General features: G+C 41.8%; 8 protein-coding genes across 13 annotated transcripts; 5 read left to right on the forward strand and 3 right to left on the reverse strand.

The window, feature by feature from the left end:
• Positions 1–34,960: 34,960 nt before the first annotated feature.
• LOC119648266 lies at positions 34,961–362,019 on the forward strand. Of its 3 annotated transcripts, none has more exons than XM_038049920.1 (9): positions 34,972–35,560; positions 100,960–100,987; positions 172,489–172,507; positions 198,117–198,179; positions 251,299–251,334; positions 305,083–305,333; positions 320,802–320,939; positions 349,016–349,192; positions 361,827–362,019. In XM_038049920.1, the coding sequence occupies exons 6-9, from the start codon at positions 305,084–305,086 to the stop codon at positions 361,847–361,849; spliced, it is 588 nt and encodes a 195-aa protein (XP_037905848.1). In that variant the 5' UTR covers positions 34,972–35,560; positions 100,960–100,987; positions 172,489–172,507; positions 198,117–198,179; positions 251,299–251,334; position 305,083; the 3' UTR covers positions 361,850–362,019. The 3 variants fall into 3 exon arrangements, with proteins under 3 accessions (XP_037905847.1, XP_037905848.1, XP_037905846.1); XM_038049918.1 differs by having other exon boundaries at positions 34,973–35,560; positions 305,083–305,564; XM_038049919.1 differs by lacking the exon at positions 361,827–362,019 and having other exon boundaries at positions 34,961–35,560; positions 305,083–305,564; positions 320,802–320,938; positions 349,014–349,162.
• On the reverse strand, positions 208,369–209,397 carry LOC119648569 (ATP-dependent DNA helicase pif1-like). Its single transcript, XM_038050339.1, has one exon. The coding sequence runs from the start codon at positions 209,395–209,397 to the stop codon at positions 208,369–208,371; it is 1,029 nt and encodes a 342-aa protein (XP_037906267.1).
• Positions 330,638–331,214, forward strand: LOC119648267 (cuticle protein 16.5-like). The gene is made up of 2 exons (XM_038049921.1): positions 330,638–330,752; positions 330,821–331,214. Exons 1-2 carry the CDS (start codon positions 330,741–330,743, stop codon positions 331,136–331,138), a joined length of 330 nt encoding a protein of 109 aa, XP_037905849.1. The 5' UTR covers positions 330,638–330,740; the 3' UTR covers positions 331,139–331,214.
• Positions 362,020–370,152: 8,133 nt separating the features above from the next.
• Positions 370,153–386,647, forward strand: LOC119648798 (EEF1A lysine methyltransferase 2). Its single transcript, XM_038050642.1, has 4 exons — positions 370,153–370,254; positions 370,339–370,578; positions 370,638–370,841; positions 386,386–386,647. Exons 2-4 carry the CDS (start codon positions 370,380–370,382, stop codon positions 386,631–386,633), a joined length of 651 nt encoding a protein of 216 aa, XP_037906570.1. The 5' UTR covers positions 370,153–370,254; positions 370,339–370,379; the 3' UTR covers positions 386,634–386,647.
• Positions 386,648–392,844: 6,197 nt separating this feature from the next.
• On the forward strand, positions 392,845–422,712 carry LOC119647607 (staphylococcal nuclease domain-containing protein 1). Its single transcript, XM_038048638.1, has 7 exons — positions 392,845–393,328; positions 413,677–413,801; positions 418,985–419,703; positions 419,941–420,364; positions 420,428–420,558; positions 420,617–421,473; positions 421,877–422,712. The coding sequence occupies exons 1-7, from the start codon at positions 393,260–393,262 to the stop codon at positions 422,285–422,287; spliced, it is 2,736 nt and encodes a 911-aa protein (XP_037904566.1). The 5' UTR covers positions 392,845–393,259; the 3' UTR covers positions 422,288–422,712.
• Positions 422,713–432,537: 9,825 nt separating this feature from the next.
• LOC119649402 lies at positions 432,538–433,622 on the forward strand. Its single transcript, XM_038051526.1, has 5 exons — positions 432,538–432,595; positions 432,660–432,704; positions 432,783–433,050; positions 433,162–433,264; positions 433,321–433,622. Exons 1-5 carry the CDS (start codon positions 432,592–432,594, stop codon positions 433,408–433,410), a joined length of 510 nt encoding a protein of 169 aa, XP_037907454.1. The 5' UTR covers positions 432,538–432,591; the 3' UTR covers positions 433,411–433,622.
• Positions 433,623–439,466: 5,844 nt separating this feature from the next.
• On the reverse strand, positions 439,467–463,919 carry LOC119649360 (gamma-glutamyl hydrolase A-like). 2 transcript variants are annotated; one of them, XM_038051474.1, is made up of 7 exons: positions 463,287–463,919; positions 445,524–445,574; positions 445,150–445,379; positions 444,975–445,084; positions 440,326–440,423; positions 439,944–440,239; positions 439,611–439,712 (listed from the first exon to the last, which is right to left on the reverse strand). In XM_038051474.1, the coding sequence occupies exons 1-7, from the start codon at positions 463,529–463,531 to the stop codon at positions 439,690–439,692; spliced, it is 1,053 nt and encodes a 350-aa protein (XP_037907402.1). In that variant the 5' UTR covers positions 463,532–463,919; the 3' UTR covers positions 439,611–439,689. The 2 variants fall into 2 exon arrangements, with proteins under 2 accessions (XP_037907401.1, XP_037907402.1); XM_038051473.1 differs by having other exon boundaries at positions 439,467–440,239; positions 463,287–463,918.
• A 39,222-nt stretch (positions 463,920–503,141) lies between these two features.
• LOC119648672 (gamma-glutamyl hydrolase-like) lies at positions 503,142–512,668 on the reverse strand. Of its 3 annotated transcripts, none has more exons than XM_038050460.1 (7): positions 512,478–512,668; positions 512,187–512,410; positions 504,760–504,810; positions 504,480–504,706; positions 504,189–504,295; positions 503,825–503,922; positions 503,142–503,759 (listed from the first exon to the last, which is right to left on the reverse strand). In XM_038050460.1, exons 2-7 carry the CDS (start codon positions 512,351–512,353, stop codon positions 503,480–503,482), a joined length of 930 nt encoding a protein of 309 aa, XP_037906388.1. In that variant the 5' UTR covers positions 512,354–512,410; positions 512,478–512,668; the 3' UTR covers positions 503,142–503,479. The 3 variants fall into 3 exon arrangements, with proteins under 3 accessions (XP_037906388.1, XP_037906389.1, XP_037906391.1); XM_038050461.1 differs by having other exon boundaries at positions 512,187–512,423; XM_038050463.1 differs by lacking the exons at positions 512,187–512,410; positions 512,478–512,668 and adding an exon at positions 511,533–511,558.
• Positions 512,669–576,716: the final 64,048 nt, after the last annotated feature.

Raw genomic sequence — 576,716 nt, forward strand, 5'->3', positions numbered from 1 at the left:
TCTCAGAGGGGACTTTCTGGTTTGTGCCGGGAAGCGAACGGATTTTCAATTTCCATGGACACACAATAAAAAATATAGTGATACTAATGTGAATCATTAGAAGGCTTCCGGAGGATCTCAGCCTTAAAAAGTGAATAAACGGTTGTCTAGATACACTGTATGAGAAAAAGTTTTATCCGCGAAAAGAAATTTTCATCTTATGATTTAATTTAAAACTCTTCCAACAAACTGTCCCCCCTTCCCCTTTTATTCCCAATTTAATTATATTTGGTGGGAGATTCACTCTTCTTTCGTATTTAGGCTAATCGAAAAGGAAGCTTAAATTGAATACCAGCCTTTACTGCGGATCGCCTGTACAGTTAAACTGGATCAATTTCAGTTTCAGTCAGTTGTGGAAATTACTACCATAATTACATTAAAGCTAGATTCCGTTTAAATTGAAAAGCCAACATCCAGTTCAAATACTGCGGTCGTTCCATGCCATCAATGATTCGATGAACGATTTAATTGAGGTTGATTAATCCGAAGCGTTTGATTAAAACGAGTACCTGTGAATATATCGCAATTAAATGCGGATCAAATACCAGCCATTAGTGTGTAAACCAAATGATACTTCTAATTTAGTTGAATAAATGCGATTGACATCATTACGCGGAGTAACGTAGGGAAGCCTTACTGTCGGTCTCGCATTGATACCGACGAAAGAGAATATTCTTGGCATCCGAACCCCCATATCTATATAAAGTAGTATCGTTTACAACCCTATATATGTACTGCATATATATGTACACGCGAATGAGTCTGCCTATACAGTCTAACTGGGTATCACATTCGGATATAGAACATCACCACTAAGATCCGGTATAAGTTCATGGCTAGGGTTTATGAAATTGTCAGGATATGGCCCAGTTAGTTGATGCAAGAAACGTGATCCCATGAGCGAAGGGATGGAATCTATGAAATGTATTTAATGGCAAATTTGTCATACAGCTGCGTAAATCTCATGCCCGAAGGACATAATATCCCATTTCGAGAATATGCAGTATTCGAGTATCGAGTAGAGCATGATGATGAGTTCCCAGTAGGCAACATTCATAAGGACTCTAACATATAGTAGTCGTATACATATGGATATTCGATACAATACAATAAGAATACTGTTCATTTTTGTAGTGATGGTTCTGGCTAGAATGAAACGGGTAAAATGAATCCAAGCAATATTGCTCACTAGAACAGGGTGTGTCCTTTTTGGGCTTTTCCAAATATGGTATTTCTGAATATTTCATTAGGTGTTCATTCTGATGTTGATCAGTTTCAAGAATAATCCAATCCAATAATTGCCAAGGAATCGATACGACACATGTATGTTTCTACAATATGTGCTTCTACGACACTGTACAAGATAAACTCCGCCACGCTATTAACATAGTATGCTGGTCCCAAGCCCAGATAAAGGAGGAGGATTTGATGCAACGTACTCACGTACGTATCTTCAGTAAAACAAAAATAAAATGCTGAGATCAGGGAAAGAGATAAGTAAACTGTAGTTGGAGTTATTCCACTATGCTAAATCCTGTCTGATCTCTCTTGGTGACAGGTCCCGCGACAGGCCGACCAAGAAAATGCATCCAATGTCGTTAGAAGCGAGATGATCTGATCGAGTAACAAGCCTCGGAAAAGTGCTAGGACGTCCACCTCAGCCGACGTGGCAGGAAGGGCCTGTCGAGAAATGGGCAAGGGTTCTTGACATATGGACGGGGTCAGGACGTAAGTAAATTAGTCCGAATAAAACAAATACGCGTCTGCACCCTAAATGTTGGCACCTTAACTGGAAAGACCGAGGTACTCGCAAGAGCACTTCGGAAAAGGCGTATTGATATCTGCGCTCTGCAAGAAACCCGATGGTCTGGTGCCAAACGCTGCGAAATTGAACGCGAACGCGGTAAAAATGGCTACAAACTTCTCCATTTTGGTAGCTCACACAGCCAATACTGTGTTGGCATTGCCATCTCAGGGGGTTTCCGTAATGCCATTAAAGAAGTCGAACGATCTGATTGCACCATTCACTTCTTCACCGCGTACGTACGTACGTCGGTCATGTGGGTGCCATGAAGGAAAGATGTTTGGAGTGTGCAATGAGGGTGGCGAGCTTATAATCGATTTTGCGGGCTCCCATGACCTTGTACTTATGAATATATGGTTCATCAAACGGTGTCTCATCTTCCAAATTGCTTGCTTCGACGGGGCTCTGATTGTGGTCACAAAATCAATCTGTGTCTTAAGAAGACCGTGGGATTAAGTCTCCATGACAGGTATTCACGTAAAACCCCTAGGACTGACTGTCAGCGTAACTGAAATCGAGGAGGCAATAAAACGAATGAATTCAGGGAAACCAACAGGACCTGACGATATCGCATCTGAGCTCTGGAAAGGGAAGAGCTGAAACCCAACACAGCGAATTCTTTAATCGGGTTATTCGGAAGGTAGAACATCATCTGACTGGTAAGAAAGTACCACAGTTCCAATATGGAAAAAGAAAGGAATTCCAGCAGAATATTTAAAATACCTTCCGATCCGGTTACTATCCCATACCATGAAGATTTTTGAACGCATTCTTGACAACCGTATTCGCGAAATCGTTGAAATAACCGTGAATCAAGTCAGATTCGTCAAGAATTGTGGAACTACTGACGCAATACATGCTGCGCAGTTACTCATGGAGAAACACCGTAAGAAGCATCGCCCTCTTCACATTGCAATTTCTGGATCTAGAGAAAGCGTTTGACCGTGTGCCACACGAACTCGTCTGGTATGCCTTACGACAACATTTCGTGCCAGAAGAACTCGTGCGCTGGGTTTAATTGCTCTACCCCGATCCGAAAAGTAAAGTTCGAAGTATGACGGGTGTATCAAAACCACTTCGTGTCTCTGTTGGTGTTCATCAAGGAAGCGCCCTCTCACCACTCCTCTTTGTTCTTGTTATGGACACCGTCATACGGGATATCCAACGTCCAAGCCCCCTACACACTGCTTTATGCAGATGATGTTTTCCTAGCATCTTATAGCAAAAATGATCATTCCATTTTTGGACAAATTACTGTCCAAAAATGGAATGATCGCCTCATGCAACACGGTCTCAGATTGAATCTGAATAAAAATGAATTTTTGACGACAGATCCCCACGAAACAGGCACAATCACTGTCACCGGCAGTGACCTGAACAGAACTGAACGATTTAAATACCTCGGGTCAACGCTATCAGCTAATGGAGGACTGCGCTATGAAATTGCTTCACGCATTAACGCAACGTGAATGAAGTGGCGTTTCACAACTGTGATCAACATATCAACGAACGTCTCAAATCTAAAATTTCCCACAATGTCTTCCGTCCTGGCGCTCTCCATGGTTCTGAGTGTTGGCCGACTATAAAAGACAATGAACGGCATCTTGCGCTAATGGAGACGAAGATGTTGTATTGTACTGGTGACGTGACACATTTTGATCACATTCAAAATGAGTATATTGGATCGGAGGATCAATATGGGTTTGCACCGATCGTGGAAAAACTGCGAGATGAGCATCTTCAATGGTATGGTCACGTAATTCGCGCTAAAGAGGGTTCACTTGCCAAGATTAAACGACCAAAAGCCGACCGAAACAATGGTGTCTAGATACGCTGGATGGGGATTTAAAAGCCTTGAAATTGCATTTAGATCAGGCATTTGATAAAATAAAATGGCGAAACCGATCACGACGAGCCGACCCTGCTTGCGAACGGGACAAAGGCTGAAGAAAAAGAAGAAGACGACACTATACGAAATAACAAATTAGTTCGTATTTAACCCTATTCGGGTAATGTCGGGGAAGTTTCCGTTCAAATTTCAGTTCACTATTTAAATGTCGCTCAATTTATTTGTTCAATCTCCAATCTTGACAAATTTTTTTGGTGTATTTCCGTTTGTATTTGGTTTTATCTGACACTTACTAGAACTGAATTGCATTTGGATATCTTTACTGTATACCGGCATCCATAGTGAACTGGGTTTAATAATAAACAGTTCTAGACCAGATACCAAACGAACTAACAGCTACGGATTAAGAGAATTATTTTGGTATATTCCATTTTTGATTCGTCTCTTTTTCATTATTATTAAATATATCGTTAAATTTGCGCAAATATTCACCATTATTCGTAAGAGACTTATTACATTCATGTTAATTTTGTACAAACATAACGCTAATAGAAGCAATACATATGGCATAAAGTTAAAGGCCGGTAAACGATTTTAGTTGTTCTAACAGCCATTTCATGGCGTATAAGCTATTTTGTGATATTCTGGTAAATAGTTCCAGTAAGAACAGTGTCCATCCCAGGGATTCATACACCTTAGCTAGTTAATGAAAAAGTGGTCAAAGAATCAACGTCAACGGCGCAACAACCGGAATCCGGTCTAACCTTGACTTAATAAGGAACTCCAGGTGACCTGGTTTTGCGCCGAGGTCCACCAATTGGATATCCCTAAAAGCTGTCTGGCGTCCTGGCCTGCGACATCGCTCCACCTCAAAAAACAATATTAAAATTGAAATCGAAGAATATATAGCCGATAAACATGGCGTAAGCTGGGATTGATACTCACGATGGAGCACAAAACCTGGGAAACGCCTTATGAGCTAAGACCAACAGCTCTGCTACTAAATCTAATCTCTACTTTCAAATGTTGATAGCTGGGAGTTCTATACTAACGAGAAACTGCAGATGGAACAGACAGTGAGTCTATATGGTTGTCAATATTTCTTAGATGGGGAAAAGCGGGTCCACCACGGGTCATTGTCGCCGATTCGATGAAAAGTGTTTCAGCTACCTCCGGGTCCTCCTGAGAAACCTTGTCCTGCGGCATATCTGAGGCAAATGTCCAAACATAAGCTTTCATGTCTTCATAGAAGAAACTACAGAGTCGGACTATGATACTTCCAAGAAGGAAATGGAACGATTCCTCGGAACCTACAAAAGTATGGCTTCAAATATCCAAATACCCAAACGATCCATCGGCACCCATAGGTTGCTACCAATGCTTTTCGTGGAAAAAGATCTACAAATAAACCTGGTTGTTTCAAGACGGCACCGCTTTCAACCAAACTAACCACGTGATCGGACTCGAAAGCGACCATCAATTGATGATCGCTCACATCCTTTGTGCGCCGTCTTTCAAATTTTCTCTGCGACCAAGCTGTCGTTTTGTAATGGGGACATTTTCTTGCTGCCTAAAGGAGCGGATGAAGTTGCGGACCACGCCTCAAGGTCGTCAAAAGGAAAGGTTTATTGCTGACACATGGAAGTGAAGCTTTGTTGTTACTACGAGTTCGGGTGAGCACGATGTGGGAGAGCTGCGTTATCATTACAAAACACGAGATGTACAGGTAGCATATAACGTGGAAAAAGGAATTCTACCAAGAAGTTGATCAGCCAAGTAGAAGCGGTCGGAGATGACAATGATTTCGCTATCGTATAGCACATAATGAAAGGCCTTACAGCCGCTAGTAAGCCTTTTGATTGTCCGGTGGAGGATGCTAATGATAGGCTTCTCATCCACGATGATGGCTAGCCAGTGAAGTTCCACCGCTTGTGGATGATATCGCAACCCATCGTAACAAACAAATATATAAACAGACGTAGGGAAGAGCAGTTTGGAAAACCGACATGAAACCCTGGTAGCTCCCCCTGGGAATCATTATCATGTCTGTCCATTCTCAGAGAAGTAGTAGCCTCTCTTTGCAAACAATAGTCTATTTTTGACACTCAGATTGATAAAGAGGGAGCTACAGGAGAATTTGTTATACCAAGACTTTGGCAGATATTTTGGGCAAAGCTTTTTAGCTAGCGGAGCGTCGATCTTTTCGCCAGGATTATTTAAAGAATATTTTGCCAGAAGAAATATTTCATGCCTGGTGGAAGGGGAAGACATTCTGGTCCCCTTCATTTTGTTCTTTAGACTTTATCCTGCTTGGAAAGAAGGTCGGTTTGTTTGGATTGGATTCGTCATTTCTTTTGCTCGTAAACTTGGTTGGGGTGAATCCCACAAGCTAATTTTCAAAATAACACTGGAATATGCTGGAAGAAATGACCGATACTAAATTAAGCTTGAAAGGGTACATATGTATAGTATGCCAAAAAGCGGCGATGTTTACCGCACTCAACATCCCAATCGAAATACTTGTGAGAAGTGTGGTTTCTATACCATATAGATAGACGTGTGACAATTACGAAATGGTATTATCACTGGCCGGAGATACGAACTCTCAAAGATTCAACAGCCTCAGGAACTATCATATTAAGCAGTTCTCCTCAGTAACCACTGGTAGAGTACCTATCAAGCATTATGTGCACCATATTTGAATAGATGGTACTCTGAATTGTTCTACATTCAGTAGTACACTAAGGAAGACCTGCATGATGGGCTTTTGCACTACCCCCAAGTGGAGAGTGAACCTTAATGACTTGTAAAAGGTTGTTCATATTTTGGGGAAATGCTCAAGGGAGGGAAAACTGACTGCACAGAAGCGCCACTAAGCAATTCTGCCATGTTGCATATTATACTCTATATATAGGCATCGCTGGTCCTAAGCCCAGATAAAGAATGTATTCTAAATTCTATTTGATCGCTCTTGGAGACAGGTGCTGAACAGCCCGACCAAAAAAAAAACCGATTCGATGTCGTTAAGAAAGAAAGACATACACACACAAGAAATGGTTGGGCGTTTATTTCAGTCGTCAAAGCAGAATGAGCTCTGGTCTTGTCGAGAAGTCAGTCAGATCTGAATGTAATTACGCGGTATTACTAGCGATTAAATTATTTGAAATAACAAAAGCTTATTTTTCCTATTCGCTAGTGTTGATTTATATTTTGCAAATACCGATATTTCAGGAACCACTTGTTCCCTTCATCAGGGAGCGATTCAGAGGCCGATCATCTCGTAAAGCCAGATCAACCATTGATGTCATCAAAATAGTTATTGGCTTCGCCAAGATGCAATCCATGGAAAGGGCAGTACTAGCAAATATTGCATGGTGGTGACCCTGGATGTGAGAAATGGATTCAATTAGGCCAATTGGAACCTAATACGGGAATCTCTGGCATAGATTTGTATTCCTGCTTATCTTGCATCTATTGTTAATAGCTATTTATAAGAACCGAGGCTTTGGTATGACACTGATGACGGACCCGAGGAGTACGTTGTCTCTGCGGGTCTGCCACAGGGCTCCGTACTGGGTCCATTGCTATGGAACAACATCCAGGCATACACCACTATACCACCACTACCACCACCATACATATACCAAGTGGCCGTCGCTAGATTACCTTTTTGATGATTCAAGACTAGTTGAAACGGGTGGAAGTCTGGTGAATAGAATTCATCAAAATTCAAAGCCCCTGAAACCATTTAGCATTCCTCATGGCTCTCCCCCTTGCTCTGGGTTTTGATTGCCGCTTAGTTTCACGCTTCCTCTTTTGTTCCCCAGAGAATTTCCTCAGTTAGGCTCCCTCACCACTGCAAGGCGGGTAATCACCGAAAGTCCAACATGGAAGTAAGAACAAAGTCGAGGAGAAGTGTTAATTGATCTGGATGATCCTGGCCCTCTCAGCTGATGTTTTAGAATACACTTAAAACACGCAAAGGATAAATATATGTGGGTCTGTAACTCGCAAGTTCCGAAGTTTTATTGCAACCGAAATGTTAACAGCGTTTCGGGTGGGGACTGATTTCGTAGCTATGTCCTTTGACAATCGAAAACGTTCTGCTACAGGTTTCTGGAATAATAGTAATAATTCATAATACTTGCTTCTTCAATTTGAGCGAGTATGCCGGCAGTATAAGCTGGAGAATACGATTCTACCTCTTGGGACTCTATGCTTTCGTATTCTAGAAATCGCAGTGGTAACAAACGCGAATCCGGTGTCGGTATGCCTGCAATGTCTGTCGTAAATCGTAAAGCACGTTCTCATAACTTGAAAGTGGGATTTGGACAAGACCTTGCCTACAATACTCCCGTTCTGGTTAAGGAGCATCACAATTGTGCAGTGTTAGCACGAACGGAGATTTCTAGTACACCAGTACAGGGGAAAAGAATGTTTTCTATGAGCATTTATACGCAGTTGGGAAGAAGCTTCCTAAAGATGCCATTGTGATCGGGATGATCACCAAGGTGGGTTCTGAACAACTGGCTCGGGCGTGCGGTTGGAAGGCATGGCATTGATGACCGTAATAACAGCGATACAAAGTTTACAGATTTTATCTTGTAATGGGCGGTACACTTATCGATCCCAGAACCTCACACAATGTCAGTTAAGTGTTGAGTAATCCGCAACGATTATCTAATCAGATCGAGCAAATCGCGATCAATAGCAGATTTAAGAGTTGCCTTCAGGGTCTGTAAAGCAAAAAAGGTGCTTACATCGGTCTCATAAGAAACTATCAACTAATCGTCACATCCTTTCACTGGGGGGTCACTACTGCATCTGTTTGCATAGGAACAACACATTGCCCTCCTCCCACCCCCTCAGCAGTTCAGTATGGGCTGCCACGAGGATTCAGCTGTTATTCAACAATAGGAAAATTTCGTACATAAACGTCCTAAAAGGAGTTGGTTGACTTCGGAAACGTGGAGGTGGATCGATGAACGTACGGAGCTGAGAGATCTATTGATGACTACGAGCGATTGAAAGCGCGATCCATTGGACTACCGTTACCATGGACACAAGCAGTACAGCGTGGCATACGTAGTGAAAAAGAATTACACCATTTTGTCGGTGATGGAAACCGAAGCTGCCCCAATGCCACAAATAATAAACATTTTGCCATCGAACATCGCGACATGAAGAGCTAAATGGCGGCCGGGAACCGGTGGCTGGCCCCGTGAAGGGCCCTAAAGCTAAGCTTTTTATTGATCATGATGAGCGGCTAATGAAGTGGAAGGAGAGTATGATCTTAGATAGTAAAACATCCGGTGGAGTTGCACATGACGTGGAAGCCAACGTAACATTCTACTACGAACTGAACCTCTAAATCGAAGCGAATTTATCAACGCACGCAAACGGGGCAAACTCATCGATGTTAACGAGTTCCCTACCAAACTACTCGATGCAGCCCCCAGCAAATTTGGTAATGCAGATACCTCTACGCCAACATCTAATTCAAGCTTCTCTGCGTAAATATTCTCTCTGATCTTCTATATTGGAGTATGTAAGCGACTACCATTGCTACTGCGAAGCCCCAAGTTCTTATCAACTCGTGTCTGGATGATCTCATCGGGGTACTTAAGCCTAAGATATTAACAAATTGAAAACTTTGTAGGCATTCATCTGTCCCGGATGCCCAGGGGCGTGTTGTTTAGAAATCGGAAGTGGCAGTAGAAAGATCACAGCGAGAAAAGACAACTCATTGCTGTTTATGCCAGATAATGGAGCCCACTATCCCAGGATGGCCGAAGAGTGGATCGCCTTAGATCTATCATACATGGTGTGGAACAGTGAAGAGATTCGAAAATTCTTGGTAAATCGTTTGGAAAGTTGAAGCGCATTGCCAGGAATCAACAACGATGACGCATATCTGTGGCTTGCAGGTAATATTAACATAGGAATTTCATGGAAATAATATATAAGAAGTTCTGGCGCAGTTCGGGCTGCAGGTATACTGGCCATATGGAAGAGAAAATTTATTGACGTAACTTTAAGAGCTAAATACTTTATCTTTTTATGATATTAAATTATATTTAGCATTTAATTATATACAACATGAAATTAAATTAATATTAATTGCCGCAATAACCAATCTCGAAGACAGAAGGCTCTCTATTCTTTTCTTTGACGTCCTGCCGTCAAGTCATGGCACGCTGCTCTCAACTCCTGTGGCGAGGTCTAAACTGAGTGGAGAGCGCCGGTGGCGTCATCTGTCCGCTCCCATTCGCAATATTCGAAATAAATTTCGAATGCCGCGAATTCTGCCGCGCCACATAACTACATAAAACTCTGATAATTAAATAGCTGAGAATTATAATCAAGTCCGTGCATTGTTAGAGGGGGAGATAAGAATCCCAGGAAGAGTTTTCGGATCTTAATAGTAAATTATTACCTGTGAAACTAGGGATATCTTCGTATACTGCCTGCAAATTCTGAGGAGATTGACGAAATCCTCACACGTTCTGGAACAATGTCCGGCACTTGAGCAAAGTAGGTTGAAGCATCTGCAAAAATACTCAATACCAGATGCTAAGTAGAAATACTTGGAAGTAGGGAACATAATAAAGTTCCTGACGGCTATTGGTTTGGTTGACAAACTATAATTACTATAACCAGTCAAGGGACATAATAGTTCTTCTAGAATGCAGTGCGACTTCCCTTAACAAATATTATTATTATCCATCCTTCCCCCCATCATGTATTTCTTGCACAAAGGAAAGTGATAAGACATATCGAAAATCGATGCAAAGAAGTAAAGGTGGGGCAAATACGAAGTGGTATTATCACTGGCAGATGATCAGATTCTATTCTAGTTAACAGTTCCTCCCAGGATGCAGAGTTTGTGTCAAACAATATCTGGACCGCTTTGAAATGAATGGTTTCCTGAGTTGTTCCAGGGAAGACCCTCATAAAGTGTTTGCATTATCTCGCGCGTATACGTGTAAACGGTAGCTCCATAAATCTAGGCATCAACGATAATCTTCTTTTCCCTATTTTTCCCCTCTACCTGCTTTCCCGCCGCTCGCAGAAACACTAATCAAATAGCAGGTTAATAAATGAACACCTGTAGTAAAGTTCACCAACCAACCCTTAAATAAATGCCTTGTTAACTGCCTGATTATATTAAATGTTTCCTCCAACGATTCAGGTGATTTTATAACACCCTATACTTATTTGCTCCTAGGCTGCCTGCTCCTCTTCTTTTCTGCATGAAAATCATAACTCTAATAAACCCGAAGCGAACATCCTCATCTGGCTCTTACCGTATTAATGTCAGGACTCCGATGATGGTTCGGTTATTTTCAATCAACGTGCAATGATCTTCCTAATTAAATGGCTTGCCCCTAAGGACAATTTTCGAAAAGAGATGTTGTATCCGTTCAGGAAATGAGGAAGGATTTTAGTGAATTTTAGCGGAAACCCGAATACCCTGCGTCTACATGTACACAGGTTGCGGCGCATTCACTATTCTGTGCCCAACGTACACAAATTCTACCGAAACCACAATTCCCTGCAACTTCCAGCCCTACAGCAGCCTCCGTTTCACAATAATGACTTTCGGTTTCGTGCATAAATTTCGATTTGCCAGGTCAGGACTCCTCCTGTTAGCGATTGATATTAGCGCATTGCCGTGTCGAGCTTGGTAGTCCGAGTTGGTTGGGAGAGTCAGTAATTGCTTCTAAAGGATTATAAGCAGCTTCAGAGGAACATTGGAATTGGGGTAGGCAAGTAATGATTATTAATGGTTGATCTGTGGTTGTTTGTCGGTGGTTGCTGATACAGAATCTGTCGGCAGCCAACAAACTCCTGTCAGGGGAATCTGGTTAAGAAAAGTAAATTGAAAATACTCCAGCTGCTAAATGAGATTCTGTTCAGCATCAGGGAGTCTCGCTTAGTTATTCAATTATTTTAAATTGCTCAGTGAGGATATAAGCCAGGTGGATCTGCGGTGGTTGATTATGATGTAATGGGAAAAAGGGCAAAACCAGGTGATGCAATAATCGTCGGAAAAACGATGCTGCAGATTAGAGGTGTGAAATTTAGTTGATTAATAATTTTCCACCCGCTTCCTACTGTGCACCTTGTTCGTTTTATAATACTTTGCGGAGTTGTATTAGATTCGTAACACAGCTTGACTCGGTGCGAATTGACAGCCCTAAGGCATTCTGTTGCCCCTAGTTGGCATCATCACTCAGCTACATTTCCCACTTAAAGTCCGCTCAAGCAGGTCACAAAGAAGTCAACTAAACGTCTAATAATGAATAATAGTCGAATAAGTACATCGAAATCCATATCCAGATTCGCATGTACAAGAATGCTTTGTTGTGACACTTTTTTATAACATTGTGACAATGGTCCATCGCCAGCATCTTATGGCATTTGTCAAGGGATCGCACCATGGCATTCTCCTTGCCAACATTGTTGATAGCGCATTGTATCATATATCAGTTGTGTTGTCATTAAGAGCCAGCAGCCCCTTTCTCGATTTTCACATTTTTTATCTTGAAGATTTTCTCCGTTTGACTTTGAAGATTTATTGGGGCAAAAGACGCTTATTGCCTGCCATTGGACATAGTGATGTATTAGGCGTTCGACAAGACGAATATTTTTACTAACAGGAACATCAGTATTAAATAACCAGAGCACATTCGGAATCATGAAGTCAGCAAGTGCGGGTTGTTGCAGGTTGAGAGGGGGATTGTGTTGAAAAATGGTTTCTTGATAACTAGCGTGCATGTGGGAAAACACTTTCAGAGTAGATAGTGGAGAAGTTCAGATTTGATATTCTTCGCTCATTCGAAGTATTGTTAATTTGTCTTTATTTCATAATAATAATGTTTAGTCAAAATTAATATTCAGAAATTCCTTTGAATAGTACAGCAAATAAAAAAAATAATTTTGCAGGACATAAATAACATGAAAATTCCTTCTCAGAGATTCATTTTGGGTACCTTAAAGGTTAATAAAGGTCCTAATAAAGATCCTAATAAAGGCCCTAAGGGTCAACCAGTAGACTGCAGGCTAATGCGGAATATAACATTTTGGGAGTCAACATATCTCTCTCTCTCTCTCTGGGATTGATGTGTGGTTCTCCAAGCCACTCATTTACCAAGACCGTTAGTGGATGGTGACAGCCACACCCGGTATGAGGTGACCCTGTTATTAACAGAAAGCTACGGATCTAGACCGAGAAGTTGGAAAATATCTCCCCCAGTTCAAAGTGGTATATGAAAAGTCCCAATTGGATAGTTTGCATTCGGGGATAACTCAATGTATTCGAACGGAGCCTGACTGATACCTGGCCGTTTTAGTGAGTACATCTGACTTCACCGTGCTAGGGCGTGCTATGGCACGACGGACCTCATAACCCCCATACTAGTGGAATACAATAGAACAGACCAATAAATGAAACAAAGAACAAGCGGGATCCCGTACCGCACCCAAATTGGCCCATCAAACGGATGCAATTTGTAATACTGAGAGCCAGGTGACCACACACAAGAAGGGAGAAGTTGGGAAGTCAAATAGTGGAGCCAAGGTAGACATTGGCTTACTGTGAAGATCACAACCAACAAAGGGCCTCGCACCGAACGGAGGGACGAGCAAAGGTAGGCAAAGGGGATGGAATAAGGAGCTCATGTTCACCGGCATACGCTTTCGACCAGGTTTTATACTAAGAGATTGTGTGACGGAGGACACAGTTGACTGGCTTTGTCCTTTAATTGCCTGGACTGAAAGGAGCGGAGGTGTCCGCGTGGGCTGGGTCATAGCAGAGGCATGGTGACGGTCTACCTTCCTACAGCCGCAGCGATTGAGACAGAAGAGCTTCCACAAACCCTCATCATTCAAAACATGGATTTCTACACGTGGTTATGGCAAGTTTTTAGAAACGAGGAAGAAGACAAAGGCAAACTTCTCAGGATCGCTCCCTGGAGGCAATTAAAGTTCGCAACTCCTCATCAATTACAAGATTTAACAATTACAATTACAAGATGTAACCAAATAAGGATATTTCTGAGGACACATCGAGTGGTCAGCCTGTCGAGGTTCTCGAAAGAATCACGGAAGTCATAGAGGGTGAAATGGCAGGATCGAGCAGAGAGGAGAAGAATTCCAAGCACTAACGAAGCCAATGACCAGCACCAATAGTCCAGGTAAACCTCCACCATGCAAAAGCTGCATCTGTTACATTCTCCAAGCGGGAAGTATGCAGATAATTTGGGATTCCTCCTGTGAAAAACCAAAGAGCTTGCATTATTCTCAAAAGAAACTAAAGATACATATGTCTTTCCGAGTTGCTAACTGGAAGCCTCATGGCTGCGTAAGTCTCATTGGATGCCGGGGGAAGAACTCGAGGAGCAGTCGTGGCATCAGGATACTTCCCAGACGGCAACACCCGGATCCCACCGGAATTAGTCGTCAGATTGGTGAAGGTCTGCGAGAGGAAAGCGCTACCATTTCTTCTCGGCTCTGATGCCAACGACACCCATGAGGTCTGGGGAAGCAACGACATAAATCAAAGAGGTGAGTACCTTCTGAAATTCATCCTCAGTAATAGATTAGAAATACATAATATAGGGAACACACCAACATTTGTGATCAGCACCAGACAAGTTCTGCTGGGCAGAACTCTAAGGAACATTTTGATGAGCGACATGGTCAAGAAGTGAAGGGTGTCGGATGAGCCTTTTATGTTGCATCACAGAGTTTGTAATCAAATTCGACATTGAGAGCAACGCGAAAGTGAATAGAATAATCAGAAATTCCAGGAGAAAAGAAAGTGACAATATGGCTTATCTACAGATGACCGGTGACATCCGGAGCAAAAAAAGCTAGAAACAGCGGTGGAAGTCCTCAACAGAGGCGTGATTGACGCATATGAGGCCAGCTGTTCAGCTGAGACAATCAAGTCATTAAGAAACGTACCCTGGTGGAACAGGAACCTAGCCAGAAAGGGAAAGGATATGCGAAAATTCTTTAACCGTACAAATGGAAACTGACGAGTTATTGTAACGCCTTCAGGGAAGCAAAACGAAAGAGCTTCGGGGGATTCTATCAAGCAATACAACAAAATACTGAAGCGTCCAGACTATATAAAGTTATAGCCAAAGACAAGACAATAGTTTCTGTCTGTCCGAAGAAGGAAGATGGGACGTTTACCGAGAATGAGAAGTACAAGACACATTTGCTTCTCAGAACTCATTTACCGGAGTCTTACACCACGGCGGAAAGCAGATCGACAGGTACAAATTCTATTGTCATGGACACTACACAAGGTTGTTATAAGGTGGGGTATTATCACCAGTCCTGTAGAGCGTGATAGTTGAGGAACTCTTAGAAATGCAGGTCAGGGTTACGCGGGTGATATTGTTTTAATCTGTAGGGGCAAATATGAGTATATCCCACGTAACGGAATTCAAACCACACTGCGAATCATTAATAACTGCTGCAGAAAGGCAGGGCGGCCCATAAATCCAGCCATGGCCATTATAGCCATTCACTAGGAGCCATTAGATTACATGGCATGGAGGTGAAACAAGCAACAGAGGTCATATAGGTATTTGGGAATTACACTAGACCATAAACTACTCTGGAAGACACATGTTGAAAACATATGTCGGAAAGCCTCCATGACTCTGATGACTTGTAGATTCAAATCAGGGAAAAATGGGGATGTATTCCAAAAATACTACTTTAGATATACACTGCAATAGTAAAGCGAATGATTACCTATATGGCGGTAACCTGGACAGAAAGAACTAAACTCAGCACAACAGCCAGAGAGTTACACAAACTACAATTACTTGCTTGCGTGTTTATCAGTGGGGCAATGAGAACCTGCCCAACGGAATCCCTAGAGCTTCCTCTGGGATTTTTTTTTGGGGTAGGGTAGATAAATGCATTTCAGTGTTGGACTCCCACAACGGTACTTCGTCGGACTATAAACTAAACACCCCTCATCGTCAGAGAGCTAGCCTCGTCATATTACTTCGGGCTAGTCCCCGAACTCTCCCGCTTTGCGGAGCCTTTAATTCACGGAATTCCTTATACCAACGGAAGGGGAGAGGAGGAAGGGAACTGTCAGTTCAAAGAACCCCCTGCCATCCGGCTCCTCCACCGGTCGAGCCCTATCTTCTTAGCAACGAGAAGGACCCGAATATAATGCGCAATATGGCTCCACCTATCAGCACACATAAGCATCTCCTCGACAAAGTTGTATGGAGAGAGATACCCTGTGTTTAAATAGAGCTGCTGAAGAATCCCATCCCATCTTCCACAAAAAAAATGTGTAGTGGGTGTCGTCCACAACTCCACTGCAAAACAGACAATCCTGAGATCGTGCCTTTCCAATCTTGTGCAGGTAGGACTGAAAACATTAATACCCGCTTAAAAATTGGGTAAGGAAATAGTCAGTCTCACCATGCTTCCCGTAAGGGGGGGAACTGCTCAAATGGAAGGAAAGTTGAAATTCCTTCTAGGTGGCATTCCGAATTACTGATACCAAGAGAAAGGGGAGACTTCACTCCTATTAGAAACTTGACACATGTTAGAGTAACAGGGAAAACTGGGAGAGTGTGGTATTGACATAGGGCTTAAAGCAGCATCTGATTACCTAGTACACTGACGGGTCCCTTACGGCAGGGGGAGCTGGGGTCATTGGTCCGAAGAAAACGCACTTTTCACCAATGGGTAAAGATACCAGCATATTTCAGGCGGAAGTGTACGCTAACTATAGAGAGCAGAACGTTGCTACTCCAAACGCCAGCCAAGCGGCTATTACGACACTTAGGTCCTACCAGGTAAATTTCAAACTGGTATGGGAATGCCTTAACAGACACGTGTGGCTCGCTCAATAAGGTCTGGATACTCTGGATTCCAGGTCACATTGGGTTAGAAAGCAAAGGAGCAGCGGACGAGCTAGCCAGGAAAGGAGCAGGGACGGCGCTGAGTGGACCCGAGCTATTTTGTGGAGTCGGAAATAGGTTCAGGGCTGCTGTGCTAAAAAACGAAGAGGAACGGACGATGAGGTTAAGTGGGCGAAATTTTCTGGAATGGAATAGTCCAGGATGCTCGATTGTTTAAACCTCACCAAAAAGAGCCTCCGGATCATTGTGGGTTTATTAATTGGTCATTCCGAGTTAAACTATCGCCTGGGGAAGCCAGGGATATCTGCGGACACTGTATACGGACATCTGTAGATTCTACTTCCAGCAACCATTTCGTACGATACTGTTAACTGGAAAATGCGCAGTCCGTTATCATTGGTATCCCTATGTTTGCTATGGGAGCCGACGTATCGCCTGATTACTGGCTTCTTCCCTACTTAACTGTTGAAATCTTCAAGTATGATTTTGATATCATACTTGGGACAGGCTTCGAGGGTTCGTTTTACTGCCTCGTAGAAGGTATCCTTCTCCGACTCTGCAGTCTCCTCTGTAGGGTCGTGAACTTTAATGAGTCTTATATTTCTAAACTTGCATCGCAAACTCAGAGTGTATAGCCTTTCGCTTATATTTTCAAAGCCGATAACAGCAAGTTTCATTTTTTGGCTGACTAAGAAACTTACTCCGAGCACATGGTTTTCTGGATGGCCACTATAATATATGGTGTAGTGGCTCTTCTCCAGGAAGCCGGTCCCTGTTCATCGCATCTCCTGTAACGCAGTTACATCAGCCCTATATTGGGACAGGGTATCGGCTAGCTGGAGCATTCGGGCTGTACATGGAACGCAAATCGTTAATCCGTTGTCGTTGCCGGGTTCGCCGTTGTAAGATCCATCCTGTCCGAGGCTCCTTTCGTAGCTTCGTAACATTGGTTTTCCGTGTAGGGTTGTTAGCCCTACCGAACCCCCAACCTGGAGGACTCCACGAACATTTTGTCCCATTTTTTCATAAAGAATCAACTGCCAGCGATCACCGCATGGAGGTGGTGATAGGGTTTGGTAGAAGAGCTGTTGGTGTTGGTTCAGCAGGCGTTTCCCAGGTTTTATGCTCCATCGTGGGTACCAATCCACGTTTTGCTCTGGGACCTGTACTACCCTTTGATAGCTAGTTACGAGTAGTGAAATTAAAACGTATGAGTACAAAACGGTAATCCATCTGCGAACTTCCGAAAGTCACGTGGAAGGTGCTCCAAGAACTTAGTAAAGTTAAGTCGCCTCCACTAAATACTATTTCTCGAAGCCCCCGCGGGGGTCAATAGGCAGGGAAAGAGTGGGAGCCGTAGTAGTAGATTTAGAAGGTTTGAATCCCACACAATGACACCTTTCCAAAGGGGCTTCTTTCCATTATGGAAAAAAAATTTAGTATTAAACGTGTTATTCTATCAAGACAATCCACTTCTGGTTTGATGAAAGACTATCGAAATAATAATATCAAATAATACTTAAAGCATTTTAATTTCTCTACATTCTGAAGTGATTACATTTTGGAATATACTTTTGGGCACCAAAAACGTGTTTCTTCTAAATCAATCAATTAAGGTAAGCATTTAAGAGGTTTCTCTGCATTTGTCGTTTCTCCTCACACAGAATAAAGAATATTCATCCGTCCAAGCCCAAGTCTCCAACGGAAACTCGGGGCGGTTTTTCATTGTTCATTGTGCTAAAAAGAAATTCTTATGTGATTAGAGAAGTTAATTTAATTTTCCTCCTCATCTGCCGTCCTTGCCGTCGCCCCACAACTTATCGGGTCAAAGAAAACAAGAACACAAAACTGGACCAGAACAGAAACCAAATTGCGCAATTCGAACAAAACAGTCCTAAATCTCGCAGTTTAAGTTCTTCCGATGTCATGGCTGTCCTTAGACTTGAGATGGCAAAACGATGCTATAGCGTTCATCCAAATTGAGTTTTGCTGCGAGAAACTGAAACCTAATTAGCAATTCCCTCAGGTATTGTGCTTGAATCGAGCGGGGACCCTTCCGCAGGCTTGGGTCGCCAGCTCCCCGGAATGGGATTCGCAATTACAGGGATGGAGTGTGCTCGTGACAATAGTGAAAATCTCCTAATAGGGAAGCTTTACCGATAAACTTTTATTCCATCATCGACTTTTCCTGCAGCCACTTGAATGGGAAAATTCATTCAATGTTTTCCTGTTTTTTTTCTCTGGGTAAGTGCTAGGGGGAGCATTTCGTGGCGATGGTGGTAAAGAGCCCGTACATGTGGTGCAAATCTAATCTGTAATTTGATTCAATTCTGAAGCTATGCAGCACTACCAACATGGGATGTCAAACATGTTGAACGTGACGTTTTTGAAATGATATTATACACGATTAAGAGAAAACTGAATAGAATGGTGGCGTCGGAGGACACAGAGACCTAGCACGCATCGGTTTTAACCTCCCGCTCTCTAGCATGGGAGAACTCCGAAGAAATCATGACTGATGTTGAAAATAGGCAAATCTTCCTTGGAAACATATTCAGTGAAACGAAATTTATCCCTGTCTTAAACTTTTAAAGATTTTTGTTCTGGAACAGCTACTCCAACAAAAAAGCACTCAATCTAAAAAATGGAAGTCAATAAAATTATTTTTCGTTCTTTGAGCACTGACAGAAGTGTTTGTGTGTATGAACCTCCTTAATGATAACAAATTCCTTTCGCAGCGGTTGGGTAATGTATTGATGAAGGACTTATGCTAATGTACTTCCACCCACCTGAAAAATAAGCGCCACCATGACGGCCGCCGTATAAAAAAAGTTCACTACGAGTAAGGACAAACTTTCTAATTGAAGTCTTTAAAAAGACTTTCGATTTTCTGTACCGGCTTGAGAACTTGTAAAAAACGTTTCAACAGAAGAATGGAATCCTGCGGTATTTTTCTACCTTGATTCTATCTGAATCGTTGAAATAAGTCGGGGTGGAAACGAGGAATAATCCTACGGCCAGTATCCTTCTGATATTTCAACAATTTGCTATATTAATTTCTGTAAACATTTTCTAGTTCTGATTTCAATGGTCGCAAAATTCGATATAGTTTTTAAACAGAAGTTACCACCTTTGTGGATTTCATGTTGTCTAGTAATAGATGTGCATACGCAAATGTTCTTTTAATCCTAGAATAACGATGGACACTTTTGCAGTTGAAGATATCCTCCTTTTTTCGGCGTTAAAACTGCTTCCTGAAGCTCCTGAGAAAATTTTTTTCTTTTAATTCTCGGTTCAAATTAAATGTTCGTGTAAGATACCGATATTGGATTCCAAAAGTCCTTGACTTGGGCTCTATAATTATACGAAAGGATTTTGAAGCTTCAGTGTAGATACGTGATTTAATAGAGGAGTCAGTCCATATTCTACGCTGAATTACATTTAAAGTCTTTAGATTCTTGTCGACGCCGATTGAGTCTTCGTCAGCTTCTTAACGGGTATGAGCTCATTAATGCTCTTGGAAATCCTTTTAAGTATTTTCCATCCGTTCATATCTTAACGCAAATGGTTAAATTTTTCTAGTGAAGATTTTCACTTCGTTTTCTACAGTATGTCCTATGTCAAGTTGTCTGCGCTACCATCGTCCTCAGTAGGACAGCAAATGTTTTTCTTAGAGATTGCATTGGCAGACTTTCCCACAGCGCCAAGGGGCTGTACTGTTTGTTGTAATTTTGCTTGATTGGGAATTTGGCTCGTCCGTAAATCCTGTATCGACAAACAAATTTTATCCACTTTCCAATTTCTGGTAAGTTAATTGTATCATAATACAATGCACTTCCCTGATGCTACAACTCCTGATACGGTGACTTTTGTAGTGTATCAAGGGAAGTGGAGTCATCATTGGCGGTACACAAAAGGTATCAATTCCCCTATGATACAGTTAGGATTTCACCAAAGTCGCCTAAGAACGACACCCGCTCTTGTGCGGATGACGGGTAGCCAGCGGAATGCAGACTGCAATCCTCATGGAACTTCCCCTAATGGTCTGGGACTCTCCATGCAGACTCCTGTGATCCCTTATGTGTTTTCAATTGTCTGAGTTACTAATTGACAACTAGTACAGGCAGCATTGATTCTTCATAGCAACCAGCGCCTTTATATTAGTCTATTCGGGAATCCAGAAATAAACCGCTTTGATCATTTAGTACCTCCGTGCAATGATTTACTCACTAGAAGATTTAAATACGGGTAGGTAGCGCTTAGGTGCGCCATTTTGATGCCATAAACTCCTAAGACCGTGATTGCTGTTATGAGAGCAAGGAGGCAGCTCACCCACCCTGCAGCTAGAAATCTTACTGAGATTCGCAAATAATGGTGCCCGTAACCTGATTCTAGCTAGAGCTGGACAATCGCAAAAGAAGTGCTTGAAAGTTTTCCCCTTTTTTCTGCAGCTTTAACAATGCAAACTGTAGGTTATGCCGAGCCTGGTTTCCTATAGGCTAGGGCCCCGTGCAGACCGCCGTAATCTTATGTGCGTTTGCAGGGTTCTGGCAAAGGATCTCTCGCGATCGGGGTTTCTTATAAGTGGGCCGAATCCTCCTTGACTTGTTAAGTAGTATAAGTAGAATGGCTACCAAGAGCAAAGAACCGTCTCGCCAGTCCGTCTATCTGTTCGTTTCCCTCCATGTTCCTTTTACCAGCAACGCAAAGAAGGATAAGCCTAATCGTCCCACGCAAATTATTAGGGCAGTTCTGCACTACCTCACCAGCTGGAGGATGTCACCACCGAATACAAGGCCTTAGTGCCGCTTGGCAGTGGGTAAGAATAGCTATGTTACGCTTGGAGCTCGGATCATGCCCCAGGCATCGCCAGTACTTTGACTTGGAATAAACTGGTGAAACCCAGGAGACCATACGACTCGGATACACTGTTTGCATTCGAGAAGACCCCCTCACCGGCTCCTCAGGCTAAATTTAATGCATCAGTAAAGTATATTGTGCCACCAGTCCACAGTTTCTCGTGAAGTTCATACTCCGGGGGGGATATCCCGATTTTCTGAGGTTCTTCATCTAGGATGTTATTATGGCTGGGGGGCTTCGGTGTCCAGCATCCGTTTTCATGAAGGAGGAGTATATTGAGCAGCCCATGTAGCACCTTCACACGCGGTTCTTTGAATCCGATTAAGCTTCTTACTTTCTGTATTTTCTGCTCAAAGTCTGCCACCATACAATAGAGCCATACGTTAGGATGGGATTCCCCAAAAAATACAGATTCCTACAGAAACTATGAGGGCGGCTTCTATTTATATCTTTAAAGCCCTAACCTTTGATGCGTACTCTTCTTTAGTGTAGATACTAACTTGATGAATTCGAAATTTTGTGAATTTGAATTGAGGAATTGGACTCTTGCCTAAATCCGCCCACATTATTATTGACGCTAATCAAAGCATTTCAATCTGATTTTTATATTCAAAATTCTTCTAGATGATACTTTTCCAATGAAAATCTCACGATGCTTTTCTTTAATGTTCAACTAACACTAACTGGCGAACCATGCTGAAGCTAGGCCGTTCCTTGCTTCACTGCAAATGTCATTCTAAGGGACTCAGGGCAATGCCCTTTGACTTTTTTCTCAATGTTTTCACAATTTTGCTCCCGGTGACTGTCGGCCATGATTATGTATTTGTGCAATACTTTTATGCCCTTTCTAATAACTCTCATTTATATCTGGATTTCGGTTGCACGTATTCCGTGTCTTATTTTTGCAGAATGTTTCCGTGCTACTGTCAAAATGATGGGACAGTTCTCGCGTTCACTACGGATTTTGCACGTTCCTAGTTTGGGAGAAGCATCAAGGGTAACAGGTGGTATTCGTAGCCATAATCTCTAACTCCAACTACAGTTTGTTCCTTTAAAGAATGGACGTATCCTATTGGAATTGGAAGTCCACAAAAGCATATTGTCTTCCTTACTGATTAAAATGTAAGATTTTGCTCTACGATTATCTCAGGCACCATACAAGCGCAATATCTTATGATCTGTTGCTGATTTGTCTGGAGTGAAGCCTCTTTGAGCATATGGGGCTATCCGGCCTATCAAGGTAGCGGAGAATATCTTATAGATGGTACTCAGCAACGTGATACCTCTATAATTGCTGCACTGTGTGATATCTCCCTTTTTCTGTATGACAGAGATAATGCCTCGTTGCCAATCGTCAGGCATTGATTCGCTGTCCCAAACCTTGAGCACAAGTTGATGAACCACTTGGTGTAACTGGTCGCCTCCATATTTAACCAATTCGGCTGTAATTCCATCGTGGTCAAAGCATAGTATAGGTCCCAGGGCGAAACGTGGATTGGTACCCGCGATGGAGCATAAAACCTGGGAAATGTCTGCTGAACCAACACCAACAGCTCTACTACCAAACCCTATCTCCACCTCCACGTGGTGACCGCTGGGAGCTCTTTCTCAACGAAAAGCTGCAGACGGACAAGGATGAAGGCGAGTCTCCCGCGCCTAAAAACGAGACAAATGGTACCAACTGGTCCTCCAGGTTGGGGGTTGGGTAGGGCTGACAACCCTACATGGAAAACAACTTGTTACGAAGTCACAACAGGAGTCTCGGACTGGACGGATTATACAACGACGAACCCTCTGGTTAACATCTTTCGTTAAAATGGATGCCCAGCAAAAAGCACTTAAAATTGTTATGAATGAGTGAGGTTCGGTGAGATCCAGATAAGAAAACGTGATGGTATGAAACCGAAGTCAAAGCTAGTGTAACGGCGTGAGTGGGAACACAGGCGACTCGTCGAACTTGCCGGTGGTATAAAGAACATATGATCTAAAAAGCGGTAAGTGACAGTTATAAGAACATATCCCTTTTAATGCCTAAGTATTCTGAAAATTTCACCTCAATAATCTGCCAACCACTATCCACTCATCTAGTGTTAAAATACTTCACGGTGCTTTAATCAGCTTGGCCACTATATGCAGACATTCCTTTTATGTTTTCATTTAATTCAACCCTCGTGTTATGATACGAGGGCGAGATGAATGGATTGAAATCTATTTCATGTCCAAACAAGAGAACAAGTGAAGTTTTGAAGGATTTTCACATTTCCACATTTCAGACGAACTGCGAGATTGAGCAAAGTTTCAGCATTGATGCGAAAACTGAAGCGTACTCTGCTGAACAGTTGGCTTCCCATTGTTTCTGCATGTTTCCTGCAGGAGCGTATGCATGGCATATCCTTTTTCGAAATCCCACTATGAATGAGATAGTGGCGCTTTGAAAATCTGTAAGGCATGAAAGTTGATTACCTCAGAAATATTTTGGTATGTTTTGGTTGCATTTTCAAAGGCTGTTTTCGATTGTTTACAATCACTGTAAAGTGATTAGCCAGGATGATTTGTAGAACAATGGATGAATGTATATATATTTTCGCTGCATTCATGTACTTGGGCATAGATGGTAATACGAAAAATAAACACAAATGCGAAAGAAGGTATGTCAGTTGAGAGTAAACTTCTGGTTAATAATTGCTTATTTTCACGTATGGAATGGGGATTTTCAGTACGGAGTGAGCGATGTAAGCTCTTCATTCCTCGTTGAAAACAAAACAATGAAAGAAAGGCTTAATATAGACATCTTTACTAACTAAGTATGTATAGTGCTGGATTCTGCACTGGAACCAAGTTAGTCTAAGCAACGTTACAATGTCAACACCTAGTCCTCTAATACGAGCAGCTACTAACGCACTGCGCTACGTGTACGTATGCAAAATGGTAACGAAATTCGACAAATGGGCAATGAAAATATCAAGAGGAAAGAAATCTGGAATTGCTGAGGTTGCAAATATTGCGCCATGCTGTATATGAAGCATGGTGGCTCAAGCCCAGGTAAAGGAGGAGGGTTTGAAAGGGCGGGGGGAATGGAAAATGATAAGGAAACTGTAGGTAGAGGCTTAATATAGCTGGGATACTACCACCGTATGTTGATAAATTCTACTTGACTTCACCTTTTCATAAAGGAAGTTAATAAAACATTGGTTTGATCCTCTAGGTTAGCGATGGGACAACATGGTCATTAAAACAAACTGCTTCTCAGAAGCCAGAAACAGCGGCAATAAAAGCCTTCTTACAATAGTTGCTATTTTCTGTACGGCGGTATATTCCGATGTCCGCCTTTGGCCACTCGAAATCTTCGTCTCTACTTTTCTCGATCGGGCGACCGCATACTCCAGAGTATATCTTGTGTTGTCCACTAAGATCTTCCATCAATTTTGGGGTTTGATTTGGGAGATCAGACCCGAGTCTGCAAGTGGCTTTGTCTACGTAGCCTCACCGGAGATTATCTGGTACTATGGGAACCGGGACGGCCCTCTGAGAGCATATGCTCCAGGAGAATTCCTGGAGGATGTGTTCTCGGTCCGGTTATTTGCGGTTGGCGGTGGGAGTTTCATGGTGGTTTTGGTTATGCCTACATCGCGGGTAGAGCTCCTCGGAGCTCAAGCGTGGAGTTGCGCTGTACAAATCGAGTGCCGTACCGCTTAGTTGCGGCAGAGGTGTTAGATAGGCGTTGTATCCTCTGGTATTAGTTTTGGAGTTTTCCAGGTTTACCTGCCCTGTCTTTGAGTAGATGCCCGGATATTTTTTTCTCGATCATACGTTCTATATGGGCTGGGGTTTTCGAATCCTGATATGGATGACGCTTCTGGTTTGTTGCATAATAGGTATAAACCACTGTTGTATCGCATTTGCCATCCGCCATCCACGCTTACTGGACTTAAGAGTCTCCTGTGAACTCATTGTTTTAAAGCAATAATTTTTTACTCCCTGTCCTGGTTCATCATATTGTTTATATGCAACGTTTTTTTCGCTGATTGCCTGCTGCTCACTATCTGCGTCGAATCATTCATATCTTTTGCACCGTAGTTGGTGGTTTTCTCTGTAGTCATCTTAATTGTGTCTTTTAGCTGACTCCACTTCATAACAATATTATTATCTTCCTGTTGTCGGTTCTACATTATTTCTCCTACCGCTACTATATACATATTTAGACGCCATTCCGGAACGATGACCGGAACTTTTCAATTGAGAAGCTGACAATTGGGTTCAGCATGCTACTTCCATTACTTGCTAACAGGCATCCATATCTTGCCCTGATGAGCCCGTTCTCAATGAGGATGTTATCAATAGTTGTAGATCAAACACCTTATTGCCCAATAATTTGGTTTCATTGACCGCTAAACCATCCAGGTTATACTTTTCGACCAATGTGTGTCAATGTGTACTTTAAGAGCCGCCGTTCTGAACAGGAAGTCTTACACAGAGTAGTCCTTTTTTCCGTTGCCGTAATCGTCTCTGTATTTATATTCTTGAGCGATCCGATCTAAAGCTGAATTTCGGGTTCTAAGACAATAGTATACTATGAGCAGGTCGTTAGCCTATTGCACAGCCCCTTCAAGTTGGGGCGACTCATCTGGATTTTACAACGTAGCAAACCCGCCACTGATCCTCCCTTATCTGTTGCATTGTCTAGGTGTTGGCAACGTAGAGGAAAGAGCAGTATTTGGTAGTAGGATTTTAGGATTGCTCTAACGGAAGACGAAGACGAAGCAATGAAAGGTAGTTTTTGGAGCCATCTCGAGGCCTTTATAATTTTATGCTCCAAATTATTACCTAGAGACACCGGATGCTGAACGCTGCAGGTATGGAAGGTTCTGCGTATTTTTTTGTTTATAAGGTCATTTGAGTGTGCATTTGTCCCATTAGTACCTAGCACGTAATATGCGCATATATTATGTGAAAATATCTACTGTGGTGTGATATTGACATTCAAAGACTTGAATTTGCAAAGAAGCGACAAATTCGACTTAATATAACTTTGTTAGTAATAGTGCGATTTGCATCAAACTTGGTAGGATCATGCTCCATATTATAGCTTACATTGTTGCATTTCGTGATTCTAACTTAAGAGAGGTTTTGCAGTCAATTTCTAAAAATATACAATTATTAACTTTATTTAACCAGATATGGGCGCCGGGTCCGTTAAAGAAATTATCACTTTCCACCTTCGCACTCGCCACCTTTCCATGCCAAAACTAAGACCAGCTTCGGAAAGAACTAACCGAGACCTTTCATTTGATACCTTCTATGACTATATTTGGTGGAAAAAAATCTGCACCTGCCTCTTAAATTCGACGTAGAATTATGTAACTCACTATATGCGTGAGCGTTCGTATTTCCCACCTTTCCACCAAGTTTCGTGTTAATCGCTTTAGTCGGCTCCGAGAAAAATGCGTGTGACAGACAGATATACAGACAGACAGACAGGCAGACTGACTGTAAACCGGTTTTCTTTTACACAAACCACTTCAAAAAAATTGTCTCTTTTGGTCTCTTCTCACCAGAGTGAACACACAGCGTAGGGGCATATGCCATCTGTGAAAAAGTAAGTAAATACATGCCTGCATGAGTCCTCTATGAATCCATGGACAAAAGCTCTTGAACACGAAATAGAATTTGAGATCCGGCGTAAACGAAACGGTTGGTTCGACAATGAATTGAATGAACCCTTGACGAGAAAACGAAACCTACCGATAGTATACAGTTCTGTGATTTATGGAGTGTGTATTTTTAATACACTTAAAGTCTTCCTTGATTGTCGGAAAAGGTGACTAAAAGGAATAAAAATCTTTGGGATAGTAACCTACAAATTTTGAAAATAGACTGTTATCGAAAGATCAGCAACGCCTCGGTTAGGGTCTAACCTTACGGCTATCAATTTTGGCTACTAGAAGCGGATTATGATTGGTTTCTGGAAAATGCACACTTTTCGACAACAGTATGGGGGGTTCCTAGAGTGCCCGCTTTCTCTGATTCGAACAAGGATTCTAACGATATAACCTGGACATTCTGAGCTTAAGCAGAGTACGATGGTTAGAATCTGGAAAATACTCTCCCTCTTCCCACACTTATGGCAGCGTACTCTTGTACTTTGGAAGGCCAAGTATAGCAGATACGAATCCGGTGTCGGCTACGGCAAGGTGCGCTCCCTTGAGTTGGTAGCCGGTTTCTGGCAGACTTTTGGCTGCAAGATTCCGGTCCAGATTAAGGAGCATCATACTTGTATAGTGCTATGCCTCAACTTCCAATATAGTGTACAAGGGTGCTATCTATGAGTAAATTCATGCAGTTCAGGGAAGGCCTCCCTAACATGACATTGTGACATGATTGTGATGTATGATCTGAATGCCCAATGCGTTGGACAATGGGGGAAGTAATTTGACTATCGGAATTATTGCGCTGACCTGGGAAGCAGAAACTTCCGCAGATCGCAATGATTTCAAAAGTGTATACCACATCACGAAGGAACATGCATGTGGTTACAAATTTTTTACTAGTCCTATGAAGGACGTCGGTTTCTTAGTCACAACGATGAAGTTCCGCTCCTTGTGGTTAGTAACCGCAAAGTGCGGATGGTGATATTCGATGACCAACTCCGAGTAAATACTAATCCATACCTCCGGCATTTGTTCTACAATTCTACCTGATTAGTCCACCAAACTTAATTGAAACTCAAGGTACCCAAGGTATTCAGAGTCCGCATATTAGAGACCAAGCTTCTCCTTGGTCATGTAGCCTTCAGTGTATGATATTTCACCTAGAGTCGGGTTCTATTACCATAATTTATATTGTAAGGGCGGTCCTAGGGAGACTGCTTCGATTGCCACATTTTCTTGTACTAAAACATGACTAGCAGGCAGATGGATTCTTCTTGTTTTTATAAACCTACTGCCAGCCGTTGTTAATCCGTTGAAAGACAGTTTTCAGCTACCGTCTTGCGAGGACTTGCCCAATTATACAACCTTAAGCTGAAGCCGTTATAATATCGGTTATATTGATGCCATTGTCAATATCATGGTAGATATCATTATGGAACTGTATACTTCTGGGATGAAGTCAGGCAGTTTTTGAGAAAAAAAAAAATCTAAAATATAGTAGTATATAATACCATTACTAACTTAATTTGAGTAGATACATGATTGGGATATAAATATGAAAGCTAAGATTATACAGGGAAGCATCATTAAGACTTTTTTTCTCGGAAGGAGACCTCTGTTACTTTCTGATGACACACATATTGTGCTGTAACTACCTTATTTTTCAGACAGTGTTGAAAATTATGCCAATTTTAGGAAGTAACAATTGAGCTTCTTGACCCTATATCGTGAAAAAAAAATTGCAGCCCTCATATGCAGAACGACTATAAATGTCGGGTTGTTTTTCCCATAATGTCAATATCGTCAGTGTAGGTCAATAGATGGGTGGACTTGAAGATGATGGTGACTCTGGCATTAACATACGTATCACGGATCACTTTCTCCAAGACCAGATTAAAGAGAATGCAAGATAGGACATTCCCTTATCTTAGACCGTTGTTGATGTTGAATCGTCTTGACAGAGATCCAGCTGCTTTTAGCTGGCCTCGCACATTGGTCATGGTCAGCATAATTGTTGGGATACCGAATTCTCTCATGGCCGTGTACAGTTTTACCCTGGCTACGCTGTCATAGGCGGCTTTAGTCGATGAACAGATGGTGTGACTGATGGATATGTTCCAACAGTTTTTCCATCGCTTGCCGCACAGAGGAAATCTGATCTGTTGCTGATTTGCCTGGAGTGAGTGGTATGGGCCAATGGTGTTTTGAGCGTATGGAGCTATCCGGCCTACTAAGATAGCGGAGTGGTACTTCTATAATTGCTTCGTTGCGTAATATCTCCTTTTTAAGGTTTTGTGTGAAACAAAACCTTATTAGAATGGTGACGGTGTCTGTCTGTCCGTCTGTCCGTCTGTCTGTCTGTCTGTCTGTCTGTCTGTCTGTCTGTCTGTCACACCCGATTTATTCGGAAACGGCTAGACCGATTGTCACGAAAATTGGTGAGAGTATGTAATCTGGTGATCCCTTTACATGCAGTAAGTGGCGCCATCTTGCGTTAAGTTTAAGGGGGGGCTCTCCGTACATGTGAATGGAGGGTGCAAATTTTTTTTTCACAGAATGTAGCCAAGTAGGGTATCAAATGAAAGGTCTCAATTAGTACTTTTCGAATCTGGTTCAATATTTGATATTAGATGAAACATAGGGGAGTAAGGGTTGAAAATATGACCCACAAAAAGTGTAACAGGTCTCGTTCTCAGAACCTATCCAACCGAAAAATCTGGAAAAAATCACAGTGGTGCACCTCTACGAAATCTAGGCCTCAAAATATATCCGGTTCCGATATCTGCACAAATAAAGTTAATAATAGTATATTTCCACATTTTAGAAATTTACCCGGCACCCCCCCCTTATGTTCATCCCAGAAATACAAAATTTGGCATGAGTGTAACGAAGAATATAATGCACAGTTTGGTCAAGTTTGAAGAAAATCCAACTATTATTAACAAAGTTATTGGGGGTGAAACTTTACAATTTTTTGTGAATTTCGTGCACTCTACAACCCGCATGACGTCATCATCACATATCAATTCGTCAATACCACAACGAAATGAATTCTTATGAATTGGGTGGCAGACAATTATTTTGTTTTAGTTTTTTAGTTATTTGTCAACCAGACATGTGTATATGTAGGTATATAATATATGCGTGCTAATGAACTTTGCGACTAGTGCCTAATTCAGATAGATATAAGACGTAAATCGGAAATATGGGTACGATTAATTTAGATACGTGCATATATGTGTACAGTAGGTAATAGGCAGTTTGTTTGTTTAGGGTGAGCGTGATATCTATGGCTCTAATATGTACGTATGTCTCGTAGTTTGGAAAAATATGAAGGATTATGTTGGATTTGTAGCTATATACGGACAGAGAAATGTGCGTCTCTTACATAAGATGAACACAAAACCTTTATACCCGAAGCGCGAGCTTCCGGTATTCCGACTTGTTTATGTATGGGATAGACAATGTCTCATTGACAATCATCAGGCATTGATTCGCTGCCCCACACCTTGAGCATAAGTTGATGTACACTTTGGTGTAATTGGTCGCCTCCATATATAACCAATTCGGGTGTAATTCTATTGGCTCCTGGCGACTTATTATTTTTAAGCCGATGGATTAAACGGACTGCTTCTTCCATTCTTTGCAGAGGCAGCTTTACCGGTCTTCTTCGAACCCATCACTCCAAAATGCCCAATCTGTCGTAAATCAAATTTCCCTGTTTGTATTGACAGGATGGGCATCGAGGTGTATAAGGCTGCGTCCAGGTGACTTGGTGTGGTTGTTCCCTGTACTTTTCGAGTTTAGAGACTTGTTGGTTTTCCCAGGTTTCCTTTTTCCGTCTGTAAAGTCACTTGTTTGCTCAACGGATTTCGTAATAAGTTTGCACGCGTTCTTTAAGAGTGCGGCACTACCGGGAATGCGACATTTTTCGGTTCCGTTGCTATCTTACATTCATCGTCGAACCAGTCGTTCCGACTTTTTTCTAACTGGGGCCAAAGATTTTCGCGGCCGTATCAATGATAACGTTCTTCAAGTGGGTGTGAAGAATTCGGGGTAGTATTATTATTCAAGCTCGGAACATCATACCAATGAGATTTCGGTCTGAGTCTATATTGGCCCCCCATATATTCTGACATTTATTTAGGCTGAAAGGTGGCGGCGTTCGACTAGCACGTGGTCAATGTTAAGTGAAAGTGGTCCCGTCTGGAGAGGCCCACATATATTTGTGGACCACTTTCCGCGTAAATGAGGCACTTCCAACAATAATTTCTCGCGACTTTGCTAGTGGATAATACGCAGTTTTATGTCTGCTATGGAGCCAACCAGCGTTGTCGGTAGTGGGAAAATGATGATAGTAAAAAATGTAGCAAGAAGGAACTAAATGGTACTTTCATGTGAACGTACATACGCACATACAAAAAACAAAGATTTGTGCCTCTCCGATTGTTGTATTTTGTATCCCTTTCATGTATGTGGCTACCAGTATTATTTATCATCATCAACGGCGCAACAACCGGTATCCGGTCTAGGCCTGCCTTAATAAGGAACTCCAGACATCCTGGTTTTGCGCCGAGGTTCACCAATTCGATAGCCCTAAAAGCTGTCTGGCGTCCTGGCCTACGCCATCGCTCCATCTTAGGCACGGACGTTGTTGAACTAGGCTCTGTTGGCTAACAACAACCGTGCGCGGATTTCCTCATCGTAGCTGTTATCGGTTGTGATTTTCGACCCTAGATAGGCGAAATTGTATTATTAGCACATTATTTTAGGAGAGAGGACCCAGTAAAAAATGTTTGGAACAATCGCTTAACGAAGGCATAGAAAGATAAGAGGTAACTGTAAAGCGGCAGGATGCAAAACAGATGTATCAAGAAGTGAGTATATAGAAGCAAGTGATATAGCGTGAGAACGCCAATGAGATTCCAAAGCTGATAGAAGAGATGGTCCGCGAGGTTGAAAAATGATAGGAAGAAGTTGACAAGTTGCCTGAGAGTACCAATCAGGATATTCGAAAATCACATGAAGTTATCAATCGGGAGGAGCGAAACTACCGAAAAGCAGTAGATCATGGAGAAATCATAAGTGAAGGTGTGAAATGGCAAGAGGAGGCCATGCTAGAAGGTACGAAACAAGAAGAAGAAATTTGTAACCAAGATAAGCATATTTAGCAGGGCATTGCCAAGTCGGAGAAAATGACTATTCAGGAGGTGTTAAGTCGGCAGACGGAAAATCTGAAGGGGCGAGAAGCAAGTAATAAGACCTTGAGACCTTTAAGGATAGAGGTAGCAACAGGCATATGCTGGACGGCAAGGAATCTAACAACAGTGTACAACTCGCTTAGTGAGTCGAAGACAATAGTTCGCCAAGTTATAAAATTGATAAGCATAACACTTATGCGCATTTTTAGAAGCGAAGGAATTATAAGAAGCACCGCAGCAATTGGAAGAAATCAGAAGAAAATGCAAGAGTTTTGAGATAAATACTGACGGAAGAAAGAAGAAAATTGAGAAGTAAAAAGGATAGACGAGCAAGTATCATAGAGTGATCCAGTAGTGTTTATCGTTCGAGTGCTTCGACAGAAAAAAAACTGTATGGCAAGTAAGGCAAGGCTCTGAAAAAGTGGTAAAAGTAAAGGAAACAATTAATCTGGAAGACCAGAAACGAAGAGGAAGTTGAGATGATTCAACGGCCAAATAGCTAACATTTATGCGGCACAACGACAGGATCTTCTGCAAGTGGGAATATACGTGCTCAACATTTAGGAAAATGAAGGTTGTCAGGAGTCATACAAATTTCGATGGTTGTGTTATGAGCAATGACACGGGGCATCATTTTGAAGCATCATGAAGATGCAAGCAGTAAGAATTTGGAAATCCACGAAACGAAAGGCATATAGCGATTTTATTGGACCAGATGCCTAGGATCAGATTGGGTAAGATTATGTGATCAGCATGAGCTTGCAATAAGGCCAAAAATGCAAACACTAAGGGACATGCTGATATGGTGCAGCTCCTTCTAGGGCCAACTAATATTGTTACAGAGTTTACAGCCCGAGAAAGAAGTTGCAATTGAAATTGGAATGGGAGATTACGGAATTTAGTTATGACGATAACTAAATCGGACGAAGTTGACATAGCCGGACGAAAATGAAATTAGAGTACCCGTAGAAATGGGCCCGATTCGGAACTCTTGTCCAGGACGAACAAGTTTAGGTGCTCTCAATCTGACAAAAATAACTTTGGAAAATTATGTGTGACGTCAATGTGAATCGTAATAATGACAATTAGCCAGGACACCAAAATTATATAATACGGGGGCGAATATTTAGTTAGGATAATTATTAACAGATGACTCTAATGGCAGCAAGGAGATCTAGTCAAAGGCGCAAAGTAGTTTTCTAGTAAAGTGCTTGCATGCCTTTCTGGAATGTTCCGCAGGGTACAAAAGGGCCAGAGGTCCCCCATGGAGCCAGTCAAGTTTCAAGAGTAGACATAAACGCGTCGGTTATAAAGACGCCTCGAATAGTACCAGTTGAAGGCATTGTTCTTTAATTAATTGTACAGTATAGTTGCATAACTTGTGTGAAATAAACGTTTACATTAAAATTATAGAACAGGGTTTTGTCTAGTATAGCAAGTAACGTATTAATATGGTGTAGTGGCTCTCGTTCAGGAAACTGATGTCAGTTCGGTGCATCTTTTGTAACGCTGGTATATTAGAATAGGGTATTGGTTAACTGCGGGGCAGCTCATTTTCTGTACAAGGGCCGCAAGTTCCGTTAGAAAATGTGCAAATCGTTATTCCGTTTTTATTGCCGAGTTCGTCGGTGTGTTGCCAATCCAGTCCGAGGCTCCTTTCGTAGCTCCACCGCTTTGGTTTTCCCTGCAGGGTGTTCAATTCCACCCAGCCCCTCAACTGGAGAACCGATTGGTATAATTTGTCCTGTTTTCGGTGCGGCAGCCTCGCCTTCATCCTTCTCGGTGTGGTGTTTTTCATTAAGAAAGAACTCCCAACAATCGTCGCGTAGAGGTGAAGATAGGGTTTGGTAGTAGAACTGTTGGTGTTTGTTCAGTAGGCGTTTCCCAGTTTATATGCTCCACCGTGTGTTCCTTTCCACGTTTTGCCCAGCTCCCTCGAGGCCTTCCCAAGAAGCTTACACATCTCCTTTACTGTTCTGCGCTATGTGTTGCTAAGGGAAGCCTGAAATCTTTTTGTTAATTCTTGAAATGAAGCCGCCAGAAGTCTATTTTTTCATGGGTTAACATTTCTAACTGAACCATTTGACAGATACAAGACAGTACGATTTCAAAAGTTATTGTGATTTTTTTTTTTATTTATATAAACTACCTTAAGGAATTAACTTTTTAGGTTTTAACAATTTTCAAATAAGTATCTTTCATCTGATTTATGAGCTGCATTTTGGGTGGATGGATAAAAGGAGAAAAGAAACCGAATGTATTAGTGTAATATCTCGCTACTGATATCCTGAAATGAACTGAAAATTGTTGATAGTTTGATAAATTCAGTTTTTCACTTAATTTTAGACTTTTCGCAACTTCACAATGTACTTAACTTTTAGTGAATTCGAAAGGAAAAAATCCTCTACGCCACTGGTACTTCTGGACCAAAAAACATCAACCCCTCCTGTGTCTGTTATCGTGGTAGTTACCCCTTCTGTGCATAGGAATTTCTCCGTCCAAGAAATGCATTTGCGCACTAAATTCTGGATGATTTTTGCGGATAGCGACGGAGTTTGTCGTAAAGGTCCACCCGCACAAGAAAGTACTTGGGTCGCGTGCCTGCCACGTCGTTTGCCGCCGCTCAGTCGCGTCTTCAGCCGTCGCCACTAGTCGCAGACTCGTATCTTTTCTTCAGCGTCAGATTGGAATCACCTCCCGCCTGGGAAAGTTGTGTTTTACATCTTGGACGCATAGCATCTCAAAGATTTCAGATCTTGGTCTGTGAGCCCTCCTAGCGTTCAGTTCAGGTTCAGTTGTGCGGTTCCCTTGCTCCGCTCTGGTCCAGTGCATGTTGCGTCTTCGCTGACGAAGAAAGTCTTTCAGATACTGTCCAGTTCGCAAGAAATCGGTGCTCGTGAGCTGACTTGAGATCCCGATAAGGTAGAAGAAGGTGCATCGACGCCAGGTGTGCTCCGGTTTGTGTACATTCCATTGTATCCGCGAGAGGTAGATAGCGTTCCGTGCCGCGGTCGTGTATAGTGAGAAGTGCAAGAAAATAAGAGAAATTCCTTCAAAATTTCAAGAAATAGTTGATATTGAGTGTTTGCGAGTCTAGTCTGACTTAGCTCGATAAGAATTTTGCCTGTGACACCGGAAAATCCGAGAAAATCCTTGCGGTAAATCATACAATCTGTGAATAATCATCTGCGAGCCAGAGAACTTGAAAATCATCATCACCTGTGCGAAGGAACGCAAATCTGACGCAGGTACGCATCTTCTCTTATAACTGCTAACAGGATTTTCTCCAGCTTCCCATTCGTGAGATAGAGATAGAATCCTTGCTAGGGAAAATCGATTTTTCTTCCCCGAAAAATGTAGTCAGCCAGTAGCGGTATGACTAGGGTGTGTGGGTGGAATGCGGTAGCACGGGTTGGATGCCACATTTGGGGGGCATCAGACGCGACTAACTGAGCTAGAGGATGTTTATTCGACGGGCGCCTGATAAGTAACGAGACGTTTTTTTCTGCTGTGGAGCATCTCGCGTGGCATCCAAATACACCATCAGAAACAGAAATCTCAGATTCGGCAGCTGGCGGATAGATATAGGTACTTAAAATCAGAACAAGACCCCAGAATAGAAGTATTTCGGGTTTGGTGGATTCGCTGCGCACTTTGGTTCATCGATTCTGGAGTATTGGAGCTTACACTCGAGCGTTCTTGATCTTTTGCACTCATGAATTCATCTCGTCCAAGTCTTTTTGTATCTACGACCATGGTTTCCATGGCATTCGCTGGGATAAGTGGATTCAAAGTAGTTTCCGATTATCAAGAGGCAATTATGAGAGGTACATACAAACTGGAAACAAATTATAGAAAACATAAACTCTGGTCATGGTGTATTTGTAAAGGGGATGAAATTACAGAGCATTGAACTTGTTTAAACGAATAGGCTAGGCTTGAAGTAAGAAAGTTCAATGCACGGTCATCTTTATCATTTCTTGCTATTGATCTTGAAAACAATCAGAAAGTAAATGAATGGAGGAGTGTACCAACCCAAAAAAATCTTTATATGAATAAATTTCTTATCAATTTGAATAATTGCATGACAATACTAAAATAATTTATGTTGACAACAATTTAAAAATTACGTTTCTGGGTCAAATTACTCACTCAAGGAGAAATTCATATATTTCTTTCAACAATCTTTTTCTGATTGGGTTCCATTAAATGCAGATACTATAATCTATAACTTCGGCCGATGATTTGGAAAATATAGCAGTTTTGTTACTTATTCCCATTTGTGTTGATATTTCTATATCATCTACAGACTAAGTTTAGTTTTTCTAATTTTCGATGTCAAGTTCAATTGAACATCCGATCGGAGCCAATCTTTCTAGAAAAAGGAAAAAACTTTGTTAAAACTTTGAACTCGAACAAAAAGAGGATACTTAATATTTCATTAAAGCTGTTCACTTTAATTCAGATTTGAGTCGATATCATCTGCAAAATAGATAAAAAATGTTATCATAACTGAGTTATAACGATTCAAAGGAACCAAATACCCTAGAGAGTTATGAGAACAAGCAATTTAATCAGAAATGTAGAGCGAAGTTTATACCAATCCTTTTTCTCCCGTGACGACCGAAAATATCTCCAAAAAGGACATGCGAATGAACTGGAAACTCTAGCTGCAGCTTTGGTATGCTTTTGAATGTTGTCTTTTCAATCAATAATGAGATTGAGATACTTCTTTCCAGCCACCAATCGCGTGACTTTTCATCTGTCTGCATACCACAATGACAGTTTAAATTTTTTTCCTTAGAGACTTCAAAATAGACAGTGAACACCACACAATTTTCTATTCAAATTCCAAAAGGAATTCGAATTTTGTTCTTCAGTATGCGGTTTTGTGTCCCTTTAGAATTCAATAATTTCTTTTAGTTACTTAGAAATATATCATTGCGCTGTATATCATTTCTCAAATCCGTTTACAGCTTCTTGCTCCTCAGATCATGGCGGTTGGGTAACAGGATCTGTAAGCTAATGATCCTTACGCTTTTTGTTAGTTAAATTTCTCTGAAAAATAATTTATAGGTTTTTGTGTTCTTTTTGGTATGTGGCATATGTATATGTACGTTGGAGCCTCCAAAGTTTTAACCTGACCATTATTTACAATTATCCTCCCCTCCCCCTTGTTTTCTTCTTTTTCTTCAGCCTTTTTCCCGTTTACAAGCGGGGTGGGCTTGTCGTTTTCGGTTTCGCCGTTTGACTCTATCGAATGCCTGATCTGGGTGAATTCTTCAGGCTTTTAAACCCCCATCCAGCGTATCAAGCCACCGTTGCTTCGGCCTGCCTTTTGGTCGTTTACAATCGACTTCGATGTTCAGAGCAATCTTGGCAACTGAATTCTCGTTACCATGAATTACATGACCATACCATCGAAGACGCTTCTCTCGCAACTTTTCCACGATCGCGGATATCTTCATTTCGGATGTGATAAAAACGTGTCACGCACTAGTTCAATGTAACATCTTCATCTCCATTACCGCAAGACGTCGTTTACTGTCTTTTATAGTTGGCCAACACTCAGAACCATAGAGAGTGACAGGACGGACGTCATTGCGGTAAATTTTAGATTTCAGACGTTCGCTGATAGGTCGATCACAAAGAATACCAGTTGTGGAACGCCACTTCATCCAGCTCGCGTTAATGCGTGAAGCAATTTCATAACGCAGTTCTCCATTGCCTGATAGCCTTGACCCGAGGCATTTAAATCGTTCAGTTCTGGGCAGATCACTGCCGCTGATAGTGATTGTGCCTGTTCCATGGAGATCGGTCGTCAAAAATTCAGTTTTGTTTAGACTCAATCTGAAACCGTATTGCTTGTGGCGATCATTCCATTTTTAGACAAGTTGCCCGAGATCATTTTTGCTATCAGATGCTAGGGAAATATCATCTGCATAAAGCAGTGTATAGTCCACTGAACGGTGGATGTCCCGTGTAATGGTGTCCATAAGAAGATCAAAGAGGAGTGGTGAGAGGGCGCTTCCGTGATGAACACCAGCAGAGACACGAAGCAGTTTTTTTTTACACCCGCCATACTTCGAAATTTACTTTTCGGATCGTGGTAGAGCAGCTGAACACAGCCCACGAGTTTTTCTGGCACTAAGTGTTGTCGTACAGCATACCAGATGAGTTCGTGTGGCACACGGTCAAACGCTTTCTCTAGATCCAGAAATGCAATGTAAAGAGGGCGATACTTCTCACGGTGTTTCTCCACGAGCAACCGCGCAGCGTATATTGCGTCAGTAGTTCCGCAGTTTTAGACAAACGCGGCTTGATTCACGATTATTTCAACGACTTCGTGAATACGGTTGTCAAGAATGCGTTCAGAAATCTTCATGGTATGGGAAAGTAACCGGATCGGAGGGTAATTTGAACATTCTGCTGAACAACCTTTCTTTTCCATATTGGAACAGTGGTGCTTTCTTGCCAGTCAGATGGTGTTCTTCCTTCCTGAATAACCCAGTTAAAGAATTTACTGAACCACAAGTATTCTCGCCATCTATCCATTGCGGCTCGACGGTTGGTAAGCAAAGTGCCGTTCTTATCAGTAGCGCTACAGAAGTGTTCTGTGTACGTTCATTACGGCTTTTAGCAACTTGGTACAAATCTCTCTCGCCATCCCGAATGTCGAGTTTATCGAGTTCGAGTTTTTGTAATGGTTCGCTCGGGTGACAGCGACCGCTTTCTTTTCTTCCCGGTTAGCATTCTTATAAATTTGCCAACTAGCAGGCGTTTTATCGTCGAGAAATTTGTGGTAGAGGCGTTTCTTTTCACAAACCTTCATTTCAACATCATCATTCTAAAGTATCTCGCTTACCCGGCTTGGTGACCCCGAGTCTTATGAGAATATAGTCGATTTGCGTTTTACTGTTCCTACTGTAAAACGTAGGAAGATGAGACAATCGTTTGATGAACCATGTATTCATAAGTACAAGGTTATGGGTGTCCGCATGGCATCTGTTACCGTCTGCCTTTTCACCCACATGACCATTAAGATCGCCAGCAATGATAATATAGTCGTCAGCTGGCACGTGATAAGTCTTTTCATCGAGAAGTTGCCAGAAGGTATCTTTCTCGGCATCATGTCGACCTGTCTGTGGTGCGTACGCGGTGAAGAAGTGAATAGTGCGATGAGCTGATATATTGGTGAGCTTCATCAGCCGATCATCAAATCGTTCGACTTCTTTAATGGCATCACGGAAACCCTCTGAAATGGCAATGCCAATACCATATTGAGTGTATGGGTTACCAAAATAGAGAAGTTTATAGCCATTTTTACCGCATTTGCGTTCAATATCGCAGCTTTTGACGCCAGACCATCGGGTTTCTTGCAGGGCGCAGATATCAATACGCCTTTTCCGAGGGCTCTTGCCAGTTCCTCGGTCTTTCCAATTAGGATACCAACATTTATCGCGCAGGCACATATTTGTTTTGTTCGTTTGGTTCGGACTAGCTTGCGTACGTCTTGACGCCGTCCATTTGTCAAGAACCCTTGCCCATTTCTCGACAGGACCGGGGCCTGTCGTGCCGCGTCGATATAGGTGGACGCACTAGCATTTCTCCGAGGCTTGTGACTCAATCCCTGATGTTGTTCATATATTTTTTTACAAACAAAACCTTATTAAAATCGTTTCAATGTCTGTTTTCGGCGTTGGAAGATAGAAAGGTTTAAAATCTACTACTGGCTCCTGCCAGGAAGTGATGTGAGACCTCTACTCACTAAAACCCCAGCTTCTTCCCATTCCACTCTCCCCACGGAACTCCTATAAAGTATTGCGTCAGAATAGTTGCCCAAACTGGAGCTGCATAGAGTAGCACGGTATTGACTATCCTAGAAAGCAGAAGACGTCGACTTTCTCTTGGCTCACCAATGTTCGGTAGTATCCTCGAGATCATTGCAGCAATGCAAGACGCTTTAGTTGCGGTGGACTCACATGTGTTTTTTGAAGTTGAGCCTTCTGTCAATCATTACTCCCAAACATTTGAGCGATAGTTGGGAGTAAATTGTGTTCTTTCTCCTCTTGGTGATGGGACCTACTTCTGCTTTATATTCAGCAAAGTAATTGTTTAATTGATCACCGAGAAATTCGCAAATTCGAAGATGATCAAAATTATTGAAAGAAAGAAGGAGTCGAACTTAAGCTTAGCTTGAAATTTCTCCCGTAGTTTCAAATACAAATTTCTTCGCTCAGTTACGGAAGTGACAACTGGCTTCAAAATTGACAACTTAGATTTTTTAAGGTTTTGTGTGAAACAAAACCTTATTAGATGTCTGTCTGTCTTTTTTTTTCATCGTTGGAAGGTGCAAAGGTTCAAAACCTACTGCTGGCTCCTGCAATACAGTTATGTGAGAATCCTACTCACTAAAACCACCTCCTTCTTCTTCCACTCTCCCCACGGGACTGCTATAAGCATTGCATCGCGGGGCTGGATCTGTTCTTAACTGCGGAGCATAATTCTTCGCTCCCTTTCTTGCTTTCTTCGCAGTTCTTCATGCCCTAGCTATTGATGAATCATTTTCAGCTTGATTCCAAGCCACCGTTGATTCCAACATAAACTCCACTATATTTTCAGGTGTTAAGCGCCTGTCTGCGATCGCCTCCAGCCTAGTTCGGTGTGCTGTAAACTTTGGGCACTCAAATACAACATGCTCCGCATTCTCAGCCACGTTTCCATATCTTGGGCAGCATGGTGACTCGTCGTGTCCAAATCGATGTAGATAAGCCCGATAACCTCCATGTCCACTTAAAAACTGTGTTAGCTTGTAGCTTAGTTTTCCGTGGCTCCTTTCAATCCATCTTCGAATGTGTGGAGTGATACGGTAGGTCCAACGGCCAGTTTGTGCCTCATTCCAACTCTTCTGCCATTCTGCGATGGATTCCCGCCCTGCTAGTTGCCGTCGAAGTACAATAGACTCACCGATTGCATACATTTTGTCATAGAGACGCCGACCTTCATCCGCCGAGATGTCTATGAGGGTTGTCCCTGCCAGTAGATATGCTGCTTCTCCTGATGTCGTTCGATAAGCACTGCATACCTGGAGTGCACTTAGTCGATACGCCATTCCTAGTTTTCCGCAGTTTGATTTGTTTTCCAGAACGGTTGTCCAAACTGGAGCTGCGTAGAGTAGCATGGAACTAGTTAACCTTGAAATAAGACGACGTGGACTTTATCTTGGTGCACCAATGTTCGGTAGTATCCTCGAAATTGTTACAGCAATGGAAGATGCTTTATTTGCAGCGCACTCAATGTGTTTTTTAAAGTTGAGCCTTTTGCCAATCATTACTCCCAATTATTTAAGCGACTCTTGGGAGTAAATTGTTTGTTCACCAACTTTAATTTTCACGGTCGTGTCTTTCCTTCTTTTGCTGATTAGCACTAGTTCCGATTTGTGTTCAGCAACTGAGAGACCGGACGTTTTCAACCAGTAATTGATCTCCCATATCGCTTCATTTGGGTAGATTTCGATTTCGTCTAAACGTTTTGCAACTACTACTACCCCGACATCGTCCGCAAAGCCAATGGTTGTCACGCCGTTAGGAAGGCGTAGCGTCAGCACTCCATTGTACATAATTGACCACAGTAAGGAACCTAAGACAGACCCCTGTGGTACGCCGCACGTCATTGGGAATAATTTCTGTCCATCGTCCGAATCGCAATATAATTTTATAATTTGCTTCGAAGAAGAAATGCAACAACGATGCGTGCTATGTACTTCGGAGCCTGTAGTTTGGCTAGAGCCTCTACGATTTTCTTCCAGTTTGCAGTGTTGAATGCATTTTTTTACATCGAGTGTCACCACTGCGCAACATTTGTCATCTGGTAATGCAGCGCGAGCCAGGCCAGTCACCATGTTGATTGCATCTACGGTTGATCTCCCCTTACGAAACCTGAATTGCTTGTCGGATAGGCCTTCTTCCTTTTCCGCAACAGCGAGCAGCCTGTTGTATAATACTCGTTCAAATAGTTTACCAATGGTATTGACCAAACATATCGGTCGATATGCGGAGGGGTCACCCAATGGTTTACCTGGCTTCGGAATAAGTATCAACTTTTGCAGCTTCCATTGCTCGGGGAATTCTCCTTCTCTAAGGCATGCCGTAAAAACTTTGGCAAACATACCTGGCTGCCACTCTCGGGGCGATATTCGTCTGTCTATCTATCTGTCTCTCTGTCACACCTGATTTATTCGGAAACGGCTAGACCGATTGCAACGAAAATTGGTATGAGCATGTGATCTGTTTGGAAGCGAAGCGCGAGCTTCCGGTATTCCAACTTGTTTCTTGTTTTTCAAGGACAAAGGCTAAGTCCCGTTCACAAGCGTGGACGGCTCGTCCTGATCGGTTGTGGCATTTTATTTTATCAAAGGCCTGATTTGGATGTTGTCGCGAGGCGTTCAAATCAAAATCCACCGTTGTTTCAGCCGGTCTTTTATTCGCTTATCATCGACTTTGAAGTTTAGACTAATTTTGGAGAGTGAATTCTGATTGGCAGGAGTTACATCACCACACCATCAAAAACCACCCCCTTTTCCAACAAACCTTACCGTCTCTCTATATCATTTTATATGGAATCAGTGCAATACAGGCGTAAGTGGGGCCCTTAATGCCAAATAATAGGAAATGAAGCAAAAGTGCTAGAGCTACTACACAAAACTAACAAAGCTAGAAGATTTGAAGATCGTGTTATCCCTTCCTAGTGCCATTTGGAGAAAATTTCCAGTCTAGAAAATGTATAAATGAAACGCAGAAAGCACCCGAAATTAAAACCCATTTAGCTTAACCAACTTAATGCTCCAAAAGCAATCTGCATAATTAGTTAATGTGTAATATTCAGTTAGTCTTTCAGTTATATTTATACGGTGAGCGTCTAGATAGGCCATAGTAGACCACCTTCGATATTGGTTACTAGATTCACCAGATCCTTCTTGTGGCACTTTCACATCAGACAAAAGATTTTGGTTTCGTTGTTATTCAATTCGCTATCGAAATACTTGGGTCACTCAAGTGCATATAGTGCAGGGCGAACAGGTGAATATGGTAGGATATGGGAGCAAATAGACATCATCCACCGCATGCAATAACCTGAAATGCTTATTTGTTTATTTATTTGTTTTTCCCTCCGTCTACTTGGCTTTTATTCCACGAAAAAACTTTCGACACTGGTCATACGTTATATTTTGGAGACGAAGTCATCTAATCACAATTTAAGAAATTTAACTGAATTTTAGAGGGGGAAATTGACTGTAATATTTTTCTCCGAACTTCAGTCTTCTTAATTGCTGAGTCCTTTGTTCACTCTTATTTTTAAAGACTAATGAGGGTTTTTGCATATTCCTTGAACTGTGCCAAACAAAACTTCTTTCAATAAATTTTAGCTTCATGGAAGCGCTGACAGCTCTTAGAAAATCCAACCGTGCATCCTTTATATCAAGCATCCTTTAAATTCCTAGGCAACTAGCAGGTCTTTTTTCAAAACATACGCATTTCTATTTATGGTAGATATGTATGAGCAATGGAAAGCGTCGTAAATTGTGTACAAATAGTCGCAAACATGCATATGTATACTGCAGTAAAGCTGAGAACTTTGATGTTTTACTAAACGCACCGTATTTTCATTTCCGTTTAATGAAAGGTTTTGATGCTGATTCTGCTCTGCATAAAGCAGGACCAGAGCATGCTGAGTCTACGAACTTGTGAGACCAGAAAATGGCTGAAGGATTTTCATGCGATAGACAACCTAGATTCTTTTAAAATATGCATCTTTTACTATGAAAAACAGGGGGGAAGGGAAGAGATTTTCGCTCCTAGTGCTTTGTTCCCCATGCCGTAAATTTATCATTTCGAATGGCTCTTGAAAGTCAAATGCTCACCGGATACCAGGTATGTTTATTTCCCTGCTGCCGCTTCCCTTCTAAAAGATTGACAGTGAACTAGTACCACTTGAAAAGAACTCCGCATCTGGTCAGAAAATTTCAGGATTATCCGCTTCCTTTGATTGAGAAATTTATTTCAAATAGGTTATGTGCCGACATAAAAGTATTCCCCAAACTAACGCACAGCCCTGGAAAATTCTAATGTTTGAGGAAAAATCTATTGACCCTTCCAAATTTCGAACAAATTTTGAGCAGTGGAAAATCTCACTCAAATCCATTCAAAAAACGCACCTGTAGGTCACAAATAAATTTGCCTAGCTAAAGCTCATCGCTAGGATTCCTCCCTCATCGTAGCCCTCTGTATTCGTAAATGGATGTGTAAACTCACCTTTTCATGGTACCTTTGATAATTCAAAGGAAGGATGGAATGTTTGAGGCGCATAAGCCCAATGCAAAAACGAACGTGTTAGTAGCATAGCAGCTTTTTCTTTAAGAATTTAATGGAAACTGGGTTAGAATTTTCGCTAGCAAAATACGCTTTAATTTACTTTCTCTGTGGAATATAAATATTTTGCGTGCAGGATTTTAAAAGAGATAAAATATTTCAGTATCCAATAATTTTTGTCATTTATTCTCAGACATGTAAGAGGATAAAAACTTTTTCTGCAACCATCAATTTTGGGATTATCTGCGAAATGTGTAGAATTCCTCCACTTTACTGTCTGATAACGTACCACCTGTCTTACAATGACTCTAAAATGAAATTCAAAATATAGGAATCTTGCCGTAGGGCAGTTCTCGACATGAGACATCCCTGTGATCACTAACGTTGCAGGATGAGTTTGAATTTAATCTCGACATTTAAGGGGGTCTTCCAGTGTGTCGGGTTGGAGAAATCGATTTTTTTGCATGAATTGTATATACATATAGTGGAGAATATGTTGGCAAAGGGATTTTCCGATTCGTTCAGAAATTACAGGGTTAAACAGGTAAGGAGTTTGCAGCCGCGGCTAGAGTACTCGATGAGAAAGAGCATCGAATCTTTTTTTACCTGTTAGTTTTTTACCTGAGCCTTATAAATTCGAATACAGGTATAAATATAAAAAGATGGAAAACCAATCAATTGTCTAAACTTATTTACTGTTTGGAATAAAAAGGATAATCCAGTCTAGAGTGAGCACTGAAAGGCTTTCAAGCTATACTCAGTTATATTTCGTTGAAAGTATTGTGCTGTTTGTGTGTTCAGAGATTTTTTTAAATGGATCGTACAAAGGGAGACCGCTTTAACGTTCAATGTCATGCTCGCACTAAAAAACAAGTATTTCATGGGAATCGATACTTATCAGAGAAGAAAAAGGACTTCCCATTAACATCAGCAAAGAAACTTTTAGCAAGCAAGAACATGGATGTTCCAATTGCGACAAGTTTTGTATATTGGCTTTTGCTGGAGTTTTCTTCGGTATTTCTGCGAATTTCTGCAAATAATAAAATATACGTGGTAGTAGAAAGGGAATGCGTAGGACATGTCGAGAAAAGAATGGGAACGTGGCTTAGAAATGCAAAGAAGAATCACAAAGGCATTGGTGGAAAAGGGGCTTGAAAACTTATTGATAAGGTTATTAACGACCTCACTACATTTTTTGGGCTAGCTATTCGTTGAAACGCAAAGGAATAAAGCAAGAAATTTGGGCAACTTTCTTCCATAAATGTTCTACAGATGAAAATCCTTAGCATCAAAATTGTCCAGCAGGCGAGGACAGTTGGTGCAAATGGCGTAAAGCGGAAGCTAAAGGAGAACTGGATAGTTTCCACCACGAGAAGGCACCTTTGACTGAAGAAGTTTAAACAGTCATCAAACCAATCTACGAAGATTTGTCACGAGATGATCTCTTGAACATATGTTTAGGAGACCCAGAATAACAAGAGTCGTTAAATGCATTAATCTGGACTTCCGCTCCTAAACACCTTCATTCTGGGGCCAAGGTCGTAGAAATAACCACTTTTCTGGCTGTAATTATTTTCAATGAAGGATTCAATGGCATTCTCAAAATCCTAGTGACAATGGGATGTCCAGTTGGTCACATATGTCAGGTTTATGCCGACCGCCGTAATGAAGCGCGAATTTGGCGACGACGACTGACCTCGCTAAAAGAGCCGCAATTGACACCAGAGAGCAACAATCGGCCTTATAAGACTTTTTTGAAGAAACGGAGGGTGCTCTCTATGGACCAGGTATAGCAGATTAATAGTGAGTTAACATTTTACTGTTGCTAATCACATTTAAATTTTCAAATGCGTTTTTCTCGAAACTGCATCTTGAAAATCGGCTGCCACCATAGCTCAAAATCTATCCAACCAAATTCTTTGATATGTTCACGACTTCTTTAATACATATTTCTACGGTCCGAAAACACCTTTTTTTGGAGATGGGTGCATAAATTGACACGTATTCTAAAAACTAGCTACGATATCAAGCTAAAAAATTTATCACATATAGTACAGATATCAATAAACATCTTTATCCAGTCCTCCAAAATAATTTTTCAAAAAAGGCAAAAAACGGCCTTCACACGGGATGACCCCCTTAAGAACTTTATATAATTATTTTAAAAATGAGAAGACCATGCGGGATAATTCGAAATATAGTCTATGGAAATGAATATGGATTTACAGTATTTCTACGGGAGTAGGCCGGGTAAGCCAATGATTTCAAGTAGAATAGGGGCAACTCATCAAATGCAACCCATGCTCTGCCAATTTGTTTTTGTTGGTTAAGGGAGTCCTGATACCACATTTTGTTGACAGCGGCAGTTTCGCTGGTTATAATTCGTAACCATGTTATGTTTACGGATGAACAACCAACACGTGAGCACCAGTTACAGTCACATTATTTCTGGAGCAGAGATTCCCTCTGAGTCTACTTCAACTCATCTTACTTCCGTCATTCCATATAATGCTTAAGACCAAAATGAAGTAAACCCTATAGGACAACAAAGGAAGTCTTGTAAGGCGGCTACAAACGACACTTTATCTGATTAATCGAAAGTAATATAATTATAACAAATGCACTTTGAGTTAAAAACGAACGACTTTCTATAGATTACTCTCCGTTAGAGGTAGTTTTGAATGGAATCTTAGTCAGCGACATGAAATGGATTCCATGACTCGTCTATCATCAAGATCGGCACCCCTCTGAAGGCTGAAAGTCTTATTTAACTTTTACTAAGGAGAACTACTGGGTCCATTACCCAAAATGCTATTCTTTTACGTAAGCGTCGGGTCAGCAAATACAGCGTAGTTGAAGCAAGTAGAAAACCACAAACTCGAACATACAACTTTGACCTATGTTAACTTTGTTAGTAAAACTAGTATCATTCTGTACATAATAACCTAAATGATTGCAAAATTTAATTTTTCTAGGAAGAACTTAAGGGGGTCATCATGTGTGAAGGCCGTTTTTTTTTCCTTTTTTAGAAATTTTTTGTGTGAAGAACTGGATAAAGATACAAATACAAATTTTTCATCAGATATTTATTAATATCTTGAGCATGCGTAGTAATTTCTTCAGCCAGATGGCATAGTTTATTATTGACATACAGAGCAATTTATGCACCCATCTCCAAAAAAAGGTGTTTTTCTGCTGCCACATTCTGCGACCATTTCAACGAAAAAAGTAAATGACATTTTAACGTAAAGACTTAAGATTATTAAAATTTGATGTTTAGCCATAAAATCTTATCTGATCATTAATCTGCTGTAAACCTTAGGTTTCTTTAAGAAACACATGTACACCCTTGGATTCAATTCTTGTCCTTTTAGTGAAGCCATTCGAACGTCATTCGGAGCGATAAATACGCGCTTTATTACGGCGATCGACATACATCTGGCATGTGAGTTATTACGTGTTTAACACTATAATTTCCGAACGGCTCCGTATATCGAAAAATCACTTTGCCCATGTATTCTACACTATTTCTGGATACAATTGATGCAAAGAAAAAAATCGATTCCGCTTAACCGACACACGGGATGACCCCCTTAAGGAAGCTTTCAGCCAACTTAATTATTTGGGTAGATATCGAAGAGCGAAAGGGGACCTACATACCGTACAGTGACAGCTTCTTGATTTTTTTTAGATTTTCAGTTGAGTTGGTTCTGATAAAAGGTCCGTGAACGAAATTATCAATTTCTAACTCCCGCACTTCACTATTTTGGACCAAATGTCAGAACTGAGACCAGATTTGAAAAGCACTATTCAGTATTCAGTGACAAAAACCCCACCCCCCTTAAACTAACCGATGTTACTCTCTGCATGCGGGAGGGGGGAGGTTCACAGTCGCCACTTTTTCACCACATCTCGCATCGAAGGAAGTAAACGTTTCTGAGAAAAGTGAAATACAGGCAGACAGACAGGCAATAAGCCGATTTTAATAAGGTTCTGTTTTAGAGGAAACCTTAAAAAAGCTTGCGGATCGCGCATTGAATAGAAGAAGAAAGATACTATTCCTGCCATAGATAATCATTACAATGAAGATGAAGTTTTTTCTTGGGATCAGTGGCATAACTCGATATGATCCCATTTGAAATAAGGACATAATGTTGGAGCTATCATGGAGAACTTACGAAACAGGTATATGGTATTGGACAATCAAGTAATCGATGTAGATGAAAACTTATTAACGAAGATTGTTCAGAACATGCAAGTCGATGAGAAATGATGCAAATACACCGAAACTACGATGGCTTGATACACTAGATAGTAATCAAAACACCTTTCGACTTCACCCCAATTAGGCTTACGACCGTAAAAAGTGTCAAGCTCAATTTAGATGAGCCGATTCCGCAATCTAACGGGATAAAACAATTGCATAATTCTGGGAATGGTTTAACCTTAATATATTGTACCCATTCCTGCTAAGTTGCATCTTGGAAGTTCATTCAAGTTTCAGTTGCTTCTAGAATGAAATCTGATATTATTATCATCAGTCAACTCGACCACCTCAATTGATCTAAAGATGCTGTCTTAGTATTATCATTTACCCAGCAACCAAATTCAAGACCCAATTGTGAAACAATTTTCGATTAGTTTGTTCAGTCCGCCATGGTTTAGTTTTTCTGCCAAACATAAACATGACATACTGTTCTGTAGAAATGGGTAGAAGATGTATGTAATATTACAAAAGTCAAATAACCTTAAAGTATGATGTTACATTACCATCACCGAACGCGATCCAAATATTACAACATCACCTAACATTACCACATCATCCAGCATTACCGCATCACCTAACATTACCGCGCAAGCTTTATAGCATTCTCAATCATCATTGCATTACAAAAGTGATGTCATAATATAACATCATTAACATTAGCGCTTTTCCTAGTACAAGTCACAAGGAGGCAGTTGTGGACGTCGACGTCGAGTATCGGGCTGGCTTTGGTCTTGCTTTAAGTTGGCTTCGGGCTGCTCTTGGGCTAGTCTTAGGCTGGCTTTTTAGCTGGTTTGAGGATAGCTTTGAGCTTGGTTTAAGTTGGCTTCGGGCTGGCCTTGGGCTGGTTTCGGACTGGCTTGGGGCTTGTTTTAGGTTGGCTTCGGGCTGGCTTGTGGACTGATTTCGGGCTGGCTTGTGGACTGATTTCGGGCTGGCTTTAGACTAGAAAATGATTTGGGCACCCCAAATCATTTGCATATTAGAATTAAGTAATTGATTTGTAATGTTATCCCGTGGTAATAAGTGTCGGTTGCTGATTGATGTGGGAAGGGGGTGGTTTACCTGATATTACCCCAGTACAAGTGACCGAGCCAACTCTCGCGTGCTGATATCGACTGTCAGTTACGAACCTGTTCTCTTGGCTGACTTTGCTGTGAAAAGGTGCTTTTGATTTTGTATATATTGGGCAAATTTTAATTATACCAAACAAAGATAATATATATACTTCAAAAAGCCCACGGACCCTCTTCCCGCCCAACCGGACCGAGGGGCGACCAACCTAAGGATGGGCTGAAGGCAACATCCAAAGGCCCGCATCACAGCGATGATGCGTTTTAACGCAAAGTGTGTGCGACCATGCGAAAATGTATTGCTACATCTCGATTGTCGCAAACACTTCAGCCAATGACGCGGAGGTCCTACACTACAGAGACATGGATCTTATATTGAAGACAGTGCGGATCAAGACTGAAACCCATTAGGTCAGATTGTTACCGGACAGGACTCTTCGGACTATAGCACAGGTTGCAAGGATAACTGCTTTTTGCATCTCCATGTATAGTCCAGCCCTAAGATCGAGCGTTTTCAGCGCTTTATGTAAGTTCTGCGGGACTAATCCCGTCGCTGAAATTATTACTGGGACTACTTGGATCTTTTGTAGTCTCCAAGTCTGCTTCATATCATCTGCCAAGGGGCCGTAGTTCCGGATTTTTTCGTGCTGTTTTTCAAGAGTGTTCCGGTCCAACGGTACGGCTACATCGATTATAAAGCACGCTCGTTCTTCCTTCAGAAGCAGAACTAGATCGGGTCTGTTATGATTAACACTGTGGTCGGTGGCAATAGTGTGGTCCCACAGTAATTTGACCCGATCATTTTCCAAGATTCTCTGCGGAGTATACTTATAGTAAGGATGGTAGGTTGCCACTAAGTTATACTTCAACGCAAGGTTTTGATGGAGAATCTTGCAGACGGAGTTATGACGATTGGTGTACTCGGTACCGCTCAACATCCTGCACGCAGATGTTATGTGCTGGATGGTCTCCTCTTCACAGTTGCATAACCTACAACTGGAGTTGGTGATTGAGGAGTCGTGAAGAATGTACCGTTTATAATTTTTTGTTGGGAGCGAAGCATCCTGAATTGAAGTTAGGAATGCTTCGGTCTCATAGAAAGGTACACCATTTGTCAACCATTTGTTGGAGGCTTCGATGTCAATGCCTGACAACAACAAATTTTTTATATGACCTCCGTGAATGGGTTTCTCTTTCCACATGTCTATCTTCTGTTGGACTGAAGTAACATTCGACATGGGATCCCATTCTCTGCTTCTCAAGTTCAAAGGAGATAATTTATTATCTGCCATGACGGTAGCCTGATGTATTTGGCTAGAGGATTGTTTCTCATAGAAAAACTCACGAAGAGAATGCACTTGATTGTAGTGCAACGTTTTTAAATCAAGTACCCCCCTTCCTCCCTGATGACGTGGGATAGTGATCCTCAATTTTTCGGCAGCTCTATTGTGCATGTTGTTGTTTGCAAGAACTACCCTTACCCGTCTATTGACAGATTCTAAATCAGTATTACTCCACTGTATCACACCGAAAGTGTATAGAAGGACGGGAATGGCAAAGGTGTTGATTGCCATGATTTTATTTTTCCCGTACAGCTCAGTTTTAAGGACAAGATCCAGACGCCGCTCAAATTCCCCCAGCAACTTAGATTTCATAATTGCCACAGCAGGTGTTGTTGCTTGCAATATGCCGAGGTATTTGTAGACGTCGTCCGAATCCATACCCTCAATTCGGATGTTATTTTGGCTGTATCCTTCGTTGTCGGTGTGTTTTCCCCGAACAATTGTTTTTATGCAACATTTCTCCAAACCCAACTGCATGCCGATATCCCTGCTGAACTGGATGGTGATGTCCAGCAAGGAGCGAAGTTGGTTCTCGTCTTTGGCATACAATTTGATGTCGTCAATGTACATCAAATGGCTTAATGTACATTTCGACAATATGCCATGCTTGACTTGGAACCCGTATTTGCTTTCATGCAAAAGATGGGATAGCGGATTCAAAGCCAAACAAAACCACAGTGGGCTTAGAGAGTCGCCTTGGAAAATGCCACGCCTGATTTGTATCTCTCCTGATGTTTGCGAAGATACCGATAGCTTCGTGCTCCAATTCTTCATTACTGTTCTCAGTAGAAGAACAACATTCGGGTTGATTTTATACAAGCGTAACACTTGTAGTAACCACGAATGTGATATGGAGTCAAAGGCTGATTTATAATCGATGTAGGCTGTCGAGATGTTTCGTTTTTGGTGGACAGCCTGCTTTACAGCTACCGTATCGATTATAAGCTGTTCTTTGCAGCCTCGGGAGCCTTTTGCGCATCCTTTTTGCTCCTCAGCTATCAATTTATGAACATCAAGATGTTTTGAGATGTTCGCGCACAGAACTGAAGTGAAGACCTTGTAGATGGTAGGAAGACAAGTAATTGGTCGACATTTTGAAGGGCAAGAGACACCCTGTTCCTTGGGGATGAGGAAAGTTATCCCCTTGATGAAAAATGGTGGAACTAAATCAGGATCGGCAATCATCTGATTAAATTGATTTGCCAATATCCTGTGAGTGCTCTTGAACCGCTTCAGCCAGAAGTTGTGAATTTTGTCAACTCCTGGCGCCTTCCAGTTACCTGCCTTGTCAAGGACTGCTTTAACGTCGACTTCAGTTACGTCAGGCATGGTCATTTCGGGGAGGGCCTCGCATGAACGCATAAGGTGTGGGAGCCACGCTGCTTCTAAATTGCAACGACTGGATTCGCTCCAAACACTTCTCCAGAAGTCTTCTGCCTGATCCAGATTGAGGTTACTGTCCCTACCTGAGTTGATGAGATTTTTGTAGAATCCTCGTTGGTTCTGGAAGAACAAGGTGTTGTCTGTCCTTCGCTGAAAGCTTTTCTGATACCTACGGATGCGATTGGAGCATACCGCGAGTTTCTGCTTCAGCACCTCGAGGATTTCTTCGATTGGCATATCATTGGACAGATGGTAGTTTCCAATGATGTTCGCAACGCATCTGTGCACTCTTGGTGATGGATTTCCAAGGAGTGCTTGCGTCACACGACCAATCTCCTTTCTCAACTTTTCGACTCTTTTGTTGAGTCGAAACACCCAGAACGGTAAAGTCCTTCCGCGCATACCTCTGTTATTCGCTCTAAGATGTTGGTTATGGAGACGAATAACCGTGGCAGCTGCAACGTAGATCAGGCTGTGAACCTCTGTAGCAGTAATCTCGCTAGCCAAACGATCAGCCAAAATTCTGTCAACGGCAGCAATGATGTTAGTAGTTGCCGAAGTAAACTTCAGTTTTGGGATCCTTGGCCTAGCGTCTGGGAGAATCTCAGCATACTCTGTGAATGCGACCTGGAATGCGGTCAAAGCCTCATTATAAATTGGGTCGACATCCCCAGTTACTAAGCTTCTCCTGACTACTGGATTCATGGAGTGCCTTACAGGTGGAGTACTTGTGTTACTCCTTTGACTAGTCCGGTAATTTGATGACTCCAGCCCGAGCTCAAGTGAAACCTCTTGGAAGATTTGTTGCCTAGTTGGTAAGGCAACTCGGTTGTTATTCACGATCACTCGGTACTGGTTGACGACGTTCTGTTCCGGAACATGACTTAGCTCCGGAAATCGGGTTATGAACGCGTCATGTAGTCGATGTCTGTACCCTGATGGATTCCGTTCCAAATCCGTGACACGGTAATAGGCGCGGACGATAAATTCGTTGAGTTGGTTCGTCCAAACCATACGACGCCTAGGTCTCCCGTCCCTGGTGGTTGACGGCATAACCGCCAAAACATCCAAGGGCGAAGAGCCGCTCTGATGTTGTTGAACGACCCTTAACCGTGTTGGGTACTGTCTTCGTGTCCCTGGGGTCCCATTTAAAGAATTTAAACCAAAGTCCCCAATTTTATTCCCACGAGTAATGGGGAACCAGTCAGCCCTGCAACAGAGCCCCAATGTTGCAATGCCCCATGGTTACCTCCAAAGGTAGGGAAGGTATTTGGAGGGGAGCCGCTGAAATACAGTGTAACGTCACTGCAATTCATCCGATAGGCGCGTCGATCCCTTCACCCCGGATTACGGATTTGTTAAGGAGGTTTACTCCCCCTGAACGGGAAGAATCGGTAAGGGAGGACGAACACAAAGGGAAACGTTCTGCTTGTCCGCGGCTACTTATTTACAAGATTAACTTGCGATATTCGTAGCTGACCCGGTGGGTCATGTCATTATCCGCAACCCATGACACGCGCCTGGTCGCATGCAGCTCTGCGTTTGCAACTCAGGTGAGGATAAACCTGGTACGCCAGGTATATATATATATATATATATATATATATATATAAAGTAATGCTTGTTCGCAAAAATCATGATTCCCTGTTTTTTGCTCGTGAAAGTATTGTACTATGCTATATCCTTATGGGATTTTCTGTTTTTTTTCTTCTCTTACATGCAAGGTTAACTCTATCTTCTTTGAATTTTTTTTTGACGCTGTCATGAATGCCACATTTTGCTGGCAATAAGTAATATTTGTTACTATGGGCTGCCGAATGGTAATATTTAATGTTGATTATATAACATTGTATGTACGGCTAAGGAAATATCACCTTTTTCAAAAACTGATATGCTATCATATTACTTTCTAAGTCGGACGCAAGTTGAACGGCAGTGTAGCGCAAGGTGACGCAGGAAAGCAGGAGCTGAAATTGTCTGCATGCAGATAAAACCAAAGTTAAGGCGTAATTCTATTGCCTTTGTATGAAATAATGTACGGCATACCTGCTTATCTATATATCATGATTGTTGTTTAAGTACGGAAAAGTGCAATAATATCTCCTACAAATTTTTGGAAGAACAATTATTAAAACAAAATTCAAGATAAATTTGTAGTTAGGAATGAATTTTGAATATATAAGAGCAGCATTCAGGAGATTATCTCGTGTAAAAACCGTTCTTTTTTTCGCTTTTTTAGATTTTTTTTGTGAACTGAATAAAGATACAAATGCAAATTTTTCATCATGTATTTACTAATATCTTGATCATACGTAACAATTTTTCCACCCCAGCATCATAGTTCATCATTGAAATATAGACCAACTTATTCATCCATCAGCGGGTCCCACGCTAGAGAACGATGTGTTCATCTTAAAGAAAAAGAAAAAGACCCTGCGTGTGAACATTCGTTGTTGCATTCATTTCCCTGCTACACAGAAAGTCCTTTTCTCACTAAGCTGCGTCTTAACCTGCGCCGGCCCTAGACTGTTTTCTCGACAAAACCCTATTACAAGTGTCTCTTTGTCTGTCTGCCCGTGTGTCTGTCTGTCATATGAACTTGTCTCAGAAACCGTTGTTACATCTGTTGACACGAAAATTTGGTGAAACAACCACGCATGTCGTGAGTTACATCATTCTAGGTTGAATTCAACGGCAAAAGGGTGGTGTAGCTCCTAGACCTGTAATTGCGCTAATATAGGCTTTAAAATAAGCAGTACACTGGAAAGTTTGGTGGAAACCTTGCTATAATTAACAAAGTTACAGTAGGTTAAAATTTCCTCCTTTGATCAAATTAGTACTCCCTAAGAGGTAAAATGTCAATACTACGAGATATATAAATGGAACCATAATATAACGAGATATTCATACATAAAAATTCAACAATACTTTTCATGTCTGAAGCCCCGAGCTTCCGGTTTCTGACTTGCTCTTTTGATGTCGTAGAATAATTCAAACACCTTCCAATCATTTTTGTTCTTGATAAAAAGTTGGACTATTGTTGAATGACCTGCTCGCAAGGTGCTTGACCAACTTCTCCACGTAAGGGTTGAACCTGTTTGCTTAGATCTTGGTGAATATTTTGTTGGGCAAGCATGGCAGTGGAATGCATTGGTAATCTTCGCAATAGTCCTCTCGATGGGGATTTTCCTTTCCTCTCATATACAGTATGGGTACCTGTACCTGGTACCTGTTTAGACCTTGTGCCTAATTATTGATGTCCTTTAGCTATGATGGGCCCAAACAATGGCCCGAATATCTTCTGCTTTAGGGAATGCCAAATAATAATCTTCAGTTTTATTGGAAAGAGGTCGTTGAGGTTCGTTGGACACCCCTCGTTGACTTTTTCTTTCCCACTGTTGGTGTTTTAACTTTCATTCCTTCCTTTCTGAAAGCCAACTTATACAATTTCGACTGCTTCCAACGAACATTTTATTAGTCAGGCACGAGATTGCCACTAATGCTGCTTAGGATATTGTCAAATTGCCTTCTTCTATATTTTATTATTGTACATGTTGCAATCTTTAAAATTTTTTGGTGATCTCTTGAGGCAGTATGGCGCACGAATATAAGGAATGTTATATTCCACATCCACAGATCATCTTCAGGACAGACAACTCTGAAAAACATTAAATATCGACCGCGATTTTTGGTATTTAGTATCATCTTTCCTCATTTTTCCACAATTTCTAACTACGTCTTCGCCCAGGAAGTACATCCAAATACTCTTCATCTAATTCTTTTCCTAAGTATTGTATTGATTCGTGTTTCATAGTTCCTCTATTTCATACCAGAAGCAAAAACAAGCAAAACTAACATTTACCATATTTATTTTTGCGAATTAATTCCAAGAAACTTCTTCAGTTTTGTTACTTCCATGAAACCATCAATCCATTTTCTAAGATAAATATTCCAATCCGTTTGCAATTGTTGTTGTGCTATTGCTACAACTAGATGCAAGTTGAAGACAACACGTGGTGAAGTTGATTGTTGCGACGGCGGACTGATCGTTAGTTGAGTCGCTGAAATTTTCCTGTGCATGAATGATGGTATGCGAGATACACGTGATGGGATCAGCGATAAAGCTGGATATTCCGGACGATAATATACGGACTTATTGACATTTCCTGAGGACTATACAGTACTGAAGTAGTTTGAAAATATTCTGCAGAATTTCTTGTATATGAGTTTTTCTGTAGAACAAAAATCGCGAAAATGGCTCTTGATGATCCATTGCCACCATCGTCGCATTTTGGTTCTGATAACGCGAAGGGGAGGGCGGGTTTACGAAAACGCTCCTTCTTGTGTGGTCAGAAGGGATTTAATGTCCGATGCTAGGAATCGGAAAAAATTATATTCGAACAATGGCTCAAGTTGATAGACCAGTAGCTTACTGCAAACTACAATTTTATTTTATAGTGTGTATATATATATATCTTTCGGGAGAAACTTACCCCCTTCATCAGTACAAAGCTACTCTTTGCACTACTCTACCTAGCTACTCTAGCTTTGTACTGATGAAGGGGGTAAGTTGCTCCCGAAATATATATATATATACACTATAAAATAAAATTGTAGTTTGGAGTAAGCTACTGGTCTATCAATTTTAAACTTAACTACAAATAGAAGACAATATCTAACTTCTTAGAAATGGCTCAAGTGTAAAACGAAAGCTACCGTACCATGTCGAAACAAATGCAGAGGTGATATGCCTTGGGACCAACACTCAAGCAAAAATCTAGGTGGGACCCGAAAAGAAACTTCATATTTGCGTCCAATGTGCTTTGTGCCTAATTATTGTTGTTGCTCTAGTATTTACTGTTTACATTTTCAGAGATGCGATATTATAAAGAAAATGACTACATATGCATTGTCAAGGCGGCGCTCGAACTCTGTATTCGCTCATTTGTACGAGGTACGCCAATAAAGTAAGTGTACTGGGTCTCTCACGGCCACTACCACCAATTGTGAAATCTACCACCAATTGTGAAATCTACGCGTCATTCACTACCTTTTTGTGAAAAGAAAAACTCGAGTTAAGATTATTAATGAGGTTAAAGTCTGGTCAGGGTCAGGGTCAGGGTCAGGGCCCACTACATATATGAAACGTCTGAAACCAAAATACAGTCTCTGTAGTGACGTTACTCCCTTTCATCATTTGCCAAAAAAAAATGTGAAACCATGAGTTCAGCCAAAAAAGTCGTGGCCTCCGTATTTTGGCACCATAAAGGCATAATTTTGCCTGAATATTTGGCTCAGAGAGAGGCCATCAGCGCAGCGAGATACTATGAGAACCTAAAAAAATGTGCAAAACGGAAACCAGGTTTTTTTTTTAATGATTTGCCTGATCATGAAGTCTTCAGGGCCATCTTCCCGAACTATCCAAAATCACGACCTATACGTATATATTAGCGAGCACTTCGCTGGAGCTGCAACAAAGGTGTGGGCGGCCTCGAACAGTCGCCAAGTTTCCCCTATCCTTGTATTTGGTAATAGTCAACCTGGGATGGGCGTTTGATTATACCCAAATCCCTGTGTTAATTACAAGTCCTTGGATTGAAAACCACCTTGTTGATATTAAAAGTAGCTTAGGTGTCAGGATGGAACACTACTCCTGAAAGTTTTACACTATTATCCCTTAAAACAGTTTTGTCTTTTTACTGTTAACCAGGGATGCAAGCTCGTTACTTTATGAACCTTTTGAAACGGCATAATAAGCCTAGATTTTAGCGAAACTGCCTCGTTGAATTTTTTTTTATCTATTTATCGTATGTTTTGTTTTATCGTACTCAATAGGAGTAAGTTGTGGTTAACCCATGAATTTCGACTATAATTGTCTCCTTGCGTAGAAAGAATAATAAGGATGGAGTAGAGTTAAACATTAGCGGATATTAGGACGTCTGGCCTACAGCGAATAATTCGTCCTGACTGAGAATCAGTAAGCTGAGACTATCCCATATATGAACTAATACAACAACAAACAGGGTCATAACTGAAATTTCAGGCGAAACTGGATATTGACCTTGGATAGTTAAACTTGTCATTTCCTTCGTCCATTCTGATGGTCTGATTTCTCTAAACTAAGCTTCCCGCCATTCCCCGCTATATTTTGGGTCTGTATGGGACAAACATCCCTGAATGCCATTAGCATCCCCATCAACCAAACCTTGCCTTATCTTCTTGGAAGAATCTAGAGTCCGACTTGCCTTCAAGGATGCCAACTTGGGATTTCTTCACCATCCTCTTCTTTACCACTTTTTTCATTCCTTATTACGAACGGTGACAACCCCCACCCTCATTGTAAAGTGGCTTCCGCCACCTCGTAATCTAGGGTTGGTAGTAGAAAAAAAAATTTATTGTGCCATAAACTTGCGAATTGTAAAAGGACTTGGAATTCCCTTTTTATACCTATTTCGCCGTACTACGTACATTGTCCTGCTATTCGCAAACTGGGACACGTAATTTTAGGTAGTACGCAATTTAGTGTCGAAATGACGACTCTTTTTCATGTTGGGGTTGGTGTGTACTTAACTACTCCCCATTTCCCCAAAAAGAAAACCTTTTTTTTTCCAGTTCATTTCAATTCATCTTAGTCCGGTGTATGGTCTAGAGTAGCAGGTAGTGAATTGTCCTCCTACTGCTTCCGTAATGATGAGTATATCAACCCCGCAGCAGACCCGACCACAATTTCGTACATTTATACTCTCCCAGTTGGTAGAAGACAGGCACTCCATAAAAGTTGTAATGAGGCTACTAAGAGCCAATTAGTCATATGCTCGGTGCAATTTAAAATGGAGTCCGAACGAGTTGCGAACTGCAAAAGCTCACTTAATGTCCCCTTAAGCTTATGAGATGAAACCAGGATTGGAACCGTGTAAGAGAGGTTGCAGGAGGAACAACGAGACATAGCAGTAACATTTGGTTCAGTGGTTTTTATGAGGTACTCATATAAAAGGGGGTGGCATGGGGATGTTTTATTTTTTAGGAGGATACCGTCAATATGAGGTCTGTGGATTTAATTTGGTTAGTGATGTCAATAAGGAGTCCTTTTCGGGCGGCGGTAATATAATTTCATTGGTCATTTCATTTTATGCACATATCATGCCTTTGCGTTGGATATTGTTTTCTTTTAACATGGTTTGATCTTTAATAGAATATTTCGTAGCAGTATTAGTGTGACTAACAAGGGCTGTTATGGGTATTCTAGTTTCGTATACCACTAGTCTCATATCCGCTTCTAAAATGCGTAATTAGCTCTTTTCTCATCCATTTAGGGAAACATTGAATGCTTTCTTATGAAGCGCTGATTGCTTATGATTCAATACCACAATTTCCTTGTGGCTTTCTCCTTATGAAACTTGAAGTCATAAAACGCTTGAAAGCAGGAGCGTTGGTACAATGTTCTTGATTACCAAGAAAGCCCATCAATTTTCTAAAAATACTCGTCTGGAAAAGGGCACGTATCCTTGCTAAGAAGGAAGTCTAAAATCAATGCCTACGTGCACATAGAATTTGTGACAACCTCCCTTGAATCTATGAAGCACTTTCAGTTATTCCCAAGCCATTGAAACCTTTTAAAGGCGTGCCATTAGCTAATACTGTCCTCTTTTACATTTATTATGCTTTTGCGGTATCGAATTTGCATAATATATGATTCCCATGAGCGGTCTTCATCCCAGGCCTTTGTATTGTAGTTCATGCTTGTCATACTAATTGATTGGTCGGCGGCACTTTAAGTGCTTATGAGAGGTTGAAGGACCAATTTTTTGCTTTTAGTGAATAGGAATTGGAAGTTATGAGAAGTAATACGTGGGACTTATTTATAGCTCGAATTGATTGGGGAACATGTTGCGAATTATGAAAAATTATGGATGAGCAGTAGTGATCCATTAATACCATTTGTAATCAGTCTTTGAGAAAAATTGTCATTCGGAAGAAATGAACTAGGATAGTTGGGAATATGTTATTTATACATATAAAGGGTAATATAATTTTGTAGAAGACGTCCCCTTTCCTAGGTGTCGCTTGTTCATTAATTTGAATTGGAGTGATTTAAATTGCTGCTTAGAACTGGCGTATGATAAAGTGAATTGAGCGTTAATTGATAACCGAGCCATACTTTATTTCTGATTTTCTGGTTTTCCTCTATCACAGATAGTGTAGCGTTTATCGCACTAACTTGATCTGGATTCTTGGGTGTAGCGTCATATTCTGGACAGTTTGGGGACACATCCAATCCGAAACGATGCAAGTACTTCCTCTACCAACCGTGTTCCGTAGGGAACTGTGTTAGTTGGTAATTAAATTTATACACGGGATAGTGCATGGGTCCAGCGGCCTTTTTCGGAATTATTCCTCCGTCCGCCGGGTCCAGTTTACCAATTTGAAGCCATACTTTGATGGCATGAATGGTTTCACACCGTTCCGCGCCCTGCGGGTGTTTCGCAACTACTACCACCGCCAGATACTTTGCAAAACTAGTCAACGTTGCCTCTTTGGCACGGGCTTTGGCTCGTACCAAAGAAGACTCTCTGATTATCCGAACTTAGTAACCAGGGACACCAAACGTAGTCAGAGTGCCCTTAATCCAACCCCAGTTGGCTGAGTTGAAGGCATCCCTGACATCCAGCGTCACCACCGCGCAACGCGCAACCCATATTGCCGCTCTGATTTCTTTCCAACATCTTACCCATAGTGTCTAAAAGACAGATTGCTTCGGTAGCAGAAACAATCGCTGACTTTTCAACTGAGCAAAAAAAATTCATTCTACCAAGCACGATTCAAATGTGCTTATGAATTATGCGGGCCTGAATTTAGCAACCGACTTCAGGGATTTGTCAAGAATCGCGTCCAATCCCGGAACCTTATTATCTTCAATTCATTCACAAATCTCTCATAGTTCCCCCTCGGTCACTCCGAGGATTAAGAAGACGTCTTGTTGAACCGTTGGCTGAGGTCCACTTTCTTCCTGTTGCGGGGAAGGGATTGCGGTTATTTTGAGTGGCGGCACATTATTTAAGGGGATTCTTGTCGACGAATCTTCTTCATTACAACCAACCTAAAGCAGAACTAGTTTAAGCAGTTCAGCTTACTTGCCCGTATAGTCTTCTTCGAAGATCGTATTGTCTCTCGCACTGTCGATGTTCTGGCTTCCGTCTTGCCCTTTGCCAAAGCCTCCTCGACCGCAGACAGGTTGCTCGTAATAGCGATATTTCTTGGTTGCACTAGTAGTTTGATTTCCTGCTGTGGTGAAACTTCCATCGCGGCGTTGTATAGTCGCGTGCCTCAATTATCCGCTGACATAACTGGGTCACTTTTTCCAGTCCCGTTCTCTTTCTAAAGCCGCCAGGAATGTCTCATCCTTGAAAACTCTAATGAACTCTCCATCTATCCTAGTTTTACCACTTCTGTTACTCATTCGACAGTCGCCTCCTCCATTTCTGATGTCGAGAAATACAACTTGATAGCTACTGAAGGTGTAGTGTTCAATTAGATGCCAGAACATCCCTCTCGCCAACGAGGTACTGAGGGAAGTCAAATCGATGATCGATCCTAGCTCTCCGCCTCAGAAGATGGGCACGCATTCAACGGTGGCTAGTATGATGTCCAACTCCGCGAATGTTTCAAGCAGGATCTTTCCCTTGGTTGAAATCGCCGGTAATGATTTTGGAACAGTGGTCTTTAGCGTTCAATACCAAGCCCTCCTCATATTGTGGTAATCGGTGACTAGAAGACGCTGTATATATGCATGCCATTGACATCTGTCCTTACAAAGTCGGCTCCTGGGAGTGGCATTGTTCCTTGAATGGCTTCCCGTCCGCATGTCTATATCGCCCCATTTCCGGATGAGTCTTTCACCCCGCCACGTCCACATTCGACTCTCGAATAGTTTAGGAGAATAAGTCTTAAACTGCCTCAGAATGATTGAGGTTGATTTGTATCAACCTCATTTAGCCATACAATTCAGCTCCTTCTTTTATGCCGCATACCCGCCACCATCTGCAAGGTGCCGGTCGTCTATTTCATTTTTTTCTTTGCACAACATGCATCCTGGATCTCAGGTGCAATGCTTGATAAGATGGCCCTTTTTTGCACATTTCATGCACCTTGTCCACCTATCGTGATCACTAGTACACGCTGGTGCCAAGGAATCGAAATCGAGGCATCTGAAGCATTTCTTGAGAGATGCTTGCTCCCGAAATTGGCACACGACAAAACCCCCGGCAAGCTAATTATAGCGGTATGTGTATGTCCATACGCTTTTTCATTTTCATTTGGTGCTTTCTTCTATTCCGCTTAGCTTGAGTTGTTCCCTCAGCGCAGTGCAGATATCTTTGTGGTCGATTGCTATCTGTTGCTGTCTGGCTTTCACTTCTGCTTACTCATCTAGCACCCTTTCCACCTAGCCACGAAAAACATCCGCTTTTTTTCGTTGGATTTTTTTTTAGCTTTAGCATCAGATCCCCTTCTGCGTACTCGTCACACTGTCGCTCAGGTCGGTCAATTTCGGATCGGCTTAGCCTTGCCGAAGGATATCGACGTAAGACATATCTTCTTTCTTGGAATTAATGACGAATCTTCTTTTTTTCCTTCTGCCGCTTTTTTCAGCGTCCATTGTTCGAGCTAATGACCTACAGGCTCTTCCCATGTTGTCGAAGTTGGGGCCGGAATCGAAGAAATACCCGGAACTTTCGCGGCTCAGCTTTGTTTGCCAAAGAGGCTTATGTTGAGGAGACGTCACCTGTGTTTTCTACGTCGCTTTGCCGAATGACGCTTGGGAGTTTTTCTTCCCACCGCCCTAATATGAGAACTTGATGACCCCTATCAAAGCTATGATATTAATGAACTGACAGAGTTCACCTATGCGTTCACCTAATGAAAGAAACGCTGTTGCAGTTTCTTGCTTTCTACCCTCGGCTTATACAACATCAGAAATTATTTCGATCCAGGGACTATCCAAGTTATTTTCCGAGTTGGGCGAAAAGTCTCGACTATCTAGGGTCAATGTCGCCCTCGGTGGTGGCCTTCCAAGTTTTGAACTCTTAGGAAAAGGATCCGGTGGGATTCCTATTTCCATTGCGCTAAGATTCTTTGGGGCATTAGTTGCCAAAGTAGCCAAGTTCCCACTGCTGAGGGACTGTCGTCGGTTGATATCGATGAACGAAAGTCCGCTTGCCCACTCCGAAAAATCGCCGATACTGGATTTCTGAAGCACCGTAAATACAATTCATTTCTCGTCTTCGTCGAATTTGGTTTGTTTTCTCGGTAAACTTCCCATAGTCAATTTTTATCCGCAAGTGGGCGTTTGCTCCCCACCTACCCAGCCTACGTATAATCATGCCCATGCACGCATATCTCCTCATGCATACATGTGCATACATGCAAGTCCTTGCTACGTATGCAGATCGGATGTTCCTGGGCGTACTTCACGGCATTCTCAAGTAAGTATTTAACTTAGTTGTGGAAGCTTGTCCAGGCAGGACCTTTTGATGTCTTTTCCAATATATTTGCATCTCTAAGTAAAATCAGTTTTTTTTGTTTTTGGCCAGTAATGGTTCTCCTGGAGATTCATTTCACTTGCCCATAATTGCAATTAATTCATGGTTCACCGTCGGATTTGAACCTAGGTCTGTCGTGTTAAGACATTAATCTACAATGTGAGCTCAATAGAGTCGTCCCTCTGAGGTTGGATTTTTTTCTTCTTCTGATTTTCTGGATGATTTTACGCTGAAGTGCTCATTTCTTGCGGTGCATGGGAGGAGGGAGATTCCCACTCTTCAACCCCAGTGGAAACTCCTGGCGTTCACACCTCTCAACAAGTTATCGCCCTTCAAAGTGGGTCTTTTGGGATATCATCATGGAAATATTTGAATTTTCAACCCTACTCCGTGAGGGGAGATCTCCAGGGTGGTGATGACAAACCCAATCTTACTATGATGATATAAAATACGCCGCATTTGAAGCGATATAACTTTTCAAGCGGCGGGATGACCACCGCGATTTTTCAAAGGAGTTGAAGAGATAGGACCTCCCACTTTTTGCTTCATTCCCTCCTTGACCCCACCGGGGATATGATTTAAAATGAAACCCTACCATTTTAATAACAAAATAGGTCCACTTTGTGGTACCATGGCTATTCCAGCGGGTTCGATCGCTGTAATTATTTGGCGGCATTTGAAAGGAACACCTTACTCTTACTCTTCCTTTTAAATATCCTTCCCATCCTCTTCACCTGACTCCATTGAGGGGCCCCCACTTTTTAAGGGGATGGGAGTGCTCACCACGAGTTTTCCTCGGTTTCGAAAAAGGAGCACCTCCTTTTTTTCCATCCATTTGCTTTCCACTTCCCTTTCTGATTCTCGAATCATCATACATCTGTCGTACCGGAAACGAAATCCCGAATATTTTATCGCAGCAGAAGGGATTTAGTTTAATCCACGGCGGTTAAGTGGCATAGTCTAAATACCCTTTGACTCTCAAAACGTTTCCCTGTCAGAATCAATCAAACACACTGCAAAGTTTTTCCTATCGAAAAACAGGATAGGATTTTTGGTGCTAATATAATCCAGTTGAACCGATAGATAAAATCCAAGATATTCCGCTAGGCAAGGGTGTCGAGAACAATGGACCGCAAAGGTCTGAGTGTTCAGGGACTCTGCCTCTCCGCCCTGCCCCACTACTACTACCCATTACATCACATTGGGAACCTATTTCGTTAAGGTTTTATGTACAACAAAACCTTATTGAAATCGGTTTACAGTCTGGCTGCCTGTTCATCCTAGTAATAATAAAGGCTATAATATAAAGCATAATTTTACCACGTTTGCTGGAAATCACACAATTATTGGCTAAATTATAATAGGTCGAATTTGTCGCTTCAGCATAAATTCTAAGACTTTGGATGCTAATATAACGCTAAAGTGAGTATTCTGACATGATATATGCATATATATTATGTGGTAGGTATAGATAAAACAAATGTCCACTCAAATATTTTTGTATAAGAAATACATAAAACAGGTATGAAGCGTCCAGCTTCCGGTTTTGCGACTTGCTTGTCATGTGATTGGAAAGTAATCAGTACTAATTCAGCCGCTAAACGCTATGAAAAAAAAATTCCGCTGGCATTCCTGGTAGACCTATTACACCAACATGAGAATCTGCTTTTGCCCTGAAATTATTAGGGTTCTTAGTGTCGCTAAAACCACATGTGGAGCAATTCCATCTGTCAACGCCACTGAACTCGAGGAAGCAATAAAACGAATGAAGTCGATCAATCCTCAGCGAACCTGGATGGGTTGTCATTCCGCAACTGGCGTTCCTTGTAATCGACATATCAACGAATGTTGATATGTGCCGCCGTGCCGTCTACTTTGTCGCTCTCTGTTTATGAGTGTTGGCCGAATATAAAAGGTAAAGAACGACGCCTTCTGGTAATGGAGACCAAGATGTTGCGTTGGACGAGTGGCGTAGCACGCCATGATCACATCTGAAATGAGGGTGTCCTCGGTCTATATGGAGTTGCAACGATTGTGGAAAAATTGCAAGAGTGGCATTTTCGATGATATTGTGACGTAATTCATGATAGCGAGAATTCTTTTGCCAAGATTGGTTTAAACATCGACGCCAATGAGACACGACCAAAGGCCGGCCGAATAAACGGTGGTTTGACAAGCTTCATGGCGATTTGAAAGTTTTGCAACTGCATCCAGATCAAACCTTTGACAGAACAAAATGGTTCAACCGATTAGCTTCAGAACGAGAAAAAGGTTAAAGAAAAAGAAGAAGAGTGGTTGAAATTTATGATGAACTGAAAATAATATAGAGAAAGTTTAGAGAAGTTTCTATACAGAAAACTTTTGACTATGAGATCAAAAATCGAACAAATCGGTGGGTCATTTCACGAAATATTGTAGATGGATTTAACAAAAGTTTGACGGATAAAGTTAAGCTCTCTATTTTTGTTAAGAATGAAGCTAAGGGAGTTGTGCTTTTCCATTAAGCTATCAATTATCAATTTCCTTGCCAGATAGATTAATGGTAGTTTTTAGTTTTCGCATTCAGCCCCTTCGGGAGAATCAAACTTGAACCAATTGTTTTTGTTGTGCCTTGTATATGTGGAGGCACTAGACCCATTCAAAAGGTGAAAGAATTAGCGACAACACTCCTTCCACAGTAATAAGTAAAGGTCGTAAACTTTCGTATAAATTTTTCTCAATAAAGAACCCCTTAGGCTGCCATCACTCAAAAAAATATCCACATAGTGTTATTGACTTATTTAAACTGCAAATACAATCCTGAGTTCGTGCTGTTTACTATGTGAGCTCCAATATTTCATTTTGCTTTAATTTACTGCCCTAAATTCATAGCCTAAGTAAATTGCCCCAAAGGTCTTAAATTTATTAATTATGTCAAACAATCCCTGGACCTAACCCAATATTGAAATTAATTTACATATTAAAAAGTGGATAGCAGGCTGACATGCCCTGTCGCGGTCGTTAAATAAATAGGCAATGTCAGAACGCCTTTTCAGCGGCAATGAGTATATTTCATGTACAGAGACCATTTTAAGGCCAGGATTAAAGTTAGTGTCATTTGCACAGTAGGAAGAAGTTAGTCCTGGTTATTTGGCTGCGAAATGAATTCGGTCTTTCTTTGTACTGTGTGTCGATGGCAATGTCGACCGACGAAGGTTTTTTGCTGCCAGCTGTTCCTCACTAATAGGTAGCTACAGGGAAATAATTACGATAGCATTAACCGAGATTCAGAAGACTTTTATTAGGACTGTAATAAAAGCGGTGACAGTGAATAAAATTTATGAGCGAGTATTCGGAATTTCAGGGAGTCACGTTGGCTGGAATCTACAAAGCAACAAAGTTACTTTCTACCGCTTTACGGAGGAAGATGTTCTTAAATAGATTGTCCTTCATTTATGAAGAAGCATAGAATTGACTGAAAGTAAGCACTTTCACGTTCTTGCTTTACGCAAAGCAAAGAGTGGATAAGAGGAAGGGCTGTGAAATCTTCGCTTCTTTACGCCGCATTCCACTCAGGCAAAGCATGTATGAAGTGGCATAAATAACCTTAAAAAGGTACCATTAGAGTCCTCCTTAACTTAAGTTGTTTCCTGGAATGACGCTTTGTGCTCTTGATCGTCAATCTTCCGCTGCCAACCCATTAGTAGAGTTACATATATAGATTGCAGATAAGCTCAAAAATGAAACTTTGTTGTAGATTTTGTGTAATTCTTTTGAGCCAGCACTATCCATTAATCTCGAAAAACGCGACTAATAAAATGCGTTCTTAATTGTTTTACATGACTCGAGCTGAGCAGAAGAAGCAGTGTTCTTATCTCATCAGACAAGAGCATAACTTCAGCTGAACCGTTCGTTCAGAGATAAGACAGACTCAAATTAAAATCACAGAAAGTTACTGCATCGTTAAAAAGGTTGCAAGAGTTATCGCTTACAATTGTGGCATGAACATCGAGGAGGCAAAAACAAAAGTAATAAACAAGCATGTCACCGTCATGAATGTTTTATGCATTTCATATGACAACAGCTCCAGCGCTAGTGATATTAATAACAACAACAAAAACAGCAACTATATACTAACGACCATAAAAGTATTTATGCAAATAATATTCCCAGCCGGGGAGCGAGTCTTTGGTAGTCTTAACGAGCCCACAACATTTAACAAGTTGACTAACAACTACTGCAGAATATTTGCAATGTGTCTCGTTGTTGTGATGTTTAATGTCTTGGATCACTCTCCCTTTTCTTAGCTCCTGGGATACGAATTTCCCGGGAATCATTCGTTAAGCCAAAAACATGGGTAGACAGGTGCAATCATTAGGCGAACTTGCTGAATGTTTTGAATAATGTTACCTGGGCGGCTTCTGTGTATCCATATATGACTGTGACTTTGGAAAAAGGGATTGTTTTTGTCTGAGAAAAATATAGGGGATGCGTGGTTGTAATTGGATTTATTTGAATGACTCTGCTGACTTGTGGATGGCCAGGAGTTCGTAATGCCTTTTCTATTTTTATACGCAGACACTGTTCTGTTAACTTTGAAGATGGTAACCAACATTCTTTTATCAGTCATCATTTATTTCGAAGCTTTATTGGATGATGTGTTTTAATGGCTTTTTGATTGCAGGTTTTATAAGTGTGCTGCCAGCATAAATAGCTTCTTTCAAACAAATTCATAGAAGCATTCGGACCAGCACTTTCGATTTTGTTATTGTGTTCCATTTTTTCCATAGCTTCCTACGAAGTTACTACTTTCTTTTTCTGATTTGCTCCAAGTTCACTTCGCTACCCTTTGAGGAAAAGTACTTTACGACCGAATGAATCTACAAAAGAAGAAGTGTTTTTCTCACTTTCCTTGTCGGATCCTTTTGCTTTTTGTAATGTGGCTCCCACGTATATTGCATTACTCTTGGGTTCAATGACCATATCCTCAGCTTCCTAAGCTCATGGTTTTGGTTTTCCGCATGTGCTATGTATATATAATACATTCACCTCTGTCTTTGGTAACTTCATCCCCTAGTTATTTGTACTGAGGAATGAAACACAGCCATCATCCTTCCTCATATATCTTTGGCTTTCCGATCTTAGTTTTTCTACTGAATATACTTTCGGTTAGTCCCGAACTGTCCCTGCCTTGAATGTAGCTGGCCAATTGCAATTTTTAATTTTTACTACTAAGTACTAGGTACAAGGTTTAACCTTTCCCATTACATGTCAGCGAATTTAAAACAAAATCCCAATGCAGGGTACGTTTATGTAGGTCATAAGCATGAAAGTTCTGGGGAAAAATGTTTATGAAGAAAGTGCCCTTTCAGCTGGTGTTTAAAAGTACACTTACGTCAACAACGCCTTAAATAGGGACTGACATCATGGCTAAGTACTGGGATGTTTGCATGCTCCTCACCGACGGTTTGGTAAGCCTTGCAGAATGCTCGCTTTCTACAAATCAATTCGAGCAAGATAAGCTGGACAGCGAAATTAGATGAGAAGAATCTGCAGAGCAAAAAATACGATAATAGGTTCCATGAAACCATATTCGCAGCTGGTGTTGAGCTTCTCCTCCCCTGCTTGGCAATGCTCTCAAAGTATTTCTAGACGTCCTTCTCCTAAGTCCGAATATTGCATAGCGAACAAATATGGCATAGTAAGATCGTAGGCGAAGAGGACTCTCGGCATTCCCAATGGAGTATGCCACTCGCAAGCTCCGGGCTAGGTAAGCGCTTACTTCAGATGGTGGGGCTCACCACATATGCTTAGTCAATGAAAATTAAACCCTGCTAAAACAAGACTTGATTGCAAAAACTTTTAGACTAGATGCACGCAAACGCGTACAGGATTATAGAGGTTTGCACGGGAAACTGGTCTATAATAGACCCTGCCGTCAGATCCAGTATATCCTATAGTTCCAATTGCAAAAGTTACAGAGAAGCTGAAGAAACCCTTAGCCACCTCCTTTTCGAGTGTCTAACTCTATTTAAACCCAGACTTCAGACACTAAGTGAATTCCTTGGGGACCTCAAAGAGATTTCGGGTTGTAAGGTGGAAAATTGATATTCTTCGTAAAAGCTAGAGGCTGGCATTGAAGATCTGAAATGGTTAGATTATGGTTTGAAGTTTTTGTCATTATCTTTGGATCAGCTATTCAAAGCTACCTACTTTTCTCCTTCCAACATATGTATATGTTCTAATGAAAGACAAGGACGATTCGGTGAAAGACGAATTTCGGCGTCGTGTTTATTTAGTATTTTATTCATTATGTTTGAACGAAGTAAATATAATAATAATAATCGTTGGCTCAACAATTCATATTGGATCAGGGCCTTCAAGGTGTTACAGCACTTCATTCAAGACCGTAACGGTACACTACAGGGTTACAGTACCCTATACGAGGCAATGTGGTCAGCATTGCGCTCGCCCGAGATCATTACCCTGATTTGACTCAGGTACTCATTCACAGCTGAGTCGACTGGTATCCGACGTCAAATCACGATACAAATCCGACTGCCACCAGTGGGATTTGAATCGCGACCATCCGTACGACAGCCTTGTGCTTTAACCACTCAGCTATCCGGACACAAGTAAATATAGTACTCGGCGATTTCTACACAAAAGTTGAAAAGGGAATGATCCACTTTGGTACTACTAAGGTGATGGCCGCTACGACATAACTAATGAAAACGAAAGCAGGCTCAAAAAATTCACTTGCTGCAGAAATACAGTTATCTCATTGGCTTGTTTCGTCTCCTCATAATCCACAAGCGAATGTGGTCCTCACTAGATAGGACAAGATCAAGACAAGGTTGGTCACATACGCATTCAGAAACGTATCAAACACCAATGAGATGCGTTCGTACCGGAAACAAATTGAAACAGCAGCCAATATCTCGGCAGAGCAGCATATCGTTGCCGGATAGCCCTCTTTAAAAACCCGCTAGACATTGAAAAGCTCCAAAATGCAGAAGTGGTATCGAAATATGAGCGTGAGAAGAACAAATTTTGTTGTTGTGAAGTGAGTTAGTTGTAAAACACAATCAATAAAGCCACAGAATAAACTATTGGAAACGAACCTCAGCGCAAAAGGAATGTATAGTTTGATGAAGAGTATCAGCAAAGCATCCATGAGAAAAACGTTGCTGATAATCCACATCAGCCAATAATGAGCTAACTGGCACAGATACATGAAATTAAGTGATATCGCTTACAAAACCTGACAAAAGAAGGACGTAAGAACATACATGACGAAATATGTAGACTGAACGCTAACAACAAAAGACATACTTTAAAGTTCGCTTACGACCCATATATGGTTACCATTTAAAGGTTGCTGGGTATAGTGCATCAATCGCACTTACGCGTCATCCCACCCGGTCACTCAAATTCACTACAGCTACCCTCACGACTTCCCGAGATACTCGCACTCATGGTCTACCGTTCTGCGATAAATGATGCGGGACGACCCTTTCGGCGACCATCTTGGGAGAGTGGATACCACAGCATGGCGTAGTCCGCAATATATTTGACGTCCCTCCTTCCAGTTTGACCTTTATACTGACACCTCCGCCTTCCGATCACATGGTGTATGAGGGCGAAGGCGTTGCGCCGTCCAAGTTCTTCACTTGTAATGTCAGGCCAACGTATTCCGATCATAAGTCACAGGAAAGTGGAGCCTTTGAGTTTCAGTGGGGTTTACTTTCCATGGGCAACAGCCATATAGGAACACAGAAAGACCATTAGCACTGAACAGTCCTAACATGATTTTGACGTTGAGACAATAGCATTTCCAGATTTTAGACAGGGCAGCGGAATGGGATCTAGTGCTATTAATACAGTGGACAACATCCAGTTCTGTGCTGCCGTCGGTACTCTTCCTAGAAATACAAATAGATCAACGCTTTCGATGCTTTGCCCATTGATGCAAAAACGGAGAGTGCGATGATTCATTAAAATAAGAACTTTGTCTATTTTCAGTCCAACTGTACTTGCTTCTTTTTCCAAACCTAGAGCTATTAGGCCAAGGTCTATTACCCAGTGAGGGAGCAAACATATATCATTAGCGTAGTCGAAGTGTTTGAGGAAAGATGTCACTGTTCCTTGGAGGCAGCATGATGCAGCATGATGACCTTCACTAATAACAGAAAGAAATAATATCGGTGACAAGAAGCAACCTTAGCGAACTCTGCTTTTGAGGTCAACTTTTTTCTTAATTTTACCTCGATTCTCCCTGCCCACGTCATCGAAATCGATAAAGAGCGGGTGTAGCGAGTATCCGGAGCAGAAACCAGCCTACACTCTTTTTCGATCAAGCTTTCAAGATGTGCTTTGGCAGGGAGCATGGAGACACTCGTGCAATTGGCACACTCAAAACGAGTGTTCTTATTTGGAATCTCAACGATTATTCCCTTCTTCCACTCTGGGAAAGTTGTCGGATTCCCAGGGTTTCCTTATGTGTGCAAGTAGCAGATTTGGAGTAGCTGCAGATGCAGCGATAAATAATTGTGCGAGGAGACCGCCAAGCTTTACTTCGTTTGGGAGTCGACCGTTAAAGTCCTTCACAAGACCGTTGACAGATTTGCGACCATATGCAAGTCCTTTCGTCATACAGGGTGCGGCAGCATAACTTCCTTTTTTCAAAACTCAATAAAAACTGTTGTATGCATCGGAAAATATTTATTTATTTTTTATAATGTAGGTACATGTCTAAAGTTTTTATTTACATTGTTTTGAAGATCAAATCTGTTAGGTGACGTCCCCCATTCTCCATACATTGCGTAAACCGATTTCTGGCGTTTGTCATGACTCTTGTTAGCATAGCAGGTGTTATGTTGGCAATTTCTTCTTGGATGTTGGTCTTGAAATCTTGTAGGGTTCTTGGACGGTTCACATAAACACGTGATTTCAAAAAACCCCATAGAAAAAAATCACAAGGGGACAGGTCGGGAGAGGGTGCCGTGCCGGCCATTCCAAATCGCCTCTAATTGAGATAAGGCGCTCTGGAAAGTGTTCCCTCAAAACAGCCATCGATGCTCTTGAAGTGTGTGCTGTTGCACCGTCTTGTTGGAACCAAGTGTCCCCCAAATCCGAATTTTCTAGCCGTGGGAAAAAAAATTCTGTAGCATGTTTACATACCGGTCCGAATTCACTTTCACTGTAACCTCATTTTCCTCAAAAAACCAGGGACCAATAATTGCAGCTGAGGAAATTGCACACCACACTGTGACTTTGGGTGAATGCAAAGGCTTTTGATGCAATTCTCGAGGGTTGGTGTGAGCCCAGTAGCGCATGTTTTGTTTGTTAACCGACCCACACAAATGAAAATGGGCTTCATCGCTAAAAAAACAATAGCACCCTCGGGAACGACATCAAGAAGAAGCTCACACGCGTTCATCCGAGAATTGAAGTCACGTTCTGAAAGTTCCTGCACTATCGCCATCTTATAGGGATGAAAATGAAGATCATCACGAAGAATTCTTCTCACAGAACGATCGGATAGTCCAAGGGCAGATGCGTGTTTGCGCGCAGAACGCCGTGGCGATCGCAACATTGACGCTCTCACTGCTTCAATGTTCTCAGGTGATCTAACGGGCCGAGGGACTCCAGTTCTTCCTTTTGTCGTACTTGAAGTTTGTCTGAATGTAGTGACCCATGTAACAATTGATTTGCGGTCTGGGACGAGAGCCAACGGGGCTAAATTAAAGCGATTCCGAAATGCACGCTGCGTTGCAATAACCGAACATTCGCTTGAAAAGTAAACCTCAACGGCAAAGGCACGCTCCTCGCTATCCCAACGCATGATGGCGACTGAACCGTGTCGGGACAAAACTTTACAGTATCCCCTCTTGAACGAGCCCACTAGCGCTCCGCTATGACATCAACTAACTGAGTGGCGCGCATTTTAAAAAAGAAAGTTATGCTGCCCCACCCTGTATATACACTTCTAAAGTCATTGCGTTCTGCGGCATCTTCTACCTCAGTGACCAGGGGAATAACAAACTCACTTTTATCACGGCGCACATTACGCTGAATTCCCCGCGATTTCGTTCGGAACTTGGGAAAGGCGAATGCCATACCGTCTAGATTGACGCAAATACATCTAGTTAATGCTCTCTTCTGGTCGGCCTACCATGGGACCTGCTACCAAAGAAGGTAGCATTTAGCGCATACTAATTTTTGGCTAGGACCCAATGTTTAATATTTTGTTATCATTATTGTAACCTAAAGGACATTAGCCTTTTTCATATCAAATCAATACTTCCCTACCCTCGTTAAATACTATAGATACATATCCTGGAAATATTGTAAATTGGGCCATGAAACGATTCTACATAGATATCGATCTGGAATACTGAGATGGTGTGAGGGTGCTAAAAACATCTCCGTAAGTTCTTCGAAGTTTCAAATATTCCACGCTTCTTTAATGACGTAACATTTCTCCCTGCATCTATTTCATTACATCTATGACATTGCAATACTTCTGTGCTGCCATACCATTTTTAACATTCGTAGCTGTGCAATCTGTAGATAGGTTCTTTTAAAATGACGTGTGTACAATGTGTTCCTGTTTGCGTCATACGCAATAATCATCAACATGAATGCCTCTCTCCTGTTGCCAATTTCATCATAAAAGCGTCTTTGATCCCCTCAGGTAACATCTCCAGTTGGTATGACCTTTCATGCCTGTCAGGAGTATCATATTTCCTTTTTGTAGCAATGACCTTTCATTCTGTTTTAAAAACATACGTTTTATATGATTTCTTCCTTGTTGGGATACTTGACGTGCTACCTTTGTTGGGAATCCATCAGCAGTGGGAGTAAACGCACAAACGTACTTCCCGTGCATGACGACTAGTTCTCAGTCAAGTGGCTGATTTCGAACGTGAAGATGATGACCTCCATTACATTTGTTCACATATATTTTGACATTTTAAGGAGTTTTTAGAAACGAAGATATATCAAAATCAAGCCAGGTTATTTGTTTGGCTGCGTGCTTACTGATTTAACCCTTGAGTATATAGTATAGAAATAATTAGGTAAAACGTGTTGGAACAATGTCAGAAAATATACGGGCTAAAGCGATGCTACTTTTTCAAGCAAACCTATCTTTATATAATCTTCTATGATTATAAATCAAGCTATTATGGGGCAAAGCATTCTTCATTATAATCAGGAGGAGCTTTCCCACCAACAATGCTGCTCCTAGCAAATAAGTAATAATTACTAACCCCGAAGTTATTTATTCTTTAAATGCCTGAGCATGCCTTGCATAAAAACGGAGGTAGTTTGATGTGAAATTAATGAAATCCCATCCTGATTTCTTAACATTATCATCTGAACGTGGTAGTGCTTCTTGTCCTTGTACTCCATTCTGGGAAAAGCTTTTTATTTATTTTTTAGTCGCATTTTGAACATAAATACCGAAATAATTATAAAAGCCTTAATTTCGAAATAAAGATCGTTTCACTTTATGGCTTCTTTTCATATATTAGCGAATTGCTCGATCCTCATAAGTGGAAAGCCCGTGACAACCCCCTTTTTGACCTCGTCCTTATTGTTGTAGCGACGTTTTCAAAGAAAGTATGTCATAAAGCGGAATGGGAGACAGCCAAATGAAACAAAATCTGCATGTTGAATGTGGAAGAAATACATCCGTGCTAAGGTTTTTATCTTTTCAACAACGCAACCAGTCCTTTTGCATACACTTTGCTATAGAATTTTTTGATTCTGCCAAGATCTGCCAGATAATTGAGGAATATTGAGTTCAGCGGAAAGTTTGTGTCCACTGGTAGATAGATAGAGCTTCAACTTGCACATATTTGTAGGATTTGAAGGATACTCATTCTGGATCCCCCAAATTTTGTGAAAAAAATGTTGCACCGCCATTCACATGTATGGGAAGCCCCCCCCCCCTCCCCCCTTAAACTTTACACAAAATGGCGCCACTTATTATATATAAAGGGAACAACAGACCACACGCTCTCACCAATTTTCATGACAATCGGTTTAGCCGTTTCCGAATAAATCGGGTGTAACACACTGACGGACAGACAGATGCAAGGATCTCGAAAAAGTGGCATCAAACGAAGAAATTTGCACCTGTAACCTGTAACCTGCCTTGATGGAATAGTTCAAGTTGGAAGAACTTACCAAGGAGTTCATTGTGAGTTTTCGGTAAGCCTATAGTAATACACGGCTACGTTGCGATTGCCGGACGTAGCGGAGAAGTTATTGGCAGCCGGAAAGATTCGAATCGGATGGATTGTTTGCCGTCTGAGAGAGCAGATTTCCGTAAAGAGGTGCTTCAAGTTCCTCGCGTTTGGTCATTTTGTGAAGGCATGAACCAACGGCATTGATCGGTCCGAACGATGTAGAGGGTGTGAGCAGAAAGCCCAAAAAGAGCAATAGGGACCCCAATTGGTCATTGTGCGAAGGAAAGAAAGTCCAAGATTAATAATAATAATAATCGTTGGCGCAACAATCAATATTGGATCAGGGCCTTGAAGTGTGTTAGGGAACTCCATTCAAGACCGTTACGGTGCACTACAATACACCGTAGGAGGCAATGTGGCCAGCATTGCGCTCGACCGAGATTATTACCCTGATTTGACTCAGGTACTCATTCACAGCTGAGTCGACTGGCATCCGACATACAGTCCGAGATTACCGGCATATCGTGCTAAATGCCCGGAATTTAGGAAGGCGCTGACTTCAATGAAATAAATGAAGTTTTATTCGAATAAACCTTAATCATCGTCGGGTCGTTCAGTATTTACTCGAGCAGACCATCTACAAATCCGTCACGTTGGTGCATGGGTTACAGATTCGACTGTAGCGGCGATATGGTCACGCGGTCATACAATGTACTGGGAGTCGGACAGCCAGCGGCTTTGTGTGGGCGAAAATAAACGGGATGTATGTATTATATACAGCTATTACGCCTCACCAAGTCTGACACTGTCCGAATTCGAGAAAATGCTTGACAACCTTGCTCTGGACGCAAGAGTTTGTAGCCCAAAAGTGATTGCTGCTGACTTCAATGGTTAGGCCCGTGAGTGGAGTAGCAGAGAGACAAATGCAAGGGATCGCAGTCTGTTAGACGCTTTTGCACAGTTAGATAAAATTCTGGCCAACGAAGGTTATGTAAACACCTTTCAGAAAGGGTGTCTGCCTCAGTCGAAGACCTAACCTTTGCCAGCCCTGCACTGGCACGTGGTATGTTCTGGTGCGTCAGCAAGGGCTACACCAACAACGATCACCAGGAAATCTTCTTTGGGTTATGGGTGGAGTCACCGGGCAGAAGACATCATGCCAGAATCCGAGAAGGATGCATCATGGCAAAATGCTAGAGCGAGTAATCTACTCCAGATTACTCACGGTTGTTGAGAGCCAGGGAGGCTTCTCGGATTGGCAGTATGGGTTCCGTAAAGCCAGATCAACCATTAGTGGCATCAGAATGATTACTAATGATTACTGGCTTGGCCAAAGATGCAATCTACGGATGTGAAAAATGCATCCAATTCGGCCAATTGGAACCTAATACGGGAATCTCTGGGGATAATTGGTATTCCTGCCAATCTTGCAACTATTGTCAACAGCTATCTACAAAAACGAAAGCTTTGATATGATACTGATGACGGACCCCAGAAGTACGTTGCCTCTGCGGTGTCCCACAGGGCTCCGTACTGGGCTCACCGCTGTGGAACATCATGTACAACGATGTACTTAATCTTCCCCTTTCGGAGGAAGCCACGGTGGTGGGTTACGCCGACGATATAGCGTGGTTTTAGTCGCAAAGGATCTCGATGATGCTGAGTTATACCCATGCGAAGCGATCAGAGCTGTTAAGGGCTGGTTAGAGAGTTCTGGCCTGACACTTGCAGAGGAAAAAACGGAAGCGGTTCTCATCACCAGGCACCGTAAAAAAAATTATGCATGTATTCAAATTGGGAATCATATAATCACTTCTAAGCCTGCCATCAAATACTTGGGAGTGATGAAGACGGGAAGCTCAGCTTTAAGCAACACGTGCAGTATGTTTATGACAGAGCATCCACTGAAAGTGAGGCCCTGGCAAGGATAATGCCGAACGTGCGAGGGCCACGGTATTCTTCCAAGCTGTGGTAGTGAGTTCGATCCTGTTCTATGCAGCTGCAGTTTGGAGAAAGACATTGCAGGTCACATTTAGCGCTAATAAATTGAGTACATTTTACAGAAGAACAGCTCTAATGGTGATACAGCATTCGTCATCTCGGGAACGATGTCCATTGACATCTTGGCAAATGAAATGGCGAATATATATGCGAAGTCTATCTCTTCTTTATAGCAGACAAAGAAATCTGAGTTTTTAGAGCACAAGGCTGTCGTACGGAAGGTCGCGGTTCAAATCTTACTGGTGGCAGTGGGATTTGTATCGTCATTTGACGTCGGATACCAGTCGACTCAGCTGTGAATGAGTACCTGAGTCAAATCAGGGTAATAATCTCGGGCGAGCGCAATGCTGACCACATTGCCTCGTATAGGGTACTGTAACCCAGTAGTGTACCGCTTCGGTCTTGAATGAAGTGCTCTAGCACACTTCAAGGCCCTGATCCAATATGGATTGTTGCGCCAACGATTATTATTATTATTATTAAAGAAAGCTGAAAAGGAGACATGGGAAGAGCATTGGCAACGCTCCGGAAAGGGTCGGTGGACACACAGGCTCATCCCTGCCATCAAGGAGTGGTTGGACGGCACGGTGAGATTAATTATAATCTTACCCAGTTTCTCAGTGGTTATGGGGGATATCGCCAATACCTGTCCAGGTTTAAACTAGATATCTCACTGGATTGTTCAAACTGCAATGGAGTCCCGGAGGACACAGAGCACGTATTCATCCACTGTCCAAGATTCGAGGAAGAAAGGAAGAACCTAGAGGAGACTCTAGAAGAGGTGCTCGTACCAGAAAATCTGGGGATACGATCAACTCCATGGTCGCATCTATCCAAAGCAAACTGCGAAAAGCAGAGGAGACTAGAAAAGCGCGGTTACATACGCCGCGTAAAGACGAAAGGTGACCAAGCTAAAGAAAGCTGGCCCCGCCCCGTGATTTAATATCTTATGGTGGTTTCACGGGGCCTGGGGATTGTCGGGTGGGGTTTTAGTGGGTAAGAAAGATCTCCATCTTCTCAAATGAAAGGCAGACAGACAGACGGACAGATAGATATCGACTCGATTCTAATAGTTTTGTTTCACAGAACACCTTAAAAAACATCTTTTAGTTTTTTTTCGGTTGTATGTGTTGTTTTTCCGGTTTATTTTATAATGAAAAAAAAAGACAAATTTTATTTTTTTGCCGAACATAATGTTTTTATTCCTCATATACCGGTATTTCGAGAGCCAGTTGTCCTCTTCTCTTTTGCAAACAAAGCCTTATTTAAATCGGTTCAATGGCTGCCTGTCTGTATGTCTGTCTGTCACAAGCACTTTTCTCAGAAACTGCTATACCGATTAGCACAAAATTTGGTAAGAAGGTGGGAACTGTGGACCCCCAGACATGCAGTGAGTGATACCCTTCTTCGTTAAGATTAAGGGGGGTCCCCATACATGTGAAAGGGGGGTGTAAACATTTTTTTCACCGAATATAGTCATGTGGGGTATCAAATGAAAGGTCTCGATGAGTACTTTTCGCAGCCGGCCTTAGTTTTGAGATTTATTAGAAAGGCGATGAGTGGGAGGGGTCGAAAGTGATGATTTCTTTAACGGACCCATTCTCAGAAAGTAATCGCTAATTCTTAAAAGTGAGGCTAGATTTTGACAAAAATCTACCCTCGGGTAGCCTTCTGAAGGGATTACAACTCCTGGTTATGCAACAAAAGTTTGTAAAGACAGGACATAAGAATACTATTATAATCTTACCATGAACAGCCAGTATGTAGTACCGATTAGCGCCCATTTTCACTACCTATGCAGTGGCTCACATTTTAAATTTATAAAATATGAAATTTGTATTCACTTGATATGCTTTTAAATTAAATCATATTTTCCACAATGGCTTGACGACACGTCTAACAACGCCTACGTGAACATTGTGCTACTGATAATGATGGTCATGAAACTTACCCCTACATGCCATCCATGGAAAACATGCAATTGAAATGTAACACTGCGGAGAAAGTATGCAAATTGAAAATTGTAAATTCAAGAATATTTGTCGTGACGACAATTATTGCAACGGATTAAACATTAATAGATTGCTCCAACAATGGAATTAATTACGATGTTTTGCAATCTCCGCTGCACCGCCACCCATGGCATGGGATTGCATGGTAGCGTGGATGCAGGGGCAAACATCAAACAATGTAATGGATAACACCATCATCGAAAGCCGAGAGAATTACAACGTAAGTTCCATTATTTTGTGGTTAGGTGCAATACCGTATGCAAATATGGCTAATTGCGTTGATTGATGGTAATTTCGTTACATTAATGAAGGGTGTCAATAGGAATGTGTAGCAACACATCGAATAGCTATCAAATTGCTTGGCAGTTGCTTGGAAGGGATGAGACAATAAAAGAAAAGCAATCCAGCATACTAAACCCCTGAACAGCTCTATGCCCCATTCATTTTCGCCCTTCAAGTGCAGTGGGGATACGCAACTAGAGGAAAACAATCCCACATAGACAAAACATCTTTTGAAAAAGGAGTTCAAGCATCTTCATCATCTCGAGCTGTAGATTTCCATTCATAACACCTCGTCTCATGTTGAGGATTTATAACCCCAGGCAACAACTTGTCGAAGCTGTACGTCTGCTCAAATGTGCCGTTTCAAACACCCAATTACCTTGGAATATATTAAAAAGGTATCACAAAAAGATATCCTTGAGACTAGGACGCACTTTGCCGCACTCCTGTCCTCCTTCAACTCGTAAACATTCCACCAAACAAATTCAGAACAATTTCTGCTGCGGGGAAAGTCTGAAAAACACAAAATCTGTGAAAACCTAATACCGGTACATTCCCAGCTCCTCTTGTTGTAGAGCAATTATCTTCCTTTACAAAATGTGCTCGTATCAGCCAAAGTAAAAAATAAAAGGTTAGAAGCATGAAATCATAAAATTTCATTTTAAGATAACTCCCGAAATCGTTCTTCTACATTCCTTGTACCCTACCCAGATACATTTCAGCAACGAGATATGTACAAGATTTCAAGTTACAATGTTATTATTTTTCTTCTCTCAGCAAACTTCTCTTTCATTGCTCCTTTTTTCATTGCCTTCCTTCCATGCTATTTTCTGTAAAATATGCCAAGAGGAATTGCAAAAAGGAGCACAAGAAGTATGTTCAAGGGAATCCCAAATCCAAAGTAAGTCGTCTTACAAGAAAACACTCGAAGCGTATTCGATATGGGGGAGGATAAGGGAAGGTCGCGCAAGATGCAAACGTACACCTATACGGGCACAATGTCTGTGTATTTGCATACCCGAAAAAGCTCGAGCGAGTTACATTTCTATATATTTTTACAGAGAATTGGAGTAGTACCTTCATCCTTGCACGAGTATATCTTATAGCTATTACCTAAAGATATCGACGTACACCAACCAATATTTCGTTGTGAATTAAAGTTGAGCAAAGTGTGCTCGTCTATCGAGCAAGGGCTGATTGCATGTGTAACGAAAGAAATAAAAGCGCAGTAACCATGAAGATGAAGCACTTAAACCTCATTTTGTATAGGATCGATCAAACTTGCTGATAGAAGACGAACTCATCAAAGGAAGCTCCGCTGGCAGACGTTGCACACTGGGTGCTGGAAGAACTGAACTGGTTTTTGTTCCCAAGTAAATAAAAGCACATTTAATAGTTTCTCGACTAACTGATGCATGGGAAGAATCTGCTGAACAATAATTGTCCAATTGTGAATGAAACAACTCCGACTATTGACTCCAAGTACTTTTCATACCTTTTCACTCAGCGTTATTAGTACATCAAGCAGTCAAGTGATATAATTTGTTTCTTGCATTGTTTCCTTAGACACAAGAAAGAGGATGGACATGGCACGGCGAACAAGTCTGTTAAGATACAATTAAGAAGCCATGAGCAACAGGAGCTAGAATGCGTAATGAATGGAGTAAAAGAAGACAGGTTACCTACGAATGGTCTCACAGATTCTGTTACATCATTCACAATATATATATGTATTTCACCATATACATAATAAATGGATGGATAAATGGATGTTCCAAGAATTCTGAACCTTTCTTGAATGGGACTGTGATCAGAAGTTGGGAAGTTGGTGCTTTATTTCTGCTCTATAAAATAATGGATGCTACTAGATGAGCCACTTCTCTTTATTGCAAAGTTATATGTAGCTATTGAGTGCTTTGGCTGAATCTGTATTCAAACCTCATCATTTATGCATATGAACTGGGAATATTGAATATTGATTAATTCATACCCTCCATTTGTATTGAATAACGGCTTCCGAAAATCAAAGAAGAGGTGTTACGTAAAATATAGAAAATTTCGATCCTCTTCCTGGAAAAGTTTCCAAGAAAAAAATGATTTTTTTAAAATGTGGATCACTTGCTTTGGATCCTGCTAACGACGGTAGGTGTCAACCAATCCCCACCCATTCATTCCAATCAAGATAAACTAAAGCTGCGCAGCCAATAATAAAACTGCTGCCCTTCCTATGTCCCTGCCGCCATGATCGGAAAACAAGTCGGTAAACCGGAAACTTCACCCTTCAGGCATAAAAGGTATCGTGTTTGAGGAGCAATGAGTGCATGACAGTTCAATTGTCCCCTATTTTTTAGGCAGCCATTTAAATAAATAATTTGTTGGAAAGCACTGTATTGATAATAGTCAACCTCATTCGCTTCACACTCGGAGTTGAATATTATTAGGAAATCTAAAGAACTTAACCTACAACAGATACAAACAAGGCGGAATAGCGGAAGCTGGCGCTTCGGATATAAAAGTTTTGTGTTCATCTTATGTAAGAAACTTTCTACCCACATTTTTCCATTCAGATATGGCTAAAAACCCAAAATATTCCTTCATATTTTTTTCAAACTATGAGAAGTATGCACATATTACAGACGTATGCTCACCCTAAACAAACAAACATTGCCTATTACCGCATACTGTATACTATATGCATGTATATTGACTGCACCTGCTACAATTTTTGGGGGGTCATATTTTGAGCCCTCACTAGGCTACCTTTCAACCGACATCAAATATGGAACCAGTTTCGAAAAGTACTAATTGAGCCCTTTTATTTAATGCCCCACATTCTGTGAAAAAATGTTGCACCCTCCATTCAGATGTACTGCTACTGCTACTTGCTGTATGTAAAGTAAACAACAGACCACATGCTCACACCACTTTTTGTGACAATCGGTCCGGTCATTTCCGAATAAATCGTGTGTGATTGACAGACAGACAAGAGAAAATCTTAAAAAGGGAAATTTTGGTATTTCACTCGAGTGTGCATTATTCTCGTTAATTATGACGTCAGCATCTTATTTGTATGGCTTAAGTTTGAACTGCTCTAATCGAATTTTCATGAAACTTGGCATGCATGTGAATGATACTCTATACCGATGTAAAATTCCTAGGATGAACTTAAGGGGGCTTTTCAGGTAATTTCTAAAAGTTGGTAATACAATATTTTGAAAACCTTATTTCATATAAACGCACCTTTTTGATTTCTGGGTTTCCGAAAATGAGTCCTACCTCACTTTAAGTGTGTACATTTTGACCCATTAATCGCGCACGCCTGCTGAACCAACACCAACAACTCTACTACCAGAACCTATCTCCACCTCCACGTGGTGATCGCTGGGAGTTCTTTCTCTATGAAAAACTGCAGACGGAGAAGGATTAAGGCGAGCCTCCCACGTCTAAAAACGGGACAAAATGTACCAACTGGTCCTCCAGGTTAGGGATTGGGTAGGGCTGACAACCCTACACGGAAAGCAACTTGTTACGAAGCCACAATAGGAGCCTCGGACTGGACGGATTACACAACGACAAAGGAATAACGATTTGCGCATTTTCTCATGGAACGTGCGCTCCCTGTACAGCACGAATGTTGCTGAGCAGCTAGCCCATAACCTATCCCAATATAGGGCTAATGTGATAGCATTACGGGAGATGCGCTGGACAGGGACCGATTTCCTGGAGAAGAGTCGCTACACCAATATATTATAGCGGTCATCCAGTAAACCATGTGCTCCGAGTAGGTTTCTTAGTCAGCCAAAAAATGAAACCTGCTGTCATCGGCTTTGTAAATATAAGCGAAAGACTATGCACCCTGCATTTGCGGGGCAAGATTAGAAATATAAGCCTCATAAACGTTCACGCCCCTACAGAGGGGATTGCAGAGTTACGGAAGATCCTTCAGCGAAACAGTTGAGCGGGCCCTCGAAGCCTGTCGCAAGTATGATATCAAAATCATGCTTGGAAATTTCAACAGTCAAGTAGGGACGGAGCCCGTATTCAGGCGGTATGTCGGCTCCCATAACTTACATAGGTATACCAATGATAACGGACTGCGGATTATTCAGTTAACAGTATCGCAAGAAATGGTTGTTGGAAGTACCTGGTTTGCGCAGAAAGCGATCCACAAACATACGTGGGCCCCTCCAGATGGGACCACTTTCAACCAAATTCACAAACTGCTGATGGAAGGCCGCCACCTTTCATCCCTGATGAATGTCAGAACATATTGGGGGGCCAATATAGACTCGGACCACTACCTCGTTGGCATGGTGCTCCGAGCTCGAATTACGGCACTACACAGAATCCCCTCTGACAATCAGGTGAGAGTGAATACTGAAGCCATTCACAACACAGCCCTCTGCAACACGTATAAGGGCGAAATGAATGCCGCAATAACCGCAGTCAACAGAACTTCTGAAGAAGAAGCATCAAGAAATAATCTTCACACCCACCTGAAAAACGTTATCATTGATACGGCCGCAAAGATACTTGGCCCCAGCCGCAAAAAAAGTCGGCACGCGCAGAGACTTGCCACGAACTCCGGCGAGCGGAGAAGCGACTTCACAGACGGAAAAAGGGAGCCTGGGAGAACCAATAAGTCTGCGAACTAGAAAAGTACAGGGAGCAACCGCACCAGGCGCGGAAGTTTTACCAACAAGTCAACAGGATGAATACACTTCGATGCTCATCCTGCCGAGACAAAGAAGGAAATCTGATCTGATCTGATCGACAGAATGGGCATATTGGAGCGATGGGTTCAGTACTTTGATGAGCTACTGAACAACGAGCAAATCGGCGAGTTGGAGGTCCCGCCAACTGAAGACGACGGGCTATTACCATCAGGTATAGAAGAAAAAATCCGTGCAATTCATCGGCTTAAAAATCATAAGTCGCCAGAAGCCGATGGAATTACAGCCAAAATGGTTAAATATGGAGGCTACCAGTTACAAAAGTGGTTCATCAACTTGTGCTCAAGATATGGGATAGCGAATCAATGCCTGACGACTGACATTATTTGTCTCATACATTAAAAGGGAGATATGACACAGTGCAGCAATTATAGAGGTATCACGCTAGGCCGGATAGCCCTATACGCCGACACCATCATCGGCCCATACCCAAAAGGCTTCACTTCAGGCAAATCAGCAACAGATCAGTTTTTCTCTCTGCCAGAAGCGATGGAAAAACTGTTGGAATATGGACATCAGTTGCACCATCTATTCATCGACTTTAAATTCGCCTATGATAGCATAGCCAGGACAAAACTGTACACGGCCATGGAAGAACTCGATATCCCAACGAAATTGATAAGACTGACTAGGCTGACCCTGACCAATGAGCGAGGCCAGATAAAAGCAGCAGGATCACTTTTAAGACCATTCGACGTCAACAACGGTGTACCAAAAGGGGATGCCCTATCATGCGTCCTTTTTAACCTGGCCCTGAGATACTGATCCGTGATGCTGAGGTAAATGCCAAAGGGTATGATCCTCTTTAAGTCCACCCAACTACTGGCCTATGCTGACGTTATGGACATCATGGGAAGAACCACCCGAGACGTACAAACTGCCTTCATCCAGATCGAGCAGGCGGCGCGAGATCTTGGGCTGCACATCAATGAAGGGAAGACAAAATATATAGTTGCAACGTCAGCACCGAAGACGAATCAACTAACAACATCAAACCGCACTTATCAAACAGGAAGAATAAGGATAGGAGAATACAACTTTGAGACCGTTGATAATTTCTCCTATCTAGGGTCGAAAATCACAACCGATAATAGCTACGATGATGAAATCCGCGCACGGTTGTTGGCAGCCAACAGAGCCTATTTTGGCTTACAAAAACTGTTCCGCTCGAAACGTCTCATCATAGGGTCAAGGCTCTTACTGTACAAGACAATGATCTTGCCAGTCCTCATGTATTCTTCGGAAACTTGGGTTCTTAGCAAGAAAAATTGCGAATTCTTGGCCGCGTTCGAGAAAGAATCCACCGAAGAATTTTTGGCCATCTACATGAGGATGGACGATTCCGTAGCCTATACAATGACGAAATCTATGAGCGATACCATGGCCGTCAGGTTGTGGATAAAATCCGGCTCAATAGGTGGGCGGTGGGTTACGGTGGGCGGATCACTTAATCCGTATGGATGAGGATGATCCAGCCTGGAAAGTCTATAAGGGCAATATCTATGGTAGAAAAAGAAGACGAGGCCGACCCTGCCTAAGATGGAGCGATGGCGTAGGCCAGGACACCAGACAGCTTTTAGGTATATCGAATTGGTGGACCTCGGCGCAAAATCGGGATGCCTGGAGTTCCTTATTAAGGCAGGCCTAGACCGGATACCGATTGTTGCGCCGTTAATGATGATGAATCGCGCACCGCAGAATTCACGTCAAAACTAATATCAGATTCGGAAAACTAACTCAAGCCTTTCATTTGATACCCCACATGACTATATTTGATGAAAAAGAATTGGTTCTCTGTAAAGTCGATTTACGTTATAAAGAAACATTCATGAAAAATTGCATACTTTTTTACTTGCATTATACAGATTAATTACAAGTAACAATGTGCTATTAACAATTTATTTACAACTTATATACATGTGTTATATTTATGATCTTCCAATCTGCGGATAGGACGATGATTGGAAAAGTATGAAATCAAGGGTAATGTTTCAAGTGAAATGTTCCTTGAACAAGTCAAATCGATGATTGTTCCTCGCAGCGTTGTTGACTGATTAACATCTGATACGCATTCGAGATTGTACATATCTCTCATATAGATGAGACGCCGCAAAGAAGAGTTGGTGCATCGGCAACAATTTCCATCAAGAACGGTGGCGCATACTGGCTGGTTTCGTTGACTATCTTCAACTTATGAGATGAAAGATGACGAGCCGTCTTGGTGGTTATAGATACCAGTCGTGGAACGATGTTAGAGTTGACAATTGACGTTCAACATCGATGAAGTCCATGAGAAGATCTTAGTAGGGTTGGATACAATCGATTGAGAAAAATGTAGACAGGCTGTTAGAGATGACGGTACTGCAGACGGAAATTCCTGTTAATGTGTCTGCGGCCTTTCTCTCTTGCAAATTTATGACGATTCCAAATGGGCGACGAAGTCTGCTAAAAGGAACGGAACGCATACTTTGCGCACTGAAGTACACCCAAGAAATTGTTAAGACCCTTGCATAGGCGATAATTTCACCGAATGCAGTCTACCTTTCGGGGCAGGATCTTCCTCGTCCGTTAGAATCATCTGGCCGTTCTCTTCAGACGGCTAAATTTGACTTCATTCATGACTGTACACTCCGGATATCGCTCATAGATAATGCCAAAAATATCTATCTTCATATAGGATGACGAGTTCGCAATTACAATTACTTATGATGCAATGTTCCGTAAAATTCATGAGGATTATCAAAATTATAGTTATGCACAGAAAGGGCTTTGACCCTAGGAAGAGTCAGAAGAATTTTGATAGCCATGCGAGCATCTCACCATATTGTTATCGGCTGTGGTTTTTGATTTCGAATACGAGAATAACTCAACTTCTTCTAAATTATATCTTATTTGTTTCACTTTCTTACATCGCTCCTATAGGGAATTCCGGAATCAGAAAACTTTAGTTCGACTTTAGTTTGAATTCTTCAAGATCCGAGAATCATTGAATTGTCTTAGCGCCTCCATAAATTAGCCGGAATTTACAGAGTACTCAACCGTGACAATTAGCCTTCGATCCTACACTAAAAATTAAATTGTTAGTTAATATTATAACTGATAATTGATGTTATGAACCTCTTTTCTCTCATTGTCCACAGAGGTAGACTGATATCAACGACAAAATTAGGCCTTAAATCATAAACGGACAAACCCCGTTTGTTCATTTCATACCTTCATTTCACACCTACCTCAAAATGTCTGTCTTTTGTTCGCTACCAATAACAAGCATGGTTTTCTTGGATCTGGCGCTGGATGTTAAATTTTGTACGCTGATCGGTCGTGAGTCATGTATGGTAAGCAAAAGAGACATAAAGACCATTTGCTTCCACCAATAAATCGTTGGGATCTAAGTCAAGATACCGAAAAGCTAGACTATATTCTTTACCTTTTCCTGCTCCCACACGGAGATGTAAAAATCTTAAGATCGCACATCCACTCCAGCTCAGCCGCGTCAATTTGAGCGCACACATGGGGGATTCACATCACTTGAAAATTACCTCTGATCCCTCCAAACCGGTCCCTGCGGCTCTTCTACTTAGGCGTTCATCCGCATGGTGAGTTTACCTTCTGGGTTTTTAGTCGTTCAGCTCTTTCACCTTCTGTTGAATTGAACATCATCATCAACAGCACAACAACTGGTATCCGGTTTAATTAATAAGGAACTCCAAATATCCCGGTTTTGTGCCGAAGTCCACTTCGATATTCCAAAAACCTGTCTGGCTATTGGATATTCCTAAAAGCTATCTGGCGTCCTGACTTACGTTCTCGCTTCATCTCAGGCAGGGTCTGCCTCGTCTTCTTTTTCTACCATAGATATTGCCCTTATAGACTTTCGGAGCTGGATCATCTTCATCCATACGAATTAAGTAACCGACCCACCCACGATCAAAAATTCCTCGAAGGAGTAGTCTCCCGAACGCGGCCAATAGATCGCAATATTTCTTGCTAAAAACCCAGGTCTCCGAGGAATACATGAGAACTGGCAAGATCATGAGTATGATTTTGATATCATACCTGGCACATGCATCGAAGGTTCGTTCAACCGCCTCGTAGAACGTATCTTTCCCCGACTCTGCAGTCTCCTAAGTAGGGGTGTGAACGCTAATGAGGCTTATTTTGCCTCGTAAGCGCAGAGTGCATAGCCGTTCGCTGATGTTTTCAAAGCCGATAACATTTTTTTGGTTGACTAAGAAACCTACATCAGTCCTATATTGGGATAGGGTATTGGTTAGCTGCTGGACAGTTTTCGATCTATACAGAGATCGCACATTCCATGAGAAAATGCGCAAACCGTTGGTCCGTTTTCGTTCCCGGGTGCCTCGTTATGTGGTCAATCCAATTCGAGGCTCCTTTGGTGACTTCATAACATCGGTTTTTCGTGTAGGATTGTCAGCCCTACCCAACCTGGAGGACGGTACAATTTGTCTCCTTTTTAGGCGCGAGAGGCTCGCCTTCATTCTCCTCCGTCTGTAGCTTTTCGTTAAGAAAGAACCCTGAGAGATCACCATGTTGAGGATGAGATTGGGTTTGGTAGTAGAGATGATGGTTTTGGTTCACCAGGTTTTACGTTCTATCGTAGGAACCAACACGTTTTGGCCTGAATTGAACTTATTTCCAAATAAACTGGTCATGCTCACGTTTTTCCTTAAGACCCTACTCAGATTTTATCTTTTTCCCATGTCCCATGAACACCAGATGCTCTGAATTTTTTAGCATCGGCATAATTTGGTAAATTATTCAATCCAAGCGGTATCTGTTCTAACTCAGTTACGAATTGACTGATATGGTAGTTATTCTTCAGTGTCTCTTCTAAAGCCATGGGAATATTAGAAATGACCTTATGCTTCCATCGACTCCTCGAGAAATCGTACAATCTGACCAGCTTAACTTATTGAGCTGGAGTTTAAGAATACACTACCAGTGACCAAAAGGAGTAGTGATTTCGGTGCTAGAAACCTGGAAATTTTGAAGCGGAAGGAACTGACGTTGTAGCTATGAATTTATCTATGGAGCACATTTTATGATTGGATTTTTGGATGCACGCACGCTTCTCGATAACGGTATTGAGAATGTTTCCTTTCTCCAACTGAAGTGACAATTCCGGCAAAAGAAGCTAAAAAGTCTGGGCCTAAGCGAAGTGGAGAGAACTTCTTTCCCGTTGATACTGCGCTTCTGTCCTTTTAAAAACTGAGTGGTAGAAGACGCGAATCCAATGACACGGAGCCAGTTTCTGATAAGATCATACGAGTAGTTGTGAGATTTCAGTTCAGATTATGGAACATTGCAGTTACTCACCAACGGAGATTTGCGATACAGAGGGAAGATTGCTTTCTATGAGGAACAGCACTTAGTCCGAGGAGAGGCTTCTTAATGGTGACATCGTGATCGTGGTATCTAATCTGGATGAAGGCGCACTGTTCTAGTACAGGACCTAAACCAAGGCCAACTGGATTTTGACTAACCGACGAATATCTAAGCAGATCGACTATCTTCTGAATGTGTAAGTTTACGAGCTTTTGAGAAGATCATAGGAGGAGGCCGATGCATATTGCCAGGAACCGGCAGCGAGTATGTATGGCTGACACGCCGTGGCAACCACTTTTCTTGCTTATTAGTTAACATTCTTGGTCGTTGGTAATAATTCTCTGGATATATCATATTGAACACCTTTAACCCTAAATAAATGTCTGACTGAATAGTGACCATTCGGTCAGCTATGACATGGTATTCAATTTGTTTGCGTTGTTCTCTGTGTGCGACAAGACACTCGTATGGAACTGTAGTATAAGAAGGAGTAGAGTCCTCTAACCTTTCTCGGCAGAGTCCTCTAACCCTTCTGAAGCAGATGTAACTATACTCGTACTTGATTATCGATGTTGCTCCACTTTTCCTCCATTTTCGTTTTCGACTCTAATGTTCCAATGAAAGTGCCTCAGAGGAATGATTACTTATATCTACGATTTTTTGGGTATGCAACTTATAAAAAGTGGGGGGGGTAGACTATTATTATTATTATTATTCTGTTAAGGGAAAAGTCGCACCGCATCCTTGAAGAACTATTGTGCCCCTTTTACTGGTTGTAGTGTACCTATTGATCATAGTATCTCAAACAGGTCTGTAACCGTTAGGAACTTTAATATGTTCCCCACTTCCAGATGTTTCAGCTTTGCATCTGGTATTAAGTGTTCTCCCAGATGTCTCGACCTACTTTGCACAAGTGCCGGACACTGTCCCAGGACGTGTATAGAGGTTTCGTCCTCCTCCTCACAAAACCTGCAGGCAGGGGGGTAGATACATATGTTTTTGTTTTATTGTTGCAAGCGCATTTATCATTTCTTTTGAATCACACATTTTTTCCCAATTGTTTCAATAAAACATTTTCAAGGAATCACGTTGTCATTGTAGGAAATTTCAAGGACGAAGAAATTCTGCCTCACAACTATTCATTGTTTCCATTATATGATTGCACTTCTACACAAAATGGGAATGCTCCTTCCAGAATGACAATGGTACTGTTATATTTTCCACCGTTGCTACAGATATGATATGTAACATGAAATGGGTCACCGAATACAAGTATGCGTGGGGGAAAACCATACAATATATGGAATTCGTCAGTACACATATATACGTAGATCTAATTCAAGGAAACTTCTGTCAGGTTGTCTTTCAGGAAGTCACACTCTTCTTACATGCGTGTGTACATAGTACGCACTACTGAAGAGCGTGTCCTTGACGCTTGAGATGTCCAATGTTTTAATTAAGTCCCTTAACGAATTTCAGCTTCCTTCCTCCAAGAAATGCTATGATCATTCACATAAATGAGCCTGGCATCTACGCATCCCAATTTCATTACAATACAATCTCGAAAAATGCCAAACAAAAAAGGAAAATATCTGGAGAAAACAATTCATATAAGGCTACTTCCACTTCACTTCCCAATCATTTCCAGGCGCCCTTAGGCACACTATGTGTCGACATTTCAGCATTGTTGACCGCAAGAACTTCAAATAGAAAAGCGACCGAAATGGGGTAGACAGGCGACTGCTGTGGGTCTTCTGGGAAATTTTCCAACTTTATTGACATTTGATGAAAAGTTACAAGAACATGCTTTTAATTTATTAGGATGGATACGGGAACGAGCTCGTATGCGAGCATAGCATGGAGAAGGAAAGATGTTGAAAGGTAAACAAAAGAACCTTTGGAGAGAACATGAAATTTCAGACCGAGCTAACAGACTGCACCGAAGTGACGGATGTGGACTGCCAATAAGACGAGTGGTGAAAACCGTGGTACTCCTAGAACCGATAGGGGATTGTGAAAAGTTGTAAACCAGCAGAAGCTTTGTTCTGATTGACGTCCGTACGTATTGATTGATTTTTTACAAAGCAGCGAGTGGCAGAGGAATGAAGCATGTGTTGTAATGACAAAGGGAGTGTGTAAGATTTTTGATTGATTGTTTTCGTTTGCATTCAATTGATTGAAACATTTTCTGGACTCGAGTCAGGGGGCTTCTCGTGTTCTTGTCATGTGAAAACCAAAGATATTGAAAAGAAAACAGTCAAACAGAAATTGGTCGGTTGGTTGTTATTATTGAATTGGTAGCTAAAGGAATATTGACTGAAACACGGTCTTTCTACAGAGAAACGTCTCTTGTGACCTGATGAATCGGACTCTGCAATCTATCGCAAAGGTCTGTACTGGAATGCAGCTTTTGAATAAAAGAATTTATTAAAAATAGCTTATTTGACGAAGTTCCGTTCGGGAATCTAATATAGTAACCCTTGGAATGAATTTGACTGTTTTGGAATTTAAGGACTTTTGAGTCTGCTCATCCATGGTTGTCCAGATCAATTCCGAACAAAATTTCTTCTGTGGTGTTTGGTCTATGGATGCATCTTTTTTGGGATAGCACCTAATTTTACAAAAACAAACAACGGGTTTTCGTCTCTCACCCACGTCGTGTCTACGAATAGATTCAAGGGGGTGAATAACGCTTTGTAACCACTTCAATCAAGTTGCCCCCAGGGCGTAAGTCATAGGACGTCTGATGAGTTGCCTATGCCTTGGATGAAACCACAACTCGTCTATTTTCAGAACATGGAAAGCTGAACTTTTAAAGCGGCTTCTAATTTTAAGATATCAAATACTTACAGAGAAATCGTCGAAAAAGTTAATTCAATGAATTTAAATCTATGGAATTTAATGGAAGGATTGGGGATGTCAAAATGGTTTTAAATTTGGTCTTGACTTCTGGCAAAAAGAAAATCACGTGCAAGTATGGTGTTGTTTGTAGAAAAGCAGCCAAAAAGATTTAGGTTTTTTTAAAGATTAACACAACGAAAATTTCTGACTATAAATAGCGTGATATTTTGGCATTAGCGTGGCATGCTCCCCTGCTCTACGTAGGAGTTTATGGCAGCCAGGACATTGTTATGTGCCAACAGAGACATCCGATGTAGAGAAGGATGCTTTCTACGAGAAATAATACGCAGTTCAAGAGAGTCTTCCTAAAGTTGACATTGGGATCGTGATGGGTGATTTAAATACCAAGGTGGGTTCTAGCAATGCCTTGCTCGGGTATTTAATGGGGACACACGGTTTTGACGATCGAAAAAGTAATAGTGGTAGGTTCGACGATTTCTGCAGATTCCACTTCCTCGTCATTGGCAGCACATCGTTCGAGCAGAGAGTCAGCTGACCGACACCGTACGAACAATCAGATTAAACACTTTGCGATTAGCTGTAGATTTAGGAGTTGTCTCCCGGATGTGAGAATATCAATGAGCATTGGGCTTTTGTTTTCTCAAGTGGTACACAGGTCGTCGGCAACATCTCAAAGGAACGTCATAAAATCTGCCTGGCTGCGAAATCGTGGAAGTGGATCGATGAGCGGAAGGGGTTAAAAGCGGAAGATGCGACAGGATGCAATGATGTGTACACTCTATCACAAAAGAATTTGCAGATCTTTCCTGGGAGGGACGTTAAGAGTCGATTCCTCACCCACCATGGTTAGCAGTTGATGAGGTGGGAAGGACACTTCACCGTGGTTCTGAACCTTGTCACATCCTGTGAGGTTCTTCCTCTTGTGGATGAAATGCTTAGTCACCGTAATATACGAGTACTGATCAGAAGAGAAACCATTTCGGCCGTGAATGCACTCAAACGGAGTAAAGCCGCTGGGCTTGGTGGTCTTTCCGCAGAGTACTTTATGTGACTGCAGATGTGCTACTTCCTGGTTGTTTCCAACGACTCCGTTTCAGGTGAAATACGAGGATATTCTCGTGAAGCAACATAAGATCAGAGCAGGAGTTACTCAGGGGGTGTACTCGGTCCTGTACTGTACCTTATCTACACGGTCGATTTTCCTGTTAGTGAGCTAACCACCCCAGCTACCTTCGCTGACGATACCGCAATTGAAAGTTCACATGTAGGCCCGAAACTAGCTTCACTGCACCTGGAATTGCATCTAAGGCAGTTAGAAATATGGCTTCAAATGTAGAGGATGAAAGTTAACGAAACGAAACATAGAGGCAAAAAATCAACAACTCGAATTGAAGTTCAATAATTGTTTGCTTCACAAAAAACCACCACTCTCTTTGAACCGTCAGTTGTTGATTTACAAATCGGTGGTTAAGTCTATATGGACTTATGGAATTCAACTACTTCTGCCAAACCATCCAACATTAATCTGCTTCAGCGGCCTCAGTCTAACATTCTGAGATGAATCTCCGGCGAACGCCGGCATTTCCGGCACGTTGACAAAGACGTGGAGACCAGAGCAATAGTGGAAGAAATTGAGCGTTCCGCTAATAAACACTTAGCCAGGCTGAAACATCACCACAACACAATCATCACCGGTATCCGGTCTAGGCCTGCCTTAATAAAGAACTCCAGATATCCCGGTTTTGCGCCGAGGTCCACCAATTCGATATCCCTAGGCTGGTCTTCGTCTGCCTCGTCTTCTTCTTCTACCATAGATATTCCTCTTACAGACTTGCCGATCTGGATCATCCTCATCCATACGGACTCAGTGAACCGCCCACCGCAACCTGTTGAGCCGGATTTTATCCACTACCTGACAGTCGTGGCATCGCTCATAGATTTCGTCATTATGTAGGCTACGGAATCGTCCATCCTCATGTAGGGAGCCAAACATTCTTCGGAGGATTCTTCTCTCGAACGCGGCCAAGAGTTCGCAATTATTCTTGCTAAGAACCCAAGTCTCCGAGGAATACATGGGGACTGGTAAGATCATAGTCTTGTACAGTAAGAGCTTTGACCCTATGGTGAGACGTTTCGAGCGAAACAGTTTTTGTAAGCTGAAATAGGCTCTATTGGCTGACAACAACCGTGCGCGGATTTCATCATCGTAGCTGTTATCGGTTGTGATTTTCGACCCTAGATAGGAGAAATTATCAACGGTCTCAAAGTTGTATTCTCCTATCCTTATTCTTCCTGTTTGACCAGTGCGGTTTGATGTTGTTGGTTGATTCGTCTTCGGTGCTGACGTTGCCACCATATATTTTGTCTTGCCTTCATTGATGTGCAGCCCAAGATCTCGCGCCGCCTGCTCGATCTGGATGAAGGTAGTTTGTACGTCTCGGGTGGTTCTTCCCATGATGTCGATATCGTCAGCATAGGCCAGTAGTTGGGTGGACTTAAAGAGGATCGTACCTCTTCCATTTACCTCAGCATCGCGGATCGAGGGCCAGGTTAAAGAGGACGCACGATTGGGCATCCCCTTGTCGTAGACCGTTGTTGATGTCGAATGGTCTTGAGAGTGATCCTGCTGCTTTTATTTGGCCTCGCACATTAGTCAGGGTCAGCCTAGTCAGTCTTATCAATTTCGTCGGGATACCGAATTCTCTCATGGCCGTGTATAGTTTTACCCTGGCTTTACTATCATAGGCGGCTTTAAAGTCGATAAAGAGATGGTGCAACTGATGCCCATATTCCAGTAGTTTTTCCTTCGCATGCCGCACAGAGAAAATGTGATTTGCCTGGAGTAAAGCGTCTTGGGTATGGGCCAATGATGTTCTGAGCGTTCGGGGCTCTCCAGCCTAGTAAGATAGCGGAGAATATTTTATAGACGGTACTCAGCAACGTGATACTTCTATAATTGCTGCACTATGTAATATCCCCTTTTTTGAATGGCGCAGATAATGATTCAGGCATTAATTGGCTGTCCCACATCTTGATCATTAGTTGATGAACCACTTGGTGTAATTGGTCACCTCCATATTTAACCAATTCGCCTGTAGTTCCATCGGCTCCTGGCGTTTTTAAGCCGCTGGATTGCACGGACTGTTTCTTCTACGCTGGCTTTGGCAGTATTTGTCCGTCGTCTTCAGTTGGCGAGATCTCCAACTCGCTGATATTTTGGTTATTGAACAGTTCATCAAAATACTCAATCCATCACTCCAATATTCCTATTCTGTCGGAAATCAGATTTCCCTCTTTGTCTCGGTAGGATGAGCATCGAGGTGTATAGTGCCCGCTATATGTTCTGACATTCATCAAAGCTGAGGGGTAGCGACGTTTAATCAGCACATGATCAATTTGGTTGAAAGTGGTCCTATCTGGAAGGCCCACTTATGTTTGTTTACCGCTTTCCGCGTAAACCTGGTAGGTACCTGCAACACCCATTTCGTCGCATGCATGCTAACTGAATAATCTGCAGTCCATTATGATTGGTATCCCTATGTAAGCTATGGGAGCCAACGTATCGCCTGAATATGACCTCCGTCCCTACTTGACTATTGAAATTTCCAAGTATGACTTTGATATCATACTTGGGACAGGCTTCGAGGACCCGCTCAACGGTCTAATAGAAGGTATCCTTCTTCGACTCTACAGTCTCCTCTGTAGGGACGTGAACGTTTGTGAGACTAATGTTTCTAAATTTGCCTCGCAAACGCTGAGCAGCAGGTTTCATTTTTTGGCTGACTAAGAAACCTACTCCGAGCACATGGTTTACTGGGTGTCCACTATAATATATGGTGTAGTGGTTTTTCTCCAGGGAACCGGTCCATCCATCGTATCTTTTGCAACGTTGTTACATCAGCTTTATTTTGGGACAGGGTATCGGCTAGCTGCTCAGAAACATTCATTCTGTACAGGGAGCGCACCTTCCATGCAGATCGTTATTCCCTTATCGTTCCCGGGTTCTTCCTTTTAAATTCGATCCTGTCCGTGGCTCCTCTGTAACTTGGGTTATCCGTGTAGCATTGTCAGCCTTACCCAACTCGCAACCCGGAGGACTAGTTGATATAATTTGTCCCGTTTTTAGGCACGAGAGACTCGCCTTCATCCTTCTCCGTCTGCATTTTCTCATGAAGAAAGAACTCCCAGAATTCACCACGTTGATGTGGAGATAGGGTTTGGTAGTAGAGCTATTGGTGTTGGTTCAGCAGGCGTTTCTCAGGTTTTATGCTAAATCGTGGGTACCAATCCTCGTTTCGCCTTGGGGCCTATACTATCTTTTGACCCCAACACAATGGCTGGGAGAATTTTGTCCCCCCCAAGCAACTGAAAAGAATTGATTCCTTGGACCTCGGAAAGATGCCTGCATTAGCATCACTTTAAAAAGAACTTTTGCTCCTGTTAAGGTTTTGTGTAAAACCAAGCTTTATTAGAATCAATTCAGGTTTAAGGCTCCTCGTACTTGAGAAGGGGGGTGTACAGATTATGGTCGTGTTGGATATAAAATTAAAGGGCTCAATTAATACTTTTCGAAGCTGATTATATTTTTGGTACGGGGTGAAACATAGGGGACTGAGGAGTCAAAGCGTACGCCCTTAAAAATGTAATAGGTGTCGTTCTCAAAACTTAACCGAAAATTAACGCTCATTAAGTTCAGTACAAAATTTAGTAAGATTGCTAGTAAAAACATAATGCATAATTTTTGGAAAGTTTGACAAAAATCCAATTATTATTAACAAAGTTATAGAAGCCAAAATTGCAAAAAGCCATATCGCATTGTAAGACGTATATGAAATAATTTATTTGTTTTTCAGATGTGGGAAGTATTTGAAGCTCCCAATGTGTGGTTGGAATCAAATAATAGATATTTACTAAAAAAAAGAATTTATAAACTATTATTGGATACCACCCGGCGGCAATTTGAGACATCAAAGTCGCAACTAACTTTACATTATTATAAAATCCGGCACTTTATTTGGAATAAGATAACATTTATAGTAACATATATTGAAAAGGTTAATAGTAAGGGGAAGGCATGCCAAAGAATAGTGTAGAATATATGTACGGATTTAGTGCGTGATTATGATGCACTTTTGAAAGCTATCCCTCCTGTTCCTTTTCGTCCTTGGAGGCAAGTCTACAATTCCAAAATAACAGTTTTGGATGCAATATTAATTTGAGAATGTGTAATTTTAGCTGAGCTGGGATAAAAAGTGTTGTCCTGTAAAATTAATCCGCTTTATCATTCAGCTCATGTGTATTCCGCTGTCCTGACTTAACATGATACCATATTTGTATTTACAAAACCTTATCAAGTATTTACCAGGACCGGAAGGGTGTATATTTCACATATGAAAAGTCATTGTTACTTCACTTTTGGTTATTATTACTTTAATCACTATCGGCGTGAATGTCCAAGCATCCAGGCTTGTCTCACGTTTCGCTGGTCGGAAAACAACGAACTGCGGGAGTAGAATTCATGTCGCAGCATAATAATATCACTACAAGTGACCATATTGGTATCCATTGATTATGTACGTGGAGGGGTGCAGGATGAAATGCAGTTTTCTGCTTACATAGTATCTCATTATGCGTGATTCTATTGGGAAATGGGAGACAGGCGGTGAAATTTAATAGTTTCGCTTGTGTTTTATATTTGCTTGAAAACAGCGGAATATGTAAACACAATGTTTTTGTTATTTTCAATCATGGTATTTGCATTTTACATTCGCATGTTTCACATTCTCTTGTCATTATTTCCCATGGGAGATCATCTTCCATTTTGCGTTCATGTCGCTCTGTGCCGTGTAGCTCTTTGTTTTTCCAGAGTCGAAGCTGGAATGTATGTTCACATGAGCCTGGGTCTATGCGATGATACGTAATATGGTTGGATCTGGATTTACATTTTAGGGATAGCGATATTAATATTCTGTTCGAAATAATCATATTCAATAATTTATTTATGGTAATAAATGCAGTTTCGTAAGCAAAAATAGCTCGTGACTGGAAAACAGAGTCTGCAATTTCAAAGCTGCCTTTCAGCTGAGTTCTTGTTGACAAACAACCTGTATCCCTCGGTGTATCTTTGTTGCATTCCACTTAACTCATTATTTGTGCACATACATATCTTTGTAGTCTTTAGTTCTGCACTTGGAAACCGAATGCAAAATCAAATTATCCAACCAAAAACTTCTTGGTGCCTTTCAATTTAGTCCGCATGTGATTGACTCTCATTAGGTTACTGAATTTCAACCCCCTACACGCTAGCAACAAAGTTACATTACCGGTCCTTGCAGTGCACAATTTCTGCTGAAAACCTAGAAAGTATTGTGTGCAGGTCCTCTTGCTTCCCTGCAATGATACTCTTCCTTCACAAATTGACTTTTGTTTACACACCTGTAAAATGAAGTTCTTCCCTTCATTGTAACGAATGTTATTTATTGAATGTACTCCCTGACACGAAAACGTGATAAAGTGAATTTTAGAGCAAACTCGTTAAGTGTGGAGCACAGTTTATGCACAATAAAAACCAACCAAGCGATACCTACGCCTGCATGTATGAGGGTGGTTTCACTTGTTAGTCAAACCTGTTAGAAATGTTCATTCGTTATCGAACCCCATAGCAAATATGTGCAACACAAATTAGAAAGGTTCCACTCCACGCTGGGGGGTTAGTGAATGGATACAATGCAGCCACAGTCCACATTGTACCTGCTATTTGTACTGCAAGTGTTGCACGGGCAAATGAGAATGCTGGTGGATGTTCGATTAGTAACGTTGTTTTTCTTCGCCCGCAATGCTCTTCTGGGACTCGGTGAATGAAACTTGCTAGGTCAGGTATTGTATTTTGAAGGATAGGCACAATTTGGGTTACGAAGTTGCAAACCTAGAGAGCTGGAACAATGGGAAAAATTGCTTTTACCGTTACACGCAAGGGAACCAGATACAGTGTTTTTCAAAAGAGTGTAGGTCACCAGACGGTACAATGGAGTTTACTGTTCAACTTTCAGGAGGATATGAGTTTTTCTCGTGTTTCCAGTGAACAAATCTGTTTTTCACAGAACATACGCTTCCTATTTGTTTAACTAGGATACCAGTTGTGATGAATAAGCATTTTGGCAGGACAATGAATATTTTTTAAATGTACACACATATATATGCAATATAAGTATACACTATCTTGTAGCATTTATTTATTTAATCCTTTTTCTTTGAACTTTTCCAGACATCCTCCAACAAATTCAATAACTAAGGTAAGTGATACAAAACTGAAAAAACACATACTGAATAAAAACTTGCTTGGCCCGAAATAACAGCAAAATCTTTGTGTACCGATTGTTTTTCTTAGAAATTATTTTGACGACGAATTAACAAAATTCATTATCTTTCACTCTTTAAGTGCTATCAAAATTGTAATGATAAGAGTGGAAATAGGAGATTAGGTCGATCATCCTGAGTGGCCGATAACGACCTAGAGGGCAGAGCTATCCCAAAAATCTAAACAAATTGGCTAAATTGACCGTGAAGGTCCGCCCACAAAGATTGAAGCTCTATCAAAGTGCTCGGTCGACACGTTCTTGCACGCCTCTGTGCTAGCCAGGCTCGGGAATGTGGGGGGCGCTTTGATCCCTCACGCTTCATTACTCAAAACAACGTGCCTTTTCCGATGCGTGGGTCCGCACCGGATTTTAAATTCGCCATTACAACGAATTTCGCGACGGCCTATCGAAGGCCAAACAGAACGCGAGCTAACGTTGGAAAATAGAAAAGAGAGAAAAAAAAACCGGCTCGACCGCGCGCGTGGAGCCGTAAGTCTCCGGACCCGAGTGCCGCGATCAAGGAGGGGAAGATCCACGACGGATCACCGTCTCAATTGCTGTCTCTTCCGCCTCAGATCTTGTATGAGGCGCGGCCTCTGAGGTTCCCACCCTTCCTCGACATCCTCAGGCCAGTTATTCTCTTTGAGGATGTCCCTTATAGAAATTCCGCAGGAGTAAGGAGGAACGAAAGGGAGGAAGTCCTCAAACTACGGTAGGATTATTCAATCACCATTGTTCTTGTTCAAGCATTCATTAATTATTACAAAAATTATTACAAAAAAAAATGAAAATAAAAATAACCAAAATGTAGAATTTAAAGACAAAAATGAAAATAAAAATATAAAAATAAACAAAATGTAAAGTTTAAAGAAAAAATGAAAATAAAATCATAGAAAAAAAAAATAGAAAAGAAATTAAACAAACAATGACTTACCCAGATGTCACTCCGAGCTCGGATTGATGCTTCTGGTACTTATTTCCTTTTTACAATTGAATAATATTAGTAATAAAAAAATATATAGTCCTTAGAAAAAAACTAACGTTAATTCACTTTCTCTCTATAATTTCGTACTTCACGTTTTATGTGTTTGATTTGTTTATACACAGCGCGGGAATTCCGACACTTTACTTCTGCAGCTAAATATTAACTTCATTCATTTGATATTTCAATTATCTGTCTTTTCAATTGTTTTTCTCCTTTTTGCTTTAAATCACTGTGCATTTATCATTTGTTAACGATTCAACGATTTGTCAACGATTTGAACTTATTCTCGGAATCTTGGTTTAAAATACACTTGAGTTAGGGTTTAGCACGATGTGTTGTTAGTTTTCTTGGTCGAATTCTTTTACTTTGCTCGCGAAAATCTTCACGCCTTCGGATTAATGATGCCCTTCTTGTTCTCGAAGACTTTCTCTCCTCTTCCTTTATTTTTCCTTCTATCAAAATTGAATTCTGTTCCTCTTCCTCGATTCCAAACAACAACAGCTCCTTCTTTCCTCCTCCCTAACAAAGACCAAACGCCCTCTCCGCGTTCTTTCTTCGTGCACCGCTTCTTTTCCCGCTACATAGCCTTTCTCACTCGCTAGGCAATGTTGCGGCAACATGCGCATGCTCCTGCGGATGCGGCAAATCATTCGCCTCTTGTCAAGATCAATTCGCTCGAATGCATTCAATAATGTGCAATCTGCGGCGAACATTGAGGCAATTGCACACTATTAAATGTATTGTTTCAGCAAATTAATTAAGAAAGAGCCGAATGAGATTCCGCTCTCGTCAAGCAGCCGCGGTCACTACAAAATGTAAGTACAGTTCATTTTATGGGAGACTCATTGATTATTTCTACGTACATAGCTGGTCAGCAAATATGTGCATGTTACAGCGACGCAAACCTGGACTTCTCCGGGACGTAGTGGAAACAGGTAGCCAGTAGTCAATAGAGTCAAATTTCGGGCGGTTAACCTCTACATGCCGGCTCACAAAAAGTAGTTTCGGTATTTGCCAAAGCAATGTTCTTCACAGCATAATTTCTGAAAATAGACCCACTGGATAGGACAATGTGGTGGGGGAGCTGCAGCTCCAGGCGTTCAGACCTTTTTGTTAATCCCATTGTACTATCTACTAAAATCGCCTATTTAATGGCCTCGCATCTTCCAGAGGTGAGGGTCAGCCGGTCATCAGCTGCAGTAAACCTTATCGAAGTATTCGAAGAGGCTGGGCAGCTGCCGACGTGCAGCCAATGGTATCAAGCCTATATATGGATCGTTTACTACTTTCCGATATACCTCCAAATGAATGAGAAGCAGATATAGGATAGCTTTTAGTGCCGTAGTCAACGTAGTTACTCATTGCCCCAGTAATATTTAGGCAACTGAGTCTTTGCATCTGCGCCAGCAATTTCTTGCTGTTAGTAATGTTCTGTCTCGGCTAACAGACGATGCATGTATACATCCCTATTATGAATGTGTACATCCAACGTGTTACGGTGTTAACTATTTCAGTCCTATGGAACTAGAGGAATTTGTAGGATTTTTGATACTGTTCCTGGTTATGATACTTCCACGTTATCTTGGATTCGAGATATATTCCTATACTTGGTTATTTACACCAGCTGGATTTCCATTCCCGGTAAAAAAGGTAACATACAATTGTACTGTCTAATGTTTTTCGTGAACATAACTAGTAAAGTCTTCCCATTACTGTCGAGGAGTCCGGTACTGAGGCCCAACTGCAAAATTGCATTCAAGCATCACAAACTGTGTTCGCAAACTTGCCGATGATTGTCACGGCTAGATCGTCTACCATAATAAGGTTTTCATTACCAGAAGTATCGCTCTCTGTGGGTAGCCTACTATACATCCTATCTCAATAGATTTCCATCCGACCAATAATGCAGATCTCTCCCCACTGTAACATGTGAAGGAACAAACTAATTAACAGCGGATAGATCCCACGCTCGCTTTGCACGGTTTCAGAATTCGAACGCGTCACACCTGTCCGCGGTCAGTAGAGCCTTCAACCCCTGCCGTTCATCGATTCCGCAGTTAGCCAGATCTTATGGCGCCCCTTCGGGACGTGGGCGACAGTCTGTATAACAAGCCAGAAAAGAGAATTTTTGACGGTGACCCAATGCTCATCGACATTTTCAAGCAGGTTCGCGGCATCTGTCTGCCGTCCGATCAGCAAGATAACTTTCCCACTGTCGAGCGAGAACTGGATCATACAAGTGGTCGATGTTGAACTTAGAGGGTCGCATGTTCCCCAGTGAACGAAACGACATCAGATCGTGATCCCTTTCCAAGCCTCAATTGTTACGCACATCCAGGAGATAATTTCTAAATGAATGGCTGATCGCGAAGTGGTCGTTTTGATTGTTCGTACGACGTCAGGCAGTTGAAACCCAACTGATGTTATGCTACCACCAAAAATGAAGCGGTGGAAGTTGCAGAAATCCAAGAACCACTCACCATTTGCCGTTGTGGACGCCAAGACCGTCTTACCTCATCACATATCCGAGCAAGATATTGTCAGATTCTACCTTGGCATTCATATCACCCATCAGAATCAGAATGTTACTTTTAGGAATCATCCTTGAACTGCGTTTAATTGCTCGTAAAAAGCATCTTTCTCACTATATTGGAATGGTCTGTACATTGTACAATTGTGATTCTCCTTAACCTGGACGAGAATCTTGCAGTTAGAACTCTGTCAGAAACCGGCCCCCAGGTTAAGAGAGCGCGTCTTGCTTTAGCCGTCAGAAGCAAATTGGCTTTCCAGAGTACAAAAACACATTGCCATAAATGTGACAAGAGGGGGAGAAATACTCTCCAGAATCCCACCATATTATTTCGCTTAGGCCCAAAATGCCCAGCTTATATAGCTGGAATTTCTGCTCAAGTTCGAGGAAGCGAGCATGCTAAGAACCCTCGCTACCGTCGTTGAGGAGCGTGTACACATTCCAGAAACCAATCATAGTCAATCTTTGATAGCCAAAGGTCTTCGCCGTGAGGACAGTTCCTATTGGAGGCGTTGTTGACCTTTCGGGAGAAATAAACTTTCAAAATTTGCAAGTTGCTAGCCCAATTTCTATCCCTCTTAGTCGCACCTTACGACAAGCAGGAAAGACTTTGAGCGTATACTTAAGCCGCCACTCACAAGAGCTATAGTACAATAGGTTATGGGAATTTCAGAATGTACCAGGCATGCGCAGCATATATTCCATACATGTAAACCCAGAGCGACTACTTCCTCTATTACAAAAGCAAGAATAATGCCATCTGTGCCTACAGAGTTTTATCTATGAAACGTATTCAATGCCCACTTTACGCGCTCATGTAACACTATTTTACCGACCAAAGTCCAGCCTCTTGGTTGAAGGTTGTATGTGATGCTGGCTTCGTTCAGTTCAGTTCTATTTTGTACGTCTTTCGCGGATACCGAAATGGTGTAGATTGAGGTGGAACCATTCTTTTTGATACTCTGCACTATCCTTCAAGGCCCGCAATGTCAGATTTTCCCACGAACAACCTAAGGTTCGTGTGCGAGGTATATAAATATTTAGCGAAGGAAGGATAGTTCCCGAATATGGGCTCCCTCTCCTGCTTTGCTGCCTAGTAGGTGGAGGTATTGAAGTTGTTCCAGAGCGTCAGTATCATTACGCTCCTCATCGGGAAGCCAGAAAAAGATTTATTTTCAGGGTTAGTCGCATAACTCTTCACACATCGCTCACGGAGGTTGCAGTACTGACTGAACCAATCGTTCATGCTTCCGTTGGTAAAGTTTAGTATTCGCCCACAGACTCAAAGCAAAGCTGTCCTACGATTACGTAGTCCTTAACCCAAGGAGGAGTTACTTCCTAAGCTGCTCGCGCTGCTCACTATCGTAGCCGGATGAACTAGTGTCATCATACAATAACCATCCATCCGTTTCGATATTCTTGACTGCAAAAGAAAAGAAAGCCGTTTTTGGCCAGGCTCTTTCGCAGTTCCTAACATAGAGGAGTTGAGATCGTCAGAAGATCGCTACATCTTCAGCTTACCTTAGCCCCAGATTCCTTGGACGATCCTTTAACTTCAATCTTAGCATAACCCAGGGGTTGTGGTTTGCCGGAAGCTGTTTGTTTTAAGACAGTTTTCCCTAAGGCGGTTTGTCGGGAAGCTGGGTTTTTGCGCGAGGGCAAATGCTTACCCGGGGAGAGATAAGCTTCAACCAAATTTTGCCAATTAAAGCCCGAAGTCATGATTTTTGGAAGAAGGGTCTTGGCCACAGTTGGTTTTGTCCCCAATTAAATGAGTGAAGGATCTGAGTCTACACTCAGGATCTCCATCGATTGTCTCTAATGAATATTTCGAAGATAATCAAAGAACTAGTTTTTAGTATACTCTGAGATTAAGAAAAAATCGCAACCGAAACAACGTTCTCAACGCTATGAGGTAAACCTCTGCAACAGAAGACTCCAAATACATTATGCCCAACAAGAAACTTAAACAGTAAACCAGTTTATGCTCTTTCCCTGCAAAAATGATGCAAGAAACGATACCTAGTCAGAACCGAATCTTAAAAACCCTTCTCAGCATAAAATGAATTAGATAATTTCTGAATTGGTGGATATTGCTTCTAGGACGCTAAGCATCCAGCATCCTGCATTAAGCATTATTGTCTAGAAGAGGACTGCAAAGATTACCTTCAAGCACGTTTAATCCCATTATTGGAGTGAATCGTGAAGGTAGTCATCACAGTGCCAATCAATAAATCCATGTACTGAAAATGAACCTGGAGACAAATACAAATGCTTGCTAAGGAACGGGTATCGGGTGTCGTACATTATTTTTGGGTTTATCTTCATTCTGCTTCCCCGAAAGACGATCAACTGACCTTTTTAGGAATTAAAGGCAAATTTTTCATTGATAAAGTATCGGTAAAGCTCGTTGAAACAAATTTTCGTGCCCTAAGCTCATACAGTATCCTTGCACCTGAATATGGAGAGATGCAGTCAGGAAGGCGAAAGCAGTGTTGCAGTCATAGGTGGAAGTGAAGATGTTTTCAGCTTGTAAACAAGTCTGAAATCTTTTCTTATGTCCAGAAAATAAACTATTGTTGGGGTTTTGGTTCAAACTACGAGTAAGACCTCGAATTTGAGGATAAGACGGGTGAACTAAAATTTTTCAGGCAAAATGTTACTACTACTCGTGGAAAAGTAGGCGTTCAGCAAACAATAGGACAGGAAGAGTAATGGTTGTGAAATAGTTGTTCAGGATGATCGTTGGGATTTAGTCAAGCACAGCCGACTTCTTCCTCTTGCTTCGAGTAATGAAATTTAGGGCAATTTTTGGCTTGATGAAGGTAGTCTGGACAGACGTAGTATGTGATGGAATAATTTGGTTTGGGGCAATGACTTTGTGGATCTATGGGAAAGGACCGATACATTGGATTCGTCTTCAAAGTTTCGGCGAGCGACTGAAGTTTGAGATGGTGGACATTCCCTGTACGCATTTAAGTTTCTTTCTATGTTGGACCGATGGTTAAGGACATGAGTGCTATATAGGGTAAGAATTTTTTTACAGGAAGAAGTATTGAAATCGTGGATCTCGTCCTTCAGGTAAGGATACTGTGGAGAGCATCTATTTCTAAATATCCCCGTAGGTCCTTTTTTGCTGGAAGTATCCCGGAGAATGTCATCCGAGAGAGAAATGAAGTTTCGGTACTTGAGGGTATGTGCCGATACAAGGTCATCCCACTCTCCCAGAATTATTTCATTGTACTAATGCATTGCGCTATTTACGGTTTTGTTCTATACACGAGAAGTTGGGTTTGAGAGACTCCAGAGTGCCAGTTTGGGTTCCTGAAGTCAGGCGCTGTTAAAAGCGGTGAGGGCACGGCTTGATTCGAGAGTTATATATCGAACAAGATTACATCGTTATACAGGATGCCAAGGACAATTTCTAGTTATGTGAAAATATTTGGATTTGGTTTATGCAAATGTTGCTATTAATCAGGATCTGGTCAAGGTAAAAGAGACATTTTCTTGTATTGCGGCATACCTGATGCAGGGCTGAGAAATGGGAGCTGCTTCGTGTAGCGGAACTTACTGTCAGTGAGCAATATAACTGGAGACTACTGTTGCCAACAAGTATCCCTTAATATGAGGGGCCAGCTGGACCTAAGGAATAAGTAATTAATCGTGGAAAGGTTATTTGGATCAAAGATTTATTTAGAACAATAAATGAAGACAATGTATATGAAGCCGCACTTTGTTTCAATTGAGACAAATCCTTCTGGGGACATTTTAAGTAGGAAGAGTAGCTCATTAAAGAATTTATCGGAGCTAGGAATTGTGGTACCTCCGGCCAGTGAAGATAGGCATTTAGTTTGAAAAATGTCTGTTAGTTAGAGAGAGGTTGAAGCACTTTCTAAATGCAGCCTCTCTCGAACCTCTTGTTGCTGTTTTCATCGAGGAACGTTTCGAGCTCGAAATTGCGAGCCCGAGTTACTTAAGGGTAGTTATTTAAGTCGGCCTTCTACCATCAGACGTAAATTTTGTGAATTAATTGGCAAGCAATCCGTAAAGATAATCACAAAATTTTTTTTATTTAATTTGTACATGTTTTAACTTTTCAAAATTTTTTTGAAAAATACCCATCGTTTTTCCTATGTTCCTGAAACATTCTTACCATATTCCTTGCCGAAATATAATGGGCAACTTTGGGGCACCTAAACAGTCAATTTATCTATCTGGAATCAAAAAAATTATATATCTTATTAATAAGTGTTCCGTCGGCTATGTTTTCCCGGTCGAGATTTTTGTTATTTTGGCATTTGGCAAAAATAGCTGTACGTATGATTTGATAAAAAATGTTCTCCGAACAAACGACAAAAAATATTAGTTGAATGCGATGAATATTGGGTTGGGAAAAAATAAATGTCGTATTTTGTCAATAGATGGCGGCACTTGAACATATCTTGTGTTGTACTTATCACACCGGATCATACTATACAGCGATTTGAAGAAGACAATCTGTGTCTCTCTTCGACAGTGTTGTGTTTGTATGTTTCAGTCTCAAGTTATAGCGCGTCAAAAATGGAGTCCACCATGCAAGAAATTCGTCATATTTTACGTTTTTACTACCTGCGAGGTAAAAATGCAGCGAAAGCGGCCGAACAAATTTGTGAAGTTCATGGGCCCGATACTGTAACGATTCGCGTAGCACAGCGTTAGTTTGATCGATTTCGTTCTGGTGTAGTGGGTGTCGAAGGTACACCCCGTACTGGTAGGCCAATCGTCGTAGAAACCGATACGCTGAAACGGAACGAATTCGACCCATTTTTGAAGCGGATGGTAACTGGTGATGAAAAGTGGATCACGTACGACAATCTTAAGCGAAAAAAATCGTGCTCGAGCCCTGCGAGCCGGCCCAAACCATCGGCAAGCCCGCTACTGTGAGCTACTCGGCCGTTTGAAGCAGGTGATTGACCAGAAGCGGCCAGAATTGGTCAATAGGAATGGTGTTGTGTTCCATCAGGACAACGCTCGGCCTCTCACATCTTTGACAACTCGCCAGCAGTTACGGGAGCTCGGATGGGATGTCCTATCGCACCCACCGTATAGTCTGCACCTGGCACCAAGTGATTACCATCTCACCATCTCTTCCGGTCCATGCAAAATGCTCCTGGTGCTAATAAATTGGCCTCAAAAGAGGCTTACGAAAACTGGCTGTCTGAGTTTTTTGCAAATAAGGAGGGGGTTTTATAAGGGGGGGGGGATAGTGAAGTTGCCTTCTAAATGGCAACAAGTTTGCTAACAAAACGGCGCATATTCGACTTAAATCGGATAATTCTAAGTATGTTAAATAAAGCGTCAAATTGCGACCACAAATACGACATTTCTTTTTCCCCAACCCAATATTTCTGGTAGAAATGGCGCTCCAATGTTCAAAGAAGTCGACTTTCGGGAAAACGCATTTAAAGATAAAGTATGGTATAAAATATGATTGTAAAAACTTAGGATTTAATCTGCAATGCCGGGGCCATAGACTCCTTGTTACTCATTAAGAAAATGTGGTTGGCCGAATTCACCTCTCTCTGTCGAATCCGGGCCTTCCTATATACCGGTTTCATCAACGATCATCAATAGGACTGCCATGTTGACAGAAGTGCTCGAAAAGGCCGCAGGTGTTCCCCTCCGGCTTACCCATGAAATCACGAAATCCTTTTTATAACGTATTCTCAACATCATCTACTTTTAAAATATGAGAAAAAAAAGAACCGATTTTTTGAAACTGCCACGGTAGAAGACTCTCTTAAGTCAATGAACCTATCATCCATGATTGTATACGAATAGGTTGATCCTCCAATTAAACATCATAATTTGTCTGGATTGCCTGGCGAACCTGCGGAGATCCTATATGATTTGGTTGGTTTGTGTTTTTGAAGAGCCTATATAACTAGGGTGCTGCTAAGAAGTGCGTCGGAAAATAGGGACCAGCTTTCGAGCGTTAATTCTCGTCATAATTTTAACGAAGTTAGGGCGCTGTCTCGTAGCTAATGCACTTGGGAGTTCCGTGCTGCGATTCGGAGCCCATGAGTGCAGTTACTTTTGACGCAGCGATAATGGAGGTTGCATATCCGATCTACTGGTAGTTTTTACTGTGGAAAATCTGCTATAAATGATCTGCTCGAAAAAGGGGGGTGTCGACTGTCGGCCTCGAAAGTTAAATGTGAGAAGCCACAAACTTAACGGATAGCACACTGAAGATGCCTTGGGCCTTTATTTCCTCAGTGATCTCTGTGCTGGGTAGGTATAATCAAAGCTGCTAATAATCAGAGAAATTGTTTTTTCTAGTGGCGGCGTGTAAATGAAGAACTTCGTCTGGTTTTCACGAGAAGGTCTTTGGTTCTTTCAAGGAACATGATTGGAGCTTCCTGATTTATTAACCAGGAAGAGCTTGGTAACAGATTTGGAAATTTTTGAATGGTTGGCCTCGAAATTCTCTATGTCCTAATACCATGATCGGCGCAATTTCTTTATTAACTTGCTTCCACCGAGATGCCTGTTGTTGGTTTGACACTGATAGCTGCTGCTGTGCTGACTTGGTAGCAATGGAAGGTGAAGTATTGGTTTTGTAGAGACTGCTGTAATTGGGGTGCCTTGGGATGTAGCGCTTCCTGGCACTCCTGGCAACCTATGAGGTGAACCGGTTGCCGTCTTCAGGCTCGATTCTTCCAAAGTAATTGTGGCGGCACAACGGAGACATGGACCACCGACTGCATCGCTGGCAGTGTAGACGCCTCCGCGATTCACCGAGCTACCACATCTACACGAGGACGGCGCGGTGCACTTCCTTCTTTTTCCGACCAACTTCGAGAACGGACCAGTGTGGTGTCGCTCCCACAACAGTACACGTGTCAAATAAGTAACTATTTATAAGTACCATTACAATAAACCAATTATGGCTTATTGTATGGGATTTAAATGGTAGCCATGGCTACATAGTCTAGGGAGTAGTCTTGGACTCCTAGAACCCATGCTGACGGTCAACTATCACTGACTTGGTATGCACTGCTTTATGGCTTCATACTTAAAATTTCTGATAAATTAATTATGCTTCTATCTTCTCCAAAGCCACTTCAATATAGAGTTTTACTTTTACGTACCTAATTCACCTCGAACAGCTAAATACGAGCTTCTTGCCTAGAAAGTTTTTAGTGGAAACTCCCATATTCCTGTTAAAAAAAATAAACTTTCGCTTTGATAATTTTCCTGCATGAGTACCACAGATTCCCTTCAAGAGACGTTGCAAAACTACAAGTTTAAAATAAAAGAAAAAATCCAAACAATTTGCTGTAAAGTGAAGCATAAAACAAAAAGCCACCACAATGGCAATTCAAAGAAAAGTTTTGTTCGACTTCATCAAAACTGTGGAAGAGAAAACGCAACAAAAGAACTTTGGGGAAAAAGAACACAGAATTTGTATAGCGCTCATGTTGAGCACAATTGGAAAGTTAAATCCCTCATCATAATCTAGCGTAGTTTATTTTCTCTCTTCCAGTTTTTTTTCCAGGGAAGCCATTTGTACAAGAAAAATTATTTAGCGCTTGAATTCTAGAAACTTTTTCTTAAAAATTGGACTTGTGGAAAAATGCCCATTTTACAGGACATGGTCTCACTTTTCGTTTCTTTTAGGAAGTTTGTGGTAAGTGCAAACTTTTCATAAAGAACGATTTCTTTTTTAGTGCGATACACATAAAGCCAAATGGTTCTAGAAATAAACTTATGGGGCATGTGTACTATATGTATGTCATGCGGATCTCTCACGCCGTTTCTTATTGCTTTGAACCCAGTTGGGAGGATTCTTTTCTTCCTAAGTGAATACTTCCTAAATTCAAAAGCAGGAACGTGTTGAAAAGAGGAGCAAAGGAGCAGTTTCCAATAGAGAGCAGAAGAGCAATTCTAATCCGAGTTCGTTAAGCTCCTTGTTCTGTTCCAACTTTACTCCCCATAGAGGAGATCTAATATCTATTTAAAACGAAAGAATTACATATATGTGTCTACAATACATGCAAAAACTTCCCTACAGAAACCAACTTTTGATCCAGGGCTAATCAATTTAATCTTGGGAATTCCTACAAAACAAAGAAACGCAAAAACTACTTTCGTTTGAGTTTGCAGTGCGAGAATTTTACAAAATTAAATTTCCAACCACATTCTCCTGTTGTGGTCAAGTCGTTTGAGAGCGTTTCGAAGGCTACAAGGAGTTTATTTGGAAAGTGCAAAGCTCTAATAGCAAACATAATCTACTAAAAGGTTTGCATCCATCCGTACTGATGCCTAGGTACCCAGTGGACTCAAGCTGGTGCTGATGTTGTCCAGTAGCCATTTGCTTGATATGAACATTTTCGGAGGGATTGGCCTAGCTTGGAAACATGCAGTACATACTCATGTAAAGTGTACAGTGAAAGGGTATTTTTTGCTATCAATTAAGAAGGTTCTCCAATACTCAGAAGCAGAGTAAGGTCGGAGAACATTCACTAATGCGTCCATATGCACTTTTTTCTATTTTGCTGAATCTTTCACTTTCACTCGAGAAATGTTGCGACGGATTTTTCCACCCCCAGTTGTTAGTCAAACGTGGGCGTAGTTTCGTAGAAATTTATGGTCTTATTATGCCTACCATAGGGAGCTATTTCCTGATGTAATATTGCGCAGCAAGAGTCAAGATACATAGGGTGTGGACGTTGAACTACGTATCTGTAAGATGTGAAGATTGTCATATTCATCTGCCAGCAGAAAATGTCCTGTATGGGATTTATAGGTAGAATTAAAAGGACTCATGGAAAATCTATAAGATGATTGATATTTAAGTCTACTAAAGAAAGCTTAGTTTCTACCCCAATAATCACAGTTAGCTTAATCAATTTATGCAGTTTTTCAAAATTTGCTACCCCTTCTTATTGGACGATGCTAGCCTCCCATATTGCTATATTATTTTCATTTACTTTTGCTCCAATATTTTCTTGTTAATAATGGCGATGAACATCATGTCAAATATCGGAAAATTTACCGGCACTACTGTAATCATATTAGAACAAGGAATCGTTGCCAAGTCAGGAAATATTCCACAAACCTCAGCGGGAATATTCCTCCTGCCACCAGGAAAGCTGGGATTGAGGGATTAAAGTGAATACTGAGAGAATTAAAAATCAATTTCGCTAATGACAGGCTAGGTGCGGTATGTTAGCAACACGATTCCCTGTGGAGCTGAACCCTAACGTGCACAGCGAAATGTTGCAGATAGATACGCTTCCAAGCTGAAATGTATATGTATCCGTACGTTCTATCTGTGCAATGAATTTCCATGGCTTTTCCGACCTGAGGTTTTCCGGGACTCGTGTAAAATAAATAGGAGATTGCTGCGGTTCTTAGCTTCTAGCTTGCTCGTTGCATGATTTTTGCTCGTTTTCTGTCTTTATGTATCCCGGGAAACTGTGAAGACTACCCGCTTTCAAAAGGATAATGACGCGAGTTATGGAGAAAAAACAACACTACAATACCTATAAAAAAGGAAAAATAAATTTATAACGTGGAGTTTATTGAAATCCATGGGGACTCTGATTAGGAAAGGTAGAGAAATATCTTTCCAAGAGCTGGTCGATGGCGGATGAATAGGACAAAGTTTTAATAAGCAGTAACAACGTTTTAATGGTTGTGATTAGATTTAGATGAGTTTTTTAGGGGAAAATGTTTTCAAATCACCTTGTTTTTCCTTCTACAAATTGAAATATAGCTGGAAGTTACTTTGTAGAAAAGATTTACTGGAAAATTTAGGCACAATAAAAGTATGAAAGTATAGCCCGTTTTGGAAAGACTTCGCCAATAATGGTGTTCACCCTCGCTCAAACGTAACTGTCATAAAAACGCTGTAGCCGGAACGGTAAACATGGACGAAACAAAAGTACAGTGAAAATTCAGATACAGTTAAGGATAGGAAGTCCTTACATACCCTTTTCAAGTTTTCCAAGTTGCCGTGATTCAATGAAGCCTCGTCTATATAAGGAACCAAGAAAGTAGAGCAGGAAATTGTTTTATAGATGCGTACAAAAAATTGCCAGCATCATAGGACCTTAGTTATCGTTACAATAAAGTCAGAAAAAAGTGTTTTCATTGATTATACAATTGTGAAAAGAAATTGCTAAGTTATACAACGTTCAATGATCATCGTTGGGAACAATGTGAGAAGTGCTGCAAATCACTCTTGTGTTTCACATTTGCAATTGGTGAAACGAGCTCAAGGGTTCGTTAGTTAATCACACCCTATTCCACTTTTAATTATCCCTTCTTAATATTTGTCCAAAAGAGGGTCAGAAATTGAAGTTTTCCTCGTCATATATCCACCATTTCTGCTAATCTTACTTCTCATTGGCCTAAACCAGTTGGTGAACTCCTTCGTTAGAATTCTTTTTCAGATGGTTCCACTCGTTGTATGACATAGCGGTTTTTCGTTTAGTTCTATTTTCGTCCTGATCCATTCCACTTCCAACTTCCTTATCAACAACATCAGCGTCAATGATAATTCTCGCCCCAATAGTATATGAAACACCACAAACAATATCACATTTCCTGTTCTTTTAACAGGAACAACCAAGGGGATTTGCATTGAGTGTATCCGCCCGGATGCTAAGGCACCTTTTAGTTATCAATCCTGTGAACGCTTTGATTCATACATTCTCAAAAGTACCCTAAACTATTCGATTCCTTGCACGATTGTCCAGTTCAACTCCCTCAAATGCTCTCCTCTTAAGCGTAATGACCGTGAAGCTCTTTCAAATTCCACTGAAGGCTGCTTGTTCCCCTGGTCTTGCTGGTCGGCTGCTTCATTGCCTTGGTTCTAATATAGCCCCGAACTCAGTGTATCTAGACATTGGTATACAGATCGAGCGTATTCAATTTAAGAAGCCACACTTTTGTGTGATTCGATTGCCGCTTGGTTATCGATTCTCTGCTTCTTATAGTTCTTTGGATATTTAAAGTAATCAAATCTATCTAAGGAAGAGGAAGCTTCTTGAAGATGACAATGCGATCGTAATGAGTGACCTGAATGCTTAGGTGGAATCTTACAACACCTTGCTCGGACATGTAATAGGGAAGCATGATCTTAGCGACCGTAATGGTAATGGTGGGAGGTTCGTGGATTTCTGCAAATTCTCCCGCTTCGTGGAAGCGGATCGATGAACGGAAAGGATCGAAGGCGTGACGCGCTCGAACTGCGATACCGAGCGAAAAACTAAGGAGTTCAGCGTAGTGTAATGAATTTGCTGTTGCAGTGGGAAGGGAAGCGGATTTCAGGAATGTATACCGCAATACGAAAAAGCTTGCATGTGGATGCAAACCTTTCGATGGTCTTGTGAAGGACCTTAACGGTCGACTTCTCATTCACGATGATGAACACCTGAGGAGGTAGAAAGAACACTTCACCAGGGCACTTAACCGTATTACATCCGGTAAGCTTCCTCCTCTTGTGGATGAAATGGCTAGTCACTGTAACATGCGTATATGGACTGTTCCTCGAACAGCAGAGAAAGCATTTTGGGCTTCAATGCACTCAAACGGGGTAAAGTCGCTGGGCTTGACGATCTTCCTGCAAAGCCGTTTATCGCTGTACCTGCAGTTACTGCAAAGCTGCTGCTTCCTCTCGTACAAAAATCTATCCGAGACCTGTCCTAAAGTATGGAAGAAGGGCATAATCGTTAAGATTCCCAAAAAGCGCACCCGTTTTGAGTATGACAATTGGAGACGAATCTGTGTGTTCCCTGCCGTCGCAAAACCAGTAACTAAAATAATCCTGGAACGGATCAAGGAACATCTCGAAAGCTTGATCGACAGAGAACATGCTGGTTTTCGCTCCGGATCCTCTTGCATCGACCACATCAACACCCTACGGATCATTTTGGAACATTGCGCTGCGCCTGCTCATCGATTTTGAGAAAGTTTTCGATAGCTTGAACAGGAGTGTATCTGAAGTGCTCTACGTAGAGGGGGCATTCCGAAGAAACTAATAGCTATTACCAGAGCGACATGTGATGGCGCAAAATGTTAGGTGCTGCGTCGAGGCTAAATCTCTGAGGGTTTTGAGGTCCAGAGTGCTATTGTTCTTTCTATGTTTATACATAAAAAATGAACTCCACTGTTACTTAAAAGCTCCATGCTTTCGTCAATACCTGTCTGCATCGTATCATCGGAGTATGCTGGTCTGATACTATCTCAAACGAAGAACTTGGTCGCCGCACCGGCTTGGCACTCTTATGCGATGTGATCAGAAGACGGAAGTGGTAGTGGATAGGTCACACATTAAGAAGTGGCCGATAATTGCATTGCGGGCTATGCCCTGCAGTGGAATCTCTCTCTCCTAAGATGGCCGACGAGTAGGTCGCCAGAAAAGCATTTGGCGCAGAACAGTAGAGGAGGACTTCGAGCGTCTGGGGAAGTTGTGACGGTAGCTGAAACGCATTTCAGGTAAGCGCAAGTGATGGCACGTAGGTGTAGTTGATGCGCTATACCCCACCAAGGGTTTAAGAGCAACCATTCTGCCTGCCGACTGATTACCACAGGTAATCATTGGTCGTGTTATTGTGGTACATATCCATCATAGTATTTTTATCTCTAACTCAATTTTTTTTATCGCCATGCCTGTGCAATTTTTTGATATAGGCTACTCACGCCTACCCTCCAGAATAGGTTTTGGTTTAAAGTGATTACCTAGTTTCATTTGCTTGTTGAACACACGTACAGTGTAATCATACATATCCTTCTTCCTCTATATCTTATTGTTGCGAGTAATTCATCTGTCAAATGATACAGGCCAACTCAAACTGATCCTTCTGCGTAAAAATTAGACATCGCCTTCTGTATTGTTTGCGATGGGATTTATGGTAGAAAGATAATCTTTGTTCACTTTCGGAATAGATACGACCTTTGGTATGTATTGGAAACTGACCTATCCCTTACCACTTTTAATAAAATATGTAGAGTGACTTCTAGTCCTCTTGGACTAGCGCTGCAAAATTGTCATTGTTCATTTTACTCTAGATTCTGAGCATACTTCTTTTGCTATTCTCCCATTTCCTTTGCTTCTTCCTCTATCTTATGATGCCCTTATATCAGACAGAACAGTATTATCATCGTAGAGTAAGACCTCTGAAAATTAACGTTCGTGCAAGTAGGTGCACCCTGTACTCTTCGTTTTCTGCTGACTGATCTTTCTTTTCCAGGGAGGAAATTGACAAAGTATTGGATACTGGTAAAGTCTGTTCATTGCCCTCACAGAATTTCCTGAAATTACCCCGTTTTTTAAGGTTTTGTGTGAAACAAAACCTTATTAGAATCGAGACGGTGTCTGTCTGTCCGTCTGTCCGTCTTTTTTTTTTTTTTTTTTTTTTTTCGGCGTTGGAAGGTGGAAAGGTTCAAAACCTACTGCTGGCTCCTGCCACACAGTTATGTGAGACTTCTACTCACTAAAACCACCTCCTTCTCATTCCACTCTCCCCACGGAACTCCTATCAAGTATTGCATCGCGGGGCTGGATCAGCTTTTAACTGCGGCTCATTATGGTTCTCTCCCTTCCTTGTTTTCGTCGTAGTTCTTCCTGCCTAAGCTGTTGGTGAATAGCTTGCAGTTCCCTTACAACCTGGTTCCAGGCATCCGTTGACTCCAGCATAAACTCCACAATGTTTTCGGGTTTTAAACGCCTGTCTGCGACCGCTTCCATTCTTGCTCGGTGCGCGGTGAACCTGGGGCAATCAAATATGACATGCTCCGCATTCTCAGCCACGTTACCACATCTTGGGCAGCATGGTGATTCGTCGTGACCAAATCGATGTAAATAGGCACGATAACCTCCATGTCCACTCAAGAATTGTGTTAACTCGTGGCTTAGTTCCCCATGGTTTCGTTCAAACCATCTCCGAATATCCGGAATGATACGGTATGTCCAACGACCAGTTTGGGACTCGTCCCATCGCTGTTGCCACCGTTCGATAGATTCCCACCGTGCCAGCTGCCGTCGAAATGCGCTAGACTCTCCAGCTGCATACGTTTTGTCGTAGAGTCGCCGACTTTCCTTCGCCAAGATGTCTATGGGGAGCATCCCTGCTAGTACATATGCCGCTTCTCCTGATGTTGTCCGATATGCACTGCATACCCGGAGTGCACTTAATCGATATGCCATTCCCAATTTTCGGCAGTTCACTTTGTTATTCAGAGCAGTTGCCCAAACTGGAGCTGCGTAGAGTAGCACGGAGCTGACTACCCTGGAGAGCAGAAGACGTCGACTTTGTCTTGGCCCACCAATGTTCGGTAGTATCCTCGAGATCGTTGTAGCGATGGAAGACGCTTTAGTTGCGGCGTACTCAATGTGTCTTTTGAAGTTGAGTCTTCTGTCAATAATTACTCCCAAGTATTTGAGCGATGGTTGGGAGTAAATTGTTTTTCCGCCAACTTTGATTTTCACAGTTGTGTTCTTTCTTCTCTTGCTAATGAGAACTACTTCTGTTTTATGCTCGGCAAGTGAAAGGCCAGAATTTCTCAACCAGGAATTGATCTCCCATATCGCTTCATTTGCATAGATCTCGATCTCGTCTTGGTGCTTTGCGACCACCGTTATTCCGATATCATCGGCGAAGCCAATAGTTGTCACGTTGTCCGGTAGGCGTAGCGTCAACACTCCATCGTACATAACTAGCCACAGCAAGGGACCCAGGACAGAACCCTGTGGCACTCCGCAAGTTGTCGGGAATATTTTTAGCCCATCGTCCGAGTCGCAGTAAAGTCTTCTCCCAAGGAGAAACTCGACCACAATGCGTACAATGTACTTCGGGGCTTGTATCTTTTCGAGTGCCTCGATGATTTTATTCCATTTTGCACTATTGAACGCATTTTTTACGTCGAGGGTTATTACTGCACAGCATTTTCCTTCTTCTATTGCAGCCTGAGCCAAGCCAGTCAGCATGCTGATTGCGTCGACAGTTGATTTTGCCTTACGAAATCCGAGTTGTTTGTCGGAAAGGCCTCCTTCCTTTTCCGCAACAGCGAGCAGTTTGTTATATATTACTCGTTCGTCTGTCCGTCTGTCCGTCTGTCTGTCTGTCTGTCTGTCTGTCTGTCTGTCTGTCTGTCTGTCTGTCACACCCGATTTATTCGGAAACGGCTGAACCGATTGTCACGAAAATTGGTGAGAGTATGTAATCTGGTGTTCCCTTTACATGCAGTAAGTGGCGCCATCTTGTGATAAGTTTAAGGGGGGCTCCCCATACATATGAATGGAGGGTGCAAATTTTTTTTTTCACAGAATGTAGCCATGTGGGGTATCAAATGAAAGGTCTCAATTAGTACTTTTCGAAACTGGTGCAATATTTGATATTAGGAGAAACATGGAGGAGGGAGCGCTCAAAATAGGACCCCCAAAAAGTGTAACAGGTCTCGTTCTCAGATCCAACCGAAAAATTTGAAAAAAATCACAGTGGCGCATCTCTACGAAATCTAGGCCTCAAAATATATCCGGTTCCGACATCTGCACAAATAAAGTTAATAATAGTATATTTCCACATTTTAGAAATTTACCCGGCACCCTCCTTACGTTCATCCCAGAAGTACAAAATTTGGCATGCGTGTAATGAAGAACATAATGCACAATTTTGTCAAGTTTGAAGAAAATCCAATTATTATTAGCAAAGTTATAGGAGGTGAAACTTTACAATTTTTTGTGAATTTCCTGCACTCTACAACCTGCATGACGTCATCATCACATATCAATTCGTCAATACCACAACGAAATAAGTTCTTATGAATTGGGTCGCAGAGATTTATTTTGTTTTAGTTTTTTTAGTTATTTGTCAGCCAAACATGTGTGCATGTAGGTATATAATATATGCGTGCTAATAAACTTTGCGGGTAGTGCCTAATTCAAATAGATATAAGAAGTAAATCGGAAATAGGGGTCGATCAATTTATATACGTGCATATATGTGTACAGTATTCGGAAATAGGCAGTTTGTTTGTTTAGGGTGAGCGTAATATCTATGGCTGTAATATGTACGTATGTCTTGTAGTTTGGAAAAATATAAAGGATTATGTTGGATTTGTAGCTATATACGGATAGAAAAATATGCGTTGAAATTTCTTATATAAGATGAACACAAAACCTTTATATCCGAAGCGCGAGCTTCCGGTATTCCGACTTGTTTTCTGGTTGCATTGTTATCTATCGTCAATACTATTTTATATTTTTTTGTCAGCTTTGCGTGTTGATGAGTCTATGGAAGTTTTCCATTGACAAGGTAACCGTATTAAAGGAGCCCCGTATGTGTCTATAATGACCTTACTGGAGACTTTCACAACCGTTTCCTAGCTTCTTGCTGATGGTTGTCCCTACCTTAAAATAAGCCATATGGTTGCTCAGGTAAAGTGGACTTTAGGATGCTGTAGACTTTCAAACTAAATGCAAGCTATGTACACCCATAGTGATTTTTAGAAATTGTCCTCGCAATTAAGGCAGAAGCGACTTTTCGGTAGTAGAGGTTTACTTAGGCTATTTACTGCTGAGGATTCACTTTATTCTAGTTTGGAGGTTTCTGCCATTTGGGGAAAAAAATAGTTTAAAGTTTTTTCGGTTAATGTCATCGCCTAGTAAATACTTTAGAAGCAGACAAGTAGCTGAAAAACGTTAATCTACTTTTTTGTCGTAAATTCCGGGATGAACAGCAACTTTTCATAAATTTCTTCGTTTGACATGGCACTTCTCTGTCTTGAGCTTTGGGAGATCTAGCTCGCGCCTGTCTTAATAAGTAACAGGACTATCTCGGTACTCAATCCTTCAATCATCTTGGTAGAGTTTCCACCCGATGTACTCCCCGAGATATCCCTCTTTGGTTTATCTTTGAGCCCAGCCCCCGAGATATTACCAAATTTATATTAGAAGTGGTGCTTTTGATTTCTAATTTGCAGCAGCAACCAATTTCACTCCGATCTTGAGAAATCGCTCAGGTAAAATATGCAGCGCTGTTCACAAACTGAAGGAATTCACCACCCTGGCTACAACAAGGCTGCAAGTGTGCCGCGGACCTACAACATTCGGCATCATTCTTGCCGAACCATACCGGCGGTGAATGCTTTTCGCTAGTATACGAGTACTCCAAGTGCTGCTTAAAATTGTATTTGATGGCTGGGTTGGAAGTGATGACATGACCCCCTCTAATGCGAGCGAAATTTCTCTTCCGGCGCATAGTAATTTGGAGCGCTTCCATCTTTTCCTCCGAAAGTGCCAGCCTTAACTGTACTGATTGCTTCGCTTGAATATAACTCAACATCTTCGAGATACTTTGCTACCATAACTAATGCACTACCCTCGGTATAACCCACAACCGTGGCCTTCTCCGGAATCGGAAGATTAAGTACATCATTGTGCGACTGAGTCCTGTTAGACACCTCCAACCCACCAGCATCGGTGTCATACCAGAGCATATCTAGTAGCTGTCCACAATGGCAGCGCGATAGGTGGAAGTACCAATCATTACAAGTTACTTCTGTATTCGGGTCCAATTGGCCGAACGCATTTTTCACGTCCAGTGTTACTACCACGAAATATTTGCTGGTACTACCTTTTCCGTGGATTGCAGCCTCGGGTATGGGGTGTGCCCCTCTTCCGGAGTTTTTTCGAAATAACCGAATATACAGTAGTCAAAAAAAGTTTGTCAACAACGGAGAAAGAAACGAAAACGGGGATAAAAATGTGAGAAAAGTGGGTTCAGTATGCCCAAATTTTTGGTAACATACTAAAGAAACGTAACTGAATACACGAACACAGGAAAAAAATAAAAAGCAAAATGACACTGGAAAATAAAAGCAAAATCTAAATTCACAATCAAAAAAAGTAGTGTGAAATTTATTGGAGGAACGATGACTGTCAAAGACTACACCAAATTTTTAAAAGAAAATCCGCACCAGAGTGCTGAGAAACTAGGCATCTAAGAATCGTTTCAGCTTTAGCAACCCGGGCATGACTCCTTTACAACTGTCCTAAAGTATTAGCCACGCCTCCTCAATCACCGGACCTCAATCCCATTGAAAACCTATGGGACCAATTGTACCGCGATAATTGTCAGCACCCACCCCTTACAAATGAAGCAGAAACGAGAACGCGACTCCTCGAAGAATGGAATAAATTTTTCTCCATGCCTTTTTTACATGTGTATTGAATAATGTGTCCTTTGTATGTTACAACTCATTCTCGTATCTTCTTCTTTTCTTCAGCCTTTATCCCGTTCACAAGCGGGGTTGGCTCGTCGTGATCGGTTTCGCAATTTGGCTCTATCAAATGCCTGATCTGGGTGCAATCTCGAGGCTTTTAAATCTCCATCCAACATATCAAGCCACCGTTGTTTCGGCCTGCCTTTTGGTCGTTTACCATCGACTTCGATGTTCAGACCAATCTTGGCAAGTGAATTCTCGTTGGCTCGAATTGCGTGACCATACCATAGAAGACCCCTCTCTCGCAATTTTTCCACGATCGGTACAACCCCATAATGATCGCGGATATTCTCAATTTGGATGTGATCAAAACGTGTGACGCCACTAGTCCAACGCAACATCTTCGTCTCCATTACCGTAAGACATCGTTTATTGTCTTTTATAGTTGGCCAACACTCAGAACCATAGGGAGCGACAGGATGGTCGACATTGCGGTAAATTTTAGATTTGAGACGTTCGTTAATACGTCGATCAATTTCATAACACAATTCTCCATTGGCTGATAGCGTTGATCCGAGGCATTTAAATCGCTCAGTTCTGCGCAGATCACTGCCGCAAAAATTCAGTTTTGTTTAGATTCAACCTGAGACCGTGTTACATGAAGCGATCATCCATTTTGGACATGTTGCTCGAGATCATTTTTGCTATTAGATGCTAGGAAAACATCATCTGCATTAAGCAGTGTATAGGACGCTGAACGATGGATATCCCGTGTGACGGTATCCATAACATGAACAAAGACGAGTGGTGAGAGAGAGCTTCCTTGATGAACCCCAACAGAGACATGAAACGGTTTTGATACACCCGCCACAGTTCGAAATTCACTTTTCGGATCGTGGTAGAACAATTGAACTCAGCACCTGAGTTCTTCTGGCACTAAATGTTGTCATAAAGCATGCCAGATAAGTTCGTGTGGAACACGGTCAAACGCTTTCTTTAGATCCAGAAATGCAATCTAAAGAGGGCGGTGCATCTCACGGTGTTTCTCCATGAGTAACCGGGCAGCGTATATTGCGTCAGTAGTTCCGCAGTTTTTGACAAATCCGGCTTGATTCACGGTTATTTCAACGATTCCTTCGTGAATATGGTTGTCAAGAATATGTTCAAAAATCTTCATGGTATGGGAAAGTAACCGGATCAGACGATAATTTGAATATTCTGTTGCACTACCTTTCTTTTTCCATATTGGAATAGTGGTACTTTCTTGACAGTCAGGTGATGTTCTTCCTTCCTGAATAACCCGATTAAAGAATTCACTGAGCCAAGGTGTTGGGTCCCAGCTCTTCGCTTTCCAGAGCTCAGAGGTGATGTCGTCAGGTCCAGTGGCTTTTAACGACTTCATTCGTTTTATTGCCTCCTCGACTTCAGTTGCGCTGATAGGTGGAACTGGTCCAAATGTCGGCAATGATTGTGGAAGTGGAGGATGAGAAAATTCTTCAGTTGAAATCTTCTCGAAGTGTTCTCGCCATCTATCCGTCACGGCTCGACGGTTGGTAACCAAATTAACGTTCTTGTCATTAGCGCAACAGAAGTGTTCGATATTCTTTGTACATTCATTACGGCTTTTAGCAAGCCACCCCGAGTGTCCAGTTTATGGTAAAGATTTTTGTAATGGTGTGCTCGGGTGACAGAGACTACTTTCTTTGCTTCCCGGTTGGCATTCTTATAAATTTGCCAATTAGCAAGCGCTTTATTGTCGAGAAATTTGTGGTAGAGGCGTTTCTTTTCACGGACCTTTATTTCAACATCAGCATTCCGAAGCCAAGTGTCTCGGTTGATGTACCGTTTACCCGGCGTGGTGAACCCGAGGGTTGCAGAGTCCGTTTTCTAGATGGTGTCTTTCATTTGGTTCTATGATTCTTCCACATTCGTAATGGTGGGTAATCGTCTGAGTGAGATCCTTTCTTCTCCCGAAATCGCCACCATCTAATGCGTTGCGGGCCAGTGCGTTACTCACGTTGTTTTATCGGTGGCTTAATTCGTAGGACGGCAATCAACGGCCAATGCTGAGGTGCCATTAAGGTCGCCAGCAATGACGACTATATTGTTAGCAGGCACGTGACAAATCTTTTCATTGAAAAGTTGCCAGAAGGCATCTTTCTCGGCATCAGGTCGTCATCAGCCGATCATCAAATCGTTCGACTTCTTTAACGGCATCACGGAAACCCTCTAAGATGGCAATGCCAACACCATATTAAGTTTGTGGGCTACCAAAATAGAGAAGTTTATAGTCGTTCAATGTCGCAGATTTTGGCACCACACCATCGGGTTTCTTGTAGAGCGCAGGTATCAACGCGCGTTTTCCGAAGGGCTCTTCCGAGTTCCTCGGTCTTTCCAGCTAGGGTACCAGCATTTCGCGTGCAGACACGTATTTGTTTTGTTCGTTTTGTTCGAACTAACTTGCTCACGTCCTGACGCCGTCCATGCGTCAAGAACCCTTGCCCATTTCTCGACAGGACCGGGGCCCGTCCTGCCGCGTCGACTGAGGTGGACGACCTAGCATTTCTCCGAGGCTTGTGACTTAATCCTATCATCATGTTTGTAACGACATTGTATGCATTTTCGTGGTCGGCCTGTCGCGGGACCTGTCACAAGAGAGATCAGGTAGGATTTAGCATAGTGGAATAACTCCAACTATACTCTATTTATCTCTTTCCCTGATTTCTGCATTTTATTTTTGTTTTACTGAGGATAGCACAGAGTACGTTGCCTCAAACCCTCCTCCTTTACCTGGACGTGGATCCAGCATACTATGTTAATAGCATAATAAAGGAATTGTTTTCCTACATTTCCCCTCGTGTTCATTTTATTAGGCGTTGATGACAAATTTTTTTTTACAACTGTATCTTTTTATTTTTGTTTTAGTAGGCACAATATGGCCAGTTTTGGCTCATCAAATGTAATTTCAAGGTCAAATAACGCAAAATCAGTAACTTTTGGTGGAAATTGATCTAAAGCAATTTTATAGGCCTTTAAAATGAGGCATGACTGAAGTCAGTGGGATAAATAATAACGGAGCTTTGATCAAACTAATGTACCTGCATTTTTGATATAAAGATCAATGAAAACAAAATCTGGTTTTCTCATATAAATTGAAGGTATATCGACTCCTTTGAGAATCTACTGCATTCTTCTTCTTCTTCGTTTCTGCTTGATATCATTTCTACATTAAATGTATGGTTTTCGAGTTATTTGAGAAAAACCGTTGGAAAACATGCATTTTTTGAATAACTTGAAAACTACTACTTTTTTGCTTAAAAACGACCATTTAATCGATGTCTGTGGTTATTTCGAAAAAAATTCCACCCCGGAGGGGAGGGTGCCACACCCCCATATAGCTTTTGCTTCTTATGCCACCCACTACCCCCACATTAAATTTCATGTCAATCGGTCGTGACTGAAAGAATTCAAAGGTCGCACCCGATTTTCAGCTTTAATGACTGAACTATTATTACATATTTTTGTGTCACGAATTGGATGAAAAAGGTTTCAGCTAGAGCCGTAGTAATCGACAAAATTGTGTTATTAGAGGGAACAGAATTTTTTCCATTTCAAACATAACAAGGGTAGCTTCCACAGACTTCGACGATTTCCATGAATCTCAGATTCAATTCACAGATACTCATTACTCGCAGTCATACTCGTATAGATACAGAAAAATACAACAGAATACAAACTATCCTATTTAATAAAAAGTTGCATACCACCCGAGCCAAGTCCTTTGTTTCTGGATCCCTTTCATGCTATTTGCTTCTCTGCCGGTTTCCGTATTCTGTCGCATCAGTTTTCCGGCAATGCAAGGTAAAGGCGCAAAGGACATCCCCTGTATTCACAGAGTTTATATTTTTGATGCTAATTATGAAATATTCTGTACTTGAATAACCATTTCGTATCGTCTGTCTGCTCCCATACAAACACCTTATCCATAGCCGCCGGGAGCTTTGGAGATTATTCTGGGGCCTATGCCTGAGCTCATTTAATGCATTCACTTTGTAAAGGAGAGATAATGCCGCTTCACAATAAGCCAGTCGCAAACACAAGCGTCGTATGTTTTTCGAAGAGCAGATCAGTTTTGTGCCCCTCGTTCAGCCATTGCCGCCTATATATCTACGCCATAGCTATGTTTGTTGTCTGCTGTAGGCAGTAAAGTAGATATTTGCTATTTAAATTGGATTTTTAATTAGTAGAGAGAAATTCAACAGAACAGAAGAGAAAAGAGCCGAAAGGATTTTTCCAGGGACTGTGAGTGAGTCCTTAAGTTCGTTCTTCAGCTTTGAGGGTTGAATTTCATTTTGGCGGTTGGCTTTGACTTTCACTGGAACATTCTTATTCTTAATATTTTGAACGTTTTCGAACACCGCATTTTCCACCACAAGAGTTGTTTTTTCAAGTCTTAGGAATTAGAGGACTGGCCTAAACAAGACAGCGGACTCATCAAGAGATGATGCAGATCTCATTACTGAAACCATTGAATCTTTTTTAGGCTTATTTAGGCTTGGAGAATATTTTAAATGAAAATTGGATCGCTTTTTTTCGGGGCATGAAAAATGGTTCATGGGACTCTCTCCGATTTCCGACTTATGAACTGGGTGAAATATAGTATACACGATAATTACGGACGTTTGGAAATAAAGGTCTCTTTTCAGTTAAGGATATTGGATTTTTGGCTTAGATTAGATGAAAATGAGTTTTAGAAAATCATACCTCGCATTTGTTGTGTAAAATAATCTCGATAATTAAAAGGAGAATATAATTGGACAGTGAAAAAGCTCTAACAATATTGAATGCATTTTACAGAAGGAATTTTAGAAGAAAGATGAAACTGAACTGGCGACAACTGATACCTAGTGTTGTATTTTAGTCACCCAAAATAGGCACGCTCACTACGCGTCCAAATGGAGAATTTTCTTATTTAATTTACCTTTAAATTATGCTCCCATATTCAGTTTTGGTGAACGTTATGGAAAAAATATTCGTCAGACCGAGTTTCACAATTAAAGTTGGTCAGTTTCAAAATAAATGCCCGATGAAACTTTTTATAACTGAAGTTTTTCGAGTATCTTCATAAATTTATTGTATATGGAACAGTGGGAAAATAATGAGTTCCATGGTTATGCGATGCGGCTTACTGTACTGACAAATCAATTGACGACAATTCTAAGTGACCGGAGACAACCAAGAGAGGAGAGCTGTCCCAAACACCTAAAAATTTGGCAAAATTTATGGTGATGGTCCGTTCCCCAATATTGAAGCTCCATCGAAGTGTTCTGTCGATATGCGCTTCTTTAATTCCATGCTCTCCAGACTCCTTGACGTGTCATTTTACAAAAATACGTATCTTTAACCAATGCATGGGTCCGAATCGAAACCTGAAAATCAAACAAACTTGGGACTTTGCCTGAACCTAATGAAAGATCATAACCCGAGCTGGAAATGAAAAACGGTCGGAAGAAACCCCGACATATCGTATCCTGAATCGATGCTTTTCCTGCCTCAGATCTATAATTAGTCGCGGCTTTTGAAATTCCCACCCACACTTGGGGGTTAGTGAGGAGGTGCTTAATTCAAAGAAAATTAGCTTCAAATCATTTTCCTATAATTCATTTTTCAAAACATTAGCGATGATCTTAAAGATCACGTGTTTCATGACGATCATGAATTCAATTCTAATGCTTTCCAAACTTTTACAATGTGCAACTTCTTTTCTTTTCTATTTCAACCGAATTTCAAGGTATATTCACAAGTCAAAATATACTCGATTAGCAAATAATAATGTAGTTATCTACAGTTGAAAGTAAATTCCCGAATATATTCACTGATTATCTGTCCCGTAGGAACTTATGTTATTCGTTGTCACTTTGTGTAATCTATTAGAAGGACTTCTTTACATTACGATTCAGTTTTCACCGAAATTCCGTGGGATAATTTGGGACAGCCATTAATGTTATGTCGTCAGAACCATCACTCCATTTCTCGTGTGTTTCACATGTGGAAAGGAGGCAAGACGCCTGGACCGGAATAATGACCCGTTTGTAGACCATGGAATACCCTCGAAAGACACTTTTGTGAGCGCAGAGCGCTGCAGACTGCTGCAGACTGTCACGCAACAACATCCAGTCGCCAGCGTAATCATAACAATCAACCGTATTCCTCTCTAGCAATGTTAAGTCGGTTAACCAAAACCATCACGGACAATGCTGACTAGATTTACTACACACGAATTAAAGAATATTAGAAATCCTCTCTATTAAAACAAAATACTTTAGCACAAAACTCCTAAGGTAATCCCGAAAATAAGTGTCAGAAGCACTTTTCATCCCATCAGCATTAACTGAGCCCAGCATAGTTAGTTTGTAGAGCTTGTAGCCCATCCAGTGTCACCTCAGTTTAAAAAGTTTCCATAGCAAGGAATTCCACCTTCAGTATAAACTATACAAGGCAAACATTAAGCAAAGACAAAAGTACCAGAAATATCAGGATGTTAACCCTTTCTTTTTAATTCAAGCATTCTCACATCACCGATTCTAGAAGTTGTTGAATTACCCTTGTCTCAGACTGAAATCCCACGAAATCAAGTACAAATCCAAATTTTCTATATGCCGTCCTATGCCGGCAAATGGTCTTCACCAATTCTCACGTCCATCAGTTCAGCGTTCCACCTTCCTCAACAGATCTAGGCCGCGCCAAACTAGGTTTGGTTAACCCCGGCCTTGAATTTGAATTGCAAAATCAGTGGCCATAGGAAAAAATGTCTCGAATATTTTCCAACCTCTACGCCTTGAATCACCTGATTAAAAAAAACGAATTCCCATTCGCCTCAGGCGGAAACAAACGTTGGATATGCGCTTTATAATATGCATATAATCATTACGCAATATTAGGACGTTGCTATGCCAAAATTTGAAACATTTAAATGGAAATCGGCTCTACAGTTCTGGAAATAGTTACAAGATGGTACGGTTTAATGACGGAATAATTTTAATCACTTTAAAAATTAAATTATTACTTTAAGTGAACGACGGGATGGAATTATGAAATTGGAATTAGTATATTGAAAAAACTAAGGGGTGATAATTATTGCTTTGTATCCGGTTTCTTTGCTGTCATTGAATATGTAAATAACCTCAATGTCCGTCTTATAATATCAATAAACCTTTTTTATATCGTCACTCGCTGAGGATCACGACACCATCTCTGCAATTATTTTCGAGTACCCAAAGGGAAAATAACAAGTAACTATACCGAGAATCATTTGAAGATTTAAGAGGGCCATCCCGTGTGAATGCCGTTTTTTTTCGCTTTCTTTAGAAATTTTTTGTGAAGAACTGGATAAAGAAACAAATACGAATTTTTCACCATAAATTTATTAACGTCTTCAGCGTACATAGTAATTTCGCCAGTCCGATCGAATAGTTCGTTATTAAAATACAGAGCACCCATCTCCAAAAAAGGTGTTTTTTCTGCTGCCACGCTAGAGGGCGCTGCGATCATCTGAAGGAAAAAAATAAACGGCATTTTAACGTACATACTTAACTATAGTCCGCAAACTAGAATTATTAAAAAATATGAAAAGCTAAATTTTTGGTACCGTGTTAAATTTTTTTTGTGAATTTTGGCGTTTTTTTACGGCTTCTTCACTGAATATAAAAAAAAAACTACTGAATGAATGGTAATTATCCTAGTTTGCGGACCGTAGAAATATGTTCTTAAAAAGTCGTGAAAATTATAGGATAGATTATTATCCTGATTTGACTCAGGTACTCATTCACAGCTGAGTCGACTGGTACCCGACGTCATATCACGATACAAATCCCACTGCCGCCAGGGAGATTTGAACCGCGACCTTCCGTACGACAGCCTTGTGCTCTAACCACTCAGCTATCCGGACACATTCGGACCGCCATTCGGACCGATAAATACGAGCTTTATTACGGCGATTGACATAAATCTGGCATGTGACTTATCACGTGTTTAACACTATAATTTCCGAACGACTCCGAATATCAAAAAATCACTTTGCCCATATATTTTACACTATATCTACATACAACTGATGCAAAAAAAACTTCGATTCCGCGGATCCGACACACGGGAGGACCCCCTTAAAGAGAGCAAACGGGTGCTTCGTGTACCTATCAAAATCCGGGTGGAATAAATTCATCACGATGTATTGGAACTGGCCTTTTTCGTGGCTACAATACATACATATTACTAACTTGGTAAACCCGCCGTGATGTATTCAATTTTAACCACAACAAAGCAGCATAATGAGAAAAGAAGAAGGGAAAAAGGAAAAGGATTAGCTTAATTTATTGATCCAAAACTCATTTGAACATTCGGCCATCCTCTTTTATCCTACCGTTTAAAGCACGGAGGCATTTTAAAAAGTTCATAATAACAGATTCTCTATACCAACTTGATTCTCCTCTCGATAATCTAGAATACGATTTTCTGAAACCATATTCCGACATTGTTAAAGGCAATCGAGATTTCATAGCACTTAAAATTAGGTTTATGAAAGGACGATTCATCCCATTACTTCTGGACACCATCGGCCGTACAATGAAAATATTCAAACCCATCAACTACACCGTGTCCATGTGGTATAATGGTTAGAGCGCTAAGGTGTCGCAGCTGCAGGCCGGGGTTAAAATCTCACTGATGGCAGGAGGATTTGTATCGTCCTTGGATGTCGGATATCGGACCCAGCTGTAAATGATAACCTGAGACAAATCAGGGTGATAATCACGGGCAAGCGCAAAGCAAACTAAATTGTCCCCTTCAGGGTACTGTAATCTTGTAGTGTACCGTTACAGCCTTGAATGAAATGTTCTAACACACTTCAAAGCCCAGAACCAATTAGATTGTTACCCCAAAGATTATTATTATTTCCAAGTTATCACAATCTCGTCAGATGCTGAATTTTACTTAATACTAGGGCACAGTACTTAGTACCAAGCATTTAGGCTCGGAGAACCTCGCTACTTAAAATATACAGTGGTAGATTTATGGGAGGGTTGGAGAACTTCCCACAACAAAAAGCAGCTTTGCAGAATGGGGAACTTCTGTACGGTTTGAACCAGACTGTGTGAAGTTCTCAGGACATCCAAAGAAGCCAGAAGGGTACAATATCGATAGCTGACAATATTATAAAAACAACAACCACCCTCTTGAGAAGCTAAATAGCTTTGATTTCCCGAGCAGTGGCTCATAATTCACCTTCTTCTCCACGTATTTCCGGTCCACGTTGCTATTATGGTCGACAGCAATATCAATGTTATACGCGGAGCGACCCGTTTTACCAACTTACGCACAACTGTTAGGTACTGCTTCCGGTTCATATAGGTAAGGTTTTGGTTAATCATTCTGCATACAGTATTATGCCTGTCTGTCTATTCCATTGGTGCCATTACAGTGCATCCAGAAATGAGATGGTCCAACGTCGCTACTGCTGAACCACATATTCTGCACTATTCGTTCTCCATCCGTTCTTTCATGATGACCTTTTTATAAGCTCGGATGGCCACCATGGAGCCCCGAATGATACAAATAAATACATCTGTCTCAGCAAAAAGCTCGTCAGCACACAGCTACCCGTTCAACAAATGGCTGTCAAAGTCAATTCACGTGTTTACCGTGCATTGCCTTCGACTTCCATTCATCGATCCTTCAAGCTTGGTGTCAGCTCACAATTTGCCTTACAAACAGCCGCTCGCAAGGAACTCGCTTGTTCTCAGCTGTAAAAATAAGCGCGCAGCGAGTCGAATTGTCGGTCATGCTGCGACACCACGTTAACCACGTCCCTACCTCCGATGTCACGAGGCGGGTTCATTCTTCTCCAAATTCAATCCTACAGATCACCAACTTGAGCATGTCTGTCTCGGTTATAGTTTGAATGTGGAGGTCATCATCACGACTAAACATGTCCACTATTCACAACAGACTTCTAAGGTGGTTATCAGAACCTGCATACAATTTGATGTCATCTAAGTACATCAAGTGTGTCAACTCGCATTTAACACGTTGCCCATACTTTATTGCAAAACCATGCCCTCTAGCATCATCCAGTAGCCATGAAATGGGGTTGATTGCCATGCAAAACCAAAGGGGACCCAACAAATCTCCTTGGAGGATGCCTCTCCTCGGCAAAAAATAGGTTGGGATCAATGCAATACAGACGTAGAGCGATTAGCCAGGTATGCGGAACGCTGTCAACACCCTTGGCATAATCGATATAGCGACTAAAGAGATATCTTTGGCCTCTAGTTGTCTGTCCTACAAATACTGAGTCGATAATGAGTTGCTCTTTGCATACCCTTGACCCAAGCCGGCAGTCGTTTTGCTCCTCGGACATAATCTCGGGGATTGGTAAGCAAATAATCTATCTAGTGTTTGCGGAGTCCTGCACGTACTTCCTATTTATGGCTCGTCCAACCTCCCCTTCGGTATCACCCCCAAAATTCATGCCCGGTATAGTGGCTTGGCGGGTGCCTTCCGCGGTATTCTAATCAGCATGCTTGGCAGGTAACTCCCGAATTTCACCCCGATACTGTTGCATCCGTTATAGGAAACTGCACTGTCTATACGCTCTGTTGGGATTGGTTGTATTCTGCACATGTGTGGTGGGGTGACTTTCGCGATGCCGTCGCAACCGACTGCATACGACAGAGAGTTCGTGCTTTAGTATGTCTAGAATTTCAAGTACGGGTGTTTGACTGGGGATGGCACAGTTCTGGTAAACCATTTGCACGTTATTTTTCACCCGTCTGCTGGCATTGCCAGAGGTGGTAAGAGTCAACCTAGCAATGTCCTGCGTTAGTGTGTCCCGCTGCCATTCCAGACGAATTTTCCATGGTGGATTTCTTCGGCCAGTCAAAGCAATAGCGCGAAAGCGAATATTCTAACCGTCCAATCTGACAGCCACAACTGAAACACAATACACAAGTGATGGCAGTTGCAGCAGCGATGTATCGATACACAGTCGAAATGCAATGTCATCTTGAATTTGACATAGAATTCTGGGGAACAGCGGAGATTTTAGTTGGACTGTTAAGGAGAATGCTTGGAGGAGTACTGTTGCTTGCAGTGCGCCGTGATGTTATTGATACCACTGCCCCATTGAATCTCGGTCACCAGTTTCCGCGATGCCCTCAACTCAAACACGCTGCCTAATTATGGCGAAAATGTTGTCGCTGCAAGATTAGATTGTGGTGAAACAGCCGCGGTAGTCGGAGCAATGCTCTTAGTGATCGTGGCGTCTAGACGTCGAACCGCCCCACCATTAGCGGTTTCACGCTGTGCTGTCCATTACGGGATCCTGACACAGTCATCAAGTCAGATGACTCCCGCCGGTTATCCGTATCGGACCATAGATTTCTCGTCTCTTCATTTAATGGATTTGCATTTTATATCTAACTACAAAGTGAGTAATCTGCAAGACTACCAAGTTTCTGCACTTTCCATCCATATCCCCTGAGACGCTGGGGTGGTGTATAGCCGTTCAGAATGGAACTATCCATCACTTCTCCCTCCACAACGGGGCTTGGAGTCGGCTACGGCGGAGTTTACTTTTTTATTTTATTATTTCTATACTTTTCTTTATTTCCTTTCTGCTTTATTATATTATTATTTTTTATGTCTTCTTTTAGTTAGTCTTCATTCCTTAGTTATAAATTATAATGGAACGGATCGGGACTAAATTTTTTTAATTCGAGGACCCTACCTTTCCCTCCTCCTCTCTAACCCGTAATCAAAGGGGGCATCCTCTAATATAGTTGCCTGAGGCATGATGGGAATCCCAAAGGTCGCGCCTTGAAAATATCTGAGGCAGGAAATGCATCGACGGATGGTGCGATTCTTCATGCATGGAGTGCCGCGTTTTACGACTCCACGCCCGTGGTCACGCCGTTATTTTTTTGTTCTTCTAATTTCCTCGTTTAGCTCACATGTTACCTTTCCTTTACGCTTGCGCGATATCCCCATACTTGTTTGACCTTCAGGTTCTAATGCGAAGCCATGCACCAGTATAACGATTCGTGAAACTTATGTTAAATGATACGTAATTAGATCTTATGTAAATCATAAAGGAGGGCAATATGGCAGCCGATGGTGCCCTGTACCCTTTCATCATGGTAGATTTTTTTACTGTTGATTTTGCTTGATTTCTGTGGCATAAGAGTTAAGGGGGTCATCCCGTGTGAAGACCGTTTTTCGCCTTTTTTAGAATTTTTTTATGAAAAACCGGATAAAGATACAAATACGAATTTTTCACCATAGATTTATTTATATCTTAAGCATGCATCCCAGGCCGATCGCGTAGTTCTTTATTGAAATGCAGAGCAATTTATACACCCATTTCCAAAAAAAGGGGTTTTTCTGCTGCCACGGTAGAGGGCGCTGTAATCATCTTAAAGAAAAACGTAAACGGCATTTCAACGTGCAGAATTAGGTACAGTCCGAAAACTAGGATTATTGAAAAATATTGAAAGCTAAATTTTTGGTGCCTTGTTAAACTTTTTTCTGTGAATTTTGGTGTTTTTTCAAGGCTTCTTTAGTGAATTAAAAAAAAACTACGAAATGAATCGCAATTATCCTAGTTTGCTGACCGTAGAAATATGTTCTGAATAAGTCGTAAAAATTTCAAAGAATTTCGTTTAATAGATGGGGGACACACGGGATGACCCCCTTAAGTTTGCAGGAATGCCCTTCACAAAAGAATGAAGCATAATAAATGCGAAGTGAACGTCAGCTGAGTATCCCGACCCAGAAGTGGGAATGACGATTATGAAGGCAATGAAGGTGGGGTGTCTATATGGGAATTGCGGTTTTTCCCGAAAGCTCCCAACCAGTGGCATAAATATTATTTCTCCTATAAAAAGAAGCTATGAACAATTTACTTTCTCTTGCGTAACTTCCAATTATTAATAGGAAGAAAAGGATTCAATATTAGAATCGACCACACATTTTTGATGTTTGGATCTCCAATCTACCGAATAGAGGTCAGGCAACTGCACTTCATCAGACGCTTCAATATCTACATATTGCACAATACTGAGGTTGTTCGAGGTAATGGTGCTTCCCTGAAACTTCACCCAGTACCGGATAGTGTTTTTAACCAGCAAATAGCATTTTTAATTACATAACAGCTTCAGTATGCTAACATGTTCGAGTTACATCAGGGGAACCAACTCGCACACGAGGAATGAATGCCTTTGCACAGCCCTTGCAGATAATATTACCCCCAATATATTATACAAACTTACCATGCCACAGGCAATGTTTTTATTAAAAGCTGAACCATTTCCTGTTACATTTTAATTTATCTCTCATCATGGACACCACTCCTTCACAACACTTCCACCATCCTTCCTTCTCCATCGCCAACGAAATTCAGTTGGAAATTTGTTTATTCTGAAATCAACTAGGCAGAAAATTTATTTGCCCAAGTTTGACTGAAGTGGGAAGGGTGGTAAAGGGGTGAGCGCATAGGAAGAAGCATAAAAGTAATCATCTGCAGGAATGGGGTGAGGCCAAGAGTTTTCACAGAATTGGATACCATACTGCGAAATGAGCTTGTCAAGTGAGCTGATGAGGAGAAGTGTAAACATTAATAATCTTCATATACTCAGCTTTACATAAACACAGCCAAGCACATATAAGTATATGTCCAATATATGTACATACATATATATGGATGTGTACTACTAACAAAATAAGGTCAAACTCAATTATGCGAATTCAGGGACCAGCCCCTTCTACTATGCATGAATACAATGTAGGGCTTAGGGCCCAGGAAATTTAGGGAAGGAAATAAAAGTATCTTTCAGTTGATACTGCTACACTTTGAAAGTTAATAGAAAAAGAAATAGAAACTGAGGAATCCAGGATCGGCTCGATGACGTTTGATTAAACTTTAAATAGTTCAGCACCCCTCGCAGCGATGTATGTGTTTCGCGAAAAGGTTCGGCCAAGCATACAAAACTAAACTATAAAATTGAAAATTTTGCAAACAGTTTCAACTTGCCGATAGGACTTGAATTTTCATGCATATACGATGAGGTGAATCTGACAACTAAAGTTTCGTTATTTACGCTAGCTGGACATCCTGGATCGTGAGGACTCTTAATTTTGGCGAAATAGCCAAGTTGAAAGGCATCTACATACAGACTCGACTCACTTTCGCATCGACAAGAAAAGATGCTTATTTGGAATCGGAAAAAAATTCCTATAAAAAAGGTTTGAGCGATCTACTTGCCAAGATGTAGCAAGGAAACCCCGCTCTAGTCTGCAGGATAACATCACCTAGCTCTCCTAACAGCATCCACAGTCGCAGGAGTATTTGAATCTGACCTATCTGGATTTTCATGAGGTCGTGCAAGAATCAACACTTATCGCCCACCTAGCTTTATTGGAACCCTAACCCCACCTAAAGATGATAAAGGACTTTCAGTCAGACTTTTAGTCTGGTCGACGTATGCAACTCTCTAGTCTAGTTCAAACAGTTCCGAAAGCTAAGGTTGAAACAAACCAGTCTCTCTCTCAGAGAGGAATGGGAGATGTCAATCAGAAGTCTCTAACCTATCGTCTTGCTTGCGATAATGAGAAGATCTTCGCCGAGTACATTCTCCTCCATTCCCTGAAAAGAGAAGACAACCCCAGTTGTTGGACTTAAAGTAGTCGAGTTTTCTAATCCGAGCAAGAATGGTAGAACCAAAGCTTTGTCTTATGTGTGTAACCCCCAGGTCGCCTTTGTGATACTATTTTAAGCTAAACAATCTCATTTCTTGAGTGATTCCCAGGCACCGAAGATGAAACTGCGACAAACACTAAATAGGCTTTCATAGATACCACTTGATAAGAGTCTTGAAAATTATCCATCATTGAAGGGCTTTACTTGACAGCATTTGAACTCCGTTGCGCTGAAGCGTTTTTTTTTCTCGGTTCAAACTTTCCGGGTATGAAGGGTTACCGGATGTTCTATGGTAATTTATTTTCTTGGAAAACTTTTTCCCTGGGCTTTGAGATTTTTCAGGGAACTCCGGAAACATTATCCTTGTCGTCTGAATTTGTACAGCGTTGACAGGAACATCTCCAATGGTGGAATTGGAACGACTTAGCCGCAATAATTACCGGCAAGTTTGCGGACACAGTATGTCATCGCTTGAATACAACTCTGCATAAAATCCACAGTTGGTGCCTCCGCAATGGATTCCCTGGGCTTTGAGATTTTTCAGGGAACTCGGGAAACGTTATCCCTGTCGTCTGAATTTGTACAGCGTTGACAGGAACATCTTCAATGGTGGAATTGGAACGACCTAGCCGCAATAATTACCGGCAAGTTTGCGGACACAGTATGTCATCGCTTGAATACAACTCTGCATAAAATCCACAGTTGGTGCCTCCGCAATGGATTCACGATGAACGCTAGGAAGATTGGACTAGTCATGTTCACTAGGAACATCTGGTAGAACAGCTATAAGGTGCTCACCTTAGCAGGGGCGGAAATCCAGTTGGTACAAACAGTCAAGTGTTTAGGAGTACATTTCGACTTTAAACTAATGTGAAAGCACTATATCCAGGAACAATATCAGAAATCCTGCAGATTGCTCTGCTGCTGTAGGACTGAGATTGATAAGACTTAGGGACATCGATACTAAACTTCATAATCTTCACCGCCGAGTCAGTCACAGAAGACTATTCTCGGTTAATCCGATTATGGAATGATGACTAAATTCCAGGCGGAGATATATGCCATTTCATTGACAGCAGAGGAATGTCTCCGACAAGGGTTCGCAATATTCGAATCTGTTTCGACAGTCGGGCAGCATTATCAGCACTAAACAGTAACGACATATAAGCCAGTTGTTGGGGAGTTGTCATCAGGTGTTGCTGAAACTTGACCGACCGAACGAAATATTCCTGATGTGGGTGCGAAGGCACTCAAACATCGCTGGTAATGTGGAGGCTGACAGACTGGCTGGAGCCACAATGATGGGGTCAGAACCAGCTTTTGGCATCTGGCCATCCACTGTCAACTCTCTCTGTCCTGAAGGGTGAAATTGGAAGGATTCACGCAGCCGAGTGGAAAAGTTTGAACTTTTGCCGCAGGCGAAAATCCTTGTGAAAGAGCCTGGAGTGGCATTTTTGTTGTCCCTCAAGTAGTGAGACATGAAAACCCAAGGACTTTTAACAGAACACTGCTCCTTAAACTACCATATGGAAAAGGGTCGGGATGGTGGTTTCGGCTATATGCAACCAATAAAAGAAGAAGGAAGAAACGGTCCTGCACTTCAAATGCAGCTGCTTGCTCTCCTCAGACCTCCGACAAAGAACCTTGGTAAGATTTTCTTCAATGAAGAATCTGCGCAGTCTCTGCCACTGCAGAATGCTCTCAGATTCGTTAAAGCTTGCGAATGGCGTAGGTGGATGCTATTGAATAGTATAATACAATGGGCCTTACAAGGGCCTGAGTGCTTAGAGCTGCGGCTAATTCAGGTCGCATTCTTCTTTTGGTATCTCCGATTAAATTGCTGGTGCGATAGTTGCCATTGGAATAAGGCTGCTGATATCCGAGGACATGTCTCCTCGTAGAATGAATGCACAGGCAGTTTATATTGGCAATAATTGCGCAAGTTGCTTGTGAGCGTACAATTTAAGCACATGAACTTAAATTGGGTTCAAAAGTTGAAAAACCTGTGAATAGTTTCAAGCATAATCCAAACAGAAGTAAATGTATGCCCAGAGAATTCCTGCGAAAACAATACTTCAATGCCGTTTTTGAACAATATCCACTAGTCCTTTCTCTGTGCTACTGTAGCGCGCGTCGTCCCAGCAACAGTACTGAAAGACTGTCTGGGAAACAACGCCTCCATACGTTGTAATAACTTACACACATTCAACGCTCATATTTGCATTGATGCGAAATGACAAGTTGAGTCAATAAAAGCTAACAAGTGTAAGTTATAAAGGAGCAGACATTTCAGGCACTTGTAGTTCCCGTATATCTCCTGTTTCGCGCTTGCCATCAACCCCCAGACGCCAGAGTTTTCATTCCGTGATACTATGAGGCTCATCTGGCAAATTGCTCGCTTGAAATGTATCTGTTGGAAAATCCTAATGGAGTACCTACTCAAGCGAGGGAGGTTGAGTGCTGAGCTAAATTTTTGTGAATGATGATATTATAACTCAAGGATGGTTTCGGGAATGCTGGATGTGTCTATGTACGGTTGTCTGAAAATTCGGAACAAGCGGGGGAGCAAGATAGGCTGGCTAGGCGCCATTAAGTCTATTTTTTTCTTTAAACAGGATTTTAGTCGTGCACTTTTACTGCGTTTGAGGACATTTGAAACCACCCTCTCCATTTAGCCCTAACTTTGTTTCCTGTCAAAGTTTTTCAAGTCAAAGTTAGAAACGCTCTAAATGGCGACGAATGTTGCGACAAAAGAAGAAAATTCTAGTGGCGTCTGTTCTATATATGAAGGCAGAGAATCTTGGTGAATACTTTACACGTCGGCCAACATGGCAAATTGATTTAGTGCTGTGCAGCGTTGCGAAAACTTTTCTGTCGTTTTTCTCATGGCATGAGAAAAGGACAAGTCGGTTTTGGTGGAATTGTATTAAAAGGAGATTTTGGTTACATTTGTTGGACGGAACTCACTTTCAAGGGAAGTTCATAGATGGATATTTAATTTTCGTTTCATCCAAATAGGTTGGCGTAGTTAACTGAAAAATAAAGTCCACTCATTTGATGTACAAGTTCACAAGGGACAAGGAACTCTGAGTTGAATTCGTCCTAGGGGGAACAAAAGGCAAATATTAAAGAAGAGAAGAATGAACTCAAGCTTCTTGCCTTTGATAGTAATTTCATGTACGTATATTGTACCTGATTCAAATATTCAGTAAAGTCCAGAAAAGTGCAGAGCATCGTGTTTAGACTCTTTCAATTCTCATGCGTTATGTCCTTAGAGTAACAATAGGAGTTTAACCACTTCCACGACCTGTTCCCCTAGGAGTTCTACCCCTACCTACAAGACTCTGACTTAGCACACAAAATGGTCAAGTGGACTGACTTGCGGGGTCGTTGGTTCACTTGAGTCAATGCTCATATATCACACAAGCGTCTTACATCATAATGCCAATGGACTACTGATTGAAGGATCCAACCCTCTTTTTATTGTGCGCGCTCAGGAGCTTATTTGCTGAAGCATTTTTTGTTGTTACTTGTGTTGTCGTTACTGTCTATAAGGTGCATTGTTTGCCTTCTTAAACACGTGCCCCCAAGTGCTCTTCACTTCGTCGTTATTTGTCTGTTGTCAGCCACTTCTAGTTTTTCACTATTCGTCGATGACTCTTTATATTCCCAGGCGATGATGATATTGACGGGCAACAACGGGCGTAATTTTGAAATAAATGAAATTCTGAAATGACGCTTACAGAATGTTCCACTCAAGGACACAGTTGGGGTTTTATTTTCCAAGATAAAATGTTGGCACTGCCAGGGGAAGGAGAAGAGAATGAATTTTCTAAGCCTTTTCGAGTACTAAGAATCTTATCTCTATTTTTGATGTTGTTATAGAGTGGGGATATGTATGAGTTTATTAACAGCGGATATGATTTATTGCAGATAAACATCTTACTGAAAGAGGTTCCTAGATAGATTAGCAACTGCCAAGCCTGAGTGATGTGTTCACTTGGCTCTGTTCCCTCATTTGTAACAGCTAAGCAAAATTAGGAGGAGATAATTCTGTTACGCCTACATTTATGAATGGAATTATACCAACAAGTATCATCTAAACAGTTACGGGGGAATCGATAGTTTGAATATTGACTAATAAGTGGGATGTTGTAATTGAAGGAGAAAAAATAAAATTAAAAAAGTTATAAGAATAAATAAGTCAAATATCAACTTTATTCTGGCTATTAATTGAAGCTACATTCATGTCATTATATGCATGTGGAATAACACAACTTAGCTTCACTGGCGGTGCTTCAAGCGGTTAGTCCATTTTTTGATGACTCGGGCTAGTATGTTCGACATTCGTCTCGAGTACATAAGTCCAAAGTAGTTGGCTTGTTAGCGTAGGTCAAGAACTTGACATAACTTCAGAGGAAATAATCGAATGGTGTCAAGTCCAATTTTAGCCCCCAACAAGAGCCTATATATGCCTCGCAACGGCAGGAAGCAATTTCCTTTAAATCAATGAGTTTCTTACGTTTCTTCTCCGAATACGTATTTCGGCAGGCACTTGCTGCCTTCTTCAGCGTAATAACCCCAAAAATTTCCTTAATCTAAATATATACTATTTTAATTTAATTATCTTATTGACTATATTTTACATCTATGGCATCCATGAATACAGAGGTGACTGCACATTACCTATATATGTATTCAAACAGTACTCCTGAGGCCTTTTTCTAATGAAGACCCTCCTGGAGGGGTCCAACTCGTTGTTTGTCTGGGACTGCAAAATTGTTACCTTTTTTGCTCCGTTTTACTAGCTCAGCTTCCTTTAAATTTTCCTTGATCCGAGTGCTGACCAGCCGTTTGGTTTGCTACGTATGCCGGCGATGACGCAGTTGTCAAATTTTCCATTTACAACTTCGAGCGTCGCTTGTGTGGGATGTAGCGCAATCCTGTTGGAACCACAGCTCGGACATATCGATGTTCTTGAGCTTTGATCATAGAAGGATCGCTCTATACCGAGAACCACTGACGGTAAGGGTGTTTTCTTCCGATTATTGCACCATAAACCAGACCAAACTGTCACTCTTTGTGGATGTATGGATGCTTGGTTGAGTACTCTCGGATTGGGATAGGCCGCGACCAAGATGGTCTTTTTATCAAAATTTGAATCTTCGACCACTATTTCCAAATGACAGTTAGCGAACGTACGACACTACCTTTGGGCGCTCGGCTTCAATTTTTGTGTCTACGACATTTTATAAAGATGTAGGTCCAAACTCAATCGCAAAATAACTCGGTTTAACTTTCTGTCCACCAACAATTCAGCTGATCGACGCCAAATCGACATTCATGAGTTTTCTTCTCACAGATCTCTGTTTAGTTTGTGGTTTAAGGTCCAAAACAGTGTACTCTTGCCGGAACTTTTCAACGGTTAGAGGAATTGCCTGCACAATGAAGCTATGATTAAGACGGAGTTCACGAAAACATTCACGTTGCATATTCACAATGATGATAATGTTCCTTTATGATTTCGATATGGTTGGCAAGGATGAAATGACAAAGCTTACTGAATATTTTGACAGCTGGTCGTTAGTGACGAAGACAAATTCTGAAGCATATTGATTGGAAAAAGTATCATTGCTGTTTGGTCACCCTATATAATACACACAGTATCGAGTAGCATCCTCCTCTTCATCGACATCGCCATTGTTTCTTGTACTCGATGACCTACTACTACTGGTGTCGTTTATGACGGATGGACCGATTTGATGCTTTGAATATGCTTCAAAGGTTTGAAGATTATGAAGTCCTTACAGTTCCGTTTAATCAACTTTCTGACACCTCAACAGCGCAGCTGTTGTTGGCTTCGTTCATGATAGACTAACAGATGTGGAATACATTCCAGAAGTGTGAAGATGTGTGGTCGATATCCATCCAGTGCTTGTAGTTCTTCATATTAAGATTTTATTGTTTCTCAATAGGGCAATATCTTCTTCTTGCTCGAACCCTTCTTAAACTTCGTTGCCAAGTGTAAGGTCATCATGCTTCAAAGTCGAATTGAAGTTAAACTGACCCTTATTTCAGGGTTCCGCCGACAAGGGCGAGACGATTTTTGTCGAGGTTTTGGCGAAATTGTCAATAATTTCTTGGTCACACGGCCGCATAAGTGCAGGTGTTCCATTTTTGATGTTCAAAAAAAAATGTAGCTCTATCCTCTTTCAAGCAACGAAGCTGTTTTTTCTTTCTCAACAAAGAAGGCCTCAGCCTCTCTTTTTTTTAGTCGTCGTCCCGTTTACTAGCATCTGCAAGTCTACTATTGAAAAAGCCAAATTCCAGTTTGGTCAAAGTATAAGTCAGAAAATTTTCACTAGCCAAAAGGGTAGCAAAAGTTTTTGGTTCCTTGTAAAAACAGTGAAAAATAATTTTGCAAGCTCCTCTGTTTCACCTCTCAAATATAATGATAAAATTTTCAATGAATCACTGGAGGCCAATTTAATCGCGGACATTTTTTTTGTGAACTCTAACCTTCCACCTTCTTCGCAGAGCTATCCCAACATACAAACTTGCGATTCTCATCAAGGACCCTTGCACTTTGGCACAAAGGAAGCCTTCAAATTGCTAGCCAAGCTCAATGTGTCCAAATCGGGCAGCCCTGATGGTATCTCGCCCATAATCCTAAAAAGCTGCGGCTCTTCTCTGACAGGATCCCTACGCAAACTTTTTCATCTGTCTTACGCTCAGGGTATCGTTCCATCGGCTTCTGTCCAACCCATACCTAAAAAAGGAAAGATTTGTGATTCCTCTAACTACCGACCAACAATTAATTAACTTCAATTCTGTCAAAAAATTTTCAAAAACTTATCAACTAAATTAATGACCTATCTTGACTCAAACCACCTTATCAACGACATGCAATACGGACTTCGTTCTATGCGCTCGACCGGTGACTTGATGACACTTTCACGGAAAATTGGAAAAAAATGTCTCCATAATCATGGCAAGGCCAAAATTGTTGCCCTTGGTATTTCTAAGATTTTGACAGAGTATGGCACCCTACCCTCCTAACCAAACTTCACGCATTTGGTCTTGATGGCAAGCTCGTTAAATGGATTAAAAGCTTCCTCAATGGCCGTTCCATTTGAGTTGTATTGCACGGGGTTGAATCAGAACTTCATACCCAAAATGCGGGGGTACGTCAAGGTACTATTCTGTCACCCACCCTCTTTCTAATCTTCATTAATAACCTCTTAAGAAGCACTTTCAATCCAATCCACAGCTTTGCTGATGGCAGCACCCTTGACTTTTCGTATTCCTTTGATTCGCTGGCTGACTCTCTACATAGTACATTGCGTGTCAACCGGGAACGCATGTTTGAGTTATTGAATGAGGACATATTGTCCAATATTGCTTGGGGCAAAGCAAATCGTGTCGGGGTAGCTGAGTAGTTAGAGCACAAGGCTGTCGTAGGGAAGGTCGCGTTTCAAATCTTACTGGTGGCAGTGGAATTTATATCATGATTTGACGTCGGATACCAGTCGACTCAGCTGTGAATGAGTATCTGAGTCAAATCAGGGTAATAATCTTGTGTGAGCCCAATACTGACCACATTGTCTCCTACAGGGTACTGTAATCCTGTAGTGTACCGTTACGGTCTTGAATGAAGTGCTCTAACATACTTCAAAATAATAATAATAATCGTTGGCGCAACAATCCATGTTGGATCAGGGCCTTGAAGTGTGTTAGAGCACTTCATTAAAGACCGTAACGGTACACTAGGAGGCAATGTGGTCAGCATTGCGCTCGCCCGAGGTTATTACCCTGATTTGACTCAGGTACTCATTCACAGCTGAGTCGACTGGCATCCGACGTCAAATCACGATACAAATTCCACTGTCACCAGTGAGATTGGAACCACGACCTTCCGCTGCGATAGTCCAGCGCTCTATTAATATCCTCGAAAGCATCATCAGAGATGCCAATACTTCAAAACCCTGATTCATTTGGATTGTTACGCCATCGATTATTATTATTAAATCAAATCGTGTTCAGTTCAATCCTTGTAAAAGCAAATGCTGTCTCATCTCGAATAAACTATATCCTCCTCCCTCCTCACATTCTGAATGGTCGCAAAAAATATTTTTCACCATTCGACCTAGCGCAGATCTACAAGACTCGCGTTAGACCTAGACTCGAATACAACTCTTTCATTTGGACGGGTGTAAGTATAGCTGCTCTGTCTGCTCTTGATAAAGTTCAACGAAGAGCTTTTAAACTCATCGGTAATATGAGCATTATAACACTAATTGAGCCCCTTAAATACAGACGAAATGTTGGATGTCTTCCCCTTTTCTATCGTTATTATAACGGTCACTGCTTCCAGGAAATATTAAGTCTTATCTCTTCTAGAGCCTCTCGCAAATGCAACACTCGGTTAAATAGCCGCTCCCTTCCCCATACTCTAAGGGTTAATGCTGGTCGCACCGTTTAATACCCCCAAACCAAGAAGGGTTTGGGGTATTTCACGGTGCGAAATATACGAATGTGGAACAGACTACCGTCTTCCCGTCTGACTACCAAACTTGGTAAGATCATGCTCCATGTTATACTCTATATTGCTGTGAAATTTCGTCGTGCTAGCATGAACTTAAGGGGGGTTTTGCAGTCAATTATTAAAAATTATGGTAATATACTATTATTAACTTGATTTGTACAGATATCACTATGGAAGGTATTTCGGAGCCCAGGCACCATATAGTGGCAGCCTCTTGATTTTTTTCAGATTTTTCGGTTTTGTAGTTTCTGAGAATGGCCCCCTTAAAGGAATGATCAATTTCAACCCCCCGTACTCCCCACCTTTTCAACAAATGTCAAAACCAAGACCGGCTTCGGAATGTACTAACCGAGACCTTTCATTTGATACCCCACATGACTATATTTGATGGAAAAAAAATTTACACCCCCCTTTTGCATGTATGGGGACCCCCCCCTTAAATTCAACGTAAAAGGATGTAACTCACTGCATGCGTGAGCGTTCACAGTTCCCACCTTTCTACCAAATTTGGTGTCAATCGCTACAACCGTCTCCGAGAAAAATGCGTGTGACGGACAGACAGACAGACAGACAGACAGACAGACAGACGGACAGACAGACAGACAGACAGACAGACAGTGAACCGATTTTAATAAGGTTTTGTGTTTACACAAAACCTTAAAAAGGGATACTGAATTGTTGCTTTGTTCATGATCATGATGAAATAGATAGAAATAAATACTTTGATGTGCAGCTCGATAGACGCCCAAGTTGGAAACGATCGAGAATCTTATAAACCAAAAGTGAATACTTGGTCTGGAAGACAAGATTTTTCCTCATAATTAATGTCAGAAGCACAAATATCGAGATTCTACAGCCAGCACAATTGAAAATACTAAGAACAATAATAAGTACTCTAAGTCCACTGAAAATAAAAGCATTCATCAAGACTTGAACAACCAAAGGACAAGATGCTCGAGTTCAAGAAAAAATATTTAACAAATATAGAAACTTTTAAGGTATAGCTTGCTAAAAAACCCTCCCATTTCCAGCTGGACTAAATCCAATAAGATCTTTCCAGCTGATGTCTTTCACTCTTATCTTTTCAATTGTCCTCTTGACGGGTTTTCATGAAATATCAATATCCCTTTCCCAGCTTATTTCATGACAACTTTTTTCTTCTTACTTCTAAAGCTGATATCGGAAAAGTTAACTGGTGGAATAAGGCCATCCGCAAAGGTTTTTGGGCTTTGTGTCAGATTTTCTAGATAATCCCTCTCTAATCATATGGTCCAGAGACTTCCTTCCATTTTCCATACCTTTACATCTAAGCTTTCCTAATTTTACTTGGAAGACTTGTCAGGTTGATAGTGTCTGGGATGTACATGGTTACCTTCAGAGGCCAATGTTGATAGAAGCTGCCTGATTTCAGTATGAAGCAATTATTCTTCTCTTTATTATGTTGAGGGAAAAATGGTCCACGCATTTTTTTATCGATTTCCATAAAAAAAGATTAAAAATTTCTCTCGCTGGATTTTTTAATTCGAAAGATGAGAGTTTTAGGTGATGTACCTCTCCAAAACGTGAGTGTGCACCCACAATGGTTACGTCCTACGTCGGCTGAGTCGTGGCAAAAGTTGATTTTTGTATTGGAACCAATAACCACATCAAAAGTACAAGAATGCCTAAAGGTCTACCCTAATTTCGCTTTAAATTCTCATTCAAAACCAAAATGTGATAAATTCCAAAAAGTGTAATTTTATTTTAATTACTTAAAGTCAAAGCATCCACTCTTTCTACCAAAAATCTAAAACATTTCAATTTCCTGGAAATAAGATGGCGAAAACCATAAATATTGGTATAAGATGAGATGATTATGGAAAGGAAGCTAAATTAGTCAAAAACCTCTTCGCCTACCACCGGAAGGGAGCGCAGCAAATTTAGAAGATTGATGAACGACCCATGAAAATACTTGGTTTGCTGATAACGTGCTCGGAAGAGAAAAAATAATGAAAATAATGTCACCATCAACTTGTGCCTTAAAACAAGCTTGCAAGGTTTATTGACCATCATCTCATCTTATATGAAGTGTCAACCGGAAAATAAGATGTTACAGTCCCACACTGCCTCGTGTACACAGAGCGACAGAAGACCTTGCTCTTAGTCTTCCCGTCCTTGCTGACTGCTGTCGTCTTTCACTTATTTCAGTTCAAAATTCATCGGGCCATCCATCATGCTCGGAAGCTGTAAATTATCTTAAATAAGTTGGGAATTATCCGTCAACGCTGTCTTATTTTTTGTTTGGAATGAGGGTGAAAGTGTCGCATATAAACTGGTGGGCTAGATGTGCTGGAATAGCTGATGAATACTGCAAGAGTATCGATGCTGATAACAGTTTATTTTAATGAGAACCTGCAGAGAGGGTCATGTGGGTGTGCTCAGCGCAAATAGCTGATGATGATGCTAAAATTGTATCTTTCTTGTCCACTGAGGCATGAAGGCAGCACTCGTCAAGACACCCGAGGGGAATAATATCTGAAAATCTAAAATTGCTTCCTACCTCGATATCTCCTATTCTCCAGCTACGATATTTTTAACTCTAGGATCTCCCTGAACTACCGCAATCATCAAAACTTTAAATACACGAGCATTCATCCACCATTTCTGTGATGGCATCTTTTACATCATTCTCGCTCCTCCAACCACTGACATCCATTTCAAGAAGGTATGGGAAGTATACACAAATTGTTCGAACCATGAAATTTCATTAGACAGACATTTTCGGTCTTCTTCAGCAGATTCAAATGATGTCGACCGGGCACAGGAATGCACGGTATTAGCCATCTACGTCGCAAAATGACATGCGGCGCCGTGAAAATTCCTTCGGAAAATGGATTTTGGACAGCCGAAATTGAACGAGCGCACATAAAATGAGAAGTGGTTCGGAGCTTATCCTTATATAAAATGGGAAGTTTTAATGGACAATAATTATTCTTACATCAAAATGGTCGTTTTATGAATGGCATATTCTAGGTCCCCAACGTGGAGGAGGCCGAAGTTGAGTGCGAGGGTGGGTTTTTGATGGAATGGTACGCTTGTCAGCTAATTTCGTGGGTTCGAATGTTTATCGGATAATAGAATTTCTTCATTGGAATTGGATTAGTCGCGATTATGTATAGTCAGCGTTATTAATTTATGTACAATAAATCCCTGTCACTCAAGAAAAAACATTGAAGCTTCAGGAAAATGATAAACACATTGGTGGTTTCGAATATCATTACTTGGTTTTTGGCATGCGGCAAAAGCAAGTCCTATCCAGTCTAGGCTGCTGTCCTTAACTCTTGACAGAAAAACTGAGGTGCACCTAAAATCACCACAAAGAAACTTATCTATGCATTGAACGCGTCGCAAAACTGACCTTATCACAAGTTAGGTCTTATATAATAGGAGCCAAGGAACAATTACCAATGGTCAAAAGCATTGTAACAGCGGGGAAATCAGGGTAAGGATGGGGCAGCATCCAAATAATGGGTACATTGTGAAATTTTGGAAAGAAAGTTTTCAACCCCCGCAAAATATCCCCCATCTCCGAAAAAAAAACTTCTACCATTGCTGCAGTGTTTGTGACTTTTACAGTACGTGAAATTAAAAAAATTAAAAAAACTAAGTCGATCGGACGAAAATGTATTTTTGAGAAAAACGCCATCAAAGATAAAAGTACTGATTTCGTTGTTGTAAATAGATAAATATAATACGAATGAATTCGGTCCGTTTTTAAGAGATGGCTCTAGTAGTCATTAATGTTTCATGTTGTCAGCTGATTGCAATTATGTCAGAGAGAGTAGATATCATAGATGAATGTCGAATTTTGTGGTAACTAGGCAGCATTTACGGGAAGGTTTACTTTTCTGCTGCAATTGGAAAAAAGTGCTGCTGAAACGCATAGAATGCTTGTGGAAGTATATGATAATAATGCTGCAAGTGGTAAACCATGTCAGGTATGGTTTGGATGATTCAAGGATGGTGATTTTAGCGTTGATGACAAGCCTCGTCCTGGACAACTGAAAAAATTCGAAGACGAAGAATTGGATGCATTACTCGATGAAGATGCGAGTCGAACGCAAGATGAGATGTGAGCAGCTGCTTCAAAGGCACAAAAGAAAGGGTTTTTTTACATCGGATTGTGATTTGTGATGAGAAGTGGATATTCGAACAAAGTCATTCTTTTGCATGATAACGCTCGGCCTCATGTCGCAAACGTCGTGAAAAATTATTTGCAAACACTTAAGTAGGATATTTTACCACACCCACCGTATTCGCCAGATATTGCTTCTTCCGATTACTGGCTGTTCCGATGGATGCAGCACGATTTGGCAGGTCACCGGTTCACTTCTTTCGAAGAAGTCGAAAATTGGCTTGATTCTATGTTTGACTTAGAACCCGAATTTGCTTTCATGTCAAAAATGGGATAACGATTTCAAGGGCAAACAAACCCAGAGGGGGCTTGAATAGTTGCCTTGGTAGATTCCATATCTGATTGGTATCTCTGCTGATGCTTTCAAGGATATTAATAGAGCGCTGGACTATCGCAGCGGAAGGTCGTGGTTCGAATCTCACTGGTCACAGAAGGATTTATTATCGTTACTGGATATCGGATACCAGTCGACTCAGTTGTGAATCGAGCGGTACCTGAGTCAAATCAGCATAATTATCTCAGACGAGCGCAATGCTGACCACATTGTTTCCTACAGTGTACTGTAGTGTACCGTTACGGTCTTGAATGAAATGCTCTAACACACTTCAAGGCCCTGATCCAGTTGGATTGTTGCACCAAAAATTATTATTATTAACAGATTCGCGCTCCAAATGTTCATTACTGTTCACAGGAGAAGAACGAGATTTGGAGTGATTTTGTACAAACATAATGCTTGCCATACACTATCAGAACGGCCTCTCAATTATGCCTGTACATGTGTTGGATCCGGCAGGTCTGCCAGTTTGGACTGTGCAGGCGATAGGTGACCGATTGAAAAACAATTCCAACAACAAAAGGAAATCGGACAAACCAGCATATGGGTGGTTATTGCGCCGGGCCGCCGGTCGCTGGGAAGTGAGCGAGAATTGAATGCGCGCCACTATCGCTGGGTAACATTGTTTAGAAATTTTCAAACCCAAAAATATCTTACATATGCGTCTCAACGCCTTTCACGGCCAGAGTTGAACTGGTGGTGCAGTACATGTATGGTGTTTTCAGTCCAATAAACAACGATGTAGGCTGTCGAGCGGCTTCTTTTTAGGGGACAGCCTATTTCATAGCTAACGAACCGATTATCAGCTGCTCTTTACAACCCCTAAAGCCTTTTGTGCGGCTTTTGTTTTTCCTCAGCTATCATTTTATGAACATCAAGATGTTTTGAGATGTTCGCCCAGAGGTCCAAAGTTAGAGCACTTTAGATGACTGGAAGACATGCAATTGGCCAACACATTGAAGGGTTGGAAGCTGCTTGTTAGTGGAAACGAAATCAGCGATCCACTTGGTCAAAAATAGTGGAATTGAGCTTAACCAGTAGTCTTTGGATTGGCATTTCATGAACGCATGTGAGAAATATGCTTTTTCCAAATTCCAGTTCCAAGCACATCTTCAGAAGTCTGCGGCCCCCAACCTGAGTTGGTGCGATTTATATAAAGTTCTCTTTTGTTTTAGAAGAACAAGGCGTTGTCTGTCTTTCGCTGAAAGCTCTTTTAATACCTTTACGATTAGAACATACTGCAAGTTTCTGCTTTAACACCTGAAATATTTTAACCAACTGTTATTCAAAAGTGAAAAAAAGTTGATGAGCATTGGCTTACCACTAAGAGCGTTTTTACCTATCATTCCGCATAAAAAGCTAAAGGCCAGGTTACAGGTTGATATACGAAAGGAACTAACAGCTCTGTTGCTCGCTGCGACCGAAAACCATAACACACTCGAGTTCATTTATGGTGCAAACGTGATAAACGGAGTTCCACTAGTAAGTCAGAGAGGTGAATAGTGATGATGTCGCTACAAGGTACCGTTCTAAAAATTATTATCAAAGCAATATATGATGACTCAAAATGTCACGTGCTCGATCGAGCTAAATCTCAGAGGAATTTGAAATCCAAAGCGGAGTCATCGATAGTTTCCTTTGTGGTTATGGACCATGTTCTTCATGCTTCCTTGGTTGAATAAAAGCGGAGTTGACGGTCCAATAACATGCTTCCTTCATAAATCATCTCGAGCACCCTGATGACATCTGTTTGGTCCCTCACCGAATCATCGACCTTAGCCAAATAGGTCAGGACATGAAAAAGTGGGTAAATATGGACGACTTAAGGTAAACACCAACAATACCAACATTTTCGATCGGATTGGTCATCCTGGATTAAGTCCCATATTGATATAGGGCGAAGACCCCATTAAGTCCAAGCTCCGTGCAATCAACCGTTGTTGCTTTTGCTAGTATTCGTCCAACTATTACCGCTGCATAACATCACCTGACGCTTAACTGAAACTATCCGATGCACGTCCTCACCCTTGGAACCATACACACTCAGTGTGGCATTCGGACCTCGTTATTTAAGTAATGTCGACACATTTAAGTGATCCCGGTATTGGTATTTTATAGCCATCCCAGTCATATTATTCTACCATAAACACTGAATTCCAGGCCTTAATTTCATCATGTCCGATAGGATCAAAAATAGAAGTAGAATAGTTAATTTCACTTACAGCACCCATTTTTTCGTTTTTCAATGATCTTCTTCGTTTCTTATGATGTTATAGTTCAAGGCGTTTTCTTGACTTTCCGATGTCCTTACCTCCATCATTCTTGAGGGAGTGACCACGTCCTTCCTTTCCATATAGATGCTCCGAACAAGATCTAACTCGTTTTGTTTATTAAATTCTCCGATCCATTCCAGAAATCTCCAGGTGGTCCTTTGCCTTTTGCTAGTTGTGATCACTTCACTTATTGCATTGCAAAGATATCAAACCTGGACTTTCAGTGGGTCAAATTCGATTCAACGATTCCATGGAAGTTAATTTTCAGGATTTAGTAGTGGACCTCCCAACGTTAAATAATTATATTTTATTTAAAATTTTACTGTGGAGTGCGGTGAACACAAGTCGAGTTTGCATATCTATCAAACTATCACCAATATACGAGATTGACTCTAACGTTGCACATGATGATATGCTGAGACCAATATTGCCCTTTTGTTTGTTATATATACTTCGAGGAAAACGTCTAACTACTACGAAGTTTATTGAGATTAAAGACAATTAATTAATTAATTTATAATCCTTCAAAATCGTTGAATAAAATATTATCTAAATAAATTCTAAAAAATAACATGGGAAACAATAAAGTGACAGTTACGTCTCTATGGTTTAGCGGGGGTACCTGTCTCAGGGACTTAATCCCACGATCTTCTTAAGAGGCGGATTGATTTGATTTTGACAAGCTACAACGGCACCATTCTATACCGAGTGCATGACCCACATTCATACTGGTTGATGCAAAATCTACCTAAATCTCTATCGAACTAACCACAACCCCCATCAAGCTCCCACTAGAGAGCCAACCGCAACAACCGAGCTGCACACACATACAACAGGAACTCCCCCGAAGTATGTGAATTCAGGGGCTATCTCGGTTCCCATGGTACCAGTATAGCCGTAGTAAGGTTCTGTAAACTACTGGCACTTCAAATGAGTCTCGGTGCAGACTCGGGTCCTAATTAGCACTGCCAATGTGCCAATGTGGCAAAGCCATTTCAAGATCAAAAGGATGTTTATAAATATATATAAGGTTGCCATTCACCCCTTACTGAGGTATAGCGCGCTAACCACACTTACGGCCCATCGCTGACAATTAACTGAAATGCGCTTAAGCTCCGCCACGACTACCCGAGACGCTCGTACTCGTCCTCTTGCGTTTCTACGTCAAATGCCCTTTAGACGACCCACTCGTCCGCAATTTGGGAGAGTTAATTGCATTTAATGGCGTACTAATACGTGACCTATCCATAACCTCTTCTGCATTCCGGTCATATTGTGTACGGCTGTCAGGCCAGTGCACCGGCCAAGTTCTTCGTTTACAATTGTATCAAGCCGGCGTACTCCTTGGAGGTTTGGAGCGTCTGAATGATTTGCAGCCTTTGAGTGACAGTGGGCGTTACTTTCCATGTGCAAGCAATAGCACCGTACAATCTGAACTTGCTCTTTGTGTTGAAATAACTACTTTTCAGATTTTAGGCAAGGCACGAATGCTTATCTAGTACTGCTAGTGCGCTGAGCAGCATTCAGACAGAAACTATGATACTGAGATATATAAATTGATCAACACTTTCGGTGCACCGGCTATTAATGCAAATAGGGAGAGAACGATGATTCTTCAGACTGAGTGCCTGGGTTTTCTTGGTGTGTATCTTCAGTCCAACTCTATTCGGTCTAGGCCCATGACCGAGTGTGAAAGCGAGCAAATATAATCAACTTAGTCGGAATGCTTTAGGAAAGATGTCAGAAACAATTGGGCTCCTCCATGTCGTCCGAGCAAGATCAAGCAACCATCAGATGGTGATCCGTTTTGAGGCCGGCGTCAGTACCTCTCCTGTTATCCACATCCAGGAGACAACTTCTAAATCTACCTTATGGCAGGCTTTGTGTTCGAACAATATACCATAAATGCCAAGGCGGTGGAAGCTGTAGTAATCCACAAACTTCCCACCATAGTCGTTACCTTCACCAAGCTTGTGCCTCCCCATCCGAACAAGATGTTGTCAGATAGCAACTTGCCATTCAGATCTCCCATTCATTTTAGAATGTCACATTTACGAAGCTTCTCCTGAACTTTGTGTAATTGCTCGTAGAAAGCATCCTTCTCCGCTATATCCTACTCTTCCACTATCTTGCTTCTCTTAGATCCAGAATGTCCAGTTTACAACGTTTGAATTCCCGCTCGAGTTGGAGATAACGAGCGTTCTGGGGATCCTCGATACAGTAGTCGACGAGCGTGCTCACATTCCAGAAACCAATCGTAATCGGTTTTCGATATGCAAAAGGTTTTTACCTTGATGTTCCCGTAGCAGTAAATTTCAAAATTTGCAGGTTGCTGGCCCACAAGCCTTTGAGTGTGTTTCTAAGCCCAAGCCACACAGCTGATGCTTATACTTGCTTATAAAACTAATCAGACACTATTTATTAAATCATATATACATATATACAATGAATATTCCACATAAAAATGGACAAATAACTAATTTAGAATAAACAATCTTCGAAATGAGTTTGAAATGGAAACATCCCCATCCACATGTGAAATGCAGACAAGAGTTGGTAAAATGCGAAGCCTTTATATGGATACAGAAATCCTGAATTATCCCATGGGTTTCTATGATAAAATAACAATTCGAGGGACCAACGGGCACCTCAAAAAATTCAGTCATTTGAAAAGGGATCGACTTTTAAAATTCACTTTGGAGCACAATACAAATTTCCCCCGAATTTCAGTTACCCATACAACACGAATTCATCATAAATATGATAACCGAAAAATATTAAATTCTGTAAACAATGAATAATGAATAATTCATTTGCCTGTTATTTCTGGCACTAATAGAAGCAAAATAAATGTCCTCCGTCTCTGTTGCCGAGGAAAAGCGTACTATATTTGGGATTATCTGTATCTCTGTTGTTTTTAAATATTCTCAAATCACAGCCACCATAACAATTGTTATCAGTGGCGGAGCCAAAAATAACTCCAAGTGAATGCACCAGCAGAGATAGTGTACGATTAGTTAGCATGGGCTTTTGGAGTATAATAAATCAGGAGCCGAACCCAGTGTGTGGGAGGCTTGTGGCTCGCTGTATGACTGCGGGTTGGCGTTTACGATGAACTGGGTAATTATTTTTCCGGAGACAGAACAGGAGTTGAAATTTAAACGGGTAACGAAGGAGAATTCTCAAGAATGGCTTAATTGCGTGGTAGTCAGAGTGCACAAGAATACCTCAGTTATTTGAGAATTCTCGTCAGGTACTCACTGAAATTTCAACTTATTCAACTTCTGTTTTGTGGATGGAAGATAATTTCCTAATTTCCAACTCTAATTTTAGACTTAATTACTTACATTTGCCGTGGTGTCTTAAGTACTTATTATGTCATTTGGGAAAAATACATTGAGTAGGACTCCCTCTATCCTAAAATGAAACTAGATGGGTATTTTTACAGTTTCCTAAACATTGTTCAAGCTTTTGCATTTCAATGATCAATTAGGGATCCTTTTACATGAAGTTCACTTTCGAAGTGCGCTTCCACGTATTATGAAAGAGGCAAGTCATCGGAAAAAGTATCATGTCGGAGAGTACCGCGTCTGTCTATTTGAATAGAAGAGAAATAATAAAATAGTCATACCATACATATCCCTTGGGCCGAAATAGATGGACTTGTCTTTCTGCAATTCCACTTACGTTCAAACTCAAGTGTTCCTTGAGGGTCAATCGATGATCCAGCATAACGCCGTGGTATTTCATGAAAAACTTGGACTCTACCATACGCTGTCCCGCATAAAACCGTAGAATTTCTTTTAGTTTTTGGCTGCTGACCAGTACAGCTGCAGTTTTATGTTCCGCCAACTCTAATCCATGTGATACCAACCGATCAAGCGAGTTTAAGGCGCAGCACATGGTCATACATCACGTTCCAAAGTAATGGGCCCAGCACCGATCCTTGAGGAACTCTGCCGGTTACCAAATATTCAACTGAGTCTAGGTTGTGTCATAGCGGAGCTTCGTATCCCGAAAGAGTCCCTGATGATTAACGGAATATATGCGGTCACACGGTCAGCTGGCTTAAGGATCTTACTATAGTAAGATCCTTTAGTGATCCTTTAGTGAGGTAAAAATTAATCATGGCGAATGCCAAAAGCTACATAAGGGAAATTTGTTTGTGATGCATTTAAAAAAGAGAATTCAGAAGTGAAATGAATTTTTCCAACTCATATCTTGTGCGAGGATCCTGTATTTCTATACACTTGATAGTGGACTCCATAAATTTTCAGACACAAACGTAACTCATACATTTTAGGGCAAGAACCATAATCAATATAATCTTTAAATTTTGAATTTCTGTAAGTAGGTACTTGCCTAAAACGAGAGAGCTATCCTTTAAAACGTAGGAGTAGGAGCTCACTCCATCAGATAATTCTGAAAATATCGTCTGACGGGAAACTACCCAACGATCGGCATAAAAAAGGTAATCAACCAGATTGCGAGTGTGCTCCTGTGGGTGCACGTTACAAAGTTATTTGTAATATCCTAGGATGCAAATTGAAATAGTCGAAGAAGCCTCTCTTGCTATTTTCCCACGGTCAGTGCAACCCCGTATCGATCGCATATGATCCCATTCCGGATGTGATCCTGGTATTTTACGTCACTTGTCCAACGCACGCGGGGAACATTCAGAACCATAAAGGACAACAGGAAGGACAAAAAATATGAATTCTTGAACGTTCAATTTTACTGATGCCTTAAGCAATTTCATAACGCAGTTCACCATTGGCTACTAGCCTTAACCCGTAATATTTAAACCATTCCATTCTGGGCAGGTTGCTGCGACTGACAGTGCCTTTTTCATTTACGTGGGTTGTCAAAAATTCTGTTTTATTCAGACCAGGCTGCACTTTCGAACAAGTTTGTCGAAATCAGTTTTGTTACGAGATGTCAGGAAAACATTATGTGCATAGAACGTTGCATAGGGCGGTGGACATTATATATCTCATTTTAATTGTGTAAATAATAACAACAAGAAAGAATGAAGGAGTGCACTTCTTTCATAGTCACACTTTCTCTATGGAAATGGGGTGATGGTTGTCACATATTATCTCTATGAGTACTTTGTTCATGGTTGTTTGAACAATGTCCGAAATGCTTGTATCAAGAATGCGTTCCAAAAACTTTATGATATGGAGCAACAATCGGATCGGACGGCAATTCGAACATTCTGCAGGACTATCCTTCCTTTCCAATATTGGAATGATGATGCTTTCTTACCAGTGAAATGTTGTTCTAACCTCCTAACCGGATTGAAGAACGCGCTGAGCCACAGTGTTGGGTCCCTTCGCTTCGGTTTCCAAAGCTTAAACACGATGTCATTTCAAAACTGTTGTTGCCTTCCCGGATTTTATTCGTTTGATTGCTTACTTGACACATGTGGTGTTTATAGGAGGAATTGCTCCAAACACCGGTAGTACCAATTGATCACCTTGGAAGTGGAAAAGGAAGGTCAATTACCTTGGACTTGCCGTTGAGGACGGAGCGAAGGAAATGTGACCTGGAGATCACCTGCAGGAATCCGACAGAGACTAAACGAGTTACCCGCAACACTTCTAACTACGCTGATCAGCACTAAGTCACCTCTTTCAACCAGGTCACCAAACTGAATAGATACACCGACCGAATCATCAGCAACATGCTCAGTGAACGAAAGAGGTCCCATCACCAAACTGACTCCGGATCAACAGCCCAGAGAGAAAATGGCTTTGGAATTCAGCGAGATGTCCCTTTCGTTGAAGAAAGAGGAAAGAGAGTTAAAACAGAGGAAAGATGGTTTGGCCATCGTTTTCAAAGGTAGAGATAGCCAGCTCGAAACCCTTCTTGGATCGACCAAGAATAATCGGTCAAATTACAAATTTCAGGATATACGAAATTACCTGTGCAGAATATAGAAAACTATACATCGAACAAATCAGAAGGATCGTGGAAAACGTCTTGGAGAGTTTCTAAAGGAAACAGGGTTAAGAAAGCAAGGACGCGACGGCATTCAGATCGAAAGTTGAAAGAAGACTTGGTGAAATTCATCAACGATGCGCATCTACAATCGAGCACTGTTACCATCTAGAACCTCCCATATTTTTTCCGCACTCTTTCCGCGTTTTTTTTTTTCACATTTTCACATCTGGCGATTCCTACCCTATAGAGGTACACCTACCCTATAGAGTTACTTTCTGTACCCACCGTGGTCGCTTAACAATAGGATCCAATCGTCGCCGTGATTTCGCGCACTCCACCGGGACCAGCCTTATGTCCATCGCATGCTGTCAGCCGTGCAGCCAATGACCTCATTCGTTCCGTTTGCTAGGGCTCGCTTGCATACTTCTCGCAAAAGCGGCTTGCTTCATTGAATAAAATATCCACTGGAAGAATCCTCGCAATTATGGATGCTACCTCATATGATGTTGTCTGGTAGGCGGAGCATGTTCGGAGGGCATTTAAACACAGCACAGAGTTGACGGCTCGCGATAAAAGTAATCGTTGGTCGTTGGTCCTTGCCATCCTTGCTGATGTTGAGCCGATGGGCTCTGCCTTTTACCCAGCAGCTTTAAATGGAGATTAAAGTCAGCTTTATCGAAAGTTACTCCCAGGTCCTTTAGCGATGGCTGGGGGCGAACGGTATGTGCACGGATGCAAATCTGAGCGGTTTTTTGTTTTCGCCGCCTTGTGAAAAATACCAACTCCCTTTTCTATTCGGCAAGCTTCAGCTTAAAGTTTTCAAACCGTTGTCGTATGGATTGCTTCGCTGGCGTCGATCTCTCTCTTTGATTAGATAATATGACCACCTCAACGTCATCTGCGAACACCACAATAACAGCCTGCTTAGGAACTGAAAGGCGAACATTATATGTTACTTAATATATAATTTGGCGTTTGTACCGCAATGAGCGCTTCAATGATACGATTCCACCTAGCAGAAGTGGATGTGTTCTTGATGTCGAGAGTCACCACCTTTTCCGGCGAAAACCACTTTGGTAGCATTAACCGTTGACCGAGCCTTCCGGAAGCCAAACTGCCTATTTGATAAAAAACCGTCACTATTAATTAGTAAATATAACCGGTAATATATTATCCGCTCGAGAACGTTGCCTATTGTATTTAAAAGACAGATAGATCTATAGGATGCTGGCTCGCCTGCCGACTTACCTAACTGCAGGACCAAAACAAGTTTTTATAATTTCCACTCTACGGGGTGCCGTTTGTGTGCAAACATGCTTGATGCTATTCTGATTGCCAGCTTCAGCTCCTTGTCGGAGATTCGATCCATACCAGGGGCTGCATTATCCCGCGTTTTACCGGGTCCAGAAATTCATCTACTGTTACTGTCTTCGAAACTTAGTAATATGGTAGGAATTGTAGTTTCCGGGTGTTGGAGAAACAATTTCGAAACGATCTTCCGCAGCAATCTGGGACACATAATGCAAGGGAACCTGTCTGTCTGTCTTTTTTTTGGCGAACCCCGGGCGGTATCCACGGTTCCCTCCATGTCCGCTTAATAATTGAGTCAGGTCGTAGCTAAGTTAACCGTGCCTTCGTTTGATCCATTTGGAGACATCTGGAATAATCCTGTGAGTCCAGCGTCCCTTAGGTGAATCATCCAATCATTTCTGCCACTCCAAAATAGTTTGACTCTATGCTAACTGCCGACGGTTGGTACAGGACTCACCGATTGCATATGTTTAGTCATAGATAGTACGCATGATGTTCGCAATGCACTCAATCGGTTCATCTATTTGTTTCTAGCTTCAGTGACGCTGCTCCGACTGGAGATGTAGACAAACATCGTCTTCTAGCCAAAATCTGATTTCACAAATTGATCTTGTCAATATCTTGTGCCACGATAGTCATTCTGATATCGTCAGCGAAACCAATAATTTGCACTCCTTTAGACAGTTGCAACTTCAAAATTTGGTCATGTATTATGCCCCACAGGCGAGTACCCATCCTTGTGGAACCCCACAGGTTGTTCTACACGTTTTGGGTGCAACGTCCAAATCGAAGTACAATAGTCTCTCCCAAAAGAATTCTATGGCTATGCCCACCAAGTATTTGAGAGCGTTTAATTTGGCTAAAGTTGCAGTTATTTTGCTCCATTTGAAGAGTATTGAAGGCATTCTCCACATCGAGAGTCACTACCGCGGAAGATTTATTGGCCTCCATTACTTCCTGCGGAATTTTCGTAGATTTTGCCTTTCTGAATCCGAACTGCCTACCCCAGAGAAGACCTTCCCTTTCTGTGATCGGTACAAATCTATTGAAATAACCCGTTTGCTGACGCTGTTTAATAGGCATATGGGCTTCAGGATTAACACAAGCTTCTGTTTCCTCCACTTTTCTGGAGACCCGTCGTAAATGTCTCAGTGAACCACCTTGGAACTATTTTAACGGTTGCTATCAGAGCTTTATTGGGAATGCCGTCTAAGTCTGGGGCTTTATTTTCGATAATCTTCTTTGCGACTTCCAGGATTTCGTCAATGGTTACCTCGGGAATTTCATCGACATCTATCTGGACAGTGGGTAGGTTCGATTCACTTGAAACTTGTGGGAAGAGAGTACTAATGATATCCCGCAGCAAATCAAGGTTGGTGATCGGTGGTGAGCGTTTACCCTTTTTTGATGCCTTCACCGCCTTGTATGCGCCTTCTGCGTTTCCATCGGCATCGCTTCCTGCAGAGTATTTCCGCAAACATTTGTTTATCAAGTTTCTTGGATGTTCAACCCGCTACTCCAGTTTCGTTAATATGTTTTCCACCTGTCCTACGCCCCATCTCGAAAATGATAGCTTGATGGTCGCTACGTTCATATCCCCCGCTCGCTAACAAACGTAAGGTCTATTATCGACCCCATATCCCGTCTCCGAAAAGTATCCACGCCACCAGCATTTGCCAGAAAGACATTCAGATATGAAAATGGCCTGGATATGCCACTGAAATCACCCTCGACTCTCCCGGCCCTTTGGAACCATCTTTAAGTATTACATCTGTCTGTTTGTCACACGCACGATTTGCAGTTTTCGAATTAGATATTAGTTTTGATATTGAATACAAAGGCCAGAAGTGCGAAATTCCGAAAAGGGACAATTATTTCAAGAACCCGTTCTCAGAAACTATACAACCTAAAAATCTGAAAAAAAAATCACGGTGATCCATGCACATGGTATCCAGGCCTCAAAATACTCGCAGTCACCACCGCCAATTGAGCAGATACTCAATTAAAGTTAATAATGATGGTAGCATATTATTATATTTGGAAAATTTACTGAGAGCCCCCCCTCCTTAAGTTTATCATAGATTCGTAAAATCGCAGCAAGATCGACTTTAATAGGAAGCATCACACTGGATGGGTTTGGTGGAAATCCTACTATTATTGACAAAGTTATGTTAGGTCGAATTTGTCCTTTTAACGCCAAATTACTACTCCCCATGAGACAAAATGTCAGAATTGAATATCGGGTATGTTCAACCAGTATTCTTACATAAAAAATCAGCTTCCGGTTTTCGACTTGTTTCTTTTGATTACAACACCAAGTGCCTTAATAAGGAAAATGTTCTATGGAAAAGGAGGAGGATGATGATATCTAGATGCGCTTTACCAGTGACGAAGAGCTGGAAAATTTGGGCGTGTAGTTAAAGACGATACAGGGGCGTTCGACCTCCTATTTGATTATAAAGAACCAGGTTACTATCATAATCTTGTAGACTTGTCTTGGCGATGATTGCGTGCAACAGACCTGATGGATACTAACGGGAGAAGTAGATGTTCACAACCTTCATAAGTTTATGTTACAAAAAAGCTGTTTGTGTACCAATAATTTCACTCTAACTACTTCCAAAACTTTGTATCAATAGTAACAAAATTAAATGCAGCTTAGCGGACTTTCGCTACTTTATGTAAAGTACCATCAGCAACTTTTCTGGTACAATTCATTACAAAGCTTTATCACGGCTTCACTTAACAAATAATTCATTATATTACTAATATCGTACTTCAGTAAACAGGATTTTCTTTATTATCCAGCTATATGCATTGGTTGCCTGCACAACAACCTTCGTAAAATACGAGAGTTTAAAGCAACAAATTCCCTACGTGTGGAAGTATCTGCAGCTTCAGCCTTCCAAAGAGACAAATAGATGAGTAATTTTCCAATGAATCAACATCCTGGCTAGTCAAGAAAACACAGCCTTTCCATCTGACCTAGGCAAATCACTCCGAAAAGGCTTTGAATATTTAAAGGGTCAAGCACCTCTACGAAGGACGAATTGAGAAGTGATGTGATAAGAGGTTCCCTAAGTACCTGAAATGGAGTGAAACATCCATTTCATCAATGTATTTGCTTTTAAACTGGAAGCAACTCCTAAGGACACTGGTGGTGCATACGTAATATAAATGTACCTCAGAGCATATCTACTAAACGGCAACCCCCGCTCATTTAATTCTAAGCTTCCCCACAGCATGCATATCTGCCACTGACTTTCCATAAGCGGCATCGAGTTGAACTCAAATTTGCCAGTGGAGACCAGCACTTCTTTCATGCACATCCGTATTCAACTGATTTCTAGTCGCCTGAACAGTATCTGTAGAATATACGTACTTTCAGCAGATACTCCCCATAGAACTCCGCAATAAATCATTCGGTGACTGTCAGGAAGTTTATGTAAATATGTGATTACTATTTATTCTTGGTATTTACGTAGAGTGGCGATTGAGGTTTCATGCCGACTTGGTCTCCTGGCTGCGTTCTATTTAGTCTTATCTGTTTCATTCATTCCATGGCCTCTGAAATTTTCAGAAAAGGAAGTTTTGAAAATAGCAGGAATTAACAAAGCTTCTCTCTCATTTCCCTATCTCCCGATCGTTGGATATCAAACCTCGTAAATGGAGGGCGACCATCCTTTTGCCGTTTTTGTGGGAAAACAATAAATAATGAAATCGTTATGATGGCATTCGAGATTCAGAGTGCCACTAGGACTGATGTATTCATCCCCGGGTCCGGGTGGCATTTATCTCTTTCCCTGGGCATGATTCCAAACCACAAAACGAAATTTATGATTGGATGTCGACTTTGACTGACTAGCCATTGGGCCAAAAGCGGGATTAAAGGGAGGAAGTGCCATTATTTAAATCTAAGCAAGTTATCTTTGCTATCCGATCTGTGACCTTTTAACTTTTCCATGAATGATGCGTTATGCTTGAAGGACTTTAACATCAATCGCTTCCTCACTTCCGTTGAGAATCACGGCAAAGTTTAACTTGCGTTCTGCTTATTCATTTTCCTAATTGAAAAGTTTCAGACTGACTACCGTGAAAACATTTCCATCCATTCAGGACTAGCCCTATATATTTCTTCTATTCCTAAAAAATAATTTTAAATTTACCCAGGAAAGTGGAAGCATCTGACCTAGAAAATGTATGGGTTCAAGTCAACTCCGACGTGCGGTGAAATAAAACGGAAAACTTGAACTTTTGAAAGAAAATAAATGAGACCCGACGGTCATAAAACTTTCGAGACTTTCCCCAGATATTTCACTGGCCAGAGACAGAATCCAGAACCTTATCAGAGTGTAAACGAGAAATTGTTGAATTTTACTTGAATTGCCCCAGGAATGGTACAAAGCACTTGGTGTCCTGGCTACAGCAACCGGAATCAAAATCACGTTGCATCTATAAATCATAGATGAAAAAGAGAGAAATTCAGTGACCCGGAACCGAGGTCGATGTTTTCCTACTTCCTGGTTGTAGTCTGCTTAGAGTTGGTCACCGTCTGTACTGTACGTCCTGCTCTTCGTAGTCCACGATTGTAGGGAGTTATGACCCTTTGCAGACTGACATCATGTAAATTTTGCAGATAACACAAGCATTTGGAAATTCAGTCAAAGCAAATTCCTTCGCAAACTCACTCATATAAGTAACGAATTGGAAAATATTGAAAACGTATGTCTCTGTGTCATTCAAAATAAGAGTCCTTTGATCTTGTACTAGTACATTTGATGAAAATACCTTTCATCGTGGAGATTTTTACTAACCAGCAAGTATCTGTCCAATTAGTTACATTAGAGATATGCAAACCCTTTCAGGATAGCAATAAATTCATATTTCCTAGAATCTCCCAAAAGCCTCCCGGTCGCATTAAAGCTTCCGCAATATGAGAATATCTCACATTCCCTTCATATTTATTTTTTCCCACAATTCCGTAATATATTGCTCTGCCTTTTCCCAGGGTAGAAATGATTTAGTTTTAGATTAGTTGTCGCACGGCTTTAATTAATTGAACCTTTGTCCGGAAGAAAATTAACAGCGTCAAGCTTACTTCGGGCCATGTATGTGCTTCATATCTCAGTCAGTGCGGAAGTTATTAGGGTAATAATATACTTTATTTATTTGGACATTAATGTCTATTTATGATCGTGATTAATAACCTCTGAACGGAGCAGCGCTGACTGAATCGATTGCAGGTTCTGGTTGGGGATTTTCTGGACTTTTGGAAAGATGATATCGATATCTTAATGGAAGTCAAGATACATCTATATTTTTCTACAGATTTGGTGTGAATATGATTTACTTTAGGAACGAATACAGCAAGGTTAAACTTGAACACCCGACAGAAAAAGGTGTGCTTTATCAAAGCAAACAGAGAAGGTTACTGTAAGCTGAAAAAATGAATGGCTTATTTGAAAAACTGATGGTTAACTAGGCCGGATAGCCCCATACGCGCAGTACATTATTGGCCCATACCAAAGACGCTTCACTCCAGGCAAATCAGCAACAGATCAGATATTCTTTGCGGCAAGTGATGGAAAAATGTTTGAATATGAACATCAGTTGCACCTTCATCGACTTTAAAGACGCCTATGATAGCATAGCCAGGGTAAAACTTTACACGGCCATCAGAGAATTCGGTATCCCGACGAAATTGATAAACTGACTAGGCTGGCCCTGACCAATGTACGAGGCCAGATAAAAGCAGCAGGATCACTCTCAAGACCATTCGACATTAACAACGGTCTACGACAAGGGGATATCCTATCATGCACCCTCTTTAACCTGACCCTGGAAAAATTTATCCTGGATGCTGATGTAAATGCGAGGGGTGCGATCCTCTTTAAGTCCACCCAACTACTGGCCTATGCTGACAATATCGACATCATGGGAAGAACCACACAAGACGTACAAACTGCCTTCATCCAGATTGAGCAGGCGACGAGACGTCTTGGACTGCACATCAATGAAGGCAAGAGAAAATATATGGTGGCAACATGAGCACCTAAAACCAACCAACCAACAACGTCAAACCGCACTGGTCAAATACGAAGAAGAATAAGGATAGGAGAATACAACTTTGAGACCGTTGATAATTTCTCCTATCTAGGGTCGAAAATCACAACCGATAATAGCTACGATGATGAAATCCGCGCACGGTTGTTGGCAGCCAACAGAGCCTATTTCAGCTTACAAAAACTGTTCCGCTCGAAACGTCTCATCACAGGGTCAAAGCCCTTACTGTACAAGACAATGATCTTGCCAGTCCTCATGTATTCTTCGGAAACTTGGGTTCTTAGCAAGAAAAATTGCGAACTCTCGGCCGCGTTCGAGAGAAGAATCCTCCGAAGAATTTTTGGCCATCGGATGATGAACGATTCCGTAGCCTACTTAACGACGAAATCCATCAGCGATGCCATGACCGTCAAGTTGGGTTACGGTGGGCGGGTCACGTAATCCGTATGAATGGGGATGATCCCACCCGGAAAGTCTATAAGGGCAATATCTATGGGAGAAAAAAAGACGAGGCAGACCCTGCCTGAGATGGAGCGATGGCGTAGACAGCTTTTAGGGATATCGAATTGGGGGACCTCGGTGCAAAACCGCGATGTCTGGAATTCCTAGGCTGGTTACCGGATGTTGCGCCGTTGAGGATGATGATGATGGTTTACTTTACATTATCAGAAAATCAAACTTGACAACCACATCCCCGGCTAGAAGTCCAGTAAAAAGGCTGTCTCTTCAACCAATCAAAAACGAACGTAACAGCTGCAGCTTGCTGTCTCTCGTGGTTTATTTGTCATCCCATTTTTCTCCTCTGAAGAGTTATGCATTGTTTTTAGTGTTATTATTATTCTACTAAGAGAAGTTGCACTAATTCAGTAAATAACTATTGTGCCCCTTTTACTGATTATAATTAACTATTAAGTATAGTATGTCAGGGAAGCCTATAACCGTCAGGAATTTTAATATATTCCCTACTTCCAAGTATTTCAAATTGGCATCTGGTATCAAGCATTTTCCCAGGTGCCCCAACCTACTTTGCACAAATGCCGGACACTGTCCCAGAACGTGAATAGAGGTTTCGACACACTACTCACTGAATCTGCAGGCAGTATCCGTAGATATCCCTAGCTTCCCCAGGTAATTTTTTAGTCGACCGTGACCAGTGGGAATTCCCACTATGATTCGGAGGTTCTTTTTGGTGAAGTTTAAGCAATCCTTCGTGTTCTTGGGTTGGTATCCCCCCATAAATTCCCTGGACTGCCCCATTCCTGGTAGGCCCGCCCGGTATAATTCCCTCAATCGTTCCTCTTCATTTTTTAATGTCATAGCCGCGAACTTGTTTTCGATTCCGCAGAAGAGTACTGGCCCGTGTAAACGCATTCTTGCTCCCTGCCTAGCCCGTTCATTCGCTGCCTCATTGCTTTCCAACCCAACATGGCTTGGTACCCAGAATATCCAGACCTTATTGTGCGAGTTTCTTTAAGCATTGCCATATTAGTTTAGAGTTCATCTGGTTGGACACTTTGATCACCGCTTGGCGGCCGGTGAGAATAACAACGTGTTGTTCTCTATGGTCCCTTTGGAAATTGAAGTAATCACATCTGCCTATGGCGTATATTTCCCTCTAAAATATGCTAGTGTGCTGACCTGGTTTAAAGTGCACTTCCCTGGACCAATGACCACGGTGCCCACTCTCTCTGGTGTGAGGGATCCGCCAATGTAGCAAGTAATTAGTTGCTGGTTTAAGCCGTATATCAATGCCACGCTCTCCCAGTTTACCCTGTTGCTCCAACGTCTTCATAGAAGTTAAACCTTGATGTCATGTTTTCCCTTGGTATCAATAATTCGGGGTACCGCCTAGAAAGAATATCAATCTTTCTTTAATTTAGGCAGCCACCTTACCGATACTCTCGGTATCCTGGAGATCGCCCTTTATGTACAGATGGAGAGGAGTTAATCTCAAAAAGACTTGCTATTGGGCATGCTCTCATTGCCCCACTGATACACACGCAAGCCAGTCTTTTCTGATTACCGCCGGTAATCACAGGCCTTACAATTGCAGTGTATAACCATATCTAGTATCTAGTATCTTCAGCTTGCAACCCAATTTTTTCCCTGCTATGGACCTGCAAGTCACCAGAGCTAGTGAATGGTACTATATTGGCCTTGGCTGGATTGATGCGCAACCTCGCCTTCCTGCACCAGACACTAGTAACCGTTAGTCCAGTCTGGATTCTATCACTTAAGGTATCCTTATATCTGTAGATTAAAATAAAATCGTCAGCGTAACCCTGGACCAGTATTCAAGTATTTGTGAGCCCGTTCAGAAGTTCATCCCCTACTATACTCCATATAAACGGTGATAGTATCCTGCCCTGTGACTTGATTTGACTTGCCTAATATTCATGATTATACAATTTTAAACCTGTCGGTACTTCTATTTACCTACTCTCTAACATTGTGCCTGTCAAAGAGACCACAGTGTTTCCCACTCCCTTGCAAATCAGAGCATCTTGTATCTCTGTGCGCGATATGCTATATTATGCTCTTTCGATATCCACAAACGTACTCAGTACTATTTCTTTTGTTTCTAAATCCGTCAGCAGAGCAGTTTCACTACTGCACGTTAAGTGTACTGACACTGATGTAGGGGACTACACATTAGAACGTTAGTTTCAATATAGTTGTCTACGATCTCCTCCACCGTTTTAAGTAAGAACGATGTCAGGCAAATTGTTTTAAAAATTTATGATGAAAAGGATCCTTCGCTTTCGGAGTAAAAACTACTTTTGTAAGCTTCCATGCCCTTGGTATATATCCCAAGACTATGCTGTCCCTTATCACACTTGGAAGAGATTCTAAGACGATTTCTAGGCCCCCCTGGTTAGTGGTGGGAAGATGCCATCTACTCCGGGTGATTTCAGTGTTTTAAAGGTACCTACCTAACTATAGTTCTCCTGGGATTCCTTATTATTCTTTTTACTTCCGAGTTACCCTCAATGTTGATGTCGATCTGATTATTCTGTGGTCCGACATAGAGCGCTCATCCGACACCCTGCAACTCGCAACCAGTCCGTTCATCAGAATATTCCCTAGATTTATGTCTAGTGGTCACGAATGCTGGAGTGCTCTCTATGTTGTATACTTCCAATCGATTGCTAAGAATAAATTCAAAAAGCAAGTAGCCCGATGCCACGACTGCCTCTCAACTATTCCCCCGGCTTCCGGTGAGACTTGGATAGCCACAAGATTCTCCGGTCAGCAACTCTGAAAGATATATATTTTACATTATGTTTAAGATTGCGAAAAACCAAAAGCTTGCATGGTTTTTCGCAAGGAGAATCTCAAATTACCTACATGCTTCCTCCTTGCAGACCGCAAATCTGCCCTTGCCCCCCGCCCCATTTTTGGCAGTGTGGCCGGTCGGATGTCCCTGACCACATTAGCATAACTAATGGTGGTCTTCGTCCCTCTTGCCTATACCCCTGACCTACCTGAGATTTCCCCCTTCTGGGTTGAGGTTTGGGTTTTTGAAAGCATTTCCCACGTGTGGGCTAATCTTCGCTGCTCCCCGCTCTCTTAACTCCGTTAATCATGACCTAGGTCTGCCCTGAGCCTTCTTAATGGCCTCTTATGGTTTCAGCCCTTCCTTTAAATAACGGGGGTACCATTTAGCACTTACGCCACTGAGGTCTGTCTCTTTTCTGACGTCTAATATATTGATCTCAGACCTGCTTTTCCTTGTCCCTGCTTTTTGAGCAGTGGTCTTTGTTGACTGTAGTCCTCGCAGAATAGATATATTGACTTTGGCTACACTGCTTGACGACCCAGCTTCTTGCTTTTTGGATATAATCACCTGGCTCTCTGTGTTTCGGAGATGTGCTCCACGTAATTCGCCAGTTTGTGTGTAGTATGGGCTTCCGATTGTTTGGTTTTGTCTTTTTATTTTTCATTTTGCGTACCCATTTAGTTCCCACGAATATGGGGGTACGAGGTCCGCCATGCCATAGTCCCTCGTAGCACTGTAAGATCAAACTTATTGAGGCGACCAGGTATCCGAGAGCTCTGTTCGAATACAGTCAGTTACCGCTTACGCCACTGTGTAGTTGCGCTGGCAAATTTTGAAGTTTCACCGAAGTATTCCGTCCACACGCCCTTGCTTGCATTTATGCTAGCCAAACTTGGGAATGTGAGGGCGGTCTATGTAACACTCCAGTCCATCACATGCAATTTAACAAAACTCCACATGTCCCAAACGCACAGAACGTGAAAAGCCAACAAACATGAAATATTGCGTGAATCAAACGAAAGATCAACACGCCAGGTAAACGTGGACATTAAAAACCAAAAAATATCGGCGCGAAGGCGCGGGTAAACCCATAAAACTTCGGACCCAAGGATCATAATCGAGAGCGAAGATCTACTAAGTCTCTTTAATCGATGTTTCTCTTCCCTGCCTGTGTCCGGATGGTTTAAGTGGTTAGAGCATTGGGTTGTCGCAGCGGAAGGCCGCGATTCAAATCTCTCTGGTGACAGAGGGATTTGCTATCGTGACTGGATGTCGGGCACCAGCCAACCTGAGCCAAATCAGGGTAATAATCTTGGGCGAGCGCAATGCTGACCACATTGCCTCTTACAGAGTATTGTAATGTACCGTTACGGTCTTGAATGAAGTACTCCAACACACTTCAAGGTCCTGATCCAAGATGGATTGCTGCACCAACGATTATTATTATTCTCCTGCCTCAGATACATGATGGGGAGCTATCTGTGTTCTCAGCCCGCCTTAGCATCCTCGCACCATTAAAAATGAGTGTGATGATGTTGATCTCAAAACCCTTTGCTACGATTGCAGGCTTCCAAAGACGTCTATCCAAAATGTCCAGTTTCAAAGCCTAGCCCCCTAGCGTTCCCGCTTTGGACCCGAATGCATTGTGACGCGTTTGCCACAAAAACGCCAACAAGTTACCGTGTTGGGGCGGTACGACCCATCTACTTCACATCTCTATGACCAATAATAAATCGCACTATATCATTACAAATGGAACCCAATATGATGCATGGCACGAAGCTATTAGGTACCTGGTGCTACACTTTCTAGGTTCTGATTAAGTGGATCAACTGAAGATGGCCCATTCCGGCTCCCAACTTTCTTTGGGTGTGTTTATACCCGGTTAGGTTTAATGTGAACTTGACTTCGGGTTTCAAGATTTAGGTTACACGACTTTTCTATTCCAGTTCCTAAGCCTCATTTTCCCACCTTCACTTCCCCTCCCCTTCTTGTGTTTGTTTTTGAAACTTAGCGTACTTTAGGTGATTGCTTTACGGAAGTCACTGGATATCGCCGTCCGAGCTGCTGAGGAGTGCCTTTTCGCACCTAAGTGTGAAACGTCAATCTTCTCATTTAAATATTAAATAAAAAAATTAAATATTCTTTCTTCTTCGTCGGGATAAAATGAGGGCTGAGACGAAACTTTAATTGAAAACAGAGGCAGTCGGTCAATGCTACCGTTTCGTCCTTTATGTATCCTCTTTGCTTCGTTTTCAGATTCCAAACATTCTTGTGCTAATTTTATCATTTCTTTCTGCTTCTGACGTTCGATTTTGGTCTTTTGTTTTCTGTCTTGACATTTTAGTTTTATTTTTCTTGAGTTTTTATTCTTTCATTCTGGTCGCTACGATTCCTACATGTCATAAAGAAATCCCTTGCCCCGGGACCAACGATTTTGACAATTACTAAAAGACTAGAAAAGTGCTTAACGGAAGACAAATTAGTAGAGTTGTTCGTGGACTGACACCCGACATTCGGAACCAGCTTCTCTATTTTGCGGTTAGTACGGTTCCCAAGCTGCGTAAATTAGTGCAGCAGGACAAAAATTTGGATAACCATCTTCCAAGCAAGCTCTCCGGCTATTCTGGGGTGATGAATCTGGGGTGGAGGTGAATATGAAGTAGATCAGAGGAAATCCTCAGTCTGATGATTAGAATTGTCCTTCTGATTTGGTCTGCTGGTGTTGTCGTCAGATTGAACTAAACCTCTGCTACGGTTCCGAGCTTCCAAACATATCGAAGCCTTTATGCCCAAAATGTTGAATTCCAGAGCCTAGCCCCAGTCGTCGGGCTTTCCTGCATCAGACGCAGGTGCTTGTGAAAACATTGCAATGATTTCTCCCATAGTACCCACTCATGGAGGTGGCTCGACCCATTTATTGTCACCATTGACCAATCGTACTATGTTGTGTATTTGTACTTTTTCAAGTCTACCTGACCTATATGTACAAGAATAAATGCTCACTAATGATTCTCTTTATCTTTCAGATTTCGTCGTAGTAACAAGGTATGTATCCAAGTATATTGTGGGCCCCATGTATTTTGGCAAAAAGAAACATGGTACCGAGCTTATTATATGTAGTCAATGCCCTCATTGCCGAAATTGGAAATAATTAGCTCTTTTCAAATTCAATTTTGCAGGAGGCGTGGTGTTGAATTTTTTTATAATTTTTAATTTTATAACTTTTAGATGAATGTAAAAATTTAGGTTTGTGGAAAATGAAGAGCAAACATCAGATAACTAGTAACTACCCAGTAACTATTAAATTTTTGTAATTTTCGTAGATCGTTAAGAATATTTGAGCAGATGCTGCTAATGTACTTTGACACGCACGTATAGAAGATACGAAAAAAAAATTAAAAACTAAGTGACATACTATTAGGTTGTTGCATATGAAATGGCCGGTTTGGCAATCAAGTGAAGTTAGTTACGATTTTGCTGTATCAAACCACCACCAGTTGGCGCTGTTTCTATTGGATAATGAAGTATAAATACTCCTATATGTAATCAAGGAGTCATTTCAGTTTTGACCATCGTTGTGATAACAAAGAATGAAAAGGAAAAAAGGATCGAAAAGAGCCAAAACCGTGTACTTTTTCTGTATAAGTTCAAACTCGGTCATAAAGCAGCGGAGGCGACTAGGAACATTAACAATCCGTTTGGGATGATACAGTAAGCAAACGAACCACACGGCGGTGTTCGAAAAATTCCGGTCAAGCGACGTAAACCTTCAAAATGAGCCACATGGATATCCAGGACCATCGATTGATAACGACGAGCTGCATGTGCTAGGTGAATCCGACACACGTCAGTGTGTGAGCCATTGCAGAGAAACTGGGCGTACACTATTCGACAGTTTCCCGGCACGTGCAACAACTTGGAGAGGTGAAAAAGCTCGACAAGTGGGTTCCGCAAGCCCTTACGAAGCAAAACATGGCGCTTCGAGTGGACATTTGCAGTGCTTTACTCTCCCGCAACAGAAGCAACCCCTTTTTGCACAAAATAGTGACATGTGATTTAAAGTGGATATTATACGACAACCGTGACCGAGCAGCGCAATGGCTAGATGCTGATGAGCTACCGACGCATAAGCCGAAACCAAGCTTCCATCCGAAGAAAGTAATGGTGACTATTTGGTGGTCTAATTATTCACTATTCTTTTTTAGCACTTGGAGTAGTACAGTATTTCTGTGCCCAACTCGAGGAAATGCACCAAAAATTGAGTATGCAACGGCCGAGATTGTCACTCCTTCACTACAATGCACGACCTCATGTATCCAGGACAACGGTTCAAAAGTTGAACGAATTGCAGTATGAGACTCTGCCTTATCCACCATATTCACCGGACCTTTCGTCAACCGACTATGACTTTTTTACTCATTTGGATCATTTTTTGGCGGAAAAACAATTGCCTTCGACAACACCTGACAGTTGGACTTCTACGAAACTGGCGACTGGCACCTGTTTTGATTAAATAAATAAATTTTTGTAAGCTTTACGGTCGTTTTAAATTTTAGTACCAAAACGGCCATTTCATTTGTAACAACCTAACACATTCTCGCCGATACTTTCATAAATAAGTCTACTTCAGATTTTTTGTTAAATTAACTGAGTTGGAAAAACTGAAAAGAGGTGTGCTTGGTGTTGATTCGAAATAAATTTGGAAGATTGTGAAAAGGGGCAAATATACCAAAACCTTTCCGTGTCTCCTTCGACGTTCATCAACAATATGCCCTCTCGCCACTCCTTTTTGTCCTTACCAGGGACGCTTTTACAAAGGACATACAACTTTCAGGGCCTTACACGATGTTTTGTGCATATTATTTTCCTAGCGTCTCGAGCAACTTGTCCAAAAGTGGAAAGATCGCCTCCTGCAGCACGGTTTATAACTGAATCTGAATAGGGCTTTTGAAGACCGAACCCAATCAAACAGGCACGTTCACTATCAGTCGCAGCGAATTACTCAGTATTAAGCCATGTACTCGTAAGTATCTTCAATCAATACTAACAGCCAACGTCGAAATGCGATGAAAGTTCAAACGAGAAGCTCGCGCGCTCACTGTAATCAGCTGCACCTCCGGCTTTAAAGCAACCTGAATGAAATAACGTTTCAGAATTGAAGTTCTCTGTGATCGGCGCATCAATGAACAAGCAACGAGCAAGTGATGTTCTGACTATCACTCCCCACGATTCTTAATACTGGCCCGCCACCAAAGACAATGAACTTTGCCTCGCGGTAATGCGTGAGTGATCATGGTCATGTAATTCGCACTCACATTCTAACGTGGGTACTGCGGTCACTATTCTGTATCTTTTTTTTCCTTTTTTGCAACCATGAAATTATTGTTTTGTAAAATTCGATAACTTTTATAGTTTTTGTTATAACAATTTCAAAATGATACCCTTTGTTGCCTGTTTAAGAATTAAATAGCCCCTTTTGGAGGAGTTGAATTTCAGATCTGTTTTGAACTGAAAACTACACATAATGTGTATATATATTAGGTAAAGATATATAAACATTTATCGACTCAGTAAATAGAAAGTAACGTTAAAGCTTCAATTCCACCTATTTTTGAATTCTCGAATACGTTGAGGCTTCACTCAAAATGAATGTATGCACATATGTAAAATTTCCAGACTCCTCCATTTGTTTGTTTAGTTTTTCTTCTACACAAGTTGTTTTCATTACTGTGGACATATGCATCTACTATCCAAGTATCTATAGACGTCTGCTCCCCTAAAGTCAATATTTTATTCAATGGCTACCTCTACACTCATGTCCAAGTTTCTCAGACGACTAAAAAAGATAAAAACATCTATTTTTGGAGAAGAATAAATAATTTATGCTATTATTGCCCATCGTACTATACAGGATAATTTCACAGTACATATCACCGTCGTAGGTAATTATTTATTCTTCAAGGTTTGTTCCTATTCTCTGTTTATACAATCTTGTCATCTGTTTGACTACTGGAATTTATGATATTTCCTTCCAGAGACGTATGTGCACAACAATTTCAAATAAAACTATGGGCATGAAATTGAATTTATGTTTGATTGATTTACATAATCAATTTTTCGTTTGCTTTGTGCACAGGAAATCGATAGAAATTAGAATTGCAAAGCAGCTATTTTCGGTGAATTCTGCAAATTTATTTTAGTTTATTATGGAAGCCTTTGGAGAAGGAATAATACATTTGATGTAAACCAACTTCAAGCTTCCAGAAAACGGAGAGGGAGATGTTTCCGAGAAGGTCCAGCCATTGGAGTTGTTTATGTGAACGTTTCTGGGCTAGAGCCTTTCAATAGTGAGCACGTGAGAACCCAGTGTCTAGAGGTGAACTTGAGCAAATGGTTTCTAGATAAATTTGCCCAAGATATTCATTAAATAACTTCTTGAATTACGAAGAACTTGGCTAGATGCTATGCGTACAGAACGTTTTCTGGTCAAGTTATTTACATCGACGCGACACGGAAACCTATTCACATGCTTTTACACATATCGTATATATAACGGATTATTTCAGACACGCACAGTGCGTGGTCTTCAGGAACGATGTATGTAATTATAAGCTTATGTCCACCGGCACTATGTATACACTTCAACAAATGTATAAGAGAACTGAATCCAGATCAAATATGGTCATATTAGGAACAGGGATCACGACATTCTCGAGAAAAAAGATTGGGACTACGGCGGCGTATTGCATAATACGTTCCGTGTCGTGTCCTATAATATAAATTTACCAATAATTTGCCATGTCTGAATTGTTATCATGTTTTTCTTGACTCCAGCAAAAATATGAAAGCTCAGATTAGGATATCTTACGCCATGAATTTTGGATTGCCCGTCTGAATTTCGAAATATACTTCAGCTGTAATTACTTAACGCAACCAAGTATAATATTATAGCCACTGAATTGGTGTACGAGATCCACGTTTCATCTCGTATGACAATGTGGGAAAACATCGCATCCCTGTCTTTATGATAGCGGTCTAGAAATGGTCAGATACCTGCTATTGCTAGTTGGTTCATATTCTCGGAATCCAGCTTGCCTAGTCTATGATATCCCCACATTTTCATATAGGTCGTGCAAATTTGATGAGCATATACATACAGTTTGTCAACTGATTGTTTCATCATCATCATCAACGGCCCAACAACCGATATCCGGTCTAGACCTGCCTTAATAAGGAACTCCAAACATCGCGGTTTTGCGCCGAGGTCCACCAATTCGATATCCCTAAAAGCTGTCTGGCGTCCTGACCTACGCCAACGCTCCATCTTAGGCAGGGTCTGCCTCGTCTTCTTTTTCTACCATAGATATTGCCCTTATAGACTTTCCAGGTGGGATCATCCTCAACCATACAGATTAAGTGACCCGCCCGCCGTAACCTATTGAGCCGGATTATATCCACAACTTGACGGTCATGGTATCGCTCATAGATTTCGTAGTTATGTAGGCTACGGAATCGTCCATCCTCATGTAAGGGCCCAAAAATTCTTCGGAGGATTCTTCTCTCGAACGCGGCCAAGAGTTCGCAATTTTTCTTCCTAAGAACCCAAGTCTCCGAGGAATACATGGGGACTGACAAGATCATTGTCTTCTACAGTAAGAGTTTTGACTCTATGGTGAGACGTTTCGAGCGGAACAGTTTTTGTAAGCTGAAATAGGCTCTGTTGGCTGACAACAACCGTGCGCGGATTTCATCATCGTAGCTGTTATCGATTGTGATTGTCGACCCTAGATAGGAGAAATTATCAACGGTCTCAAATTTGTATTCTCCTATCCATATTCTTCCTGTTTCACCAGTGTGGTTTGATGTTGTTGGTTGATTGGTTTTCGGTGCTGACGTTACCACCATATACTTTGTCTTGCCTTCATTGATGTGCAGTCCAAGATCTCGCGCCAACCGCCGCCTGCTCGATCTGTATGAAGGCAGTTTGTACGTCTCGGGTGGTTCTTCCCATGATGTCGATATCGTCAGCATAGGCCAGTAGTTGGGTGGACTTAAAGAGGATTGTACCTCTTGCGTTTACCTCAGCATCATAGATCACTTTCTCGAAGGCCAGGTTAAAGAGGACGTATGATAGGGCGTCCCCCTGTCATAGACCGTTGTTGATGCCGAATGGTCTAGGGAGTGATTCTCCTGCTTTTATCTGGCCTCGCACATTGGTCAGGGTCAGCCTAGTCAGTCTTATCAATTTCGTCGGGATACCGACCGTCATGGCCGTATACAGTTTTACCCTGGCTATGCTATCATAGGCGGCTTTAAAATCGATGAACAGATGGTGCAACTGTTGTCCATATTCCAACAGTTTTTCCATCGCTTGCCGCACAGAGAAAATCTAATCTGTTGCTGATTTGCCTGGAGTGAAGCCTCTTCGGTATGGGCCAATGATGTTCTGGGCGTACTGATTGTTTGCAAAACGAAAAGTCACCCGTTTTTTTCAGATTGCACGTCCATAAAACAACAACAGCAATTCGTACGAATTATATTCAAATGAAATCCGTCATAGGCCGAGACCTAAACCAGGCCGAAGTAAATTTCCTGATTTAGGTCGGAACTTATGTCGGATTTCACTTGAATATAATTCGTATCCATTACGTGTTTGCGGATATATTGGGTTGCGGAAAAAGTAATGTTGTATTTGTGATCGAATTTTAACGCTTCATTTAACATACTTAGAATTATCAGAGTTTTGTTCGCAAACTCGTTGCCACTTAGAAGGCAACTCCATTATCCCCCCTTATAAAACCTCCCTCCTTATTTGCAAAAAGCTCAGACAGCCAGTTTTCGCAAGCCTCTTTTGAAACGAACTTAGTATCACCAAGAGCGTTTTACATGGACCAGAAAAAATGGTAATCACTTGGTGCCAGGTGCGGACTATACGGTGGGTGCGATAGGACATCCCATCCGAGCTCCCGTAGCTTCTGATGGGTCATCAAAGATGTTTGAGGCCGAGCGTTGTCCTAGTGGAACACAACACAATTCCTATTGACCAATTCTGGCCGCTTTTGGTTAATCGCCTGCTTCAAACGGTCGAGTTGCTCATAGTAGAGTACCGTGTTGAGGGTCTGACCATAGTTGAGCAGCTCATAATGGATGATTCCCTTCCAATCCCACTAAGCACACAGCAAAAAATAGTTATCGTTCCGATGCTTGTAGTTCTTCTAAATCAAAATAAAACTAGGTAGCTTTCTCCTACTACAATATATTTTATTAGTTAGTAAATATGTATTTCGAGAGCTACTTACTCTCTTCCTCAGCACTTAAGCTACCCAGTTTTATTTTTTTTACACAGCAAAACCGTCAATCCGGGCTTGGCGGTGGTTTGGGCGTGCTCGCCGCGCTTCGACCACGATCTTTTTCGCTTGAGGTTTTCGTACATGATCCACTTTTCATCACCAGTCACCATCCGCTTCAAAAATGGGTCGAATTCGTTCCGTTTCAGCAGTGCATCGCAGACGTTGGTTCGGTCCAAGAGATTTTTTTCCGTTAACTCGTGTGGCACCCAAACATCCAGCTTTTTTTGGAATCCAATCTTCTCCAAATGGTTCCAAACGGTTTTATGGTCCTTACTCAGTTCCTGACCAATCGGGCGAATGCTCACATGCCGGTCTACTTGGATGATTTCGACGATTTTATCGGTTTCTACGACGATTGGCCTACCAGTACGGGGTGTATCTTCGACATCCACTACATCCGAACGAAATCGATCGAACCAACGCTATGCTATGCGAATCGTTACAGTATCGGACCCATAAACTCCTCAAATTTGTTTGGCCGCCTTCGTTGCATTTTTACCTCTCAGCTAGTAAAAATGTAAATTATGACGAATTTCTTGCTTGATGGACTCCATCTTTGAGGAGCTATAACTTGAGACTGAAACGTACGATCATAAAACTGTTAAACAGACACCTGTAGCCCTGATTGTCGTCTTCAAATCGCCGTATAGTATGACCCGATGCGATAAGTACAACACAAGATATGTTTAAGTGTCACCATCTATTGACACAATACAACATTACTATTTCCCTAACCTAATATTTAAATGGAGTTATTACCATCTGTCGATACTTTCGCTCACGCTGCTGCTGCTCCCAAGACAGACATAAGGTAGCGTTTAATGAGATACGTTTGCCCTGGATGAAACCGTCAGTCAACTTCTTCGTTATTTTTTGAAAACTTGGGTTTTTAACCCAAAAAAGAGGAGTCCGTGGACTACAAAAGAGGAACTAAGTTCCTTCCCAAGTGGTCCGGTCCGTCACCAAATGGGTGCCTTTTATGCCTGAAGCGTTCAGCTCCAATTTTCGACTTATTTGGTATGTACATGACTCCTTTCTTCTTCGTATTAAATGCAATAAAATTAATTATGTTTTCCTTCGGTTTCATCAACGGAGCGACCAATATCTCGTAGGCTAGAGATGAGACAGTGTCTAAAGAGTTGTCTCTGTCCCTGAAAGGGGAAGGGGAAAGAACGCTGTAATTTTTGTTTCTATACTTTTCCCCGTTATTGATACGATTATGCCGCAGTTCAATTATTTTTACAATTTACCCATTTTCAAGCTAGTAATAACGAGAAAGCACATACATAGTTAGATCATTTGCGATATATGCTTTTAAATGACAGACCGCTATCTGTTAATTTCGAGCCTTCTCATTCGAGGTCAAGCTGTTTAAATTGTACAAGGAGCAGAACAGGTAGAGACTAGACAGAAATTACATCCACTGAATATAAACACATTGCCGCCTAAAAAAATTCATATGGTACCCTAGCTCTTAACCACGAAACCCTTTAGAACTAAGCCAGGAGCTATTCAGTTTCCCATCTTCCAGGTTTAGTTTTGTTTCCCAGCTCTTCTCCCTGAAATCTAACCCTAGGAAATTGATCCACAGACCCACGCTTTAAGCGAATCACAAGAAGCTGTGAGAATTTTGAAACCACCGCAACATATCGACGTGTTTAGTCGAACGCATTCAAGCATTAACCGTCAGACTAAGGCTACTATTTTCTACCCTGGAGAATAATAATAGAAATGATAAGAATTTGATAACGCCACCCATTTCATTCTCAACAATCTCAGGAAGCTAAGAAAAAGGTTTCTATTCTTATCTCTGAAATTCTATTTCGTTATTTCTGTTTTCTATTCTAAATGTTGTTGGTCGGACTTTATATATACATTACACAAGATACAAATAGAATTGTGGAAATTGGCATGGAAGAAGTGTGGTTTCTTCTTATTGTTTCCGAGATAAGCTCCAGAAGATTTGTTTGTGCAATTTTTACACCCACTTAACACTCGTTTTATTGTGGTTAGTCGAAGATTGTGGCTAATCGCAGATAATTATTACTGTCTGAAGAGATGTTGCATCTAATTGTGAACAATTTCAACGTAAACAAAATTTTAACTATCAATTAAAATTTAGTCTAACAGCAATCAGTGAATGATTAAACTCGAAACGGTTGAATAACAAAAAGGGAAGGGCCAATACAGTATTGAGACGGCGAAGAAATATCAAGGCGTCTAAGTGAGTATATGAGGTGGAAAACTTGCAAAAAGGAGGTAAGATTTTTGGTTTCAGCACTTCAAGCAAGCTACTAAGCTAATGACTCCCTGCAGAACTGAAAGCCAGACGGACAGACAGACATGTGTGGGGCACCCAGGCATTCGGTCAAAGAACCAGCTAGTCTCCAGCAAATATTTCTGCTCATCCATGAACAAGGACGAGAATTCTTGGCCCAAAGCGCTTGTACACCATGCACCTCGACATTATAGGCACTCGCACGGCTAAAAATATTGCCTGACGATCATTGATCGGTTTACATTGTGACCTGAGGCAATAACTCTGAAGGACATAATAGCACAGTCATGGGCTGAGACCTTCTGCCGAGAGTGGATTCCGTACTTTGGTCTTCCTGCCATAATCATCACAGACCATCTGTTCTCGGCTCGGGAAGCTCTTGGGATCACCCGCAGTCCACTGGGATGCTAAAATGTTGGCATCGGGCGCTGAAGGCAGCCATTGTGGCGCGCGACGTACGGTACTGGTCGCAGGTCTTGCCTTCCGTGCTACTTGACCTCTGTAGAATGCGAGAAGTTTGCTGCCACTCGACTCATCTGATGTATGGGGAGAATCTACGATTACACGTAGAGACCGGATTGTCGCGCCTGCTACGGGAGGCCGTTTTCAGATTGACCTCGCCTCTGCCATATCGTCATGTGCGGCCAGCTGTCCACATACCTAAGGAGCGTAAAGTCTGTACCCTTGTTTTGATGAGGATTGACGCCACTCGAAGGTCGCTGCAACTACCATACAAAGGCAAGCTCAAGACGATCTCCTTCGACCTCTAGGAGGCAGACAGCACTGGAAGGAAGCGAGGGTGGAGCGTTCGTTTTGACGTCCGGCAGTCGACCGCAGCCGAGCAGCCCCACCATGGGTTCTCTCGGCGAAACCCCTTGGTTTCATCTGGGGGCGAAGTGTTGTAGCGAAGCGATATCAAGCACTCATTTTACAGTCTGGTTTGAGTTTCAGGGGTGACCAGATCAGGCAAATACGGTGGTTGTGGAACGATAGCCATCGAATCTTTGGCGAACAAGTCGTACAGAACGAATGGAGTGTCAAAAGGTGCATTACTGCGATGCAAAAACCAAGAACTCAATGATTTCTTGAGAATAGTTTCGCGCAAACGGCGCATAACGGTTTAACCGTAAGAAAGGAATTCATTGGATTGGTCGCTAAATTCAAGTCTTATATTCAGTAATAATCTGTTTCAAGGCCGATCGATAATCTGAAAACATCTCTTCACAAATTGTAACAAGACGCTCTTTTTCAAGGAAGTTGAGTTATTTTAGCACTAGCCCATACTTAACATGTTTCAGGCTCTCCTCTCTACCAGTCATATGACGAGTGATAGGTGCTAGTTCTTGGAGTTTCTTAACGTGTTACTCATCAGCATAGGTCGTTCAAAAGGCTCTTCGTCTTCAACACGTGCACGATCTTCTTTGAACTTTTTATACCACTTCGATAAAGCATGATCCCCGAAGGCTTTCCTTATCATTATGCAGGCAAAATTTAATGGATTGGCCTTACTTGGGACCTTGCATTCTTACAAGAAATTTTCCTTACTTTTTAGTCACAGTAATATATAACGTCTATTCAATTGGTCTATTGATTATCACAGGGGAGGGCGCCGAAAAGGTTGATCCTTGCAATCTGAGAGTGGCTAAAGAGAAAGCATGGAGAAATCAATTTTAAAATTACCCAGCTTTCCATCGGCCGTGGAAGACAGTGCCAGTACCTGTACAGGTTCAAATTGGACACCTAACCTGCTTGTCCACACTATGATGGTTTCCCGGATTATCCAGAAAAGTTGGAGTGCGATCAACTCAATGATCGCATCGATCCAAGGAAACGGAAAAGCAAAGTAAGAAGTGAGGCAGGCGCGGGTACGAACGCCGCATATAGAAGGAAGATATCGAGCTAAAGTCAGATAATTCAGCCACGTGATGTGATACTTAATCGTGGTTCCAAGGAGCAGGACGGAGAGTCGGGTGGTTTTAGAAGGAAAAAGTCTCATATACTGGTATGTATATTGGCGGTTGGGAAAATTTAAAAATAGGCTTAATTGTATGACCAGTTTTCCCTACTTCCATCTTTTAACATTTTAAATTGATTTTGTCCGCTAGTTTAGTTAGTTTATTTCAGGGGGAGAGCCGCAGCTGCTAACACTCAGGCCTTTGTTAAACCCATTATACTATCCTGCTCGTCATTTTTCCAAGGGGTCGGGCCAGTTCCATTATCGGATTACCTGAGAGCACTCCTGCGCGAAATGTCTTCCATTGAATTCCATGAAAATTATTAGATCTGTAATCCGAAAAGACTCATGGCCGTTTATCGACCATTCATTCTTCTATTTTGGTGATTACGACGAGATATTAGTAATCTGGAAATCATATGATCGGCCGGCATCATAATTACCGGATGTCTATGAAGGAATCTCCAGATGGATGCATGTCCGCATGTTTTGGCCGCCTTTTCACAAGCCAATAGTACCAAAGCCTATATTCGTCATTAGCTGTTTTCTGTTTCACCTCCCAATGAATAGGGGCTAGATTTAGGATAGCTTCGAGTGACGCAGTTGGCGTAATATTCATTGCTCCAGCAATACTAACCGAGCCTTTGTATCTGCGTCTGCGCTTCCTGCTTTTAGTAAAGTCCAACCAATGCTACAATGGACTTCTGGTCAACCAATTTGTGGATTTTTCTCGACTCCAGCAAGTGAAGGATCCAACTAATTAACAGCAGAACGATTTCATGCTGTCTCACTGCGTTACAAATAGCCGCGTATGACGAATGATTGAATGCGCCTTCGATGTCCTTGAATACGCCTAAGATGCATTCTTTATCGGACATCGCCTTCTCAATTTTTATGTGTTAACTCATTGAGTCCTGTCTCAGTAGGTTTGACCTTCTGGTAGACATGTTGCCTATAGTGAAGTGGCCACTTAGGAATCCTTATATTCTTTATGAACCGATCTACTTGTCTCTCGAGTCCTTTTAGTAATAGGAACGTTAAACGGACCGGTCGGAAACTCTTTGCGTCGGTGTAGATGGGTTTCCCCGGTTTGAGAATTAATATCACCTTAACATCACGTCAGTTAATTGGAATATAAGCGTGCGCAAGGCATGTACGATATATATTCCGACTAGGTGGACCCAGTGCATCCATTTCCTCAATTACTAGCGCAAGAATGATGCCACCCGCACATGCAAACTTGTATCGATTGCCGATTTTAATGACAATTTTACTCGCTCCAGTGATACTACTTTTCAAGTCAGAGCCCAGTCTCTCGGTTGAGGGCTCTATGCACCTGCCGGCCCTGAGCTGAGATTTTGGATGCTGCCCGAGAAGTGTACTTCACGCAAATAATTTCCCGTTTCTTTCTGCGCTTTCTCTGTACCTCCCACTTTGTAATCGTAAATAACCCAGGTTCTGGCTACGTTCTTCAACAAGGATCCGCTTCAGCTTTGAGGTCGCCTCGCCTTGCTTCGCATAAGCGTCTTGATGATGGATGTTTAGTCGATCTTATGTTATTCTTTTGAGCTTTCCGTGTCCCTTTATACCGATTGCAGTCAATGGCTAAATCAGATTTCACAGCACGATTGAAAAGCACCCATGTCGTTATCCTCTGTTTCACCAAATCTGAGTTCCTCCATGTCTTTCCCCTTTCTTGGGCATCTTAAGTGGATAGCTTTCTTCGAAAGCTTCTCTAATGCTAGTTGTGATAATCTGGGTTGTCTTCTTAATTCCAACAGTGGATTTAATGTGTCTCCCAGGGATCGTGACTCGGGCACTCAGTTATATTTTATACGTCGCCCAAATTGTCTTCCGCAGATTTCCAAATGGAGTGGGCCGAGGTGAATCCATGTCCATTATCCATTACGAAATCAATGCGTATGTAGTCCGAGAGTATGATATCGTTTGATACTATCCACTTTCTGATCAGAACCGCAATGTCAGGGAATGCGACCGTGATGTCGATGACCACGCTCAAGAAAGTGGTCTCATTGCCCAAATTGAGAATCTGGAGATCGGTTCCAATTAGATACTCTAATAGTTTCGATCATCTTACACTAATTTTGGAACTTCCCCAGCATATGTGGTGGGCGTTGTCATCGCATCCTGCTACTACCTTCAATCCTTTACTTTTGGCATATTGGGTAGCTCTCATGAATGATTTGAAAAAATGAAGATTTGCCTTTTCTTTTCGCTAGTCATATTTATTAACCTTGCAAATGCCGAAATTTTTTGGAACCACTTGTTTCCTTCATCAATGCTAAAAGTTGCAGTATTGCTAGAGAAAAGAAAAGGCAAGTCTTAGTTATTGTAAATAATTTAATCGCCAGATCTTTTTCTGTGTCATAGGCGATATATGCAGAGCACCATACAATTTCTCTATCTTTCTGTCAAATTTTTATGGTTAGTTTGGCTGTTGTGGTGTCGCATCACATAGGTCGTTAACACAGCTTAGCCTGGAGGTCTTTCGAGGCCACCATGCTGGAAAGGGGTTGATCACTTCCATTGACATACAACAAGTCAGCATGTTGGAAGCTTTCTCACCAACAACCCACGGTTCTTGTATTGGATATATAAATGCCTGCCAGCTATTGATCCGACAACATTACATTGCTGCATTTGAGATACATGGCATCACATCTACGCTTCAGATGAAGACGCCGTAGGCTGAGCGTCCCCTTCAATGATTTGCCGACACTTGTAACGTGACGGTCCCTAGCCCATAGTAGAGTAACCAGCTCGTTTGTTCCGAAACCTTCTTAATACCCGGATCAGGAACGCCGATAGTAAGGTAAATTTCCGGCCGGTCGGCTCTCTTTTCTGTTTTGTTGCTTAGCAACATCCAGAGGGAAGTCTGGTTCTGGACACCAAGTTGTTCCAAAACCTCAGCACTATTATGTTCTTCCTTCGGAAGCCAACAGAAGTACTTTTTGAACGATGGCAGCTCAGAGACCCTTATCAAGATTACAGGTAGTCGTGCACCTTCCCTCACGTCATTGAGGAGGAGCAGAACTGCCTGAGCCATTTGTTCCCGCTTTCGTTGGCAAAGTTTAGCCGTAACATTTTACAGTATACAACTACCGACTCAATGCGAAGCTTAATGTTTTGCGAGGATGCGCTACTCAGTATCGAAATCGGACCGATTGGCGTCATTGGTGGCTTCGATAGCCAATGCAAATGAAGGTTTAGCTGTTGCCGGTTGAACACTCTTTGCCGCCTTTGGGGTTGAAGGGTTCGGATCGTCCGAAAACTGTTGCCGCTTAGGTTTGCCCTTAGCTGTTTCGGATGCTGCTTGCCCTTCATCGTTGGCGTAGCCCGTGGGTTGTAATTTGTCCTGGAGGCGGTTTCCTCGAAGGCGGTTTGCCCAAAGGCAATTTTCTCGACGGTGGTTTCCCGGGGGACGGGGCTGCATGAAGGCGGTTTGCCTGAAGACTTCTTGCTATCCCAGGGCAGCTGATTACCAATGGGCATGACTTTAGCACAATAGGTGGCGCTATTTGGAGCCCGAGCTCAGCAATGCTGACAGAAAGAGCTTGCTTTGGCTCGTCCGAAAAGGACTAGGTCGAGCAGAGAGAATCTGAGTCTAGACTTAGGTTCTACATCGATGAGCTTAGCGTTGCTCCTTCGCTTGGGGTTGGACCCTCACGATCGAGATTTAATTTCAGTTCTAGTTGAAGCTGGGGGTCGCCTGATACCCAGGATTCTCCGTTCTCGGCCACATATTAACCTCTGTGACCCTTGGCACTGTAGTCACACCTTGCCTTGGAATTTAATTTTGATTACCGCGCGTTTCCTAGAGGAGTTCCCTTACTGAGCTCCGTCACAACAAGGTAGGTCGTCGAGAGAGCATTTTATCCGCTAAAAAGCGTGATAGTCTGTGGTCCTCATGTTGCTAGCGAATATTAGACATTATGCTCTGCAGCTTTCGATTGGAAAAATTGCGAGAATTAATTAACTGAAAACAGGTTTTCTATCTATAAAACTAATACTTGTTTTCTCTTAGCTGCAGAAGCAACAGCTATGACATCATCTCCTCTTTAATACTTGAAAATATCGGTGATAGCATTTTCAATGGCAATATTACATAAGATTTTTATCAGTTCCTCCACAATTGCGGATAAGGTGATATTTTTCAAAGTGTGAAAATAATGGACCTAGAAGTCTGGCAACCATATCTGTTACTATTACAACAAACAATTTAAGGTACTTTGCATTTCTTTATGTCAGTCCTTCTTAGAAAATGCCAATTGGGAAAACATTTACCTGTACCCCAGAGAAGAATTTCTCTGAATTGTTTGTTTTCAGTCACCTACATATTTGTGAGATATTTAAAGATTAATAAAGCAGTAATTGTATTATTGTAGAATTGATGGATTTCAAGGGAATAGACAGGTTCGTGTATATTTGCACAGAAAAGCATGCAGACTCCATTTTAAATGAGTTAATTGAATTTTTCCTGGAATAAATAAGCTGCCTGTTATGAGTAATTATATATATCAAAACAGTTTGAGTAGATACAATCAATGTTCTTTTTACAATCAACACCTCCAGAAATTTTCATTTGTAATTTTTCCGGGAAATGATGCCTCTTCGTCCTCTACAGTAACTTGCAAACATTACACAGTTTTCATCAAGCTGTAATTAATATCTGCGAAAAGCCATTGAAAATGGTAAAAGTTTTCCAATCCCATTTTTGAAATGAACTAAATTTTTCACCTGAGAAAAAGTTTTAATTAATAGCAGAAGGCAAACATTTATCATACATGGAAGGGAGTTTTATATTAACAAAAGGATGGCTTCATGCTGCAGGACTTATTGAACGTTTACATTTGCAGCCATCCGAAGTCGCAGTTTTATGTTTAACCTGAAAACTCCATTTCGGTATTGCTTTGCTGATTTTATGTAAATTCACGAATGTATCCGCGCCCATTGACGATGTATATTACCAGCGAGGGAACACCAGAAAACTTTTAAATGTTAAAATTTATGATGAATGACTCATGCACCAGGATAACAACGTTCAGATTACGGCATTGGTACTGCTAAGAGGTACCAGTAAAGCTTTGAAGTTGAAAATGTTTCATCAATGTGAAACGTTGAACAGGTGCGAGTGGGGACTTGATAGTTGAAAGCAATTTATATTTTCCCCAATTCAAATACAGAAACGTTATCAAATGACCAGCTGTCCTCGATATAAAAGCTGAACGAGCTTAAGTGCTTGAAGCACTTTCAAATGAAAAATTCATCTTGAATTTCCTTCACTGGGGATAAGATTTTCTGAAAAATTACAAAAATCCCCTAGGATTATAGTTTATGGACGTCACTCCTATGTCCCGAATGAAAAGGGAGCATAAGGATCTTAGTAATCTCACTCAGTCGACATCGCCCTTTATCATTTCATCCCGACTTGAGGGGGTTGATGATGATGGTGGCAAGTGTGCTTTTGCTATCGAACGTTCTAACAGTTAGAATTTTAGTATTCGAGTGAGTTGTAAATGTTGGAGATGGAATCTTCAAAGTATTGAGAAAAATATCGACCCAGATGGATTCGTGCCAGCCATCATCGCCAGTAGCTAACGAGAAAAGATTGATTTTCTTTTTGGAACATTTGTTGGCTAACATCGATTATTATCTGCGATAAATTACGTTTAAGCGATGTTTAAATTGAATGGAAACTGTGCAAAATAGCTTGACAAAAAATAAAATCTGCGATAGTTTGTATGCTGGCGACAGATATTGCCAATAAATGTTTGACATAAACCAAACACTCTATTAATCAGGGAGATAATCGGACAACTCAAACCTAATTAGATATCGATGAAAAATTATGTAGATATATGTATATACGTATTGGTATATCCATATTGTTGCATACGTTATTACACACTTTAAATAAATGAATGTGTTCAACATTGAATTTATTTAAGGTGAAATATTTACGTTTTCTACTAAATCTTTGGGGACTCCTCCACAGTATCCATAAAAGTTCAGTTTATAAAATTGTCTTCGATGCGCTCCCTCAGGACCTAGGAGATAGATATGGATGATATTATATTGTATTTCAATAGTTTGCTTTTATCAACTCAACAAATCTGCTAATATGCAACAGGAAAAGATGTATTTAATGAGGAGACAGCCTTCATTCCACTTATTCGTGTGCACCTTGGTTCGTCCTCGTCAGTCGTCCGAAACTCCCACGCCAATCAAACTGCTACCAATCCAATCCTCCCTGAAAGAAGGGGTGTATCCATCAGACTTACTGGAACTAAACACTTGTGGAGGGGGAGGTGAACTTCCCTGACCTGGGTCTCCACTTTGTTATCCAACAAATTACTTGACTATAATTTCTTTTTGATTCCAACCCAATACAATCTCTTACTTCCCTCTGAAATGATTGTTTCCGCACGGCGGCTTCTAATCGACTGGCGATCTTACTTTTTTCGTGAACAAGACACAGTTAACTTTGTCGGGTTTTTGACCAGTTCCTGACAACTAACATATTATTTTGCACTTTAATGTATTTTGTTATATTAATTCTCCCAGAGTAGCCGTCAGGATTAGTTTTTTTTTTTGTTAAATTATAAAATGGTTGTTCATTCATTTCTCTCAATCTACATTATTACTGATCGATATTTGGTCTAAATAAAAATGATTTTAACAGCTGAAAAAGGGAAAAGGAAATTGGGGGGGGGGGGGGGGGGGGAGGAATATTAAAAAAGCTAAGGAGTGTTAGAAATGGAAGAAAAGAGGGAAATATTAAGTATTAAAAAATGGATTCCCCTTTTGGATTGTCGCTGGAAAACGCGAGGGAAAGACTGCACCTGTCACAAAGACGCGGACACTACAAGGCAGCTTTCTTTCCGAGACCCGCTGAAAGAAAAACAGTTGAAGACCAATGATGTAATGCGAAGTTAAGTCCTGCACGATGAAGGCAGCCAAAAATTCAGATATTGCTAGAATTTAAGATCCATCGCGTGAGCAGCACCCAAATTATGACCGTTCGAGTTGGAGGACAACTCGTATTGAACTTGCTGATTCAGTTTGACATTGTACTGTTTTGGTGGACTGCTGAAATTGAATGGCCGCGTTTACACGGTATCTCATCATCATGATCATCATCAACGGCGCAACAACCGGTATCCGGTCTAGGACTGCCTTAATAAGGAACTCCAGACATCCCGGTTTTGCGCCGAGGGCCACCAATTCGATATCCCTAAAAGCTGTCTGGCGTCCTGACCTACGCCATCGCTCCATCTTAGGCAGGGTCTGCCTCATCTTCTTTTTCTACCATAGATATTGCCCTTATAGACTTTCCGTGTGGGATCATCCTCATCCACACGGATTAAGTGACCTGCCCACCGTAACCTATTGAGCCGGATTTTATACACAACCGGACGGTCATGGTATCGCTCATAGATTTCGTCATTGTGTAGGCTAAGGAATCGTCCATCCTCATGTAGGGGCCAAAAATTCTTCGGAGGATTCTTTTCTTGAACGCGGCCAAGAGTTCGCAATTTTTCTTGCTAAGAATCCAAGTTTCCGAGGAATACAGGACTGGCAAGATCATAGTCTTGTACAGTAAGAGCTTTGACCCTATGGTGAGACGTTTCAAGCGGAACAGTCTTGGTAAACTGAAATAGACTCTGTTGGCTGACAACAACCGTGCGCGGATTTTATCATCGTAGCTGTTATCGGTTGTGATTTTCGACCCTAGATAGGAGAAATTGTCAACGGTCTCGAAGTTGTATTCTCCTATCCTTATTCTTCTTCGTGTTTGACCAATGCGGTTTGATGTTGTTGGTTGATTCGTGTTCGGTGCTGGCGTTACCACCATATATTTTGTCTTCCCTTCATTGATGTGCAGCCCAAAATCTCGCGCCGCCTGCTCGATCTGGATGAAGGCAGTTTGTACGTCTCTTACACGGTATCTCCGACCTGGAATTCACGAGCTCGCGATCGCAAGTTTAACCCCTCTCCTGTGTTTCTCTTGCTTGGAGAATGCGCCTCTTAACCTCTGCTCTCAGGATAGCAAGTTTATCCTGAGAACAGACCTACAGGGTCCCATGCTGGTCTACTAAGGCTTCTTGACGCGACTTATGACATCACATACAATGGCGCCTACTTTTAAGTGGGTTTGAATTTCGTTCAAATTTAAACCCTGGTACTTTAAAAAATGCAATTTTTTTTTTGTTTCAAACAGCCATATTCAACGAGAGTTTGAAATGGTTTCCCTCATTAGTGAAAATAAAGTGAGGAGTTTATTCTCACTATCCCAACTTCGTCATTGAAGACTCCAATTTGACTTGTGAAATGAATAAACGAGAACGAATGGGAAGGAATTTTCATTGTGTAAGGCCTCTACACAGTTTCGGTCAGGTCGATACTAAAGTAACCAATTTTGACGAAAAGCGCTCTTAATGATGTGGTCCTAGTTTACCGCTTACTCTGGAATACCAATTACTTTTAAGTATGGTTTTTCACGGAATTGACATCAATTCTTAATAATAAAATCCGTCTCTAGTGAAAATTCTCTTTGGAATATGAATGCCAAATTCGAAGAAGAACTGAGTCTATCATCTTTTGATACGGCCTTTGGGAGTGTGGAAGCCCCTTCAAGTACAACTTTCGGCTATCGTATAAAGAACACCATGTCTATAATATGCGGATACTCCATGATAGCCGCATGGAAGATCTCCAGAATTCTAACATATGTTTTTCCAATTCAAGTAAGAGTTCTAGCAATGTCGGTGGGATATTCGAGCCAGAATGAAGTGGGGCAGTATGAATTTGAAGATTACTTACTTTCCTCGTGTGAAGCTACGCTTTTGAATTCTGACATATGCTTAGTACTTCCATAATAAGGACCAATATGACCTGAAAAATTCTACGCACCAAAAACTTTCTATAAATTCAAGAAGGGTAAGATGGGCTTTGATAACACATTGTCTACCTAACCGTACCGACAATGATAATAGATTTGCGGTTTCCTCCACCTCAACATTGACGAGTCATTTTTCGAACATACAACCACAAGTTTTTTACTAAATCATCGCGAATATCTAATCAGATCAAACGCATTGTGCTCAGCAATAATTGTAGCAGTTACCTGGACCTGCCCAACAAGACATCGGTTTTGAAGGAGGTCATAACTTTTGCGATCTGCTTTTTGTTTAGAGGTTCTTACTTATTGAAGGAGAAGAATTTGGAGTATCTCATCAAAAATATTACCAAAAAGTAAACGGTCAGAGAAATTGTACTTTTCGCAGTCGATAAATAAGTGGTCGGCAACATTCCGAAGGACTTACTTCAGACATGTGAAGATGGATCAATAAATGTAAGGAACTACACATTCTAATGATAGGAACAGGCAAGCGTGATGCAGTATCCGGCCTGGATCAATAGGCTCCCTAGCATAAGCCACAGCTCCGGCAAAGACAGGACCCACCTCGTCTTCTCTTACCGAAGATATGGTCTTTATATACTTTCTCCGTAGATTTTTACACGTCCATTCGAATCTAATGAGCCTTGCCGTTTTTACATAAGTGCCGAAATCATTCATCGTCAGAATGGGGGCCCGAAGATTCTCCAGATGATCTTTTTCTCGAACGCGACTAGCAGTTCATGCTTTTGTTTTTCTATGATCCATCCTTCCAAAAAATATATGTTATCTTATGTAGTGAGAGCTTTGGAGAGACGTTTCGAGTGGGAGAGTTTTGAAAGACCGAAATTGGCTCTGTTGGCTACCAACAGCCCTGAACAAATACCTTTGTTCATGTTGTTATCCACTATAATTTTCGATTCTGAGTAGGAGGATCATTTAACATCTTCGAAATCTTTCTATCTGTAGTTGACCTATACATTTCGGCGCCATTTTCGATGGTAATGTGAGTGCTATACATTTAGTCTTGTTTTCGCTGATGTTTAACCCCTGATATTGAACTGTCTGCTCAATCTCGGCAGGCAAATCTTTTAAACTATTTTCGCTCCTACATCATGATCTACTAGCAATTGAGAGGTGACTCTCCCAGAACTCTTTCTCGCAAAGAGCTTCTTTTAAACGTCTGTAAACCCAACATTCTTACAGGCAGTGGAAAAAGGTATTGAAATTCCGACAATCGCAAGGAACAATTTCAACATATTTCAGATTATCCTTCTTGTGCTGGCTCCGAAAATAGTTGAATTCATTAATAGCGCTAGATCTGTCTTTGATGTTATCTCCCAAAATCTGGAGAACCAAGTAACTGTACTGTTGCATGGGAGAAACGTATGGAAAGTGACAGCCGCTGTTACTTGGAACTTCCCCTCGCTGATAGCTGTCTCATGGAGAACTACGACGGGATACGGATGCAAGACCGAGATACTGTGTTCTGATATCAAAATTCATAAAAGCAATCATGTCAAGGCAATTCTTGCCCGTGTTGAGCTAGTCAGTCATTCCACGCTTCCAGAGTAATGGTAACAAAAGAAGCGTCGTTGTTACCTCTGTGTACCTGTCGAATTTGCAAGAGAAGTAGCAAATGCAATCTTAGAGGAGAGGAGCTATATCATCGCTTCAGCTAGTCTCATGACTGTGAACGTGGGCTGCACCCAATATTCGTCGGGCCAAGGAATAGTGGTGTAACTCACTTAACAATGTATACTTTAAAAATGCTAATTGGTTGGAGGCTGGAGGGGGCTAAACGAAGTCGCACCACCGTTACTTTGAATTTCGTTTGACAAATGAGGGTAAACAGACTGCGACACAAAGGCGGATAAATTTGGTAAAGTTCAATCAACTTCAGTTCCTAAGCAGCTAAAGACTCGATCAAAATGTCAATTGGAAACTCACATATGCACAATTTTAGAGGGTTTTGAAGAAAATTGTCGTACCACCCGAGGCAAAAGTGGTAAAACTGTTCAATAAATGAACCACACAACTTCTGAATTTTACTTATAAAAGCAATAAGAATGAATACTGGTTAAACTTTAGGAACTTCCAACATATAAGAAGCTGGAGGTAGCTCGAATGGGAACTCTTTCAGGTATGGGGAAATTGAACCCTCTTTTTTTAAACCATCCGAGATTTCATTTTCCTCTACACCACAGTCACAATCACAATCTAGAAACAAAGTTCAATTGAATTCTACATTCCTCAACGATTTTTGAAGTGATCAAAGGAATACTCAACGTCCCCAGTGCAGCTTGACTATTGCTGCAGATTGCGAAACGCCTGCCCTTCAATTGCTCGTCAATCATCTACGTTGCCGCCCTTCCCAAAAAAAAGCCCACTTCTCGTTTTTATTCGAGAGGTAGACTCCTGCTCCAGAGCCATCGGTGTAGAAGACGTTAGTATATTCTGACACGCATTCTTCTGGTTCGTCCCGGTTTTCGCTTCGTTTCAAGATAACATCATACCTTCTACCAAACAGATGTTTGGGGTCTGAGAATTGGCATTGCAAAAACTAGATTCAGTTTCCGCAATGAATCTTCCAATGCTCTGTGCCCCCCACGTCCATTGTTTCCCTATAAATCTAATTGGATCAGTCTATAAGCTCCTCTCATTACAGTGTTCTGAATAAACGAATCTGAGGGCTGCAAATTGAGTGAAGCATTTAAAGCTGCACCGGATGTCATGTCCATGGCACCGATAATACCCAGAAACACAGTTCTTTGCAGTGTGGCTAGTTTACAGCGAAAACTCTCTTCTCGCTTATTGGTCTAATGATAGTAACATATATCCACACTATTATATGAGGCTTAAATCACCGTTTGAAGTGTTCAAAGGATAATAGGCAGCTCTCGCCTTTTAATTGATGACAACCGCTCTCGTAGTGTTCCAATTCCCCTTACAACATTTTCGGGTTGAAGGGTTTGAAGAAAGTACCAGTTCTCTCCCTCCAACTTTTAACACCTGTTTTTCCTGATTCAACTCTGGAGTTCGTGAAAGTTCCATCTGATTTTCTAAGACAGTCCAATTTGTTCGACTCATCCTTTTCAAGGGCTCTGCTCAGCCTAGAAGGCTTCCTTTCTCCTTCTAGTTCCTCACAATATGATCTAAAAGAGTCTCGCTTTCAACGTTTTACGAGTCTCTTTTATTCGCGCTGTGAGTTCCACAAGTTTAACCAGTCTTCACTTTTATTGCTTTCAAGAGCATGATTCTGAAGCCATCTAATTGATTTCTTGAGTCTTTGCAATTCTCGGTTCCATTATGGAACTGTTTTATCGTTTTGGCCTCGGGAAACAGGACAAGCCTCTTCAAAGCACTCTAAAACTGTGCAATTCAGAGTTACCAATCGATATTTCACCCCCGAAGGGGTTTTTAGTCGCCTAGGGAGCTTCACTTTATAACGAAGAAGTCCATTAAGCTTTGTCCAGTTTGTTTTCACAGGATTCCGTCTTTGTATTACAGACTATTCGCTGGCAGTAATCAGACTAGTTTCTAAGTAATGGTAATCTGAGGTTGAGACTTCAACAACTTGGAAGTGCAAACTGTTAGGTCAGTTACTTCATTTCTTCTTGACCCCACAAACGTTCGCGGTCATCAGATCAACTGAGGCGATAAAATCAAACAGCTTCCCTCCTCTAGGATTGCATTTGCTACTGCCTTAACAAAAATGCTGAACGTTCGCATTAAAACCTATCAAGAGTTCATGACCACTTGCTTCTGCATACGTTACCAGATCCCTTAATACTTGGAGGACATAAAGAATCATTTAGTAAGTAAGCTGAGGTAACTATGGTATGACATTTCTTTTTACCATTAACCTGGTATTGTAAGTTGACCGCAACGAGGTCTTGGGAACAGAATTTTCTCAGTATGGGGGGGCGCTTGGTCTCTAGAATCTCTTTTCGAGAAACATCCTAGTTCACTTTACTGATCCAATTCCACAGATTTTGTTAAGACGACTCTATGGCTCTTGTGTAAGGGTAGTCCTGTAGCCTTGCTGCCAACATATAGGAAGACGCTTTGGCATGCGACAGGTTAATTTGACTTTGTTTTTAGACATAAGTGTAATCTAATGTAAAGACCGCTGCTAAGTGGAGAATCTCCTTATTCTAGTATAAATCAAACGGGAGGTTATCAGCTTGTCCCCACCTTCCGTCAAAAGTTCCACTTTCTTGCGTCCGATTACTCTAGATATCGCCAATCGCCGCTCCTCTTTTGAAAGAAACTTCGCCTTCTTTCGCAGTGCTTTCCTTTGACATCAGCTGGAACTTTCCCAAGTTCACGATGTCCGGGCTGCATCGATCTGTTTTCATACAGTGGTGTTAGACCAGTTGCATCCACATCACCAGCTTTTCTTTCTTCTTATTTTCCTGGTAGAAGCAGAAAAGGAAATTCTGACAGACAAGCCTGTAGACCCCTCTCCTTTCCTTCTGATGAGCCTTCCTCTCCCATTTTCTGGAAAAATTGGACAACAGTGTCGCCGACAGGTCGGCCATAGTCAGGTTTCCAGTTCTTCTCATTAGGAGAGTTGCTGTTCTATCCTTTCTGACTGACTGCGCTGTAGACACTCGATACAGGCTTTCCACTGAAATGGAGAGTATGTCTTCTATAGATTTTTCTGTGAGGGAACATGAATCTGGTGAGCTATTCAAAATCCGTGCCTCGGCCAAGACGACACCCTTAGCGTAATAGTAAACTATTACAGGCTTCCCACCACGACAAAGTGTCCGGGGGAAGCCTAATCGTAGGACTTTAAAAGCTTTTTCCTAGAGAATTCAATAATATTAAATAAAAGACAATGAAATTCATTATTCACGTTTTCTTGAATAGGCGTGTTTGTGTACGGTTGAATAAGCTCCAATTTATAGTCAGTAAAGCAGAGGATACTTTCCATATATGTTCGTCGTATTGCAATAGTAGACGACTATATCATTCAGCATCTCCCGCTTGTTTATTTTGAAGGTAAACACACCGTATCCTTTCGATTCCAACGTTACTACTCCAGGTGGTGAGCATACAGGGTGAAATCCCCTACATGTGCACTCAAAGTATTATAGAATTTCAGGCTTCAGTTAACATTCCATGTACTCTCGGTCGATCTAGAAAGCTTCCTTGAAATCCGATTTTCCGAGCAACTTCCCTGAAAAGTTTGTTAGTCATATCACTCCTGCTCCATTCAAACCGTCTCAGAAATAGTCTAAATGTTAAATAAATCATTTCACATGAAATATTCAAGAAGAAGTTTCCGCAGCCATCCGTTGAGTTTAATTCCCTTCCACTCAAAACTTCTCGGCGCCATTATCTTTGGCACTGGATATTATCAACAGAAGACTTCATTTAACTTATAATATATTATAATCATATCCTCAGTGTACACTACAGCCTTTTCCTTCACGCATTAATTATCCTCATTTCTCAATACACCTCTTAAACTGTCAGTCGTTGAGTTTTCCATCACACAAAAGTGAGCAGCTATAATGGCGTTACATTGTTGGGCTACGAGCTCAGTGAAAGCAGCATGGGAAAATACGACTTAAGTACATGCACTTTTCCCGGCTTATTTTTCCGAAAATGAGATTCATTACGACGTTTCTTAAATACTTTTCCATCAGCTTAATTGGGCAATTTTCATCTTGTTGATTGTTGTTCTGTGAAGACGAGGGAGGCGGAAATAGGATGTGTTACTGTACAATGTGGAAATGATGGGTGGAAAATTGCGCTGGAGCGGGAGATTTATTTGCGTTCTTCTCTCTATAGATTCTGTTTGGGGACTTATTGCTTACACAGATTGGAATATATGAGTGCAATTTTGTGTGCAGAAAGCTCGATTATTTATTAAGATACGAGTCCTAGGGAGGAAATAGGATTGTTTTTATTTCCGATTATATCCATGGAAAGTGTAATCAAAAATATAAATCTCAATAATAGCTTGCGAAATAGAAGGGACCCAAAACGCTCTGATTTGCATCAATATGTTAATTTGCTTATAAAAACTGAAAGCTTATTCAAAGTTTTCCGCCATTGGATGTGGATTCGTTTCTTCTCGAATCCTTTTCAATTTTTCGTCCTTTTAAATTAATATTCCGTTCTTTTCTTCTTTTCAGCTTTGTTGCCAACGTAATCTCTTCCTAATTACTGTCGACGTTATTGGGCTTACTCCAAGCAAGGTAAGTAAATTCCTCACTAATTACCTCCTGATAATAGTAGAGTTAATTGAAAATCAAGTTGTTCTCAAACTCCCTTCACTGGACGCTGCATTTTTCCAACTTATCTGAACTTCACTTTCATTTCACCCGTAGAAATTCACTTACTATTCAGCCCCGCCTCTTTTGTGAGCAGCAAGTTTTCTAGGAAACATTTCCGAACAACTTTTTCTCGGTTTTCTAGTAATTGTTATTGTTACTGCAGTGGATTCCGATGTTAGTGCTCAGTTCGAAGGAAGACCGAATGGACCTGAGGACCGAGCATAATGATGAATTGAATTTTTAACAAACGTTCGTCTTTGCTCAGTTTTTCTTGCAGTTGAAAAAGGAAACGGATGAAAAACTACAAGTTTAACTGGAAGTTCAGATGTCCATTGCAACATTTCCGTATGGACTTAATGTACTGTAACTTTCCTTTTTTCGTTGGCTCTATTGAATTTGGAAACTTTATTTCGAGAAAAGATCTCATCTCCGTCTCTCCGCCGATAACATTGAACATATTCTGGATTCATGTGATTTTTCGTCCATTATTATATTTGAAAGGAGCACTCAATAGGGAAATGTTGGTTTTTCGAATACATGCACTCGTATGTAGATATTTTAAGGGTTTTGCTGAACGCTCTAAGTTTATTATTAAAAAAAAAAAAAATCTGATTGCCAAGTAGATACATAACGCATATTTTATGTCGGAGAGGACGAAGACTTCGGTGGATGAGCGCCAGCGTCTTGATTTCATGTTTCAACGTACAGGACATGTTAAGCAGACATTGTTCAGGTTCATAGTTGAACTCCATAGATCCTCAGCGAAACTTTAGCGTATTCTATATACACAAGCAGATTAATTGAACTGTTTGTGAAGGAACAATTCTTTCCAATTATCGAACCCCATTTAACATTTTCCTTCCCTTTTCGCCGAATTTGATATTGCAGGAAATTGCGGAATCGTCAAGTTCGTCCTAAGTAAATCTAGCCCTAAATCCTGTGTTACTTGCCCTCCCAGTGCTGTTATTGACACCACAACAGTAGTCAATGATTGTTCTCCTTAGAGGCGCTTTCCTATTAAACATCTATTATTTCGGACTACTCGAATATGTGCAACGGTAAGTAAGTAATGTACTACTGAGGAACTACAGTAGAAGGTTATCGACAGCCGGAATCTGCTTTCCCATGTCTAAAAGCCAACTGTGCTGTACAGTGCATCTACACAATTTCCTCCTTTTTATTTTGATATTCTGGGTGCCGTTTCATATACCCACATATACACGTCGATAATTGAACCCCTATCTATTAGTTTCTTCCGCCTCCTTCGTATACTTCTGCATCCTTCCCTTCACCTTCCCGCTCGTTGAAAGCCTTTTTCTTCCCATGTGCACCTTCAGGAAAGTGAGCAGATGGTAATCTGAAAACCAGGCTCAAGGAGTGCGAGAGGTGGTTTAAAACTTCCCATCTAAGTCCAGGAGTTACTCCGTGGCGTTGGTTCTGTGAAACCTAGCATTATCTTACAGTAGACTTTCTTTGTCAACATGCTTCTTCTTTTGTTTTGAATCGCCCTTTGCAGCTTTTAAGGCTCCATTTTGACGTGCTGGTCACAAGCCGCAGACTCATATATTCAATGAAAAATAAGCCACATCCTCATTTTTGGGCTGAAATAATGGTTTGAGATTTTTTTGACGATGAATAAAAAGATTTGACGTTACTATTTAGACTGTGTTTGGGTTTCAGACGTATAGTATGCAGCCCAAGTTCCATGTTCGGTAGCAACGAAATTATAAAATATCATCTTCCTACGTTTGTAGTGCTCGAAAGGCTCTTTGGCGATCTGCACCTAATTGTCCTTGTATTGTTCTGCCAGCTATTTTGGGACTTATTTCACAGGTTTAAAATAAGTAAGGGTTTCTGTGCTGTGCTTAATTCATGTAACAAATATCTGGAGATTTGTAGAAACATCACAGAAATTTCGTCTATCGTCAAACTGCGATCGCTATGAACCGCATTCTTCATTTTCTTAACAAACTCGTCAATTACAATTGACGGTCTTCCGTTGCTCTGATCGTCATAGACTGAAGTACGGCCGCTTTTAAACTTACTCCCATCACCACACTTTTTCTTTCTGCGTCATGAATTTTTTGTAAGACAAAAAAGTAATATTCTCTCCGTTCTTTTTCACTGTATCATTAAGTCGCTCTATATCTCTCTTCTATTTACTGAGTCAAGTAGCTCCTTTAATTATTATTATTTTGTTAAGGGAAAGTCGCACCGCGTTCTTAAAGAACTATTGTGCCCCTTTTGCTGGTTATAGTGTGCCTATTAATCATAGTATCTCAAGCAAGCCTCTAACCGTCAGAAAATTTTGTATATTCCCCACTTCCAGACCTTCCAACTTTGCACCTGATATTAAGTGTTCTCTCAGATGTCTCGACCTACTTTGCGAAAGTGCCGGACACTGTCCCAGGACGTGTATAGATGTTTCATTACACTCCGCACAAAACCTGCAGGCAGTGTCCGTAAATATCCCTAGTTTCTCTAGGTGATAATTTAGTCGACAGCGACTGAGAAGTCCCACTATGATTCGGAGGTGGTGAGGTTTAAGCAATCCTTTGTGCGCATGGGTTCTTATCCCCGAATAAGCACCCAGGACTGCTCCATTCCTGGTAGGACCGCCCAGTATAGTTCCTTTTCGTTTCTTAATATCATAGCCATGAAACGGTTTCCAAATCCACAGAAGGGTTCTGGCCCGTGTAAAAGTGTCGCTGCTCCCGTCTTGGTTAGTTCGTTCGCTGCCGCATTGCCTTCCAACCCAGCATGGCCTGAAATCTAGAGTTAGACGAGTTGAGCGTATCACCTGGTTGGACCTAAGTGCCTTGATCGCTGCTTGGCAGTCGGTGAGAATAGCAATGTTCTGCCCCCTGTAGTTCCTTTAGAGATTAAAAGAGGCACATCTGTCTATGGCGTATATATCCGCCTGGAATGCGCTAGTGTACCTGCCCATTGGTTCCAAGCACATTTTCCTTGGACCAGTGATACCGGCACCCGCTCCCTCTGTTGTGAGGGATCCTTCAGTGTACCAAGTAATCAGTTGCTGGTTTAAACCGTATATCCCAGCCACGCTCTTCCAGTTTGCCTTGTTACTCCAACGTATTTCAAACTTCTTATCGAAGTGAAACCTCGCTGTCATGTTATCCATTGGTATCAGTAATTCGGGATACCGCCTAGAAAGCATATGAATCTTCCTTTGGTTTAGGCAGCTCTCCGCCTCAATGATACTCGTGGCCCTCCTGTCCTCGTGTCACCTCCATGTCATGTAATCTTATGGCTCTCAGGTGATCAAGCTTACGTCTCCTAGTGAATGGTACTATGGTGGTTCTGGCTGGATTGATACGCAGTCCGACCTTTCTGCACCAGGCTCTAGCAACCCTTAGTCCAGTTTGAATTCTATCACATAGGGTATCCTCATATTTGCCCCTACAGATTAAAACAATGTCGTCCGCGTAACCCTGGACCTGTATTCCAGTATTTGTTAGCACGTCCAGGAGTTCGTCCACTACCATACTCCAAATAAGCGGCGATAATACCCCGCCCTGTGGACAACCTCGGTACTTCTATTTGCTTACTTTCTAGCATTTTGCCCATCCACAAAGCCAGGGTGTTTCCCACTCCCTTGCAGCTCACGGCATCCCGTAGTATATCCGTCAGCTGATACAGAGCAGTTTCAGTTGACCGTCCTCCCCGGTAAACGTATTGGCAGTGATTTAGGCGATTACGCTTTAGAACGTTAGTTCTAATATAGTTGTCTGTGACCTTCTCCATCGTTTTGAGTACGGACGATGTTACACAAATTGGTCTGAAAGATTTGGGGTGAAAAGAATCCTTCTTACCTGCTTTCGGAATAAAAACCACTTTTGCCCGTCTCCATGTCCTTGGTATATATCCCAGTGCTAAGCTCGCGTTCAGTAAAAATTCCATCTACTCCGGGAGATTTCAGTGGTTTAAAAGTTCCCACTGCCCACCTTAGCCTAGCTTCTTTTGCTAGTTTGCAGTTCTCTTTTCTTCCCATTTTATTCGTTGTTGAAGTGTCAGGCAGAACGTTGTCGCCTGCCTCCGTGGGGTAGGACCCCGAGAAATGAGTTCTGAGAAGCATGTGTACACTGTCCTCCTCATTTTTGGTAAATGTCCCATCTTCCTTCTTCAAACAGACAGAAGATATTGCCTCGTCTTTGGCTACAGCCTTGTAAAGTCTGATTACTTGTGTGATCTGTTCGATCCCTTCACAGAATTCCCTGAAGTTGTTCCGTTTTGCTTCCCTAATCGGTTTGTTTTGCCTGGTTGAAGAGTTTTCCTGCCTCTGTTCTCATTCTGGTCAGGTTCCTGCTCCACCATGGTACATTCCTTGATAACTTAACTGTCTTAGCCACACAGCTGGTCTCATAAGTGTCAATGACGACTGTTTTGAAGTTTTCCACCACTGTTTTCCACACTAGTTCCAGTTCGCTCCTGATGTCACCCCCCCCCCCCCCCTTGAAAGTGGGCAATGTTGTTGCTCAAGTGTGTTGCATACGATTCTCAATCCATTCTCCTGGATTTCGTTATTATTCTTTTTATTTCGGAGTTACCTTCAATGTCGAATCTGATTATTCTGTAATCAGACATAGAGCGCTCATCCGACACCCTCCAATCCCTGACCATCTAGCTCATTAGAGTATTTCCTAGAGTTATGTCTAGTACCTCCCATCTAGTGCTGGTCACAAATGTTGGAGTATTCCCTCCTTCTTCTTTTCCTTTTTCTTCAGACTTTGCCCCGTTCATAAGCGGGGTCGGCTCGTCGTGATCGGTTTCATCATCTATCAAATGTCCGATCTGGATACAATCGCAAGGCTTGTAAATCCTCATCCAGCGTATCAAGCCACCGTTGTTTCGCCCTGCTTTTTGGTCGTTTGCCTTCGACATATATAAGCAACCCCATAAAGGTCGCGTATGTCCTCATTTCAGATGTGATCAAAACGTGTCACGCCACTAGTCCAACGTAACATCTTCGTCTTCATTACCGCAGGACGCCGTTCATTGTCTTTTGTCAACACTCAGAACCATAGAGGACGACAGGACGGACCACATTGCGGCAAATTTGAGACTTGTTCGTTGATACTTCGAGCGCAAAGAACACCAGTTGTGGAACGCCACTTCATCCAGGTTGCATTAATGCGCGAAGCAATTTCATAACGCTGTTCTCCATTAGTTGATAGCGTTGACCCGAGGTAGTTCTGGGCAGATCACTGTCGCTGACAATGATTTTGCCTGTTTCATGGGGATCGGAAATGTTGGAGTATTCCCTATGTTATATATTTCTAACTTATTGCTAAGAATAAATTCAAGAATGTACACACCTCTTCGATTGGTGTCGCTGCTTCAGAAAGCGAAAGATGGCCTCCTTGTCCTCCTTGTCAGTGGCATACGTTTTTCTCACACAACATACAATGGAAGCTAGAATTTCTAGGCTCTGTAGATTTTCCTCCAGAGGAAAGCCTTACCATAAATACATAAATACACCAAATATGCCATGAACTAATATAGCATGTAGCTTTTTCCCTCTATATACATCCTGTATATTTAGGTTGAGCTCTGAAGGGGGTGCAACTGACGTCTAAGAGGCTAACTGCTGCGGTTTCCAAAAGGGTGGCCGCACCACGTTAACATGATTTGAAATTTAGAAATGCTTCGGTTTAAAGCATAACCCTTCCTTCATAGACTGCAAAATCAGCAGTTCTTCTTTCTGGTCACTGATTTTCATCTGAAAAGATGATGATGACTGAGCAGATCATCCAGTTCAAGACTGCGACTTACGATGCACCCCTAGTACTCTCATATTTGTTAAAGTAACATTTCAATGCTACGCTAGGAGTCTTGTCTTTTATTGGGCTATTTTCGGAATCGTTTCTAAAGCCTCAGGACCCTTTTGGAAGATTTAAAAAAAGTTTCTTCTTAAGGGTTTGAAAATAATACATAATTATATATACCGACTGCAAACAACTATCAACGAATAACAATAAAGTTATGGAGTTACACTTTTCATAGCTAGGGATCAGGACCAATCTACGGCACCAACAGTAAGTACGCTCCAATAGTGACTTGCTCTGATTTTGTGAATTGTGGTCGTACCCGTTAACAATACATAAATAAATTTTATCAAAAAGGGTTTAACATTTACTTAAATGTATCTCTTTCTCCATAAATATAAAACAGTTCATAAAGTTACCCATTAATATATGAATAATGATATCCATATTTTCAAATAAACGAAATAGGATTATAAAAAATGTCATGCTTCCTACGATAAAGGATAAAATATAATAAGTTGCATTGCGTCGTTTCCATAACAAGCTCCATACTGAATTTCACCCTCCGCTTAGCAAGACCACAACTGAAACATCTGAAGCATTTACCCTTTCATGCTCTAACAATTTCATTTAAAGATAAACATTTTTCCAACCATTTTCCCAATTGAATTTATCAATTTAGTAAAATATCACTCAAACACAATCTACATATAAGCAAAGATATCTGTCAATAAACGAAATTATACGATATGCAAAGAAGATGATGGATTTTGCAACAGTTTTCCTCCAATTTTCTTCTATCCTATCCACGCGCGGCTGTCTCTTATATTTCGCTTGGTTTTCCATCAAAATTGGAAAAGGGTTTCATGGTGTTCGCATATGAGAAACAGGAGGTGGGGGACGTATTCTGAGGGCGATATATGTTGAGTTAGATGCGGGAAATTCACTTATGCCGGTTGTGAACAATTTATTCATATTTCACCTTCTGCATGCAATGTAGAGTGAATTGGATCGTCTTGTGTAGGTTTGAAAAACAGTTATTGCTCAGATCTAACACGCCAGGTATGTTGGGATGACAGCTAGCGTGAGAAAACTGTCGTTGAAGGAAATTGTGTTAAATTTTCCCTGACGTGAAAGAAGATGTAACGATGCACTTATTAGTGCCTTTTGTTTGAATTTGATACTAAGAAATACAAAGAAGTCCTTTGAGCTGAATGGTAGATTAGTTCTTTCAAATATTTAGAATTGCATATCTATATACTGATAAATTGATGAAAATATGTATCCTGTTGAGCTGTTAAGTTTATTTTATATAGCCAGCTTCCTAATTTCAAGCTATGGACTCCTGCATACATTGCTTTAATTTAACTCGATGCTTCGTTTTCTGCCGCCCGTTGAGACTCTCATCCATTGAAGTAGTCATTCTATTGGTAGATTCCTTGGTAGTCATTCACTTCAAAAAATCTGAATTGATTATCAAGCAGCATTCTTTTTCTACAAAACGAGACACATCCTGAAATTAGATGTAATGGATTCCTCACGGCCGTAGAGAATGCTTTTAAGCTTTTGATAAGAATCGATTCAATGTCCATCTGTCTTTTTTTTTAAGCGCTAGAAGATAGAAAGCTTCAGAGCCTACCGCTGGTTCCTGCCATACGGTTCTGTGAGACTTTTACTCACTGAAACCACCTCTCTCTCCTTCGCTTACCCTGCAGGACTGTCATTTCGGTATTATGTCGCAGGGCGTCGTTGTTTGCTACTTTCCTCTGTAGCTCCTCCAAGTTTTCAGAGGCTAACATGTGATCCACGATATTTTCGGGTGAGAACCACATCCCAGCGTCAATTTCCGTCCTCGCTCTGTATACGGCGAATCTTGGGCATCCGGAATCATCTCGCAGAAGATCTTGTGATCCATTTTAGGTCTTGTGGAATAATCCTATGAGTCCAGCGTCTTTCAGTTAATTCATTCCTTTTTCCACTCCCAAAGCGCTTCACTTCGTGCTCATTGCCGACGATAGGTACAGGATGCGGCGATTGCATATGGGTTATAGAGACATCAACCCTCGCTTGCCAAGATTTCAATCGAGACCATGCCTACTATCACACAAGTTACTTCGTCTGATGTTGTACGGTAAGCACATGACGTTCGTAACGCTGCGATTTTTTTTCTATTTGCTTCTATCTTCAATGAAGATGCCCAGACTGGAGCTGTATAAAGCAAGATGAAGCTGATAACTCTCGAGATAAGGAGCCGACGACTTTGCCCAGAGCCACCTACATTCGACAACATTCTTCCCAACAATGCAGCTACCGCGGAAGCTTTTGTTGCTAATTTCTAAAAATGGGACTTGAATTTCAATCTTTGGTCAACCATGACTCGCAGGTATTTAAGTGACTAACTAACTTCTTCTAGGCAAGATCTGATTTCAAAAATTGCCTAGTTTGTGGGTACGTCAATCTCCTCAATATATTGTGCCACGGTAGTCACCCCGATGTCATTTGCGCACTGCAACTTCAAAATTCCGTTATACATTATTATCCACAGAATAGGACCGGGGACTGATCCTTGTGAAACCCCACGGGTTGTTTTATACGTCTTAGATCCATCGTCCGAATCGAAACACAATAGCCTCTCCCGAAGAAAATCCATGACTATGCGCACCAGCTATTTAGGAGCGCCTTATTTGGTTAAAGCCCGAATTGTTTTTGATCAATTTTGTATTTCATTTGAATTTATCGCAATCTAACGCGTGTATGACGTCATGATTATATAAAGTGAACTCGGGTGGACGACGGAGTTGGATATATCAAGGAATATTTTTAATTTTTAGGAATGGAAAAACGTGCATGGAAAATTGCTCACACAAAATGAACACAAACCTTGTATACCCGAAGCGTCCAGCTTACGGTATTCTAACTTGTTTCGAACTGTTAACAACACTGTCGTATAGCCCCTGTCAAATTCAGCCCAATTCAATGTCAAAAAAATTGAATTCACAATTTCATTCGGAAAAATCGTAACCTGAGTATTTTAGGACCATAGAGGCATAATTTTGGCTGAGTATCTGGACACCATCACTGCGACAAAATTCCACGAGATCCTAAAAAATTTAAATAGTCTTTTCTAAATAAAATTAGGAGGACGCTGACAATAGGAGTCTGCTTTTTGCACGATAATGCTAACCCCACACGGCGAACGCCACGAAATAACTGTGGCATTCGTTTGAATGGGACGTTTGAAACCACCCGTCGCATTCCCTTAACCTGCCGCCTTCAGATAATCATCTATCCACTTGCCTGAAGCTGCAAATATGTGGAAAAAAGTTTCTACCGGGTGATGAGGTTAGGAAGCAGGAAAAAGTGAGCCTGCGGAAGATTTTTTCAAGGCAGGCCTCGTAACCTATGTTGGTGACCATGCGAAAGCAGTCAGTTTCGTCTCTAACGTGTGAAACTATCTCTCACGCCCCTTCTTTCAAAAGTTCGGTTGATGACGTATTCGTATGTCTGTTTGGATTATTGGCCACTCGTTGAACACGGCTTGCTTACTGAAGTTTCCTCAATTTTGTAATCGCCGAGGCAAAACAGCTCTATTTTCTACATGTATCTACGTTGAATCGGGTAGTCATTCGGCGTTTTAGGGAGCTCTTTGCCCAGTACAAACTATTAGCGGACCGAAGCGGGATGAAGCGATAAAAAAAATTACACTTCGCCAGAACTGAGATAGACACATTTACCCACCGACCGACACACCTATGTATGAACGAAACCACCATGCTCGCGAGAGTGCCCATATTTATGACTCCCTGATATCTTCTTGCAAGTTAACTTTGTCGGCGGGTCATGGAGATCTAATAGTGGGACGATCTGTAACAACAAGGCACTAAGTTTAGTTTCCCTTGTAACGCTTTGGAGCTAGTTGTTAAATATAACCTTTGGCAACACATTCATGGCGAGCCTGAACCCTATCCAATCTGGAAAGGAAAATTGTCCAATCCAAAAATTGTTATCTAAAAGACATAACTAGGGTATTAAAAATCATCCCGCTCGATTTGCTTTTTAGATATAACTAGCTGACCCGGCAGACTTCGAACTGCCTCAATCGATAAATAAAAGACCCAAACTTTTGTATAAAATAATTTTAAAACAAACAAAACGAATCCGTATCAAATAAAAAAGCATATTGTGAATGAATCATGAAATTTTATTATTACTTTCGACACTTCATGTTGCTTAATTACAAAATAGAGCTTTCCTGAGATACTGGCTATTTATAAGGATTAAATTTGATATTGACAGGCTCACACTGCTATGATACAGTTTGTTAATCAATTTAAAGCTTTCTCATAAACTATATTTTTTGTTTTGTTTTGTGGGGCGTAAATAAACAAAGAAGACGGTTGTCCGACACGCGAATACGCGACGTATAATTGTCCATGCGCGAAACAGGGAAAGTCCAAGTTGATTCCGCAAACTTCTAACGACTGTCCTTGCGATTTATTTATGGTCATCGCAAAGGCCAGGCGTAGTGGAAATTGTAAGCGTTTAAAATCGAATGGTAAATCCGTTGGAATCATTGGTATCCGCGGTATCAAGACATTCTCTCCTTTGTATTTTCCTTTTATGATTGTTGCCTCAATGACGTTATTCATCAGCTTTTCCACAACAAGTCTTGTTCCTTTGCACAGTCGAGGTTGATTAATGTTACGCAGCACCATGACAACTGACCCTATTTTTAACTGCAAATTGTGAGGTGGTAATCCAGACAATTCCAGTGAATTTAAAAACTCCGTGGGATAGTTTACAACATCATCCTGGTTCATAACGGTGTCGACTGATTTGAAGGAAACCAACTGTCCTGGAAGAAAATTCTGAATGGTCGCATTGAGATCCTCGACATCTTTATTTTTCGCCGCCAATATTGTTCGTTCATCCAGCCAATTATGGTTATTTAACTTTTGCGCTATATCTGGGAAAATACGCTGAATAAGCTCTTCTTTTGAGTCTGTGATGTGACAGAAATATGTGGGTAAAGTGATGAATCCGGTCGAGGTGTCCACTGCAACTTTATTATTTCCAATGTCTAACAACTGCTTTGCAAACACATTCGCAGTATCATCTTGTTCCAAAAATACTCGCATGTTAGTTGTTAATTGGAGTGTCTTTACATACTGCCACAAATTCGATTGTTTTAGGCATGCATTTAGTTCATCAGCAACAGTTGATCGGGGAATACCTGGAAGAGTCTGACGAAAATCACCTGACAACAGAATCATGGCCCCACTGAAAATAGTTGGCTTGTCACGAAGATCTTTCAACGTTCTGTCCAGTGCCTCCAGTGACCTCTTATGAGCCATTGTGCATTCATCCCAAACAATCAATTTGCATACCTGTAGGATCTTGTTTAGAAAAAAACGTTTACATGGGAAAAAGAAAAGTGCTGTTTTCAGGGATTTACCGGCAATTATTCCAATTTTTCTCACCTTTTAAACCTTCCCTAGACCTCCACGAACATTTCAAAACCAAGATAACATAAATCCGTTCAGCCGTTCTCGAGTTTTAGCGAGACAAACGAACAGCAATTGATTTTTATATATAAGATGTGCAAAATCAAACTAGTTCCTTAACAGTAGATTGCTTCCCATCGATGAGGAGGGGAATAATTTGCGTTGCGACATAATTGGTCATTTAATATAGTTCTAATAAATATTTCCAATCTGACAATAATGTCGGGTAGTTATAACTATTGTTGTACCGTATTGCAACAAAAACCAATCGAAAGAGTAAGGGAACTGGCTGACGCAATTAGCGAATCTAGTTAAAAAGCACATTCGAGAAAGGATTATCTGATAAAGTACAAACGATTAGCTGAGAAAGTACTTTGTCACTGGTGAGGTACTAAAAGACAAGGCTAAACCCCTTGCTGTGAAATTTGATGTTTAACGGGGTTCTTATGCTTCTTCTACCATAAAAAACTGTTTCGGTGGAGACGAACTACCATATTGCGTAATTCCTGACAGGACATGAAGCAGGAGCTATACTGTAGCATTGCCAACATGTCGGAAAACCATTCCCTAAGCCCATGACAGCGTCATAACTGGTTATTTTATGGATACGCCTCAGTAATATCGTGTGTAATAGCGGATGCAGTTAGCGTTAATCACACTCCAAATTCTTATTTACTTACTTATTTTTGGCAGGCTTACTCGAGTACAATAGCACATTGTCGAAAGAGAGAAAGGAGAAGCGAGCATTAGAGGCAGCCTGGATACCATCATTAAGGAGCGTTGACACATGCAAGAATCCAATCAGTTGCTAACCCACAATCACCAAGCAGACAAGCAGGGAATACTTCGAGTAAATTCTAAACCCCCAACTCACCGGGGAGTCACTAACACAGCGGGACACCGACTTCCCGTCTTAGAGTAGACTTTACTCCTCTCCACCCTCCCTATCTTTGTGGTATACGTTTCTGACTATAGAGACTCTCCCCAACCTGTAGCGTGGTAGTCATTAGAGCATAACGCACCAACTAATCCTTACGCATCATTGCTGTCATTTCCTGGCAATCTACTCCACCTTCCCTCATAACTTTCCAAAAAGCTTGTATTATTCTTTTGGGAGGGAACAGATTCCATTGGCATAACCTTTCTCATTACGTGACCTATCTGCTGCCACTTCTCATCGGCATGTCCACTGGTATCTCACTCGTAAGCTGGCAGATTTCCTCATTTGATATCATCTCAGGCTGAAGTACGTGGATGGCAAAACGCGAAATGAAATGACGAACGCTTAAAGCTTTTGTGATCACTTTCAATAATTTTTTAAAAACCAACGAAAGCAGATCTGGCACTGTTAATGGGCTGAATGACAACAATTGGGATTCCATCGTCATCGCAAAGAACGCTTCCTAAACTTGAAAACGGTTCGACCCCCTCGATGTTCTGCGCATCAATTCAAACAAGCAGATAATTATATTGCGTCAAAGCAGCCATTTATTTTCAGACCAACTCTGCTTGCCTTCTACGAATCCACAACCATTTGGACCAGGTTCATATCTCTGTCAAAGATCAAGCAAATTTCATCAGCGTTCTCAAGGCGTTTGAGGTTCCATTGAACCCATCTCTGACTTCTTGGGTTACTCCTTCGTTACCAAATAGCGACGGCTTAAATAAAATATGTAACGTAGGATGAAGGGAAATATGGGGCACGACTGCGAGCTCTCCTAAACTTGGTTGTCATGATTTGCAAAGGCGGTTCAATTCGTCCTTGTTTACAGATCCAAAATATAAGCTGACTCTCTCAGTAAGGTCATGTTTTGCAAGCGCCCAGCGCAATTACAACGGTGGGGGCTTTGCCAGTTGCGTCCGTCTACTGAACTGCCTCAGAGCCGATCACTTTCTATGCTACTGAGCTGAGGTTTTTATTCGTCAGAAAAGGCGAGGGAAATAACGAAGGCATTGCTTGGGGAAAAAGAGCCCCCACTCTCAACGCATGACAGCAATCGTGAGAAAGACAATCATGGAGTAGATGTTTGGCGGTTCATTAAAAGTACAGTGACTATTATTGATTATCCCAATTGATTATTCATTAACCCAACTAACTAGCGCGCATGGGTATTTTTAGTCTTACCTACACACAATCGGGAAATCTCGGTCGTCCATCTATACCTGTGAATGGCAGGTTGTCAAGTGTCTCCGAACACCATAATTGGGGCCATGTTGCATAGCGAGGACACTTGGAACAGAGTGATATAATGCACTCAAGGCATTCTTAAGGCTCAAAACAAAGAGATAATAGGAGAGATACCATGGTAACTGCGGTTCCCTCAACCACGGAGTTGTACTCCTACACTGAATATGCTTGGCCTGAGGTAATGTGTAACAGCGTCAAAAGATATTTCAGCCTTTGTTCAGTGATAAATTATACCAAGTTATATATTTTATTATAGTACTCTACCAGAGCTAATCCATCAAAACTGTATATTTCCAGGTCTGCTTTCAAGCAGGAAAAGTCTATCTTAATTCGTTTGAAAATACCAACCACCAATGATAAAAATATTAATTTGTGTATGTCACGATGTTGGGAAGCTAATGGCAATATCTACTCAATACTGGCCATTATCGTTATTATGAACAGTTTCATGGAAGTGATCCGTTGCCGTAATGGGCCTATCTTAGTGCAACTTTCTGTTAATATCCAATCCTATATGTTGTCTCTGTTCGTAGCTTACGATTGGGCTCTTCATTTTTCGGCAGGCCTGAATATTGGCATATCTAGTGAATTTTGTTTTCTGACAATGTTGGCTGTATTTGGTAAGTGAACTTTCCAAGATCCAAGGAAAGATCTTTCTGTCCAAAACGAGACTGACTTTGCGCTCTGATAATAGCTATTGTTTAATGGTAACTTGTTGACCATCACTTAATAGACTACCAATCCCCCACGCTGAATGCTGTAATTCTTCTTCGTCTAATGCAGAAATTTAGTGGAAAAACGTACGACAAATAGAGCGTCGCTCCTGCCGCAATGCAGTATCATTGCGATTCTTGCTACCCTTTGAACCCCACTTTGTTTTCCTTACACTCTCGAACAATGATATGAGTGATGATTACATCGATATGAGTAATCAACTATAACATTGAGTAATTAGACATTTTCTTCTTTATGACCGAATATTCGTCTCCCCGGGGAATCAATTTTTATTTGTCTTCCACGTTTCCAAGCCAAAGAGTCCTTTTCGGCCTTTGGATAAACAAGGCCACACAGTGTCGTTCACCGCCATTAGGATTTGGCCTGGACACAAAAAGCCATGCGGCTGGTTGAACAGCGTAACGGAAGGATCGAATAGACCCCACTAATAAACGTAATTAAACCGGCGAAACCGCTAATTGCCTTGCATTATTAAGAAGTTCAGGATGCTCTGCTCTCGATTTGCAGGCATCAAGGCTTCGCTGGGTAAACTGTTATTGCCAGGACTTTCCGCTCGTTCCATTTAGTCGCCGACATACCGACAGTAAACCGTATATGGTCGGACGGCCATTCACTACTATTATCCATGAATGAGGCGGTATTGGCGCTATTTCCGACGGTTTTATGTAAAGTGATTAAATCCAGTGCCTCGTTCTGAACCTACTTTGCAATTCATTGGTATTGCCGGTTGTAAATTATGAAATAAGGATTTCATTCACGAAATGTTGCAATAAAAGTGACAATGGCATGCATGCCTGATGGCACCTCTTTGCATGGCGTGGTAGCGCTAGCGCTCGAAATGGCTCGCGCAAAGCCTATAAGTTATTAACAGCCACGTTGATTGCTATTTTGCTCCTGCAAAGGGAATGGAGTTTCATGCCGTTCCGAAACTGGCGTCTGAATTTGCGCTTTTTATGCTTCTTTCTGTGCGGGAAATGTTGATATTTAGATGTTAATTTGGTTATTTGTTGCTGAAATGAGAATTACTTCCTTTGTCCTTACGTGAAGGAATGTTATATAATCCATTTATTGAGACTGTGATTCATAGTAAGTAGATTAGGACTTCCTTGGAAATAGCAAATTAGGCGCATGGAAAGAATTTTCCGCAATCTTCATATTAAGAAGCGGCCATTGAATACCTTATCCTTTCTTTAAAGTATTTTCGCTTTTCTTGATAAATTTGGGACTCCAGAGTGAGCAGATGGCTGATTGCATATCAGAGAGTGAGATTCTAGGATGCGATAAGGAAAAGCCTGACAAATATCTTTCCATTTTAGAAAATTTTTTGAAAAAATCGAATCTTAACGCCGAAGTAAGCATAAGATTTTGTATAGGTAATTGAATGTGTATAGGAGAAGCATTAGTGACAGTTACGTCCTGGTGGTTTCAAGTGAGTACCCGTCCTTTGTCTATATCAGAAATCAACCTTTTATTTACGTTTTAAAAGCTCACTTACCAAGCCCCAAGCTACTTTTCTGTCTGTCAGGATATTTTCTGGCATTCTATTTTTCATGTTACTGCTGTCTTGCTATTGCTGGCATTATAGGCAACTAGATGGATAGTCCATATATTGAGTTGATAATAAAGCTGAGTCCCAGGGTAATCAGCTGGGCAAAGTAACATTTTAAAATCATATCCATGCAATACAGACACAGATTAGTGGGGATGCTGTCGGAAGCCTTGCAGTAACCGATATTACAAATAAACGAATTTTTTTGTTCGGTACAGCAATCGATAATGAGTATCTCTTTGCAACCTCTTGATTCAACTTGACAGTGCTTCTCAGACAGAATGGTGTCGAGGAGATACACACTAATCCTTCCGGAGACAGTAAATTCAGGGCAGGTTGCTAAGCAAGTGTATCTTTGGGGCTCTGTAGCATATCCCTTTCAGGAAAAATGCGAATGAAAATTCCTAGGGTCGATTAATGACCTGATTTATATTATGCTCGAAACACTGGTCGTCTTAGATTCACCCCGCAGTTTGATATCGCTGCTTGGTCCCCCGAACTCAACTTCAAAAATGGGGCAGCGGCAAGTGGCAAAGTGGAAAGGAAACGATCGCCACGAAAATCCCTGAAACCGCTGGTATATGCTATTAAATTTCTTGCTGCGCAGAGTCTGCATTTGATTCAAGCCAAAACCCCTCGAATTCGTCGAGCTTTTATTATTCGTCAAACCTCTCCTTCAGTAGCATTCATACCACATCCCAAGTATATTGGAAGTCTACCCAACCTACTCTACATTCCTTGATGGATAACCTCAAAATGTCAACCCAATGTTACTTTGTCTCTACTTCTGAAGGCTACTTCTTCTACTCTGCAAATCACTCAATACGTCTCTCTCCATTACTACTGATTGAGTGGAGGGAAATAACGATATTTTGGCTGATTACGTCATAAGATTTGTGATGTTATTACTGCCAGTAGATCATGAAATTAAGTCCTGCCTCACAACGATTCGAAAGTCTACGAGTTCTTGGAGTTCGCAACTGTAGATTTTTGAGCAGCAACTTGATCGATTTTCCGATTGCCTCTCCTGAGTACGGAAATTATCAGCATAGTTTTCAGGTATGGCTCTGAGACCTGTGCACTTCAATGTCGCCGGCCATCGTTCAAACAAGTTTGAGTCTATCGATAAACCCTGTAATGGTACATGCGGCAGTTTCAACTTTAAAAAATTTATCTGTTCCATTGGTCACCTGATATGGGCCATGGCACGGCATTTGGGGTGATTTCTGTCGCCCAGCTAAATATTATACTAGTAGGCGTTGTTACCATTCCCGCGGTAGCACTATTTACAAAACTAAAGACAGCAACATTATGTGCGGATTTTTTTGCTTTTTTTTAAGTGTGCATTGTTAAAGCGGTCGCTAAGACTTTGACGCCAATGCTTGCACTTGCTATGGTACGGAATTTGAGATTGCTGCTATTGTTGGTTTCACGTGACTGATTCAAACTATCTCTTTTTATATGGTCCTTTATTTTTGCTGCTTTCACTTTTCTAGCGACTCTCGCCTTGCCGCGTTTCGCCATTCTGTATCCTTTTCAGGTATTCCAATGTTAGGCATCATGCGCGCTAATGATGCACTGGTATTTGCCGCTTTCCCACCAGCATAGTCGAGATGTCCCTTGACATTGATTTTAATGTGAATCATCACCCCCAGGAATTTGACAACCGGCTTCGAAATGATGATGTGGTCACCAACGTCACCACCGTCACCAACGTATTCCTCTTCTTACAATTGGTAATCAAGACCGCCTCCGTCTTTTGTTCCGTAAGATCAACTGAACCATCTCCAGCCCCGATTTTATGGCACTAATGGTTTCGTTTGCGTACACTCCAACCTCTTCAGGCTGTTTCGCAACGACAACCACGACTAGATCTTCTGTGAAACCGATTATCGTGGCCTCCTTTGGCATGAGAAATACAAGGACCCCATCGTACATCACGTTCCACAGTAGACCCAACGCTGAGCCTTGTGGTACTTCTGCGATGACGGTGTACTGCTTGGATCCCTCATCCGTATCGCACCAAAGTGTCCTCTCAAAGAGGTAACTTTCAGGGAGCTTAGTCAAATAACTAGGAACACCCGTTTTAGCCAATGAGCTTTTTATCCACTCCCAGCTAGCGAAATTGAACATCCAACGTTTATTAGTCAACATCGAGTCTCGAGCCAGCTTCAAAACAATGTTTACGGCGTCGATCTTTGAGTGGGCTAGTCGAAACCCAAATTGTCGCTCCGATAGTCCATCTTTATATTCAATGATTGGGAGCAGTCTATTGTAGATGACCCTTCCTACCGTGTCGATAAGGCAAATCGGGCGATATGATGATGGATGCTTGGTTGCTTACCATGCATGATTCAAATACACTGAAAAACCAGTCCCGTCCGGTGTTAACATCAATTTCAAAAGCTCTATTAGGAACAGCATCCAGACCAGGAGCTTTGTTATCACCAATTCTCCGGTAAATTTGCGCAAGTTCCTCCTTAGTTGTCGCAGGTATGGCGTAGACGTCGCTTGTTTATGTTTTTTGCGCTCACTTTTATCCGCGAGGAAAAGCGCCATCATGATATCGAGAAAAATATTTCACTTGTGGTGTTCGCCTTTTCATCTTCTTCATAACCACCTTGCACGCTATTCCTCAGGGGCATCGGTCTACCTCCGCGCAAAGTTCCTTGAAGCATGCTCAGCTATTGGTCCGCATAGGGTGCTTAAGGCTACCTCGAAGGTTCACATATACTCTTCGTTTTTCGTTGAAATCTGATTTTCCTCTAAATCGTGGCAAATCCTTCTAGTTCAAAACATTCAGCTTCGCGATCTCTTCATTCCATCAATAGTTTGACCTCCTTTTTGTGAGGACTCGCCGCATCGGCGTAGCAGCGTTGCATGCTCTCATTATGAGTCCCATCATTTGCTTTACCTTTTCTGAAGCCGCACCAGCCGGATCGTGGCCTCCCAATCGCATCTCTATGAATGCATCCTCTTCAAATTTTTTAGCGGACCACCCCTGGTTTCCAATTTCGCGGACCCGGTTTCACCCGGTTCCACGAAAGGTGAACACATTTCCCATATTCACAAGCACCAAGTCTAGCTCCGCGAAAGCCTCGAGCAGGATACGGCCCCTTGTGATCGTAGTTCGACTGCCGACGCGTTGAAATCACCCGCTTTCATCGTGGGGTTCTTGAATCCGGGACCAGATACCTAGCATTCCTTTGAATTCTACCAGCCCCGCGCTTTGTGCTACGTAGCAACTACATATATAGATGCCAGCTATTTTTGCCCTGACGAATCCAGGTTATGGAAACTCCTTCACTTCTTGAATGGCTTTCTGTCTGCCTGTCTGCCTGTTTGTCCGTCTGTCTGTTTGTCTGTCTGTCACATCTGTCTTACAAATCTTGGAGCGTGGAGCTATCCACCAAATTTTTGGGGATCGGGACTGCAGTCATACTCGTTTCTGCAGATGTGTTACATATTCTGGGCATCTTCGCTGTTACTGCTTTTATAATTACCTTGAATCCGGTAATTCTCCTCTAGAATATATTATTGGTAGATTCTTCTTCTCTCCTATAGCCTTTATCGCGTTCAAAAACTAAGTCGGGATTGGTTGCTCCATTTTGCTCAGTCAAAGACCTAATTTGGATGGAGGTGCGTGATTCTCAAATCACCATTCAGCCTATCAAGCCATCGTGGTTTCAGACGCCGTTTTGGTCCTTTCCAATCGCCTCGATGGTCAGATCATTCCTGGCAAGTGAATTCTCCTCACCGTGAATTATCATATATACCATCGAAGAAGCATCTCTCAAAATGTTGTCCCCAATCGGTACAACCCCATATCGATCGCCGATATCCTCATTTTGGATGTGATGATTACATATTGCACCACTGGTCCAGCGCAATATCTTTGTCTCCATTACCGCGGGGCACTATTCATTATCTTTAATAGTCGGTCAGCACTCAGAACTATAGAGGGCGACAGGGCCAGTTATGTTAAGTAGTTTTTTAGGAGGAAGATCACTTCGAAAGAAAAGAAAGGTAATTAAAGTATTAGCTAAGGGGGTTCCGGAATGAGGCTTGAAGCATTTGGTTTATGGAATGAAAGCTCCTACCCATGCAGAAAAAAATGCGTTTAAACGAAAATTATTTTCTTCGATTATAAAAGTATTGTACAAAGTGAATAACCTTCGGAAGGGCAAACAATCAACAAGAAACTTTCTTTTAGAGTTCCAGAAAGAGAGAAGAAGAAGAAGAAAGGTCACGTACTTGGCAGAACGTATTAGAAGCCATAAAAACGTACTCTACAATCTAATTGGTATTACACCTGCCCAGTTTTGGATACAATTCGTTTGTACTGAAATGAAGTTTGTAAGGAAATATATTAACTCCAGAATCACAGGAACGTAAGGTTTAGATAATGGACAGATTAGGTCCTCACGAACCACCTTACGAGGTTATCGTGAATATAACTGAAACGTAGCTACTACAGGGCTTAACCCACGACATGGAGGGAAATTTGCCCTACCCGCTATAGTTTCGAGATTAAGTGAAGTCCCTTAAATTAAGCCTCCCCCTTGAATTAAGCTTGTTTGGAAATTCCTTCCTCCACAACGATTTTGCAGGTGACTTTCCAGTCAAAATTTTATTTTTGTTTCCGTTGAGATGAGTGTTAAAGAACGAATAATTCTCTGTCTTTGCTGTGTATGGCAATGCCTTAACACCTTTTTGGCCCATGGCCGTTCAACTCATCATATTTTTGGGCTTATTTCGGTGACCTTTTGCTATCAAGCATTGCCACTCGCAAAATCAAAGCGATTTAATGTTATCAGGCTCAGTTATACATCAAATGCTATGCATCTCGCAAAATATCCTGAGAAGGCTATTTAAAAAAGTAAAGGACTTAATCACATTTGCAACAATGAACCTGCGAGAAGGTAAAATGTACCCACAGTAAATATGTAGTTAGGTAGAAGTTTCCTTTAGGTTTAGGTTTCTGAAGGAATTCTCTCAATTCACTTGGATTCAAATAACGAGTTTTTGGTCATTGCAAATTTATTCCCTCCTCAGAAATATTGAAGCCTATAGTTCCTCATCCCTTGCCTTTAGAATTGAAATGCTCCTTGCACAAAAAAGCATAATCGTGCAAATTTCAGCCAAGCAATTCTCTTCAAACAACCACTTCATTGTACTTCCAAAGAAAACCCAAAACACATTCACCGTCAAATATTGATTAAAAAATATGTAAGTGCATGTGTATCTATTCGAAAGTTTGTCCACAACAGATATCCTGAGTACCCACCCACAACAGGTAGCAGATCAATCCATTTACTTGGACACCATCGGATTCTTGTTATATCGATCTACGCGAACAGTAATATCTTTTGTGCATTTGGCATAGGCGATGATTTGATAAAGTCCGCCGCCACGCTATCCCTGAAATCAGTAAAGGACTAACTTGGCTAATAGACCATGCACAGGATCTTCTGCACCGTCGGATTTCATCAGTGATTCAATTACATGGCAGTAAATTAATTTCCAATGGTATTCTTTGGGTGCTACTAGACAGCTTGCCCACATAGATATAGATATACGAGTATATGGTACAGACAATATATGATAGGTGAGGCATCCATAGCTGCACGCAACCTAGCTTCCTTTTAGCTTGAGAAAAAAAGTTATTTTGTTGCACGCCATTATGAAAAGAATAACGACGGGCGCTTATGGTGGTGAGATACTATTCATAACTGCAGGAATTTAATTAAAAAAATCTCCTGAAGTGTCAGATTATCCTAGGATATAAGAATAATTTGAATTATTATTTATCGCTGGCGATAATGGTGTTGGTTGTGATAGATAATTGAATGCCTGCAAAATTTTCAAACGGACAAAGATACATATTAATTAGTTACCTAGGTTGTGTCTTAAACGTCTGTACTACTAAAGCTGCTTCCTAAAGCCTGAAATGCAGCCTACATAAAACTGGTTCAAAAATCACTTGTTCACCCCAAGCAATATAAATGTATCCTTGTCAGCAATTAGTTATCTATTAATTGCGCAGAAGAAAAATGTTGGTTTCCATTACGGAAAAAGCGAATCGATTACAAAACACCTCATCCCCTCGAAAGGCCAAATTCAAAAGAAAGCGAAGACAGTGCAATCATCGATAACCTCCTAATTACGATTCTCGAAAAAGTTCACAAAAGACATTTTCCCAACAAACTTCTGAATACCAAACCGTTTTTCTTTCTCATGCTCCTTGTTGTCCTCGTCCTTTGTGAAAATCGTTTCTGAAAGGCTTCAAGATACAACTCGCAGAATGCTGTCTCCTTTGTGCAATTCCGTCCCTTGGTTTCCATTTCTACCCGATCCAATAGAAAATAGCAAGAAAATCGTGATGAATTGCAAACCGATAATTAAATGTCGGTAACAAAAGAATCGAAACTCAATTATTATGGCGAAAAAGTTTTATTGCTGGCGATTAAGAATGTTTTATAAAGGACGAACACTTTATGGACAGTATTCTTCCGGTTGTAGAGGATTTTGTTGAAGATGCCGACGGAGATAGAATGTAAGGTGTCTTATTGGAGGATTCTATGTATAAAAAGAATTCTTGGGGTCACAGAACATTTATCTGAAAAGTTTGCCGAAAACCAATAGCAAAACCGTGTCGACATGAAAAATTTTTCTCTGACCGAAAGTGATTGTGATGACAAGACTGATAAATGAACACAGCAAACAAGCTATGTACAAAAACCAGGGATTTTAGTATTGCTCCTATGTCCACAATTAATCGGCTTATTTATTTATTTCAACCCATTGCTTCTGATATCAACAATATCGCTGTATCGCAAAATTACTCAAAATTCTCGTGAGATCATAAAAAAAGCAAAGAGGGGAGGTCCTTCACCGGGAGAACAAAATCGAAGTACTCTGTTAATCCATGTAATGCCATCGATACGAGGGAGGGCAGACGACGTATTATTTCCCCTTTTGATTCCTTTTTCAGAAGTAATAACGTGCACCTTGAGGTGCCTCCGACTGTCGTATCTTTTATCGTAACAATAATGAAAATGCCTACCAATATTTGAGTATGAATCAAAGAAAACATAGATCTTTGTTTGGCTAAAGGATTTATTTCATTTTCGGCTAAGGGATTTATTTTATTTTCGCACTGGAAGCACCACCCTTCTTTAGTGCAATATCTTTAGCAAATCAAAAAGATACCGGAATTTATTTAAAAAATTTTGAATGCAAGATTTCATCAAATCGCGTTAGCAGGATTCTTTGCTCCGGACGGAGTCTTTTGGAAAACTCAGTCCCTCTCACGTCCTTTAACCCGATATATTGGGCCGCAACGAAACTTCAAATTCGAAAAGAGGAATGTCGCGTTAATACCGAAATGAACATGTAGCTGAAAACAGAAATAAACAAGTCGGGAAACCGGAAGTTGGACGCTTCAGGCTATGAAAGGTTTTGTGTATTTCTTTTATAAAGACATTTGAGGCTGCAGTTCTCCCACTAGTACGTATCATGCAATATATGCATATATTATGTGAGAATATCCACATTCAGGTGATATTGGCATTCAAAGTTTTAAATTTGCAAAGAAGTAATAATTTTGACTTATTATAACTTCGTTAGTAATAGTGCGATTTCTACCAAACTTAGTTGGATCGTGCTTTATATTACACCCTACATTGTTGCACCTACATTCCGTGGTGCTTAATGAATTAAGGGGGTTTTACAGTCAATTACTGAAGATTATAGTAATATACTATTATTAACTTTATTTGAACATATATGGGTATGGAGGATATGTTGGAACTCGGGCACCATATAGTGGCAGCCTCTTGATTTTGTCAAATATTTCAGTTGGGTAGTTTCTTAAAATGGGTCCATTGAAGAAATCATCACTTTTCACTCCCCACCTTTCCAATAAATGCCAAAACCAACACAGGCTTCGGCAATTACTAACCGAGATCTTTCATTTGATACCTTACATGACTGTATTTGATGAAAAAAATTTTAACACCCTCGTTTTGCATGTACGGGGACCCCCTCCCCCCCCAAATTTCGATGTTTAATTATATAACTCACTGTATGACAGACGGATAGACAGATAGACGGACAGACGGACAAGCGAACAGACGGGCAGATGGACAGCAGGACACAATGACAGACGGACAAACGAACAAAAGGACAAGCGGACAGACAGTATTCCAATTTTAATAAGGTTTTGTGTAAAACCTTAAAAAAGTATCGACTCTGCCGAAGCCGGAACATTCAAGACGGATTCCAGGATTATTTTAACTCCGTGTGGGGTATCAAAAGAAAGAGCTCAATTAGTACTTTTCCAAACGATTTTTGATGTTGAGTGAAAGTGAGTGAGGGCTCAAAGTGAGTTCCAAAAGCCCCCACAACTGGTGCGGGGAGATCATTAAACCCACGGTTTCGCTCCGTTTGAGTTCATTGATAGCCAAAATGACTTCTTTTCTGCTTGGAGGAACAGTCTGTATCCGCATAAAACGTTCGCTAGCCATTTCATCTACAAGGGGAGGAATTTCCTCAGATGTGATGTAGTTCCTCCCCCCTCTTCATCTCCCTTTTGTCATGGTACACGCTAAATTCAACTTCCCGGGATTTCGAACGATATCGGAGTTTGAGTGCGTCCCGTCCCCCAACACTTCCAGCGATTAATAAAGCCTTCAATCTCCTAGGTTCATCAATCTGCTTCCATGATTACGGAATCGCTAGATTTTATGACACCTCTTCGGGACGTGAACAACGACCTGCGAAACACCCGAGAGAAAAGCATTTCCTTTGGTAGCTCAATGTTCATCGATATTCTCTGGCGGGTGGCTCAATGTATCTACCGTCCAATCGGCAAGACAGCTCTCCCACTGTCGAGCGACAGCTGAACTGTTCACGCGGTTGGTGCTGAATTTGAAGGGTCGCGGTTTCCCCTACTTACACAGAACAAAAATCCGAAATCCGCTGCTGTTCGCAAAGTGATCAATCTGATTGCCCGTGTGATGTCGGTTGATACCCGTGGTGTTGTCAAAGTCCACCTTCGCATTCAAACCACTCATCACAATCACAATGCATGCTTTAGGAAGCCTTCCCTGAATTGGTGTAATTGTTATTCAAAAGCATGCTTCTCCCCTATATCGAAAATCTTCGATGATGCATAGGATTATACAATTGCGATTATACAATTGTGATGCACAACCGACAACAGCTACGATGATGAAATCCAACAACAGAGCCTATTTCTGTTTACAAAAACTGTTCCACTCGAAACGTCTCACCGTAGGGTCAAAGCTCTTACTGTAGAAGACAATGATCTTGCCAGTCCTCATGTATTCCTCGGAAACTTGGGTTCTTAGCAAGAAAAATTGCGTTCGAGAGAAGAATCCTCCAAAGAATTTTTGGCCCCCTACATGAGGATGGACGATTCCGTAGCCTACACAATGACGAAATCTATGAGCGATACCATGATCGTCCGGTTATTACGGTGGGCGGGTCACTTAATCCGTATGGATGAGGATGATCCCACCCGAAAAGTCTATAAGGGCAATATCTATGGTAGAAAAAGAAGACGAGGCAGACCCTGCCTAAGATGGAGCGATGGCGTAGGTCAGGACGCCAGACAGCTTTAAGGGATATCGAATTGGTGGACCTCGGCGCAAAAAAGTAATTAAGATATTTGAAATACGTTAATGTTTTTATGTGCATTCGGAGCAAAATGTAGGCATTTGAAAAGATAATAGTGGAGATGATAAACGGTGCTAAATAGAAGGAAAAGGAGAAAATACTGCTACTAAAGTCGAAACGAAGTCTGCATGCTTTGAAACCACGAAAGTGAGTATCAATTGTTTCGGGGTACCTTTTATCCATTCCCAAATCTGATATGAGTGCAAATTATTTTGAAGGCAAATACTGCTTTGCGGCTTACATGGACGAGGATGATTTTATTTAAAGATTAAGTCTGCACCCGTTGATTACCGACTAAACCAATGATTGTAACGAGACAAACGGTACTTAGGACAATTTGCTTAAAAGATCATATCTATTTTGGCAGAGAAAACATTTATCTCAAGCTAATCGCAGCATCCTGGTAATGTTCAGAAATTGATTGGTCCACTTAATGTGTCTGATCCATGTCCATCTTGTGGTCATCCATTGCTGCGCCCTCTTACAAAACAGCCATAATGGCCAATAATCATAGGATCCTATGAAGCCCAATGATTATTAATATTCTTACTACTAGTGCAGAGTAATTTAGGATTTAGAAGAGAAATAAAGATTATATATGATTAGGAAATGTTCTACGCTAATTAGGAGAGTAAATAAATGCTGTAAGGAAAGTGAAAATAAGTTTTTGGGAAAAACAAATATTACCAAATAATTTCAACCGTTAATTACAGCTCAATGAAAGCTACTTTCACATTTCGGAAAGTACACAAACTCCCTTTGAAATGTCAATGTAAGCTTTGTATTCAATTACATCCCTTCCAGGCCTGACAAAAGGGGGGTGGAAAGGGGTTGGTTTCCACCAGGTCCGGACTTTTACCGGAGCACGGAGTAGAAATGTCTATGAAGAAAGGGATAATATGAGACTCGACATAATTTTCACCCCAGACCCGCATCATTTTCACCCAGGAGCCAGATTTCCTTCATGCGGCCCTGACCACTTGCGCATAATTCAATGAAATCGGGTATATCTTGAGATCGTGGCCTTAGGATTTTTCAGGAGCTCCATGTCAGTCAATGTGTAGCCTTACAAGGCTTTTGCATTGCCATCAACGTTTTACCATTCAAGGTGAAGATGGCCGTTTTTAATCTTCCGTAGGCCATAATCCGCTCTATTGTGTTTTCAAACTTGTCCTCCGAGGTAAGCGGTCTAACCACAAAAGGAAACATGTACCCATTTTGTGTCTGATAATTATCTCGATTTCACCAACCTCCAAGACACGACCCTCATAAGTTTCAATATATTTCGCCCCCAAGCAATACCGAGCCTGGTAAGAGATAGTGTAGGTTAACATCAGACTCGGGACCAGAACTGGACTCTCTCGCGGTTAAACTTTCACGGGAAAATGGGATCTCTGACTGAGAATCGTTCTTTAGATGTATACAGCCTTGATTTGTCCCACGCTAACGTACAACTCTTATATGGTAGCCGGCACTGAACAGAAATACCATAGAATCAACCTTGATATAATCTGAAGAACCACATAACTCTGCATTCTTGCCTGACAAATGTCTTCAATATACTCCGACATCTCCTCCCTCCGAAACACCATATTAACTATACTGGGTATTCTCGAATGACTGGGACTAGGCTGCGGACACTAAGTAAACAATTCTTTACCTAAAGAGATCTCTTGTTGTAGATTGGTCGTAAATTCTATGGACTGGCTTAAAAATCTAAGGCGACTGAATCCTGCTCCCTTTGTCTTTCCTACAGTAGCCACTGTCTTAGGAGTTTGTTGTGTCAAAAAGGCACACTATAACGCTAATTCGTTTCCTCGAGCGGCCATTGATACCAACATATACCCCTATACACATTCCTACAAGCGCAAAGAAATGCACAACTGAGTCGTAACGGCAAGATTGTTTCTATAACAAAAAGTGTCTGCTCTCCAATAGTTCACCGATTAAGAATCATCAACGGTTTGACACTAGAAAATGAACTAATTCTGTAACCTACAGGGATGCGGTCGATTATAAATTCATGTGCTTAGAAAAGCTATTGGATCTACATCCCAATCTTATTTTAAACAATGGGCTATATCCCCAGCAACGGACTTAATTATGCCATCAGAAATAAAAGCATCCCAAGAGAACACATCATTGAAGCAGTCATCAAACAGGTGCAGCACGAAGAAGGAGAATGCATCCGGGAGACACCTGATGGAATCACTGCAAGGGAAAGTCCAACCCAAATCCCTAAGCAACCATAGAAGGATAAATGACGAATTGACCGAAAAGCCATTTATAGTATTATGTGCAAGAAAACGCGATCATCGTAAAGGACAAACGGGAGTTACGAAGAAGCTGAAGAAAGCCACGTTTTCAAAATAAGGAAGAATCCACTCCCAGAATCCGTCAAAAGAGACAAAAAAGTCTGGAATGAATGCAAAGTGCGGGGGAGTCCAGAATGAAATGCGAAATGTGAAGGTTCCCTTGATACCAATATACCCCTGGTAAGGTTTCGTAACCTACTGCCACTTCAGATGAGTCCCTGTGCAGGCACAGGTCTGATCGTCCTGATTAGGCATTTGGAGCCTTCGCCTACTGTATCACGGCCGGCGAACCATTGTGATACAGCGTTTCCTGGTGCCACCACTGTGGAGGTCCAGCGCCACTTGATATTGGTTTGGACAACAGGGTTGCCACTCCGTGTTCGTCACCTCTGAGCACCAGTACACGGATTCAGCAAGACCTTCTATTTCTCTCTTCTCTCCTTTAAAAATTAAACTACATATATCACTTTGACATGAAAATGGCTCCACTTTGAAGCGCCACCGCTTTTTAAGGGACGGATGGCCTCTGAAATAATTTACCAGGATACATATACTCCTCGTCCTCCCCCCTCACAGGCTGATGATGATGATATAAAAAAAATCCCACTTTGAGGGGCCGTAACTTTTAAAGGGCGCGGACCGAGTTTTCATCGGGTTTAAAGCAGAAGCTCCTCTCGTCTATAGACTTTCCACTCTCTCCGAGAATGGAGTTGAAAATTCAAACTTTACCGAGAACAATTCTCAGATTGTCAACTTTCTGGAATATTTCCTTCCGGTGAAAAGCTAATTGGCTTACTTTGGCTTGCAGCTGTATCGCCGCTTAGTATTCTTCTCGTTGGCCTATACTGTTTTAAAGGACATGGATGCCACCTTGAATGAGTCAGCAGAGGGCAAGCAAACATCAGCATTCATACTTATTTGGCAATATTTCAAAACAGGCACTCTCACTACCACAAATATCGATTTTCGCTCCAAACATAAAAACGAAATAAATTTTCACGAATCCCTTTCATACTTTCACGCGAAAAGGCCACTAGAGCCATTCATATTAGTACTTCACCCCCATAAACTAGTTGAAAATATCCACAACAATATCCACAATGCAGAGGGAAAAAATCTCTTCCCTTGTCAGCATCTATAAATTCCGAAAAACTCAATAAAACAGCGCCTAAGGGTCAGTTTATTCCATAAAAAGCGGCCCTTCATCTCGGCGAATATTGCAAACATATCTGGGATCTACTTCCGTCCAGTTCAGTTATTCCCATTTTAGTTTCAGATTGCTGATTTAAAAGATATGCGTATTCCGTCAGAATGAACACGGTAGAAAAAAACAAATTCTTGATGCTCATAAACGCAAAAGAGTGGCGTTATAAGTGCCTCCATGCGTGGCTTTTTCCTATTTTTTTCGTTTATTCATTTTGTGACTATACACGGTTATTGGAAAACACAGACGTAGATGGGATGAAAGTACGTTATGAAGCCAATATGTAAAATTTCCCATGTCGAGAGCCAATGCTTGAAATATTTCATAAAAGTGAAAATATTGGCATATCGACGACGGCAGAGGCACATGAATGCCAATGTAAAAGGGAATATGGCATGCCAGACGAAGCTAACGTTCTCGACCATATATTTGGATGGAAGTCGAAGTGCAAAGACCGAAAACCAAAACGGATTTTTTCCAGCTGAAAACTGCTGCCAATATGTGAACAAATTTCAAACTGGCACCAGTAACTTTTCGTATATAATTCTCACTGAAACCAACACTAGTTATCGGTGCCATTTTCGGTGAGTGCTGGAGTAGAAATTGGATTGCCGACACTCTAGTTTGGTTTGGTACCTCAATTATGCATGGGATTCAACGTATATTGGAAAACATAATTCATCCTTCCAGATGTTAAATTGAAATAGCTTTGTCCCTTTGAAGAGGTTTCGCTTTTCCTACTTTTTCCTCTCTAAACCAAAGTGGAAATGGTTCAAATTAAATGGACCCGACGTTGGGCGCCATTTTGATATTGTGCAAGCTTGGGGTGAATAAAAAATTGACACTTCAAAGGAAACATCCTTCATTAAAACCATTCATAATATAAAATTCAAGCAGAAGATCAATACAGTTGCAATGGAGAAACCACAAAAGAAAGTACACATTAATTATGAAAACGGATGAAAAATGTAAAAGGAAGTGAGTCGTTTGAAAATAACAAAAAGAAAATGGGCATGTTTTCTGAAAAGCGCGTGGGGAATATATATTTAACATATCATGATAGAAAATATACTTAACTTTACGGTTTAGCAGTTTAAATATCATTTCAAATTAAATGCAGGATACGGAACTTTTAATGAATCATTAAACTTCAGAGGTAGCCTCTCTCTTGGAAAGTTAGTAGAGCGGTCATCTGCTAGGCCTTCATGAAACTTGCATTTTACCCTGAAAGATCGAAGTAGGTGTCTTTGATATGATCTGTCGTAAACTGTGGAGACAAATACAGAACATTGACTGAGCACTCACAGAGCTCTTTCAAAAATATAAGACAGACTGTCCATATTCTTTTTTATTCAACTCACAAAATTTGTGGAGATCATGTGAGAAAAGGCGATTCCTGGCACCAGTTCCCTCAAAAAGGCTCTTAAGCTCTAAATGTACACAAGATTTCATAGAATAAAACCATTGTGTGATATAAGCGAAACGAAAAGGGGACTCCTCGGAAATCTGGTTCAACCGTTGAGTGGAATTAGTGCAAAAAGGTTCAGAAAGCTGTAAACACGAGGATATGGCGGTGACTCAACACACCAACAGCTCTACTACCAAACCCTACCTCCATTTCCACGTGGTGATTGCTGGCGATACGTCAGCTCGCATAACTTATTATTCAGCTAGCAATATCGCGAAAAACACACGTGGGCCTCTCTAGATGGGACCACTTTCAACTAAATTGACCACGTGCTGATTGAACGCCTCTTAGCCTTGATAATTTTCAGAACATATTTTATATATTTATTACCAAACAGGAGGTCAACTTACCTTTTCGTTGAGAAGAGGATCAATAACAGGAGTGAGTTTATCATAGATCAGTTTCTCGAATAGTAGCTGACAAGATAGTAACACCTCGGTAATCTTCAACGGATCGTCTGTCACCACTTTTTAAAGGTGGGCGTGAGATAAGAGGACTTCCACATGGCTGGAAATATGCCCACTGAGAGTGATTTGTTAAAGATTAAATGCAGAGGAGTAACCAATGGTTCTATGCACTGCGCCAAAAAGTAGGGGGATTAGATCAGGGCCGGGACCTTTGTTGACCGAGCCAATCGAGACTCGGATCACTATTTCGCTGACATAGTCCTCCGAGGTCGAATTACAACACCGCTTACAATCTCCTCTGACAATCAGATGAGAGTGAATACTGAAGCCATCCACATCACAGCCCTCGATAACATCTATAAGGGGGAAATGAATGCCGCAGTAACCGCAGTCAACGTTTGTCCTGGAGATGAAGCATTAACAAATGATCTTTACAACCACCTGAAGGGCATTATCATTGATACGGCCACAAACATAATTAGCCCCAGCCGCAAGAAAACTTGGAACGGCTGGTTCGACGATAAATGTAAGCTAGCAACGGAATGGAAGAATGCTGCATACCAAGTAACGTTGTATTCTTAAAGAACGAGGGCACGCGCGGAGACGAACTCCGTCGAACGGTGAAGTAAATTCACTGACAGAAAAAAGAAGCCTGGGAGAACCAACAAGTCTGTGAGCTCGAAAAGTACAGCGAGCCAAATTGACTAAATATGGAGGCGATCAATTACACCAAGTGCTTCAACTTATTTTCAAGTTGTGGAACAGTGAATCAAAGCCTGACGATTGGTAACGAGGCACTATAGAGGCACATACCAAAGAGGCTTCAATTTCACTCCAGGCAAATCAGCAACAGATCAGATTTTCTCCTTGCGGCAAGTGACGGAAAAACTATACACGAAGGGAGAATTCGGTATCCCGACGAAATTAATAAGACAGGCTGGGCTAACCCTGACCAATAAGAGTGGTCAGATAAAAGCAGCAGGATCACTCTGGAGACCATTCAATATCAACAACCTTTTAAGGCAAGGGCATCCACCATCCTCTTCAAGTCCACCCAACTACGCTGACGATATTGACATTATGGGAAGAAGAACCCGAGATGTACAATCTACCGTCATGCAAATCCGCGAAATCCTGAGCTACACATTAATTAAGGCAAGACGAAATACATGGTGGCAACGTCAGTGCCAAGGAGTAAAGAACCAACAAAATCCAATTGCACTGGTCAAACGAAAACAACACACGTTGATAATTTCTCCTATCTGCAGTCGAAAATCACAATCTATAACAGTTATGACGATGAAATCCGCGGCTGCCAACAGAGTCTATTACAAAAACTGTTTCGCGCGAAACGTCTCACCATAGGTTCTTACTGTACAAGACTATGATCTTGCCCGTCCTTATGTATTCCTCAGAGATCTGAGTTCTTAGCTTTTAGGAATATCGAATTGGCGGATTTCGGGCCAGAAACCGGCGTGTCTGGAGTTTCTTACTAAGGCAAGCCTAGACCAGATACCGGTTGGTGATGACTGTGATATATATGTATATCACAGGATGGCACTGCACTATAAGCAACATGCTTATCAGAAAGATAAATCTCGAACGCACCGCGAGCTCACGGCAATTAAGATGGGAATATCCGAAAAGATACATCTCAACCGCTTTTATGGATATCAAAGGCGCCTTCAACTATGTTGATTTGTAACGCGGCAAGACAACATAGAATTGTGCCGCTTTAATCACTTGAATTCCTTGGATGCTGGAGCGGAAAAAGATTCACATATTGGGCGAATGGCAGTCGAGGGGGCAGGATGTATTTGGAAGTGTCCGAAAGGGAAAAGTTCTCTCTGTTTTGTTATGGCTCTTCGTAATGGACACCTCGTTATGGTTCTTGAAAAACTCTGTGTGTGATTTCTGTGTAACCATTTAAGGACGACCTAGCGTAATAATTATCGACAAGTTTGTGGGCACAGTATGTGACCGCTTAAATGCAACTCTACAGATAATCCCCAACTGTACCCTCCATAACGAACTCGCAGTAAGCGCGATTAAACAATCTCACCTTATCAGGCGATGAAATTCATCTGGTACAAACATTCAACAGTCTGCTTAGGAATACATCTCGGCTTCCAGTTATTGTGGAAACATCATATCCAGGAACAATATCAGCAATCCTATGCATAGATGGTTCTATTGCTATGACACAACAACGCTTGACCCCAACGGATGCATTGGATATATAAAACCACAATAAAAGCCCATTTCGATTTCTATATGCATCCTCTGGTGGACGAGGCTGAAATTTGCTCTCAACCTGAAACTGCTAGCGCAAATCCAAAGGCTCTCTCTCTCTCCCCCAAGTATTACGGGAGGTATGAATACTGGGCCGTACGCAGAGCATGAAGCTATCCTAAATATACCACCATCCATTTGAAGATAAAATGGAAAACAGGTGTCAAGGCATATTAATAGTATTGACAGGTGGAAAGGCAACGAACCATATTGTCATGGGTTTATCTGGCAATCCTCTAATACCTGGAGATTATAGTGTTTCCAAACTTGTCTTTGAGAAGGCATAACCTGCGGTAATCATAAAAAGGGAAGAATAATCGACAAACTGTCAAGAATCTTTTATGATTAGAGGCTTAATCATCTTCACCGGTGGCTGAGACGTAGTACACAAATCGAGCATGAGGGTGTTCTGTTAAGCAACTGCCCCGACCTTTGGAAAAAATGACGACGATGTTTCATGCGGAGATATATGTCAGTTTGTTGGCAGCAGACAAATGTTTACGAACAAATGGTTCAGTTGCAACATCTAAATCTTTTCTGCCAGTCGGGCACCATTATCAGCACTAAATAGCAATACCGTATCAAGCCAATTGGTGGGAAGTTGTTAACCGCTGTTGCTGAAACTTGTTGGACTGGATCTGGGTGGAAGGGCACTGGCAAATTAGTAGCTCGATAACAGCTAAAGCAATTAAATCCACGCACGGTTATTGGGTATCAACAGAGCCAATGCAGGTCCTCATGTATTCCTCCCTAGGAGCGCGCAATTTTTCATACCAAGAACTCAAGCATGAAAAATTGCTCGCTCCTAGCCGCGTTCGATAAAAGAATCCTCCGAAGAATGTTTGGCCCCCTACATGATATGACAACATTTTTGAACGATACCACGACCACCTGGTTGTGAATAAAATTCAGCTCAACAGGTTGCAGTAGGTGGATCACCGAATCCGTATGGGTGTGTATAACCCAGCCCGGAAAGCCTGTAAGAGCAACATCTACGCTAGAAAAAGAAACGTGGCAGACCCTGCCTCAGATGGAATTATGGCAGGACCCCAACCAGCTTTTAGGGGTATCCAACTGGTGGACTAAGGCACAAAGCCGTGATGTCTGGTGTTCCTTATTAAGGCAGAACTAGACCGGATACCGGTTGTTGCGTCGTTGATGGTGATGAATCATTCATCTTGATTTTTTTTTTCATTTTTCGGTGGGGTTGTTTCCAAAAACTAGCCCTATCTCACTTTAAGTCTATATTTTTTGGCCTCTCATCCACCTATCTTAAGTCTGAGACCTGCTTTGTAAAGTACTAATCTAGATATTTCGTATGATATCCCACGTGACTATGTTCTTTGAACAAAGTCGACCTCTTTTTCGCACGTATGGGGACCCCCTTAACTGTATGCGTGGGATTTCATACTAAGCATGCTTCTACCAAATTCTATTGCAATAAGTGCAACCGTTTTCGAGACCAAATGCGACAGGGGAACAGACAAACGGCAAACCGTTTTTAACAAGTTTTTGTTACACAAAACCTTGCAAGATGATGAAAGACGACTATATGCACGTCTTTGTGCCAACCAGGCGCGGACATACATGGACACTTCAGTGCCTCTCACGTCATTGTCAAAATTTTGCGCGTCGTTAATCCGATCCATTGGGACCACATCAGCACCTAACTTGACTGATTTTCTGGCTCGTGGGAGATGCTTTTTGTAAGTAGAAAATTTGGAAAATTATGGATTTATGTTTCTAAATTTATGTGTTGCAACATATTTGATCCGAGTTGAACTTTCACTAGTTTACAGGTGAACTCTTTGTTGCATAGTTTTGCCAGTCTGGTATTCAGATATTTAATCCAAGATAGCAAAGTTTTATATGAGCTTGATTTCCACTTTTTTATTCCGTAACCCTATTTTTATTATTACCAAATCTGTTTAACTTTTGGTCAACCCATGGGATACTGAGTTTTATTGAAGTCTAATCTAAATTTTAGAGTGGCCGAACTATGATTGTTAGTAATCACTTTCAAACAGGAAATATTCTGCATTTAATTAAACAAATCATTTTTCCTGTAGTTGTGGCAATGAAGCATAGCTGCTGTTGGAAGGGAACATACCCCGCGAAAGTGACTTTTCTTGTGAAGGAACTTATCCTAAATAATATAGATATATGAACCTGAAACTAAAACTTAACAGGCAAGTTCCTGGATTCCTGGATTCATAAATGGTGGCAAACAACTCATCGTAGCAGGAAATTCAAACAAAACACAATTTTTTTATCACAGCTTATCCTCAAATATATTTTGTATTATTTTCTTAATAATCAAAAATGATGATTTAATACCAATAGATAATGAAAACCTTCAAATTTATCGTGGACCTTGCTCAGAACCTCGCATCTCACCTGCACCTAAACCCATACCTTACAAACTTCCATCATTGCAGCAACATTAAGACAGGTAACATGCCACCGAATGTCACATGTTCCTTTTAATGTTGGTTTGCCACTACACCTCCTTGTTCTCCTCTGTCTGAACTCCTTTTGCGCATTTCAAACTAATGGTATATGTCAGAAAATTGATTGGAACTATAATGAAACCTCGTTCTCCCTCACCTTGCCCCATCTTCATACACATATATATTCACATGCAATATGTTTCCTAGAAATATGAAATGTTGGCACTCAATTCGTCTCTTTTCCAGAAGCTATAAGGGCAGAAAGTCGTTGTCGCAAATGTGCCAACCGACAGGTGAAATATACCAAATCCATTATATGAAACAATTTTAAATCTGTCACTGACAGCGACAAATTAAATTTCATCCCCTGTGTTGTTAAGGCGAAAGCTCCAAGACACACAAGGACAATATGTTATTGAATTAGGTGGAGAGGTTTTAAGTTTGTTAATGAATGCGGTTAGCACGTCCTGAAAATGGGATAGGTGTAGAATAGAATTTTATCGGCTACATTCAGTCCTTTGTGGGGGTTGTCAGGGGAGCACTTCAACGATGGGTGGAAGTGAAAGTATCAATAAATTAGTTCAAATTGGAATCATTATAACGAGAGCAATGTCTTGCTAATTAACAAGGACATGTTTTCAGGAAATTTCTAATATAGCGGGCTGAAATATGGAGAAGAGATTTTTTGATAGGAATTTGTAGAGCCCGCAGGTCTCATCACTCATATAGGAATCAGTCTGGTCATTGCCAATATTGTAAAGTAAAACAATGGAAAATAGTCTATTCCAGATACAAATTTCATTTTTAAGATTCTGTCACACCACCCATTTTCTCAGAAATGGTGGAACTGATAGAGAATGCACTCAAATGTTAGTCTTTCAATTTGTTTTCCGAATAATTTAGTAAAAAACATTTTGGATTACCTGCATTTTCCTATGAAGTAAGTAAGTATTCATTTTCCTAGATCCCACGTAGTACCAACTTTGAAGTGTAGACTTCATAAACGAAGCATCCTAAAATCCTCCGGAGATGCATTCATGCGCTGGAAACCGTCTTGCCCTTTCTTTCATAACCGTTCAGATCTTACAAGAAACCCTGGCTCAAGTTCCTAGAATAGGAGATCTATTTAACGGACATTAAACAGAATAAACTCCAATCAATTATTGACCTCAGAAGGAGAAGAAAGCAACAACCTTAAACTATGCCTAAAGCTACGGAATAAAGAAAAGTTTAAAGGACCAAGCCGTTGTGCATTATAACATCGACAGAATCTTGGATTCGGAGAATAGAAATAGATTTCGAATTCCGCGTGTATTATAAAAGGCGATAGGGCACGTGATTTCGTTAGAAGCGGAACAGTCCATCAGACCCGTAGAAAGTTTAGAAAATGTACATAAACCGCGATATGTTCTACGTTATTGTAGAAAAGAGAGTTTAAAAGAGCGGAGGCGAGAGGAATAGTCCACACAGGAAAAGGCGAAACGGGCGAATTTATGTTGTAGCCTTCCAAGGCAAGACCAGATGACGAAACATTGCTCGAAAGTACTTCTCACGAGGGAGTTGACGAGAGTTAAGAAGGGTTGTATTGAGTCAAAATCAAAAGAAGAACGTAATGTAAGGCTCGAAATTTTTCCAGCCCGATTGATGACTTCGAGGCTATGGGTATCGAAGCGAGCTTATTACCGAAAGTGACTCCGAATGTTAGAGAAATGGGTGAGGATGTGAACGAGTAGTACATGTTTTCTCAAGACAAAAACCAACTTGACCTAAGCCGCTCCAGGCCGAATTCAAACAAAAATCTAGTTTAGCCTCGGCCGGGTTAGGCCCGAATTTTATAAGCTGAATAGATATAAGGGAGCATCATGATTTGCCTTTGCCCTGACCGAAACATCAAGTCATATACTTTTTGCGACTTGGGTTCTTGTTCAAGAATGAGGGGCGGTGGACCACAACAGTGGAAGTATGTTGCTTTCAAACTGGACCGGTTCACCATCACGCCATCCACTTAATGGCGGACCGGACCACGTTCAGACTTAGGAATCCCTCGATTCTCAAACAAAAGTTCATTAGCAGATCACCAGCGGCCCAAAATGTCTAGGTTTCATTGAAGGGATACATAGTCCATAGATAACGATATTGCAGAAAACAGAGAAAAGGAACGGAATATACCCTCATTATAACGGACGTGGCAAGATTGGTTGGAACGGTAAGAGGCAAACCATGTTACAAAGTGATATGAGAGTCGAATTTAGACAAAAAGATTTTGTAATTTACCGTGTCAAAGGTTTTAACGAAATCATTTGGCCACAACATTGGTGAAGCCGAGTAGTTAGAAGAAGTAGGCCTGCGTTTAACAAAGCCATGTACCTCTTTCTCTATGATGTGGCCAAAGTGAGCGAAACAGGAGAAGAGGAGTGATATAGGATGGTAATTCTCAGAAAAGGTACAATCGCCACTTTTGTGCGTGGAGATGATGAGAGCCTGTTTCCACAGACTAGGCAAAGGATTCTCTTCGAGGCTGTTGTTGAAAATATTTAAGAAGTGAGGAGAAATATACTTATTCGTTTTAATCAAAAAGAGTTTAGGAAGGCCATCGTGACCACGACCAGCAAGGTTGCCAATGAGGTGTTCGACAAACAAAGGGGTAAAAAGGGGGATGGTTAAACTTGGCAGGCTTCCAGATGCCAGGGGAGTGGATGGTGGACGTCTCGAGTAACGTGAGGAGCGGCATAAGGGGATTCACAAACGCAACGCACAAGGAGGTTGGAGAGGACAAGTGATTTCTGGAAAGGTTAAATTAAAGGTCAGCAGAGGCGCCCATGAAAATGGATAAAAGAAAGGAAGAGTGGGAAGAATTATTGGGAAGAAAAAGAAAGTTGGGGATAATGGCCAGAGAACACAAGACGGATTAAATCGCACAGGAACAAAAGGAAGAGAAAGAAACACTGCGGCTAAAAATTCTGATAATCTGTCCAAAAAGAAAAACGGTGCTGGTATGGGGAAAATATACATAAGATAAAAGAAATGTACATACATTTGGCGAAATTACTCGTACGCAGACAGAATTATAGGTGGAAGAGGAGAAGGAAAAGATTGTTTCAACACCGAAAAGAAATTTAATAGCAGGGCACCTCCGCACCTCCGCCTTTCCAAATGCTGCGCCGAAAGACAAAGTAACCTCCGTCAAGCTCAGAATTTAGAAACCAGTCATCCAACCAGGTTTCAATAAAGCGGATTTAGTAATATTGGAATGCTAAGGCATACAAGTTGAAATTCGACAACTTGATCCTTAGCCCCTTACACTTTCGTAAAAAAAATTTATATTTGGAAATCATTCGAGGTCGGCGAGACAGTCGGGCAGACCGGAAATTTTTTCGAAGCTTGGTTCTTTGCAGCTTGATGAAGACCCCTTGTCGGGACGATAACATCGAAGTCATGGGGTTATGTTACTTTGAAAGAAACTATTATTAGGTCGGGAGAAACGTCTTCAGTAGTTTTTATATTGCACAGGAATAGTACACGGCTGACAAAGTTGGTGAAATTTGTCGGCCGATATGGTGGCCTCCAGGTTGGGGGTTGGGTAGGGCTGACAACCCTACACGGAAAATCACTTGTTACGAAGCCACAACAGGAGCCTCGGATAGGACGGATTTTAAAACGACGGACCCGGCAACGACAAAGGAACAACGATTTGCGCATTTTCTCATGGAACGTGCGCTCCCTGTACAGAGATGAAGCTGATAAGCAGCTAGCCGATACCCTGTCCCAATATAGGGCTGACGTAACAGCGTTGCAAGAGATGCGATGGACAGGGACCGGTTTCCTGGAGAAGAACCACTACACCATATATTATAGCGGTCATCCAGTAAACCATGTGCTCGGAGTAGGTTTCTTAGTCAGCCAAAAACTAGTCGGCTATGCACTCTGCACTTGCGAGGCAAGTTAAGAAATATAAGCCTCATAAACGTTCACGCCCCTACAGAGGAGACTGCAGAGTCGGAGAAGGATACCTTCTACGAGGCAGTAGAAAGAACCCTCGAAGCCTGTCCCAGATATGATATCAAAATCATACTTGGGGATTTTAACAGCCAAGTAGAGAAGGAGCCCGTATTCAGGCGATACGTTGGCTCCCATAGCTTACACGAAAAACCAAATGATAACGGACTGCGGACTATTCAATTAGCAGGGTCACACGAAATGGTTGTTGGAAGTACCTGGTTTGCGCGGAAAGCGGTCCACAAACATACGTGGGCCTCTCCAGACGGGACCACTTTCAACCAAATTGACCACGTGTTGATCGAACGCCGCCACCTCTCAGCCTTGATGAATGTCAGAACATATAGGGGGGCCAATATAGACTCGGATCACTATCTCGTTGGCATGGTGCTCCAAGCTCGAATAACAATACCACCTAGAATCCCCTCTGACAATCAGGTGAGAGTTAACACTGAAGCCATCCACAACACAACCCTCCGCGACACCTATAAGAGGGAAATGGATGCCGCAATAACCGCAGTAAACAGAGGACCTGGAGATGAAGCATCAACTAATGATCTTCACAACCACCTGAAGGACGTTATCATGGATACGGCCACAAATATACTTGGCCCCAGCCGCAAAAGGAGTTGGAAGGGCTGGTTTGACGATGAATGTAAGCTAGCAACGGAACGGAAGAATGCCGCATACCGAGTAATGTTCCATTCTCAAAGAACGCGGGCACGCGCAGAGACTTATCACGAACTCCGTCGAGCGGAGAAGCGACTTCACAGACGGAAAAAGGAAGCCTGGGAGAACCAACAAGTCTGTGAACTAGAAAAGTACAGGGAGCAACCGCACCAGGCGCGGAGGTTTTACCAACAAGTCAGCAGGATGAAGCCTTATACACCTCGATGCTCATCCTGCCGAGACAAAGAGGGAAATCTGATTTCCGGCAGAATGGGCATATTAGAGCGATGGGTTGAGTACTTTGATGAGCTACTGAACAGCCAGAACATCGACGAGTTGGAGGTCCCGCCAACTGGGGACGACGGACAAATACTGCCACCACCAAGTTTAGGAGAAACATTCCGTGCAATTCATCGGCTAAAAAATCATAAGTCGCCAGGAGCCGATGGAATTACAGCCGAATTGGTTAAATATGGAGGCGACCAGTTACACCAAGTGGTGCATCAACTTGTGCTCAAAGTATGGGACAGCGAATCAATGCCTGACGATTGGCAACGAGGCATAATCTGTCTCATACATAAAAAGGGAGATATCACACAGTGCAGAAATTATAGAGGTATCACGTTGCTGAGTACCATCTATAAGATATTCTCCACTATCTCGCTAGGCCGGATAGCCCCATACGCCCAGAACATCATTGGCCCATACCAAAGAGGCTTCACTCCAGACAAATCAGCAACAGATCAGATTTTCTCTCTGCGGCAGGCGATGGAAAAACTGTTGGAATATGGACAACAGTTGCACCATCTGTTCATCGACTTTAAAGCCGCCTATGATAGCATAGCCAGGGTAAAACTGTACACGGCCATGAGAGAATTCGGTATCCCAACGAAATTAATAAGACTGACTAGGCTGACCCTGACCAATGTGCAAGGCCAGATAAAAGCAGCAGGATCACTCTCAAGACTATTCGACATCAACAACGGTCTACGACAAGGGGATGCGCTATCATGCGTCCTCTTTGACCTGGCCCTCGAGAAAGTGATCCGTGATGCTGAGGTGAATGCAAGAGGTACGATCCTCTTCAAGTCCACCCAACTACTGGCCTATGCTGACGATATCGACATCATGGGAAGAACCACCCGAGACGTACAAACTGCCTTCATCCAGATCGAGCAGGCGGTGATTGGCGCGAGATCTTGGGCTGCACATCCATGAAGGCAAGACAAAATATACGGTGGCAACGTCAGCACCGAAGACGAATCAACCAACAACATCAAACCGCACTGGTCAAACACAAACACGAAGAAGAATAAGGATAGGAGAATACAACTTTGAGACCGTTGACAATTTCTTCTATCTAGGGTCGAAAATCACAACCGATAACAACTACGATGATGAAATCCGCGCACGGTTGTTGTCAGCCAACAGAGCCTATTTCAGCTCACAAAGACTGTTCCGCTCGAAACGTCTCACCATAGGGTCAAAGCTCTTACTGTACAAGACTATGATCTTGCCAGTCCTCATGTATTCCTCAGAAACTTGGGTTCTTAGCAAGAAAAATTGCGAACTCTTGGCCGCGTTCGAGAGAAGAATCCTCCGAAGAATTTTTGGCCCCCTACATGAGGATGGACGATTCCGTAGCCTACACAATGACGAAATCTATGAACGATACCATGACCGTCAGGTTGTGGATAAAATCCGGCTCAATAGGTTATGGTGGGCGGGTCACTTAATCCGTATGGATGAAGATGATCCCACCCGGAAAGTCTATAAGGGCAATATCTATGGTAGGAAAAGAAGACGAGGCAGACCCTGCCTAAGATGGAGCGATGGCGTGGGCCAGGACGCCAGACAGCTTTTAGGGATATCGAATTGGTGGACCTCGGCGCAAAACCGGTATGTCTGGAGTTCCTTATTAAGGCAGGCCTAGACCGTATACCGGTTGTTGTGCCGTTGATGATGATGATGATGATATGGTGGCAGTATTGTTAGGCACAGAGAGCGTGGAACAACAACAACGATAGCCAACGTTTGGTTTGGCTTGAGTCCCTAGAAACCAGAGGGATTCTCTGGATATCTGGCGTAGAACGTCATTCCACAATACCGATCGCAGTTTGGAAGCGAACGAATAAATTCCGCCTCTTTGCAAATTTATGCCAATAGTAATCCTTTTTTAAGTAATTTTTGGTACAGATTTAAATGCATTTTTTTATAGAAGGAAAAGACACAATTCAATGTCTGCCTGTGACACCCGATTTACTTGGAAACGGCTGAATCTATTGTCACGAAATTTGGTTAGAACCCGTGGTGTGTGAATCCTTTTATATATAGCAAATGGAGCCATTTTCCATTAAAGTTAAGAAGGAACTCCTCATACATGTGAAAAAGGGGGTGCACACCTTTTCATAGCGAATTTGAGTTGCTTACTAAAATAGGCCAAGACCCGAAACCGACGATTGCACCGTTGATAATGGTGACATGTAAAACGGTAACTTTCTCGGATCAATTAGCTGTGACACATATGCGTCGGTGAAGGAATAAATGATGCTCTCAGCTAAGCTAAGAGTGATCTTTATCAACCTGTCATCAAATCCCAAAACTTCTTTAACAGCATCACAGGAACAGTTAGAGATTGCGATGCCATTTGCACCGTATTCAAATTCTTTGAAAGCTTTGCGAGTTGCTCCGTCCTACTAGTGAGGGTACCAATATTTAGGAAGTGTAGTTCGGTCCAATTTGCTCAGATCGTGCTCCTGTCCGGGTGTCAAGGACCCTTACTCATTTCGTGGTAGGACCAAGGCTTGTTAATTGGGATGGCGTCTCTTCATTGCGTTTTCTTGTTAGGCTCGTTGCGATTCCTATCACCAGAAGAATCAGGTAAGATTTATTATATTGGGGTAACCCAAATTTTCCTCTATTTACCTCTTTCCTCTATTTCAACATTTTGGTTTTATTTTACTGAAAGTTTCACTCATTATGCTTAGTAGTACTTAAATCCACACACTCGACATTTACATTGGTTTTTCAAATTCAACAATCGGGGTTCATCTTCTGCCAATATTCCCTATAGGCTTTCAGCTTCAGCATCCGGAGGAAATTAACAGTTATGCTTAGAAGTTCAATTCATGTTACATACATGCCAAAACTCTGATTGTTCATCAGTCAATCGTTCAATAGCATGATGGCAGACCATCTCGGAATTCATTTCTATTATCTATGAATCTAGAATTTAAAGTCGCCTAGGAAAGAAGTCAATATTTGCTTAGCATGTTCCTCTACACTTAACTACAGCCCCATAAAAAGGGTCATTCTAATGGTCATTTATATGGAGCTAAGTTCCGTCAAACCCACACGATAACTCGACTTCCCTTTATGAATATTAGATCTATCCCTATCTCCGGTATACCTCTCTTCTTTCCTGCGCCAAATGCTCCTGCCCCACTAGTCGCCCCTCCTCAATGTGCGACCTATCCAGTGCCGCGTCGGTCTTCCGATCACATCGCCCGCGGATGCCAAACCTACGTCTTCCCAATTTTTTTGTTTAAAATAGTCCCAGGCCAGTGTAGCCCGATAATACGTCGCAATCAGGTGTTCACGAAGGCTTGGAGTTTTTGAGTAACAATAGGAGTCACTTCCATGCGCTACTCCCATATAGCAGCACGGAAAGAACCCCAAAACAGCCTCAACTTGACCTTCATTTCCAAATAATTGCACGTCCAGAATTTATTGTTGGAATTCACGCTCGAGTTGGAAAAAGCGAGGATTTTAGGGGCCCTTGATACCGTTGTCGAAGAGCATTCACACTATCCACAAATCAATCCTAGCTCATTTGCGACAGCCAAGGCCGTGTGCATGAGGTACAGTTTGAGTAAAGTTTCGGAATTTGCAGGTTGCTAACTCCCCACAAATTTGTATCTTTTTAATCGCCTTTTACGACAAACAGGGAACACTTTGAGTATATTCTTAAGCCAACCCTCACGGGACATTCGATGTTTGATAAAAATGAAGTGGTTTTTAACTATCCTCTTTCCTCTATTTCAATGCAAGTTACTTTCCAAATTATTAACACGTAATCATTTAAAATTATGCACCTCCCAGATGAAACTTAAAATATGGAGATGAAATAATTGTGGTGTACAAAATAATCTATCAATAAACAATAAAACAGATGCCGTATTTTTACGATCTAACTCCATAGCTACAGATAAACTTTCTAGAATTCCCTACCGGCAACTCCAAACTCCTTATTTTTATTCCAAATACTATCAAACCAATCTCATTTGCATTTCTTGTCTGTTAGCTTCAATTATTCTTGTTCACATTCTGCCTTTCTCTTCTGAATGTTGAAAAGTTTCAAGCAGAACACATTTTTGTTGATTTTAGTTAAATTGGAAGCTGAAATGAATGCAAATGGCAGCAAAGGTAGAAAGACTCTTGAAACTTCACTTGAAAGATAACATTTCTTTTGCTTCAAGGATTCTCTCCGCTCTACCTTGTCCTTATCCCCAATCCCCATGCGTAGATCTAGAGCTGCAGAAATAAAGAGTAAACGACGTAATGAAAATACCACCAACAATATATTTCCGCAATTTTTCTCTCACCTTTCAGATAAAATGAAGAAATTTATTAAATAAAAAGGAGAAAAGGATAAAGTGGGTAGTGCTGAAAACTTTCATTACTCGAAAGTGTTCGTTTTTTGCTTTAGCTCTATGAAAAGATAATAAAGTTTTCCTATAGATTTCATTTTGAGCTCAATATTATTTAATATGCTGGATTGCTCATCGGTAAATTTTCTTTAAACGATTTTTGTTAAACAACTGAATCCTTTTAGAGGGTTGTGCTAAGATGAACAGCGTTATGAGGATGATTTCTGTTATCAACTGCAATGTCAACCTTAAAAACTCTTGAAACCCACTTATATTTTAAATTATGCGCATACTAGGTTCATTTTTCAGTAACACAATGGTCTCTTTTGCAAGAAAGATTTCAACATTTACATCAGAAAATCAAAATCAACGCCCGAAGTGGTTTTAATTAATTTGTCGATATCATGCCCTGTGTTCGAATCCTAGTTGGAGACATTGATACTGGATTTCGCCTTTGTGCTCGTCTCTCTTCTGTGGGTTTGTCAGTTGTCTAGTATTAAACGCGATGAAGTTGAAACGTAGTCTCATTAAAAATATGGACATTAAAAAAATGGACGCTTCAACTGTGAAAGGTTTTGCGAATTTTGTTATATACAAACATTTGAGTGGATATTTATCCCCTTAATACCTAGCAGGTAATATACATATATGCATAGATTATGTCGGAATCTTCACACTCGCATGTTACTGACATTCAAAGTCTTAGAATTTGCACTATAGCGACAAATTTCACCTATTATAACTTTGATAATAATAGTGCGATTTCCACCAAATTTGGCAAAATCATGTTTTGTATAACTGCAAAATTGCATGATTCTCAAATGAACTGTCAATTACTACAAATTGTAGTAGCATAGCATCACTAATTTTATTTGAACAAATATCAGTATGGAGGGTATTTCGCAGCCTAAATACCATATAGCTTCGTTATTTTTCTCAGATTTTTCGATTGGGTAGGTTTTGAGAATGGGTCTGTGAAAGAAATGACCACCTTTCAGCCCCCGCTCTCATTGCTTGTACATTAAATATCAGAATTGAGACCAGTTTTGAAAAGTACTAGTTTAAACCTTTCTTTGATACCCCTCTTGACTATATTCGGTGAAAAAAATGTTGCACCCCCTTTTTGCATCTATACAGACTATTCTACGTAAAACCATGTAGTTTGCTGTTTGCGTTGGCATTTACAGTTTCCACTTTTCCACCAAATTTGGTGCTAGTCGATACAACTGTTTCTGATAGGTGTGGCGGACAGACAGATGGACAAACCGCCAGCCAGCGGGAATGATCCTGTCAAGCTGAGCGCTAAATTAATGCGATGATCGCCAGCGAATTCGGATGAAAAATTCTTGTTTGACCAAAAGAGTAACTGCCGTATATGTAGTTACTGCTAGAGCTGAAGGTGACCCATTCACAACGCTTGGATCTCTGATTATTAATCTAATGGAGTACATTAATCAACGTAACAACGTGCACCACCCTATTAAAGATCAAGTGCGTTCAGGGCAGCATACATCAATGTTAAAAAGGATCCGAAAGCGTGTGAAGCCGGAATAGTATCGATCAGCCAGCAGAAAGTGATGGTTGTTGTAGCAACTTAAACGATGCAAGCGACATCTCTTCCCAAAAAGTTCTTTAGCAAACAAACCTTCGAAAGTGAGGAGGATACATCGGGAATTCGGAATGAAGAAGTGCAATTTACCCAACAAACAACGAAAAGGAAAATGGCGAAACAGAGGCAGTCGCAGCCTAGGAAGGACGGACGCTTATCTAGTCATGTGAAAATGGCTACCCACAGCGCTGAAGACTCCACTTGGGTGAAGTTAGAACCTATGAAAAAGTTTCACAAGAGAACCAGACCAGACGCAGATTTCTCCCTTACTGATCCGAGTTCAAATGTCACGCGGATAAGACAAACACAGAAAGGCGACCTATTGCTCGAACTTAAAGCTGGTGAAGATTGATGTGAAGATCTATGGAAGAAAGTGGAAGTGTCACTAGGTGATGCTGCGACAGTCAAAATCGATAAAGATTCAATGGTGATCGAGTGTAAGGATCTGGATGAAGTCACCACAAAGTCCGTGATCAGCAAAGCCTTGCTGACCCAATTAGGGATACAACCAGTAAGTGAGGCTAATGTGCTAGGACTCAGGAAGCCGTACGGTAACACACAGTTAGCGTTGATAAGTAGTGAAAAAAGACGATTGTAGTAAACAAAATACGCATTGGATAGGTGGTCCCCCGAATACGTGAATAGAGTCCAGTGCAAAGGACTGCAACGGAAAGCCCAAGTGCGTGTTCTTTGTGAAAAAGAAAAATAAGGACAGCGCCCACATCGCAGAAAACACTAAATGCTCAGTGTTCAGAAAGGCGTTTATATCTAAGTGCAAATGGAGTTTATGCATTTATTTATTGATGTGGTATAGATTTATCACTGTCGTACGATCCAAGACCTCTTCTCCGATAGCGTGTTCGAAGACAATATCGATGTAGCCATTGTGTGCGAACAATATGAAAATCTACATATTCTGCAACAAAGGAAAAATGCAATCGGTGGTGACCCCACCTTCGTTCGTGATGTGCTGACCAAGGACCTGTAGTAGCATGTCAGCCAGGAACACACCCATCTATCATCTTCCAAACCTCGCAAAGGAATAATATGAAACCAAAAAACAAAACGATGATGGGCTGGGTAAACAACATATATGACACTAAAATGCTCATGGACGTACTAATGGAAAACACTTTATTTTCGGGAAGCGCAAAAGACGAAGTTTCGGGGTGGTGCAAAAGTTGCAGCCAGCATCTTATGTCTCCATGCTTCGACGCATGGAATGGAATGGAATGCAGAAAACAAGTAATGTCGAAAAACCTGCCATATTACGGCTTCGGTTCGAGGAGCTACTCATACAATGAGAAAACGCAGATATAATAAAGAGCGAAACCGCGCATTAGAACCGGATGTGTGTCAAAGGCCATTTAAATCCATGGGATATGGCGCGTTTAGGTCGGTGATCTCATCACTAAAAGGCAAGCGCCACCGATTACTTGTCCTAAGTTACTACAGAATATGGTGAAAACTCTCTAACCAGATGATATACACTATACAAGGTTTCTAACAGCAAAGAAACTTATTGAAAATAAGATCCCTGCGCCCTGAGATGGATGGCATCCCGAATATCGCCTTGAAAGTGGCAGCCAGAATAACACCAACTATGTTTGCCCAAGTTCTTACGGCATGCTTTAGAGAAGGAGTATTCCTTGAGCATTGAAAGCATTGAAGCTACAAAACCTCACATTCATTCCGAAGTCAGGTTAACCATTGGCTGACCCGTCCTCATATAGACCGATCTTCTTTTTCTTCAGCCTTTGTCCCGTTCACAAGCAGATTCGGTTCGTCGTGATCGGTATGGCTATTTGGTTCTATCAAATGCCTGGTCTAGATGCAACCGCGAGGCTTTCAAATCCCCATCCAATGTATCAAACGACCATTGTTTCAGACAGCCTTTTGGTCACTTACGCGATGTTCAGACCAATTTTGGCCGGTGAATTCTCATTTGCGCGAATTACGTGACCATACCATCGAAGACCCCTCTCCCGTATTTTTCCCACGCAACCTCATATCGATCGCGAATATCCGCATTTCGGACGTGATCAAAGTGTCACGCCACTATTCCCACACAACATCTTCGTCTCCATTACCACAAGACGCCGTTCATTGTCTTTTACCCCAGCCAATACTTAGACCCATCAAGAGCAACAGGATGGACAACAATGCGGTAAATTTTAGATTTGAGACGTTCGTTGATACGTTCATCCAGGTTGCGTTAATGCGTGAGGCAATTTCATAACGCAGTACTCCATTGGCCGATAGTATTGACCAGACATATTTAAATCACGAGACACGTAGCGGTTTTGATACCGCCACACTTCGAACTTTCGAACGAGCAATTGAACCCAGCTAACGAGTTCTTCTGGCAATAAGCGTTGTCGCAGAGCATACCAGATGACTTCATGCGGCACAAGGTCAAACGCTTTCTCTAGATCCAGAAACGCAATGTAAAGAAGGCGATGCTTCTCATGGTGTTTCTCAAATGAGTAGCCGCGCAGCGTCAGTAGTTCCGCAGTTTTTGACAAATCCGGCTTGATTCACAGTTGTTTCAACAATTTCACGAATACGATTGTCAAGAATGTATTCAAAAATCTTCTTGGTATGGGAAAGTAACTGGATCGTACGGTAATTTGAACTTTGTGTTGGACTACCTTTCTTTTTCCATATTGGAACTGTGCTATTTTCTTGCCAGTCATATGGTATTTTACCCTCCTTAATACCCTGATAAAAAAATTTACTGAGCCACAGTGTTGGGTCTCAGCTCTTCATTCTATTGCTTTCTCGACTGCAGTTGTGCTGACAGGTGGAACTGCTCCAAATGTCGATGATGATTGCGAAAGCGGAGGATGAACAAATTCTTGCATTGGAATCTGCTCGAAATATTCTCGCCATCTGTCGCGGCTAGTCGGCTGATAAGCATCGTTCTTATTATTAACATAATGGAAATCTTCGATATCCTGTGTGCATTGGTGTCGGCTTTTAACAAGTCGATACAGATCCCTCTTGCCATCCCGAGTGTCCAGTTTATCGTAATCATTTTTGTAATAGACCGCTCGGAATATAGCGATCTTGTAAATTGTCCAATTGGCGAGTGTTTCATCGTCGAGAAGCTTGAGGTAGGGACGGTTTTTTTCCACGGACCTGCATTTAAACATCGCCATTCCAAAGCCAAGTATCTATGTTGATGTACCGCGCACCTGGCTTGGTGACCCCGAAGGTTGCAGAGGCCGCTTTGCAATCGGTGGCGATAGTAAAATTTGGGTGTCTATAAAAATATAATCGACCTAGAATTTTTCCGAGGCTTGTAACTCGATCCGATCATGCTGTTTCTAACGATATTGAATGCATTTTCTTCCTCGGCCTGCCGCGGGAACTGTCACCAAGAGAGATCAGGTAGGATTTAGCATAGAAGAATAACTCCAACTATACTTTATTTATCTCTTACCCTGACCTCAGCATTTTATTTTTATTTTGCTGAAGATAGTACAAAGTACGTTGCCTCAAACCCGCCTCCATTACTGGGGCTTGGGACCAGCATGCCATATTAATAGAGTCGCGGAGTTCTCATATAGACCGATTTGTCTGGTTAATACCATTGGCAAACCATTCGAGCGAGTGATATACAATAGATTGCTCCCAATTGCAGGAAGAATGAATTTCTGACAAGCAATTTTGTTTTCGTAAGGCAAGATCAACCGTCGACGCAATCAATATGGTGGCTGATTCGGCACAGGTTGTAATAGAAGAAAGTAAATGCTACATAGTGGTAATACTAGATGTGAAAAATGCGTCCAACTGTGCAAAATGGGAAACAGCTGTCTAGGCACTACTGAAATTACGGGCCCCGATATACATTGTACGCCTTGTTCTCGAACTTCACCTGAGGAGAAAGCTGTATTGCGGCTTACGGCTTGCGGCTGACGATTTATTGAAAATTTTCCCGGCGACTTGCGATGTGTCATGGGGTTCTGTCCTAAGTCCCTTGTTATGGCCAACATGTATGACGGAGTGTTAGCACTACGCCTTTCCAACAGCGTTGTCACGCTTTACGGATGTCATCGGGGTTGCAACAGTTGCAAAACCCCTAAACTAGAACGAGAAATACGGAAACGAAGTGATATGGGGGATAAATTCTTGGTTAAAAAATTCTGGCCTACTACTTGCTGAAAATAAAACTGAAGTAATTCTAAGGAAACATCAAGAGAATAAAGGAAACAACCGTGAAAATTAAAGTTGGCGAACAAATAATTTACTCCCAATGAGCGCTTAAATGCTTAGGAGTAATCATCGACAAAAGGCATAGCCTCAAGGAACACATTGAGTGTGCAGCATCTAAAGCTTGTTTCATGGTTATGACGATGTTGAGAATATCGCCGAACATCGGTAGGCCAAAATTAAGCCAACGTCTTGTTCTTTGGAGAGTAGTCAGTTCTGTGCTACTCTATGCAGCTCCGGTATAGGCAACTCTGCTGAAGAATAAACTAAACTGTAGGAAACTGGGAATGGCTTATCGGCGCTCCGGGCATGCCGTGCTTACCGAACAGCATCAGGAGAAGAAGCATAAGTACTAGCAGGAATGCTCCCCATAGACATCCACGCGAACGAAGGCCGGCGCCTCTACGATAAAACATATGCAACCGGGGAATCTATAATAGTACGAAGTCTATTCTGGGTCTTTTGCTATTTTTATTTTTCATTAACGACCTTCCTCCCCTCCTTACTTGTTCCTGTTTGCTCTATGCAGACGACCTTAAGCTGTTTTCCGCTATATCGTCGCCTATGGACTGTGTTTCCCTTCAGTCTAACCTGGACACTCTGGTTCGTTGGTGCTCGACTAATGGTTTAGCGGTAAACATCAGAAAGTGTCACTCTATGTGCTACTCCGTAAAATCCTCACCCACTTCTTTCTACTACTCTCTTAACGGACATTCCTTATCCTGCTTAAATTCCATTCAAAACCTCGGAGTCAGTTTCGACAATAAACTCCGCTTTGACACCCATTGCCTCGATGTCATCAATCGAACAGCAAAATTGTCAGGCTTTATACTTCACTCCTCCTCTGATTTTGACTCCATCCAACCCTCCTTAACTCTCTTCAATTCCCTCGTGAGGAATACCCGTGATCTTGTCACCCTTCCGTAATTGTGATTGTTTTGCCCTTGAAAATGTGCAACGTAAATTCACCCGTTCCCTCTTCTTTAAGAAAACCTTCACTCGTGTGGATTACCCCTCCCGCCTCCGCTTTCTGAACCTTCCCTTCCTACAACAGCGTAGATCCTATTTGGATCTATGCACATTCTTTAAACTTTCCTCGGGTCTGATGTACTACTCCGCCGCTGACGATATCACCAGCCGTCCTGCGTCTTCTAACGCACGTAGCGCAGACATTTTCAACGTGCCCTTCGCAGAGCTCGAAGTCTACTTTCATTCCCCGATTCCCAGACTTCGTCGAAATTATAATGCAAAACAGCTTGGTCCTTTTAACTTCCCTACTCTAAGTAGTTTTAAACGTAGGATAAGTTTTTTGCTTTCTCCTCCTCCTGAGGACAATAATTAATTAGAATTTTCTCTGTTTGTTGTCCGTAAATTAAATAAATGTATCGACGGCAGCTGGCATGGCGGGAATCCATTCCAGACATTCAAAGCTGGTCGATACGAAGTCACGGAAAAATAAATCACGAGCTAGCACAATCCTTGAGTGGATGTGGAAATTATTGGTCATATCTACATGAATTTGAGCACGAAAATTCACCATAATGCGTTAATATGGCTAAAAATGTGTTGTTTTGATTGCCCCAGGTTTACTTTGCATCAGACGAAATTGGACCCTGCCGCAGATAGGTGAAAATATGCTAGAGTTCCTGCTAGAGTCAACGGAGGCTTGGAAACAAAGCTAACTAGTGTTAGGAAATATTCACGAGCCGTTTAGACGGGAAGAATTCCGAAGAAAAGAAGAAAAGGAGAGAATCAAAAAGAGCCGCAGTTAAGAACTGATCCAGTCTCGCCACGCAATATTGTAGAGCAGTCCGGCCGGGAGAGTGGAAGGAAAAGGAGGTGGTTTTCGTGAATAATAGTAGGTTTCGAACCTTGCCACCTCCGAACGATACATGGATGGATGGACAGACAAACAGTAAACCGATTTTAATTAGGTATTATTTTACATAAAACCTTAAAAAGAACAGTCTGTGTGAATGTTCTTCTAAGAAGCGAACAGATAACATACAAATCAAATGAAAATGGTAATCTAATGGAGTTTTCAATATCGAAGCTAAATATAACTTGAAAAGAAACCATCACGAAAATAAAAGGCTTCTGAGCACAAGAAAATTGGGTACAGATAAAAACATCTTTGTCATCTTTTTTCACCACCGTTTACTTGTGAGAGGTTTGATTCCTAACATATTATTCACACTAAAGTTTATGCACTCCATATGCAGACAATCGTATATTAAATAATAAATATGTAATTAAAAGAAAAATCACCGTTTATACTCATCTTACTTCCATCTTCTTTTCAGGATCTTATTGCAGCCGTAAGCTATCTTAAGCTCAAGGTAAGTTAATTCCTTCATTTTGAAATTATTGCCACTATATCCTTGCAAGAATTGGATCGTCTACCAAGATAAAATGTGATTTCATGAGTATTGTTCAGATTCCCTTAAGCTTCCATCTTCTCATGTCACGGTGAAACCCTGTCATAAAGATTTCCTATCGTTGCTCATATAACTCTGTAGCTATTAACTTTTATATCAACACTTCAGCTCCGGATATCGGACAATATAGTTTATCCTAGGTTTACTTGGTCCACATATTGATAGAGATAGCAAAATATTATATAGAGGATGTTAGCAAGCCTTACGAACAAGCAACAATGAAATTGAGACCATTAAATCAAAATTATTGGTTGCTCACGATTGCCTTGAACCAATAAGTGAGTTAGGACTATCGATTTCTGTGCCAAATACTTAATCATGGAATGAATAATTGACTCCTGACTGATAATGGCTTTGATGAAATGGATTAATTTGTGTTTTATTATGCAATAAATAATCATGGACCTACTGAATGCATTTTAGGACGCAGTGTAGGAGTAGGTATACAAGGAATCGCCACTTATTATTCTTGTAAATACATAATGCAAATTAAATATTTGGCACTCGTCACTAAGAAGAAATTTTTGAATATTTGTTAATGTGGACTGAATATGATTGTTCAAATAATTAAATAATCCAATCCTAAAGAAGTTAAATTCTACTGCAACTGCTGCTAATTCCTTTATCCTGGTTTCATGTGCATACCTTTTGTGAACCATTATATGTAACCAAGTCTCATGAACCCATTTTAGATGGTTTGAAATCCTTTCACCACTTCTCAGCAAAGTAGCAATTCGGCTATGGTTTGAGTGCAAAATGGCTTATTTTGTTCAATTTGACTATAATTTGCCCTTGAAATAAAGATATTTACAAGTTCGCCTATCAATTTTGAATAAATTGAACAACAATCATTCCGAATGGGCACTAGGAGAATTTACCGTTTCTCTGGGTCCTTCTTGGCTTTAAAATTATACTAAGGTGGAAAGACTAAATAGTTCTATTACCAGCTTCGCAAAACATGATAGCCATGATAGTATCATATACTCGAGAATCATTATTGATTGATTTTCCAGAAGTACTCGCTCTCCGAAACAAAAAGAGTAGCTCAGATGAACTCTGGTATGCTATTTTGCTGAAGTAACAGTCGGTGACAGATGAAGATCTCCCAATATGTCTGTTAGAACCGAAGTCCACCTAAACATCGAACCAAATTCCCGGCACATGCCCACCTTATTAGAAACTGCAACAACAAGCATTTCTCCACTTGAAAGTTAACGTCATCAACCAAATACGATAAAAGAAAATTACGCACTCCATATCTACTGGTAGCCCAATAAAGACCGTCTGAAGTCCTTGTGAGAAGGAATTAGTCACTACAGTCTGAATAGCCATCTAACAACCAGGGGTCTCAGCGAATTAAGTTACCCGACTGAGATAGTGATAGAAATTCACTCATAGCATTCCCTGCTTGACGTTTAAGGCGACTAAATGGGGTAGAAATCGGTTTAGTAGCCCCTGGCCCCTTAAAGTTGGATCTTTAAATTTGCTAGGCAGTCCTTATCCAAGCCTCATATAAGGCAGGCCCACCGACAACGACTTTTCACTATTATATCAGGACATTAGTTGGTTGTTGTTATGTGCGTGCTACCACGGTATCCAGAGCCCCCGAATGTTCACTTTCTCCAACTTGAATGCAAATTCCAGTGTAGCAGGATAGACATTCAGAGGTTGAATTAAATTAAATGGTGGTACTTTGATGATCATTCTCTCCTTTTTGCGGCATTCTACTATTGTATTCCGGGCGAAAGTAATCGTGAATGCGGCATTAGAATAATGTTCACAGCAAATAAACGGCGCACTCTCATTATATAGAAGGCGGTTTCGGACAGAATATGGACCGTAAGATTGCGGTCTAGAATGAGGAACATTTTCAGTAGTACAGTGTTTTGGACCAACGCTGCAGATAAGAAGAAAACTTTCTATGAGTAATTAAACTGCAGTAGAGAAAATGATCCGCAAAGATGATCTTGTGATCTGAATGCCATGGTGCACTCTGACAACACCTTGCTGGAGCATGGGTGGCGAAACATAGTAACCACGGCCGGATTCATGGACTTCTGCAAATTCCACTGACTCGTCATTGGTAGCACATTCTTCGAAGGTAGAGCTTGCCATAAGGTCAACTGCATTTCAATTAACCAGCACCGTACGATCAACAATATTATTTAGGAGTCATTTTCTGGATGTATGTATGTAACAACAAAAGTGCTGAGATCGGCCTCGAAAGGAACATCATGTGATAGTCGCTTGCCTTCGCTTCCGTATTGCATCCGCCGCTTCTCGTAAGGTAGGAGAGCTGCAACCCTTCAAGTTCACCATCGATGACCAACTGTCCCTCGACAGTGGGAGATGATCGATCGCCAGTTATCTTCGAAAATCGGCCTGACGGTATTGACAAGCATTAAGTAGCCATCGAAAGTACTCGATCGCGTCACAAAATCTAACTGATGCAAGGAGATGAAAGGCTATATCGATTGCTGTGAGTGGTAGCAAGAGTGACGCCTTCGAGCTATGACACAGTGCGAAATTCCAGGAGATTCAGCGAAGTGTGCGACGTGACAAAACGAAATTTATTATTGTGCTGGGAAGGGAAGCAGAAACTGCCGCAGATAACAATAATTTCAGAACTGTATACATTGTGACATCATGTGATCGCAAACCTTGCGATGGCTCTATGAGGGAGGTTAACGGTAATGCCGCCACAAAGAAAATGTCCAAAACAATTTTTGAAGGTATCAGAGAACAATAACAGCGCTAGATCCGCTTTCACTGTTTTGTCCAAAACCTGGAAATGAAGTAACCTTAACCTCAAGATCAAGTTGGAACTGTTCGATTCTAATGGTCTTTCCGTGTTACTACATGGGAGTAACACATGGAAAGTTACCCCCCTGTTACTCAGAAGGCCACAGCCTTCGTCAGCATACGACATGTCATCGGAGTGCGCTGACCTTATACAATTTCAAACGAAAAGCGTCGACGCACAGGCGAAATACTCGTGACCGTCTTAATGAGGAGGCTGAAAGCCGACAACTCTGTTGTTGGCTATGCCATGCAGTGAAATTTTCTATTCCAAGATGGTTCGCCGCGGAAGCAAAGGCGTCTCGCGAAATACTGAGGGAACTGAAGCATATTCTAGCGATTCTAAGTGATGTCTCGTTAAGGGGTAAGTAACATCCACATATAGTAATTGAATCCAGTAAAAAATTGTGTTAGATGGTGATTTACTTTTCCGTACTTTCGCTCGGCCTATTTCTCAATACACGCTGCACGGACATAATCAACACCCATCATCATTCCATTTCGAGACGATCTATTGTTTAGCTAAATGAATGTTAATAGTATTTATTTTCTTGTGTTTAGCGATAAGGTAACATCAAAGTTATTTTATCCAGTCGTGGACATTATTTGCTGGCACAAATGACTTCGCTTTTACGAAAACGATTAGTGCAGCGTGAGGGCCTAGCTCTCCATCGTACAGTACATTCTCTAAAGGAGACCTCAATACGGCACCTTGAGGAACTCCTGTCGTAAGCATTGTTTATGTCTAGCCCCACCACCGAAAAGCATTCTCCAAGGATCATCCAATTTCAAATCAAAACCATTATTCTTAATTTTGCGCACGCCATAAAATGAGCCAAAACCTATATTTCGATCTGGTACATCACCGGCTTTCTTCTTTAAAGATGGTTCGTTGCGCTTTGATAATAAGATCAACTGCTCCTGCGCTAGTGATCCAATTGTCCTAATAAATCCTCAGTTTCTCTTCCTCTTCTGTAATTGAGCGTATCCATAACATGAGCATTCTCCTTTCGCCGCGGGATAAGTATTGATATCAACAGTAAACAAGCTACCTTTTATTTAATCATGTTGCTGGTAGTGATTTAAAGATTTATTTTCAAATTAAGACACAATTTCTACTAGGATTTCCCTTTACTCTTCTATATGTCCTACCTACGACCAAGATTAAGATTATGAGTACTGATTGTCCAGCCTCCACCCTGGTCTTCAACAGAATTTTCCTGAACAAAGACTGGAAGACCTTTACCTTTTAACTCAGCAAATAATTCGGTTTCCTGCTGAAGAACAAGCGCTGGCGTTTTATCCCCCTACGCCTTTGTGATATACTGAGACAAATGCCCTGGCTTCTGCAAAAGCATTCCTTTTGTGTTATCACTTCCTTCTTAAGCAGCAGTAAGTGTATATTTCTCAAAAGCTCCTACGAGCCCATCCCCCACCCCCTTTGTTGTTGCAAAAAAGTATTTTATTGCCGATTGCTCCATTTCCAATGTCATGGAAGATCATGGTGTTGTCCTCAATTCCCCACCAGACTGACTCTTCCATCAAGAAAACAATGTTAAATATAAGATCGACAACAGGACCTAGCCTACTCATTTAAAGGGCAGTAATGCTTCCAACATTGCCCAGCACCAGTACCTGACTCAAATCAGGATTTTAACCACGAACAAGCGCAATACTGACCATATTACCTTCTGTAGCGCACTGTAGTACGGCAGTGCACCCTTCAAGTTTTGAATGAAGCGCTCTAACACGGTCCAAGGCCTAGATTGGATTAGATTGTCGTTCCAATAATTCTTAATTTTAGTACCAAACTTTTTGCTCCTACTGATGTTGCACTAGTAACATATTTCGTTACAAAAGGCCCACGGCTGTGATGCTTGATTTGATTTCTATCAACTACTTTTACCTCAGAGCGCTTCATTATATCAGTAATTGGTCTCACTCTTTACGTAATTTCCAGTGCGATCCTACAGCACAACTCTTGATGAGTTGTCCCTTTTTCCCCTCCATTCCCTAGACCTTTTTAACCTGTCTAGGTCGCGAGTGTATACTGTTATGAAAAGGCCGAATCCAAGCCATATAAAGCATCTCTTTGAAAGTACTTGCTCCATGAGCTTTCACACTAACTACTTTACCTCCACCTTCATCATCAACATCAACACAACAACCGATATCCGTTCTAGACCAGCCTTAGTAAGGAACTGCAGACATCCCGGTTTTTTGTCGTGGTTAACCAATTTGATATCCCCAAAGGCTTTCTGACGTCCTGGCCTAGGCTCCATCTCAAACAGGGTCTGACTGTATTACTTCTCTACCATAGATTCTGCCTTTATAAACTTTCCTCATCCTCACCCATCCGGATTAAGCGCCGCGCCCACCGCAACCTATTCAGCCGGGTTTTATCCAAAACCAAACGGTCGTGATACCGCTCATAAATTTCGCCGTTATAGAGGCTACACAGTCGCCCCTTCTTCTATAAGGGCCTGTTAAGAACCCTTGTAGAGTAAAAGCTTTGACCCTATGCATTCCTTGTCTTAGACCGTTGTTGATGTTGAATGATCTCGAGAGTAAACCTGCTCTTTTTACCTGGCCTTGCACATTGGTCAAGGTGAACCTACTCAGTGTTATCAATTTCATCAGAGTACTAAGTTCTCTTATGGCCGTAATTGGTGACGTTGAAACCGATGAAAAGATGGTACAACTGATGGCCATATTCCAACAGTTCTTCCATCACTTGCCAAGCGGAGAAAATCTGATCTGTTGCTGATTTTCCTGGAGTGAACCCTCTTTGGTATGGGCCAATTATATTCTGGGCGTATAGGGCTACACGTCCTAACAATATGTTAGAGATGGTACTCAGCAACGTGATACCTCTATAATTTCTGCACCGGGTGATATCTCTCTTTTTATGTATTGTGTATAGGACAGGTAATGCCTCTTTGCCAATCAGCAGGCATTGATTCACTGTTTATGATCTTGTCCATCAATTAGTGAACCACTTGGTGTAGTTGTTTCCATCCGTATTTAACTATAGCTATAATTCGTTGGACGACGAAGTTTTTTGGGTGAGTAGCATTGTCCGGTATGCAGCATTCTTCCTTTCCGTTGCTAATTTACATTCATAGTCAAACCAGTCGTTCCCCATTTTTTTTCTGCGACTGGATATAAGCAAGCTTGTGGCCATACCAATGATAATGTATTTTAAGTTGTAAATATAACTTGTAGATGCTTCTTCTCCGGGACCTCTGCTAGCTGCGATTATTGCGGCATCCATTTCCTTCTTAAAAGTGTTACTGAAGACTCTTTTATCGATGGTTTCAGTGTTCACTCTCAGCTGATTGTCAGGGGAATTCAAGGTGCTGTTATTATTCGAACTCGAAGCACCATGCCAACAATATAGTGATCCGAGTCTATATTGGCCCCGTTCGATTAACAGGTGACCAATTTGGTTTAAAGTGGTCCCATCTGGAAAGGCCTGCGTTTTTTTTGTAGACCGATTTCCGCTTTCTGTAATTTTTCATTAAGAAAGAACTCCTAAGTTGAAGTGGAGATAGATATGGCAGTAGAGCTGTTGATGTTGGTTTAGCAGGCGTTTTCCTGGATTTTAGGCTCCATCGTGGATACCAATCCACGTTTCACCGATGCTGGAGAGTTAAGGAGAAATTGATAGTGGATGCTCCTTTAATTGTTCTTGCGGATAAATTAACTCGTGCGTAAGTAATTCACATAGTTCTAAAATCATCAGTACTGCAAAATGTGACCATAGTCGCCAAGATCTCGCTAGGAAAGAGTCCTTTCCTAGCTGCCTAGTGAAGGCGAATTTAAGCCCGACATCCACGTTCAGTTCGGCCTGCTAGTTACGTCTAAAGAGTCCGCATTTGAGCGTCGGCAGTAACGTGGATCGAATGCGACCGGTCTGTCAGTCTTGACTATTCAGGCGGTCAGTGATCGGATCAAAAATGATTTGGCCAACGAGCCATATATGTTAATTTAGGTTGTAAGCAAAGATTTCATGTTTATTAAAGCTGTGAGCAAGAATTTTATGGGCATCTTTATCAGTGGTGAAAATTTTGATAAATGTTCACTTACAAAAATATATCGAACTGAAGGTGGGTGGTGAGCTTTACTGATACTACGAATCTCATTGCAAATTTATCAAAATGGAAGATGAATAATTTATTTGCCGTGAAAGATTATGGAGTTGTGAGTGTGGAATTCAGCGTTTCCCGAATATTTTCTGTAATCTATTTCAACTGGACTTTAGAGAACCGTTTAATGTTACAAAGCGTTTCTTCTTTGGAATGGAGGGAGCCCTGAATCCGCCATCCACTTGATGGTGGACCAGACCAATTGGAGAGAAACTGCCTTTCACTTTTCAGGTCCATAGGCTGCCCGTTTTGGGCTTACACCCGAAGTTAAACAAATTTAAAAAAACGACTACGGTTTGGTCCTTTGCAGAGGTAAATGATAGCTTCTGCCGCTACCCTGGGAGCAGCATTACCGAAGTGGTTAGCAGATGTAGTTCGTTCCCTTTTATTAATTCGCCAACACGTCATGGCTACGAATTATATCCAGGATAAAAACCGCCTAGTGTTTCTGACCAAAAGCCAGTCGAAGCTGCTCCAGTCTGCCATCAAGTGGATGATGGATTCAGGCCTCCATTTCAAATATGAAATACTTCAGCTTCGTTATTCCAAAGTCAAATACATGGTTGGTGAGACGTAAGGATTGCATAGGCGACTTTTTGGATCCTGTTTTTAGGTTTACGTTTTACGTTTTTAAAATCATTTTTTATTTTTAAGAAATAGGTAACAATAGTATATAGATTGGAAAAATGAACAATAAAAAACAATCTTTTAATTTAACAAAAAAATAACTTAAATCTAATGGCCACTGTGGGCTCTCAAAGTTTTCGAATAACAATTTACAGGCAGAGAAGAGAAACAGTAAGAAATAAAAATATAATTTTACAATAAGTTGTCGGGAAATGGTCAAAAACCCGAGAGAATTCACTTGGCCTTAGTGGCAAATAAAGAAATATAAAAGTAATAATAAATATTTGATCGCTTCAAAACATACTTTTAGCTTAAATTATTGTTCTTAAAACTATCATAATTATATATTTTATATTATATATTTTTTTCTTTTTTTTTACAATAACATCCATACAAAAAAACAAAGAATAATAACGTATGTATTTATAAGTTACAACTGGAGACAAAATCAGCACCCGTTCAATATGTACATATTTACAAAGCCCCACCAAGAAACAAATGGCAGAACTGAGCACGGCCACCGCTAACCGGCATCCCGCAGCCACCAGTACCAAGATTTCTCTTTTTCATCCCGCTTAATATCAATTGCTCTCGCTCTGGAGTATCTCCAGTCGAATCCCGGCGCCCCCACTGCCAAATTCGGGGGGTATTCTATCCTTTTGTCCGTGGCCCGTCTATGTATATGATACATAACCGGATCACCGGCAGAATCAAGAATTAGACCATTCCTGTCAAGATACACGAACGCATCGGGAGGAATGAAGCTTGTCGTGAGAGTTTTCTCGAAATACCCATCATTTGGGTAGAACGGCTGCGAAACCCAAGGGTTCTCACCATGCGAAGCAGATCGTACTATATGATTCCGAATCAATCTGACGATAACTGTGTCGATTCTTGGCACAGCAGCTGCTGCATACATCACTTCATTAGTTATATAGTGCTCATAATTTGACGAAGCAGTCCTATTAAGCCCCGTGCAACCACGCAGACATTTCCTTTCAAAGATCCTTATTTTCTCCATTTGGCTAGCACTCAAATTAAACCAGATAGCACACCCGTAGGTGAGCACCGGTCTAACCAAAGTAAGATAGCAAATAATCTTAACCTTCCAGCTAAGATGTGGAGCATAAAAGAGTCTTCGAAGAGACATGAATGCCTTGCGAGCGCTTTCTAGCGCGACTTTAACGTGCTCGTTAAATTGGAGACGCTCGTCAAGACGCACACCCAGGTATCTAACGCACTTCTTATGAGGAATGCGCTCTGAACTATCCTCGTTCGCGACAATGTGGAAATCTCTCCAATTCTTTTTCAAGTTCCTACTGGCATACGCCAAGGAATTTCGAAACAGAATCGTTTCACACTTTTGCGCATTGATTTTCATCCGCCAACTGTTCGTGAAGAACTTAATATCATTGAACATCTTCTGAAGTTCAACATGCACCTCAGTTACCTTCTTGTGCGCCGTGTAGGCTATCAGATCGTCAGCAAAGGCAACCAACGACCTTTTACGAGATTTATTAAAATCGAAAGAATTGAGCAATTCGCCGGCAAATACCGCAAAAAGTGTAGGCGCAGTCACTGTCCCTTGCTGTAATCCATTCAGAACATGAAATTCTCTGCTAGTAGTAAGATTTCCGTCCGTAATGACAAAGCACTTGCCATACAGCATACTACACATCATCGCTACGAGGTGACTGGGAAACTCATTCTTCAGGAGCCTGAAAATCAGTCCATCCAACCAGACGGTATCAAAGGCTTTCTCCATGTCTATAAGGCAAGCGCCTACGCACTCACCATTGTTAATCCGCCAGCAAATATCAGACGTTACTTTCGTTATTGCATGTATTGTCGAATGTCCAGATCGAAATCCGAATTGCGCGTTCGGCAATAATTCCTTCTTCTTTATATGTCCGTTCAAGGCTTTCAATACCAAAACCTCAAACACCTTGCTGATGTTAGGCAGCAAACTGATTGGGCGGTAGCTTTGAGGGCTGGATGAATCCTTCCCTTTCTTTAAAACCGGGAATACTCGGGCTTTCTTCCATTGTCCTGGAAAGAAGGAATTGTTCAATAAATTATTGAACAAAATGCAATAATTACGAATGGCAATGTCTGGTAAATGCCTGAGGACCACGTTGGGAATGCCATCCATACCGGATGATCTCTTATTGTTTACTCTTCTCAATATGGAAGTTAACTCTACACATGAGACAAAGTAATCAAGCAGATTATCACTCGGTATGAGATCAGCCTGCAACGCAGAGCTAAATTGGAGAACTTTGGTGCCGTTCAGGCTATATTTGAAATTGTGGACATTTCGTTCTTCAATTTCCGAAAGTCGCGTTGGCTCTAAGTCCGTTCTTGGCCGATGCACCGATTCAAAGTGCTCCCCTATAAGTACGAGTTTCAGAGCATCATCCATCACGATGTAATTGCCTTGCGCATCAGCAGTTACACTATTCGTGTCTATACCTGAGTCAATAAGGTGTTGTATCTCGCTGCCACCGACTTTAATTCTCGGCACAGTTATTCGTGACTTCTTCCGGAATAACGTATTTATCTTAGTAAACATGGAATCTGGATCGCTTGGTGAAATACCCTTTAACTTCTCCCGCCATTGGAAGTTCACTTCATTTACGTAATGTTGACGGATAAGATCCCGCGCGATCTTTAGAAGTGACTAGCTGACCCGACAGACTTCATACTGCCCCAACCGATAAATAAGACCTAAACTTTTGTATAAAATAATTTTAAAACAAACAAAACGAATCCGTATTTAATAAAAAAGCATATTGTGAAGCATTCCGTCTGCGGATTCGATCAATTTCATTATGTCGTGATTGCTGTTGTTGTGTTTGATGTGCACGAACTCGTTGCATTCTAAGCCTATCTACTTCATTAACACTCACTAAAAAACGCAATTCTGACATAGCAATACGACTATTTTCTTGATCTGTCTCTCTCTCTTCGCACATTTGATTGACTGCGACGACCTAAGTCAGGTCGTCTTCTCCTCGGCATCGTAAATTGTAAATGATGAAAGTGAGCAAATTTTTCGCTCGCTTAGCAGTAAAGTGTCACAATCACAAAATATAAAAAAAAGAGCACATTACCTGGAATGTCACTATCGCAAAGGATCCCCAAAGTAAAGAAAATTCTTGCGCACTCGCGTAACGCAATATCGTAATACTTCTTTCCGTGTTCTAAAGTGCAACAGGATGGATTGACATATTAGTTGTCAAATCTAATGTCAAATACTATCGTTGCGTTCAGAAATTTAATTTGTAACAAAACTTAATATCTAGTCTAGGTCTAGGTAGTCTAGTTTGGTCTTGAAATATTTATGGAAACTCAGAGAATGGTGAGAAACACAAATACTAAAAACAGAAATTCTATTTTCCAATACAACATGTTCTGAGCTGTGAAACATTTGATATCTTTTGTCTTTTTAGAAATAAAGATTGTCACTTGGTTGTCAAATATTTCTAGTTGCGTTAAAAAATTTGTCCGTTTCATAGCTGTAATATGAGTGAGTGATTGAACTCTATTGAATATTAATAAAGTTCAAATTGACTCTAAATTTTATTTAGAAAAAAGCGTTTATATGGGAAGAAGAAAAGTGCTGTTTTTAGGGTTTTACCGGCAATTATTCGAATTTTTCTCACCTTTTAAACCTTCCCTAGACCTCCACGGACATTTCAAAACCAAGATAAGATAAATCCGTTCAGCCGTTCTCGAGTTTTAGTCAGGCTAACGAACAGCAATTTATTTTCATATATAAGATTTGAACTCTACCAATATGGGATGATGATAGTCCCCATATCTTCGATAGATTTTGTTGACACGAGTGAGCAGAAGGCTTTTCACTTTTTTCAACCGTTTTATGGCTGCAGTTTCATATCCTTCCATATTATTGCGAGGTTTAATCTTAGGGACGACTTGTTCAATTGTTTCCAGCGTCAAGTTCTCCAGCTTGAGAAGATACTGAAGTATTTCCTCGTTGCTCAAGTTCCTGTCACCTGGTGCAATTGTACTATCGTTTTCCCCATCAAGAGGTGGGTATTCCTCTCGATATCCCCGAATAAACCTCTCTTGGAATTTCTTCCAAATTGTTTGTTTAAAGTTCAGCCTGTGGACGCCACTGTCCATCGGCAGGAAGCGAACTCTTCGTCCATCAAACAGAACTTCAATAAGAATAGCGTTATGGTCGCTATCGTAAGGAAGGGTCTGTAGTTTCCGTGAAGGATTCCTAAACTTAAAGTTCAAGCGCGCGTCAGCAATGCACAAATTCAGATTGGAATTTGCCCTGGGCCAGGTTGGACTCTCTGACCCATATAATTCGCATTTATACTCTATCTGGTATTGCTCTATCCAAGATTTGAGGAATACCCCTCTAGGATTGTTTGTGGCGTTTAGCCACGAGGTATGCTTAGCATTCAAGTCGCCAGCTATAATATAGTAATTATGCAGCCTATTCAGTTCGAGTATCGTTAACAGAGAATGGAATTCCTCCTTGAACTTGGCTCGGTTGTTTCCCACTGCATAGACTGACAGAATGTATAAATTCCCTCCTCTAGGCAGTGAAAAAAGAATACACGAGACTTCGATACACTCAAAGGTTTCAAATTCATGCCTGAAACGATAATGGCGACCCACAAGTATTCCGGTACCACCTCCCCCATCACAATTTCGTCTATCGTTCCTCACGAATTCAAAATCCTTGAATGTTATCGAATGCCTCGGATTGAGGTGGGTTTCTGAAATCAAGACTATGTCAGGCTGTTGTCTGGCAGCGAAATCAAGGAGCTCCGCTCTTCGATGGATTCCTACGATGGAATTCACATTAATCGCGATGATCCGGAGACCATCCAGTGGTACCGCTGTGACTGCAGACCTAGCAGCGAGCATGCTGTTTGTGTAAATATTCTGTTATGCTATTTATTTTTGTATTGTGTACGTGTAGCGTATGCTGCATGTTTTCACACATGGTTAGTATTTTATTGAGGATAGTGTTCATCCCGCCACTTGCATCTTGTTGGGGCTTCTTAGCTCCCCCTTGTCGAACTACTTCTGCAAATGGGATCCCCGAGACGATTGGTGCCGAAGGGACGGTACCGTCCAACGCCACTGACACCTTCGTTCTTTGGGCCGATCTCGGTGCCTGCTGCCTTGTGACCTTAACATTGCGGTATGCAGGACATCCACGGTACGAAGCCGGATGCCCTCCGCTTCCGCAGTTAACACAGAAAGTTTTTTCCTTGCCATCTGCTTCAGTCAGCGAACATTCAGCTGCGGTATGGTCTTTCCCGCACTTTACACATCGTAAGGTCATTTGACAGTTCACTGCCGAGTGACCATAGCGCTGGCATCTTCGACACTGGACTATTTCGCCCCTTAGCAGGCGCTCAAAACGAATGGCCTGGTAATTAAGCGACCTGATGCCGATCAGATCGCTTCCCCGGCTCTCCGGGCTTATCTGCACGAGGAAGTGCGGCAGGATTCGTTTTTCCAAAACGGACCTCCTCGTACTAAACCGTGACACTCAGAGGAACTTAACCTCAGTTCCCGTCTCCCGGAGCATTTTGAGCACCTCATTGGGCTCTTCCTCCGCATCCAAGCCTTTCAGAAGGAAGCTTTGCACCTTCTTTTCCTTTGGAGTGTAGGTGAAGTGAGGAGCCTTCACTCGCTCGAGGACCTCCCGTGCTTTTTTGTAATCTGCAATTCTATTTAAGTTACACTAAAGCATATTGTTCACAAAATGCACACTCCTTTGTAAGTCGTCCCAAACAGCGGACCAGTGTAGACGATATAATGTAACGACATAGTGAAAAGTAAGCGTCGAAAGACCCTGAAGATGCTTAAACAGGCAGTAGAACAAATTAACTTAAGAATTAATGAGAGCATATTTAAAGTATAAGTCTACATATGAATGCGGAAAGAGGATGACATATCTCCAATTGTGTATAACAGGCAGTTGGACCAGGGCCATAAACTCATCCATATGAACTTAGAAAAGCTCCATTGTACCAGCTATGTAGGACGGGTGGACCACGGAAGAATTCCTAAATACCTACCCAAAGGCAAAATGGAAAGCAAACGAATATATTGGAAAACCCCGGGACTTTGCTTCATCATTTGCAGGACACGATCACTCGAACAAAAAGAATGGAGACAAAAAGTTTGGTAGTCACTAACTTCAGATGGTAGCACGACAAAAGTTCGACGCTTCAGTTATGAAAGGTTTTGTGTATTTCTTATATAAGAACATTCGAGTGAACATTTGTCCTATTTCTTTTCTCACACCACTTATACAATATAATGTCACATATCTGATGTCAGACTACTCATTTTAGTGTAATACTGGCATTCAGTCTTAACTTGCAGTAAATTTGCGCAAAAGCAATAAATTTGACTTATATAACGTTGTTAGTAATAGTGCGATTTCTACCTAGCTTGGTAGGATCATTGTTTATATTAATACCTAAATTACTGCATTTTATGATGAATTTAATTATTAACCTTATTTGGGCATATATCGTCATGGAGGGTCGTTCGAAGTAGCAGCTTTGTGATTTTTTTCATTTCTTTTGGTTGAGTAGCCTCTAATAATGGGTCCGTAAAAGAAATGCAACTGCCGTATTCCGTCCCTTACATGGAATGTCAAAGCAGCTTTAAAAAGGAATAATCGAGACCTTTCATTTGATACCCTACATGACGTGTCTGTCTGTCCGTCTGTGTGTCTGTCTGTCACAACCGATTTATTCCGAAACGGCAGAAGCTACTGTCACAAAATTTGGTGAAAACGTATGTTCTGTCAATCCCTTTATATATAGAAGTGGCGCCATTTTGTGTTGATTTTAAGGGGACCGCCGCTCCCCATGCATGTGAAAGGGCAGTGTTAATAATATCATATTACCATATTTTAGAAATTTACCCGAAACTCCCTTAAGTTCGCGCCTAGAGATACCATCATATTAACGGCGGAGTTGGATATATCGAGGAATATTTTAAATTTTCAGCTATACACGAATGGACAAACGTGCATAGGAAATTTCTCACACAAGACGAAGACCTTTATACCCGAAGTATCCAGCTTCCGATATTCTGGCTTCATGATTACAACAGTAAAAAACAAAGTATAATAAAATTTTATCCAAGTTTCACAAATCGAGCCCTTTCATGCAACAATCTACATGTCTGCAAATGTTTAGCCCCTTCCAGCTCAAGAAATAAGGGGGAAAAAGATGCAGATCTCTCTCTAAAATTTCATGCTCCTAATGTTAGATCTTTTTGAATCAAATTGTATTTGAGCAATATACATTTTGTCAATGGGGAATTTGTATAAAACCCAGGATATTGATATGTTTGTCAACAAAAGTAGTCTGATGTTCTCATATGTTCCAAACATTCAGAAATGAACTTAAGGGATTGTAAATCCAGTTAAAGCCACGCCAAGCCCTATCAGCTACTTGCTTTAAGAAATTCCACCCTCTAGCATAGCAAAATCAGAAGCCACGTCCTTAAAAGCCAAGCACAGGATTTATCTTCATATTTTCATATTCCCAATTCCCAACAAATTATGAACGATGATGTGCCTATGTTTCTCCCCCCAAAAGATATATAACCGCGTCAGCCGCGAACTTGCCTTTCTGCTTCCACTTACCCCTTTGCATTTACATAGACAACACCGGAACACAGTACAAAGCCAGGTAGCGTGCAAACTTCAAATTATTGCTGTCTTGAAACCCCCAGGCAGCGAGTGGTTGTTTCGCGCTAAGCGTTCAGATCCACATCCGGGTCATAATCCTGCACTGGATTATCGTCCTTTCGGTTGTTGTTCAAGCCGCCTGTATAGTTGCTGCGGCGGAGGGATGTGCCGCATGTTAAAGAATTCATGATAAATTAAAACCGACAAGCACGGAGCTTCTTATAATGTAAGTTTAACATGTTTGCCCAATAGCTTTCTCGTCTTGCGGTCACCGCCATGCTGGGCTCTTACGGGGTATGCCTAAAATGCATAATATATATATGCTGGAGGATATGCTCGGTGTGTATTAACAACATAGCTGGCATTAGGGGATGTGATTTATTTTCAAATTTAAGCATACCATCCGGAATCTAATTAGAATTTACATTGGCAAAATGTGGAGGGGGTTCATTAAACTCGCGCAGCAAGGACAAGTTTCCAGCGAAGAAAATTGAATTTATTAGGGTAGCGGATCAGACAAGCCTTTCCAAGAAGGTTCCACTTAATGGAAACGTAATGTTCCAGTAAAATAGCAGTATCTCGACTATTTTATTTAACCTAGGTCACTGGATCATACTGCAAAAGGGAAGTGCACATTCGTGAAAGACCTACAATCATCCCTAAATGGTTCGAGGATATTGAATGTAAACTGGAGCCTTTTTACCCATTATTTAGTCGAACAACAGACGAAATCAAACCAATTTAACATCCGAAGAGTAACACAATCAGCCAAGCCTTATTTTGATTACATTCCCACTTCCATTACAACCCAAGACCTCGATTTCTGCCCCCACCGAAAGAAAAGCACACCAATTCCTGGAACTAATGTAGCGCAAACCCCCTTAAGATGCATGTTCCATGCCCACATTCCTTGGCTTCCACTTGCAGCTCTGTTCCTGGTTCAACTTTCTTGCAATAGTTGAAATTTAAATTTCCGCTCAAAGTGCACAGCAATCGTATTACAAACATTCTACCAACGTTCCCACTATCCCAACTTACATTCAAGTTATATTTATGGCGAGGATGCGGTACCTACTTACAACCAGAACATGGTTTCTGCTTTCTCCTTACATTTGACGACATGACAGGCTCATCGATGCCGACGCCAGTGAATTCCTTGAGAAGGAAACTCATAAACCACAAGGCAAAATTTAACTACAGGTTGTGAAAGTTTTCCGTTTTAATTATCTTCAAATATCCTTGCTGGCAGACTTGGTGGTATCGTTTCAGGAGTAATTTGCTTTTTTTCAGTCGTCGCGGGGAAGTTTGTTAATGAATTAAATTCCGAATGTAATTATTACTTTTAACTTTTTCTTTCCGGACGGTTTTTGTTTGAAATAACCTCAAGACAAAACTCGTACATGTTCCAAAGGAGCTGTTTGGCAAATGAAGTTAGTCAGCAGGATCTATGGGAGTGTAGTTAGTTTTAATGAATTTATCCAACCGACAGACTAAGTTTGTGTGCATGCTTACGTCCTTATACTATATATTATATTATCCTCAAAAAGTTAGTAACGTACTTTGCGAATTATCCTAGTGTAAAGTGCTTTAAAAGTAGGTCGAATGTGGTTACCAAGTAGGAAATCCATGTCAAGTTTATCTTTGTATTTCCGCCTCTGAAATGTGAGCTTAGGTAACTATTCTATTCCAGTCATAGGTGCTTACATATGAAAAAACCTTGCACAACTTACTTGGAGGTATATAATCTGCAAATAGGAAGTGGTGGTCAAATGCTCGTAATTTTCCACGTAAAACAGTCATAACAGATGCCGAGCCACTTCAAGTACATTGCGGCAAACATCAAAAAGGATCCTACTGCGAGAAAATCTACACATCTATCAACAGAACACGAGAAATAGGGAAACCAGCATCAAAATATCCTTACAATATATTATTAGGTCAAAAGGTCGTTTGACACTTTCTCTTAAACACCTGAACGTCTTTCAAGGCTTTCTATTTACTGGAGCAGCATGGTATTTCTGTAGGAACCCATTCTGAGTAGCTTTTCCCATCCTCTCCCAATTCACAAAATAATGCCGAAGTCCGCAGTCCCTCCTTGTCCTCTTGAAGCTCCGGTTCCACTCTCCGCGGTCTGGTGATCGCAGTCTTTGATTTGAAGACCAAGCACCGTATAACTCGAAATGTCTGGCGTCTTGGCCTACGCCATAGCCACACCTGAAGCAAAGTCTGCCACATTTTCTTTTTCTAACATAAATATTTCTATTACAGGCTTTCCGGGCTGTATCATCTAGACCTACACGGATTAGGTGATCCACCCAGTAACGTGTTCGTCGGAATAATTCTCTCATGGCCGTGTGCAGTTTTACCCTGGCTATGCTGTCATAGGCGGCTTTAAAGTCAATGAAAAGATGGTGCAATTGATGTCCATATTCCAACAGTTTTTCCATCCCTTGCCGCAGAGAGAAAATTTGATTTGTTGCTAATTTGCCTAGAGTGAAGCCTCTTTGGTATGGGCCAATGATGTTCTGGGCGTATGGGGCTACCCGGTCTGGCAATACAGCGGAGAATATCTTATAAATGGTACTCAGCAACGTGATACCTCTATAATTGCTGCACTGGGTGATATCTCCCTTTTTAAGGTTTTGTGTAAACACAAAACCTTATTAAAATCGGTTTACTGTCTGTCTGTCTGTCTGTCTGTCTGTCCGTCTGTCTGTCTGTCTGTCTGTCTGTCTGTCTGTCCGTCACACGCATTTTTCTCGGAGACGGTTGCAGCGATTGACACCAAATTTGGTGGAAAGCTGGGAACTGTGAACGCTCACGCATACAGTGAATTACATCCTTTTACAAGGGGTCCCCATACATGCAAAAGGAGGGTGTAAATTTTTTTTTCATCAAATATAGTCATGTGGGGTATCAAATTAAAGGTCTCGGCCAGTACTTTTCGAAGCTGGTCTTAGTTTTTAGATTTGTTGGAAAGGTGGGGAGTGCAGGTGGTTGAAATTGACCATTCTTTTACGGGGGCCATTCTCAGAAACTACCCAACCGAAAAATCTGAAAAAAATTGAGAGGCTGCCACTATATAGTGCCTGGGCTCCGAAATACCTTCCACACTGATATCTGCATAAATAAAGTTAATAATAGTATATTACTATAATTTTTAGTAATTCGCTGCAGAACCCCCCTTAAATTCATGCTAGGACCACGAAATTTCGCAACAGTATAGGGTATAATATAGAGCATGATTTTACCAAGTTTGGTGAAAATCACACTATTACTAACAAAGTTATAATACGTCAAAGTTGTCGCTTCTTCGCAAATTCAAGACTATAAATGTCAATATCATCCGAAAGTGGATATTCCCACATAATATATGCATATATTACGTGCTGCGTACTAAGAAATACACAAAACCTTTCGTACCTGAAGCGTCCAGCTTCCGGTTTCCCGACTTGTTATATATTGGCCAGATAATACCTCAGGAGCCAACATATCGCTTGAATATCTGTTCCGTCCCTACTTGGTCGCTAAAATTTCTAAGCATGATTTTGATGTCATACCTAGCTTCGAGGATTCGTTCTACTGCCCCATAAAAGGCATTCTTTTCGACTCTGCAGTCTCCTCTGTAGGCGCGGCTTATATTTCGAAATTTGGCTCGAAAACGCAGAGTGTAGAAGTTAACCAGATAGCATCAAGTCTAATTTTTGGCTAACTAGGGAACCTTGTCCTTGCACATGGTTTACCGGATGGCCACTAGAATATAGAGTGTAGTGGAGAGCTACAGTAACTTAAGTACTGAGGAAGAGATTAAGTAGCTCTCGAAATACGTATTTACTAACTATTAAAATATATTGTAGTAGGAGAAAGCTACCAAGTTTTATTTTTACATATTTGTTGTTATGTTTACCCAAGAGCAACTTGGATAGAAAAGAACGGCGGCAGACGTCATTGCCGGTGATTTTAATAAAGTCAAAGAGTAATATCGCGCTATTAGACATAATATTAGCTAACCGTCATCAGGATAATACCTGTACATACCGGAAAAGAGGGTGTGGTGCCTAACCACGAGATATTTCCTGGAATGCTATTGAACGCCCCACGCCAGCGGAGGGGGTAGAACCTGTACATCCAAGAGAATGGGCATGCTAGGTTGACCCGCAAAAACAATTGACGTGCGAACTTTTATAAAGGTTTTGGGCCAGGATACTATTCCAGGCAAGTATACCAAACAAAATTTATAAGCTGGCTGTTAAGTGAGGGCCATATTCATGGAGCTGCTGAAGAATGCTTGGTAGATAGGATCTTTCTTGATTGCATATTGAAGATTGATTCTATCGGCTAAACCCTTACCCGGATCTCTATGTGGAGATGAATAGGAGTCAATCCCAGAAGGATCTCCAGGAATGTCGTTGGGCATGCTCTCTAGCTCCAATGATACAAATAGAAGCCAGCCTATGAAGTTTGTGTAAGTCTCTGAATATTATGCAGGTTTGGTTCTCTCCGTCCAGATCGCCGTCCCCTAGGTAATCATTAGCCTTACTACTGTCATATATAGCCAGCATAGTATTTCGGGAGCTCACTCGCATTTCTTCGCTGCTCTGGACCTGCAATTAGTTTTTGTAACGTTCTTACACATATTTCCCATGTCCGTATTCCAGAGTAGCTTTTGGCCTAGTGTAATTCCCAAATATTTGACCTTTATTTCCCGTTTAGCTTCTATGCCGTGTCGTCTAATAGCTCTTCAATGAACAAGCTTACGCTTTCTAGTACCGTGGTGGTAGTCCCTGCATTGATGCTCCTACACTAGATACTAAGAACTCATAGTCCTAAATCTTTTTTATGAAAGCACACGGTACATACATTAAGGTACTGCATTCGAAGAATATTGTGTAAAATTTATGTACCAGAAAAAAGTAGAATTTCGGTGCCCCTCGGTGCTGAATCATCTGAAAATAAAAAATCAAAGCTCTTTCAATAGATGATCGCTTTTCCCAGGTAATGCTGTGGGAGGATTTTTCGAAGTTTCAAATTTTACTATTTGAGAACAATTTTTAATTGGAAAAGCGAAATATTAATACATTTGAATTGAAAAACTCTCCAGCGTTACCTCGTAAATTACACACAGAAATATTGTCCAAAATTTCAAAACGATCGGTACAGTAATTTCGGAGTTATGAGGGGGTATGAATGTGTTTGTTTGAGGCAAGGCAAGGCCTCTGAGCACTCAGATTCTAGTGGTCCATTGTACTCGATTCGTTTATGTATCTCAGGATTTCTGTTAATGGATGTGATGCTACTCGCCTTAATTGTACACATCAGCACCAAAAATCAAATGTCTGGTGTGTTCATAGGTGGGGCACTCACACAGAAAATGTTCATTACAGCACCTATCATCTTAGAGAATTTCAATTCTGAACATATGCCCAGCCCAGCCTTTAATCGCTTCCGTTGCTAGGTAGCGATAAACACAAACTTCAATACACAGTAATCTCTCTGGCGACAACACAGAGCTTTTGAAAGGGTGTACAGTCAAACGCCCCTTCGCGTACTCGCCCTTTGAGAGTTGCGTTCTCTATCTTTGAAACCAAAGAGTGAAGAACAGATGTTAAGCTGATTCGTCCTACGTCATTTGGATTTGAAAAGTCATCTTTCCCAGGCTTAGGTATGAAGACTACGTTGCTCAAAGGAACGCAATCTATGCCTGAGTCTTTGCAGTTCTCGGTTCCACCATGGAACCGTTTTACTACGTTGATGTCGGGAAATAGAACTCTTCAAAATACTCTCAAAGTGTGTGTTTCAGAGTTTTCAATTGATCTCCTATCCCCAAAGATGTCTGTAATCGCCTAGGAAGCCACCCAGAAGTTAATTCAACTTTGTCCAATCCGTTTTGCCAAGATTCCGTCTTTGTATTACAGATTGTTCGCCTGCAATAGTCAGGCACTCGCCAGTCTCTAATCAAATCAATCTGAAGTGCAGTTTGTTAAGTCAATTACTTCACTTCATTTGGCCCCACGAACGTAGGGGCGCACCGTACCGGCTGAACTGGTCAAAACAAACAGCTTCGCATCGCAACCTATTAAGAGTTCGAAGCCACTTGATTCTGCAACATTATGAGATCCCCTAGTCCGGAGGAACAAAGTCCTGAGAACAGAATTTTCTCAGCATGGTTACCTCTAGCAATTTTGACATCAGAAAGCAGGCCCGCGATCTCGAGGACCTCTCATCGAACCCATGTCTCTTGAACCAAAAATATATAATGACAGAACTGCAAGTTTGTGAGCCTTACTACCAGTAGATAAGAAGATGTTTTGGTATGCTGCAGGTTAATTTCTCTAACTCTTATGTTTGTTGACATAAATGAAATCTAATCTGAAAACCACCGCTAACTGAAAAGTCTGCGGTGTTCAGTGTGGATCTCACAGGGGTTACCAGCTTGTCTTCACCTTTCGCTTTCTTGCGTCTGGTTTCTCTGAATACCGCCACACTTGGTGGTGTAGCAATGCCCATGTACTCATTCCCAAGAAAATTCACCTTCCTTTGCAGTGCCTTCCGCTGTCGTCAGCTGAGAGTCCCTCGGGTTCGGGCTGCATGGATCTGTTTCCATATACCGAAATTAGACCAGTTTCGCCTATATCACCAGCTTCCCTTTCTTCCGCTTTTCCTGATAGAGACAGAGGAGAAGGTTCTGCCAGCCAAGCCTGTAGTCTCTTCTCCTTTGCCACTAAAGTTTTCTTCTGCGAGGCTTCCTCTTTCGTTTCTTGGAGGAGTTAGGCAACTGTGTCACCAACAAGCTGGCTGCAGTCAGGTCTTCAGTTTCTCTCATTAACGGAGTTACTGTACTATCCTTTCTGGCTGACCGCACCGTTGTCACCGGGTGCAGGTGTTCCACTGAAGTGAATTTCCCCGTGGGGGAACATGAAGGAACATGAACATGGTAAGGCTTCCAAAATCCATGCCTCGGCCACGACCTGATTTCTCAAAGTCGGGGGTAGATTCGAAATCTGTGAGTTATTTCCACCTAAAGAGTTACAATCCAAGTCCATAAAGGATGTATTTGACTGTCCTTATGTTGGAAGTAAAAGGACAAATTTATATCCCGGTAAGGACATTACAAAAAGTAGTCTAACAACCAATTTAGCAATTTCCGCCATATTGATCGACTTGCTATGTCATGATATGCATGATTCATTTGCCATAATTGGGTAGAAAACACCTGTATTCGTTGTTAAACTAACTAGGGTACCCAGTGCTGGGTGCAACATTAACGTAAAAATTCCCAAAGCAAATTTGAAAAACTATTTCAAAACCTGGGTTGTGTACAACCCATGTCGACTGAAACTGTTAAACTAACTTCATTATTACATCTATAACAAACAAGGAATCTAGGAGGACGAAAACGGGTGTAGTAATTATATATGAAAAGGAAGTGACGAACGAAAAGAAATTGCAGACGATGATGACCGGGACGAGGTGCCGTGACAATCCTGACACCGCGACGATAAATGTACTTTATGGAACTTCGAGATTTTCTCAGCTCCAGTAAAATAACTTCATCTTACTTCTCCAACGTTCACTACGTCTTGACATCTTCAGGAATTAAAGTCACACTTCAACAATTCCACATCTCGGAAAAAACCTTCAGATTCATTTCAATTTTTTCTCAGTTTTCCTTAGTATCTGAAACCCAGAAAGCCTTATCAGCATTCCATTGAATCCACTACATCATGTGATAAGCTTAATCTATGCAATGCGATCCTCTTTCTCCATAATACAGATTTATGTTTCATGATTGAGTGCCAACGAAGCTTGAAAATTCAACAAAGAGCTCACCAGCAGCATCCGGGTGTATCCGATAATGGGCTTATGCCAAACTCGGAGAACATCTAACCCGAATGGAGCCTAGACCCGTTCACGTACCACTCAAAGTGTTCATATAGAGCATTCCTACATATTTACCACGTGTATCCATAAGTAATGCTCATACATTTGTACGTATGTCTGCACATCCGTATTCCCACGTATATTTCTTGTTGATTAAACAAAGTTTGTGTTCTCCGCTCCTTGCTGCATGCTTGATAATTGCCCAATCCATCATGTCCTGCTAGTCATGAACAATAAAGTACGAAATATCTTTTTTTCCATATTTATCTGTACTCTCTGAAAATATCTTTTTTTGCCATATTTATCTGCACTCTCGCAAAAACAGCTGGCATGCGAAATCGATGGATTAATGAATTCTGAACAAATTCTGTCATGTATTGGCCATTATTCCTGTATTTTGTATCTTTAATTCTGAACCTGAACCATGTACTGAACTAATTAATGCTGACAAGATTTCATTCATTTGAGAAACGACTGATTATGGAGATGTTTACATGTGAGGAAGAAGAGAAAAGTTTTATTAATTAATGATGGGCCCATGTACATGCGGGCGATCGAAATTGATTTGGGAAATTTGGGAATAATTAATCACAAGAAAAAATTAGAGATTGCCTGGTAATGATTATAGCAAATCGGTATTTTGTAACATCAATCAGTTCTTAGGTCGGCAAAGGTAAGAGATTACCTGATACCATTGAAATACGTCTTCATATATAGTCCGCAGTCTATTCGATGTTTATAGGTTTTTGTTCGAAATCGAGTGAATTAGGTGCTAGATTTTCGAACGATAGCGGATGTGAGAAAAGTATATAATTTTCGTTGTTACATTTGCTTTCCTTTATTGGTTCTTCCTATCCAAATTGAAAACTCAGTTCACATTGTCAACACTAAATAATTCATTTCCTGCGACACATTTTCATTAGGAAATGGACCTCCAAAGCACAGCTTTTCTCATCAAGCCTTCCGGAACAATCATTCCACCCACCCAAAAACTGAATCAAAGATTCAACAGAAAATCACTCCGAATTTATCGAAATACAAACGAAAATGTTTGAAGTGACTAAACAGAAAATTCTGGGAGAGCAGCGAATCACATTCTCAAAAAAGGAGCCCCAGTTTATCGTTCATCTTCTGTCTTCGATTGTTATTCTGGCAATTGTTAGTTCAAATCCCTTCCATTATTGTTGTTAGCTTCGAGTTTTACTATCAAGTCTGATATCAAATTTGCATAGCCATCACGAGAAGATGAGGACCAGGATAGAAGGTGGAGCGAACCTCTAACTGCCTCAAGTACGGATTAGAAATAGAGGCGAACTAGTTTCCAACGATAACAACTACAAGGAGCTGTGGGGACGGCAAAACAGGAGAAGGATAGATAAATTCATGTTTTTTCCTTGCTTTCCATTTTTCTTTTTTCCCTTCTCGAGAGGATTAACGCTAGAACGAACATGCATACAGACTTTATGATGGAATTTTATTTCTTGTCATATCTATGCAAATTTCTGGTCATCAAATTACCATAAAGTCTCCTTGGTTCTCTTAGGCGAACAAGAGGAACTGTACGAGACGTAGCGGTATGCAGCAAGAACGGTACGCCACGCTTTATGAATGTGCAGTGCCAGGAAGATAGTAAACTGTAGACTGTCTTTGTCTAGGCCACTATAGTCCCTAAGTTCATATGCATGTATGTAGGTTACGGTTGGTGGTTTGGTCACGAAACTGTATCCTCAACCATTTTTACGTCGCGCCTCCATTGTGCTCCATCACTGAATTAATGTACAATACATTATTCTATTACGCAAGGATCGTTGAAAGAGAAGTAGATGCCCCCATATGGGGGAAATGTAACGTGAGCGGATTTTTTAAGTATGTTGGGTGGGGGAGGAACGTTGAAAATATTTTATTATCCGAACATGAAAAGAGACGGTAATCATGGTTATTGTTATTAGTGAGTTTAATTCGGCTTTTATGCGCAGATTTGAGGAAGTCATGGACTTTTACTAACTCTCGTAATCATTATGATTGAAGAGCATAAAAGACATGAAGATAAAACGTAAAGAAACGGGAGTGTCTGGAGAGTACTACAAAGCGAGCAAACACGATCACTGTATCTCATACTAATAATAAAGTAGAATTCCACTCATTTTTGATAATAATAATAATAGTATCAAGGGAAATTGCATCGCATCCAAAAAGAACTATTTTGGCCCATTAATCGTTAAATGGTACCTATTAACTATGGAATGTCGGTAAAGCCTTTAAACGACTGGAATTTTAAGATATTTTCTCTTTCCAGGTCCGTGAACATTTTACTTGGTATTAAGTATTCTCCCAGGGGGATTAGCCTACTTTACGCATGTACCGGACATTGCCCCAGAATATGTATCACTCCCAGAAAGTGTCCGCAGATATTCCCAGCTACCTCAGGTAGTAATTTAGCCCGCAATAACCCGTAAGTGCTTGTGTTCGTATCCCCCGACGAACGAGTCGAGGGACTATTTCATTCCTGGTCAATTTATCCGATATAGTTCCCTCAGCCGCTCCTCTTCATTCCTTAGCGTCATGGCCATGAACCTCTTCCCGATTTGACAAAAGTGCTCATCCACCATTGCCTTTTGACCCAACATGGCCGACTAAAAAAGATAATGAACGGCGCTTCAAGGTAATGGAGACCACAATGTTGCGTTGGACCAGTGCCGTAACGCGCCATGATCACGTCCAAAATGAACAATATAATGTTGCACCGATCGTGGAAAAATTGTGAAAGATGCATCTATAATGGTATGGTCATGTAATTCGGTCTAACAGGAATTCACTTGCCAAGATTCGTCTGAATATCGAAGTGTATTGGAAACAACCAAAAGGCCGGCCGAAACAGCAGTGAAAGCGTTGCCACTGCATCCAGACCAAACCTCTTTAACCGAGCAAAATAGCGCATACAATCAAGATGAGCCGACCCCGTTTCTGAGCGACACAAAAGCTGAAGAAAAGGAAAAAGATTCTCATAGCAATTTAGAGCCAACCTGTTTGGACATAAGCACCTTGTCGGGCAGAATCGAAACGTTTTGCCCTCCTTTGCTGCATCTGTACGTAAGGATGAGTAAAAAGTAAATTCCAGAAGGATTTCCTGGGATACCGTTGGGCATATCCTCATTGCAAATCATGAAAGCACTTATGTATAGCTTTCCGACATATGTTTGCAACATCAGTCTTGCAGAGTAGCTTTTGGTATAGTGTAATTCCTAAGTATTTGACCTTTAATGGCTTCAAGTAATCTAATTTGTAGTTCCTAGTGAATGGTACTCCTTACGTAGATTGAAACGCAGCCCGGTCTTCCTGCACTACCGGTATTTCTCAATACAATTTAGATTCTATCGCATAAAGTCTCTTCGTGTTCACCCGCATATATTAATACAATATCGCCATAATCATCGTAACCTTTGATCTGAATTCCTGCATTTGTTAACTCTCCGTGGAGATTGTCAACTACTGTACACCACATCAGCGGTGATAATGCCCCACCCTGTGGACAGCCGTTTTCCGTACAAATGCTGTCAGCCAAATTGCTTTGAAACATTGTGGTTAAAAGGAATCTTTACCCACCTTCATGCCCTTGGTATATATCCCAAGGCTATGCTAACCTTTACCACCTTTAGAAGAGGTTTTAAAATGGTTTATAGCCGCCTTGAAGTAATGCTAAGAAAATGCCGGTGGTTTCATAGCTTGCGATTCTTCTTCGTCCTTCTATCTGTTACTGGGGTGTCAGACAGAATGTTTTCTTCCCGGGAGATGGGTCCTTGAAAAGCCCGCCAATCTTGGTAAATGATCTCGCTTATTTTTTCATGCAGACAGTGGATGTAGCCTTATTCCTGACTATAACCATGTATAGCCTGGATCCTTCTGTTGTTTTTTTAAACCCTTCACAAAATTTTAGAAACCTGTTTCGCTTTGCTTCTCTAATCGCGTTGTGTCAACAAGGACTTTTCTGAGGTTTGCACTACTATTTCCAGTCCCAGTTCATTCTTGATATCAGGGCCCACCTCTATATGAGCCATGTTATTGCGCTTGAGTTCTAATCCCCCCATGAGCACCCTAGACTTTTCCATTCACACAATACAGTTACCACAGCTATTCTTCTTCGTTTTTCGTACAGAAGCCATGAACCCATTTTCTGACTCCACAGAATGTCTTTAGCCCGCATAGCGGCGCCACTGCTCTTTTCCTGTGTTAATTAAATAGACTGCCGCCATGCACCTTGGGACCTCTTTCCCAAAATGTAGCAGTACATTTAAGATTTTGCTTGCTTGTATAATTTATATTTGCACGGGTAGCCCCCAATCTCATCTGGGTTTTACCACATACTGTCACTGCTCCTAGACCAAATTAAAAGAAGAACGTTATCTAGAAGAGAGTTCGTTATTAATCTTTTCTATTATGTACAGCCAAAACCTATGGTTACATATGGGTTTATACAAGCTGCAGTTTCGGTACCGAAATCAAACTATGCAGTGTCCAAGGACCGGCTAATAAGCACACAAGGTGCATTGAACGAAAGCGCAGCAACTTCCCACGGCTCAGGGCCAACTGCAGTTGCTACGCCTTTTCTAAAATAGTGTCTCCGACATAAGGCCATCAGAACTCTATCCTAAAGACGGCCAGAATCGGCTTGGAGCCAACTAATGACCCACCTGTTTAGCGTAGGAACTAAGACAAGCCACTTTCCCTATCCTCGACTCGGCACTTATTCAATTTTGTGTTTGCTAGAATCGGCAAAACTCCATTATTGCGGATTCTGCAACTGAGTACGGAAAGTTCAGACATCTATCATAAAAATGTATAGATACATATAGCTATTAGTTGAAGCACATGTAGAGAACTGGTGGGTGTGGTTTCGGCGAGCGTGCAAGTCCTCAGAGGAGCGAAGCAGCATGGGGAATTCATTCGCTCTCTATGCTGGCTCACTTCGGGATAGTACTATTGCTACGTACCAAACGTATCTGAAACTGTTGGCGCGGCCTTTTCTTATCATAACACCTGGCCAGCACGTCTGTTGCCCCATTGCCTTCTAACCCAATATGAACTGGACCCTAGACTATCCAGACTTTATTGGGCAAGCGAAGCGTATGCATCCGCATACCAGTTTATCTTCTGTAGTTCCTTTCGAGGTTGAACGAGGCACATCTACCTATGACGTGTATTTCCGCCTGTAATATGCTGATACGTTTACCTATTGATTTAAATTACGTTTTTCTTACATCAACGGCCACGAGGCCCGCTCCCTAAGCCGTAATGGATCCGTCAGTATATCGCACTCTCCCAAATTGTCCTGTTGCTCCAACGTGTTTCAAACTTCTTATCGAAGTGATACCTCATTGTGATGCTATCGCTTGGTATCAGTAATTTGGGATGCCGAATCTTCCAGCGATTTAGGCAGTTCCCCATCTCATTAGTTCTTCCGGCCATTCTGAAAATCAATCTTATTGCCTGCAGGTGCAGAAGGAGAGGAGTTAATCCCAGATGGGCCATTAGGGATGGCATTAGGCACGTTCTTATTGCTCCACTGGTACACACGTAGGCCAGTCTTTGAAGTTTATGTAACTCCCTGGCTGTTGTGCAAAGTTCTCCCTGCCTAGAATACCCTGTTGGGCGTATTACAGCGCATATCCGGTGCAGCATTTTTAGTCTAGGAGGATTCCCAAATATTTGATGTCTGTTACTCATTTCATCTCCATGCCATGTAATTTAATGGATCTCACGTGATCAAGACTATGCTCCCAATTGAAAGGTACCATATTGGCCTTGGCTGGATTTATGCGCAGCCTCGCCTTCCTGTACCAGTTATTAGTGATTCGTGGTCCAGTTTGGATTCCGTCGTATAAGTATCCCTACAGATTAAAACAATGTCATCATCGTAACCCTGGACTTGGATTGAAGTTAACAAAACTTTGTATTAGAGCTTTTTAGTAGTTCATCAACCACCATACTCCATATTAATAGTGATAACACCCCAGCTTGTAGCTAACTTTGAGTGGTGTTCATGACAATACAGTTTGTATCCGCCAGCACTTCTATTTGCCCACTCTCTAACATTCTGTCTATCCAAAAGGCCACCGTGTTTCCCACTCCTTTCTGGATTGGACAACTTGTATCTCTATGTACGATGTGTTATCGAACGCTCCTTTTAGGCTGGAAAACGCACACAGTGCTATTTATTTTGTTCCTATAGCATCCCGTAGTACATCCATCAGCTGATACGGGGTTGTTTTGGCTGGCGATGTAGGAGGTTATGCATTCGAACGTTAGCTGTAATATAGTACCCTATGATATTCTCCACCGTTTGGAGTACGAAAAATATTAAGCAAATTGGTCTGAAAGATTTCGTGTCAAAAGGATCCTTTTTACAGGCTTTCGGAATAAAGACCCGTTTTGCCCGTCTTCATGCCTTTGGTAAATATCCCAAGGCGATGCTTCCCTTCACCGCTCTTTGAAAAGATCCAAATGCAATTTCTAGGCCTTTCTAGAATAGTGCTGGGAAAATGCCATCTATTCTGGATGATTTCACTGGTTTAACAATTCCCACTTTCGCTAGTTTCTAATACACCTTTTGCCTCCTTCAATTTGATTTTGGGGTGTCAGGCAGAATTCTATTGCTTTCCTCCCTGGGATGCAACCCCTGAAAATGAATTATGATTGGCAGAAATACCATGTTTTTCTCATTCTCAATAAATCTTTCTTCGTGTTGTATAGCCTGAATGCTTTTGTGTCAATGTCAAATCTGATTATTCCGCTCATCCGGCAACCTCCAATTTTTTACCAAGCCACTCATCAGAGTGTTCCCTAAAGTTATGTCTAGCACCTCTTGCCTGGTGGTGGTCACAGATGTTTGAGTGTTCTCTACGTTATGTATTTCTAGCTCGTTACTAAGGATAAATTGCAGAAGGTAATCAACTCTTCGTTCAACTCCGCTACTTCCCCACACCTGGATGGTGGGCGTTGACATCGCAGCCGAGACGAAGTAATAAGATCCTCCTTTCGCAAAACCAAAACCAGCCTAACGATGAATTCCGATGGGATCCGGGTGTCGTATCCTAGGAAATATTCTGATGCCACGACTGTCTCTCGAGTTTTTCCCTCGGCTACCAGTGAGACTTGGACAGCCACGAGGTCTTCAATTAGCAATTGTGAAAGGCCTATATATTTTAAGTTCCTTTTGAGTATGAGACAAGTTTTTAGTTCTTCACAATAAGATTCCAAAATTATATGCACGCTTCCTGCTTGCATACCGCGGATCTGTCCCTAGTACATCCAAAGTTTTTGACCCAGCACTATTGGAACTAGCCGTTGCCCTGTACATACAGTTTTTCCATGGTGCAAGTTTACCTGAGCAATTTTAGTGTTGGCCATCTGCTCGGTTAGTGCTTGAAGCTCTTCTTCAATGTCGGAGTATTGTTTTCCTCTTCTGTGAGCAGTAGGTCAACTTACCTGCTCGGTTCTACCCTTTCACCCTCTAGGACCTCCACGATTCCTTCGGGGACCTCAGTATGCTTTCAACCCGATGTGTCCTCCGAAGTATCCTTCCTTGGTTTCTCCCTGCGCACGTGCACAGGTACACTACCAAATCTGTAACTAATGAGAAAATTACGACGTTAAATTGCCTCTAGGGATTGGTCAACTACTCCGATCGTGAAGAGTTTGCCTTTGCCCTCCTCCTTTTTGCTTGTAAAAAGTCTCCATAACCGTATGTGGAGATCAATGTTTTGATTGATGAAATGACGTAGAAGCTTACCTTTCTAAATCTCTGCGGCTTTGGGAAGGTAGACCGTCACCATGTGTTCCCCTCGTATATCATCTCTATTGCATGTTAACAGTTCGGTTTCCTTCCATCCTGGCGGTTTGCGGACTATTATCCTAAGCTAGTCCGCCGCCATGTCCTCTATTGCGCAGTCCAGCAGAATAACACCTAGTCGAAAGCGTATACCAGTAAACGCGAACTCTTAATTTCATCCCTCACACGTGACGACGAGGTTCTCAGTTATTATCTGCTCCTCACGAGTAAGTATTTGCTCCGAAAATATTTTAGGCAATTGGGACAGTCGAATCCTCTTTATCGAAGTAGCATAGCTGACAGCGGGTCTTCTGGCTCCTGCCTTCAACCCTGACCTCCACAAGATTTCCCAGCTCTTGAACTCGGGTTTGGGTTTCTTGGAAGCATTCCTCTTTTGCGGGCTGATGCCCGTTGCTCATCGCTTTCTACGCTTTGGTGCTGAAAGCTTAGATCTGCCCTGAGCGTTCTTAAGGGTCTCTTCCGGTTTCAGGCCTTTCTCATCTGCGGCACTAAGGCCTGCCTCCTTCCTGGCGTTTGATATGCTGACCTCAAACGTACTCTTGCTTATCCATGCTTTTTGAGTGGACACCTTTGTTGGGGATTGTTGAGTCCACTGCTTCACTTCCCAACTTCTCCCTTCTTGGGTGTCGTCACCTGGCAATCAATTTTTGGCAGATGTGCTTCCGCCTGAAGGGCCAGTATCCGCGCGATACGGGATCCCGCCTTTTTGTTGTTAGGCTTTTTTATATTTTCTTTACTACAGATGTACTCATTTGAATCCCACGCGAGTAGGGGGATTAGAAGGTACACCATGCTATAACTTACTATAGGAGAGTCAGGTCAACTTTACACACTGCAAACTATCCAATGGGCACAGTTCGCATAACACCCTGTATTGAGAAGGTGTTTTTCGACTCCTCAGGCTTGGCACGTAGCGTTTTGTTAATACTAGGGTCACCTCGTGCAGTATGTTACTATCACAACCCATTAATGATTTTAGGGGGGCTTGGCTCCTAGAGAGACACATATCAACCACAAGGAAAGATAGGTCCATCCTACAGTCCACTGTTTAACCCGCGTAGTTACAGCGTTATATATTTACTTCATTAACAAATTTTGCCGTTTCCAACAAGGCAGTCATATGCAGACCTTAACTTGCGTTCTTCTTCCCAGATCAAAGAGAAATATAACTCCTAGATTAACACCAATATTTTTCCACCTCGATTTTGTGCATAAATATTACACCCTTCATACTTAAGGAATAAATCATTTTACTGGTGTCCTTCCAAATCACAGGAGCTCTGCAACAAAATCTAATTTCGATCTTCCTCTCCCGATCGAGGCATAATGATTGTCTGATTGAAATTTGTGACAGTCCATTTTCCGTTGCTTTCTCTTTAACATCCACTCGCGGTATCTCGAATCAAAAAGTTTACTTCCTCGACGACTATCTTGAGGATCTGAAATGACGAATAACTTCCCCGTACTCAGCCGGGAGCCAGCAGTCGCTTTTGTACCAATTTTCATTTTAGTCATTGTATTATCTTCTCAATTAATAACAGTTAATTGCAAGATGTACCTTCATCCTCTGTAACACTTCCTTGAATATTTGATCATATACAGTAAACATATTTTAATATTCCCTCTACAGAGAATAAACCTCAGACGAAACTTCATCACAGTTGATTTCCTTTGAGTGCTTTGCAGGTATTTGCCCTTCTAAGAATTACGATTTGAATGAAAGGGACACCCCTCATTCAAATTGGTAATCCATCTTTATTGCTCCATCCGACATCCTTTCACGTGTTCCCCTTTCAAAATCAATTCAGTTTACATGAAAACTAATCAATTAGAATCCAAGTGAAATTCATTGTCATTAAATAACAATCAATAAATCGGCTTGACTGGATCAGCTCCATCTTCAAAACCAGCAATTGCGTGTCCCCATGCATCCCGTGAAGTGACGATGATGACAATAATGGCGCTGATACTACGTAAACATGATTCTTTCGAATCACTAGATTGGATCCTGAACAGCTTTCATATACGAAATTGATGAATAATTACATCGCAAACAAAATGAGAGTCCTCCGAATTCTAATTAAACGCAACTTAAGATTAACGACACCAACTTAACTTATTAGTCCCACTTTTGTCGTCTCGATCCGAACGAGGCGGCGTTTAGGCATGAGAGCCTTAATAAATGAAGCAGTGAAACCTCTTCACTCTGACTCCGTTTGGTGTTTATCGACTTTCAAGTAAATACACCCTTTCCTTGCTTCCCCAGCTTTCCTCTTTCTACTGGCTCCCTCAGCTTCGTTGACTGAAGCCCGTTAGACAGTCAATCTACAAATTGATTGAAAAAGTTCACTTGCCTCCCTTTTTCCAGGGGAATAGCTGCTGGAGCTCTCCCTCACTTCGGAGGAATTAATCCTCTTATCTTGCTTAATTAATTAATCTTGGGCTTATGATTAATTAGCGTAAAATAAGGGAAACTCTTTTTAGCATGCACACATCAATCCACGACCAATGGCATTTGTCATTGTTTGCGTGATTATACACCTTGCACGCAGGGGATGCCATCACATCTTACACAGCTATTATCCTAAATGATTGCGTCATCTAGATAAGCTTTTCCGTTGGTTTTCACAAACATATGTCTGTGACGCAGGTTTTCATCACCTTCGTTAGATTATGACGAGCAACTGTGCTGGAGGTAACTGTTGCTGGGCTTATGCGAATACGTATTGTTTATGTGGGGACATTTTTTGAGTTGTCAGGAAAAGGCACCCATGCCTTGAATTATCCTCTTTAATAGAGATATCAGTCAGCATTATTTCAGACAAATCCGTGTTTATGCCTCTCATTTGTCATCAAATTTAAATTTAATTTGGATATACATGGATTGCCTTGATTTAAATAAATCCAGCAATTTTTTACTCCCCGGCAGCATAAATCGCCGCATATAACCGCGGAAACCACCAACAAGAATCAATATTTTCAAATATGGTCTTCGAAAGAATACCCTATTCATCTGCCGCGTAAACGCAATTGCAGGTATGCTGACCATTGTCAGATATAAATTAGTATGCAATCCACAAAACCAAATTATTTTACATGGAGCTGCACAACCCCAACCGACCATCAATCCATATTGATAATATTGGGTCTACTGATGGAGCCATACATTTAATTACAGTCATTTTTCACATATGTTGCGGTTAGAAACGGATCATTCTTTATACCATAAGGGTAGCAGATTTAAAGGAATTATGAGTAGGAAATTGCAGTGAAAATTTAAAGTAAAAAGATATCTGTGGAACTGTAGAAGGGAAATTCTACTGGAGAGAAAAGAAATGAGGGAGGACCAATGGTAAAATGGTTGTTCACCATATTATATTATATTTTTGCGAATTAGATGATGTATCTATCTCCTTATAAAAGTGTTGATAGGTCTTAACTCTGTAACAAGGAAAAACTCTATATAACTGCCGCAAATTTATACACAAACCATGAAAAGTCTACTTTCCTATCTAGTCTTTCCAAGACCCTGTTTTAGGACCACGGTCCTGTGCCACCTAAAAGAATATTTTATTAAAGTTAAAATTTGAGGAAAAGAACATTTTTATCTTTATGAAGCAGGGCAAAATTATAGTAGGGTGGTCTCGAGATCACGAGAGTTAGAGGAAGCAAAGGAGATTATATCATCTCCGATGGGTCCTACTTCTGAAACCCAATCAATAGATATTAGAAAAGATATCACTCACTGCATAAGGGTTTCGAACTTCTTTTGGCAATTTATTCCTCAGTGCTCCGTGCAGACCATGCTGATCCTACCTGCGTTCACAAGTGTCTGCCTTATGAGCTAACATGTCGAGGTTTTGTTGTTGGAAGACCTTTTTTCCCATTTAACACAAATAATAAGCCTGTATCATCAGAAGAAAATAGTACGAGTAGAATTTACTCAACATTATAGTCAGCTAAGATCAGATTCTATCCCCCGAACAGCTCCCAACATTGAAATCACACATGGCCTCTATATTCCTTTGTTTGAGAACCCATGAAATAGAGACGTTGGTCGAGCCGCCTAGACTATTCAGTTAGTTAAGGCTCCTGTGACAGCTTAACTATCAATCCAAGTAGCTACGGTTCGTAGGTAAATCGGATTACACTTTAACCGTGGACGAACTTTCGATATCGCCAGTATCTGCATTCTCTATGCCCTGAAAATTCTAGGATTCAGATATGTTATGTGTTTCTGAGGAAACTAACTGCAACTCGTGATTGGGAAAATGCAATAAAATTTCTCTTGAAGTCCATGTTTCATATTCGTAATCAATTGAAGGGTTTAACTGTCCAGCATTCTGACCACTGAAGCCTGACAGTACTATACGATACAATGATTAGTCTCTACTTCTCCACTTACAGAACTATTCCAAGATAATTACTAGATAGTGGCAACTTTTATCCGGTCAGTTGCAGGAAGCAGAAAAAAGGTATCTTTGACTTATCGAAGGATAACGTTAGATCAGTCTTAATAATAATAATTGGTGGCGCAACAATCCAATTGAAACAGAGCCTTCAAGTGTATTAGAGCACTTCATTCAAGACCGTAAAGATACACTACAGGATGACCCTATAGGAGACAATGTGGTCAGCATTGCGCTTATCCGAGATTATTACCCTGATTTGACTCAAGTACTCATTCACGGCTGAGTCGACCGGTATCCGACGTCAAATCATGAAACAAATCACACTGCTACCAGTGAGATTTGAACCACGGCCTTCCGCACGATAGCCTTGTGCTCTAACCACTCAGCTATCCGGATTCAGCTCACTTTTGGCTGAATTAATTATGTGATCAACACGTACACTTTGTACAAAATTCCTTCTAAAATTTCACTATCGATCACGAAAGCACATTTTCTTAATACCAATCCCCCCCACCCTAGTTGCCTTCTAATTTCATCCAAATCTGTTATCCAGATTACTAGAGGAGCGGCACAGCCTTAGCATATTGGATATTGACTTATTCTGATTCTTAGCATAGTTATTATCCATTTCATATATTCGTCCAAACAGATTTGGGTTAGCTCCTCTTGGTGAATTTCAGTATCATCATCATCATTAACGGCGCAACAACCGGTACCCGGTCTAGACCTGCCCTACTATGTTTAATATCCTCCTACTCCAGATATCTCGGTTTTGCGCCGAGGTTCACCAATTCGATATCCCTAAAAGCTGTCTGGCGTCCTGACCTACGCCATCGCTCCATCCCAGGCAGGGTCTGCCTCATTTTCTTTTTCTACCATAGATATTGCCCTTATAGACTTTGCAGGTGGGATCATTCTCATCCATACAGATTAAGTGACCCGCCCACCGCAACGTGTTGAGCCGGATTTTATCCACAACCAGGCGGTCATGGTATCGCTCATAGATTTTGTCATTATGTAGGCTACGGAATCGTCCATCCTCATGTAGGATTCTTCTCTCGAACGAGGTCAAGAGTTCGCAATTTATCTTGCTAAGAACCGAAGTTTCCGAGGAATACATGAGGACTGGCAAGATCACAGTCTTGTACAGTAAGAGCTTTGACCCTATAGTGAGACGTCTGTTGGCTGACAACAACCGTGCGCGGATTTCATCATCGTAGCTGTTATCGGTTGTGATTTTCGACCCTAGATAGAAGAAATTATCAACGGTCTCAAAGTTGTATTCTTCTATCTTTATTCTTCCCGTGTGACCAGTGCGGTTTTATGTTGTTGGTTGTTTGGTTTTCAGTGCTGACGTTGCCACCATATATTTGTCTTGCCATCATTGACGTGCAGCCCAAAATCTCGCGCCAATCGCCGCCTGCTCGATCTGAATGAAGGCAGTTTGTACGTCTCCGATGGTTCTTCCCATGGTGTCGATATCGTCAGCATAGGCCAGTTGTTGGATGGACTTAAAGAAGTTCCTACCTCTTGCATTTACCTCAGCATAACGGATCACTTTCTCGAGGGCCAGGTTAAAGAGCGCGCATGATAAGGCATCCCCTTGTCGTAGACCGTTGTTGATGTCGAATGGTCTTGAGTCTGCTTCTATCTGGCCTCGCCCATTAGTCAGGGTCAGCCTAGTCAGTCTTACTAATTTCGTCGGGATACCGAATTCTCTCATGGCCGTGTACAGTTTTACCCTGGCAATGCTATCATAGGCAGCTTTAAAGTCGATGAACAGATGGTGCAACTGTTGTCCATATTCCAACAGTTTTTCCATCGTTTGCCGCACAGAGAAAATCTGATCTGTTGCTGATTTGCCTGGAGTGAAGCCTCTTTCGTATGGGCCAATAATGTTCTGGGCGTATGGGGCTATCCGGCCTAGCAAGATAGCGGAGAATATCATATAGATGGTACTCAGCAACGTGATACGTCTATAATTGCTGCACTGTGTGGTATCTCCCTTTTTATGTATGAGACAGATAATGCCTCGTTGCCAATCGTCAGGCATTGATTCGCTGTCCCATACCTTGAGCACAAGTTGATGAACCACTTGGTGTAACTGGTCATCATCATCAACGGCGCAACAACCGGTATCCGGTCTAGGCCTGCCTTAATAAGGAACTCCAGACATCCCGGTTTTGCGCCGAGGTCCACCAATTCGATATCCCTAAAAGCTGTCTGGCGTCCTACCCCACGCCATCGCTCCATCTTAGGCAGGGTCTGCCTCGTCTTCTTTGCCTACCTCCTAGATATTGCCCTTATAGACTTTCCGGGTGGGATCATCTCCATCCATACGGATTAAGTGACCCGCCCACCGTAACCTATTGAGCCGGATTTTATCCACAACCGGACGGTCATGGTATCGCTCATAGATTTCGTCATTGTGTAGGCTACGGAATCGTTCATCCTCATGTAGGGGGCCAAAAATTCTTCGGAGGATTCTTCTCTCGAACGCGGCCAAGAGTTCGCAATTTTTCTTGCTAAGAACCCAAGTTGCCGAGGAATACATGAGGACTGGCAAGATCATAGTCTTGTACAGTAAGAGCTTTGACCCTATGGTGAGACGTTTCGAGCGAAACAGTCTTTGTAAGCTGAAATAGGCTCTGTTGGCTGACAACAACCGTGCGCGGATTTCATCATCGTAGTTGTTATCGGTTGTGACTTTCGACCCTAGATAGGAGAAATTGTCAACGGTCTCAAAGTTGTATTCTCCTATCCTTATTCTTGTTCGTGTTTGTGTTTGACCAGTGCGGTTTGATGTTGTTGGTTGATTCGTCTTCGGTGCTGACGTTGCCACCATATATTTTGTCTTGCCTTCATTGATGTGCAGCCCAAGATCTCGCGCCAATCACCGCCTGCTCGATCTGGATGAAGGCAGTTTGTACGTCTCGGGTGGTTCTTCCCATGATGTCGATATCGTCAGCATAGGCCAGTAGTTGGGTGGACCTCAGCATCACGGATCACTTTCTCGAGGGCCAGGTTAAAGAGGACGCATGATAGCGCATCCCCTTGTCGTAGACCGTTGTTGATGTCGAATGGTCTTGAGAGTAATCCTGCTGTTTTTATCTGGCCTCGCACATTGGTCAGGGTCAGCCTAGTCAGTCTTATTAATTTCGTCGGGATTCCGAATTCTCTCATGGCCGTGTACAGTTTTACCCTGGCTATGCTATCATATGCGGCTTTAAAGTCGATGAACAGATGGTGCAACTGTTGTCCATATTCCAACAGTTTTTCCATCGCCTGCCGCAGAGAGAAAATCTGATCTGTTGCTGATTTGCCTGGAGTGAAGCCTCTTTGGTATGGGCCAATGATGTTCTGGGCGTATGGGGCTATCCGGCCTAGCAAGATAGTGGAGAATATCTTATAGATGGTACTCAGCAACGTGATACCTCTATAATTGCTGCACTGTGTGATATCTCCCTTTTTATGTATGAGACAGATTATGCCTCGTTGCCAATCGTCAGGCATTGATTCGCTGTCCCATACTTTGAGCACAAGTTGATGAACCACTTGGTGTAACTGGTCGCCTCCATATTTAACCAATTCGGCTGTAATTCCATCGGCTCCTGGCGACTTATGATTTTTTAGCCGATGAATTGCACGGACTGTTTCTCCTAAACTTGGTGGTGGCAGTATTTGTCCGTCGTCTTCAGTTGGCGGAACCTCTAACTCGCCGATGTTCTGGTTGTTCAGTAGCTCATCAAAGTACTCAACCCATCGCTCTAATATGCCCATTCTGCCGGAAATGAGATTTCCCTCTTTGTCTCGGCAGGATGAGCATCGAGGTGTATAAGGCTTCATCCTGCTGACTTGTTGGTAAAACCTCCGCGCCTGGTGCGGTTGCTCCCTGTACTTTTCTAGTTCACAGACTTGTTGGTTCTCCCAGGCTTCCTTTTTCCGTCTGTGAAGTCGCTTCTCCGCTCGACGGAGTTCGTGATAAGTTCCAACTCCTTTTGCAGCTGGGGCCAAGTATGTTTGCGGCCGTATCAATGATAACGTTCTTCAGGTGGTTGTGAAGATCATTTCTTGATGCTTCATCGCCAGGTCCTCTGTTGACTGCGGTTATTGCGGCATCCTTTTCCCTCTTAGGTGTCGCGGAGGGTTGTGTTGTGGATGGCTTCAGTGTTAACTCTCACCTGATTGTCAGCGGGGATGCTAGGTGGTATTGTTATTCGAGCTCGGAGCACCATGCCAACGAGATAGTGATCCGAGTCTATATTGCCCCCCCCCCTATATGTTCTGACATTCATCAAAGCTGAAAGGTGGCGGCGTTCGATCAACACGTGGTCAATTTGGTTGAAAGTGGTTCTGTCTGGAGAGGCCCGTGTATGTTTGTGGACCGCTTTCTACGCAAACCAGGTACTTCCAACAACCATTTCGTGTGACACTGCTAACTGAATAGTCCGCAGTCCATTATCATTTGTATTTTGGTGTAAGCTATGGGAGCCAACGTATCGTCTGAATACGGGCTACTTCCCTACTTGGCCGTTAAAATCCCCAAGTATGATTTTAATATCATATCTGGGACAGGCTTCGAGTGTTCGTTCTACTGCCTCGTAGAAGGTATCCTTCTCCGACTCTGCAGTCTCCTCTGTAGGGACGTGAACGTTAATGAGGCTTATATATCTAAACATACCTCACAAGCGCAGTGTGCATAGCCGTTCACTTATGTTTTCAAAGCCGATAACAGTAGGTTTCATTTTTTGACTGACTAAGAAACCTACACATGCACATGGTTTACTGGATGGCCACTATAATATATGGTGTAGCGACTTTTTTCTACGGGAAACCAGTCTCTGTCCAACGCATCTCCTCGTTGTTAACCGTTCAGTCCGAGGCTCCTGTTGTGACTTCGTAACAAGTTGTTTTCCGTGTAGGGTTGTCAGCCGTACCCAACCCCAACCTGGAGGACCAGTTGGTACAATTTGTCCCGCTTTTAGGCGAGACTCGCCCTCATCCTTCTCCGTCTGTAGTTTTTCGTTAAGAAAGAACTCCCAGTGGTGACCCCACGTGGATGTGGAGATAGGGTTTGGTAGAGCTGTTGGTGTTAATTCAGCAGGCGTTTCCCAAGTTCTATGCTCCATCGTGGGTACCAATCCACGTTTCGCCCTGGGACCTATACTGTCCTTTGACCATTAATTAATTAATGTGCATCCCGAGATCTTATGCAACCTGCTCGATCTGGATGAAGGTAGACTGTATATATCGGGTCGATCTTCCCATAATATCAATATCGTCAGCGTAGGCCAGTAGTTGGATGGACTTGAAGAGGATGCCTCACGCATTTACGTCTGCATCGCGAATCACCTTCTCCAGTGCCAGGTTAAAGAGGACGCATGATTCGGCATCCCTTTGTCTTAGACAGTTGTTGATGTTGAATGGTCTCGAGAGTGATCCTGCTGCTTTTATCTGGCCTCGCACATTGGCCAGGGTCAGCCTAGTCAGTCTTATTAATTTCATCGGAAAAATATTGTTGACTCGAACTAATTCCACCTAATTCTCCTTTTCTATAGAAGTTACAACCGCCTTTTAAGGACTATTTGTCACATAAAGGCACCTTCATGAATAATCATGAGAGGAGTTTCTCCCCCTATTCGCTACTGACTTTTAATCTAGTTTGAATCAGATATTCCCAAAAAGGAGATTCAATTCAGGAGCTAAACGGCTAAAAAGTAAGTTCCGGGCTAATAATCAAGAGATTGTTGATGAAGTAACGACGAAGGAGGATATTTGCAATACCCTAGAAAAACAATTGATTTACTAGAATCTGACATTAGAATGGCATATTGGGAACATCCACACGGTAGCTATTAGTTTACTGCCAGTTGATGAAGCGCCGAATCGGAGAGCGAGTCGTCAAACCCTGTTTCAGATATTTTGAAGTTGGCCACATAACGCCGGTGGTTATACAGATCCAAAAATGTGGAGGAGAAGGTCATACATTCACGGTATGCAAAGCTGACCCTGAATCTATGCTTTACAAGCGAAGGAGCCTAGACTATCCCCATATCAGAAGCAGCAGCAAATATCCAGTAAGGAGTACCTATTCATACACACCATCCATGAGAAGGAAGTCAAAATAGGTAGAACTCGCGACTATATTCGCAACAACAACAGCGGGGACTAGGTCCAAGTCTAGCTGGTAAGGCAGCAATATCGGCATGCGGAAACCAAGCCATCCAAGAAGTGGTGGAGTTTCCGGAAGTTTAATTCGTCAGAGCACAAATAGCTGAGGTACATATATTTACATATGCCATGTTCCACCAAGTGCGACATTGGCACAATACGAGAATATGCTAGGTGAGTTAGTTTCGGATGCAAGACGCTGAAACCCAGTATTGGGGTAGTCAAACTACTGTCACCAGAGGTCGTATTCTTCTCGAAACTTGCGTGGAACTAGACTTGATGCTTACAAGCACTGGAAATGAGTAGTATATGAGAGCAATCGAAGGAGGTTAAACATGACTAGCCGCTTAGTGGCGCTAAGGATGTGCAGATCTTCAGGAAAATCTCTGACGAAGCAATATGTGTTATTGCGGCAATGGTGCTGATTTACACCCTGGTAAGTGAGGCACGCTGCCTGTATGAGAAAAGGATACAGTATACCGAAGAGCGGCAAGAGGGAAGCGGTTGGTTGACTTCTGGAGGGGTCGCTGACCACATGGTGAAATTACCTACCACCTGCCACAATTCCGATTCTAGTTGCACATCGGAAGGCCCAAAACATGTCATGGTCTACAATTTCACTCTGAAAGGAAAGGGAAATGCTCAAGACGGAGGAAAACTGGTGCACAGTGGTTTCAGTAATGAAGAGGATTCAGATGGAACCTGGCAACAGAAAGGGCGCTAGGAGGGTGCAAAGAACAGAAAGCCTAGACACTTAAAGCGCAGTACCCCTGCAAAGTAATTCTTTGTGACGGTCCAGTGGTGAAGGAAAAAGGAAAAACTGGGGGTGGTGTTAGTGGGAGGAAATTCCAACATGAGGCAGCAACGTTTCTCTAAGATTTCCATCTTCCACCAAAAAAGGACACACATATAAACGGGCACACAATGAACCTATTTTAATAAAACTTCTTTTCCGTAACACCTTAAAAATGGAGAAAGTGAAAACGCTTTTCTAGTTGTACCTATTGCCCTTAACGTCCATAACACAATACAGGAATGGACAAGGTATGTGACCCTTATAACTATTTCTAGGTATATGCGAGTCCAAACTCTCATTGTTGCTTATCACTACCTAGTACACAGTTATAAATAATAAAAGTAAAAACATATCCTTTTAGCGTTACGATTCAAATTAAATCAACATATGAGTAAATGGACCCCACAAATAGGAAGATGCGTCAGCAGTTGCCTAGACAAATGCCGTCAAAATACCACAAATCCTCATTTAATTAAATTCTCCATCACATTCAGTTTCCCAAGCGTCAATCAGAATCATCTGCTAATGAGATATCGTCCTTGGCCTGAACGATTTCATGCATATCTTCTTTCATCATGGAAAATACATCTGAGAACTCAACACGCGCAGATCCAATATTGTCGCATCCACAAATATTGATGTCCTCAAATAGCCGTGACTACCGCAAAGGAGCCAAGGGAAGCCCGTCTGGACACATTATCACGTTGAGGTCACCGGAGTGATATGCTTCTCATATGAAACAGATAATTACTAAGCAAATAGCTGAGAACAATAGCGTCTGTAATATATCCTTTGTTGTCCTGTCTCCTAACCACTTACTTAATTTAACAGAGAGAACTGTGGCGCAGTGAAATTGGACATGGAACGTGAAGGCAAGGCCATCAGAGATTTACCGAACAAATGGATTCTTGTTGACAATGTAAATTTTCCGAAAATTCTTACATCTTCGCCTGTGGGGGATTAAATCTGAATTTTATTGCGCATTTAGATGTACATTTGTACATACATATTATAGATAGATAGATATTTTGATAGCGGGGCTACATTAGACTTTTTCCTCAGATGAAATACATAGATAGATATGTTTTCACATTAGTTGAGATTGTTATCTATGTATACATACATATGGTGTATCTCACAGAATTCTCTCTCTTCGCAAAATATCCTTCCAAGGTAATTCGCTCAATGAACTTGAAAAGCTTATTTCGTCCTGATATCTTAGAAAAACGTGTTCACAGCAAATTCCCACAGTCATTACACGTTTAAAGGAAAGTCGACACCCAGTAGAATTAGTGAAGCGACCATTCGACTCATCCTTGCCATTAAATCCTCCACAAACTGGCCGACCTGCTTTACAAAAAGCCACCCCCACGACCCTCATGACTTCAGCTTCAATTGTCTGTGTAAAAAACACAAGCCACCCATTGATCCTTTTGTGTTTAACTGTTGCGTAAACACACGTGCAAAACCACTTGTGTACGTTCTACCCTTATGTTTTTATCTGTATATAATGTCCGTACATAATCTTTTTGCCTATAAAAAGTCATCGCATGTGTAGTTTTAATGAAACCTGACACTGCTGACGATGGATGTCCATGCTCTCAATGCGGGCAACCTAATTAATCATTGAAAGCCTTTGATATGTGTTTTTTCCGTCGAGCTGGGAAAAATACGCTTAGAAACAAAAGGAGAAAGGACGATAGCAACCAACCCATGCAGGAATCGTGCAAAAAAGTTCTATAGCGAAAGATACAGCGACCATGATCGCTTTGTAACATGAGACCGAAATCCAATACCGTGGGTTGAATGGAGTTGAATGAAATTCATGTGTCACTAATTAGAAGGAATACCAATTCCAGGGAACAGTTTTCATTGAGTTTCCTACTACTGAGAAATTGTGTTTTTTCCTGCATGTTGTTACTGCATTAGTTGCATGATCGACTCGGACAGGGCTAATGACAATCGTTCTTGAAAATTCCAGTATTGTTTCCTTTTGTTTGAGAGTCCTTTGAGATGGTATTTATTGTATCTGAATTGAGAACTATGCAGGTCACCTTTGATGGAACCCAGCAAATATTGTCAATTTGGATGGCATCCAAACAATTGGAGAACTGGAAGCTTTGAATTGGGATTTGGTTGATAAGTGTAGGATGCATGATATGTGTAATTGAGATACTGTTCATGGTCTTTGTTCGCTTTATTATCTTCTATTCTCTCGGCAAGTTGTCACGTTTGATGAAAAAGTTCGAAAAAATAGTAAATCAGGGGCAAATCAGTTGTTGTGTTTACAAGAGTTGAGAGGATTGTAACGATAAAGACATTTCGCCACTCGAAATGTTGGCAAATAACAGGGACTTAACAGCAGTCGTAGATAGACAATTAAAAGTAATGCCTGGAACTTTTCAAATTGACTCAAGCTAATTTTGCAGTTTTAGGAGGGAAGGGAACAACGCATAATTCCCATCACGTACATAGCAGGTAGTCTTCTACTTTTCCTTTACTCTTTGTTCCGTTCACAAGCGGGATCAGCTCATCGTGATGCGTTGCACCATTTTATTTTATCAAAGGCATGATCTGAATATAGATAGTAACGAGGCCTTCAAATCACCATCCAGCTTATTAAGCCACCGTTGTTTCGGCCGGTGTTTTGGTCGCTTACCATGGACTTCCATGTTCAGACCAATCTTGGCAAGTGAATTCGTTAGCGCGAATTACATGACCATACCAACGCAATTTTTCCATATCCATTTATCTCATCTCGGATGTGATCAAGGCGTGTCACGCGACTAGGCTAATGAATTTTTCTGTTCATTGTCGCAAGACGCCGTTCATTGTCTTTTATATTCGGCCAACACTCAGAACAATAGAGGGCGGGAGGGCGGACGACATTGCATCACAAAGAACACCAGTTGTGAAACGCGACTTCATCCAGATTGCGTTAATACGTGAAGGAATTTCATAACGCGGTTCTCTATTGGTTTTTGAGGTTTTGTGTAAACACAAAACCTTATTAAAATCGGTTTACTGTCTGTCTGTCTGTCTGTCCGTCTGTCTGTCTGTCTGTCTGTCTGTCCGTCACATGCATTTTTCTAGGAGACGGTTATAGCGATTGACACCAAATTTGGTAGAAAGGTGGGAACTGTGAACGCTCACGCATACAGTGAATTACATCCTTTTACGTCGAATTTAAGGGAGGTCCCCATACATGCAAAAGGGGGGTGTAAAATTTCTTTTCATCAAATATAGTCATGTGGGGTATCAAATTAAAGGTCTCGATTAGTACTTTTCAAGGCCGATCTTAGTTTTGACATTCTTTGGAAGGGTGGGGAGCGCGGGGGGTTGAAAGTGGTCACTTCTTTAAGGGGGCCATTCTCAGAAACTACCAAACCGAAAAATCTGAAAAAAATCAGGAGGCTGCCAATATAGGGTGCCTGGGCTCCGAAATACCTTCAATGCCGATATCTGTTTAAATAAAGTTAATAATAGTATATTACTACAATTTTTTGTAATTGGTTAGAAACCCCCCTCAAGTTCATCCTAGTACCATGAAATTTTGCAGTGATATAGGCTATAATATGGAGCATGATCTTACCAACTTTGGTGGAAATCGCACTATTACTAACAAAGTTATAATACCTCAAATTTGTTGCTTCTTTGAAAATTGAAGACTATGAATGTCAATATCACCCGAAAGTGGATACTCTCACATAATATATGGATATATTACGTGCTACGGACTAAGAAATACACAAAACCTTTCGTACCTGAAGCGTCCAGCTTCCAGTTTCCCGACTTGTTTAGCATTGTCCCGACTTATTTAGATTGCTCAGTTGTGAGCAGATCACTTCCATTGACAGTGATAGTGCCGTGTTTCATGGGGATCGGTCGTCAAAAATTCAGATTCAATCTGAGATCGTGAGGCGATCATTCCAGTTTTGGACACGTTGCTCGAGTTCATTTTGGTTATGAGACGCCAAAAAAACATCATTTGCATAAAGCAGTGTATAAGATTGATAGACCAGTAGCTTACTCAAAACTACAATTTTATTTTATTATGTATATATATATTTCGGGAGCAACTTACTCCCTTCATCACTACAAAGCTAGCTTTAGTTGTAGTTTGGAGTAAGCTACTGGTCTATCAATTTTAGACTTAACTATAAATAGAAGACAATATCTAACCTCTTAGAGACAGTGTATAAGGTTCTGGACGTTGGGTGTCCCGTATGACAATGTCTATAACAAGAATACAGAAGAGAGGTGAGAAGGTGCTTGCTTGATGAACACCGACAGAGACATGAAGCACTTTTGATGTACCCGCCATATTTCGAACTTTACTTTTTGGATTGCGGTAGAGTAACTGAACCCCGCGCACGAGTTCTTCTGGCACTAGGTGTTGTCGTAGAGCATACCAGATGAGTTCATGTGGCACATAGTCAAACGCTTTCTCCAGATTCAGAAATGGAATATAGAGAAGACGATGCTTCTCACAGTGTTTTTTCGTGAGTGCGCGCCTAGCGTGTATAACGTAAGTAGTTCCGCAGTTCTTGCAAAATGATTGACGGTTATTTGTACGATGTCGCGAATACGGTTTTCAAGATGCATTCACAAATCTTCATGGTATTGGACAGCAACCGGATCGGATGATAATTTGAACATTCTGCTGGACTACCTTTCTTTTTCTATATTGGAACAGTGGTACTTTCCTTCCAGTCAGATGGCGTTTTCCTTTCCTTAATAACCCGATTGAAAAAATCACTGAGCCACAGTGTTGGGTCCCAGCTCTTCGCTTTCCAGAGCTCAGATGCGATGTCGTGAAATCCTGTTGCTTTCCCTAATTTCATTCTTTTTCTTGCTTTCTCGACTTCAGCGATGCTGATAGATGAAATTGCCCCAAATGTCGGGAATGATTGTGGAAAAGGAGGATGAAATAATGCTTCCGATGGAATTTGTACGAAATATTCATGCCATTTGTCCGTCGTGGCTCGTCGGTCGGTAAGCAAAGTAGCGTTCTTATCATTAACATAACCGAAGTATTCGATATCCTGTGTGCATTGGTGTCGGCTTGACAAGTCGATACTGATCTCTCTCACCATTCCGAGTGTCCAGTTTATCGTATAGATCTTTGCAATAGACCACTCGGGTGACAGCCTTCCTACACTTCCTAGTCCGCATTCTTGTAAATCAGCTAATTGGCCAGGGCTTCATTGTCGAGAAACTTGTGGTAGAGGCATTTCTTTTCACGGACCTTCATTTGAACATCGTCATTCCAAAGCCAAGTATCTCAGTTAATTTACAGCTTACCTGGCTTGGTGACCCCGACGGTTGCAGAGGCCGCTTTGTGGATCGTGATTTTAATCTGTTTCCACGATTCTTCCACATTCGCAATAGTTAGTAATCGTGTAAGTGAAATCATTTCTTCTTTCTTCTTCCAAAATCCCCACCATTGAATACGCGACGGGCCAGTGCATTCCTCACGCTGTTTCATCGGTGGCTTGATTTGCAGGACGGCAATCAACGGTTGATTTTGAGGTGCGATGGTCTCATAAGTAACGGGTTTACAGTCATGACGGGGAAAAAAGTGTCCCACTATAAAATGTGAGAAAATGAGACAATCGTTTAATGAACCATGTATTCATAATTACAAGGTCGTTAGTGTTCGCAAAATGGACCAGACGCTCGCCATCTTCGTTGTGGGATGGACGGGGACGGGGGATCATCTTACCGCGTCGAATGAAATGACGGCCCTAACATTTTTCCGAGACCTATGACTCGACACGATCATAAAGGTACATTAGAGAAAGAAAAGTAGAAACAGTTACTGGGTTGGGGTGGGTGGGACAACTTCACATACTACACGAGCGCTGGAGATAAGCATTCGAAAATGTCCACGGAGGAGGATACGAAAAGCTACTCTAGCAGTGGGCTGGTGGAGTACATAGAAAAAGAGCTCAAACACTGCGGTGTGCAGAACAATCAGAGTATGAAGCTATTCCCGCAGTTTACACAAAAGATACCACATCAGCCGGCACTAATTAAGCAAATTGACGCTGTGTCCTTCGTTTGCCCTTCTCGTTTATGTTGAAATGATATATTTTGAAGCATTAAAACCAGCGATAAAACATGTATGTGTCTAAGTATCCATGCGTGTCGTAAGTTACCAACAACCGACACCTTTCAGCAGCAGCTTTTTCTCAAATAACAGAATGTCATCCAAATTCCTTGCGAAATTGCCTTGTTTTTTTTCGGGAGTTGAGTAAATGAATTCGTTTACGCACAGAGTCGGTAATTCAACACTACCGCAGCAATACGCCATCGGACTACCAACTAAACACCTCTCTGTCATCAGAGAACTAGCCTGGAACCGTTTGACACATCAATTCGGGTTAGCCCCCCGCTCTCTCTGCTTCGGGAGCCTTAAAGTGAAGGAATTTCTTCCAAAAACGTTCGAGCTCAAACTTTTTCACAAAAAAAGATCTGAACGTAATGCGCACCACGACCCCATTTGCTAGCGCTCCTCAGCATCAATCTGGCAATGCTGCCTCCCCTGTGTCTCCATAAAGCCTGGTGAAAGCCATCTCACCTTTCACATGCGAAAAAGGTGTGTTCGGTGTGAACCGCCACTCCATTGCAGAAGACACAATCAGGAGATCGTGCCTTCCCAATCTTGTGCATTTAAGACTGAAAACATTCATGCCCACTTAAAAGTTGGAGTTTAGCCACGGATCTACATTGCCGATGAGCCGCGGAGTCCATCTGCCTCTTGGCGCATTCTGCCAAGAGAGTTGCCACTTGGTAAGTGTGCGTTGACGTTCTTCACGGGCAACCATCTCTGTTAAATCTTCGTTTACGTTCCTTAGCAAGGAGGGCGACAGGGATCACTCCTGCGATTACCATCACGATCGGTTCTGAGGCAGTGTGACAAGCAGACGCCACTCGCCAAGCTCCCCATCTCTATACTTGAGTACTTATCAAATGCATCAGCCCATACCTTCGCGCCATACAGCCGAACCGACTGCGCTCCTCCCATAAGGAAACGTCTGCCAACATTCGCTATTAACCGACTAATGGCCAAGACTCCAGCTGCAGCCCTGACCGCTGCTGCTTGGATTTGATCGAAGAAGCTCATCTTCTAGTCAAGCATTGAAACAAAGTATTTAACAGCTGGTTTTGACTCTGTAGTCAACTCGCCCATCGATATGGGAAGGAGAGTCTGAATTCTCTTTCTGGTTAAAATGACTACTTTGGCTTTTCCAGCGCGAGGCTGAAACCATGAGAAGTCATCAATCCACAACGTCGTCTGTATAACCGACCAGGCGGGCCTCTTCTGACATGTCAGGTCTTAGCAGACTATCATAGGAAGCGTTTCAGAGCTCCGGCTCCAGAATCGATCCCTATGCCACTCTCGACGTGATCGCCATCCTCCAATGTCCATCTAGCGCCTCATAAAGCAGGAAGCGGTCTTTCAGATAATCCCTCAATATCCCCAAGAAATAACTTGGCACGTGGAACTAACTTTCTCTTCGAAATAATTAAAATTTTCTTTTTTCTATTCGCTATTTATGTTATTTATTGGTCTTGCAAATACCGATATTTTGGGAACCACTTGTTCCCCTTAACAGTGCCAACGCGAACGAATAGAAAAACATTCCACACGTAAGAATAGTGCCGAGTTGGTGCATGCCGGCAAGTAGCGTCAACCCTCACGCGATGTACTGGTGGTCGCTTTCCGAGAAATTTTCTGGAACTCGTTACCTGTTCACCGACATTGCCTCGCAGCCTGGACGTCGGAAGTGTGGCATGGATCCGGTGTCTAAAACTACGAGTCCGGTTCGCGCCGTCGTGTGTAGGTTCCGTTTCCCTCTGGAGTCCTGCTGAGACATGCCTTATTCAAAAGCCCTAGCATTAAAGTCACCGCCTGCCAGGATTCGCCCCTCCGCGCCCGAAACGGCGTCCTCCAGAGTATCAACCCGGCGCCGAAAGTCTAGTATCGTCTCATTCATCGTCAAGTAAACGCTAAAAAACGTTATCCCTAAACAACGAACCTAGACAAAGCCATTCCCTCAGCCTTGGGCAAGAACACAAAATGGAACGCCATCCCGAACCCAGATGGCAGCGGCACCCGATAAGTCAAGATGTCATGAAGCCGGGTTCCGATATTGCTAGCTCAGGCTTCACTTCCGCAGCGAACTGTGCTAGCAACTGGTGAACGGTTGTACTCCAGTGTATGTTAATTTGTAGGATGGGGATGATGCTAGTCGCGTCCTAGCCCTTTCTGGTTCCGCCTTCCACGAAACTGCAGTGTGTGCAGCGCTTTCACCAGACGCGCCTCGATCCTTACGAAAACCGCAATTTTCATTTTCATTGCAGGTCCTCGCTAGTTGACCTATTTGGCCGCATCTGCAACATGCTGTCCTTCTGTCGGGACCCTTGCAAGTTGCTGACGTGTGTCCAAAGTTCAGACACCTGTAGAGCTTGGTGGGGGTTATTCGCATTCCTACACGTCCAATTTTGATTTTCCCGCCCTCGTATATTGCTCGGGAATTTCAATCAGACCGAGTTTTTGCCTCGAGCATTTACAGAAGTGATGCCTATTTACGCTTTATATCCTTTATATCTTCGGACCTAGTTCTAGAAGACTCCGTCACCCTTCGTTTTCCGTATGGAAGACACCTCTGCTCCATTGTAATCGGGTTTCATCGTGTAGCGAATTTCACTGAGGACTTCCGTACATCGCTGGCTTTCCGTCGGCTTAATGAGCAGAGCCGACGGTCTAGTTCTTCTTCGCTTGCTCGTATTTTGTGTTACTAGTTTTTAGTTTGTAGCCCCCTTGTCTTTGGACAGATGGGTCTCTGGCCGCGTAAGGAGTACTTTCCTTTCATCCTTCTTTTCTTCTTTTTTGGGCCCTAGAAACTACTTGGATAAAGTCTCCTTTGGGTATGTTTTCCTCTCTCCGCTTTCTCCCCAGTTTGCTTTGCATAGGGCTATCTGCAATCCGTTTGGCTCTTGCAGTATTCTCAGCGGGACGTTCCGCTTTCCGCTGTCTTCCGTTTCTATCCACGTTCGCCTATACACGGAGATGCAGTGCAGTAATTCCTCCTGTTTCATCAGCCCGTTTTTGACACCTTTACGGACATTCTTCTGGAGGAGCGTGGCCGACCGCATTCGCTTCACCACTATCACGCATTTCCTTAAGAGCCTTCCCTCTTCCGTTCTAGCTAGGACGGTCGACTGTACTTCCACTGGGTTCATGTCCGAATCCATGTGCTCAGGACTAGGGATTCTTAATGGGTTTTTTTTTTCTGGAACAGGGGCATTACATAGTATTGGAGTTGCCGTCACTACACCGTCAGTCGTAGTACTTTATAAGGCTCGCTCGTAAGGCGTCTACTAACACCGGTCTAATAGACACTTCCCGACCAGGATTACTAAGGGGCTGGCTCCTGATACACGTCTCGCTTATCACCTTGGCAGAGCTAGGCTCACAGCACCCCATCGGCGTCGGCAGAGAGCTGTCAACGGCTCAGGGACTCCCAGTGTGTCCCGATGTGTACTGGTCATTCACGGTTCGCTCTTCACCGAGAGGCTTTCTCAGGGCTACTACCTAGGACTCAGGTATACTGCTAGCTGGTGGGCCAAAACAACTACTTGGGCACCTTGGGGACGTCACTCCCCGATTCGTGAGTGATCCCTTAAATATCGGTGACGATCCCTGAGGGCAAAATTGTCTTACCGAGTACAAAAATAAACATTTTTGAAGTAGTAAAAATTACATTTCTTGACGCGGGTATAACATAGCAAAAGGCAATGGGTTGCACAACAGGAAACCATCCACCAAGTGTGAACAAGGTAAGTAGTTTAGAAGTGGAATCAGTTCATTTGGGTAGAAATAACATGCGAATACCGCGCGGTACCCTGTTAGTCAAGCTCCATTAAACCCGTTCATTATTCAGGATCAGAACTTCAACATTTGGTAGCCCTTTTCCAATATATAATGATAGACGACTCCCTGCAATTTATGCATCTGTTACCGAAACTCTTAAAGTTCGCTCATTTAAAATTTAAAATTTCCTGAAAAACATTTTACCATTCCACTTTCCACCCCATCTTTTTCCACTACATCACCTCGACCCAGACGCAAATTATTTTCATCATAGTTTTATGGAACCCGAACACCATAAAAACCGGCAAACGTGCAAATATTAAGCATAATCTTCGATATTTTTCCATAACGAAAAAGCTCGCAAATTTGTCGCCATCATCGTGGTGGATGCCATCTGGTCGGAGAAATGAAGACAGATCTCTTTCCCTCGGTTTTCGCCACTTCAATCCAACTTGCAGTCAATGGAAGCGCACCAGTTCGGTGGTAATGAGATGGTTTTGCATGGAATTACCGCCATGTATTATTCATAGTCCTCGAGTTTTATTGCTTTCTATGTGCTGCAATTGAATGGTATGGAAATTGTGCAAAGGCATCCTTTTTTTCAGCCAGGTTGGCGAAGGTGCGGAGAGCGACGACCCAGCATCACAAGCTTTTCGGATGCATGCGGGTGAATGGGCGAAGCATGTTGCATATTCTATGGAAATAGTATGCAAAGCGATGCCACGCTTCGGGAGGTTTTATAGTTCTTGAAAGGACTTGGCGTAATTTTCTTAACTCTCTCTGCTTTTCCCCCGGGAATTTAGCTGGGATTAATTGAAGTTAATGCACTCGCAATAAAAATGTTTGTAGCGGCGCAAAGTGGATATGACGCTTTTGCTTGATAGTCAATATTTTCATGTGAAGGGGACAGAAATGAGAGTTTTTACTCTTTGATTGGATGACGCTTATCGCAGCTATCAAGCTATTTGAACGAAAGTAGAGCCAAAAGTAACACGCCGTGTCATCGCTTCGTTTTTCCATCAGGCTACTGTAGTTGAACTCTTTGTCACTGCATATTGCAAATCAAATTGATGCTTTTTTCAATAAAGAGTGAAAATCATCTGAATGTCCTCGAAGAATACTCCTGTAATCCTTATGCCGTACAGTGCTACTTACTGCATGAAAAATGAGAAAAGGCGAATTAAGCTTGTTAGATTTCAATACTGAAAGATCTACAGAAGAATCCAAACACGAACTCGTTTCCCTATTATCCAAGCGTAACCCTACCTCTGAAATCATCACATACCTTTACAATGAGATATCCTCTCCCCCTACTGTTTGTGAAGTGGTCTCTTTTGAAAACTTTGCTAATATTTCTTTCTTCTGTTCTCATTTCCAGAATGAATCTCATCCTAATATCGATTTTAGCAGTAGCATCGCTTTCATTACTGCCGACAAAAACACATGGCACAACAGAGGTACAAGAACCGCCGCAAGCCCTACCACTGGCAGCTCAGACACAACCGACAAATGGAGGCGGTGGTAATGCCGGTATCAATGATGGCGGTGAAATATGGCAGGAGGATGACCGTGAAGTGTTGATTCGGAACGAGCGTGGAGCGAAGAACAACGGGAACGGATCTGGATCGGGTAAGCGAGGAAAAAATAAGAAAAATAAAAATCATATTTCGACAACAAAAATGCCAACTGCACACGAGCCTGAACGGCTCGAGAAAAAAGAAAATGAAGGTAAAACGGAATCTAGCAAGGAAAAGAAGCAACAGACACCACAGGAGCAGAAACAAACTCAAGAGCAACATCAAACGCACAACAAACACTCGAACAAACACAATACTAGAAAATCACATAGCGAAGATGGCCGTAAGTACAAAGGGTAGATAGTGAAGAGTGAGTAGACTTTGGAAATGGAAAGCTAACAACTAACCAGAAGCATCATCGCCTTACTAACAGCCGGAGTATTCGCTTCGTAGATGAGTTTGGAAAATCTTGATTTGTTTTCATACAATGGGTTTCAAGGATATTTGAAACAGACAATGGAATCTCTTCCACACGGTGTCCTTACGCAGGACAAGGGTCTGTTTCTACTTGTTCCATCAATGATTTGTCAAAGGATTTAGTCAGTCCTATCGATAGCGGGATCAGTATTCAAAAGTAAATTGAGGAAGGACGAACTCCTGTTTTCCCAACCATTTCCTTTCCGAATGAATATCGTGTTCATTTTCCTAGGTATGCGCCAATTCCACTTTGATAGAGTATGCATCGTGTTTACGGAATTGGATTTCGTTACTTATTACTTCAAAAAGACACAGTTGGTCAATAAACGTGAACAGAGTCCTGATTTCACCATCCTAGCGCATGAGGGGTTGCTCCCCTCGAACACCACCTTGTCGTGGTAGGAGAACCTGCAGTAGTTGACTACTACATTAAGGATGTTCAAAAACTTAAAATATAGTAGTTATGGGGGGGTGATCAAATCAATGAGAGAGATTTCAATGAAGCTGGTCCTTCCCATAGGAATGCGGACTCGAAGGTTGTCGAGGTTGTCACAATGGGCTCCGCCATTTGGAGTGCACAGCACGTTGTTGTTCTTGGTCGACCGAAGTAGGTAGGTGACATAATCCGCATTCTGGGTGATCAGAACCCGGCCATGGATTCGGGACACTGTAGGGTAAAGTTTATGAGCCAAAAAAGGCCCAATCTACCAACGTGGAGGGTTTTAGCTTGGTATTCGAACTGAACCAAAAGAGTGTGAAGGTGCTCAAGCACAGTCACCATATGGTGCTTCACATCTTCCTGGATAGATTGAAATTCAATTATTTTAGGAAACTGTAGAGAATCAGAGGAAGAACAATGTTGATCTTCGAGTCATGCAAAATGAATCAAATTGCAACATCTTCGGTGTGCTTTCCCACAATGGAGCTGCCCGCGGTGGATAGTGCATACATTGACGGAACTTACATATGGGGGCTCCCATTGGCGAAGGGAGTACAGTGTCAATGCTACCTTTCAGTAACTTCTCCTACACCATTTACGGGGCAAGCGGAAAAGGAGAAGCCAGAAACGTGAACGAAACTGGCTTGATGCCAATTTGCGTGATAGAATCTACGCAAACCAATGGAAAAGACAAGAGTGCTCTACGGGATGATATGACACCTTTTATGGATGACAACATGGGTACTGCTGCTACTCCAAATACGACATTTCTCTGAGAAATTAAACATCAAGGGATCGTGTTCCTGACAGTATGGTATGAGGAGAGACCTGGTCACACGCCGACCATGGCATATGCTTTACCTGTTCTCCATTACACATAATACCGAGTGTATGTGAAAAAACGTCGGTCAGATTAACCTGCGCATGCCAAAACCTCCTCCTTTTTGCTTGCAAGAGCCATCAAGTCGTCTCGAACTCTTAATAGGTTGTGATGTGAAAGCTCAAAATATTTTTCTGCAGTAGCAAATGTAATTCCAGAGGAGAGAAGCTATTTAGTTTCACAACTTAGCTGGTCTCATGACTACAAAAGTAGGGTGATTGACTCGCAATTTGCACTCCAAAGGTATTAGAGTTGATCATACAGTCTAACTGTCAGCTCACCGATATCTAGAATTCAGTTTGACTATTGCAGGCATGTAACACAAAGATGAATCCCAGGAAACACAGGATTAAACAAAGTTCTTGGCAATAAAGTGCAACTCTCTAGGCTACTAAGGACTGCTTTGCTGATGGAAAATAAATTGGGAACTCTGCATTTGACACTTTTAGAGTGCTATAAAAAGGGCTTGTCCTATTTCCGGATGCAAAAGCGATAAAACCGTTCCTTAGCGGTACCGCGAACTCCAAAAATTCATGAAATCAACCAAACGATTTCTAAACCGTTCCTGTAAAAGTAATAAGGATGAAGACTGGTTAAACTGGCAGAACTCACTGCGTGAATAAAAGAGGCTGCTTAAGTGTTCGAAACGAAACTCCTTTGGAGAGTACTGTGAGAAACTGTGAGGCGAAAGAGAGACTTCAAACCAATGCAGATTCCTTAAAAGGGATGGGTTAGGCAAGTTGGACTCTCTTAGAAAACCAGATGGTAACTTCACGAACTCCAGACTGGAATCAGTACAACCCTGTTGTAATACAGCGAGGGCTGTTGTCACCAAAGAAAAAGTGATAGTTTCCATGCTGTCCTTTCAACACTTAAAAGCACCTGGCATGGATGACATCTATCCAGCAGTGCTAGAGGAGGGCATAGAACATTTAGAACGGCTGCTAAGAAATATTTTTTTTCAGCATGTCATGCTTTGGGCTACGTGCTCTCACCTCTTGACAGAAGGTCAAAGAACTTCAAACAGCTTAACATCATTTTTCCTGAAAGGTTTGGAGAGACTGCTTGAGCGTCACATTCGTGAGAAGACCGTGAAGTCGCACCCACTAAATGAAAAGAAGCATGCTTACCAACGAGGGGAGTCCTGTAGACCTGCTGAGTACACGATGGGCATTGAAAAGGCGTTTGATTGTGCAACATTTCAAAAATTTTGTGATCCCCCAGAGCGAATCGTGTCGATGATACTCTAATTAAGTGGTTCTATGCTATGCTAATGCTGTATGCTGAAGGAGATGTCAATTGCTACCTGTCAACAAAAGGAACAAAAAGCTGCCCCAGGCAGGTATGTTGTTGCCACTTCTGCAGAGTATGCTATGCACTCTCAGGCTTATACTGATGAGGTGGCTATGCTAGTTGTTGATCAAGATCTCGGAATGATGTGTTGAAATATAGCACGTATCGTCGATTTGATTGACAGCTGGAACGGAGTTTCACTGAATCCAAATAAAACTACGCTGGTATTAATTACAAAAAGGCGAAAACCGGATGAACTTTGCGTCCCAGAGATGAGGGGGACAACCCTTCAACTCTGCGAAAAGTGAAATATCTGGGAGTTATGGTAGAGAAAACGCTTCTTTGGAACAAACATATACAGGTAAAGATGAAACAAGCTCTCACCAGGGGGCACAGACTTCATATGGTAAAGTAGATATATGTTGCTATCATTAGGCCGATATTCGCTTATGCATCTTTAGTGCGGCGAGTTAAGATGAGACAGAAAAGTGTTCAATGTGAATTAGCCGCACTACAGAGAACTGTGTTTCTGGGCATTACTGGTGCCATGAGCCCTACACATCGAATAAAAACGAAAAGAATGCTTTTCCATTGGGACAATATACAACGGTTTTTCAAGCTGAAGTATACGAGTATATATATATATATATACCTGGATGATTGACGAACGGTTGAAGGGCAGACGCATCGCAATTTGCAGCGATAGCCGGACTGCACTGAGGGCATTGAATAGTCCTTCGATCACCTTGAAAATCGTTCAGGAATACACAGGCGGTTTGAACTCTATTTCTTGATGCAATACGGTGGAACTTCAATTGGTACCTGGTCGCTGTAGAATAGAAGGAAATGAAATCTCGGATACCTTAGCAAAAGAGGTTTCAATTCTTTCATGCCGGGACCAGGACCAGGACCAGGATTCATGTCCAACCATTTCTTCCGCTGTTGTTTTGATAATGTTTTTATGTTGCCAGGTGTCACCCATAACTTTCCCGTGAGATTCCGGAGAATGGAACCTAATCATTCTTCTAGTTTTTCCTTGTATTATCCAACTATTAAATAACTTTTTGGTAATCGAATGTCAAATCTTCTAAGTTGATTAGTTTCTATTCCGTGGACCATGTTGTGGACGGATGATCTTACGTCGAGGATGCTGGATGACATTTCTTTTTGTTATAGGAACGTAATCTATCTGGTTGAAGGTAATGCCATCTTCGGACCCCCTGTCCTTTCGTGGACGCGCTTGTGTGGGAATCATGTGGATTTTATAATTAAATTTTCACTATTTGCAAAGCCAATGAGGCGTTGACCATTGTCATATGATATGTCATGCAAACTGTGCCCAGCATCGTTCCTCGATGTGTCTCTTCCCTCCCAACCTTGGCATTGAAATCTCGGAGGCAAAGAGTCATAGTTTTGCAATACCATCGTAAAATTGCTCTTTGACTTTGTCATCTTTTTCTTCAGTTGGGGCGTGTATATTGACAAGCCCTATACATATTAAAAAGCTTTGTTATCATGCGAAGCGCGCACAATCTTTCGTGTATGAGTTTGAAGTCGATAACATTTGTTATGAAGTCCCTACCCACGATGAAAGAAACTCCAAAATCTCGTTTCACTGTTAAAATTCCCAGTTTTGAAGATTGTGTGGAACGTCATATTGGTTATCGCGCAACCATTTCAATTCGTTTTCTGGACTGCTAGAACCCTGATCATATGCTCCAGGTTTATTTAGTGATCTAACACTCTAAAAGTCAAGGGCGTAGTCATTTATTCGTTTGCCCGGTCATTTCCGCGGTATCAATCCTGTTCGAGGCTGTTAATCCTGTTTCTGTACATCATCTTTGATTTTTTGGTGGACGGCCCATCCTCCCGAACACCCAACCTTGAGGACAACGTCAATTGTGTTAGAGCCCCTTCACGAAAGGGTGTGGTCATGTAGGATGCAGTATGGCGAAATAAAGTCTCTCACTTTTCCCAATCACTGATTCTTTTTTTGAGGATTATGCTAAATACGTTGCCTGAAACCCTCCTCTTTTACCTGGGCTTGGGAACAGCATGGTGTAACAGTCCGTTAATAATCCCTGATTCGACTAACGTTTTCTCTCAGGTTTGTCAATTTCGAGACAGATTTGATATTCCGTAAAATGTTGGCACAAGTTGCCTGTTTTGGAAATTATGATAAAATAGGGAAGTATCCCCGGCACACATACGGCTTTACAGTCCCTAGTGATTTTGGATATTACTAGGGATTGTACTTTTTGAATAATGTATACAAATGTCCTAATTGCTCAGTGATTAGAACACTAGGCTGTCGTAAGGGCAGGTCGCGCTTGTAATCTCGCTAGTGGCAGTGGGATTTGTACGACTGAATGTGGAATACAAGTCAACTCAGCTGTGAATGAATACCTCAACCAAATCAAGGTAATAATCACGGCAAGTGCAACCTGACCACATTCTCTCATACTGTAATCCTGCAGTCTAGTTTATGCCGTCTCTATAATGCAGGGAAGATCCTCTTCTATACTTCGAATAATAAGCAATATTTAAACTTCTCTAAACTATTTTGCTTAAGAATTGAGGGGTCCTAACGCCGCATCCACTTGATGTCGGACCAGACCGAATGGGGAGCAACTTACTCCCTCTTTTTAAGGTTTTGTGTAAACATAAAACCTTATTAAAATCGGTTTACTGTCTGTCTGTCTGCCTGTCTGTCTGTCTATATGTCTGTCTGTCTGTCCGTCACACGCATTTTTCTCGGAGACGGTTATTTTGATCTACGGACCCCTCGTTTAGATCTTAGCACCCCTCTTTAAAAATATTAGGCGAAGATGGCCTTATGGTTTCTTACACACAATCTAATTCACAGTCAAGTCACATTTTGAGAATTATATAAAGGAGCATTTAACATCTGCAAGCCGCTTTGGTCACGCTGCTCCCAGGACAGAGGTGAGGCAGTACCTGACGATTTGCCTCTACCTTGGTAAGAAAGCGTATAGCTATCTTCGCCTAATATTTCTCTAAACTATATTTTTCTTGTTCATTCGAAATTCCAGCATGGAGATCCACTCGGAATAACTTCTGCCTATAGAATTGTTCTTCTCGTCTATACGTACTAACTATAACTAAACAACTACTCGAACTTTCCCTGTAACTTTTGCCACTGTATAGGAGAAAAGCCAAGGGGTCATTGAACAAAGAACTTCTTCCAATTTTACTCAAGCTCATTTGCTCTTCTTCTGGCAAAAAATTGTAAACTACCCTCAAGCGTCATCAGCCAACTTCAAAGGCTACTATGATGCTCATCCTAAAGAGCTCCTATCTCGTATAGTGTTCATATACTCCTAGACCCAAAAAGCAGGACGGAACCATGACCATAACTTTCTATTTTTCAATAAATAAAACATTAGTTGGCAAGCAGGGATACCTCCATCCTTTCGGGTTTCGCAAATCCCATCAGATTAAAGAGATTTTATTTCTATATTTACGCTATCTTGCTACTCTGCCCAACACATACAGACAACATCCCTTAGCTAGAAACTGCCTTTGAGTTTCATAGCCATTTTTATCTTACCTTTATTATCTGACACGTTTTCTGACCATTTCTAATCTAGACCGTCAAATTCACACAAACTTCGTGACGAAGGAATGATGAAAAAGCTAAATTTTAAATAAGGATATACACCTCAGACTTTGCGTTTTCATTTTAACGCAACATTCCCGGGGTTCTGAGGATTTAACCTTGTGTTGATTTTTTTAAATCGTGACTTAAGGAACATACAATAATATGAAAAACAGTTGCATGGCTAATGTGGAAGTAAGGAAATAAAGAATGCTTTTTGTAATTGGTTCCATGAATTTGAGAAGATTTCGCCTGTTACCAATCTAATATGGATTTATAATAATAATAATCGTTAGCGCAACAATCCATATTGGACCAGGGCCTTGAAGTGTGTTAGAGCACTTCATTCAAGGTCGTGCTTAGCATTGCGCTCGCCCGAGATTATTACTTTGATTTGACTCAGGTACTCATTCACAGCTGAGTCGACTAGTGTCCGACGTCAAATCACGATACAAATCCCACTGTCACCAGGGAGATTTGAACCACGCCCTTCCGTACAACAGCCTTGTGCTCTAACCACTCAGCAATCCTGACACAATATGACTGTAGAAAAAGTAAATCGTAAAATAATTTATTTAAGACCATTTAACACTAAAATATATTCTCGGGACTAAAGCTAATCTTGAAGGTTCCATAAGCACTGTCCATTTCGACCAGGAAATCGATGACCACTTTCTATATATGCTTATCGCTGTCTGACCAAAGCATCTCCACCACCTTGAAATACTTCTGGCGCAAGTTAATTGCGTCAGTCCTCTACCTCATCATGGCCGATTTTAGGTTGTATGCGCCAACTAAAGGTATTAGGTATATGTCGGTTTTGAATGGTAAGGCATATGTCCTCTGATATAATGATGACTACCATTAAGGACTTTCTACACAACGAATTTTAAATGCAAACCAGCTGCCCTTTGTAGAAAATGGGGAGGAGGGGCGGTTGTTGCTGAACGTCATCGTTAGCTGGTACGCTCCTGCAATACAAACATATGAGGTTGCGAAAATTCAAAAGTGGTGATTTTAATATGAAGGTCAATGAGCGCTTTGGTAAACCACAAACATACAATGACGAATTATAGGACTAATTGGAGGAAGATTCAACTTAAACTCAATAGTAATTGACAGAAGCATTAAGTGTGACTGGAGACAATGGAAAAAATCAATAAACTCGGTAAAAGAGTCCCCCATAATTTGACTGAAAGTCAAACGGAAAGTAGAATAGTCTGTAATGGCTAATAGTCAAAAGACCGCGACGGTCCGCGCACAAATATTAAAGGTCCGTCGACACGTGCTTTTCAAATTTTCGGGATAGCTCTCCGTTCTTGGTCGTCTCCCGCAACTCAGGATGGTCTTTTCACTATCGACAATCCAGATTACTCATTAAAAATGGCGCTCAACGTGGGACCCAACATTTCCTAAGTTCCGGTTACTGGAATCAGTCGAAGATAGCTACTCCGGCGTAGAGTTTCCTGTCCTATGCTCGATAGTATACTACAAGGGTTACGCGTTTCTTATGTTTGGCTTTGGAAGTTAGTATTTCGTAAGTGATTGTCTTCAAAGAACCTCTTGATCTACTGACCAGATGCGTCCAGGACATTTTGAATTAATATAAGGGCGCAAATACCAACTTGTAACCACTTCGGTCATGCTGCTCCCAAGGCAGAGGTGAGGCAGTGTCTGATGAGTTTCCTCTGCCCTGGACAAAACCGCAAGTCATATATTTTGCAAATTGGCTGCTTGCCCAAAGATGACGGTTCCGTGCCCTAGAACCAAGAAAGCAGATTGCTTTCAAACTGGTCCAGTCTGTCATTAAGGCGGGATGGCGGACTTAGGAATCCCTCGATTCTGAAACAAAAGTCCATCCCAGCTCAGCGTCAACAACAACTTACACTGCTATGTTGTAATGTGCAGCAGGTCATTCCTCTCAGCCACGATGAATCGCCTGCCTGCACCCAAGGATGTACAATATGGGCAAGTTTATGAGAATTAGAAAAATTAATTAGATGGAATATCAAGTATTGTATTCAAATGCAGAACGGGATGGGAATTGTGAAATAAAGAGGGATAATTGGGAAAGTTAAAGGGGTAAAAAATGTGAGAATAAATGAACTATTACACATTATTGAATGCATTATTAAGTCAAATTGTCCCCGGAAAAGGCGAATGGAATACTGCACCGCGGACACTATAAACTTATTATCATATATTACAATTACTAATGGAATTGGAGATGTACAAAATGAGCGTCACATACAAATTCCGCAAAAGCAGGGGAATTTTGACAGTTTAGGCACGTCAACAACTAGGAGTTTCTACACCGAAATACTCGCCGTCACTCGCTTTCTCGTCTCTTTGCTAGGCTGTTTGGAAAAGTTGGTCCATCTGCTACTTCCTTGTAGCTATTAATGAAGCGCTGTCACCGTCAACTGAGTCTAGTCTCTAGTCGTTTTCTCGACTTCCCGGCAGGTCTGGAGCCATTTTCTCTTTTAATACCATTTTGGGTATTCCCGCATCGCCAAATCCTTGAACGTGAAGAGTGATAACTCTTCTTAGGCCATAAACCTTACGCTGATCTTTCTTAGTTGTATATATTACCTGTAAGCATCAGATTGCCTGGCAATAATGAAAAGGAATTTATTATTTCTTGGCACTCCTTGTCAAACCAAGAGTTAAACAAAAACCAGTGCCACTGGTTCACTCTGCTGATGCTCTTAATGGGGCTGACTTTATTTTTGTACAGTGAAGATATGTAAGACGATGCTAAAATCTCATTTCTTCGAAATAAGACATGGTCGATCTAGTTACCAATTCAGCCTTCTCCAGATTCCCAGGTTCTTTTGTGTATTCGTTTTTAAGGGAAGCATATAGAGCTTACTACAATGGCCTCTTAGAGACGAAGTTCACGAAGTGTTGTCCATTATCATTCTTGGAATGGTGAAGGCTGTGTAATCTCGTTCATTCTCGATGTTTATCTTTATTTTCAATTTGGGCGTTAAAATCACCAAGCAATATTTTAACATCATTAAGAAGTAACGAATCGTACAATTTTTTTTCTTCAATAAAGACACACGTTGGCTAGTCATAACTTATAAAGCCTCATCAATATTGGATCCGCACACAGTCTTTCGTTGATGGGTTTTAACTAAATAATAAGGCTTGTTTTCCCAACAACAAAGATAATACTTTTACTGACAGAAAATAATGAGGATCGCAGTAGTTAAGCAGGCTTTCGGGCAAAAAGGAAAACATAAAAACGACATTGAAATTGAATCTCGTACGACCATAGCACACCACTTTGAGTAAAAACTTTGACTAAAAAAAATTCAGCGCGGCCACTTCTCGCACTGATCGCGGAATCCAGCCTATGGCGCGGAACACCTCATAAACCACGTAACCAAACTGTCCTACAAAAATCTACGCAGTTCTTTTTTATTATCGGCAGTGGTAACCTCCCTTTTTAAGATTTGGTGTGAAACAAAACCTTCTTAAAATCAATTCAATGTTCGTCTGCCCGTCTGTCCATCAGGGGGTAGGACTAAAGGGAACATCATCCAACCTAAATTGGTGCAGATACTTCCTGTAACCACCATGCCCTGACAGGAATTGTGTGGGTCCAGCGACTCTTCTGCGAGTCATCCCACCGTTGCTGCCACTTTTCCAGCAACCCTCGTCTTGTCACCTTTCGGTATTCAGTATCCTTTTCAGATGGATTCATTCTACCCATTTGCCAGAATGTCCATCGGGATCATTCCCGCAATAACACACGCTGCCCCGCCTGATATTGGTCTGAAGGCACTGCACACCCGCCACGCATTGTGCCACTAATCGGTAAGTCATGTTCACCCTCCTGCGATTACTCTCACACGCTAGTGCTTCCTCCCAAACTGGTGCCGCGTATAATTGTTTCAAGTAATTTGCGACTGTATCTCAAACCTCCAATGTTAGACATCATCTGCGCTAATGATACGCTAGTATCTGCCGCTTTCTCAACGGTATAGTCCAGGTGTCTTTTGACATTGATTTTAGTGTGATTCGTCACCGTCATTTATTTAATAACCATCTTCGAAGTGATGATGGGGCACCAACACGAATATTAACAGTATTCCTCTTGCTACGATTGGTAATCAAGTTCCTTCGGCTTTTATGGCGCTAATGGTTTCAGTAGCGTACAGTTTAACGTCTTTAGGTTGTTTCGCGACGATAACCCCGGCTAGATCATCTGCAAAACCGATTATCGTGGGCTCATTTGGCACCGGAAGGACAAGGACCCCATTATACATCACGTTCCACAAGAGAAAACCCCACACTAAGCCTTGGTACTCTTGCGATGACAGCGCACTTTTTGGATCCCTTATCCGTATCGTATGAAAAAATTAGGGGCAAACGGTTAAGCCCGTGAGTTTTTCATCCACCCCCAGCTGGCTGAATTGAACTCATTTCTGACGTCCGACGTCACCACGACACAGCAGTTATTAGACGACATCGCATCTCGAGCTTCTAAACAACGTCTAAAGAATCGACCGTTCAGTGGACTTGTCGAAATCCAAATTGTCACTCTGATAGTCCATCCTTACCAGGTTGTTCCATAAGTTTTGCGGTTCGATAAGAAAAACACAATTTCATGGTTTGAAATACACTTTTTAAGGTTTTGTGTGAAACAAAACCTTATTAGAATCGAGACGGTGTCTGTCTGTCCGTCTGTCCACCTGTCTGTCTGTCTGTCTGTCTGCCTGTCTGTCATTCTGTCACAGCCGATTTATTCGGAAACGGCTAGACCGATTGTCACGAAAATTGGTGAGAGTATGTAATCTGGTGTTCCCTTTACATGCAGTAAGTGGCGCCATCTTGTGTTAAGTTTAAGGGGGCGCTCCCCGTACATGTGAATGGAGGGTGCAAATTTTTTTTTCACAGAATGTAGCCATGTAGGGTATCAAATGAAAGGTCTCAATTAGTACTGGAGAATCTGGTTCAATATTTGATATTAGATGAAAGATAGGGGAGTGAGGGTTCAAAATATGACCCACAAAAAGTGTAACAGGTCTCGTTCTCAGAACCTATCCAACCGAAAAATCTGAAAAAAATCACAGTGGTGCATCTCTACGGAATCTAGGCCTCAAAATATATCCGGTTCCGATATCTGCACAAATAAAGTTAATAATAGTATATTTCCACATTTTAGAAATTTACCCGGCACCCCCCTTATGTTCATCCCAGAAGTATAAAATTTGGCATGTGTCTAATGAAGAACATAATGCACAGTTTGGTCCAATTTGAAGAAAATCCAACTATTATTAACAAAGTTATAGGGGGTGAAACTTTACAATTTTTTGTGAGTTTCGTGCACTCTACAACCTGCATGACGTCATCATCACATATCAATTCGTCAATACCACAACGAAATGAGTTCTTATGAATTGGGTCGCAGAGAATTATTTTGTTTTAGTTTTTTAGTTATTTGTCAACCAGACATGTGTGCATGTAGGTATATAATATATGCGTGCTAATGAACTTTGCGGGTAGTGCCTAATTCAAATAGATATAAGAAGTAAATCGGAAATATGGGTACGATCAATTTATATACGTGCATATATGTGTACAGTATTCGGAAATAGGCAGTTTGTTTAGGGTGAGCGTAATATCTATGGCTGTAATATGTACGTATGTCTCGTACTTTGGAAAAATATGAAGGATTATGTTGGATTTGTAGCTAAATACGGATAGCAAAATATGCGTTGAAATTTCTTACATAAGATGAACACAAAACCTTTATATCCGAAGCGCGAGCTTCCGGTATTCCGACTTGTTATTATTCAGTATAGTCTCCGTGAATATCAATACACTTGTTCCAACGAAATTCCAACTTATGAATTCCATCCCTGAAGCGAGAATCTGAAAGTGCTGAAAAATACGCTTCCATAGCTGTTATGATTTGATGAAAAACGCTTTCCACGGTTAAATTTTTTAGGACGCTTTCCACGCATGAATTTTTTAGGTCTGGAAACAGATGGAAGTCGCTAGGGACCAAATCTAGTGAATACGGTGGATGCTCTAACAATTCGAACTTGAATTCATGAATTTTAGCCATTGCCGAAATGCTCTTGTGACACGGTGCATTATCCTGATGAAAAGGAATTTTTTTCTTCTACAAAGCTAGTCTTTTTTCACGAATTTTTTCCTTCAGCTGGTCTAAAAGGTTACAATCTTAGAATTTCAAAATTAATTGTTTTACACCAATCCACACACAAAATTCCTTTGGCATCCCAAAACACTGATGCTAACACCTTGCTGGCCGATTTCTAGACATGAACTCGTTTCGGAGCCGAAGAACCAAGTTCATTCCCTTCCTTACCCCTTGTTTTGATTCAGGATCATGGTGATAGACCCAAGTCTCATCCATAGTGATAAATCGACCCAAATAATCCACTTTATCCTTTCGAAAACGCTCTAAATATTGCTGAGAAAGTCGCATTCGAATGTGGTTTTGTTCCGCTAGCGAATGCGGCACCCATTGTGCACACAGCTTTCTGAAACTCAATACTTCAGTCAAAATATTGCTTACACTGCCCAATGAGATGCCTAGTGCTTCTACTAAATTCCTTTCGGTCACTTGACAATTTTCCAATACGAAATCCTAGATTTTTTCTACGGTTGGATCGTTGGATCGTTTTCAAGGCTTGTACGACTACACTTCAATTCAGCAACCCAACTTTCTACTGTACTAATCGATGGCGAAAAGTCCTCATACACTTTCAACATCCGTTCATAAATTTACTTTTAAATCTCCCAAAAATAAAAAAATCAATCATTGCACGATACTTGATTTTTTTCCAGTGTAAAAAAATACTGGGGCCAGACGATACTAAATGACTTGTAAACAAAGAATGAATTGACAGATTGGAATGAAACTTCACATACGTTCATATAAAGAGTGTACCAACGTAACAACAACAACCAATTGAGCTAGCAGCAACATCCTCTCTTATTGAACCGAAAACTTATTGGACAACCTAGTATGATAAGTAATGATAAGGATAAGGCCTTTGAGAATCTTTCCTACTGTTTCAATAAGACACGATCGTCTGTCTGTCTGTTAGACTCAATTTACTCGGAAAATTGCGTTGGGATTAAAGGGGGACTCCCCATATATGCGAAGGGGAGGTTTAAATGTTTTTCACAAAATATAGTCATGTTGGATATCAAATGAAAGAACGCGGGTGAAACACAGGGGACTGAGGACTCAAAATGTGTTCCCCAAAATGTAAAACAAGTCTCGTTCTCAAAACCTATCCAACCAACCATGCAAAATCTAAGCCTCAAAATATATCCCATTCCGACATCTGTTCAAATAAAGTTAATAATAGCATATTTTAGAAACTTAGCTCAAAACTCCCCTTAAGTTCATTCTAGAAGTACAGTATAAGCACTAATATAAGACACAATTCTGGATAGCTTGAATGCAATGTTCTGTCTTCCGCGAGAATACATTGTACTCCAAGACATGTATGTCGTCTTCACCATATAAAGTGAACTCATATTACACACCACCTGTAGATGACGGACCGCACTCACTCCACTTTCAGTAGATCGCGGGTGGGGCGTATTAGCTGAAACTAGCGTAGGTGCAATCCTATGGGTTTCGAACAATTATTCAAACCCTTGCCTTTGAATTAAACAAAAATAGAGCAAAATGCCTGCAGCCGGTTTCGACCACGCTGTTCCTCAATGGAGAATTTTATCTCTTATATAATGAACGAGAAGAGCATCCGCATCAGGATTCGAAGGCTCCAATAAGCAAGCTATGTAGTGCGTTGAAAGACATCTCGAAATCACGAATACTCGTAGATGCAGATGGGAACTCAGTGATCACTGCAAATCACAGCCTGTTCATTTTGCCCTTGAGTATATGGGATACTTTATCCTTTTTCACTTTCACGGTATTTTGATTTAAAAATAACACTTTCCAATATAACGCCCTAAGGTAACTTAATCCGTGAAATAATGTTATACCATTAACTAGTTTTTCACCTTCCCGGCCATTAAAATAACAAATATCTCCACATCAACAAAATGAAGTAATATATGAAACTGTGACACGGATATCGTCTATCTCCACATTAAACCGGACTCATATGTACCTTAAAGCGAAGGATTAAATAACTTCGAATACCCAGAGTCGGCTTTAATATTTTCCTAGCTGGTGTCCGCATTTATATTCATTACAAACTGCCACGTTGTAGTAGCGGCGAGGACTTTATTACAGAGAATACCGAGCCCAGGTCCAGACCCCAAGAGACACATTAATTAAACTTTTAATTGTTTTCATTTCAACATTAATAAAACATCATCATTCGGATAAAACGTAACGAGCTTCATTTCATGATACCACGGATACGAATGGGACAGGCGACGTAAGTGAGAGCGGCAGGCGAAATATGAGGAACTTTCTAACTCCCTGCAGAACTGACTGGCAAATTCGTTATTAATGAAAACTCTAATTAGATTCATAATGCATAATGCAGTCCTCCTCATGCAATTGTATGAATAGTAATATGCCAGGTTAATAGTTAGATACCAAATACAAAGGCCAATCATTACAATGGCATTCATATAATACAATCAATAATATCCTAGCTCGGGTATGAAGCAAGCTCCATTGGTGCGTGGGTGCTGTGCAATCATGCAGTGAATAAGGCTAATCAACAATAGACTAACTCTGCTAACAATACGTATTATTATTAGATAGACGATACTAACAGTAAATTTAGTTGACTATCATGCATAATTACGAACTTGCTTGGATATTGATATTGTGTTCATTCGGTTGAAAGGACGAGTTCAGAGAGCGTAAACTAAAATGATCCCTTTTCTATTGCAGCCTCCGATTGCAGATACGTTAAAAGCCCATGGACGGAATGCGATTTCAAGTCAAACATGCGCTCACGGACACTTACACTGAAAAAGGGCGAGCCAGAATGTGTACCAATCAGGACTATCCAGAAGAAATGCAAAAAAGGTAAGTTCTTTTGAATCCCAAGGATTTGAAATATGGTCCCACTGAAAAATTGTTGATTCGGTTAATCAGAACTATAAACTACCCTCACAACAAATCCGTAGATGTACGAATTTGTTAAACGGAGCACAAAGTCGGGAAACATGACTGAATAGAACCATATCCAAATGTGCTACTTCTCCTTTTTGGACGGTAATTTAAAACAAGATATTCCAGCTCTAGTGCTCCACCATAAATTACAATAGATATCTACACAAAATCGCAAATTTTAATTTAATTTAGCACGAACATGGAGCAATACAATTACGTTAGAAAGGAAAATAGCTTGTCACCACCTGCCTTGGCTTTCCACACCAAGTTTTTCCCTTAGCCATTGTTGTATTTGACCGTTCCAAATTCACTGTGGCATTGTAATTTGGAGCGTAAATAGTCCTACACTCCCAAATTGTTACGTTTTAAATGGAATTTTACGTCGGCAGCTTAGACATATGTGTTTACGTAGCAAATGCAACCCCCTGCTCCCCCAAAATAAATTAGTAGATTACATGCCATCGCTATTCAGCCATTTCGTTAGTGCCTCAATTGGGGAGGGACAGCGTGTTGAAAGTGTGAACAAATAGGCCAATTGCGAGTAATGCATTCTTTGTGAAATTTGACCGCGCTGATTATGGTAGTCCTTAGGGTCTTGAACAATTTCGATAATTATCGATTCCTCAATTTTGATATCTTTCAGTTAGCTACTTTTACCTTAATCATAATCTACCTTTCCCTCCTTGGAGTCGTCGAACAAATATTTGCAGAACCCTCACATGAAACTCCCGTAAGGGTAAATAGCATATGATACACGACTGAAAGATGTCTTCCCTGTACAAACATTTGTACTTTTTGCAAATTACAAAACTTCTTAATTGACTTTTTGAAAGCTTTCTGGTGATGGAACCTTTGGAGCTACATATTCACCATTATGGCCTAAGCGCCTAAAGGATTTCTCATATGTATGAGCATGAATGTGTCCTCCCCGTCAGGATAGAAAATAGCCTTCAGCAAATGAGGTGGCGGGTGTGAAGCCACTCCATGTCACCCCCAAGCTAATGTTTACCTTTCATTTAGGTTATGTCGTCAGTGATTGTGCTGGCAAGATGAGAAGTTTCAAAGACAAAACGGACTCAGACTAATTATAATCGCAATAATTAGAGAGCAGACAGAAGGAGCCCTGAGTGAACATTGCGTAATGGAATAAGAACCGGATTATCCCATTATCTACAAAAAGGAATCGTGATTCACTGTAAATAAGGTTTGCCTACTGTACACCATTGTGGCGTGGAATCAAGGCAATGTTGGTGTAGAAGCGGAATGGCAAATATGTTAATTGGCTATTTAACGTCAACCATACGATGCATTAATTCTAGGCGGATTGGTTGGCTGTAGCTAATGGTGCCATTTTGAGAACACGTGCCAGGATGTTGCTAACAAATGGTTTGTTTCGAAAATTTGTTTGAATTTGAAATTCCTTCCGAGTTTGGAGAATTTACGTTGGCGGCACAAGGCCCCTCGTGTTCCTCGAAATAAAAATATTTTCTAATCTGGTGATGCTTGAAGGGTGTTCATTCAAAACAGATGAAAATTTTCTACAAAACAAATATGCCGGAAGACTTAAGATGCTTTTTTAAAGCAACATACACAATACTTTCGACTTCAGAGAGCTTCAAATCTAAAAAGTGAAAACATTCAAAGCAATTGGAATCGTTTCTATGCCTGATATGACTAACACAAAAAGAGTCCAACAACCTCGCGTAAATCTTCAATGATCTCGCATGCTAAGATATGACTTTCCCCCAATATCCTCTGCTAATGCTTTCACAACAATGAGTTGAATGTGTCAAGTGAAAAAATTGATGACATGGCAAGTTCTGGAATGCAAAATTGCTACCCAGCAAACCCAGAGTGAAGTAACTCCTTTCCTGTCTTTCCAGACGGAGAAAAGGATGATAATAATCAAAACTTACTTCACTCTGGTGTCATCAGGAAACACTATACGTCCTCATTCAACATTCAGTTTGTCCCATCCCGTATACCCAGTGGATACCTAATCAAAACCTCGCCCAGCCAAACTATTTCTACAATAGGCCAAAACGCAAACCCACTCCGGTTGAAGGTACGCTCGAAATGGTCTCATTATAATAATAATAATATTGTCAAGGGAAGTAACATTTCATCCTAAAAGAACTAGTGTGCCCCTTTATTGCTTATAGTACATCAACGGCGCAACAACCGGTATCCGATCTAGCCCTGCCTTAACAAGGAACTCCAGACATCCCGGTTTTCCGCCGAGGTCCACAAAAAGTTGCCTGGCATCCTGGCCTACGTGACGTTCCATCTCAGGCAGGATCTGCTTGCCTTTTTCTGCCATAGATATTGTCCTTATAGACTTTCCGAGTTGGATCATCCTCACCCATATGGATTACGTGGCCTGCCCACCGTAAGCTATTGAGCCAGAATTTATCCACAACCAGACGGTCATGGTATGGCCTATAGATTTCGTCGTTATGTAGGCTAAGGAATCATCCATCCTCATATAGAGGGCCAAAAATTCTTGGAACGACTCTTCTCTTCAATGCGACCAAGAGTTCGCAGTTTTTCGTGCTAAGAACCCAAATCTCCGAAGAATGCATAAGGAGTGGCAAGATCATTGTCTTGTACAGTAAGAGCTTAGACCCTATGATGAGACGTTTCGAGCGTAACAGTAAGCTGAAATAGGCTCTGTTGGCTGACAACAACCGTGCGCGGATTTCATCATCGTAGCTGTTATCGGTTGTGATTTTCGACCCTAGATAGAAGAAATTATCAACGGTCTCAAAGTTGTAGTCTTCTATCTTTATTCTTCCCGTTTAACCAGCGCGGTTTGATGTTGTTGGTTGGTTGGTTTTTGGTGCTGACGTTGCTACCATATATTTTGTCTTGCCTTCATTGATGTGCAGCCCAAGATCTCGCGCCGATAGCCGCCTGCTCGATCTGGATGAAGGCAGTTTGTACGTCTCGGGTGGTTCTTCCCATGATGTCGATATCGTCAGCTTAGGGCAGTAGTTGGGTGGACTTAAAGAGGACCTCTTGCATTTACCTCCACATCACGGATCACTTTCTCCAGGACCAAGTTAAAGAGGACGCATGATAGGGCATCCCCTTGTCGTAGACCATTGTTGATGTCGAATGGTCTTAAAGGTGATCCTGCTGATTTTATGTGGCCTCGTACATTGGTCAGGGTCAGCCTAGTCGGTCTTATTAATTTCGTCGGGACACCGAATTCTCTCACGGCCGTGTACAGTTATACCCTGGCTATGCTATCATAGGTGGCTTTAAAGTCGATAAATAGATGGTGCAACCGATGTCTGTATTCCAACAGTTTTTTCATCGCTTGCCGTAGAGAGAAAATCTGATCTGTTGCTGATTTGCCTTGAGTAAAGCCTCTCTGGTATGGGCCATTGAAGTTCTGAACATATGGAGCTAAGCGGCCTAGCTGGACAGCGGAGAATATCTTATAGATGGTACTCAGCAACGTGATACCTCTGTAATTACTGCAATGCGTGATATCCCCCTTTTTATGTATGAGACAGATAATACCTCTTTGCCAGTCGTCAGGCATTGATTCGCTGTCCCACACCTTGAGCACAAGTTGATGAACCATGGCAGTATAACCGTCAGAAACTTTATTATCTTCCCTACTTCCAAGTGTTTCAACCTGACATCTAGTATTAAATATTCCCTCAGGTGTCTCAAATTACTTTGCACAAGTGCCGGACACTGTCCCATCCCATCACTCTCCCCACAAAATCTACACATAGTGTCCACAGATAACCCTAGCTTCCCAGGCGACAGTTTAGCCTGTAGTGACCAGTGAATATTACCACTATGATCCGCAGGCTTTTCTTAATAATAATAATAATCGATGGCGCAACAATCCATATTGGATCAGGGACTTGAAGTGTGTTAGAGCACTTCATTCAAGACCGTAACGGTACACTACAGTACACTGTAGGAGGCAATGTGGTCAGTATTGCGCTCGCCCGAGATTATTATCCTGATTTGACTCAGGAACTCATTCACAGCTGAGTCGACTGGTATCCGACGTCAAATCACGATACAAATCCCAGTGCCACCAATGAGATTTGAACCGCGACCTTCCGTTCCGTTGTGCTCTGGAACCCAGAGTATCCAGACCTTATTGAACGAATCGAGCGTATTCAGCTTGTTACGACATTCTCATACCGGTTTCGAATTTACCTGGTAGGGCCTGACTACGATCAAGCGTAAGTTTCAGGCCCATTTGTGGGAATTGATTGCAAAGAAATCGCTGAACATATTCTAGTGAATTTCTTTTTATTTAATTTTTACATGATTTTACTTTTCAAAAAATATTTTTGAAGAATAACCCATTATTTTCCTTATAACCTTGAAACGTCCTTGCTCTAGTCCTTGTCGAAATGTCATCAATCAAAAACATTATATTTCTTGTTAATAAGTGTTTCGTCCTCTATGTATTCTGCTTCGGGATTTTTATTATTTTGAAATTTGGCAAAAATATGTATCATTTTATAAAAAAGTTGTAATTTGCATTTTTTTAACCCTTTAGAGGCTTTAAAAATGGAACAAATCAAAATTTTCAAAAGCTAGATCGGGAAGTCACTGAACAGCTAAAGAAAATTGATTGATTTCGATAAATATTTTTGGTAGAAGTGATGCTCCTCCAATATTTAAAAAAGTCAACTTTCGGGAAAACGCGTTTAAAGATACAGCCTGATATAAAACATGGTTGCACGAGCTTGCAAATCAATCTGCAATGTCAAGGCCCTAGAGTTCTACTTTCCCATTAAGAAAATATTCTCGGTTGGCCACATTTTCCTCTCTGTGTTGAATCCGGAGCCTTTTAGCAGCACCAGTGACCTTACGCTCGGAGCGGTCGATGCGTTTTTCATCTTACAAAATAAACCCCCTCTCGTCCATGACTTGCAAAATGGACAAAAATCTTTCGTTCAAGATCATCACTGCTAAGTGGGTAGCAATTTCAACCAAATCCAAATACAGCTTTTGAGACATTCGTTGTGGTTTTGAGTGTGTGCACCCAAGCATCTTCCTAGTAAATTATTATTATAGTAATTCGGGGTGATGCCTAGAAAGAATATCAATGCCTAGAAAGAATATCAATTTTCCTCCAAATTTGTGAGGTCCACGCCTCACCCCCTCTGATGGTGGAGATCGTTCTCCGTGTCTGCATTTGATGTGCAAATGGAAAGGATTCAATCCCAGAAGGACCTCTAGGGTTGCCGTTGGTCAACTTCTCATTTCCTCATTGCTACACATACAACCCAGCCTTTGAAGTTTCTGTAACTCCCTGACTGTTGTGCAGAGTTCCGTTCCGTCTGTCCGGATCCATAGGTAAGTGTTGGCCTTAATATTGCAGTGAATATCCAGTGCTGCATTTCCAAGGTGCGTCCTCATATTTTCCCTACGATGGACCTACAAGTCATCTGAGCCCTCCTGGTTTTCCGACATATATTTTCAACATGTGTCCTCCAGAGTAGTTTCTGGTCTAGTGTGATTCACAAGTACTTGACCTCTGTTATTCGTTTCACCTCCATGTCATCTCAGATGACCAAGCTTGCTCCTCCTAATGAATCGTACTATATTGGCCTTGATTCGATTTATGCGTAGCCCCTCTATTCTGCACCAATTTCTAATGATTCGTAGATTTCCAGTAGTGTCGTGTTCCACCGCATGGACAATCTTGAGTAGCGTTCATGACAATAGAATTTGTGCCTGTCGGTATTTGTTTTTGCCTACTTTCTGTTTTCCACTCCATTGCGGATTAAGGCATCTTATATTTCTGTGTGCGATGTGTTATCGAAAGGCCCTTCCATGTTCAAAAATGCGCACGTACTGCTCCCTTTGTTTCTATGACATCTTATTCTGTACCACGTCCGTCAACTGGATACTGGGGATTACGCATTAGAATATTAGTTCTAATGCAGTTGTCTACGACCTACTCCACCGTTTTAAGAACGAACGATGCCACCTACTCCGCGTGAGTGGCTTAAAGGTTCCCACTGCTCATCTTACCCTAGCTTCCGAGCATACTTTTCTCGCTAGTCTCCAATTTACCTTTTTCTTCCTATTGCAATGGGATAGGACCTCGGGGAATGAATTCTGAGAATCAAATGTACCATGTTCTCCTCATTTCCGGTAAATTTCCCATCTCCCTTCTTCAGTCAGACAGAAGATATTGTCTTCGGTTATAGCTTTATATAACCTGGAGGTCTTTGTGGTTTGTTCTGTCTTTTCACAGAATCCGATGGAGCTGACTAGTTTTGCTTCCCTGATCTTGTTGCTATAAATCGTCAGTGCTCTTTTATACCTCTATCAGTTCCCATTTGTTTTTGCAGCTCCTTTCTCATTCTAAGTTCTCTTCCATCATGGTACGTGCCTTGATGACCTGACTGTCTGAGCCGGACAGCTGGCTTCATATGCATCAATGACGACTCTGTTTAGGACTTCCAAGACTATTCCTAGCTCTATTTGGCTCCTGATGTCACCGCTTCCCTGTAGTTGAGCCATGCTGTCACTCAAATATATTGTGTAGGAAACCCAGTCTGTTCTCCTGGTATTCCTTATTATTCTATCTACTTCCGAATTTCCCTCAACGTCGAATGTGATTATTCTGTGATCCGACATAGAAGGCTCATCCGACACCCTCCAATTCTCGGCCAAACCGTTCATAGAGTGTTCCCTAGAGTTATGTCTAATACCCCTTACAATGGGGTTAGTCACAAACGTTGCAGTGTTCTCTACATTATGTATTTCTAACTTATTATTGAGGATGAATTCCAGAAGGTACTCTTCGACCATTTTCGCCTTTTCCCCAGACCTCATGATGGGCGGTGGTATCGCAATTGAAAATAAGTCATAGCGCCTTCTTCTTGCAGAACTTTGTCAGTATAGCGACTAATTCCGGTGGGACCCAGGTTACGTCTCCTGAAAAGTATTCTGATGCTACGACTGCCTCTCGAGTTCTTCACTCTACTTCCAGGGCGACTTGAACAGCTACAAGGTCTCCAGTTAAAAACACTGAAAGACATATGTGTCTTAAGTTTCTTTTGAGAATAACACAAGTTCTTGACTTATCACAAGCGGAATCCAAAATTACCTGCGTACTTTCTCCTTACAGACCGCGAATCTACCCCTAATACACCCAAAGCTCTTGAACCAGCGGTGTGCAAATATTATCTTTGGAAGGTGCCCTTGCAATTACTGCAGATACAAATGTTGCATAGTGGGATTTATCTGGGCTATTTTAGTGTTGGTCATCGGCTCCGTTAGTCCTTGTAGCTCTTCGGAAATGTCAGATTGTTATCCTCCTCCTCCGATATGGCACTTTCTTGCGTTTCGTCGTCCGAGTTGAGCTTTATAACGTCTAAGTCAAGATCGTTCAGCTTCTCCTCTTCTGTGGGCAGCAGGCCCACTTCCCTGCTCGGTCGTGCCCTTTCAGCCACTATGGCATCCACGATTCCTTCGGGGTCGTCGGTAGGCTTTCCACTGCATGTATCTTCCCGAGTCTCCTTCCTTGGTTTCTCCCTGTACACGTGCACAAGGTATGTTACCAATCTGTAATTGATGAGGCCGTTGCGACGTTTAATTGCCTCCAGGGATCGTTCGTTCACCTCGATCATGAGGGGTTTTCCTTTACCCTCTTCCTTGCTTCTAAAAACTCTCCATAATCGTAATTGAAATAGAGGTATAGAAGCTTCCCCGTCTCAATTGCTCATGCTTTAGCAAGGTCAACCGTCACGATGTGTGCCCCTGGTATATTATTCCCAGCACATGTCGGCACTCCTGGTCATGTGATTCAGTGGCAGCGCTTCAAGGACCGTAATCACAACGATGAAAAGTAACACCACTAGTGAAAGGTTTGTAGACGTCTACAACATTCACCACCTCGTCATCTCGTCATCAGTAACACACTGTTCGAGAACGATGCTACCACCTTTAATAATTTTCAAATTTATAAAAATTACTGATATTCCTTAAAATTAATGCGCTCTGTAATCAAGTTGATGGCGATTCATTATGATTTATAATCAGGTTGTGTTTATAAATCTGTATGTTCGGAGCAAATACCACCTGTAGCCTTTCGGTCTCGGCTACTCCGAAGGGCAGAAGTGGGGTCTGAAAAGCTACCGCTACTCTGCGAGGAAACCGTCGGTTATTTTTTAATTTTAGAAAAGTGAGTACTTGAATGGTTCGAGAACGAGAATGTAAGAATCAGTTGCTCCTCAGAGACAGTACAACCCAAGATTGAGTAGATGGAGACCCAAGACCAACGTGTATTTTCAAATGAAGTATTTAATATTATTTATCTTTCAACGTATATTAAAAAGTGAAAGAAAGTCAAATCATAATCCAGTGGGAGTATAAGGAAACCGCATATCTTTAAATTCCTACTATCTTTTCACTCGAGAATGGCTTATAATACAACGTTACCGTTAGAACCTAATTATCCATCTAAAATGGCCAAACAATTCTAAAAGGAAGCTGTGAAACACAGTTCATAGAAATGCTATTCCCAACAAGAAGGAGTCATACCAGGAAACAAATTGTTTTATTTTGCGCTCCATAAAAAATAAAAATCCCACACTTAACGAACATTGATTTGAATATGTTCTAAAAAGATTTACAAACTACCGCTCCAGGCTTCCTATTTTGATCCCTCAGCGGTATATTAACACCATTTCCTGGATGTTGTTTTTACTAACACAATCTGAGACGATTTTTAAAAATATGATTAATTTTTTATTGTTGACAATCGACAGTCGAATTCCGAAAAACTAGAATAATAAATTAAATAAAATTAACATTAAAAATCATACAAGCTGCCCTCTGAATAACCACTAAAATTTGATGTAAAATACTCCGTTGAACAATGTAAATTTTCAGAAAAACTGGCGACTGAGCTTTAGTATTTAATTTTCCGAAAGAAAGATAAGGCAAATGAATCTGAATGCTATCATCCGGAGCTAGTTTCAATTCAAGATGATAACAGGAACGAAAAGTATTCTCTTTGGGGAACTCCACCCCAACCCTTGTAGTTTGACCTGGATATTTTAAATTACAATATTATAAACATATATGAGTTTGTGTAGAAGATACACCTTTGCGTCTTGGCCTACAGATCTGAATTCTGCATTAAATCTAAAACTGATCACTCTAGCAATTTAAATTCGATTAAGTTATAATCCTAACATACCATACACTGAAATATAGCATGGGGTTGCCAATACATTCGACTTAGACTGCACTATTCATAACTAGACTGATTCTTCTCTCTATAATTATAATTGTAAAAATTACTATGTCAAATACTAATAGTCTTTACACTATCAAATACTTTAACAATAGTTTAAGAGGTCAATTCATCAGACAGGAAGAATAGCTTTCATATTTCGTGCTGACGAGGTATGTGTTCACTATGCTCACCAGAAATTTGCAACCCAAATTGCAAAAGAATTCAGTTAAACCCAAATGCACTTGACGAAATTATGAAACTCATAGCCACGAATCAACAGCGGATTAGCAAATTAATCAATTGCAACTGAGGCCTTTCGATAGTACGCTCGAGATACTCTTTGAATACTAAATAGTTTGGTTGTCTCGTAGCAATCCCAATTCCTATAAAAAGCAATGCGTACCGCAGAAACTGTATCACAGCTCACATTCACTTCGACTTGAAGAAGCACAAAAACCAAAAACATCTTCAAAATGTTCAAATTCGTAAGTTACCACTTTCTAATGTTGGGTTTTTCTGGATTCTGCTTTGAATAAAAAATTCTGTTCTATAGATCGCTATCTGCTTTGCCGTCATTGCCTCAGTAGCTGCTGCCCCAGGTTTGGCTCCATTGGCTTATTCAGCTCCACTTGCAACCACCTATGCTGCTGCCTACACTGCTCCACTAGCTGCCGCTTACACAGCCCCAATTGCTGCTGCCTATGCCGCTCCAGTAGCAGCTGCTGCTCCAGTTATTGCTCCATATGCCTCCAGTTACAACGCTCATGCTATTGCCCATTCAGCCGCTTTCCCAGCTATCGCTACCTATGCTGCTGCTCCAGTAGCTGCTCCAATTTTGGCTGCTCCAGCTGCCCGTCTTTTACTGAAGTAAATTTAGGTGGAGAATTAGAAATGTAGCCTGGTAGTCCTTTTTGTACTGTGAATAGGTGAATAAATTTTTCAACTTATCTTGTGTATGTTATAATGAAAACAATTCGAAAAATTAAAATACGAAAACTTGAAACTCGTCACAACAAACAGAGGTCAACAAAGGTTTTGTTAAACGATGCCGTTAAGATTGTATTTCGCTCCTTTCCACTAAACTCTTCCGTTTCCGATAGCCCTCTTAAATCAAAATAGTTAAAAATAGGGTTGAACACCAAATCTTGGCTAAGTTAGCCAAGATCATAGGTAGAGTCCATAAAGTTCCTGGAAGAAGAATACTTCAAATATCCGTCGATCGCCCAGATCGGAGTTCCAAATTGCCTTATCTTTGGGTTAATCGTCTTTATCCATATGCAGTCATATCCGGGTACCGCACAAAGTAACCGTCTACCTACCCAGTATCGGGTTTCGGTTAATTCAGCCTATTGTTAAGGATATTCTAAACGCTCCATTATTCTTTGAATTCGCTGCGTTAACTGCTCGGAATCATATATACGCGATCATCCCAGAGGTCCATGTCAAATAAAAACCTCTGAAGTGTTAATGTTAAAGCTCCTCAGCCATACTGCCCACTGACCGGTAATACCTTCAGTAGCTCTAATTTCCCGTTCAGCGTAAAACATGTAACAGTGTTCACCCAACTGAACTGGAACACTGGACTGGACACGCCAGTATGTGAGATTTTTACCTTATCTCCCACACCCGCCGCTCCGTAGAGCCACCATAGGGTGTTACATAGGGCGGAATTGATTCAATTTAGTTAGGTCTCTTTTTTCTTAACGCGGCCATGTTAACCCTTACTTTCTCTCCAACCTCTCCTTGTTTTTTTCTGCATCTGGAAAAGGAAAAAACCTCGTTAACTCGTCCACCAAGATGTCAATCAGCATCATTCTCGAGATGTTGAATGCTGAATTACCTGAGATGGTCCCGAATGCAGGATACAACCTTAAGACTATTCTTCTGTAGACTCCATTCAATTTATGTACATTAGATGAAACTGGGGCTGCATAAAGTAAAATGAAGCTCATCAGTCTGGCAAGAGCCATATTCGATAGATAGATTTGTCGCAAGCATACTGGACGCGGTGCCCAAAGCTAAGCTTAGCATCTATCATTACTCCCAAGTGTTGATGGTCACCTTGAAAGTAATGATATAATTCCCAGTTCTAACGCAAGTAAAATTTCCTGTACGGCGCTTGAAAATGAGAACTACTTCCATTATTTCGTCCGCAAATGACAGACCAGCACTTTATATCCAAGCCTTGACAGAACTAATTACTTCGCATGAATATAACTCAGCTTCATCCAGATATTTGCCAACCACAACCAGTTCTATGTCTGGAAGATTATGTAAGTACACCATTGATATTGAGCACAATAGTAAGATACAGAGTCCTGTGAGACACCTGCGAAGATGACTTGCTTTTAAGGTCCAACAGAAACTTCTCTTTTGTAAATATCTGTCGACAATGGCAGGTCTGGCTTTCTTAATCCATTCTATTATAGATTACGCGCTCAAACATTTCTTGCCCTACCACTCTCTAAACCGCTCATCTGGGTCAGTGGCAAGGCGATCCAAGGTTCGCCAGTTTTTAAGGTTTTGTGTGAAACAAAACCTTATTAGAATCGATTCGATGTCTGTCTGTCTGTCTGTCTGTCTGTCTGTCTGTCACACCCGATTTATTCGGAAACGGCTAAACCGATTGTCACGAAAATTGGTAGGAGTATGTAATCTGCCGTTCCCTTTACATGCAGCAACTGACGCCATTTTGTGTTAAGTTTAAGGGGGGCTCCCCATACATGTGAAAGGAGGGTGCAAAATTTTTTTTCATAAAATGTGGCCATGTGGGGTATGAAATGAAAGGTCTCAATTAGTACTTTTCGAAACTGGTTCAATATTTGATATTGGGTGAAACATAGGAGAGTGAGGGCTCAAAATATGACCCCCAAAAAGTGTAACAGGTCTCGTTCTCAGAACCTATCCAACCGAAAAATCTGAAAAAAATCACAGTGGTGCATCTCTACGAAATCTAGGCGTCAAAATATATCCGGTTCCGATATCTGCACAAATAAAGTTAATAATAGTATATTTTCACATTTTAGAAATTTACCCGGCACCCCCCTCATGTTCATCCCAGAAGTACAAAATTTGGTATGCGTATAATAAAGAACATAGTGCACAGTTTGGTCAAGTTTGAAGAAAATCCAACTATTATTGACAAAGTTATAGGGGGTGAAACTTTACCAGTTTTTGCGAATTTCGGGCACTCTTCATGCATGACTGCATGACGTCATCATCACATATCAATCCGTCAATACCACAACCAAATGAGTTCTTATGAATGGGGTCCCAAAGAATTATTTTGTTTTAGTTTTTTAGTCATTTGTATATGAATATCAATTGTGTATGTAGGTATATAGTATATCCGTGCTAATGAACTTTGTGGGTAGTGCCTATTCAGATAGATATAAGAAGTAAATCGGAAATATGGGTACGATCAATTTATATACGTGCATATATGTGTACGGTATTCGGAAATAGGCAGTTTGTTTGTTTAGGGTGAGCGTAATATCTATGGCTGTAATATGTACGTATGTCTCGTAGTTTAGAAAAATATGTAGGAGTATGTTGGATTTGTAGCTATATACGGGTAGAAAAATGTGCGTTGAAATTTCTTAGATAAGATGAACACAAAACCTTTATACCCGAAGCGCGAGCTTCCGGTATTCCAACTTGTTTATTTACACCAGTAGTTCAACCTTTGCATGGACATGTCGAATGCTTTGGTTTGCCTTATTAGGCTGGCCTTAACATACCTTCAAATATGTATACTTTTACAAAACAAATTAGCATCCTTCTCACTTTTGCTGGCGGTTCTCTTGCAAATGTAGTCCACGCTGTCACCACCAGTGTAACGTTGACTGCACTCTCTAAAATTAGTTCACTTGAGGGCCACACTTTAAAATCACCAGTAATCACTTTGGACTTCCTCACCTTAAAACGAGAACAAGGTTATCAGGGATGTCCTCAAATTCCGACAATCTAGCACTTGGTGGGGGTAGCATTGGTACAGCTTCCCAACCAGACCTTCATATCGGCGCTCTACCAGACGAACCTGTGACCCATACATTACCGCCTAGGCTTCTATGGTATTCAGTTGTACTAGCAAATTCCTCCTCGGCTTTGAAAGTGATCTTTACAAGCAAACACTGGTTACTTGCGATATAGTTTGACAAACTTAATTTCTAAGTTCCAGGCGTTTGCTACTTTTCTATTTTTTTCGTAGTTTAAAAGTCAAGCAAGAGAGCAATTAGCTTTACCTAAACTCTACACACTTACACTTGCCAATTCGAACATAAGATCCCCTTCCTGAGTTATTTGGATCATGCTGACATTTGCAGATCTTTTAGTAGCGTGACCAAAAGTGACGATAGGTAGTAATCGGTCCATTAATATATAATATAATATAATCGCCAACACGGCAGAGGCAACACATCAGAAGCTGGACGAAACCACCAGTTAGCTTTTTCGAAAAACTTGGATGTTTCACCGAAAAAAGTAGGGTCCAAAAGAAGAAACAAGTCGCTTCCAAAGTCGTCCGGCCCGTCATCAAGTGGATGCGGACTCATGACTTCCTGCATCTCCCTTAGGTCTTCTAAATGGGAATTAGCTTTAAACTCTTTCAGTACAATTTCTCTTGCCCGAGGTAGCAATCGATTACTTAGCACCTTTGCTATGTTCTTCTCCTTTTTGTTCATGGTTTTTGTTTTCCCCTTCCTTACTGATTCTTTAAAGGATCCCTCTGTTCTCCTGCAACTTTTTGTCTGGTCTCGAAGCAGTTAGATGTCACTTTATTCCTCTGGCGGCTTGTAATAGCGCTCCCTAAGCATTCTCACCGTGACCGTGTTTTTCGTCACGTTTTACACGTTGTATTTGTTCTTAGTAACCTTCTCCAAACTCTACGAAGACTAACACTTCAAGATCCTGTTCTCAATAAATGCTAGGTCGAGAGGTATCAACGGTCGGATGCCCACTTAGCCACTCCTGTTCTATTGCTTTTCATTTGGGTTTTGTGTTATGGATATCCCCATAGTCAAAGAATATGTGGGCTATGAATGAATTGACATGCAGCGAGTGATACAATTTTATGTTGCCTTTAAGTGGAAGAATGCAGATACATGCGAAAGAGGGATGTACAATTTTTCGAATTCAACATATGCGCCATGACGTTTTTGGATGTTAGGTGCTCCCCAGTAGTATAATAGTTTCCATTTTGGCCCTTGAACTGTGAAATAAACTTGCGTTTACAACATTCGGTCACATTGAGCAATATAGTGAACTGTCATGCTCAGATTGATACCTGTCTGTCTATCCATCTGTCTATTTGCTTGTCTCTATGCCTTTCTGCCTTTCAATCCCACACACTTCAGAAGCAGAAGCAGTTATTCCTGTTGACACGCATTTAATTGAACATTGAAAAATGAGCGCAAAGAGCATTAGCATAGAACAGAAAGAGCATTAGCACAGAACAGTATGTTCATGTTGGAGATCTAAACTCCACATAACCAACGATCCAAAGTGATATGTTCTGTACAGGAGCATGCGGAACGGAAATATCACTGTTTCCTATTGATCAAGCTTTCAAGGTGCTTCTTGATGCATTCCAGGCTCGCAACAAAGGAAGCACTCCAATTGATGCATTCAAATCAAATGCCCCTCTTCGAAATCTTAACGATCATCCCCTCCTCCCACTTACTGGAAAATATCTCAGATTCCCAGAAATTACGAATGAGTTGAAGTAACAACACCACAGATACTGCAAGGGTTTAAATTAACAATTCCGCGGGCAGCAACCCGTATTTGCGTGTTACGGTGGCTAGTCAAATTATCCAGAAAAGATAGAATTTTATCAGCTATCATTTCACTCAAACGGCCTTGTCCGGAGGACGTGGAGGAATTCAATGGACTATGTCATCTTTCTTCAAGGAACCACTATGCTAATGACATCTGTTTGTTCTCGCACCTTGGCTAAATGGCTCTTGATTTGAAAAGAGAGGCAAGTAGAGTTAGGCTGAAGATAACCACTAAGAAAACCAAGGTTCTCAGTTTGACGGGTCATCGCACTCTCTCTATCTCTCTGGGCAGAGCATCGAAGGCGTCAGTCAATTTGTATATCTGGGAAGCGTGGTTTCTGCTGAACTAGATGTCGCTGGATGCATTAATAGCGCTAGATCTGCTTTCGCTGACTTGTCTAAAATCTGGAAATTCGGTTATCTCAATACCAAAATCAAGTTGCAACTATTCTATGTAAAATTTATTTCTGTGTTGCTGTATGGGGATAGCACACAGAAAGTGAACTCCATTGTTACTCCAAAGTTCCAAGCTTTCTTCAACACGTGTCTTTGTCATATCATCAGATTATGTTGGCCTGATACTATTTCAAACGAAGAACTTGGTCGGCACATAGTCACACGCCATGTGATCTGAAGGTGGCGGGGACAGGGGATAATTGCATTGTTCGCTCCACCATGCACTGGGAAGTTTCCCAAAATGATCGACGAGTGGGGCGCCCCAGGAGTACTTGACGCAGAACAGTAGAGGAGGGGTGAGAGCATCTCAAGAACTCCTGGGGGAGCTGAAACACATTTCAGCGAATCGTGAGCGATGGCGCGTAGATGTACTTGTCGCGCTAGGCCCCACCAATGAGTAAATGGCCGCCATCTTTATATTATACGGTTTAGAATACAAATGCTTCTTTCACTTCTTCAGTTGCTCATGATCGTGGATGAGAAGGCTGCCGTCAATGTTTCTCCTGCAATCATTGGGAGGCCACCTTTAACCCCCACAGGAGAAAGTTTACCATTTCCTGGAAGCTCTCTCGCGAGACGGTATACGGTAGCGAAATCGTTGCTATTGACGGCAACTTAAGCTCTCCTCATCAATACAATGGTGCAATTTATTTTACCACAATAAACGGTAACAAAACTATCCATTCTTACTTTCATTTATCTGACTCAACGTTCCCGTATTTAGCCAGGTCTTGTGATATCCTTTGCGTCGCGGTCGGCAACTTCACCGGAACCAGAAATAAAACGCTTTTGATGGTGGGCCAGTGCCCATCAGTATTCGTGTCGTTTGCGCAGCAAGAAAGTTTTGTTACTGTTGGACGACAGCCGGATCGCAAAAGCGGCCCGTATTAAATTTATGGGGTGGACACTCTGTTCCCCTGCTAGTAGACACAGTATCGGCACGTCTACGAAAATAAGTAACCACTAGATAATGGCAACTTTTGAGGCCAATTTCAGCTCCCATTTTGTTTCACACATGCAGAAGACAATTCCAGAATCTACTTCCGATCGCGATATGGTCGACCTCATTAAATGTTCGTAGCCAACTGATCTTGCCACATACCCTGTGCTCAAAAAGGGTGCAGCCGATAATGAGGCTATTACAGTTGTGGAGGTTAACTCGGTTGTTTTTATGTTTACATGACCGAGCAAGGTATTGTCAAAGCACACCTTGGCATTCAGATCACTCATCGCGATCACAGTATCCTTTCCGGAAGCCTCTTTTGCGCGGCGTGTAGTTAATGCTTCTCTTCTATATTGAAAAATCTCCGTTAATGGTAGTACTGCACAACTGCAATGCTCTTTAATCTTGACGGGAATTTCGTAGTGAGGCTCTTGTCAGAAACCATCTCCCAGGTCATGAGAGCGCGCCTTGTTGTATCCAGTTGAGGGAACAATATAAAATATCTTCCCATACATGAGAAAATGTACATTTAAGAATCAAAGATGAGTTTTAAAACTTCACCTCTGCCCTGAGCGCGGCGTGACCGAAGTGGTTCGCAGTTGCTCCCAGGGCAGGGGTGTGGCAGCGTCTGATAAGTTGCTTCTGCGCTGGTAGGAAGCCTTTAATTTTTTAACCTTTGGTGGCAAGCCCAGAAAGATTAATCCGTGAATCAAAAAGAGTGGGGTAAGTTGCTCTCCATTTCGTCCGTGCTGACGCCAAATGGATGCAGACTTAGGACTCCTCAATCCCTCAACAAAAATTGTATTTCTAGCTCTGGCTAAGGTTTGGTCTGAAGTGTGGGCGGATTTACGTTTGATATAATTCGGATCCATGTTGTGTTTTACGAATTATAGAAAGCTGCTCTCAAGGCAGAGGGCAGGCAACCTTGCCAGAGCGAACTTAGTAATATTAAATCCAAAACTATAGACTGGGGAGGTAATCACAAAATGTCAATAGGAGAAACAGGCAATCAGGGGGCTACCAGACCGCTCTCTTTCTCGCAATCGGCGCAAGAAAAGCTGAACATACGCCTGAAAATTCTATGAAAGTTATAATCCTTTTGCAACAGAGCAAAAAGGCGTAGAAGAAGCACAAGTATAAATGCGAATCGAGAGGCTAACTACTCCGAGCATACCAACCACTTCAAGGAAAAAGTTGTTTAAATACATGCATGAATTGTTAATTAAGACTTGATTCAGAGAAGCAGTGACCTGAATTATCATAAATTATAATCTATAATTACAAACAGTAAAGTGGATTTTTCAGCAGCCTCACAATACTGGATAGGTTTATGCACTGAACATAACGAATGAGGTCCATATATTCAGCATTAAATTATGAATATCCCCGGAGAGGATTACGGCCCCTATCTCAGTAAGCAAACTCTAATCATAAATTGTGAAATCTGGGAGCGGGTGGTGATGTTATGTATGTGTATAATCATCTCTGCTTCAGGGACTGCCATACAATCTATTCCATTAAAACACAATCAGATCTGCAGCCTTTGAGCCAGTATTCAATTGGTCTGTTTCATAAAATATTAACCACAATACGCCATATTGGGATACCTTCATCATATCAGAATAAATTTCTTTCTAATATTCCATCTATCTTGAATATCTTGACGAGACCCCATACATCATTATGCAAAGCAAACCCGCAGATTGTAAACAGAATTCTCTAATTAACAAGACCCAAATACCGAACATGCTTATCCTTCAATCTTGCGTCCCGTCTACATTAACAAGGATTCACATGTTCCCAAAACTCTAGACTTTCGTGCGTTGAGAAAAACACAGGTTGAAGGTGGAGGTTTCCTGTCATAAGGCTATCCGTCATACGAGTATTCAATCAACTCTAATTTCGCTAAGGTTCAGTTAATCCGCAACGTGTACCCAACCCCGAAATACTGCCAACATCATCATTAGAAGAACAAAGTACAGTCAAAATCTTCAAAGGTGACATGAATCTTTGGATTTAATCATGCATTAAAAATTCCACCACGTTTCCAAACGGAATACAAAAAACATACGCACAAACCTACATGTATTTCGCAATCACAGCAGTAATTACTTTAAAGATTTTTTGCATAAACTCTGAGATTTTCAGAATTTTAACGTTTCATAAATCTGCATATCATTAAGGCAAGGTAGAACGGTTAGGTTGTCAAGTGAGTAAAAAAGGGTCCGGGCACACGTACTACATACGTAGAAATCTTCAGCGTTCACGACCTCATCCGCCCACCTCCATACTTCGCTAATACAGTCAAGGATAATGGGTGAAGGGATTCGAACATAATTTGCTAGGCATCTGATTCAGAGAAGGTGTACAGGTCCTTTAGCCCAAGCCGAGTTTTCTGATTACAAATTAATGTTCGAGACCATCAGACTGAACAACTCTCAGGCATACAAGCAGAAATAATTAGTGCGAACTTATAAATTCATGAGCAGAATGATGTGTTAATATGTAAAAGCTAAAAGGTTGAACATATCCTGCTTATTTTCACCCCAACCTGCCTTTGGATGTTCACTTCATTTCGTTTATGAAATTGTATTGGTTTCATGGGGTGAGGAAGATGGGCCTCTAGTGGGAAAGTAAAAGGAACGAAGTTTTTCTAATTTGTTCATATGGTCCGCACAACTTCTTTCATGCATGGTATTTTTAGATAGCGTTGAAAAAGTTCGCATATTTTAAACTTGGACAAGATTCTCACATATCTCCCGCTGTTCGGTGTATAAGGAAGCTGCCATTCACTAGTACGCCCAGTTGGGGATAATTCCCTGATGCGGGAAAAAAATTGCACAACAGTTCGCTTTTAGCTGAACAATTTTGAAAGGGCTTCCACTGTGTGCACTTACTGTACATATTTAAGTACTCAGCCAGCAACATGACATAATCATTTGTTCAGGAGCATTGCCTGTACCTAACCTTCTCCTTAGCATATAGCCCCATATGGAATTGAAAAGTTGCAAAAATAGTTGCTTTAGCAATTTTCATATTCTCCTCGCCCCGCGCATTTCAACCCTGTACCATATATGTACAATTCGCTTTCAGAATAGAGGCACAGTCACCCCGGTGGGTATTACACAATCATCTACAACCGTCCCTCTCGAAAGCAAAATTGTGTAGATTGCGGCATTTAACTTTTTTAAGACCCATCCCCGCACTTCAAAGATTTCTTCTTCTCTTCTTGATCTAGATTTTCATTTTTCCCAGTTGCAAGTTTCCAACTTGTGAAAGCAACATTCTAAAAAGGGACTAGAAAAGAAGGTCATCAGCCAGCGGTTCGCGAGTTGTTATCCTCTCTTACTTTTTCCTTGTACCTACTTTACAAAAGTACCACTACTCCCAGAGAGCCCATACTGCAGGACCTTGTTCAATTTTCGCTAACCCTTCCCACGTTTTCACCGTATCCTTGTACAATTTCATGAAAATTTTCCAAGAGGGCTATGAAAACTTTCCATAACAATGTTGATTTTTTCCATTCCATAGCAACACTATTGTAACGAAGTAGTCCTGGCGTAGATGGGAGCAGATAGCAGCTCCTTAGCACTCCGCGACTGCAGTTGTAATTGCTGAAGGAAACTTCTTCATTTCCGAGTTCTAGACCTTTTTACTATGTGCTGGTCATTATAATGTCATCGTCGCTTGGAAATTTCGTAGTTTTCTAGTTTCCCATTAATTATGTTAAAATTTTCCACTGGAGGAGGCGAGGTCAGAGTAATTTAAGATTGCTTTCCATCGTGAGAATGGATGCAGCTGCGATGAGGAAGTTAAGATAAATCTTTTTGCAAGAAATTTTCATCCAAGCATGACATTCATCAATTAGTAAACGCTGCAGTCATAAAGAATCGAAATTTGAATATTTTCAGTTTAATTTCATTATCAAAGCTTTGTCCCGTCGAGTGGATTATCCCTTTGTTTCCATTCGGTAATTGTCAGGTCTCGGACTAAACGCTCACGGAATAATCTCATTCATGGAGAAAACTGTCTTTAAGCTTAAGATTTTCGTTGCTTTTAGAAATTAAATTCAATTTTTTCACCAAGGAATATTCAAATTTCGGTATTTTAAGCGAAATATGGTATTAGCAGGATATTTACAACATTCGGTCACTAAGGGTTTGATATGTGGTACTCACCTTTCTGGGAAATTCACCACTTATCTAACCAATGCAACATCGATGCAGACTTGGGAGGTTTCGAAAAAAAGGGATTGTGTTGTGTATTGGGATAGATTGGATAGCCATCGTTGAAGTTGGCGATCATAGTTGCTGCAGCCTTACACAAAATTAACTCCATTTATAAGGTTCCATGATTTGAAAACTGGACGAACTGCTCCACACATAAAGATCATATGGCAACAAACTTATTAAGAGCGAAGAAATGCTTGGAACGTTAACTGATATGGTCTCTCTCTCTCTTTTTCTTATGGTCCACCAAATTCTATCCATATGATACCAACCAACGCTCAACGTTGCTTCATAGCCCCAGTCTACATCGTTCAGATATTAATCAAAAATTTCAATCACGATGTATAGGTTAAATTTCTGATCTTTAAATATGTTATGGAATTGTGTTGGTCCAGTTTTCCTGAATAAAAATAGAAAAAAAAATTAATACGCACTCCAGAGTAATGGGTGTAGTAGCGACCATTGAAATGTGGTACACCACCAGTTACCTCAGTGTAGAAGCGTTTGCTGGGATAAAAGGCGCTAACCACATCTATGCGCCACCACTCGGTTCAACTGCATGGCATACCCAGCAATGTAATTGCCGCCCCACCTTAAAGTGTGACCTATCCACCACCACTTCCGCTCTACCACCTTTACCTGCCTACCTTTCCAAATTGAGAGCCATTTGGCTAAGGTTCATGACCCATTGAAAAAGCAAACAGATGTCATAAGCGTAGTCGTAATGTTTGAAGAAAAAGGTCAAAGTCCACTTCCTCTGGACAAGACAGCATTAGGAACGTCATCGATAAGAAGGAGAAATAGTAGCTTTGACAAGATGCAACTCTGGCGGACTCTACCAGGCGCTTTCGACCCCAAAATCCTCCGATATTTTACCTCACTCCCTGTTCACACTATCAAAAGCATTCTCGCATTGTTCCAAAATGATCTGTTGATATGGTCAATGCAGGAGAAAGCCAGCCTGCTCTCTGTTGATCAAGCTTTCGAGACGTTCTTTCCAGGATTACTTTAGCTGTTATCTTTACAAACGCAGGAAGCACGCAAATACCCCTTCAATTGTCACACTTAAAACGGTTGCCCTTCTTTGATCACCCCCTTATTACACTCTCTAGGAAATGTCACAGATTCCCAAGAGGGAGGCATCAGTTGGGTCAAAATTTAGAACGCCAGCCACCGGCTGACGTCTGCGAACTGTTGGCAGGCTTTATCTCGAATTGCGTTGATCGAGATGCATTTATGCATCCCAACTTAAAACAAAGCCGCCGCGGGCTTCTGTGAAAATCGGATTGCCTGTGAGGATGCAATGGACCAGAGGATTAGCCGGCATTACGTTAGAGAACGGGAGGGCGGAAGGGCTGGCAGGGAAGGGCCTCCATCGGCAGTCCTAAAAAATTCTGGTTTAAGTCTCTTCATTGAAATGTTGACTGGTCGACACCCTTTTAACTATCCGAAGAGGGCCAGTGTACAGTTGAGTTAACGATTTCTTCATCGACTCAACGTGCAGAAGAACGTGCGAGCATGAACTGAGGCCTTCGTGCACGATGCAGGAAATGTATTCTGCTGTTTCCATTGACCATCCGATGCAGGCGTAATTCTTACATATGCTTCCACAACTATGGGGGAAGCTCGGACTGGTTACCTTCATTGTCATTGCTGATACTGTTTGCGAAACATTCATCCAGCAGTCAGAGCGCGGATTCAAACGCCAATTCCGCTGGCGATATGCATCTGCTAGATCTCTGGCCTGGAAATAGAAAGGGCTGAACTTTGTTCCTCGTATGCCTTCTGATTTTAGACCGCTGGCACTGAAAATTGTTCGATCCGCGTTGTAAACCGCGATATGTACCTGAGGTGAAAGACTTGCCGAGCAGTCTATTTGTCCGCCGTGCCTGAAAACGCATAGATGACGCTGGTATATACTGTTAGCAGCTCATGGTCGAAAGTACTATAGTTGCGCTCTGCCTTGGATAATTTCCGCTGCTAGAATGCGAGCTTTAGCCACATGTCGCCGTATTTTGTTCCAAAACTGCTCCAACCGCTGCACTAGATGAGCCGGTTGCTAGCGCCAAAGGCTTACTAGGTTCGAAATAAATCACGGTTAGTTAGTTAGTTTAGTTAAATGGGGGGAGCCGCAGCTCCGAGCACTCAGGCCATTATTAGGCCCATTGTACTATCCCCGTAAGTTGCCTATTCAATGGCTTCCCGCCTACGGTGTTCGCAGGCTTTAGCGAATCTGAGAACATTCTCAAGAGGCAGAGAGTGTGCAGATTCTTCATTGAAGAAAACCTTGCCAAGGTGTCTTCGTCTGAGATCTGAGGATGCCGGGCAGCTGCATAAAAAGTGCAGGGCAGTTTCCTCCTCCTCCTCACATTGGCTGCACACAGCCGAAACCACTACCCCAATCTTTTCCATATGGTAGTTTAAGGGGCAGTGTCCCGTCAAAAGCCCTACTAGGGTTTTCATGTCCCACTTCTTACGGGACAACAAAAATGCCGCTCTAGTGGCCCTAGGCTCCTTCACAAGGATTTTCGCTTGCCGGCAAGAGTCCAAATTTCTCCACTCGGTTGCGTGAATCCTTGCAATTTCACCTTTCAGAGTAGACTTGACAGTAGATGGTCGGATTCCAAGGGCTGGTTCTGGGCCCACCATTGTGGATCCAGACCCTCGGCGAGCCAGTCTATCAGCCCCCTCATTACCGGCGATGTTAGAGTGCCCCGGCACCCACATCAGGAATGTTTCGTTCAGTCGGCCAAGTTTCAGCAGCACCTGATGACAACTCCACACCAACTGGCTTGATATGTTGTTGCCATCTAGTGCTGATAATGCCGCCCGACTGTCGGAACAGATTCGAATGGTGCGACCCCTCCATTTTTGTCGCAGACATTCTTCTGCTGCCAATGAAATGGCATATATCTCCGCCTGGAATATGGTCGTCATTTTTCCGAGGGGTCGGGCCAGTTCTATAATCGGATTCTCCGAGGACACGCCTGCACCCGATCCATCCTCCGTGACTGACCCGTCGGTGAAGATTATTAGGTCTGTAATCTGAAAAGACTCATGGCCACTTGTCGACCATTCTTCTCTTTCGGTGATTACGACAGTGTATGTCTTTTCAAAGACGAATCTGGAAACCATATGATCGGTCGGCATCAGGGCTACCGGATGTTTTTCAAGGAATTTCCAGATAGACGCATGCCCGTTGGATTGGCCGCCTTTCCACGCCCCAATGGTATCGAGCCTATATGCGTCGTTGGCTGCTTTCCGTTTCACCTCCAAGTAGATGGGGGATAAATTTAGGATGGCTTCAAGTGCCGCAGTCGGCGTAGTACTCATTGCTCCAGTAATACTTAGGCAACCAAGTCTCTGAATCTGCGTTAGCAGCTTCCTGCTGTTAGCAAAGTTCAGTCTTGGCCACCAGATGATGCATGCATACATCAAAATGGGTTTTATTATGGATGTATACATCCAATATATCCGTTTAGGTGAAAGTCCCCAGGTCTTACCTATCGCATTCCTACAGCACCAGAGCAATCTGCAGGATTTCTGGTATTGTTCCTGGATATGATGCTTCCACGTTAACTTGGAGTCGAAATGTACTCCTAAGTACTTGACTGTTTGTGCCAGCTGGATTTCCGCCCCTGCTAAGGTGGGTAGCGTATAGCTGCCCCACCTGACGTTCTTAGTGAACATAACTAGTCCAGTCTTTCTAGCGTTCACCGTGAGTCCATTGCGGAGGCACCAGCTGTGGATTACATACAGAGTTGCATTCAAGCGGTCACATACTGTGTCCGCAAACTTGCCGGTAATTATTACGGCTAGGTCGTCCGCAAATGCTTGCGCGAAGACTTTTTTGTCCTCCAGGAGCCACAGCAGGGTATCCACGGTTAAACGCCTAGATAGTGTGCTGATTCCAAGTGATTTTGTTACTATCGCCATTAGATCTTCCAACGAATAAATCGTGTGGCGAGGTTTGCAGATTCGCAACAAATCATCGGTAACAATTTAAATCTCCCATAAACGTTCACAGGTCTTTAAATGTGATGGGTAGCGGGTACAACCTGGAAACGTGACGCTGTTGAAGCAAATCCATTTTGATTTATGACGTGACCCAAGAATTCCACTTCAGGGACTCCAAAAATGTACTTGAACACGTTGATAACGATACCTCGGCTGTTAAATCGCCTGAATAATGCGCGATAATGCGACCAAAATATCATCTACGTTCGACATGCAAAAATCAAGCTCACAAAGTGTCTCCTCCATGAAACGCTGGAACAATGTCACTACGATTAACAGGTTCAACGGGGTAATGGCCGTCGTCCTTAAAATATAGTCCTCCGCGATCGGGATCTGATGAAAAGCCTTTTATAGATTGATTTTGTTGAAAACACGTTTACCCGCTAAATCTACGAAAATATCGTAGGTATCGATATTGTATGCAAGCGGCCGAAATTCCACCTTAGCCGCCGCCAAGAAGGCTATATACAGGAACAACAATCCAGTGGCAAAGGAACACGGAATGTCATTGTGTATATTTAACCCATGTGGCTAATGTATTGGTGGGTCGGTGTGTTGATGGTTTCCTTATGTGTGTTTGCCCATCTCATCTGACAAGCCATAAACAGCTATACAATGCCACATGCCTGCAACCATGCGAGTGCATCTATGAACTGCAACACATACAAGGCCCTAAGACCAGACGTAACGCGCGGAACTTTTCTCCCACAGTTGCCGTCGCAGTCGAAGATGCGTATTGATTTCTCCCAATAAATTTTCGAAGAATGCGCTAGAAGTTGAATCTCTTGTATACAGTGATTTTGGCAGCGGCTAGCTTCGCGGGCGTGAACCGAACCGAAGGTATCTGAATGGTGTCGCACCGCATGGTACCGAGCTCAAACAAATTCAAGTCAATAACTGCCTATGGATCCTATGATAACCGGTCAGCTCCTTATTAGGTATCCGACATCCTTTCGATGATTTTATCTGACGGGGACCTGCGAACTGCTGGCAGGCTTTATCTCCCAACTTCAAACGGAGCCGCTGCGGGCTACTGCGAAAGCTGGATTGCTTGTGAAGATGCAACGGACCAGAGAATTAGCTGGCACTACGTTGGAAAGCGGGATGGTCTGAACAAACGTAAATTAAAAATCTATCAAAGCACGTTGTCGCCTATAATGACATAAACTGCCTGGAATACTTGTCATTTCTAGTTCCATCATCTCACTTTTTACTTGCGTTTACCAGCTCGCAAAGGCAAATTTCGAATGACATTTCGTATAACAACCGAATTCGGCGTAGCAGAATGTCAACTGTTGTCGAATTCGGTTGCTAAAAAATTCCATGTTCAACGAAAGCATAACGAAATTATCGGAGGGAAACAACTCAAGAAGTTTGACCATTATTGGTAATTGCATTCACTTATTGTAATATTTCAAATATGCCGCCTCATATGCCTAACTGACTTAAAGGATGAACCCACATTAGAAATCCTTTTTTCACGTATGTTTTTTGATTTTTTTGGTCAATCGGTATTCAAACAAATTTTGCATTACATTAGTCATATTCCGAGAATCTGATTGGTATTTTTTTTTGGAAAATTTCAACCAAGAATAAAAAAGTTATGCGACATTATTCCGCTGAAGGTCATAACTAGAGTTCTCCAGCTGCGGTATGTGTAGCGACTCCAATTTTCACCTGAAAGCTAAAAGCTTTTAATTTTACATCATTAACTTATTTCCTATGAATATGTACCTCAATGCCGGTGAAAATAATTAAAATCGAAGATTTTGCAACTGTTGAAAAAAAAATTTTCAATTTTAATCATTTTTTTACAAATAACGCAAAAAGACACCCTTAAGATCATCATCCCGAATATTGGTTCATATTCTTGGCAATTTTATAAAGTATCATACCCCAATTTTCGTAACAATGATACAGTTACAACAAATTAAAATGCATTCGTAGAAAAGTCTGACTTCAAGTATTTATAAATAAGCTGTTTGCATTGGACTGCAAAATTACGTAAGGTCATAAAGCGACTACATCCTGATTGCTCGCCCCTGAACCTGTATCCGATAAGCGTTCGCTTAAGTATGTTCCCTTTTCCAAGTGCTTCAGCCTGGGATCTGATATTAAGTATTCTCCCAAATGCCTCAACCTACTTTGTACAAATGCCGTACTCTGCCCCAGAACATGTGTGGTGGTTTCATCACCCACCTCGCAGAATCTACAGACAATGTCTGTAAAAATCCCTAGCTTCCCCAGGTGATAGTTTATCTTCCAGTGACCGGTGATTATTCCCACTACAGGTTTAGTTAGTCAGAGTGCTTACATTTCTGGATAATAGGGATAATGATATACCTCTGAATAGGGCTTGAATGTTAGCTTACATTAACATATATGCCAGTCTTGTAACATAACCTCTCTCGCGCCTGTGGACTATCTTTCCCGACTTCTCAATTCCCTTTTCCTGCAGCAATGCCGACATGTGTACCCCTTACAAACTCTATAATTTTCTGATGAATTACTCTGCCTCCTACGATGTTATCTTCGGCATAACCTCATTTTTCAAGTTCCCTTCGCGGAACTCGACAGCTACTTCCATTCCCCGATCTCTGAGATTATGCCAGTTCTATAGCTTGGTTCCTTTAAGTCTATCCCTAGCCTTAATTTCAAGCGTTAATTAAGCCACTTCCCTACTACTCCCTCTAAGGTCAATTATTATTCTATTAAGGGAAAGTCGCACCGCATCCTTGAAGAACTATTGTGCCCCAAGGTCAATACGTAATTAAAAACTTCCTCTTCTTCTATTTTTCCTCAAATTAAATAAATAAACACCAAATAGCATTATATCGGAAATCTCCTCCAACAATCAAAAGGAATCAAAATATAAAAAGATAGTAAACTAGAAATGTTTAATAATAAAACACAATATTATATATAGACTGTAAAAAAGTTATTGCTAAAGCCTACAGTATCATTGCCATTTAACACGTAATTACTGAACCGTTCAGTCCCCCTTCACCGTTGGTAGTCCAAAAAATATGCCACATTTTCATAAATTCCGATACCATCTATCATAAATAAAATGTCAACTTTTACTCCTCTAAAAACTTCGGAGAATACTCATCCCTCATCAGCAGTAATCATACTAAAACCATTTGACAAGAACCGATGAAAATGCGGAACATCAGCTACAATGCCCAATTTTCCATTATACTGCCGTCGTGATGTTTAATTAAGAGCTCAGTTCAACAATGACAGCCATAATACTTCACTATCTGCCTGTTCCCTATACATTTTGAATAATAACTTCATTTATCCTTCTTTTGTATCCTTTTCAGCGTGCCGCTATGAGAAGGGAACATGGTCAGAATGTATAACCGGACAAATGTCGCGAACAGACAAGCTAAAATCATCAAGCGACCCAACCTGCCAGTCAACACGTGTCGTTAATAAGAACTGTAATCCTGGAAAATCCAAGGATAAAAGCAACAAAGATCGTAAAAATAAAGATAAAGGTAAGAGGAACAAAGTGAGAGAAATTAACATTCATTTAAATATGTTAGCAGTGTAATTGGACTATATTAGGAATGATACGTATACTAAGTGTATCTCATTTTTCCAGAAAAAAATGTGAATTACATTAAGGTCCTCCTGCGTCCTGTCGTGCATTCACACAGCTGAATGTGAAATATACTAGGAACTACGTACTTTATCGAAGTTAGATTTCGGTTGGACGTACACTAATTCAAAAAGATGTTAATAAGTTAAAATTCCATGAAAAGGGAAGCAAGCTACGAACCCTTGTAATCTGATGAAAAGAAGCATACGCCCAGCAGTCGGAATATAGCCCGAACGAAGTATCTTGATTGATGAAACCTGCAAGTGCTTGTAAAAGGCTGTCTGTAGACCAAAAACGATTGTTGCCAGCTAGTTAGACCAAAGGGGGCGAGCTGCGCTTGGATGTGACATTGAGCGCTCAATTAAGAAACTAGACCATGCCGTTTAATGACCGGTTATACGGCTTCGTTCCCATCCAGTTTGTGCTGAAAAGCTTATCCAGTTAGATGCAAATCATCCCCACGCGAATACAGGGTGTTGACAATGTTGCGAGAGGAATGCCAGGTTTCCACCTCAAAGGACAAACAATGATGGTTAGACAATATTGCGGCCCCTGGATCTGCGACAGGTCGATATGTAGGTAGCTAAATCGAGCACGGCTGGCATTGTTGAGCAGTCTTACATAAAGCAGGGGAGCAGGGAGATTATAACGTTTGCGGTCAGGTTCTTATATAAAATAGAATGTCTAAACCTTCGAAAATTACCTTGCAGATTCTGTCGTGACCTAAGCTTCGCTGTCGACTTATAAGTTGAAGAAGCTAGGGCGACTCACGTACGAAAAAACACGTCAGTTACCTCATTGTCGACTCCGTTCACATAATTGAGGGAAATTTAGTGCTGCAGGATACAGTCCATCTGACAAACCTGTCAAGGGTCGATAGTCGGTGAACACCATGAAGAAACAACTTTCCAGTAAGCGCTGAGACTAATTAATGGTAGTAAAGCTAGCCAGCATCTCCAGACCGTAGGCACTGCAGCATTTCTCCGTTTCCGACAGGCGGCATCAATAGCACTGTTGGACTTCAGAGGCTCAGTTGTACTAGCGTCGCCGAGCACTGCTCTGCATGCAAGTTCTACCTCATACCTCTACGCTAGGCTTTCTTGTTCTTGGCAGGTGGCCCCTTGAGTATTTCGTTCAACGGTCCACCGCACTTGGAATACAACGGTAATAAGGACCGATGGAGCTCGACGGGCGTTTCTAGTTTTGGAAAATCTTTGGTAACTTCACTGTTCCTTATAGAGGATTTACTGGAAGAGTTTAGAGGTCCGCCTTCTCCTCTAGTCAGAAACGGCGCGAGCGAAAAAGATAGCGCCACATATGTGTGATTTCAAGAATTCTTCGAATTTTTCGTTAAAGTTGCTCTCACTTCGTTTCTTGCGATTGCATAGCGCACTCACAAAAACCAAGCAAAAGTCTAGCAATAATGAACATGCGACGTATAGAGACCACTGTGGTAACGCAATATTCAATGAAACGAAATGGTATCTGTTCAATAGTATCGTCGAAGGGCTTGTGGCTATTGTATCAAGAGAATAGTTGACGGTTTGATACCTCAATTTGTAAGGCTTCCTTCGCCTTTATTCTAACCTGAGCATCACTGACGTTGCATCTTCAAGATGTGGGGCATTTTCAATTCACAACATAACTTAACACGTCAAACTAAACTCGAAAAATAGAGGAAGCAACCGCACCGTAGTTTTACCTGTTCCTAAAACTTCCTTGTTGACTTGTTAGCCAGCAGAATAAAGTCATATACATATCAATATTCATCCTATCGGAACACAATCTGGTATCTGACGGTATAGACTTATTGAAGCAATGTATTTTAATAAACTGCTGAACATCTAGAATATCAGTTCCCCAGCTCCCCAAACTGAAAACGAGGAGCGAATGCTGCCAGCAAGACACAGACGGTACAATTGATCAGCTTAAGAATCATAGGTCTCCAGGAACCATTGCAATTACTGGTTGAAATATGGAGGTAACTAGTTACAAGAAGTGGTTAAAGTATAAGTGATATAAAGTACGCGGACTATCCAATGAAATACCCACATCAGTGGAGCTAGTATTTTTCTCCGAACGTGACCAATAAGGAGGCCTGTCCCTGGTGGTTTGCCGATACCATGCAATGGCTGCTTTCTTGTCGGACATCACATTTGGCTGAGTTGGTACTTCATAAATTTCTCAAAATTTTTTAACCAGTTGGTCAATAGTGTCTTCCGTGGCTAGCAATGAATGTATGCTCAGTTGAGTGGTTTGTGAAAAAGTTTGGCCAAGCAATACCCATCCGAATCTAGTGTTCATTGTAAAGTGAGATCCTTTCCTGAATCCGGGTAGCATGATGTCACTGTAGGTATCAGCTCCTAGTAAAATGTAGATCGGTGCTGGGTTTCCACACGTGGAGTCAGCTAAATTTTTTTCGGATAGCGTCACTAGAGGTTGAACTAGTATCCCGACTGCTGCACATAAGTTAGTAATATTTGGGAATACTAGAACAGGTGTATTGATTGTGAAGTCGTCGGTTTTCGCTTTTATTGTTAACTCAATACTGCCTTTAGTTTGTAAACTAAGATTTGCTCCTACTCCGCATATTTGGACCTTTGCATATCACCTTCGTAATCCTAATAACTGTGACCCGGAATCTATCAGAGCTCTTAATGCTCGCGCGAAAGGTTTTCCACCCTGACTCGAGCTCTCGCTAGTAATATCTGAGGCTGAGTCTCATCCTCCGCCAACAATGATTGGGTCCTTGAGACAAATGGCTTGGCGTCGGCTGCCAACTTCTTTGAGCCGCTCGTGGTTCCATCACAGTGTAGCAAAGAATGGTGTTTCTTTGAACATGCACGACACCTGCCACTCAATGGGTACTGATTGATGCCATGTCCTTTCTTCAAACAGTTGTAGCATAGGTTTTAATTCTTTGCTACGTTTCTCCGTTGCTGCGAATTCATTCCCTTGAATTTGTCGCAGTGAGCCAAATAGTGTTCCTTTCCTCAAATGTTGCATGCTGTTGATGTCGTCATTGTTAACGTTTTAATTTTAGTGGGTTTCCAAAGAATGTGCAATGTTTCTAATGTCCTGAACCAACTCGTCAGGAACTCCATAAAAGCCTTTAAGTTGGGTAAGTCTGCGCCTACTCCCAAAGATATTTCCCACAATCGTCTAGATTATTAGTCTAATTTCCGTCTTGTTGAGTAGACGATCAACAAGTCCTAATGTTCCGTGTTGACACCGATGCTCTTCATGTTTGCAATGAACTCTGCAGTGACATCAAGTATTTTTTTTTTTGATGGAGGAATCGTATCTTTCCTTAGCCACTGGCAATTTGTGGAATTTATGCAAGTAATTCCATGCCATTGCCCTCTTGTTGTCAAATCGCTCTTGCAACATGCGTATTGCTGCGGCTTAATTCTCATTGCTCATGTGAAGGTATTGAATCACTGTCGCAGCCTCACTTTGCATATGCTTCTTTAAGGGAGTCATCCAGTGTGAAGGTTGTTTTTTTTTGGCTTTTTTTAGAAATTTTTTGTGAAGAACTTTTCCAGCCCGATCGCATACTTCGTTGTTGAAATACAGAGCAATTTATACACCCATCTCCAAGAAAGATGCTTTCCCGCGGCCACGCTAAAGGGCGCTGCGATCATCTTAAAGAAAAAAAAAGTAAACGGCATTTTAACGTACAGACTTAACTACAGTCCGCAAACTAGAATTATTAAAAAATATTAAAAGCTAAATTTCTGGTGCCGTGTTAAACTTTTTTTTTTGAATTTTAGTATTTTTTCACGGCTTCTTCAATGAATAAAAGAAACTATTGAATGAATCGCAATTATCCTAGTTTGCGGACCGTAGAAATATGTGCTGAATAAGTCGTGAAAATTTCAAAGAATTTGGTTGGATAGATTTTGGGCTATGGTGGCAGCCGATTTTCAACATCCAGTTTCGAGAAAAGCGCATTTGAAAAGTAGAATGCCCTCAAACCTTAACTGATCATTAATCTGCTGTACCTTGTCCATAAATCTTAGGTTTCTTCAAGAAACACATGTACAGTTTTGGCTTCAATTCTTGTCCTTTTAGCGAAATGATTCGAACGTCATTCAAACCGATAAATACGCGCTTTATTACGGCGATCGACATAAATCTGGCATGTGACTTATCACGTGTTTGACACTATAATTTCCGAACGACTCCGAATATCAAAAAATCACTTTGTCCATATATTCTACACTATATCTAGATTCCACGATTTGATTCCGCGGATCCGATACACGAGATGACCCCCTTAAGTGCTGGAGCTTTTCAACCGCAGATAACACTTCGTTGCGGTGAATCAATGACGTGAACATGTCGATGAACATGCGCCACTCACTGTACTTTCCATAGACAATTGCTCCAATTGTACCCGATTTGTTGTTGATAAACCACTGCTGTCTATATTGTGCCTGATGGATTCGTGCTTCACCATGCCCGTTTTGAACCGTGTGAGCAGGTCCAAGTATGTTTCCTCAGCGGTCTCATATTCCTCCAAATACACCTTCCTCTTGGTGAAATCTAAGGACAAGTCGTCCAAGACCGCCCCATGATGTTCCCGGCAAACCTGCCATAGTTCTTCCAAATGCTACAACCTCGCTTGAAAATAGCCAAGGCAATGGCGATCCTTGCATTTTTCAAGAAGTTTCTAGACAGTCTGCTCAGACTGGTAAATTTGTCCTGCTGTGGGAGGATTTCTGCCTTCGTCATCTCGACAGGCTACTGATATTCACGGATGTTACTTGTAGTTACTTGTATTTTTCTCAACACCGGAACCTTATACCTCCTTTGCACCAAATTGGAATTATTCTCAATTTACCTGGTGGAAAACTTGAGTCCAAGAATTGCGGCAGAAAAGAATTTCTCTCCAAGTAAATCCGGCTCAACGGACCAAAAAATGTTGACTTTTCTAAAAATCAAATCGAATATGGCCAAGTGCTTAGGCAGTCTCACCTAAGCTTTAAACGAAATAAGGACTTGTGTGCTTAAACCATATTGATTGTTTTTTGTCTTGAACACTTATTTTATACACAAATTTTGCTTACGGGTTAAGATGCTTAGTAGAATAAAATTTATAAACTACAAAGAAAAGAAAAGCAAAGTACAAAGAACAAGGGTCATTGGCCAGTTAGTAATTAATTCCCCATTCAATGTATTTATGCTACACGTGAATTTAAGCTGATTATGTTCAGTTTTGTCTCAAATTTCCGAAATACATTTTACCGCGAGTTCATTACCTTAGTTGTTTTACAAAATCAAGCCTGATACCTTGCTAGATATAGATACCGTTAAATAGATTACAATGAGTTGTATTTCTTATCCTAAAGACTTATTCTATTTTAAACATCACCTTAACGTGTAATACAGCGACACCCCGATAATTCGTATCCCGAATACTCGTACATATTTCCAGTTATTTCCTACAAATTTGCCGATCAACGAGTTAATTTCCTTTATGTTGTACTCTCGATAATTAGTAATCCCAATAATTCTTACCAAATTCTCGGTCCTTTGACCACACGAATTGTCAAGATTTTACAGTATTACATTACTATCACGGAGTGCGATCCCGACATCATCAAACATCGCAACATAACTTAACATTCCAACATCATAGCATCAACTTCCTGTAGAGAAGTGGTAAAGATATTACTCTTACAATAAGTAATGTTTGTTAATGTGAGTTCCGATGTGATATCACTTCACAAAAAAAACGTCAAACATGACCGAGTAATATTTTATCACGTTCAGTATATCACAACAGGAGTACATTACACAAATTCAGACGACTGTCCGTTCGTAAGAATCATGATTTCCCTGTTCTTTGCATATAAAAATATCTTACAATAGTATATTGAGATGTTTTGCTTTTTTCTTCTCTTCCATGAAAAGTTTATTTTTAAATTTCACACTGCAAATGTGATAAATGCCAGCAATATCACTCTAGTTATGAGTAATATTTGATAATGTCGACTGCCGAGTGTAATATGTTATAATGGGGTTATAACATCACATGTACGGTTAGGATTTTATATTATATAGGATGTTGGTGATATTACTATTAGAAACGCCTTATTTGCAGCCAGCTATCTCCCTTGCTATGTCCTCTGCGAATGGACATCTTTTTATGGTCTCTCGATGACAAGACAGTCGTTGTACGAAAACTTGGTTCCAAATTGGCGCCACTAGAACGTATTCACGTTGACCACCACGAAGACTAGATTAATTACGGTCTTTAGGAACGTTGATTAAGGTAGCTACAAGCTACCGACTCGAAGGTCAAAAGCTAACTAACCCAAACAGTCCAATATTTAAAACTGTATCTTGACTCAATTTAGCAGTGAAGAACCACCTTGAAAAAAATATCAAAAATATCAAATGTTTGTAACGACATTGTATGCATTTTCTTGGTCGGCCTGTCGCGGTACCTGTCACCAAGAGAGATCAGATAGGATTTAGCATAGTGGAATAACTCAAACTATACTCTATTTATCTCTTTCCCTGATCTCAGCATTTTATTTTTGTTTTACTGAGGATAGGATAGGATAGTTGCCTCAAACCCTTCTCCTTTACCTGGGCTTGGGACCAGCATACTATGTTAATAGCATGGTGGAATTATGCCATCAAACTTATAGTTATATAAAAAGTCTTCACCACTATTTACCAAATCAGGATTTTTTCAACGTTTTTCGGTAATTGAAGCAAAAGCAAACATACCAGCACACAAACTCCATATTTGACCCTTTGTTCACTACCAAAATTTCGGCGCAAATATTTTATAATTACTTTTGAAATTAAAGTATTCAAATCACGGTGTACCATCACCACATTAAAAATTCAGAATGAATTTTCCCTCAAAACTGCTAATAAACTAAACATTGAACCGGCATCCTTCCGCGTTGTGCACGTTAATAATTATTCCGCTTTGTTGACGAATTCATCATGCAATAAGAGAGCATAATGTCCCTGAATTTCAAAATAAATACGGAATTCAGTACTTTGAAATGTTCATGTATCCTCATAGAAATAATTAAATTGAAAATATTCACATCCTGTGTGAGTTCCAACTAGCCCTTTCCACCATTCTGTGTGCATACTTTCACCAATAGTAGGAATTAAATTTTGACTGAATGTGAAAAGCATATTTGAATATTTCCTTCAAACGAAATCACGACCATTGATAAAAAGCAATCTATTCGATCTGATTGGAAAATTCATTTAAATTTTTGACAATATGAAATTTTCCCAATTACTGGTAAATTCTAGAAAAAAAAGCAAAGGGATTTTTTTCATAAAATTCCGAGGTTGATATATGAAATTAATATGAATATTTATGATGAAATTCCATAGGGATTATGACTTTGTATTTTTAGAAAATAATTGAACGAATTCATAAATTCCTCTCTACTATAACGCATCAAATATTGGCACGTTTTAAAGGTTTTGTTCAAAATGATAATTAAAGTCGATTTATTGTCTGTTAGAAATTCACTGGCATTTTTCCAGAAATAGCATATCATCTCTCCTATGTTCTCTTTTTTAAAAAGCAGAAAGCATCGAAAACACCAATGCGGGACTTTAACCAACAGAAATTACCTCTCCTCACCCGCTATACCCCATGCAACTTATATAGAGACATTACATCGGGGGGCGGGTTAAAGCGCTACCGGCTTACTTCAACGATTTCCTCCCTTCCGTCTGAACATTAAAGGCTTTTGTGTAAAGTGGTACTACGTACAGTAGCGACAGCCTTCTCGGTGGTTTGGGTCCTCCAATATTGGGCATCATACCAGTTAACGCCGCTATAACTTTCGCTCGTTTCTCGCCCGCAAAGCTCATTATTCCTTAAAGGTCAATCGATTATGCAACATAACGCCGAGTTATTTGATGAAAGGATTGGACTCTATCACATGCTGTCCCACACAAAACCGGAAAATTTCTTTCAATTTACGGCTGCTGACTAATACAACCTCGCTTTTGTTGTTCCACCGACTCAAATCCATGTGTTTCCAACCAGTCCTTGATCAACCTAACCGATGTATCACATGCCCAGACAACATCCTCTAGATGTTTGTTTCTGCATAGCCGATAAGGGTAGCTTGTCGCGGGAGTTTGCTATGCCCAACCCCGATCCTTGATGTACTCCGCTGGTTATCAAATATTCAATTGGGAAAGTTTTCTATTCACGAAATTATTCCTAATGATTAGCTGAGGGGCACATTCAGCTGGCTTAAGGATTTTATTATATGCTGCCATTGCGTTATGTTGAAAGCATTCCTCACATCGAGGGCGATGATGGCACAGAATTTTTTTGTACCGCCCCGCCACCTTATACCGGCAATTGCTTCCTCTGCCAGATTGACTACTAGGTTGATATCATCCACCGTTGATTGGCCAGTGCGAAAACTGTATTGTTGTGTAGACATGCCTCCTGCTTCCTCTACAAATGGGAGCAACCTGTTGCACCCAATGTGGTCCAGCAACTTTCCGATACTGTCCAGCAAACAAATGGAACGATACAACAATGGCTCTCCAGGTGGTTTACCGCCTCTTTGGTAACAACACCAGCATTTGCCTTTTCCACAGAGTCGGGAAGGTGCCCTCTTCAAAGCAGGTATTAAAAGTGGAAATGAACCACTCCAGTTTTGCCTTTATACCTGCCTTCAAAGCCACGTTCGGTATTCCATCTAGCCCGGGTGCCCCTACCTTTTCGCAGGCAACGGTAAGCTCATCCTCTGTTATACTTGGGATATCCTTTGTGGGATACTCTCTTTCGACGGCAATAGTGCATTTGCTTGCTGTTGGAATAGAGTGATCACTACTCTTCGCAATACAACTGGGCACTTTATCTAAATGGCCCTGCTTTCTTTCAACTGCCATAACAGTACACCCAGAAATGAGATGGTACAACGTCTCTAACGCCGAACCACACATTCTGCACTGGTCGTTCTACACCCGTGCTTTCATGATGAGCTTTTTATAAGCTCGGGTGGCGACAATGCCGTCCTGAATGGCACACATGAACTCCTCCGTCTCAGCAAAGAGCGGTCTTCGTCTACGGCACTATTCCGAATGCATAAGCCAGTGAAGGGATAGCGAATACATTCAACGCGCTTATTTTGTTCTTCCCCGAGAGATGCGATTTCAGTACCAGTTTTACATGCCGCAAGAATTCGGACAGCAGAGCATCCTTCAGATCACCAACTCGAGCATGGGTTCCTTGCAAAATTCCTAGGTATTTGTAGAAGCCTGGCTCCGTCATAGCTTCGATGTGGAGGTCACCAATGCTATGTCCGTCATGCGGCTCGTGATGATCTTTCCGGATGATTTGGATTCGACACTTGTCTAATCCAAACTCCATCCGAATATCACAGCTGAACATGTCTATTATGCGCAACAGAATTCTAAGATGGTCGTCAGTACCAGCATATAGCTTGATGTCATCTAAGTACATCAAGTGAGTCAGTTCGCACTTAGCACGTAGGCTATATATTATTGCAAAACTATGCCTCTAGCATCATTCAGTAGACTCAACGAATCCATCTGGAAGATGCCCCTCCTTATACGGATCGGCTCTTAGGTAGAAGCACCCTCAGATGTACGCACTAATAAGGTGGTATGCCATCCTTCCATGACTGTCGCCAAAAACTTTATCAATGCGATACAGATGTTGGCTATCGAAAGCCTTGGCATAATCGATATAGCAACTAAAGAAATTTCTTTGGCCTCTAGTTCCGTATCCTACAACTACCGAGTCGATAATGAATTGCTTTTTGCAAGCCCTTGACCCAATTCGGCAGTCCTTCTGCTCCTCGGACAGAATGTTGTTGGTCTTGAGGAGCGCATTGATCCTTCCACCAATAATGGACGTAATAAATTTGTAGAGGGTTGGTAAACAAGTAATCGATCTTGTGTCTGCGGGGTCCTGCACCATGTCCGCAGTGAAGAAGGATTGAAATTCCTCCGGCCGACTCATGACCTCATTTATGCTGTGTGCCAACCGACTGTGTACGCTGGTAAATTTCTTATACCAGAAATTCTGCACCCGATCGACACCTGGGCGCCTCCAGTTCTTCGATCTGTTTATGGCTCTTCAGTAACATCCGCAAAATTCATGCCAGGCGTATTGGCATGGCGGGTGCCTTCGGCGGTGATCCACTCAGGATGCTGGGCTTTTAACCCCCAAAGTCCACCCCAATAATCTTTCGCTTCCGTCACCAAAAACTGTACTGTCTGGACCCTTTGTTGGGATTCGTTGAGAGATCTGAAAAGGCTCCGCTGTTTTCTCACGTATGTTGCATTCTGGACACGTCTGGAATGACTTTCGCCATACCGTCGTAACCGACTGCATATGACAGAAAGTTTCTGTTTTAGTGTGTCCAGAATTTCAACTACGGGTGTATCACTAGGGACGGCATAGCTCCGGTAAGCCCTCTGAACTTTCTTTCTTATCCGTCTGCTGGCATTGCTAGTGCTGATCTAGCTGATAAGTCTAGCAATGTCCTACCTTAGTGAGCCCCGCCGACGTTCCAGGTGAATTTTCCATGGTGGATCTCTTTGGCCAATCAAAGCAATAGCGCGAAAGCGAATCTTCTGACCGTGCAATCTGACAGCCGTAACTGAAACACAATACACAATTAATAAGTAATAAAGCGGTACTGGTCTGCAATTCGCTGCACAATCACGTGCGCGACGAATCTCTGGTGCAACAATTATTTATTTATTTATTTATTATTTAATTTTTACATATAGAATAAGATGCTTTATAAGCTCAAAAACCATAATTGTACGTAAGTTAACTGAATAGGTCGTTGTAGACGATTGAAAATTACAAAAGTTAGTACAAATTTAAAAAGTTTAACGTTCTTTACTCTAAAAAAAATATGACAACTGCTTTGCGGATGTGCCTGAAAACATCTACGCTTTATCAGTTATCCAAAGAGGTATAGCAATCTAGGGTTTTATTTAAACCCATAGAAAAAACTTAGCTTCTTATGGTACATGGAATTTGAAAATAATGACGGTAATTTAATCTAAGTTTTTCTTTGAACTTATATAACTAAATAAAACAATAAATGAGTGCAAAATAACATTTATTTAACTTTTATGTTCGAATAAAATACCTCTAAAATTCATTTTCAACATGTCCACCTGTGTTTTGCACACATTTTGTTTGGCGAAGTCCACTTTTTACTACACCAGTTGCCAAAGTCCTTCTTATTTCATTCGCCGCATTAACTATTCTTTCTTTCAGAACTTCAACTGATGAAATTGGGTTGGGTTCACTGTACACGAGACTCTTCATGTGCCCCCACACATAAAAATCCATGGGGGTTAGGTCTGAACTTCTGACTGGCAAGGGTAAAGGCCCACCTCGTGCAATCCATTTGTTGTGATAATTTGTGTCCAGCCATTCTCTAACACTTCTTCTGAAATGTGCAGGGCAGCCATCATGCTGAAACCACATGTCTCCAAGTAGATTGAGTGGGAGATTCTCCAGTAAGTTGCCTAGATCACGTCTCAGGAAATGTTCGTGGTCTTCGCCATTTAAATTATCAGGGAGAATTCACGCTGAATCTACGTTGTGACCCCTTTACTCTCTTCTCATTGGGAGCATTGGGGCCCAATAATGAGCGTTGCGGTAATTCGTAATCCCATCTTTGTCAAATTTTGATTCATCAGTCCACAATATTAATTTAAGGTAATTCGGATCTTCCACATCAGCATTTTGTATAAATCTGCAGGAATCTAACATTCTCGCGGGATCTCCTTTTCAACCTAATTTTATCAGTTGAAGTTCTGAAAGAAACAATAATTAATGCGGCGAATGAAATAAGAAGGACTTTGACAACTGGTGTAGTAAAAAGTGAACTTCGCAAAAGAGTGCGAAAATGTGTGCAAAACACAGGTGGACATGTTGAACATGAAATTTAGAGGGATTCCATTCGAACATAAAAGTTAAATAAATGTTGTTTAGAATAGTGAGTGATCCTAAGTCCACCTCCACTTGATGTTGGACCGGAAAAAATGGAGAGCAACTTACTCTCACGTTTTTTGGTCCACGGATCCCTCGTTTGAGGTATGGCACCCAAGCATTTAAAAATAGGGACCAACGGATTCGTCCAGGGCAGGAGCACCGTGACCGTAAGTGGCAACAGGTGGAAAACGCTCATTTATATATTCGCCCTATTCTTGGCATGGTCTCTTTCAATGTTAGTCGGCCAGTTTATTTTCATAATCATAATCATAGCCCTAAGGCTACTGTTATATCTCCTGATCCGGAATACGCTTGTGTGACGGTTTCCTATGCCCTAAAAATGGAAAAATTTTTTCACATTTCACATTATCGTAAAACAAAGTTTTAAACTCCTCCATCCTTTTACATTATTATACTATCGGTCTTAGTAGGCTGCATATTTTTGTAACTTTAACATAGTCTCTGCTAAACATAATAACAATATAAATTCTGTGTAAATAATAAAAAACATTTCTTTTTCTTTTAGGCGCTCGCAAGGGACGTGCATAAGAAGGAAATGAAAAAAAAATCAATCCACAAAGATAAAACAGAAGTTATTTCCACTGAAATTTACTGAAAGTAATAATAGTTACGTTTAAACGGGAACGACAAGCCAACAGTAAAAATAATATAAAAGCTTCCTCATTTTATGTTTAACTTCCATTATCATAATATTTTTCGGGAAAGAATTGTTTCAAAATTAGAGAAAGACCCACATTTCTCCTAATATAAATTTTAGTTTATAACTATAACGGTTAGGAATTTATGCTTTCCTTTCATTTTTTCATTTTTCCTTCATCCTTTCTTTTACAAACTCCATTACATTTCTGTTGCATTAGAAAATTAAATTTATTAAAATCGAATTTTTAATATCTATTGAATTACATTAATAAAGCAACCAAAGGTGCAATAGCTGTACCGGATGCCAACAATGCTTTGTCTCCATTTTTCAATTTATTTCACTTAATATAATTCTAGCTTCTGTTTATGACACAGAAAAATATAGCGTCTAAGTTTAAACATTCATTACTTTATAATTTAAAAAATAAAACTATATATTTCATTTATCAAAACGTTCTTTCATTTTCATTATGATTTTTATTCAGTTAAACGCATCTTATTTCCATTACATTTACTTTTGTATTCGAAAGGGAGGTTTTCAGCTTGTTGGCTTTTTCCAGGTATAAATCAAGAAAGCAAATAGAAAATATTGTCGACAACAAAATCGAAAAAAAGAAAATAAATTTCATAGCCACAAATAATTTTACTAAAGATAGTGATACGAATAAATTAGATTTTAAAACGAATTAAAAAGAAAAGAAAACAAAAAATAAATATTTAAGTGTTTAAACCAATATAAGCAAATTGTAATTACTTTCATAATTTCTGTCTGGTTTCAACCATTTGCCTGCCTTTAGTCTGTCTAGTACTGGTCTAAATTTCGCAATTTAAATAAATCTTCAATATTTCTTTTTGATCATATTCTGCAAATTAATTAATATTAAAATATTTAATTGGAAATTTTTATTTTTTCATTTCGTGTATAAAAAGATATTAACACATTTTCGGTGTCTGTACAAAGTTGAAATTTTAAATATTCGCAACTTAACAATACTATAAAGGAACAACGGAACAATATTTCGTTGCCTGATGAAGGAAAAATTCCAACAGCAACAAGAAACCACCACATTCACAAGAAAATAGCCATCGACGATGAAACACGCACTTACTTAGAATCCATATAAAATTATTCATTCATAAACCAAACGCATACACACACTTACATCGATTTACATAGCCGTAAACCATGTTTACATTAACGTAATCATAGTTATTAAAAAAATTGGATAATAAAGTAATTCATAATTAAATAAACGTTATCATGTCTATTAGTTTCCTGTTCTCATCATCAGCAGCCACAAAAAAAAAATAAATAAAAGGGTCATGATAAAAGGCAGAAAAGTATCTATAATAACACAAGATCAAAATCCAATGAAAACTGATCTTTAATTTTGAAAAGTACTGACATTTGAATTACAATACATAGTTACATACTGTAAAATTACAATAGTATACTCAGCAACATGGAAAAGAATAAAAATATTGAAAAATAATTATATTAACAAGCATACGATTAATAAAAGAAAATTGTAAGAAAAAATGTTTGTAAAGTGGATTTTTGATGGTAAATATTATTATTAAAATTGTATTACAACTATATATTATTAAAATTTAATAAATGATAAAAAAAAAAAGCCAAAATAATTGAAAAACCAAAATACACATACAAGCAGCCGTAAAACAAAAGGCCCCTAACTACAAATTCCATATTTTCAACTTTTATTTAGCCTTGGGACTATTTAATATCGACGGGATTACATGATATCCTGCAGATAGCAAGTTGATAATGCCGGAAATAAAATCTAAACTGCAATAACACAGACAAATTCAATGAATACCATTCAGATGTTTTGAGAACGTTAACCGAATAAATAAGTTTACAGTAAAATATTAACAATAAAAGTCGTTTTATTTTCACACAATAAGAGCAAATCAGTAGAATTATTCTTCCTTTTTGCCTTTGTTCGATTCGACAACAGAGTCGGCCTGTCTAGACCAATTGATCATAGGCTTCGCCCTGCTAAAATCAAGAGGTTCTCAATCACCATCTATGCATTGGATCGATCCATCGCTGTTCAGGTCAACCTTTAAGTCCATCCTCATCGACTTCAATATTCACACGCATGTCAGTTAGCAAATTCTCATTAGCACGAATCGCATGATCGTACCATCGAATTTTTCAATGATAGAACCATCATAGCATGTTATACCACTAATCCAACGCTAAATCTTCATCTCCATTACCGCCCGGCATAGGTCATTGCTTAATATTCGAAAGCCTAAAGGGCAACGACGAACGAATAGATTTTACATTTGGGACGTTCATTAATGCGTCGATCCAGGTTACACTGATACATGAGGCAATTTCATGGCGTAGTGGAAGTCTCTTATCTGAGCCGAATACACCGGCCGTATAACGAATGAAAATATATCTTGCTACTACCAGATACAAGGACTATAGGTTGTCAGTGAGGAAATCAGGAGCTTAAACTTCCAACATGCTGACCTTTTATATGCCTATGGAAATGCTAGACCATACTCCTGGATGGTGACTTCAAAAGACCTCCATCTAATGGTTACATCACAACAGTCAAATTAACCAGAAAAGTCAAAAGGGAAAGGAACTTCTTTGGTGTTTTTCTTATTTTTTCTATGCCAAGGACGATGTGCTCAGTGGGATATTCATCAGAGGTATGCAATATACCAAGAGTAAAAGCATGGAATAATAGCAGGATACAAATCCAACGCCCACCATACCTGCTATGGAATTTATAACGTCAACACGAGAAGATCGAGCCTGTTTGAATGAATGAATGAATGCCTGTTTGGGTAGGAACCGAATTGCAGATCAACTTGGGCAATAAACCAGATTTCTTCAATGCGGCCAGGCAAATGGTGATCAATATCACGGTGGCACCCCCTGACATCGCGGCCCTTGTCGGAGAGGGTGAGTATCGAGCGATATCACGCTTTCAGTTCACAGGCGCATTGATTTCGTAATGGGCATGGATTCAACTTCATACAAAATAGAACTAGAAGGCGCATCAAATCCAATGTTGAAATTAAGAAAACAACCCAGATTATCATAACCGGTATGAAAGCACTTTTCGATGGGAACTGTCCAATCAATATGCCAAAAAATGTAAAACACCATGCTAGAGCTCGGATTTGGCTTATCAGATAAGAACGAAAAGGAAACTCCTCATTCGAGCTCTGAAGCCTGAATCAACTGATGGCTGAAATCAGTACAAAGAAGCTCAGAAAGCTCCAAAGAAGAGCATAAGGTCAACTAAACGATCATCACGGTGCCGCTTTTGCAAAAAGACTAATACGCTCGAGACAACCTCAAAGTTGAAGCGAATCCCCGAAGAAGAACATAGCTACCGTTTACAGAACAGGAGGTACACAGATAGCGATGAAGAAACGGCAAACCATGAAGCCACTTCCTAGGCAGCATCTACAATTTCAGTTCAGTACCGATAGCCTTACACAGCCAAGTTTCCAACCGATTAGTCTAATCTGAAAAACAATACGCCGACGTTTGCAAAGGTGTCTTCAAATATGTCTAGTTCGCAGCAATTTGTGATGCATTAATCAACTGGAGTCTTCACATACTGGAGTAGATAAAGATCCACATATTGGTCGGACGGAAGTCTATTTCAGCAGGATATCTCAGGGATTGCCCATAGTGAGGAGTTCTCTTTCTTCTGTTATGGCGCCTTGTTACGGACACCGTCCTATGGAACAAACATCAAATTCTGGAGCAATATAAGAAATCCTGCAGATTGCTCTAGTGCTTTGGAACTACGATCGGACCTGCGGACTTTCTCTAGAATGGGTTCACATCCACAATAAACCCCATTTTGGTGTACGTATGTATAGCCTGGTGGTCTAGCCTAAAGTGTGCTAACAGCAGAAAGCTGCTAACAAAAATCCAAAGACTTGGTTTCCTAAATGTTACTAGGGTAATGAGAACTACCCTATCTGCGACAATCGAAGTTCTCCTAAGTCTAACTTCAATTTATTTGGAGGTGAAACAAAAAGTAGCTAACGGCACACGTAGGACTGAATTCATTGGCATGTCAAAAGACGACCAATTGTACGGTCAAGCGCTCATTTGGAAATATGGTGTCCAGATTTGCCTTTGGGAAGTCATACCCTGTCGTAATCACCAAAAGAGAAGAATGGTCGACAAATAGCGGTGGGATCGCACAATTTGATTCTACTCTAACGCCAGGCAGCATGATCAGCACTGAATATAATATAATTGTTGCTAAAATTGGTCATAGTGAACGAAGTGTTTCTGATGTGGGCGCCAGGTAGCTCGAACGTCGCTGGTAATGAGAAAGCTTACAGGCTGCCTCGCAACGGGTCTAGCTTCACAATGGCGATACCAAAGCCAGCATTTGACTTTAGGCCATCCATTGTCAAATCTACTGGGAAGGATTCACACAGCCAAATAGAGGTTTTTATTACTGAACGACATTTTTATTGTCCCACAAGGATTGGGACATGAAAACTTAGACTTTTCTCGAGGCATCGCTCCTTAAATGTGGTTAAGGCACTGGGCTGTAGTAGTGGAAGGTCGCGGTTTGAATCCCACTGATGACAGAGTGACTTGTTATCGTGACTGAAAGTCGATACCAGTCAACTCAGCTGGGAACGAGTACTTGAGTCAAATCAGGGTAATAATCTCGGGCGGGCGCAATGCTGACCACATTGCCTCCTGTGGTGTACCGTTGCGGTCTTGAATGAAGTGTTCTAAAACACACAAGGCCTTATCTGATTCAGCTTCGTGGGATTTTGACTGAAAAAGACAACACGGCTGACCTAGTTTGAGAGAAGAGAGGATGATAGGCCAGGAAGTGGAGGCTCCCCAGCACAGAGAAGCACGCTCAAAAAAACAAGTAACAACGGAAGCTTGTGACCATTCGGTCTAACCTCCAACTGATGACACCCAAAACAATTCTCGGAGGCTCAATCACCTGATAATAATAATAATCGTTGGCACAACAATCCATAATCAAGACCTTGAAGTATGCAAGAAGACTTCATTCAAGTGAAGTAATAAAAACTTGTTGTTTCTTTGTCGTTGGTGTGGGTATTTATTCTTGCAAATACCGATATTTCGGGAACCACTTGTTCCCTTCATCAGTGCTAACAAGTTTGCTCATCTGTAGACATTAAGGTTCGTCATTCATTCAAGGCCAAAACGGTACACCACAGTACACTGTAGGAGGCAATGTAGTCAGCATTGCGCTCACCCGAGATTATTACCCTGATTTGACTCAAGTACTCATTCACAGCTAAGTTAGCTTCTTACGATAACAAATTCCTCTGCCACCAGTGAGATTTGTACCGAGATCTTCCACAGCGACAGCACAGTGCTCTAACCACTTAAGTCATCCGGACACATCACTAATCAATCAACTAATAGAATCCCTTATCATGTGACACACGAATAACCTTCTGTTTCTTACTTGAAAGCTTGGTTAACTTCCAGTTTAAGGTATTACTGGACGAAGAGCAGCGTTCGTCCACTCTAAAGAATCTTCCTATGTTGAACCGACCTACTACCACTACCTCATAGCCTCTGACATTTTTGCCTCTCACACTTCAAACTGGTTCAGCATGAACGTCAACACATTCAAGCGAACTTGCCTCTTTCACTGGAACGTGATGTGGTATCTTGGTGCTGAAAGTTTCGACAACCTACTACCAAAATTAGTTGATACAAATACAAATATGTATGATACAAATGTGACAGTCAACAAAACTTATTGGTTGCTCGTAAACTTACCGGACTGGTTTCAAAACGCCAATTGTCAGAACTGGACACCGACGCGATGCTTCTAAAAAAGGGCAACCGGGAACCGGGATCTTTCGGGCACCTTTAAGAACGATGCGGAAGCAAGCCATTCTCATGGCTGCTGACACTAGGGAGAAATCAAACACAGTTGGCTGGATTGCTTGCAGAAGTTACGTCGTTTTAAGTAGCAATGTTTCTGTTATCATCATCATGAACGGCGTAACAACCAGTATCCGGTCCAGGCCTGCCTTAATAAGGAACTCCAGATATCGCAGTTCTGCGCCGAGGTCCACCAATTCAATATCAATAAAAGGAGTGTGTCGTCCTAGCCTACGCCATCGCTCCATCTCAGGCAGGGCCTACCTCGTCTTCTTTTTGAGCCGCATTTTATCCACAACCTGACGATCATGGTATCGCTCATAGATTTCGGCTAGGAAGGCTAGGAAAGTGGTCTGGAGAGGCCCATGTGTGTTTGTGGACCGCTTTCCGCGCAAATCAGGTGCTTCCAACAACCATTTCGTGTGACACTGCTAATTGAATAATCCCTATCCTTATGTAAGCTATGGAAGCCAACGGATCGCCTGAATACGGGCTCCGTCCCTACTTGGCTTTTAAAATCTCTAAATATAATTTTGATATCATACCTGGGACATGCTTCGAGAGTTCGGTCTACTGCTTTGTAGAAAGTATCCTTCTCCGACTCTGCAGTATTCTCTGTAGGGGCGTGAACGTTAATGGGGATTATATTTCTAAACTTGCCGCGCAAAGGCAGAGTGCATATGTTTTCAAAGGCGATAACAGCAGGTTTCATTTTTTGGCTGACTAAGAAACCTACTCCGAGCACATGGTTTACTGGATGGCCATTATAATATATGGTGTAGTGGCTCTTCTCCAGGAGATCGGTCCTTGTCCAACGCATCTCCTGCAACGCTGTTACATCAGCCTTATATTGGGACAGGGTAGCGGCTAGCTGCTGAGCGGCAATCGGGGGAGAGCACATTTCATGAGAAAATACGCAAATCGTTATTCCATTTTCGTTGCCAGGCTCATCGTTATGTTGTTAATCCAGTCCGAGGCTCCTGTTGTGACTGATGCGGAATACAGTCTTCTGGGAGTCAACCTAGTTCACTAACGAAGAAGAGCGTCTGATCGAACCAGGCCAAGGTGCTCATGGTGGATGCGAATACAAGCGCTCGAAAGACTGTTTAAACCTCACCAAGAAGAGCACCCAGATCATCGTGGTAATACTCACTGATCACTGTAGGCTAAACTATCACCTGCGGAAGCTAGGGATATCTACGGACTGTGTTAGGAGAGTGATGAAACCTCCGCACATGGTTTGGGACAGTATCCGGCACTTTTGCAAAGTAAGTTCAAGCCCTTTGGAAAATACTTAATACAAGATGCTAGATTGGAAGTAGATACCACAATATAGTTCCTGTCGGTTATAAACGGTCAGTTAACGACATACTATATGTGATAGGTATACTCTAATCAGTTAAGGGGCACAATAGTTCTTTTCGGACGCAGTACGACGTCCGTTGACATTATCATTATTATTGTTTCATTTTTATCAAATGAATTGCCAACAGTTAACTTTTCTTGCATAGATTGACAAATATAAAGATATCCCTATCATAGATTGTAAACAGCCCAAAGCTCAACCCTATTGAGAAAGTTTCGGTTGTTAGAGAGCAAAAAATAGAAATAAATCCAATCATCATCATCATCAACGGCGCAATAACCGGTATTCGGTCTAGGCCTGCCTTAATAAAGAACTCCAGACATCCCGGTTTTACGCCGAGGTCCACCAATTCGATATCCCTAAAAGCTGTCTGGGGTCCTGACCTACGCCATCGCTCCATCTTAGGCAAGGTCTGCCTCGTCTTCTTTTTCTACCATAGATAATGCCCTTATAGACTTTCCGGGCTGAATCCTCCTCATCCATACGGATTAAGTGACCCGCCCACCGTAACCTATTGAGCCGGATTTTATCCAGAACCGGACGGTCATGGTATCGCTCATAGATTTCGTCGTTATGTAGGCTACGGAATCGTCCATCCTCATGTAGGGAGCCAAAAATTCTTCGGAGGATTCTTCTCTCGAATGCGGCCAAGAGTTCGCAATTCTTCTTGCTAAGAACCCAAGTCTCCGAGGAATACATGGGGACTGGCAAGATCATTGTCTTGTACAGTAAGAGCTTTGACCCTATGGTGAGACAATCCAATAATATTGAAAAATTGAAAGAAATCATAAAATTTGCTTCATACAATTAACTTCCGCCAAAACTAGTAAGAAATTATATGAAAACAGTTTGTGATTACGTCACTTCCTGCCGCTCAACGAAATTGATATGCAAGATAAATTTCCCTCTATGACTAATCTGACAGCTGCTATTCAAAGTGAGGTTAAATTGCAGTCAACAGTGCAGGTAAACAGTGGCAAAGTTTGGATTGAACACGGCTACACAGCAAAGCAGTAAAAGGTACAATTGCTAATTACGATTTCTAAGTTCATCAACAGAGCTCTGTTGATGAAAATTTTCAACGTTTATTATCCTTTGGCTCAGGCAGCAGCTTAGAACATTAGCTTGAAATCAAAGTACCAAACATGGATTTCCCCGAACTCGCTGGTTCAGAGCTAGGGACAAAGGAATATTGGGAGCAAAGCTACGAGCGCGAAATTCAAAATTATAATGACCACGGAGATGTCGGGGAAATTTGGTTCGACGAGGATTCACAGATTCGAGTTATTAATTGGATACTAAAACGAGATGAAATACAAGCAGACTACAATGTGATTGATTTAGGTGCGTGGGTATAGCTTACTTCTCTTTTGGAGTGCGTTGAGTAAATAGTAATTCTGCAGGATGTGGGAACGGAATGTTCCTCATAGAATTAGCTCGTGAAGGATTCAAGAATTTATTAGGAGTGGACTATTCCCCAAAAGCTATAGAACTTGCGGCGTCGATTGCCAAGGACCAAGAACTACCAATAGAATACAAAGTGGTGGATTTACTTAGCGAGAAAAGTATGACTGAGCTTGGAACATTTAACATCGTTCATGACAAAGGTATGTATCGATTAATAAAGTGAGTACATAGTTTATATTTGAAGATTGTTGGTTTAGAGGGAATAACGCGAGTAGATTTTGATACAGAAATGGATAATTCCGATATATTCAGCCGAAACACAAACAATTTTAATCTAACTCGCATTTTCGGAATTTTGAATTGTACTCTCGGATTGTAGTAGCAGTAAACATTACCCTTGCATCTCCTGCCTATTTTCGTTAACAGGTAGTTTTTAGGGGCGGCATGTATAAAATTTAACATTCATCATCATCAACTCCAAACATCCCGGTTTTGGGCCACCAATTCGATATCCCTAAAAGCTGTCTAGCGTCCGAACCTACCCCAACGCTCCATCCGGCGCAGGATCTGCCACGTCTTCTTCTTCTACCATAGATATTTATGGGCTGGATCATCCTGACCCATACGGATTAGGTGTTCCGCCCACCGCGACCAGTTGAGCCGGACTTTATCCACGACCAGGCGGTCGAGGTATGGCTCATAGATTTCGTCGTTATGTAGGCTCTGGAATCGTCTATCCACATGTAGGGGGCCAAAAATTCTTCTAAAGATTCTTCTCCCGGACGCGGCCAAGAATTCGCAATTTTTTCTGCGGAATACCCATCCTCATGTAGAAAGCCAAAAAGTCTTCGGAGAATTCTTTCGACCGCGGCCAAGAGTTCGCAATTTTTCTTGCTAAGAACCCAGGTCTCCGAGGAATACATTAGGACTCGAAGGATCATAGTCTTGTACAGTAAGAGCTTTGACCCTATGGTGAGACATTTTGAGCGAAAAAGTTTTTGTGAGCTGAAATAGACTCTGTTGGCAGCCAACAATAACTTCACCTTACCTTCAGCCCTCCGCCCAGTATCTCGTGCCGCCTGCTCGATCTGGATGAAGGCAGTTTGTACATCTCGGGTTGTTCTTCCCATGATGTTAATATCGTCAGCATAGGCCAGTAGTTGGGTGGACTTGAAGAGGATGGTGCCTCTTGCATTAACATCCGCATCGCGGATCACTTTTTCCAGGGCCAGGTTGAAGAGGACGCATGATAGGGCACCCCCTTGTCTTAGACCATGGTTGCTGTTGAATGGTCTCGAGAGTGACTCTGGTGCTTTTATCTGGCCTCGCAGATTGGTCAGGGTCAGCCTAGTCAGTCTTATCAATTTCGTCGGGATATCTCTCATGGCCGTGTACACTTTTACCCTGGCTATGCTATGATAGGCGACTTTAAATTCGATGAAAAGATGGTGCAACTGTTGTCCATATTCCAACAGTTTTTCCATCGCTTGCCGCAGATAGAAAATCTGATCCGTTATTGATTTGCCTGGAGTGAAGCCTTTTTTGTATGGGCCGATGATGTTTTGGGTCTATGGGCCTATCCGGCCTAGTAAGATAGCGAAGAATATCCATAATTGTTGTACTGCGTGATATCTCCGTTTTATGTATTGTACAGATAATGCCTCGTTGCCAGTCATCAGGCATTGATTCGCTGTCTCACACCTTGAGCATCAGTTTGATGAACCGCTTGGTGTAGTTGTGTGTGTGTGGTGGGGAAGAATCTACAGCTTCTGAGCACTCAGGCCGTGTTGGCCCATTATACTCGCCACTCTCGTCTAACGGAATATTCCGGATTCGTTAACGTGTCGTAGAATTTCCGTTAGTGAATGTGATTCTACCCGTCGCAACTGGAGAGCATCGGCACCAAGGATCTGATGTCTGATGCGTCCATAGGCGGGGCATTGACATAGGAAATGTTTCGTGGATTCCATTTCCTCGTTACAGGAGGGACACGTATCATCTTGAATAATTCCTATTCTGAACATATGCCCGGCTAGTGAATTATGACCCGTCAGAATGCCCACAATGCACCTGCAAGTCCTCCTGCTTTTGGACAGGATAAACTTTGCCGTATGTTTGTTTGGCTCTGGCAGAAAAAGTTTGGTGTTCGGGCAGCATTTAGGCTCTGCCACCTGTCATTGTGGGAAGCTTGTTCCCAGTTTTTGAAAGCAGACTTAGCCAATGCTACTGTTACTCCAATTGCTGGTTCCGGTCCCGGCATAGGGGAGATTGACCCCTCTTTCGCTAAAGCCACAGTGACCGGGTACCCAGAGTAGTTCCACCGTATTGAATCTAGAGATAGAGTTCAAACGGTTTCAGCATTCCTGTAGACCCTAGTGATCAGACGACTACTTAACGCCTTTAATGCAGCTCACCCGCTTGTCAATCACCCAGCTTGCCGCCTTTAGGATCGCATAAAATTCGGCTTGAAAAACCGTTGCATATTGTCTCAAAGGAAAAGCCCACGTCTCGTTTTTATTCGAAAGGTAGACTCCAGAACCCTCTTCTGTTTTTGAGCCAACGGTGTAGAAGACTTCCGTATATCCCGCCACGCATTCCTCCGGGACTTGCCAGTTCTCTCTACGCTTCAGGGTAACTTCATATCTGCTACCAAACAGATGTATGGGGACACGAGAGTCGGAAGGACCCACCGATATTCTAGTTGTTGAGCAGTTCATCAAAATATTCAACCCATCGTTCCAATATGTCCATTCTGTCGAAAATCAGATTTCTCCCATTGTATCATAACATAACATTCGTAAGGGTTCATCAAAATGTCATAACAAACGAATGTTTGCAGCGCTCATTAGCATTTAAAAAGCAATATGCTTACCTACTTTCAGCTTTTAGTATTTGTATATCCAAAAAAATTATACAAATTGGTCCCCATTTCTTTAAGATACAGTCATTTGAATACTAGCAATCGAAAAGAAAAGAAAAGTGAATCATAATCTTTCATAAAGATATCTCCTTAGAAAAGTGGAAGCTATAGCTTTCGTCTTGTAAGAAACATAGGAAGAGTTTGGTCGTACATATATCACAATTGCACGCTTGTGCGGGGATTTTAAGTTCAGTAAAGCACAATGGAAATAGCCCATCCGCCCGGTACAGAGAACAACAAACAAATGAAAATCTGGTCTTAGCTGATCGAAGAGCCATTTAGCTAAAACTCAGGAGATCTCAAACCGCAGCATTAAAACAATTATTAGCAATGAAAAAGCATCTGCATATTGACACCAGTCGAAGACTTGGAAGTGGCCATCATCATCGATAACGAGAAGATTCAGGTTTCAAATCTACCGGGAAATGTTATGGCATCTATTTTCTGGGAAGCACTAGAAATTACCAGAACCACTATGATCCGTTGCTATTACACAGAACAAGAAAGGAGATAAATTACCAGGCGGGATTTTCTTTCACCAAGCCAAGGCACCTGCATACAAAAACAGACTTACGCTAGCTGCCATTCGCAAATTACACTTTGAACTGCTTCATACGATTGCCAGTTAGTGCTAGATGGCATAACGCGACAACCAAGCCTACACGCTATCGCTGATGGTTTGCTGAAATGTATTTCAGCTTCCTCAAGAAGTTTGCACTCTTCCACTGTTCTACATCATTTGTTTCTGAGGCGACCTACTTGTCGGCCATCCGGGGATAGTGGATTTCATTGCGGGCCATAGTTCGCAATGGAATTGTCGCCTTTCATTAATGCATGATCTATCCACTGCCTCCTTCGCCTTGTGATCAACACGTCAACAGGTAGCTTGCTACTTGCTTATATTAGCACACAAAGAATACTACCATGGAACAATGTCGACTCGGCGTTGACGTATTTCCAGATGTTGGGCGAAACAGCGAAAGTGGATCTATTGCTGTTAACGCGTCCAACGACATCAAGTTCAATGCCGACGTCGGCAGAAACGACGCTTCCGAGATATGTGAATTAATCAACGCCTTAGATGTTCTGCTCATTAATGCTAATATGAAGAGTACAATGATGAGTCAAACTAAAAATCTTGGTTTTGAGAAAAGATGTCGTGGTCCTTTGCAATACTTGATGTCCTTCGGGCAAGACAGCATACAGGACGTTACCGATAACAGGAAGGAATCGTATCGGCGACAGAATGTAACCTTATTTAGCTCGGCTTTTCAAACCCCTTCAAAATTTTACATCAATGAAGCACGTGATACAGCATGTGAATTTATTTATTGTTTCTGAATTGGCGCCAAAATATGAGTTACAGAAAGGAGTTTAATCCATACTTCAGAATTTCTGTTCCTTGGCTTGAAATTCTTCAAAAGAATTAATTGTAGCCTCTATTTCGACGACCAAGCTACTTGCAATAGTGAACAAAATAAACTGACTTCGATGTCCCGTTCTGGGGGTCGTTTTTATCAGTTTGGCTATTTTGCTTGGTCAAAAGCCTAGTTGGAATCGCGAAGCATTCAAATTATGATCTAGCGTATCAAGTCATCGTTGTTCCGGCCGGCCTTTCGGTCCTTTTCCAACGACTTCGATGTTCAGACCAATCTTGGCAACTGAGTTCTCATCAGTACGAATTACATGTCCATATCATCGACAACATCTCTCTCGCAATTTTTCTACGATCAGTGCAACTCCTAATCGATCCCGCATGTCCTCATTTCGGGTGTGATTATGGCGTGTTGCGCCACTGTTCCAACGCAACATCTTCGTCTTCATTACCGTGAGGTACCGTTCACTGTTTTTTATTAACGCCCAACGATCAGCACCTTAGATGGCTGTCGGCTGATAGCATTGATCCGAGATATTCAAATTGCTCAGTGCTCAACAAGTCACTGCCATCGACTGTACTAGTTCCTGTTTCATTGGGATCGGTCGTCAAAAATTTTGTTTTATTTAGATTCAGTTTGAGATTGTTACATGAGGCGACCATTCCATTTTTGAACAAGTTGCTCACCTGCATAGAACAGTGTGTAAGATGCTTGACGCTGGATGTCTCGTTTAACAGTGTCGATAACAAGAACAAAGAGAAGTGGCGATAGGGCGCTTTTTAGATGAACACCGACGAAGATACGAAGTGGTGTTTTTATGCCTGTCTCACATCAAATTTTGCTTTCCGGATCACAATAGGAGCTCGAGTTCCTCTGGGATTAGGTGTTGCTGCAAAGTATACCTGATTAGTTTATGTGGCACATGATCAACAGATCCGGACATGTAATGTAGAAAGGGCGATACTTCTTACGGAATTTCTGCACGTGTAACCGCGCAACGTATATTGCCTAAGTAGTTTCGTAATACTTGATAAATTGACGACTTAGTTTACGATTACTCCAACCATGTCCCGTCAGGGATGTCAGGAATGCGTTCAAAAATCTTCATGGTATGGGATAGCAACCGGATTGGACGATAATTTGGACCTCCTCCTAGACTGCCTTTCTTTATCCATATTGGAAAGATCGTGCTTTCTTACCAGTCAGATGGTATTCTACCCTGCTCAATAACCCGATTTAAGAATTCACTGAACCACAGTGTTTTTTTGTTGTTTTCCTCGACTTTATTCCTTTGATTGACTTCAGTGGCATTGGCAGTTAAGTCCTGGTGATTTAACGTCATATAAACTTGACCCCACCGTCTTCTTAAGACTTAGATTGATTTTGTGACCAAAATCAGAGCCCCGCTTAGACAAGGACAACGGTACTAGACTATACTGGCATGACCCATCATTCATACTGGTGGACGCAAGGTCTACATAAATTTCTACCAAATTTTGGAGTACGGCTACCGTTTTGTTGATAGCAATACCACGTTTAAGGCCCCAGGGTCTCTTGCCTACTTGGATGTAACCACCACTCCCATGAAGTTTCCACTAGGGGGCCAACTGCTACAACCAAGCTGAAAGTACATGAACCAGGAATTTTCCTGAGACATGTAAATTTAAGAGGCTATACCGGCTCCCACGGTATACTCCTGGGAAAGTTTCGTGACCGAAGCCACTTTAGATGAGCCTACGTCCAGGCTCGGGTCTGATCGCTTCTATAAGCCTTGCAGCATTCACCTATTGCATTACTACCAGCAAGTCATAGTTATTACAGCGTTTCCCGGTGCCATGACGTGGAGGTTCTCCTCGGCCACTTGGTTTTGGTCCGGCCGGCAGGGTTGCTCATTCCGGCGCAACCCCAGGGCACCAGTGGCTCCGGCTGATGGAATTTCTCCAAATGTCGGCAGTGGTTTTTGAAGTGGAAAATGAGCAAATTCTTCCATTGAAATCTGCTCGAAATATTCCAGTCACCCGTCCGTCGCACCATTTCTGTCACCACCGCAACTGAAGGGTTCGATATCTTGTATATGTTGGTTTTCGGCTCTTCCGCCATCCCGAGTATCCAGTTTATCTTTGCAACGAACAGCTCGACTAACAGCAATGGCTTTTTTTGCTTCTCAGTTGACATTCTTCTAATTTGACAATTGGCCAGTGTTTCATCGACGAGATACTTCGGATAGAGGTGCTTCTTTTCGGGAACTTTCATTTGCACATCGTCATTCCAAGGCCAAGTATCTCGGTTGATAAGCCGCTTAGGCGATAGGCGCATAGGCGACTTTTGGATCCCGTCTTTAACTTGATTCCACGATTCTTCAAAAGTTGCGTTGGTTGAGAATCACGTAAGTGAAATAATTTCTTCACTTTTACCACGAAATTGCCACCATTTAATTCGCGGCGGATCAAATCGCCCACGGGTAGCAGGCCAGTGTACCGATCAAGTTTGTTGTTTAAAACATTATCAAGCCAGCGTACTCTGATGATACGTCGCAGACTGGTGTTTACGAAGATTTGGAGCTTTTGAGTGACAATGAGGGTCATTTTCCATGTGCTACTCCCATATAACAACACAGAAATAACACTAGCACAGAAGAGTTCAATTTGATCTTGGTGTTGTTCTACATTTAAGACGCTGTTTTGTCAAGTAAATCTAGCACAGTTAATGCGTCGAACGGCAAATAGTTCGGTGCCACCGTCGGCAGAAACTATCCTTCCTAAATATACAAATTGATCGACGAATAATAATAATTGTAATCGCTGGCGCAAAAATCAAAAATCATTCAAAATCATAATAGTGCTTTACAGTACACTGCAGAAGGCGAGGTGGCCGCCATTGCGCTCGCCCGACGCAGGTAGTCATTCACAACTGAATGGACTTGTATCCGACATCTAGTCACGATAGAAACCTCTCTGCCACCGGTAAGATTTAAACCACGACCTTCCGCACTGGCAGCCTAGCGCTCTAACCACTAAGCCATTCGGGCATACAGGTCCGGCATAAACCATGCTTCCTAGATATACAAATTGATCGACGCCTTCGGTGCTCTGGCCGTTAATACGGATAGGGAGAAATCGATGACTCTGTGGCGCGGCAGGATTCGCAGCATTCGAAATTTATTTCGAATGTTGCGAGTGCGAGCAATATAGATGGCGCGGATCTATCCACTTTGCGTAGCACGCCAAGGGAGTGGAAGATCGCAGTAATTATGTTTTTCAGATCTGTCACTGATTTTTGAATATTAAGTTTGGAATTGAAAAAAGAACACTGAAGTCTTTTTGATTTGGGAAATAGAATTGGAGTTGAGTTCGCTGACTAGAATTGATGTTGAGTTCGCTGACTAGAATTGATGTTGAGTTCGCTGATTAGAATTAGGACTAATAATATGTAAAACCATTAATATTAAATGTTCGCTTAAATATTTTAATAAAAATATAAGTAATGTTAATTACTTAATTGGTGACCCCGGAACTCGCACCAACAGCATCAACAACTAAGATCCCGAATTCCCAGAACCTGCAAAATTGAAAAACTCAAGCACATCATCATCCCCATCAACAAATCGCAGTCTGCGCAAGCACAATCGCTCAGCAGGCAGCCGCAACAATCGATTGGAGATAAGTAAGAGTTCCGCAGCCGCAGCCGCCATCGCTGCCGCAGCCACTTTCGCCGCCGCACTCAACTCCACCATCGCCGCAGAGGTCGAAGCCGCCGCCGTCACCGCCGTAGCCGCTACCGTCGCAGCCGACACCAATATCACCGCTGCAACCATCGCTATCGCAGCAGGAGCCGAAGGCTCCGCCACCATCGCCGCCTCCTCAGCAGGTGCCGCCGTTTTAGTTGTTATAAGTTAATTGTATTTCACTCTAAGTCAATATTAAAAGTGAATAATTGTCCACCATCGCCGACATTGGTGAAGTTCTATTAACGACAAAAATTCGTCCGAGCAACACGGCAGAAATAGAACTTCCAAAGACTGAGAAATCCTTCCAAAACATCAGTAGACCGTACGGCAAGCGATTTTCACGCGTTCGCATCTACAGTTGAGTGTGGAGTGATGTGGTAAACATCACGAAAACGTGTCGCATCTTCACATCCCGAGTCGGAGCAGAGGCAAGAAAAAACGCGAGAAAACCTTCTCTACACAGTGTACTGCGCGACACACGTCGGACCCTCTCCAGAAGTAGATTTTTACGCGACTTCCCGTACGCGCGCCCTCCTGCACAACACCTTTCACGCACCGGACTAGTCATCATTGCCACAACGATCAACAACAGCAACAAACGGACGTCCCCAGCACCGCCAACGCCGCAGCTACAGCCGACAAACTCGACCAGCGCCGCCGTCAAGGAGTTATACTTAAGTGAAATTATTATTCATTTATATATAATATTTATTTATTTATTCAGTTTAAAAAAATAGTAATAAAAAAATTGAAATCGCTGCAAGAGACGGCGTGCAGGTGTTTAGCATCGCGAGTCCTCCATTCTCATTGGTGGTGTTTTTGGTCTGCGCTGGATAGCGTCCGCTTCGTTTTTTCTCGTTTCGTGCGTGCATTTGTGAGTGCGACCTGCCGTGTCGGTGTAAAGTTCACCGCGTTTCAGTATAAACTCACCGCGTTTACATCTCAATCTCGTACTTCTCTGTAAGAAAAATGTCTTTTGACAATAAAGACACGGCAGGCCCATCGGGCCCGCAAGTGACCGCCCTCGCCGTACGCGTTCCTCCGTTTTGGCGGCGGAACCCCGAACTGTGGTTCGTGCATTTGGAAGCACAGTTCCAAATGTCCGGCATCACATCGGACGCGACCCGTTTCAACTACGCGGTGGTCGGCCTGGACGAAGAGTCCATACTTCTGGTGTCCGACGTGGTGAAGTCGACATCGTACGTGCAGCTCAAGAGCGAGTTGATCAGGCGCCTGTCGGCAAGCGAGTCGGCAAAATTAGACCACTTGCTGGCAGGTTTAACGTTGGGTGATCGAACTCCCAGCCAATTGCTTCGTGAAATGAGGCAATTGGGTGGGAGCAAGATCGGCGACGACCTGATCAAGTCGCTCTGGCTGCGTCGGCTCCCGGAGGGCACCCAGGCGATCCTCGCTTGCGTCTCCGGTTCCTTGGAGGAACTGGCAGCGACGGCCGACCAGGTTCAGGAGGTGTACGTACGCCCAACCTTGGCGGCCGTTCAACCACCGTCGGATGAGGTGGGTGAATTGAGGCGCGAAATTGCTGCTTTAACAGCTAGTATGGCCGAGATGCGGGCGACGTTGGACGCTCAGCGTTCGGGCGCCAGATCGCGAGCACGCTCGCGGTCTGCCATCCGAAAAGGGCGATCAGGTAGCAGGTCGTCAAGACAGTCCACGGACCCAGGGATTTGCTGGTACCACCGCAGATTCGGGGATAAAGCGACAAGATGTACGCTACCGTGTAGATTCTCTCCTACCGCAAAAAACTAGGTCCGCGGGGGGTCTTGGCGGCGGCCACCCAGAACGCAGCGCCACGTCGCCTAACTATTTTCGACCCTCTCAGCAGGCGCAACTACCTCGTCGACACGGGTGCGGAGGTTTCGGTCCTTCCCGTACCCCAGCATCATCAACTTTTCCCTCAACCGCTCAAACTTGCGGCAGCAAATTCCTCCCGCATCAATACTTACGGGTATAGGCAAGTGGACGTGAGTCTTGGCTTGCGTAGGACGTTTTCGTGGCGTTTCATCCTGGCGGATGTCAGCTTCCCCATACTAGGCGCAGACTTCCTGTGTCACTATGGATTGCTGGTGGACTTGCAAAACAAGTCTCTTATAGATTCCACGACCAAACTTAATTCGTCGGGACATATGGTATCTCACCCAGGCAATAATCTTTCCGTTCTTTTAGAAGACATTACCGACTCTCGTATTCGGGCACTTCTCCAAAAGTTCAGCCAGATTACTACCAACTGTGGTCTCTCCAAACCAGTGAAGCACAATGTGCAGCACCACATTATCACTACTGGTTCCCCGATCTTCTCGAAGGTGCGTCCTCTACCATCTCAGAAACTGGCAATTGCACGGAAAGAGTTTGAACAACTCGTTCAACAGGGTATCTGCAGGCCCTCAAACAGCTGTTGGTCTTCCCCACTGCATATGGTCCCTAAGCCAAACGGCGAATGGCGCCCATGTGGGGATTACAGAAGGCTAAATGCACAGACTGTTCCTGACCGATATCCAATTCCACTCATCCACGACTTTGCGCATCACCTCGCGAATTGCCGCATCTTTTCGACCTTGGACTTAACCAAGGCTTATCACCAAATTCCAGTAGCTCCTGAAGACATTCCAAAGACGGCAATATGCACACCCTTTGGACTCTTCGAGTTCACCCGAATGACTTTCGGATTGTGCAATGCGGCGCAAACCTTTCAAAGGTTCATTCACTCAGTCCTGCGAAACCTCGAATTCTGTTTCGTATATTTGGATGATGTTTTGGTCGCTTCTTCCACTGAGTCTGAGCACTTAGCCCATCTCGAGTGCATTTTTCAACGTCTCCTTGAGGCCGGTTTAGTCCTAAACGTTGAGAAATGCAAATTCCTTCAACAACAGGTGAGATTCCTCGGCCATTTCATTTCCCCTGAAGGAATACAGCCCGACCCAGACAAGGTGCAAGCAATAACAAGCTTCCCGCGTCCAAAGACAGTGAGGGAGTTGAGGAGGTTCTTGGGCATGCTAAACTTCTACCGTCGTTTCCTGCCCAAGGCCGCCCATCTCCAGTCCATTTTGAACGCGTACTTGTCTGGCCCCAAAACTAAGGACACACGAGAGATCGTGTGGTCTGAAGAGGCTATCTGCGCGTTTGACAAATCTCGTCAACAACTGGCTGACGCTACGCTCTTGGCATTCCCTCTGCAAGATGCACCCCTAGCCGTTTTTGTTGATGCCTCTGACATCGCAGTAGGTGCTGCCCTTCACCAAAAGGTGAACCAAGTTTGGCAGCCGTTGAGCTTCTTCTCGAAGCAGTTGAATCCCGCTCAACGGAACTACAGCACCTACGATCGCGAACTGCTCGCCGCATACCTGTCCATCAAATACTTCCGTTTCTCCCTAGAGGGCCGGCCGTTCACAGTGTTCACGGACCATAAGCCTCTCACGTTCGCTTTGAAACAGAAGCCCGACAAAGCGTCCCCTCGTCAGCTTCGACACCTGAGCTTCATAAGCCAGTTTACGTCGGACATCCAGCACGTGTCCGGGAAGGACAACATTGTTGCTGACGCTTTGTCTCGTGTCTCCGAAATTAACATCCCCGCCTCACTCGATTTCTCGGCTATTGCCAAGGCGCAAGTGGATGACGCAGCACTTCAGAGCCTCAGGTCCAACCCCAAATACAAATTTCGGGAGTTGCCCATCTTCGGCTCAAACCTCTCGCTCTGCTGCGAAGACTCGGAAAAGGGACCTCGGCCATACATTCCGGCCACATTTCGCAAGGAAGGGTTCCACGCAGTTCACGACTTGGCGCACCCCGGCATCAGGACAACAAACCGGTTAGTCACCGGAAAATATTTCTGGCCCTCCATGAACAAGGATATCAATTCCTGGGCCAGAGAGTGCATCGCATGCCAAAAGTGTAAAGTCTCCAGGCATGTTAGGAAAGAAGTGGGCTCATTCCCCCGCACTACCAAGCGTTTCCACACCATACACCTCGACATAATAGGGCCTTTGCGAGACTCGCACAGTTATAAGTATTGCCTCACAATCATCGACAGGTTCACGCGGTGGCCTGAGGCAATACCTCTGAAAGACATTACGGCGCAATCATGTGCTGAAGCCCTCTGTCGAGAGTGGATACCTCGCTTTGGCGTCCCTGCAGTGGTCATCACTGACCAGGGAATGCAATTTGAGTCCACCCTTTTCTCCGAGTTAGGCAAACTCCTTGGTTTTAAACGCCAGCGGACTACGGCATACCACCCACAATCCAATGGGATGTTGGAACGTTGGCACCGGACGCTGAAAGCCGCCATTATGGCACGCGACGACCCGTCCTGGACGCAAGTCTTGCCCCTCGTCCTACTCGGCCTTCGTACAACCCGCCGAGAGGAATTTGCTGCCAGCCCCGCGGAGCTGGTTTACGGGGAGAACCCAAGACTCCCAAGCGATCCGGTCTTCGACAAGAGATCGGGTCTCACGGAGTCGGGGTTGGTGCGTCTGCTGTGGGACAATCTCCGGCGCATCAAGGCGCCACCACCCACTCGACACTCGTCCATACCTGCTTGTTCGCTCAAGGAACTGGACACATGCACGCATGTGCTGATCAGAACGGATGCCGTCCGGAAGCCGCTGCAGCCTCCATATGAGGGCCCGTACCGCGTTCTCGAGCGGGGAGAACATTTCTTCCAGCTCGAGATCGGTGGTCACAAAAAGGCGGTCTCTTTGTCCAGGCTGAAACCCGCGTGCGCCCCGAAGCAACGTCGTGTCCGCTTTGCGGATTAACGGCGAACGAAGTTCGGGGATCAGTCGCTGAAACCCCTAGGTTTCATCTGGGGGCGGAGTGATGTGGCGCGGCAGGATTCGCAGCATTCGAAATTTATTTCGAATGTTGCGAGTGCGAGCAATATAGATGGCGCGGATCTATCCACTTTGCGTAGCACGCCAAGGGAGTGGAAGATCGCAGTAATTATGTTTTTCAGACCTGTCACTGATTTTTGAATATTAAGTTTGGAATTGAAAAAAGAACACTGAAGTCTTTTTGATTTGGGAAATAGAATTGGAGTTGAGTTCGCTGACTAGAATTGATGTTGAGTTCGCTGACTAGAATTGATGTTGAGTTCGCTGATTAGAATTAGGACTAATAATATGTAAAACCATTAATATTAAATGTTCGCTTAAATATTTTAATAAAAATATAAGTAATGTTAATTACTTAAACTCTTCTGACCGACTGGTTTTGCTGGTATTTATGTTCAGTCGACTCTATTTGCCTTTGTTTCCAAACCCAGAGCCAGCAAAGAGGAAAGGAAAGATATCATGGCCTATTGAATTCCTCCACGTCCTCCGGGCAAGGCAGCAGGAAGAACGTCATTGATAACAAGAAGAAATAATATCGGTGACGAAATGATTCCAATTTTAAATTACTCTGGAATTTTACCTCAATGTAGCCACCATATTTCGCTCTGATAATGCCTATTAGTTTCTCCGGAATGACCCTCCTGTATAGAGCATGCCAAATATACTCCCTGTTCACGCTGTCGAAAGCTTTCTCGATGAAAAGCAGGATCCATAGGGTGTTGATGTGGTCAATGTAGGAGGATCCGGAGCAGAAACCAGCCTCCACTCTGTCGATCACCCGTTCGTGATGCTCCTAGATGTGTTCCAGGATTATTTTAGCTATTTCTGTGCAACGGCAGGAAGTACGCAGCTATCCCTCCAATTATCACACCCAAAACGAGTGCCTTTCTTTGGAATCTTAACCATCATCCTTTCTGATTCTCAGTATTTCTGCAGGTGTAGCGATGAATAACACTGCGGGAAGACCGCCAACCTCAACGGCTTTATTTCGTTTGAGTGTATTGATGGCGGTCGGTATCCGAAAGTCACGGTGAGTAGTCATTTCATTCACAAGAGATGGATCTTCACCGTATGTAATGCGGTTACATACGGTTACGGTGCTGAAACGTTCCTTTGACTTCTTCAGTTGCTCGTCATCGCTGATGAAGAGTCGACGGTCAACGTCCTTTATAGGACCATTGAAAGTTTTGTGATAACATATATATTCTTTCGTAATGCAGTCTACAGTTTTAAATCATTGCGTTATGCGGCATCTTCCGCTTCCCTGACCATGGCATGGACCCCCGCCCCCGTCCATCGGTCCGCTTCCACGATTTCGCAGCTAGCCAAATCTTATGACGCCCCGTCTGGACGGAGCCGATGACCTGCGTAGCACACGACAAAAGAACATCGATTTTTTTCAGGCAGGTTGCTCAGTGTATCTGCCGTCTGGTCAGCAAAATAACCCTCCCTCTGTCCACCGATCATACAAGCGGTCGATATTGAGCTTGAGCGGCGCAACTGTCCAATCTAACCTGAAGTGGCGAACGCAACACGCAAGTAAAAATAAGCGACCATCAGATGGTGATCCTTTTCGGGACTGATGTCAGTGCCTCTCTTGTTACGCACATCCAGAAGATAACTCCCAAATAAGGCTCCCAGATTAAGAAAGTGCGCCTTGCGGTAGCCGTAAAATGCAACCCGACACCGAATTCGCATCTGGTAAAACTTGGCTCTCCAAAGTATAAAAGCACATCGCCGCAAGAGGGAGAGGAGTATTCTCCAGAGTTTTACTTACTTCGCTTAGGCCCAGTAAGCCCAACTCATATCGTTGGAATTCTGGCTTGAGTTGGAGAAAGCGAGAGACCCTCGATATCATTGTCAAGGAAAGTGTGCACATTACATACACCAATCGTAGTTCGTTTCCAAAAAACGAACGTCATAGCCGTGAGGTCAGTCCCTATCCGAGCCGTTATTGATGTTTCTGTACCTTTAATTTGCCTTTTCTGACAAGCAGGGAAGACTTTGAGTGTATTTGTAAGCCTCAGCTCAAGAATTTATTTGGCGCGGACTAATTTTCTTACATCCTGAAACCGCCCATGAGTCAAGAACCATTGCTCATTTCTCGATTAAGGTGGACGCCCTAGCATTTTTCTGGGGCCTATTAAGTAGTATGATATTTTTTTGTAACGACATTTAATGCATTTTCTTAGTCGGGCTGTTGCGGGACCTGTCAACAGAAAAGATCAGGTTAGGATTCAGCATAGTGAAGTACTTCAACTCTATTTTATCTTATCTCAGTATTTTATTTTAATTTTACTGTGGATTGAATAGAGTATATTGCCTCAAACACTTCTCCTTTATGTGGCCTTAGGACGAGCATATTATGTAAATAACATGACGGAGTTAGCTTTGTTCTATTATTGACAAAAGTTGACTCCTGGGTAGTCTTTTTAACCACTCATACCACTCAATGTTACTTATACAAATCGGTTCAATTACTATCTACAATTTAGTGGACTTAACCAGCTAAAGTAAACAGACATCGTTCAAGTCTCTGCAACTTCCTGGTAAACGTTAAAAGAATAGTATAGCGTAAACTATTGAGCTCTAATTTGGAGAAGCACTGAAGTGGTGCACTGTGTTTGAGGGAATTATCGTGAAAGTAGGAAAATACTTTCAACATCTTAAATGTGTTTGAAAAGTAAACGTAAAGGTAGTGACATGTACCCAGTACAAAAGACATAGACAATTATTGATTGAGTTTTTAAAAAAAAATAAAAGCTTATAACTATTTGTAATACTTTCTATCTTTTTATTATCTGTTGCTCTCTAAAACTGTTCTTTCTGCTAAAATTATGTTTCTACTAAATTCCTATCGTCTGCCATCTTTTACAGGAACCTATGATGCAATAAGTCTTAACCCAGACAATCCAAAAGAAAAACGAGAAAAGTACATAGAGAATACGAGAAGAATTCTATCTGACGAAGGCTACTTCATTATAACTTCATGCAATTGGACAGAAGAAGAATTAATCACAAGTTTTCAAGGAAAATTCGAAAAATTTTGCACCATTCCAACACCAACTTTCAGATTTGGTGGCAAAGAGGGGAGCGTTGTAACATCTGTTGTATTTAAAAAATAAAATATGTGAATGAATATTTAAGGTTTCTGTTCTATTTCCCTGCCCAACTGATACGACCATTGAACCGAGAAGACTGGAGGCAAGCTACTGACTTGGAATGTCTATCCTTTGAAGAAGAGAAAGAACACTATTTTCCTATTGAGATTCAACATTACTGAATTAGATACGATGATTATAATAACATTTGATGGAAAATGTGCTTAATTTAGGAGTAGTTTGCATATTGGATTGGATTGGATATAGCAGATCTGCGAAGGAAATAAAGCAACACAGAAAAATGTCCCTTACCCCTCTCAAACTGCTCATTGCGGTTGATAAACACCCATAATTAAACCATCGAGACAACAAATCCCGTTGGAACCTATCAAAACTATTAAATACAAGTGCAAGCCTGAATAAGTACTGGGAGTCTAAAAAAATACCAGCTTCGTCAAAAACTCCCTAAAAGTCTGTATTACATGTACCAAGCTAAAATTTATCTTTATAAGAAGATTCAGCATGAGGGCAAATAGTTGGCGCTGAAGAAGCGCGTGAAGATTTCCCGGTACTGACAAGCCAATAGTGCATTTAATTTTCAATTTAAATGTTATCTGTTAACGCTGTGAAAGCTGAAGAAAAAGGAACGGAAGTTCGAACTTCTCAAGCTCTTCTCTATGATTATGGAATACCTACCGCATAAATAGGCGCATCATCATCATCATCAACGTCGCAACAACCGGTATCCGGTCTAGGTCTGCCTTAATAATGAACTCCAGACATCCCGGTTCGATCCACCAATTCGATATCCCTAAAAGCTGTCCGGCGTCCTGATCTACGCCATCGCTCCATCTCAGGCAGGCTCTGCCTCGTCTTCTTTTCCTACCATAGATATTGCCCTTATAGACTTTCCGGGCGGGATCATCCTCATCCATACGGATTCAGTGACCCGCCCACCGTAACATTGAGCCGGATTTTATCCACAACCTGGCGGCCATGGTATCGCTCATAGATTTCATTGTTACGTAGGCTACAGAATCGTCCATTCTCATGTAGGACACCGAAAATTCTTCGGAGGATTCTTTTCTCAAACGCGATCGAGGGTTCGCAATTTTTCTTGCTAAGAACCCAAGTTTCCAAAGAATACATGAGGACTGGCAAGATCATTGTCTTGTACAGTAAGAGCTCTGACCCTATGGTGAGACGTTTCGAGCAGAACAGTCCTTGTAAGCTGAAATAGGCTCTGCTGGCTGACAACAACCGCGCGCGCAGTTCATCATCGTAGCTGTTATCGGTTGTGATTTTCGGCCCTAGATAGGAGAAATTGTCAACGGTCTCAGAGTTGTATTCTCCTATCCTTATTCTTCCTGTTTGATAAGTGCGGTTTGATGTTGTTAGTTGATTCGTCTTCGGTGTTGACGTTGCCACCATATATTTTGTCTTCCCTTCGTTGATGCGCAGCCCAAGATCTCACGTCGCCTGCTCGATCTGGATGAAGGCAGTTTGTACGTCTCGGGTGGTTCTTCCCATGATGTCGATAACGTCAGCATAGGCCAGTAGTTGGATGGACTTAAAGAGGATCGTACTCCTTGGCATTTACCTCAGCATCACGGATCATTATCAGGGCCAGATTAAAAAGGACGTATGATGGGGCGTACCTTTGTCATAGAGCGCTGTTGATATCGAATGTTCTTGAGAGTGATCCTGCTGTTTTTATCTGGGCTCGCACATTGGTCAAGATCAGCCTAGTCAGTCTTATCAATTTCGTTGGGCCATGTACAGTTTTACCCTGGCTATGCTATCATAGGCGGCTTTCAAGTCGATGAATAGATGGTGCAACTGGTTTCCATATTCCAACAGTTTTTCCATCGCTTGCCGCAGAGAGACAATCTGATCTGTTGCTGATTTGCCTGGAGTGAAGCCTCTTTGGTATGAGCCAATGATGTTCTGGGCGTATGGGGCAATCCGGCCAAGCAAGATAGCGGAGAATATCTTATAGAGGGTACTTAGAAACGTGATACCTCTATAATTGCTGCACTGTGTGATATCTCCCTTTTTATGTATGAGACAGATAATGCCTGTTTGTCAATCGTCAGGCATTGTTGATGAACCACTTGGTGTAACCGGTCGCCGGTCCTCCAACCAATTCGACTGTAATTCTATTAATTTCTCCTATACTTGGTGGTGGCAGTATTTGTCCGTCGTTTTCAGTTGGCGGGACCTCCAACTCGCCAATGTTCTGGATGTTCAGTAGCTCATCAAAGTACTCAACCCATTGCTCCAATATGCCCATTCTGTCGGAAATCAGATTTCCCTCTTTGTCTCGGCAGGATAAGCATCGAGGTGTATAAGGCTTCACCCTGCTGACTTGTTGGTAAAACTTGCGCACCTGGTGCGGTTGCTCCCTGTACTTTTCTAGTTCACAAATTTGTTGGTTCTCCCAGGTTTCCCTTTTTGTCTGTGAGGTCGCTTCTCCGCTCGACGGAGTTCGTGATAAGTCTCCGCGTGCCCGCGTTCTTGGAGAATACAACATTACTCGGTATGCGGCATTTTTCCGTTCCGTAGCTAGCTTATATTCGTCGTCAAACCAGCCGTTTCGACTCCATTTGCGGCTGGGGCCAAGTATGTTTGTGGCCGTAGCAATGATAACGTTCTTCAGGTGGTTGTGAAGATCATTTGTTGATGCTTCATCTCCAGCACCTCTGTTGACTGCGGTTATTATTGCATGTGATACTGCTAATTGAATAATCCGCAGTCCGTTATCATTTGTATTTTGGTGTAAGCTATGGATGCCAACGTATCGCCTGAATACGGGCTCCTTCCCTACTTGGCTGTTAAAATCCCCCAGTATGATTTTGATATCATATCTGGGACAGACTTCGAGGGTTTGTTCTACTGCCTCGTAGAAAGTATCCTTCTCCGATTCTGCAGTCTCCTCTATAAGGGCGTGAACGTTAATGAGGCTTATATTTCTAAACTTGCCTCGCAAGCGCAGAGTGAATAGCCGTTCGCTTATGTTTTCACAGCCGATTACAGCAGGTTTCATTTTTTGGCTGACTAACAAACCTACTCCGAGCACATGGTTTACTGGATGGCCACTGTAATATATGGTAACGACTCTTCTCCAGGAAACCGGTCACATCTTCTATAACGCTGTTACATCAGCTCTAAAAAATGGGGGGGGGGAGGCAGGATATCGGCTAGCTGCGTAGGAGCTTCATCTCTGTACAGGGAGCGCACGTTCCATGAGATAATGCGCAAATCGTTATTACTTTGTCGTTGCCGGGTTCATCATTGTGTAATCCGTCCAGTCCGAGGTTCCTGTCGTGGCTTCGTAACTTCGGCTTTCCGTGTAGGGTTGTCAGGCAACCCAACCCCCAGCCTGGAGGACCAGTTGATACAATTTGTCGCGTTTTTAGGCGCGGGAGACTCGCCTTCATCCTTCTCCGTCTGCAACTTTTCATTTATAGTGTCCTGCGAATTATATAAAGGAGCACTCAACATCTGCGAGCCGCTTTGGTCACGCTGCTCCCAGGGTAGCGGCGAGGCAGCATCTGGCGATTTGCCTCTGCCCTGATAAGAAATCGTAAAGACGTCATCGCCTGACATTTTTTTGAAGTTTGGGTGCTAAGCCCTGAACGAGGCGTACGTGGACCAAAAAAAGAGGGAGTAACTTGCTCTCCATTTGGTCCGGTCTGACATTAAGTTGATGCGGACCCCACAATTCCCGAAATAATATAAGTGCGTAGAAAGTTTCTCACATAAGATGAACGCAAAACCTGTATATCCCAAGTACCAGCTTCCAGTGTTCTGACTTGTTTTGACTTGACTTCCCCTCCTAGAAGAACTGTGATGGTTGGGAGGAGGTCTTTGATATCACCCTAATAACCGACAATGCGATTCTTAGGGTGGAGGACTGGAGAATGTCTGACCAGAGATCCTTCTCTGAGTACAGTTGGATACTCTTCCGTCTAGATCTCGCCGCAGAGGTTCTCCAAGCCCTTTAGAGACCCCAAAAGGATCGACTGGAGAAAGTTTGGTCAGGTAATTAAGAACAAACTCTCAACAGGCACAAATACTGGCAGCCATACAAGGACTGCCTGAAGAAGTACAAGTCGGCTATCATGACCGCCAAGAGGCGGTCTTGGCTGGACTATTTTCAGAACATCGAAAGCACAAGTGAATCCGCGAGGCTCAGTTAGATTCTGCGCAAGGAACATAAGAGCCCATCCTTTCTTAAAAAGTCGGAAGGCTCCTGGACGGAATCTTCTAGCGAAACTTTGGAGCTGCTTGTTCAAACGCACTTTCCCTTCAGCGAGGAGGACGGTGAGTCAGAACCTTGCTTGGAGGGTTTGCGGCAACCCCAGCTGCGCAACCAAAACGCAACTGATGGTATTCACCACCAAGACAAAGATACCTGAGTTCCATCTACCACGGCTGAATAAACAAAGATTGATTCTTTCCTCGAATGTAAAGTATCTGGGTATAATCCTAGATCCTAAGCTAAATTGGAGGCTAAACATAGAACTGCTAAACTGTTAAGAAGGCCTGTATAGCCTTCTATGCCTGTAAGAGAACCTTTGCAAAGAAATGGGGTCTCCGACCGAGGATGGTTCTCTGGATGTACACCGTTGCAGTGCGTCCGATCCTAACGTACGGCTCTATTGTATGGTGGCAGGCTTTGAAGAAGAAATACAATAGAACGAAGCTTAATAGGATTCAAAGAACCGCGTGTGCAGGTGCTACGGGGGCTCTGCAGTCCTGCCCGGCAGATGCTCTCAATGTACTCCTGCATCTCCTCCCCCTCCACATTAAATATATTGCAGCGTGCAGTGCCGTCAGACTACGTGAGTCCGGATGCTGGACAGTGAAGTCCTACGGCCACAGCAACATCCTAAACAAAATACCTCGGGAAATCTGGGCATCCTCCACGGGCTATGCCACACGCAAGTTGAACTTCACGAGAAACTTTGCTGTGGACCTTCCACCCAGGGCAAAGTGGAAGACCGACGGCATGTAGCAAGACTATAATACAGTATTCTTTACGGATGGATCAAAGATGGCCTATGGAGTCGGCGCGGGGGTTTTCTCGAATACACACGGTGTATCCAAGTCGTATGGTCTCCCGGGTTTTGCCAGTGTATTCCAGGCGGAAGTACTGGCGATATTGGAAATTTGTCGATGGCTGGAGCATGATTCGAGCTCCAAGCGTAACATAGCCATTCTGACCGACAGCCGAGCGGGCTGACGGATTGGCCAGGCAAGGCTCTGCTCTTGGCAGTCCCTCGGCGAATACAGTCGGTGTTCCACTGACGACTGTCGGGGGCCGAGTCTACTCGCACTATCTAGCAGCCGCGGGCCTGAGATGGCGAAGGCTTACAAGCTGTGCCAAGTCAAGGAGAATTTGGCTCGCTAACGAGAGCTGCTGTGCCAGACGCGTGCAAATGCATTCAAGATTACGGAGAGAGAGAGAGATTCTAGCTGCAGGGTGGGAGAGCTGCTTTCCTTCGTGAATGCTACGGGCTGGCTCTGAAGATCCGAGCCGGCCGGACTCCGCCTCCCTGCTCCTATAACAACAGTCACGGTATTAGGAGTTTGTGGCATCAAAACGGCGCACCAAAGCGCTAAATGGGCTCATGGAGCGGCCACTGATACCTACCTACCTAACCTACCTAGGACCCCACAATTCCCGAAAAAATATAAGTGCGTAGAAAGTTTCTCACATAAGATGAACACAAAACCTGTATATCCCAAGTGCCAGCTTCCAGTATTCTCACTTGTTTTTATTTGAAGCAATTATGGAACTTATTTTTTATTTTGTCCACCAAGAAATACAGGTTCCACACCGTTCATTGGCTTTTTTATAAAATCTTGGAGGGTAAATAATATGGTTTTTGTTAATTATATGCTGTTATGAAATAAAGAAAAAAATGTAGTTCTATTTTAAAAATAAAATGCTTCCGTTTTTGAAATTGCCTAACGAGAATAATTCTTGTTTTGCTTTACACTTTATTTTGTCCGATAGTGTATTTCATGTTGGTCGTTGGTGGCGTTCTGTAACGGAAATAGGAATAGTTCTTGCGCTTCTTCCGTTCAGTTTAACCTGCAATGCCGCCAATCGTTCGTGAAAGATAAATTTTAGGCCGGCACCACGGGCAATTTCCCCCTGTTCCGAGAATGTGTCAAATAAAGTACTTTCGCCACGAGCTACAGTGCAGTGGATTATGACGTGCACTTCAGTTGCTTTCACACGCATACGGGCAAATGGAGTAGAGACGGCTCGCATTCGTGTTCGCATGTGGAAGAAGACTTGAGGACGTGAACTGTTGAGGTCGAAGACGTGAAAATCCTCGCGAAAAAACATCATTTTCCCCCATTTCCTGACCATCAGTTGCTCACATTTGGTGCCTGTCTGGTTCCCGTCACTTGACTCGTGCGTTCACTCAGTCGCTGGCACGGACGGTGGTGAGATTTTTGCTCGGTTTTTTGTTTTTGTTTTTTCTCTAATTTAACGTCGTCGTGGACGTGGAAAAATCCGTGATTTGGACGGCAACATCCTCGGTCGCGAGCGCATCGTGGATAACTCTCGAATTGGACTCAGAACCATTGAAAAGTGCAAATTGACGACTTAGAATTCCGAAAACGGGAAAATGAGTGCACCGGCAGCTACAGCAAACGCAACAGCACCGCAGCCCATCAGGCGCGGCATCGTCAAGCAGGTAAGGGCATCCGCGGGCAAGCCGCAATCTGGCGGCTTCCAGGTTTTTTTGCCGGCCAGATTTTCACACATAAAATACGAATCGCATGGCGCCCAGGCGATTGGAAAAAGAAAGTTTCACGCGGAGAAGGCGGAGAGATTCGGCTCGGAGAGCGGCGACCGAGCAGCCTTCCACGACTCGCCCCGGGGAGGGGGTAGCGACGGGCCGTCGACGTATGCCAAGTTGGCACCTGTCTCTGCCTTGGGCCACTGTCAAAAGCTGCGAATTTCCGCGATTTCTGAATGGAAGGTGGATTCGTTCCTCCTGAATGCGTCGCGGAAGTTTCGAGTGAACTAGAAAGTCATGGCAGGCGAAGAAAGGAGGCATCCTGACGCCTAGAAAACTCGCAAATTGACGTGCCATTTGTCAAGGCTTGACATAAGCGAGAATTGATTTTCGGATTTTCAAAGGTCGGTCCAGCCGTCTGGAAGTATTTCTGCGGGCCACATGCATTTCGTGGTTGGACTGAGGGGGCTTGCACCTTCAAGGTTTCCTATCCGCCCTTTCAGCACTTGCCGATTTTAATTGAGCTCAGGCTTGACCTTTGCATTTACATTGATCGTGAAGTTGGAAGACGAATTACCCTTTAGCCAACAGAAATGTTTCTCCAGATTGTGTACTGTTCATCCTAGCACGGACCACTGCCATCGAGGCAATTGCTCCAACCGTCCGTCTCGGCTTGTTGCCGCCACTCTCCTTTACGCTTGTTATTACACTTCCATGTTGCAGCTGATTACTCCCGCTGCGATATGGAGCCGTGTGTTGGCAGCAAAGTCGATAAGTTGCACAGTTACCCGCTCCTGAGCCAATCGACGTTGCCGATGCCACGTTATTTCAGTTGCCGTGTAACCAAAAATTGTTTTAAGCCCCTCGCGCGCCAGCAACACGTCCACCGAGCAAGCAACGTCTTACACCCGAGAGTCGAAATCGAAAAAACTTTCTCGGTATCTTTCACGTTGACTCTTACACGCCAGGTCGGCTCGGCGGCGTGCTCGTTCGCGCCGTCCAATACCTCACCTGCCGCCCGCGTCTCGGCCCGGCCAACAATTAAAGTGGCGACGAAGGGAAACTGAAATTTGCTTCGGATTCATCTTAAATTCCATTTCCATCAGCGCACATTGAATGCTAATCGACAATTTTACGCAGACGATAGTGATTCGATGTAGCGAAATCAGTTTCGTGGATTTCAGCATAATTAATGATCTATTAGTGTGCCAGGTCTAGACAGAGGAAGTAGCGCGAGTTGGTGCTTTTATGATTATAATTTATTCGAATTCGCCTTTCATCTAGACTTAATTTCAGCTACGTGGTTGCCACGAGTGACTTGTCTTATGGAGACCTGAAAAAACTGACTCAGGAGGAAATATTGAAATGAGTGCGATCCGTTTGTTGTTATAACTACGTAGCAGGAAGCATTGCATTTCTATCCTTCATCAGTCGGAATTAAGATTGCTATGTTGCCCCCTGTATGGCAATGAATACCCTTCTTTCAGTTATTGTTAGATAACTTCTGATAAGCATAGTTAGTATCCAGATGAAATACGTCACTGATCGAGTACGAATACAAAGTCTTTTTAAACTTTGGAAAAGGTATCCCAAAGGAGAAAGAAAAGCAGCATTCCTTTCTCTAAAACTGCCTCCAATGTTTCAGGGATCAATACCTAAAATATAAACTATTTTTAAAAACTTGGCTGTTGTAACTCCAAAAAAAGAGCCGACCCCTCCCCCCGAACGACCATAGGACAGGAAGTAAGTTGCTTCCCAAGTGGTCCGGTCCATCATCAAGTGGATGCGGACTCAGGGCTCGCAGTATCTTCAACATAAAATATACGAGTCTATCCTGGTGCGGTCCGGTTCTAATAACCAACTCCAGATTTAATTTCACCTAAAAGGAAGTTCGGTATTTATTATCAAAATGATTTTGCAAAGAAATACGGGGATTATGCAGTGTAGTAATAGCTTCGAGTAGTTTTTCATAACCTCAGGACAGAACGAGCAAAGATGTATGTGTTTTAGGGTTTTGTTTGCAAAACAAAACCTTATCAAAATCGGTTCAATGTCTGTTTCTGTCATACGCACTTTTCTCAGAAACGGCTAAATCGATTGACACGAAATTTGGTGAGAAGGTGGGAACTGTAAACAACCTGGCATACAGTGCGTGATATCCTTCTACGTTGAGATTAAGGAGGAGGTTCCCATACATGCAAGGGAAGTGTACAATTTTTTTCATCAGGTATAGTCATGTTGGGTGTCAAATAAAAGGTCAAGTGAAAGTACTTTTCAAAACTGGTCTTAGTTTTGGCATTTGTTAGAGAGGCGGGGAGTGGGAGGGGTGGAAAGTGATGATTTCTTTAACGGACCCATTCTCAGAAACTACCAAACCGAAAAATCTGAAAAAAAATATAAAGCTGCCCCTATATGGTACCCAGGCCCCAAAATACTCTCCATATCGATATCTGTTCAAATTAAGTTAATAATAGTATATTTCCATATTTTTGGGAAAATTGAGTAGAACCCCCCTTAAGTTTATCTCAGAGTTATAAAGGTTGGTAGTAGTAGAAAATATAATATGAAGCATATTATCTCCAAGTTTGATCAAAATCATACTATTATTAACAAAGTTACAGTAGCTCAAAGTTGTCTTCACGGTGTAAATTTACAACCCGAAGTACTAACATATTCTTAACGGGCTACGTACAAATGGGATAGTTTTACACTCAAATATACTCATAGGAGAAGCAAACAAAACCTTTCATACCTGAAGCGCCCAGCTTCCGGTTTCCCGACTTGTTTATTCGCTCCTCTGTGGTTCATAGGCATCCACAGGCTCATTTTATTAAGGTTTTGTATGAAACAAAACCCTTATGTGCACGGTTAAAACTTCTACGTTGTTACACTTCATGGATACATACAGTCAGATTCAAATGTCTGACTTGTCATTCAATTTTTACTACTTTTTTATTTTCAAATAACAGAAAAACTATCCAGTGATGGTATTCAAAAGAAAGATAAACACTTTCTTTTTTTGTAAAAAAAAAATATCGAACAAAGTGTCGCAGTACGAAAAACAAGGGCTCAAGAAAAATAGGATTCGACATGTTTAAAAAAAAAACATTACTCCAGTAAGTAGAAAAGCGTAAATTATGCTTAATACTTAGTTGCATGACCTTTATTTTTAACAACGGCCTTACACCGATTGGTCATTGAGTTAACAAATCGTTGACAACGGTCCACGGGGATGGCACACCACGATTCTTGTACCGCACGACAAAGCCCGTTGTTGTAGGATTTTGCACTACTAATGGCATTCTTGACATCAGCACATAAACTCCCAATATGGTTGATGTCTGGCGATTGCGCTGGCCACTTCAACACCCCCACCCTATTATCCTGGAACTACTTCTTTGTTTTTCTGCTCGTGTGTTTTTTGTCGTTGTCTTCCTCAAAGACCCATTTTATTTAGTATTTCGTCAGTGACGTAAGGCAGTATGATGTTTTCCATTATCTTATATATAAAAATCAATTGCCGTTCGTTAGTCTCGCTAAAACTCGAGAATGGCTGAACGGATTTATCTTATCTTGGGTTTTGAAATGTCCGTGGAGGTCTAGGGAAGGTTTAAAAGAAGAATTCGAATAATTGCCGGTAAAACACTAAAAACAGCACTTTTCTTCTTCCCATATAAACGTTTTTTTCTAAATAAAATTTAGAGTCATTTTGAACTTTATTGATATTCATTCAAGTTCAATCACTCATTGTGTTCATCGGACCTCATATTACAGCTATGAAACGGACAAATTTTTTAAAGCAACTAGAAATATTTTACAATCAAGTGACAATCTTTTATTTCTAAAAAGACAAAAGTCATCAAATGTTTCACAGCTCAGAATATGTTGTATTGGAAAATAGAATTTCTGTTTTTAGTATTTTTGTTTCTCACCGTTTAAACCTTCTCTGAATTTCCATAAATATTTCAAGACCAAACTAAACTACCTAGACCTAGACTAGATATTAAGTTTTGTTGCAAATTAAATTTCTGAACGCAACGATAATATTTGACATTAGATTTGACAACCAACTAATATGTCAATCCATCCTGTTGCACTTTGGAATACGGAAAGAAGTATTACGATATGAGTGCGCGGGAACTTTCTTGACTTTGACGATCCTTTGTATAGTGACATTCCAGGAAATGTGCTCTTTTTTTTTTTGATATTTTGCGATTGTGACACTTTATTGCTAAGTGAGCGAAAAATTTTCTCACTTTGATTATTTACAATTTACGATGCCGAGGAGAAGACGACCTAACATAGATCGTCGCAGTCAATCAAATGTGCGAAGAGCTACCTCACGTACTAACCGCACTGATGACCAGAGAGAGACAGATCAAGAAAATAGTCGTATTGCTATGTCAGAATTGCTTTATTTCTTGAGTGATAATGAAGTAGATAGGCTTAGAATGCCACGAGTTCGTGCACATCAAACAACAACAGCAATCACGACATAATGAAATTTATCGAATCCACGGACGGAATGCTTCACAATATGCTTTTTTAATAATACGGATTCGTTTTGTTTGAGGCAGTACGAAGTCTGTCGGGTCAGCTAGTATAGATATAAACATTTTGTTTGTTGACTTCATTCAATATATTGTGCCTACACCATATAATGAAAAGCAAGCCCACATCACAATGCTTGAACCGCCGTGCCTAACTGTTTTTACAGTATATTTACGAATTGAAAAAATCAAAAATGACTGACGGTTTCGTCCAGGGCAGAGGCGACTCATCAGACGCTGCCTCACCTCTGCCCTGGGAGCAGCGTGACCGAAAGTGCCAACAGGTGGAAAGACGCTCCCTTTTATCATCGCAAAAACACGACAAGGTTGCGAGTTATATTGGACTTAAAACGCCAGTCGTTGTAGTCTAAGCTAGACTAAGGCTAAAGCTAGGTTGTTGTTTAGGATCTGCGGGATCCTAAGTCCCCATCCACATGATGGTGGACCGGACTAAATGAGGAGCAACTTACTCTCACGTTTTTTAGTCCATGGATCCCTAGTTTGGCGTTTTAAGTCCAATATAACTCGCAACCTTGTCGTGTTTTTGCGATGATAAAAGAGAGCGTCTTTCCACCTGTTGGCACTTTCGGTCACGCTCCTCCCAGGGCAGAGGTGAGGCAGCGTCTGATGAGTTGCCTCTGCCCTGGACGAAACCGTCAGTCATTTTTGATTTTTTCAATTTTTAATGCTTGGGGTGCTACGCTCCAAACTAGGGATTCATGGACTAAAAAACGTGGGAGTAAGTTGCTCCTCATTTAGTCCGGTCCACCATCATGTGGATGGGGACTTAGGATCCCGCAGATCCTAAACAACAACCTAGTATATTTACGGTCAAAGACGGAATGAGGTGGGCGCCTTACGTAACTACGGTATCCTTTGCCACAATACAAAACAATCTTGGACTCATCAGACTATAAAATATTTCTCCATTTCTCGGTCTCCCAACTTACATGGGTTTTGGCGAACTGTAAACGTGCCGTTACATGCCTTTTACTGAACAGAGGAACTTTTCTCGGACATCCAGCTTTCAAATTGTTCCCTTTTAATCTCCGGCGAAAAATCACTTCACGTTCGTCTTTTAGCTGAAGTACCGTCCTAAAAGGGTTCTCTTGCTGCATCGGGCTAACCGCCTCACTAACAAAGGGCACATTGCTCGCTTCCTAATTCGAGTTTCAGGCTTACTTTCGAATTTTATTGATTTGCAATCATTTTCGCTGCACAATGCAAAGGACGCTGGATTTCGCCGTACTTTTTCCATCCTTAATCATGTTTTTTTTTAACGATGGGGATGTAGTGGCATCCACATCCCTCTATTGTAATAATAACAATATTTTTTAATTCAAAACTAATCAAAATCAATAAAACATTCTTACTTTTTCATTAAAATATATTTTGTGGACGAAATATAAATTTAAACTGGGCCTGCCTTAATAAGGAACTCCAGACATCCCGGTTTTGCGCCGAGGTCCACAATTCGATATCCCTAAAAGCTGTCTGGCGCTGTCACCATCGCTCCATCTACCATAGATGTTGCCCTTATAGAGTTTTCGGCCTGGATCATCCTCAACCATGTGGATTAAGTGACCCGTCCACCGCAGCTTGTTGAGTCGGATTTGATGCACAACCTGACAGTCAATGTATCGCTCATAGATTTTGTCGTTATTTAGGCTACGGAATCGTCCATCCTCATATAGGGGGCCAAAAATTCTTCGGAGGATTCTTTTCTCGAACGCGGCCAAGAGTTCGCAGTTTTTTTTTTTCTCTAAGAACCTAAGTCTCCGAGGAATACATAACTGGCAAGATCATTTTTTTGTACAGTAAGAGCTTTGATCCTATGGTGAGATGTTTCGAGCGAAACAGTTCTTGTAAGCTGAAATGAGCTCTGTTCGCTGCCAACATTTCATCGGCATAGCTGTTTTCGGTTGTGATTTCCTACCCTAGATAGGAGAAATTTTCAACGGTCTCAAAGTTGTAGTCTCTTATTTTCATTGTTTTCGTTTGACCAGTGCGATTAGATGTTGTTCGTTCTTTCGGTTTTGGCACTGAAGTTGCCACCATGTACTGCGTCTTGCCTTCATAAATGTGCAGCCCAAGATCTCGCGCCGCTTGCTCGATTTGGATGAGGGTAGACTGTACATCTCGGGTTGTTCTTCCCATGATGTCAATATCGTCAGCGTAGGCCAGTAGTTGGGTGGACTTGAAGAGAATGGTGGCTCTCGCGTTTACATCGGCATCGCGAATCACTTTCTCTAGGACTAGGTTAAAGACGAGACTTGATAGGGTATACCCTTGTCTTAGATCGTTGTTGATTGATTGGTCTCGAGAGTGCTCCTGCTGCTTTTATCTGACCTCGCACATTGTTCAGGGACAGCCTAGTCAGTCTTATCAATTTCGTTGGGATACCAAATTCTTTCATGGCCGTGTACAGTTTTACCCTGGCTATGCTGTCATAGAGGTCTTTAAAGTCTATGAAAAGATGGTGCAACTGATTCCCACATTCCAACAGTTTTTCCATCGCTTCCCGCAGAGAAAAAATCTGATCTGTTGCTGATTTGCCTGGAGGGACGCCATCACTCCAATATGCTCATTCTGTCGGAAATCAGATTTCCCTCTTTGTCTCCGCAGGATGAGCATCGAGATTTATACGGCTTCATCCTGTTGACTTGTTGGTAAAACTTCCGCGCCTAGTTTGGTTCCTGTACTTTTCTAGTCCATAAATTTGTTGGTTCTCTCAGGCTTCGTTTTTTCCGTCTGTGAAGTCGCTTCTCTGCTCGACGGATGTGATAAGTCTGCGCATGCCCGCGTTCTTTGAGAAAGCAATATTACTCGGTATGCAGCATTCTTCCGTTCCGTAGTTAGCTTACATTCATCGTCAAACCAACCGTTCCGACTTTTCTTGCGGCTGAAGCCAAGTATGCTTGTGGCCGTATCATGATAACGTTCTTCAGATGGTTGCGAAGATCATTTTTTGATGCTTTATCTCCAGGACATCTGCTAGCTGCGGTTATTGCGGCATCCATTTGCATCTTATTGGCGTTACAGAGGGGTGTGTTGTGTATAGCTTCAGTATTCAATCTCATCTGATTGTCAGAGAGAATTGAAGGTATTCGAACTCGGAACACTATGCCAACGAGTTAGTGGTCCGAGTCTATATTGAACCCCCTATATGTTCTGTAATGATAAGAGTGGTAATAGGAGATCAGGTCGATCATCCTGTTACCACTTTTATCATTACAAATGGCGCCCAATGTGGGGCGCCATTTCAAGGCTGAGAGGTGGCGGCGTTCGATCAGCTCGGGCAATTTGGTTGAAAGTGATCCCGTCTGGAGAGGCCCACATATATTTGTGGACCGCTTTCCGCGCAAACCAGGTACTTCCAACAACCATTTCATGCGATACTGTTATCTGAATAATCTGCGGTCCATTATCATTGGTATCCCTATGTAAGCTATAGGAAGCCTGAATACGGGCTCCGTCCCTATTTAACTGTTGAAATCTCCAAGTATGATTTTGATATCATACTCAAAGCCTGAGGGTGTGCTCAACTACCTCGTAGAAGGTATCCTTCTGCGACTCTGAAGTCTCCTCTGTAGAGAGACATTATTTTGAACCTTTCACTATACTTTCCTACTCGTATAATCTTCAAAAACATCGATCGAATACGTCAGGCTGTTGATACTAAACAATGCCAAATGCCAATTCGTTGGTATTCAACTTCCTTGAGTATTTCACACGAAATCTGATGAAGCATTCCGCATTTGAATTAATACTTTCATATTTAAATAAAATGATTCATATTTCGGGTTCTCTCTCGATGATCGTGGGGTACGACTTGCTTTCGTTGAAACTATATTAGGGACAATCACTGATGACACTAATGTAGTTGGATCTGATGAAACCCATTTTCATCACCCAAATTTCGTTAATAGACATTCAAGTGAGTAATTATCGTCATTGGTTTGCAGTGCCGCAAACAAATTAATGTGCATCTACTTCACTTATAACGAGTAACAGAATGATTCAGGGTGAAGCTCGAGAGATTATTGGCCTTAATTTCAACAGGACGGTTAAACTCCTGTGGTAAATTTTTATCGATGGTAGGAGTCTTCCTTAGACCTCGAATTCAAAGAACCCCGCTGAGCAACTCTCAAATGGTTCCAGCGGAATGGGGCAACCCTCCATAAATGTGTTCCCATGGAAGTGTTTCGAAAGATATTCCCACAACGCATAATTCCACGTTGCAGAGATCTCCCATGGCCACTGCGGTCAACTAACTTTTCGGCGTGTGACTTTTTTTATCTGCAGCCGAAAGTTCTTATTGATAAGTTCTGCACTTTGGAACAAGTAAAGGTTGCTATTGAACATGAAATTAGGCCAATATGGCTTCGCGATATCAAAATCAAACTTGCAAAACGATGTATTCTACACTTAATTTGTGTTTTCAAAACTTTTGGTGATTTTTGATTAATATCAATGGCAAAATAATTAATTTCTTATTAATAAATTAATTTAAAACATGTAGACTTAAACGGTTCAACACATATGAGGGAAGATTTGATTTGTATAAATATAAATGGAGAGTTGAGTCATCGTTTCTTTAACCGAGTAAAGGCTGTCCCAAAACAACATGACTAACTTGTTTTACTTTAGAATCTATCATTACCGGCTAAGTTCTGACATATGTTATCTAAAATGTTAGGAGATCATTTGTTAGCCACCGATTTAACAGAAGAAATAAAGGAGAATATTTTTCCTACTGGCTCTCCAAATACGGTATTTGTGAATTTAAATAGAAAATTCCAACTAAAAAGAGTTTCCTTTGCCAGTTAGAAGTTATACGATCCAATCATGGATGGTTGCTAACATATCCAAATTGCTGCACTTAATATTCAAAGTATGGAGAGTTTTAAGGCGGCAGCGTCAAAAAATTAAATTAATTAGAATTTCGTGAAAAATTATTCGATTTCAAAAAACACTGTCTGTCTGATTGGCTTTGTGTAGCACGATCCACCGAAAATATTGTTACTTTAATCCAGAGTAGTCGTGAGAGTTAATCAACTTCAATTCGTCATTGTTCACAAGAATAGAATTTCGCGAATTGAGTTGCACTTACATTCGTTGCAATAGAAGAAGAGCTTTGAGGAAAGGCAATAGATAACATTGTTGTGTGAAAATGCATTTTGAAAATAATAATGATCGCTCTACGATCTAGGAACATCATTGATCTGGTCACTAGAGAGGTGTCACCGGCGATTTTGTAGTAAGATCTCGATTTGTCTGAAATAAAAAATGGAATGTTTAAAATTAGGAACAATACTTTTTTTAGTGTTGAAATTTGTTAATTTAAAATTATACAATGAATCTTAGTAAATCATACTCCCATTTTTTGCCCTGTTAGAGGCTGTAAAAATGAGAGAAAACAACACTCGGGAAGTCAGCGTAATGTCTCCTGGATAATGAACAAAGTTGGTAAAATTCTGCAAATATCTCTAGTAAAACTCAAATCACAAAATTAGATCAAATTGGAAATTGAATGCTCGGTGCTTCAGGTACGAACATTTTTAGATACTTAGGTGCAATGATTTCATTTGAACAAAGCCACTCGCTAGGCTTTATGCATTAAGTTCGATATCCACTACAATGTGATGCTGGCATTCACCCCACGTCTAAAGGTATAGTAAATCTATGCAAAAGAAGCAACTTAGGTTCATTGTAATTTTGTCAAGAATGGTCGGAATTTCACCAAACTTTCCAGTATGATGCTCTATGTTGATCTATATTACTGCATTTTCTAACCTCCAAAATGAACTTAAGGGAGGTCTTCAAAGAGCGATGGGAACTTCGTCCCAGCGAAAAACCAATAGAATGCGGTTATGCTTGGCCTGACGCTACTTCCACCAACTATCCTTGCCAGGGGAACACGTTCGAGTGTTTGAGATTCCTGTCCGATGATGCGCAATGCTTTTGGGAAGCCCAAATTGCCGCTATCATTTTCTTTATAGAATGGGAGTCTTTTCGAATTACCAAGATTAATAAATTTGTAAGTTCCTCTATAATATTGGTTCACTTTCGCTTTTCTTAATCACCAATCCATTATTTCCAAACCTGAGTTTAGAGCATTTTAGTAAAAATCTATTACTAAAAAAAAAAAACCAAAATCGTGAATCATTTGATTCAAATCCAAGTCCTGATGAAGGCGACAGAAACAATAAACAATAAAAATATTTATTAACCCGGCGAGATTGTGGCGAAAGAATGTAACAAAGTAGCATATGACAAAGTGTGACATACCTGTTTACCTGATTTTTAAGAAAAGGCATTATATTAACTATTTTTTATTATAAAAAGACTAAATTATAACATATTGGAAATTAAACAATTGAGCTATTTTGACAATTTTTATATATTACCTAATTGGAAACAAGTCACTATAAATTTTCAACGAAAATTTTCACATTCTCAAAAAAACTACAAGTTACACTTCCCAGGCAGCATCCAAAATCTAATCTGGGGGCATACAGCCCTCAACCGGGAGACTGGAATCTGGAATGCAAAGTAGTATCACTATAGATACAAGGTTGCAGGTCCGGATGGCATCATTCCTGCGCTAGTAATACAGGGAATGAATGCCCTTAGGCTACATATTCGGAATATATATCGCGCATGCCTAGTACACGCTTATATTCCAATCAACTGGCGTGATGTGAAGGTGTTATTCATTCCCAAAGCAGCGGAAACCCGGAAACACAGACGTAGAGAAAGCTTCCGACCGATCAGTCTAACATCTCCACTAAAAGGACTAGAAAGGCTAGTAGATCCCTTCATAAGGGATACACACATTCCTAAATGCCCACTTCACTATATTCAACACGCCTACCGGAAAGGCAAATCCACAGAGACAGCACTCCATGAAAAGGCGATGTCTGAAAAAGAATATGCCTTAGGTGCATTCATGGACATCGAAGGTGCCTTCAACTATGCCTCATTCGCGGCAATTTGTGATGCGGCAAGACAAAATGGAATCGAACCGCTGCTTATCAGTTGGATCCTTCACATGCTAGAGTAGAGAAAAATGCACATATTGGTAGGCCAGAACTCTATTGAAGCAGGATGTGTTAGGGGCTGCCCACAGGAAGGGATTCTCTTTCTGTTGTTATGGTTCTTGCTAATGGATACCCTGCTGTGGCTCCTGGAGGTTAAAAAAGTCTTCGTGCAAGCATTTGTGGGCGACCTAACTGTAATAATGACACAGTATGTGACCGCTTGAATGCAACTCTGCATGAAATCCACAGTTGATGCCTCCGTAATGGGCTCACGGTGAACGCTAGGAAGACTGGACTAGCTGTGTTCACCTAGGAACGTCAGGGGGGCAGCTATACATTGCCCACCTTAGCAGGGGCGGAAATCCAGCTGGCACAAGTAGTCAAGTATTTAGGAGTACATTTCGACTCCAAGTTAACCTATAAGTTACGGATGAAATCGGTTCATTCGGTTCAGTTGATTTTCATGAAAAATAATGTTTGCATTAACAGCGGCAATATTCAAGATCGCGTAATAAAAGGTCATAGGCCAGCGCTTGCTATTATGCGACACATTGTAACTATCACACAGTTCGTTGACCACTTCTACTCCAGCTTTACTTAAATTGTAGAATCTTCAAATCTCCAGCTTTTTCTGGTCTCCTGTAGCTCTATCAATTTCGCCGTCATGATGTAGGTTTGTCATTACTATGATCATTTTATTCTTTTTAGGGCATAGGAGACCATAGAAACATGTTTTTGAAGACCGAACATGGAACTTCCTGAAGCCTTTCCGCCTTGCGGCCGGAACACATCTTTTTTCACAGTCCCATTTGACGTAAACCTGTGCTCATTGAGCAAATGCATCGTTAATTTGTAACTGGTGAACCGGTTATCAAAAGTTTTATTGCGATTGATACGCGATACGAGCTGGACTAGTCTTTCTATAACATCATAAGCCTGGTTGCTTACAAAATACGGGCCTGCAGGTTGTTTTCCTACATATATCTCATACTGTGTAGAAAGTTTTTACATCAACAATATCTTGGACTCTGACGCCGTACTTGGCATGTACTGGAATGTAAACGCGAAATCCACATCGCCCCCTGAATGCGAAAATCATTTCATCTATTGTCATATATTCGTGAGGGGAGTAAGCTTTCTGGCAGCAGTTTTAAACGTTTCGAAGGTTGGTCTGATTAGAAGCATTTTATCAAGCTTAATATGTTCCCCTCTAGTTGATTTATTGTCAAACCGAACACAGTTTTGCAAAAAATAAAATCTTTGCAGAGACATTTTTGTTCTAAATATGCCCCGTTCCCCTGTTTGTCCCCTGTTTCTGCTCCATCCGTTTTCCACAAGTCTGAGACTGCTGACTTGATTTATTAAGACCAGCAATATAAAACAACTCCCACTATCCCCTCCCGTAACTCTTTAACTCCAGCTACTAAATGCAACAACAGATTTGAAGGTCAAAAACAAAAAAATACGGGCAAATAATGCCACACTCTCGTCGGATTAAATGAGACATGAGGTTTGAAGACGACTATTCCATTGAAAGTCTAGCTGATTGTTTTACGTCAAAATTGTCGCACCGCATAAGCAGTTTGAATTTCATCCCATGATTGTCACTTTCGAAGGTATTCACTTTTTCATGACGCGTTTTGCCTTCAATGTTTCCAGAAATGGTAGTAATAATGACGGTGACAAACCCAATAGTGCAATTACTGAAAGCAAGAAGTTACTGCAACTTCTAATGAGAAGGATTTAACATAAGGCACCACTTAACGGGCTCAAAAGGGGCCGCGGTGGCCATGTTTTAAATTCTAAGTATCTACGAAAGAAAATGTATTTCACACAGACCTTTATGTGACATATTTCTGAAAAAAAAAGTGGGTGTATAGACAAAAATTGTCGAATATTATTTTCAAAAAAAGGTCATGGAAGCGAACAGAAACAAATGCATCCCCAAAAGTGATCATTTAGCATAGCCCGAGGGGTCATTATTGGGCCGTACTTCTTTGAAAACGATGATGCGATTTGACATCGCTGGACTTTTTTCTTCAGGTTCATGACAAATGTAGGGTTTATGCGAACTACCCCCACGCTATTCATAAAATCCCGAAAAAATACTTGAGACTCTTTTTGAATGCGGCTTCCCTTTCCAGAACGAGTAAAACTGGGCCACAAGAACTCTTTCGAAAAAGGCTGCTTCCAAAATACCATCTCATTTGAAGTCCAGATTGACGGTAGGCCACATTCAAAACGTGTCCAATATAGTCGTAACACTTTAAAATCATATCACCGCTTTCGAGGTTGATTAATTAAGGACCTTATCTTTAATTATTTCCGCTTAAATTAAAGAAGTACAAAAAACTGCATTTTCTAAAATGAGTAGAATGTGACCTAGTTCTCTGGTATTTCCCGATTTGTTGTAACATTTTCCATGATATATGATATAGAAAAAGCACGAACGAAATTTCAACTGTTTTTTTTTCACACGGGGTACATGTGTAGTTGTTCGATGGAACTCTTTCACTAGCCTAATTTTTACCTTATAATATTCGGCAGTTTTCTGCCAGTCCATTTTTTGTTACTTGATCACCTCATCAGTTTCCGTCTCATTAAAAAAATTCCTTTCACTAAACGAGGCATTCAGTGATTATTAAGCAGGCACGTGTCTGACCCATTACCTAGTTCCGCTGAATACAGTTGTCGGTAGAGGCTTTAAACGCATTATTAAACCAACTTCTTTGGTTATCTAAAGATGCATTTATTGCCATTCTTCTTTCACGTCTACCTTTCACTTCGTATTTTTGTAGGATACTGGCTTGTTTCTAGTTTCCGAGTCAAAACAGATATTTCCCAATCATCCATTGCCAAAAGTATCGCAGAAATCAATTCCTCTTCAGATCATTTGTTATTGTTGAATTTATCTTTAATGTTAGCGATGATGGTTATTGTCTTGTTCGATGAGCCAATTATGTAATTTGAGATAAACAACGAGTTTTGTCGTTAAGACGATCTGTCGTCAGCTGAGTTTTCGCGGATAGAAGCCATCCCACAGTGCAACTTCGTCAAGTAGTAGCTTCGAGTCAGACCATAGTCCATTGAGTCGGTCGTTGGATACCCGGCGGGGCCAAGGGAGCGTTCTAGGCTTGTCTCCAATATCGTAAACTCGTGGTTGCTGTTGACCGCATATGTTCGATCTGAGAGTGTAAATAAGCAGCAAGTTGGACTTATTGCTTCACTCTGCGGGCGATGATGTGGTGCGCGGTGCGATGCACTGTATGACGATGCAGTTCAGAAGTATATCAACCACGAGATGTTATCTGCATCAGGTTTTTGTTCTGTTCTTATTTTATGTTTTTGTTGGCATTTGATCCGGAAATTTGGTTAACCACTTTGTCGCAGCTTATGACTGCGGATGGCCCTTTGATCTAACTGAATTCTAGCGGAGGTTTGTTGAACACTTCTGATTTCACGGTTCATTCTCGAATGGAATTGAAAATGGGTTTGGTGTACATAAATGCAATTAATCACGGGAAGCTTATTGCTTGATAATAGATTAAAGGTAATAAATGGAATAAATTGTTTACCACCATAGGATTTCAGCCATGTAATAGTTAATAGTTCTTCGGAAGTGATTTTTTTCGAAAATAATTGACACTCCGAATAATGAGTAAATGTTGTTCGGCGTTTTTCACACATTATCGCAATCTGGATGAAGTGTACAACTTCTTTGCGATCGACGTATCAATGAACGTCTCAAATCTGATATTTACAGCAGTGTCGTCCGCTCAAGTTTCTGAGTGTTGGTCGACTTTATAAAAACAATGAACGGCGTCGCGCTGTAATGGAGACGAAAATATTGCGTTGGACTGGTGCCATAACATACCTTGATCACATCCGAAATGAGGATATTCGCGATCAATATGGGGTTGCACAGATCGTGGAAAAATTGCGAGAGAGGTGCGGAGTATGTTCACATAATTCATGCTAACGAGACTTCACTTGTCAAGGTAGATCTGAACATCAAAATGAATGATAAACGACCAAACGATTGTGATTGTGAAATAGGTTAGAGAAACGATCTTTCCCATTTTTTTACTGAATTCAAATTTATTTTTTTGTTTCCCTAAATACATAAACTTGAAGTAACGGTGAATATGGGCAGTACCTTAATGATAAAAGTCATGTGATAACTGGCCAAAAAAAATGCTACAGTCGCTTTTCGAAATTGTTGTGTTTCTGTATTGAAGTTTGTGGTAAACTCACGGTGGATAAACCAAAATTTTTCAATCAATCCCCTCCAACTTCTGGCGAGTTTCCAAATATGTGGGTGGTCTCGCTTTTTCCGCTGAAAAATTGTACTTCAAAATTTGTTTTTAGCTCCTTGCTTAATGTTGTTCGTTGTTGTAATATAAAAAATAATTAAATGGTTTGGACAGTCCGGAGCGGCTCACAATGGATTATGCCTTCCGAACTTATTAACAACAGGTCATCAACTTCTAGTTTATCAACTTCGTTCCGCGATCGTTTCTGGGGTTTCTTTCTCAGACGTTTTCGTTCGATGTTATCGTACGTGATCCTTCCATTGACACTTTATTTCAACAATTGAAAGTTTTCAATCCACTTCAGCAGCTGCTTGCATGCGTTAGTTTGCTCGAGTAAAATTTTGGCAATCACGGCGACGACAGAACAAATTCCCTGGTAAGACAAGTCTACATCTGCTCATTAGAGAGGTTGACGGCATTTTAACCGGAAAATTAAAAATGCATCGTGTCGCTGCAAAATTTGTGCCACGTTTGATGACGAACTGCCAATCGCGCCCCAATTTTGTTAGAAACTACTTTATCATTCAGAGAATGATTGGAACTTATTTTCAAGGATCTCAACAGGTGATGAATCATGGGTTAACAACTGTGACAAAGGTCCAATAGTTCAAGTGGGCGGAGAACCCAAAACAAATCGTCAGGTTGACAGTTTTCTCTGTGGTTGTGTTGCGCCTATAGAGCTTCACATTGAGCGAGGTTTACTACGTTGAAGTCTCCGAAGCCCGAAATCCGGAGAACTGGCGTCCTGCCCCATTCAGTTCTGACCACTCAGTAAGTTTTTGGCAAATGCCTCATATTTAATTGACGAAGGAGCTGAAAGCCATTACAATGGAAGCACATCTATAACTTTTGCAAAGGAATGCAATCTGGTTTTACATAATACAATGATGAAGTGTTTACCATATTACATCCTCTAGAAGTAGCCGATCATCGAATGCAATATAATTCAGGAGAATCGTTCTCGCTTCTATTTTGTGCTGGACGATCATTTGAGCGGTTGCATTTGATACCAACCTTTTGGGATGCTGACAGTTTGCTTCACGCCAGAGACAAGAGCGTAATAATGACTCAGTGCTCATCTAAATGCTCTGGCAAATTGTCCAATTCACTAAGACAATTTACCTAAAACCCATTTCGACCTGTTAGCTACGTCTGCAGAGTTGACCCGCGGCCATAACGTGGATGGGATGCACTTGGTCTCCCATTTTTGACTGTTTAGCCGACTGGTGTGTGTATGGTGGGGGAGAAGCTACAGCTTCTGAGCACTTAGCCGACTGGTAGTAGAATGAAAAATTATTTGGCCAACCAGCCAGACATGTCTGTTTAGGCTGTAAGCGAGCATTGGTTGGGCCTCTTCATAGCTGGTAAACATTTTTAAGGTGTTTTTGAAGACAAAACCATATTAAAATAGATTTACTGTCTGTCTGTCACACTCTCTTTCTCAAAAATGGCGTAACTGACAAGCCGAACGTATTTAAGAGTAGTCCTGAAGGTAACATTTAAACGAAGAAATAAGGCAATCCGCTTTTTTCTGATCGTTATCAATATCTACTTTATTGTACAAATCCAGAAGATGACTTTCTAAATCTTTCTAAGTTGTGTACCTCTAATAAGCGGAGGCAAAAATTTTTTATGATCACCAAGGGATTCTTCTGCATCATAGTTATGAGGAAGATGTCAATACTAACATGCAAATATCGCCAAGTGATCTTCGGGTAGCTTATGTTGGGAATTGCCATTTATATAGTCCTCCATCTAAATGGGGTTACTGATAAACCTCCTAGCAGTATTCCCATTATTTTTGGAGCCATATCCCGGCTTTGGGTTGTTAACAATGAGGCCTAAACGGGACTTAAATTGCACTTGGATTTGTTTTTCATTGTTTACAAAAACTATCCTGTTTTCTTCATCTCGCACTTGCCACTTCTTGAATGGCAGCCTATACGAAATATGAAGTCAGTATTTGGAGGTTTTTCAGTAACTATTTTCAAATTCATCTCCATTGGAGTCGCTCCGCAAAGAGAACATTTTGATGAAGATTTTGTGTTCGATAAAATGTTGTTAACAATTTCGTCTACCATTGTAAGATGGTGTTGAAAGTTTATTTGTATAGTTTCACCCCTTAAATTGGTTACACACCGAGAAAGGTTTTTAATTGATCGTTTATGTTACATTTTCCTTTACCCATATTTTTGGATTATTTGCGTCTTTCAATTTAAGAGGCACTATGGTAACCACAAACAAAAACTCGTCGGTCTCTGTGGAAGAATTGACAAATGTTTGTTTGTACCATAGCACGTACAAACTGAACTTCCGTCAATCCACCACTTACAAATAAGATTTAAATTGGGAGTAAACTTCCCGAGATGTCAACCATTTCAAGAATACTAATTCTTGTAAAGATTAGTAAATCCTGTAAGGATACTTTTCATTTAACTTGAGACCTTTGCAGAAGGGGGGGGGGGGCAGTTTTCATGAGTTGAGCTTAAAAATGAACGAAAAATTGTATACTTTCTTTCACTGAGGTCTAAGTCGAAATACAACGCAAGGATGTCAGCAGGTGACTGCGATATTTTTGAATGTGGTTGAGTTATTGGGAAAGATTGTTGAGATTTTTGTAATATTACGGCGACAAATAAAACTTCTTCTGGACATCTAGAAGACAATAAGTCCTGAACACGACGTCTTTTAGTTCTTAATAATGCTTCAGAAAATGGCACTTCCGGCCTGCCTCGACTACAGGCTGGTTGTGGTTCGCTGAGCCTGAGGCTTAAAACTTGTTTCGAAACATAAATATATCTATCAAGCCACTCACAATGACGTTGGACAGGATAATTTTTGGACCGGCAGCAATCATTCCATTTTTTGTCCAAAGCTAAACGATAATTGTTGGAAATTTTACCGATTTCTTCTTCCCCTGCAACACGACACTCGTCTGCTAGTTTTAGAATATCGCTTAATTTTGAGCTATTGGCTATTTTTCTTGTCACTGGAAATTCAAATTGCCAAGCAATCGTAATTTTTGATGAAACGATCTTTAAAAAAAAAATCCATGGAAATTACTGTTGCAGTTAATTGCAGATAATTTTTGTACAATAACAAACTAAAATAAGGGTCGTATTGAAATCAATTGAAACTAGAGGATGTGTTCCGCCGAAATTAAGATATTTGAATTTAAACATTAATATCAATACTTGGTTCTGCCTGACATGTTTAGCAAAATAAACATTCTCCCAGCGTTAAATTAAACGTACTACAATTCACAAAGACGTTTTTGAAACAAATTTCAAAACACAACTAACAAAAAATTGCAATCCTGTTAATTATATGTTTACCTTTCGAGTCATAGATGCATGAAAATATGCTCTTTTGTTTATAAACAACCATTAGTTTACCGTTATACATATCTGAAATAAACTGTGTAGTTTTAAACCCTCAATGAAATATATAATTTTTTGATTTTCGTTCACTGAGGGCCGCACTGTGCAGCATCGCGATAGTTGAGCCTTAGACCCCCTGTCTCGTTGATGTAAGCTTATCACGTGCACAGCATTAAGGGCGAAGAAATGAACTGAAATAGTCTCACTGAAATTTTAGAAAAAGAAAAATTAAAAGTAATTGCTTTGTGGGTATCCTGCCATCTCCAAAGGGTTGAACATAAGACATTTATATTTCCTTTATAGTCCATACCATTTACTTTATTTTATCAAGAAATCTAGTCCATCTAAAATATGTTTCTCACATTTGTTATAATTTGGTTTTGTCTAGAAAAAAGTTTAAAACGCGTGTTCCCCCTTACTTTAAGACGAGCTTAAACTCTACCTTTTATTTCTGGCAATTATTCGTGTACCAATCGTATCGTTTACAATTTTCCTCGCATTTTTCGAAATGAAACAATGAAATCAGTTCTTCCATTTGATGATGTTCCCTTCTTCAATACATTTAGTCGGACTCACATTCTCCAACAAAACCCAAATTTCAATGGTGTTGAACACTTTGTAATGAAACTCCTTCGTTGCCCACAACTCAACGAAATAAAACCACCCGCAATTTTCACGCACCAAAATTTCAGTGCAATGAGTATATCGTAACCGACGTCTTCGATATGCCACTTCCCATCACAATCACGTTTCCATCGTCAACCGGCCGGGAACAGAACGGAGTATCATAAACGTGAGAATTTCCCTGTATTTTCGCGTAGATACTCTCGGTACTAACCTTCCGCAACGCGGTGTGACGTGCGTGTCACTTTCGTCTGGTGACATAACCTCATCACCGCTGAACACGTGTTTAAATTTCTGATATACGGGCGGAGTAGTAGTGCATGTGGCGGCATGTAATTATATTTGGTTTTTTTTCCGAGTTTTTGAATGAAATTGTTTTTCTTTTTGTTAAAGGTTCTTTCCGGAGATACTGTTATTATTCGTGGAGCACCAAAGGGAGGACCACCCCCTGAAAAGCAAATCACTTTTTCTAATGTGATTGCTCCGAAATTGGCGAGACGACCAGCTAACCCGGACAGGTAAGGTTATAATTTCAAAGTAAAGAATTTTCAATAGATTAAAATTTGCCTTTGAAGATATTTTCATTTTTATTAGCTATTGTTTTATCGTAGGAGATAAAACACTGACGAAGAGGACACTTGGTCCCCGAATGCGTCTCTGTATACATTGCAAGATACTTTTAACCAATAAAAAAGAAAATATTTTCACAGGAAATCACTTAAGATTTCGGATACCTCCTAATTCAAACGGCGTCAACCTCTCCATGTTCGTAGCTGCCCCTCCCCACTAGTGGGTTTATCCCGAAAGCTACCATATCCATTTTATTCCATCATGTACTAAGAATGTCCTTTATAGACAGGACATCCGTTCTAAACGTACTAAATCCACATTTCAAATCTGAGAGCCAAAATACAGACAACAGTCCTCTAAGCCGAATTATTCTCTACCTCGGATTTTATGGCCTTTCGTTCCGGTCCCTGTCAATTTCCTATATAAAATTCAACCTCTTTGTTGAATCATATTTTGTGACTGGAAATATACATTACAATTCCACGGGACAAACGACTAATGAGGGACGTACAAATTTCAAACAATTTTCACCCCGGGCCCAGTTTCTGTACATAATTTTCACTCCGGGGTCGTATTTCGGTGTATGGTGACAGAATTTGTGCTTGCACTACAACATCTCCACTTTAGTTTTTTTTTGTTTGTGATTGGAAAAGTCTCTAAATAAAAATTGATTACTAGATGAGGTCTTCAATAATAGGGAGAAGTAACAAATCATCATGTTTTCAGCGCAATTTGTTCGTCAAAAACAATGGCACTGACACTTCAGTTATATGCCAAACAAACTATGAATCTTCTTCTTTTTCTTCAGCCTTTGTCCCATTCACAAGCGGGGTCGGATCGTCGTGATCGGTTTCGCCATTTGGCCCTATCGAATGCCTGATCTGGGTGCAATCTCGAGGATTTTAAATCTCCATTCAGCGTATCAAGCCACCGTTGTTTCGGCCTGCCTTTTGGTCGTTTACCATCGACTCGATGTTCAAACCAATTTTGGCAGGAAAATTCTCGTTAGCATGAATTGCGTGACCATACCATCGAAGACGCCTCTCTAGCAATTTTTTCCACGATCGATGCAACCCCATAACGATCGCGGATATCCTCATTTCAAAGGTGTCACGCCACTAGTCCAACGCAACATCTTCGTCTCTATTACCGCAAGACATCGTTCATTGCCTTTTGTAGTCGGCCAAAACTCAGAACCATAGAAGGCTACAGGACGGACGACATTGCGGTAAATTTTAGATTTTAGATTTGAGACGTTCGTTTTACGTCGATCACAAAGAACACCAGTTGTGGAACGCCACTTCATCCAGGTTGCGTTAATGCGTGAAGCGATTTCATAACGCAGTTCGGGTTGACAGCGTTGACCCGAGATATTTAAATCGCTCAGTTCTGGGGAGATCACTGCCGCTGACAGTGATTGTGCCTGTTCCATGGGGATCGGTCGTCAACAATTCGATCATTCCATTTTTGGACTAGTTGTTCGAGATCGTTTTTGCTATTAGATGCTAAGAAAACATCACCTGAATAAAGCCGTGTACAGGGCGCTGGACGTTGGATGTCTCGTGTGACGATGTCCATAACAAGAACAAAGAGAACTGGTGAGAGGGCGCTTCCTTGATGAACACCAACAGAGACACGAAACGGTTTTGATACACCCGCCATATCTCGAACTTTACTTTTCGGATCGTGGTAGAGTAATTAAATCCAGCGCGCGAGTTCTTATGACACTAAGTGTTGTCGTAAAGTATACCAGATGAGTTCGTGTGGCACACGGTCAAACGCTTTCTCCAAATCCAGAAATACAATATAAAGAGGGCGATGCTTCTCATGGTTATTTCAACGATTAGGCGATTACGGTAGTCAAGAATGTGTTCAAAAATCTTCATGATATGGGGAAGTAACTGGATCGGACGGTAATTTGAACATTCTGCTGGACTACTTTTCTTTTTCCATATTGGAATAGTGGTACTTTCCTGCCAGTCAGATGTTGTTCTACCTTCCTGAATAATCCGATTAAAGAATTCACTGAGCCACAGTGTTGGGCCTTAGCTCTTCGCTTTCCAGAGTTCAGATGCGATGTGGTCAGGTCCTGTGGCTTTCCCCGGTTTCATTCGTTTTTATGGCCTCCTCGACTTCAGTTACGCTGACAGTGAGTCCTTGAGGGTTTAAGGAGAGCGCCTGTCTGGAACATTAAATCCTACGGTCTTAAGACACGGATTGATTTTGTGACTACAATCAGAGCCCCGCTGTGACAAGCAACAACGGTACCAGTCTACATCAAGTGCATGACTTAGCATTCATACTGATGAATGCAAGACCTACCTAAATCTCTACCGAACTAAGGAGTACGGCACCCATGTTAAAACGCAACACCACGTCGACGCCCGAAGGTCTCTTCTCGCTTGAGCATAACTCACATGAAAATCCCACTAGGGGGCCAACCGCAAATAACCGAGCTGTACTCACATACAACGGGAGTTCACCCGAAGTATGAAAGTCCAGGGGCTACCTCGGTTCCCAAGGTAAGGTTTTGGTTTGGCTGACAGGATTGCCGCCCGTCTTCCTCACCGCCACCTCTGAGCATCAGTTGCGCTGACAGGTAGGACTGCTCCAAGTGTCGGCAATGATTGTGGAAGTGTAGGTTAAGCAAATTCTTCTTCAGTTGAAATCTGCTCGAAGTATTCTCGCCATCAATCCATTGCGGTTCGACGGTTGGTAAGCAAAATACCGTGCTTGCCATTAACGCAACAGAAGTGTTCGATATCCTGTGTGCGTTCGTTACGGCTTTTGGCAAGTCGATACAGATCTCTCTCGCCATCCCGAGTGTCCAGATTATCATAAGGATTTTTGTAATGGTCCGCTCGGGCGACAGCGACTGCTTTCTTTGCTTACCGGTTGGCATTCTTATAAATTTGCCAAATTACCAGTGTTTTATCGTCGAGAAATTTATGGTAGAGGCCGCTTTGTGGAGCGTGTCTTTCGTTTGGTTCCACTATTCTTCCACATTTGCAATGGTTGGTAAACGCGTAAGTGAGATCATTTCTTCTTTCTTCTCACGAAATCGCCACCATTTAATGCGCCGCGGGTTGGTGCATTCCTCGCGCTGTTTTATCGGTGACTTGAATCGCAGGATGGCAATCAACGGCCGATGTTGAGGTGCGATGGGCTTTACAATCAGTGACAGTGGTAAAATGTCAGCGTCTTATGAGAATATAATCGATTTACGTTTTACTGTTCCCATTATAAAATGTAGGACGATGAGACAATCGTTTGATGAACCATGCATTCATAAGTACAAGGTCGTGGGTGTTCGCAAAATCGATTTTACGCTCGCCACCCTCATTGCGCACTTCGAACCTCTTTCCCCCATGACACCTGTTACCGTCTGCCTTTTCATTAAGGTCACCGGCAATGGTGATATAGTCATCAACAGACATGTGACAAGTCTTTTCATCGAGAAGTTGCCAGAAGGCATCGTTCTCGGCATCAGGTCGACCTGTCTGTGGTGCGTATGCGGTGAAGAAGTGAATAGTACGATCAGCTGATATAATGATGAGCTTCATCAGCCGATCATCAAATCGTTCGACTTCTTTAATGGCATCACGGAAACCCTCTGAGATGGCAATGCCAACATCATATTGAGTGTGTGGGTTATCAATATAGAGAAGTTTATAGCCATTTTTACCGCATTCGCGTTCAATGTCGCAGCTTTTGGCACCAGACCATCGGGTTTCTTGCAGAGCGCAGATATCAATGCGTCTTTTCCGAAAGGCTCTTGCGAATTCCTCGGTCTTTCCAGTTAGGATGTCAACATTTAGCGTGCAGACACATTTGTTTTGTTCGGACAGATATTCCTCCAATTGTCACTCCAAACGGGTTCCTTCTCTCACTCTCTGGATAAAGTCTCGGATTCCTAAGATTTTCGTACGAATGAAAGAAGCAAATCAATCAGCAAAGTAAAAATTGCAAGTGCAATGATAAATAACTTTGCGGGGAGACCGAGGTGATTTCTCTTCTGTTTAGAGGATCAGTCTATATCCGCATGTTACGGTGACTAGCTATTTCATTTACAAAAGGCGAAACTTTAATGAATATGATATAGCTAAGAAGTGCGGGATCGTTAACATCCTTCACATCGAAAGATTTGAGACCGCGTGCAATTTTTTTTTTATGCGGGATACGCGAAACCTCTCGAGATATCGCACGATATCGAAATTCGAGCCCTTCACACCTGACATCACTCGCAGTTGTCAATAGAATCTTCAATCCCTATGGTTCATCGATCCGTTTCCACAGTTATCCAGATCTTATGACGCGTGGCCGACGACCTACGTGACACCCGAAAAAGAGCATTTTTGACGGCCGCCCAATGCTTATCGCTATTCTCAGGCGGGTCACCCAGGGTATCTAGCGTCCGATTTATAGTTCTAGCACTGTCGAGTGACGGTTGAAAATCAACTGACCTTATGACAAGCTCTGTGTTCGAACAATGTTCTCCCCTATTTTTGGTTTGTAGGTCCCCCGGGGGTGTAGTTGCACACACCAGTTTGGCCCATCTACTTTTCATCGCCAAGCACGATATGGTGCAAAAAGCCCTTTCGTTTTCATCGCTTTTTCGTGTCCTTCGAACTCAGCTCGTATGGTATCCAATCTCCCTTTTTTTAGAATATTCCTAATGCTTTTAAATTTACGGAAATGGTTGGTTGGGTCACATCTAATGATTCCGCAAGTTCATGGGTTTGGCACGAATCTTCATCCAATAGCATTTCCAATTCGATGTCTTCCAAATTTTTCCGACTGTCCTTAAAGCGTCGAAACCAGTACTCACATTCGTAGCAACGGAGCATGTTCTCTATAAACTTTTTACACAGCAATCGATATCTTTCAGCCGTTTTTTTTTTCTTCCAATTAAAACAAAAATGTAGGGCTTCCCCGCAAAAGAACGGGCTTTTTTGGACACTAAATTTTACATATTTTAAATATATTGTACTACACTGCAGCAGTATAGCTTGCCAAAAATTTAATAACATGAACGCCATCTTTTGTAAAATCCTCAAAATTAATTTACATGCCACACACATTTCTCACCATATAATGACTCTAAACTTACTTCATATTGTTTCCCTTACAGCGAAGAAACCAAGGATGAACCCTACGCATGGGAAGCACGGGAATTTCTTCGTAAAAAATTAATCGGGGAGGAGGTTGTATTCTCTGTTACACGACCACCAAATGCCACCCGTGACTATGGAACTGTCTACCTGGGCAAGAGCGCCGAAACCGGGGAAAATATGACCGAGGCTATTGTTACAGCCGGTTTAGTGAACGTACGTCGCGATGGTCCACGAACCCCGGAACTGCAACGACTCATCGAACTCGAAGATGCTGCAAAATCGGCTGGTCGAGGTAAATGGGCCAATAGCCCATCGTCGGAGCATATTCGCTCGATCAAGTGGACACAGGAGAATCCCCGCCATTTCATTGACCAGTACGCCGGACGACCGGTCAAAGCTATCATCGAACATGTTCGTGATGGCTCAACAATTCGTGCCTTCCTTTTGCCCGAATTCAACTACATTACGTTGATGATTTCTGGCATTCGTTGTCCGGGGGTTAAGTTGGATGCCGACGGAAAACCAGATCCGTCTGTGAAAGTTCCGTTTGCAGATGAAGCGAGATATTTTGTGGAATCACGGTTGCTGCAACGCGATGTTGAGATCCGATTGGAATCGGTGAACAACTCTAACTTCGTTGGATCGATCCTGTTCCCCTTGGGCAATATTGCTGAAGCTCTGTTGCGCGAGGGTCTCGCCAAGTGCGTAGACTGGAGCATGGCTTTCATGAAAACTGGTAAGTTCAGATTTAACAGAATTATCATTTTGCATTGTCTTGCACATAGCTTGGTCGATTCTTAATCCTTTCAGTCAGGCTTTGTTACACAATGCTAGAAAAAATTAGCGGATTCCAAGATGTTTTTATCACTTCTCGCAGATATTCACATCATTTCACCCCGCTTACATGTTCACTCAATCTCAAAAGCCTTTCACATGACTCGTGAGCTAATTTTTGTTCCTACTTAATCTCCAGGTGCTGATAAACTCCGTGCCGCGGAACGTCAAGCCAAAGAGAAACGTCTCCGCCTCTGGAAGGATTATCAATCTAACGCGCAAACGTTCAGCGGCAAGGAAAAGGACTTTACCGGAACCGTTGTTGAAGTTTACAATGGTGACGCAATAAGTGTCAAGACTCAAAACGGTACGGTCAAGAAAGTGTTCCTATCAAGCATCCGCCCGCCACGTGAAGCAGGCAAACCGGCCGGTGAAGATGGTAAGCAACCACCTCGTCCGAAAAACTTCCGTCCTCTGTACGATATCCCATGGATGTTCGAGGCCCGTGAATTCCTGCGAAAAAAACTCATCAACAAGAAGGTTCATTGCAATTTGGACTACATTTCACCTGCCCGTGAAAATTTCCCCGAGAAGTACTGTTACACGGTTACAATTGGTGGAACGTAAGTCTTGCAAACAGGGAAAGTGGCGTTTTCCGGGAGTACAATGTTTCGTTTTAATTACAGAAACGTAGCCGAAGCGATCGTAAGCAAAGGCTTGGCCACTGTTATTCGCTACCGTCAAGATGATGACCAACGTTCTTCCCGCTATGATGAACTTCTGGCCGCTGAGACTCAAGCCATTAAAGGATCTAAAGGTAATTTTCCGAATTCATGATTTTTGAGTTCAATTTTGAGAACAACTTCTTGTCTTAGGCGTACATGCCAAGAAGGACATTCCAGCGCATCGTATCAACGACTTGACCGTTGACCACTCTCGCATCAAGCACCAATATCTTCCATCGTGGCAACGTGCTCTTCGCACAGAGGGTATCGTTGAATTCGTTGCTAGCGGTTCTCGTACTCGTCTATACATCCCCAAAGACAGTTGTTTGGTAACATTCCTCCTGGCCGGTATCTCTTGCCCGCGTTCGTCTCGTCCCGCTACCAATGGTATTCCCGCCCAAGAAGGTGAACCGTTCGGCGATGAAGCGCTCGCATTCACGAAAGATCGTGTCCTTCAACGTGACGTTAGCGTTCACATTGAAACCACCGACAAGGCAGGAACCTGCGTTATCGGCTGGCTGTGGACCGAAAGCGGTGTCAACTTGTCCGTCGCATTGGTCGAGGAAGGTTTGGCTGAAGTGCACTTTAGTGCTGAAAAATCTGAACATTTCCGTGCCTTGAAGGCAGCTGAAGATAAGGCGAAGGCTGCTCGCAAGAATATCTGGGCCAACTACGTGGAACAAGTTGAGGAGAAGGTAGAGGAAGACAAGGAGGAAAAAACGACGGAACGCAAGGTTAATTATGAAGCCGTTGTTATTACGGAAGTAACGGCTGATATACACTTCTTCGCTCAACATACGGACCAAGGTGCCAAACTTGAAAACTTGATGAGTAAGCTTCGACAGGAATTCCAATCAAACCCGCCCATTACTGGCGCTTACACGCCGAAGCGTGGCGATTTGTGTGCTGCCAAATTCACCGAGGACAACGAATGGTATCGGGCAAAGGTTGAGAAAATTCAGAATGGAAATGCCAGCATTTGCTATATCGATTATGGCAACAAAGAGGTGAGTCCATGAGTCACAATTTTAGTAACTGTTGATGCAAGCTCCTTAGATCCATTTCCGGCTCGAAGGAAATGTTTGAGTCATAAGTTTGCAAAAGAAACGGAGTTGATTAGATCAGTGTCAATTGCCTCTTCCCGAGTATCTTTCCCGATGAGGGTAAACTTCTATGTAACAAAGTTGTAGATGGATGAAAAGTGGTTGAAGGAACAGATCAACTGCCGGCAATATTTTTTTGCCGAGTGGTGATCGATTCTGGAGGCCACGGCTCGGAAGTGTACAGCTAACATGGAGGGGATGCCGAGGGTGGAGGAAGTCTTCTAAACTTACAAAAAAATATTTAGTTTTGAATGTCAAACTTATGGAATTTTGCGTCCATTAACCAAGTATCCTTTCTTTTCACCAGACCGTGCCTTTTGCCCGCCTCGCATCTCTCCCACCTGCCTTCATCAGCGACAAGCCGTACGCTCACGAATACGTTTTGGCGCTTGCTCTACTGCCGCCAGACAACGAAGACAAGGATGTTGCCGTTCGCGCTTTCGCCCAGGACACCCTCAATCGCAACGTCAACTTGAACGTTGAATACAAGCTGAACAACGTCGCGTACGCTTCGTTGCACGATCAATCCACCAATGCCGACATTGGAAAGAACTTGATCGCGGACGGTCTCCTGCTGGTCGAGAAGCGTCGCGAACGTAAACTTCAGCAGCTGGTGACCGAGTACAAGGAAGCCGAACAGCAGGCAAGGAAGTCGCGCCAAGGCATCTGGGAGTACGGTGACATCACAGAGGACGATGCCACTGAATTCGGCCGCTAATTGCTGCGCGCTGCGTTCTCGCAAATGAAAGACATCTATACCCGCGTTGCATACTGACGAGAGAAGGAGATGGATGGGGAGAAGTGGTTTATCCATTGGAATAAATAGAAAAAATATAAAAAAAACATTGAAACATTTTTATATATTTAGGTTGATGTAGCTAGTTCTTTTTTTAAAAGCAAATCAAAAATAATTAAAATGTTTTCTTCTTTTTTTCTTTCCATTTCTCAGCATGATGGGAAATTTTACATAATTCTACAACTTTTAATTATTTTAATTCATGCATAATTGTTGCATTTGTTGTTTAGAGGAAGATGATAAAATTGTTCATTGTACATGATGATATTTACACATTAAGACGCGAGATTTTATCAGGAAAACAAGAGAAAGAGAATAAATAAAATATTATAAAATATTGCAGAAATTAGGTTGTGTTTTTCAACGTGTATTTCGTCTTGCCTTCCTGCATGACAGAGCATCTCCTTGCCTTAGAGCGTCCTTGCTGCCGCTGAAGCGTTGTCTCTTCTCCGCTCGATGAAGTTCGTAGGAAGTCTGCACTTTCCCACTTTTTGCTTGCCTGCTATGCAGCATCCTTCTGCTTTGTAGCTACCTCACAATCATCATCCAACTAAACGTTTCGATTTTTTTGCATCAGTGGCCAAATACACCTTTATGGCCGTCGGAATGATATCGTTCATCAGATTCGTGTGGAGATTATTTGTCGGTTCTTAACCTCAAGAACATCTAATAACTGCGATTATTGTGACATCCGTTTCCCCCTTATATGTATTACGTAAAATTTAATGGAATTTATGGATGGCTGCAGTGATCCCGCTGACCTGATTGTCAGAGGAGGTATGCAGTGGTGTTATTCGAGCCTCGAGCACCAGGCCAATGAGGTAATGATTCAAGTCTATATTGACCCTCCTATATGTTTCTGATGTTCATCAAGGCTGGAAGCTGTCCCGTCTGGAGACCATTTGAAGAAAAAGATTGATTTCCAAGATAGTTTCCTTTATTTTCTAACTAATCACCTCCTAATCCCCATCACGAGACTGTTTGTGAACTTCTTTCCGCTTAAACTAGGTACTCTCAGTGACCTTTTCGTGTAACCACTGCTAGTTCAATAATCCGTAGTCTGTTCTCATTGGTAAGTTTATGCAGGCTGTGGGAACCAACATACCGCCTCCCCCGTCCCTTGGCTGTTAAAATCTCCAAGTATGATTTTGATCTACCCTGGGCAGGGTTCAGGCGTTCGTTTCACTGCCTCGTAGAATGTGTCCTCCGACTGTAGAGGGGTGAACGTTAGTGAGGCTTATATTTCGAAATTTGCCGAATAAGCGCAAAGAAATTTGTTTGTTTTCAGAGCCGATAACAAGAGATTTAATTTTTTGACTGACTAGGAAAGCTACTGCAAGGACATAGTTTATTATATCTCTACTAATTTTGTATTTTTTTTGGGAGTAGGGTAGCCGAATGCGTTTACGCAAAGAGTGTTGGACTTCCGCAACAGCACGTTGTCGAACTACCAGCTAAACATCCTGTCATCAGAGAACTAGCCTGGAACCGTTTGACACATTACTTCGGGCTAGCCATCCCGCTCTCCCGGCTTTGGGAGCCTTCAAGTCAGGGAATTCCTTTCACCAACGGGAGGGGAAGGGAGGAAGGGAGTTGCTAGTTCAGGGAACCTCTTACCGTCCAGTCCCTCCGCCGATCGAGTTCAATCTCCTTCGCAATAAGAAGAGCCCGAACATAATGCGCAATACGATTCCAGCTGCTAGCGCTCTACAGCATCTCTCTGACAATGTTGTCGGGAGAGAGTCCTCCTGTGTCTGCATAAAGCTGTTGACGAAAGCCTCCTCATCTCTCGCAAGAGAAAAAGGTGTGTTCAGGATCATCCGCCATTCCATTGCAGAACACACAATCAGGAGATCGCGCCTTCCCGATCCTGTGCAGGTAAGACTGAAAACCTCAATGCCCACTTAGAAGTTGCTTAAGGAAGTAATCAATCTCACCGTGCGTTCTGTTCAACCACGGGCCTAATTTGTCGTTGAGGCGCGCAGTCCATCTGCCCCTTGGCCCATTTTGCCAAGAAAGTTGCCACTCGGTAAGGGTGCGTTGATATTCTTCCCGGACAACCACCTCTCTTGAGTTCTCGCCCTTACGGCGGCAGATAGCTTTGCGCTCCTTGGCGCCACTCGCAAAGCTCCCCGCCTCTGCATTAAGCAAGGCGTTTACGACGCATGTCCTTGTTAAGGGCATCAGCCCATACCTCCGCACCATAGAGCAGAATCGACTCCATTGCTTCCGTAAGGAGACGTCTCCTAGTTGATATACGGCCCCCGACATTCGCCATTAACCGACTTCAGGCCGCAACTCCAGTTGCCCCCCTGTCCGCTGCTGCTTTGATTTGCTCAAAGAAGCTCATCTTCGAGTCGAGCATTAAACCAAGGTATTTAACCGCTGGTTTTGACTTTATAGTCAACTCGCCGATCGATATGGGACACAGGGGCGGGATTCTCCTTCTGGTCAAGATGACAACTTTGGTTTTGTCCAGCGCAAGGTTGAAACCGTGAGCAGTCATCCATCCGCTTACTCGTCGCATAAATATGCTAAGTCTGCTTTGCGCCTGTTGAACAGTGCGTCCGGTGGTGTCAATTATACACAGCGGTCGGTATGCAGACGGGAGCTCCGGGTCTTCTTTACCCTTACTGATCAACGCGGGTCTGGCCACTTTCCAGCAACAAGGAAAAATGCTCTCCTTCAAGCAAGCGTTGAACACTTCAAGCAGCAATTCTGGCCGTTGGCGGAACACCAGTTTGTAAACTTCCGCCGGGATGCCATCAGGGTCTGGCACCTTCTTGTTTTTCATAGTGAGAACCGCTTCTTCGAGCCCTCTCATTGTACAAAGGGGGCAATCCTCGACGCTTTCCGCGCTATTTACATCAACCCGTACAGGGTTCTGGGAAACAATACCCGCACAATGCTGTTCATCTGGTCGGTACTTAGTATGCAGGGTCTCCGCAGAGCCCCGATTTTCCGGGTGACAAGCTAATAGCCAAGTCCCCTCTGGCCCTCATTCACCTCATTAACAAGGTTCTGCCAGCCGCAAGCTTTGCTTTTATTCATAGCGCTGCGGAGTCTCCTTTTTACTGATCTATAATGTGCCTTTACGGCACATGCCACCCCGTTGGCGTGCAAACATTGTGCCAAATGGCGAAGCTTATGACATTCCCTCCGTAGGTCGGCAATTTCTGCCGTCCACCAGTACATAGAAGGTTAGTCGGGCCTGGGACCTCTCCGGAGCATGGAAGTTGATCACTTGCCGAGAAGTCTTCTAGAATTCGCCACCCGTCCACCGATGATGCCAGAAATTCCGACGCAAAAGTGATGTCAGCAATGCTTCCTTCACAGCCTGGGCGCCAAAACGTTGGAGTGGATCCGGTGTTTAAAACTACGAGCCCGGTTCTGGCCGCAATTTCCAGAATCCGTTTCCCTCTGGAGTCTGACTGAGGCATGCCCCATTCAAGAGCCTTGGCATTAAAACCACCGCCTACCAGGATTCGTCCCTCCACTAATATGTAGTGGCCTTTCGCCAGGAAATCCTGTCCCACCCATCTTACAACGTGGTTACATCAGCCTTATATTTTAGCCAGTTGTTGATCTGCACAGGGAACACATGTTCCATGCGCAAATCGTTTGTCTCATTTCGTTGCTAAATTTTGGTAGCAGAGCCGTTTATTCTGATACCTATTCTGGGTCAAATTTTCGAAATGAGACCTATACTACCGTCAGACGACCATCGCAAATAAATAAAATAGATTTGAAATAATTAAAACTTGCTTTTGATCTTCGCTAGTATTATTTATTAACCTTGGAAACATCGATGTTTCGGGCACCGCTTATTCCCTTCATCAGCGCTACAAGTCTGCATTTAACTGTGTTTATTAACAATTTATATACTATTCTACATTTATACTACTATTCTAATTAATCCTAATTACATTAATATATTACTTTTTAAAAACTTATTTGTAAATCCTGAAAGGAGGCATCCTCAATCAATGCTTCTCCTGCCGCAGATGTGCGATGCAGCGCCTTATGGTAAATCGACATGTTTGTCAAACCTTAAGAAACACAATAGCTCGGCTGGCTAGAGAGCTGGGCTGCTGCAGCGAAAAGTCGCGATTCAAATCTCACTGGTGGCAAAGGGATTTGTTATCGTGATTGTCAGATACTAGTCGACTCAGTCAAACCCAAGCCAGGGTAATAATGCCGGGCGAGTGCAATGCTAGTATTTTTTTGGCTAAGCCAGTATGTAAAATCTTCCAAAACATCAGCCGAAACCGCTAATTTGCACGATTTGTGGACGTAAATTCGCGCCTACGTACTAAACCACACTCATGGATCCTTCAACGGCTTATCTCGCGGTTAGCAATTATGTTGTCATTCCTGTATGGCTATCGCTCGCCTTTCCCTTTTCACTATATGGAGCTCTTTTTGCACATTAGTTACAAATGTCACTAATTCCTGCCAGTTGTGTTCCGACTGAAGCATGCGCTCCACTAGAAGATAAACGCTCGGAATATTTGAATTCCACGCCGAGAATCGACTGCAATAGAATATTGCATGCTCTGCGTCTTTTTGCTGGCCTTGGCAGGCTGGGCATGTTGGCAAGTCGGCATGCTCAAACCTGTATAGATATTTGCGGTACCCACCGTGACCAGATAGAAATAGCGATAGCTGGTAACTACTGCTCCGTGCATGCATATATCGGCCTATTGTTGAGCTATCCCATAGGGTCTGCCATCTAACCATTGATGATGCCCTTTCCTCGCTCTTGAGCAATTGCACAGCATGTTGGGTTGTCATTCCTCTGATGTAGATTCGTGACATCTGTTCAGTCAAGATGTCTTCCGCCAAAAGCCCGACTGTAACTAACGCCGCGTCGTCTGATATCGTTCGAAAGGTATAAAGCACTCTGAGGGCACATAATCTGTATCCTATATCCTGATTTCCTTAGTCGTTAATGCCCATACAGAAGCGGCATAGAGCAAGACTGACCTAATGACTCGAGATAGCAACACTCTGCTGACGCATTTGGGTCCGCCAACATTCGGCAGCATCCGGGAGAGTGTTGCCTTTTTTTCGCCGTACTCTACGTGGACTATGAATTTGAGTCCATTGTCGAGCAGACCATCTAAGTGGTTAACCGCCTCCTTGCTTCTCCTTGGTCTGACTTCCAACTTGAAATTTTGAAGTACTCAAGGATCTTTCGGCTTATTATCAAAAGGGTGTCTATTTTGTGATCTACAAGCATTAGTCCGGTGCTTTCCAACTATAACCACAATATCGTCGGCGAAACCTACTACTTTTACGCCTTCTGATAAATGTAGACGGAAGACTCCATCATACGTTATGTACTACAAGAGTAGACGCAGTACCGGCCCTGAGAGACTCCAGCTGAGACGCAGTAGCAATTTGTACCTCTGTCGCCCTCGTATTTTTGCTCCTTGTCTATAAAGTAGTTAGACACTATGTTCCCCAAGTAACTGGAGTGTGCATTCGGCGGTTCAAGGGTAGTATGTGCCCCAGCGTGGTAGGCCGCATGGCACGGTATACTACGATCAAAAACTGAGAAATGCACTTTAATTTATCACCCACAGCTCTGCTACCAAATCCCACTCTCACCTCCACGTGGTAACCGCCGGGCAAGGCATCTGCAGCTAACGAGAGAGGGTGCAGGCGGGTTCCTTGTGCTGGAAAACAAGGGCTTATGCCATACCTGGCTGTAGGTATAAAAAGCTATGGGAAGGTCACCCTGAAAATAAACCTAAGGGGCGCAACGTACTCGGCACACGGCACACGATTTGGATTGTTGAGTTTGGGCTGACGTTTGCAGCATTCTGTTACCTGAGTACGTAAGGTGAAATCTTACCGAAATGGCTTTCAGGCTAATATTGTGAACGCGTCCGTCCAGTTAAATTCTTGCCAGACTTCAAAGAATGAACAACGCTTCGTCACTATTAAGTTGGTGATGTAGGTTCCGATGGACCATTTCTGATTAGCACTGATCGACTCTGAGCGCAAGATCCCATAAGGGCTTTTCCGTCCTCCAGCATATTGACCAATTTCCAAATTTGCTTACCAACCTTATAAACATTGCTCCATTCCGTGACTAAGTCCATATCCGCGTTCAGTGAAGTTTGGGGTTCGCATTCGTAGTGAGCTTGTGCTTGGCGATCTTGAAATTTTAAAAGGCCTTTCGAAGGGATTTTTCTCTTTCGCCAATTTCGGTTCGCCGTTATTGTTTCTTCCGATATTATTTCTGTCATTGGTATCCATGTTAATTGGGTCCCCACTAAAAGCCGTTATCAATGTGCGGGTGTGTAGTCACTAAGTGATCCCATGGTTATATATGCAAGCAGTGAGGCCATGCCGGGTTGCCAATGAGGGATGCAATTGAGATGGCGTGACGAGAAGGCTAAAGAAGCGATTCGGAAAAACTATTTTAAACAGACAACTTCCGCCTCCGTGGTAAAGAGGAAGAATATCTCGATTGGAGACTCCTTGAATCCGAGATGCAAGCAGGAAATGACACTGAAGCCGCGAATGGGGAATGCAAATGTTACAAAACCAGAAACGGGTGTGCGATAGAAAAGAAGTTTAGACAAAAGTTATTAAGAAACGGATGGCGAAGAGGAGCAAAGAACTCCCAAAACTGAGGCTCGATGCTATTTTGATTAAGAAAATGGGGGAATGTCGTATGTGGATATATTGCGCAGCGTCAAAACCGGCTCCAAATTGGAACAAATTATCGAAATGGGGTCCAAAATTAGAAGGGACTCAAAATGGGGATCTATAGTTAAAACTTAGCGAAACAGAAGAAAAATCAGCTGAGTTCAGAAGGAGCATCGGAAAAGCCTGAACGCTAAATATTGGCAACCTCACTGGAAAGACCGAGGAACTCACAAGAGCTCTTCGGAAAAGGCGCATTGATATTTGCGCTCTACAAGAAACCCGATGGTTAGGTGCCAAAATCTGCCACATAGAACGCGAAGATGTAAAAATGGCTATTAATTTATCTATTTAAGTAGCCCAGACATTGCCATCTCATGGGGTTTCCGTGATGCCATTAAAGAAGTTGAAGATTTGATGACCGGCTTATGAAGCTCGCCATTATATCGACTGATCGCAAAGTGAATAACTTCTCCACCTCGTACGCACCACAGAAGATCGGCCTGATACCGAGAAAGATGTCTTCTGGAAACTTCTCGATACAAAGACCTGCGACGGGGTGGGGTTTCCCCTATTATGTTTTAAGAGGCAGGGGGTGAAGGTTTAGGTTGGGGTGGCCGCCGAAGAAAGGAAGACGGGGGCCACTCGTCGCGTAGATGTCCGAATCGGCTCAGAGCTGGTCCTTCCCCATCCATTCCTCGCGCGTTATGTTTTTTTTTCGTGAGTTAGTCCTCTCCCTTATTAGCCCGTTTGGCATTTTAGCTTCTTTTGGAATGAAACCTTCGCTGGTATCACTCCGCCTCGAAACTTCACGTTCACGTTCACACCGGGTGGGATTTAGTTTTGTTGAGTCAAGGCACGTGATAAAATCTCTGTGTCCTGACAGGGAGATATTATGTTGGAACCAACAACCCCGGCCTACATCTCGTCGAATTGCTAGCATTCGGGTTAGCTCCAGCACGTGCCGTCCGGTTCCATATATTATCTTACGCAGTCGGTGTTCACGACTGGAAAACCTGTTAGGGGAGTTTGGTTGGTCGACAACCTTGGTGATCGCGTTGGTGCCAAGGTGGACTCTCATCATAACAGAGTATCGTCCTCTATGGTTCTGAGTGCTGGCCAACTATAAAAGACATGAACGGCGTTTTGCCATAATGGAGACGGAGATGTTACGTTGGACTAGTGGCGTAACATGTGATTACATCCGAAATGAATGTATTCACGATCGATATGAGGTTGCACCGATCATGGAATAACTGCGAGAGTGGCGTTTTCGATGGTATGGTTACGAAATTCGACTAACGAGAACTCACTTGCCAAGGTTGGTGTGAATACCAAAGTCGATGGTAAGCGGCCAAAAGACAGGCCGAAACAACGATGGTTTGATACGTTGGATGGGGATTTGAAAGCCCCTTGGCTGCATTCAGGTCAGGCCTTTTGATTGAACAAAATTTCGCAATCAATCACGATGGGCCGCCCCACCTGCGAATAGGACAAATGCTAAAGAAAAGGAAGAAGTTATGAATGTCTGTATTCCTCACAGTAGATTTGCAACCTGCTTCATATTCCCCCTTTTCAGAAGCAATAAAACCTATGATTTTTTCAGCGTTTGTCCGTTCGATATTGGGAACGGTTGATGTGGATCATCTGTTCGGAGAAGACAGGCTTTTAGATCGTTATCTAGTATCATCGTTGTTACGCATAGCCTATATACCATCTCTGTGGATCCCCCTTTTTTCGATCCATAAAAGACCGCATCAATGAAATCGCTTTTTTCGCAACCTCTTGACTATGTATATGAAGCCATAATGACCCATGTTTTCATTTCTGATGTGAACATAGTGAATTATGCCAGCCAACCCCGCTTGTGAACGGGACAAAGGCTGGAGAAAAAGAAGATCCAACACAAAACCTTTCTCTCCATGACCTACGAAACAGACAGTTCAAATTTAGAAAAGGTGCAATCCTTTGAGATTAAATTTTCGTCTGTTACTTATAGTCCAGCCTAAAATTAATAGACAAGGAGTAGCTATCCCCAAACTATATATATATATATATATATATATATATATGTATACATATTTCGAGAACGACACACCCCCTTCTTCAGTACAAGCCTATTAAAAACAATTGCGATTATAAGGTTCTTTTGTACTTTTTCATCAATAATTACTTGTGAACTTTTAAGCGGCTGTTGTTCAAAAGGGTCGTTCAAGGGCTTAAGGAGGCTAGTGCGGTATTCTAGACCATTGGGCGACTCCCAATGCTAAATCCTGCGCTTCCAGGAAGCAGATGTCAACCGAAAATCCATAAGGAGGGGGATGAGATGCGAGAAATCATTGCCGATTCGAGCTCACCGACGTACAATATCGCCAAGTGATTGATCAATGAGTGCCAGGCCCTTTGGACGACGAGCAGTAAGTATTCAGTGGCTAACTCCCATGAACAAATACAGAAGCTGCAACGTATTGAGAGGATGGGTGGGAACGAAGAGACGATATCGCCAAGGTCATTTCCTTGATAAACAAGATTCATTATAAAATCGAGTTTACACTAGAGGTAGAAAGGATCGTGCTCTATCTTTCCTAGACCTTAATATCGTCATCTCTAGGGGCAAGCTTGAGTTCGAAATATACCGTAAGCCAACAGCAATGCAAAGAGCGATACCAGCAACTTCATACCATACATTTTCCCAGAAAATGACAGCCTATAATTGCATGATTCACCGACTGATCACATACTCGCTTTTGGTATACGGCTTCAATAAGGAACGACATCATATTATTGACACCGCTATCAAGAATGGGTATAACCCCCAAACTATTGAGAAGCTGATCGTAAGGAAAATGAAGGTACCCAATATGCATGCCTATTCTCCCAGCATAAGGATTCAACCACGAGATGTATAAGTATCCCGTATTCCCACCTATTTAACATAAGGAATTGGATAAAAAAGGTCTCAACTGAAAGACGCAGGTTCAAGTCGATCGTCCATTTTGCGGAATTTGCTGAGAAGCGTCGATGATCCTTTGGTAACGGAGGAAAAAGCGGTATCTGTCGAATAACGTGCAGCGATTGTAATAAGACATACATAGGACAGACTAAACGCCTGATAACAACTAGACTTAATAAGATCATTAGTTGCAGCGCATATAGTCGAAAAAGATTATACCATTCAAAGCGGGTACCTTGAGCTCTTGCGTCATGGAAACCGAACGACAACCTTGGACTCTTGGGAAAGTTTAGGAATTCTGAGAGAAGACGCGATTATTGAACACGGATTTAGGTAACTGCTCCTCGAAACTAATAAGACTCGTCGCGGCAATTAGGATGCAATGCTTTATTTCCTGAATAAAATACTGCTCTTGAAAGATTGCTGAGAAATTGAAACACGGAAAGGAAGTTCGATTACCATGGAATTCGGAATGTGCACACAACGTCTTAAACTCCCACGGACAATGCTCGCGTAGAGGTGGCGCTATAGCTTTGACATTTACATTCGGCTCGTCCTCTCTTATGGCAGTACAGATATTGTGACAGTTAGTGGTTTTATAGATTCAAAAGTGATGGGTGAGTGCGAATTGGGATATATTCGGAATTCCCCCCAAAACTAAGTAATGTTATCCATTTTCAGATCAAATCAAACATTGCGAGGAGATTTCATCGCTTGTTAAACTGGGTAAGTTGACCATAATTTCACAACAGAGGCCTGCTTAAGGGAAGTTGAGATTTCACCTGGTAATCGAATCTCTTCCAGCGGACGAATATGAACGGCAGTTGAAGATGGTTGGGATTGACCTTTCGGATATGCCAGAGGACTGCATCTCGCTTGTGAATAAATACGCCGAAGTAAAATCGAAAACCAATTTGCACGATCTCAGCGCCTCGTTCCTGGACGAGTACTACTGCATGAAAATGAAGGAACACATCGAGCACAGCCACAACAAATCGCGATTAGGAAACGACATAAAGTCACTGGAGGACGACATTGAACAGGAAATGCAAATGAATAAATCCTTAGAAGAGTGAGTATCACCTCGGCTATATTAGTTTGATGCCAAACATATCAACATTCACCCCCCTTTGAATAAAATTTGAAACGATTGACAAATCTAAATCTCCTTCACATTATCTAGATTCCTAGAATCAGTAAAAACTCGAATTGTAACCGAAGATGAAATGGAAAAGACGAAATTCATGATCGAGAAACAGATTGACACCTTGTTGACAAAACATGAGGTAAATTCAGAACGTATTTTGGCTGTGGCGGTTGCCAACTAACTTTTCCATTTCAGAAAGTATTCAGGCTGCTCAAGGATTTCAGTTTGGATCATTTAATAGCCAAAGTGGATATGCTGCAAGCGAAAAGGAAACAGTCGAAATGATGCGAATACTCCTGGGCTGGGCTAGCTATCTACGTACGTATGCTCAAATATGTAAGAAAATGGAAATCAAGAGACTGCCTCAAAATTTTACTTTAGTGTTTAGCGGAAGTTTTTATAATTTATTTAAGCGTAAAATATTAGAGCGTGTTTTCGCAAATGAAAACATAAAATTTGAAAATAAAAAAATCGAACTAATTATCTTGTTTGCATTATGAGAATGCATTTCATTAGAAAGTATCCCCGTGGAACAGAATGTCAGAATAAGCTCTCATGATAGATTGATCAAAGGCTGAGGAGTCAATTGGGCGGCCTGGTCGGATTGTACTTCAGGTTAAAGTTTCACAATTCGGCAAGTCCTCACACCACCTCCTCGTGGTGGTCGCTGGAAACTGTCTTCGGACGGGCCAGGCTGGGAGTAGGCTCACTCAACTGACGAGGATCTTCTTGTGTGGTGGTCATGTGTTAGGGTCTAGCGCGGTGTTGGACCGAAACAGCAGCCCGGGGATCGTCCTGTTAATAAGACCCCAAACCAAAGTGGAACAGGATACGCCGAGCGCTGCGTGGTCAATAGGGAGCTTGGTCTTTAGTATGTGAACTCTAATTACCTTGGGCACCTTCAGTTTTAAATAAGACCCTTACCCTGGCGGCCGGGCTAGCCAGGGTGGATATTCTTCCCGGACTACTCGTGGGACCAATACAAGGACTCCATTTTAAAAATACAAAAAACCACGATAGAAGAAGAGGGGTTTATGCCCGGTGCATCATCGGAAGACGAGCTGCCGGCATCCAGCCAGGAGACAGTAGCCATCGAGACGAGTACACTCGGTGCCAGCCGTAGCACCGCTGTGCTGAAACCAACCGTAGCGACCTCTCGAATCGAGGCGGCAAACGGACTAGTGGCTTCCAGCCTTGAATCCACTGCGGTCAAACTGGGTATAGCGAGTACCAGACATAGTACTCCTAACCCGAAATTCTCAACGTCGGGGGATATCTCAAAAGTGAAAACCGACGAGAACGTCGGTCGCCGGAAACTGATTAACAAGCGAAGGTCTATTGGTGTCCAGCTCAAGAGGCAGTACCAGAAGGCCATGCCTATTCTCAGCAAGATTGCTAAGAATAAGGAAGTCGGTACTGTCAACGAGCGGGATGAAAACGACCTCGCTAAATATCAGACGATTGTTGAGGAATACAATAACAAACGCCTGGCAGACGAGCAAAAGGCGAAACGCAATCGATCTTAAGACGAGGTCGAGCAAGATCTCAAGTGGGGCATAGTGGGTAAGAACTTAGACGCTAAGCAATATCTGAAGAAAAGTACGTAGCAATAGTCAGCCGACGGGCCACGAATTGCGAAACCCTTGAATGACGTGGCCAGGAGCCACTTACGTGTGGCGCTGGCGGATGATAATTCCGCTAGCGGCAAACTAGCGCCGGAGGTGTGGACTGGTGTCGAGGCCAGGCGGTCGGAGATGGTCATTGACCATCTTCTGGACACCGAAGGCAAACACACGGGATTCATCCCCTGCTTTGATTCCTCTCAGGTGCTATAGCTTGCGGGGACCAATTCTCTAGGGACTTTCTCGGTTCGTGCGTCGCTCGCTAAGAACAGCGACGCCTGGGAGGGCGTAAAGCTCAACGTCATCCGTTACGACGAGATTCCCAGGAGACCGGTCGCTCGTATCTGGTTGCCGAAGATCTGCAGGGATGAGGGCAAGCTCGTCCAATCCCTGCCCCTTCAAAACCCCAGGATTCCCATGGACGCCTGAGTTATTATCAAGGGGGAGGAACCCCAAACAAACAGCCAACCTTTCTCTACTCCGTATAAACGAAGAATTTCTGGAGGCACTGGAAAAGGTCGACTATAAAGTGCGGTTCGAAGTCAGGAACCACTAGTCCAATCCACACCGCCAACGAGCAGTTGGAGGAGATGACGATCGACGGTCCGACGGGGAATGACGAACCCCCCACGCAAGCAGATCATGCTGAGGGTAACGCAGATTAATCTGCTCGTCTGCCTCCTAGAGGAAGACATCGACATCACATTAATACAGAAGCCCTTGGTCGGAGGCGACCGAACCATCAAAGGGCTCCAAAGCAAATATTTTAATTTATTCCACAGCACAGGGGACGCTGATCACTAAATCTAATAATCTAATCTAAATCTGATCTCTAAATTGGTAAGATTAGCACGACAGACGAACTGGAGTCAAAGGTCGGGGCTCTGGAAAAGGCATTCGATGCCGCCTTTAAAGTCTCGTACCCTACTAAGTATAGCAAAAAGACATTGGCACCCTGGTAGAATGAAGATCTCTCCATCCTCAGGAAGCTGACCAGAGAAATCTTCAACATCTGCTACAGGCATAAATATTGACAGCCATACAAGGACTCCCTGAAGAAGAACAAGTCGCTCATCAGGACCGCTAAGAGCCGGTCCTGGTTGGACTATTGTTAGAACATTGAAAACACCAGTAAATCCGCGAGGCTCAGGAAGATTCTGTCCAAGGAACATAAGAGTCCATCCTTTCTTAGAAAGTCGGAAGGCTCCTGGACGGAATCTTCCAGTGAAACCTTGGTTCAAACGCACTTTCCCGCCAGCGAGGAGGACTGTGAGTTAGAACCTTGCTTGGAGGGTTTGCTGCCACCCCAGCTGTGTGTAAGATCGGCTGGGGTACAAATAGCTTCTTCGCATATAAATCTCCAATCTTATCTAGGGTCGAAAATCACAACCCATAACAGATATGACGATGAAATCCGTGCACGGTTAGTGGCAATCAACAGAGCCTTTTTCAGCTTACCAAAAACTGTTCCGCTCGAAACGTCTCACAATAGGGTCAAAACTCTTACTGTATAAAACAATGCCAAACTCTTGGCCACGTTCGAAAAAAGAATCCTCCGAAAAAATTACAAATTACATACATGATGATAGACGATTCCGCAACCTCTATAACAATGAAATTTTTGAGCGATACCACGACCGTCTGGTTGTAGGTAACATTAGGCTCAACAGGGCGGGTCACTTAATCCAAGGAGGATGATCCTGCCGGAAAGTCTATAAGGGCAATATCTATGGTAGAAAAAGAAAACGTGGCTGACCCTGCCTCAGATGGAGCGGTGACGTAGATCAGGACGCCAGACAGCTTTTAGGGATATGGAATTGATGGACCTCGGCACAAAACCGGGATGTCTGGAGTTCCTTATTAAGGCAGGCCTAGACCGGATACTTGTTGTTGGTACTTGGGATGGTGAATTCTGGATGAACCGCGGACACTGAAACATTATTGCAAGTGCACTGAAGGTAGAGCTATATCTAACTTTCGAAGGCGATAAATATTGATCATGTAGATAGGTCTGTCCGTACCTAAGTGCTGTTTCGCAAAAAAAACCCCTTATTAATGGGTGGTCGATTTGATTGAATGTCCACCACGTCATTTTATGTATGTTCTTAGGAGGCGAGCAAGTGGAGCTTACGACTAAATTTTTGCTGCGGGTCGTTTCGAGCACGTCCACCTCGATATTACATATCGACATATATATTATGTCCGAGGGAGAAAGGTTCTGGCTGATCATAATCGACAGATGTATTGATGCAGAAGCTATTTCGGTCGAAGAAACTTCAGTGGAAATTATCACGACCACTGGATAGCTAGATTCGGTATACTTTATCGTTTCACAACGGACCAAGGACGTCAATTCGAGTTGAACTTTAACACAGTTTAACCACGCCCTACTATTCACAAGGAAACAGATCTATCGAATACTCCCCACAATTCTATTAGGCTTTCGTTCCGTCGAGAGAATGAACTGGGCACAGCACCGCTGAATTGGTTTACGGCACTGGCTTGCGGTTTCCAGGTGAATTCTTTTCTCCAATAGCAATCAACACAGATGATCAACCAATAGCAGAAAAACTGAAGACGACTCTGGAGAAGATGATCACGGCCAACTTCGACCATCATTAACAGGACGGGTCTAATGGCCCAAAGATATCTCCTTCTGTACACACGGCTTTCTACGAGTTAGTGTCAAGATACCACTGAAAGCACCTTATGACGGGTCTCGAGAGTTTTAAAATGTTCGGAAAGCACTACACCATTCAGCTACCCAACAGGGAGGCAAAGATTTCAAGAGACAGGCTCAAACCAGCGTACTTGCTACGAGACCCCGGAGTACCACACCAACGCAGCATGGCATGGTAGAAGCATTGGGGGCATACATGTGGCGACACTACTAATTCAACCTTTAGTCGTTACAGTCACTAGTTTTCACTCATGCAATATATTAAGGAAAACACTAGCATCATCAAAGGAGCCAGGTGCCATTAGACGGAAAAATATAAAAACGCAGGAGAAAATCAGACCGGCGTCAGTTTTGTTTTAACCTTTCTGTGAAAGAATTAATGTATAATAAGCAAACTTAAATTTAAATAAAAATTGTTTTATTTTAATACCTGTATGCCTACGAGAATGGAATGCAGTTAACATAGCAAGGCGCATAGAGTATAAACAAATCGGGGAACCGGAAGCTGGTCGCCTCCGGTATGAAAGGTTTTGTTTACTTCTTCTGTGAGTATATTTGAGTGTAGAACTATCCCATTTGTACGTAGCCCGTTAAGAATATGCATTTAGCATGTCAGATTTAAGACTTCGGGTTGTATATTTATACGGTAAAGACAACTTTGAGCTACTGAAATTTTGTTAGTAATAGTCTGGCGCTGCAGGATTCGCAGCATTCGAAATTTTTTTGCGAATGCGAGCAGATAGATGGCGCGCCGAACTCTCCACTTTTTAGAACTCGCCAGGGGTGTGGAGGACTAGCAGTGAGAAGGTGCCGTTGGTTGGGACAGGAAAAGACCGCATGGAGATAAGCCGCTCTCTTCTGTCTTGACCACCGGCAAGTACGCACAGCACGCTTTTCGAACAAAAATTCATCGATTATCCGAATCGAAGTATCCTTTTAATGTGTAGTGGTTTTATAAAATCAAGTTCAATTAAAATTAGTAACTAGCTAAATTCGGTGTATCGTTTTATTTAAACCAAAGAAAAAACAGACGTAGAACTCAATTGAAATTGTTTAACAATTGATCCCAACTATAACCAAACAGACAACGTGAAACTTTGTTCTGCCTAGCATTAACCGTAAAGGTTCATGGAAGATATTTTGGAAACAACGGTTAAAATAGTATGATTTTGATCAAACTTGCAGATAATATGCTTCATATTATATTTTATACTACTATCAACTTTTATAACTCTGAGACAAACTAAAGGGGGGTTTTATTCAATTTTCCCTAAAATATGGTATTATACTATTATTAACTTAATTTGTACAGATATCGATATGGAGAGTATTTTGAGGCCTGGGCACCATATAGAGGCAGCTTCCTGACTTTTTCCAGATTTTTCGGTTGAGTAGTTTCTGAGAATGGGTCCGTTAAAGAAATCATCACAAATCTCAAAACTAAGACCGGCTTCGAAAAGTACTAATTAAGACCTTTCATTTGATACCCCACATGACTATATTTGGTGAAAAAAAATTTTGCACCCCCCTTTTACATGTATGAGGACTCCCCCCTAAATCTCAACGTAGACGGATATCAATCACTGCATGTCTGGGGTCCACAGTTCCCACCTTCACACAACACCTGCAAACAAAACCTTAAAAAGCAGGAGGGGATGGTTGAGAGGACACATTTGCTAGTGCAGAAGATAAGACTAGAGTTAGCCAAAGTCCTTCCGCGATGCAAAATTCTGCAATAGTTTCTTGGAGAAGTATGCAGGCTTCTGAAAGGTCACTACAGTGAACATCTGGACTGTTTTAAAGCGACAGCTACTGGGACGGATGTCGGGTCGACACAGCAATAACTCTTTTGGATTTTTTGAGCGGAATATCAAAATTAATCTATGCAGCCGTAGGCCCTCTAAAGATTTGGCGCTTGGGTTTCGCCACCACTCAGATAATAGTGAATTATCATTAGTACTTTTTTGTCGATGTTGGGATCCCCTTCAGTGGATCGGTGCCCCTAATTTGTTATACCTTGAAAAATTAAAGAAGATTACGGTTGAAAATGTACATTTTGTTTATTTGAACACACATAAAAGCATATCTCACACTTTAGTCTTCATGAACACTCTGACAAAAAGTCTCAAAATCCTAGTTAAATATATAAATATCAAAGTGGATTCGTCCTGGCCTATGTTTTCACCTCCTTTTTTGCCAAAAAAAGGAACACAAATACTGTTAATATAAAATACTGATATCCTTCATCGAAGTCTCCTTTTATTACACCAAATTCGTTAACAATCCTGCAACGTAAATATTTCTCGTATTTTACTGGCCATAATATTGTAAAAAAAATTAAAAAGAGTATTTTCCAGGAAGCCTCAAAAAAGATAGGTACCCGACCCTTTGTACTCATGCAAACTGTGTAATAATATAGAGAAAGTTCGTGCAGGAAGCATTGGGTTAGATGTCTATCAGAAGAAAGTTAGTGACAATCGTGATAAGGAGTAAACTCGGGACTGTGACGGACGCACCAGATTGTTTAGTGAAAAGTTTAACAGGTTCCTCTGGATTCATCGGAAAAAAATACATTTGGTAGAACGACGATTTTCCTTTCCCTGTGAATGTTGGTGAGTAATTCTGGATCAGCGAGTCCATCATTTCTGTTTCATTTCCAAATTTATTGGGATTTTTACGACATTCACTGACGAAGAAGTCGGCGAAGTATTGTGAGATCAGGATTGCTTCTGGGCTGTGCGGATATACCCTGGATACTCCCCATTCGTAAATGTTTTTCTCCGGATGGAACTGAATGCCGTAGAAGGGGTACCTGAAAGGGTATTCAATTTAGAATTTCGGATTTTAAAATTTGAATTTGGATGTAAAAGGTAATTCAACGAAATCGATTTAACTTACCTCTTATGCTCTACTGAAGATATGAATTCGAAACCATTGTAATCCTTATTGGTGGAAAGTACAGTCCAGTCGCGGTCATAGCCCAGTTTTCTAAAAGTCTGGGGTGTAGTGAAGGAAAATATTATTAGATTATGTCAAGCTTAAAAAAGAGTGGAAAAACAGACTTCAAAAAATTGTGGTGAAATATTAGGGAAATTTGATTTATGGCCTAGAAAAAAGACGGTTCCGGGGGCGTCGATATTCCATGACTGCACTGCCTTGGTGGCAGATTATTTGGCCACTTTTGCGTCTATTATTAGAAGAAGTTTGGAAAAAGAGATGTCTTTAAGGAACACCCTTTGCGTCAAAGGTTAGACATTCATCGGCTCACACTGGCTAGATCACACATGGTTGGAGTGCATCACTGGAATTAGTGCTGGACCCATTTGGTGGAATTTGCAGAAATATGCACAGATAGGAAACCAAACAGAGGAGCTATGCCCGAATACGGAGAAATCATCTTTCGCTCTGCTCCGAGGCAAAATAATAAGGTTCTCTAAATTTATAAAAGACAATGTCCACCAAGCGGTTAGAAACATAGGACCATCAGGGTTTAGTATAACAGCCTCAAATGATACAAAATAAGCAAATTTGACCCAGGCGACGCTACCGAAGTCTTCTCAAAACTTGAAGCATGAGAAAGTCGAAAAGGGAAGTAGAGAGTGAGCGAACGATTTTTTCGCACTCTTATAGGACATTAAAATTTAAAAAGGTCTTCAGATACGTTGTTGCTAGACTGCCAAACTCTATGGGCATAGTAACATCCTAGATGAGGTACCTCCGGAAATCTGGACGTTCCCCACGGACTATGCCACACACAAGCTGAACTTAACGAGGAACTATGCTGATGACTTTCCAACCAGTACAGAGTGGAAGATCGGTGGCGTGTTGCAAGGCTATGACACAGTATTCTTTACCAACGGATCAAAGATGCTTTGTGGAGTTGGCGCGGAAGTTTTCTTGAATACAAACATTGTTCCGAGTCACATGGTCTCCTAAGTTTCTCCAGTGTATTCCAGGCGGAAATACTAGCGATACTGGAAGCTTATCGATGGCTGGGGCATGGTTCGAGCCCCAAGCGTAACATAGCCATTTTGAACGACAGCCAAGCGGCCATTAACGCTTTGTACTTAGCAAGTCGCCGTTCCTCCAGGCTGGGGGGGCAGTGCAGAAACGCATTGAGCAGTCTGGGCGGCACGCTCAAGGGCACCCTCCTCTGTGTTTCCGATCATAGGAATATAAATGGGAATGAGCGGACTGACGCACTGGCTATGTGAGGCTCTGCTCTTGGCAATTGTTCGGCGGGCAAAGTTTGCGTCCCGCTGGCGACTCAAGGGCGAAATCTATCCACACTACTTAGCAGCCGCGGACCTCAGATGGCGAAAGCTCACCACCTGTGCCAAGTCAAGGAGGATTTGGCACGTTTATAACAAAATCCGATGCGAGAGCTCTTTCGCCAGACGTTTGCAAATGCATACAAGGTTATGGCGGACTGCATGGGGCATTGGCCCATAGGGGACCCTGCCACCAGCAGAAGAGGCGGAAACCTTCAGGAACTTCCTTTGCGATTGTCCAGCTCTAGCTAGATCCAGGCTACGGGTACTGGGTGAACCAGTGATCTCAGTAAGATGCGGGCTGGCTCTGAGCATCTGAGACGGCAGGCTGCTAATTGGGCTCCTCAAAGCGGCCACTGATACCTACCTACCTACCCCCGGAAAATTGAAAACTGAACAAAGTAGCTAAAATTTTGGCAACAGTGGCGATGACTTTAATGATCATAAGGGAGGTGAAGCTCCCTCCGGACCGCGGAAGAATCGACCGAGGTTGCTACAAAGAGAAAAGTGAGACACAATAGAAGAATATGGTCTGAATTGATTATTATCTTGAAAAAGATAGTATGGCATACACCGATATTTTAAGTAAGACCTAATTGATGGCTATTGGACAAAATCTCGAGTGATTTAGGCGTTCTTAAAAAAAGACTAAATGTCGGAGTTGAGAAACTTTCCGGGCAAGACAGTTGAGAATTTCCTCTGCAAGATGGAAAAGTCTTTACGGAAAAAGCATCAAATAGGGGTCATACCATGTATAGTTAAGTTACGAGAAAGGAAAAAACTGGAAAACAATTCGAATCATTCGATTTGCAACTAGGAGATTTAGGGAGGCGAGGAGAAGTACGCAAACTGGAATTAGTAGTTTGTCGGTTAAAGCAGGGTCTAAACTGCTGGTAGTTAGGAAAGTAAAAATTTGCTGGGTCATCTGCCGACTTAGAGGGCAGGTGTCCCGCAAGCGGTGTTTCGGATATCGAATTTAGCCACGTATGATAGGTAAGAAGGTGTAGAAATCTTGCAGGAGAAGGTTATATGGTAGGGTTCAAGGAATGCAAAGCTCACTCTGAACGTATGTTCTACAAGGGGGAAGAGGACGCCAATTGTTAACGCATCGCAAGCAGCAGCAGATTAGAAGAAATATTTAGGAGAACCTTGGACGCAATGAAAAAATAAGACTGATTCAAATCAGCAACCTCAGCAATTGCGAGGCAGTGCAGGACTTATTCTCACAGAGCATCTATAAGAAGGGAATCGAGTTGCCTTATCACAACAATCAAAGCGGGGTCAAAAATGTAACTGCCAAGGTGGCAATGTAGGCATGTGGAAATCAAATCATCCAGGAGATGATGGAGTTTCCAGACGTCGAATTCGGCAGGGAAAAATAGCTGACATTTGCACATATGATTGTTGTGCTGCACCAAATGCCACGATGACACAATACGAATATTTGAGGTAGGCTTAAGTAGGCACCAATAGGTGAGAATAATTCAAGGATCTTTGGGCAAAGACGGGCCAAAACCCCTGGGAAACAGCGAGCAAGGCTGTGGTGAAGAAAATGGGAAGACGAACATAACTTCTTCTTCTCGCTATGATGACAGCGCTCCTCGTTAGCTATTTTTACCATACCTTCGGGAAATAATAAAACTACTGGTTTAGATGTCGTCCCAAACAGAGCCTCTAATCTCGTTGCAAAGACAGACTCGAGTGGTTCATCAGCGTATTTGAGGCATGCATGGTAGAAGGAGCTTTTCCCGCTTGATGGAAGAGGCAGAAAATAAATTGCTACCGAGATCCAATAACCGACTGGGAGATCCATTGACATAGCCTACTTCTTATAGACACGATATGAAAAATGCCTGAGAGAGCCATTTATAATGACGTTGGTCTATTATAGGATATAGGAATGGCCTATTGGAGCGACAGAATGGTTTTGACAAGCTCGACGTCATAGATGCAATTCTGAAGCTGGCACGTGACACGATGCTGTTCAATAAATGCTGTGCCGTGCTAATGTTAGCTGTCAAAAATGCGTGAATTTCAGCCAGCTGGGAATGGATACACTTAAGCAGATATTTCTGGTCATTTGAGTAAGCAACTCGTAAGTTATCTCTCAGAAAAGACAATTTGGTATAATCTGGATGAGGGGCTCAAGCAGTGCATCGTCATAGAGCTCACTACTGGGTCCTCTTTTGTGGAATGCATAATTAGAACCTTATCTTTCCTGTGTCGAAGTAGACTATGATAATTGGTTACTGGAGCTGGAGACGGTCGATTTTTAATTAACGTAACAAAAGATGGAGGCGGTCGGGGCGGGCTTGGTCGTTACACCATCGCTCTAAAGTTCGTTATCAAGTATCTGGCAGTGATGATTGATGTGAAGGTTCATTTCAAGGGACACCCGGGCTATGCCTGTGAGAAAGCGGCAAATGCTAACGAATCGCTAGTACAAATGATGCCTTATAATGGATACTCAATATAGAGTCGTAAATTATTTGTGAAGGGAGTGGTTTGCTCTTTGCTGCACATGACTTAATACCTAGTGGTGCTCAGGCGATGCAGCCTGTGTTATTGCGGGAATGGTCAGAATGGTCCTTCTGGCAAGTGAGGGGCGGGAGAAAGGATGAATGACTCTACTAGACAGAATACAAAATGCCGAAGAGCCGCAAGACGGGAATGACTGAAAAATTGGCAACAACGGATGATTCGCAGAGGGGATGTTGGAACCTCATACTAGTTCCCTGTATTTAGAAGTGGATTGACCAATGACACGGTAAAATTAACTAGAACTTTTCATAATTCCTGTTACGGCATGTTGAGTACAAGAAGTATTTACATCGATTCAGGTTGGATGATTCTTCCTTTTGTCTTGAATGTGGTTGTACGCTTGAAGCTCCAGAGAATTTCATGGTATACTGACAGTGATTTGACTCTCAGAAGAAAAGCTTTGAAAATTCTCTGAAAGCTAGCCTAAGCCCGCAGGACATCGTTGAGAAAATACTGAAGTCATGCGGGCATATTAAAATATATTCTAATGTTGTCTTTGGGTATCAGTACCCGGTTTGAAGAAAATTTTACGTGGAACTCAAGGAGCGCTAGCTGGTTAGGTTACAGGTAGAGTTTCGCAGAAGAGCTGTAAGTAATAAGACGACAAGAAGACTATCAGAAAAGGTTAATTCTGACGGGCTACCCCGATTTCCTAGCTACCAGATTAGAGCCCCTACCCTACCAATTAAGAACTGAATAAACTAGATACAAGGATTATTATTTATGATACTTCACCTTTTCAGTTGTGCAAAACATATGCCAATTGTAAGTAACGTTCTTTGTGCTCAATATAGAAAGCACATCTGATGACGCGTTGGAGAAAAGTTTACTATCAGTTCTTGCGACTGAAATATAAGTAAAATTGATATTTAAAATATTCAATTCGAATATCTTTAGTACGAATACATACCTTTTTTAAGTTCCAATGGTATTATTTGTCCCTGCGAGCTACAACTTTCCCTGTGTTCCTGGTTATTTTTGTCAACGTATAACATCAATTCGAATCCAAGGCATGTTCCCCAAACAGGCATATAGACACCATTTTTGTTCATATCAACCGCGATATCGTAAATTATTCGCCCAGCGTCAGCATAACCCCCTGTCTCATTGAACCAGGTAGCACCTCCTGGTAGCAGAACGCTAGTATGAGAGGATAGTATTGTTTTGTTAGAAAAGGAAGCACAAGTAAATAATAGAACCAGAATAAACTCATGTTTGTCAGGGCAATTGCATATGATATCGTCCTCGGAGGAGGATATGAAATACAAAGATAGAGTTCCTTACCCATTGATTTTGTTCATCAAATTTTCATAATATTCGCGTTCTTTTCCAATCCTGAAAGAAAAATAAAAAATGTTGATTTCTGAAGTGCTAAATCTTCAATAAATTACGATTATTCGAATGAGATTTATGTACTTTTTGTTTTATAAGAGCATATACGATGAAATCTTTTCTTAGAAATTGTTACAGGATTGGTGTTAGTAAAAGCTTGTACATATCTCCGGGGGCTTTACAGATTCGTCGCAGGAACCCTCAACAAATACCTGGGTAATGCATGCTCATCTAATACCCGTAGCTCTACTAACAAATCCCACTCTATCTCCACGCTGGTGAGCCGTGGACAGTGTAGACCAATCATGGTTGATAGCGGATTGTTGACGCCGTAAAAAAGGTTCAGTTCGGATCAGAAATACAACCGAGAAAAGACTACGAGTTTGGAATGTGAAACCTGCGCTTCCTGTTCAGAACTGGCGCTCTTCGACCACTCATCGAACAGTTTAAAAAAAACTAAGATATATGTCACTGTGGTCCAGAAAACGAAATTATAATACTAGGCAATGAGATATTTGATTCTTGAACGCACATATTTTTTAAAAGTGGAAAGAACGTGGACCTCGCGAATTCGGCATAGCTGTTTTCATTCATAAGAATTTTGCCTCAGTAATATGCGACTCTTTAGTCGCCTTGAGCCTCTTGAACGACGTGAAGATAGTATTCGATGGCTTCGATGCAAAGATAGGAAAGGAATTGGCCCACAGTGGAACTACTGGGGCCATAATCTCAACGATATAACTAACGACTTTTTTTCTTCACCGCAAAGTCCGTCAGAGGGGGGCCTCATCATATACATACATCGAAGAAGCCTCGACGTGCGTTCATACCGCAGGACAAAGTGCCATTGAGGGTACTGTCTGGTCAGAGCGAAATATCAATACCGAATAGCAAATAATGGGAGCAGGAGGCTCATCCCAGCAATCATGTTCTATATTGAAAGGCTCCAGGACGAAGAAATAGCATCCAAATAAGTCGAAGTTGGCTAAGGTAAACCTGTAGCCGTACCATTGGATCGAAGCCTTCCTGAGAAAAACACAGTAGAAAAGCCGGAACTACAGCTTTTTAGAGGACAATATGAAGCAGATATGGATGCTACGGAAGATGCAAGTAGCCCCTATTGTAACTTCTGAAATAGGATGACCTCTGATGGTGCCTTTGTACCTTCTCTTATAATGTGTTCAGTCTGTAGTGGGTTTTGTTCATGAACTTGTGCTCATTTAAGCGCGAAAGTGCCGTCATAGTAATCAATTTTTACGCAGCAATAAAAGTCATTATTACTATGCCGTGCGCTATTTGATATTGCGTTCAGTTCATATTCATATTTAAGGGGGTCAAAATGAATTTTGAATCCTTAAGCCTGTAGGTTAACTTCTATCCCCCCTTTATTTTTTCTTCAACCAACAAGTTAATTCTTTAATTAGTCCATCGAACGTAAAACTGTTATTGGTGCTCCTTCTCTTGTGCTAACCCTTTTGCCAATCTTCCTTGAAGCTGAAGTCTCCCAGTTGTTCAGTCAGCAAAATCGCGCTAAGAGATCAAACTGAAATCGTTAGAGAATTCAAAGACTTCTCGAAAAATTATAAGAAGGATGAAGAAACCCGTAGGGCTATTTGGTGGGAACACTCAGAAGACTCGGCAAGTATATTGCGAGATATTTCTTGAATCATCAGAAGTTTATGCGAACAATGCCAGCAGATGATTGGTACCCATAAGTAGATAGCGTCGAAATTTATCTCTATCTTAAAGAATCAGGTATAATGAATGGTTGGATCATCATCAAAGAAAAAAGTCATCTTTAGTAGACAAAGTTGGAAGGAAGCCGGACAGTTAGCCGTCGTCTGCCAAGAATTCCCCAAATAATGCCCGACTTTTCATCGCATATAGTAGAGAGTGGCACCAATTTATTGACATGTTCAGTATACAATAATCGACCTTAAGGGTTCGAAAAGGAAGCGATAGCCTTCCTTCAGCTAAATAGTGCGCACTATGAAGAGGCAGTAATCATTCCTGAGGACCGGTTTGCGGACACCAGACAAAGGCAAGATAGTATCCAGGCGCAATCATTGACATTCAGTTGGACTGAAGGTCTCCAAATAACGTGATGATAATCTACACCACAACCCGTAACTGGATTACAAAGTTTGAGGTACGCGACTCAACGTTGGGATCCTATTATGACACGCGTTCTGATGGAGACTTCCGACAGTGGAAATATCTGGGCATTGCTTTCAAAAAGATGCCAACTACTGGCTAAGCGCAAGTCGTGTGTTGCGCTATCAAAATCCACAAGGACAACATTGGCTATTTACCAGGAAATGCAAGGGTAAAATGCTTTACCTCGAGTGCAACAGGAATCACCGTACGATACGACACTTTAAAAGAAACAGCAATGCGAACATGGTTAAAATTAAGATTTTTATGGAGTCCTGCTGAATTCAGCTTTCATCAAAGTTTGTGTTGACGGATTTTACTTGCTTTAGTTGTTTCAGGATGCCGAACAGCCTTTATTACATTGAAAGTCGTTAGCAAATAAGTCCTAGAAGATACTTGCTTTGATAAGTGGAACTGGCACCATATACTGAACAACCATTAGGAAGTTTGTCTGCGTAAACATATCGTCAAATTTCCAGTCTAATGTCAAACTAATGGATGAAGCAAATATAATGAACTCATTGATGACCCTGCTTTTGAAGATCGGAGATATGCAAGTCGAAATGAACTTCTAGCTCGCAGCTAATTCCAAGTCTAATGTCAAATTAGAAATCAACTTGATCCTAGGAGCGGAGGTTTTCGAGGAGATAATTAAACAAGATTTGAGAAAGAGCATTTTAGTCCAGGAAACGAAACTAGGCTCGATTCTGTGGGATAAGGTGTGTGCCTGGTATCAAAGCATTCATATCTAGCATCTCCATAGCAGATTTCAGAAAGACACTTCAGCGTTTCTTCGACTCTGAGGGAATCCCCTTAAAAAGACGAATGTAAAGCTAGCTTCCTGGAAACATTTGTTCGGGATGCCAACGATAGATTCCCTGTAACACTATACTCTTCAAGGCATTAGCGCTTTTAGGGAATTCTAAAATTAAGACGATCGCTCGTTTTAACGAGTTGAAAAGAAGGGTTTAAACTACTCAATTGAGCAGAATAATCCTAGCCTTTTGAGCGACATTGCAGAGGAATCTAAGTACATGGGTTTACACGGTGTCGTGCAAAGAGTCTACGATTACCGACCTTGGTCTAATATGGAACCCTACGAAAAATGATTTTTGCTTGAAAATGATGAAGTACGATCGGCTAAGGAAGCTGACAAGGAGATGCCTTATATTAAGTATTGCCAGATTAGGGGCCCGTTTTAATAGTTGACGCCAATGACGATTACAGCAAAAAATCTGATGCAGAAAATTTGGGACCGAGGAATTGGTTGGGATGAAATTTCTGCGAACGAAATTCTGGTAGGTGGCAAAGTTCGCTGAAATCACAACCGGGACCACTTGGATCTTCAATAGTTTCCATGTGGATCTTGGATCTTCTATAGTTTTCATATCCTACCGTTGGCCAAGGGGACTGCAGTTCCGCATTTTTTCTTATTCTTTTTCAATTATATTTCGGTCCAACGCAGTACACTCAGTCTTTCTGAAGAAGCAGAACTAAATCGGGCATATTATAATCAACATTGTTTTCGTTGGTAATGGTGTGGTCCCATGGTACTTTGACTCCATCATTCTCCAGGATCCCTTACAGGGTATACTTACAATGAAGATAGTAGTTTATCATTACTTTATACTTCAACGGAAGGTTTTGATGGAGAATCTTGGAGACAGAGTTATGAGAGAGAGAGAGTTATATTTGGGAAAACCACTCAATTGAAGACTAAATTTGACAGAGAGCTGACTTTTTACAAAAAGCATGAAGGATTGAGGTGCCCTCTATGTCATAGAAAAAGAAACAGGACGCTCTGATTTTTTATCTACGTGTAACAGTGACCACGCTCTTATGTAACAGACTGTATGGCTCTGCGTATGTTTGAAGAGAGAGAGAGGCATAGCCTCTGAGTAATCAGACCGTCGTGACCCATTGTACAAGACTACACCATCTAAAGAAAAATCCTAGATACGTTTATATATCACAGAATTACCGGTAGTGGATATGATGCTATCCATTGGTGCATCCAAAGATCGAGCATTCACATAGAAAATACTCTACGAATTTCACTTCCTCATTATAGGATGGATACGTATCATCTGGTATAATTCCTATTTTGAACATATGCCCAGCTAGTATATTACGGCCAGTCGGAATGCACATAATACTCCTGCAAGTCTTCCTGCTTTTAAATAGAATAAACTTTGCAGTATGTTTGGTTAGTTTCTGACAAATGTCATTATGGGAAGCTCTTTCCTAGCATTAGCCTATGCTACTAATGCTCTAATTGCTGGTTTTCGTTCCCGTATGCCAGAAATAGAACCCTCTTTTGTTGACCAGGCACCGACAGTACTTCCACCGTATTGAATTTAGAAATAGAGTCCAACCGGTTTCTATATACCTGAACGATTTTCCACGCGATCAAAGGACTACTTAAAGCACTCAGTGCAAATTGACTATGGCCGCTCGCTAATCGCCCAGATTGCCGTCCTTACGATCAGATAATGTTTAGCCAGAAAACTTCAGTATATCTCGCCACGCATCCTTCTGGTGTGCGTCATTTTCATTTCAGGCTAACTTCATTTTTTCTACTGCGCAGATGTATGAGGATCTGAGAAGCGGAAGGCATTGTAAAAACTGTATTCAGTTCTCCCAATATCTCTCGCAATGCTCTGTGCCCCTACTTTAGCTGTTTCTCCATACATCTAAACTAATTATTGTATGAGCTGCTCTCATTGCAATACTTTGAATATACCTATATATCCAAGGGTTGCAAATTGGGTTCATAAGCTGTGGGAGCTCGTTTCATTTTTACCTCTAAATGTTTATCCCAAAGAAGCTTTTTATCTAGAGTGATTCCCAGATATTTCATTTCTTCGTGGAGTTGAAGGGTTGTATCATTACTTTCTGGAAAGCGACGAGCGGAAGAGATTGGACTTGTATTGACAACAGAATAACGCATAGTCGATCACTATACTCTACAGAAGTGCCGACAGTACACCTCCTTGGAGCCAGTTTTTCGTTGCTTCTGTAGTTAGTTTATCGATGAATATCGACTTCAGCACAAAGCAATTTCTGCATAGAACTCCTATTTAAAGTATCATCGGTACCGTGCTCTCTGGTGGCACCACAAGGTTTTTGGAACAGCGCACAGTCAAAGGACCCTTCAATATCCAGGAACACCCGCACCGTGTACTAACATTTCAGAGCTGCGTCCTCTATCTTTGAAACCAAAGAGTGAAGAACAGATATACAGAATTTTCCACGATGGTAACCGAAGTTCTGCGGGTGTGGTTTGCCAGGTTTTGGGACGAAGACTACTTAAACCTTCTGCCAAGAGGTAAGCACGTATCCCAGAGCAGGAAATACTAGAAAAATATTTCTAAGTAGTCGTTCTGGGTGCTCTATACTTGCCTTTAGTACCGCTATCCATGCCAAGTGCTTTGAAATGTTCAAAGGGCACTCTAACAACTCTCATTTTTATATTAGTAACCGCAATTTAAAAGAGGCTATGAGTTTTGGACGCAGTAACCAACCAATTATCCAAGTTTCTATAAACGGCAGTGGTGATGTTGTTAACAGACCAAGTAAATTATAGTTCTAGGATAATTGACCCAGCCTCTGGGAGAATCTCAACACATACTGTGAATGTGACTTGGAATATGGTCAAGGCGTGATTATAAATTAAGTTAGTATCCTCAGTAACTGAGCTTCTCCTAATTACTGGACTCATGTAGTGCCTTCGAGTTGTTTCTCTTAATAACCTGGTTAAGCGATGACTCCACACTGAGTTACAACTTCCTTTTTGCGTACTTAGGAGAATAGTTTGATTAAAATCCACTATGATTTCGTATTGGTAGACAATATTCTGTTCAGGAGCATGACTTAGTTCCACAAAGTGAGTCAGGAACAGGTGATGGAGTTAAAAACCGTATCTTGAGGAATTCTGTTCTAAATCTGTGGTATGGTAGATGGCGCGCCAAATTATATGACGTGCAAGTCTTCAGTCCCTGGCCGTTGAGAGCATCACCGTTAAAACGTCTAACGGGGAAGAACTTTTCTATTATTGACTGTCCGGTACAGATTTTTTTGATTCTCTGGTTCTATATATAGCAAACAAGCCAATATCTTCGATTTCGTTCTGGAAGAAGTAGTTAGTCCTGCATTGGAGCTAGAATATTGTGTTGTCTATAGTTGCCTTCAGAGATAGGGAAGGGATTAGTTGAAATACAGTATAATTTCATTACAATTCACCCGATAGGCGTGGCCATTTCAGTTACGAATTTTTTACGGAGGTTTACTCATTCAGAAAGGAAAACCAAGTTGGAAAACCGAAAGCTGAACGCTTCAGATATGAAACGTTTTGTGTATTGCTTATGCAATATAAGCATACTTGGGTGCGCATATGTTTCTATAATAGTTCGTAATGCATGCATTTAGTTTGTCAGGCCATTCAATTTAGTATGATACTGACAGTCGAAGTTGAGAACGCAAAGAATTTGCACAAAAGTGACAACTTTGACTTATTATAACTTTGTTAGTAATAGTGCAATTTGCACTAAACCTGGTGGTATTATGCTCTATAGTATAGCCTTCATTTCTGCATTATTGATTTTAGGAGAAAGTTAAGGGGATTCTCCGTCAATTTCTAAAAAATGTACTTATAATGAAAGCGGTAATATACTATTATATTAATAATAATAATAATCGTTGAAGCAACAATCAATATTGGATCAAGGCATTGAATTGTGTTAGAGCACTTCATTCAAGACCGTAACGGTACACTACAGTACACTGTAGGAGGCAATGTGGTCATCATTGCACCCGCCCGAGATTATTATCCTGATTTGACTCGGGTACTCATTCACAGCTGAGTCGACTGGTATCCCACGTCAAATTCCGATACAAATCCCACTGCCACCAGTAAGATTTGAACCGCGACCTTCCGTAAGACAACCTTGTGCTCTAACCACTCAGCTGTTCAGACACAAATACTATTATTAACTTTAATTAAACAGGTATTGCATATGGAAAGCCTTTTACGATCAAGATACCAAGTCGGGTTGGGTAGTTTCTCAAAACGGGTCCTTGAAATAATTGTCCCATTTTGGATCCCTGCACTCCTCCCCTACGCAATCAATCTCAAAACTAATATCGGTTTCGGAGTATTAATGGAGACCATTCATTTGATATCCCACACAACACCCGCTGAAAATGTTTCACTCCCCTTTGCATGTATGGTGCCCCCTTAAATTCAACGAGGAACTAGGTTTCTCACTGCATGCAATGGAATTCACAGGTGCAAACTTTCTACTAAATGTTGTTTCTGAGATAACAGGTGTGACATACGTTTAGACAGACAGTAAATTGATTCCAATAAGGTTTTTGTTTTACACAAAATCTTTAGAAGGTAGAAACAGTGTTGGTATTTAAATCACGCTTTGCAACGGATATTTTGGATATCAATTAATCTTTGATAAAAAGTTCTCATTCACATTATATTGAACATCTTCGTAGATGCGTAGCAATGGACTATTTTCATGGTTCTTCAGAACACACGATATGTTTTATCTTAATTGCCTTCATTTAGCAGGGGATTCCCATTTCATTCAGAAACTCAGTCCGGAGTAAAGCAACGCTGTTTGATGGAAAGGTAGTTTCCTGAGTCCAACAATCTTTATTCCCCCGATCTCAAAACATTCACATCCGTATCGCTGGAATGCACACTCAAACCGGAAGAAATTCCCTCCGATGTTCAGTCATCGACATTAGCATCTCTGATATCCGTTACATGAGTTAGTTTTCCGATGCAAGATAGTTTGTTTTGAATTTAATGTTTATTATTAGTACATATTAGCCTTTCTATGACGTAAATTCTAATTGCTTTACGAGTAATTAATGCAACAATTATTTTTTGTCCCCCATAATCTATTTGCATCTTGTTGAGTAATAACATCCATTTTCGTTTCTCATAGTGAAATTCCAGGGAGAGTTGCATGCAAATGAAAATATTGTGGTCTATTTTCATGGAACAGGTATTTCACATAGTTTCATGTTACGGTGATAATCTTTTTTTTAATATACTGTGCAACAAATTATAGTGATTTTTCTCATCCTGTTATCTTTTTTGCATCGTCGCCGCAGCTTGCTTCCTAGGGTCAAATTGTGCTCTCTACAAAGTATTCAGATACCCATTAAGCAAATTCCTTATATACGAGTAAAATTTATCTTAATCAATTTGAAAGATAATTTGTTAGATTCTCATGGTTAGCGTCATTCATTCGAAAAAACGTTGATGGTGATAAATTCAAACAATGCTGAATCTGATATCTGGCTTTCTGTCGCCTTTGTGACGATTAACAAAGAACGATTTGATCGCATGGGGTACAGGTGATAATGAAAGGCTATGTTAATGAAGACAGGATTACCGAAATACATAAAATAAATCCCCGAATCTAAATGGAACGATAAGAAAAGATGCATTTATTTATTCTATTTTGAGGCTAACGATTGACGTAATTAGCGCCATGAAATATTTGAATATTTAATATGCGGAACTTTTGATTGAAGTTGTGAAAACGGGAAATATTAACAAATAAATAAAGTGGTGTAAATTATTAGGGATAATTCATTCCTTTTAGAAGCAAGTATCTTAATGAATCTAGTGAAGAAAACTAGGACCAACTAAGTTAGTTTAGGTGGCATCTTTGCTTGCTAATGACTGCGGATTTTAGTACGCTTGTTCTGAGGTAAGAACATTGTGAATGCAACTTTTGTTCACCTGTCCAGTACAGTAAACAGGAAGTCTTGAGTTTATTTGGGGCAAACTAGTGAGACTAAGAGGAAACCTAATTTTTTTCAGGTAGTATCATTGGGCCAAAACGTAGCCGATTAATCTAACAAATTTTCCACCACTAATCGTATTCTATAAATGTTATAATAAGTAACAGAAGGCTTTCTATTGGACGTTCGAATAAATATTTACAAACATTGTTCTTGAAGCTGAAAATCTTAGTAGATCTTAGAATCCACCATGTTCATGTCAATAGAATATTTTCCTGATTAAACTTCCTGATGAATGAAGATGGGTGTCTCTACGATAAGACATTGGGAAATTTATAGCAGAATGGCAAGTGAGATGGGACGAGCCACAAACTGGTTGCTGAAAATACCGCATCATTCCGTACATTCGAAGATGGATTGGACTAAGCCACGGGATTTAAACTACAAGCTAACACAGTTTTTGATGAACCGAACCGCTTAGGCAGAAATAATTCCGAAGAGGGAAGGAAAGGGAAAGAGCTAAGTTGTACTCTTAATTTATTTTCGGTTTTTTTCGATAGATGACGGTTTATGTTTTGTGTCGCTGTTGGTCACACATACCTGTCATTTTGTTTAGTTGTTGTCGAGTTTCGAAACTGCTTCGACGTTTTCCCAAAAAGTTCCTCCAGCAAGTTTTATTGCGTGTCAACAATGTCGGCGTACGTACCGAATTTCGGGCATATGCGCCATGCTTTGCTTTTCATGTTTAATCAAGGAAAAAAGTGTCCGAGAGCCACTGTGCACTTGTGGAAGTTTATGGCGATCGTGCATTAACACTTCGAACAGTGGTTTCGACAATTCAAAAGTGGAGATTTCGACCTGAACGACGCCGCACGGTCCAGCAAGCGAAAATCGTTTGATGACGCCAAATTGCAAGCATTATTAGATGAAGACAATAAGCAAACGCAACGACAGCTTGCAGATACGTTGGGAGTTCAACAGCAAGCAATTTCGAAACGTCTGCGAGCCATGGGAAAAATTAAGAACTGTGGAAAGGGGGGCCGCATGAACTGACCGAGAAACGAAAGTCGTTCGCGACACGCTGAAAAAACTCAAGTGGGAGGCCCTTAACTATGCGGCTTACTCACCACCTCTTTGCCTCGTTGGGCCACGCACTTTCTGGGAAGCGCTACGACTCGTACAAAAATTTGCGGAAATGGCCTCCAAAGACAATAAATTTTACTGGCGTGGTATTCACAAATTACCAGAAAGGTGGGAAAAATGTGTAGAAAGCGATGGAAAATATTTCGAATAAAATAACTATAACGGTTCCCTTGGAATTATGTGTTTTATTTTCAAAAGAACCGAAAATTATTAGGAGTACATCTGTACGAAAAGCCGCCGTTAGAACTAATCCAGCTCCGGGATGCGTTGGAGCAGTCCCGTGGGGCGAGTGGAAGGCAAGAGCCAGCCAGAGAGTTAACCGATTTCAATAAGGTTTTATTTTCCAGTACCAGGATAATCCAGTCCGATCTGGGAGGCAACCACTTGACCAGAACTGTGAACAGAGGCACGCCCCAGGGTGGTGCTATCTCACCGGTGCTCTGGTTAATAGTAATGGACAAAATTTTACGTACTTTAGACAGCAGCGGGGTGAAGGTGGTGGCGTATGCCGACGACTTGGTGATATTAGTATCAGGGATGTTTCTGTCCATTATGAGCGACATCATGGAAGGAGCGTTGCGAAAGGTGTGGGCCGCAAGATGTGGACTCAGCATAAACCAAACCAAAACGCAACTGATGCTATTCACCACCAAGACAAGGATACCTGAATTCCATCTACCACGGCTGAATGAACAAAGATTGGTTCTTTCCTCTAATGTGAAGTATCTGGGTGTAATCCTGGATCCTAAGCTAAATTGGAGGTTGAACATAGAACTGAGGGTTAAGAAGGCCTGTATAGCCTTCTATGCCTGTAAGAGAACCTTTGCCAAGAAATGGGGTCTCCGGCCGAGGATGGTTCTCTGGATGTACACCGCTGTAGTGCGTCCGATCCTGACGTACGGTTCTATTGTATGGTGGCAGGCTTTGAAGAAGAAATACAATAGAACGAAGCTTAATAGGATTCAAAGAACCGCGTGTGCAGGTGCTACGGGGGCCCTGCAGTCTTGCCCAGCAGATGCTCTCAATGTACTCCTGCATCTCCTCCCCCTTGACCTCCACATCAAATATGTTGCAGCGTGCAGTGCCGTCAGACTACGTGAGTCCGGATGCTGGGCAGCGAAGTCCTACGGCCACAGCAACATTCTAGATGAAATACCTCGAGAAATCTGGGCATCCCCCACGGACTATGTCACACGCAAGCTGAACTTCACGAGAAACTTTGCTGTGGACCTTCCAACCAGGGCAAAGTGGAAGACCGGCGGCGTGTTGCAAGACTATGACACGGTATTCTTTACGGACGGATCAAAGATGGCCTATGGAGTCGGCGCGGGGGTTTTCTCGAATACACACGGTGTATCCAAGTCGTATGGTCTCCCAGGTTTCACCAGTGTATTCCAGGCGGAAGTACTGGCGATATTGGAAGTCTGTCGATGGCTGGAGCGTGATTCGAGCCCCAAGCGTAACATAGCCATTCTGACCGACAGCCAAGCGGCTATCAAGGCCTTGTACTCAACGACGACATCTTCCCGGTTGGTGGGGCAGTGCAGAGACACGCTCAACCATCTGGGCGGCACGCTCAAGATCACTCTCCTCTGGGTTCCCGGGCATAGGAACATAGAAGGGAATGAGCGGGCTGACGGATTGGCCAGGCAAGGCTCTGCTCTTGGCAGTCGCTCGGGGAACACAGTCGGTGTTCCGCTGGTGGCTGTCGGGGGCCGAGTCTACTCGCACTACCTAGCAGCCGCGGGCCTAAGATGGCGAAGGCTTACAAGCTGTGCCAAATCAAGGAGAATTTGGCCCACTTATAACATAGCCCGATCACGAGAGCTCCTGTGCCAAACGCGTGCAAATGCATTCAAGATTACGGCGGTCTGCACGGGGCACTGGCCCATAGGGGACCATGCTGCTAGGCTCGGCTTACCCTACAACTCGCATTGCCGAAGCTGCGGAGAAGGAAGGGAAACCCTCATGCACTTTCTCTGCGATTGCCCGGCTCTGGCTCGAGTCAGGCAGCGTACACTGGGTAAACCATTCTTTGGGGACCTCAGTGAGATTTCTAGTTACAGGGTCGGAGAGCTGCTTTCCTTCGTGAATGCTACGGGCTGGCTCTGAAGATCCGAGCCAGCTGGACTCCGCTTCCCTGTTCCTATAACAACAGTCACGGTCTTAGGAGTTTGTGGCATCAAAACGGCGCACCAAAGCGCTAATTGGGCTCCTCGGAGCGGCCACTGATACCTACCTACCTACGATGATTATGATTTCATGATTACATGATTCCAATCGTAATCATTGCCTGTGATTATAATTACAATCGCGTAATCATAAAATCACCCTCATTTTTAAGGTTTTGTGTAAAACAAAACCTTATTAAAATCGATTCAATGTCTGTCTGTCTGTCACACGCTTTTTTCTCCAAAACGGCTAAACCGACCCGAACGAAATTTGGTGGACAGATGGGAACTATGAAATCCCACGCGTAGAGCGAGTGGCATAAATTTAGGTGGAGTTTAAAGGGGGGCTCCCCATACATACAAAGGGGGGATTCAAAAATTTTTTTCACCGGATATAGTTGTGTAGGGTATCAAATGAAAGGTCTCGGCTTGTACTTTCCGAAACTGACATTAGTTTTGCCATAAATTGCAAAGTGCGTGAGTAAGGAGTCAAAATGTACGCACTTGAAGTGAGACAGGACTCATTTTCGGAAACTACCCAACCTAAAAATTCGAAAAAAATCAGGGTGGTGCGCCTAAATGAAATCTAGGCCTCAAAATATGTCCCATTCCGATATCTGCTCAAATAAACTTACTAATAGTATATTACTACTTTTTAGAAATTTACTGAAAAACCCCCCTTAAATTCATCCTAGGACTTTGGAATTTCGTAGAGGACAATATTCTGTGTACACTTGCAAAATTTCGTAGAAATCTGGCAATTGACGCCAAAGTTATAGCAGTTCAAACTTAGCAATTTCGCGCGATTTTACCGCTTCCAAAGCCATGCAAATCAGATGCTGACGTCATAATTACCCGGAATAATTGACATTCGCGTGGAATATTAAAGTCGCATTTATGAAGAATCTATTTATTTGCAGCACTTTTTAAGGTTTTGTGTAAAACACTTATGTGCAATCTAATCTTCGAGAGATGTCCCATTTCGGTATCTGCTCAAAAAATTTACTAATAGTATATTATCAACTTTTAGAAATTGACTAAAAAACTCCCCTTAAGTTCATTCTAAGCGTACTAAATTTTGTACCGACATAGAGGACAGCTTCGTGGATACACATACCAGTTTCATGAAAATCCAACTATTATTGGGAAAGTTATAGCAGTTCAAACTTATCAATTTCGTGCTAATTAACAGCATCCTAAGCCATACAAATAAGATGCTGACGTTATAATTAACGAGAATAATTGAAATTCGAGTAAAATATTAAAATTCCATTCAAGAAGAATCTAATTCTCCCTAGCCCTTTTTAAGGTTTTGTGTAAACACAAAACCTTATTTATATTTGATGTTGGTTAAATTGTTGGCATTTGCTAATAATATTAAACTCAGAGTGTGAAGCGTGTGAGGTTGACTATTTCAATACAGGGCTTTCCATCAAATGATTTATTTAAATTACTTTCTAAAAAATAGATGCCAATAGAATTTTTAACTATGTGACACGGAACTGTCAAGCTCATCGCTCCTCACATCTTCTTCAGCCTTCAGTTCACAAGCGGGATCGGCTCGTCGTGATCGGTTTCGTCATTTTATTTTATCAAATGCCTGATCAGGATGTAATCGTGAGACCTTCAAATCCCCATCCAGTGTATCATGCGACCATTGTTTTGGCCGGTTTTTTGGTTGCTTACCATTGACTTTGATGTTCTGACCAATACTGGTTGTTGAATTCTCGTTAGCGTGAATTACGTGACCACACCATCGAAAACGCCTCTCTTGCAGTTTTCCCACGATCAGTGCAAACCCATATCGAACGCGGATATTCTCATTTCAGACGTGATCAAAACGTGTCACGCCACCAGCGCAATGCAACATTTTCGTCCCCATTACCGCAAGACGCCGTTCATTGCCCTTTATAGCCAACACCCAAACTATAGAGAGTGACAGACGGACGACATTGCAGTAAATTTTAGATTTGGGACGTCCGCTGATACATCGATCACAAAGAACACTAGTTGCGGAATGTCACTTCATCCAGGTGGCGTTAATGCTTGAAACATTTCATTACGCAGTTCTCCATTGGCTGGTAGCATTGACTCGAGATATTTAAATCGCTCAGTTCTTTCAATGGCAGTAATCTGCCCCTCCAGATATTTAAATCGCTGAGTTCTGCCAATGGCGGTAACCTGCCCAGAACTGAGCGATTTAAATACCTCGGGTCAATGCTATAAGCCAATGGAGAACTACGTTATGCTCCTCACATAGGGAAACACAAAACCTTTTATACCTGAAGCGTGAAGCTTCCGGTTTCCCGACTTGTTGATTATAATGGCAATGATAATCGTAATCATAATCATGATTTTGCCCAACTCTGCCTTTAGATCACTTGGATCTCTTCTTGGTTTCTTTTTTATTAAGGTTTTGTGTAAAGCAAAATCGGTTTACTGTATGCCTGTCTGTCTGTTTTTTTTTTTACGTTGGAAGGTGGAAAGGTTCAAAACCTATCGCTGGCTCCTGCCATACGGTTATTGAGACTTTTACTCACTAAAACCACCTCTTTCTCCTTCGCTTACCCCGCGAGACTGCCATTTCGGTATTACATCGCGGGGCAGGATCAGTTATGAACTGCGGTTTATGTCGTTATTTGTAACTTTCCTCCTAAGTTCCTCCCTCCTCAGCAGATTGTGGATCGCCTTCATTAATTTTTCCACCGCCCTCCAAGATGTTTCAGAGGCTAGCATGTGCTCCACGATATTCTCGGTTGTCAGCCGTGCCTCGGCGTTAGTTTTCGCCTCGGCTCTATGTGCGGCGAACTGCGGGTAGTTAAAAACAACATGCTCCGCATCTTCCGGAATCATAACGCATGTCCAGCAATATGGGGAGTCATCACGCCCGAAGCGATAAATGTATGCACGGTACCCTTCGTGTCCGCTGGACATCTGGAATAATCCTGTGTGTCCAGCGTCCTTTAGGTGAATCATCCCATCTTTTCTGCCATTCCAAAATAGATTCACTTCGTGCCAATTGCCGACGGTTCGTATAGGACTCGCCGATTGCATATGATGGGTTATATGGAGCTGCGATTTTTCTACTGTTTGCTTCCTCCTTCAAAGATGGTGCCCAGACTGGAGCTGCATAAAGCAAGATGGAGCAAACAACACTCGAGATCAGGAGCCGGCAGCTTTACCTAGCACACTGGGTAGTTGCAACTTTAAAATTCCGTCATACATTATTATCTACAGGAGAGGTCCGAGGACTGATTCTTGTGGAACCCCGCAGGTTGCTGTATCGGTCTTAGGTCTATCGTCCGAATCGTCACACAATATTCTCACCCGGAGAAATTCCATGACTATGTGCACCAGATATTTAGGAGCGCCCAATTTGCCTTAAGCCGCAATTATTTTGCTCCATTTTGCCGTATTAAAGGCATTCTTACGTCGAGAGTAACTACCGCGTAAGGTTTATTGGCCTCCATTTTTTCCGCAATTTCCGTCATCGTCCTGATGGTCTTGCCTTTCGGAATTCGAACTGCCTGTCTGAGAAACCACCCTCCTTTTCTGTGATTGGTACAAGCCTATTGAAGATCACTCGTTCGAAATTGCGTCTGTCTTTCTGTCGGACACACGCATTTTTCTCGGAGACTGTAGCAGCGATTGACACCAAATTTGGTGGAAAGGTGGGAACTTTGAATGCTCACGCATACAGTGAATTACATCCTTTTACGTTGAACTTAAGGGGGTTTCCCATAAATGCAAAAGAGGATGTAAATTTTATTTTCACCAAATATAGTCATGTGGTGTATCAAATGAAAACTCTAAGTTGGTACTTTCCGAAGCTGGTCTTAGTTTTGACATTTGTTGGAAAGGCGGGGAGTACGGGGGGTTGAAAGTAGTCATTTATTTAACGGGGCCATTCTCAGAAACTGCCCAACCGAAAAATCTGAAATAAATCAGGAGGCTGCCACTATATGGTACCTGGGTTCCTAAATACCTTCCATACCGATATCTGTTTAAAATATAGTTAATAATAGTATATTACTATAATTTTTAGTAATTGTTATAGTTATAATAGGTCAAAGCTGTTTCTTCTTTGCAAATTCAAGACTATGAATGTCCATATCACCCGAAAGTGGGTACTCTCACATAATATATGCATATATTACATGGTACGTACTAATAAATACACAAAACCTTTCGTACCTGAAGCGTCCAGCTTCCGGTTTCCCGACTTATTTGTTTGGGAGTCAGCTAAAAGTAAATTTAATGATAATCGTTAGATGCTTATTCCTGCTTAATTTGGTGAGGAATTACTTGTACAAATATATAGTATAATACCTTCCTGTGCTTATTATCATGAGCTTTCCACTTTCAATAATAAATCTTTATTAATACAAAGTGAATTAATTTTCGTGTCACCATCTCGTGATGCTTATTTAGTTAAAATATATTTACCATCAAATTGAGGAGCTATCATTCCTTGGATTCAATTTGTGCTTATAACAAAAGCAATTATAGACGGTTTAGCTAGGGAATCTGTTTCGAAAATATGAGATAAGATACAATCAAGTGACGAATGGTTTCTATGGTTTCACTTTGTTATCTTTTTCTCAATCATTAATTTATAGAATTTGAAGTAATTGATAGACTTTGAGTAAGAAATTTGTAGTTGTATACACATACGAGTATATATTCAACTTTGATAGTAAAAATGCTTTTAAATTTCCGATCAAACCATGTATCTAAGGCAATTTCTTAGAAATCAATGGCGATAATTTGTTATTATCTAAGCAATTGGATATTGATTCAACTAGAATTCGAAGAAGCAAAAAGTAAAAAGTTGATCAATTTCAGACTTTGGTAATTAGATTGAAATATTATCATAATTTTCGCAAGATGGTTTTTGTTGAAATTTTCAATCTTGTCGAGTGATTTACGCAAGAACCGTATAAATTTTTATTCCAACAGATTTATAACCACATTTTCAACTAGTCGCAAACAACATCAAAGTAAATTTCCTGAGAATGTTTTCATGTTTATATGTTCACCGCATTTATACCCCGCAGAGAAGAAATTTAATTCCCAGATAAAAAGTAAATGGCTATGCTTTTTGATACTCCATAAGTTAGCTCAATAAAGTAGGGTAACCTGTGCTTTCGATAATTTAAAACAAACAACTACCAAGGAAATGCGAGCATTGCTTATCGATGGCACCCTAGGTTCATGTTTGCGGAGTGCTGATAGCCTCTAGATTACAAGTGCATTGTAGAGATTCAGTTTGATTGCTATTGTAATTAGTACATACAGTGAGTAGATATTTGAGATAATTTGTTGTCCTGCAGGCAAATGCAACGAAAGTTAATGCTGGAGACAATTGTATAGTAAATAGTTATCTATGTTAGTAATGCATATAAGATTAACACTTTTCACTAGTTTATTTCGACCTCGGTAGGGAGTATCTATCTATAACTCTTTGTCAACATACCATATCGGAACAGCTCTTGCTCCAGCACCTTCGACAAATTTGATATAAGAAGCTGCTATATAACTTTCTTGGTCGCCTGGAAAATTCCTTTTAATCGCGGGTGATACTTCGAGCGACAGGACACCAATGATAGGCTCATTATTTTGAAATGATTCAACTACTTCCGCTCTTTTCACAACACTCTTACACTCACTTGTTGACCACCAAACACTGAACAAAACCGCGATTATGAGCCGTAGATACATTTTGTCTCAACGAGCGGATGAGGTGGTAAAACAGATACTAATTCACTAGCGAACTATGGAAAAGAGACTGAATAAAGTAACTAGACAGACAACAAAATTATATATACATGCGGGGTCGGTTGGCCGCTCTACTGGCGGTCACTTGCCGTGGTTATCACAATGTGATGTAGCACGCGAATACGATTCGGGGAGGTGGTTTAAACTCATTTGAAAGTTTGCATTATTTTAAACCCCATATATCTAGAGAGGGCCAATACGAAACGGTCTTGGCGAATTGAGTGTTCATTTGCGGATTGTATAAGTTATTTTAGAGCTCTCATACTCGCAAATGAGTTTATTTTTAGTTTCAGGGCAAAAGTGTGACTTATGCTTGTTTAACTTCTTAATGAATGCGACCAAAGTTTAAATGATAATGAAATTAGCTCATGTTCAACAGAATTCCAAAGATAAATATATTTCTGTTTTGGACCGATAAGGGGTTAGACTTATCACATAATTTTGAAATCAAAAAATTATCAAAATATGGCAACAAGATTTTGCACGGAAGAATGGAAGAACAGGTTCCCGAAGTGCAGAATATGCGGAAAAGAAAAAAAGAATTGCGGAAACAAACCAAAATAAAAATGGAAATATCTTTTTCGATTCACTCTTAAATATTTGACCGTATAATAAATAAATTATGTAAATATTGATATAGCATATATCAAGTGAATCCAAACATTAATCTCAGATTGTAGATTTCCCCATCAGTAAGGAAGATTGGAAGTGTGGCCGGTTTTGATTCCGGGGCTTTTCTTTATCAGTGACGCAAAGTTTAGAATCAATTATCTCCAAGCGGGTTGTGTTTTCAAGTGGGTACGTCTGCTATTGGGTTCTTAACAGATTGGAATCAGTTACGTCTGCTCAGATATACGTTTTTACGCTATCATATGGGTGAATTAACGAATCTTTGTTTCTTTAGGAATAGTTTTGTTTTTGACTGATAAATATTTGCATAGTCATTGATTTTAGTCATTGAAAAGGTACTTAAGGCTCGTTTTGGGTGTTTACCGATAAGAAGTTTAGTATTAGCGTTTTAATTAATCTCACATAGCGTGAGAAGTAGATAATACTGTCTGCTTTGAAATATAGTTTGTAGTGATTGAATGATTGATGGTCTTATCAGGCCAATCACGCCAGTTAGAAGATTTCCTTATAATGAGGATATCCGACACCCGGAACGTATATTGTACTGCTATGCGTTAGAAAATAATGATATATATGGCAAGATCTGGGGTTCAAATCCGAGGCACGCGGTGAGATCGTGTTTTTTTCAACGCATTCTACTTTTTAAATGCGTTTTTCTCGAAACTGCATGTTGAAAATCGGTTGCCACCATAGCCAAAATTCTATCAAACGAAATTCATTGGAATTTTCACAACCGATTCAGAATATATTTCTACGGTCCGCAAACTAGAATAATTACGATTCATTCAGTAGTTTTTTTTTATTCATTGAAAAAGCCGTGAAAAAACACCAAAATTCATAAAAAAATTTAACACGGTACCAAAAATTTATATTTTAATATTTTTTAATAACCTTGGTTTGCAGACTGTAGTTAAGTCTGTACTTGCCGTTTACTTTTTTTTCTTTAAGATGATCGCAGCGCTCTCTAGCGTGGCAGCAGAAAAACACCTTTTTTGGAGATGGGTGTATAAATTGTTCTGTATTTCAATAAGGAACTATATGATCGGGCTGGAAAAATTACTATGCAAGCTCAAGATATTAATAAATCTATGGTGAAAATTTATTTGTATCTTTATCCAGTTCTTTACAAAAAGAGGTGAAAATCCATACAATCCATGATCAATGTTGCAGGATGATAAGGATTGACCAATGTTTCGGTACAAAATTTCTTTTGGATACAGTTTACGATACAGTTCAAATGAAGATACATCAGTCAATTACTCCTTAGTTAGACTAGAAGTATCTAAGTTATACTATTTTCAATAGATACTGTCAAATAACTCAAATTGAGTTAAGAGGACGTGACGGGTTCAAATTTAAATTTTTTTCAGAATATTCACTTTCGGGTGATGTTGACATTGAAAATCTTGAAATTTCAAAGAAGTTTGACTTATTATAATATAACTTTGTTAATAATAGTGCGATTTTCATTTGGTAGGATCAAGTTCTTTAGTATAGCACTACTCGCACTACTTAGCAGCCGCGGGCCTGAGATGGCGAAGGCTTACGAGCTGTGGCACGTCCAGGAGAATTTGGCCCGCTTATAACATAGCCCGATCACGAGAGCTCCTGTGCCAAACGCGTGCTAATGCATTCAAGATTACGGCGGTCTGCACGGTTCACTGGCCCATAGGGGACCATGTCGCTAGCCTCGGCATACCCTACAACTCCCATTGTCGAAGCTGCGGAGAAGGAACGGATACCCTCATGTACTTTCTCTACGATTGCCCAGCTCTGTCTAGAGTCAGGCTGCGAACACTGGGTAAACCATTCTTTGGGGACCTCAGCGAGATTTCTAGCTGCAGGGTGGGAGAGTTGCTTCTCTTCTTGAATGCTACGGGCTGGATTTGAAGATCCGAGTCGGCTGGACTCTGCCTTCCTGCTTCCATAACAACAGTCACAGTCTTAGGAGTTTGTGGCATCAAAACGGCGGACCAAAGCATTAATTGGACTCCTCGGAGCGGCCACTGATACCTACCTACCTATCTACTATTATTAACTTTATTTGAAGGGATGTCGTTATGCGAGGTATTTCGGAGCCTAGTCACCATATAGTGCCAGGCTCTTGATTTTTTTTTCAGATCTTTCGATTGGGCAGTTTCTGGCCCCCTTAAATAAATGATCACTTTCGATCCTCCAAACTTCCCGCTTTTCCAACAATTGTAAAAAATAAGACCAACTTTGGAAAGTACTAACCGAGATCTTTCAGCTGAGCCTATATTTGATGAAAAAAAAATTTACACCCTCCTTTTGCATATATGGGGACCTCCCCTTAAATTTGATGTGAAAGGATGTAACTCACTGGTGCGTGGACCAAAATGGCTATGGGAAGGATACCCAGAACATAAAACCCCCATGGAAGACGAGAGAAGGAGGAAACTTACGGTGCAGGGGCGGAACCCCAGTACCGGCGGCTTTTGGGAGTGAGCAAGATAGCTCCCGGTCGTCGATATCCCTCGACCACAGTGTCTCGGTGGTGGACAACTTGGCCACCTTGGCATATAATGTTACAAGCGATTCGGATCTGAAGAAGGAGGTGTGCAAGCGAAGTACGACCTTACCGAGAACACCGGTAACAAGACCAAATAAAGATGAATTGAAGGCAGATCGTTGCATGCCAAAAACCGTGATAACACCCACCGCATATGTTCAAGATGCGCGACAGCAGAAGGTGCTCCAGGAAGAAGAAATTGATCCATTCAAAACAAGCTTATCAACTTTGAGATTTCCACCAATGCCAAAACGGTGAAGGATAAGGTGCAGGCAAGATCAATAAACGCCAAAAGTGAAGCAGCGTATAAAAGGACCCTGCCGGGGCTTATAGGGAGCGGAGTCTCCATTCAGAGGAATTACTTTTCATTCAGCTTGGGGCGAAAATAGTTGAGCTGTCCGAGTTTATCACGGATAAGCACAACGTGTACCAAGCCATAAAAAATATGGTGAGGACTATTAGAATACTCTATAATAGATCGAAGATGGAGGAAAAGATAACTAAGGATACGCCGAACCCCGCTGTATCAACTGTGTCACAAGTGGCCCAAGTGACGCCTAACCGTACTACCATCGAATCACGGGGAAATAAACGTGAAAAAGAGAGGCATCCTCTAAATCCTCTAAATATCATAAGAGAAAAAAAGAGGGACCGAACATTCCGAAAACCAGCACCAATAGTGCAGAAGGAGGAAAGCATACAGCGAATGTTGGAAACTCGACCAGCGTTGCGAAGCCCAAGACAAACGAAAACGATGGATGGACTAAAGTTACGAACAAAAAAGCGAAACGAAAAGCAAAAGTGCGAAGTCGTCCAGATGCGGTTATTATCTCCAGTAAGGGCAATCTGTCCTACGAGGAGATACTCAAAAAGGTCAAAGCTGATCCTGACCCAAAAGATCTGAGCGGAAAGGTGAACAGAATCCAAAGAACCCAGAAAGGGGATCTCATGTTTGAACTGAAAAAATCTAGCGTACGCAAAACTGATGACTTTCGCACTCAAGTGAAAAACTCACTTGGGAGAATGCCGCAGTGCGTGCCCAAAAACATGAGATCTACATACAATGAAAGGATCTCAATGAAGTGACATCGAAAGGAAAAATTTGTACTGTTCTGAAGGAGCAGTTCAAGTTGGAAGAACTTACCGAAGAGTCTGTTGTGGGTTGTGGAGATTTGTGGAAGAAAGGATTTTAATAAGGTTTTGTTTTACATACTGAGATACTGAGAATACGAACTCAAAATAGTATATTTTTACATGGCTTTAATCAGACTGCATTAACATTTCCTGTAGTGAGCACTAGTATGGAAACTACAACCACCCTTTTGAGATTTCTGTGTTTTTGGTTTCCCGAGCCAAGAAATCATATATCTTGCAACTCTGTTCAATGTTGTTACTATGAGAAGTAGTAACATTTGTAGTATACGTGGAGTAACTAGCCTTGAGAAGTAATGTCTGTGGCCTGTGCTAAGAGTGTGTTCCACCTTCACAGTAGTTCTGGACGATGCTGTATCCATTACAGCAGGAAGGCCTATTTTTCACCATTATAATTCGGAGAGGGCCGCAAAAGAAAAACAGTGAGGAGAATGCGCAAAGGAAAGTCGGAAGACCTACATTGCCATTAAGGACTAGTTAGGAAGAAAACTTTAGGCGATGAGTTACTATCTCTGCCAGCTTCTCACTGGATATGGATGATACCGCGAGTTTAATTTGGATATTTTACGTGATTGTATTTTAGCGAAAAACTTTCTTTTTGGCAAAACCACATCTTCAAAAGATACTTTTTCAAGTGGAACACTTTTTGTATATCTTTCTGGTGCATTCTAAATATACTGGAGGTCATAAAAGACAAGTTTTTCTTATTGCCAGTTTTTCTGTTTCACCCCAATCAAATTCTTGTCGTATATTCAGGACTCCGTATAAATCGCTAGGATTTATACGGGGATTAGCTTAGTGATTTATACGGGGATCCCTAAATATTCCTTTTAACTCCGGCTTAGTCAACTATATGCCTAGCTTTTTTATGTAGTTCTGTCTTGTCAATTCAGCATTATCCCGGAAGGACTAATGAGTAAGGAATGAGACTTGTTAGCACTGATGAAGGGAATAAGTGATTCCCGAAATATCGGTATTTGCAAGAATAAATATCTATACCAGTGAAAAAGAAAAAACAAGTTTTTTATTATTTCAAATAAGGAATGAGATTACTGAAGCAATATCTACAAGCCTGAAAAATACTGCCATAGGCCAACGCCTGGTCTTTCTATTGCTTGAATAGACAGAGCATTTTTCATCGATTGATTCAACCCCTCCTTTGGTCAAATTATAATGTGCTATTATTTCTGGCTTCCTAGTATCAACATCTAAAGCCAAAATGACAGCTCTGTTTTTCTTTGGAACGTGAGACAAAAGCGTCATATCCTTTCTGAAGGTATGTAAAGACGAGTCAACCTCTCTTGACTCATTCGGTAAAAAATTTGGTAGGGGTTTCTTTTTTATTTTTTTAGGGTTTCACCATAAGTCAACTTCTCATTTTTCAGTGCATTTACTAGTTCAATTCAGGAAAACCAATTATCTGCGGTGATATTTATTTGTCCCATTGATCGGTTTTGCAAGACACATTACTGCCTGGATAGGTTTCGAATATTTTCGGTATTCTTCTGACAAAGTGTGACTATAACTATTCTTGCCGCAATAGATGTGCGCATTAAAAAGGTATCCCGTCTTGGCATTAGTCATTGCCATAACCTTCATGCCATACATGGCTTCTTCGGCATATACATTTTAAAGTTACGGCGTCCACGAAATGACACTAGCATTCCATCGATGAATGCATAGGCTCCAATTGATTGACAATTTTTAAATGTCTCAGAAACAGCTACGAGGGGAGCTTTTCTTTCTGCTCGTGTTTCATTTTAGCAGAGTTTCTTCAAAATTAGGTATTTTAAAAGGTTTGGTTCTGGAAAGGAAGGCAGACTTGCAAATCAGCATCAGCGGTGGAGTAAATTGAGAAAAGCTACGATTGGGGGAGGGTTTTGTCAAATGAAAGATATACCGCAACCTTTCAGAATGAGTTGAACTCCAGTAAACAGGGAACTTGTTGAGCAAAGGGGGGAATTTCCGACTCGGACATGCAGCTTAAAATGAGTATCGCAAGCATTTGACCAATAGTTGCTAGTCATAGGTAGAAAAGTTTCAACTCTACGCCCAAATTACAATTAATTAGGAATGTATGTTGGGTGTTAGAATCCCTCAATGGTAAGCCGCTGGATGGCCAACCAGCCACCTTCCCGTCATCAGAGAACTTGGCTGGAATTATTTAATACATCAGTTCGGGCTATTCCCCCCGGCATTTGGGAGTCTTCAAGTCAGGGAATTTCTTTCACTAGCCGGAGAGGAGTGGAAGAAGGGAATTGCTAGTTCAAACAACCTCCTGCTATCTAGTCCTTCCACCGGTCAAAACCCAATCTTCTTCGCCACAAAAGAACACGAACAGAATGCACAACACGGATTTATCGGGTCAGCAGTTCTCAGCATCTCTCTGATAATCTTGCACGGAGAGCGCCGCGCGCCGTGTATCTGCATAGGGTTGTTAATGAATCCCATCCGACCTTCCAGAAAGGTGTGATGGCGTCGTCCATTTCCTCATTGCAGAAAATACAGTCAGGGGATCATATTTTTCTGATCGTGTGTAATTAAGACTGAAAACCACTATAACTATTAGAAACTAGCTAAGATAATACTAAATCTCACCATGCGTTCGGTTCAACCGTGGACCTAAGTAGCGGATGAGCCGCGGAATCCATCTGCCTTCTGGTTCATTTTCCTAAGAGAATTACTATTCACTTTGTGGTTTTGCAGGAGTTGATTCCTTTATGTTTATATATAGTCTTGCGAGGCAAGGAGGGAAATGGAATCCTTTCTGCTGTCACCATAACAACTGGCTCTGAGACAATATGCTTAGTGGACGCACCCTGCAAAGTTCCTCATCTCTGCACTAGCGTTCCGCATTACAGAACAGATTGCGATGTACTAGTTGGAAGACGTTTTCTGTAAAATGTAGGATCTACATTGACCGAATTGAAGCCAAACTCCCTTGAAGCCAAACTCCAGCTGCTGAATTATCTATTACTGTTTAGGTTTGCTCGAAAAAGTCCATCTTCGAGTTGAGTGTCAACCGAAACATACAGCTGATCAGCGCGTGTTTCGTTACCTTCAAGCGACAATTGAAAATTTTCCCTCCATGCAAGTCTTGAATGCGCCATATAGTAGGATCTGCTGGTATACCCTTACAGTCCACGCCTTCCAATTTTCCATAGAGTGTACTATTTCGTCCAGCTCTTTCACGCTTTTGTCACCTACTCGAACCGGATGCGTAGGGAATAATGCTATATAATGGGGTTAATGTCTTTGGTACTAAGCTAGCAGGGTTTTCGTATAAGCATGATTTTTCGGGTGACGATGTTATAATCGAGCCTCCACGGATCACCATCTACCTCATTGTCTAGCTTAGTACGTAGCAGAGTCTCCTTTTAGCTGATCTGTCTGATCTCTGTCATTGTAGTGTACGTCTCCTACCGGCCGTTCAAATGTTGTGCCAAATTGTAGTGTTTGTGACACTCCTCCCTAGGTTGGCAATTTCCGTGAGAAATTGTTTGCCAAGAAGGCCTTCCGGAACGTGGCACCCCTCAACCGACGATACAGTGATTCGGGTGGCGGAGTGTGCTCATCCATACCGATTAAGTGATCCGCCCACTGCAACCCATTGAGCCTGATTTTATCCACTACCAGATGGTTGTGGTATCGCTCACAGATTTCGTCATTATGTAGCCTACGGAATCGTCTATTCTCATGCAGGGGCGAAAAATTCTTCGGAGGATTCTTCTTTCGAACGCGGCAAGAGTTCGCAATTTATTTTGCTAAAAACCCAGGTCTCGGAGGAATACAGAGAGTCTGGTAAGATCATAGTCTTGTATAGTAAGAGCTTTGACCCTATGGTGAGATGTTTCGAACGGAACAGTTTTTCAAAGCTGAAATAGTCTCTCTCATCTTCGTAGCTGCTATCGGTTGTGATTTTCGACACTAGATAGTAGAAATTTTCAACGATCTCAAAGTTGTAGTCTCCCACCTTCATTGCTTTCGTTTGACCAGTGCGATTCGATGTTGTTTCTTCTTTCGGTTTTGATTTTGGCGCTAACGCTGCCACCATGTACTTTATCTTGCCTTCATTAATGAGCATGGTATGGGCCAATGATCTTCTGGGCGTATCGGGCTATCCGGGCTAGCAAGATAGAGGAGAATATCTTATAGATGGTACTCAGCAATGTGATACCTCTATAATTGCTGCGCTGTGTGATATCCCCCTTTTACAAAAACTGTTTGGCTCGAAACGTCTCACCATAGGGTCAAAGCTCTTACTTACAAAACAATGATCTTGCCAGCCCTTATGTATTCCATGGAGACTTGGGTTGTTAGTAAAAAAACTGCAAGCTCTTGGTCGCGTTCGAGAGAAGAATCCTTCGAAAAACGACGAAATTTATGAGCGATTCCACGAGCGTCTGGTTGTGGATAAAATCCGGCTCAACAAGTTGCGGGGAGTGGGTCACCTAATCCGTATTGATGAGGATGATTCAAGCCCGGAAAGCCTATAAGGGCAATATCTACGGTAGAAAAAGAAGACGAGGCAGACGCGGCCGATGATGTAGGTCAGGAAGCCAGACAGCTTTCAGGGATATCGAATTGGTGGACCTCGGCGAAACACCGGGGTCTCTGGCGTTCCTTACTAAGGCAGGCCTAGACCGGATACCGGTTGTTGCGCCGTTGATGATGATAATGGTTTATTTGATCAAGGAGAAAGCTAAAACAGTTGTATTTTTTTTGTTGTAGAAAATTAGAACTACTTGTAAATAAGTTGTGAGCTTTAATTACCAATTTCGGCGGTTTCTACTTCTCAAGCGGCTACTGTATTATTAAAATTCATTTATAGAATAGATCGATCGTCGTCAATATTTCAAGGCATACTTTCTTGGAATATTTTGTGCGTTTCAGTATTCCAGTATTATTAGATCTTCACCGGGAGAGAAGCGCATTGCTGCTACACCATTCAGCCTTTACACTTTGCGGTTGTAAAATAATCAAGCTGAAATTTGATTGTTTTCGCTTTTGTGTGGTTGAAGCTAGACATCAATCAAATCGTGAATTAAATCGATAAATCGATAGTATTATCTGGAGTCGTTAAGTTTCTTAATCTGTAATTAATCACAATGAGTTGTATGTACTTATTCTCTTTACAGCCAGCTGTAGCTTGATATAAAGTGAATCCATAATACCGATGAATTGACGCATTACGGCCTCCAATGTTGAAGGGATAATCACAGAACCGTCTGACAAATATTATGACTTTGTTGCCAATGCAGTTCATCGGCCGATTTTAGCATTAACATTTCAACAGATATCGAATCATGATGAAAGGTAATATTTCAATTTGTGAAAACATGGCAGATACCTTTATAATAAAGTTCGACAGTTGCACCTGAGTTATCTACAATAATCAGCAAATCTTTTAATGTGCCTGCTTTGCATGATAAGGCGGCCACAGCTACCATTTCGATTTAAATGATACCTCCAGCTAATATGTTAGTGGAAATAATTGTCAGCTTCTTGTTAGAATACGAGTAATATAATAGTATCAATAAGATCGCGCTACGTTATAAAGAACTATTATCCACCATTCCAGTAGAGTAACTCAGGACGCTCTTCCTTAGACTCTAGAATGCCACTCAAGTGTGAGGAAGTATTCGTAGCATTCAAGAATGTTAAGTTACCTGCTCAAGATCTAAGGAAAAGGGATATTCCAATCATCTTACATTTTCGAATTTTATTAAAACCAAACCATCCTACAATAGATTCCTCGCTATGTTCTCATTTATGATGGAAATTATTTCTGAAGAGCAATCATAGAGTAATTTTACACGGTCAGTTTTTCAGTTTTATTTGAAAGTTTATTCATTGGTCAGGGTCACCAGTCCATCAGACATTCCCACGAATGATTAGTTTGCAATAATTTTATCATTTTGACTGATGTCAGAGTGATGGGAAACGAACGATATAAGGTTGCTCTAACAAAACTAACATTGACAGATTAAAAAAGCATTCATATTTCATTGTAAACTCGCTGGAAAGGGTGTGATATATGACGTTAGAAGTTACATTGAGAAATGGTAATAACGTGTACTTGCGACAAGCACAAAAAACCTTAGATAGCAAAATAGTGGCTATTATAAAGTAAATTTGTAGTTCTTGATTAGCAACCACACTGCCCTGTGTTAAACACTATTGAGCATATCTGGGTTGAAGTATAGCGTGTCCTGACTAACATGACAAATACGCGGTCCACTCTTGATGAAGTATGCAGTGAGGTTCAAGATTTGGGCAAATATTCAGCTAAATGTTTGCATAAATTAAGTTAATGATATGCATAATCGCATAAAAGCGGTTTTGGCTGTTAAAGCATGCCGCACCAATGCTCAATTGTTCAAATTGACTTAGACACAGCCAATTGCTCGGCCTATACAGGTTGTCCCGTTCATAATGGTACAAATTTTAATGGTGGATAGTACTAATTGTTTGAGGAAGATTGGACTCTGGAACGGGTACTCTTTCTTTTAACGTTACAGAGTTAGCGGCTCAATTATGGAAAATTCAGGAATATTACGCGAGAAAACGTGATCTTAATACGAGGGAATTCGCTTAAATTTGGTAGTTCTAGTGTTTTGGTACATTCATTTTCCATTATTACCATTTAAGGGGACGTGACGGGTTCAAATTTTATTTTTTGATTTTTCAAACGGTTTATTTTTTGAGAAAAAAGGATAGATATTTGGATGAAATTTTGCAGAATGTTAAAGTTTAAAAAAAGAAGATTTATGAAATTTTCCAGGTTGGTTTTTGTTTGCTGAAATTTTTTTAATAAAATGTCAAAAATTGACGGCGTGGGTGATTTCGGGTCACTGAGATGTCAAAAAAAAAACAGAAAAAGAGGTTTTAACCAGTATGGAATTCTCTATAGAGTGAACTACAATCAAAAAATTTCGCCAAAAAATAACGAAATGGCGGGGATTATTCAATTTTTTTGGTTTTTGGCACCAAGGAACCTATGCAAATCAAAATATTTAGAACCTATCTCTGTCTCCGAGGTTTGTTCTATTGTTACAATAACATATTAAAATTTCAAAGCAAATGCTCAAGTGGTTTCTTTTTATCCCCGACGCCAACCTAAAAAAAACGTTGTTTTGAGAAAGACGCGTTTAAAAATTTATTACAGTATTGACAGCAGTGACTTTCCAGTGTACAATCCGAATTATAACCGGTCAAGCCATGACTTTCATGTTCTGACCACATATTTTCAATCAAAATCAATAATAAAAAAAATATACAAAATTGAACCCGTCATGTCCCCTTAAAATTATCGTATTTAAGGGGGTCATCTCGTGTGTCGAATCAGCGGGATTGAATTTTTTTTTTGACATCCATTGTATCTTGATATAGTGTAGAATATATGGGCAAAATGATTTTTTGATTTCCGGAGTCGTTCGGAAATTATAGTGTTAAACACGTAATAAGTCACATGTCAGAATTATATTGCTCGTAAAGCGCGTATTTATCAGTCCGAATGACATTCGAATGATTTCGCTAAAAGGACAAGAATTGAAGCCAAGGTCGTACATGTTTCTTGAAGAAACCTAAGGTTTATGGACTAGGTATAGTACATTAATGGTCACTTAAGGTTTTATGGTTAAAAATCGCATTCTACTTTTTGAATGCGTTTTTCTCAAAACTGCATATTGAAAATCGACTTATTCAGTGGTTTTTAAGGTTTTGTGTAAACACAAAACCTTATTAAAATCGGTTTACTGTCGGTCTGTCCGTCACACGCATTTTTCTCGGAGACGGTTATAGCGATTGACACCAAATTTGGTAGAAACGTGGCAACTATGAACGCTCACGCATATAGTGAGTTATATCCTTTTACAACGTATTTAAGGGGGGGGGGCCCATACATGCAAAAGGGGGTGTAAATTTTTTTTTCATCAAATATAGTCATGTGGGGTGTCAAAATAAAGGCCTCCTTTTCGAAACCGGTCTTAGTTTTGACTTTCGTTGAAAAGGTGGGGAGTGCGGGGGGTTGAAAGTGGTCATTTTTTTAACGAACCCATTCTCAGGAACTACTGAAAAAAATCAGGGGGCTGCCACTATATGGTGCCTAGGCCTAAAGAAATACACAAAACCTTTCATACCTGAAGCGTCTAGCTTCCGGTGTCCCGACTTGTTTTTATTCATTGAAGAAGCTGTGGAAAAACACCAAAATTCACAAAAAAGGTTTAACACGGCACTAAAAATTTAGTTTTTAATATTTTTTTAATAATCCTAGTTTCCGGACTGTAATTAAGTCTGTACGTTAAAATGCCGTTTACTTTTTTTATTTAAACTGACTGCAACGCCCTCTAGCGTGGTAGCACAAAAAAAAGAACACCTTTGTTTAGATGGGTGTATAAATTGCTCTGTATTTCAATAACGAACTACGTGATCGAGCTGAAAAAATTACTATGCAACCTCAAGATATTAATAAATCTATGGTGAAAAATTTGTGGTTGTATCTTTATCCAGTTCTTTACAAAAAATTTCTAAAGAAGCCAAAAAAACGCCCTTCACATGGGATGACCCCCTTAAGTGCATTTGCTCCTTCTCAAGACTTCGTTTTCTCGCATTTACTAGGTAATTTTCCTAAACTTGCCATAATTATGCCCATTATTTTTAAATGAAATTTGAAAGCTAACATAATCAGGCAACTTTTGTTATCTTTACAGGTTTGTAATTTAAAGTACCGTTACAATAATGCATATTGCAATTTAGATGAAAAATCAGTTTTGAAATATCTTCGAAGGGATGGTGACTTTTGCAATTGAAAAAATATCCATTTATAAGAATTTTATTTAGTTTCCGAAAATGATGTCAAACTGGGATGAAATGATTGAGGGAGTAGGAAATTTTGATTTTTTGGGGAAGATCAAGCTTTTTGACACTATTCACGAAAAACGCTTTAACTCTGTAACGGTAAAAAATAGAGATTCCATGGGAAAATTTTCCTCAAACAAGTGGTACTATCCACCATCACCATGAACCATCATAAACGGGACATCCTGTATAATTTAATCCTGTGTGACTAACACTGTTATATGTTGAGGTTAAGGTACACGCACTAGGGGGGTTTAACATTTTTCTTCACCGCATATCATGTGGGGTATCAAATGAAAGGTCTCTATTAGTACTTTACGAAGTCGATATTATTTTTGACGTTGCTTGCAAAGGGGAGGCTTGCAGGCGGCTGAAAAGAGTCAATTAATTCAAGAACCCGTTCTCAGGAACTACCAAACCTGAAAATTTCACATGGTGGTCTCAAAATACTCTCAACACCGATATCTGCCCAAATAAAGTTAATAATAGTATATTACTATCCCCTCCTTCCTTCTAAGACTACTATATCATCATACTAGTTTGGCGGAAAACGGACTATTAATAAGAAAGTTATTACAGGTCCAGGTTGTCTCTTTTGCGTAAATTAATTGCAATCAAAGATTTTGAACATCAGTAGCACACTAAATTGAATACTTTGACAGGTTAATGCGTTATAATTATGATCTAGGTACAAATACGACAAATGCTTACTCAAATATTCTTAACACATAAAACCTTTCATACCTGGGGCGGTCAGCTTCCGGTTTTCCGATTTGTTTTTCCAATAAACATAACATTGAAAAGGCTATAATTTCTCAACTCGTTCATTAACGTCATTCAATCATCACATTTTTGTACAGCCTCAATGATTAAGAAATTATAATAAATAAATGAGAGTTGAAAAGAAATTCAAAAGATACTCGTGTGTCAACAGAACAGAAGAATGATACCAGAAAGACATATGCTGGTGCTGGCTCATTAGGGTTTTTGTATGTTCACTGTGTGTGCATGACTGTTAACAAAGTATCAAAGTAGGGAACATCTTTTTTACTAGTCCTCTAACATGACCTAATCCACTTTCGATTGCTTGCTAACTATTCTTTTAAGAGGCTATATGCCTTTAAGTTAAAATTCACATCATTCAATGACTGCTACATTTTTTGAGAGGCAGTTATTGTTGCTAACTTTGACTATTGAAGCTTTTTTCCTTTTGCGTTGTTCCAAACATAATGTATTTAGATCGATATTAGAAATTTAGTAAAAAAAGTTGCAAGTCACTATTCGTTTCATATTATCATATTATATATCGCCGTTATAAGTGCTTCCTTACCCATAAATATTCCTATAACAAGCTTAACTTTTCAAGTCTTTTTTCGCTGAAATTGGTACTACTAGAAGAGCTACATCTATCATAAAATAATATATGAGATGGTCGAAAGCACTTATTTTTTTGTGTCACTCATCAGGTAAATGGAAAAGGAAATATAACATAAAAAAAGTAAACAAATATGGGGGATACCCGGAAAAAATGTCATAGAAACTACTACAAATAATGAGCTGAGATCATAGCCTCATAAACTTTGATCGTCTAAGCTATCTAAAAAAAGTCTTTCTTTTCAATTCAAAATTGGATACGAACGTCCAAGTGCAGGTTCTTCCCGTGCGGTGTTTTTTGTGCTTTCTACGCACCAGACACCTTTATAACTTCCAATAAAACTTTGTTTTGATATGTCAATTTAACATCTTTTTTGCTATCTTAACATATGAGATCATATGTACACCCAGAAGATAGACGCTAATTGGATTTGAAATATATATTATGAATTAAATCGAATAAATTTTATTTATTTCTAAGACAGGTTTACAAATTTTTGCAAAACTTTTTTTGGGCTTGGTATAATTTTGAAATGTTTAACCCAATGGTGTACTTAAGAATGTACTGTAAAACAATGAATAAATTAGATTGAGAAACCAAAAACAATGTGCCAAAAACTTTGGAAAAAGAACTTTGATGTAATGAAACTTTGTGGTTGCGTTCTACATGCGAAACCACAAATATTATTGTGGTCCCCACCACGGAAGGTATGCGGGTATTTTGACTAGAATCGATTCAAGGTCTGTCTGTCCCGATTTATTCGGATGGTGAGAACTAGTGGTCGGTAGCGTCGGTGGCGCCATTTTCTGATGGGTTTAAGGGGGAGGGGGCTCCGGGATTCGACTGGAGATACTCCACAGCGAGAGTAATTGATATTAAGCGGGGTGAAAAGAGAAATCCTGGTACTGATGGCTGCGGGATGCCGGTTAGCGGTGGCCGCGCTCAGTTCTGCCATTTGTTTCTTGGTGGTGCTTTGTAAATATGTACATATTGAACGGGTGCTGATTTTGCCTCCAGTTGTAACTTATACATACATACGTTATTATTCTTTGTTTCTTTGTAAATATTACAATTGTTATTATTACCTTTTCTAACTATGGATGTTATTGTAAAAAAAATAAAAAAAAAATATATAATATAAAATATATAATTATGATAGTTTTAAGCACAATAATTTAAATTAAAAGTATCTTTTGAAGCGATAAAACATTTATTACTATTATTACTTTTATATTTCTTTATTTGGCACTAAGGCCAAGTGAATTCTGTCGGGTTTTTTACCAATTCCCGACAACTTATTGTAAAATTAGATTTTTATTTCTTAATGTTTCTCTTCTCTGCCTGTAAATTGTTATTCGAAAACTTTGAGAGCCCACAGTGGCCATTAGATTTAAGTTATTTTTGTTATTTTAAAAAATTGTTTTTTATTGTTAATTTTTCCAATCTATATACTATTGTTACCTATTTCTTAAAAATAGAAATGATTTTAAAACCCTAGCATATTACCATATTTTAGGAATTTATTGGTTGCCCTCTTAAGTATAAGTAGTAAATATAACTAATAATGTGGTATACAATCCTGGAAAAATTGAAGGAAATGCAACTATTATTAACAAACTTATAGAAGGTCAATAGTTTGTATTTCACGTGAATTTATAGCAAGCTAAGACGTGCATGACGTTATCATCATATAAAATGAATCCATATGAACGTCGGAGCTGGATATATCAAGGAATATTTTGAATTTTTAGTTATGCCTGAATGGAAAACCGTGCATAAGAAATTTCTCAGATAAGATGAACACAAACCCTTTATACACGAAGCGTCCCGCTTCCGTTATTCCGTCTTATTTATTTATAGATTTGGTTAGAAAAAATCAGAATCAATTTCAAAAACAATAGCCATTGCTCCCTTGTTAAGTATAGAGTTACGATTTTTGTTCTTTTCTCAATAAAGGTTATGAGGCAGTTCCTCGATAGCAAACCCGAATAGAGCCGTCGATTTCCCGTCGATTTGAAAATGACGGCTTTTGGTTAGTTTCCGGTATATGCAACGACGGTATCGAAGGCCCGAAGATTTCCATAATGCTCGCTTTCTATAACTAGTGATAAAGCTGGTGATATACGTACATGTCTACTTTTCTTTCATTGCATTACAATGCTTCTATATTCGGAAAAGCTTAACTGGACCAGGTCAAATAGTAACAAAATTTGTTTATGAGCAACTACACGCAATTTAGCAGAAGTTTCCTTAATAAAACTTTTGATTGTGTTTGGTGATTTGCATACCAAAGTGAGCTCTGACAACAACTTGGTCGAACATTTGATGGCGAGGTATGGCCTAGGGCACACATGGGATTCGGATGACTTGCAACTAACATTTAATTAGAATGATCATATCGCGATCAGTAGTAATAGTAGCGTCCAGGTAGTGGGTAGATTCTTCGTTGAAGAAAACCTTACCGAGGTGTCTTCACCTGAAATTTGAGGAGGTGGGGCAGCTCCATATGAACTCCAGGGCCGTTTCCTCCTCCTCCGCACATTGGCTGTATATGGCCGAAACCACCACCCCATTTTTTTCATATGGAAGTTTTAATTCCAGTGTCCCGTAAAAGGACCTAGACTTTTCTTCTCCCACTTCACAAAGGATAACAAAAATGCCGCTCTAACGGGCCCGTTTTTTTCACAACGATTTTGCCCGGCCTGCCTTTAAATTTCTCCGAATTCTTGCATTTTCACCCTTCAGAGTAGACTTGACAGTGGATGGCCGATTCCCAAAAGCTGGCTTCGACTCAACCATTAAGGATCCAGACCTTTGGCGAGCCAGTTTGTCAGCTTCCTTACTACCAGCGACGTTTGAATGCCCTGGCACTCATATCAGGAATGTTTCGTTTAGTCGGCCAAGTTTCAGCAGCAACTGGTGGCAACTCCACATCAACCGGCTTGATATGTTACTGTTGTGCTAATAATACAGCCCGGCTGTCGGCACAGATTCGAATTTTTGTCACCAGTATTAATCTGCTGCCAAAGAAATGGCATATAACTCTGCCTGGTCGTCATTTTCCCGAGACGTTGGGTCGGTTCGTTGGGCTTGATCTGTCTTCATGACTGGCCGCGTCTGTAATCCCAAAAGACTCGTGGCCATTTATCAGGCATTCTTCTCTCTTGGCGATTATGACAGAATATGTCTTTTCAAAGATGAATTTGGAAAACAAATAATCGGCTGGCATCAGAGCCATCAGATGTTTGCCAAGGAATTTCCAGACGAACTAATGACCGTCGATCAATGCAGATTTGCATTCAAGCTACACATTGTGTCCGCAAAGTTGTCGGTTATTATTACGGCAGGCTTCCCGCAAATGCTAGTGCGAAGATCTTTGTATCCTTCAGGAGCTATACATTACAAAATGTCCATTATCAGGAGCCATATCAGAGGAGAGAGAACCTCACCCTGCGAACAGGCCTAAAACATCCTGCTTCAATAGACTTCAGGCCAACCATTATGTGGATTTGTCTCCACTCTAGCATGTAAAGGGTACAACTGATTAACAGCTGATCGATTCCATGCTGTTTTGTCGCGTCACAAATCACCGTGAATGAGGTGTAATCGAAGACGCCTATAATGTCTGTGAATGCGTCTAAGGCGTATTCTTTATCAAACATTGCCTTCTCAATTTTTTCATGGAGTGCCGCTTCCGTGGCCATGTAGGAATGCATGTGTCCCTTATCAACCGATCTGCTAGTCTTTTCAGTGATTAAATAGAAAGGAAGTTCGAAAGTTTTTTGCGTCCGTGTTGGGGGGGTTTCCTTGGTTTGGAATTATTCACGCCAGTTAATCGGAGTATGGTATGAGGTTATGCTAGGCATTCATGGTATATATTGCGAATATGTTGACCCAGGGCATCCATTTCCTCTTTTATCTTCGCAATTGGGTCTCGTTGATCGTTTAGCCGATCTTGTGCTCTTCTTTAGAGATTTCTGAGCGTCCTTGTACCGATTCCAGCCATCGGTTAAATTAGACTTTATAGCACGATTGCGGAGTATCGTTGTTGTGCTCCTCTGTTTTGCCAATCCGAGTTCTGTCATGGTCGTATACCCTTTTTTGTTGTCTTGAGTGGATAGCTCTCTTCGATTGTTTCTCTTATGCTAATCAACAGAGTTGTTTTCTCAATTCCAGCAATGGATTTGATGCGCCTCGCAGGGACACTAACTTGGAAGCTCAGTTTTATTTTGTACGTCGCCCAAACCGTCTTGTGAGGATGCACCTGTGATTGGAAAATGTTGTATCGACAAGAGCCGCAATGTCGGGAATGCACACGGTGATGTCGATGACTTTTCCCCTGACCCATTGAAGAAAGTGGATTTATTACTCAATTTCGAGATTCTATTATAATTGTCTCGATCCTCTTGTTGATCTTGAAGCTTTCCAGTAAATGTGGCGGGCGTAGACATCACATCCTGCTATTACCCCCATGTCTTTACTTTTGGCATACTCGAAAGCTCTGATGAAGTTCTACTGGGAACTTCTTCTGCGTCACACGGGAAATATGCAGAGCCCCATAGAGTCTCCTTACTTTCCTGTTGGCTTTTTATAGTTTGTTTTCGGATCGTCCGACCGCTTATCTGCAGGTGCCGTGGATGCTCCTTTCCCCTTAGCGGTTTGCCTGAAGACTATTTGCCGTCCGAGGTCAGAAGTATATCTATGGGTAACAGTTTAGCTTCAGCAGGTGGCACCGATTGAAGCCCGGGGTTAGGAGTGCTGACAAAAACGACCTGCTTCAGTTCATTCTTTGAGGGCGGTCCCAATTAGATTGGTTCTCACTTAAATAAGTGGAGAATTTGAGTCTAGATCCAGGTTCTCCATCAAGGAGTTTAGGGTTCTCCTCCACTCAGAGTTTGATCGTCACCATCGACATATAGTTCCAGTTTTTGTGACTTTATAGGTCTTTTGTTTTGTGGTTTTTCATAATTGGCTGCGTTTGACTGTATACCAAACGAACTGATCCGGTATGCTTTACGACAACACTTATTGCCAGAAGAACTCGTGCGGTGGGTTCCATTGCTCTACCACAATTCGAAAAGTAAAGTTCGAAGTGTGGCGGGTGTTCCAAAACCGCTTCGTGTCTCTGTCAAGGAAGGGCGCTTTCACTACCTCTCTTTGTTCTTCTTAAGGACACTGCCACACGGGACATACGAAGTCTAGCGCCCTATATACTGCTTTATGTAGATGATGATGATGATATGCTGGATGAGGATTTGAAAGCCTCGCGACTTCATCAGGCCCTTGATTGAACAAAACGCGCAACCAATCGCGACAAGCCGACCCCGTCTGTGAACGGGGCAAAGGCTAAACAAAAAGAAGTTATTATGATATAAGTTAAAGTTTTTTCAAGTGAGTTTGACCTTGGATAAAGAATGTCAGAAAAATAAATAGTGCATGATAATTAAGGCCCATATATGTACAAGCTCAGAGTACTCATATTAGCTGTAAAATCCCTTTAGGATCATGTTCAAATAAAACCCATTTATTTTCCAGTACCAATATTTATAGTTGCAGATGTTTACATGTGAGACAGAATATTAGATTATATTATATAGTATTTCATTACATGGACAAAACTGAACTCTAAAGAGTAGTTGGAGAAGGAGAAGGTTCGTCCTTATCCAATGATTTTCTTCTTCTTTTTCTTTGGCCTTTGCGCCTTTAATTTTATCAAAGTGCTAATCTAGATGTCGTTCTGAGGCCTTCAAATCACTGTGCTGCATGTCAAGTCACCGTTGCTTCGGTCGGCCTTTTGGTCGCTTACCATCGACTTTAATATTCAGACCAATTTTGGCGAGTGAATTCTCACTGATATCCTCATTTCGGATGTGAAATAGTCAACCGTAAAAGCGAGAGTGGTTATATAAAATATTTTATTATCGTTTCTTGTTTAATTGTAAAACACACTGACTAGTCTGTGCGCTTCGTTTGAAATAATATTAGGCATGCGCATTTCGATTATATGTCAGAAGCAGGTGTTCAGGAAGTGACAGCGCTACTCCCATGTTGCAGCACAGAAATAACAATCTGAACTTGATTACGGTATTAATATAACTGCGATTCCAAATTTTAGGCAAGGCAGCGAAAGCGGATCTAGCGCTGTTAACGCGTCCGACAACATCCAGTTTGATGTCACCGTCGACAGAAATCACGATTCCTAGATATACAAATTGATCGACACCTTAGATGCTCTGCAAACTAATGCAGATAAGGGAAATGCGATGGCCCATGAGACCGTTTGCTGGTGATTACTTTCAGTTCAACTCTACTTACCTCTCCTTCCAAACGTAGATCCTTTTAGCCCAGGTCCTTGACCTGCTAACAGATGTCATCAACGTATTTGAAATATTTGAGAAAAGATGTCATCGTCCATTGAATTCCTCCTACATTCCTACATTCTTTGATGCTCCGCTATTCACATCTGAAATCATTGCGTTCTATGGCATCTTCCGTTTTCATGACCAACGTAATAACAAATTTCCTTTTATCACCGCCCACACTACGTTGATTTTCCCGGGATTTCGCTCGGTATCGGGGTTTGATCACGTCACGCTCAACATCACTCGTAACGGTCAAGAGAGCCTTCACTCTCTTCCGTTCATCTGCCCGCTTCTACGATTCCGCAGGCAGCCAGATATTATAACGCCCGTTCGTGACATGCGTAGCACCCAAAAAAGAGTATTTTCGATGGCGGCTCAATTCTCATCAATACTCTCAGGTGAGTTGCTCAGTGTATCTGCCGTTCCATCGGCTCGAAGATAGCTCTGCCACCGTCGAGCAATAGCTGGATCATATGAGAAGATAACTCCTAAATCTACTGCTGATCCCAAAGCTTTTAATCTGATTGCTCGTACGACGTCGGTCAGTTGGGTTTTTTCAGCAAACTCTGTGCTTAAACAATGTGCCACCAATGACGAAGCGGTGGAAGCTGCGGAAATTTAAAAATCTCCCACCATTATCGTTAAGGTCGCCAACAACCATGCTTCCCCATCACATGTCCGAGTAGGGTGCTGTTAGAGCCCGCTTTGACATTCAAATCTCTCACTACGATCACCATGTCACCTTTAGGAATTCACTCTTGAGCTGCTTATACATTATTGCTCGTAGAAAGCGCCCTTCTCCTTTATGCATAGCACTGTGCAATTGTGATGCTGCATGCATATTGCCATAAGAGAAATGGAGTACTCTCCAGAGCTCCACCATCTTGCTTCACTTAGGCCCAGAATGTCTAGCTATATCGTTAGAATTCTTGCTTGAATGGGAGAAAGTGGGCGTTCTGGGGGTACATTTGTCGAAGCCTGCCGTGGTGCCTGTGAATACTGCTAACGAGGGTGATAGCGAACATGAGACATTATATTGTCACATGGAACGAAGTTTTCCTAACAATACCGTGTTGCCACGACGCCAAGGTCTAAGGCCCGATGTGGGCCAGAGGACTATTGAAGTGGGTGTGGTTGAGTTTCAGTTATGTTGGGACTACCAAAAATAGTACCTTTTATTAATTTGCAATGTAATATATGATAATATGTATTTATTCTGTTTGTTACGGTGGAACTTCACTTTTTCTTTTAAAATTTTAAAGTGATTTTAGGGTTAAATAACAATCTCCAATTCTAGAGCTTGAATGTTTTTTAGAATCCGCATCTAAAAGTTTATATTCACCAATCTCTTTAGGGGAACTTTCATTATTTATTTTCTAGTAGTTCCGGAATGTTATCTGAAAAAAGATCATCATCAGTGGTGTAATGACTATTTTCTAAGAACTCCCATATAAAATATACTCGTGGGAACCTTGTCTAGATTCATGTTTACGACTAAATCTTTTGGTCAATTTTAAACCTCACTAATAAAGGTATCTCAATCCGCACTTTGTCCGAGTAATTGAGCAAATCCGGTGATTTCCCATTTGTGGATATCGCGGATTTAAACGTGTTTTTCGCGTTCATTGCCTCCAATTCCATCAACATCATTCTCCGGAGAAAAATATGAGGTTTGGTAAATTGCTGATACTTTTTGTCGCCCTTACGCTGGGAAAAACATTTTGTGGACAAATAAAAATGAGAATTCGTAATTGTTGTCACCAATCCTTATGAAACCAAACACCTGCAGATAAAAGGTTGTTTTTATAAGATCAAAAATTCATGCCCATTACAGAAAACACTGGAAAATTACTCGGTCATCAGATGCCGAGTGATATTACTCATATGAAAATAATACCAACTTTTTATTTGAATAATTATAATAAATAGTTTCCGCTAGATGCTAGATATTTATAGTTAATGCAGTTTGTTGATTAGCACAAATAGCGTACTTTCTAATTCACCGGGATATACATATATGTATGCAGGTACATCTGGTATATCTGGTTTGATCTGATGAAAAGTCAAAATGCTAGAAATGTTAATATATAAATTGTCTGATTGAGGGGATATTTCGACTAGTTCCATACCCGTTTACCCTTACAAAAACTTATTGATGTTGCAGTTTTATGATAAATATTAAGTGTGTAGGTGTGCAGGTACTCGCGTAATATTGTTTTTCCATTTGTAGGTGAGGGTCATTACTGTAACATTTTGGAAACCCTTTCATAAGTATGTTGATTACAACTATCTTATGAAAGATAAGATGGTTTGGTAGTAGAGCTGTTGGTGTTGGTTCAGAAGGCATTTCCCAGGTTTTATGCTCCATCGTGGGTACCAATCCACGTTTCGCCCCGGGACCTATACTACCCTTTGACCACCTGGTATAGCTAGTCCATAAACACAAGAAGAAACACATGTAAAGCCTTAGCTTCAATTTTTATGATTTTAGCGAAATCATTCGAATGTTATTCAGACCGATAAATATGCGATTCATTACGGCGATCGAAATAAACCTGGCATGTGACATTTACCTGTTTAACACTGTAATTTCCGAACGACTCTGAATATCAAAAAATCACTTTACCCATGGTGTAGAATACTATATCTAGATACAATTGATGCCAGAAAAAAAATCGATTCCTCGGATGTGACACCCGGGATGGCCCGCTTAAGTTGAATAGCACTTCTTCAGGCATGTTGTCGCCAATTTTTTTGTATAATTTTGACATTTTTCTCCGCTTATTTTTCATAGAGGTACTGTAGTGTACCGTTATGGTCTTGAATGAAGTGCTCTAACACACTTCAAGGCCCTGATCCAATATGGATTGTTGCGCCAACGATTATTATTATATAAGGCTTCTTTCATTGGCACACTTATTTAATGATCTTGTAACCTTCCCGGTTTGACTTATCTTAAATAAGAAGACGGCTCTCATCACATCAAATAGAAACCAGAAAAAACTAAGAAATTTAAAGTATAACATAAAGTAAAAAAATAACCCTCTCCCTCCCTTTGATTAAAAAAATAGAAAAAACACTCTGTGAATGCAAGCTGATAATTGTAAAAGTTTCAAACCAAGAAGATTATATACAAAAAATTCAACTCCCAGCGCATTCTTTGACATTTTAAGGAGATGAAAGTTGTTGCGCATTTTCGACCGCGACGAGAGTTGCGTGACTAAAATTCCGCCCATGAAGGCGAGTGTTAGTGACGTGTATGTGGTGCAGTATATTGGTGTGCGACAACGTGGTTGCAAGCACCTGGCTGCGAGGTATTGCATAGTTGTTTATGGCTTCGTGCATCTCAGCGGGAACCCTACGCCGAGCTTCCTTAAAGATCCATTTCGGATTAATGGTAATGGATCTGGCGCTGAAAAGGGAATATAGGTTAGAGAGCGAAACGTGGATTGGTACCCACGATGGAGCACAACACCTGGGGAATGTCTGCTAAATCAACACCAACAGTTCTACTACTAAACACTATCTCCACCTCCCCGTGGTGATCACTGGGAGTTCTTCCTTATGGAAAAATTACAGGCTGAGAAGGATGAATGCGAGTTTTCCACGCTTAAAAACGGGTCAAATTGTACTAACTCCAGGTTAGGGTTGAGTAGGACTGACAACCCTACATGGAAAATCGACATTTTGAAGTCACGAAAGGAGCTTCGGGTTTAATTGATAACACAAGGACCAACCCGGTAATCAAAACGGAATAACGATTTGCTGCTTTTGTAGAGTGTATTAGACCACTTCATTTTAGATCAGAATTACATTGCTCTACAGGAGGCAATGTGGTCAGAATTGCGCTCGCCAAATATTGTTACCCTGATTTGACTCAGGTACTCATTGACATCTGAGTCGACTAGTATACGACGTCAAATCACGATACAAATCCCACTGGTATCAGTGAAAATTGAACCGCGACCTTCCCTACGACAATGTTGTGCTCTAACCACTCCGTTGGCCGATACTCTGTCCCAATATAAGGCTGATGTAACACGTTACAACAGATGCGCTGGACAACAACTGGTTCCCTTCCAAGTATAGGGCTGATGTAACAGGTAGCAAGAGATGCGCTGGACATGGACCGGTTTCCTGGAGAAGAGCCACTATACCATATATTATAGCGGCCATCCAGTAAACCATGTGCTCGGAGTAGGTTCCCCAGTCGGCCAAAAAATAAAACCTGCTGTTATCGGTTTTGAAAACATAAGCTAACAGCTATGCAGTCCCCGTTTGCGAGGCAAATTTATAAATATAAGCCTCATTAATGTACATGCCCTTACAGAGGGGACAGCAAAATTGGAGAAGGACACCTTCTACGAGGCAATTGGGCGAGCCTCGAAGCCATGTATGATATCATACTTGGGGATTTTCACAGTCAAGTAAGGACGGAGCCCGTATTCAGGCGATACGTTGGCTCCCATAGCTTACATAAAAACTCAAATGATAACGGACTGCGGATTATTCAGTTAACAGTATCATACGAAATGGTTGTTGAAAGTACCTGGTTTGCGACCACCAATATAGACTCGGATAACTATCTTGTTGGCATTGTGCTCCGGGGGCGATAACACCGTCTACAACCCCCTCTGATAATCAGGTGAGAGTTAACACTGAAGCCATCCACCAGGCAGCTTTAGTAACAACTATAAGGTGGAAATGAATGCCGCAATTATAGCAGCTAGCAGATGTCCTGGAGAGAGCATCATCAAATGATTTTCACAACTACCTGAAGAGCGTTATCATTAATACGGTCAAAAATATACTTGGCCCCAGCCGCAAAAAAGTCGGAACGGCTTGTTCGACGATGAATGTAAGCTAGCAATGGAACGGCACCGCGGGTAATGCTTCACCCTCAAAGAACACAGGTACGCGCAGTGGCCAATTATGAATTTTATCGAGCGGAGAAGCGACTTCACAGACGAAAAAAGGAAACCTGAGAGAACCAACAGGACCGTGAACTCGAGAAGTACAAGAATCCGCGTTTTACCAACAAGTCAGCAGGATGCAGTCTTATATACCTCGATGCTCATCCTGCCGGGACAAAGAGGGAAATCTGATTTCTGACAGAATGAGTACTTTGATGAACTGCTCAAAAACGAAAATATCGGCGAATTGGTGGTCCCGCCAACTGATGACGCAGACAAATACTGCCACCACCAAGCATGGAAGGAACAGTCCGCGCAATTCACCGGCTCAAAAAACCATAAAATAACCAGGAGCGGATGGAATTACAGTGAATTGGTTAAATATATGGAGGCGACTAACTACACCAAGTGGTTCTTCAACTGATGTTCAAGGTGTGAGACAGCGATTCAATGCCTGACGACTGGCAACGAGTCATTATCTGCCTCATACATAAAAAGTAGGATATCACACAGTGCAGCAATAATAGAGGTATCACGTTGCTGAGTACTATCTGTAAGATATTGTGACGAAAATCACTTTGGGAAAACATGTATGACGGCGATTTAAATCGTAGTAATGGCAAACACCCAAACACCCAAATTGTATAATAGTAGCGAATGTTAAGTTAGGATAATTGTTATCAGACGACTCTAATCTCTAAGGAGATCCAGTCAAAGACACAAACTAGTTTTCTACTAAAGTGTTTGAAAGCCTTTCTGGAATGTTCCGCGGGGTATAAAAGGGTTGGAGGTCCGCCCTCAGAGTTAGTCTAGTTCTAGAGTTAGAACAGATCGCGTCGGTTATGAATACGCCTCGAATTGTACCAGTTGAAAGAATTGTTCTATAGTTAGTTGTGCAGTACGGTTGTATAAGTTAATATAAAATAAACGCTTATCTGAAAGTTATTGATTGGATTTTCGTTTAGTCCTACACAAACCAGTGATACGAGTCTACGAGAAGCAAGTAACGCAACAAGTGCCGAGTACGTAAAGCAAGAACGTAACAATATTCTCCGCTATCTTGCTAAGTCGGATAACCCCATACGCCCACAACATCGTTCGCCTATATCAAACAGGCTTCACTTCAAGCAAATCAACAACATCGGATTTTCTCTCTGCGGCAAGCGAAGGAAAAACTGTTGGAATATGGCCATCAAATGCATCATCTTTTCATCGACTTTAAGCCCTCCTATGATAGCATAGCCAGGGTAAAACTGTACACGGCCATGGGAGAATTCTGTATCCCGACGAAATTGATAAGATTCACTAAGCTCTCTCTCGAGACCATCCAACATCAAAAACGGTCTAAGACAAGAGACACACAATCATGCGTCCTCTTTAACCTGATACTGGGGCCTTGGGCTGCACATTAATGAAGGCACGACGAAGTGCATGGTGGTAACGTCAGTGTGCCAAAAACCAAAGGACCGAAAAGAATAAAGATAGGAAACTACGACTTGACTTGACCGTTGATAATTTCTCCAATCTAGGGTGGGTAATTACAGCCGATAATACTCATGACGACAAGATTTGGGCACGGTAGGAACTTAGTTGTAAGCTCAACTTAGACTAATGGATCTGCTTCAAAATTTCTCTATGGGAAGTTTGGTGAAAGCAAACACGTATAACATTTTCGGCAATAGATCCATGTTTGGTCTCCGAGGAAGTGAGGAGGAAATAAGTAGATGCATTCAAGATCAATCTTTTGGACGCATCCGTTTCCTGGTGGGACAAGATAAGAGGGAAAGAAAACCACCTAGCCTCCATCGACACACCGGCATTCAATATATTAACCGCGTGGGTCTCGAGCTACTTATCTACTCTGTCCCTACTCCAAACGCTCAGAATTCCGTGCTTCTTTGCCCCTAGAGTTGCTTCTCCTGTATATAGTCTTCTTGCTTCAAACCTAAGGATGCCGAATCCCACACTATCCACAATCAAATATCTCTTCAGGTCATAAATAGAACAACGAATTCAGGGAAATAATTGGAGCGGGTAATTCATCAACCCAAAAAATTACGGCTAAGGCTACATATTGGGAAGCGATTGGTGAAAAACAGAACAGAAGCTATCGAAGGATTGAAAAATGTCGGGAGGTGTCGATGAAAGAAGCTTTGTGCTTGTTAGAGGAATGGATTAATGGATTAATTAATGGAGTCAAAAACCGGAAGCTCGACACTTTAGGTATGAATGCTTTTATGTACTTCCTGTTGAAGCAGAACTATTCCATTTGTACCCAGCCCGAGACCTTTCATTGGATACCCCACACGACTATATTTGGTGAAATAATATTTTACAGCCGCCTTTTGCATGTATGGGGTAGCTCATCGTAAAAGGATGCAACTCACTGCATCTGTAGACATCCACAGCTCCCACCTTTCCACCAAATCTCGTGTCAATCAGTACAGCATTTTTAAGAAAAGTGTTTACAGTGGAATCGAAAATAGTAGGGAAACTTCATTGCCTGGACTTAAAGAGAATCCAAAAGGATGGAAGGATCGCATGCGACATTTAGTGAAAGGTGACTAATACTAATATTTCTGCCAAAAAATAGCAGCACATAATGCCATGGTTTGCAGGGCGGTGACGACTTCACTAAACAAGGAGAGGAGACAGAAAAAAGAAAACTGTACAACAGCTGCAAAGAACGATTGTCAGACGGACATAACCGTAACCATAATAAATTGAAAAATTCGCCTAACAGATTGGTTGCAATGCTGAACTTTTTTCAAAAATGAGGACACGAAACTATACAAATGAATAGAAGTCATCAGTTGATATGAGCCATAAATAAGTCAGGAAATCAGAAGCTGGACGCTTCAGGTATGAACGGTTTTGTGTATTTCTTTTATAAAAACATTTGTGCCATTAGTACCTAGCACGTAACGTATATGCATATATTAAGTCAGAATATCCACTCTTGGCTGCTACTGATATTCAAAGTTTTAGAATTTCGACTAAAGCGGTAATTTTGACCTATTATAAGTTTGTTAGTATTAGTACGATTTTCACCAAACTTGGTAGGATCATGCTCTATATCACAGCCTATATTACTCAACTACTACTCCATAAGCTCCAGAGCTAATGCCCCATCAAGAGGCAGCTTTCTGATTATTTTCAGATTTTTCGGCTGGGTAGGTTCTGAGAACGGCCCAGGAAAAAAAGAGCCTTTTTAAATCCCCGCCCTTCCCACTTGTGAATTAAATGTCAAAATTGAGACTAGTTTTGGAAGGTACTAATGGAGACCTACATGATTATATTTGATGAAAAAAAAAATGTACACCCTCCTTTTGCATGTATGAAGACCTCCTTTAAATTGCACGTAGAAAGATGTGACTTACAATCTGTATGAACGTTCGCAATTCCCATCTTCCCACCAAATATGGTGTCAGCAAGTGTAAATATTTCCAAGAAAAATGCGTGTGACATACAGACATATAGTAAACCGATTTTAATAAGTTTTTGTTTTACACAAAACCTTAAAAACCGTCTCCAAGATTTTCAATAACCAGGAGACGATTTCCGCTCAAAATAAGATTAGACTTCCCTCCCATCATCTCTAGGTCTAACAATAGTAGGGATTCTTAACCGACAAAGTTCAACCGATTTTCGTAGTTCAAACTGCCAACGGTAACAGCGTAGATAATCACTATAGACCCCATCTAATATCTAGTTTCCGTGTGTGGAGTTGCCAATTCTTCTATCAGGCGGAGGAGGCGGAGGATTTTTTTTGCAATTCAGGGTGTTGGAAATCCAGAATCTGCGGTTTTTGTTAGTGGCCAAACGAGCTCCCGGCCGTCGATATTCAGCAACAGTGGTGTCTCATTTGTGCTGTGGCATCTGATGCTACAAGCGATATGTTAATAGTGGAGCGGAAATTAGGTCCACATTGAATTCTTTTAGAGTGAACTCAAATCTTGGGGGCACTACAGTGGGCAATGATGGTCTTCGTTAGTAGAGATTCATCACGCGACCCAATGAAAATGAAAAGTTCGATAGTAAAAGAGGGGAACTTGCAATATCGTTCTTTCCATTTGTAGAATATATAAATTAACCAATGGAAATCAAGAAGGGGCGGAATATTCATCGAAACAAACGGGATTTGATAAGAGGTATTAAATTATTCTGTGGGCACTGTAGGACAAAAACAATAATGTAGGCGAGAAAGGGGATGGGCGATATTGGAGTGGCACCGGTGAATGTTCGGGTTCCCAGCAAGCTGCCAAGAGAAAAATCTCTTTACCGAAAAGAGCTACACTGGAGAAAATATCTGTGAAAATAGACAGTTTTCTCAGAGAGAGAGAGACTGCCATAAAAAGGATGGGAAAAGCATATGGAGGTAGAGAACACCGAACTACTAGTAGAACCAGGGTGGGATCACCTTACTTGCGAGCGAGAAGAATTTGCCAAAGGACAAAATGGAAGTCGGAAAATCGGGAGCTGGAGAAGGAATATCGGGATCTCCGATATTTTACTACGAAAAAGCAAGCGAGATACACACAGACCTCATCCAGCAGTACGTCTTGACGATCACCGAAGCTCCGGGTGGAGGACCGGTGGGATTGAATGGGATTGTCAATAAAATCTTCAAGAAAGTTGGTAAGGTTAGGCCCGATTTGAATCGTTCAGAGTGGAAGGAGTGGTCCTGGCCAGTCCGACACCGAGTGGAAGTGGGCTTATAATCAACCAATCCCTAAACAAAAACAATCAAATCGGGAAACCGGAAACTAAACGCTTCATGTATGAAAGGTTTTGTGTATGACTTATATAAGCATATTTGAATGGTCATTTGTCCCATTTGTACTTAGCTTGTAATGTTTATGTATTTAGTTTATTAGACTTTTCACTTTAGTATGATACTAACACTCAAAGTCTAAAAATGCAAACAAATTTGCACAAAAGTGATAAGTTGGCCCTATTACGAGTATAACTCTGTTAGTATTTCCACCTAGCTTGGTAGTATTATGTTCTATAGTATAGCCTATATTCCTGCGAAAGTTTGATGATAAAGGCGGTTCCCAGACACTTTCTAAAAAAATACTTAAATATATAAATTAGATAATATACTATTATTAGCTTTATTTAAACAGGTATCGATACGGATCACCATATTTCTATTCTGATATTTGGGTTGGGTAGTTTCTAAGATCGGGTTCTCGAAGTAAAAGAGCTTTTACGAGCCCCCCGGTGTTGGAAAGTACTAGTCGAAACCTTTCATTTGATATCCCACGCGATTATATTTAATGAAAAATGAAATGAAATGAAACCTTAAACTCAACGTGGAGTTGCGGTCTCACTGTGGGGAGGGGGGGATTCACAGGTTCCACCTTTCTACCTTGTGTGAAGGTACGCAGAATAGAATTACCACCTGGTGCTGCTCCTTATGAGACAATGTGGTTATTGGAAGTATGCATATTTCTTCATCTTGGACGAATCTCTCGACTGGCCTAAATGCGTCACTATATTGGAGGACCAGTTATATTCCGTTGGACGAAATGCGTCGCTAAAAGAAGGAGACTGAGTGACATCTTCAATATAGGCATTTGACGCCACGACCTTGAAGAAGGGGTGCTGAGGTCACTATGGTGGCGTTTTCCCTGCGAAATGATGATAATTTTAGTAGACGAGAATTTCACAGATGGAAGATTTCCACCTCTATCCACAAAGAAGTCGAAAGCGGAAGCTTTCTGACACCAGTGAGAGAGGCCTTCCGCCGTCATTGCCTAGCACTCCAGTCTACATTACTGCAATATTTAATGACTTTGGGGTGAGGTTAAAGGGATTTTCTAGCTAATTTCCAAGTTGTATTTGGACAGATATCGGCATAGAGGGTATTTTCACGTTTAGGAATCATTTAGGAGCAGCATAATGATTTTTCCGTTCGGCAGATTTAGAGAAAGAGTCCGTGATTCATAATTGTATCAAATTGTTTGTCGAAACATTTTCGCATACTTTAAAGAAGGAACATTACCCAGACGGTGGAACAAGCAGAAACTAATACGGCAGACCTAACATTTGCTAATTTCAGGTTCCTTGAATCAGTGGAAGATGGCCTATTCCGGTTCACAATTTCGTTTTGTTGTGTAGGATAGAGAAACAATAGTTTATCAACATTATTTCTCGGCTAGGCTCCACGTGGACTTGGTTTGATCTTTCAAGTTTTAGGTTTCCTGCCTCAATTTTCCTTTCCCACCTTGTAGAGTAGAGTTTCCTGTCCTACCCTTGGTAGTACACCACAAGAGCTAATCGTTTGTTATGTTTCCTTTGAGACTTAGCATTTCGTAGGTGATTGCTTTCCAGAAGTCTCTGAATCTACAGGCCTTTGCGGTTATAGGCTGAAAGGTATTGTCGTCTGAACTTCTGTGGGGTGTCTTTCCCTACTTCTATGTGAAACGGCTATCTCTTCGTTTCTGTTGGGATGAAGTAACGAATTTTTGGTGGAATATAGAGGCAATTGGCTATATGCCATGCCATTCCGTCCTGAATGAATCCTGACTTGTTCTCTGATTCCAAACGAAAAAGATCGAATTCTCGCGATCTCTTTTGTTTGCTCTTGTTATCCAATAGTTTGCGACGGAGAGCAACTCGATTGGTGTTTCTCTGTTAAAAAGCACCGTGGGCTGAAGTTATTCTATTCACACATATGTAACAACTTTATTAGGTTGGGATGTCATTTTTGTCATCTATGAGTTTTGTGGGAGTGGATGAAAAGAGTCGAAAATTTTAGGGGAGGAGGAGTCTCTAAGATTTCGTTGAAGTGATAGTTGTGTCGATTTTTGATTATCAATGGATTTGCTAATTTTTTTTTCTCTCGCAATTTTTCTGTTAGTTTGCCTCTTTTTGGGTTCTTACGTTAAGTAATTTTAGGTGTTCTATACATCTTAAAATCGCTATTTCGAACATTTATTATTTTATTATTGTGGGTTGAAATACGATTGCTTGGATTTTGGATTATTTTAACTATTCACGGCTGAATTTCAGGTTTTATCGGGAACTCTTTCCATAATTGCTTTGACGTGCTACATTTTTTTCTTATTATACCCTCATTCAGTTTTGGAGTCAAAATGTCTGAAGGCGGACGCGACCTTGAACCAAATTCCGACGAACGGGGAGCAATGGGTTCGGTTGCGGCCCATCATCAAGCGGGAGTGTGCGAAACAACGCTGGATCTCAGTCACCCTCAAATACTCCGCTTATCGGCCGACAGGTGACACCCAATAGGAACTTTCTAGTATGGAAATCCATGTTAGAAGACCATATGATGTGACGCCGGAAACGTAGCTGGTGTCGTATCTATTATAGAAGCTAGGTTGATGTCGAGGCTGAGTTTGCTTCTCAGGGAAGTGTTGAACGAGGATGGATATACCTTCAGCTCCTGTGCCGATTTAGTCGCCGTTGCTTTCTTTGACGCTACAAGCCAGTTCGACGAGTCGTGCTTGTTCCATGATGACTCCTGTCTCTTGGGGTTTAAGGTATGACAGGTCAGGGGAACACTACCTATAGACAAGTTACTGATTTGACTCTACAAGAGAATTTTTCTTTATTATTGGAATACACGTACATACTGTCTGCGGGGAAACGGCGGTGTAGTGCTGGGAGTATCGGTAAGCCAACCCCGACGCTCAGTGGGCGAATCTGCGGGACGCTCTCCGTGATCGTCCCCCAGATATTGGTTTCTGGGAGCAGATCTGAAGCCAGACCCAAAACGAACGGGTATCCTTCGTGGATTTCTATCGAGACATTCGAAGTTTGGTTTCAAAACTTCAGCAATCGCCCAAGCAAGCTTAACTGATTGAGTTCCGAAATCATGCGGCCAATCTTCCCCATTCACATAACTACAATTCGTCAGTTACGTGGATGGGTCAAAATATTAGGGAACCAACAAGACCGCATGACCGTACGTCAGATGGTTGAAATTTCGGGTGGGGTCACTTATGGGGACTGGACGCAGCGGAAACTTTTGGTGAAAGGTTCAAACAGGATCTCCATAACATTCGGAGAGCGGAGTTTGAAGCAGTTCAGCTTCGTAGTTGCTGGAGCTGCGATGATCTGGGACACCAGTGGCAAGATTCCGTGGGAGAGTTACACGTTTTTGTTGTGGCTGTGGAACGCCAAGCATAATGAAATCACAGTGCCTCCCAAAAAACTTCAGGATTCGTTCTCCTGGAGAAGGCGGCCGTAAAACCCAATTGCCACCACAACTCTAACCGGCACCCGTATTGAAGTTGTCCGACAACTTAAAATTGACTTACCCGGGTTTGACCACACCATCTATTATTTCTAGAAAACCGATGCTTTCGGTTTGAGACCGTTGCACATGAGACTGCAACAATAACAAGCAGTCAGAGAACGGATTTTCTGAGTGGTAGAGGTGGCGACCTAAGCGCTTTACGCTTCGCTTACGACAATACTGGCGTCGAATAATGCGCAAACGTGGTCTCTACGACTCCGCCGTCCTCACAACTCGACTCAGTAATGGTATTCGCCCGTGTGCGGCTGCCAGAGTCTTGAGTGAACGTGTCTTAGGGCTGATTTATACCGGAGTCACCGTAAGTTATTTTGTTTCGGATTTTGCACGGAAAATTATTAATGACGGTCGGCGCAAGTGGGAGATATTACACATTGATCTCAGGACAGGACAGTAGACGTAGGGTCAGCTGACATCACGTTTCGTGATTGGACGGAATCAATGTCACTCCTTCTTAATCTTAAACCCTTATTACAATGAGGGACATCTTTCAAAATAATGGCCTGAGGATGAGCAGGAATCTCAGAGGCCGCGCTTCACAAAACATCAGAGGCATCAGAGCATCGTTGGAGGATTCGATCTGTTATGGATCCTCCTTTTTGATCGCGGCACTCGGGTCCGAAGTTTTACGACTCCTCGCGCGCGGTTGAGCCGTTATTTTTTTCAGCGCTAGCTTGCGTGCGAGATTGAATTTTTGTGAAATTACACAGCCTGGCTAGCACAGAGGCGTGCAAGCACGTGTCGCCGGCGAACCTTCACGGACAATTTAACCAACTTTTTAGGTTTTTGGGATAGCTCGTTTGATTATCGACAATTCCAAGGGAGGTGGAATCAGCACGAAAAAGACCGAAATTGACAGTTGGAATATCTGGGGAACCCTTAGCGCCTGAAAACATCATCGAGTTTATATTGCCCATATACCCTATATGGACTGAAAGCGAAAAGATAAAAATAGCCATAAACAAGAAGCCTGGGCAAGAAAAAGTCAATGGGAAAATTACCCTGGAAAATTCAGAAACTTTTCAACTCGTGCTCATGTTAGTTAGTTTAGTTTAGTTAAATGGGGGGAGCCGCAGCTCCGAGCACTCAGGCCATTATTAGGCCCATTGTACTATCCCCGTAAGTTGCCTATTCAATGGCTTCCCGCCTACGGTGTTCGCAGGCTTTAGCGAATCTGAGAACATTCTCAAGAGGCAGAGAGTGTGCAGATTCTTCATTGAAGAAAACCTTGCCAAGGTGTCTTCGTCTGAGATCTGAGGATGCCGGGCAGCTGCATAAAAAGTGCAGGGCAGTTTCCTCCTCCTCCTCACATTGGCTGCACACAGCCGAAACCACTACCCCAATCTTTTCCATATGGTAGTTTAAGGGGCAGTGTCCCGTCAAAAGCCCTACTAGGGTTTTCATGTCCCACTTCTTAAGGGACAACAAAAATGCCGCTCTAGTGGCCCTAGGTTCCTTCACAAGGATTTTCGCTTGCCGGCAAGAGTCCAAATTTCTCCACTCGGTTGCGTGAATCCTTGCAATTTCACCTTTCAGAGTAGACTTGACAGTAGATGGTCGGATTCCAAGAGCTGGTTCTGGGCCCACCATTGTGGATCCAGACCCTCGGCGAGCCAGTCTATTAGCCCCCTCATTACCGGCGATGTTAGAGTGCCCCGGCACCCACATCAGGAATGTTTCGTTCAGTCGGCCAAGTTTCAGCAGCACCTGATGACAACTCCACACCAACTGGCTTGATATGTTGTTGCCATCCAGTGCCGATAATGCCGCCCGACTGTCGGAACAGATTCGAATGGTGCGACCCCTCCATTTTTGTCGCAGACATTCTTCTGCTGCCAATGAAATGGCATATATCTCCGCCTGGAATATGGTCGTCATTTTTCCGAGGGGTCGGGCCAGTTCTATAATCGGATTCTCCGAGAACACGCCTGCACCCGATCCATCCTCCGTGACTGACCCGTCGGTGAAGATTATTAGGTCTGTAATCTGAAAAGACTCATGGCCACTTGTCGACCATTCTTCTCTTTCGGTGATTACGACAGTGTATGTCTTTTCAAAGACGAATCTGGAAACCATATGATCGGTCGGCATCAGGGCTACCGGATGTTTTTCAAGGAATTTCCATATAGACGCATGCCCGTTGGATTGGCCGCCTTTCCACGCCCCAATGGTATCGAGCCTATATGCGTCGTTGGCTGCTTTCCGTTTCACCTCCAAGTAGATGGGGGGTAAATTTAGGATGGCTTCAAGTGCCGCAGTCGGCGTAGTACTCATTGCTCCAGTAATACTTAGGCAACCAAGTCTCTGAATCTGCGTTAGCAGCTTCCTGCTGTTAGCAAAGTTCAGTCTTGGCCACCAGACGATGCATGCATACATCAAAATGGGTTTTATTATGGATGTATACATCCAATATATCCGTTTAGGTGAAAGTCCCCAGGTCTTACCTATCGCATTCCTACAGCACCAGAGCAATCTGCAGGATTTCTGGTATTGTTCCTGGATATGATGCTTCCACGTTAACTTGGAGTCGAAATGTACTCCTAAGTACTTGACTGTTTGTGCCAGCTGGATTTCCGCCCCTGCTAAGGTGGGTAGTGTATAGCTGCCCCACCTGACGTTCTTAGTGAACATAACTAGTCCAGTCTTTCTAGCGTTCACCGTGAGTCCATTGCGGAGGCACCAGCTGTGGATTACATGCAGAGTTGCATTCAAGCGGTCACATACTGTGTCCGCAAACTTGCCGGTAATTATTACGGCTAGGTCGTCCGCAAATGCTTGCGCGAAGACTTTTTTGTCCTCCAGGAGCCACAGCAGGGTATCCATCACCAAGAGCCATAACAGTGGAGAGAGAACCCCTCCCTGTGGGCAGCCCCTGAGACATCCTGTTTCAATAGACTTCTGGCCGACCGATATGTGGATTTTTCTCCACTCTAGCATGTGAAGGATCCAACTGATTAGCAGCGGTTCGATTCCATGCTGTCTTGCCGCATCACAAATTGCCGCAAATGAGGCATAATTGAAGGCACCTTCGATGTCCATGAATGCGCCTAAAGCGTATTCTTTATCGGACATCGCCTTTTCAATTTTTGCCGTAAGTTCATGGAGTGCTGTCTCCGTGGATTTGCCTTTCTGGTAGGCGTGTTGCCTATGGTGAAGTGGCCATTTAGGAATGTGTGTATCCCTTATGAACCGATCTACTAATCTTTCTAGTCCTTTTAGCAGAAAGGACGTTAGGCTGATCGGTCGAAAGCTTTTTGCGTCTGTGTAGGTGGGTTTTCCTGGTTTGGGAATGAACAACACCTTCACATCCCGCCATTTAACTGGAATATAGGCGTGTGCTAGGCATGCCCGATATATATTCCGAATGTGTCGACCCAGGGCATCCATTCCTTCTACTACTAGCGCAGGAATGATGCCATCCGGACCTGCAGACTTATATCTGTGGAACGAGTTAAATGCCCATTTCACTCGCTCCAGTGATACTACTTTGCATGCCAGATTCCAATCTCTCGGTTGAGGACTGTATGCACCTGTTGGCCCCGAGATTAGATTTTGGATGCTGCCTGGGAAGTGTACTTCAAGCAAATGATTTGCCGTTTCTTCATCGCTTCCTGTGTACTTCCCACTCTGTAAACGTAAGTAACCCAGTTTCTGGCTACGTTCTTTGACCAGAATCCGCTTCAGCTTTGACGTTGCCTCAAGAGAGTTAGTCTCTTCGCAAAAGCGTCTCCAAGATGATCGTTTAGCCGATCTTATGCTCTTCTTTAGAGCCTTCTGTGCCTCTTTATAGCGATTCCAGCTAGTGCTTGATTCGCCCTTCAGAGCACGATTAAGGAGCATCCTTGTCGTTCTCCTCTGTTTTGCCAAATCCGAGTTCCACCATGGTGTTTTACCCTTCTTTGCCATCTTGAGTGGACAGCTTTCTTCGAAAGCTTCTCTCATGCTATTTGTGATCATCTGGGTTGTCTTCTCAATTCCAGCAATGGATTTGATGCGCCTCCCAGGGATCGTGACTCGGGCGTTCAATTCTGTTTGATACATTACCCAATCTGTCTTCCTCGGATTCCGAAATGGAGTGGGTGGAGGTAGATCCATGCCCATAACGAAATCAATGCGTCTGTGATCCGAGAGTGTGATATCGTTTGATACTCTCCACTCTCCGATCAGAGCCGCGATGTCAGGAGATGCCACCGTGATGTCGATGACCTCTCGCCTGACCACGTTGAAGAAAGTGGGTTCATTACCCACATTTAGGATCTGCAAATCGGTTCCTACTAGATACTCCAGTAGTCTCGATCCTCTTGCATTGATGTTCGAACTTCCCCAGCATATGTGGTGAGCGTTGACATCACATCCTGCTATTACCCCCATGCCTCTACTTTTGGCATATTGGATAGCTCTGATGAATGTTCCACTGGGAACGTCTTCTGCGTCGTAGGGGAAGTATGCAGAGCACCATAGTATCTCTTTATCTCCCTGTTGACTTTTTATGGTTAGCTTAGCCGATGTGGTGTCGCCATCACATAGATCGTTAACCAGGTTAGCTTGGAAGTCTTTGGAGACTACCATGCAGGTGCGGGGTCGATCGCTTCCATTGGCATACAATAGGTCAGCATGTTGGAAGTTTAGGCCCCTGACTGCCCCACCAACAACCCACGGTTCTTGTATGAGGTATATAAATGTCTTGCAGCTATTGATCCGACGACTGATAAGTGCAGTCGCCGCTTTACAATGCTGCAAATTTACTTGGGAGATGTGGCACCTCATTTATGTTTCAGATGTAGATGCCGGGGGCTGCATGTCCCCTTCAATGGTTTTAGGAGCCGACACTTGTAACGTGACGGTCCCCAGCCCATAGTAGAGCCGGCAACCCGATTTTTCCCGAACTTTCTTAACATCAGGTTCGGGAACGCCGATAGTGAGAAAAGTTCCCGGCCTATCGGTTCTCTCTCCTGTTTTGCTGCCTAGCAGCAACCAGGTGGAAGTGTTAAGGTTGTTCTGTACACCAAGTTGTTCCAGAACCCCGACACCATTTCGCTCTTCTTCTGGAAGCCAGAGAAAGCACTTCTTGATCGATGGCAGCTCAGAGACCCTTTTCAAGGTTAGTCGCGCACCCTCCCACACATCGTTAAGGGAGGAGCAGTACTGCCTGAGCCACTCGTTCGTGTCTTCGTCGGCAAAGTTCAGCCGTAACATTTTACGGTATACACCTACCGACTCAAAGCAAAGCTTAATGCCTTGCGCAGACGCAGTCCTTACAGCTAGGAGGAGTTTCCTTCTAAGCTGTTCGCACTGCTCAGTAACTCGTGCTCATACTGAAAATATCGTTTATTCAAAAATAATCGTAATATAATATTATAATATATAATACTTCAAAGGAATTGAAGATGTTTTTTATGGTTTTTTATAATGTTTTGTATGGTTTTATATAATGACCGAGAGAGAAAATTACGATTTAACGAAGGGAACTTGAAAATACAATTTACATTGGGTTTTATTAAATAAGTCCAGATGCAATTTTAATATAAATTTTGAACGCAAGCCTACAAGAAAAAAGGCAACCATTGGAAGAATCATTTATTTTTTTCCTAATTTTCCGATTGTTAGAAAAAAATATTTTATTGTAACGTACTGCTTACTCTACAAATTAATATAAATTTTATCTCTTTTTCTAATGTTTAAAGTTCTAAATATTTTGAATTATCCAATAATTAACTAATTATTACTATTTAGGTTCGATTGTCCATTAACAGTAAAAATATCATAAAAATATAATTCATATTTTAACTTTTTTTTTGGGGATAATCATCGTCTTTTTGAAATAAATAGCTTTGCTCCCAGGGTATATCTTTATCATCAATGATTTCGAATCTAAAATTATGTATTGAATGGCGATATTCTTCCCCCTTTTCAAAGTGGTTTCCATTTTTCCGAGCCTCGTTGACGAAAAACACCGCCAAATAATTTGAACATTTGATAGCGTTTGCGGAGTGTATTATATGTTTCGATTTGTGTTCGTAGATATTTCGTTCTGGATGGAATTGTACGCCATAGAAAGGATACCTGTAAAATTATATGTTTGAAATTTATTTAGGAAAATGACAATAGAGAGTATATTTTAAGCATACTTGACGTGTTCAACGGACGAAATATAGTTTTTAACTTTCGCGTCGCTGTTGGTGGATAAGATTTTCCATTCCTCGTGGATTTTAGAGTCTTTTAAATCCTGACATAAAAAATGTTTAGATATTTAAATTTCACAGATCAAAATGATGGTTATTTAGAAGATACCATTAAGAAATGTGAAATGTATATGTTCAAATAAAAAACCACTGATAACTTGTGCAGTTAGTCTGAAAACATTTTAGATATCTGCCTAAGTACCCTTTAAATATGAGGTTGTTCATGAGTGATAAGTCAATGGAAAATGTCATTGGTGATTGTGATTATGATACTGAACCAAGTGAATTGCTAGAGAATCTCACAGCTTACATCTTTTGTAATACAATATTTGTGATAATTGAAAGTATTTGTCTCTGTTGAAAAGATGCTCATTATATCTTTCGGTGCCGATCCAAATAATCTGCTATTTAATGCACCTAAAATTTGGGCAAGTTATTTTTTTATTTTCAATAAATCTAAAATTTTGAAAAATTGATTTATAACTAAAATTATTAATAAAAGTTTCTTAACAAAATCTCTCTATATGTCCCATCTTTCTCGAGTTGGTTATTTTTATTAAAGTCCACTCGTTTATAGGATCATGCGACATTAAAAACGTACTTTCTTGAAAATCCAAAGCTAGTGAATTGCCAACACTATCACAGTCCTGTCGCAGTTCCTTTTGTGCCGATGCATATAGTATCAATTCAAAACCCAAGCAAATTCCAAAAATCGGAAAGTAAACTCCTTTCTTATTCATCTCGGTGGCAATTTCGTAAATATATTTTCCCGCATCAGCAAACCCATTTTCCTCGTGAAAGAAAACAGCACCACCAGGCAATAGTACTCTAAAATAAATTTATTAGTTTCGACTGCAAGGATTATAAAGTTAATATCTTACCCGTTGATGTGTTGTAGCATTTTCTTGTAGTAACCACGATCTTTTCCTATCCTTAAATATAAGAGAATATAGAGTTATTAATTCTATAATTAATTTATAATTTTAGTTATTAACAAAATTTTATCAGCGTTACAACTTGAAAATCATGAGCGTCTGCCAATACCCTTCAGTTCCCTTCACGATTTTTCTGGAAGATTGCACTCTTTCACCAGTGGTTCGCTTGAGATAGTGGGTTCTATTGCAGGACATAACCCACAATGGAGTTGTGGCTCTTTCTCAATGCGTGATCAGTGCCACTTTCCACTTTCTTACCAATACGTCTACGGATATTTGGCCTGTAAACCGGCGTAGTTCTTCGTTACTATTTTTTCATCTGTTACTTTTTATATGAGAATACTACCATGACACAACACCGTCCATGCTTGCGTGGAGCTTCTGAGTAATAGTGACTGTCAGTTTCCATGTACTACCACAAGATAGCTCTTCTCGGACTTCAGATTGCCGTAGTGGGGTAGGCTGTAGTAGTCGGGAAGCTGGGGACGTGGATGCAACTTGTCTTATAACGGTATGTTAAACTGGAGCCATACGAGCAGGACTTCGTTGACCTCGTAAAGGAGGGCAATGCTCGCAGAGGAGGGCAGCGCGAAGGACGGTGAAGTTTCTTGGGAATAAGGAAACTGCCCCTGACTGCAGCTTTGGGAGTTGTAATGATCAGCGAAGTCTGACGCAAGGAAGGGAAGTCTTCGGTGGAAGATGCGGACAAACTGGTAAACGCTTCACACGGGAACTAGGGCTGGTGTGCCGGGAGGTAATCAAATCAGCAGGAGAGATCTTAACGAAGCTGACTTCTCCCATAGGAATACAGACACAAGAGGGGAAAAAAAGACGAATGCGCAAGCTGCAGTCTGATTTCTGATCACTGCCGTAGGAGTTTCCTCCAAGGATGGCAGAGTGTCAGAGAGCGAATTTTCCAATCCTCCGGGAGTGCCTACAGAAAAAGTGTTGAAGCCTGAACCGAAGCTAAGATTTAATAATCAAAATTTTCGCGACGGGTTCCTCCATTCCGAGTGCGCTGCTGTGAGTGTGTCTTCAAGTTACTCCTCCAGGAAATCACAGCTTTTAGTTCCGCCGCGGCGTTCAGTATAAACTCACTACAGTAAATACGGCACTGTGCAGGACTGAACATGTCGGGTGGTAGATATCCAGCCCTTAAAAAAAGGGGAGACATCATTCGCATGCTTGATTAATAGAACCCGGACAATGATTTGGTATTGTGGAGAGTAAAGTTCATAAATGCCAAGGAAGACAAATCCACAAACGTGGAGGGTTTCAGTTTAGTGTTCGAAATGGATGAAAAGAGTCTGAAGGTGCACAGAGGTAGTCGGTAAAATAGCCAGAATTTGGTGGAATCTTTTGAAAAACACTCCAATTTCCAGAGAAGGAGCCTAATTTGTGATCAAATGTATAGAGGATAATTAGAGTTTTTTTTAACTAATTAGCTTACCGAATCAAATTTCTGGGAACCAGATTTCGCCAACTAGAGAAGGTGCTAAATCGAAACAGGAAAATGAGGACATGGACACTACTGCTCCAATAGGAAACTGGTTGGTCTTTGCCTTCTAGGCGGGGATGAGGGGTACCACCCTTCAGCTTATTCTAGGTAAGAAGCTTCTTTGGAACAAACATGTAGAGGTAAACATAAATGGATTGTGCAGACGAACGTTTGCCTCCACATGAGGATTAGAGCCTCACGTGTGTCATTGTTAAGCCAATGTTCGCGACTGCATTCAGATAAGGCCTTTGATAGAACAAAATGGTTCAACCGATCATGGCGAGCCGCTTGTGAAAGGGACAAAGGGGAAAGGCTAAAGAAAAAGAAAGAAGATTGACGTTCCCTTACGTATCCATAGTGTGCTGATTAGTGCATAAAAGCCTTAGCAGTTAGCTAAATGTAAGATTATCACTATAGAACTTAAAATGATATCATTTTGATTGCAAGAAGTCTCCAATCGTTTTGTGTGTAGGGGCGGGGATGTATTGAGAATGCCTTCCCTGTAGAACAGATGGTTACCACTGTTATATGTACGGGTATAGTGTGAGGAGTTCTTTCTTATGGAAAAAAAATTTCTCGTCGACTCCTCTCCATATGCCTAGGGGCGCATCTGTGCAGAAGATAAATCTGAGAGTAGTCGAAAGAATAATTAACTGTAAAAAAATTTTTTACCTTTCGTGGAGAGAGCTTTTTGAACCGAAGGATAGAATATAGTGTCGAAGGTGCCATTTAAACGGTTTGTTGTCTTGTTAACGTGATTAAAGTCGGATGTTGGATATTAACGTAAGGGATGTTGGCAGACTCCCTCTGTTCTGTTGTCCCTCTGATAAGCAAGTTGGTTTTCATTTAGTGGGTACAACTTTAGCAGTTTCTCGCCAATGTAATGCTCAACCAGTCTCTCTAGATATTTCAACGAAAATGATATTAACCTGTCTGAAGTTTTTTGGGTTTGAATTGTCATCTTTCTCAGGGTTGTGGTACGAAGGCTACCTTGACCTTCTGCCGTGAGTTTGGGACGTAGCACTATATGATTGGAAAATACAATAAAATAGTAGAGGTCGCTCTAGGTGCTCCATACCCTTTCTTATACCATCCATACCAGGCGCTTCGAAGATTTCAAAAGTAAACAAAACATAAGCTGCTTTTGACTTTTGACGTAGTAACTACTGCTTTCGCAGCAGTATTCCAATTCGCTTTTGAACATGAAAGTGTGCTGAAACCGCCAAATCTCTCCTTTCCAATTCTATAATCTTCTTTCCCGGATGATCCGAGAGAGTCCGGACTGACTCAATTCTCCAGCCCGTGGTTTTCTAACAGTGTCCAAATTGATTGACCCACACCACTTAAAAACTCTGCACAGCCTTAAAATCTTTCTTTTGCTTTCAGTTTCTCACAGTGCAGTCCAAAGGAGTCTCACTTTCAACTTTTTACAAACATTTTACATTCACGTTGTGAGTTCCTGAAGTTTAACATTTGCTTTTGCTTTTATTGCTTTCATAACCATCATTCAGAAGTCAGCCGCTGGTTTCCTGAGTTTTGTTAGATTTTACTGCCACCACGGAAGCATTAGACTACATTTATTTCGGTGAGTAGGACAAGCTTCCCCCAAAGGACTTCAAAAGTTTGAAGTTTACAGTTTCCAATTCAGCTTCTCTAGCTACTCGCCTAGGAAGCTCAACCTATCCAGAAGAAGTTCATTGAATTTCACCCAATCAGTTTTCTTTGGATTCCGAGATGCCCCTTATATCCTGCCTATGCCCCTATACCCAAGATTCTTCTGCCTCTAGCGTAGCATTTTCTGTTGCCATAAGCTAGGAGGTTTCCCTGGTTTATGGTGACTGGTTTGCATGGATCTGTTTCCGAATACTGGTATTTGATTTGATTTGATTAATTACGTTCAGATCAGCTTCCTTGGTAGAGGTGATTCTGAAGTTTCTGATAAGCAGGATTTCGCCTTTTCTTTCCGCTCCTTAGTGGCTGCAGTTTTCCGATGTAGAGCCTTCCTCTTCCATTTTTTTGGAAAAATTAGGTAACAGTGCCTTTGACTGACTGGCCGTAGTCGTGATTGCAGTTTTTCCCATTATAGATGTTGCTGTACTCTCCTTTTTGGCTGATCAGACCATAAGCACTAAATGCTGGTTTCCAATTAAAGTGGAGAGGTGAAGCTTCCAAAACCCGTACCGCAGCCACGATTTGATTGCCAAAAGCCGCGGGTTGAGTTGAAGTCTGTGATTTCTTATCATTTAGAGCATCAATATCAGTAGCTTCCATTTTCATTTTTTGGACACTCCTAGTATGGTAGAGAAGTACTGTAGGCTACACCGGCAGAACAAACAGCTATCCGAGGGGAGAGGGGGGTATTTTGAACAAATTTCCAACTCGCAAGATAGTCGGCGTTCAACAGGCAATTATTAATTAGAGAGAACAGAAGAGGACCAATGATTGCAGTGAATTTTTTTAAGGACAGTTGCTAATGCTTTATTAAGTTCGGTGGACTTTTTCGTGGGTTCCAAATAAGGCCGGGTTGGTTGCTTGTTTGGGAATATGATGGTATGGATTTGAATGAGGTGATTGTTGCTTTGACTTCGACTTTGAAGTTGGGTGGGCTTAGTTTTTCAGGAGGAGAAATGTTTTCGAGGATCTCATTGCAATTGGCAGCTTTTCAAGTCGCGGGGAGACTTTGTATGTATTTGAATTGTTTTTTATATTGGGCAGGTGGTTATGAAGGTGATTGGTATATAGAGTGAGGATCTTATCATTGATAGAAGCATCGAGGTAGCAGGTAGCAGGTAGTGTATATCTTGGAGCAAGTCGCCGGGAGAGAGATGAGTTTTTGGGAGTTGAGGTTTGGGATTGGAATAAGTTGGTCTAATACTTCCCAAATTGCTTTGGTGTAATAACAAACTATGCTGTTATTAAATGATATCACCTGATTTTGAGAAGGTTCGATTTGGATCTAAGGGATTGATTAAAGAGCCGTGAATTAACGTTCCGGAAGTTAGGTGCTGCCAACGGCAATTGGCCCACGACTCTATCGATGATGGACATCAATAATAATGGCATTGTGGTTATTGACAACAGAAATGGTTTTCAAGAATATAGAAGGTGTTCGTGTTTGGATTTTTGTTGATGTTGCAGCGAATCAGAAAGTGGTCAAGGTGAGATTGGCAGTTGATTATGTTGCATAATGACAAAATGTGCTTGGGCGATGGTCAATGAGCATCCTGAGTGGAGATGACCAAGAGGAGAGAAATATCTATCTGTAAAGATAGCGAAATTGAGAGTGAAGCTCCGTCCGTAAATATTGGAGTTCCATCGAAGTGTTCCGTCGACGCGGGCTTGCGTGCCCCTATGCAAGCCAGGCTCAGGTATTTTTGGGTTTTTCATTCTAAAAAATCATGTCTTCTTTACCGACGTATGGGCAGAATCGGATACTAAAATATCATCAAACATGGGAGTTCGCGTGAGCCTACCGAAATAACATCACCCTCACTAAACCTCGAAGTGAAGTAATAAAAAAAAACGGCTCAACCGCGCTTATGATCCCGTAAAATTCCGGACGCGAGTGCCATGGTCGCAAGGGAGGATCCACGACGGATTACATCTTCGATCGATGTTTCTCCTGCCTCCGATGTGCAGCAGGTCCTAGGGGTTCCCACTTCGCCTTGGCTTCCTCAGACCATTCGATTGGAAGATGCTCTTTGTTAGTGGAAGTTTTGAGGGGTCAAAGAGGAGTAGGGAAAAATAAAGTCCTCAAATCAAAGAAATTTAACCGAAATTCGGAAATAAAAACAATATTAAATTATAACCAAAATGAAATGAGGATAAAAAAATTAAAGGTAATGAAAATAGATCGTTTGAATAAGGAAAAATAACTCAATAAAAGACATTAAAATAATAAAAGAAAATCATAAATCAAAATAAAATAAAATAAATTAAACTAATAATGACTATACCTAAAATAATTACTTTGTTTGACCACATATGACCACATTTGTTTCTTTATCTTAAAAATTCCTTGTCTTTTGTTAGGAATTTCAAGTAAAAATTGAGAAATAACGAAAAAAAATGGTTTAGATTTCACATCACGTGACATCGTGTGTATAAAAAAACACTTCCTCAAGGAACTAAAGACTAAGTTGGAAAAGTCTTGTTAAAAAAAAAGAAAGTTCGCTGTTATACTCTGAGAAGAAAGTTAATTACATTCTAGGAGACTTGAGGGCGAATACCACCAAAGGATCCAAAGAGCCCGCCTTAGTTCACCATCTAGAGACAATTTTATATAAAACCTTCAATAACTGTTTTTCAGAAGCGAATTATTTCAGGATGCCTAATTGAGTTCAAATATATGTAAAGATATCCTGCATTTTTTTTTTGGACCTAATATTGTGAAATTGAAAGTTACCTCTACTTTAATCCCTAAAATTTTTTCCAAAATATCGACAATTTTGAATAAAAAATTTAACACTTAAACAACACGTAGAATTTTACTTTCAGGAGGTAAGCTCCTATCCCAAGTATGTAATGAACTATTCAGGATTACGGTGGTCAAACCACCATCCTCCGTGGCCGAAAACGATCTAGAGGAAGAGCTATCCAAAAACCGGAATGAAAGTGGCCGTGAAGGTCTGCCAATAAATACTGAAGCTCTATGAAAGCATGTGGTTGAGACATTCTTGCACGCTTCTGTGCTAGCCAGGCTCGGAAATGTGTGGGGAGGGGGGTATTGAGTCCTTCCAGTGCTTCGATCCCTCACATTATTTTTACAAAATCAATGTGTACCGATGCGTGGATCCGCACCGAATCTAAAAATAACTAAACGAACAAGGGAATTCGCGACGGCCTAACGAGATTAGCCAATTTCTTTTAGGTTTTGGGATAACTTTTCTCTCTAGGCCGTCTTCGGCCACTCATTACAACCAAGAAAACCAAACTCTTCGAAAAATGAAAACGATCTCTTCTGCTGTGTCCACATATATTTCTGATGAATTTTGGGCACTTGCGCAGATCGTAGAGAGGTCGCTTGACCCGAGGTTCACGCCCTTGGCACGTTTGTCCGGAATACTAGGACGCTCACCCGACTCGGATGTGTCGCCACATTTGTCACAATTATATTGAATATATGCAGTTTTCGCGTTGTAGACTCTTTTTATTTATGGACCGCTCAAAGTATAGTTTATTATCTTAACTGGAGAGATCAAAGATCCTAATAATGACTAACCATATGTTCATTCTATTCCTTTTTCTTGGCATTCCTTGTGAGGGAGTGTTTCGCGAAAATCTGGAGGTCTTGGGGGTCAATTCCCTATGCGATGTCAGTGTGTTCTACGACCTGAATGATTATATTGAGAAGTATCTGATGATTCGAACTTCGTGATTTCTTAACTAAGAAGTTTTTGGTGATATCTTGTTTAACGTTTCCTGCGAGATATGTGTGGCAGGGGTTGTTGTAGTTTACATGACAATGGGTACTGCCGTTTGTTACTAGATTTTCAGATATGTAGATTCCACATACTGCTTCCTATCTAACAAGAAATAGTTACTCAAATTAAATAAATAGTTTGCGGCAGGAGTTAAAGGTGATAAGTGGCTGTGTGAAGTTAAAATGTGTTGCTACTGAATGAATTGCTAATGTTTAAATACACGGCTGAATATCATATTAACAAGTATCAATCCAACATTATTTTGAATTATTATCTTAGTCTACTGATTTAGTTACGAATTTAAACTCACAACCGATTTTCAAATCCGAAAACACTGAACTAAACTCACAAAGTACATATTAAAGCGCACACTCCATTCTTGTCAGTCTATTTAAATCGATTCCAACCGATTTGACAGAAAATACTCACAAAAACGATTTCAGAATTCTTACCAAATTGGAACGACTCTTCCACCTCCGCCTTCAACAAACTTCACGTAAGATGCGGCCAAATAGCTTGTGAACTGGCGACCATACTTTTCACGTAGTTTGTGGGCAATATCAACGCAAAGAATACCAATTATCGGCGAGTTTGTTCTGATGGGAATATCCTCGTTCATGGTTGCACCAGGGACTGAGCCAACTTGCGCGTTATAACAATTTGGTTGAAATCCCAACTGCAACAAATCCCTTTGTCAAAATCAACATTGCAAAACGAAATCTTCGATAATATGTGTTACTTACTAGAACAATGAATAGCAAGGCTTATCTAAATATCTTTTGTGAAAAGTGTCTTAAACTTGCCGATTTATCTGCGAGCTATTACCAAATTGTGACTAAGATCGAACTCTCAATTGCATTGAGTAAACATAAGTACGTGAAATGCAATTTAATTTCTTTGTTGATTTTCGGTGATCCAGTGTCGACAGTTGAAGACCTCCACGGGCACAAGATAGTTTTCTTTACGGTCTTTAAAGAAACTTGGTATCTTTAAAACCGTGGTTTTCACAGAGATGCTAATCAATTTGAAATATTTTGACTGCATAAAATCCGAAATTCAAAAATAGATTAACTCGTAGATTTGTACACATTTCTAAAGATATGGATACGTGGGACCAGCAACAATTACTTTCAGAGGAAATGAGGCAATGTTTATGGATATTTGTGGATTAATATATGACGTTGCAGCCAACTACTGAGCTCACTTGGGAAGTTTCATTAGACTTAGTTTCTATTTTTACCGAAATTTTAAAATTTTTCTACTTGCTTGCAGCGAGTCACATTGCTAGAGTAATATGTGCATATATATATTGTTCATGACTATTAATAGTTTAGTAAAGTTAATTTCGGTTTAATATCTATGTATCTAGCATGCGTATTAGAATCTGTTTGGATTGCTGAATCATATTGCACAAATGACCTTAAACTGATTATCTGTTTTCATTAGATATACGGAAGAATGTTACTTGGGATTTACTTTTCGTTATTGCTACTTGCCTATCTTAAGTACATTTGTTATCTTCTCCACAAAACAATACTCACTGGTCGTTCCACCTGCAACCTGGATAATATTTTTGGTTGGACGATCCTCCGTCGGTAGCATTTTTTCCTTTTTAGGAGCTGGAAATCCTAACTCTCAGTTCTGTCGACTGTTGGATATTTGTCCCCTAGAATTAAGGCGGGTAACAACATCCGCATGCTTGGAAAACGAAACCACGGCATTGACCTTAGACACTTGAGCGTAAAGTTGATGAGTGCCAAGAAGGGTGAAATCCGTAGATATGGAGGGTTTCAGCTTAGTATTCAAATTGGACTGAAAGAGCTCAGAGATAGTTACGGTATGGTATCCCACTTTTTCTTGGGAAGATTGAAATTCAATGAGGAAACTGTCGAGAGTGAAGAATAATTATAAGCTTTGATATATGTAAACAAATGGTGCAGATTGCAATATCTTCAATACGGTTTTTCCCAATGGATCATTGGCAGAACCCCCACCACACAGGATAAAGGGACTACAAGCCAAATCCTAGTTATGAAATCCATCTTTTAAACCTTCAACGGAAAAACGGTAGAACTGAAGATAGTGGCTTGAACCGAACTGGCTCGATACTCGCTTGTAGCATCAGATCTGTGTTGCTCGGAGACTGCGAATCAGAGAAGACGCTATACTGAAAACAGAAGAATACCATTTTTGAAGGAGGACATGGTCACTGATGCACCACCAAATTCTGCAATCGATCGTAAGTGAACCTGGGGGGAAACCTGCAGATACGCTGATCGCGGCATATACGTACTTCTAATTGTTTTGCGTCATATATAAGCATAATGGAAGTCAAAAAACATGAATCCCGGTCATCGATTTAAAAAAGTCCGGTGGTATTGGATTAGTTAAGGGGCTAATACCTCCTACGACGAAAGACCCTAAGACCAGAGCCTGATTGGGGGAAGGTCAGTGGATTCCACTATTTGCAACTCTCGAGGCGACTATGGATTCCTTTGTCGATAGAAGCTTAATTGGAAATAATGAATGGTAAACTTTTAGAATTTTCTGAAGAGGCTGAGACAAAGATGGTGAAACAATTCTCTGGTTGAACTGAGAACGGCAAAAACTTAAGAAGTAACACAGACGACTTCTGAATCGCGCTTGTAGAAGCAATAAGAATGAATACTGGTTAAACTGCAGGAATTCCTAGTGTGAATAAGAGACAAGTAAGGAATTCAAGGGGAGACTCTCTGATGCGAAGAGAAGTTTCTGTTTTTTTAAAAGTCGTATGGTACCTTTAAAAACTCAAGAGGTGAATCAATGGGGACTTTCTTGCAGAGAATATTATCCAGGACAATACGTGATAGATTTGGAAAAGAGAGAAGGGGGTGCAAGAGAAACTGAAAGACTACTGGTGCGGTGATCGTGAGTGAAAAAGCAAGAGCTGCTATACTATGCTTTGCACCTGGCATCAGCGATGTTAAAGGAGTATATAAGGCACCTAGAGCGGCTCCTAAGACATATTTTTCTAGCAAGTCTAGCTTTGGGCTAAATGGTGGCTTTTTAGTAGCGGATTATTGTAGTCTCCATGTCAAAGCCTGGGAAGCATAACTAATAAAATCCAATGAAAAATGAAAGCCGAAAATTAATAGACTTTCCCTTCCAAAGATAAGGGGAATAAATAAAACATTTCTTTGGAACTTACGCCTATGTGCTCACGTGGGTATATATTACTATAGGTGATGTTCGCCTAGTCATCTGTAGTGTAGAAAGTTAGAACAGATTTCCAGGGCAACTAGGACTTAAAGGGCATTTTAAGGTCGTCCGAGAATTTCGTTTTTAGGAGGTTTGGATCCTTTTCGTGGGTGCAGGCTAAAATTGAGTTTGTTGGAGAGTGGACCTTCTCGGATAGCTTTTCATTATTTTTTAAAATTTCGCAAAATTTATGATACTGAAACAAAAGTAACGGCTTGGATAGGGGTTGACCTCACATCGAAGACCTTTGGCTACCGAAAACGGATTGTGATTAGTTTCGGAAATGTGCGTTGGATTGTTACTGACGGCTACCACAGTGCACTTCCTTTTGAATTCGCCTGGGTTGCATCTTGCCACCGATATTATTTCTTCTTGTTATCGGTAACGCTCTTCATACTATTTTGTCCGGAGAACGTGGAGGAATTTACTGGACTATGTCATTTTTCTTCAAACATCTCGACCATTCTGATGCCATATTGTTGCCTGTTTGCTCTTTTTCTGAGTCATGGACCTTAACAGCAGCCACGCCGAGCCGGACGGTGGGTCCGATGGGCGGATTGCTACCAGCAAGGATTCAAATGAGAACAGCATTATGCTTATATTGTTTCCGCGCTTCCATCACTGGAATGGGGTACTGTGGCGACCAGTGCCACCTGTCAGTACAACTGAACTCCGCGATTTTCCAACATTACCTTTCCGGTGGTCCTATCATCATTATCGGGCACGCCTGGAGGGGTCTTTCATCTCGTATGTCGCCCAAGTGTCGATGTCACCTAGGCTACACAGTAGGTCTTCTAATGCCCCTAATTTTTCCCCTCCTTCTACATTCTTATGCCCCTAATTCTTTCTTGATGAAAAACATGCTCTGCTTCTTCAGTGGGCAAACGTTCAGACTGCGCTGTAGGTGTAAAGTCAGACTCCGAGCAAAATTTATAACAATAAAATGCCATTGTAATACGAACTTGTTTCATAACTTGCATTATACCATTATAGACATCATTGAGATTTGATACACAAAGTTCACAGTAATATCCAGAACAGTTTTGCTACTGGAAACAACTATTGACCACACCATCGCATTAACATTGTCAGTCTGTCTTTAAGGTTTTGTGTGATCTCGGGTGAAACGTAGGGGAGTGAGGGCTCAAAATATGACCCTAAAAAAGTGTAACAGGTCTCGTTTTTAGAGCCTATCCAACCGAAAAATCTGAAAAAAATCACAGTGGTGCATCTAAACGAAATCTAGGCCTCACAATACATCCCGCTTCGAAATCTGCACAAATAAAGTTAATAAAGTATTTTAGCATATCTTAAAAATTTAGCCACAAACTCCCTTTAAGTTCATGCTAGAAGTACTATTTAACAGTGCTATAAGGGATAACGTAAGACAAAACTCTGGGAAGTTTGAAGGAAATCCAACTATTATTAACAAAGCTATAGAAGGTGAAACTTTTACATTTTATGTGAATTTCATGCATTTTAAAACGTGTATGAGGTCATCATAACATGTCACTTCGTTAATACCACAACAAAGTGAGCTCACAACACTCCGACTTGTTTTTTGTTTTGGTGGAAATCTTCACAAGACTCTGGGCTGGGCACGCTACAGTGATGCGATTTTTACCCACTAAAATTACCCCCGACTCCCCCTTACCCCACGTACTACATCACGGGGGCGGGGTTAGCTTACTCTAGCTAGGTCTCCTTCCGTCTACTGGCGTAGCAATTTACTCTGAATTGCTGCGATCATTGAATTGATCGCATCCCAATCATTCTGGCAGGCTACCGTTCTCCGGACAACATTTTCTGGTGATAGCACTTCACCTGTTTCCTGTAGGTTCCTCCTTTCTTCAACGAACCTAGGACATTGGAAGAATAGGTGTGTTGTGTCCTTTGGAACCCCGTCCTAGTCTGGACATTCAGGTGAGGTGTCTTATTTAAGCCTATATAGGCATTGACGATATCCCCCATGACCAGTGAGAAACTGGATGAGATCTCCAACCACTCCCCTTTGGAAGGGACCAACCTGTAAGCCCAACGACCTTTTTTTGACTGGTCCCATTGCTGTTACCATCTGCTTATCTTTCCGGTTTTTTCAGGTGCGATAAAGAAGAGATGGACCTGATGTTATATAGGTTCAACATCCCGTCTGCCAGGATGTCAATCGGCATCATCCCTAAGATGACGAACGCTACACCATCTGAGATGGTCCTGAAGGCAGAACACACCCTTAAGGCTGTTCTTCTGTAGACCGCACTAAGTTTATATGCATTCTCTAAAAACGCTTTTCCCAAACTGGGACTGCATATAGCAAGACTGGGACTGCATATAGCACCACCCTGGCTATGAACATCCAGCAAGTATGGAGCGCCTTTCTACGTTCGGCATCATTATTGCTAGAGCCTTACTCGTAGTGGATGGTTTTTTCGCAAGTTTGCTCTATGTGCTGTTTTAAATTAAGTTTTCCGTCTATCATCACTGCCAAGTATTTAATGGCTGCCTTAGAAGTGATGATATGATTCCCAATTCTAATACAGGCGTAATTTCTCTTGCGCTTAGTACACGCGTACGTGTACACGATTAATTACAACTCAGCTTCTTCAAGATGCTTTCCGACTACAATCAGTGCTATGTCGTCGGCATAACTCTCCACCGTGTCCTCTTCCGGAACTGGAAGGTTAAGTACATCTTTATACACGATGTTCCACAGTTGTGGGTCTAGTACAGAGCCCTGTGGGGTACCTGCGGAGATAACGTGCTCCTTGAGTCCATGATCCTCATTATGCCAGAGCGTCCGCTCTTGCAAGTATCTTTCTACAATAGCAACGAGGTAGGTGGGAACAGCAAATGTCAGCAGGCACTTTCGTATAAGGTTCCAATTGGCGGAGTTGAATGCATTTCGCGCGTCTAGGGTCACCACGACGCAATATTTACTGATGCAACCCTTTCCGTGAGTTGCATTTTCGGTCAAGCCAGTAGCCATTTTGATGGCATCAATGTTGGATCCGGTTTAGCGGAACCTATACTGCCGATTGGAAAGGCCTCCTTCGCTCTCGACGATCGGGAGTAATCGATTATAAATTACCCGCTTCAACATTTTCCCCATGGTGCCAAGAAGGCATATGGGTCTATAGGAAGACGGTTCCCCTGTGGGTTTGCCAGCCTTATGCAGCATTACCAGCTTCTACGGCTTCCATTGTGCAGGACAGATACCCTCGGGCATGCACGCCTCGAGCAACTCGGCGAACATATCCGGTCTACAATTGACGGCAAGCTTGAGGACCTTATTCAGTATGCCGTCAAGACCCGGGGAGTTGCCTATTCGACTGTAAATCTCTAGCAGGTCGTCCCAGGTGACCGGTAGATTCAGCGTCACATTCAGGGGCGGTTGGAAGGTGTCAGTACCCCCTCTTGCTGGGGAAATAACCCCTGGATTATTTTAACAAGAGGATAGGGCACGTGATCAGCGGAGATGAACGGCCTCTTAATCGTGCTGTCACGATTTAGCAAGATCTATTAGCACCGATGAAGGGAACAAATGGTTCCCGAAATATCGGTATTTGCAAGACCAACAAATAACACTAGCAAATATAAAAAGCGAGCTTTAATTATTTCAAATTATGTCCGTTTCCGAACAGAACTCCTTAAACAATTCCTTTTACTCCGCTGGATAACGGACTTGAATTTCTTCCGGTCTTCCCGATAGGTACGCTCGTTTTGTCGTTGATCGATTTAACTTATTGCTCTCCAGGCCATTTGCCTGGCTCGGTGGCAAATAGATCGAAGGCAGACAAGTTTACTATTCCACCAATAATTGGGTTTCCTAGTCGGAAGTGAGCATCTTCTACGCATCGACGGGTCGCATGCTTTAGAGATGTTTTGTATGGCACGGAGAGCTCTATCCGCGGAGGTGCCTGCTTCGCTAGGAAGGTGTAGCCACACCTCAATGAATGTTTGCACACCATCCTGGTGTTCTTTTGGATTTAGGCTTCCGGAGTGCGGGTTTTTTTCCCAGTGGCTTCGTCCTTATTTCAAAGGTCACTGCACCTGAAGTCCTGGCTAACTTGCTGGAACATATCACGTGCCAGCGCAGGGCTGACAAAAGTCACATCTATATCCAACTGGGTGAATGCTTTTAATAAGCTCCGCCCCCTTGTGGTTATCACCTTTGCTGTTCCACTTGACGGCCCGCGTTATCATCTTTGGACCTCGTCCACTTGCGCCGCGAACAAGGACAAGATCGTCTAGCAGGTCTTCAAACTCAGGCAGTGTCACCGTCTGCCTGTTTGTCACAACAAATTTATTCAAAAACCGCTGAACCAATTCTCACAAAATTTGGTGAGAATATGTGGTCTGTGTGTCCCTTTATATGCAGCGAATGGTGCCATTCTGTGTTGAGTTTGAAGGGGGCTCACCATATATGCGAGGGGTGGGGGGCTTCTAGCGGAATCAATGATTTTTGGATAAAATTCAACTACTAGAGACATTTAATCGCCTATTTCAAAAGATTAATAAACATCGATAATCCAGGACACATTACTGGCCACCAAAAGCTTTTCTAATAAAATCGAGTTTTTTGACAATTTAAAAAATTTAAAAAAGTTCTTTTGGGTTTAATTTTTAAATGGTTAAGGAAGCGTTTTGACAAATTAAAAAAGGAATAAGAAATTCATTTCAAGGTGGTATTATCCTTTATTATGTGCTTTGTGTTGTGTTGAGTAAGCGTCGTTTTTCTCATAAAATGAACTTGGTCCAGAAGATTGAATATGTAAAGCAACATTTTACTTATTTTAAATTTCTCGAATTCTTGTAAACGACAAAACGCCTGGTTTTACAATTTCTAGACATAAAACACCTTTTTCAGTCATGAAATTTAGATAAAGCAAAAGGAGAGATAATAAATTATCCTATTACCCGGTGAATACCCTTAACCTTGAATAATTTCAAACTAATTTTCACCGTGTTTATGAGAATCTTGATAATAACCTGAATTACTGTCACATGCAGTCCTTTTGCCATTGTCGTAACAGACTCTACTATACAAAGCCAGTCTATCTTTTCATGGCATATCTGGACCTGTTGCTCGGGCATAGAACAGTATATTCTTTGGCCATTAGCACTAAAATGCAATTAGCTACCCTCATTCCACCGAAAATGGTTCAGACTTTCTTGGATTCCGTTTGTTCTTATTAATTAATGTGTACGTATGCCCTGAAAAAATCGAAAATAGGTTCGTTGACTCAATATTGTAAACAGAATGTTTCCAGACAATGTCAGCATGTGTAGGAGACAGTGTGTACGTTCCAAGAAGTTTCCTGCGTTGCTTTGGGACTTTCTGTGAAATACTTTGTCCTCGTTTTTCCCGGAAATGGTGTTATGAGAATGGGATCATATTTGGTAATTATTTATCAAGTTTTGGCTTCAGGAAATCAGGTAGGTGTAGGCATGTTATTGGTTAAGGCTTCATTGTCTTTGGGTTGTTGAGAACGTAATAGGGATATCGTTTTTTCATCTTTGACTTTTGCAATAAATGCTTCCTTTCAAACTTCATCTTTAATTTATTAACTTATTTTCTATGGCATATTGAGATTGGACTCGGCCGGTGTTAAGAGTGGGTTCTAATGGACTTACCAGTTGCATGCCCTCCTTTGCTCGCTTACAAAACTTCAATGTTTGTATTCGTATATAAATCTTTATTATCATCGTTTTCTCCACCGAAAAGAGCAAAATAGGTCTTTATAGGAAAGTCCTATCCATCTGTTCGCAAGACTTCACCATAAACACATTTTCTCCCTTCAGTCGCATCAGAAGATAGGTTGCCATCATAATAATGAATTATTATTTCTTCCATAAAAATGGAATAATTCCGCAACAGTTTGTGGCAGGTCGCAACTAAGAGAGCGTTCACCTACTTCAGGATGTTGAGTGTGGCATTTAATTTTCGTTGCTGGGATCCATCTCGTTTGAATTCAATTCTAAAATGTCGATAAGACTGTGGCAGTATTCCTCCTACGCAGAAAAAGTTTAATGAGAATTCCGTTGAAATTGTCGAAGCTGTGAGAACGAAAGGTTTTAAGAAAATTAGGTTAAATCATTTTCCTAGTCACCAGGTAAAGACTGTGGGCAAGGACTCGGTGGTAATTTAACAGTTGGCTAATTCATTTTGATGTGAAGAATAATCCTTTCGCTTGGATGAGTATGAAAATTAGATGAAGAAGTAACTACTGGCGCTTTGTGACCGTCAAATTACATGGCACGTTATGCACTCTGGCAAACAAGTTAAAAGTCGCAAAAGCTATTACAGACATATGAGTTTCATCTGTATATGGAGAAATAGTTGCTACATATGTATATTTGGTAAGAAGTTCGTGTGAAGCACAGTGCACCGACCAGGCCCAGGTACTTGTGCCGCCGATTTCTGCTCTGTGAGTTGTGGTCTAAGAATATAGTGAAAGCAATCTTTGCTTGTGTTTAAAAGGCGCAACAATTTGTCGGCTAGCAATCTGCAAATTTCGAAACTTCCTTGCTACCGAAACGTCAACCGTGCCTCGAATGGGGTTAGTTAGTTTAGTGCAGGAGCTGCAGCTTCAGGCACTCAGACCTTTTGTTAAGCCCATCATATCATCACCTATTCAATGGCCTCCCGCCTGCGTCGTGCGCCAAGTTACCAAAGTATCTTTCCAAGCTGGGCAGCCGTATGTGAAGTACAGGACCGTCTCTTCCTCTTCCCCACTTTGGCTGTATACATATATAGTCGAGCCTAGCACTCCAATTTTTTCCATGTGGTAGTTTAAGGAGCAGTGCCCCGTTAAAAGCTCTACTAGGGTTTTCATGGCTGAAGGGAGAACAACAATGCTGCTCTAGCGGCCTGCCGGCAGAAGTTTCTCCATTCGCCTGGGTGAATCCGTGCAATTTCATCCTTCAGAGTAGACCTGACAGTCGATGACCCGATGCTAAAAGCTAATTCTGGCCCAACTATTGTAGATTTGGACCCTTGGCGAATCAGTCTGCCAGGTTTCTAAGTACCAGCTATGTTCGAGCGCCCTTGCACTCATATCAGGGAACTTTCGTTCCATGGGCCAAGTTTCACCGGCACCTGGCGACAACTCAACGCCAATTGGCTTGATATCTCGCTGCTGTTTAGTGTTGATAATGCCATTTCTGTCGTGAGCACTTTTCTGCTGCCAAGGAAATGGCATATATCCATATATCTCCGCCTGGAATATGATCATCATTTTCCCGACAGGTCGAGCCAGTTCTCTAATTTGATTTCCTAAGAATATCTCTGCGCCTGATCTGTGAATCCAAAAAGATTCGCCCATTCTTCTCTTTTGATGACTACGACGAAGACGAATCTGGAAGCCATATAATCGGTGGGCATCAAAGCCACCTGATACTTATCAAGGAATTACCAGATTGATGCATGATTCTTCGCTTTTGCTAGCGGCGATGGTATCAAGCCTATATGCGCCGTTAGTTGCTTTCCGTTTCACCTTCAAATGAACGAGGGGTAGATTTAGGATAGTTTCGAATATTGCAGTTGGTGTAGTACTCATTCCTCCAGTTATAACTAAGCATTAAAGGCTCGGATCAGCGCCGGCAGTTTCCTGCTGTTAGTAAAGTCCAGTTTCCACCACCAGACGATGCTCGTATACATAAAAATGAGTTTTACTATGGATGCTTATATACTTTGAATCCGTTTAAGTGAAAGTCCCAAGGTCTTAGCTATTCTACCATATTCCTACAGTACCAGAGCAATCTGCAGGGTTACTGGTATATTGCTTGGATATGGTGCTTCCACGTTAGCTTGGTGGCAAAGTATACTCCTATATATTTGACTGTTTGCATCTGTTAGATTTTCGCCCCTGATAATGTGAGTAGCGTGTAGCTGCCCCCCTGACGTTCTTAGTGAAAATTACTAGTCCATTCTTCCTAGCGTTCACTGGATCTTTCTCTACTCTAGAATATGAAGAATCCGACTAACTAAGAGCGGGTCGATCCCTTGCTGTCCTGCCGCTTCGAAATGGATCATAATTGAAGGCGCCTCCGATGTCCATGAATGCGCCTAGGGCTTATTCTTTATCGGACATCGCCTTCTTAATTTTTGCAGTGAACTCATGCAGTGCTGTATCCGAGGATTTACCTTTCTGGTGGGCATGTTGCCTGAAGTGGCCACCTAGGGATGTATGTATTTCTCATGAATTAATCTACCAGTCTTTCTAGTTGTTTTAGTAGAAGGGAAGTTAGACTCTTCACCCACATGACCACTAAGGTCCCCTGCAATTACGCTATAATCATCGGCAGGCATGTTACAGGTCTTTGTAGCGAAAAGTTACCGGAAGGCACCCTTCTCGGCATCAGGTCGACCTGCCTGTGGGGCGTAAGTGAATCGTGCTATCAGCTGCTATAATGGTAAAGCTTGGGAGCTGGCCAACAAATCGCTTGACTTCTTTAATGGCATCACGGAAACCCTGAAAGAGTAGCTTGTAGTCATTTTTACCGCGATCACGTTCTAGGTTGCAGCGTTTGGCACCACAACAACAACAAAGCCTATTTCAACTTACAAAAATTGTTCCGCTCGGAAAATTTTGCCAGTCCTCATGTATTCCTCAGAGATTTGAGTTCTTAGCAGGAAAAATTGGAAATTCTTTGCCGCGTTCGAGAGAAGAATCCTCCGAAAAATGTTTGGCTCCCAACAAGAAGATGAACAATTCCGTAAATTTGTGAGAGATACCTAGATTCTCTGGTTATCGCTAAAATCCTTCTCAATGGGTTGTGGGGAGCGGGTTGCTTAATCCATATGACCCTGCGTGTGATGGAGCGATGGCGAAGACAAGGACGCCAGACAGCTTTTAGGGATATTGAATTGATGGAGTTCGGGGCAAAGTGGGGTATCTGGAGTTCCTTACTAAGGCAGGCCAAGGCCGGATACCGGTTGTAACGCCGTACATGATGATGCCGTATCTGGCACGTACCTTAATAAAGTTTTCCATTTGTTATTGTCTCAGGGTAGAGCACTAGAATGATGTGATGCAGATATAAGTTGATGAAAACTTGGAGGGTTTGAGTTACAGAACACCAAAGACGGATTTAGCGCCATCAAAACGGCAAGTGACATTAATTTTGATGGTATCGTAGCTAGATGCAATAAATTGGTTGATTGGCCCTTTCAATGCCCTGCCCGTTAACGGAGATAGCGAGACTACGCTCACCAGTCAGACGAATAATCAACTAAATGAAAAGATTGGTTTTTGATTGATACAAATGAAAAGAATGTTTTCTGTTTTTATTCCCAAAAATCGATATTTCGGAGGCCAGTTGCTCCCTTCTTTAGAGCTTACAATCTGTAAGAATAAAAAAAATAGGGTTGTCTTAACCAAAAACAGTCTTTTCTTTTAGTTGAAGCACCGGACAACCAAAAAGTTGAATGCTATAAACTACACAGACAAAGAATCTTTATCTAGAGTCTAACTCATTTTCCGCTTTTTTAGATCCAGAACAATTTGCTTAGGCTCAATAACTCGGTGTGCAAGTAGATGTCATCGTCATAGTGCAGGTGTCAGAGGAATCAGATAATCTATTGGACTCATTTACGTTACCTAACCAAAGCCACACGAAAAACCGATAACGAGAAGAACAAATATAGCTGGCAGCATGGAACCCTAGTCGACTGCGCTCATTTCAAATTCATCTCAAATTTTATTTCGGTGAAGCGCGTGACATATTGTGCCATCATATGTCGTTCAGATAAAATCTATGAGCTTCCCCAGAAAGCCCCTTCTCGGAGATCACCTTATTGTGTTGGGCTTGCCTGTAGTAGTTAGCTACTAAGCCAAAGGTGTCCAAAAATGAAGATTGAACCTGAGGATATTCATGCCTGCACAGCTCTCTCCTACATCTTAAGCAGGAAGAGCGGAAGAAGGGATGCTGGTTATGAAGACGCAACTGGTCTATTGCCGGAGTTATGCAAACGGACCACCGAGAACCTGGAAAGGCTCCCAGCCGATGACAGTGTATAAAATGAAAGAAGCCAAAGCTTCTTCGCAATAAAATACTGGCACGACTGCAAGACCAGGTATGAAAATGTCCAGGAAAGTAAGGAAGGAAGGAAGCGGGATCTTGATCGAAAGGTATGAACAAACGGGGAACCACTCTGGAGGCAACTAGATTCTTCGGTCAACGGTAATGCAAGGTGGGTAATCGTCAACTTTTAGGAAATATTTTTCTATATCTTCTTGTGGGTTTAGCTTTGGCAGAAGGTTAAAGTAATTTTCATACCGAAGTTTGGGAAAAATGAATACTCAAATCTAAAGAATTTCAGATAGATCACCTTAACATCATTTTCGCTGAAATGTCTGGAAAAAACTGGTTGATTTGCCAGAAGGCGCTAAGGCCGCAGCCAAAAAAAAGAAAAGAAACGTACCTAAGAAAAACGTACTTACTATACAGTAAAATTCTCTCAGTCGGCTCTTTACCCTTTGATTTCAAAGATAGAGGTGGCAAAGCAATTATGGGATGAGGATGTTCGTGGACGTTGAAAGAGCTTAACGGTAGTCCGTGAAGTATATTGATTGACTCACTGCTATGCCAATGTACGTTCAAGTTTGTGCGGGTGACGTGGCTATGCTAGTTGTTGATCGAAATTTCTGAACTGTGTAGCAACGTGTCGTTGATTTGATTGACAGTTGGTGCCTCAGGCATGGCCTTTCCAAATAAAACCAGAATAAAAAGAGAGGAGATGTACAACCCTTCAACTCTTCGATGGAGTGAAATATCTCGGATTTATTTTAGACAAAAAACTTCTTTGGAACAAACATGGGAAGGTAATATGAAAGGAACTCACACAGCATATGGGCTCTTGTAGTGGATATACGCTGCTATTATTAGGCCGATGTTTACTTATGCTTCTGTACTGCTGTGGGTGGAACAAATGAATTTTGGCTGTAAGTCGGCCTCATTGCAATTAACGTTGTATCAGGGTACTACCGTTGCATGAGCATGACCTTCGGCTTTATTTATTAAGAGAACTGCGATGAGAGCAACTCAACGGACTTAAGGGGCACAGAGCACTAGAAAAGTTATTGGGAAAGCTGAAAAGTTATTGTGAAAGCTTCTCGGATCCTCAGATATGAAGTATTCCTTAAAAGTAGAGAAAACTGGGACGAAGCCGAAGGATGCCCGGCAAGATGTATTGATGTCTTCTGCACCGGTGGCTCAAAAATAGAACAAAAACGAAAAGTGGGCTTTTCTCTTGGTACTGTATACGATGGTCTTTCACGCTGAAGTGTATGTATTCAGCAGTTCTTTGATAATTTCAGAAATCGTCCAGGAATGTAGGAACCGATTGAGCTTTATTTCTGGATTCAATACTAGCAATTCGAGTGGCAGTAGCAAACTGTGAACAAGCAGGTGGCAAAGCATTAATGCTGCTTGACATACCAAGGTTTATCCTGTCGAAAAGCACGAAGATTTGCAGCAGTATTATTGGTATCCTCACTGGCTATAATTCACTAGTTGGACATTGGTTCAGAATAGAAGTATTAGAGAATTATATGTGACCATCTTCTAATCAGGAAGTGAAATTCAGAGAAGCTTTCCGAAGAAATACGCCGTTAATGTACGAATCAAATATCAGCTTGTTGGTGCTGAGATACTCCAGTTGCAGCGGGTACTACAATTTCCAGTAATGGAGATGCTGCGATACATAAACTAATCCAGGATATTCCGTTAAAAGAGGGAGTCCAGTACAAGGGATACTACTCTCTGAATACTGAGATGGCATTTTTTCCCATACTTGTAGTGTCCGCGGCTTCGCGACCGAAGCAGAGTTTTATATGCCCTTTATGAGATTCATTTGATCAAATAATGCATTCTACATATAGTGTGCAATTATCATAAATTTCGCCGCATGCTGCGCACTGCTAGATGCATTCGAGCGAATTGATCGGAACAGAGGGGAATGATCTGCTGCATCCGTCAATGAACTGCAAATGTTGCTGGCAGCATGAGCTCTGACAGTTCAAGGCACCGGGAGCTGTTCATGGACAAACAGCTGATCAACAGGAGTGGACCGGCAATTGAGACTGCTAAAAAGAATTTCGGGGAGTGAAGTTTTGAAGGTCGAAGAGAGTAGAAGCGTTTGGGAGTGTGTTGATGGCTGATAGAATAAAACGCAAAACCGTTGATTAAGTCTGTATCGGAAATCCAAATCCAACCTGAACAAGAGTGCAAATATTCCCAAAGTGTGGATTTCTATTTGGGGTTGATATTGTTTTGTTTTTCTCCGGCATTCTGGTGATTTCCTCGCAGGAGGTCGATCCCAGTGTGTTTAATTTGACATTCATACATACGACAGCGAATAAAGATGGGGTTATAGGGATATGAACAAAGTACGAAAGAAATCCAGTATGAAATTGTAAGAGCTGGGCTTATCGGAATTTGCAAGGTAATTGGACCGTTCCAGAACACGTTAACCGGAGGATGAAGCAGGGATGAGATAACGTGTGACGCTGGGATGGTAAAACTTCATTAAATTCTCAACACGTTAACTTGTTTCTGAATTCTTGCACAATTTTAGTATTTAATAAATTATATTTTATTTAAACTTAATTTTATTTTAAAAAACTAAATTCTATTCATAAATCAATACATTTTATAAAAAACTTTTTAAAATTCAAATAGTAAGCGGAGTGCGGATGTCGATTGCTTTTTTGGGGTAGTTCATTAGTAGTAGGTAGAAGTCAACAATTATTTTTTTTATATGGCATTCTGTCGTCCACTCATGGCACTCTGCTCTCCACTTCTGTGGCGAGGTCTATATTGAGTGGAGAGCGCCGGTGGCGTCATCTGTCCGCTCGCATTCGCAACATTCGAAATAAATTTCGAATGCCGCTAATCCTGCCGCGTCACAACACCCCGCCCCGAGATGAAACCGAAGGGTTTCAGCGACCGAATCCGGAACTGTGTTCCCCATCAACCCTTGAAGCGAACGCGTCGTTGTTTTGGGGTGCACACGGGTTTCAGCCTGGACAGGGAGACCGCCTTTTTGTGTCCACCGATCTCGAGCTGGAAGAAATGTTCTCCCCTCTCTAGAACGCGGTACGGGCCTTCATAAGGAGGCTGCAGTTGTTCGTGCTGCCCCTCGCTGTAGTGGCTGCTCTTCGACCGGAGCTTGTGATGGGCTGCGACTGGACGTTATCCTGCGAGCGGGCGGCGGAGGACGGGGCCACAATGTAGCAAAATCACGAAATGGTTAGCGACACGGACCCGGAGAGTAACCTCATCACAATCTTCACAAACCGTGGCCAGGTGGTGATTTTTCTGGGTGAATTTTCACGTTTTCCGTTCAAGGGAAAGCGGGCACGAGCCGAGTTGCGCGACACAATTTGGACTCGAGGTGCTTTCCGTGGTTTTTACTGTTTTATTTCTTTGCCAACCCTTTATTTGGGTTCAGTCTGCAATCAGCACGATCTGCACGGGACAGGCAAGTTTGACGTCCAAGTAGGTGGGTTGTAAGTTCGGCGAAGATCAAAAGCCGGGGACGTTTCGAAGGATCCCCTCGGGGCGAGTCCCGGCTCTGGCTGGGTTTTTTGTCGGGACTCCTCAGATGAAATTGCGCCGACACACCTAGGAGGTATCTTTCCTTCAATTTCAGAGTCTGCGATTGCTGCGGATGAGCTTCAGCTGCCCTGGTGTTGCTGTTGTTGTCGTCGCCAAATGCTTTTAGCTCACTCCGATTGTGTGCTGAACTGGTTGCGTTCATGCGGGGTCCCCAATTTAGTATTTAATAAATTATATTTTATTTTTATTATTTTAAAAAAACAAAATTCTATTCATAAATCAATACATTTCATAAAAACTTTTTAAAATTCAAATAGTAAGCGGAGTGCGGATGTAGAATATATGGGATCATGAAGTATAACTAGGTTTACTTGATCTGAGGACTCCCTTCCACTAACATATAGGGATATCCTCTAAAATAATGGGTTGAGGATGTCGAGGAAGTGGGGAGCTTCAGGGGCCGCGCCTCATTGAAAAAATGAGGCAGCGGAATCAATAATTGAGGCTGTGATTCGTCGTGGATCTTTCATCCCTCGATCGCGGCACTCCGTTCCGTAGGCTTCCGGCTCCGTGCGCTGTCGCGAATTTCCTTGTTTGTTTGGTCATTTTCAGATTCGGTGCGGAGCCACGCATAGGTACAGACACGATAATTTTGTATAATGACACGTGAGGGATCTAAGCACTCAAGGAACCCTCACACTCCCGAGCCTGGCTAACACAGACGCGTGCAAGAACGTGTCAACCGAGTGCTTTGATGGAACTTCAGTATTTGCGGGCAGACCTTCACGGCCCACTTGGCCACTTTCTTTGGGGTTTTGGAATAGCTTTTCCCTCTAGGTCATCTTGGCCACTAAGGATGGTCATTTGACTATCTAAATCTCATACGTCCAATATATACTCCATAAAGTAAGGTAGCCAGTGGATGAACCTCCATGAGTGGACCTAGGCTTTCTACGTCGAAATCACTTCTTCCCCAGTCAGGTTTTGAGGATATATATACACAGATTGATTTAGAACAAAGAAAAACTGTTCAGATCCGCAAAACTGAATTCTTAAATCTTCATAGAAAGGCTTTAATACTCGTTTTATGAAAATATTGATAAAATCAATTACGATTTGCTTCTTTCGTGGAAAGATGTATACCGTCTTGTGTTTCCATGTCTACATCACCATATCCTTAGTCAATTGCATAATTATCCTTTCTTCCTCCTGCGTCACAATAACAATCTGATTATCAGATTCAATTTCAGTCAGTTAATGGCAGCTGAACTACATGCGTATAAGTTATTAATTTGATGTTTTATCCACTACTCGTCTGGGTCGTAAAGATAAAAATCTTGTCTATAGCGTTTTGGCGCGTGTATGAACATTTGTAGAATTTTACGGACATACCTACACTAAGTATATGTACAGATACATTTTTATCTACGGCGTAAATGCACTGTAATAAATCAATCTTGGAAAACTATTTACCCAATAAAAACCTCGTTATGATACGACATATAATCATAAGCAGCTTCCACATTTAACTGCTCCTTGTTCCTTGTTCTATAATGCTACAGAATTTATGGTAAAAGGAAGCTGAAGTTGAGGGAAATTTAGCCTTAACTCATCTATTTGCAAGATTTGATGTCATAAAGTGTTTTTCCGTAGTTGTCCATTTCAAGGATTATTCCACCCTCTACCCCATTCGAATGCAGCTGTAGCTAGCAGAAGCGAAGGAAATTTTTTGAATTGTTTATTCAAATCGTTTGTAAAGTATCTGCAGAAGCTCACGTATCCGAATACGCATAGTAATATTTGGATAGGAATTTCAGGCGACTTTCCTCTGTCCATCAGGATGCATAGTCATGTCTGCCACATATGTATATGTACAGCGTAGAAGAGACCTTGTGGTTTTGGGGTTAAGTTCAAGTAATGTGCGTTGAAAGTCAAGGGCGAGACAAGCAAGCAAAGGCGAAAAGGGATACATACTTGAGTCTCGCCCCCAAACCTGTTGCCAAGCGGCAAAAATTCAATTCTCACCACCCCACCCGTGACCACGGGGAAAATCCATAATCTAATGTACACACAGTGATTGTGATTGCCAAAGTAATTTCGTGTCGAGTGTAGATGACACGGGTAAGGAACCTTTCGAGAATGTCCTAAAACGAAAGTCTTAAATTTTTCGGTGTTAGCTTTCTAGTAATTTTCAGTTAGAATGATGGGTAAAGCTATTTACTGTCGCTTGGTGCCAACCGAGTTATGCCTTTGAAGTGTGGACATAGGAAAATCATCGAGTGAATTCAGGGAAAAACCGCAGATTCAAATTCTTGTCGAAGGGTGGAAAGTTTTCCAGAAAAATGAAAGCAAATATGATGTATGGAATTTTATGGGCAAACCTTTTACACGCGTCTTAGATTTTTCTAATCTTGGATGCCTAGTGACAGATTCCGTGTAAGCATTTCAGCTGCTTTGATTGTTTTGGTATATTTTCGATAAGGATAATTAGGAAGTCAACTTCCTGTTATATCGGAATGCTTGTTAGTGAAGGATATTAGATTATTACATGGCGCTTGATTAGATTTGTGGTTTTGAGATATTTTTACAGGCAACTACGCTGAGCAGCGATCAGCGGAATAAATTATAGATAAACAGAAGATGTTTCCTCCAACTGCAAGTTGCCCTTTGAATAATTTGCAAAAACAACAATTTTTTATTTCCTAGAATGAATCTACATAAACTTATAACTAACTTAGGGACTACCTTAACAGTTAAACTTAATCTAAGGTATAACATAAAGCTTATTGCTTATTGCTAAAAAGGTTATGTGAAAAAATATATACATGTCATTTAGGAGGAAAAGTCGAAAAAAAAACCTCCACTCGTTGAGCATATACAAAAACAGGGAAGGAATAGGGATTGGGGTAGGATGGGTGACATGCGGGAGAGGGATGGGACTTAACAGCTGGGAGGGGCGCTAGTGATGGGTAGGTTTAAAAAATTGGGAATCGGAGAAGTTGCCTGTGTAGAAGACTACCTAGGGGATCGAAAAGACGGTTCTGTGACTAGAGGAATAAGAGAATCTGGGGGAACAGATGAGTCCGAAAAAGGTTATCTTCAACGATCTCGATGTGCATGGCTTTGGAGACAAGAGAATTGGGATGGGATTGACACTTGACCAGGAAGTTGCGGGCATGACGGACAAGGAAGGCATCGATGCGTGGGGTTTGGCAGGACTCGTAGAGGGTCTGGTTGGGAATGTACTTGGAGCGGTCTTCGTTTTTAAAGATGTTGGCACAGTGGCGAAAGATCCTGCGTTCCTTGAAAGTCGCTCCATTTGGGATGGGGAGCAATCAGACCAGAAAATAAAGCCGAAAATGAGGAGTGGGCGGATCAGTTGCTTATAACAAAACAGCTTGACCCTTTTTGACGTCGGGATATTGTATTTAAGGATAGGATGCAATGACCTGAAGGCACCAGTTGCACGGCCTTCGTTATATGAGGTATGTGAGAGAGGCGAGAATTCATTGCCACTCCGAGGTAGGTGACTTTTTTAACGGTCGGAAGGGGCACGTCGTGGATTGTGAGTGACAAAGATCTAGTGTCACTCCACATTTTCGGTGTCATTCTCATGTTTCCGTGGAAGACGATGGTCTCACACTTGTCGGGATTTAAGGAGAGTTTCCAACGGGTGAAATAATGGTAGAGTTCATCTAAATAAGCATTCAGACGCGTTTCGCCACGGGAGATGTCTTTGGTAGTCGTATATATGATTAGGTCATCCGCGTATTGGAGGATCCGGATGGGACACGGGTGTGGAGTTGGTTTGGAGATGTCCGCGGTGAACAGGGAGAAAAGGGTTACAGACAGGACTGAACCCTGAGGAATGCCTGTGGGCCAGGTATAGGACGAGGACAGGTGCTACTGGATGTTGACTGAGGATTTCCGCCCATCTAGAAAGCTGAGAATTAGCTTATAGAGGTGCGGATGGAAATTGAGAATTTCGGAAAGCTTGTACCTGAGTCTGTATTGCCATATGGAGTCGAAAGCTTTCCTTAGGTCAAGGAGACAGGCTATGGTGGGTGTCCTTCGATTGATACCTAGGAGGATATCAGTCTTGAGGACAAGCAGTGCGTGCTCAACCGAATATTTAGTTCGGTTGGCGAATTGGAACTCTGGTAGAGTGTTATTGGAAGTATAGTGCTCGTCTATGAGGGATTTGATGACCTGCTCGACAATTTTGGTGGAGGAAGATAGGATGGGGATAGGCCTCTAACTATCAGGATTAAGTGGATTAAGGTTCTTCTTTGGGATGGGAACTATGCGAGCACTTTTCCAATCGGTGGGGAAGTGCGCGTTGAGGAGGCAGTGGTTAATGATAGAGGAGAGTGTGGTGGAAATGTTGGGAGCGCACTTTTTCAACGCTATGGAAGGGATTTTGTCGAGATCCACTGATTTTTTGTTGTTGGAGGCTGCAATCACAGCTTCCACAGAACTTGGGTTGACAAAATGGCTGGAAGAAACATCATTATGTTCATCGGGATGGATAAGGGTTTGAGAAAAAAGGTTTAGGTTGGGACTGGGTTGGTAAAAACTTGGTGTGGACTTGAGTTGTTCTATGGCTTCGCTCACAACACTTTCAAAGTGTTGATCGCGAATGTGGAGGGTGCAATGGTGCGCTTGAAAGAAGCTGTCGGCTAGAATGTTTACCTTTTCGGGCGTTGAAATATTTTGTCGGAGGATGGTAGTTTGTTGGGTGGACTTGCCTAGACGAGGACAAGTTTTCCTGAGTTCCCTGAAGGTATCAGGGTTCAGTTCTATGTTGGAGAGGCGTTTGTGGTAAAGTTTTAAAATTCTATCACGGATTGACCTGTCAAGGGCGAGGATTTCGTTACGGAGAGGAGAGGATTGCGGAGAGTATCTATTTCTAAATAGCCTCCGCCTTAGGGTACGTTTATATTTAATATCCTCAAGGATATCGTTTGGGAGAGAAATTAGGTTGCGGTAGCTAAGGGAACGAGAAGGTATCAGTTCGTCGCATCTTTACTGAATTACGAACTGTCCAGTCTATAGTATCGTTGGAAACTGTTTCATTGGTAGGGAGGAGGAGAGGTTCAAGTTTGGATTTAAGTGTGCGGTTAATGAGTATCCAGTTCGCCTTCTGGAAGTCAGGGTCTAAAGTAGGAGAGGGCCGGGTGGCTCTGTCGGGGAGTGAAACCTCTAAGACCACGTTATCGTGGTCACTGATAGATTTCAACCGGAGAATTTGTTCATCTTCAACTTAATCAACCATTGCCGATATTTGGAGCAATTACACTTGCCAGTGACATTGAAGTCGAGGAAGCAATCAAACGAATAAAAATTGGGGAAAGCAACAGGACCTTATAAGATCGCATCTGGGCTCTGGAAAGCGAAATTCTGGGACCCAACACTGTGGTTCAGTGAATTCTTCCATCGGGTTATTGAGGAAGGTTGAACACCATCTGACTGGCAAGAAAATACCATAGTTCCAATATGGAAATGAAAGGCAGTCCAGCAGAATGTTCCAATTACCGGCCGATCCCGTTACTTTCCCATATCAGGAAGATTTTTGAAAACATTCTTGACAAACGAACTTGGGACATCGTTTCAAATAATCGTGAATCCAATCGGGTTGGTCAAGAACTGCTGAACTACTGACACAAGACACGTTGCGCGGTTACTCATGGAGAACTACATGAACTCATCTGGTACGCTCTGCTACAACACCTAGCACCAGAAGACTAGTGCGCTGAGTTCAACTTAAACATTAAATTATCCCGATCCGAAAAGTAAAGTTCGAGGTGTTTCGGGTAAATCAAAACCGAAGCGGTTCTTTGTCGGTGTTCATCGAGGAAGCGCACTGTCACCACTCCTCCTTGTTCTTGTTATGGAAACTGTTACGCGGGACACGCTCTTTACACTTATTTATGACGATGATGTTTTTCTGGCATATAATATCAAATGATCGCCTCATGCAGCAGGGTCGCAGATTGAATCTGAATAAAAAAGAATGTTTGACGACCGAACTCCATGAAACAGGCACTATGACTGCCAATGGCAGTGACCTGCCCAGAACTGAGCGATTTAAATATCTCGGGTCAATGCTATCAGCCAATGGAGAACTGGGTTATGCAATTCGTCAAAAGACCGACCAAACAACGGCGACTTGATACAGTGGATGGTGATTTGAATACCCCATCTAGATGAACGGGGCAAAGGCTAAAAAAATGAAGAAGCAACATCGCCTAAGACTAGATCTGAATAAAACAGAATTTGTGACAACCGACCTCCATGAATTATCACTGTCAGTTGCTGTGACCTGTTGGGAAATGAACGTCCAAAACGTTAAAAATTTACCACAAATTCGTCCGTCTCATCGTCTTCTATGATTATTAGTGCTGGCCGATCATAAAAGACAATGACTGGAGAAGAAGAAAACTGGAAGAAAAAGATTTTGCGTTGGGTAGGGTTTGCGTTTCCGTAGTACGCCATGATCATGATATGGTTTTCCACCGACTGAAGAAAAATCAGCCAAGGCGTCTTCGATGGTATGGACATGTAATTCGTGCTGACGAGAATTAAAAACTGTACTAAAACTAGATGGTGATTCGAGAGCTTTTTGATTGCATCCGGATCAGGTCTATCGGCGAGCAAAATGGCTTAACTTATCAATACGAGCCTACCCCGCTACTGAAGGGGATAAAGGCATATCTTGAGGATGTCGAGTTATATTCATGGGGTTGAGCTTTTGTTAATTTTTATGAATTGCATCACTTTTAAGATAGCAAATATACGGAAGTGAGACCGTTGATAATTTCTCCTATAGGTCGAAAATCACAATCGATAACAGCTACGATGATGAAATCCGCGCACGGTTGTGTCAGCCAACAGAGCCTATTTCAGCTTACAAAAACTGTTCCGTTCGAAACGTCTCACCATAGGGTCAAAGCTCTTACTGTACAAGAAATGATCTTGCCAGTCCTCATGTATTCCTCGGAGACTTGGGTTCTTAGCAAGAAGAATTGCGAACTCTTGGCCGCTTTCGAGAGAAGAATTCTCCGAAGAATTTTTGGTCCCCTACATGAGGATGGACGATTCCGTAGCCTACATAACGACGAAATCTATGAGCGATACCATGATTGTCCGGTTGTGGATAAAATTCGGCTCAATAGGTTACGGTGGGCGGGTCACTTAATCCGTATGGATGAGGATGATCCCACCCGGAAAGTCTATAAGGGCAATATCTATGGTAGAAAAAGAAGACTAGGCAGACCCTGCCTAAGATGGAGCGTTGGCGTAGGTCAGGACGCCAGACAGATTTTGGGGATATCGAGTTGGTGGACCTCGGCGCAAAACCGGGATGTTTGGAGTTCCTTATTAAGGCAGGCCTAGACTGGATACCGGTTGTTGCGCCATTGATGATGATGACGCTAAAAACAACGTTGAATTTTGTCGAACTCTGAATTTTCTCGGAGATAATAAAGACGCCTGCATAATTTTCGCACCGGTCCCGGATTTTCTTTCTTCGGTTCCGGTTGTGTGAGTTGGTGTAGTTGTGAAGCAAGCTGCATTTATTTTCAGATGCAAAATCTCGAACTTTCTTTAGAATTTTCAAAGTTTTTTTTAAAAAAATTTGGACATTAGGCCCCCCTTTGGCTTAGGTATTATCTGAGGGAATTTTCTTATGCTGGTATGCACGTTTCTGTTTTGCCGGGCTAGTCTCTCCAACACCTGTGATACAAGCAGAACATCAGCAAGGTCACATATTGATATCGGTATTGTGGCTGCAACTCGTGGATGTTTTCTCGGTTTCCTATTGTATTGTTATCATTCTGGAATGTGTTGCACTACGAGCACAATTATTCCTAAGCTAAGTTTTTCATATTCTTATTTTCTTTACGATTGACCCTGATAACCATGAAATATTCTTCACATCTAAGCTTATCTTCTCGTTTGTTTTGTTTATTTTTCGAAAAAAGCAGTGTTACAAGGTCAACTTATCCCCCGTTCATTCCGTCTCCATAGTTAAAAATTGGGTTTCTTTGTGCCCTTGCCGGGTATCCATGCATGAAATCATAGCCCTCATCAACAGATTCTTTTAAAGGAAGCTATAGCGAACTTCATCATAATGATACCGCCTGCTGTCTTCTACAGTCAATGTCCAACTGTAAGGGACTATCTTCTAATTCTACCATTTGATGAAATTCATTACAGAGCAAAACACCAAGAACACCAAAATATTTTCTCGGGAAAACATTCTATTCCATTGAAATTGATAGGTAAATTGGCTTCCTAATGAGTTCAATGAAAGTATTATATCTTTTCAAAGAAACGATTCATTCTAAACGGTTGTCCTTCACTTCTCTTCCTGAAAAATATCTCTATATTTGAGCAAATCATATCACTAGGAAGGGCCTTGAAATATGGATGAATCTCTGGCTCCTAGTTCTAAATAATACTTCATTAAATCTGTTACCAATAATTCTGAAAATTAAATAGGAGATCGCTTGAAAGATTACCCTTGCTGCTGAGTCTAAATTGAATTTTAGAGCACTTTTTCCTGGAATAAATGGCAAACTGAGTTGTAAGATTACTACAAAAGCCGTAATTTCGCTTCTCAATACGATGTAGCGAGGAACAATTTCGTTATTGGGTTGTCCTTGGATATTTTCCATTACAAATCTGTCAATTATTCAATTATGGATCTAATTGTCCCGTCTTCGATTGATCCGACTGGTTAGGGTGAGGGAAGGAGAATAAGAAGCATAAAATGCTGTCGCTGGAAATGATTTCGGGTGACAATGAAATCCTAATTTTCTGTAATTATGGGTTGGTCAATGGGGAGGCGGTTGGTGCTGAGATGGAGGAAAAGGGTGAGTTAGACGAGAAATGAAATGTATCCAATATGGAAAGTTTTGGATTGTTTTCTGATAGGCTAAGGTTTGCAGGAATGCGAAAAGTATAACAAGCTAGGATACTTTTCTCGGTCATTGTTTCTTTCCTGAATGCTGCGAGCTACGTCGAAATCGGAACATTGAAGTTTTGATGCTAAATCCAGATCTAATTTGCCTTTTACCTTCCAGATAAATTCTGTATTTAAGCTGAATTCCTAACGAGTCCGCTGTGAAAGCAAAGTTTCCATTTCCACTTCTCTTAGCGCGAATGCACCACCGAGAACCGGTCGATTGAAGGATACCAAATGATAAATACACTCTCGCATTCCAAAACAAGAGGAAACCTTCCAACTTGGGAATACTTTCCAAAATTATCATAATTCTCTGTCTAGAAAATTGGTTTCACAACAGCAGGAGATTCATGGTTGGAGTCTACCTAGTTATGGTATTGTTGCTGATTATGAGGATGATGGCCATTATAATGAGGACTTTGATGAAGATATAAAATTGAAGCCTATGAAGGTCCATTAGGAATTTTTTGTCTGGCGGCTTAATTTTGGTACTAAAGGAAGCAAATCGTGGTTCCCAAACAAATTGGCGGAGTAATGGATTTATTAGGCCTTCAAATAAAACCACTGAGTGGAACAGTGAATGAGGTGATCAGATAAATGTCAGTTTAAAGTGATTGAGGTATTTCAATTTCAATAAGATTCGGGAAAGATAAAACGACATGGCTACAATTCGCTCGTTCGTCTTACAATCATACAACTTCATTAGCCCTAAAATAAGGTTTAATTGATTTTTTCATGCAAATTTTATGCTCTGTGGGGCGTTTGATTTTAGATGATTTATTCGCGTATTGATAAGGGAGGTACTATCACCATCAAAAATAAGATTAAATGCGTAGGGGATAAAAGTTGCTCTGGAAATCAGGATACGGAAAAAAACCTCCCAAATCAGAATATTAGAATAAACTCTGAGAATAACGCAATCAAAGGAAGAGATTAACCAACATGAAGTCTATTTAAGTGGAATAACGAAAGTAAATATATTTTACTTTTTGGTCGAAGTAATTGAAATATATATATGGCGTACCAGGTTTATCCTCGCCTGAGTTGCAAAGGCAGAGCTGCATGCGACCAGGCGCGTGTCATGGGTTGCGGATAATGACATGACCCACCGAGTCAGCTGCGAATATCGCAACTTAATCTTGTAAATAAGTAGCCGTGGACAAGCAGAACGTTTCCCTTTGTGTTCGTCCTGCTTTACCGATTCTTCCCTTTCAGGGGGAGTAAACCTCCTTAACAAATCCGTAATCCGGGGTGAAGGGATCGACGAGCCTATCGGATGAATTGCGGTGATGTTACATTGTATTTCAGCGGCTCCCCTCCAAATACCTTCCCTACCTTTGGAGGTAACCATGGGACATTGCAACATTGGGGCTCTATTGCAGGGTTGACTGCCTCCCCAACACTCGTGGGAACAAAATTGGGGATAATTTTTCAAATTCTTTTGATGGGACCCCAGGGTCACGAAGACAGTACCCAACACGGTTAAGGGTCGTTCAACAACACGAGAGCGGCTCTTCGCCCTTGCATGTTTTGGCGGTTATGCCGTCAACCACCAGGGACGAGAGACCTAGGCGTCGTATGGTTTGGATGAACCAACTTAACGAATTTATCGTCCGCGCCTATTACCGTGTCATGGATTTGGAACGGAATCCATCATGGTACAGACACCGACTCTTTGACGCGTTCATAACCCCCTTCCCGGAACTAAGTCATGTTCCGGAGCAGAACGTTGTCAATCAATATCGGGTGGTAGTGAAAAATAATCCAGTTGCCCTACCAACTAGGCAACAAATATTCCAAGAGGTTTCACTTGAGCTCGGTCTGGAGTCACCAACTTACCGGACTGAACAAAGGAGCAGTACGAATACTCCACTTATAAGGCACTCCATGAACCCAGTAATCAGGAGAAGCTTAGTGACTGGGGATGTCGACCCAATTTATAATGAGGCTTTGACCGCATTCCAGGTCGCATTCACAGAGTATGCTGAGATTCTCCCAGACGCTAGGCCAAAGATCCCAAAACTAAGTTTAATTCGGCAACTACTAATATCATTGCTGCCGTTGACAGAATTTTGGCTGATCGTTTTGCTAGCGAGATTACTGCTACAGAGTTTCACAGCCTGAACTACGTTGCAGCTGCCACGGTTATTCGTCTCCATAATCAACATCTTAGAGCGTATAACAGAGGTATGCGCAGAAGGACTTTACCGTTCTGGGTATTTCGACTCAATAAAAGAGTTGAAAAGTTGAGAAAGGAAATTGGTCGTGTGACACAAGCACTCCTTGGAAATCCATCGCCAAGAGTGCACAGATGCATTGCGAACATCATTGGAAACTACCATCTGTCCAATGATATGCCAATCGAAGAAATCCTTGAGGTGCTGAAGCAGAAACTTGCGGTATCGTATCCGTAGGTATCAAAAAAGCTTTCAGCGAAGGACAGACAACACCTTGTTCTTCCAGAACCAACGGGGATTCTACAAAAAACTCACCAACTCAGGTAGGGAAAGTAACTTCGATCTGGATCAGGCAGAAGACTTCTGGAGAAGTGTTTGGAGCGAATCCAGCCGTTGCAATTTAGAAGCAGCGCGGCTCCCACACCTTATGCGTTCATGCGATGCCTTCCCAGAAATGACCATGCCTGACGTAATTCAAGTCGACGTAGAAGCAGCCCTTGATAAGGCAGGTAACTGGAAGGCGCCAGGAGTTGACAAGATTCACAACTTCACTTTCCTCATCCCCAAGGAACAGGGTGCCTCTTGCCCTTCAAAATGTCGACCAATTACTTGTCTTCCTTCCATCTACAAGGTCTTCACTTCAGTTCTGTGCGCGAACATCTCAAAACACCTTGATGTTCATAAATTGATAGCTGAGGAGCAAAAAGGATGCGCAAAAGACTCCCGAGGCTGCAAAGAACAGCTTATAATCGATACGGTAGCTGTAAAGCAGGCTGTCCACCAAAAACGAAACATTTCGGCAGCCTATATCGATTATAAATCAGCCTTTGACTCCATATCACATTCGTGGTTACTACAAGTGTTACGCTTGCATAAAATCAACCCGAATGTCGTTCTTCTTCTGAGAACAGTAATGAAGAATTGGAGCACGAAGCTATCGGTATCCTCACAAACATCAGGAGAGATACCAATCAGAAGTGGCATTTTCAAGGCGACTCTCTAAGCCCACTGTGGTTTTGTTTGGCTTTGAATCCGCTATCCCATCTTTTGCATGAAAGCAAATACGGGTTCCAAGTCAAGCATATTGTCGAAATGTACAATTAGCCATTTAATGTACATTGACGACATCAAATTGTATGCCAAAGACGGGAACCAACTTCGTTCTTTGCTGGGCATCACCATCCAGTTCAGCAGGTATATCGGCATGCAGCTGGGTTTGGAGAAATGTCGCATAAAAACAATTGTTGGGGGAAAACACACCGACAACGAAGGATACAGCCAAAATAACATCCGAATTGAGGGTCTGGATCTTGTCCTTAAAACTGAGCTGTACGGGAAAAATAAAATCATGGCAATCAACACCTTCGCCACTCCTGTCCTTCTATATACTTTCGGTGTGATACAGTGGAGTAATACGGATTTAGAATCTGTCAATAGACCGGTAAGGGTAGTTCTTTCAAACAACAACATGCACAATAGAGCTGCCGAAATTTTTTAACTATATATATATATACCGTGCTGTTATTTCATATCCTTTGGTTGGGTCTGGGATGCCAGCTATGTTTTTGCACCGTCAATGTCGATTTCCGATTAGGTTTCCGACTTTTGTTACGTTTATTCGAGAAGTGATTTTCCTATATGAGTGTCAACCCGTTGGAAAGTGCCGTCTCCACATAGTGCCAGGTCTGGCATAGAACTTTTTTAAAATGGCCCTTGCGATGAAACCTCAGCGGAGGTTAACTGACCCATAATGCGTTAAAAAATTTGTTTGAGCTCGGACGTCATGCCTCTGTATGTGCCTGTATATAGTGGAGAAGAGGCAAAGCCTCTGAGTATTCAAATTCTAATGGGTCAGTATACTCGATTCTTCCGTCTAACGGAATATACAGGATTCGTTTATGTATTGCAGAATTTCCGTTAGTGGATATGAAGCTGACCGTTACAAGTGGAGCATATCCGCACCAAACATCTAATGTCCCATACGTTCGTAGGCAGAGCCCCCACATAGAAAATGTTACGGGGATCCCGCTTCCTCCTACATCTTGAAGAATCCTTATTCTGAACATATGCGCAGCTAATGAATTGTTCACCATTCTCCTTCAAAATGGAGCGTATAACACTTGCGAGCCGCTTCGGTCAAGTTGCATCCAGGGCAGAGTTGCCTCTGCTCTGGCGTAGCCGTCTTCGTCCCTCTTTTAATTTTTGAACTTTGGATGTTAAACCCAAAAAGAGGAGTCTGTGGACCATAAAGAGTGGGAGCTGCTCTCTGGCGGTATCACAGAGCTTTTGGAAAGGCTCACAATCAAACGCTCCTTTAAAGTCCACGAGGAGGAAAGAGCAGACTCGCAGGGCTTTCCATGTTGGTAAGAATGTTAGTTTCTATTTAGTGGATACGATCTTATCTTCTTCTCACGAATGTAACGTTCAACCAACCTCTCCAAACTAGTTCCTTGGATTCGAATAGTTATTTCTACTCTGCCCTCCTTGATCATTGCAGGATAGATGCCATCCCCCCCAGGGGCTTTGAAGTGTTCAAAGGATATTATAGTAGCTCTCACCTTTTCATGGGTAACAACTTGTCCAAAAATGGATTAATCGCCTCATGCAACACGGTCTCAGATTGAATCTAAAGAAAACTGGATTTTTGACTACCGATCCTCATGAAACAGGCACAATCACTGTCAGCGGCAGGGACCTGCCCAGCACTGAGCGATTTAAATACCTCAGGCTTCATGCGTTAATGCAACCTGGATGAAGTGGCGTTCCACAACTGGTGTGATCGACGTATCAACGAACGTCTCTAATCTAAAATTTACCGCAATATCGTCCGTCCTGTCGCTTTTTATGGTTCTGGGTGTTGGCCGACTATAAAAGACAATGAACGGCGTCTTACGGTAATGGAGACGAAGATGTTGCATTGGACTAGCGGCATGACACGTTTTGATCACATCCGAAATGAGAATATCCACGATGGTTATGGGGTTGCACCTTCGTTGCGTCTTCGATGGTATAGTCACGCAATTTATGCTAACGAGAATTCCCTTGCCAAGATTGGTCTGAAAATCGAAGTTGATGGTAAACGACCAAAAGGCGGGCCGAAACAACAAAACAGCTCGATACGCCTCGAGATCGCACCCAGATCAGGCATTCGATAGAGCCAAACGGCGAAACTGATCGCGACCAATCGACCCCGCTTGTGAACAGGACAAAGGCTGAAGAAAAAGAAGATGAACCATTCTCACAGTGTCCCGATTTCCCTCGTAACATTTTCGGGGTAAAAAGTTTGCAATTCTTATCTGCCACTTATGTCACCTGTTCCTCCTGAAGGTGTTCTTCCAAGAGAGTCTATATAGACTCAACTTTGGAGTTTGTGAAAGCTCCATTTGGTTTCCTTAGACAGTCCAACTTGGTCGATTTCTCTTTTTTAAAAACTCGCTACAGTCTGGAAGTCTCCTTTTCTCCTTATAGTTCCGCACAGTGTGCTCTAAAGGAGTCTCGCTTCGAACGGACCTCTTATATTCACTCTGTCCGCAGTTCCGGAAGTTTTTACAAGCACGATTCAAAAGTCATCTGGTTGATCTCCCGAGTCTTTACAGTTCTCAACTCCAGTATCAACAGTTTTACCGCTTTAGCTTCTGAAAATAAAACAAGTTTCTTCAAATCGTTTTAAAAACGTGCGATTCAAAGTTCCTAGTTTATCTTTCATCGCCAAAGGAGTCCTCAGTCGCCAAGGAAGCTGCACTTTATTGGCAAGCGGTTCACTGAACTTTGCGCAATCCGTTTTCCAAGGATTACGTCATTGTATTACAGACTCTTCCGCTGCAATAGTGAGACAAAGCTTTGAGTAACCGTGATCTGACCGTGAGACCTCAGTCTTTAATCGAATCTAACAACGTTATAGGGCAGATTGTTAGATTAATTACTTTACTTCTTCTTGGTCCCGGGAACGTAGGTAATTACACCAACTGAAGTGATAAAATCAAACAGCTTCTCCTTTCTACGATTGCATTTGCTATTGCTCCAACAAATATGCTTAGCGTTCGCATCACAACCTATTAAGAGTTCAAGGCCATTACCATTAATCTGGTATTGTAAGTTGACCGCAACTGAGTTCTGGAAACAGAATTGCATGGTTGTCTCTAACAATTTTTTACGCCACCACGCAGGTTCTTGGTCTCGATTATCTCTGATTGCCAAATTCTGCGCATCGGAAGTTTCACTTTAACTATCATAGGTGCCAGCTATTGAAGGGAGTCGTAAATCCCGGCAATATTTGATAGAAGGCATCTATCTTATTCTATTAAAAAAAAAAGACACTCCGGTGCTCACAATGGTAACATTGGCACGCCAAACGAGCTGAAGTCAAAGGTAGAGGTTTGGAAAAGTATTCAACTTTAAAATCTTCTGCCCTGCAAAATCCAGCATACACATTGCTAATACGGTGGAATAAAGATTTGTATAAACTCAGGAAGCTGACCAGGAACGTCTTCAACATCGGCTACAAATACCAGTAACAACAAAAGAACTGCATGGAGGGGTATAAGTCGGCCATTAAGGCTGTTACGAAGTGATCCTAGCTGAACCAGCGAGTTTCTGGCCAAGGAATATAGGAGCCGATTCTTTCTTAAAAAATCGTAGGGCTACTGGACGGAATCCTTTGGTGAGTCCCTAGAGCTGCTAGTCCATACGCATTTCCCCGCGGGTGGTTTTCATACCGAAAGGGGGTAGGCGCCTTACCTCTCTCATGCTGGAGGCCCTAGAGCATACCCTTATCCAAACCTCATTACAGCTACCTCACCGGGAAACTCAATAGAAACTGCTCTTCACGAGATAATTACCGTTAACATCGGACGCTTTCATCAGGGTTGTGGGCAAAAGCCATTCGGAAAAAAGTATAGGAGTATATGATGGTTTTTATTGCACTGGTTGCAACGTGTCTTGTTCCTACGATCCTTGTAGTCAGGATGTGCTCAACAATTACGAAACATTTTTTTCCTTTTTGTGAACTGACATCTTCCTTCTATCTTGAGTTTCTTCAAGAGCAAGTTCTCGACGCGCTTTATGGTCTGATTGTTAGACAGTTGTGATTTAATTGCAACCAGTAGCTAGTACCTGTTGGATTTTATTGGCGGTGGACTGTACGCGCAAGGATGGCCTGTGTCCTTTCCGGGAGTCTCTGTAGCTATAAAGACGGTAGCTGCTCGGTTCCAGCTTGGCCATCTTGCAGCTAGCTTGGCCCACCATCAAGTAGCGTTAGCTCTGTCAGTAAACGACTTATCTTAGTCATTTCGCAGACTGACCAGTTTTTATTGAGCTGCTTCTCCCCATGCAAGACGAGCTTAATCGTCTCCTCGTCCAGCACGACGAAGGTGTGGTTAAACCGCGTAGCGCTCATCGTGACGCCAGCTAGAATCAATTGCACCTCAAGATGGAGGACCATACAGCCGGTTTTGTTTGCTAAAATGGTGTCACCCGCACTGTTACGGCAGCTACTGAAAGTGTTATCGAAGATACTATGAGCTCCGCGTCGTTTCTTGCAGCCTTCCATTTCCTTATTAGAATCGATTCGATGTCTGTCTTTCTGTCACACCCGATTTACTCGGCATCGGCTAAACCGTTTACCACGATATTTGGTGAGGAGGTATAGCCTGTGAATCCCTTTACGTATAGTAAGTATGTGGCGCCATTTTGCGTTGAGTTTGAGGGGATGTTCCTCAGATATGTCAAAGGGGGGTGTATATTTTTTTTACCGAATATGGTCGTGTGGCCTAGCAAATGAAAGCGTCTAGTTAGCCATTTTCGAAACTTATGGTATTTTTGATACTGGATGAAACACACTTTAGTAAGTGCTCAAAATGTGTGTCCCAAAAGATGGAAAAGGTCTCGTTCTCTGAATCTATAAAATCGAAAAGTCTGAAAAAAATCACAAAGATGCAATCGTATGAAATGTAAGCTTCAAAATACATCCCATTCCAGCAGCTGCTTAAACAACGTTAATAATAGTATTTTACCATATTTTAGCTTCCAGCTTCCGGTATTCAGACTTGTTATTCTGTTTAAATGATAAATCCAATTAATTGATTCATTCAATTAATTGGTTAACCTAGTTGTATCTTAATTTAGGACACCTGCGAGTGTCCTAAATTTTTTCAACTTGCTCCCAAAATTCTAAACCATGTGACTTATAATTTCTCGGTATGGTAGCTGCACATAGGCTTTTAGTTTGATTACTGATTTGATGGAGCAGTTCTCCTGGTTTAGTTCGCCGGGTGATCTACCTTAATGACTTCTTTCACTACGGTATAGTAAGCAATTGTGGAAGGAGGGGAGTTTTTAATTTTATTTCCGTCTTCCGTCACCCGTCTTCTTGAGATCACCTAAGTTAAGCGTTGCTTGAAATAGCTAGCAATTAGAAGGGGTCACTTTTTTGTTTTCAATTTTCTTTTTAATATTTGCCAGAGAGATTTAGTTACTCAAGAATAGATAGAATGTCCGGGGCTATCCTATCACGCTGGCAGGTGTTGAAAAACAGTAGACAATCGAAATTCTTGTTCACTACAAGTGACGCAATTTGCATTCAAAATTTGTAGCAAACTACTATTTCATGGTTTGAATTAGGAGGTAATTTGTTAGCCGAAATCTTAAAATGAAAGATTTTTTCTTCTGAAAGTTTGTGGCTTTTTTTATAGTTGGTCATGTAATTACATCTTAATGAAGCTTCTATTATTCTCCTCCTCCTTCTTAAAAGTTCTACCAAGGTGGAAAAATTGTTGCCCATGTCCCTGTTTAACCTTTTGTTCGGGGGAAATTTTCGAGATGTGGTGACTCTCGTAGGAGTTTAGCTTCCTAACGTCGTTCACTTCCTTCAAAATATTGGCTTTGTCTAACGACCTGGTCCCTGGTCTATTATAGGTCTGACAACCGTGGACCTTATGTGTGGGTTATTCTTATTTTTAGCGGATTCGGCCTCCTTTATATGTTCTAACACCCTGGTGTGGACTAACCGTTTTGTTTGCCCTACGTAAATCTTGCCGCAGTCTGGGCAGGAATTCTCATAAATGTCGCCTTTTTCCCCACACTCTTTTTTGTCCTTGACTGATTGTAACCGGGCCCTAAGTAGGTATCGTCTGCTGGACGAGGTGGCCTGAAATCCACGGTTGTAAAGCCACCTTTTGGTATTTTGTGTCCGACCCGAGTAGGTTAATGTTATTTATTGCCTAAATTCTGTATTCACCTCCTGGAGGAGTGTTGAAAGTTGCTTCTGGAGGCCTGGCATAGTTTCTTTTTAATCCAATTTTCAAGGAGGTTCCTATTGTATCCGGCTGTTTGCAGGATGTAATTCATTTTTAAGGTTTTGTGTAAAGACAAAATCTTATTAAAATCGGTTTACTGTCTGTCTGTCTGTCCGTCGGTCCGTCTGTTTGTCTGTCCGTCTCACGCATTTTTCTCGGAGACGGTTATAGTGATTGACACGAAATTTGGTACAAAGGTGAGAACTGTGAATGCTCACGCATATAGTGAGTTACATCCTTTTACGACGAATTTAAGGGGTGTCCCCATACATGCAAAAGGGGGGTGTAAATTTTTTTTTCATCAAATATAGTCATGTGGGGTATCAAATTAAAGGTCTCGGTTAGTACTTTTCGAAGCCTTTTGACTTTCGTTGAAAAGGTGGGGAGTGCGGGGGTTGAAAGTGGTCTTTTTTTTTAACGAACCCATTCTCAGGAACTACCCAACCGAAAAATCTGAAAAAAATCAGGGGGCTGCCACTATATGGTGCCTAGGGTCCGAAATACCCTTCATATCGATACCTGTTCAAATAAAGTTAAAAATAGTATATTACTGTAATTTTTAGTAATTGACAGGAAAACACCCCTTAAGTTCACCTTAGAATCACAAAATTGCAGCAATGTAGGCTACAGTATAGCGCATGATCCTGTCAAATTTGGTGAAAATCCCGCTATTACTAACGAAGTTATACTAGGTCAAAACTGTCGCTCCTCTGCAAATTCAATATCACTTGAAAGTGGCTATTTTCACATTATATATGCATATTTGACGTGCTACATGCTAATGGGACAAATGTATACTCAAATCTCTTTATAAATGAAATACACAAAACCTTTCATACCTGAAGCGTCTAGCTTCCGGTGTCTCGACTTGTTCATTTTTTCTCTCCTCATTGAGTGGTGCTGTGAATCATAAAGGTGTATGTCGCCATTTTATGGTGGAAATCGTGGTTAGAGGTGTATGTGACGGTTCGTTGTATCTGGGTCGATTTCCTGTAGATGTTGAATTCAAAATCCCTTCTTTCCCGGATTATTTTTGTCTAGGAACGGTATCTCCCCTTCATTTTCGATCTCCATGGTGAACTCGATGTTCCTGTGTTCCCGGTAGAGTTTCTCGAGGATTGTTCCTGCTTTTCCCTTTTGTTCGTCTACGTATTTGATCCAGAATCTCGGGAGTGCCACAGCCTCCTCGAGTTTATTCTCCAGGTTCTCCATAAATACCTCGCATTGCAGCGGTGAGAGGGGGTTGCCTATTGCTTCCCCCGAAGGCTGTTTTATAAAATTAATTGCTGAATGTGAAATAGGATTCACTGATGCACGTGAAGGCCAGTTTATTATACAGTTTTGCCGTCTCCTCCATTCGGATGAGTTGGCATGTGGCGTGATCCATTCTTCGAACAAGTATAGGGCTTCCTTCATCTGCCATTTTCCACCGCCCGCTTTCCTAATTCGTATTTGCACATATTACCAAATACTTTTAGCCAATAAAAAAGAAAAATATCTTCTAAGGTAATCTTTCATTTTAAAACTACTTTTTTTTCCTTTTTCCTTCTGGAAGCTTCTACCTTTCCTTTTTGGATACATCTAACTCTTATTGGAAGACAGCGTCCCCGTACTTAGCTGACTCTTACACATCTTGACACATTAGAATTAGCCCAAAGTCTTAAAAAGAGGATACGCTACCTATGAATGTAGGACCGACCTAGAATGCCAGAAATTTGGATTTAATTCAATTACAGTTCTCTCTCTAGACATTCTCATACCCGTATCGATGCGAAAATAGAAAATCTTATTAACATTCTCAGAGCAAATTCGTAAGAACGCTTGAATTTTGTCACAAGGACGAACCAACTGCAGAGCTACTAGAAGGCCGTTAGGCTGATGACTGCTGCGTCTGAACTTTTAGCGAAATCAGGTCATAATAAGAGTCAGTAGTGTGCAGGGTGGCAAGGTTCTCCTCGCAGTTGAATTTCATTCTTATTGTTTAGATTAATCTGAAATTAGATCAAAAGGATTCTTAAAATACACTCAAAGATCCTTTTATACGTTCGTTCACTTGTTCGTACGTCGAATAATTTTCTCGAAGGGCACATAGCAAGTGCATTTGACCCAGTGACCCGGTGAGGCGTTGTCGTAGTGTGTTGCAACTGAAAAAGCGAAGTGATGACGAAGTCTTTGGCCTCCACTCAACAACGTCGAATGCTGCAGTAGTCGATGACCTCATCCTTTTCGCTGTGTTGGCTTACCAAGTGTATTTACTGTACGTGTTGCCGGTTAAGTTAGTTGGATAATATTGTTGAAGGAAGTGCATAGTGAGTCGCAGGAATTGGGGTCGGGAAGGAAGTGATTTTAAAGGTTCAGAAACTATACCGGGCACGGAACTTCCCCTCGTTGAATGGAGCTAATAGGAAAAGATATGAATACCTTAATTCATATTGGTAACTCACAGTGAAGATATTGCAGATAGTCCAAAGTTTACCATCACAATGTCCTTGCGAAGTGTGAGGTTTTTGAATGTGTGACGCCGTAGCACAGTTTCCATTGGAGATAGCCTTGTCCTGATAAAGTTCATATTACGTTTCGTATTTCATAGTTGCCTGCCGATTGTGTTGCAACAAAGTGCAAAGTGCACGTGCTTGATGACCTCCAAACGAAGATGTGGTATACATAAGCATGTTTTTATAGTTAAACTCAACTCGTTCAAGGATTCTCCAGAATCCCCTATGACGAAATATTTCATTTGGCTGGATTCTGATCCTAATGTACTTCTATATAATGCAGGAAGACCTCAATTAGAGACAAAGAGGTGTTTCAAAATACCCTGCAGTGAATACTCGTACAAATGGTGGGGTATTGTTATTACCAGGATTGGTTAAATGCAGCTTTCATGAAGCGATTACGTCGTAGCCTAAAATCAGCCATTTACGTGAATGTTGGCCCCGAACCGACAATATGAAAATGATCTGAGTTGACGTTCAGTAATACGTCACTTTGGGTCAGGGACCTATATTTCTACACGCCGGAGAGTCCTGTGAATGGAAGCGCCTTTCGACTGATGAATGGGATCAAATCCGAAGCACTCAGTCTCCGTTCACTTGTATTCGTACTTGAACTCGTTCAGTTGTTCTCATTGGCTACACGATGTTAAATTCGTAATCGAAAGCGCTCTCGTTAATAGTCGAGCAATTCAGGAAGCGTCCTTGCCGCGGTTTTCCCAGTCCTCCATGAATTGTTTACATTCCAATGACGCTTTCTTATGGTCGCTGATAGTTGCTAGTCGAGGACGTGATTGATGGTTCATGGGGACGTTTCATAGGATAAATTTCAGGGACATGATGTGATAGAGCGGGTAGTGTACATTGCGTCTATTTTGGGGTTGAAGGTTTATTTGCGGATTCGTACTAACATATATACGGGAAGTAGTGCGGTTTGATAAATTCGGCTCAAATTTCACTAAGAAATTATCTACGTCATATAGAATCGCCGAAAACGAGAAAGTTTCAAACTCAATTAAAGACGCCACAATGGTTGATATCATACCTAAAATGAATGTTGATTTTTGGGAAACCATTCAGAGGCTGGGATTTAACAATTTCGTTTAATGTTAAAGAAAATATCTCCCAGTGGGCATGCGAATTTATAATTAAACTTTTCAGCGTTTGTATTCTTTAAGTTCCTTCTGTAACTCCAGTTTATGACAAATTTAAGGAGTTTTCAATGTACCATTATCCAATTGTAATCTTTTTAAGAGAAATGCCTAAAATAAATGTGAATCCTTCTCTAATTGAAATTTGAATGAATTTCGCTGAGGGTCGATAATGAAGGCGGTGCAACCTTTTTGAGAAAAGCCCTCATGATTTGTTGAAACAGGAGCATGTGGTTTCATTCGTATGGATTCCCCCGTAATTTTCCGTTCGAAAAAATAACGTAGAACATTTGCCAATCAGTAAATTGCTTTACGAATCAAAAATAAAAGAAAAGTCAGAATATGAAAAGAATGTTCTGGATGTTGTCTAAAAGAAACATGAAGTCTTTGGTAACAATTCAATAGAAGCCAAATGAAAGGCGTCGAGTGAATGAATAATGCATGTGCAACGAAATAACAATGTGATGAAAATTCATGTGTAGCGGATGGAAACTTCCATTTTATTTTAAGAAAATCATACTTAGCCGGATATACGAGTATATGTATGTATATATATTCCTTAGATCAAAGGTTCATCTGTTGGTTAACCTTTTTTTTGGGTGGGGAAGTAAAATGGATTTAGGCATAAAGTGACGGACTCCTATCTCAGAAACTCTACCCGAAACCATTTGACACATTCCCTCATATATGTATATGTTTTGGTGGAGTATAACGCGTCAACCACAACTCCGCGCCATAGTTGCCCTTCAGCACACACTACGACTTCCTGAGACGTTGGCACTCCCCCTCTACTACTGTGCGGCAAGTGTTCTTGGGGCGACCTACTCGTTGGCCATCTTGGAAGAGTGGATTCTACTGCTTGGTGTAGCCTGCAATACAATTGTCGCTTCTCCTTAATGTGAGACCTATCCACTTCCACTTCCGATGATATCGGATAAGAGTGCCAAGCATGTGCAAGCACCAAGCTCTTCGTTTGAGATAGTTTCAGTTGAGCCCATTCTGATGACTCGACGCAGAGAGGTATTATAGCTTGAAGCTTTCTATGGAAGATTGCCTTGGAAGATATTTTTCCTTTTTATTAGATAAAAGTATCTAATTTATACAAATACGTATTTCGGGGACCAACTGTCTCCTTCCTCAGTGTTTTATGTACTGAACAATTTCCTTCACCATTTGGGCTTTTATAGCTGTTCTATTCTTCTCCAGGTCCTTCCCAAAAGTTCCACCAAGATGGAAAAATTGTTACCCAGGTGGCTAAACACAGCCTTTTTTCGGGGGGAATTTTCCAGATGTAGAGAATCTCGTAGGAATCTAGTCCTCCTTCAAGATATTGGCATTGTCCAACGACAAATGGTGTCCCTGCTCTATTATATGTCTGGCAACCGCGGACCTTATGTGTGATTTATTCTTATTTTTAGCGAATTCGGCCTCCTTTGAGTGTTCTAACACACATTCAGGATACAACTGTTAAATCTATTGTTGATCGCGAAGTGGTCAATTTGATTGCTCGTACCGCGGCGGATAGTTGAAGCCTTTACCTAATAGCACACTCTGTGGTCGAACAGTGTGCCACCAATGACGAGGTGGTGGAAGCTATAGAAACTCACGCACAATCCACCATTACTCTTGCGGTCGCCAAGACCGTGTTTCCCCATCATATGCCCGAGAGATGTGTCGCCAGGTCCCACCTTGACATTAAGATCACGCATCACAATCACAATGTTACCTTTAGAAAGCTTCCCTGAACTGCGTTTAATTGCTCGAAGAAACATCCTTCCCCACTACATGGGGACTCTCTGTTGGTGCACATCATTTTATAATTGTAATACTCTTTAACCTTGATCGGAATTTTGCAGTTATAAGTCTGTCAGAAGCCGGTTCCCAGGTCAAGAGACTGCGCTTTGCATTAGCGTTCAGGAGCAATCGCGTCCACTCCTGCTTGGTTTTCCAGAGTACAAGAGCATATTATCGCAAGAGCGAAAGGAGTACTCTGAAGAGTCCCACTATCTTCCTTCGCTTAGGCCCAGAATGTCCAGCTTTTCAAATTGGAAAAACCGAGCATTCCGAGGAATTTCGCTACTTTTGTCGAGGAGTGTGCGCATATTCCAGAAACCAATTATATCATCATCATCATCAACGGCGCAACAACCGGTATCCGGTCTAGGCCTGCCTTAATAAGGAACTCCAGACATCCCGGTTTTGCGCCGAGGTCCACCAATTCGATATCCCTAAAAGCTATCTGGCGTCCTGACCTACGCCATCGCTCCATCTTAGGCAGGGTCTGCCTCGTCTTCTTTTTCCAAACCAATTATAGCCCGTTTTTAATAGCCAAAGGTCGTTGCCGTGAGCTCAGTCCCAACCCGAGGTACTGTTGACGTTTCGGTAGCAATTAAGTTTTAAAATTTGCGGGTGGCTAGCCCGACAATTTCTACTCCTTTTAGTCGCCTCTTACGACAAGCAGGAAAGACTTTGAGTGTATTCTTAAGCCCCGACTCACTGGGCGAATTATCTTAGGTCAGGCCTATTCAGTATAGAAGGGGTTCTGACAGCCGTAACTACCCTCGCATCTCCCCACTCTATCTCCTTTTTTCCAGGTGAAGAATGCCTTGCCCTCCCCCCTTTCTGCAGTAGAAAAATGTGTGGCAGGCATCATCCATCACACCCTTGCAATAAATGCGGTCGGGCAACCGTGATTTCCCGATTGTGTGCAGGTAAGATTGAAAATATCCATTTGCGCTAAGTAGCTGGGTTAGCTGATAGTTAACCATACCGTACTTTCGATTGAATTACGACAGCACGTCTTTTACGAGATGCGTGGTTCATTTACTCCTCGATTCTCTCTCGTTACAAGTGACAGCCTCATTATTGCTCCAGCCTTTCCTGAGGTATATATGTATGCTTCTGCTCTGCAGAATGGAGAGCGACCGGAATAATTACCAGGATCACTTTGAGTGATGCTTGTTTCGGGACGATACGATAGGTAGACACCACACGAAGAGCCCCTCGTCCCTACTGAGGGAGTCAGTCCATATTTCGGAACCGTAAAGAAGGACGGCCTGAACCCCACACACCAACAAGCGATCTCAGCTGGATAAGGGACCTCCGGTATTGGTCATCAGCCGGCAAAACATACCTTGTCTATGGTTTTGCGAATTTCCTTGAAGAAGCTCATCTCCGTGTATATCATGATACCAAGGTAGTTCACCACCGGCTTCGACAAACACATGACTTCACCAATCTGAATAGTGAGGACTGTGGGAACTTTTTCCTTGGTCAGGATAACGACTCCGGTTTTCTCCAGAGCTAGAGCGAACCCATGGTCAGCTATCCATTAGCTTACTCCATGTACCTAATGTTTTGGTAATCGATTTCAATAGGTTGGACATGGGCTGACAGCTGTGACATTCTGTTACCTTAGTACGCGCGAGTGAAATCTCGTGGAAACAGCTATCAGGTTAATATTACAGCTGTGTCCGTTCCGATAGTTGCCTTGGCAGGGCAATTCAAAGCTATGACACTATTAAGTTAGCAATGCAGACTTTACTGAGATTGGCGGAAGAAAAACTATTACGAGGATCATTTAAGACAAGTGCAGTTTCTAGTAGAGATAGCGGCTTGTCACTAGGACCCAAACTGCAATGACGACACCACCAACAAGAGCAGCAACCAAAAAGATGATGACACAACCGGCGGTAGCCGAAATTTTTAGAAAGAGCAACAATACACCACGTTCGCCGCTTCTGGCAGCTTAAATCGGAGATTCCACTATAAATCCCAATATAAAAAGCGCGAATTTACGACGGTCACCTACTCCCGAGAAAAAAGAAAGCCTATAAGGGCAATATCTATGGCAGAAGACGAGGGACCCTGTTCGAGAAGGAGCGATGGCATAGGTTAGGACGCCAGATAGCTTTCGGGGATATCGAATTGGTGGACCTCAGCGCAAAACCGGGATGTCTGAAGTTCCTTATTAAGGCAGGCCTAGACCGGATACCGGTTGTTGCGCCGTTGATGATGGTGATGTAAAATTGTTAGCCTTACCCAACTCCAAACCTAGACGAGTAATTGGTACTATTTGTCCCTTTTTTAGAGCCGGAAGACTCGTCTGCATTCTTCTCCGTCTGTAGTTTTTCATTAAGAAAGAACTCTCTACGTTGACAACGTTAAGGGTTTGGTAGCAGAGCTGGTTTCGGTTCAGGATTCGTGTCCCAGGTTTCTACGTTTTTGCCGTGTGGTCTTTGATACACTTTGACCCATTTCGGACGTTTTTCACTATTTCTCATTGAACGACCAACAGTATCGTCTGAAGGCTTAAAGGAACCCATTATAAAGCTGGATTCGCCACCAAGTTTTTCCACTTTCAAAGGATTTCTATCCCTGACAGATCGCAAGGTTTCACTGCAACTCAGAATACCAACCTATCTCTGAGCAGATTTCTTTACCAACCAATATACGACAAGTTTCTAATTGGCTGATATTTAATGAGCATTCAGCATTCCGTAAATAGCTCAAGAGATTTCTTTAAAGTTTACGGACGAAAGCCAATGTTGAGCCCACTTCAAAGCCACTTTTCTTAATTTTTGCATGTACTTCATTGTTTTTCCTTGATATTTCGCCCTTATTGGGTTGTGCTGATCCATAATTAATTTCACAGTTAATTTTGTTGTTTTAAATCGTGCTCATTGGAATAAAATTGCGATCATAGAAATAGTCATTATCTAACTAATCTGAGTACTCATAATGATGCCTCCTATCAAATGGGGACATGGACAGGCAATGATATTTGTCCTTGGTAGGTAAATTACTCGTACATAGGATGCATTTACTAGTCAATGCTCTCTGTAACAATAAATGAAGCCATGTTCGCTTGCATATGTACAAACACATAAAAACTGTATACAAAATACAAAGTAGGATTTTTATTTGATGGAGATGGTCATCATCACGATGCAGAACGAGTGTGTCAAGGATGATAATTTTTTTTAGGTCGCCCAATCCTTGAAGTGAATGTATATATGATGAACCTGTCAGAAGGAAGCTATTTTAGTGGCGGTAAAATATAGATCGAGTAATGAGCAACCTATTCATGTATCTATGTACGTATAGATGGATATGTGTGCTCACAGTAGGTTGTTTAGGACGAAAATGGCAAAAGATAGTGTGTAAGTCGTAGATAACTAGACTATATTTGGCGGCGTCATCATCTATTTCTTAGATGTAGTAGATATGGGAAGCCATGTGGAAAGGACTTTCCATCAGGAATATGACAAATTCTAGGTAAAGTGAAATAATCCGGAGCCGTTAAGGTATCTTTCGATATTGTACAACGTACGCATCTACAGGAGCGCCTACTATAATAGTTGATTAAATCTTTTCTTGGAACATATTTTCAAAAACGTATATAGCTGAATATTGAACAGAACTGCTATTTTCATCTTCAAATTATTATTGCTCTTCGCTCTGCGTATAGTAGAAAATCTATAGAACGTCGATTGCTAGGTATGTAGTTTTTATTCTTTATTAAGGTTTTGTGTAAACACAAAACCTTATTAAAATCGGTTTACTGTCTGTCTGTCTGTCTGTCTGTCTGTCCGTCTGTCTGTCTGTCTGTCTGTCCGTCACACGCATTTTTCTCGGAGATGGTTGCAGCGATTGACACCAAATTTGGTGGAAAGCTGGGAACTGTGAACGCTCACGCATACAGTGAATTACATCCTTTTACAACGAATTTAAGGGGGGGTCCCCATACATGCAAAAGGGGGGTGTACATTTTTTTTTCATCAAATATAGTCATGTGGGGTATCAAATTAAAGGTCTCAGTCAGTACTTTTCGAAGCTGGTCTTAGTTTTTACATTTATTGGAAAGGTGGGGAGTGCGGGTGGTTGAAAGTGACCATTCCTTTACGGGGGCCATTCTCAGAAACCACCCAACCGAAAAATCTGAAAAAAATCAAGAGGCTGCCACTATATGGTGCCTGGGCTCCGAAATACCTTCCACACTGATATCTGCATAAATAAAGTTAATAATAGTATATTACTATAATTTTTAGTAATTCGCTGCGGAACCCCCCTTAAATTCATGCTAGGACCACGAAATTTCGCAACAATATAGGGTATAACATAGAGCATGATCGTACCAAGTTTGGCGGAAATCGCACTATTACTAACAAAGTTATAATACGTCAAAGTTGTCGCTTCTTCGCAAATTCAAGACTATAAATGTCAATATCATCCGAAAGTGGATATTCCCACATAATATATGCATATATTACGTGCTACGTACTAAGAAATACACAAAACCTTTCGTACCTGAAGCGTCCAGCTTCCGGTTTCCCCACTTGTTAGTCACTTGAGTTCACGTTCCGGTTCAAATACTTGAATATTTGATGAAATACTTATTTTGCTAAATATCGCCCTCGCTTACTTATGTTTTGGTAAGTCACTGGAGTATAGGAAAAGTGCAAATCCCTAAACCCTGCGGGAATTATTAGAAGTGAGTTCCATCAGATAAAAAGATAGACAAACCGACTCTCGAAGAAAAATTTATTTAGTAGAGCTCAAGAAAAGTGTTATGAGATTTGAACAAGTCGGGAAATCGGAAGCTGGACGTTTCTGGCACGAAAGGTTTTGTGTGCTTCTTATATATGTAAATAAATTTGAGTGTGCATTTGTCCCATAAGAACGCAGCACGTAATATTATATATGCATATATTATGGAGACTATCCACTTTCGGGTGATATTGACATTCATAGTCTTGGATTTGCAAAGAAGCGACAACTTTGACGTATTATAACTTTGTTAGTAATAGTGTGATTTCCACCAAACTTGGTAGGATCTATGTTATAGCCAATATCACAGCAAAATTTCGTGGGGCTAAGTTGAACTTAAGGGGAGTTTTGCAACCAATTACTAAAAATTATAGTAATATACTATTATTAACTTTATTAGAACAGATATCGGCATGGAAGGTATTTCGGAGCCCAGGCACCATATAGTGGCAACCTTCTGATTTTTTTTCAGATTTTTCGGCTGGGTAGTTTCTGAGAATGATCACTTTCGACACCCGCACTCCCCACCTCTCTAACAAATGTCAAAACCGGCTTCGAAAAGTACTGATCGAGACCTTTTATTTGATACCCCACATGACTATATTTGGTGAAAAAAAATGTACACTCCCTTCTGCATGGTATGCTTTATAACAACACTTAGTACCAGAAGAACTCGAGCGCTGGGTTCAATTGCTCTACCACGATCTGAAAAGTAAAGTTCGAAGTATGGCGGGTGTATCAAAACCAGTTCGTGTCCAGAACTGAGCGTTTTAAATACCTCGGGTCAACGCTATCAGCCAATGGAGAACTGCGTTATGAAATTGCTTCACGCATTAACGCAACCTGGATGAAGTGGCATTCCACAATTGGTGTTCTTTGTGATCGACGTATCAACGAACGTCTCAAATTTAAAATTTACAGCAATGTCGTCGGTCCTGTCGCTCTCTATGGTGCTGAATGTTGGCCAATGGAGACGAAGATGTTGCGTTGAACTAGTGGCGTGATACGTTTTGATCACATCCGAAATGAGGATATTCGCGATCGTTATGGGGTTGCACCGATCGTAAATAAATTGCGAGAGAGGCGTCTTCGATCTTATGGTCACGCAATTCGCGCTAATGAGAATTCACTTCCCAAGATTGGTTTGAAAATCGAAGTCGATGGTAAACAACCAAAAGGAGGCCGAAACAACGGTGGCTTGATACGCTGGATGGGGATATAAAAGCCTAGAGATTGCACCCAGATCAGGCATTCGATAGAACCAAATGGCGAAACCGATCACGACGAGTCGACCCTGCTTGTGAACGGGACAAAAGCTGAAGAAAAAGAAGAAGATGCATGTATGGGGACCCCTCCTTAAATTTGATGTAGAATGATGTAGCTCACTACATGCGTGAGTATTCCCACCTTTCCACCAAATTTGGTGTCAATCGTGGTAACAGTCTCCGAGAAAACCGCATATGACGGACAGACAAACCCCCAGTTTGCAGCAGTGTATGGGATTTTCACCCACTAAGTCCGCATAGCTGAGTGGTTAGAGCGCAAGGCTGTCGTATGGAAGGTCGCGGTTCAAATCTCACTGGTGGCAGTGGAATTCGTATCGTGATTTGACGTCGGATACCAGTCGACTTAGCTGTGAATGAGTACCTGAGTCAAATCAGGGTAATAATCTCGGGCGAGCGCAATGCTGACCACATTGTCTCCTACAGTCTACTGTAGTGTACCGTTACGGTCTTGAATGAAGTGCTCTAACACACTTCAAGGCCCTGATCCAACATGGATTGTTGCACCAACGATTATTATTAAGCCCACTAAAACGACCTCATTACTCCGCCCATATTCTCGCAGTATTACCGTGAAGTATTATCTCGCGAGAAGGGCTCTGGTTTACACCAGCACGATTAAGTCACATGGCCGCCGGGCTTTTGTGGGCTCGATCCAGCTCCTGAAACTGTTCGTGTATTGGAGTTATTGTTGCATTTATCGCATTCCAATTTGCTTCCGACCTCAGCATCGCCTCCATGAGATTAGGAGGTCAAATAACTATCTTGAGGGCGTCGTTTAACCTCGCTTTTTCAATCGCGAATCCCGGACAATGGAACATAACATGCTTCGGCGCATTTGGGATAATCTCTGGGACTCGTCCGAACCGAATCGGTACAAGCATGTCCTGTAGGGAATTGTGTTAGGTGCTAGTTTTATTATCTTTTTTTCTTTTGCCTCGAACCGTATGTCAATACACGGGATCAGTGTATAGATCCAGTAGCCTTTTCTGGAATTATGCCACCGTTGCTACTTCCTCCTTTATAGCTCATTCCGCGTGGCATTTTGGAAGCCTGCAGTCACGTCGAACGGATTCGCCCTCCTCTGTTAGAGACAGTGTGCCTCATTCGTCAGAAAATCCAAGGGAATCATTTCTATGAAGACACACACTGCCACATCGGACACTGTTCTACATGGCTTGCATGCCCTCAGCGTGATTGGCTGGTACGCCGAACTCACCACTTTTCAACCCAGTATGGAGCCACTTATAGCAGGATGGTGACTAGATTTTTGCCATCCAAAATCAGACATCATTCTTGCTAGAGATGACCTAGCCTTTGCTGTCTTTACGCGCATAATCCAGGCGTCCTTTGAAGCTCAAATTGGCAACGATCATTACCCCTAGGTATGTAATGATCTATTTTCAAACGACCCCGTGATTACCAATCCGGTTTTTGACAGTGTTATTTTGCCTGCGACTGGTCCAGTTTAACGATTTATAACTATGCTTTGGTAGCATGAACGGTTTCACTTCCATAAAGTTCCACGTCTTCCGAGTGCTTCTCAACTTCCACCACAGCCTGGTCGTCTGCAAATCCAATTAACCTTGGTTTCTTTGGCATACGAAAGTCAAGCACTCTGCCATACAGTATGTTCCACAGCGAAAGTCCCAATACTGACCCTGGGGAGATATCTGCCTATCTCTACCCAGAGCGCTTTTAATCCAACCCCAGTTCGCCGAGTTAAAAGCATTTCTGACATCTAGTGTCATCACCGCACAGTACTTATCAGTGGTCAATGCCTCCTGAGCCAGATCCACGACCGTTGTCATCGCATCGTAGAAAGCGCTTTCCGAAACCCATACTGCCGCTCCGATAGACCACCGCTTGACTAAAGGAAGCAGCTTGTTGTATATTACTCTCTCCAACATCTTCCCCATGGTTTTTAAGAGACAAATATTGAGATATGAAATGGGTACACCAGGTGGCTTTTGGGGTTTCGGTATCAGCCTTTCCACTGGGCATGATGTGATGTGTGGGATTTTTGCCAATGAATATCGTTCATTACAACCAGATCGCCTTTCAGCGTACGCCTAAGTCTGTCAATTCCGGATCGGCTTTGATTTTCCCGACAATATCGGTGTAAGACATATCTCCTTTCTTGAAAACATTGATTTTTCCGGACGAATTTTCATTGTCGCCTTTTGTCGCTTTTTGCTGTCCGCTTTTGCCCATTGGTTGGGCTTACGAGCTGCAGAAGTTGGGACCGTAATCAAAGAACTATCCGAAACTTTCGCCAATTGTTCCAACCGAGCACGTCGCTTCCTAGCACCCCCATAAGAAAAGCGGAGAAAGATGTGTTGTAAGCGTCACGAACTGTATTGGCACAAACCATATCTGATCGTAGAGGGGTTTGTGGGGGGTTCCTTAGAATCGGGGTCCGGATCCGAGGCGATAAGAAACCAGGGCAAAAGGAGCTCCGTAAACAAACATGCATCAAACAATGAAGCATATATTGAAGGTGAAAAGGGGTCCATACGACAAATCGCGAGGAGATGCGAAAGAATCGAAGAAGACTCTAAAATTACTCTTTGGACTATAACGCAGTTATCGTAGGTGACACTCAACCTTATACTCGTCGTCAGAGAAACAAGAGAGCTCGAAAAAGAAAGGCGAACATCCATTAGGTCTCCAAAAAAACAAAAAGGCGTGGCTCCCACTTTGAGGATGGGACCTACAACCGGTAGGCGGTAAAATGTCTAATCAAAAGGTGCGTGACGGTTGAGCAAAGGTTGAGTCAAAAAGGTATGAAAAGAAGAAAGTGATATTCTCGGGCGAGCGACCACGTTGCTTTGCTCTTTGCAGTGTACTGTGCCGTTCCGGTCTTAAATGAAGGACTTTCTCTAATGCACTTTAAAGCCCTGATCCAATATGGATTGTTGTGCCAACGATTATTATTTTCCGAGTTATCACAATCTCGGCAGATGCCGGATTTTACCTAATACTAGCACTAAGTGCCAAGCATTTAGGCTCGGACGATCCTACCTACTTAACAACTAAAGGGGCACTGGTGGTGGTGGCGGTGGTAGGTTAGTGGGAGAATCCGTCGAGTACTGCCCACAACATCGAGCACGTATGCAGAATGGTGTACTTCTGCATGGTTTGAACCAGACTGTGCGAAAGTCCCAGGACATCAAGGGAAGCCGTGAGAGATTTAGGTACAATACCTGTAGCTGACAATATTATGGGAACTACAACCACCCGCTCGAGATGCCAAATTTCTTTGATTTCCCGAGCCAATGGCTCATAGTTCACCTTCTTCTCCACGTATTTCCGTTCAATGTTGCTATTATGGTGGATAGCAACATCAATAATATACGGGGAGCGACCCGTCTTGTCAACTAACAGTACGTCAGGCTTATTGTGTGCGGTATGGCGATCAGTCAGAACTTGCCGGTCCCAATACATGCTGTAAGCAGAACTATCAAGTACTGCTTGCGGCTCATATCGGTAAACCGGACATGTTCCCGTGATCAGCCCATGCTTATATGCAAGGTTTTGATGGATAACCTTACATACAGCATTATGCCTGGTGATGTATTGCACCGGTGCCATAACAGTACAGCCAGAAATGAGATGGTCCTACGTCTCTAACGTTCTTTCATGATGAGCTTTTTATAAGCTCGGGTGGCGACCACGGCATCCTGAATGGCACACATGAACCCCTCCGTCTCAGCAAAGAGCTCCCCAGCACACAGCAAATCGACAAGTGGCTGCCAAAGACAATTCACGTTTTTACCGTGCATTGCCTTCGACTTCCATTCATCGATCCGCTCTTGGTCCGACTTCACCCCACTCAATGGATTGAAAGATCGATCCTTCAAGTTAAGTGGAGTCAGTCCACAGTCTGCCTTACAGACAGCCGCATGCAAGGGACTCGCCTGCTCTTTGCTGTAAAAATAAGCGCGCAGCGAGTCATCGCCAAGATGATGTTGTGCCGCCACGTCAACCACGCCCCTACCTCCGATGTCACGAGGCAGGTTCATCCGCTCCACGGCAGACTTTGGGTGATGCATTCGGAATTTGGACATATTTGTCCGTATCCGCCGCTGGACGTTTTCCAGGTTGGTTTTCGTCCACGACAATATTTCGAATGCATAAGCCAGTGAAGGGATAGCGAATACATTCAACGCGCTCATTTTATTCTTCCCTGAGAGATGCGATTTCAGCATCAGCTTTACACGTCGCAGGAATTCGGACAGCAGAGCTCCCTTCAGATCACCAACTCGAGCATGGGTTCCTTGCAGAATTCCTAAGTGCTTGTAGAAGTCTGTCTCGGTCACAGCTTGGATGTGGAGGTCACCAATGCCATGTCCGGCATGCGGCTCGTAATGACCTTTGCGGATGGCTTGGATTCGACACTTGTCTAATCCAAACTCCATCCGAATATCACGGCTGAACATGTCTATTATTCGCAACAGACTTCTAAGATGGTTGTCAGTACCAGCATACAGCTTGATGTCATCTAAGTACATCAAGTGTGTCAGTTCGCACTTAGCACGTAGGCCATACTTTATTGCAAAACCATGCTCTCTAGCATCATTCAGTAGCCATGAAAGGGGGTTCAGTGCCATACAAAACCAAAGGGGACTCAATGAATCCCCCTGGAAGATGCCCCGCCGTATACGGATGGGCTCTGAGGTATTAGCACCCTCAGATGTACGGACTGATAAGGTGGTATGCCACCCTTCCATGACTGTCGCCAAAAACTTTATTAGTTTCGGATCAATGCGATACAGATGTAGGATATCGATTAGCCAGGTATGCGGAACGCTGTCGAAAGCCTTGGCATAATCGATATAGCAACTGAAGAGGTTTCTTTGGCCTCTAGTTGCTTGTCCTACAACTACCGAGTCGATAATGAGTTGCTCTTTTCAACCCCTCGACCCAACTCGGCAGCCCTTCTGCTCCTCGGACAGAATGTTGTTGGTCTCGAGGTGCGCATTGATCCTTCCACTAATAATGGACGTGATGAATTTGTAGAGGGTTGGTAAGCAAGTGATCGGTCTTGTGTCTGCGGGGTCCTGCACCGTGTCCTTCTTAGGGATAAGGTGGTGAGGAGGGTGGAAATTCCTCCGGCCGACTCATGACCTCATTTATACTGCGTGCCAATCGACTGTGTACGCTGGTAAATTTCTAATACCAGAAATTCTGCACGCGATCCAGACATGGGCCCCTCCAGTTCTTCGAGCTGTTTATGGCTCGTCGAACTTCCTCTTCGGTAACATCCGCGAAATTCATGCCAGGTATATTGGCATGGCGGGTGCCTTCGGCGGTGATCCACTCAGCATGCTGGGCAGGTAACCCCCAAAGTCCACCCCAATACTCTTTCGCTTCCGTCACCAAGAACTGTATTGTCTGGGCGCTCTGTTGGGATTCGTTGAGAGATCTGAAAAAGCTCCGCTGGTTCCTCGCGTATGTTGCATTCTGGATACGTCTGGAATAACTTTCGCCATACCGTCGTAACCGACTGCATATGACAGAAAGTTTCTGTTTTAGTGTGTCCAGAATTTCAACAACGGGTGTCTCACAGGGGATGGCATAGTTCCGGTAAACCCTCTGGACTTTATTTCTCACCCGTCGGCTGGCACTGCCAGTGCTGATCTGAATCAGTCTAGCAATGTCCTGCCTTAATGAGTCCCGCCGACGTTCCAGACGAATTTTCCATGGTGGATCTCTTTTGTCACTCAAACCAATAACGCGAAAGCGAATCTTCTGACCGTGCAATCTAATAGCCGCAACTGCACCACAATACACAAGTGATTGTAGTTGCAGCAGCGACATATCAGCACACAGTCGAGATGCAATCTCTTCATTGATTTAAGATAGAATTCCCGGAGTTGCTAGAGATGCATAGAGCCTGGGAATACCTGGTCTATGCAAAGGATCCATATCCGAGAATTCCATACACGCTCTTTGGAATTCGTCGCGAACCTCAGCGGAAACCTCAGCTAGACGGTGGAGAAGAGTGCTTCGGCGATTTCTGAACCTGTTGCCTGCAGTGCGGCGTGGTGTTGTTGATGCCGCCGCCTCTGCCCCCATCGACTCTCGGTCACCAGTTTCCCCAATGACCTCAAGTCGAACACGCTCCCTGATGGTGACCGGGATTGTGTCGCTGCGAGTAATAAAGCGGGACTGGTCTGCGACTCGCTGCACAGTCACGTGCGCGAATTGCGGGAAACGCTCGACGAATCTCTGGTGCAACAAGGGGCGGTAAGATGTTGTACCCGCCCCCGCCGTTATTTCGTAGTAGGAGCGGATGATGAAGAGGTTCATTTCTTCAGTCCATTTCATCCGCTTCCTACGCGAACCTGCTGAAGTGGTCGCCACAGATCGTGGCGAAACAGCTGCAGCAGGCGGAGCTGTGCTCCTGGTCGTCGTGGCGCCTAGACGTCGAACCGCCCCACGACTAGCGGTTTCGACGCCGTGCTGTCCATTACGAGAGCCCGACCCAGTGACCAAGTCAGACGACTCCCGCCGGTTATCCGTACCGGACCTTAAATTTCTCCTTCTTCTCATTTTTGGTAGTGCATTTTATCCCTAGCTGTCAGGTGTTGAGATAGCTTTCTTAGTGAGTAATCTGCAAGACTGCAAAGTTCCTGCACTTTCCTCACCTACCCCCTGAGACGCTGCGGTGGCGTACAGCCATTCAGACTGAAGCTATCCATCCCTCCTCCTTTCACAACCGGGCTTGGGACCGGCTTATTATTACTGGTAGTATGTCCTACGCAGGGGGAAATGTCAGCAGGATTTGGAGGAACCAAAAGAAGGATCTCATGCTGGAGTTGAAAAGTCCGAAGCGAGCAAAGCCGAAAGTTTCTGCAGCCAAATCAGGAATTTACTCCGGGAAAATGGTAACGTGTGCACTCAATAGCATTAAATCGCTACACAGTACGAAGACTTAGACGAGGTCACTACTAAGGTAGAAATTTGCGCTGCATTTGCAGATCAGTTCAACCTAAACGACTGGCAGGAAGCATATATTGTAAACCTCTGAAAGGCGTACGAAGACGCAAAGACAGTGGCCTTCCGGCAGGGCAGGGTGTAAGATGTTGAATGTCGGGAAGGTCTGTATCGGATGGATAACCTGTCGACTTAGAGAGCAAATTTTTTTTTAAAGAGATGCATATGATGCGACGAAAATAGACAGCAGTCATATTGTCAGAAGGGGTAAGTATCCTGAGTTGAAAATGGCGTTAAATGCAGTGGGAAAGTGATGTTGATTCAAGTCGCTCAAGACCTGCTCTCGACGACCACCTACGAATCGAAGGTGCAAGTGGTAGTAAGAAGCGAACCCTATAGAAACCCTTTCACGACTCCTTCACCAGCTTGCGATATGTCCGGGAATGTCAGTGAAGAATATTCCCCACTGAAAACCAGGCAATCGACTTTGACTTGAAGAAGAAGCCAGGCGATTGGAGATCTGCTCGCACAAGGATGAGGAGAACGTCATGTTGTTCTCCGAAAGCAATTGACGAGTAAACATTTATAGATGTGTGGTTGGACCAGCACACTATATTAGGCATATCCTTTGGAAGAGGCTTCCATATTATAAAGTGCATCGCGACGTATGTGACTCATTGATGCGAGACGTTATACTTTCCTTAGTTGATGGTCTGATTGCTGGTGGAACTGCGAACTTTTCGATCTCTGGCCGAAATCTCAATAAGCTAGACGAGCGGCACAGAGAGCAATGGGTACGATTGACTAGGAGGTGAAGTATTCTCCAAGAAACTTGAAGCGAGCTATACAACGAAGGTGTTCAAGCAACTGTTAGCAGAGGCATATATAAACCATAGGGAAGCGACTGCCGAGTTGTCACGGGGAAGTTCAAAGGTTCTTTACATAGGACAGTTACCAGTGACATTTAGGTGAGGCTATAATACTCTCAGTCACCACGAAGGAAGTACTGGAGATTTATAGCAGGTTGAAATACGTCAAACCAACAGACATCGGCATGTTTCGTGGATGAAATTTTTCCTGAAGCATGGAAACGAGGATGGCTTGTATTATTGTCTCAACCTGGCAGGCCTCCTGGTGAACCATCTTCCTACGGACCTACATATCTATTGGACACTTCTGAGCAAATGTTGAAGCGAATATTATATAACATATTGCTCCAGGCTGTAGAGAGCAACGGCGTCAAACTTGGCACTTGCAAGTATTGGACAGTGATTACCCTTAATGTGCAAAATGCTATAAGGGCGTTTTTGGCGGCGATTGATGTATCCAATTACTTAACTTCGCTTGTCGACAGCTATTTAACAGACAGAAAACTCTGGTACTCCTCAGACGATGAACCCCGTTGTGTATCATCATGTGTAATGATGTGAAGATCAAATCTGTTAGGTGACGTCCCCCATTCTCCATACTTTGCGTAAACTGATTTCTGGCGTTTGTCATGACTCTTGTTAGCATAGCAGGTGTTATGTTGGCAATTTCTTCTTGGATGTTGGTCTTCAAATCTTGTAGGGTTCTTGGACGGTTCACATAAACACGGGATTTCAAAAAAACCCATAGAAAAAAATCACAAGGGGACAGATCGGGAGAGCGTGCTGGCCATTCCGAATCGCCTCTAATTGAGATAAGGCGCTCTGGAAGGTGTTCCCTCAAAACAGCCATCGATGCTCTTGAAGTGTGTGCTGTTGCATTGTCTTGTTGGAACCAAGTGTCCCCTAAATCCAAATTTTCTGGCCGTCGAAAAAAAAAATTCTGTAGCATGTTTACATACCGGTCCGAATTCACTGTCACTGTAACCTCATTTTCCTCAAAAAACCAGGGACCAATAATTGCAGCTGAGGAAATTGCACATCACACTGTGACTTTGGGTGAATGCAAAGGCTTTTGATGCAATTCTCGAGGGTTGGTGCATGTTTTGTTTGTTAACCGACCCACACAAATGAAAATGGGCTTCATCGCTAAAAAACAATAGCACCCTCGGGAACGACATCAAGAAGAAGCTCACACGCGTTCATCCGAGAATTGAAGTCACGTTCTGAAAATTCCTGCACTATCGCCATCTTATAGGGATGAAAATGAAGATCATCACGAAGAATTCTTCTCACAGAACGATCGGATAGCCCAAGGGCAGATGCTGTTTGCGCGCAGAACGCCGTGGCGATCGCAACATTGACGCTCTCACTGCTTCAATGTTCTCAGGTGATCTAACGGGCTGAGGGACTCCACTTCTTCCTTTTGTCGCACTTGCAGTTTGTCTGAATGTAGTGACCCATGTAACAATTGATTTGCGGTCTGGGACGGGAGCCAACGGAGCTAAATTAAAGCGATTCCGAAATGCAGGCTGTGTTGCAATAACCGAACATCCGCTTGAAAAGTAAACCTCAACGCCAAAGGCACGCTCCTCACTATTCCAACGCATGATGGCGACTGAACCGTGTCGGGACAAAACTTTACAGTATCCCCTCTTGAACGAGACCACTAGCGCTCCGCTATGACATCAACTAACTGAGTGGCGCGCATTTTAAAAAAGGAAGTTATGCTGCCGCACCCTGTACTTTGGAGTGATGATAGATGCGGGGTTGAATTTCAAGCAGCATTTACAAGATGTTTGCATTAAGATATCTAATATTAGCATGAACCTGGGAAGGATGATGTCAAATGTTGGATGCCCGCGATGCACCCGGAAGCTGCTTATAGCTAGAGTAGTGCGCTCTATACTGCTTTATGCAGCACCAGTTTGGGGAACTGCACTGCTTACAACATGAAGTACTTAAAAGATGAGCGCGGTTTATAGATAGACGGCCTTAAGAGTGTGCTGTAGTTTTAGGAGCATCGCAGATGAGCGCATCTACGATGGACCCGGTTGCTTCTTCTGATTGACAGCTGAAAGAAGGTGAAGAGGAGGAATCGTTAAGCAGGTGACAACAACGGTAGGAACGGCCGGAAAAGGGATGATGAACCCATGGATTGATTCCCTAAATCAAAATCTGGACCCAGAGAATGCATGGTTAGATAAACTATGAACTCACACAATTTCTCATGGGACATGGCGTAAACTGTAAATACCTGCATAAATTTAAACTGGATCTTTCACCTAATTGTCCCAGCTGCGACGGTATTTCGGAGGACTCACAGCATGTCCTCTTCCATTGTCCCAAATTTACATAGGAGGGGAAGAGTCTATAGCAGGCATTGGGAGGAACAGTAGCACCGGAAAATCTAATTGGGAAAATGCGTGCATGCAGGAGAACTAGAATGCAACCACATGGTAGGGCGGACTCAGTGTAGATTGGGAGAGCAGAAGAGGCGTAAAAAGCGCGGTTGCGAATGCAATCGAGTTAGAGCCATGTCCACCCTGCGACGGAATACTTGGTGGTGGTTGCGCGGAGATGATGACTGGAGTTAGGGGACTGTTTTAGTGGGTAAAAATCCCGCACGCTGTTATGTATTTGGAAGATTTTTACCATTCAAAAAAAACTGAACAGTTTTAATAAAATGGAGCAATTATGCACGTGAAGTTTCTCGTATAAGAGAATCACAAAATCTTTCATTTGTAAAGCATCTAGCTTCCGGATTCCAATTCGATTCAGCCAAAGTTAGATATTAATAGGTCAATAAACATGTAGTTGAAAGTAACAATCTATGTTTAAAACGATGTTAATAGCATGGAAAGGGTTGGGATTTTCGCAAGAAGTTATGGACATTATATGAGAAGATGACCAGAAGATGACATCGGCTGATTACTTGCTATGAAAAGGTTGCACGAAGCATACATTTTCGACCCAAATGTCAAATAAAACAATTTCTCCAAGGGAGAGGTGAATATAGGGAACCAAAACTAACCTTCTATCATAAGTTCATTCATCCTTTCCCACAATGTGATGGTTCTATCATCAATCTCAATACAAACCTATTAAAACTTTCTCTGTTTGAAATGTACACATAAGACCTTTCCCTTGAGCAAATAATCTTTAATATTAATCGTAATTCCATTCCAGGCAGGAAAATCACGATGTTCGTTAACCTCACCACTCCAATCCATGCTTTTTCACATTATTATTCAAAAGCTCTTAACACATTATTAAATTCGTTTTATACTTTACCACATTCTCGCCATTATGTCAACATATTCCGGCATCCCAACATCCACAGCATTCAATAAATACTCGTATTGTTCGTTACGATCTAAACTCCTTAAATTCCATACGCCACCAAAGGACTTAACGTCGCCCTTTCACCATCGAATTTCATGAAAACTGTGTCCTTTTTGTTGAGAATTCATTGACTTCAAAAATTTGATACCCACCCCGTGGTACGTAAGCACCCGAGCATGTGGCAATAAATTCAAGTTGCTTCCATCAATTACACAATATTCCTCCAAAAGTCATTACGGAATGAATGTATGTCCTTCCATATCTGGGAGCTTACAGGAAGCAGGAAATATAATGAATGTAATGTGAGCGGTGGAATTACGTATTTCTAAAGAAGAATTATCTTTGATTCGATTTTTGTAGCTTTAAGGAAAAGTTATATCACTGCCGATAAAAGGCCTATTTGAATATGTTGAGGGTGAATTTGGGCTTGTTAGCAAATAAGGAAAACATTTTCGTTTACCACGTTCTCGGGGATTTGTCGCTTTATCACCTTTGATCGTTTTAAAATATGAGTTTTAATAATTAAGGGTTTTATAGAATTCCTAAGGGAAGTAGCACTTCTACGTAAAAGAATTACTGTGTCCCTTTGATGGTAATAGTGTGCCTATTAACTATACGCAGTGTGCCGATGGAGCCTATAACCGACACGAATTTTGAGATGTTTCCTTCTTTATGTGTTTTGGCCTAGCATGTTTTGTTAACTATTCTTCTCTGCACAGGTGTGGCGCATTGTACAATATATATATGGACATTCCATCACCCTGTAGGGGCTTTGTTGTGTTCGGAGCGGTCCGATGAAAGCCCTCAGCCTCGACAGGGAGACCTACTTGGGCCCGCTTCGGACGCCGAATTTGAACGAGTGCTCGCTTCTATCAAGCACTCTAGAGGGGCCCTCGTATGGTGGTTGCAGTTGCTTCCAAGGGGCGTCCACCTTGATCAGAACCTGGTCGCTTGTCTCGAGCTCCTTGGGGGTGTTGACCTCCAATGTTGCGTGTCGGGACGGTGGAGTCCGCGGCATCTTCGCAATCGCATCCTTAAGCAGACGCATCATTCCAGAGTTGTTTAATCTTGCTCTAATATCCAGGACAGGATCGGCGGGGAGGCGTAGTTTCTCCCCGTAAACCACCTCCGCTGGGCTGGTCGTGAACTCCTCTCGTTGAACTGTACGGAGGCCGAGGAGGACAAAAGGCAAGGACCGCGACCACGACGGATCATTGCGAGTCATTAGAGCGGGGTTCACCGTCCGGTGTCAACATTCTAGCATACCATTGGACTGTGGATGGCAGGCAGTAGTCCTGTACCGTTTAAAGCCCAGGAGCTTTCCTAACTCAGCGAAAAGAGTTGATTCGAATTGCATTCCTTGGTCTGTGATGATGACGGCTGGAGCACCAGAGCGCGGACTCCACTCTGAACAGTGGCCCTCGGCACATAATTGTGCTGTAATGTCAGCCAGAGGTAAACCTGTCGATAATTGTGAGGCAATACTTGAATCCGTGCGAATCTCGCAAAAGGCCGATGATATTGATATGAATGGAGTGAAAGCTGTATCCCCTCGGTTTACCGAGGTCTGATCCAGGAGTTTACGTTCTTGTTCATTGACGGCCAGAAATATTTTTCAGTGACTAACTGTGAAGATCGTGAATCGCGTGGAGTACTTCTCTGCGGCAATCGGGGTCCCTTATTTGAGATCTCGCAGAGTAAGTAAGAGTTTGAGCCTGAATTTATATTTGAAATTTCCTTTCATGCTTTGAAGTTTCACGTCGCCTTTTTGCGCCTCGGTGATTGCCGTATAATCGACCACGGCGGGGACTATGACCTCCGAAATTCGAGACGAAACGTCTGCAACAACATTGTCTTTACCTGACACATGTTGGATATCAGAAGGAAACTGGCTGATATAACTCAAGTGCCGAAGTTGGTGACGGGACGCTTTGTTGGGCTTTGTTGGACTTTTGTTTAAGTGCGAATGTAAGCGGCTTATGGTCTGTGAAAACAGTGAATGGCCTGCCCTCAAGGGAGAAACGGAAGTATTTTATAGCGAGGTACGCGGCGAGTAGTCCACGATCGTAGGCGCTGTAGTTGTTTAAGCTGGGCAAGAAACGACGATAGAAAGTTAACATGCCTAGTTCGCAGATCCTTCACCATGTTTAGCAGTAATCGCCTCAACCTTGTCTGGGTCAGGTTGTATACCGTCAGAGCCGTGAGAAATTTCACCTGCTTCTGTATAAATCTGCATTTTTCAACGTTTAAGACAAGTCTGGCTTCAAGAAGGCGTTGAAAAATGCAGTCGAGATGGTCCAAGTCCTCAGATTCGTACATGTGAAAGTTTAAGTTCAGTAAAACCGAGTGGATGAATTTCTGGAATGCCTGCGCAGAGCTGCATAAATCGAAAGTAATCCTAGTGAACTCTAAAAGTTCGAAAGGTGTGCAAATAGCCCTTTTCGGAATGTCTTCGGGAGCTACAGGGATTTGGTGGTACGCCTTGGCTAGGTCGTAAAAACATGGCAATTCGTTGATAGTTGCGCGAAATCATGGATGAGTGGTATGGGATATCGGTTTAGAACTGTCGTTCAGACACCTATAATCTCCGCATGGCCGCAATTCGTCATTTGGTTTAGGAACCATATGACGCAGACAGGACCAACAACTGTTTGATGGGCTAGAGACACCATGTTTTATCAAATTTTAAAACCCCCTCTTTGCAACAGCAAGCTTCTGGGGTGAAAGAGGGCGCACCTTTGAGAAGATTGGAGACCCGGTGGTAGTGATATGGTGCAGCACATTGTGCTTCACCGGTTTAGAGAAACTAGTTTCCTCAGTGATGTTGCAAAACTTTCGGAGAATTGCACGAATGCGATAGTCGGCAACCTGCTCGAAAATTATTAAAAGAGTGTCATCTCGGCTGGTAGAAATATTCAGGTAGCCATCGCCGAGGCACTCAGCCAGGCCAGTTTTTTGTTGCGCTAAACGTGCATATACGTGAGATCTACCTCCAGAACGCAAAACACCAACGGTCGTTGCGGGCTTTGTGACCGCTTCGGCTAGTGTTATCACAATCGACTTAAGCTCGTCGATTTCCCGAGTTGTGTCTCGGGAAACTTCCGCGACCACAGGGCGCGTGTACATCTCATGTACTTTGTCGGCCGTTGCGGACAATGCCTCCAATGATTCCGAGTCCGTGCAGGCTAAGATGCCGCAGGTGCTCTCCGGGAGGCGTTGCAGTCAGAGAGACTTTAGAAACTTAGAGCCGACCTTATCCCCACCCAGCTGCTTCATTTCTCGTAGCAGCCGGCTGGGAGTATGGTCTCCTAGCGTCAGCTCATTCATCAAGTGATTAAGCTTTGCTTTCTCACTCACTGAAAAGCGCCGAATCAGCTGCTCCTTCAACGTATGAGCACTCCTCCAGCACGTCCGTGACGAGCCGAATGGTTTCCTCATCGATACCCATGAGTGCGTGGTTGAACCTAGAGGGGTTGCGTTGCGTTGCCAAAAGGGAGGCATCCTAACTGCGACTGGCGCCAGCGGTGGTATCAATCGCTACAATAGTCTCCGAGAAAAATGCATGTGTCGGCTGACAGACAGGCGAATGTCAATTATTCTCGTTAATTATGATGTCAGCATCTTATTTGCATGACTTTAAAAGCAGTAAATCCGCGCGAAATTGCTAAGTTTGAACTACTATAATTTTGGCCCAATTTCCATGAAATTTGGCATGTTTATGCAAGATATTGCCCACTACGCTGCTGTAATTTGGTATTCCTACGATGAACTTAATGGGTTTTTGTTTGTCAATTTATAAAAGTTGTTAATATACTATTAGCAACTTTATTTGAGCAAATATCGAAATGGCACATATTTTTAGACCTAGACTTCATCTAAGCGCACAACCCTGATTTTTTTTCGGATTTTTGGGTTGGGTAGTTTCCGAAAGTGAGTCCTGTATCACTTTAAGTGTCCTTACCTTAAAGTCCTTACTCGCGCATTTTACAATTCACGTTCACGAATGTTGGGGGCACTACTGTAGGGGCTTTATTTCCCAATATTCAAAGCGCACGCCTCTATTTAATATTATTTATTAATTGTCTTTGTCTTCAGTATTACAATTTATTATTTTTGGAAGTAGCACTTGGTCTCTTCTCTGGCCGGCGGACGAGAACAGAGAAACTTTTTAATTCTTTGACAAAATTTATTTTTTTAGACAAATGTCACACCTAACATTTGTCTTACAGCCGCTATCAGACTATCTATCGACGTTGCTGCGGTCATTAATACAGCGAACGAGGCGAATGGTGCCCCAGATTCGCGCCTCCACTGCACTGCCACAATCCTACCCCATTTTATCAAGCTACAATAACCGCAAATATTCCTAGCTTCTCCGGGTATGTTAGCAATTTACTGTGTACTAATTCATGAGTGTGCACACTATGATCCTCATGCACTTCTTGGGCGAACGTCTCGTGGCAGATCCCCTCATTAGCACCCTAGACCACCCTAATTTCCTCAACTATTTCTTTTCCTTCCTTAGTGACAGGGCCGTAGACCCCTTAACGATTGAAAAGAAAAGTTGTGGTTCTTTTCTTGATTAGCTCATGGTCTGGAACCCGGAGTACCCAGAACATACATTGTGAACCAAGCGGGATAGGGATTTTGCAACGAGGTCCACCAATTCGACATCCCTAAAAGCTGCCTGGCGTCCTGACCTACGCCATCGTCCCTGCTCAGGCAAGGTCTACTTCGTCTTCTTTTTCTACCATAGATATTGCCATTATAGAATTTCCGGGCTGGATCATCCTCATCCATGCGGATTAAATTTCCCGCTCATCGCAACCTATTGAGCCGGATTTTATTCACAACCTAATGGTCATGGTATCGCTCATAGATTTCGTCGTTATGTAGGCTACAGGGTCGTTCATCCTCAAGTAGGGGGCCAAGAATTCTGCGGAGGATTCTTCTCTCGAACGTTGCCAAGAGTTCACAATTTTTTTGCTAAGATCCCAAGTCTCCGAGGAATATATGGGGACTGGCAAGATAATTGTCTTCTACCGTAAGAGTTTTGACCCTATGGTGAGACGTTTATAGCGAAATAGTCTCGGCAGGCTGAAATAGGCTCTGTTGACTGACAACAACTGTGTGCGGATTTCTTTGTCGTAGCTTTTAGCTATCGGTCCTGATTTTTTACCTTAGATACGAGAAATTACTAACGGTCTCAAAGTTGTTGTCTCCTAACTTTATTCTTCTCGTTTGACAAGTGCGGTTTGACGTTGTTAGTTGATTGGATTTTGGTGCTGCCGTTGCCGCCATGTATTTTGTGTGACCTTCATTGGGGTGCAGTCCAAGATCTCGCGCCGGCTACTCGGCCTGGATGAAGAGAGTTTGTACGTCTCGGGTCGTTCTAAACATGATGTTGATATCGTCAACAGAGGCCAGTAGTTGGGTGGACTTAAGGAGGATCGTACCCTTCGGGGCAGGTTAAAGAGGACTCATGATAGGGCATCTCCTTGTCGTAGACCGTTGTTGATGTCGAATGGTCCTGAGAGTGATCCTGCTGCTTTTATCTGACTGATGTCCATATTCCAGCAGTTTTCCATTGCTTGCCGCACAGAGAAAACTGATCCGTTAACCATTTGCCTGGAGGAAGCCTCTTTAGTATGGGCCAATGGTGTTTTGAGAGTTGGGGCTATCCGACCTAGCAATATAGCAATTGCTGTCCTGCTTGATATCTCCCTTTTTATGTTTGGGACAGATAATGTCTCTTTACCAGTCGTCAGGCCGCGGTTCAAATATCTCCGATTTGACGTCGGTTACCAGTCGACTCACCTGTGAATGAGTACCTGAGTCAAATCAGGGTAATAACCTCAGGCGAGCGCAATGCTGAACACATTGCCTCCTACAGTGTACTGTAGTGTACCGTTACGGTCTTGAATGAAATGCTCTAACACACATGCTCTAACACATTGATTATTATTTATCATAGCCACAATATCACCTTCTGAACTGCATTCAATTACTAATAGAAAGCATTATTCTCCTCTGCATTGGGAGTCTCCTTTGCTGTAAAACACTGTACTTTTAAAATTTGGCTCATTCTTAACTGAAATCTTGTTGTCAATTAACTAGAAAAAAGGGACTCCAAAGTATCAAGGACATGCCTTGCGGTTGCAATAATTATTAGTCTAACATCCCTTCCATCCAACCACCCTTGCTTCCTCCAGGTTTCCAGAGTTCGATAGCATAGTTTCGCAAGAGAAAAAGGACTGACCTTTTGCGTCCCACTATATAATTACAATTATCTCCAGAATGCACAACTTAGAAATTTTTAGAAAGTGAGGATTCTGGGACCTTTGGTACCCTTATCAAGGAGCGTGTGTACTTTCCAAAAACCAACTGGTATCTTTATATGATAGACAAAAGGTAGGACCTTCTTTATTCGAGGCGTGTTGTTAGCCCGCAAATTTTTATCCCTTAGCCAGCTGTCCCCATATTCTCAAGGAAAGCAATTCGACTTGAGTCTGCAAGGGACTCATTTCAAATGGTTCTTGCTACGAAGCCTCACCAGAGATTATTTGGTATCATGGAAAGTGGGATGATCATTTGAGGGCAAATGTTTAAGGAGAATAGCTGACTGACTTGCCGGTTATTTGCGGTTGCCCTCCTTGTGGAAGTTTGTGGTGGTTGTGCTCATATCACGAGCAGAGCTCCTTATGGTCCAAGCTTGGAGTCGCGCCGCACAATTCGACCGATGATCCCTTTTAGTAGGGGTAGGGGTGTTAGATAGGACTCGTATCTACCAACATGAATGCTGAACCTGCACTCGATATAAATCATTGCCACTGTGCTAGCCATACTATGGCTTTGATTGTGGTCTCCAAATCAATCTGTATCGAAGAGTACCGCCACGCTGAATCCCCAGAACTTTCAACCCTTAGCTGTCTTTTACGACAAGCGGGAAATACTTTGAGTCTTTTCCTAATACCGACCTCACAGGGAAGTCATTATCTCAGTAGGGTGAATACATAATAAATTGATAGTAAAAATGATTAAGAAACTCAACCCCAACTCAGGGAGACACCTGGACCATGCAGATTATAGTGGCTCGTCCCTCCTTCTTTCTCAAATGGGA

The sequence above is a fragment of the Hermetia illucens genome, chromosome 2 (assembly GCF_905115235.1).
Source record: "Hermetia illucens chromosome 2, iHerIll2.2.curated.20191125, whole genome shotgun sequence".
NCBI classification, from domain to species: domain Eukaryota; kingdom Metazoa; phylum Arthropoda; class Insecta; order Diptera; family Stratiomyidae; genus Hermetia; species Hermetia illucens.

Coding starts and splice junctions, on each gene's coding strand:
- LOC119649402 (XM_038051526.1), top strand. Junction 432,705..432,782: donor TTCATCGCTTGTTAAACTGG/GTAAGTTGACCA, acceptor AATCTCTTCCAG/CGGACGAATATGAACGGCAG. Junction 433,265..433,320: donor CCTTGTTGACAAAACATGAG/GTAAATTCAGAA, acceptor TTTCCATTTCAG/AAAGTATTCAGGCTGCTCAA.
- LOC119647607 (XM_038048638.1), top strand. CDS start 393,260: ATGAGTGCACCGGCAGCTACAGCAAACGCAACAGCACCGCAGCCCATC. Junction 419,704..419,940: donor CATGGCTTTCATGAAAACTG/GTAAGTTCAGAT, acceptor CTTAATCTCCAG/GTGCTGATAAACTCCGTGCC. Junction 421,474..421,876: donor TCGATTATGGCAACAAAGAG/GTGAGTCCATGA, acceptor TCTTTTCACCAG/ACCGTGCCTTTTGCCCGCCT.
- LOC119648798 (XM_038050642.1), top strand. CDS start 370,380: ATGGATTTCCCCGAACTCGCTGGTTCAGAGCTAGGGACAAAGGAATAT. Junction 370,579..370,637: donor CTACAATGTGATTGATTTAG/GTGCGTGGGTAT, acceptor GTAATTCTGCAG/GATGTGGGAACGGAATGTTC. Junction 370,842..386,385: donor TAACATCGTTCATGACAAAG/GTATGTATCGAT, acceptor CATCTTTTACAG/GAACCTATGATGCAATAAGT.
- LOC119648569 (XM_038050339.1), bottom strand. CDS start 209,397: ATGGCTCATAAGAGGTCACTGGAGGCACTGGACAGAACGTTGAAAGAT.
- LOC119648266 (XM_038049918.1), top strand. CDS start 305,084: ATGAATCTCATCCTAATATCGATTTTAGCAGTAGCATCGCTTTCATTA. Junction 305,565..320,801: donor ATCACATAGCGAAGATGGCC/GTAAGTACAAAG, acceptor TTTCTATTGCAG/CCTCCGATTGCAGATACGTT. Junction 320,940..349,015: donor CCAGAAGAAATGCAAAAAAG/GTAAGTTCTTTT, acceptor TATCCTTTTCAG/CGTGCCGCTATGAGAAGGGA.
- LOC119649360 (XM_038051473.1), bottom strand. CDS start 463,531: ATGTATCTACGGCTCATAATCGCGGTTTTGTTCAGTGTTTGGTGGTCA. Junction 445,085..445,149: donor ACCATTGGAACTTAAAAAAG/GTATGTATTCGT, acceptor CTTATATTTCAG/TCGCAAGAACTGATAGTAAA. Junction 440,424..444,974: donor TGTTTTGCACAACTGAAAAG/GTGAAGTATCAT, acceptor ACTACACCCCAG/ACTTTTAGAAAACTGGGCTA.
- LOC119648672 (XM_038050460.1), bottom strand. CDS start 512,353: ATGAACGAGGATATTCCCATCAGAACAAACTCGCCGATAATTGGTATT. Junction 504,707..504,759: donor ATGCTACAACACATCAACGG/GTAAGATATTAA, acceptor AATTTATTTTAG/AGTACTATTGCCTGGTGGTG. Junction 503,760..503,824: donor TCGTCCGTTGAACACGTCAA/GTATGCTTAAAA, acceptor ATAATTTTACAG/GTATCCTTTCTATGGCGTAC.